At 40.7% G+C, this 514,657-nt stretch overlaps 19 protein-coding genes, 1 long non-coding RNA gene and 1 pseudogene across 43 annotated transcripts; 11 read left to right on the plus strand and 10 right to left on the minus strand.

Moving 5' to 3' along the window:
• The first annotated feature begins 19,753 nt into the window (after nt 1-19,753).
• AVPR2 (arginine vasopressin receptor 2) lies at nt 19,754-23,711 on the plus strand. The gene is made up of 3 exons (XM_026676374.2): nt 19,754-19,910; nt 21,273-22,128; nt 23,498-23,711. The coding sequence occupies exons 1-3, from the start codon at nt 19,899-19,901 to the stop codon at nt 23,698-23,700; spliced, it is 1,071 nt and encodes a 356-aa protein (XP_026532159.1). The 5' UTR covers nt 19,754-19,898; the 3' UTR covers nt 23,701-23,711.
• Nucleotides 23,712-28,434: 4,723 nt separating this feature from the next.
• Nucleotides 28,435-35,689, plus strand: LOC113417705 (caveolin-2-like). The gene is made up of 3 exons (XM_026676205.2): nt 28,435-28,798; nt 29,476-29,663; nt 34,310-35,689. Exons 1-3 carry the CDS (start codon nt 28,649-28,651, stop codon nt 34,458-34,460), a joined length of 489 nt encoding a protein of 162 aa, XP_026531990.1. The 5' UTR covers nt 28,435-28,648; the 3' UTR covers nt 34,461-35,689.
• A 4,323-nt stretch (nt 35,690-40,012) lies between these two features.
• LOC113417704 (caveolin-3-like) lies at nt 40,013-46,133 on the plus strand. The gene is made up of 2 exons (XM_026676204.2): nt 40,013-40,268; nt 44,690-46,133. Exons 1-2 carry the CDS (start codon nt 40,140-40,142, stop codon nt 45,038-45,040), a joined length of 480 nt encoding a protein of 159 aa, XP_026531989.1. The 5' UTR covers nt 40,013-40,139; the 3' UTR covers nt 45,041-46,133.
• Nucleotides 46,134-46,137: 4 nt separating this feature from the next.
• On the minus strand, nt 46,138-95,885 carry ARHGAP4 (Rho GTPase activating protein 4). 2 transcript variants are annotated; one of them, XM_087956872.1, is made up of 23 exons: nt 95,483-95,885; nt 76,870-77,065; nt 74,167-74,329; nt 72,020-72,082; nt 70,603-70,794; nt 68,100-68,228; nt 66,417-66,638; nt 66,226-66,327; nt 65,745-65,939; nt 64,871-64,955; nt 63,488-63,515; nt 62,983-63,010; nt 58,915-58,975; nt 58,685-58,762; nt 58,269-58,403; nt 56,056-56,161; nt 55,711-55,941; nt 53,637-53,713; nt 52,051-52,198; nt 49,057-49,143; nt 48,769-48,912; nt 47,771-47,864; nt 46,138-47,687 (listed from the first exon to the last, which is right to left on the minus strand). In XM_087956872.1, the coding sequence occupies exons 1-23, from the start codon at nt 95,547-95,549 to the stop codon at nt 47,475-47,477; spliced, it is 2,844 nt and encodes a 947-aa protein (XP_087812998.1). In that variant the 5' UTR covers nt 95,550-95,885; the 3' UTR covers nt 46,138-47,474. The 2 variants fall into 2 exon arrangements, with proteins under 2 accessions (XP_087812998.1, XP_026531988.2); XM_026676203.2 differs by lacking the exon at nt 62,983-63,010 and adding an exon at nt 63,203-63,290.
• Nucleotides 95,886-102,922: 7,037 nt separating this feature from the next.
• Nucleotides 102,923-119,893, minus strand: NUDT16 (nudix hydrolase 16). Its single transcript, XM_026676201.2, has 3 exons — nt 119,612-119,893; nt 106,262-106,534; nt 102,923-105,733 (listed from the first exon to the last, which is right to left on the minus strand). Exons 1-3 carry the CDS (start codon nt 119,750-119,752, stop codon nt 105,548-105,550), a joined length of 600 nt encoding a protein of 199 aa, XP_026531986.1. The 5' UTR covers nt 119,753-119,893; the 3' UTR covers nt 102,923-105,547.
• A 3,085-nt stretch (nt 119,894-122,978) lies between these two features.
• NAA10 (N-alpha-acetyltransferase 10, NatA catalytic subunit) lies at nt 122,979-132,901 on the minus strand. 2 transcript variants are annotated; one of them, XM_087956875.1, is made up of 8 exons: nt 132,858-132,901; nt 131,667-131,765; nt 130,584-130,642; nt 127,903-127,948; nt 127,226-127,341; nt 126,102-126,146; nt 125,234-125,318; nt 122,979-123,356 (listed from the first exon to the last, which is right to left on the minus strand). In XM_087956875.1, exons 2-8 carry the CDS (start codon nt 131,751-131,753, stop codon nt 123,087-123,089), a joined length of 708 nt encoding a protein of 235 aa, XP_087813001.1. In that variant the 5' UTR covers nt 131,754-131,765; nt 132,858-132,901; the 3' UTR covers nt 122,979-123,086. The 2 variants fall into 2 exon arrangements, with proteins under 2 accessions (XP_087813001.1, XP_087813000.1); XM_087956874.1 differs by having other exon boundaries at nt 132,807-132,901.
• A 4,586-nt stretch (nt 132,902-137,487) lies between these two features.
• RENBP (renin binding protein) lies at nt 137,488-150,175 on the minus strand. 2 transcript variants are annotated; one of them, XM_026676197.2, is made up of 10 exons: nt 149,883-150,172; nt 148,744-148,819; nt 147,601-147,676; nt 145,591-145,763; nt 144,611-144,835; nt 144,440-144,521; nt 142,350-142,525; nt 142,119-142,250; nt 140,228-140,318; nt 137,488-138,601 (listed from the first exon to the last, which is right to left on the minus strand). In XM_026676197.2, the coding sequence occupies exons 1-10, from the start codon at nt 149,984-149,986 to the stop codon at nt 138,516-138,518; spliced, it is 1,221 nt and encodes a 406-aa protein (XP_026531982.1). In that variant the 5' UTR covers nt 149,987-150,172; the 3' UTR covers nt 137,488-138,515. The 2 variants fall into 2 exon arrangements, with proteins under 2 accessions (XP_026531982.1, XP_087812999.1); XM_087956873.1 differs by lacking the exons at nt 137,488-138,601; nt 140,228-140,318 and adding an exon at nt 140,336-141,449 and having other exon boundaries at nt 149,883-150,175.
• Nucleotides 150,176-152,646: 2,471 nt separating this feature from the next.
• On the plus strand, nt 152,647-161,236 carry LOC113417701 (ras-related protein Rab-7a-like). Of its 4 annotated transcripts, none has more exons than XM_087956876.1 (6): nt 152,647-153,065; nt 153,199-153,264; nt 157,623-157,749; nt 159,106-159,324; nt 159,609-159,734; nt 160,047-161,236. In XM_087956876.1, the coding sequence occupies exons 2-6, from the start codon at nt 153,218-153,220 to the stop codon at nt 160,134-160,136; spliced, it is 609 nt and encodes a 202-aa protein (XP_087813002.1). In that variant the 5' UTR covers nt 152,647-153,065; nt 153,199-153,217; the 3' UTR covers nt 160,137-161,236. The 4 variants fall into 4 exon arrangements, with proteins under 4 accessions (XP_087813002.1, XP_087813004.1, XP_087813005.1 ...); XM_087956878.1 differs by having other exon boundaries at nt 152,675-152,937; XM_087956879.1 differs by having other exon boundaries at nt 152,792-153,065; nt 157,385-157,749.
• Nucleotides 160,500-185,469, minus strand: HCFC1 (host cell factor C1). 2 transcript variants are annotated; one of them, XM_087956871.1, is made up of 26 exons: nt 184,919-185,469; nt 181,337-181,485; nt 181,090-181,250; nt 180,647-180,855; nt 180,380-180,464; nt 180,191-180,297; nt 179,912-180,091; nt 177,833-178,246; nt 176,789-176,949; nt 176,440-176,637; nt 174,514-174,741; nt 174,028-174,132; nt 173,600-173,819; nt 173,299-173,441; nt 173,076-173,214; nt 172,134-172,354; nt 168,793-170,656; nt 167,340-167,509; nt 166,077-166,614; nt 165,269-165,658; nt 164,745-164,863; nt 164,520-164,657; nt 164,195-164,380; nt 163,741-164,038; nt 162,970-163,033; nt 160,500-161,937 (listed from the first exon to the last, which is right to left on the minus strand). In XM_087956871.1, exons 2-26 carry the CDS (start codon nt 181,379-181,381, stop codon nt 161,898-161,900), a joined length of 6,423 nt encoding a protein of 2,140 aa, XP_087812997.1. In that variant the 5' UTR covers nt 181,382-181,485; nt 184,919-185,469; the 3' UTR covers nt 160,500-161,897. The 2 variants fall into 2 exon arrangements, with proteins under 2 accessions (XP_087812997.1, XP_026531978.2); XM_026676193.2 differs by having other exon boundaries at nt 184,260-185,469.
• A 1,420-nt stretch (nt 185,470-186,889) lies between these two features.
• On the plus strand, nt 186,890-200,355 carry TMEM187 (transmembrane protein 187). Of its 2 annotated transcripts, XM_087956885.1 has the most exons (3): nt 186,890-187,307; nt 195,241-195,270; nt 197,410-200,355. In XM_087956885.1, the coding sequence occupies exon 3, from the start codon at nt 197,555-197,557 to the stop codon at nt 198,317-198,319; it is 765 nt and encodes a 254-aa protein (XP_087813011.1). In that variant the 5' UTR covers nt 186,890-187,307; nt 195,241-195,270; nt 197,410-197,554; the 3' UTR covers nt 198,320-200,355. The 2 variants fall into 2 exon arrangements, with proteins under 2 accessions (XP_087813011.1, XP_026531972.2); XM_026676187.2 differs by lacking the exon at nt 195,241-195,270.
• A 286-nt stretch (nt 200,356-200,641) lies between these two features.
• On the minus strand, nt 200,642-233,502 carry IRAK1 (interleukin 1 receptor associated kinase 1). Of its 2 annotated transcripts, XM_026676186.2 has the most exons (15): nt 233,178-233,502; nt 232,663-232,832; nt 228,598-228,765; nt 226,351-226,512; nt 216,515-216,621; nt 214,639-214,806; nt 214,165-214,229; nt 213,820-213,934; nt 213,607-213,719; nt 210,267-210,471; nt 208,623-208,691; nt 208,312-208,530; nt 206,186-206,402; nt 204,444-204,566; nt 200,642-200,995 (listed from the first exon to the last, which is right to left on the minus strand). In XM_026676186.2, the coding sequence occupies exons 2-15, from the start codon at nt 232,769-232,771 to the stop codon at nt 200,943-200,945; spliced, it is 1,893 nt and encodes a 630-aa protein (XP_026531971.1). In that variant the 5' UTR covers nt 232,772-232,832; nt 233,178-233,502; the 3' UTR covers nt 200,642-200,942. The 2 variants fall into 2 exon arrangements, 1 of the variants encoding a protein (XP_026531971.1); XR_003371665.2 differs by lacking the exon at nt 233,178-233,502 and having other exon boundaries at nt 205,898-206,402; nt 232,663-232,988.
• LOC148132340 (uncharacterized) lies at nt 233,217-240,883 on the plus strand. The gene is made up of 3 exons (XR_015747857.1): nt 233,217-233,342; nt 233,502-240,580; nt 240,740-240,883. It is a non-coding gene; the product is annotated as an uncharacterized LOC148132340 (long non-coding RNA).
• A 1,057-nt stretch (nt 240,884-241,940) lies between these two features.
• MECP2 (methyl-CpG binding protein 2) lies at nt 241,941-352,440 on the minus strand. 4 transcript variants are annotated; one of them, XM_087956881.1, is made up of 7 exons: nt 352,053-352,440; nt 351,338-351,752; nt 349,454-349,531; nt 348,470-348,556; nt 341,033-341,246; nt 256,614-256,946; nt 241,941-248,074 (listed from the first exon to the last, which is right to left on the minus strand). In XM_087956881.1, the coding sequence occupies exons 5-7, from the start codon at nt 341,065-341,067 to the stop codon at nt 247,015-247,017; spliced, it is 1,428 nt and encodes a 475-aa protein (XP_087813007.1). In that variant the 5' UTR covers nt 341,068-341,246; nt 348,470-348,556; nt 349,454-349,531; nt 351,338-351,752; nt 352,053-352,440; the 3' UTR covers nt 241,941-247,014. The 4 variants fall into 4 exon arrangements, with proteins under 4 accessions (XP_087813007.1, XP_087813008.1, XP_087813009.1 ...); XM_087956882.1 differs by lacking the exon at nt 348,470-348,556; XM_087956883.1 differs by lacking the exons at nt 348,470-348,556; nt 349,454-349,531.
• On the minus strand, nt 294,815-302,708 carry LOC148132341 (lamina-associated polypeptide 2-like; annotated as a pseudogene).
• Nucleotides 352,441-371,588: 19,148 nt separating the features above from the next.
• On the plus strand, nt 371,589-378,460 carry LOC113417689 (red-sensitive opsin). Its single transcript, XM_026676183.2, has 6 exons — nt 371,589-371,845; nt 372,267-372,563; nt 372,968-373,136; nt 373,671-373,836; nt 374,382-374,621; nt 374,806-378,460. The coding sequence occupies exons 1-6, from the start codon at nt 371,737-371,739 to the stop codon at nt 374,920-374,922; spliced, it is 1,098 nt and encodes a 365-aa protein (XP_026531968.1). The 5' UTR covers nt 371,589-371,736; the 3' UTR covers nt 374,923-378,460.
• TEX28 (testis expressed 28) lies at nt 376,681-382,029 on the minus strand. The gene is made up of 4 exons (XM_026676394.2): nt 381,856-382,029; nt 379,267-379,919; nt 377,781-377,916; nt 376,681-376,995 (listed from the first exon to the last, which is right to left on the minus strand). Exons 1-4 carry the CDS (start codon nt 381,928-381,930, stop codon nt 376,684-376,686), a joined length of 1,176 nt encoding a protein of 391 aa, XP_026532179.1. The 5' UTR covers nt 381,931-382,029; the 3' UTR covers nt 376,681-376,683.
• Nucleotides 382,030-393,271: 11,242 nt separating this feature from the next.
• On the plus strand, nt 393,272-404,244 carry TKTL1 (transketolase like 1). The gene is made up of 14 exons (XM_087956886.1): nt 393,272-393,651; nt 394,194-394,311; nt 394,519-394,632; nt 395,424-395,521; nt 395,721-395,912; nt 395,994-396,121; nt 396,202-396,395; nt 397,418-397,582; nt 397,669-397,825; nt 399,073-399,203; nt 399,980-400,063; nt 401,224-401,320; nt 401,435-401,552; nt 403,939-404,244. The coding sequence occupies exons 1-14, from the start codon at nt 393,542-393,544 to the stop codon at nt 404,111-404,113; spliced, it is 1,881 nt and encodes a 626-aa protein (XP_087813012.1). The 5' UTR covers nt 393,272-393,541; the 3' UTR covers nt 404,114-404,244.
• A 2,488-nt stretch (nt 404,245-406,732) lies between these two features.
• Nucleotides 406,733-433,251, plus strand: LOC113417685 (protein bicaudal D homolog 2-like). 2 transcript variants are annotated; one of them, XM_026676180.2, is made up of 9 exons: nt 406,733-407,062; nt 413,412-413,625; nt 413,755-413,967; nt 415,911-416,063; nt 418,771-419,187; nt 422,075-422,848; nt 426,549-426,700; nt 427,635-427,836; nt 431,596-433,251. In XM_026676180.2, the coding sequence occupies exons 2-9, from the start codon at nt 413,413-413,415 to the stop codon at nt 431,599-431,601; spliced, it is 2,130 nt and encodes a 709-aa protein (XP_026531965.2). In that variant the 5' UTR covers nt 406,733-407,062; nt 413,412; the 3' UTR covers nt 431,602-433,251. The 2 variants fall into 2 exon arrangements, with proteins under 2 accessions (XP_026531965.2, XP_087813013.1); XM_087956887.1 differs by lacking the exon at nt 406,733-407,062 and adding an exon at nt 408,509-408,750.
• Nucleotides 433,252-436,853: 3,602 nt separating this feature from the next.
• On the plus strand, nt 436,854-488,857 carry LOC113417686 (5'-nucleotidase domain-containing protein 2-like). Of its 3 annotated transcripts, XM_087956889.1 has the most exons (15): nt 436,854-437,140; nt 453,140-453,324; nt 457,017-457,091; nt 457,699-457,754; nt 458,436-458,529; nt 460,333-460,461; nt 463,131-463,191; nt 464,459-464,561; nt 465,800-465,901; nt 467,147-467,228; nt 468,069-468,155; nt 468,319-468,459; nt 468,747-468,811; nt 487,967-488,105; nt 488,227-488,857. In XM_087956889.1, the coding sequence occupies exons 1-15, from the start codon at nt 436,870-436,872 to the stop codon at nt 488,521-488,523; spliced, it is 1,887 nt and encodes a 628-aa protein (XP_087813015.1). In that variant the 5' UTR covers nt 436,854-436,869; the 3' UTR covers nt 488,524-488,857. The 3 variants fall into 3 exon arrangements, with proteins under 3 accessions (XP_087813015.1, XP_026531966.2, XP_087813014.1); XM_026676181.2 differs by lacking the exons at nt 487,967-488,105; nt 488,227-488,857 and adding an exon at nt 472,017-473,025; XM_087956888.1 differs by lacking the exons at nt 487,967-488,105; nt 488,227-488,857 and adding an exon at nt 469,193-469,326 and having other exon boundaries at nt 468,747-468,934.
• Nucleotides 488,858-489,157: 300 nt separating this feature from the next.
• On the minus strand, nt 489,158-502,623 carry EMD (emerin). 4 transcript variants are annotated; one of them, XM_026676178.2, is made up of 9 exons: nt 502,462-502,623; nt 499,069-499,158; nt 497,700-497,792; nt 497,548-497,628; nt 497,033-497,110; nt 495,388-495,468; nt 495,045-495,148; nt 494,009-494,061; nt 489,158-489,972 (listed from the first exon to the last, which is right to left on the minus strand). In XM_026676178.2, the coding sequence occupies exons 2-9, from the start codon at nt 499,148-499,150 to the stop codon at nt 489,708-489,710; spliced, it is 837 nt and encodes a 278-aa protein (XP_026531963.2). In that variant the 5' UTR covers nt 499,151-499,158; nt 502,462-502,623; the 3' UTR covers nt 489,158-489,707. The 4 variants fall into 4 exon arrangements, with proteins under 4 accessions (XP_026531963.2, XP_087813018.1, XP_087813016.1 ...); XM_087956892.1 differs by lacking the exon at nt 502,462-502,623 and adding an exon at nt 502,216-502,331; XM_087956890.1 differs by lacking the exon at nt 502,462-502,623 and adding an exon at nt 502,015-502,225.
• Nucleotides 502,624-502,651: 28 nt separating this feature from the next.
• TREX2 (three prime repair exonuclease 2) lies at nt 502,652-510,550 on the plus strand. Of its 6 annotated transcripts, none has more exons than XM_087956894.1 (2): nt 502,652-502,779; nt 507,556-510,550. In XM_087956894.1, exon 2 carries the CDS (start codon nt 507,558-507,560, stop codon nt 508,230-508,232), a length of 675 nt encoding a protein of 224 aa, XP_087813020.1. In that variant the 5' UTR covers nt 502,652-502,779; nt 507,556-507,557; the 3' UTR covers nt 508,233-510,550. The 6 variants fall into 6 exon arrangements, with proteins under 6 accessions (XP_087813020.1, XP_087813023.1, XP_026531961.2 ...); XM_087956897.1 differs by having other exon boundaries at nt 502,693-502,790; XM_026676176.2 differs by lacking the exon at nt 502,652-502,779 and adding an exon at nt 505,745-505,857.
• The last annotated feature ends 4,107 nt before the right edge of the window (nt 510,551-514,657 follow it).

A 514,657-nucleotide genomic window follows, 5' to 3' on the forward strand; every position in this document is an offset into this window, starting at 1 on the left:
ACCATTCGGAGTCATTTTTCTAGAATGTCTCTGTTAGGGGCAGCGATGAGTACATCGTCGAAATATGGTACGACCCCTCTTATTCCTTGTAACAGCCTTTCCATTAAGCTCTGAAAGATTCCTGGGGCGACGCTCACCACAAACTGGAGCCGGTTGCATTTAAATGCGCCCCTATGCGTGACGATAGTTTGCGCCTCCGCGGTGGCCGGATCTACAGGCAATTGTTGATACGCCTGCGCTAGGTCTAATTTAGCGAAAACTTTCCCGCCGCCCAGGGAATGGAGCAGGTGTTGCACTACCGGCACTGGATATGCACTTTGCTGAAGTGCGTGGTTTAGGGTGGCCCGGTAGTCTCCGCAAATTCTCAGTGACCCATCAGGCTTGATAGGCGTCACTATTGGGGTTTCCCACCGGGTGTGGTCGGTGGGTTCCAGTACGCCCTGTGCTATTAGCTTATCGAGTTGTTCGTCGATTTTAGGTTTCAGGGCGAACGGCACCCGACGCGGCTTAAGGCGTATGGGTGCTACCTCAGGGTTCAAGTTAAATGAGATCGGGGTCCCCTTGTACTTGCCTAGTCCGTTCGCAAAACGTCTTGGAATTCTTGCACGAGGGCTTCCTCCCAATCGTTGCTCTTGGCACGGTGGACTCCGGCTACAGTGATTCCGAGCGGTCTGAACCATTGCAGGCCTAAAAGACTAGGCCGGTCACGGTCAACGACAGTGGCAGTGCGACGGTGCGGTCCTTGAAAGAGACCTGGAATCGGCGGGACCCGACAACGGGAATTCGGTTACCCTGGTAATCTTTGAGTATAACCCTTTGAGGGTTGAGGTCTTGGCGGCGAATCGTTGGAACGAGCTGTTGGAGCGTCTTCCAGGACACCATCGAGAGGGATGATCCTGAGTCCACCTCCATCACACAAGGTTTGTTTTCGATAGCAACCTTCACTCTGATTTTCCCGGCATCTAGGGATGTAGCGTGGCCTATGGTAATTGTCTGGTGGGTCTCTTCCCGCCTGGTTTCTTCCCGCCTGGTGGAAGTGGTGGACAGTTTGTTTCTGTAGGAGTGGCTTCCCCACTGGTGATTCAGTTTGTCTCGGGGTGTGCCGATGAATCCTGAAGACTGGCATTCGGCCTGTCGGGTTTTGGAGTTGGAGTTTTGTTTGCTTCTGCAAACCTTTGCGATGTGACCTCTTTTCCCGCAAACGCGGCAGAGTGCGTCGAGGAATTTACAGCTGGATCGTGGGTGATTCGCTCCACATCCTGCACAAGGTCGAAGTGAGCGTTGTGTGAACTGGTCTCGTTCAGTTCGGAGTCGGTTGACCTCTTCCTCATCACTTTCTGACGGGGATTCTAGGTCTTCGTGGTGAGTCAATACCGGGTGTCTCTCTGAGCGAGGCGAGGTATCATTGGCGAGTTGACGTAGCGGTGCGCTGGTGCGGCGTATTCGGGCTGCCGACTTCTTGGTTGATTCTGCCGCAGTGGCTTCTTTAAGGGCATCGGTGAGGCTGATGTCCCCCTTAGCCATGATTTTGCTCTGAATCGTGCAGTCTTCTAGGCCCAGAACTAGGCGGTCTCGGAGGGCTTCTTCTAAGTTAGAGAATCCGCAGAGGCCTCCAAGGTTTCGGAGGTCTGCGACGTAGTTGGCAAGGCTTTCGCCTTTCCGCTGGACCCTCTGGTAAAATTCATGCCTTCTGACTAAGGTTGGCACGGTGGGCGCGTAGTGGGCCTGTAGCAAAGGCTCGAGGACGTCCCAGTCCATCGCTTTTACTTCGGCTGGCTTGGCAAGTGGTTTTGCCATTTTAAACACGGTAGGCCCGCAGTGGGTTAGAAATACAGCTCTTTTTTGCTGGCTGTTGCATCTTTCAAGTTGTTGGTCTCCAGAAACATCTGGAACCTATCCATGTACGACTCCCAGTCTTCGGTTTCTGGGTCGAATGGAGCGGGTGGTACGGCACCGCTGGCCATGTTGCCGTTGATGGTGCGTGTTCGACCACGTGCTCTGTTGGTTGCTCTGTAGATCAGTCAGTTCTTCGGTCTCCGCATCCCATCCTCGTCGCCAGTGTTATGTTTGGAGAATAATGGAGACCAGACATCTGACCAGTGACTTCAACTCTTTAATAACAGTAGATAGAACAGAACAGAGCAAGGCTATGGGCAGCAGTAACCCTTTTATAGGGTTGGCTGCTACCCTATTAACCAATAATATGTGCAACAAGTTCAACTAATACCCAATAAGAAGTGCCCTAATATTGGCCAATCAGGGACTTGTTATGGACCAATCCTTGTTTGTCGTTTAAGGACCAATCAGGTGTGCAGGCTTTCAAAACCCGTTTTGCATTTGGCTTAGTTACTTTTTATTGATTCACAACATCCTGGCTATCTGGGTTTTTACAGTCCATTTATGGTAGTTTTATCCTACCCTGTAATTTCAAAATAAGACCATTTCTTCATTAGTGATTTAGAACCTCTTCTAGCACATACATCACTGTAATGTTATAAAACCTGCCTTCATTAATATAATATCACTACAGCCATGATGTCATAAATCACTAGTGAGGAAAGGATTTAAGGCTCTTAAACAGTCTGCCATTGGAGGGGGAACTGGAATATGTTGATATAGCTTGTGATTCTGCCCCCAGTCTATAAGTCTCACCTAATTCGAGACAACTGTCTATTTCCAAATGACCTTCTGTGATTCTTGAGAACAAACACATCTACTTCTGTTTGCAGGAAATTGTCCTGAAAAGTCTCTAATAATAGACCATTATTCCATGAAACCCTCATCTTCCCCTAACACACATGCACCAGTCCTTCTCTTCCCCAGTGAGACGCTGTTTATAGCATTCATGTGTGCCTGCCCTAGGTGTTCAGGTACATCAACCTCTTCTAACCAGGGGCATTATTTCAAACAATATTTTTTTCTTAATTTCCAACAAGCCTGAATGTTACAGATTTTAGGAATGGGAGCCCAATTCACCTAGACCAGGGGGTGTCAAACCCGCAGCATCACACTGTCATCACATGACATATTGTGACCTTTTCCCCCTTTACTAAACTGGGGGGTGGGGGTGACCAGCGCATGACACATTTGGCCCGTGGGCTGCGAGTTTGACACCCCTGACCTAGACTGTACCAGGAAGGGCTGAGCTCCAGAAACATGAATCATGCATTGCACTGAGCCATAATATAGTTGGTTTGGTTTCACATGCTGTGTGAATTTAGTCACAGTAGTTTGTAAATTAGGTTGTATGGCTTAGTGCAATGTGCACACCATAAAATTACTTTAGCATAATGCTGTTTATGGATGCAATGTATATATCAATAATCAATATAGTTTTCCTAGTATCACAAATGTTTTCCTAGTATCACAAATGCAATTGTACCACAGGAAGCTTTATTTTGCACAGAAAAGACACGACATATTTGAGATCATCTGATACCACATATCCGCATGAATTGAGAGGTAGAGCATGAGCATAGGATGATATCAGCCAAAGGAAGCTTATGAATGCAATTAATTATTGCATTTATATAAGACAAGGTGATGAACAGTTGAAATACTGTGTATTCTAGACATGCAGAAAGTGAGCATCATCTTCCATAAAAGCAGGGAAGCTGATTAGTGATTAGCACCTCGTGAAGAAAATTAGTGCCGTCTGCACTTGTTCTGCTACTTGGCTCCTTGGGGAGGGGGAGTTGCTCCTTTGTTTAAAAGAGCATTAATAACTGCAATCCTTCCTCCTCTCCTCCAGTCTTAAGTGCTATATTCTCTATTGTTAGTGCATTAAAATGGGATGTGTACACCTACCTTCAGAAAATGGCTGGAGTGATCAGCATAGGAGAGGATTGCTGGCAAGGCATCCCCATCCTCCAAAGTGTTGCAAATCTTTCTGTTGTGTATTTGGCAGGGCAGGAGAACTCTCATCCACAGAATCCCTTTTAAAACAGCCTCTATGTTGTAGGAGTCACCATATTAGAATCCAAATCAGGTGGACCCCTGTTCAAGTCTACCTCTGATCATGCTCACTGGTAACATTGGACCAGGCATTATCAGCCCAACCTACCTTGCAGGGCTATTTCTATCAGGCAAAATTGAGATTATTAGAAATACCACCTGAGGACTTGGAGGGAAGGGCAGAATATGAATTCAATAAAAATAAATAATTGAACACGCATCTCACCAAATTAGACTGCTTAATGCTCCCTACTCACCCTGAACCTCAATAGCAGCACCTAGAAGGGTGGTCCTATCATCATTCCCCCAACTTAGTCTGGTGTATATGGCATGTCAGCTCTATTGCTTGGACAAGCTGTTTTCAGCTGATAGAGACAGACTCTACCCAGCTGGGCCACTCTCTGCTTGCCTGGTGGGTGCCTAAGCCGGGCAGCACAAGCAACTAATCCAATCTGACAGGTACAATTGCTTAGAAAAGTCCTGCAGATTTCCTCTGCCCCCTGGCTCTAACTGTAAATCAACTTGAAAGAGGAGCAGGCAACCTTCATCGAGATCATGGAAACACTACAAAGTCCATTCAAGAATAACAATGCCATGCCCTAATATATGTATCTAGATAGACCAGATTTGAGAAGTACATAGGAAAAATTAATCCTTTCCCTGAACTTACTGGTGGCTATTGATCTCTTTCATTCATTTCTGCCTTTCATTGTCACCTTGGACTTTTTAAGAAGAGGAAAGGCAATTCAGCAAGGGTGGGGCTTTACAACTTTACCCTCTCTCTATTCTTTCTTTAATAGGAAATACTTAAATTGCATGCCATCTGCATTCTATAATATATTTGAAGCATGAACCCATCTTGTGTAAATTGTAAGAAGTGCAGCTAATTTTTTTTTGTTAATATAAATCAATGTAAATGTATTGAAAAATAAATCTAATTAACCCTTTCCAGTGAAGGGGAATGAGAAAAGAAACATAAGATGCTGTGAACTCCCCGTGCCCTCATGTTTTCTTTTCCAAAAGAGAAGCAACATATGGACTTGGACAAACTCAAAATCAAAGCATGGTTGAGTGGCTGTTATGCCAAGTCTTCACATTGCCTGATTAGCTCATGCTACCTGCTGTTTGGGGGAATCAGAGTCTGGCTACCCTTGTACCTCACTTGGTTTGATGGCAGGGGAAAGATGAGGATCTCTCCAAGGGCTTCTCCTGAATGTAGTCATGTGTCTTCACTTAACAAGTGAAGGAGTCACTTGTGGATCCTAACTTTGGGGAATAATGAGCTCTGGTAACCAGTTTTCTACAGAAGGGATACTATACACATCCTGCCACAGCTCTATTCTGGGATACCACACTAAAGATTGATGATGGCCTAAGAAAAAATAGAGCATGTAGAAGAGCTTTTGTATAATTAATACTGATGCAATTTTCCCATCCCCACACTCTTGGTTGTATTGATTGGGGAATGCTTAGTATTCTCAGCTGCCATTTTATGTCTTTTAAAATTTTAATTATTGTTTTTATTCTGCTTTTCATTGTTAGCTACCCACCCAGGGTTTGTATTTTAAGGTGGGTAGCCATGTAAATATATGAATATTATTTTTAAAATGCAGTTCTACTTCAGTTACAGATCTGTTTCCTACATGCATTTCTCTTTTTGATAACACCCCACCCCAAAGTACAAAGCCTTCTTCCCCAGCCCATCCTTTTTTCTGCCTCTCTCTCAATTCCCTAGACATGAGCTGAGACCTTGCTTGTCTTATCCACAGCTCCCTTTCCCCTCCCCACTCTTGCATGATCTTTCTGGTTCCTTGCCTCTTGCTCCTGGGTGCTTATAGATTGAATTATTTTATACTTGGTAGACAACTGGACTGCTATGATTTACAAGGCTACGGGGAGAGAGATGGCAGCTGGACAAGAGATGCAGAGAACAGCATCAATGAGATAGGAGGGGGGTAGGTGGAAGGGAGGTGATTGGGGCCCCGCTGGGAGTTCTGCAACAGCACACCCTTCCTTTTTCTGCTGACATATGCTGCCTTCTAGTGGAAATGCACAATACAGTACATTTTAAAAAAGGTCAGCTCCTCTGGGCATTTTATCAGTTATTTCTGCATACCTAATACACTATACATGAACTCGAAAATTTATGTTATCAAGGAATATTTTATAATTACAAAATAATAGGGGAAGAGTTAAATTGTGAATTTTTAACTGAGATTTTTAATGTTACATGCTGCCACAAGTTAATGTGTAGGCAGCTATATAAATATATAAGATAAGACAATCAGAACATATTTTCTACACTAGTAGGACAGGCCATCAGGGAACAGTTGGCCTTTTACAAACCTATTTCAAGAGGCACCAGCCAAATAATTTAGACAAACCAGCAGAGGGGACCACAGACCAGTTCAGGCTTGTAACATCTCTAGATACTTTGAGCCACATGCAATAACTAATTCCACAAGAAGAAAACATTATCATTACAAAACATCACCATTCTATCTAAATCAAGCAATGAACCTATTGATTCATGCAAAAATATGCTTCTTACATGATTGAAAAAACCCACAGGCCAATACTATAACCAATAATACTATATACTATAACCAATAATACTATAACCAATAATATTATAACCAATAATACTATAACCAACTTCTCAGACTTTACTTATCATTGACAAATAACCAATCTATGAACCAGATCCACCAGAATTGGGAGGTGCAGCTGCATCGAAGGATTCCATACATTTAGCTGCAATGTTGCAAAGGGATTGGCAAGAAATGATCATAAATGTAACTAGTATTGCAGAATACTGTACAGAGTCCCCCATTCATTTCCAGCTCCATCAAATCCAAAATACACCTAGGGGTAAGGCAGAAACCATGTGCCTGTTATGCTGTTTCAGGGATAACATCAATCAAGGAGTGACTTTAAAAACAGCCATAGTCTATCAAAAGCTTTGCAGCCTATTTTGTGCCTGATAAGATTGAGATCAGGTCAAAATATCTGTAATAACCCACAACCAAGAAATAGGGTACATGTAGGTAAATAATAGGGTCAAGAGGCCATTTTGGAAATTTTAATCATTGAGCACTTTTGTCACAAAATGGCTGCCATGGGGCAGTTACCTCTTCACAAAATGGCTGCAACAGCTGTCATAGCAATTCATCCAACAGTTATTTACCATAACACAATTGAGTAAAATTGACCCAGGTGACCTTCTCTAGCAACCTGTTGTAGATGACTTTAGGGGAACTATGCAAAATAAAATATAATTCACCACAATTGTGACAAGAAAGGTTGTAAAATGGGGGAAATTCACTTTACAAATGTTTCGCTTAGCAACATTAGTTTTGGGCTCAATTGTGGTTATAAATTGAGGAGTACTTATAGTGCACACTATTACACATTACGTATTGTAGATGTGATTTGTTCCTTGTGGCATATTCCACAGCAGAAACATAATATGGCAATTTTAAGAATTATTGGATATAAGCAATATACTTGATTTGTCTGGAAAAAAAAGTCCATGCTCAGAGTGTTGATTCACCTGTCTATTTACTGAGAGAGACATTCCTAAATAGGAGGCTGGTCTATTTGTTTATTTGGAATTGCTAGTCATTAAACCTCCCCATCCACCCACACACCCATTATCATGTAGAAAAAGTACAGTACTTTGACAAAGATGAGGGAACAGATTCTCTACAGCAACTGACAACAGGAAACTAATTATAAATGATTATTTTACTCTCCAAAATAGAGCTATTCTTGGAACTGTCTATGTCCTGCCTGAGACTTTCCTCATTCTGCCAAATGGTAGGGCTGGTTCTTAGTAGCTTTAATGGACAACAGGCAGAACAATTTGCAGCATATAAATAGATGTGTCCAGAATGAGAAGACTGTACAGGTGGTACAACAGCAAAGGCATGGCTTCTTTTCATCTCTGAAAATGTAGTACAGAATTTATTGTATATACCACATATGTCATATGGCTGCAGACTTTCCAATTTTAAGGAATTCTTTGTCAGACAATGGTGTTCAGAGCAAAGGAGAGGGAAGAAGATTGGAGACAAAAAGATAAGGGAGAAGAAATCAATATTGCATCATTAAGCAGATGTTTGCGTAGCCATCTCTGCTGCTTTTGAAGAAAATTAAGCAGGAAGTTAGCCAACAGCAGACATTGTTAATTAGATTATACCAACAGGTCTCTGCTGGTAATTTTCAGAACAAGAACAACAAAAATCTCCCCAGAGATATAATTCAGAGCAAAAACAAAAGCAAAACTATTGGCTCTTTTGGATGCCTAGCAATATCTGTGCTATTAAATTACAGCAGGTTTCCCCAAACTTTTCTCCTTCAAGATGACTTTCCAGCTATTGATCGCAGAGTTTCCCCTCTTTGGGAAGAAATTCTAGGAGCTGTAGTAATCATATGGGACAAACACTTGGCTGAAGAAATCTCCAAAAAATCCCGGAATGCCGAGAATGAATAAAACCAAACCAAATAGCCATTATTAAGGGTAGAAAGTGACTTTAAAAGGAGGTTCTAAAGCAGCCTTTTCCCACATATTCATCCACGGGCAATCTCAAGGATTATAAACTGTTAGGCTTCATCATCCTTTACCCTAGGAGGGAAATCAGGTCATTGGCAGTAACCAGAAGTAGAGACTGGGTAGATATTTGAGGGGGAGGAACCATGCATTTCAAGCCAATAATTCACTGCTGATTCTAATGAGAAGCACTTTAACTCAACATATTGGAAAAGGCCAAATTCTCTGGGCCAGCTTCTCTTCAGCCAGGCAGAGCCCAGCATTACATGCACCTAGCAAGAGGGGCCCCAAGGTTTTTCCTCATTCATTCAGGTGTTTCCTAACTGGCCATTTTTTAATAGCCTAAGAAAAAGAAATGCGGTGATTTTGTTAGGCCTATGGAGGCAGCCTCTGTTGATTCAAGAATAGAAAGAGAACACTTTAAGAATACCGAGGAAAGGCCTTTCTCATCATGCCTCCAAACACAGTACAAACACATCCTCCTTAATTCAGCTGTGGCCTTCGTGATGTTGTCTTCATCTCCCGTCCATGAGTGAATCAGTCTTAAACTGTAGATGGTCTGGTTGGAGTGTAGTGTTTTCCTGCTGCAACTGGCAGCAGCCCATGGCAATTTTAAGACATGCAAATTCCAATGTTCTTTGCCAACCTTTTTCCCCCAGAGGTGCAGCCAGATGACCCACATGGTCAGCCTAACATATATTGGCTAGTTCAGGCAAGCACTCCCCATAGATCCTGGCCCCTGTCCTCTGTTGGGTTTTCCTCTTAAAAAATTGCTGGACACAACTATCACTGCAGTGGGTCTGGTCCCCTCCTGCAGCTCATTGGAGAACATTATAGGCAGTTAGGAGTGCTACGCAAAACTCCAAAACTCGGCAGCATGAGCTTCTTTTAGACTAGAGGAATTCTCTATCCACTGTCCCAGAAAGCCTGCTGGGGAGCCAGAGGAGCTGGCCAGTAAATCAGGAGAGACAACTTGCGGGCACAACTACGGTAGGAGTATTTACTCCTCCCCTCTGATATTTCTGATGGCAATCAGCCTAATAAGGAGAAAATGGATAAGTTTGTCAGGACAATGGAGGCAGCTGCCAATGCTACGCTTGGATCCATAAACCTCCCATGTCCACCTTCTAATCTCACTGTGCTTTATTTCCTAGAGAGCTTCACAATAGTTCCTCATAAGTAAGGGGCCACTTTGTGCCTAGACAACACTCTTTATCCATGACATCCCTCATCCAATAAGCTTTCCATGGTAACTGTATCATACGTCCATAACAGAACCCAAAGAAAGATTTATACCAGTTTTTGCCCAGCCTGGTACAAGCTGGGTGCATTAAATTGCAATTCCCAGCATTTCCAACCAGCATGGCAAAATGTCGAAAGTTTCCTGTCTATTAGTATTCATCCTCATGTGTGAAAACACAATTTTAAGGAGCTGAAGCTACTTGTAGGACTGTTTTTCAGTTTTCTCCCATCTTCCTTATATTTAGATGTCTCTGTCACTGTGGGATAATGCTGAAAAATACTATGCCTCTTAAGAGTTATGGGGTAATTTGGCCCAAGGGAGGTGCTTGCAGATACCTTCTCTGCACAGAGACAACCCACTCTGTTTGTCCAGTGCAGACCTGCCACCAATGTCTTTCAATGGTCCTCCATTGGGTTTATAGCCACTGTTCTTCAGTTGCAGTGCAATTTTATGCCACAGGCCCTCTAGAGATTAGATTGATAATTTTACTGCTATTCTTCCAGACATGATTGCTCCAGAGGGTCTTTGATGGAATGAACGGTCACTATTATGCCTATTGTTTTATGGCAGCTTTGTGCTTTTATTACTTTTTATGCTCTTACTCTTTTTTTATACTTTAAGGTGTAAAGTGCTTAGAGTCTTCTGAGTCTGGCACCATGCTGCTACAATTATATAATTAAAACAAACAACTTGGGAAACATCCTTTTCTGTTTACTAACTCATGGGGAATCAACCCACTTCCAAGTTCTCATCTACAGCAAGGTCATTGTGCTGCTTAAAAGTATACCCACACCCATGCATAAGGATCAGGAGGAGGGCTACAGTTGGGTTAGGGAAAACTGATCACAAAACATCTGTATTAAGCCAATAGAATCTGGCTGGATCCCCTTTCCCTGGAGCCCTACCACATGAGGACAATGCATGGAGAGCAATTCTCCATGAACAAGAATCAACTAAGGCAATCAAATTCTTCCCCCAAACTGGAATGATCACATCTATCATCATCATTAATGATTCGGAGTGTGTAGTTTTAGTTATATCTCTCTCTTGCTAAATGCCTTATATCACTAAAAGTCTTTCAGATTGTGGATAATATGAGAAATGAGTAACCTCACATGGCAACCAGCATGCAGTAAGCGAGATCATTGAAAGATTAAAAGAACTAAAAAATGAGGAAACAGTTTTAATGGAGATTCCAGGTAATCGGTGAAGCTGACAATAGTCAGTGGCCAGGCCTCCAAGACCTAGGCAGACTGGTGGAATCTAAAGATCTTGTCTGAAGGCTAATAGTTTCTCTTAACTTCTAGGAAACTGCTATCTACATTTCTGTATTGCAACCAAAGGTAAAATTGCAAGGTGGGAGGCACATGCCTTTGTCCCAACATGTTTGTCCCATTATTCAATAATGTCAGAGATGGTATGTTTGCAGAGGAAGGCAAAGTGGCAAAGTTTAATATTATGTCCCCCCCACTACCCCAATTTTCCTGAGCTTCTTTTCTTGCACTGTTTTCTTCCATAAACAGAGAATCTGGAAGTTAATTCAGGTGGGAAAAGAGGAAGATGTTATCATTAACCAGCAAGAATGTGGAAGGCTACTTTGCAGAAGTCCAAACTGTGTTTATAATGAGGATCCTATGAAAAAATAAGGAAACTCTCTTATCTCATCCAAAACCTGTCTCCTATAATCTTCAAGGTCCTACTCACAAGTGCCAGTGAATATGCAAAGCAAGATGGATTCCATATGCTGTAAGGAGGAAAAAATCTCTTGTAGATAACCATAATAGTAAGATGCATATAGCTTTACTGCTGGTCTTCAAAGTATTCTTACAAATACGATAGAGTCTCAGATCTGCTATAAAATTTGATGTCTCCACTGGCAATCCAAATCCTCTGAAGGCAAAGGAGCTGTCCTTATTTACAATGTGCAAGACATATTAAAGGCAGGGATTAGTGGAGTTCCCTGGACTTGTTTTCCTACCTGCAAACATCAGCAGTCGGTGAGAAAATACCTCCAATCATTCTCCTTTATTTAAAACAAGTTTTATTAATTTTCAAAACACGCAAATCATCATTATCCATTACATGTTTAAACCTTTTTCCATTATAAATTTAACAAGTCAGATAAATTATAATTCTGTTTTAAACCATTTCCATATAAACATACAAAAACCTCTTATTCAATTTCTCTTTACTTCTCTTTACTCTTATTCAATTTCATTATTATTATTTCATCTATTTCTTTCTGACTTAGTTACCATTATTCTCATTCTATATTTCTGCAAGGTTTTATTAATTCTCCCCCCCAAAAAAAACATATACACACAACACACAAAACATAAAAAAAATCTTTTTGGAAAGTAACTTGGACCCAGGTATCTCTCTCTTCATGGACTTCAATTATATTCATGCTCATCTTACATATCATTACTTATTTTATTTACCATTCTAAGTCTTCTATATTAACTTCTCCACATATTTCACTCTTCTTAATTCTATCTTAATTAATCATCTTAATTTGAGTCATTATATTTGTATCTTTTGTCCATTCTTTATTGTCCCTTTGTCTCGTTCCTTATAAAAAAAAAAAGAAGTTTCTCCTGAAATCACTAATCAGAGTATGATGCCTTTCTATCTCCCCCCTAAATTAATCAAATTAACCTTTAAAATAACGCCCAATACCCAATCCGATTTTGCTTGGTACATTCTATCTAAATAGTACATCCAGAATAATTAAATACATAGTTAAACAATAGATCTAAATATTAAAAACAAATACTACAATAGAAATTTTATAATAACATCAATACCATAATCTTATTAAACTCTTTAATTAAAACTCAATATTCTAAACCTCCCCTCATATTATTAAATTTTAAAACCAATCATTATTAAACATTTCAACATTTTAATCTCTTATCAACTCTTAAACCATTTAAGTTTTCTATTTCTAGTACAATACTACAATATCATCTTATGTACCTTGCAAAATCTTTTTGAAGAAATTATACTTTATCCTTTATCCCTAAAAAAAAATTCCTTTTTTCCCATTTAATTTCAAAACTTTGTAGCTTTTCTCCACCTTTTCCCTTTCTTTCTTCTCCCAACAAACCTTTCTACCCCCCCCTTCTTCTAGCCTCTGCCTTACTGGCTTCCCTTCTCTGTCGTGTTCCTTTTCCCTTTTGTTTACTATCATTATATTGATTTTGCACCTTATTTTTCCCTTTCTTAAGTGTTTTTTTAAATCTTAAGTCCTTTATTTCTCTTCCTTTCCCTCTTCCTTCTTTCTTGGTCGAGTTCTGAAATTTATTAAAAATGGCTTCCTCTCCTCCTTCTTCTTCTGCTGTCTTCATCTGTTGTAATGTTTGTTGATAGTTAATAAGCGCCATTTCTAAAAAAAGGAAGGCTTCTTTCAAACCAGCTTTACCATTTTTTTTGCTTGTTCATAATCTTTTCTCAGTTCCTCAATAGAAAGAGCCATTATAAATCTTTTCTTTTCTTTTCCCCTTCTTTCTTCTTACAACAACCAGAATATTCCAAAGAAAAAATAAAACAGTCCCAAAGTTATCAATCAGTCCAAACCAAGGCAGAGTTCTCACTTTCTCCTCCTGGGGTAGTATCAATCAGGGAGAAAGAAAGTCCAAATCTGTTTCTTAAAATCTTATTGCAATATATTTTAGTCTTCAAATCCTTAAGGCATCTCCTCCAACAAAGTCTTAGCATACAAATATTTTTTTTTAGTCCTCTCTCTTCCCACTCATCGCTTAAAGCCAGTTTTCACCTTAAAAAAATAGGTTTCTTAATATCCACTTATTTATTCCGTAGGAAAAGGGGGTAAGCTTTCCTTTCAGCACCACCAAACTGCCGCTTTTTTCCTCTTCTAGAAGGTATCATTCAGAAAGTCATACTTTTCAGGAATTTTGTTAAATATGTCTTAGAGTCCTAGGAACCAAGAAAAACTTTCTCCTTTCAAAAACTTTCTCCACTTCCTCCTGCGCATTCTTACCCGGTTGCCAGCTTCTTTGTGGTGGCCATTACGGACCGCCGCTGCACCGTCTTGGGAAAAGGGGGTTCTGCCAGCCGGGGAGGGGGTCTGCAACACCCCCAAACCCCTCTCCGGATCCCCCTACCTTCAGCTGCCCCTGCAGGGCAGCCTAGCTCCGTACCCGTCCGGATCGGAGCCCCAAAAGCGGCTAGCGCAGCAGGGATCGCGCAGCTTCGCGAATCCCTGCCGCTCGCGAAGCCGACAAACCGGAAGTCCCAATCATTCTCCTTAATGTGGGATGGGACTGTAGAGAAGGGATGAGCTATTGTCAAAACATTGCTGACTGGGAGTTTGAAGACCTGATAGATACACTTTTGAAAAGATTTTGAAAGAAGGACTTTCCTGCTCCCCAGAGAAGAATGATGCTGAAACACAGTGCCCAGGACCCAGAGGAAATGGCCTGGCTGAAGCAAACCGAAGTGGTCAATGGATGTTGAACTGATCTCATCTCTTAAGGTAGTACTGTATAGTACATCAAATTATAGACATGGCAAACCATGAGTCAGGATAATGGGGGAAATAGTGCTTTTCATTAGGACAACTAAAGATGATTGAAAGCTACCTCAGGTATGGGATAGAGGTTAAATTAAGGCAACCTCATCAGGAGAAAGAAAAAGTTTCTTAGGACCCCTCCCCAAATTAAATGTAGGTAAGGAAAGACTGAGGAGGTCTCCTTGGCAGCTGTTGCCCTCCTCTCCTCATAGATAGAGAAGGTTATCTTCCATATTATTCCTTTCAGTTAGAATATGAGTTAGAAATTGAATTGAACCTGCGATTGTCAGAATTGCAAAACATAGTACTTTACCCATCAGCTGCAATCTCTGACATATAGAGTATCTATGGAGATTCTCAGTCATCCAAGAAGGCTCCACACCCATTTGCACTACTCAGATGACCCTGAGGACCCAAATAAACTTCCAGGTAGCCTCAATCTGCAAGGAATATAAACCCTTCCATTCCCCACCACCCAGTCAGAGCTGAAGAAGCTTCTTGGATGGGAAGCAAAATGTCTTCAAAGAAAGTCCAGTTGTCTCTTGAAAAGGCACCGTTGGGACTGACATATAATGACACATCTTGCATATAGAGGCAAATGGCATCTAAAGCAGCGTTTCCTAAACTTGGCCATCTTAAAATATGTGGATTTGACTTCCCAACATTCCCTAGAGAGCTGGCTGGGGCATTGGGAGTTGAAGATCATGCTCTTAAAGTTGTCAAGTTTGAGAAATACTGATCTGAAGCATCTGGTTCCCTCTAGTGGGGAACTTTACCATTACCATAGGATCTATGATGCTATAAAGAACAACCAATTACATTTGTTCCAGAATAGGCACCCCCAACTATTAGAATAGAATCCAGACTAGCTTTTAACCCCTCCCCCTTTGAAAGCAGCAATTAAATCCATTCAGCTTTTGGGGAGGAAAAAGTAGATTAAACCAGGATGGTATCTGGAGAAGCTTGTTCCTTGTTCCTGGTTTTTTTTCTGTTTTCTTTTTTTTTTTTTTTTGCAATATCATTTGGTACTTCTGGAAAAAAGAAGAATGGCAAGGAATTAATTCTATTTATTGCACTTACCAAATGAGTAGGCAACCTTTTGATACACCTAGCAGATAAGGGACAGATGTTCAAAGTGGGCAAAACTAGAAACTTGGATTTGGAAAATCTGTATGGTTTGGGTTGTTTTTTTTTAAAAAAAAGCATGTGAATTAATTTTATTTTTATTTTATTTATTTTGTCAAGCAATTATAAGATAACAGGTATAAGTATAAACATAGTTATGGATACATGAAATGGATACATATAAGAAAAATAAAAAGAAACAATAGGACAGGGACGGTAGGCACATTGGTGCGCTTATGCACGCCCCCCTAAGGACCTCTTAGGAAAGGGGTGAGGTCAATAGTAGACAGTCTAAGATTAAAGTTTTTGGGGTTTGGGAAAGAAACCACAGAGTCAGGTAGAGTATTCCAGACATTGATCACTCTGTTGCTGAAGTCGTATTTCCTTTAGCCTTGACACTACCATATTTTAGAGCAGGATGGAGCCCATCAAATGGCTAGTGTGATTTGCTGTCATCGGTGCAGGGGGTGGGTGGGTGGGAGTTGGGGGGTGATTTTTTTTTTTCCAGATTTTGTTCTATTGTACTTTATTAATTTATTTGATTCTTTTTGTTAGTTTCTATTGTTGTTTTTTTAAATTTTAAATATGGTTTTGCATTCTGTAAGCTGCTTCGAGTTGCCATGGGCATATAGGCAGCAAATGTAAATTCAATAAATAAATAAATTAAATAAATAAATATTTTGAAATTCCTGCTATCTCACATATAGAAAAATAAGGCAAATAAATGTCTGAAAATTGAAAAAAAACAACACCTCTTGAGTCCCTATGAAGTCCTGTAAATTAGATAAGGCAGAAGAAACTTTGGCATATTAAGGGTTAAGAGCTAAAGAGTTGGAACTGGTTGGCTAGCTGTCCAATTTCCTGAATGGGCTCCTTCTGCCACTTGGCAGAACTATCATTTGCAGCATTTATGTTCTTCAGATAAAGAGGGAACAGGCACACTGGCTGGCTGGCTGGCTGCCTAGTCCACTCCTCCCCCAGCATCTACCCAGTTGCAACCAAGAACTCAGGGTGAACCTGCGGAGAACCTGAGGCACGCACGACCTGCATGCGATGGAAGTTCCAGAAATATTTCAATTATCCTGGCTAGGTTCCTGTGTCTTTTACATTCAGCAATGACATTTCTCCCACTAAAGATGAGGTGATATGAAAACATGTGTTCTGTCTGCTTTGATGGGAATTCTGCCAGGAAAAAATTGATAGAAACATCAGATTAAATATATTTTTCTCTCTTGGCAGAACCTCTTGCTTTTGTTACCTAGTGCCTGTGTGGATGAATAAGGAAATCTACCAGTCTGGAACAGAGTGAAATAATCAGAAGAACTTCCTCTATAGAATTTCTACCGGTTACATGAGGTTTATAACTGCAGGGATCTTGATTTAATTAAAAAAAAAATGTTTTCCCTATAACTCTTTTTACAGAACACACGTAGAATAAGTATCTTAGAAAATAAACTTGTTAGTTCACACGATGCAATAAAACCCCACCCTAGATTTTTAAAAAACACTATTTCTTTGTTTGTATAATATGTTAACAAAAGATTATATTGGGCAAATTGTATTTCAAGTAGCTTGTCTTCCATTTTTGATGTGAGAAAATAAACTTTTTCACTATGTCTGTGGCATACTGAATCTCCGGGTCTATGCTGGTTAGACAGTATATAGTGTGCTGGTTAGACAGCATAGTTAGTTGGGAATTGGGAGCTGTCCCCTTAAGGGAATGCCTCATGGGAGATGTAGTTAATGTCATATGGTCACATCTATAATCCTGATTGGTCACAATTGACCTCTGGTTGGGCTGGGGGAGTTTTCGTCATTCTTACCTGGACCCCAGAATCGTGCTGGAATCTTCCCTTGCTGTATCATTATGGGATGAAGATAACTATCTTTTCACACTATGAAGACGACAATGCAAAGATTGGACATTAGATGAATCTCAGCATAACTGTGAGTTATACCTTGAGGATGCCTGATATAATCCAATAAAGTAACTTTGTATGGAAGCCTTTGTAGTGTTGAACTGCCTGTCTCTATATTCAGCCAGAAAATTAGAGACTTGATAGGGTCTCTTATCTATTGTTGGACTCAAGATCCAGGCAATCCCAGTCAGTTTTTAGGAGAGACATTCTGAGAATAGCTGGAGGGCCTTCAGTTCTAGAATCTATTCAGCTGTAGAAGGTAATTATTTGAAAGGTCCTCTTATTAGAAGATTGAGTCTTTCAGCTCCCAAACTGAATTTATCACCATGTAAATTACCAACAAGACTAATAATAATAATAAAAGCTTTGTCTGGATCAGATAAGTTAGGGCTGCTAATTTTAGAGTACCCTCCAATAGATATGATAGTATCAGACTGGGCAAAACTGATCTATATAGAGCTTTGATGCATTCTCAGTTCTTTGCAGTGTTGTACGTTGCAAGCTAATGTTAAGATGGAAAAGATAATAATGGCTTACTTAAGCCCCACTCCTTCTTTGGTCCAGTCCAACTGTGAGAAGAATTTCAGGCCCCAACCTAAGCCAGGTTCTGCAAATAAGACCCAAGGCACTCTGCTGTAAAAAAGGAAGTGATCCATTTAGTCTCAAAAGCAAAAACAGTTCCCTCCTGGAGGTAACTACAGGAAAGATGAGGTACAAAGGGGTTGTTTTATAGGGGATTGGTCTTTTATGTAGTGTCTGTTCAGTGTGGATGTGTACATGCTCATTTTGGTGTATGATTCTGTCCAAAGTTTAGCCCTAATTGTCCTTCCTTGTATCAGTAGGCTTTCTTCTTTGTTGTGTAAATGGTGTCTGGGCAGCTTATTTGTGGATTTGAGGAAGTGTGGGCAAATGGTTTCTTTGTTTTAATTACTCTTGCCAGAAACTAATTGGTTTCTGTATTTGTCAGTTGATTGTTCAGCAGAGGTGTGTTTTTAGCAATCTTATAGTATCTTATGCTACAATATATTAATTTTGATTACAACATAGTTTCCTGCCCGCTCAGTTATGGATAGTTTTGAGAAGGAGTGAAGGCAGTTTCTTATGATAATTTTGTGATTATTTTCACACAATTATATAACTAGTGCTCAACTTATGAACACAGTTGAGCCCAAAATTTCTGGTTTTGAGACATTTGTCAACCTTTCATGCCACAGTTGTTAAGTGAACCACTGCAATTGTTAAGTTAGTAACACGGATGTTAAGTGAATCTGGCTTCCCCATTGATTTTGCTTGACAGAAGTTTGCAAAAGGGGACCCCAGGAAAACAGCAATCATCATAAATATGAGTCAAGTGTCCAGATATTGGTCACATGACCAGGAGAGGCTGCAACAGTCGTGTGAACAACAAACGTAAGTCATTTTTTTCATTGCCTTTATAACTTTGAATGGGCATTAAACGAACTGTTGTAAGTCAAGGACCACCTGTACTCTGGCAGAGCCTTGCTTTTGGGCTGGATAGAAGAACTTTGATGTGTTGTAGTTCAGGATTTGAGGTTCATCTTCACAAATAAAACCCTAAACCAGCAATGAAAGTGCCCACATCATTTTGCTTTGTATTTCCCACTGAAAAAGCAAATCGGCATGAATACAGGAATCTGCATTTGGCAAATGTAACTGAAGGTGAGATTTTAAGATCTGTTTGTCCCATGTTGCCTTGTCAGATAATGTATAACTAAATAAGAAAATAAAGAAATGCTTTAATAACTTAAGTGTTTGGAGCTCTAACTAGACCAACCATGCCTTGCTAATTTGATTTTCCCTTCTTTTGCTTCTATATTTTTATAGTTGCATGGTAGATACTGAAGATGACAGGGGGAGGGGGTTGTCTTACCTATGAAATTCTCTATGCTGAGTTAAGCAAATAATCCATCAGAAACTATTACCTAATCCATGCCAATGCAAGTTGTAGCTGTTAATAAACTGTGCAGGTCTTGCCATGGGAAGGAGTGGAGTCTTCCAATTGAAGCACCAGGAACAGATAATACCTTGATTTCAAGAACTGGAGTGTAATATATAAATCATGATACTGCAAGTTAATTCATTCTTGATTTGAAAACTGCAAGATCCAGAATTGGGAGGGGGACGCAGTGGAGGAGAGGAGAACTGTTAATACCCACCCTGACCTACTGCTACTTCCTTCTCCTTCTCCTCTTTCCTGAAAGTTTTTATTCTCTCTTGGGAAGGTCTGTGCAAAACCAGTGTGTCTGGCATCTAAATCAAGTCAGCAAGTATACTCCTACCAGCAGAGTTGCCTGAGGATGGGGAAAAGCCAGTGTAATTCTCTTACTCCCACCCCCTTTTTTCCGGTGGTCCCTCCTCCTTGATTGTGATTATTGAAAGCTCTACATTTCACTGTATCTCATTAAGAAGAAGGTGAAGCAACTTCTTCACAAAAACCCAGGAGAAAATTCCTGTTCCTTTCTTTTGCCCTGAGTGCAATCTGCAAGCAAAGTGCCAGCTGGAAGAGTAAGCTTTATTGGTTGAAGCCACTTGCCCGCTGATGCTCCGATTATGAATGACAAGGTAAGAGTTTGAGTATGGAAAACCTAACATCAAAGCAGCAGGCTTAAACCTGGCTTTTAAATGTTGTCCTCTGCCTGTCTGTTCCCTTCCTGTTCCCTTCCTCAAATGCTGACTTAAGTTAGCATTAAGTGACAGGTAGAATAGCTAATCAGTGGAACGACTTGCCTCCGGAAATTGTGGATGCTACAACACTGGAAATTTCAAAGAAGAAATTGGACAGCCATTTGTCTGAAATAGTATAGTGTTTTTTCCTTGAGTAGGGGGGATGGACTAGACCTCCAAGGTCCCTTCCAATTCTGTTGTTCTGAGTTTCCTTCTGCTCTTTTTCAATCCTCACAAAGCAATCTAAAATTATTGTGCATCAAAAGTAAATGGAGTTCATAAGCTTTCAATACACTCTGATTTATCCAGCTCTGCTCCATGCCATTTTCTTCATTTTGACAGAGTTATTCAGGATGGGTGGAGAGATCATGCTGTTATTGTTGTTAAAAGTTCCAACTGTTAGAAATGTACCAAACACCATAGAAGATTCCTATCTACCTTCTGCCAACTTTGAGATAGATGCTTTGAGAGAAGAGGAGTGAGACTTCAAGGAAACAGCTTAATTCAGAGTTTTACAAACCGTGTTGTGTATAATGCAACAATTCTGTAAAAAGTTGATGAGATGTTGTGAGAGACTAAAGGCAGGACGAAAAAGAAGAGGTTCACTTGAACACTGCCAATTTTTGGTCAATGTAGCCTTGCCTCTTCATCGGGGGTTCTGAGAATTTTTTTCTCATTAGCAGGTTCCATGGCTTGAAAAAAATCTGAATTCCTTCCGCCCACCCCAATAATTTTATCTGTTGCATTTACCTACTTATTATAGCGATACAAATGGCTAATGTAAACCAAATTGCCAAACCTTTAGCTCTTTGCTATGGAGGACTGAAACCAGTATACTGTGTACCAAAATGCAATTAAGTACAGATGTTGGCCCAAAATCTGAAAATCACTTTTTTAAAAAAGGCAATTAAATCTCGAGGTTTCAGTTAATCCGAAAAGATGCTAGGGGGGTTGCCAGATCCCTACTGTCAAGGTGCCACCAATAAATAACCATAACTGTAAAAATAAAGGATTTCCTATGCACAGTCCTTTCTGTACTACTTTACCATACACGTACTTTTTAAAAGCAGAGGATAGTATAGGTGGTTCTCAACTTGCAACTATAATTAGGATCAGAACTTCTGTCACTAAGCAAGGCAATCATTAAGTCAGCCGTACCTGATTTTATGACGTGTTTTTCCTGTGGGAATTGGAGAAAGTTGGGGAAATGGGCACATATTGATCAGACCTTTTTTTCTCTCTCTCTTGTGCATTTCACAGGATCCAATGCCAAATGCTTCCTCTGTGCTTCTGGAACCCACTCCCAATGCTTCGCTCCCTCCATCCGATGACCGTGATGATGCTTTGGCTCAGGCTGAAATTGCCATTTTGGCTTCCATCTTCCTGCTGGCCACTCTGAGCAATGTCCTGGTGCTCGGAGCTCTGTTCCGCCAGGGTCACCGGGCCAGCCCAATGCATCGATTCATCCAACACCTCTGCCTGGCCGATATGACGGTGGCCCTCTTCCAAGTGCTCCCTCAGCTCATTTGGGACATCACTGATCGCTTCCAAGGCCCAGACATCTTATGCCGTGGCATCACTTATTTGCAGGTAGTCGGCATGTTTGCTTCATCCTATGTTATTGTGGCCATGACCTATGATCGCTACCGTGCTATTTGCCGGCCCTTGCTGGCTTTTCGGAGAGGGACAAGATTACGGCATCGACCTGTGGTATTGGCATGGATAGCATCCTTCCTCCTCAGCCTCCCACAGCTTTTCATCTTCTCCAAGACAGAACTGCCCAGTGGAGCCCATGAGTGCTGGGCAGCCTTTGCTGAACCCTGGGGAGCCCGGGCCTATGTCACCTGGGTGACTCTGATGGTCTTTCTCCTTCCCACCTTCTTCATTGCCACCTGCCAAGGCATGATCTTCTGCGAGGTCTACCACAGCCTGCGTTTGGGGCCAGAAGCCACCCTGGCTCGTAGGGGGAGCCAACAAGGGTCATCCCCTATATCTGGTGCTGTAGCTAAGACTCTCAAGATGACACTGGTCATCGTGCTCATCTATGTATTCTGCTGGGCTCCCTTCTTCCTAGTACAACTGTGGGCTGTTTGGGATCCTCAAGCACCTACTCAAGGTATGTTACACAGCATTCAGTAACAGCACTTTAACCAGATTGTATCCCAGATTCCCCCAACTTGGTGGCTTTTGCCCTGTTGATCAGGAGGAATATGGAACATTGTCCATCTCATTTGCAGGATACTGGGTTAAGGAAGGCTCTTTTATCCAATTAAACAGCTCAGGAAAAGAGAGGGTCATTCTCTTTCTGCTAATTCCCATGGCAGTTTGTATGAACAGGAGCTTATTTGCTTGCTTGCTTGCTTGCTTGCTTCCTTCCTTCCTTCCTTCCTTCCTTCCTTCCTTCCTTCCTTCCTTCCTTCCTTCCTTCCTTCCTTCCTTCCCATCCTGGAGTAATGCATCCATTACTTTGATGTTTCCTTCATTTTATTACTACAGTAGTAGCAACTTAATGAGAGAGAGAGACAGAGAGAGAGGAAGGCTGACCTAGAGTCATCCTGTCTAACCCATGCTTTAACTACAATACCCCACCAACTCTCAAACATATTATACTGGAATGTTGAGGCTAATGTCTATCTGTCTGTGATGTTATTTTCTCCCCTGATATTTTTGTTGTTTCTCTGAGATTTTGCTTTCTGATTTGACTACCTATTAGAAATGTTGATCCAATTGCCCAGCACTCCCTTCATAATTTGCTTGCCACTTCCTTGATCCTGTTGTCTTCTTATTCTGCAATGCAATACAATTCTGCAATCAAATATTCATGCAAAGCTATCTGAATTAATTCAGCAGAACATGGAACTAAGCACCAATCAATCAATAGGTGCAACAAATAAATACAGTGAATCATGCCTTTTGCTTTATATTTTGACTTATATTAATTATATTTTTATTTTATTATTATATTATCATATCATATCATATTAATATTACTTATATATAGCTGCAGTGGTGCAATGGTTAGAGTGCAATATTGCAGGCTACTTCTAATGATCACCGGTTGCCAGCAGTTTGGCAGATCGAATCTCACCAGGCTCAAGGTTGACTCAGCTTTCCATCCTTCCAAGGTTGGTAAAATGAGAACCCAGATTGTTGGGGGCAATAGGCTGACTCTGTAAACTGCTTAGAGAGGGCTGTAAAGTGCTGTGAAGCAGTATATAAGTCTATGTGCTGTTGCTATATTACTTATATATGATATCAATTCACATTACATTTGCATATGGAAAGAGCTGAAGTTAAGTAAGGGTTGGGTTGAGTGGCCAGTTTTTGACTCTCATGTGACGTTCTTCTTTTAATCCCAACCTCAGTTTTTAGTTCCTCATTGATGATGGGTCTGCCTTTACTGAATACGTTGCAAGATCAGTTTTGATGAGCTTAACCTCTGTTGATAACTCTTGACAGTTCATCATTCCTATTATTTACTCCAGGCCCAGCTTTCACCCTCCTGATGCTCATTGGCAGCCTCAACAGCTGTACAAACCCCTGGGTCTATGCCACATTCAGCAACAGCATCTCAAGCGAATTGCGCCGAATCTTCTGCCCCAGATGGGCCCACCGGCAAGTTGGCTCCCTGTATGAAGACTCCGTTCTCACAGGCAGCTTCTCACTGGGCCGAGACACTCTTTCCTGAGACAGCAGCTTGCAGGCAGAAAGGCAGGGGTGAAGGATACTCCTGCAGGATGGTTGATTCTCAGCAATCAGCAGGTTGCCTAAGGCTCCTTCTGAGTTCCTCAGAGGCACACATTTCTGCTCAGCAATGCTACGTAAAGGAAACCTGGGTCAGGAAGGACTGCAGGACTAGCAAGACAAAGCTTCTGAATGGATTGGAGGGGAGTGTTTGTCTGTCAAGGACTGAATTCCCTGATAATCTGCTACAGGGGCAACACTGGAGCAGGTACTAGGGAAACTATTTCCTTTTCCAATATCCTATTTCCTCTATGTATAATGTTTTTGTTTGGCTTTGAGGTAGCACATAGTTTGAATCATTGTAAACCTTGGTTTATAGTTCCGCATTACATGCCAATCTGGCTCTTGCTGTTTGATAAACAAATCACAGGTTTTTTTAAAAAAAAAAATATCATTGCTTAATGTACTGTATGCAACCAGCCAGTATTTTGTTTGATGTGTTCCTCACCACACTTAGGTTTTCACATTTAAAAAATTGAAGCTGTGCCCCACTACGAAGCAAATTAAGGTGTTTGTTCCAGCCTCAGAGCTCCATTGAAGAGGGCAGACAGCTCATAAGCCATAGATGCTCTTATGAAGATTGTCTTGGCTGCAATATACACTGCTCAAAAAAATAAAGGGAACACAAAAATAAGACATCCTAGGTCTGAATGAATGAAATATTCTTAGTAAATACTTTGTTCATTACATAGTTGAATGCAGTGACAACAAAATCACACAAAAATTATCAATGAAAATCAAATTTAGCAACCCATGGAGGTCTGAATTTGGAGTTACACTCAAAATTAAAGTGGAAAAAAACACTACAGGCTGATCCAACTTTGATGTAATGTCCTTAAAACAAGTCAAAATGAGGCTCAGTAGTGTGTGTGGCCTCCACGTGCCTGTATGACCTCCCTACAATGCCTGGGCATGCTCCTGATGAGGTGGCGGATGGTCTCCTGAGGGATCTCCTCCCACACCAGGACTAAAGCATCCCCCAACTCCTGGACAGTCTGTGGTGCAACGTGGCGTTGGTGGATGGATTGAGACATGATGTCCCAGATGTGCTCAATTGGATTCAGGTCTGGGGAACGGGCGGGCCAGTCCATAGCATCAATGCCTTCATCTTGCAGGAACTGCTGACACACTCCAGCCACATGAGGTCTAGCATTGTCTTGCATTAGGAGGAACCCAGGGCCAACCGCACCAGCTTATGGTCTCCCAAGGGGTCTGAGGATCTCATCTCAGTACCTAATGGCAGTCAGGCTACCTCTGGAGAGCACATGGAGGGCTGTGCGGCCACCTAAAGAAATGCCACCCCACATCATTACTGACCCACTGCCAAACCGGTCATGTTGGAGGATGTTGCAGGCAGCAGAATGTTCTCCACGGCGTCTCCAGACCCTGTCACGTCTGTCACATGTGCTCAGTGTGAACCTGCTTTCATCTGTGAAGAGCACAGGGTGTCAGTGGCAAATTTGCCAATCTTGGTGTTCTCTGGCAAATGCCAAACATCCTGCACAATGTTGGGCTGTAAGCACAACCCCCACCTGTGGACATCGGGCCCTCATACCACCCTCATGGAGTTTGTTTCTGACCGTTTGAGCAGCCACATGCACATTTGTGGCCCACTGGAGGTCATTTTGCAGGACTCTGGCAGTGCTCCTCCTGTCCCTCCTTGCACAAAGGCGGAGGTAGCAGTCCTAATGCTGGGTTGTTGCCCTCCTATGGCCTCCTCCACGTCTCCTGATGTACTGGCCTGTCTCCTGGTAGCGCCTCCATGCTCTGGACACTACGCTGACAGACACAGCAAACCTTCTTGCCACAGCTCGCATTGATGTGCCATCCTGGATGAGCCGCACTACCTGAGCCACTTGTGTGGGTTGTAGACTCCGTCTCATGCTACCACTAGAGTGACAGCACTGCCATCATTCAAAAGTGACCAAACCATCAGCCAGAAAGCATAGGAACTGAGAAGTGGTTTGTGGTCACCACCTGCAGAACCACTCCTTTATTGGGGATGTCTTGCTAACTGCCTATGCTTTCCACCTGTTGTCTATTCCATTTGCACAACAGCATGTGAAATTGATTGTGAATCAGTGTTGCTACCTAAGTGGACAGTTTGATTTCACAGAAGTGTGATTGACTTGGAGTTACATTGTGTTGTTTAAGTGTACCCTTTATTTTTTTGAGCAGTGTATTTTGTGAGGAGACATTCCTATTGGCCTATGGTTTGTGTTGATTGGAGCTAGCAGATGCTATGGGAATGTATCTGCCTCTTGATATAATTCAATACTAACCAGTGAGTGAGTAAGATCAAAAACTGCAATGTCACTGCTGTTATTGTTCTTTGCAATTTCTATTATACAGATGCAGGAAGATGGTCCATTCATTTTTGCACTACATTCACACATATCACATGGTAAAGCAATGGGGAGGGGAGGTATAATCAGCTGGTCACAAAGTCTACTGCTGATGGGGCTAAGAGGGAATGGCTAGCACAAGGCCACCTAAGATTACTTCCATGCCTAAAGAATTAGAATCTGGATCCTAACACAAGACCATGTCACCATGCTGGCACTCTGCTTCAGTGTTGCTATGTGAAGTAGAATTTGAACACCACACAAGCTAAAGTAAAAGGATTTGATTCCAAACTAATAGAATAGATTTAGAGTCATCAATTACATGAGATGGGACAACTCGTGTGAGCCGGAAAATGTAGGGGTTAAAAAAAAATTTCCATTGTAATTAGGACATGGAAGTACTTGAAAACAAGCGGTAGAGCCAATGTGTCATAAATGCAAGGCTTTTGCAGCTGTTTCTCTTCCAAACCACAACACAGCAGCAAGTGTATACTATGGGGCATTTTCCATACTTAAACAGCCTCATCTCATTGGGAGAGAGAACAAGGTAAGAATTGCCCAACTGAAAGTTTTGTAGGCAGTGGCGGCTCCTGAGGGCAGGGCAGCTGCCTTCTGGAGAAAACATGCAAGAACAACTTCACAGGTCCAAAAAATAATAATCACGTGGCTTCCTGCAGAGAAGGCACCTAATGCTCAGAGGCTGTCTGAATAATGATGCTAGGTCTTTCAAAATGGATTCTCTATAGAAGCGTTTGGAATTATGGGGAACTGTATGTCTTTTTCCATCTTTAGATCCCTTTAAAATAGTTTATAGATCCCTTTAAATCCAAATAGATTATTTTAAAATGTTCTCCCTCTTTCTTAAAGAGTTGAAGGATTTTACAGAATCCATTAAATACCCAATTCCTCCCATGCTGGCCTCAGGGCATAGTTTCATGTGTATTGTGTGACTGTATGCAGTGGGAATAAATTAAGCCTATGTGCTTGCTCCATTTTCAGTTTATGGCAACTTCAGCCTAGTCTCACAACAAACATGTGGATAGAAGATGGGGCTTTAAGCAGCCTTAAGTCACTGCCCCATAACATTTCATCTCTTCTGGAGCTCTTCTTCAAAAGTTAATTCAATGGATGTTCCAGTAGTTGAGCAAATTCAATTCACAAATCAAGCAAATTCAAAGTGTCAAATTAAATCACTAAATCCATCTAATTTAAAAAGTCGATTCAGTTCAGAAAAGTTACATGGTACATGCAATCGTATGAACCAATCTGGAAGCATCTGAGTCAATTTGATGCTTTGAATCAAATCACAATCTAATTGCCAAAGCAAATATGCACGTAGGACTGGAGCAAAGCATGATTTAGTTTACTTGACTTCAAAATATTGCTAGAGGGAAACAGATTCACAGAGTTTAAGTCACATGACTCTCCACAGCTCCCTTGCACATGACAACATAGTTTATACATCATAGTAGTATATTTGTATGTACCTTAGCACAGAGGACACCAACCCCCAGGTTGCGGCCCTCTACCAGGTTTTGAGCCATTCAGAACCAGGCCGCGGAAGTGGTGGGTGAGTGTGCATGTGCATCCCCACTTGCATGAGCAGTGGACAAGTACGTGCACGTGTGCTCAATTTGTGTGAGTGGTGGGCGTGCATGCCTGCTGCTCATGCAAATGGAGCTGCACGCATGTGTGCACTTGCCCACTGCTTACATGGAACCATCCCCTCTTCCCTACCCCTGGCCAGGCCGCAAACCAGAAAGGTTGGGGAGCTCTGGCGTAGCATATTGTACGAGCCTAAATATTCTAGCTTTAAGCCCTAATGTGTGGTTTAGCACATTCTGTATACTTGGCCAATTGTAATTTATTTAATAAACTAAGGCTTTGCACAGTACATGAATTCAGATAACGTGCAAACTACTGTATTCCTAATTATTGCTATGTGAATTTGTGCAGTTTCTGCATAAAAACGTCTTTTTTCAGGTCACTTCTGCATTACTCTGTAAATTTATGAGTTCAGTGGCCATTAGATGGCGACCCACAGTGATGAAACCCACTTGGCTGCATCAGCATAATTATTCCACCTTGGAATTCCTCTGCTCTACTCCATGGAATCCATTCCTAATCCCAGTTGTAAGAATAGTTTGGCTTCATGTATATTTAGCTGGTCTTCCTTCCTCTCCCCATTTCCGTCTCTCAGCCAAGGATCACTGGGGCAGTGTCATATTTATAACTCTTGTCCCTATACATGTGGCTTGCCCCATAGCTGAAAATACCAGGTGGGGGTGTGCAATTGCCAAGATCCACCCTCCTTGATTGGCCTTTCCTTCCAATCTATGTTGGCTAAAGCTGAGAATAGAACTGGAGTCAGATTCCTGTATAGCAATAAAGACAAGCGTGAGGAGGCAGAATAGACAGACAGGGAGGATAATTTCAAAATAAGACATAGAGCTGTAAAAAGGGAAAGTGTCACAGATTCATGTATTAGGAGGTACTTGACAGCATCCCTGGATCCGATATTCTGAGAAGCCTTGAGCTACTCTCAAGATGATCAGTGATAAATACTTGGTGGAGTATAAATTAGATCCAGAAGATCCTCATTTGCAAGAACCAGGAACCATGCTCCTGCAGTCCACTGTCGACATACCACCCAAAACTGATCCCCGAGATCCACATGGAATCAACCAACATCTAAAGGTAAGAAGGGGAACCGATGAATAACCATGTTTGGGTTGTCCAAGATGTAAGAACACCTCTGCAAAAAGCCAGGCCATCCAGCAAGGGAACTATGTCCTCTTTAAAACTCAGTCTCCTCCCACTTTTAAAATGCAGGCTTACTTATGTTTCCCTATTTCAGTCCCAAATGTTCTGTATTTTTTGATCGATTTCCTTATAATACGGTATGTCTCAAAGTCCATCAGTAGTCAGTCATTCTCTCTCTTCTTAGACACACACACACACACATGGTCCTGCATTTATGGGAACACCTCAGAAAGGAGAAGGAATATTAGACATGATGAACAGAGAAAGGAATGGAATACATTAGTAATTTACCTCATAACTAGCAGTTCAGTCCAGGCTGCTAATGCTTAGGAAGAAGAGAGTCAAAGAAATTCCACCATAATGAATTCTTTAATAAATTAGGGCTGGACTTTTGTATTGCAATTGTCCAAATTCTCTGCTTATTCTTGCATTAAAATGCCTTAATGCCTGTGTATTTCTTGCTTCACGGGTTATCTCCTGCAGAACAGAGCTTGACAATGCTATATCTACACACAGAGATAACCAGAGTCTAGGTTCTTTGCTCTGCCTAATCTAATTTAATCTGTCCAGTGGGGAAGACTTAGTAACCAAATTCCCGTTCTTCTTGGTAGCTGGAATTCTCCGACATCCTTGCAGAACCTTCCTCATTCCGTACCTTTGATCGGATTTGGACCTGGAGTGACATCACTTTTGAGAGCTCCCGCCTCTGGTGCTACCGTATTATCTCACTGCTCTGTGCTGTGCCAGTCTCTTTATGTTCAGGCTTTCTTTTTGCCTGCCTGGGCTGCCTCCATATCTGGTGAGCATCTTTTTTTAGCCTTGTCTTCTAACATCATTTGGACCTACTGGCGCTCCCAGCAGCCTGTGCTCCTAGTTGGTTTAAAAACAAAGCAACCTCTTAATCATCAGTAGGAGAACTATCAACCATTGCAATAGGCAATAGGTAGTTCTCAGGTTACTTGCATCCCTATTCCACTCTGTATAACTTTCTGGTCCATGGTTACCTTGACAATGGCTTACTAAACTAATCTAATCACCATGGTTTGTATACTGACAGGCAAACAGCAGCACTAGTTAATTTTGATTGATCTTTAAAGAAGATAAGCAGGGACAGATCTGGTGAGGACTTGAATAGGAGACTTCAAGGAATCCAATGCCGGGAAGTCAAATGGGTAGCAAAAAAATAAATCCCTGAAGAAGGTAAAAGGAATCTACTTATAGACTGGTTTAAAAAAACAACAACAAATCTGTATATGTTGATATAATGAAAATGAATTTTTGTAGAGTTTTTATTTTGTCTAGGTTCATATAACACACCAAACCATAAAACAACCTCACTAGCTGTTTTGTACAACACAGCAAGCCATCAATAGCCAGCCACATCTGCACTGTGTGTGAACCCAATGCCAAAAAAAGAGCCTTGAAAGATCAATTCCTGACTACCACCAATCTACCTTCTATCATGTGCTACCTTAGAGGATATTAGGTGTATCATAAATGACATGTCACAATCACGAAGAGGAAAGTTTTGGACTTCATTTAGATCATCTTCCTCTAACCCAGTCAATCAAAAGCAGATTATGGAAGGTTGGTCTACATGCCTGAAAACCTCTGCCCCATGGAACCTCTGAGTCTGATTTTTCTTTTTTCCTACATTATTGTATTTCTCTGACCACATCCTCTCCATACCGGAGACCTCATACCAGCAGAGCTGACATAGTAGAGCTGCCAGAGCTGGATAGCAAAATCTAGATCAGGGCTGTCAAACTCCTGGTCTGCGGGCCGGAAGCATCATGCACTGGCCACACCCACAGCCGGTTTAGCAAAGGCGGGGGGGAGTCCTGATATGTGACGTGATGCTGCCATGATGACATGCGTTTGATACCCCTGATCTAGATGGCCAATAGATGCATCAGAGAAAGCCCCACTCATTGGTATCTGGAGTTTTGCAATCTACATCTTGATAAGAGAGAAGTCCTTGATAAGGAGTTGTAAGGGAACAAGTCCTCCTGCAGTTTGTAGAATGAAACTACAATATGGGAGGATTTTGCAGCAAAATGGAAATCACACTTTTTGAATTTTTTCTTAAGAAAATAATTTCAGTTATTGGAGGATCAGATAGAAGCTTTGCAGGAGTCAATTGGCCATAGAAATCTCCACAGCACATGCATGTTGTACACTGTGTATGGGGTACCAAATCTTCCCACTTGTAAGCAGACATTACAATGGCCTTCCCATGTCTCTCTCTGGTAACCATAAATCTCATGGAAAGCAACAGCAGAACCCAACTACTGACTCCAATGCTCTCTGTTGGACAGAAGAAGGACATGGGAGTAGGAATATGCCAGGGCTGATACTATATAGGCTTGAGAGATGGGGCACAACCTGGCAAGAAAATGACAGTACAAGTATTCATTTAGTACTTGAATACCGCAATTTGATTATTAAGTCAAGTTGTTGCTAAGTGAAACTACAACTCTGCTTACAATCTTGCTTATTTTTTTTTATTTTTTATTTTGCTTTTCAGACCTATGAAGGTCATAAATGAGAAGATTGGTTACTAAATTACTTTTTAATCACCACTGTAACTGCAAACAATTGCTAAATGAAGTGGTTACTAAATAAGGACTCCCTGTATCTTTTATTTGAAAAAGCCACATTACATCATAAATATGGGCTGATGTCAGTGGCCACTACCAGTTGAAGAGGCCATTAGATAATTTCTGGGGTTTCTTTTTCCCTCTTCTTGCTGTCCCTGCCTACTCTCCTGTTGAGCAAGTAAGGAGTGGGACATAATCAAGCCACTGGACCACTGGGAGGTATGCAAATAGGGACTATGGGCGAACAACAGCAGGGGTTAAGTTTGCACCACATACTAGGAGAAAAATCAGTTGGCTAGTTTATGGCCGAGTGTATTGTATGAACCTAGACACCTGGTTAAATTCGGCAACCATGGTTCAGTTAAAGATAGATTACTAGAGTTTGTAAATACAGTGGTGAGAAAGAAAGGGGGCCACTCAGGGTGCTGAAGCAAATGAGGACTTAGGCCCAAGATATCCTCACCCCTAAAAAAAAGAACCACACACCTTTGCCTACATCTCAGTTCCTTCTGTCTCCTACTAATTCAGCAAGGACAGCCCCATGCAAATTTCCACCATGGGAAACTATGTTCCTGTATGTGAATTGAGGGACTGGAACTTAAGAACGTCATGGAAGAAATCTCCAAGGCATGGAGATGGTAATCCAGAAGTGCCATGTGAGAGTGAGAAATATAACTGCCTTCTTGCAGAACCGTCTAAGTAGATTAAATTATGAACAAGCAATTCTGCATTTTATCTCTCCATCCTGAAAGCTAGCCCCATTCTTTTCCCCATTCTGTGCAGGGAGGGAGGGATGAAGGGAAGGAGAGAAGGAGGGAGGGAGGGAGGGAGGGACAGAGAATATGAATTATTACTTTCAGCTCATAGGAATCCACAGCAAGACAAAGATCTCTTCACTGAAAGTTGTGGATCATAATTTACTATGCTGTCCCTGTGCATGTTGGTTGATGGGTATTTTTTACTCTCCCAGTCTAAGGTTGAAAGCACATGGGTCTTCCTACTCCAGGAACTTAACTACTACACCACGCTGGCATGGGCATGCACACAAATATACATATAACTATATCTTGGACTGAATTCAGGGGTGGGCTGCTGGGGGTTCCCAGGGGTTTGGGAGAGCCCCTAGCTAAGATTCTGTGCAGCTTGGAGAACCCCCAAATCCCACTCCTGGCTGGCCCTGCCCACCCTGCAGGCCTTCTGGAAGTTCGGGAAGGCTGGAAATGGGCCCGTTTCCGGCTTCCAGAGAGCCTCCGGGGCCCAGGGAGGCTGTTTCTGCCCTCCCGGAGGCTCAAGGAAAAACTCCGGAGCTCAGGGAGGGCAAAAAAAAAAAAAACCTGCCATGGTGCAGGAGGCTGACTAGGCCATGCCTACCATGCCCACGCCCACCCAGCAACCGGGCAGGGAACCTTTTGCTAAAATTTTTAAAGCCCACCCCTGACTGAACTGTGAGTGCATTTGGTATATACTTGAGATGTTTGTCACCATTTCCCTTAAGCAGACGACTTTGTCACTGGAGGGCAGACTAGCTAGTCTAGTGTGTAATTAAGGCATTCTGAGGAATTAGGCTATTACAAAAGAAGAAATGAGTCAGCAACAGGGCTAATTTCAATGTCTGCTTTGCATTTTTCCAGAATGCTTTACAATGTCAACCTCTTATGGTACTGTTGCCAAAAGAATAATGCAAACATTCAGAGTATTTAGGGGAAAACAGCAACTCCAAAGTTGTCACCAAAGTTAGTCACAAAAAGAATCATAATCCTGAAACAAATGAGGACTTTAGTAATATAAATTGAGTAATTACATGGAAGAAAATATATCTGTTTGTTCTGGATAGAAAACCTCACTGTCTGCAGAAAACAGGAATTTTAGAAGGAAAATTATAAACAAACCTTCTTTATGATAAGAATTTCTTAGAATTGGAAAAATATGAAAATCAAAATGATACAATCCAAAATAAAAATGTTATGGTTGTACTAAGTACAAAATAAATTTAGCACTAGTACTAAATACTAGTACTAAAATGTTATATAATTGAAAATAATATCCAAAGCAATTTAGATGGTAGACTTAATTGATCTATTTGGTTAATCTAAGTAGAATTTGATAGGAAGACAAGATGGGCCTTCTCGATTGTCACTCTTAAACTTGAGCATTTTTGTCAAAGGATGTCAAGGCCAGCTCCTTCCTTATTATCCACTTTTTATGATTTTTTAAAATCCTGCCTTTATTTGTTTTATAAATAACTGAAGGTGATGAATATACCTAATACTCCTTCCTCCTCCTATTTTCTCTACAACAACCCTATGGGTTGGCTGAGAGAGAGGGACTGGCCTGAAGCAACCCAGCTGGCTTTCATGGCTAAGGCGAGACTTGAACTCATGCTTGGTGCCTTTACCACTAGATCAGGGGTGTCAAACTCGTGGCCCACGGGCCGGATGCATCACGTGCTGGCCCCGCCCCCACCCAGTTTAGCAAAGGGAGAAAAGTCGTTATACGTCATGTGACAACGCTGTGACATGAGTTTGACATCCCTGCACTAGATCAAACAAGCGCCATGTTAATTGTATTAATTCATTCATTACTTGTCTGAATTACCAACAAACCTTTAAGGATGTTTTAATAGAATTTTCATTCTTTGAAGCATATGTCTTATTTTTGTGTTGTTTTTTATTTTTAATTTTCATTATAATTGTTGTTAGCTATCTGATGCATTGCAGAAAAGCAGGATATAGATTCAGTCAAACAACTGGTTGTCTCACTGAAATGTAAATTAAGGAAGACTAAGAAAGATTTGTCTAGAAGGCCAACCTTTTAAAATTATCCCTCCTTCTTCTTCCCACAACAGGTGTGTGATGCCTTGCATTCAGCTGTGTACGATGGCTCTGCCTCCAGTTCGCATCCTCTGGGCTAGCATCCTGGATGTTTTGATAGCTCCTCTTTGCACTAGCCTGGGACGCTGCTGCAGTGCCATCTACCTTACAGTGACTCAAAAGTGACAGGGATATTCTTCCACCAAGATGCATACTGCACTGACTTCTCATTCTACAACCCACTGAATATGTTCGATTTTCAGAAGGATTGACCAAGGGACTTTTTTAACCAAAGCCTTGAAATATGGGACTGGAGTGGAGGTGGGGAATGACAGGCAAAATATCCAATGTTCTCTTTGGAGAATGAATGGCAAGATAGACTTCCAAATACTTCTTTCCCCATTTTCTTCTCCAAACCCCTCTCCTTTGCTCAGATTTGCAAATAGAGCTTCAGAAATATGCTTTCTTTACTCCTTCCATTTGGAGAATAAAATGGGTGAGTCCTTTCCCCAAGTCTCCTTGCATGTCCTTTTGTAAGGCAGAAATAGGCTATGTGTTTCCTATGACATAAAAACTATTTGTACACCTGGGAAGTTCTCCCTTAGCAATCACCTTATTTTGTCAACAACCCCACCCACCCATTCTTCTAATTTAAAAAAAAAGTCCAATGGGAAATGGGCAAAGCAAAGCACCCCCCTTAGCTTTTTATTGCTTCAGGACTCAAACAGGCATTGTGGAAAAAGTAAATATAGTGAGTCCTTTCAGGCCATAGCTTTCTTTTAGTATGCTTCTTCTTCTCCCCACCTCCACCCCCACAAAAAAAGGCAACAGGTATGGTAAACAATATTTTGCAAAGCTAGGGAAGGTGATTAGGAAATAAGTTTCCCAGTTTGCTCACTGATAAGATGGTATTTTGTGCTACAGTACTATGCCAACAATGGCAGCCATTTTGTGTCCAGCCAAAGCCTTCTGTGCTCCAAGATCCACCATTTCTCAAAGTGTCCAGAAGATTCTTTGTAAATTCTCCCAAGATTTGACCTGTATCTAATCCTCAATTCTTATCTCTCAGTGACTCTCCAATCCATGTCATATATATCCATATTAGGAAAAGATCAGGATAGCAGATAGGCAATGGCCCAACTAGGCCATCCCGAATCTAATGTCCTCTTACCAGTTGTCCTTCCACCACTTCTGGGGGCTATCAGGTGGGGTAAGTTTCACTAATGAGACATATTGTAGGAGTGGGGTTTGCAAAGGAAATGCTTCCAAATCCAGGATATCCCTGACAGAACAAATTGTCATGGAGAGATTATTCACTCCAGTCCTGCCCCCACCCACCCTTAGAAATAACTGGAATTAATATTATGTTAAATCCCCACCCCTGCAGATTGAACAATAAACTATTGCTTAGTTTCTTTTCTGTCTACTTTGTCTTGTGGCAAACATATTCCATGGCACAAAGACATTCACCTACATCAGGGGCAGCTTATATTCCCCTTTCATTGTTTTGGTTCAGAGTAATGTTTTTCCTTTTCTCCTTTGGTTATTGGGGGAACAGCCTATCAGTTCTGGGCACCGGGCTTTGCCTTTCATGGCCATTTGGCTTGGGTTACTGGAGAGATCAGGTACTCAGTTCCAGTGGGACATCTGACAAGACCTTTCAGGCATTATGTGCTTTCCAGATGGACATGAGCCTTGCATTCTTCTGGAACAGTGTTTGACCTGTTTGAATACAATATACTTCGTGATCTTTCAAAAGAGCAATAGGTCTAAGTTTAAAACACAGAATTAGCACTCTCTTCCTGGAGGTCAATGTACTGGGAAAGAGTTGGGTTTTGCTAGCTGTGCGAGGTGAATGCTTTCTTCAAGTAGCCCTCACTTACCAATTACTCATTCAATGGCCAATTACTCATTCAGTGGCTGAAAATAGAGACTTATGACTAGCCAGTGTAGTATCTCCATGGCCAGGTGACCATGATTCAGATGCTTGGAGACCAGCTCACTTTTACAACAGTCAGAGCATTCTGCAGTTATGGGAGCACCATCTGAAAACTTCACAGCTGGATTCCAACAAAGTCAATGGAAAAACCAGCAGGAAGCTGCAAGCCACAGTCATATAACATTGCACTTAATGACCCATGATGATTCACTTAACAACTGCAGCCAGAATTGACAGGACCAATTAAATTAGTGTGGTTGCATAACATCATGTTTAACAACTACACTGCTTAGCAACAGAGCTGCCAGTCCCTATTCTGGTCAATAAGTGACCACCATCACTACTGTTTTTATTACCTGTGGGACACCCCCTTACCTAGGCCAGCAGCATTTCTACTGTTCACCAGAATACTTCCAGAAACAGCTGGCTGCAGCTGCATGTTGTTAGCTGGCATTCCTTTACATACAACAACTACCTACAGTATTTGAGACAGGGGGTGAATAGAACCAGAATTCGGCCAATTTCCTGTTGTGGCTTAAATGACAGATCACAGGTGCAGTGAAAGGGTGAGGTCTGGATGAGGCAATCCTTGGTGCTCCTGGAAGCCCCTGTGCTGTTTCTGTGACCTGCCACTCAGTTATTTCTGAATGCAGTTCTATCAAATGTATACCCAACAATAACCTGGGTGACAAATTAGGAAGGGTGGAGCGAGATTTCCTGATGTACCATATGATCAATTCTTGCTTCAGTCTGAACCCCACCTCCACACACCCCAATTTGCCTGCCAAGCAATTGGGACATAGGTTTCCTGAACTTTTAAGATAACCCAGGTTGACATACAGCTCAGTAACACAACGCAGGTCACCTTCACATCAGCAACCTATCATTAAGGCTAAATCCCTCAGACCAGGCACCCTTTCTCTCCACACCAAGACCACACCATCCCACATCACACACAAGTAATAGAGTTAAGGCTAGTTATTCCATAGGCTGACAACAATGGGAGGAAGAAGAAACTATTTTTGCCCTAAAATCGTGCTGCAATTCAGCTGCCAAGAATTAAACTTTACAGGTAGTCCTCGATTTATGAGCATTCATTCAGCTACTGCTTGATGTTACGATAGCGCTGAAAAAAGTGAGTTACAACAGGTCCTTGAAGTTATGACTATTGAAGTGCCCCCACACCCACAATCATATGATCAAAATTTGGATGCCTGGTTGCCTGCCACCACTTACAACTGCTGAGGCACTTCAGCTCTCCCCACTCACCTATCTTCCCCCCATCTATGGCCTTTTGTCCGCCCTGCGCAGACTCACTCCTTGGCAGCAGTGACAGGGCTGGGGCTGAAATAGAAGCTCATGGCAGCAGAATTATTTATACAAAATGCAGGCTGGTACTTGCCCGTTTACATGTGCCTTAGATTTAGTGACTGCCTCTGTTCTCTGCCTAATACCACCCAATCAGGCACACACATACACATACATCTCCACACTTTTAACATGCCCCATTTCTTCTGCCCACAGCCCTAGGGATAGTACACCCTACAGCTGCTGGTGCCCATCATGACAGTGTCTCGTAAAGCTCTGACTGGCAGTAAAGTAGCTGCGTGCACTCATGCAGCAGGGGTAATGTTACAGGCACATATTTCTCTTTCTCAGGCATGGCACTGGGCTGGCAGGAGGCCATAGTGGTGCTGATGCCAGAGTCAGCTGCACACGGGGGACACCTTCCCTGTGATTTTTCTCTTGCCACCCTGGCAGAAGAGTCCTGCGCCCTCTTTAGAAATGACCAGTGGCTGCTAAACTTAACTACAGTACATAGGGATGTGAGTTACAGCTGTACTTATTTAAAGTGCCATTGCTTTGTTTAGTGCTGGGTAAAAACCTGCTGTTTGTGGGTGTTACAGCCTGCATCATCTCTTCACACCTAAGAGGTTTTTTTAACCAAATGGCAGGGCTAGGTGAGGGGGAAAGTTTTGACAATTATCTGTTGTTTGTGTTTCTCACTGTACCTATTCTAAGTTAAATTAGTCTGTTTGAGAGTTCCTTCCTCTAACCTCTCTCTTCTGTTCTCTCCCTCTCCAAGATGTATTTAAAACTTTGCCTTTTATGAGTTTCTTCAAAAATCTAGCTTTTGCTTCAAATATACTGTAGCATTCATTGATGGCTGAGCTAAGCTCATACACAAAGATAATTATATCATGATATGTACTAGCTGTTTCTATAACAACAAAGCTATCTAATTAGCACCAGAGGGTGCATATTGTTAATGCTTCTACTAACAGGGATGATTTGTGAATGACCATCCAGCAGGAATGCCTGTGGCCAAAATAAGGCTGTCGTTCAACTCTTTGCACAGTGCACACTATTCTATATTGCTTTTCAGGGGCGGGGAGGGGTTCTGCCTACAACTATAGAGGCTGCCTTCACACAACTTATTTCAACTGGTCACCCTTTTCTTAGTTTGCATCCTATACTATAAAGTATATAAAGTAACCCTATTGGTTGGATTCACACAATCCACTGAAACAGAAACCTATATTAATCAATGTTAACATTAACCAAACTTGGTATGCTGTATCAGTGCAGCCACAAGGTATTTACCAGACCTGGCTAAACAAGTTGTGTAAGCAATTAATGACTGGAGGAGGAAGGGATTATATAATTTACCCCATCCTATTCACCCAATTTTGTGAGGTTTGATTGAAATTTAAGCCTCCCTCAACTGGATGCTACACTTGCTTATGGGCTATGAGTACAATCCTGATGAAAATCTTATAGCAGTAATTGGGCTGAATAAACTTCTGCATATCCTTCCTTTTTTAAAACTTACTTGCAAGTAAGTAATAGCTAAGCAATGTCTCTTCAATTTGAACTGAATCAGTTTATGAAGGTATCACTGAACTCAGAGGGTCCTTTTTACTAATGAAGGAGAGTATTTGTAGCTCAGGATTGAAATGAGGGATTAACACTGATGGTGTTACCTAGTATGGGTAATGAAACCCCTGCAAACCCCCGCCATGATTAGAGAGCACCAAGGACCCCTCAGAGTACCTTTCCCCCCATTACAACACCCAGATAATTTTCTAAGACCAAATGCTTTTGCTATTTATTTTCAGCCTGTAGAAATGAAACATATTTAAACTGAGCGTCTAGATAGAGATATCCCATCTTCAGCTATTGTTATCTTTGGCTGGCCAAGTCAACAAAAGTCATGTTGACCTCCAAACAGAATGTGCCCTAGGGCTGGTGTAAAACAAGAGCCTTTTTTGGAAATAAAGTCATAACATAGTATACATTAATAAGATATATATTGCTGAACCCTGGTGCCTATGCTTAGTTTGCCATTATCTCAAGCCACTGAATTTTGTTTGTTGCAGATTTGTGCAGGGCTTCAGAAACCCATTTGAGTAGTGACAATAGCACTGCAACACAAATAAATTTGTGTCTTTGAAAAAAATGCATTTATATTCTCAATTTCATCTCTCTGAAAATCCTTTCAAACAACCTAATTATTTTCTTCCAACTGGTTATTATTTTTAATGAGATGTACATAATCCAGACTGAGAGACAGGTAACCAATACATTTAAATTTCATTTCAAAAAGCTGATTTATCTGCAAAGTTCTATAATTATATTTAGTGGGTTTATTTTTTTCAAACAAATAAAAGTGAAAGGACTACCTAGACTGCTAATTATTCAGACTAGCTAAAAAAACAACTGAGTCTTGATTGAAAGGGAGGTGTATTCTGGCTCCATTGGGGACTATTTCTATCTGTGAACTCTGTCAAGAGTTATCAAGAGGGAAAAGGGAGGGGAGCAGCAACAGGGGAGAGGCCATTCTTCCCTGACAGTCAGAGACAACTGGTGGCTGCTTTATAGAGAGAAAGACAGACAGATCCTGAATAGGAAACAGTCCCAGAGCTATGGCCCAACAAGAAGAACAAGAAGTAGTAGATGTAATTCTGGAGAAGATCGACTCCCGGGACCCTCTCACCAAAGAGATTGATTTGGTGGAAAGAGACCCCAAGCAGATCAACCAAGAGGTGGTCAAGGTGAGCACATCTCCCAGGGCATGGGATAAAAAAGTTGCGGCAGCAACATAGAGCAATTCTTTTAGCAAACTTCCCTTCAGATTGAAAAGAAGAAGCAAGGAGTCGGCCTCATTAGATAGATCAGATCAGGAAATCAATCAATTCCACAGGAAGGCTAATACTCTGTATTTTTGTTGAGACTGGGTATAGTGACAGAATCTGGCAAGCTTGATTGTGCTATCCTTCCTCTTCCTCCTTGTACTTCATTGAATCAGAGACAGGTCTGCCTGAGCCGCTCCCTAAATGTTATCTTGTGGGTCTGGATTTAACAGAGAATAACAGAATAAATACTTTGGCCCCTTTTGCCTAGGTAACAGGACTTCCTGTGCACTTTCTCCAGTCATCTTCCCTACCCTTCTACTACAACAGTATGAACTACATAAGGCGAACGCATGGTATATAGAAATAATGTTCCTGCAAAGAGTTGTTGCATATATCACTCTAGATATAGATGAGATAAACAGAAGGGTACTTCCACTCCTCCAAGCTAAGAATTTTATTCTTCACACAATGTACTGCATAAATTTATGCTTTCGCTCTCTCTCTCCTCCCCTCACCTCCAAAAAGAATGGTTGCTTCCCAAGGGATGTATTATTTTTAAAAGCTAGCTTGTGGTTTAGTTTTACTATTTTAATTCATTGTTTTTAGAATTTAGCACATTGTATTCCTAGGTGGGTTTCAGACTCCTTTGTGTGTGTTTTTTTTTAATGGAATCGCTTTCCCAAAACCTAAGTCACAAAGAAGGACCCCTCTTGCTTGCCAGGCAATGACTGATTTTGGAAAGGTTAGAAAAATTGGGAAAGAGAAAGTAGAAAAGATAGTGTTTGTAATTGAACAGAGGGAGAAAAGAGGGCGAGATGTCTAGGCAAGAAGGTATAGCTGGCACCATGCACTTCTGGGGCTCTCACAAAAATGTCTGAAGAGCCGGGTGTGGTTCAGATCAATTCCAATGTCCAGCACTTTTCACCCAATCTGGACGCTTGGAGGCAGCCCAGAAACAAAACAGCACAATAGCCCCCTCTAGTGTCACATGACAAAGGCAGTCTTGCGGAAACAGGAACATCCGATTTATATGTTAGCAGCTGAGTAAAACAACATTTTTTCTTGCAATCCTTAATAAAAGGCTCTATTATTAATAAACATATACCTAAAATAATTAAAAAAACAATGAATACAATTACAAGAAGGGCAACTTTTTTTAGAAATTCATACTCAACTGCACTTTCCTCAGCATTTCTTCCAAACATCATAGAAGCTGGACTTTTAGCAATTGGTAGCAGTCAATGCCGTTGAGAAGCAAGAATGGAGGAGAGGGAATGGCCTTCTCTCTCTCTCGTCACTGTGTTTAGCAGGATATGGGGAAGTGGAACTGAGGGTCACCATTCCACTCTCCAGTGACATAATTACTGTAATTAATTTTAAGGAGAAACTGGGTCTTTTGACCCCTTCCCCTTTTTAGGGAATACATTTACTTTGCCATTATACTAAAAAGTGAACTAGATTCATATCTTTGTACATGAGGCAAAATAGGTAGGTGCAATTCAGAGTTAAGAATTCATATCATGATTTTTGGCTTCTAAATATGCAACAGGAAAACTGGGTGTTTTGCTATTTCTGTGTTGCTCATTAGGCCAAGAGAATGTGATGTATCCCAAATTAATCTTCAAAGTAGCTTCTTTTAGAAAAGCTGGGCTATGACTTTATTATCTCCAGCCACCAGAGTACTTGTTCTATCCTAGTCTTAGTGTAAGGCAGCTATTCTCAATCTTAGCAATTTTAAGGTATGCAGACTTCAATTCCCAGAATTCGCCAGCCAGCCACATGCTGAATTTTGGGAGTTGAAATCCACACATCTAAGTCACCAAGGTTGAGAAAATCTGGTGTAAGCAATCTCTTTCATTAGACTACAGTCTCAGGTCTTCAAATGAAGGATTTCAAAGACACTCCATTGGGCATAAACACCTGATGCAATGCTGCAAAAATAAGCCAGTCAATATTTCATCTCTATGATGGAATATATAGGCAATTTTAGAAATAGAAACAGCTGGTCCCTATAATTTACTGTTTTTGTCTCCTCCCCAGCAAAGAAAGAAAGAAATAACTCTCAACCCACTATGATCAACTAGGAGTGACAATGGGAAGTTCATGGGGATCTAGAGGAAGATGCATAATAATCCCAGCATCCTTCTTTCTTGTGAACAAGAATTATTATATTTCACACAAACAAAATCACCATTTTGTGAATAAGCAAGAGCCCTGTGGCAGCCATTTTGTGAGGTGGACCAAAACAGGCTCTCAAAATACCAATCAGGTTCAAACAGGCTGGTTTCCTTTTAGACCATTCTTTCCTTGAAATTTTCTAAGGAGCCTGTAAAATTAGCTCCCACTGCAAATAAAAGCTTAAACCCAGAATTCTTGTGGGTATTATATGTGACAATTACCTTTTTAATGATTAATGTTCTGCAAGCACATTATCCACATAAATCGCTAAAGAGGAGGGGGGAAATAGGAAGTCTTCTTCCCATACCTTCCTTTTTTTCTGGGTATCTAATGGCAGTTTTTACTTCTTAAAGTTAATCAAGGCCAAAGGAAAAGAATGTAGTTCTCTTTAATTCAATGTTTTGCTGATTAGCTCACTTTGCAAGAAAGCTAACAAGGTTCTGAAAAGGATTATGGAGTAAAGATAAAATTTTAAAAATGACACTTGGGAAGGGATAATCAGCCTAAGACTAATCATATACTATAGCAGTGTTCTAATTCAGTGTTTCTCAACCTCAGCAACTTTAAGCTGTGTGGATTTCAACTCCCCATGCTGACCAAGGGAATTCTGGGAGTTGAAATCCACACAGCTTAAAGCTACTGAGGTTGGGAAATGCTGCTCTAATCCTTTGCACAATGGGAGAAGAGTTGAACTCTGTTCCTAGAAGCTTTTAAGTTGGATTTTTGCTTGTAATGCAAAACTACTTCTAGCACTATCCTTCTCGATAAAAGCAGGATATCCGCCAACAATTAAAAACAATGCATAATTTAAACCATCACAGTGACTCCAATTTGTCCTTGATCATGCTTAATTTCCAAATAATTAAATATTTTGGTTCTTGAAACGAATAATAAATCCATCCCACTTCCTGCTAATATCTGGTGGAAGGTCAACTCACTAGCAAAACTGCCCCTGTCCTGATTTTGCAATTCTTTCAATGAGGCCTCTTCTGGAAAACTTTCTTGACACGGTGCTCCTGGGAAATCAGATTTCACCCCCTGCTGAGGCAGTCACTCACCTGCTCTTTACTCCACAAGGGGCACTTCCAAAATTCATATTTCAAACAATGACAGCTCCAAAAGGCAAGGAAGTTGCTCTGAAGATTGGAAGTGAAAGACATGCTGGGGTTGCCTAAATCAGGGATGTCAAACTCATGGCCCGGCCCACAGGCCAGATGCATCATATGCTGGCCCCACCCACACCTGGTTTAGCGAAGGGGGGGAAAGTCCAGATACATCACGTGACGCCACCTTGACACTGCAGATTTGACATCCCTGGCCTAAATGAAGACTGAGAGTAGCATGTAGGAAAGCTATGCAAATTAACTGCTGTCCTCCTGGTAATTTTTTCCTTGTCTATTAGTTGTGAAAGTGTGTAGGATCCTAATAGTGATCTACACCCCACCTTAAATGCATGATTGCAATTTGAATACCAGGTTGTATTCCATCTATTCGAGAATTACAGGCTGCAAGTAAACACATATAGCAGAACTCAGACTTTTTCTCATAAGGAAAATAATTATTTGAAAGCTCAGTTCAGTACAGAGAAAAGCAGATGAGTTGGAGGTTAGCTCTTCTCAAATCACAGCAACCTTTCGCACCGAATTTAACACAGGTTTTTACCAGAAGTAAATTCTGAATATGTTTAAGAACTCAGATTCAGGGAAAAGAGTAACAGCCCCACCCCACGCACCCACAGTGAGGGAAATCTTTGTTCCAAATCATACCCACTAGATCTGTTTTGAGGTTAAAAGCCTTTAGGCTTTGTTGCATAGTAACATTTGGGTAGTCATTAGCTGTACTTCCCTATAACTAGAAAAAATATTTTAGCATTTAAGATGTCCAAAATATATTGTGGTTAACTAGCAACAGAAAAATTGCTACCCATGATGGAAGAGATTCAGATGTGGAAGTGTGAGGATTGTTACCTTGGATAAGGGATTAGACCAGACCAAGAATTCAATACTTCTAGCATTAACAATTTCTCTCTTTCTCTCACACGCACACACAGACTCTCTCTCTCTCTCTCTCCCCCCCCCCCCTCTCTCACACACACACACACAAATTCTCCAGAATGAAACAAAGCTTTGGCTAACTCACAACCTCTCTTCCTACCTTGCCAGGTAGACTTTGAAGATGTGATCGCTGAGCCAGAAGGCATCCACAGCTTTGATGGAGTGTGGAAGGCCAGCAACACCACCTTTACTGTCAGCAAGTACTGGTGCTACCGGATTCTTTCGGGGGTGCTGGGCCTGCCCCTTGCCTTGCTCTGGGGCTTCCTCTTTGCCTGTGTTTCTTTCTGCCACATCTGGGGGGCCATGCCTTGCATCAAGAGCTACTTCATAGAGGTGCAGTGCTGTGGGCGCTGCTATGCCTTGTGCATACGTACCTTCTGCGACCCTCTCTTTGAAGCAGTGGGAAAAGTTTGCAGCGATGTCCGAGTGGCCCTGCGCAAGGAACATGCAAAGGACTGAGGCCTCTCCTTTGGATCAGGACAGGATTCTGGCTTCTTTTTTCTTTCACTTGACCCACTCAGATGGGACAGTAACTCAGTTGGAATCCTGAGTCAATCAACTGATGGAGGCAGAAACAATCTAGCTGATGGATCTTTATCTTGAATTTTTTGCCCCCAAGAAATTCCTCCATCTCTTTTTGATTAAGGTGGGAAAAACAAAAACAAAACCAAACAAAAAAAAAAACCCCTGTACTCTAAATCAGTGTTCCTCAACCTTGGCAGCCTTAAGATATCTAGATTTCAATTACCAGAATTCCCCAGCAAGGCAGCTGTACTCCAACTCCAAGAATTCCACACATCTTAAAGTTGCAAAGATTGAGAAACACTGCTCTAAATTCCCCCTCATCTCTCTCCCTCTCTCTCCCTCTCTCTCTCTCTCACACACACACACACACAGACGTATCACAACATAGTGGCAAGTTCTTCTGCACAAGTCCTCTTGTGAAATAAGTAACTGTGCAGAACTGCTGTAAGAGTTTGTATAGCATGGCTATACAAGCAGCAGAATAGGATAATTTGCCATGGCCAACTCACCGCAGCCAACTTGCCATGGCCAAGCATTTGACCTGTGGGTCATTTCAACATCATAGCCTCCCTATTCTGGCACCTTCTAGATGTGCTACAATTACAGTATCCAGCATCTTCCAGCAGCCTGGCTGCAGGATGCTTTAAGTTGCCATTCCACAGTACATTGAGGCAGCCAATGGGATTAGAGCTATCACACCAGGGATACCTGGGATGCAAAATTCCAAAACTGCCTTAAATTGGAACAAGATGATAGGAAGCCATTTCAGAGATGCTTTGAGTACAAGACTAACATCTGACATTTCAATCTCTCTCTCTGACACTCAGTACATTACGCTTTCAGCCAACCCATTTCATGTCATCACTGTGGTAGCTTTCTTTGTAATCAGTTTGTGGACACATTACTCAATCAGTGCTGCTCTTTCTTAAACCTTAATGCCAATTTCTGCTTTGAACCCAACACTGACAATTTTCTAAAATTGAAAAAGATATTTTGCATTTTATGACAATAAAACCCAAGCAAATCCTTCAGTGTCTTGTTTATTCTTTATAAAATCCTGACTGGCAGGCGCTTTCTGTGGAGAGTTTATAAATCCAGTTTATTGCAAGAAACAGAAATCAACAGACTGCATAGAAAGATCACAGTACAGTCATTTTTGTTAATGACAAGCTAATACCAGGGCTGTACATATGCTGTAATTTGCAAGAAACTCACAGGATGCGGCATTGGGCACAGAATTCTGCTTCCTGAGAATGTGAAAAAAAATTATCTATATATATAAAATTTTATATATATAAAAGAGCAGGTTTCTAGCCCTTATGTCTATAAAGTAATGCTCAAAAGTGTGGTTTTAATTTCCTGTTGAAAATTTGGAACCACGAGAGTGCCATAAGTCAGATTTCCAGTTGCAAGATTGACAACATAAATTATGGAAGAGAATCTCTACAAGTTTAAGTTGCATACTTTACACAGGTTGCAGAATTCAGCTTGACTTTGCACAGCATTTTAAAGCACAGAGTACATGCAGCCCTGATTAATACTGAGCAGTAAAGACAAAAGATGATGGTGAAGTAGAAGGTGGCGGAGAGGGGGCAGACAAACTGGACCTTGGATGATGAGGGGAAAATTGGCACATGGGTCCCCACCACAAATATGTCCCCTTACTTATTGCCCCAATGTAGGAGGGTGATGCGTGCAGGGTTGAATGAGGCTGTACCAAGTAGCATGTGTGGAAAGAGTTCTAAAATTCAGACAAATGTTTAAAGCAACAAGAGATACATCGCCAGGGTTGAGAATCAGGGAAGGAGGGAGAGGAGGTGAGGGCTAGTGTGAAGCACGTCAGGAAAAGAATAACACAGGTACAAAAGAATGCCCTCCCTTTCAACCTCTAGCACCATAACTCACTAGACATGATTCCCTTCCCAGGGCCAAGAACAGACTCCAGGAATCTTGGCACATTCCCTCCCCCATGTATCCCTTCCACATGACGATCCAAGTGCAAACTGTTTGTGACAAAGGAACAATTGGTCTGGGTGTTGGGTCCAGGACCATGCTGATAGGAGCTGTATGTTTTAGTCCCAGTCACATCCACGACATGAAATCCTTCAGACGCACCTCCAGGAAGACACCCAACAGCAAATACATCTTCAACATTCGGCTTGGAAGTTGGAACACAAATGTTGATAATTTTACATCACCCCCCCACTTCCCACCACCCCCCACCAGGAGAGAGCAAGACACAACTGCCCTGAGTTGGTATCTGGAACAGGAAGGAACAGGAAGAGGAGGAGGAGAAGGAGGAGGAGGAAGGTAGCCACAGTATTGGGCAAGTCACACTGGGGGTGCTTTTCCCCGTGTCAAGTTTGACTCACTCTCCATTTCCCAAAGACTTGAAGACCCCTTTGCCCCGCAGAAGCGCCCTGTTTGAAGAGGCTGGCTTGGCAGGGGTGATAACCTTCTTAGCCAAAGGATTGCTCTTTGGGGGTTCAGAATGATTGGGAGGGTCACAAATCCCTGTGTGCTTCAGAGTAGTTTTCCCAAGAAGTTCCTTGAACACAGAATCCATATTCCTGGCAACGTCCTATCAATGGAAAAAGAGAAAACACGGTGAAGGGAATGATAGAGGGAGGAAAAAGGGGACAAATAAAATGGACAGGCTCTTACCCGGTCTACCTCTACCCGTTTCTCCACTGGTCCCTGTCTCTCAAAGTTATTGCCAGCCCAGGTCCGTGGAGAAACTTCATTCCAGCGGTCTGGCCTAGGGAAAAACAAAGTGCACCAAAGAATGTATGAAACATAAGACTGCATATGGACTCCTTAAGCGTATCATTAATGTTCTATCCCTAGTGGGTTGTTGTTTTTTCAGATATCCATCCCTCTCAATTATCTTAGCACTTTCCAAGTGCTGGTTGAGATTTGATAGAGAGGAAAATGCCCTGCAGAGAGCTTTGTGGACACAACCTATCAAACCCTGCAACTGGGAATCGTTATTTCTATGAAACAGTTACTGCTAACTATCAAGTACCTTTTGGAAAAGCCTATGGAAAGCACGTATTTCAGTAATCAACATCAGGCATCTCCTTTCGTGCCCATTTGTTCTCTCCCATTCCTCTGCCAACCTTATTCTGTCTGCCTTGACAACGTTATCTTGAAATGCCACTTCAGCTCATTTTTTTCCTAGCCAATTTTGTATCATGAAAAACACTCAGCTGCATTATTAAGAAGAATGTATGACCTGCTTTATAATGCATGTTTTGCTTGCTTTCTTATTTACTTATTATAAGGGAGCACTCCAAATTGGATGCTCTGCTTGCTTGTAGGTGTGGTGTGTGTGTGTGTGTGTATTATTTGTTTGTTTGTTTATTTATTTTCAAAGCATTTGAAATGGGAGTCCTGGGATTTATTATAAGAGAGCATTCCAAATTAGAATTTTCCCATTTAATTATAACCCAACCAGAAAGATATTATCTATTTTTCTCCTGTCCCACCTATTGCAGGTGCTTCTTTTGGACTCTACGAAAGTAGAAATGAAATACTTCCCAAATATTATTTGGCATTGTCTAGGACTAGGTAATATAAGAGCCACCTCTAAATGTCCCTCCCACCTAACTAATCCAACACAATGCCAATGCACATTTGTGCCATCCCTTCAACGTTCTCACCGCTCAACAGGGTGAAAGGTCTTGGCCTGGGTTGATTGTAGGATGGGAAAGGGCAGACGGCCCCCATCCATGAACGGTGATGCCAACTTGCGAATGGGGCTGCTTCCTCCACGCTGGCGACTCACATCTGAATTGACACGCAGCCTAAAATATGAGCGAGACAGAGACAGAACATCTGCTTAAGAGACAGATCCAGTCCCAAGACAAGCCTCTCTGGGGCAGCAGTATCAGTCACCATGACACAGCACTGAGAATTTGGATGAGGTCTACCTGCCACACTTCTCCTACCTGCTGGTGGGTTCCGGGAGCGGTTCCTCCAGAGATGGTCCAGTATCAATTTCTAACCTGGAACTGCGGGTGTTAGGTTGTTTTTCACTGCAAAAGAAGCAACCAAGAAAGTTGTTAGAAAGAGGGGCTAATGTCTCCTCCCTAAGAAACTCACACCTCCTTCCACAGTCTTCTTTCAAGAAGATTTTGAAGGAGACTTAAAAACCATTTGATATAAAAAAGGCAGTCCCCAAATTTCCTGATTTCATATTGCACATCTGTTTTTCTTTGAAAATAAAACAAATCAAACAAACCCCAAGGAAAACCATCAGAAAAAAAATCCCTAAGATTCTAGCCCTAAGGTTAATAGATAAAATCTAAAAATAAAAGCCACAATTACAAAAAGTGATGTGTCCACATGAAAATAAGAGAAAAGAAAAGGCTTGAATTAGAATTATCGGAGGCTTGAATATGAAAGTTGTCTGATGTTGTGGAGTTGATAACATGCATGAAAAATTATTGATTTCATTATGAATAAAAAGGCTAAAATGTTTCTCAGAAAGAATAAACAGGTGTCTCTATAGTTGCAAGTACATAAAAATAGAAATTCACAGGAAGAGATGAATTTTGGGAAACAACAAACAACATTCTGAATAATTGTGATCCAGATGAAATATTATTCAATTTAGGTAATAGGAATAGATAGGTAAGAATATAATGAAAAAAAATACAAAAAAGTAATTAGGGTATTTGGAAATCCTAATGAAAGACTGATAATTGTGATGGAATAAGAAATAATAAGCAAAGAGATAATGAAATATAAAATTACATCAAGATAATTTGCTATACATCTCCATACCTTTTGGCTCTTGCAAACTATTCTTATGCCCACCAGACTCACACATCACCTTACACACTGGCTTTTATTTTTTAAGCTTGTTGTCACACTTTCTTTTTGAGGATCTGATTGATTCCATCCAATCCTAATATTCTTGGTTTCCACCTTTCTCTTGATCCATTCACTCGTACTTCATATATCTCTGTTCCAATTCCAAGCCCCCTCAATAAACTTCTCTCCTGTTGGTTACTTTTGTATTCAATCTATATTCTTTAAGCATCCATTCATTATTGACTTTATCACTTCTTGTTTACATATAATAAACTGGGCAGAAGCATACCCCAACTTAATTGCACTTTTAAAAAACATACTTTCATTCCTACCCATTAACTTTGTACCAACATTTGCATATCATAATATATGTCTGTCCAGTTTCCCATCCAGTTTCCCATCTTTAGCAAATATTCTAAGAACATCTACTCGTTCTAGATCAGGGGTGTCAAACTACAGGTCCACGGGGTGCTTAAATCTGGCCCCCAGGGTTGGCCTGGAAATATCAAAGGACCAGCTCACAGTGCCCCTGCTGGCCAAAACAGGCTATGGGGGGGGCATGTGTGGCCCCCGTGTGGCCCGTATTTGGCCTCCCCGGTCTTCAGCAGCACCCCTGCTGGCCAAAAATGGGCTGCACAGAAGCCCGAGGCCCCCATGAGGCCCGTTTTTGGCCAGCAAAGTGCTGGAGGAGGCCGTGGAGACCAAAAATGGAGTGTGCGGGGAGGGCACACGCATTCCCCCCCATGCCCTGTTTTGGCCAGCAGGGTGCTGCAGGAGGCATCCATCCCATCTCCTCCTCCCCATTCCTCCCCTGTTGGCCCATGGAAAACTACAATGCTGATCTAGCCCTCAAGGAAATCCAGTTTGACACCCCTGTTCTAGATGTTTGCAATTATGCATAATTGTTAACTCCAAACAATTACCATAGTTCCTTGATGCAATAATGTTCAGATCCACACTCTTATAGACTAGAATAGAATAGAATTCTTTATTGGTCAAGTGTGATTGGGCACACAAGGAATTTGTCTTGGTGGAAATGCTCTCAGTGTACATAAAAGAAAAGATACATTCGTCCAGAATCACTCTTTGTGATTATACAGCTATCATTTGAATTTTGAAACTACAAAAGGTGAATGTGAATGTTGGTGTAAAAAAAAGTGAATAGATAGGTCTCTAAGAATGTCCTTTCTCAGACTTTGCTTTATGGAATAGAACTGGAATGGTAGGAGAAACTTACAATATAAACACATTAAATATAAGAAGAGAATATTTAAGAAATGGGGATAAAATAGAAATTAATGGATGATGAGTGAATTTGGATTAAATACAAAAGTGCATATTGAGTATGAAAGAACCCTGAAATGGTCAGTGTGTATAGAGAGAAAGAATAAAAATCAAATCATAAGATATGAAGAACAGTTTGGGAGGGTGTGGAATAAATTTATGGTAGATGACATGTTGAGCTCTTCAGAAAAGAGCAACAAGAAGTTTCAGAAAAGAGCAACAAGAAGTTTAAAGAATGAAAGGCAATCATGATGCATAAAGAGGTGAATCAACAAGAGATAAGGACAGTTTGCAAGAATAAAAACATATGAGGAGGTATAGTATGAACTGTGTTTATGTAAGCTATAATTAATTCAATTTCTTTTCCTTCTCTCTTTTTTATCAGACTTTAATTTCCTTCTCTATTTGTGCTTTGCAAAATGTTATTACCTGAAAGGGAATATTGTGTAGAATTTATAACTCAAATGCATTCCCACAACCACTTCCGCTGCAATTGTCTTTAGCAATCTTTTCTCCAGACTTCAAGACAATCCTAATCCACATCCACACAAATCCACAATCCTTGGCCACTGACATGTATGGAAGCATTTGGTTTCTATTTAACTGACACTGTTGTGTTATTTCTATCACTTCCTTTCAATCCAGACAGGACTTCTTGGATATTATTTTATTTTCATCCTGGGATAGTTTCAACTAAAGCACTCAAAATGCAGCAATCCTCCCTTTTATGTGCTAAGCATGAAGATTTCACTAGAAGTCTTGCATCTTTCCAATCCTACCCTGGTCTGCTTGCATTCATGACTACTACTTTCCCGGTGACTGGCAACACAATGGCCACTCACCTGTCAGGTAAGACAATGGGTGGTACTAATCCTCGGTTGCCACCACGTTCACCTCGTCGCCAGCCAACTGGGATTCCTCGCACAAACCGCTCTTCAGGTTGAACTATGGAACCAGAGCGGGGCACGGCTTCCGATTGTGAGTCGCCTTCTGAGAGGGAAAGAAAATGAATAATTGGTAGATCAAGAGGCCCTTCCCAACCCACCTGCAGAAGAACTCCTCAAATGTCAGTGAGACAACATGTTTCTTCAAACTCCACAGGGGAAAAGGTAATGAAGGTTTATTCTCAGCAGTGTCTACAAGAGTAGTTGTAGACTATCTTAAGGATGGCCCCACCCTGTTCTTGTTGGAACAATTGGATCTAGCAAATAAAGGATGCTTGTGTGTGCAGAAGATGGACAGAAACATACAGGTGGTCCTCAACTTATGATGGTTGTTTGGCGACCATTCAAAGTTATGATGGACCTGAAAAAGGGGACTTATGTCCCAGATTCAAAGTTCCAGTGGTCGCCAAACCCTGCAATCACATGACTGCGCATTAGAGGTTGGCAATACAGCTAGAGCTGCCCTAGCAAACAACAGATTTGCTTAATGAATTCATTTGACAACTGCTGTATTAATGACTGCTACAAAAAAAGACCATAAAATCAGGTCGGTCACAAGGCTGACCTGTTTTACAATGGTTAAAACAACTTGCGACTGTAACGGGCAAGCTCAAGGATTATCTGCATTTAAATATTGTATTGTTAAATAGGAGACTGGAGCTTTACTGAAAAAGCTTGTAAAATGGTCATCATTGTCATAAGTAGGGAATGAAATTCATAGGAAAATCATTGTTTTTAGGAATATCAATGTCACATTATTAACGCAACCAGGGGATGGTTGGGCCACCGTACATATTTTTCTTCTCTGAAGGATCTATGGAATGAGTGTGTCAGCCAAGTTCATTAAGGGCAGTGGAGGAGCAGGAACAACTTCTGTCTCCTAAAATAAGGTGCAGACTATGACATGCTTGTTCCATAAAAGGAAACAAATGTGAACCAACGTCCCAAAGTATCTAGACATGCTGTTGCACAGACTGCTTTTAATTCTCCTGCATGGCCAGATGATACTCGAATAAAGATATGGAGACCAGAAACCAAATTTTTATATATCAGAAATCTATAGCATGTCCCCTAAGAGTCACATTTAAAGCATATCTAATATTCAGTGTTGCTGGACTACAACTCCCAGCATCACTCACCATTTACCATGTTTAGTTAAGGGACTAATCAGTTCCAACTGTGAAACATGCTTAGGCGCAGACTGACCCTGATCCAGGACACAGACTCATGTACTCTGCTTCTATTCATGTCTGTATTTAGATAGATGGCTTCCTACATTGTCTTCCTCCAAGAAGCTCAACTACAGACTCTCCACCTCTGACCCCTTTCTTTCTTTAGCACTGAAAAGAAACAGTGCTATGCCCCTGTAACCTAACTAAGAATTCTTGCAATCCCCCACTGCCATGTGGAGGTTACCAAGCAAAATAAGACACAGAATTTCCCCCTACGCACACACACACATACACACACACACACTCACTCACCATCCTCACTTGCTGGAGTCTCTGGGGTCCCCTCAGTCTCAGGCTCTTCTGCTGTAGTCTCCAGGGGCAAGACATCACTGTCAAAAGAGAGACAAGAGACAAAGAATGAGAGCCAAGGGTTGTTTTTACATGACACCAGGGGAAGGATTCTACCAGTTCGCACCTATTCGCTAGAACTGGTTGTTAACATTCTAACCAGTTTGGAGAACCGGTTGTTAGGAGAAATTACTGGGCTAATCCTGTAAGGAAGGCAGGAAGGAAACATTCTGGTGTTGCTTACAGAAACTGCCTCTCCGTTAACCCTTATTACATTCTTGGCAGGACTAGACTTCCTGTCTCTGGAACTTCTCTGGAGTTTTTTTTCCCCTCCTTTGCTGGTACTTTGCTTATGTGGAGTGACCTTTTAAAGTTGCAATGGCACTGAAAAAAGTGACTTATGACTGTTTTTCACACTTATGACTGTTGCAGCATCCCCACAGTCACGAGAGGCCAGGCGAGGAGATGTGTGCCTCAATGTGAGTGATGTTGAGTTGGCCACACCCAGCCAGTAACATGACCACCAAGCCGTGTCCACCCAGTCACATGACCACCAAGCCATGCCCACCAACTAAGCCACACCCACAGAATCGATTGTTAAAAAAATTGAATCCCACCCCTGCATGACACCCTTAACTACTGTAAGTTATTGGGCTGCGGCTACATAACAAACCAAAGCACACAGACATACAAGCAACACACAGACCAAGATTGTTCTTATTTCTTATGTACTTGCTTCCCATACAGTCACAGACCAAAAACATAAAGAGCATCAAAGGAGGAAAAATACTAACACAGGCCACATAAAAACTATTGACACTCATAGTGTTTGAGGGTTGATCTTAAAAAGTACCCTATTCAGAACAATTGTGCCCTTCTGTGGATGGGGAGATAGAAACAACTAAGCAGGTATTACAGGTTTACCAATATTAAAACCATATATGAAACACTGCCATTATGCCCCTACTAGATTTTCCGGGTCACTCTAGGCATTTCTATTCATTGTTTCTATTGTCTGATAAGGCTCCTACCATAACACACAAAGGGGAAACAATTCTGCATGTAATATCAGAAAGATGCTCATACCAAATTAGCAAAAATGGTTTCTCCTCGGTTTTTCTTTCTTCATTTCCTTATGCTTCCGTTCATCTTCAGCAACCACTTTTATACTGACTCTACTTTTTAAGTATTTATGTTTATATTTACTTGCATAATGTACTACACTTAGTTATTTATACAGGGCATTTTTGAAAAAAAATAAATATTTAAACCATATTTTAAACTTACTGTTACTTAGGCCTAAATTCCCGATGGTGGGTCCTGTGTCCTGTCTCCCCCACAATTCCCTTGTATCACCCTTTGCCTTTTGTATTATAAGTTTATACTTCTATAAAGCCTTTCTCTTTGTATTGTATTATGCTGGTCTTAGGCTAAAATAAAAGTTTTTGTTTGTTTGACACTGGTTTACAAAAAGGAAGAAGGGTGGATCTATCACTCAGTCAAACAGAGTGAACAGGCTAGAGTTGTGAGGGTGTGTGTGTCTAAGCCATTCATACCAAACCCACTGATTTCTAACTTCGATCAAAGAGAATACAATTTCATCTTTTGCAGTGGATGTACTACACTGATCTCTTAGTAGAAAGAGCACAATTTCAGACTGAGGCCAGCCCAAGCATCTCAGCAGTACAAAAAAAAAAACTCAGCAGGACAAGTGCATGGCATCCAAACAGATGCAAAGGCATTCTTGAATAGGAATACGATGCATCTCCGTTACTTTTGAACACAGGGCATCAAATCTTGCCAGAGTGAGCACCCTTGGGGCAGACAGCACTTTGGGCCAAAGTTAAACTAAGCAAGCTTAACATGTGATGCAGACATTTAACTAACTTTGTTAAGCATGGATGTGATCCCAGTTGCCACATTGGCATGGAAGACTGACAAGGCATGGTATGCAAAACCAGCATTGCATAAACAATATCTGTGCACACTCCCTTTGTCCCCAGTTTACAGAATCCTCCTCCTCTACTCCTTCTCATACCAGTATTCCTCTTCGGCCAGAGCCATGACTTTTTCATACTGGGGTCCAGCCAGCTGATTAGCTCCGGGAAAGATGGCTTCATGATGAACGATCAGGCACTTTACCACCTCATTGATGTGAGGCTGCACCGACACGGCATCCTGGCCCGCAGGTACCGTCACCAGGGTGGGGCCGAAGCAGACAGCTAGGTTGTGGGGGTCCATCATATTCTCATCGCTGTACTGAGATAAACTGCAGGAAGAAGAGGGTGGGGGGAGGCAATGGAGTTCCCTTAGCCAAAGAAAGCTCTCACCATGGAAATCCTAAGGGGTGGCTTTACTTGCCACACGGGGCCTGAATACTCACTGGTTGAGGAAAGCAAAAAGGTACCGCAGAACCACCTGTACTGCAGATGGAAGCTTGGAAATGAGAGCCCGGAGATGCAAGATGCGATCAGGTAAAGGCTCCAGATCTGGAAAGCAATGGATGAGCAGTGTGAGATAGAGGACCATGCACTGGATGGATCAGTGCTGGATCAGCACCTCTGCACGTGCAGCTGCATCCCCACAAACTTAGTTGAGTCTTAGGGTATTATAATCCATAACTACTTTGTGCTCAAAAGGAACAGTGGAAACTGATTTATGCAGTTAGTACATTATTGGTGCTTGAAGCATTCAGCGTGTTATTTATTTGTTTATATTTCATATTTCTAAATTGCCCTTCTTCCTCAGTGTTAAGCCATACTACTCTTCAGAAGTTGTTTCAATTACTAAATCAACAGGTGTCATTCAGCAATTGAGAACAATGATTTCTCCATCTTGCCCCAGAAGAGTCTTAGCATCACCTAAATCTCCCCTTGTCAGTTCCCATAGCCTACATGTTGCCTCCAAATAAACTCTCAGCTGCACAAGGGTCAAGGACCTGTTTTTTTTGCTGGCATTTTCTGTTCTGAAAAATGCACCAACAGAAATCAGCCCAATTAAGTTACCTGGCTCCTCCCTCTGCTTGGAAAAACCAGAAAACCAGATGCAAACAGTCTGGGTGTGTGGAGACCCTCTAAACTTCCAGAAAAATAAAGGAAGGGATGAAAATGTCAATCTTACTCCACTCCCAAAGGACAGGGCTTCTTGATTCCTTGCCAGCTAGGGATAGGGAGAAACGACTGAGTTGGGGAAATGTGATGAATGAAACATGTCTTTAGATCTGATTCCTAATGTCTTTCCCCTCCCAGATCATTTTACCAATGATTGCCTCTTTGTTTCAGAAAGTGGACCATAAAATTAACCTATATATATCACAGGCTATATCTTCTCTAAATCCACCCCTTCAAAAAGGCACGGGGGGGGTGGGGGAGTGTCCCAGTCTCAATTTTAAATTCCTATACATTTATTTTATTTTTTATGTTTCTCTTTTATACAATTTTTCAATATATATGGGTCTCTACACAACTAGCTGTATAAATACAAACATACATGCACACAGATCCCATTCAAATTCTATAACGTGTGCATAAAGTTATTGTATATTCGACCATTTCTGAGACCTTTACTCCAGTCTACAATTCAATCTATTACTTAAATATTATTTGCTGAATAAAACAAATTATCAATACATTACTATAACTATTTAAAAATACTCCATTTGTTTCTAATTAGCATGAGATTCTTGCTTTATTACAGGCTGAAAAAATGAATTACAGGTAGTAATTACTGACACAATTGGGACCAACAACCCCACTACTAAGTGATATGATTAAGTGAAACTTCATATGACCTCACTGGACTTATGTCCGTTCTGCTGCCGTTATTAAGCACAGTCACAAAGTACAATATGACATGACCAAGATTGCGACTTCCTGCTGGCTTCCCCATTGATTTTGTTTGTTAGAAGTCAGTTGTGAAAGTTGCAAATGGTGATCAACTGACTGAGGGACTGTGATTCTTGTAAATTTGTACTGGTTTGCAAAACGCCCCCATTGTAATCACATGACCTCAGAGACAATGCTACAGCCACAAATTCAAGGGCCAATCATAATTTTACTTTTTTCAATACTATCATAATTTCAAAAGGTTGCTAAACAAAGTAATTGGTAAGTAAGGAGTATCTGGTTAGAATGCAGTACTGCAGGGCTAACTCACTGCACACTCCTGGAGTTCAATTCTGAGTGGCTCAAGGTTGACTCAGCTTTCCATCCTTCTGAGGTGGGTAAAATGAGGACCCAGATTGTTGGGGGCGATAGGCTGACTCTATAAACTGCTTACAGAGGGCTGTATAGCACTGTGAAGCGGTATATACGGTAAGTCTAAATGCTATTGCTATTGCTATCTGCACGTATATTGAAGCTGGTGGAGATGTTACACTGCATCCCATTTTTTCTTACCTCTGCTCAGTTTTATTCTCTTGTAAAGAAAATAAATGGGTTTCAAAAAAGGATGTAGGTAAGAGAGATAGAGAGGAAGCTCACATGTAAAATGTTAACTCTTTGATTTTGTAAGAAATGGCTTGTATATCCCAATACAATGCATAAACATTCATATTTGCTGCAACAACAACACTGAGGAAGAGGCAAATATACTTACGGGCTGTGGCCAGCAGCTCAGGAACAATATCATAAGGAAAGAGGGGTTTCTCCAGTCCCCGAAAGTATAATTTCAGCACTCCAGCCACTGAATCCAAGTCATGCTGTACATAGCTATCTGCTAAGGGATCCTCACCTGGTGGAGAAAAATAAAAACCCGCAACCACAGGTAAAAGATGAGGTCCAATCCCACGCTAGTATGAAAATGTCTAAATGACTTTGAATGTGGCATCCAACAATGAAGACTCCTGCAATGGGATCTGAAGACCAATATCTGTTTTGGTTATAATTTCGGGAATGTCAAGGAAAGAGTAAACTCATTAAGAGGCATTTGATGTACCTCCTACTTCTATGGCATTCTAGAAATGCCATGTCAAGCTTAAGGAAACTTTTTAAAATGTCCCCCTGACCGCTCACCTTTTTCAAAGGCATTCCTGATCTCTGCTACTTGTGCTTGAGATCCAGGCACACGAAAAATACCTTCATGCTGGAGGCCTGAGCAAAAAAGAAGGGGGGGGGGAGGGAGAATACCAAGGGATATTTTCGGTGAAGAACTCACGGTCTTCACAGTTCAACTCCCAGCAAGGTGACCAAATGCAGGCGCAAGGAAAGAGGAAGGGAAGGGGGTTAGCCCAGGACAGCCTTACCATGGAGATTGATGAAGCGGATGCAACTTTCCACCACAAGGGGCACTGCTTGGCCTGAGGCCTGGAGTTACAGGAAGGAAAGCAGAGGGTCAGAAAATAGCATTCTCACAACACACCCAGGACTGCTGGGGGGGCTAGGTTCCTAGCTGTCATGATTGGGCCCTGTTCGTTAATTAATAACATCTTTATTCTGACTGAGCAGACAGAGCAAAACAAAATGCTGCAGCGGGTACAGCTAAGAAAACAAACTCTGATTAGGAAGTTGTCTGCTCATCTTAGCTCCCAATGGGTTACTTGTGGTTAAATGGATCACTCCTTCAGATTCAAACTTTTATCTGCAAGAGGGGCAAGAATAGTATCTTAGGACAGTTGTAACACAAATGATGTATTATAATGCAATCTACAGTAACTCACTGCTGTAACTAGTGAATTGCTGTAATAGGTGATATAATGTAGGAAAAGATGGGTGAATAAAAATGGTTGGATGCTGCTGACAGCAGTTGTCAGTAGTTTGTTTTATATATATCTCTTCTCCACACTGCTGTTGCTCTGCAGACATGGGAGGTTTTGGAAACAAGACAAAAAGCTTTTCTTATCAACATCAGAAAGAGAATGACTGTGACCATCATTAGCAATGGCCCCTCTTACTCTCAACCTCAACTGTCTAGATGGTGCTTTTCTATATTCAGTGCAGCACGCACATTGGAGGGATGAGAAAAGTTGGATTTAAATTGGATTTTGGGGCAACTGCTAACTAATGCAGTGGGCACTATTTGGCAAAGAAACGAGGGCCTTCTAATGTACGTTAGCCAAGTGTATACCCTGGACTGAGCCCCTGACCACAAACGAGAAGACCATCTTGGGCAAATAAAACTGAGAGAAAAAAACTTTTAAAAAGTATGTCTTTTCTCTTTTTTTTTTTTGGTCAGGTGCATCAATTTTACAGGACAGTTGTGAAGATGAGAGCCAGTTTGGTGTAGCGATTAAGGCAGCAGGCTAGAAACCGAGACGCTCTGAGTTTTAGTTCCTGCCTTGCACATGAAGTCAGCTGACCTTGGGCCAGTCCTCCTCTCTCAGGCCTAGGAAGAGGGCAAGGACAAGCCATTCCTGAAAAATCTTGCCAAAAAAGCTTCAGGGGCTTGCCCAGGCAGTCGCCAGGGGTCAAGACTGCCTGGAAAGCAGAAGAAGAAAAAAATTGTGAAGATAAAATGAAGTAGGAAAGGGAGAGGGGAAAAAACCTCCAGATACCTTATTCTGGCCGTTCTTGGGAAAAAGGATAGATTCTATGCAAGTAATTGCATAATTAGCCCATCAACTTTCCATTCTTCTGGAGAGAGCTTCAAAGCTTTAGATAAATCATTTGAATTTCTTCTCTAAAAACTGCAGAACAAACTGTTTGGTCAATTTTCCTTAGTATAGAAATCTGTATTATGTTTAAAGGTATCCCAACCATGCCCCAGCTAAGAAAAGTGCTACATATTGTCCAGAATTGCAAAATCAAAAGAAGAAACCAACTTCCTCTCAGTTTCACTTTTTACACAAATATGGCAATGAGTGAGGGGGAAGGGGGCAAAAAGGAAATTAGAGAGAGAACCTGGGGTTTCCCTAGTTAGGCAAGCATTGTAGATCATAAAGAAAGTAAAAGCATCTTGAAGACAGCTCACCCCACCCTATCCCACTTCCGGTACCTACACTTATACATTTTTCTCAGTACTATTATGAAAGCAGTTTGCTACCATCTCTTTCTAGGCTGATATCTTGATTTCCCAGCATTGCCTGTATGTTTGAACTGAGTCTCCTTCTACAGCAGGAGTGACAACTCCTTATGACGGTATCTGTGTGTGTGTGTGTGTGTGTCATTTTGTCTCTGTGCCTCATTTGGGGATCAAAGGAGATGTGGCTAGGGTCATTACAGTATCATCAGAGGAGAAGGGACAAAATGTCCACTTCTCTTTCCCATGTTTTTTTTTTTTTTACTAAAAACCAGCAAAATTGCTACAGAGACTTTCAACAACTTGGCACTCATCTCACCCCTTAAAACTTATGCAAATGGGGGACAATATACATATGAAGCCTGAAATGCTTTCAACTTCCTCCAACCGATGGCAGTTGAAGGGTTTGAGGGTTTTGGCCTCAGGCACTTAGGAAACAAAACTGAAGAACTAGAAAGGCAGGGATGGCAGGAGTAGGGATTCACATGTGGCTTGCAAACTTGTTAAAAATGCTCGGCCCTATCTTCCCATGTATACAATGGAAAAAGCAGTCTACCTTTATGAGCAAAAGGACTCAGGGTGTTAAATATTAAGGCACATTCACTGTTTAGCACAGAAAAAAAATGGGCAGGGGGAATAATAGGCAAGTCTCTTTTTTGTGGTTTTAATACAGTAATACCCAACAATGAAAGAGCAAAATACAACACCACATGTAGTCTAGAGATAGAAACAAGGTGCACATTCACAAGGATTGCAAGCTGCTACTCTAATTTTGGCACTGAAAACCACCCCTTCGCCCACATACATACCCACTCTTTGTGTTGCGTATGACTGCAAAAAGACCTGGTAAAGCACAGTGATTTCCCATTGGCATGCTGGGCTTTGAGTTCAAGTTCTCACACATTTACCCCATTTCTAACATGAGGATAAATTATGGGTGAAATCCAAATGTGACATTGTGAAAGTGGATCCATTGAAACCAAAGAGAATTACATTGAGAAGAATTCAAATCTCTATGAGTTCAACAGATCACTTTAAGCGTGATGTATGTCTCGATCAAATCCCAAATCTCTCTCTTTAATCTGTTTATGAAAACTAAAGTAAAATCTAAACCATAAAATCAAACAAATGTGCATAAGCTATTGGTGGTATGTGAATCAAACAATTCTGATGATCTGTAGATTAAAGATCACAGCAGGCAAATGATTAGAATAGGCATTGCCAACAAAAAGAGGCAAAAAGGAACAAGTGGTTTTTCTTAGCTAGGATCTGTTACCTACAGTTATCAAATAAATTCCTATAAAGAACGAATGAATTAATTGGCTTAATTATGGACAAATTTGAAGCAATCAAAAGCTTTCAGCTCAATTGCATTAGTGTATTTTAATATCCTTATTCTAATGCTATAAAACAAATTCTGCTGAATCTTTTTTCACACATCGTTTACCTGGAAAGGCATCATTTCTTTTTAAATGTAATCAATATTTTATTTTATTGTTAATTTATGGGTGTAGCTCCTGGTCACTGACTGGTTAGGCAGGAAATTTGGGTTCAACTTACTTGGCTCAGGTCCCCAGGGTCATCCCTATATTATCAGCTTAAAATTCAAAAGAAGCGAAGGACTCCAGGCTGTGATCCACAGGGTCCACAACAAGTTATGATGACAGCAAAATGATGACACACACATGGCAAATGCTGCAATGACATTTGTTGTCAACAAGCACATGTGTTGCAAGATCTGTGTGATTATGTCATCATGCCTTATCTGCCCCTTTGCCCCTATGGATGCTCATGCCAGCGCACTATTTCTTGGATCATAATGTTGCAACCATAGCAGCAAAAGCAGCGAGCACTTCCCAGAAAGTAGCAGGGACACAAATTGAAAGCTTTCCTATACAAGAACTGAATTTTTAACAGCCTTTTAATGTATTGGAAAAGACCATCAGACAATGGATAATAAAACATGCATTCATGTCTTATCTCAAAAACACATTAAGATCTCCCAGTTACAAGTAAAAAACATTTTTAAAAGATGGAATAGTGCATGTGCAAAAATTACAAACAAGGTAGCACTGCATGCACACATATGCACTTACATACAGAAATGCAGTACCAAATATTCTGCAAAGCATGCCACATGCAAGGTTAGCACTTTATCATCCCACAGATACTTGCAGACACACTCATACATAAATATATATAAGTGAGTGAGTGCAGAAACACCCAGAATCATGGTGTTTTTTTAAATGCGACAGTACATCACACAAGCAGCCTAAGTACCCTTCCATGCCCCTTAGGGTGGCAGGCCTCCCCACCCACCGAGTCAGGCTACCGTTTCCCACCGCCAATCCTGTACCTGCTTCCGTGCCTGCAGCCTCCGCCTCCTTGGGCAGCAGGGACAGGAGAGACAGAGTGAGCAGACATGTTACAAGCAAAGGGAGCAGCAAAAGCCATTGGGGAGAGCCAGAGGCAAAAGCTGGGCCAGAACAGCGCAGAGTATTCACACTAGGCAAAGGGCAAGAAAGCAAGACTAGGAGCTGGGCAGGAGGGGAGCAGCTGAGGGCAGCAGCCGGTACCTCCAAGAAGGCCTGTAGGTCACCCTCGAAGAGCTGGTGATGACAGCGCGAGGGAGGGCGGGACCGCCGGATGCGCTGGGACTGTGGCCTGGAACCAACATTTTTGTGGTGTGGGGAGGAAGGCAGATGTCAGAGCGCCCTGTTCCCCCCCCCCCATCCCAAACTGGAATGGATCCTCCCCAGAGTTCTGCTTGGATTCTCCATTGCAGAGTAGGCCTGAGGAATTCTTACAAGGGAACCACCAACAACAACTGAATTTTCATTAATCCCAGGATTCCTTTTTACCTGGCTAATTCTCTATCCACCGCAGCACCTGGGAAAGCAAGAAGAAGGAGCAAAAGGAGACAAAGAAGTTACATTTGGAGTCTTAGTGGTTCTATTATAAAAATCAGAGAGCTTGTTGTTTGTTCAAGTTCAGCTTGTTGCTTCTACAGTAAGAATCTCATTGGAATGAACTCATTGATGCAGACTGCTTTCTCACCGGGGCCAAGCTTAGCAAGAATATGGTTTTGGTCAGAAACCAAGTTGCACAAATTGACAGCAAAGCCATTCAATCACCTTGTAAAATTTCTTTCCCTGCTTTCCAAGAAGAAGGGTCAATTGGCAAGCACTTGTCCTTTATTTATTTATTTTTTAATTTCTTGTAAAATAATGCCCCCGAAAGGGGGGGAAAGTACGTAGATGCTTTTTTAGAAAATGTAAAAAATATAACAAAGGGAAAAAGAAAAAAAAATAGTATATCATTTTAACAGTGAATTCTATATGTACTTAATTTAATGCAGATATGAATATATATTTCGAATACATTTATATAATTGTTTGCTCTTATCCTACTCACCAAACCAATTTCATCTCTTTCGTCAGCCTCTGCTGATATCGTCAGAGTATTAAGCTACCATTACAGAGATCTATGCTTTTATATATTATTAATCAATTTAGCCCTTGCACATGTAATAGGCGTGCAAGGGCTAAATTATGCATGCAAGAGCTAAATTGATTAATGATATATAAAGGCATAGATCTCTGTAATGATAGCTTAATATTCTGACGATGTCAGCAGAGGCTGATGAAAGCTTAGTAAGTAAATATAATTTTAGTTCCGGAGATTGCAAGATGTCTGTTTCCTCTTTTACAAGTATACCATAATAGTTTCAATAAAGCACAGAACTTATATTTGATGAAGTAAATATGACCAAGAAAAGCCATACAGGAGAGAATCACAGATTTTGCCACTCAAGGAGCTATCAGCATTCAAAACATACAGTGTGTGTGTGTGTGTGTGTGTGTGTGTCTGTGTGTTTGTGTGTGAGAGAGAGGGAGGGAGGGACAGAGGGAGAGAGAAAGAGAGAGAGAGTATTACAGAAGGGAATGCAACTCTCTAGTGGACTTTTTCCACAGAGAACTTTGGCATCAGAAATTATCTGAAAAGAGTACCAAGGCAAACTTTTTCAGCAACCCATAATTTTGAGGAGATAAATTATTAATTCTTGGAGAAAGCATGACAAAGTGATTTATTCTTTTAGAAGTTATTAGGTGTTTCTCAAGTCCTTAGATGCTGGATGGATAGATGGGTGGGTGGGTGGGTGGGTGGACGGACAAATATAATAAATACCAATAACAGACTTCTAATCAGAGTGTACAGATATTGTCTATTCCTTCACACCTCACCTTTCTCTATCGCTTCCTTCATCTGGTCATGCTTTGCTTGCAGTTTTGTTTGAATGCTTCGTCCAGAGAGATATTCCTTGAATTTCTGTGCAAGAGATAGCATTAAATATAGCAGTAGGAGATTGGGCTGAGTGGGCCAAGTTCCTATATATACTGATCAAATCCAAGACATCTTTCTGCAGTTTTCAACAAACTGGAACCGTTCCAGGAAGACTGAATGGAACAGAACTTATCTTTCTATTTAGAGTCTTGTTGCATCTAGCCAGCTATTTAGAATGCAAGAAAATGGCCCGGTCACTTTTTTAAGATTACTTAGATAATTGGAAAGAGCTAAATCACCAATTTCAAAACTAGAAGGCATTCCACTATTGAACTGGTTTTCACTCAAGTCAATCTTCTATTACTTTATTTTTTACTCTGGGGCTCTATAATACCTAATCAGGTCAGAGATTCTCATTCTACAGCAAATTTATATTTTGTGTTTCTCCACTTTGGGAGACAAAATCCGATGCCATCTTTTTTTGTCTGTGTTTCTAAAATGGGGCTGAAGGAAGGGCCTCTGGCAATAGGTCTTGCTCAGTACATTTCTGAAGATGCCGGAAAGATGCTGAAGCCAGGATTAGTTCAGGATAACATCCTATCAGTGATTTCATAAACAAATCATCATAAAAAGGGACCTATCAATAGCAAAAGTGACCTAATGTTGTGTTATATAAATAGGAGGAGGGTGAGTTATCATAAAGAAATTCTAGTGAGATCTAGACTAATTTAAATAAAAATAACTATCTAAATGTATTAGGTTATGGTGTCCTCATCTCTATGACCGCATATTAAGTGTGATCAAGTTTAATTCTTTTGGTATCTAGGATTCTACCATGATGTAGAAGCTTTCCGTATCCTGCTGGTTGGCCCGGCGTTTTGCCAATGCTTGTTTCCCACCAGCATCAGAACCTGTGGACTTGAGTGACTCTGTAGACTGACAGCCTTGAAAGGCATCAAGTGCCTCGGGTTCTTCTGCTGTCAAAAGATCTATCAGACTTTGCAGGGTGGCCTTCAGAGTCTTGTTGACCTGTGAAGGAAAACAGAAATTTCTGTACCAAGAGACTTCTACAGCAGAAAGGTCTTCATAAGAGCTCAGGAATACATTCTGATGAATCCCAGGAATTCTGCTCTGGCACTAAGGGAATGGGAAAGGCACATGCAGGACAATCAGTGGCAGGAAGAAGTGCTAGAATTTCCCCCACCCCAGCACTTCTCCTTTGCAGTTCCTAAAATTAATGAAATTGATTTTTGAAACCGAAATTAATCCCTGCCCATCCCCCCTCAATTGCACTCCACTCTCTATTGGTACCTACTTCATCTGTCTCCAGAGTGATGGAATTGAGGCGGGACTGGATGTGCTGGAAACGGGAAATTAGTTCATTTCTCAGTGGACCTTCAGCCCGGACTTCGGATACCTGAAGATAGAAAAATTACAGAAAAGAAAGAATAAGGGCCAGCCTGAGCAGAAAGCAAAAAATGTAGAAAAAGCCAGGAATCCTCTCACCTCATCACCTTCATGAGGCTGGTAGTCAAAGGACAGAGGAGGGCAATAGGCTGCAGGGTTGGCCTCCATCATCCTGGACTTATCTCCCAATGGATCCAAAGCATCAACTGCCCCTTCAATGCCGCACAGGCCCTGTTGCCAAGATGCTTGGGCCCGTGACTCTGCAGCTAGGTAGGTTCTCAGAACTTTGCCCAGCGACATGTGGAAACCAAGATCAAAACACTGGAATCATATGATAAAGGTATCTTTAGTTATCAGATCAGCCTGGTCGTCATTAGGCACCACAGTTGACCAGTCCCCATTATTTTTTCCAATGGCAGCACAACTTTTGTTGTTGGTGCATCTTTTCTATGGCATGCAAATGACCATCTGCTACAAATGCAGGTCAAATTATGAAGTTGATAACAGTGTAAAAATAAACCCATGATAAAGTGTGCAATAGATTCTGCAAGAAAGGAAAGAAATTCTGCAGGATTTGGAATTTTGCGACTGTAAAATTAGAAATTTATAATATTTCATGGTTTAGGACCACAGGAAAAAGGACAGCCAAGTAGAATGCCCTTGAAACTTCGTATCAGAAATTTATATTTCAATTAGGACAATAATTGAAATAATTCTAGTGCAGCAAAAAGCTACGGAAAACCCTCTTTGTTTTGTCACCTAATAATCATCTAAAATTTTATAACCAAGATATGGTAACCTTATTTCAGTTGGTTAGCAGAAATTACCCCAGTATCTTTTTCAAGCTTTCAATTTTCATCTGTGAGGGCTAAACTTATGTTCATTTATCATGTAATAAATCTTATTCTTTTTTTTTTTTTTTTTTTTTTTTTTTTTTGGGGGGTTTTTTTTTTTTTTTTTTTTTTATTTTTTTTATTTTTTTTTTTTTTTGGGGGGGGTTTGTTTTTTTTTTTTAAATTTTATAACCAAGATATGGTAACCTTATTTCAGTTGGTTAGCAGAAATTACCCCAGTATCTTTTTCAAGCTTTCAATTTTCATCTGTGAGGGCTAAACTTATATCATTTTCATATGGAGAATGCCCCCATTAAAATAGCTGTTGAAATATGGCAGGCACTGCCTTTTCCAAACAACAACAACAACAACCCCCGATTCAAGAGTTAACGAAACAAGCTAACTTCTCTATACTATCTTTTAAAACAGTGCTCCCCAACCTTTCCGGCTCTACAGACCGGCGGCAGCAATGGTGATGGGTGGAAGAAGGGATAGTTTCAGGTGCGTGGGCATCGCTTGCACAAAACTGTGTGCAGGCTCACCTGCCACTTGCGCACCCTGGTTTCCAATGGGCTGCAGGCCAGCATCAAGCCACAGACCAGGGATTGGGGATTTTAAAAGGTACCCAGGTCACATAGACTTGATCCAGTTTTAATACTGATGCATACTCTTCTCCTTCTCCAAAAAATTTTTTTGAACTATAGTTCTGTGAAAAGAGTGCATGAAACCTATGAGCAATTTCGACATTCCCACCATTCAGAAGGTCACAGGCTACCTTAGACAAGCCATGAAATTACACTGGAAGAAGACCAGTATACATTCTGATATATACATGGACTCCTGCCTTTACATCAACAGTGGCAAAAGGAATCCATACAGGCCACCAAAGCCTTGGCATTTGACATTTTAGTGCTAACCCCTATGATGCGTGTGGAAAGAATTGACTCACATCTAGCAGGTCGGCAACATCGCGTACATAATAGTTGCTCATGGCAGAGTTAGCAGTATGTAGATTCAACAAGTAATCATTCCGAGCCTTGGCACATTTCAGCTTGCTTTCCAGGAATTTAGACTGTCTCTGTGAAGATAAAGAAATTGCTAGGTTAAAATTCCAGGCCGTCCTTCCTATTTCCCTCCACTTCCCTCCGCTTAGTACTTTTCCAATGCAAACATCTTTTTTCCTGATAAATAATGGCAACCATTACTGATAAAGGAAACCGCCTCCTTCCTAGCCTGATTTCAACAGACATTGTATGATAAATCACTGAGCAAGAAGGAAGAAGAAGATCATCTCTGAAATCACTGAAGAAAATCGCCGAAGAAGGCGCTGTACGGTAACCTTTTATTCGGCAGGCAGCTGGGAAGTGACAGCTAACTATTTCTTCCTTCCCATTAATCCCCTTGAGGATACTTTCCCCCCCCCCCACTAGCATTCTACACTCCCATAACTTTCCCATAACAAGAAAATTCTGATGGGTTCAGAGTAAAGTTCTACTGCAGGTGATCTTCCCTGACCACTTTTAAACTGGTGGATATATTTGAAATAATGATGATAAACCAGAGGCACTGTAGTTGTCATTTAGTAAGGAGATTGAATAAAATGATTGAAAAAAGGTGGGCAGAGTATCATAAGTATCATGCTGGGGTTCCAGATCTACTATATATAGTTCATACAGTTTGACCTACAATCACAATGGTGCCTAAAATTTTGACCGCAAGGCATTGCATCAAGGCACCAGATAACTGGATTTGATTTTATGTTTGTATTATGACCATAATAGAGACACTGCGATTGTTAAGCAAATCCAATATATCCAATTAGTGTTTTTTGCCATTTTTTGCTGGTTTTACATGACTGCATGATACCCCAACCAGTTGTAAATGCAAAGCAGATGCCAAATGCTTGAAATACAGTCCCATGACCTCGGAAGAGAGTCGTAACTTTAAGGACAGGTCATAAGTAGCTTTTTAAAAATCCATCATAACTTCAAATGATCATTAAGCAACCAGTTGTAAGTTGAGGAATACCTGTATCCTATTTCCTCTGTGAGTAGGAGCAGTGCAAACACCCTGCCTGCCTTGCACTACCCCAGAAATTCCATTGTTTCCATTGTTAAAATGGGAAGTTTTGAGACATAAAAAAAATCAGACTAAAAATTTTTTTTCTACAAACAACATATAAGCTGTACAACTCATTTGAAAAACAAACTGAAATATTTTAGGGGGAAAATAACAATAAAAAACATACAATTACAATAGAACTTAGGAACTAAAGGCAGTAAGTGCTATCTAAACAGATTCAAGGAATATAATCTAGGCCAGAGGTCTCCAAACTTGGCAATTTTAAGACTTGTGGACTTCAACTCCCAGAATTCCTCTGGGAATTCTGGGAGTTGAAGTCCACAAGTCTTAAAGTTGCCACATTTGGGGACCCCTGATCGAGGCCAATCTGTCATCAGCTCAAGAATGAAAGCTGCAAATATGCAGCATGAACTTCATTTAGATGAAAGACATTAAGACTGATATATTCTTCATGACTACAAGGAAGACGAATCCTTAAGACTTAAACAGATTTTCTTCCAGATTTCTAAAGGGCATAAAGGGAATTCTGGCAAACTCAATAGGCAGTAATATCTGGGTGAGCTCAGTTTGCACTGTCATTCTAAAATGATTAATGGATTTATGTGAATGTTAGAACAACAGTGTATTTAGTAGGGGAGACTTGCAATCTATGCTAGTGTTCCTTAAAGACAATTGCTATTGGTTTTATTGTTTAGAAACAGCCTTGTCAGATGGGACCAACCTGCCTCCACCAAGGTCACAAAAGTTTCATATCAGCCCACCAGCAGCAGAAAAAAAGGACCAAAAGAAAAGGAAGTGGTTTGTGGCCTGAATTTACTGGCTCAAATCGTTGCAAGGTAATAAATAGTCATAGGTTTTGGTTGGCCTCAACTGTCAGCCAATCTGTGATCTCTCAAAACTTTCCCCCTTGTGTGGGGAGATTCTCTGGCGCACCTTTGAAAAGAAGCATCTGATCATCTCTTGCTCCCTACTGCTCCTCCTAAATCTGACGATGGAATGAAAAGGAACAAATACACTGAAGATCCCTCTTCCCCAAACCTTTCCAGCTCAAAATGGGAAGATTAGGATTTATGAGCCACATTCACATTTCTGCATTTCTGCATTATATTCACCCAATATACTGAGCCACAAACAAGCCAAAAAAACCTAAGAGTACCCAAGTTTATGTTACGCAAATGACTTTTGTCCTGATCCAGTCAAGCATGCTGTGTGAACAGGTTGATAGCCCCACAGCTTTAAACCAAACTTATTTTCTCCAATGTAAGTCCTAGAATATTCAATGAACAATACTAGCATCTTTATCAAAAGACCCCCCCCGCAGTCTCTATGATCAAGATTTCCAACACTCCCACCCCCCATCTTCTAGCTACCTTTTCCAGCAGGCGCTCCACCTTCCGAAGTGAAGTGCGACGGGGAGTTTTGTCAAGTCCAGCCCCACCCGGGGATCCACTAGGATCTGAATGCTTTCCGCCACTGCGCTTCTCCTCTTGCCGTTCAGCCTCACGCAGTTTCGCCTCGGCATTCAGGCAATCAATGCGATACGTCTGGTATGATTTCATAGCCTGTGAATATAGACAAAAGCCAAGTTCAGCTCGAACTTGCTGAGTTTTGTTAAGAAAGAAAGACAAATCTTAATCATAACTTTAGAGCAGGGGTCCCCAACCGCCGGTCCGCGGACCGGTACCGGTCCGTGGAACAAGTCTTACTGGGCCGCTGGTTGCTGGCGCCGCCATCTTTTTGATAAAAAGTGCTTCCGGTGAGCTTTTCCGGGTAAGCTCACCGGAAGCTTTTCATCAAAAGATGGCGGCAAGCTGTGAGCTTTTCCGGAGAAAGCCATTTCACCGAAAAGCTCACGAGACGCCATTTGATGAAAAGTGCTTCGTGAGGTCACTGGAGCACTTTTCATCAAAAGATGGCGGCGCCCAGTTGATGCCGGTACCGGGCCGCGGCATAAAAAAGGTTGGGGATCACTGCTTTAGAGGAATAAATAAGTGGAATTTGAGCCAACAATAAAATGTGGCTACAAAAAAAGGCAAAAATGGTTTTAGATTAGCTCTTCAGAAGTATACTTTTCAAATCATGAGAAGTAACTATTCAGCTCTACTGAATTCTGGTTTCGTCTGACCCCATTCAACTATTGTATCCATTTTGGGGCACCACAAATAAAGGAGGATTCATAAAAATTGAAATCATCTCAAAGAAAGGCAATCAAGATGATTGAGGACTAGAAAGAAGCATTGGGAAGACGGAATTAAGGAGGTTGGGGATTTTAGTCCCCAGAAAAAAGCAAGGGAGGGTGGAGACAACAGCACTCTTCAAACGTATGAAAGGATGCCACAAGGGAGGAGGCCAGGCTTGTACTTTCTCATTCCAGAAAACAGAATATGAAATTATGGGTTTAAATTTCAGGAAGACTGATTTTCCAGCTAAATTATCAGAAAATCCTTCCTGAGCACTTGGACAGCAACATCAGCTGCCTAGAGAGGTGGTGGGCTCCTCATTACTACTATTGTTCAAGTCAACACTAGACAGCCATCTGTCAGGAATACTTTAATCTGAATTTCTGCTCCGAGCAAAGGGTTGGACTTGATGGCCTCAGTGGCCCCTTCCATCCTAAATGCATAGTCTGGGAAAAGGGGCATCTCAGTCTTAGAATAAACACAAAGATTCTTCTATGTCTACTGCTGCACAATGACCGAGTCATTATATTATTGGCATTTGTCCTATCTTGTTAGAGACTAAATGAGATGACAACTGCAGGATAGGGACCCTTTCTTCCCCACTTACCATCTGCAACTCTGAAATTGCCTTCAGGAGCTCATCCTGCATCTGTTGTTCCATCTCTTTGCTCTGACCAGGGAGGAAAAGGGAGGAAAGATTAAGATAGGGCATCCTGGGCTGCACATAGCCTACTCAACTATAGGGAAAAACAGAGGCATTGTTATTGCAGCAGGCTGAGAATCTCAGCTGTAATTTTTAAGAAAACAAATATTTAATCCTTATTGTTATGGAAATATAGTTGCAATCCAGCAAGCAATGCTTGAGAATAATTATAAACATGGCAGTTGGTTAACAAGGATTTCAGTGACCAAAGGATAGGGCTTCAAATGCTCAGGCAGTTCTTGGCTTCCCTCCAATGACACAAAGGATTTGCATAAGCAGCCTACACATGGGGGGGTTTGTGTAGGGGGGGGGGGGGGGGGTGGGTGGGGGGGGGGTAGTAGTGTATAAGATATATATATATATATATATATATATATAAAGGCCAGGCCAGCCAATTCAGACTCTCATTGCATAAAACTACAGACCATCCTAGCAAGCAAATTCAGATGTAATAGCAAAACATGATTTCTTGTGTTATGATGTGTTAAAAATAACTTATCTCTCACACACAAAAAACCACCAAACCTTTGTTTTGCATGCTCTTTGTGCTCAGAGAACTGTGATTTATTGCCAATAGAAGGTAAAATGTCCAATGTCCTCCTTACAGTGTGAAAAAGAAAAAGAAGGGCGACATACTAGCTTGGTGTTCACATCAAGTTATTCATTCCTTAGAAAAGCACAGTATAGTCGTATGTGTGCCTTCGAGTTGATTTTTGACTTTTTGTGACTGCCTGCACAAGTCCCTGCAGTTTTCTTGTCAAGATTTTGGAAGTGGTTTGCCACTTCCTACTTCTTAGGTCTGAGAGAGAGTAACTGGCCCAAAGTCACTCAGCTGGCTTTGAACCTCAGGTGGGAGTGGAACTCACAGTCTCCCAGTTTCTAGGCTAATGCCTTAACCACTACATCAAACTGGTTCTCAGTTTTCACAGCCTGTATCTGTAAAGTAGAATTCTAGTATTTCTTGCATAAAACATGTGTAACCTCCAGGATAAATAGTTGAATATAATGTAGAGTGACACAAATCGGTTTCCTGGCCTGATTTACCTAGCAGGGCTAGTGCCTTCTTAACAATCCCACTGGATCAACCTAAGATTGCAGATAGCAATACTTGAATCCTGTAAGAGGACAGGTTATCTGACGGGTTTGTCTCTTTTATGCTACAGTTAACACTTTGTGGGAACATTTGGGCCTGGCCAATCAATTTTCTTCTCTTTGAGAGTTCTCAATTATAATGTTCTTTTACAGGGAGTCAAGTGCTGAACCACCTTATACTTTTTTAAATGGCAAATGTTCATCTACTGAATATGGTTGTACCATATTCTGCTTCTCTGCCTGTAGGTAAGACTTAAATAATCAAGAGTTGTGACCATTGACAAAGGGAAGGCTTGCAAAAGGCTGAATTTGTGAGCACATTGTTTCCAGATCAGGATCGAAAAGGTAGTAACTCCAAATAAAAACTTGAAAATTATTGTGCATGACTTCGAACCTTTGGTGAGCAAGATACAAAACTCAGAGGGAATGACGAGTAGAATGGGGTTGCACAGAGATCACAAGGAGATACTGAATAGAAATAGCACATTGGGCTCGGAGTATAATATTTGAGCCCATCCTTCATAGTGGCATGCCTCTCCATACACAACACCCATCACGTTTGGTGCTGGTCCTTCACAACCATGTTCCAGGTCACCAAGCACTGCTCTTCCAGGTAAGACACTGGATCTGAGAAGACATTTCCCATGATTACTTAACAGTCACAGAAACAGTAGCCAACCTCTGAACTGATCAGGAAAAGACTAGGGAAAATATTCTGACACAAATGCTAGAGAATCATAAAAACTCTTATTTTTGTCCATTTTCCCTTGTTCAATCAGCCATAATAACTGGCTGAGTGCAAAGAGAGATTCCAGCAAGAACAAGGCCAAGGGACAGTATGGGCTACAAAGAAGAGGCCTTTGTTCAAGCCTACGACTCTGTACAAAGTCTAACTTTGATAGACATATCAAGGTGACCTGAGGATGGAATCCACCTTGATCTCGCTCCAAAGCACTTACTTTCCGGGCCAATCGCCCCACATCCTCGCTGATGTGCACCAACCGAAGCACCAAATGCCCTGTGTAGATTTCACTCAGTGCTCCATGATCCCGGCTTGCCTGTCGTGTCTGATTAAGGATTGTATACCAGCAGTTCAAAGGTGAAGGGAGATTCTGGTCCTTCCTGCATGTAAAGAAGGAAGCCCTTTAATCTTTGACTGCAGGAATAACACACTTAGTATTCTTAGCTTTTATCCAGAAGTGGTATTCAGCAGGTTCTGACCAGTTCTGGAGAACCAGTAGCGGAAATTTGAGTAGTTTGGAGAACCGGCAAATAGCACCTCTGACTGGAGATTGTACAGTATCCTTCTCCTGCCACGCCCATCAAGCCATGCCCACAGAACCAGTAGTTAAAAAAAATTTGAATCACACCACTGACTGCTTTTATCATCTTTTATCTCTCTTCCTTATTTGTGGTATGTTAGTTCTATTGTTCTCCACCATTTAACACCAAGGAAGTAATGAGTACTTGAAACTGGTCTTGGCCAAGTCTGGTAATATTCTGGATGAAGGTCAACTGTCTAAAATTAACTGCCAGCACCCTCAAGGTGGAAAAACTGTCAGGAAGTAGTTGAGCTCTGGAATTGTGGTTAGCCTGTTCTAGATCAGGTTGTACTAACTCTGAAAGAGGAGGTGTGCGGGGAGGGGGGGATCCAAACCTGCCTCTCCATGGTTGTAACAGTGGCAAGGAGTTTGTTTGCACAACCACATTTAGTGTGCCAACTGTGACTATTCCTAAGCCATTTGGACCTGACAACAATGATCACAACTTGATTATAGCCTAAAATGACCGCTATGTTGTGTTTCACCCATTTGCACCACAGATACCTTCAGATGAAAGTACTGCATGCACACAAAAAAAATCAAACATGGCTAATAATTGTTACTAAATGTAGTAACAAGATTTAGGCATTTTTCACTCTTCCTGCTGCTCAATTCCCATGTTCAAATCGATTAGCAGAACTCTGCATCTACATATTTTTTCCTCATAAGGAGGAGAGCTGCTGTTCGTGTGCTGACACTGCACTGGTACATCAAACTAAGTATTGCTGGTCAGATAAACTAGTCATTTTTCCCCTTCTATTCAATTGTGTCTGATTCTTGGAGATTTCCTGGACCAGCCCCTGCAGTTTTCTTAGCAAGATTTTCAGAAGTGGTTTGCCATTGCCTAGAGATGAGATCTAGAGATGAGAGAAAGTGACTGGCCCAAGGCCAACCACTAGACCAAACTGGCTTTCAACCTAGTTATAACAAAAAGCATTTATATCCTCCAGGATAAATTGTTGAATATAATGTAGGGTCACACAAAGTTAGGTGCAGATGATGTCATCAACCATCCTGATATAGTCAGACTTAACCCCCGCCCTCCCACCTTCCATCAGCAACCCATCTTCCCTTCATGTGCCATCCCATGAGTTGTTTTCTCCACTCTGGCCACCTCCAGAAATATTTTTTAAAAAATAAAAAGTAAGCAAAATCTGGCTTTCGTAAGCAATATCAAAATAAGAAAAGGTATCTCATTGATACATTCTGCTTAATTTCTCAGAGGAGGTCACCATCCATGAGAACCAAGCAGGGTGAAATAAGCCCCTGCAGTTTTCTCAGTAAGATTTTGGAAATCTTTCCATTGCCTTACCATCGCCTTACTAGGAGAGAGGGACCAGCTGAGTGTAGCCTTTTTTGCGTACAATAGGCAAAGGAATACAGATTGATATTATTATATACTCTGGACCTTTGCATTTGGAAATACTTCTTCTATATTATGATATTCCAATCAATTATAATTATGTTAAAGTATTAATCAATGTTTTATTCTATATTTAGTCTGCACTTAGTTATAAGCTCATGGCTCAGACATGTCAAGCACCACATCTGCTTCAACCTGTTCTCCTGACTATTACCTTTCAAATATCCAGGGATATTTTTTTTTTGGTAGGATTTTTAAAATCAATCATGGCTTTCATATGCCGTTACATAAAATATATGTCAATGTTGTTGTACTTTCATTTTTCTTTATTAAATATTTCTAACCGGACGGTCCACATTACCTGACAGAAAAAAGTCAACCCCAGGAGTCTTCTATCACAGTAGTATGAAACTGATTCATAGGTTATGAAACATGCTCCACTAAAACTGAACTGAGGTATTGACTGAAGAATGTGTAAAAGGTCAAAGGGATTATGAGAGGGAGTGCATCCCATATCTCTAGCTCTCCCAAGAGATTGGAAGGCTGGGAAAGATTAATCAGTGTTCTAACAAAAAGAAGAAGGGCGGGGGATGAGGCATGATGGCGTGAACCTAAGCACACTGAGAGGAAACTGAGCTAATAAGAAACATTCCAACAACGGATGCCTCCAAGCGCAGGATTACTGGTTACCAACTCATGAACTTTCCACTTCTTCCTGTATAGTTACTTGCTGCAATGTCTCTTAGATATAATAAAGTATATATAAAATTACCACTGCACTGCACAAAACAGACTCCAGTAAAGACCTGGCCAGGAAAGCTCCAACGGTCAAACTCTTGACATTTACCATTCAATAATGTCTCTAACCTTTTTTTTTTTCAGCTTCTTCCCACAATCACCACCCTCAAGTTGTCTCTGAGGAAGTTCCTTCTCAACATCTGTTCACCCCTCCCCCTGAAGAATCTAAAGACTCTAACCTGAAATTCTGATGCTCCTTGGAGCCACGTATCTTAGCCGAGAAACGTTCAGACAATTTCTCCAGTCCTCTGGAATATTCTTGTTCCACTTCAGCCTTCCGGCGCAGGAAGTCAGCCACATCTTGGAGCAACTGTTGCCGACTCTCTGCCTGAGAGTCAAGACCTCGGACTTGCTCCCCCATCTGCCAGCGCATTTCTGAGAGAGAAGCACAGATTATAGCAGAGAGGAACGTTTGGAGAACAGGAGATTCTGTAAGTCATCTTAGGTTGGAGGCATTTTCTTAAAACATTGCTCTGGTGGGTGTACACTCCTCCTGAAAATGTTGGTTTGTGGATCTTTCTGAACCCATGGCACCTACTTCAATAGCAGGTGGAAAAACCATGAACAGAGATCCTTCACGCAGTTTTGGCTGACACACCAGTTACAATCCTACCTGGATCAGGATGCCCACCAAAGTAAATCCAACCTTGATTACCACTCAGTTACTTACTATAATGTAATGTATGAGGAGATAGTTCTCTTTCAAGACAATTTGGATGCTGCAACTGATACAAAATATGTGGCTATTGGTGGGATAACCCTGCTAATGTCAAGTAACACCAATTCTAATGTTGTTGTGTTCATTATTGATGCAGTTTCCAGGCCTAAATCAAAGGGCTATCATATTTGACACAACATCAGGATACCTCAGGTGGAATGGGACAACTTGCTGCAGCCAACTCAGCAAGGTCAACTCACCCTGGCCAACTCACCATTGGACAATTTGCTGCAAGACAATTCAACAATTCGATTTAAGTATTTAAAATAATTTTTAAAATATTGTAATTTCTGTCATTCACATTTCATTTTGTTCCTCCATTTACATCCTTTTTTAAACTATTCTATTCGTCATTTTTTTGGCCATGGTGAGTTGGCCACACAATTTGGCTACGCTGAGTTGTCCTAGACCCTACATCAAGCAATGCCTAACTAGAACAAAATCTTCCCTCTTGGCTCAGACACGCAGAGAAGGCCTGTTAAAGATTTCTCCTTCAAGGGACATAAGTGAGTAAGCAGCCCCATTCTTTGGAAACTTCTCACCACGATATTATGTGGCTCTTGCAATTTTCGCATTTCACAGAGAGATGATGAAATCTATTTCTGCAAGCCATTATTCCAAACTGATTGTTAGACCAGAATTATGTGACTATGACTTGATCATTTTATTATATGATTGTATTATGGTTAGTTGCACAAGCAGTCAGATATTGAGACCGGATCTAGCTATTTTATTAACCTATTGATTTATTATTACTATGATAGTTGCAATTATTTTCCTTGCTTTGTTTTATTATTTTCACAAGTTTTTTGCCACCCAGCGTCCACTAGGATGAGGGTTGTATATAAGCACTGCTGAATAAATAATAGTTTTAGGAAAAGCTGAAAGGAGGACCATCGTAATATGGTGTCCCATTCAGCTACCTTGTCTCTCTATCAAAGAAGTTATTATGGTATCTAGTTTTAAAAGCAAAGGATGCATTTGCAATCTTGCTTTTAGACTCAGAGTAATCTTCTTTTGTGGTCACACTAAGTAGATATTGAATTTTCAATCCTCCATGATTTAGTACCGATAAATCAGAGGTGGCATTCAGCAGGTTCTGACCAATTCTGGAGAACCGGTAGTGGAAATTTTGGGTAGTTCGGAGAACCGGCCAATCCCACCTCTGACTGGCCCTGCCCCCATCTATTCTCTGCCTCCCATTGAGTCCCAGCTCATCATCTGGGTCTTCTTTGGTTGCCCTGCACAGGAGAATGGAGCTGGAAAGCAGGTTAGTGGGGTGGGGAGGGAATGAGGATTTTGCAGTATCCTTCCCCGGCCATGCCTACTAAGCCACGCCCACAGAACCGGTAGTAAAAAAATTTGAATCCCACCACTGCGGTAAATGAACCACTCAGTATTTTTAATATCATGGTGTGAACTTTTAAAATATAAAAAATCTGTTCATCAATTTTACTACTTAAAAAGGAAAGACAATATAAATAGGGGGGGTGAGTTTCATAAATAGGGGGGTAAATTACTTATGGCAAGAATAAATACAGGTAGCCCTTACAACAGTTCATTTAGTGATTGTTTACAATGGCACTGAAAAAAGTGACTTATGACTGTTTTTCACACTTACGACCATTGCGGCATCATAGTCACATGATAAAAATTTGGACGCTTGGCAACTGGTTCATATTTATGACAGTTTCAATGTTTCACAGTCATGTGATCAATTTGTGCGACTTTCTGACAAGCAAAGTCAATGGGGAAGCCAAATTCACTTAACAACCATGTCACTAATTTAACAACTGCAGTGATTCACACAACTACGGCAAGAAAAAAATGGGGAAAATCACTTAACAAATGTCTCACTTAGCAACAGAAATTTTGAACTCAATTGTGGTCGTAAGTTGAGGACTATGTGTACATCTACAAAAACTACTGTATGCTTCCGCAATAGTTCAATTCCCCTCAACTTCACATCTATGTAATATCTATTTGGCTAAAAACCAAGAATATATTCATACACTTTTCAGCCGTGTTATTTACTGGAAAGTTAAATAATGAAACACTCCAGGTAGGAAACACTTCCAGGTCTGTTAACAAATATAAACTAAATATAAACCAAACATTTCCATTTTACATCAGTATGCAAACCCAGTTATCTCCTGACAAGCCCTCTATAATTAGGATCTTCAAAAACATGATGTAAGAGTCTTAAGACAGCAACATTTTAGAGGCAATATTGACAGACTTTTTTAAAATGGTGTCAGAATTCACAAGGAAGCAGCAGATTACAGCTGGGAAGAAAAAAGAGAATCAGTGAATAATTGCAAGCAGACACTCCCCCCTCTTTGATTTGGAGGCCCTGATTTTCCAATTCTAGTTTATACAAAGGGATTTATATTACAGAGGGATTGGGATATATTTCTTAGTAGCATGAAAAATGTTCTCTGGATATACTTAGGGATTCTCTACTATTATTTTCTTGTATACAAGAAAGAGATAAGTCCTGACGTATATTATTTCCAGAAGGAGGGTAAAGAAATATAATAAAAATCTGATCCATTACAGAAATAATCCTGCATTTCCTATCTGCAAGTTTAAGAGATTAAGGAACAGCAGACACCTTACAGCAGAATTGCAGATGCTCTTCTGGCATCCATAAGTTCCACAGAGCTTATCAGTTAGATAAGAGAGTCTCTGCCCATATGTTGTGGATCATCAGAGCTCATAAACAGAAGGTCTGGTAATGAGAGAGAAACAATTTATACACAACAAGAGTGTTTCCTTGCCGACAGCTACCTTAAGAACTCTCATAAGAAACTACAAGCACAGTAAATAGGCACCGTACCTAACAATACCTTGAGACTTACAGACACAGGTGCCCAAGACCAAATTCTGGCTACCTTCAGGAGTCAAGAGGTATCTGGACACAGCAAACACACAAATAAAGAGAAGGGAAGAACAAATCCAGAAATTAGCAAAATTGATCCCTAAGGAAAGCTTCTATTGGTATCTTCCAAGACGTGGGGCTTACAAAGTCAAGCTGAGCCAACAATCTATAGGCTCAATTCCTGCTAGGGAAAAAAGCGTTGTAGAAATAGGAATAGCCCTTAAACTTATATACCACTTCACAGTGCTTTACAACCCTCTCTAAGTTATTTACAGAGTCAGCCTATTGCCCCCAACAATCTGAGTCATTTTACCGACCTCGGAAGGATGGAAGGCGGAATCAACCTTGAGTCTGGTGAGATTCAAACTGCCAAATTGCAGGCAGTCAGCAGAAGGAGCCTGCAGTACTGCATTCTAACCACTGTGTTACCACGGCTGCCAAGTTTCCTCTGGATGGATGGGAACTCCAGCACCTCTTGGATTCTGCAGTTTCCCCCTCCCACTTATTTGAAAATGGCACAATTAGGTAGTATAACAATACAAATGGCTTTTACAGCTTTCTGTATTCCCCACTGTTTTGGGTCTTCTTATGTGAACTATACTGTGTTCTGCCAGACCACATAGAGAAAAGAACAGGTCGATGAGCAAACGTCTGGTAAAGACCAAGCAATGTTCAGAAGCCCTTTTACCATAGCAACCACACTCTTTCAAAACAACCCCAAATCAAGGCAATCTTCTCTATTTCCAATGAATGGTGAAGCTGAAACATGAGGACTGTATTCAATATTCAGGGCCAAATCCTGCTGTTGGTAGCAGAAACGCATAGCTGCATTTCCACAGATAAGGAATCCATCTCACACCCTTTTTTGTCACCAGCAGCAATAACCACCAACATTCGTAGATTCTTCATCATCTTTGCCGATTCATTGGTCTAGGACCGCCCCTCTCCCTTACATGCTACAAAATAAGCAACTACTCTATTCAAAATACCACACTGTGCTTTCCATGGAACTACTGGGATTGTCCCTTAGTGGCTTCATGAGAGAGACAGACTGAAATCTTGACTATCTATGTGCTATGTACTCTCTATCTATGTACTATCTATGATCTCCCTTCAATTGCCTCAGGAATAGGATTCTGAGTAGGAGAATTAAGATGGAAGTAGGGCATCCCTCTATTCCAGGGGTGTCAAACTCAGTCACGGGGGCATCACGTGATATATCGGGACTTTTTTACCCCTTTGCTAAACTGGGCATGGGCGTGGCCAGCACGTGACATATCCGGCCTGTGGTCTAGGAGTTTGACAGCCCTGCTCTATTCTCTGCTTACTGTGATTATACGAAGGTGGTATAAATACCATTATCAGTCTATGTGAAGCAGTAATTGAGGTGGGGAGTAGTTGAGAGCCAGACTTTTTAGGGCAAAGATTGCAATTAAGTCAAGAATTGCCCAGTTTTTAAGGTTAGCCAGAATATGGCAAAAGGTCCATTAAATTGTAGGGTAGGATAAGGACTATTTCACCATGCAAAAAAACCCAGCATATTAATTTATGCTACCTGGCGGAGAATCCTCTCTCCAACTTTCCTAGTGTGGGGCCTTATGTTGGACTTGTAACTTGTGAACTACGGTCTTTAGCCTGCCTATGCTGAGTCAGTTTCCTGTTTACCTCCTGTTATATAGAGTTGTTAAGCCAGTCACGCAAAAGTGAGTGAGGGCATTTCTTTTCTTCCCACTGGTTAGACTTACTGTAATCTTCCATTTCTAACCCCTTTGTCCCAACTGGTATTTAAGTTTGTATGCAAATTCTTTTTCTTTTTCACTTCTTCTTGAGGCTCCTTGTGATTGCTTGTCAAAAAAGTATTTTCCTGAATCGGTCTTGATTTCCCCATCCCAGGAGAGTTAAGCATGCTTTGTACTCCATATCTGAAGGAGCAAATGCTGCAGCTGGCTCACCTTTCCTCTCTGTAAGGAAGTAAACCTCTGCACCACGGAGGGAAGCCAAACTGGGGACTGGCATTAGCAAAAGAGTAACTAATTTGGACAGCAGGGTTGCTGGAGGGCAGTGCTGCATCAAGGGCATATGGTACTTAGCTGACATTAATTGATAGCACCACTTCCCACCAATGTGAAGATCTGATTGTTTAGAATGATTCAGCAGGCTGGCTGGCATTGCTGCCCCCTAAGCTTTGGTATCCTAGGGCAGTGCCCTTTCATCCTTATATTCATCCTTATTCTTTAGGCAACCCTTCACTGAAGGGGAGTTTTGTGGCATCACTCTGTGGTATGAATGTGACAATGCAGAAGTGAGTCCTGGGAAGAACTGTCTTTGAGAGTGACAAAATTTTGGAGAGCATATTTTTATATCTATTAATGGCACTAACTTTGTGTGTGTGTGTGTGTGTGTGTGTGTGTGTGTATTATATTTGTTTTCTTAAGTATTCGCGGGTACTTACATGTATGGTATTCAGCTTTGTTCGGGTATTTTCCCAAGTCATTATAGTTGTGCTTTTAAAGCTGTAGCAACGTTTCGGCAGAATCTCATCTGCCATCATCAGGCTTCTGTATTGTGTTCGTCTGTGAGTCAGACTTTTACAGTTGTTTCAGTTTTAAATTTGGGGCTAGCCTACTTCTGTGCCAGAATGGTTTTTTCTTCATCCTGATTGGTTGGGAATCTTGGTCTGTGTTTATTGGTCTTGGAGTTTGCTGTGTTCTGCTTGATTGGTGTTTCTAATATCTTCTGTCTGTTTTGTGGCTTTTTTTGTGTCTTGATTGGCTGGCAACATTGTGTTCCTGTATTGGAGGCTTTTAGTGCAGCTTGGCTCCGAGTAAATGGACGGCTATCATTTGTTAGGAAGCTAGGTTTCGTCTGGGTGCCTGGTTGGGGTGTGTTTGAGCTGGAGGTATCAGGGGGGATCTGTTTGTGCCCAGGTGTTTGCCTGGCTAGTGGTGTAGAGATTTTGTTGTTTGTGAGTGCAGACTTCCAAATAATTGACAGTCTGGTGGAATCATCTCTTCTATTCATGCTTTCAGGTCTTTTTTCCATCTCTATGGCTTCTCTGATAATTCTGTGGCTGGGGTTTTCTATAGTGGCTAGGGTTTTGGTGCCATTGAAGTTGATGCTATGACCTGTGGCTTCCATGTGTTGGACTAGTGAGGAAGTGTGTTCCAGCTTTTTTACTGCATTTTTGTGTTCATCCAGGCGGGTACTTATTCTTCTATTGGTCTGTCCAATGTATGTGGCCGGGCATGATGCACAGGGGACTTCATATATGCCTTGGTTTTCCAGGTCAATTTTATCTTGGTTTTCCAGGTCAATTTTATCAATTTTAAAAGATACACACACACACACACACACATACAGCATATATCACAATCTCATACAGCATAGACAAACCTCTTAAATGAAACATGTAAATTACATCATGACAATTATGTGCTAAATGTATTCCAAACATAAAAGTTAACACAATCTTTTTTTTCTTGCAGTTGATGAGCAATTTATTTGCAAAAAGCCCTCAATTTCCTGCAATCAACCAAGCTGAAATGACAGACTTAATTGGTTGCCTTCCTTTTTCTCATCAAAGCAACAAATAAAGCTCTCAAAATAAATGCCTTTTGTCCTTCTTTTACTGCAACACATATCTAGGAATCTTTCCTTTAAGTCAAAATCCATGATGTTTTAAGATCATTTCATCTGCTTCCAAAATGAAGAAATAAACTAATGTTATATCAGTTCAAAGAATTCTTGTCAACAAGAATTCTTCTTATTGTAAAGCAACAATAAATACTACCAATGCAACTACTACTTAATAAATCAGTAGTATCTCTAGTTTTATGCAACTAACACATATCTGTTCACAAATTAACCACATGATCTATGATCTATTCTGTCCAGGTCAACAGGCAATTAATTTTTAATTAATTTTTCCAACACAAAATTATCTATATACAAAACAGCTCCTCTTTAAACATGGAATTGCTGTTGGAGGTCACCTAATACCAGGTTGATTCCTGTCAAGAAAACTAATAGAGTTTGGACACTGGTTTTGGAGGGATGTGTGTATGTTTAAGGAAATAAAAATATAATTTGGGGGCATCTCTGTCAATCAGAGTATTGATGTTACAACTCAAAAACAGTTAGCCATCCTAGCTGGAAATCTAGGGATATAGTGTCCCTAACCTTTTGGGTACCAGGGACTAGTTCTGTGGAGACAGGTTTTTCCACAGACCAGAGGGGGCGTGGTTTGCACGGCCCAGTTTCTGGCATGCTGCGGACCGATGCTGATCCATGGACCGGGTATTGGGGACCTGTGATCTAGAGCAGGGGTCTCCAAGAGTGGTGGGATTCAAATTTTTAACAACCGGTTCTGTGGGCGTGGCTTTGTTGGTAGGCGTGGCTTGGTGGTCATGTGACTGGGTGGACATGGTTTGGTGGTCATGTGACTGGCTGGGTGTGGCCAACTCAACAACACTCACATTGAGGCACGCATCTCCTCGCCTGGCCTCTCATGACTGTGGGGATGCTGCATCAGTCCAAAACTGGCTGAGGAATTCTGGGAGTTGAAGTCCACAAGTCTTAAAGTTGCCAAGGTTGGAAACCCCTTATCTAGAGGATATGCAGTGGATATAACATCTACACACCTCTGTTAAAATGCCAAGTTTTTGAGATGTAAAAAAAAAATCAGACCAAGATAGATCACTTCAGATTTTTTTCCACCTTTATTGGAAAGTATTGAACACAAACTAACATCTTTTTAGGGGAGAAATAACAATAAAAACATACAATAAATACCGTGTTTCTCATATAATAAGGCCGGGTCTTATTTTTTTTTGAGCCCCGAAAAAATGGCTAGGCTGTCTTTTCGGGAGTGACTTAATTCCCCCCCCCCCCTTGCATCTTTGGGCGGGTGGGCAGCGACAGCTTGGATTTTGACCTCGGCGTTGGTGGGGCACTTCGTATCGGGGTCAACGCAGGCAGCACCATATCTGGGTGTGCAACAAAAGTACTTCCTAATGGCAAGCCCCCCCCCCACCATTCCCCCCATTTCGCATGTTTTAATATAGGCCTTAATTTGGGGGGAGGGGCTTAATTTCATTTCATGCCTATAAAACATGCTGGGACTTCCTATTGGGGGAGGCCGTATTGTTGGAGAAATAGGGTAGTACGCAACACCCTTAAAGTAATACTTTGCTGAAGCGCCTTTTGATTTTATGACAACATTCAGTCTTTTGGGGTAGGAGCCTATTAGCATGGCACATCTTGTCTTGGGAATCTTTGCCTATTCTTCCTTGCAAAAGCCCTCCAAATCTGTCAGATTGCAGGGCAACTCCTGAGCACAGCCCTCTTCAGGTCACCCCACAGATTTTCAATTGGATTCAGGTCCAGGCTCTGGGTAGGCCATTTCAAAACTTTGATATCCTTCTGGTGAAGCCATTCTTTTGTTGATTAGGAGGTATGCCTTGGGTCGCTGTCTCCTAAAAAGGGAAATTCCTCTTCATCTTCAGCATTTTAGCAGAGGCCTTGAAAGCTTTCTGTCAAAACTGACTGATATTTAGAACAAGTTCATCCCCTGACTAAAGCCCTAATTCCAGCTGAAGAAAAAAATTCCCAAAGCATAATGCTACCTACCATCACCATATTGCTCTAGGCCTCTTGGCAGCCTCTTGGACCAGTTTTCTTTTTCTTTTTTTATCAATTTTGGAGGGATATCCACTTCTTGGTAATGTAACTGTTGTGCCTTAATTTTTTCCATTTGTTGATGGCTGTCTTCACTGTGTTCCATGGTATATTCAATGCCTTCGGATTTTTTGTATCCTTATCCTGACTGATACCTTCCAACAGCGAGGTGCTATTCATGCTTTGTTAGCTCTTTGCAGATCATGCCTTTTGATAGAAGAGTCAACTGAGTAAATGTCAGAAAAATCTTTAGAACAGCTGAACTTTATATGGGCTTGATCAGAATCACATTGTGTGTTACTACTATTTAACATCAGTTTGAATGTGATTGGTTAATTCTGAATCAACAGCCCCTACTTATAAAAGGGTGTGCACACTTAACCACATTATTGCAGGATTTTTATTATTATTCTTTCCCCTAAACAATTTTTGTTTGTTTTTCAATTAACTGTACAGCTTATATGTTATATTAAATATGCAAAAAAATCTGAAGTCATTTATCTTGGTCTGATTCTTTTTAATATTTCAAAAACCTGTATTTTAACAGGATTGTGTAAACTTTTTATATCTACTGTAAGGTTAAGAAAAAGTTGGACTACAGCCCCTCTTAATCTCATGCCAAGACTGTTTCTCATAAATTATCAATAAGCTAACTTTCTTAGCAAACATAAGTTTTAATGAATACTACCACATTTCTGCATGTTGCTTTCTATCTATAGCCCTCCCCCTCAGAATCTGATATACAGGTAGTCCTCGAGTTACTCCCACAATTAAGTCCATAATTTATATTGCTAAATGAAACATTTCTTAAGCAATTTTGCCCCATTTTATGACTTTTCTTGCCGTAATTGTTAAGTGAATCGCTGCAGTTGTTAAGTCAGTAAAGTGGTTGTTACGTGAATCTGACTTCCCCATTGACTTTGCTTGTTCAAAGGTTGCAAAATGTGATCACATGATCCCAGACACTACAATCCAGTGCTACCGTTCGGCCGAACCGGTAGTGAAAAAACAGCTAACGGTTCTGCCAAACCAGTATTTCTTTTTTTTTCTCCTCCTGATAATCAGCTGTTCCAATGATCAGCTGTGCCAGGATCCCCCTCACTGTCTTACTGCTTCACCCAGGAGGCTTCCCTGAGGCCCAGGAGGCAAAAAGTGGCGCATTGGGAGGGTGCTGCGCGGCCCCCCCTGCGCTCCTTTTTTTTTTGCCTTCCTGAGCCTCCGAGAAGCCTCCTGGGGGCGTTTTTGCTCTCAGAAGGTTTCCCTGAGGCCCAGAAAGGCAAAAAATGGAGTGTGCGGGTGTGTGTGTGTTTGCTACAAAAAAAGCCGCCATGCCCACCCAGTCACCTGGCCACACCCACAGAACTGGTAGTAAAAATATTTGCATCCCACCCCATCTACAATTGTCATAAATATGAACCAGTTGCCAAGCATCTGAATTTTGATCATGTGACCATGGGGATGCTGCAACAGTCAGTATGAAAAATGGTCATAAGTCACTTTTTTCAGTGCTGTTGTAACTTTGAATGATCACTAAATGAACTGTTATAAGTTGAGGACTACCCGTACTAATGTCAGGTAAGAAACCATAAACCTGTATAGTATTCTAAAAATCAAGGCTAGGAATTCACTTAATAACATCTATAAAATCAAAATACAAAAGTAAAACCAAAAGCAGGATCATGTTGGATTTGATGCAGAGAGGCACAACTTGCATGAAGATCACACTACTGCAATCAAGCCATCCAAAAGCCACACCTTGGAGCAAAGTTGCATATGTAGTTATTAAATTACATACCAATGCTGACTGCTGAATCCTGCTTTTCAATGATTCTAGCAAGCATGAATGTATAATTAAGTATCATGACAAGTAGCCTAGACCTACATAAAGAGAAACCATGGCTTCAAAACCTATGCAAAAAGGAAGTCCATTCTTGCTGAACAATCTTTCCTATAAATTGGAAAAGGAAAAGACTGACTGTGCTCTTTTCATGTCATGTTCATAATTTGTCACTGGCATGGGCATATTAATGTAAAAATTAGTATTTTGTGTTTAGATGACCTGCATATACGCAACTATCATATAAAGAAGATTTTAACCATTTCAAAATCCTTTTGGGGGAGCGAGGGCTTAGGTCCCTAGTGCCTTTGACAACCTCGGCTGTCAAGAGCATAATCAAGTTGCATGCAGTGGCACAGTGCTAAATGGAGCTCACACTGATTTCATGTATCTTTACATTGAAATATGCTTGTAAACAATTCATCTGGAGAGCTAGCATAACAATTAACAGAAAGGAACACGAGGTAGTTGGGTAGGCTGTTAGGGATGGAGGGAGGCAGATTAGAAAGAAGATGAGAGATAATGGATGATAGACAAGCAGATAGATATAAATAGTGTGTGTGTGTGTGTGTTTTGTATAAAACATACACCCACACTTCCTTTTTTCACTTTCCCTTCACTTTTGTCAATTTTGTTGTGCTGCAGCGTCACTCTACAGTTGTTGAAATTCATTTTCCCCATTAATCTATACTTAGTACCCCATTATGACAAAGTGAAAACAGAATTTTAGAAATGTCTGTAAATTTATTAAAAAGAAAAAAAATGAAATAACACATTGGCATAAGTATTCAGACCCTTTACTCAGTACTTTGTTGAAGCATCTTTGGCAGCAATTACAGCCTCAAGTCTTTTTTAAGTATGACGTGACACGCTTTGCACACTGGATTGGGGAATTTTCTGCCATTCTTCCTTGCAAATCTCCTCAAGATCAGTCAGGTTGGATGGCAACTGTCAACCGCCATTTTCAGTCCCTCCAGAGATGTTCAATAGGGTTCTGTCAGGGCTCTGGCTGGGCCATTCTAGGACATTCACAGAGTTGTCCCTAAGTGAACCTTCGTTCACTTTCCAACATGACAGTCCAAAGTCTGAGCACTGTGGAGCAGATTTTCATTGTGGATATCCCTGTATTTGCTCCATTCAGCTTTCCCTCACCCTGACCAATCTCCCAGTCCCTGCTGCTGAAAAACAGCCCCACAGCAAGATGCTTGTCACCACCATGCTTCCCTGTTGGAATGATACTGGTCAGATAATAAGTGGTGACTGGCTACATCCAGACATAACATTTAGAATTGAGGCCAAACAGTTCAATCTTGGTTTCATCAGACCAGAGATTCTTGTTCCTCACAGTCTGAGAGTCCTTCAGGTACCTTTTTGCAAACTCCAAGCGGACTTTCATCTGTTTTGCACTGAGGAGAGGCTTCTGTCTAGCCACTCTGCCATAAAACCCAGATCGGTGGAGGGCTGCAGTGATGGTTGTCCTTCTGGAACTCTGTCTCATCTCCACATAGAATATCTGGAGCCCAGTCAGAGTGACCATTGGGTTGTCAGTCATCTCTCTTACTAAGGGCCCTTCTCTCCCGAATGCTCAGTTTGACTGGGCAACCAGCTCTTGGAAGAGTCCTAGTTGTACCAAACTTCTTCCATTTGAGAATTAGAAAGGCCACTGTGCTCTTAGGAACCTTCAGTGCAGCAGAAATTTTATTGTAGCCTTCCGCAGATCTGTACCTTGCAATAATCTTGTCTCTGAGCCCTGCAGGCAGCTTCTTTGACCTCATGGCTTTTGCTCTGCTACAGTATGCATTGCCAGCTGTGAAGCCTTCTATAGAGAGGTGTGTGCCTTTCCAAATCATGTCCAATCAATTTAATTTACCACAGATCGACTCCAATCAAGGTATACAAACATGTCAGCAACGATCAAGAGAAATGGAAGGCACCATAGCTAAATTTCATGTGTTTTTGCAAAGGGTCTGGATACTTACGCCAATGTGATATTTCAAGTTTTTTTTCTCTTTTTAATACATTTACAGCCATTTCTAGAATTCTGTTTTCACTGAGTCATTATGGGGTACTAGAAAAAAATGAATTTCAACAACTGTGGAATCAGGCTGTAGCATAACAAAATTTAAAAAAGTAAAGGGAGTGTGAATACTTTCTGAATGCACTGTACATACAGAAGCATCAGCAGGCAGAGTGGGGGGGTTGCCCTACAAGAGGCATTGTCATATGCCTTAAATATTCTAGAAAAGTGTAGGAACAATGCAGACAGTGGTATTGGGTGCAAAATTCACCTTCTAGTCCTTTGAAAGTGTGAGATTACACTTGAAAATATGTGAGAAGACAATACCTGCTGAAACTTCAGGTCAGTTTAGAATAGACACTAGATATTATCAAATGATTAGGGAATTACATTTCTGAGCAATTTTAAGCAATACATTTCTGAGTATTTTGCATCTGCTCTTGATATCACAAGGTGGGTGTGCACATATTGATTGATTGAATGAATAAATTTATGTCACCTGTCTCATCCAAATTTATGAAATTTGGAGGGTTGCTGGGTGATATACAGCATTAAAAATAATAGAATCCAAAATAACGAGAAGAGAATAATATATGTCGAGGAGGAAATATTCCCTGATTCAGCATTAACAGGTTTCAGCATGAACAGAAGAAGTAAGAATGCACTTTAAAAAAATTAAATTAAAATTTAAAATTTCTATTAAAATTAAAAATGAATTCCTTCCACCAACACTCAGCCTAGAATTTTAAAAAAACCCATAATCCATGTCAGACCCCAGGATGCTGGAAGTCCATTGCTTAATGGGGTGGGGGTATTAAGAAAGGAGCCAGCATCTGCTTTATCTACCAGCTAAGGCGGAAGAGTGAAGAGACACAGAAATGGATAAAGCCCTTCCCCCACCCCTCAGCACAAAAGCCTCTGAAAAATCAGAACTGACAACTCGGAAGCTATACTCAATGGGGAGAGAAAACTCAGCTGCGAACATGGCGAAGGGAGAATTAGTTGGCTGGAGAGAAAAAGGAAGGCAGTGATATCAGGCCATTCCCCCACCCCTACCCTCAATGCAAGCAACAGGATAGGGCACAAAGCCAAGGATATGGGAAAGGAGGACAAAATAATAAAGCCTCTAGGAAGTATTCCAGTGGGCCATAGAGAAGACAAGGAAAATCATCTATATTAATTGCACTAACAAATACCAGAGTCGGGCATTCAAGAGCCTACAAATAATCTGATTTATAACATGGCTCAAATCTTCGCTTGAACACAGCTACAGGCAGTCCTCGACATGTAGCTGCAAGTGGGACTGGGATTTCCATTGTAAGTCACCATGATTGTAAGTCAAGTCAGACTCAATTTGATGAAAATGTTTACTGCAGTTGTTGTTAAGTGAATTCAGTTTCCCCAAGGGGTGTCTTTTGCCAGAAGTCGGCAGAAAAGGTAACGAACTACGATCATGTGACTGAAGGAGCTTGCAGCTGGTAGCAAATGTGAGCCAACTGCCAAACACCCAAAATGCAATCATGTGACCCCGGGGGATCTTGCGACAGTCATAAGTTACTTTTTTCTGAAGTTATTATTAACTTTGAACTGTCATCAAACAAACAGTCGTAAATCAAAGACTACCTGTAATACTATATTCTTCTCGTGCAAACTGTTTTGTTCTTTAGAAAGTAATTTGCTTAAAAAAGAACGACTTAGTGATGCAATTGCAAGGATCTTATTTATTAAGATATATCTGCCTTCAAATTTTTATGGTGGTTCAAACAGATTATGCTACCCCTATTCACTCTCCAGCTAATCTGGGATCCAAAACTCATGTTTCTCAGAGCAAATTAGTTCACTAAGGTTCTCCTTCCACTACCTAATCTGGTGCCTTCCAGATGTGTTGTACTACATCTCCCATAATTCCCAGTCAATATGGCCCAACACTGTTCTATTAGGAACTGTTGGAGATGTAATCTAGCACACTCAAGGGGCAGTATGCCCTACCATTGCAGCTTAGCTAGCTTCATCTTTACCTTGAATTAACTTGCTTTGGTCCCAACCATTTTACAGTTGGAGGTAGAAGAGCTAATATGGCCTCTATTCTTAATGAAAGAGGTGGTATTCAGCAGGTTCTGACCAGTTCTGGAGAACCGGCAGCGGAAATTTTGAGTAGCTCGAAGAACTGGCAAATACCACCTCTGACTGGCCTCACCCCATCTATTCTCTACTTTCCGAGTCCTAGCTGATCGGCTAGCTCTTCTTCTGTTGCCCTACACAGGAGAACGGAGCTGGAAAGCAGGTTGGGTGGGGGAAGGAATGGGGATTTTGCAGTAACCTTCCCCTGCCATGCCCACCAGGCCACGCCCACCAAGCCATGCCCACAGAACCGGTAGTAAAAAAAATTGAATCCCACTGCTGCCTCAGAGGATAAGTTATTAAAGCAGAACATTCCACAAGTGCTTCTCCCTCTGGTAGTAAAAGTACCTTTGTAATAATAAATTAAATAACCCTTCTGTTTCCTTCCACATAGCATTGAATGAATGGCCTGAAACAACAACCTCATTCTACCTCATGGGAAAACCAAGCATATGCCACATTTGGATCTATCTGACATCTGGTCGAAAGCTAAACGACTGGGTTCAAAGGGTCTGCATTCAGTGTGCCACTGGATGTATTTGTATTGCTGTGGCCACTCTTCTAAAAGAGCTGAGAAGGAGATACACAACCAGACGCAAAGCAGCACATCTAAAATTGAAAAGTCAGCTTGTATTCAGCCATTGCCCCTAGTTTCCATAAATCTAAACTAGTAAAGCCCCCTTCTACCACCCCAGCTTCTCTTTTAAAAGAAAAAGAGCAGCAAAATTGCCACATTTTCAAATAAAGCAGTGGACACAGCAAACACCTACTTTTTTACTTGTAAAGAATGAAATAAAGGTGATGTGAAAGCATTTTGCTTTGTCATTACCGTCTCCCACTTAAGAGAACTTTTAAAAATCTCAAGTGAGGTAGTAAGCCTGAAGGAACACAGTGGACATGCCCTTTGGCATGTTGGAACCCATGGCCACCACACTGGCTATTCCTGCCCCAGGGGCATGCCATCTGTAACACCAAAGACAACATATCAGCAAAATCCACTGAACTAAGCCCCATGGCGAAAGCATCCCCAAAACCTCCTCAGGGGCTATTTTTCACACTCAAAAGCTCCTACACAGATCTTCAGAAGTGCTTCTGAAGTAGCTGAATCACTTTCTGCTTCAGGGAAGAATAATAGATCAGAATAACAGAGATGGAAGGGACGTCGGAGGTATTCCTAGTCCAACCCCCCTGCTCAATGGTATAGGAGACCATATACCATTTCAGACAAATAGCTCTCCAGGATTTTTTTTAAGCCTCCAGTGATGAAGCACCAACAACTTCTGAAGGCAAGCTGTTCTCACTGTTAGGAAATTTCTCGGTTCTAGGTTGCTTTTCTCCTTGATTAGTTTCCATTCATTGCTTCATCTTGCCTTCTGGTGCTTTGGAAAATAGGTTGACTCCCCCTTCTTTGTGGCAGCCCCTCAAATATTGGAACACTGCTATCATGTCACCCCCAGACTTTCTTTTCACTAGACAAGACATTCCTGCAATTGTTCTTCATATGTTTTAGCCACCAGTCACCTAATCATCTTTGTTGCTTTTCTCTGCATTCTTTCCACAGTCTCAACATCTTATTTATATTGTGGTGACCTAAACTGGATGCAATATTCCAAGTGTGGACTTACTAAGGCTTTATAAAGTAGTACTAACATTTTACATGATCTTGATTTGTTAATATAGCCTAGGATTGTATTGGCTTTTTTGGCAGCTGCCACACACTGCTGGCTCATATTTCTCACAGTTACTGACATTGGGTTCTTTTAGCAAGAACCCAGGAAAAGGAAAGAAAGCATAAATTTGTGTCTAAATATATTTGTGTGCTATTTCTCCTTTATGGCGTGCATCCAGTCTTGTATGGTTTAGATTAGGAGTATTGTAGTGAGCAGGGTAGGACTTCTGGGAGAGAAAATTAAGCTTAGCAATGGGCAGAAATACCCCAACAATAAAGCAAAGCTGTGTGTTTCCAGGTGCCAAGTAATTGAGCATATAGTAAGATAGCTTAATGGATGTAGTTTTATAGCCTGTTCCCCTGATTCGTAATATATATATATTACTTATTCAAATCAAAATGTCATAAGTCAGCCCTGTTGCATTTAGAGGATTTCCTGGTGGAACCCCATTTTCAGTGGGACCCTGCACAAAGCCCTGCTTCAATGCCATCAATGATGCTTGGCCACTGATAAGAGAGAGAGGTCCGCTTCACAACATAATATCCATTGAGTAATATCCTATGCAAATGGCATTAAAATGGAGCACTATCCTCTCGTACAGCTGCTCCTTATTGAAACTGAGCTTATACTCCTATGCACACAATCCAGTTGCCTCGATGATGGGGATCCCCAATTGGGGTCACTCTTCTTTCTTCCTCAAACATCAAAATGCCTTAGAAGATTTTGTGTGTCGATTGTTTAAATTATAGTAAAGACTGTGAACCCAGATTGCTGGACCATAAAGCCTTCTGGTATTCGGTGGAAGCTTCTGTTATACACAACAAGCCAAGGCATGTTCAGAAAGGTGCCATGCACTGGGGAGGTGGGGGGGAGGGCAGAGAAGCTGCAGATGAATGGGGCAGAGGCAGAATTATTGCTGGTTGATCAGTCACAAGAGAGAGGAAGTTGAACAACCGGAACCTTGAAGAGGGGATGTTGCATTATAATCAACAGCTTTGCAGTACAAGGGTGTCTTCAAATGGGAAGTGGAAATGAATATTTTACAGTGAAGAGAGAAGCTGCTGGGAATTAAGACTCCAGGGTTATTTTCTTTTCCCGTCAATCTGGCATATTTCTTTTTTTCACTAAGGAGCCTCACATTATGTCCTGAACCAATAACCCCACATCCTTTATCTGTGAGAGCATGTTCATGCTCCTGAAACATTCCCCCCCCCCAAAAAAAAAAATCAGTATCGTAGCTTTTCTTTCATTTTTTTTACCACCTCTAGCAATAATATTATCTGGGTTGAAAAATCTGGGTCACATTTTTCTAGGTTTCAGGGGCGGGGAAGGGTGGTCGGACAACGCATTCGTCTGTCAGCAATAAAAACGCAGCCGCAATGGATCCCCGCAAGGAGGATGATCCTTGACAAGGCATCACCCCAGCGGGAAGGGGGGGGGTGTCCTGGCAACAGCAGACGGCGCCCTGAATCACCCAGGCCTACAAGCTCACAGGCAGAGGGGAAGTGAGAGGGCCACCACGCCGTTGCCACCGCGGTTACTACCTGCAAAAGCAGGGAGACGTCCAACTCCGGAGGGCCGCCTCTGCCGCTCCCTTCCCCCGCTCTCCACTCCCTGGCTACGATAGCGCAGTGGCGCTCCCGAGGCACCCCCCCACACACACACCCCAGTACCCGTGCACACAGTGCACCCTATCCCCTCATACGCAGCCCCGCCCCTTTCGCCCGCTGCAGGCAAAACAGAGCAGCCCCGCACTTCGCCCTCCGGTCCCCGTGTTCTTGATTCTCCGGCTCGTGCAGCCCCACCCACTCCAGCAGCCGTCCCGCTGCGATCCCCACTGGGCGCCCCCCCGTCCCCCAATCCCGAGCTCACCTTTCACTTGGGTCTCGTATTCGGCCAGGCTGCCTCGCTCGCGGCGCGCTTTCCCCGGCGCGTTCATCTCGGCGGGTTGTGGCAGGGCGCAGCAGGGCCGCCGCCGCTCTCCTGCAAGATGCGCACGGGAGATGCAGCGCGGTGTGCCGCGCTCCTGGGCGAGGCACCGCCCCCTTCCCTTCTGGTTGCCTTCCCCACAGGAGAAGCTGAGGCTGGAGCGGCAGGATTAACCCGCTGCCTTCCGGCTTCCTCTCCACTCCGTGCCAGCCACAACCAGCCCTCCGGTGCCAGGCGCTATCGTCCAGGGTTGGAGCCAAAGGCTTTGTGTCACTCTCTCCAGCGCTCGGACTGCACAGAAATCAACAAGCAACCGAAGAAACGCCAGCGGCGACTGTTGCACCACCAGATCGCACCCTCCTCTGCGAATTGCGTTGGAGTAACTACAGTACACCACCACCACCACCACCCTCCTCCTCCTCCTCCTGCGTCGCCCATTTCCAAGCAAATAGGACGGTCATCGTGAGTTGCCGCTAAGAAATTACACCTTTCCCTTCATCGCTTATTTTTCAAAGAAATAACAACAGTACATTAGTCGTATGGACTTGGCCCTGAGGGCTGTAACTTGGGATAGAGCCACATGTTCAGTGCGAGATCTTTGGTGCTTCATGTTGCAAGAGGACAGGCACAGAGGATTGTACCTACAAGAGTGAGCAAAACTGTTGTGCTTTTATCAGTGCACTGATCAAATAGGAGGAGTAACAGGAAAAGCATGAGAAACCTTATCAAAGAAATATACTGCTGCCTTTAAATATAATTAACTGTACTATCAGAGCATCATGCCAAAACCAGGTATTTGATTTCTGGCTCAGCATGTTTGAGAACCATCTGTTATGTCTCTGCACTATTTGTGAACCAAGCCACCATGGCTTGCTCCATAAATCATAGTGTATAAATCTTAGTTTACGATGAAACTAAGGCTCAAAGTTATTGCATTCAGTTAAATTTTGCCTTCCCAGGGAAGTGGAAATAAACCACTTTAAAACCAGTGTCAAAATAGAATAAGATTCTTTTTTCCACACACACCTTTCTCTCAGGTTTCCTTCCTTTGATTCAAGCTGCATAAATGATTAAATATCTCCAGAAATCCCTTCATGGAAAGCCTTTGTGGCATAGATTAGATCAGGGGTGGGCAAACCACGGCCCAGGGGCCACATCCGGCCCGTTGGTCTGTCCAATGCGGCCCGCCCTGAAAAAATCGCTGCCATTGGTCTGTCCAATGCGGCCCGCCCCTGAAAAAAAATCACTGGGCGTGGCGTATTGCCCTGTGCCGCGTGGCCCCCAAAGCTGCAAAACAGTGCGGAGCGATCTAGGGGTAGGAAAGAAAATAAATTTGCAAAGGCCTCGGCTGGGAGTTCGAAATCACCTTCGAGTGCGACCTCTCCGAAGGTGAGTCCCCGCCGATCCCCTTCTTTTTCCGGGGCTTCCAGGCTTAAACTTTGCAAAGGCAAAGCTTGCAGGCTGGAGTGTCTTCCCGCCGAGGAGCGGGAAGGGTTCCACCCGGGGCGGGCGAGCTGCTTGGAGCCACCTAAAGCTAGGCCGCTGCTGGTGGAGCCTTGCCCTGCCTTGGTGCCCCGCTTCCCGGCTCGGCGGTCCTGCTCGGGCGGCACTTTAAAAGCCTGCTCCCAGCACCCGAGCATCTTCCCAGCAACTTTCTGCTTCGCTTTAACTCGCGGGCGCCGCGCCTGGCCCTGAGCCGCGCAGCGGAGGGGAAGCCCAGCGGGCGGGCGGGCAGGCGGGCTGCTTGGAGGAGGCGACCCGGCGGCGCTCCCGGGCTTCCCTCCGCCGTGCGGCTCGGGCGAGGCGCGAGCGCCCGCGAGTTAAAACGAAGCAGAAAGTTGCTGGAAGTTGCTCGGTTTTCCGGGCTTCCAGGGCTTTGCAAAGGCAAAGTTTGCAGGCTGGAGCGTCTTCCCGCCGAGGAGCGGGAAGGGTTCCGCCCGCGGGCGGGTGGGCTGCTTAAACTTTGCTCGGGCGGCACTTAAAAGCGTGCTTCCAGCACCCGAGCAACTTCCCAGCAACTTTAACTCGCTGGCGCTCGCACCTCGCCTCGAGCCGCACGGCAGCCCGCTCCAAGCAGCCTGCCCCGCCCACCGGGCGGAACCCTTCCGCTCCTCGGCGGGAAGATGCTCCCGCCTGCAAACTTTGCCTTTGCAAAGTCCTGAAGCCCCGGAAACCTGAGCAACTTCCCAGCAACTTTCGGCTTCCTTTTAACTCGCATGGGCGCCGCGCCTGGCCCCAAGCCGCGCGCAGAGGGAAGCCCGGCGGGCGGGCGGGCTGCTTGGAGGAGGTGACCCGGCAGTGCTCCGGCAGCAGCAACAGGCAGTTTCGCCCGGCTCCGCTCAGGTGTCCGGCTGGGGCTGTCAGGAGTTGCTACTGCCGGCGCAGCTCCATGCGGCTCCAGTCCCGCGTTGCCTTGGGAAGGAAAAGTCAAAACCAGGAGCCGCTGAGCCTGAGCCTCCGGTGCCGCTGCTCCCATTGCAAAGCACCGCCGCGCTCTTCCTTTTTGCCTTTCCTTCCCGAGGCAACAACTCCTGACTCAGGGGGCCTCCGAGGGAGGGGAAGGAGGAGAAGAGGGGGGAGGGGGGCAATTCCCAAAAATCTTGTGCTGACCCGGCCCGTTTGTCAAATTTTAAAAGTCAATGCGGCCCCGAGCCAAAAGTTTGCCCACCCTGGATTAGATGATGAATGGGGCTGGAGCTGGAAATCGGCCTTCTTTATGTCTGCTCTCCTTTAAATGAACCCATTTCATTGTATTGGAAGATACTGTTTTCTGTCCTGGAAGATAATTTCTCTCCTGGAAAATAAAAGAAATGGGAAGCACATGATGCCTTTTGCCTCAGGCAACAAAATTTCTCCAGCCAACTGAAGGCAGAAGTATTTAACTGAAGTAGATTGTCATTAGGCCAGAGACGGACAACATGTGCCTGTAGATACTATCTTGGCATCCATCCAGCAATCTCACTCACCTAATTTTTGATAGGCTTCTTGAGTCATAAATAAATGAACTGACAGAATGCCAGACCTCAAATTCATTTTCATTTCTGAGAACATCTCTGGGTACATGGGCCTCAAAGGCAATTGATTAAAATGAGTCATGGCTGCAGCCTTTTTGAAATTTGCCCATATGTGCAAGGGTGACAGGAGACACCTAGGAGCCAGGAAGTTAGTTTGGGGTACATCCGTCTTCTGTGACTGGTCATGTACACCGCATCAGAAGAAAAGGACATTCTCCCTCAGCATTTCATAAGCGAGAGGGTCTCCTAATTCTAAATGTGGCCCCCGAGATTCCCTGTTCTTCATTTCATATGCATATTTTGTATTACTCCAATGGAAGATGGGACAAACAAAGTCAGGGATGAATTCCTGTTTATGAAACCATAAAGTACATTATTGTATTTAGAAATATATTTGCCTTCATCAAAATACATGTTCTGATCAAAATAGAAAACAGAAGTAATAAACCAGGTACAGTAAAGAGAAGCACTGCTACATTTAATATATAATACCCAAACCAGTAGCTAACTTTAGATAGTTAATAGCTAGCTTAGTCCAAAACAGGCAGATTCTCTCTTTCAAAAGCTATTCTGCCTCGATGGAATAAGCAAGACCAGACCAGCCAGAAAGAACATTTATTTATTCAGTCTTGATACAAGTCATCTTTACATTAAAGGTTCTGTGCAAAAAAAAAAAAAAAAAAAAGGCGTAAGTGATATGGTGTCAACACTTAGGAGGCTTGCATTCACAGGCCATTGCTAATTATATATGGAGTTTGGTGCTTGGAGCCTTCTTGCACTATTTTAACTCACACAAGATTCAAATGTACTTAGCTCAGTCACTAAATAATATTTGTAAGGTCAAATATGTAAGGCAAATGATAGTTAAATATAACTTGCCCATTTAAAAGCAGGGTCCTTTTTTCAATCAAAAGTAATTTTTAATTATTTTTTTTAAAGAACAAGAAGTACAGTTTTGTCTGAATCAGATTCAAATGAAGAATGTAAAGGAAAATTAAAATGAGCTGTGCCAGTAAAATGTTCCACGTTTCCTGTCTTGTCTTCTATGACCCCCTTCTGTTAGGATCATCTATAGCTAGCAAAAATCAGCTTGAAGCTGGTGCCTCTGGTGCAAAAACGGGATTTCCCAGCACAGAAAGCTGCTTTGCTTTAGAGTCTAAACCCTGCGCCGGTCCACTGCAAACACCCCCGCCCACTTGGAGGAAGCTGAACAGGCACTTTCAAAGCTGGGATTATGTGCCCTTGCTTGCAAAACCACATGCCTAAATAACATGGGTGGGGGAGTTCTTGATAATATAAAGATGGACAGAAGGACCGTTTAGAGCGTCCTATTTTCACACTCCTCAATGGGCCAGAGGAGCAGGAAGGAGAAAAATATGCTGCAGCTGAACTGCAACATCAGGCCTTGAGTTCAGGAACTAAGAGGCATTGCAAACCGACCACAGCCAATGCTTGAGAAAAATGAGGAAGTTGAAAAGAGAGAACACAAATCAAGCTTTGCAATGAGTTTCACTTTTTAGGCTAGAAAATATTTCTTGTCCCTCTTCCCTGGCATCCGGCCGGCATAAGCCCATTAAGGGAGGTTGTTTAAGAAAGATCGGTGTAAGGTGCAAGCAAACAGAACCACTCCTGAATAGGCCCAAGTAGATATTTTATTGGTGGTCACCTGTGTTACAACAATCTCACTAGACTGTCAGCCTTCTCTTGGAAAACAGCAGATTTGACCTCAGACGTTTCCTCCTCCAACTGGACTCCAAACTGGGGTAGCCCTTTGCTCCCTCTAGAGCAGGGGTCTTCAACCTTGACAATTTTAAGCCTGGAGGACTTCAACTCCCAGAATTCCCTAGCCAGCTCTGCCCTAGAGGGCACCCTCTCCTTCAGCCAATGATTCCACCACATTTGGGGGACTGTTGTAATAATAATGACGTGAATATTGACTTTCTTTTTTAAAAAAAAATTTTTTACTTGGAAGTTCTATGTAGGACTTGGAAGTTCTATGGAGGATGGGTTAAAACTTTCTTTGAACCCTGACCACAAAGATGAAAGCAGAGCTACTGCAGTATTCCAGAGGAACCCACGGCTCTCCAGATCAGTGTTTCTCAACCTTAGCAACTTTTAAGATGTGGGCACTTCAGTTCCCAGAATTCTCCAGCCTGCATGGGAATGAAACACTGCTCAGCATGGCTGAATACCCAGCAGTCTAGCTGGCATGTGGAATGCCAGTGAGTTGTAACTCGCCTCATCAGGAGGATCACAGGTGTCTTCCCTGACTCATTTACAAACTTCTTGCCACCATATTTAATCCAGAAGTGCCAAATACTTAATAGTTTATCACTAAATAACCAGGGTTTTTTTTGTCCAGGGCCAGTCAAGTTCCCGCCCTCCCCCATGGATTGGAAATGGGGGAGAACTACAGAGAAAGGAAGTTGGAAACAACTTTCCTTACTTTTCACATCACTGTTCTTATTGCAATTGATTAATGCATTCATGTTTTGGGATACAGGATCAAATCCCCACTTAATCAAAAAGCTGCCATTTCACAGTTAACTTAAGTCACAAGATTGCAGTGGGTTAAAAGTGTGGTGGGGTTGTTAGTCACTGCTGTAAACATCCAAAGGTAATTTGGATTATAAATATTAAGGCAGCTACTTCATTATTAACATCCTTTTGCCTAATGTTCCTTTTTTAAAATTTTTGCTGTTTTATATTTTTATGTTTTTAATAATTATGGCTGATTATGTAAATTTGATAAATACCAAAACAAACAAATGGAATTCTTCAAGTACCAGTCTTTCATTTCTGAAAAAAAGTTTCTAGAACACACAAAACTACCTACTGAAACCCAGAAGCATTTGCAAATACTGGTTCTTGTAACACAAGTTACATTAAACATTTTGAAAGTGAAATGCAGTTACTGAACAAAACACCAGGGATATGCCCTTAAAATCATCATTAGCTGTTGGTTCCACCTGCCCACCTCCAGCAGGAAAGCAGAATAAAAACTAGTGTAACCAAGAAAAAGGATCCATTACATTGAAAAATGAGTTTTAGTAACTGATCTTTTCAGTAATACTCCAGTCAGGACTGTTGAGTTGTTCATTTTTGACAATAACAGGGTTTTGTTGCTGGAGACATTGTGGATCCAAAATCAAAGCAACTCTATATTCAGCATAAATTATCCACTTATCTGGTAAAATTTTGCCTAGTGGCTATTTCAAATGGAAGACAGATATAAATTCACATTCAAAGGATGATATCCCAAGGCTTAGCTTTGATTATTACATAGTATTTTGCTAGTCTACAAAATGTCTTGGAATGATGTGTTTATTATAAAATACTTACACATTTGTTCTCATTTACTTCAATTTTGTATCTTAACAAATATAAAATAACAAGATGAAATAAGGTATCCATTACAAATACCAACCTTCTGGGAGAAGTCACTCCAAAGAACAATGAAAGAAAAATGTATTTTTTAAAAAGACTCCTTAAAAAAAAAGGAATGATGAAATATGCTTAAAGTGTGGCCTTTACATACCAAAATTCCAAGCCTCAGTTATTCCCTGATAAGATCTAAGTTGGAGAAGAAAATGAAGCGATTTTGGCATCATGCTGGGCTGCTCAATGAAATGCCAGTCTAATCTGTAGTTGCTAAAATGGCTAATTCTATGCCTGCAATAATCAGCATTAATTAGAACTACCAATGTAACCGTTCTGTCATGTGGCTCTATGGTGAAATTGTATTTGGGAATAATGTGGATAATTTCGATTATCCCACTTTAAAAATGACATTACAGAGGTTATGATTAGAAGGCTAGAGCAGTTCCTCTTCAAGGAAAACTTAGTTTTTTAGCTTGGAATGAAGGTTAAGCAGACACAACAGAAAATCATGCACAATGCGTATAATATGGGGACGAAGTAGGTTCCCCCCCTCCCTTCTCTGATAATGTCACTGAAACTAGATGCAGATAGGTTGAAGACTGGCTGAAGGTCTATCGTACATTGAAACCAGTGAATTCACAGCTGGCAGTTATGGTAATGGCAGTTTTGATGGTTCTAAAGGGGGACAGGTTCATGGAGAACCAATAACTACTAATATTGCAGGTTGTTTATCAAATCCTAAATCGCAGCCACCACCCATCAACACTGGCTGTTGGAATCAACAATGGAAGGGAATTTCCAGTCCAAGCTTGTGAGCCTCTCAAGTGCACCCAGCCAGCCACCACGTAACACAGAATGCAGGATTAGATGGGTTGAAGGCATGATTTACTATGACATGATTGCACAGGACAGAAGCCATTGTAGAAAAGAGCCAATTCATTGCCAGTGGAGGTGCATCCTGCATCCAAACCCATCAAGATCATGTGTCTTCAAGACTGGGATAACTGAAGATTTATTCATTCGTTTAATTTATACAGCCACCCATCACACGTACTTGTACATGATGCTTTAGGCTGCAAAGAGAACGCGACATTTTGAAGCTGTCCAGCCTTTAAAAAGAAAAATCTTGCATATATTGTAAAGAAGTCACAGCATCTATGCAATATTAGACTAACATGCAGTATCATTAATTGTTTCATTTACTCTTTCCACTCATCCTAGCAGATAAAAGTGCTGGCCTCTGAGCAGAATATCTTCTCTCATACACTCCCATCCTGGTTTGAAGATTTTTCCAAATACATACATGCATAACTGCACCACACTGTTCTCTCTTGAGGTTCAGTAATAATATGTAAAGCAAAGAAAATAACTAAGAAATAGTAAGCAAAAGAACTTAAAAAGCATAAGGTGAGATAGTTATATTTGATATCTGCTAACACCATTCGTTATTCCTCACCACCTCTCTGCAAATTATCATTGCTTTAACTATCTTCATACCCTGCTTCATACAGTGCCTTTTGTTCTTTTAGGATTTAGCCATTTTGAATTGTATTTATTTGACTTGTATCCCATCTTTCAGTCTGGATTTTGGTGACATTAACAGCATTCTCTACTCTCAGCTTTCCCAACTACCTTGTGAAGTAGGTCAAGGTGGGAGAAAAGTGACTGGCCCTAAACCACCAGAGGTTGAAGATGGACTAGAAACTGGTAATAGATTAGAATAGAATAGAATAGAATAGAATAGAATAGAATAGAATAGAATAGAATAGGAATAGAATAGGAATAGAATAGGAATAGAATAGAATAGAATTCTTTATTGGCCAAGTGTGATTGGATATGCAAGGAATTTGTCTTGGTGCAAATACTCTCGGTGTACATAAAAGAAAAGATACATTTGTCAAGAGTCAAGAATCGTAAGGTAGAACAGTTAATGATAGTCATAGGGTACAATAAGCAATCAAATCATACTAGGAAACAGTTAATATAAATCGTAAGGATACAAGGGACAAAGTTACAGTCATACAGTCACAAGTGGGAGGGGATGGGTGATAAGGAGTGATGAGAAGATTAACAGTAATAGTAGTGCAGACTTTGTAATAGTTGAACAGTGTTGAGGGAATTATCTTTGCTCCTAATCCAATACCATAACCACCAAGCACCTCAGCTCTCAAGCCGTTTTACCTCCGAGCAGCTGATACTGTTCTGCATGAAATAGGATTTCTAGTCTAAAGGCTACTTTGAAAGCCAAGATACAGCTGTCTATGTTCCACTGATTAGATGGTACATGCAGGATATAAACAGCACTTCCACTTCCCAGGTTCCTTTGCCCCTCTGATCCTTAATGGAACGCTGAACTCAGCAGAGTGACCAAACCACCCTCCCTCGCTCATTCATGCCTAGGCCTTGAAATCTGAACAGTATCACTGTTTCCAAGCAATAAATTGCATTCCTAATCTGAATACAGATAGTCCTCGATTTACAGCCATTCATTTAGCAGCCATTCAAAGTCACAGTGGCACTGAAAAAAGCGACTTACGAAAGTTTTTCCACTTATGATCATTGCAGCATCCCTGTAGTCACATGATCGAAATTAGGACATTTAACTGGCATATATTTATGACGGTTGCAGTGTCCCGAGGTCATGTGATCACCTTTTGCGATCTTTCGACAGGCAGAGCCAGATTCACTTAACAACCGTGTTACTAACTTAACAACTGAAATAATTCATTTAACCATGGCAGGAAAGGTTGCAAAATGGGGCAAAGTTAACTGTTTTGCTTAGCAACAGAAATTTTGGGTTCAATTGTGGTCATAATTCAAGGACTACCTATATAATAATATAGACGGTACAATAATTTGGGTGATAGCACACTTCTACTTTTCCTAATTTCCATATATCAGTATATCCCAAAGAATTGGAAAAGAGAAGGAGAATGAAACAGAAAACGTATTTCCAGTGGTGACTTGCCATTTCTTTATAAGCTAATAAAAAAATGTATAGTCGAGAGTCACACAAAAGTGTCACAACCATTCTTTAAGCACTGATAAAAAAAAATAAAGGAAATCTGACAATGAAACAATGAAGTAATTATCAATCAACAGATATGTGCAGTTGGCTTTTGCAGAGAAGGTAATGCAACTTCCATGAAGTTCAGAATGCTCTGAATAACAAAACACATTGAGAGTAAATGTTGGAAAACAGAAGATGAGGCAGGTCAGAAGTCAGATTTGCGAGGGTGTTGTTTGATTAGAAGAAATCTTATGCCTACAAGCAGGATGTGGGAAGGAGGATTACAAATGCATTTTGTTATGACGAGTAGTCAAAATGACTTCAGTCTTTCAACTCTTGCTACTTACCGCTAGGCAAGAGAGATACAATCAACATATTTTAAATATGCAACAACCTGATCATTGGAATCCATATTCAGACGACCAACCCTTGCACCAAACTATTCAGCAACCTCAGCAACAATGGTGGGTAGAAGACTGGAGCAAGGACCATATCTAAGTTTCTTCTTGCTGCTGCCTGTTCCTGAAGACTAAAATTCTTTCAGGATTACATCCCCAAAGGCCATCATCAGGGTGAAAAGGCAGCAGCCAAAATCAACGAGGCTCAATGTCTCTTTTGAGCGATCCTGACGGCCTTTTGAAGTTGTTCTGCCGGCATGAGTTGGAGAGTGTCCAAGGCATGAATGAGCTGCTCCCGGGCATTGCCAATGAAAGTATTGCTGAGGAACATTGGGAGGCCCCCAACACCATCACGCAGAATATAGAGGGGAACGCGGATGAGACCCATCACCTGAACCATTAGAGGGTAGAAAATCAGGTTAAAACAAACTCTTGGGGAAACTTGTCCTCTTTCTGCTGTCCCCACCACCACCTCACTCAAGAAATCCCAACTTCACAATGTGTGGGTTTACCACAAAGCTGCAAAGCTTTGAAAATGCTCAATGTCTAATACTGATGTTCAATTTCCACTTCATATTTTTTTTGTTGTTCTAAATGTTTTCGTTGATACACCTACCAAAATAAGTTCACAGGCATTTGAACAAGACTTGATAAAATCTTAGCAAAGGTCCCAATGGTCAGAGTGGGCTTACAGAATACTATTCAGCTTCCTTCTTATACACCCCCACCCCCGTTTAGTATCACCAGAATATTGTGTGAAGAAAAAAACTAAAAAATGAGTGGGATTATTATTAGTCGAGAAAAATAGGACATTGTCAACTTTGCCCAGAGGGCAATTGTCTGTGAGCAATTGTTTTTATACTGGCTCCCAACAACTCTCTTAATTTCCCACTTCCTCTGCCTTGCCCCTTAAACGCACCTCAAATCCATGGTCTTTTGCCTGAATAGCCCCTTCCTCTATCATTCGGAACTCTTCCAAGCTGAGCTGCTTGGCATAGAAATGCATCACCACTCTCTGTGGCTGCTCAGAAGCATGGGAGCTCAAGTAGTCCTTCTCAGCCAGGTGGAGGGAGGCAGCCCCAGAGCCCAACTCTTCACACAGTTCTCGATTTAGTCCCTCTTCCAAGGAAATATCCCGGGGATCCACAAACCCACCTGGAAATCCCAGCCGACCATCAAACCTCATCTGCATCTGGAAGGGAAAAGAAGAGATTCAGACGGAGGGTTCTTTGCACTCACCCTGAAGTCTACAGATGTAGGGGTCCTTTTGGTTTGGCTCTAGTCTATCCTTCTCCCTGTAATCCTTTCTTGTATCTTTATAAGATGAAATCTCCCTACCTCTGGGGGAGCTCAGAAACAGGGGGTTTTAACTTTGTGATTTCTGGGACTTTTTGAACTTGCATAAAAAAGAAATCCAATTTTATTTTCCTTGACCTCTAAATAAATGTAACTGCTTTAAATACGTTTTTCTGAAAAAAGATTCATAGATTTCATCAGATTCTCAAAGGAATGCGTGGTTAAGTTTAAGAATGCCTACTCTAAAGCAGGGGTCGCCAACCTTTTGGACCTCAGGGACCACCAAACTCATAATTTTAGATCCCAGGGACCACTAACCGGTTCTGTGGGTGTGGCCTAATTTGTGGGTGTGGCTTGGTGGTCATGTGACTGGCTGGGCATGGCTTGTATGTAAATATTATAAATATTTATATAAATATTGTTTTTTTTTTTATAAAAAAGAGCAACTTTTACCCAAAATCAGGCAAAGCAGGCAGGCAGATTGAGTTACTCACAGAATCACAGATTCATTCAGAAATCTATCTATCTTCCATTGGCTAGCTCAATCTGTCACATAAATTTTGCTTGTACGCAAACTCATAAAATTAACTCACAACACACCATGTTTGTAAATACTGAATTTTTTTTATAAAAAAAGCAATTTTTACTCAAATTCAGGCAAAGCAGGCAGATTGAGTTGCTCACAGAATCATTCAGTGATCTATCTATCTGCCATCGGCAAGCTCAGTCTCTCAAATTTGCTTGCCGTGAGTCTGCACTGAATTTGCTTGCAAGCAAACCTTCAGTCCTAAGGGAAGCGGAGCCGAAGATCTAAAGCAGTGGTCCCCAACCTTTTTTGTACCAGGGACCAGTTTCAAGCACAAACACTTTTTATGGTGGTCTCTCATGAATGAAGACACTGAGGCAGTCGTCTTGAAGCCAAATCGGGATGAGAGCCCAGGGCAAGCTCTGACACCCTCTTTTATTAGAAGCAATCTTTGTTAACGTTTGCAATTTTTTGTTAGTGTGTTGTTACAAACTCATTACATCACACAAAATACCATATGAGAATACAAAGCTGTAAAGTTTAAGTTTGCTACAATTCTGGGTAAGAAGTGGCAACATTTTGACCTTGTCCTCGCCTCGTGTTACAAACAACTACCAGAAGGCCCGTTGTCCTTGCACGCCACAGGAAACAGATAGCAATTCCCACATCTCCTCTGTTTTTCTTTTTTAAAAGACAGGGAGTGTTTTAGTTCCAACAGCAGCCTTTGTTAGGCGCGTAGGCAAGAATGCTGTGTATGCTGATGTTATCCATGGCGTTCGTGACTTCTTCGACCATCACAAACATCTTGTCCTCGTCTGGGTCATTACAGGTTGGCTCTCCCATTTCGTCTTCGGATGGTAGTGGTTCATATGTGTTAGTTATTTGTTGATTCCAGAGAGCCATTACCTGTGCAGTGGCTTTTTTCTCAGCCAAAAGGGATAAACTGTTAGAAATAGTGCGTACAAAGATAGGTAATACACAAGGCAATATAATACATCCTGCAGCAATCATACCAATAAGCGCTACAATAGCTTGCAAACCAGGTAATTTTGGGAACCAGGATCCAAACATGTCTCTAAAATCAGGACCATTCCATGTTTGTACAGGTACATGTGCAATCTTGATCATTCTATCAGTGATTTGTTGAATAACTTTTCCACTATCATCTACTTCAATACAACAATTACTAAGGTTAAATTTTCCACACACTCCTCCTTCTTTGGCAAGGAGATCAAACGATTTTGCATGATATATGTTCTAGACAATGCACTTTCTTTAGCTAATGTTTTCAAAGCAAGAGCAGTTTCATTGGTTATAATTTCTAATACAGCTTGCAACCTTATAATTCTATTGAGCATATATATGTGGGGTATGGTACCCCCTTGTTTCAGGTAAGTGAGTGTACAAGCAAATAGGATTACATTTGTTAGTGGTACATGAAGTAGAGCTTGATTTAACAGTGATATTAATATTTTGAGGGCCTCTTACTTGAGCAGAGTCAATAGGTGGGGTGTATCAGTAGTTGTAAACAGTGGTGGCCCCCACATTAGTCCCGGACACCTTTTGGAAGAGATATTTCTTTTCCTGTAGATAAGATCTTTGCCAGCTGTGTGAGCCGCAGGTGACTCCTGCAGTGTCGTTAGGACCTTGGCCTTTGTTGATGGCAAAACAAGCATCAAAACACACAAAAGTGTTGGTAACCCCCCGAGTGACATTATGGGTAATGTACCCATTTTTTGCTTGACTGGTTGAGAACATTGAGGCAAGGTCAGAGCTGGATCCTCCTTTGTAGGCATAGACATACAGTGAGGCGGTGATGGGCCCCACAGCCTTTGGTTCGTAGCATTGGATACCTTGTTTGGTGTAGCATCGTGCATATTGAGTGTTGTTATGCAGACAAGGGGAGACCGTCGTGGAGTTGCACTCAGGTTTCAAAGTATGATAGATCAGGGTGGACTGGGTCTTTGTTCTGCTGCGAGTAGTTTTGATGCAGGCGTCACAGGAGGATGGGGTGGCTGTTGTATTGGCAGGAACGATGTGGAAACCCAGGAAACAAATGATGAATGCAGTGGGCAGCTTCATGATGCTGATGTAGGCAAGGCTGGTTTGGGTAGAAAAGGCCTTACTTGTCGTCCAGGGACCCAGATGGTGTTGTTGTTGTCAGCGCATCCCTCGTCCCCAGGTTATAAGTTCAGCAGGACCTTTCCACTGAGGATCTGGCATGATGCTGATGAAAATATACCGTTGGTCTGGGTTCAAGATGAGGCGAAGAAGCGAAATGACGTGATGCTGCTGTGCATGGGGGGGATCCGGACTCATTGAGGAAGTTAAGAGTAAACAAGCAAACATTCAATGCATTCTGGAGTCCTGGCAACCCTGTGATATTTTTAAATTTGAATTTAAACTGTCTGGCCAAGGCTTTTTGTTTTGATGAAAATAACTATGACTGTCCCAGGGTGTTTGTTGTGAAAGAATCATGCAAGAGATGGCGCTGTTCTGCGGTTGCAGCTGCAGCTGCCGCATCAGCCATATCATTGCCTTCCTGGAGAATTCCTGGGAAGGGTTGGTGGCTGCGAATGTGTGCTACAAAGAGCGGGTGTTGATGCTGTGCAACAAGGTGTTGCAATGTAACAAAAGAGAGGGAAGATTTTTAGAGACAGAGACTGAAGTGAAGGATAGGCAGTAGTTGAAAGCATTTTATGCGTATGGAGTTAGTACTTGATGAAATCAATCTGTGTTCTCTGGAAAGGCCAGCCCATCAGGGTCGCCCTCCCATTTCTTTTTTTCCTTGCTACTTTCTTGTTTACTTTCAAACATACTTTGCATTCACAGAAACCACCTTCACCCCTTCTCAGTTTCCCAACTCATCTTTCTCTTTTTCCTCAGGTTTCCAATCCTAACAACTCACATTTCTGCGCAGACCATGAAGGAAGGGAGGGAGCCCTTTATGACCTCCCCTGCTCCTATCATGACTGCAAATCCTGATTTCCTCTTTCCTTCTTCAACCCTGCTTGACCCATCCACCTACTTGCAACAAACAATCATGGTCCTCAGTTCCCACGATTCTGCAAGCCTTTAGATAGTCCGAGAGGGAAGCCCCCTCGGGCAGTTAGAGGCTGCAGAATCCTCTTTCAATCCTCATTTGCATTTTTAACAACCAGTTTTAACAGACTAAGAGATTTTTTAGGAGTGTTGAGGAAGATGTATCCATTCTAAGATAAGGAGGTTGCTAGTGTGCTGAGACTTTTGGGTTAATACAGCAGTAGGTAAGGAGGGTGTATTGAGCAAGATTAAGGAAATAGGAGCATTGTTGTGACATCGGTTGACCCACCTTTTCTGCATAATGTGCTATATGTCCTGGGTGATTTTTAATTGATGATCTGTAATGGTAATTTTATCCCCTGAGTGGTTCCTCCCTTTAACACATCAAACAGGGGGTTGAGCATGTGTGTAGTGATGCCAAAATAGGGACGGGTCCAATTAATAGCCCCTAAATATTGTTGTAATTGTACGAGGGATGTCTACACAATGGCATCACGTGTGGATGGACTGAAACTTGTATATCAAAATTAAAAAAAGAAAAGCAAGAAGGGAAAGGTGTCCTAGGCACTCTTTTCCAATATTTTACAAGGAGAAGAAGAAGCAAGGGAGAAAGGAAGAGATGAGAGGCCTTAAGCAAAAGTTCTCCAGAGACAATAGACAAATTCCACTGAAAAAGGGATTTCAGAAAGGCACACAAGACCGCACTTCTACACCTGCATCCAGAAATAACCATAGAAAACTGGAAACAACATGCAATTCAAAATGTGACAAAACACTCAGTATAATCTAGTGAAACCTTTGCCAAGAAAAGGAGTACTATAATGAAACAATGATTTAAGACATGGGATGTGTGTGGGGAAAACAATCCCGGAAAGCATAAGTGTTTCCACAAAGGCATGATATCTAACCGAAAGGGGTAAAATGTTCAAGACATAAATGATTGTCAACATCAATGATTAGACTATGTTATCCCAGCGAAACCTTTTGTGAAATGAAAGATCTGAAGTAGGAGAAGGGGGAACACTGCAATGAAATAATGATCAATAATATGTGATGTGGTTTAATTGAAAAGCAATGCACCAAATGTTCAAGACACAAATGAACATCAACACTAATGAATAACAATACTGCACAATTTCAGAATGCACCAGATAGAATCCCAGTGCAAATTATGTGTTCTATATTAAGTATTACAAATATAGGGGAAAGAGTTAAAGGCATCACACTCCATTCAGTGCACAGGAGAAGTTTTTCTTCAAAGAAGAAACTGGAAATAGAACAAAGAATAACAAACTATGATTCGAATTGAGAGGAGATTAACAAAATAAAACCGAGAAAATTCAAAAGAGAGGAGAAGCTATGTAGAAAATTGAAAATGCCAATAAGATGCCAATGGTATGCAAAATGCCAATGGTATGAAAAATGCCAATGGTATGCAAAATGAACACGAATCTGAATCTGTGTCTGTACCAAGAGTTTTGACCTGGGACTAAGCAACTTTCAGAAAAGAGATTTTTTATGCTTTTATGTTTTTTGTTTCTGTGTATCCATGTTCTGCATGTCTTTAAAAATTAACAAAGTTTGTTAAAAAAAGAGAGAGAGGCTGAGAGTTTTGAGGAAGGATAGAGCAGATCGGGAACCACAGAGATTCCTTTGAGAAGGGCATGAGGGTGAGATTGTAAGAGCAGTTTTATCGGAGAAGAAGGAGGCAGAAGGAGGAAGCTATGTGCTGACAGAGATGGGGAAAGGATATGAACACATCTTCTGCCATTGATAATTCATACACAGTGGATGGTATATGGGCAGCCTTGGGAGAGGGGCTAGCTGCCAGCCCCTCTACTGTCGAGCATCTCTGCTGGCGGAGGGCTTTGCTGCCCCCCCGCCGGGGCTCGACATTGTGATTTAAAATGACCAGGCTTCCCACAATTGTAACAATTACCAGATGGTTTATTACCTCTAGTGATAGCTGCAGCCATCATTTCGGAAGTGTCTAAAGAGGCTTTACTGAGGGGTTTTTCAAGAGAGCCCCCTCTTTTAAAAAGGAAAAATTTCGTTTGGTTGATTCTCTTAGTTCCTCAATGTGCAATTTCTGGTCCTGAGAGAATCCTCCACCCATACTCACGAGGATCCACGGCGATCGCCTGCGATCGAATCAGGGATGAGGTATACCAAGGCTATGCCAGCCGATGAGTATGGATGGTCCAAAGACGTACCACCTCGCAGATGATCACGTCGGGGTCACCAGTTATGGTGGTCTCTCATGAATGAAGACACTGAGGCAGTCGTCTTGAAGCCAAATCGGGATGAGAGCCCAGGGCAAGCTCTGACACCCTCTTTTATTAGAAGCAATCTTTGTTAACGTTTGCAATTTTTGTTAGTGTGTTGTTACAAACTCATTACATCACACAAAATACCATATGAGAATACAAAGCTGTAAAGTTTAAGTTTGCTACAATTCTGGGTGAAGTGGCAACATTTTGACCTTGTCCTCGCCTCGTGTTACAAACAACTACCAGAAGGCCCGTTGTCCTTGCACGCCGGGAAACAGATAGCAATTCCCACACTTTTTCAAGGACCGGGGGGAGAAGAATCCGAGTTTGGTGGTTTGCTTGCAGACGTTTCATTACCTGACTAGGTAACATCTGATGTTGTTACCTAGTCGGGTAATAAAACGCCTGCCAGCAAACCACCAAGTCAGGGAGCGCCTCGGCCCTGCCTCCCTCAGCCCCATCCCTCAGGTGTCTCCCTCCCTCCCTCAGGTGTCTGCCTCGTTCCTCTCAGTCGCCTCTCGCTGCTCCACCAGCCCAGAAAGAAACTGCTTCAAAGAAGCGGGGTGGAGTGGCTTTTCCTGTCACCGCAGCTCCTCCGGCGCCCGTTACCCCCACCCCCACCCGCCAGCGCGTTCAATCCACAGTGCTCGTTCTGTCTGCCTGCCTGCCTTCTTCGCTTTGGAGCAGCTTGGCTGATAAAAAGAGGCGAATAGTTATTATTCTCAGCCGAAGCTGCTCCGAAACAACCAAACAGGCAGGCAGGCAGAACAGGGCATTGAATTGAACCGCGCACGGGCGGGCGGGTGGGGTGAACGGGCGCTCGGAGGCGCTGCGGCAACAGGAAAAGCCACCACCCCCGGCTTCTTTGAAGCAGTTTCTTCCTGGGCTGGTGGAGCAGCGAGAGAGCAACTGAGAGAGGAACGAGGCGGGAGGAAACCGAAGCCGCTGAGCCAGAGAGCAGGACAGGCTTTGGTTGCTTCCTCCCTCCCCTTCTTTCATTTGTGTCCTTGATCCCCGATCCCAGCAGCATTCACCGAAGGCGAAGAAAGCCGCCATTTTTTTAAATTTTTTTTTCTTTGCGGCCCGGTACAGAGTGCTCCACGGACCGGGACCGGTCCGCGGACCGGTGGTTGAGGACCCCGATCTAAAGACTAGCTAGAAAGCAAGAAATCCAACCGTTTTCTGCTTCCTAGCTAATCTAAATCTCCCAGCACAGCAGAATAAATGATGGTCGGAAAAAGGAAAAATAGCAATTTAGCAGGCAAGTTTGCCGGGTAAGGAGTGAGTAGGCGGGAGCTTTCCTGCGGGCCATGTGGGCGGTGCAGCCTTGTGTTTCTGTGCAGCCTAGATTAATTGCTTTGGGAGATTTCTCTGTGGCCCACCAAAAAATTTTCAAGGGCGACCGCTGCTCTAAAGGACCCATTTGTCATTGTCACCATTAAATACTGTACTTTTCTGGTTTAGGAATACTTTGGTTTTTCCTCATCTATTTCTTTTGTTGGATTTCTAAGGAAGTAAGGCAAAATGTAGAGAAGACAGAGCTGTGCAATCGATTTGTTAAAATTTAAAGAAGTAATTGAAGTGACTTTTATTAAATAAATGGCTATTTAATATTATAAGCACTATTACACCATATCTATAGGCTGCCAAACAGAATTGTTGCAAGACAGGTTGCTTATAAGTCTTCTTCTCTTTCATCTCCTACTTGTTACTCTGACAAATGAACATTTTTCAAGACTGGAACTTCCAGGACCATTATTCTGTCCCTACCTTTCAAAACCCACTTGGGTTTTTAAAGAGTACAAATATTGTACTTCAGTTTCTCCCTCCAAAATATATGGAGCTGGAGGAAGCAGCCTGCATTGTCTTGCTTTGATTGGCAGTTTCATCACCCAATCAATACAGAGCCTCCTTATATGCGGGTGGCGAGGCCTCCAAATAAGCACTATCTGACTTATTTGTTCACTTCTCCATCCAGGGACACCTTCTGTATTTTCCTGGTAAAAACATGAAAGTTGCATCCCCACTACAACCACATTTTCAAGATACAAGATTTAGATGTGACCAAATTTAGCCAAATATCTACATAAAAAATACAGTCCTTGGCATTAGATACATTTACACATATATTTATATACTGTATATGCACATACACACACACACACAGAGAGAGATAATGTTTCTGAAGCTGAATTAACATATTTAACTCCAAATATTTCTAAGGATTTTGGAACAATTGTACTTGACTATATGAAGCGATAAAAGAGGTGTCTTCCCCTAACAGTACATGCACTTATTGTGAGCCCTTTGCAAAAGATATTATACAACAAACATGCCCAAGAGGTCCAGAGACTCACTAACTCCATACTTCAGAAGTGTTATCCCTTTTTAAAATAAAATGTCTCAATCTGAAAAGGTGCTACCGGACTTCTGAGTTCTGGCTACCATGGAGTGATATGGTTCTCCTCTTTCCATAACCCCAAACTGTTAAACTGCACTACTCTTCCTGAACTAAAAATTAAGGTGAGTATGAATTAGGCTATGCCAGAAATCTTGCACTACAACACCACTTTTGCCAGGAACTTCCTTGGTCAGGACTGCGCAACCTTTTTCTGGCCAAGTAGAAGTTTGACCACTGAAAAGGACACTCCCAGAACTGGGCAAAATTAAGATAAAACCAAACAGAGCTTAATTTTAATGAAAAGTAACAAATAAATTACAGAATGTATGATAACATACATGCCCTATATTTGACAATGTGCACTTTCAATCACATTAGAGTATAACATACTATTTGGAAACCGCTGGAAGGTCCATGTGGCTCTGGGGTTCTACCCCTTTGTACATCTGCCTCCTTTCAGCAACATATAGAGGTATCCTTGCTTGACCTTACTCTTGAGGTGATAATTACAGCCAAACAATGTCCAGGAAAGAATTGTTCTAAACTTTGGAAAAGGCAACATAAATGCTAATTAATATACCTGAAGAGAAAAGTTTTTGATCAGTGTGTGCTACCTGCTCTAATATATGCCAGTGAAACATGGACACTAACCTCACAATCAATACAAAAGCTACAAGTGGGACTTCCGGTTTGTCGGCTTCGGCAGCAGCAGGGATTAGCGATACTGCGCGATCCCTGCGGCACTAGCCGTCTTGGTGCTTCCGATCCCGACGGGTCTGGAGGCTAAGGCTGCCCTGTAGAGGCAGCCGAAGACAGGGGGATCCGGAGAGGGGTTTGGGGTGTGGCAGACCCCCTCCCCAGCCGGCAAAAACCCCTTTTCTCAAGGCGGTGGAGTGGCGGTCTGTAATGGCCGCCACAAAGAAGCCGGCAGCTGGGTAAGACTGTGCAGGAAGAGGGAGAAAGTTTTGAAGAGAAAGTTTTTCTTGGCTGACCCAGGACTTTAAGATACACCTAATATCCTGAAAACTACGACTTTTTGAATGATACTTTGTTTTCAGAGGAGAATTTCAAGCAGCAAATTCGAGGTGCTGAAAGGGAAAGTTTACTCTTCTTCCCTATGGAATCAACAAATGGATATTGAGAAACCTGTCTTTTTATAGAAGGTAAAAATTTGGCTCCTTGTTATAAGTGGGAAGGGAGAGGACAAAAAAATATTAAGATCTTGTTGGAGGAGATGCCTTGAAGATTTTGAGACTAGAAATTAATTGCAACAAGGCTTTAAAATATAGATTGGGCTTTTCTTTTCTTTTTATTGACATTACCCCAGGAAGAGAAAGTGAGAACTTTGTGCTTTGTTTGGACTGATTGATGACTCTGGGACTTTGGGGAACTGTTCTAACTTTTGAAACATCTTGGTTGTTTTAAGAAGAAAAAGAAAAGAAAAGATTTACAATGGCTTTACCTGTTGATGAATTTAGAAAGGAATATGGAAAAATAAAGAAAGAAGGCAAGGACGCTGTGAAAGAAGCCTTTCATTTTTTAGAAATGGCGCTTGCTATTTATCAGCAAACACAACAGATGGAGGAGGAGGAGGAGGAGGAGGAGGAGGAGGAGGAGGAGGAGGAAGAAGAAGAAGAAGAAGAAGAAGAAGAAGAAGAAGAAGAAGAAGAAGAAGAAGAAGAAGAAGAAGAAGAAGAAGAAGAAGAAGAAGAAGAAGAAGAAGAAGAAGAAGAAGAAGAAGAAGAAGAAGAAGCCATCTTTAATGAATCCAAAAATTTAATTAAGAAAGAAAGGAGAGGAGAGGGGGGGGGGGTAAAAAGGTCAGGTGGGATAAGAAAGGAAGGGAAAAGGGGGGGAAAAGCCACAAAGGTATGAAACAAGATGGGAAAAAAGGAATTGTTTTTAGGGACAAAGGGTAATGTATAATTACTTTAAAAAAGAAGATTCTGTAAGGTACATAAGATGGTATAGTAGTATTTGTATTAGAAATAGAAAACTAGAATGTTATAAGAATTAATGAAAGATTAAAATATTGAAATGTTTAGTAATGATAGACTTTAAAATTTAATAAAATATTAAAGGGAATGTTTAAAATATTGAGTTTAATTAAAGAGTTTAATTGACTATTGTGTTGATGTTATTATAAACTTATTACTGTAGCATTTGTTTTTGAAATAGATAATTGGAATGTTACAAGATTTAATATTTAGATTTATTATGTAATTATGTATTTAATCATTTTGGATTTATTATTTTTCTTCTTTTTAAAAGTCAGTAGGTAGAATGAGAATCAGATTGGGTACTAGGTGTTATTCTAAATGTTAATTTAGGGGGACGATAGAAAGGCATCATACTCTGAGTAGTGATTCCAGGAGAAATCCTTTTTTTTTTTTTTTAACTATAGGGAATGAGATAAATGGATAATTTGGAAAAGAATGGACAAAAGATACAAGCACAATGATTTAAATTAAAATGAATTAAATAAAATAGAATTATGAAGAGTGAAAAGTGGGGAGAAGCTATATAGAAGATATAGAATGGTAAATAAGATAGGTAATGGTATATAAGATGAGCACAAATTTAATTGAAGTCCATATAGAGAGAGGTAATCTGGGGCCAAGTTACTTTCTAAAAAGAAGTTTTATGTTTTTGTGTTTTGTGTGTTTATGTCTGTGTGAGAATTAATAAAACCTTGGAGGAATGTTGGATGAGAATAACGGTAACCAAGTCAGAGAGAAATGAAGATGATAACTATAAATTGGATAAATATAGGAAAAAATAATAATAATAATGAAATTGAATAAGAGTAAAGAGAAATAATGAGAAATTTGCTAAGAGATATTTATATGTTCATATGGAAATGGTGCAAAATAGAATTATGTTGTATAAAATAATGTTTTATTCGACTTGTGAAATTTATAATGGAAAGAGGTTTTATGTATTCAATGGTTAATGATGGTTTGTTTGTCTTTAAAATGAATAAAATTTGTTTCAAAAAAAATAAAAAAATACAAAAGCTACAAGTGGCGCAAAGAGCCATGGAAAGATACATGCTCAGCATTCAAGACAAGAGAGAAAGACCTGCCCATGGATTAGAGCAGGGGTCCCCAACCACCGGGCTCCGGACCGGTCCCGGTCCGTGGAACATTTTCTACCGGGCCGCCGGTTTGCTGGGCGCTGCCATCTTGTTTTGATGAGAAAGTGCTTCTGGTGAGCTTTTCCGGTTGGAAAGGGGCGTTTGGGTCCTGAAGGAATCCTCGCGCCTTAGTTTCATCGAAGGGGGCGGCTTCAACAAAACTAAGGCATGAGGATTCTTTCAGCACCAAAGGCAAGGCGAGCCGAGCGACCGTCCCGAAGCCGTCCCGAAGCCCATCGACAAAGGTACAAAGGAGGAGTTGAAGGTAGCGGGAGAAGCGGGGACGGCTGGCTGGCGGTCGCTCGGCTCGCCTTGCCATGCGTGCTGATGCGGTACCGGGCCGCGGATCATTTTGTGATGCCGGTACCGGGCCGTGGCACAAAAAAGGTTGGGGGCCACTGGATTAGAGAACAAACCAAAGTATACCGTATCATCAAGAGAGTAAAAGAATTGAAATGGAAATGGGCTGGTCACATAACAAGAACAAGTGATGGCAGGTGGATCCGGACAGTCATAGAACGGATCCCTCTTGATAAAAAGCATCCCTGACAGAGAATTAGAACAAGATGGATCAACGACATCAGCAAGTATTGCAGACCCAATTAGCAAAAGAAAGCTCAGGACTGTTGTACTGGTTGAAACATGCGGAAGAGGGCTTCATCCTACAGTGGATAGACAATGGCAAAAATGATGATGAAGATACCTGAATAGACTAGGCAGGGCTGGACTGTTAAGATAGAGGCTCAGAGTTTGTATAGATGTCACACCACCTAGCATCCTCTCAATACCTGTAGTCCTCAACTTACAACAGTTCAATTAGTGACCATTCAAAATTACAACGGCACTGAAAAAAGTGACACTGCTTTTCACACTTTTGAACATTGCAGCATCCCCATTGTCACATGATCAAAATTCAGACACTTGAAAACTGGTTCATATTTATGACGGTTGCAGTGTCCCAGGGTTATGTGATCACCTTTTGGAACCTTCTGACAAGCAAAATCAATGGGAAAGCCAGATTCACTTAACAACCATGTTACTAATTTAACACCTGCAGGGATTCACTTAACAACTCTGGCAAGAAAAACTGTCGTAAAATGGGGCAAAACTCACTTAACAACTGACTCACTTAGCAACAGGAATTTGGGGTTTCAGTTGTAGCTGTTAGTCGAGGTCTACCTGTACTATAGCTACAAAAATCAGATCAACCACTAGATGGAAACAAAGAAATGTAGAAAGGCTCAACTGGTTGCTACCATCTCCTCATCATTCTGATATCTGCATCCCAGATGTTAGCAATACAGGTGTATGACACTCACTAGTAAAAATACAGTCTAGTAAAAAGTGTCCATCCCATTCCAGATTTTCTATATTTTCTCACAACTTATTCAGATCAAGTATCCATCTTCAGAGCATTAATATACCTGGAACAGATTTTATCAATAGCTTACTGGTTTTTTTAAGGGTCTCTGCCTGGAACAAGTAGCCCATTAGAGGTAAGCATCAATTCCTAACGTTCCTAATATGCTCTTTTCTTTTTCGTTCCCTACTCAGGAGATTCCCCCCCCCACCCCAAGTTGGCTAAAATCAATCCTCACCAATACTGCGAAACGCAACGGGGTCTTGCCAAAAAGCCGGTTGGGGTTGGGCGCGTATAAAAGGGCATGACAAGCGTGCTTCCAGTCGGGTGATCCGAGTCTCTGCGCTTCGGCCTTAGTTAGAGCCCGAAGTTCACTCATCTCCCCCGGCTGTAGCGCCCTGGGCCGTAAGCCTTGAAGTCGCAGCCTTGTTTTAATAAAAGATCCACCTTCCGGCTCCGGGGGAGGAAAAGATCCCGAGCGAAGCGGCTGCCGATAGACCTTAAGGGCGAATTCCCCCTGCAGCCAATCAGATATCGAGAAGGAAGAACCCGTGGAACGCTGAGCTACCGCTTGGTGGCCTTTCCGGCCGTTTTACATGGTTGGTCAAAAGAGGGCGCATCAAGGCAAGCTTGGATGTGACCACACTGGGAGGAGAATCTCGCCGTTTCATTTTTCCCTCCCTCGGTTTATCTCTGATCCACCATTTTGCCTTGAAGGTGCAAAACCGAAGCGCACCCTGGACATCTGAGGCAGAGGCGTAACTAAGCGACGTTGGATCGTTTATGGGTTATATATTGTTGCTTAACATCGGAAGGGACATTTCGTTTATCAATTGCAGGCCTATTTCGACCTTCTTGTGAACAATCCCCATGCTCAACAAGGCGGTCCATGCAAAACCCAAGACTGTTCTGTGCTCCTTCCTGAGTTCTCACTGTTAGGAATAGAGAATAAATAGGTCTCTTGAATTGGAATTTAGGCAATGATTATTACTAGGGTTCCAGGTGTGGAGTGCTCCCAAGGCAAGTCCATTCAGATGAAATCACACTTGTTTCATCAGTAAACATCCACCTGTCTTCATAAGAAAACCTGGAATTATGTATAAAATAGTTGAATGCAAATGCACCCTTACATTTTGTATCACTGAAAATAAGAATATTTGCAAATTAGCATTTTAAGGAATAATCAGGATAAGATTCTATGGGAAAAGTGAGCTAGAATACAGTTGAATGAGTACCACTGAATATAGGTAACTGAAAACTTTCCATGCATAAAGGATTTTCAACACATCATCAAAAAGAATTTTTTAAGATCTCCTGAAAAGATACCAGCTATCAAATAAACTTTTCTTCACAGGCCATCTTTGTTCCTCTAGACAAGTAGCTTAAGGCAGCATGCAGTATCTAGCTTTCCTTTTTTTTTTTTTTTCATTTCACAGAATTCAGGACATCCCTTATTGGATCTGTTCAATCTGTTTCACACCTTTCCTGAAGCCTCTGGGCTCCCATGACCTATACATTATTTGGAGTTGTGAGAAGGTACAAATGCTTTATGTGCTGCCTTGCCACTATTGCAATGATTGAAGCGAGTTGAATGGATGGGTTCAATTCCAGCTACTTTCTCCTCCATTTTACTCATGACATCACTGGTTTTTCAAATTACTGTAAATGTTTAACATAGTTCCTTCTTCCAAATCTTTGTATCCCTTTTCCAAAGAAGAGGCTAATCTCCAAGGTTCTTCTCAAGCATGTATTCTCCAGATTTTGAATAGCCCCCTCTGATTTGGGGGTCTTTTTTCTTTTGGTCAGTCCTGACTTCAGGTGACTGCCTGGACAAATCCTAGAGCAGAGGTCCCCAACCCCTGGACCACCTCCGGGCCTTGAGCTCTTCCGAACCAGGCCCCAGAAGTGGTGGGCGAGTGCGCACACATTCCCCACTTGCATCAACAGTGGGCAAGTGTGTGTTCCACTTGCTCAAGCACCAGGCACACATGCTCGCCGCTCGTGCAAATGGAGCTACATGCATGTGCACAACCATCCCCTCTCCCCCCTCCCGCTGGTCCACAAAGCCAGAAAGTTTGGGGAACTCAACCAGTTCACTTGTGAGATTTCAAAAGTGGTTTGCCATTGCCGACTTCCTAGGGGAATGAACGACCGGTTCAAAGTCACCCAGCTGGTTTTGTGTGTTAACAGGACTAGAACTCATGGTCTCCTGGTTTCTAGCCCGATGCTTGAGTAGTTTAATGCTGTAATATTTATATTTTCTTTCTTCCAGTTTTATATACTCCAAAGCTGTTGTAACAAAGGATTGAGCAGTTAAGGAACGACAATAGCAGGGTCATTACACCTATTTGGATTGGTAACAATGGGGACACTGGTATGTAGTGAGAATGCAACACAAGGTGTACCCTCATCATGTGCTGAATAGTATGTGACTAGCCCAACTCCATCTCCAGTTTGATAGTACTAAAGTTTGCTATTTTATTTAGAAAAAACAGCACATTTGTATTTTCTGGTTCTAAGTTCTTCTAAATTGAATGCATGTTTTGGTGACTGATGAATGGGGAAGTCACCTTGGCTTCATCTCCCAAAATTAGCGCAAGCAGAACATTCCAGGTGAGTACTTCTCTATTCTGTGTGTCCAATTACTCTTGGCCCAATTTAAACAAAAGCCTTCTTTTGCGTCAAGAAACACATTTAAGTTTACAAATGTTCTATTTCATTTATTGCATATATAGGTAGTCCTCGACTTACAAGTTCATTTAGTGACCGTTCAGTTGCAACAGCACTGAAAACAGTGACTTACGACCATTTTTCACACCTATGACCATTGCAGCATCCCCAAGGTCATGGGATCAAAATGTAGATGTTTGGCAACTGACTCATATTTGTGATAGTTGCAGTGTCCTAGGGTGATCCTCTTTTGTGACCTCCGGATAAGCAAAGTCAATGGGGAAGCCAGATTCACTAAACAAACATGTTAGTAACTCAACAACTGCAGGAATTAACTGTGGCAAGAAAGGTCATAAAATCTAGAAAAAAATCAGTTAAGGAATATTTCGCTTAGCAAGAGAAATTTTGGGTTCAATTGTAGTAAGGACTACCTGCAGTAAGTTTTAAAGTAAAGAAGTTTCAGAGATTTACCCTTTGACCCAGCTACACTTCAGAATGTGGGATATGTACAAAGCTGACCTCCCACTCACCCCACCTACCTTACAGTACTCACCCGTCGTCCTTTAGATTTCTAGTGGCAATATGAGATTAAGCAGACACAGTACCTTTCATCCCATTTCCTGCAATGTTGTTTTTACCCACTGCCCAGCATGCTGCAGAAAGCTTTTCCACTGGTGAAAGCTGCAGACACTAAGACAGAAGAATTTGCACAAGTCCTTTTTCACTCACTTCTGTAAGAGTTTTAAAATTTATTAAATGTGTTTGCCAACCTCCCGCCATGAGGAGACTGCTGATAAATGGCAATAATCTCTATAAAAGGTGGCACCGTTGACTAGAAAGATTAACTAGAAGGGGACAGGGAATGAGCCAAGACAGTCACATAAACACACCCACAGCTTTCAAGGCGACTTCTCCACAAGCCATAACACAAGACACCTGGTTCCAAAAGTTTTATTTCCAATCCATCTGTAGTGGTCCAACCCCTGGCCAAGGACGACACAAGTCCAATCGCTGGAAAGTGAAGAGCACAGCCAAAGGCCTTGCTAGGAGGCAGAGTCGGAGGCCTCTGAGCTGTCCTTGACATCTGTGCTCTCTGTCGCCTCACTGACCTCACTGACGTCCTTGCTGTCCCCACTGTCTTCAGCTCCAGGTCCAGTGCCCACAAGGGTCCCTGGGCATCTATCATCCCGGCAACAGTCACCCACATGGTTAGTCTTGTGATCGCTGCCCTTGTTCTCAATGGAGCCCAGCACAGAAAGCACGGAAAGCACAGAATGCTTTCCCTTCTCTTTCAATTCCACCTGCCTTCGCAGCTGTGAAGAGGAGATGCTTGTTTTGAGTACAGTATTCTATCCAAGGATGGCATTAGAGAGGTATGATTATACAGTTCTTAAGACACATGGAATCAGCAACAAAAAACACATCCACATTATTAACCTCCTGTTGCCTCCAAGGGTAATCCTGTATATTTCAGGACAAACAGAATGCCAAAATCTGAAAAGCAGCCATGGGGACCGGTTTGTATGTTATTGGTTCCTGTTCACAATTCTATAGCCAGGCAGTCCTTTCGCAGGAAGGCATGGTAATAGGGTTCTAAAGAATTTGATGACGAATGCACAGATGCTGAGGTCAATTGTTTGGCCTTAGCCAAATTAACAGCAAGAGAGGCAAAACAAAACAGGACATGTTTCTCCCCACTCTAGCAACATAGAAGCAAAAATTAAGATGAAACTTTGTGTATGATTCTGCTTGTTTAATTGGAGTACTGGAGACCGCAAATGTTTATGCCACAATAGTTTGATTAGCCTTCACGGTGCCACGTGTCTCTTTGTTGTTTTAAGTTCAAAGTCAGGACTAGCTGACTTTGCCTGGTATTAAAAAAAGCAAAGCAAGCTTGGTCTTGGTTAGTACATGTTTAAGAAATCCCAAGGCTTTCTAAGCTATATAGCAAAGTTGGGGGGGGGGGGGGAAATCCTTCCAAAAAGCCACTACAAAATAGTCCTCGACTTATAGCTATTTGTTTCGGCACCGAAAAAAGTGACTAACGATTGTTTTTGCACTTATGATTGCTGCAGCAATCCACTTGACAACTGACCCGTATTTATGACACTTGCAGGGTCCTGGCATCATGTGATCATCTTTTTCAACCTTCGGACAAGCAAAGCGAACAGGGAAGCCAGGTTCACTTAACAATTCTGCCATGCATTACTAATTTAACAACTGTAGTGATTCACTTAACAACTGTGGCAAGAAAAGTCACACAATGGAGCAAAACTCATTTGGCAACTGTCTTGTTTAACTATAGAAAATTTGGGTTCAGTTGTGTCATAAGTCGAGGACTACCTGTACTGTTATTAGCAAACAACCTGCATGGATGTTTCCCTTTAGGAATCAAAATCAACTCAAGGGAGTCCTTATCCATTTTTATAAACCAATAAGGCATTTCCAGAATATATCAAATCTAGCCCAAGGTGAAAGAAAAACAACTAGATGCTACAGCTTTCATGAAAATATCCCTTTCTAGGCTGCTCAGCCCACTTTCAGATTATTGAGAACTTGACTATGAAGAAATCGCTTATTCAGAGATACAAGTAATCCTCAACTTATGACAATTGCCCAAAATTTCTGTTGTTAAGTCAGACATTTTTAAGTGAGCTTTGCCCCATTTTACAACCATTCTTGCCTCAGTTGTTAAGTGAATCACTGCAGTTGATAAGTTAGTAACCCAGTTGTTAAGTGAATCTGGCTTCCCCATTGGTTTTGCTTGCCAGAAGGTTGCAAAAGGTGACCTTGGGACACAGCAACCGTCATAAATATGAACCAGTTGCCAAGCATCTGAATTTTGATCAGATGACTACGGGGATGCTGCAAAGGTTGTAATTGTGAAAAATGAGTCACTTTTTTTCAGTGCCGTTGTAATTTTGAACAGTCACTAAATTTTAAGTTTTGTAAGTTGAGGACTACCTGTATTTGGGCTGTCATAAAGGCAAATGTAGTTAAGCATTTGTTTTGATTTTTTTAATAAAGCTTTGTTCCTGTCAAAATGCAGGCTGGCTACCCATCTGTTTCTGAACAAGTGGTGATTCTGAACTGCGTGGTAGGGCCACTGTAGCTGGCAATAGCAGTTTCAGGGCTAAGATAACAAGGCCATGTTCGTCAGCATGTGTCCACCAAGAGAATCTTCGCTCACCTCATCTGCCATCTGTGTTAAATCACGCTTCATAGCGTATGCATCCTCCCCGTCAGCATAGTATTTAGGCTCCACTTCACTGATCCTATGGGAAAAAACAAGCATGTTTCCTCTTTTGAAAAAATAAATGCAAGCCTTCTCTTCTGCTTACAGCCGGAACAACAGAATAGAGAAAAATATAAACCCCAGGTTTATATCCATGTACTCAAATGCAATGTGATATTCTTACAAGCGCAAACTCCTCCCGGTAATAGAAAATGATGGGCTACATTACAGGGTTGTTTTAAGTATTACTGAGGGAAAGCATTTGTATGCTTGGAATATTCAAAACGTAAATTATTAGACAGTAATACTCTGAGAAGATTTACAGATGTTCAGAAGGCAAGTGTTTTCAGGCAGCATTTTATGATAATGATTTTAAAAGTTGCTCCTTAGTAGTAAAAACCCTAGATTTTAGAAATACAGATATCTTAATCCATGCAATTCTAATAATACAGTGCTACAAAACAAAGTTGTGTGCTCAGGTATACATACAGGAGATCATTTGCTAGCATATTGCCCAAATAAAATCACCTAGGCAAGGCCTTTGCATGGGATCAACCATGTTAAAAACACAGAATATCTCAACATGTATTGGATTACATCTCCTGTAATACCCATCCCATGAACTCCCACATACTCTCTCATTCATTCCTGTGAAAGCAACAAGGAACTCGCGAGCCTGCAAAGTAATTAATCTGAGAAATCCTTCAGAACCACTCAAGTGTCTTTTGCAATCCAGTTAAAAGATCAAAAGCTCAATTTCCAACCATGTTCTATCATCAAACAACTCTTTCACCATGCCCCCTCCCATCCTTGTGGTACTCACTGGAAATTGAGTGTGTTGGAATAGAGGTGTAATGCCGCTCGATTACTGAAAGATGGAAGAGAGAAAATGCAAGTTATGTACATCAAGAAAAATGACAAAATTGGACTCATCCCTGTTCTTGGATTGAGACCATCATGAACCTGAAATCATCCACAGAAACTAAAGGCAAAGATATACAAGACCCATAAAATGGGTCTTATACATTATTTCTTTGTACTGCTATTATTAAAATTGGAAGTCGTTGCTCTCAGATGAGACAATAGTGACAAATGCAGATGGTTTTAAAAGAGGACTAATATTTACACAGAATTGGTCCACTAGTAGTCATGAAGCTTACTATTTCCTCAATCACAGGAAACCTACCTTAAATGTAAGCTGCTTAGAAGCTAACTGGTGCCTTCCTAACTCTATTAAGCTTCCCAGCACCACCTGCATACAGTGTGTAACCCAAAATGCTGGACTGGATGGGTCCTGGCATAATCTAGCAGAGTTTTGCTTATGTAATAGAGGCAAAAAATTTCCACATGTTTATCCATTAATTCCCAACTCTTTTTACTCTTTTATGGCCACACCCAAGGAGAACAGAGCTCTTTCAATGCATATCAACCTTTTGGTGGCCTTTACATTTATATCCAACTTAAGTATCAAGAGCCACAGAAGGAAATTCACTGTGAAGCCAGTGCGGTCAGAGCATGCCAAGAACAAGGACTGAATTCAAATAATTCAAATTCTCACTGAAAATAGAAACGGCACTGAGTTGAAAACAACATAGACCCGATGGTCCCCGGAAGACCATGGATGAGACAGTGCAGATAGACTAACGTTACTTACAGTTACACACATCAGTTTCTTCAGACTTTTCTCTGCACAAATACTGAATTTATGTAAATAACCTTTTTTTCACATTATCCAATTTGACAATGTGCAAATGAACAGAATATGTGGGTTTTGTGTGAATCATTCATTCTAAGATCTTCACATGTTGGGAGAGGTGATGAAAAATGGAAAGCCTACCTTTCTGAACATAATCAAGCTTGCAATTATATTGTAACAGTGGTAAGTTTAGGCTTGCCTTTTTAAAGAAGGATACTGCAAATAAATCTGACACGGGATGGGAAACTCACCTCTTGCGAACATGCAGTGAGACATACTTAGCATTGAAGTTCTCGATCATGGCTCGGGAAGCCTGGTCCATCAGCTTTTGAGCCAACCCTAAGCGACGATGGGACCGCTTGACTGCCTACCAAAGAGGGACAGCAATGAAGATTATTGCTTATTTAATCAAAAGAGAACCAGTAGAAGATTTCACATACCAATCTAACACAGTATAGTATACTGCTATCACTCATGTCTCAGATTATCCTTACTTGGGGGAGGCATTTGCCAGCATAATACCGATGTACAAATATGGCTGCAGATCATAGTGATTTGACTCCAAACATCTTAGCAAAGGTATAAATGGCTTCCGCTATTCTCCATTATCTACCAAGGAAGTCCAAACAGGTACTAACTTGATTGTTAGCAATTAAACAACTTCTTTCTGTGCAATGGTACTCTCAGACTCACAGAGAAAAAAGAGCCTCAGTCATTACTCATCAGTGAGTCAAGCCTAAAGTACCAGCTCTCAGGACTGTCTCTGCAACTATTTTCATAATTTCTTTTGAAGAAAGAAATTCCCAATTTCCAACACCTCCCAATTTGAGTCTGATCCTAACAGAGGACAATGCAATGCTTTCTATTTAATTTAAATACCTGACCTGTCTCAGGGTTAAAACAGGGAGAGGGGAGAGGAGAATATTACCAGAGATGTGATGTGCCCATGTGGGACATCATCGGGGTCTTCCTCCCTAGAAACAACAATAAAAATTAGCTCAATTCCAACCACAGACAAATCCCAGACATAACTATGCGTATGTTTATGTGCGTTTTTAAAAAAGATGTATTTCCCAATCTGGTAATTTTTATTTGTGAGACAGTAACTCCTCTCATTATGATAGAAAGTGTAGCCCTACACAACTGAAGAACTCCAATTTGGCAAGGCTGTTTTAGACTGTATATTAAACCAAAAATCAAATAACGCCCCCATATGGCTGCCGAGAGCCTGACTCCTCAGAACATAAAAGCAGCAATATCAAAGACTCATTTATGTCTTCTGTTTCTACTGTGGCCAAATCACCGTCAATAGGAATCTCCCAAGCAGGCTATGAAACCACCAGCACCCTTCCATCTGTGGTCCCCAGCAACTGGTACTGAAATATATCCTGCAATATATGATGCTACAGCCACTAAACCTTGAAAATCTTATCCTCCATGAATCAAACCTCGTGCCGTATCTTGAAGGAGCATGATTCATTGCCTGATATACCATCTTGTTCTCTTTTTGTACTCATCTGTATCTTTCAGCTCAAAGCATATAGAGAGTGCAAGTCAAGAAAGAGTCAAACACACACACACACAGAGAATATCAAAGCGCAGGTTCAGATGAAGCCAACAACAATTCCTAGATGCCTGATATAAGAACATCCAGGTAAAACAAAGCTGTGTCTACATTAGAAGCTGGGACCTTACTGTGCACCTTTTTCTGCCTCAGGACTTTCACATTACAAGAGCAATTATGAGATTTCAGCTATTTCATCTAAAGGGGAGTTCTTAGGATTTTTTTTTTAACAATTAAGAGCAGATTCTCTGATTCTTTCATCTCCCAAATTATCCTGTGACAATTTGCTTGTGAAATGAGGAAATAGTTCCCTATAGCTTCTTCCAGTCCTTTGTCAATATATTGTAATAATGGAAGCTCCAGCACATCAATCCAAATCTTTATACTTAAAGTTATTTAGTGTATTCATTCTGAAACAACAAAAACAAAAATCATTTGCTTCTGCCACTTGCAATGTCTAACAGCTATAATATTACAAATTTCTCTAATGGTCCTTGAAGTCCTAAATTAGCTCAGGCTGAGGAATGTCGTCTCCCAGCAGGATAGCCAATGATGCCTTGAGCCATAACTCTGGAAATCCACCAATTCCTTATCCTTTAGTTAGCTAATTGGAAGCAAGTTTACAATTAAATGAATGTATTTCTTATCATGATAATTCAACATTTGACTGTTCTTTGCTTCTCCTCTGCCTCAGCCATCCCTTGCTTTCATTAACTTCTTCCTATGTTATTTTCAGCAGTACAATTCCTTCAGAAAACAGGTCTATCCTGACCACTTTCCATACCAGTAGTCCTCAACTTACGACTGGTCACTTAGCGACCATTTGAAGTTACAACAGATCTCTCCAGAATGATTTACAACCTGGATTTGAAGTTCCAAAAGCCAGGAGGCAACCCATCGTCACATGATTGAATTCTGGGCACTTGGCAACTGGCCCACATCAATAATTGTTTGCAGCACCTCACAATCACATAGCAACGATTTGTAACCATTTTTGCCAGAATCCATATAAGTATTTCCAGTTTCCAACAAAAAATGCCCACTGCAAATAATACATTCACCTGACATTACAACCACGGCATTCACTTAATGACACCTCCCCCCCAAAAAAGCTTGCAAAATCAGGCGTGGTCACATGGTGACTCATTTAACAACTGGCATACTTTTACAACCGCAATACTGAACTTAAGTACAGTTGTAAGTCGAGGATTACCTGTACCTAAGCAAACAATAAGGTGGAAAGACGAAATAGCGCCTACACGTTGTTTTTTGTAATTCCACATGTGAAAATGCCAGAAAATAATAAGAGGAGATCTCAGAGTGGGAGATTAGAATATCTAGACGCCAAATACTCCAATATACATAATCCACTGATTGCATTATTTAAAAAACCAAAAACAATCCGCATAATGCAAGAAAAAGCTACAAACTCCAATTCCTTGTATTGGTTCCCACAATCCTACACACTGATATTATCTAAGCCTGGTAAAGAAACAACTGCAGGAAAACAACCAAGCCCAAATAATTCAAAAACCTAATGCAAAAAAAGTAAAAATATTTTAAATGTAGAATAAAAAAAATATCTTCAAAAAAGGAGATAGTAAGAAAAAAGAAACTTTCCCCCTTATTCCTAGCAAGTATACTCAACATTAATAACTTATCAGTGCCTCTATAATACACTCAAATACATCTGCATTCCATACCTCACTTCATTTTCTATAAACTCTTCTCTAAAGCTTCAACTCTTATTAGTAAAACTGTAAGACCTGGGGATCCTTTGTGATCCCTCCTGTAATCTACCCTTGCAATCCTACAATATTTCATTCATTCTTAAAACCCTTTCTATCTTCAATCTCATGACTAATCATCAATAAGAAGAAAATGAGGTTATGCAGCTTTAAAATTTAAACATACAAACACAAATATACACAATGTATGATAAAATTATAGCTTGAAACCTTTCACTGCTGCAGCATAAAAGATTGCAAACATGTTTATCTATAGTATGCACTCATGAAAATCATCCAACCAGGGCACATACTCACATTTTAGCTAGCACATAGCCCACAATCTTGCCATTCTCGTCTTCAGCAATGTAGGAGAGCTGGAGAGAACAATGAGGAGATTAGACACACAAGGCCTTGGAAAAGAATCCAGAAACCAAAGGGAATCATCCAAATTACTGCTTTTTCATAGAGAAGTCAAACTAGCCAGCTTAAAATTTGACTTTTTTGGACTACTAGTTAACCTAATATACTTGCTAAATAATCATATATATTCTTATGCATACATATTATTACATTTGTAGTCTTTCATAAAAATAGTTCACTTGAAATTCCTCCCTATTAACTGTTCCCATATCACTAAAGATACAGCTAGCTAAATACAGAATAATTTCAAAGTTTAAAATATGAAGTACTTGTGTTTATGATCAAAGAGCCAAGAGGAATTCTAAGGATTCAGAGTAAAGTATTATTATCCATAAAATCTGCTACACAGGTTACTGAAAAGAATGGCCATCTGAGTTGGAACAGACATGACAGATTGAGGCTGAGGGAAGACACATATATTTATAAAACCTGGAAAGTCTGGGTCAGACTAGTTTCTGAAGAGGCATTACCTTGCTACAGGTCCTCAAAATTTCTGTTGCTAAGTGAAACAGTTAAGAAAGAGTTAAGTAAATTTTGCCCCATTTTACATTTTCTTGCCATTGTTCTTAAGCAAATCATGGCAGTTGTTAAGTTAGTAACACGGTTAAGTAAGTCTGATTTCCCCATTGATTTTGCTTGTTGCAAGTGATCACATGACCCCAAGATACTGCAACAATCATAAATCTGAGTGAGTTGCCAAGCATGGTAATTTTGACAGGATACTGCAATGGTCATAAATGTGAAAAACAATCATAAGTCATTTTTTCCCAGTGCTATTGTAACTTTGGTCACTAAACAAGCTGCTGTAAGTCAAGGACTACCTGTACTGTATCAGTTCCCAATGCCAAGTCAAAAAAGACAGGACAAAGGAAAACATGGTGTAGAAGAAACTTACACCAGGCCCCTTTGAGATCAGCTCAACCCTGAGCTCCCATATTCTTCACAAATGAGTAGGAATATAAATGTAAAAGGAATCACCTGTGGCCAGGAGAGTCCATGATAAAAATAGTATTTCATCTGATAATTCTCTGGCAAGCAAAGGAGATTGCAATGTTGCATGTTCATCAGGTCCTCGGGCTGATAGTGAAAAAAGGAATGAAAAGTGAGACAGAAGAAAAGAGGTAGCAATTCGTTCCCAAGAGGAGCCTGCTCATGCTGAAATAAACAACCGGATTTTCTGCAATCAAAGGCACTGTAGCACAATGCCAAAAAGTGGGCCGTTCAGTCAGGTGTGCCTATTTCAGGGCCATTTGTTTTTCTACGCCTGCCACAGTGCTGACTTTAGGAACAGAAACTTGCCCATTGATTAAAAATCATCTTTTTGGATCAAACCGATTGCAATAATGGCTGTCACCGGCTATGAACTGTTAACAGTCAGATTTTTAAAAGATATGTACATGCTATATATCAAACACTGCCTATTTTATCTAAGCATCTAATTTTGGTCAGGAGATATCCAGGTGCCAGATAACGCATATAAGTTGCAGGCAAGTTCTAAATCAGGGGTGTCCAACCTTGGCAACTTTAAGACTTGTGGACTTCAACTCCCAGAATTCCTCAGCCAGCTTTGCTGGCTGAGGAATTCTGGGAGTTGAAGTCCACAAGTCTTAAAGTTGCCAAGGTTGGACACCCCTGTTCTAAATCATCAAGGATATACTGCTCCTCACAAGGGAGGTTCCACTGTGATTCTCGCAACTTCCAACTCCTGCGAGGCTCACCCTGGATCCCAAAGCGCAGCTGTGCCCACTATTAAGGACTCCTTCCCTGAGACCAGGTTGTTGGCCACCAACGCAGAACCTGGGTAGGCCTACCTAGCAGAAGAACCAACTTTCAAATGTTCAATTAAGACCCCACAAAAACAATCTGGAACTGGCTGACTGAAGTCCCTTCGGCAAGAAACGCGCAGCGATAATTAGGAGGAAGAAAGAGCTCCCGCTCTTTCATCTTAATTAACTAGGGAGGGGGGAAGAAGGATTGAACAATGGCCTTCTCCACGTAGCCTTTACCTCAAAGAAAAAAGGCTGACGCCTTTTCCCGCTCCTCGCCCCAGCGCACCTCCTGAACGCCACCACCCCGCCTCCCCACCCCCCACCCCTTCTGCCAGCCCCAGACTCGAACCCGCGCATTCCGGATATTCATCGTGACAGCAACGACCCTTCCTCGGCTCACGCGTTAGCTACGACCATCAAGGTACGTTGCCCTGGGAAAAAGACGTGAGTAGGTTGGGGGGGGGGGAGAACGTGCTCATGTCCGCTACGCAGCCAATAGCGGGGCAGAGACGGAAAGGCCATTAGCCAATCACAACAAAAATTCTGATAATTGTACCAACCCTCTTCTCCAATTAAGAAAACCTCTGCCTATGGAAGATTTCCCGAGTATCCAATCAGAGCTTGCCTAGAACATGTCATGCTGACCAATGAGTACTCGGCTTACTCTTCTCTTCTTTCCCCCCCTCCTGGTTCGTTTTTTAATTCATCTATGGGTTTTTAAATTTATTTATTTTTGTCAAGCGATTATAACATAACAGGTATAAATATAAACATAGTTATGAATACATGCAATGGATACATATAAGAAAAATAAAAAGAAACATTCTATTCGATTGGTTCTTATCCCGTGTCTAGGTTAGGAAAGTCTTGCTTTGTTCCACGCCCCTTTGGACTCAGGAAAATAAGCGATGGTCGGCGGGACAGATTTATTCCTCTCAGAAGTGCTTTCATTGATTACCAGTTAAGCCAAGGGCCTTCAAACTTGGCAAGTTTAAGTCTTGTGAACTTCAACTCCCAGAATTCCTGAGCTAACGTGCCTAGAGGAGGGATTCTGGGAGTTGAAGTTCACAAAACTTAAAGCTGTCAAGTTTGAAGACCCCTGATTAAGACAATCCTTGGCAAGCAGAAATACTGTAGAATGCTATATAGGGAAAGTAGCAGTGAAAAAGTGAGGCTATGCATTTGAGAGTGCTTAAATTCAGAAATGAATTTAGAGACTCAATTCGACCAAAAAAAAGGGCATAATCTAAGTAAATTATATCTATGACTTTTTTAAAAAAATACCTAACATGCTTGAAATTATGTCAGGAAGCTCCCTGGGTGACATACCTTTCTCAGCCCAAGCTGTCTCACAGGGTTGTGGCTGGGAAATAGGAGGTGAAGGCAGTGTATACAGCAGGTTGTGTTCTTGAATGAAAACGGGATAAAAGTTGAAATAACTTCACAATTCTCTAAAGGTCACAATCTTGAGCCTCAGATCCATTTGCAAAAAGGATATAATGAGTCTCTCTAGCTGAGCTCAGCCTCCCTGAGTCTAGCATCTTGTCGATATATTTGCTGGAGCTGCATTGGGTGCTGGTTGGCTTCTGGGTCCAATTCAAGGTTTGGTTATGAGCTTTTAAGCTCTACATGGCAAAGGGCCAGGTTACCTGCAGATCTTCCTTCACTCCGTTGCACCAGCCCATACCACCTGGTCAGGCATGCTGTGGACCCCATCAATTAAACAATTTCAGCTGACAGCGTCCAGGAAGAGAGCTGCCTCTGTCATTGTTCCCATGTTTGGAACATTCTCCCCCCACTTCCAGGGGTGAAGGAGGCCCCCACTCTCCTGGCCTTCCGGAAATGTCTAAAGATCCAGTTTATCAACAAGCTTGGGACCCCCAGAGATGCATGCAACCACGAGGCTGGTTAATCCTTTGAAGCCCTTCCTTCTGCCTTTTAATTCTGAATTTTAAATATTTTGTGTTTTGATCTGTATTTGTATCCAGAGTCCAGAATGAAGGAGTTGGGCAGTTTCTAAATGTGATTGGTGGCTGGATGGAGATGATAGATAGATAGATAGATAGATAGATAGATAGATAGATAGATAGATAGATAGATAGATAGGTAAGCATAGATAGATGGATGGATGGATAGATAGATAGATAGATAGATGCAACTTTTTCATTTTCAGCCAGCTCTGCTGGTAGAGGATGGTAGATAATAGCATTTAGCTCTATCATCCATTCTTTCTGCATAACCAAATAACTGTAAAAGACGTTTCATTTTCTCTGGGCAGTTTCAGTATTTTAATCTTGGAACTGGCAAGGAGGAGGTTATCTGAAATGCTTAGTTACACTATATTCTCATATGCTAAAGTACATTAAATAATTCCATCTGACAATTTGGTTGAAGCAACTGCCATATTTAGCAAAGGGTTAATTTGGCAAATTAAGGCTTCTGTGCTACAAATGGGGGCTTCTAGTATTGACAACCATCACACAACATGCAAGTATACTATCAACCGATTTTTGTGGCAGAAAGATTAAAAAGTGCACTCGGGAGACTGGGATCTTTGGACTGATAATTTTAAAAGTTAATGATTTGGAAAGAGTTACAGTGAAAATACCAAGTTACAAGAAGTTTTTTTTCCAAATCTATAATGAGTGAGGCAGGGTTAATAATAGAAGCTTCATCTGGAAGCTTTGCTGCTACTGAACAGTTTTTTTAGGTTTGAAAGGAACAATTTCTTTTAAAAATGCATAATGTTCCTAGGGAGTTAGTACAGTAGATTTTATAGGCCTGTTTAGAAAATGCTTGTTGAATAAGAGTGTAAATTTGATCAATAGCAAATAGTTCCTTCTGTTTCCAGAAGACGGCAATCATGTGCAGCCTGTAGTGAATAGCAGCTATTCTACCGCAGCAAAAGAATGCACTTCAGTTAGATTAGTTGCCGAGTTCTGAACTCAGGAAAGGAAGAGTATGGTAGAGACTATAAATGAACCTTTCTTGATGGTGTGACATCTGAATGACCCTTTGCGTGCCGGGTTGCAATTGTTTAACCAAATCATATTTGGTTAAGTAGATTTAAGTTTCCTACAAACAACCGGCTTAATCTGTATGGTCCCCTCCCTGTTTAAAATTTGTTTCATATACAGTTCCTTTATTTTAGGAAGCAGTAGGTAATACAGCAAGTACCAGATCTTGTTTTTAAATTTTTATTATTAGAAATAAGCCAAAAACCGTGCAATGTGATAGTTTTTTCAAGGGAATAAACTGCTGTTTAATAAGCCTGAAGCCCTAATCTGAAAGATTACATATTAGGAAGTTAAAATAGAAAGGAATCTCCCAATTACAGATATCCTACCACTGTCATATGTTTAGACTATTAGCAAGTCATCCTGAGGCTTAGAACTTTTCCTTTCTCCTCAATTTACAGTATGACACCAAAACTGTTGTGAAGACTGCAGCAAAAGATGTCTGAAGTACTCTGAAAACTTGAATTTGCCAAATAAATGATAAACTATCTTGCTTATAAATACATTAAACAAGCAAAGTTCACTAATGAACACCCTACACGGATTTTAGATAAAAAAAGAAAAGCTGCTGAAGTTCCTCTAACCATTTTGTCAGTAGAATTTGCCTAGGACAAATTCCTGGAGATTTGTACAGAGTTAAGCAACCTTAATTTGATCCAAAATAAAATTTAAAGCTAGAACAATATGCATGCCAAGTTTTTCTTCCCAATGAACCTGCCAAAAAAGAGGAGGCAATCAAAAATATGGCTGTGCAAACACAGAAAAACAGATCTTACTTCTTGCTTTCCACCCTTACCAATTATTCCTCAAAATGAGATGTTAAAAGATGAAATCCAGGCTATTAGGTAGCCCAGAAGTTTATTAGTAATATTTCTATATCTTCTATTTAGTCAAGGAATTTTATGGAATCATGTCTGCATCAGGCTAAAACCAAGAGAATGTGAGTTCTAGTCCTGTCTCAGGCACAAACCCAGCTGGGTGATCTCTCTCAGCACTAGGAAGAAAGCAAAGGCAAAACACTTCTTAAAACCTTGCCAAGAAAACTGCAGGGACCTGTCAGGCAGTCTTCAAGAATCAGACTCAATTGACAGACGGGGAAAAAAATGCTGGATACATGGGTATACACACTCACGCACAAATACGCAAAGGAAACATTCAATGCGAGACAAACAAGAAGATCCCTAATGCCAAGTTAAAAGAATATACCTACAACCTTTTTAAAAACGTGGTCTGGAGGCCAAAGGTTTGCAGTGCTCAGTTGGGAAGTGATACCTGAGGAAGCCTTTTTTTGCATATCCAATAAGTAAGTTTTAAAAATGCTAGTTAACTGTCCCTGGCTTAAAGGGATCTGTGTCCTGCCTAAAAGAAGAACTGCATTGGATAAGAAAGTTACAAACTGGCAAATCTGACGGTAGTAAATTAGTTATATGGACAAATTGAAAATTACTGTAGTCATTCTGAATGTGGGTATTTAACATGCTTTGTGATGTCAGCTGCCTCAGATCTATTATCTTAGACTGGCTACAAATTCAGTTATCATTCTGGGCTTTACTGGAGAAGGAACAAATCCTAATCAAACCCACTGAAAATTTAACTGGACATTTCTTGTACCACAGCACTGAATTCCGACTATTTTAGCCCCAGGAGCACTACAAAACCTGGCAGGTAAGCTTACTACCTTTTGCTTTACTGCAGGAAGCTTCTTCTGGGTGTAGAAGTTCATTCATTTTAGAACAGGAGTCCCGAGCCCCTGGGCTACAGCCTACTACTGGGCCATAGTCTATTTGCAACTGGGCTATCAGACCAGGGCTGGGCAGTGCATGCGCAAACGCAGCTCAACTCATACAAGTGGCAAGCTGGCACACATGCACATGCATGCACAGCTCAACTCGCAGTCAAGCTATGCATGCATGTGGGCCAGCCTGCTGCTCACACAGGCCAAGCCGCAAAGGTTGGGGAATGCTGTTTGAGAATACCATTCTAAATTACCTCAGAATAAAAGTTGGAAGCAAGTGGATCAAAATGCTGTTTTATTTTATTTTTTTAAATGTTATTTCATATAAAAAAGGTGCATTGGTCAAGGTGCTGGACTAGAACTAGGATTTGGTGAATTCTGATCTTCCTTTAGCTACCGGAGTTGGTGAGTCCTCTCAGCCAAACCCACCTAGTAGTATGGTTAAGGAAGAAGCACTATGTATAGCTAATCCTCAACTTACAACCACTCATTTAACAACTGCTCAAAATTATGACTGCTGAAAAAAGTGACTTACACTTATGACCGTTGTAGCATCATGTGATCAAATCAGCATCCCAGAATCACATGATCGCATTTGCAACTTTCTCAGGAAGCTTCCAAAAAGAAACATTAATGGGAGAAGCTGACTTTGCTTAATGACTTACTTGATTTCATTAATGGCCATGGCAAAAAGATATAAAATCAGGCATAATTCACATAACCATGATGCTTAGTGATGAAAGTTCCAGTCCCAATTGTAAGTCGAGGTATTTATGCCACACTAAGTACACTAAAATAAAAGTGGGATATTATGTTTTTGAGAACATTTTGTGTCTTTATTGCACAAATCTAAATGAAATGGCACATGTTTGGCAATGACCAGAAAATAAATCATGATCAGACAGAGCAAATAGAGATTAAAATATTTTCCCACCATAATAGAATATGCAAATAATTGTTACATTATTTAACTAACTATCTGCTCTTTTAAGCAGTGTATAAATGTGGCTCTGTAGCACTTAGCAGATTTATTCATAATGGTGTTGCCAAACTTAGACAGATTACAGATAAAAAAATAACCAACCAGTTTGAATTTGAAGTGAGAAATGATAGGGACTTCCTTTTTCTAAAATATCTAAAAGCAAAAAATCATGAGTAAAAATAGATGTTTGCTTTCTTAAATGAGACATGGGTGGCTTTGAGGGTGAGTTTCAAAACGATCAGAGAAGATCATTTTTATAATTAGACTCTCCTGAGGGCAGAAAATGCAGAAAATACAGCCTTTTACAAATGCCAAAAGAACATTTCATTTCTGAATGGCGGATTTTGTTTCCAGCAAGGATTTCAGAATTTCTTCACACATATAGAGAGCACGAGGGACATGGAAACAACCTGCAGAGAAAAAAGAAAGGGTTTATCTTTAAAATATTAAAAACCTCATATATCTGCCCTGTCTGGTTCCAGAGCTCCTTTCACCACTACAGTACTGCCAAAATCAACAAAACACTTTCATCTTATGAGAAGCATAAAATCAATAAAACTATAAACCTGTCAGAACAAAAAAAAAAGACAGATCAGACCAAGAAATAATGCCATGTAGGTCATATTGTAACATCCATGGTAACAGAATCTTGCAAGTCTGAATGTGCTTCTCCTCCCTTCCTCACGTCATCTTCAAGTGAGCCAGGGAGAGATGCGTCTGAGTTATTTTTTTGGCCCAGGCTCAAACCCGTCCTTTGTGACCATTGCCTTGGTAGCAGCTTTTCCTTTGATCTCCAATGCCACCCTCTACGCTTTCTAAGCCCTAAAATTGTGTATAAACTTGTTTAATTTAAAATGTTGTCTACTCTCTCTTAAATTAAGGCAATTGCTCCTATACAGTTAGTAGAATTGTTATGGAGGACATGAATATTTATGGTACCATAAAGTTAAATGTGGATTTCAAAAATCAAAAATTCAACAGGTGCCGCAGAGAGCAAAAAAGTATGGAAATATTTTCTTCATGCACCTATATGTGAGAGGCAGGTGCCAACTGCTTTATTCTTACAGCTCTCTTCCTTTTCCTTCCTGAAGAGCAGCTAGAACTTTCTTTTTCCTCATGACCATAATATTTTCTGCAAATCACCAGAGTAGATAAAGGTACAGGAACAGAGTTGGAGAAAACTAAGTAGAAGCATTAGGGACATTGATTTTGGAGTTTGCTTAGCTGTTCATCTAATGCTGGCATTTTCTGTATTTCTACTGATAATGATTGCTAGTTTTCCTATTGGCTTCCTATAATTTGGTTTAACAGTGCTATTCTTTACTCGTTTCACAATAATATGTTGTCTGTATTTATGATTAACATCAATGCTGGATTTTTACTAAGCATGCTTTCCAAGACTATTTTGCTCCAACATCCTTCTTAAAGATGAAATGTGGAAAGCAAAATGGTATCTTCCCAGTCAGGGCCAAGTGATGGTTCTTTAACTAGCTGCCCTTGATGTAACATGCACCAGGGGGAACAACTACACCAGGGAGGGAAAGAAGGAGGGAGGGGTGAATGGAATCCCAGGAAGAGATCTGCCAGGCTAAGGTTGTGTCTTGTTGATGGACAAGCTACAACAGCAGGACACTTCCATGAAGGAAGCACAAACAGGGATAAGGAAATGAATTATTACTAAAGATAATATCTGTACCTCAGGGATGAATTGTGGGAGTTCTTGGTGTTCTCCAAGCATGGTTATTTGATTACAAACATTTCATTATTCTACTAGGTAACATTATTAGTGCAAGTCTCAGCCCCTCACCCTTCAACATGTATGCATTTGGACTATATCTTACATATATTGCAGAGAAATGAGAAGTACTCTTGCTAAATTACTTTTTGCATTCTGTGATTGAGCTCACATTTTATTTTATTTTTATGGTTCTACAGTTGAGCTCACAAGTTATTTTATTTCTGCTGATTTCCCATTTGCACAGCTACTTTTAACATAAAGCCCCCTCCCCCTTTATTATTTTATTTATTTATTTTACCTTTAAATGGCCCTCCTTTGATTGTGAGAGCCACCTGGCCTTCCTGGCTCAGATACCCAAACCATTCTCCTGCTAGTTCTGGATCACGGAACTAAGGAATAAACAAAAGATGATAGTGATTATGCTACGTAACATGGAACAACCAAAGAGCAGAACAGAAGTGGACAACAGGATGCTGGACTAGGATAAAGGGGAACTAAAGTTCAGTGAACACCTAATGCAAGTAGTCCTTGACTTGAAACCATTTTTTAAAGTGAGCCTATGAAGTTACAATTGCACTGAAAAAAGTGACTGTTTTTCACACTTACAACCGTTGCCACATCCTCATGGTCACATAATCAAAATCTGGATATGCTTGGCAACTGGCTTTTATTTATGACACTTGTAGTGTCTCGGGGTCATGTGCTTTTTTTGTGATCTTCTGACAAGCAAAGTCAATGAGGAAGCCAGATTCACCCAATAATCATATTACTAATTTAACTGCAGGATTCACTTAACAACTGTGGCAAGGAAGGTTATAAAAGGGGGGTGGGGAATTAGTTTAACAACCATCTTGCATAGTAAAAGAAATGTTGGACTCAATTGTCATAAGTCAAGGACTACCAGTATATTATCTATGAACACTGTGAAGATAACATACAATTATTTCATATAGGCTGTCAATTCCGGATATATTACGAAGGCACACAAATAGGAGCCACGCTTTTGAAAATGATTGTTCCCCAACTTCTGCACTCTATATCATATTTTTTATTATTTTGCATATACAGAAATATTTGTTGTGTTTGTTTAATAGTGCAAGCCTAATGAGGAGAGTAATAAAACAAACATGCACATCCAGTAGATAGTAGACATCTAAGTATTGTTTCTTATGATTTATGATGAATGTATTTTATGATGATTATGATCATGATTTATTATTTGTTGCTTATGTGTACATTAGGAGCTTATGCAGTGGAGACAAATTCCTTGTGTGTCCAATCATACTTGGCCAATAAAGAATTCTACTTTATTTGTGATCAAGTAATAATATTGCTGTGCTGTGAAAGCATTTGTTCTGTTACAAACAGCAACAGGATAATGAACCAACATCCTGTTGTTGTCCCCAACATCCATTTAGGAATCCTTCCAGAATTTCTGAATACTAACCCTTCATGGTTCTTTGTGCTATAAGCAGGAAGGATGTGAGAAGGCATGAAACAGCATTGTCTGTATCTGAAGTCTAAAGATAATAGAAGAAATGATAGGAATTGTCTAGCACAATCTGGAGGATTCCTAGTAACTTCAAGGTCTATACGAAACACATTTAAGGCTTCTAGTAATAAAAATAACGGTGGTGAAAAACAAGCTACATTTGTAGAAAAAGCCAAAGCACACAATTTCTATTTTGATTATGAAGCTGTGATGGAGAAAATGCTAGACTAGCAAGGAGTTCAAATCCCCACCAGTGATGGAACCTCGCTGAGTAACTATGGGCCATCTACTCTCTTTCAGCTCAGTCGGCCTGAAAGAGGGAGTTGTTGTATGGAAAAATGAGAGAAGAAACTGCCTTGTGTGTTCCCAAAGAGCTCTGAAGGAAAAATAGGCTGTCTATACAGCTAAAAAAAATAAGAAATAACATCTAATTTTATCAAATACATTAAGGTGTTGACATTCTTCCAGATACTAAGCAAATATCTATGCTCATACAAAACCATATTTAGTCCATCAAATCTAACATTGCATATGAAAATTAATAGCAATTTTCCAAGGATTCATGAAGTGTTTTTACTACAGAGCATTTTCTATTTCTATCTCTATTTCCCCATCTCTTTTCTAACTAACTGTAATATGCCTATTTCTCAAGGCTAAACAGATTCCATAATTCCCAGCATTCAGTCCCCAAAGGTACCTTAGCAAAGGTGTAATTGGCCACCTGGTGAAATAACTCCAGAAGCTCTTGGTCTTGAGTTTCAGCAAAAGCCATTAGGAATGCTACCATGGCCTCTGTGTGCGGCCACCAAAGTTTCATTTTCCACTCTAGCTGCAGAAAAGGGTAAAAGAAAAATAGAAAAAAAAAGATGTTTGAGGGCGGGTTGGGATTTTCAGCTTTGTGGTGAAAATAAGACTTTATAGTCCATACCTGAGTGGGGCAGAAATCATCAACATCTTGGAAGGAGAAGAGCCCCCCATGTTCAGGATCCCAGCCTGAACGGAATGGCTGTTTCATGAATTTGTCCACTGCTTGGGATTGGAGGCCTGAGTTAAGCTGGCGCATGGCACAACGGAGCAAGAACCAGCCTGCTTCAATTGCATGACCTCAAGATGAAAACGAGCAGGAAGGAATCAAATCATTCAGAACATCTAGTTCCTAATTACAGTCAATTCATAAATTAGTACTAGACAAACCGTACCCCATTGGGTCATTTGTTTCAGAGATATTTCCTTACCAAAACAGAAAAACAGAAAGAGGAAGAGCAGGCACAAAAGCAGTAGGAGTAGGAGCGACTTCCCACTTCCTGCTAGCTTCCCCATTGAGTTTTCTTGGGGGAATCTCATCAGAAATTTCCTTTCCTTGCTCCTTTCCCTTTCCTTCCCAGCAGGGAGATAAGTGGCGACGGCTGGGTAGAGGAGGGATTGCTAGACTGGCTAGGAAACCATCAAGGAAAGTTGAAAATGAAGAACACGACAACAGCAGCTTGTAGCACTGAAGCAGCCACAACTTTTCCAAATTTCATTCCCTTGGGAGACATTGGTCCTGAGTTTTGGATACATTCTGTAATTTAGCCCATTTGAGGTACCTTGGTTCAAAATACATTGCCCAATGATGCATCGTTTTGCCAGTTTCAAGTTAAAGGTCAGGAAAGAATTTTAACAGTATGTAATTTAAATGTTGCACATAACCTGCAGAGTTTAGAATGCTGGTTCTACTCTACACTTCTTAATCTCTATTAGCAAAAATATATTTTATGGCAATAATTATTATATTCCCTGACGATTCAAAGAATATGAATCATTTGTTAAAATTCTGCATATATTAAAAATTTAAAAATGTGATTTTCAAAATGCAATCACAGAGTAATGGTAAAAAAAAAAAACCAATGCAGGCAGAGAAAAACTGCTACATAAAGATCTCAGCACAAAAAAAGAATATCTGTCCAAGAAGCAATACTGTTTTAGGCAGCCCTGCTTTAGATTGAAAAAATAGTAGTTTTGATGTTCTCCATGTAAAAGAATTGCTTTATACATAATTGTTATATATAAAAGAATGATAAGAATCCCTATCTAAAAACCTTGGTGTTACTGAGAGTTTATGAACAAATTACTTGCAGATATAATTACATATGCATGGTTATAATGAAACATGTTATCCTTTAGTTTATGAACAAATTACTTGCAGATATAATTACATATGCATGGTTATAATGAAACATGTTATCCTTTATTTTGTAAAATGTTATATGCGTGCTTCAAAGGCTCTCATGTTTTCTCTTTCTATTTTTTGTTATGTTTAATTTAACAAATAAAGAATATATGATTAAAATACACCCATCCATCCATCCATACAAAATTCTCTTCTCAACCTTATGGATACTCTGCATCTTCCTCAATCTTGGGTTCTCTGACAAGAGACCTGGGAGCTTGAGGGTTATGGGTAGCACCTTAGCTGTTCTTAGTACCACATTTTTCTGGACAGAGAGCTCTGATGCCGTTCCTGGGATCTGTTGGGAGCCACTCCCCAGCTTAGGAGTTACAGCCCAATGTATTCCTCCCACAGCTGGGACCACTGTGGCTTTTATTTTCCACATCCTCTCTGATTCTTCCTTCAGGTCTGGTACTTCTCCAGCTCCTTATACTCCTTCCTGATGTTGTTGTCACTTAGTAACATCTATTACTACCATTATCTTCTGATCTTTGTCTCCTATAAGAATGTGTGCGTGTGTGTGTGTCAGTGGTGGGATTCAAACATTTTTACTACCAGTTCTGTGGGCATGGCTTGGTGGGCGTGGCACAGGAAGGATACTGTAAAATCTCCAGTCAGAGGTGGTATATGCCAGTTCTCTGAACTACTCAAAATTTTCGCTACCGGTTCTCCAAAACTGGTCAGAATCTGCTGAATACCACCTCTGGTGAGTGAGTGTGTATGTGTGTGTTTAATACAATCATATATACATTCTATATATTTCAAATTAGAGAATGCAAAAGCATCCTGGCCTCTGAGTCACTTTTTACCAGGATTCTGCTGTCTTCCCAAACACCCTGGCAATTCCTTGCCATCTTCAGAAACATTCTCCAAAACTGCAGCACCATTCCTCTACAAGAAAATAAGATGGCTGGTAATGTTATCAGAGGTGAGGCAAACATGTTTATGGAGAGGGAAACTGACTACACCCGTTTCCTTACCTGAAGGTGACTCAGTATTCTTTGAGCAGACCAGTTGTCCAATTCCTTGAAGCGGTTTGCAACCTCCACATTTCCTTCTGATAGCTGATCCACCAAGTTGAGGAGCATCATGGGGACGGCCATAGAGTCATGTGGGACAGCGCCCGCCAGCTGTGGACGACCCAACTCAGAGGGATCCTCTCTCACCCAGTGCACGATGGCTTCCATCATTGCAAGGGCCTCCCTCTGCCAATAGGAATACCATTATAACCATACTTTTTTATCTTTCAAGTATGGATTTTCTATTCCAGAGTTCCTTTCTATCCCCCAGAGTAAAAAAAGAGCTTAATTCTACAGGACCTCATAGCTTAGAGGTTGCTGAGCAACATGTGGTTTGAGACTGTCTGGGCTCAGAACAGCATATATAGGTTTACCACATTTTATTCACTTTTTGTTTATATTGGGATGAAGTAGACAACATTGGCATCTGCCCAGCTATTAATCTATGGGAAAATTAAATCCTTCTTGCAAACCACTACTTGTAAAACCAAGCATTATTCCCACAAGACATCATTTCAATCTTCTGACAGGCCATTTCCCATAGAGATCATTGTGGATATTCTTTCCCAGATTCTATCAGTAGAACCCATGTATCCATAGAGACAGGAAGACTGTCCCTAACTGCAGCATCATGAGGTAAAGTGGGCCTACCCAATTTATACCACTTTAACTATATGCATTAGAAGTTGTGCCTAGTTTCAGGAAAGGGTGCTAATCAGAGGGAAGGAGAATAAGGTTTGAAGACTCATGTTGTTCTCCAGCAACCTTTCCCAAGCTGTCTCCCTCCAGATACATTAGATTAAAATGGAGCCAATTTTAATCGGCCCCAACCAGAGACCTGCTCACTAAAAACAGGCCAAGAGCGCTGGAGGGTGCCAAATGGGAAATACTTCAGCTATCAGTACTCAACTTCAGTAACAGGGATATTCTCACAGTCTGACCTGATAATGAGATTCCCCTGTAGCTCGACCAAGTTCATCCAACCCAAGAACATAAAAACACTCGCTAAAAATGGTACGCTGGATTTTCACAGGGCGGCCATCACGGGTCAGGACAAAGGCACATTTCTGGGAAGGTGGAGCCACTCGTGCATGTCTCAGCAGGAACTCCCCTCCTTGGGAAAAGAAATGGAACTGGATAGTGGTATTTCACTCCTATTTCTTTTAGCTTGTGCCCAGAAAATGAGCTCAACCCATCCCTTCCCCTTTTTCTTATGAAACTCCTCACAGAAAACCAGCATGGCAGGAAAGCCAAGAGAGTGAGCTGGAATCCAGAAATAGTCTTACAGTGAAAAACATCAGGCTTAACAAAAGTCTCCTGTACTATATTACAACTCTGCAATTCACTTTGTTTAGTTATTTTTGTATCACCTTTATTACTTTTTCAAACTGCTCAAGGCTGCAAACACACCTCCCTCCTATTTTCCCTGCAACAACAACCTTGTAGAGATGGGTTGGACCAAGATAGAGGGACTGGTCCAAAGTTACCCAGCTGGCTTTCATGGCTAAGATGGGACTTGAGCTCAGGGCCTCCTACTTTTTAGTCTGGTGCCTTGACCACTAGATCAAACTGAGTCTACAGCTTGTCTCCTCAAAACAGTTCAACTATAAAGGGTTACCTTCAGGGTTGTTCCTTGGATCACTTAATGAACGTAAACACCAAATGTTATTACTATCCCATTTATGACATTTCACAGAATCCCAGAATGTAGAGTTGAAAGAGAGCACATGGATCATCTATTTTAACCTTCTTCAATGTGCAGGAAAACTAAGTATAACATCCTCAAGAGGTGGCTGTCCTAACTCTTCTTTAAAACCCTCAAAGATGATGAATCCACAACCTACTGCCAGGAAGCCCCACTCCCCTTTACATTTAAATGAAACTAGTTTCAACTTATATGCAATATTTCTGGTCCTAGTGTCTCTACCCATGGAAAATACTGTAATTCTTGATCATCTTTCCTACAGTTTCCCTTTATGTGCCTATAATATCTTCCCTCATTTGACTTTTCTACAGACTGAACATCCCTAGGTCTTTTAGCCTGTCCTCAAATCCATGTATCATTTTTATTATTCTCCTCTGAATCTTTTCTAACTTGTGAATACCTAACTGGAAATACAGATACCCAAAATCATATACAGCATTCCAGATCAGATTTCACCAGTGCCAAGAACAAAGGAATAATGACTTCATGCATCATTGATACACTCTTTTAATGCATCCCAGAATTGGATTTGTCTTTCTAGCAGTTATTGAAAGACAAATCAGATTTGTCTTTCTAGTAGCTATCTTATACTACTGAGTAATGTTCAGATTACTGCTGATGACCATAGCTCAGTCTTCTTCAGATTCCAATCCATAAATCCCCCATTATGTCTATTTGTCCCTCATATACATTGCTATTTGAAAGCATTAGATCTTTCAAGGTTATCTCCTCTTTCCTAACTTACTTAGCCATTCAACCCCGTATAAATTTTGAAAACTTACCCTGAACATCAAGACTTCTCAGTTTGTTTAAGATCAGTGACATCATCTTTAATTTTCAAAGCACGTTGTGGGCACTTTCTCAAAAATAAATGTCATAGTCAGCTTCAGAATATCTATTTACCAAAAAGCAAATGAGGGATTTTCTCATGTCATCACATCCCCTTAAAACTTTTGGGATATGCTGAATCAGTACTAAGTACTGGTTTGTGAACACGCTTTTAAACAAAGCACTCAGTTGCAATCTCCAAATTGGTTTATTTTTAAAAAGCATTTTATGGTAATCCATAAGCTTTATTATCAGTGAGAGTTAAGCTTGAGGGTGGCACTTTGCTTTGAAAAAATTATCTTTTCACTTAATTTTCATTAACACACACTAAAATCGGTGGGTCAGTGGAAGTTGGCTGTATGTTCCCTTGAAGCCCTAGGCTGTTAACCTAAACAAAAAGCACAGCAAGGAAAGTTACCTGCTTTTGCTGCCTGTAGGAGTTCTGGACGCTGGAATCTTGGTACTTTTCGATACAACCGACTATACATCCATACCTTGGAGAAAAAAGATTGCAGAAATCCAACTGAGCTTTCTGGGAAGGGTCATGACCCACCATCTAACCAAAAGTGGCAAATCTTTTTCTTGCCAAGAGCCGATCCTTTGGATGAACAAGGAAACAGCTGGGCCTGCAGCCCAACATGAACAAAGTTACAGGATTTCTCTCTACTCTGTCATCTACCCTGTGATATTTTTCCCTTCCGGGGTTAAAGTGCATCATTCTTAGCACTAAGCAGAGGCCTGTGCTTGCTCATACTGTAGTTATTCACTAACCAACCCTGTATTTAATTTCCAAAGTAGAAATGGGGAACCTGTGACTCTCTAGACCGGGGTGTCAAACTAGCGGCCTGTGGGCCGGATGCATCACATACAGGCCACACCCACCCCAGCTCTGCAAATGGGAAAAACTTCGCAAAACGCCCAGTGACAGCAATGCAACACAGTGGGTTTGACACCCGTGCTTTAGACATTGCTAATTACAATTTCTTATTGGCAGGGGTGGTTAGATGGTGTTCATCAATATCTGAAGGGCTACCAGTTCTTCTCTCCTGTTCTAATGAAATATGTGAAAGCTCAAGACAGAAATATTACATTAAAAACATTTTCCCGAGTATAAGTATTCCCACAATCTGCTAAACATCCTCCTGTTTTGTGTGCATCTGTTTAATCAAAATCTTAAGATTTACCCATGCTATCCAAGCCCACAACAGTCATCAACCTAGGTTTATGCAAATCAAAATGTGTAATTTACAATAAGCTTTTAAACTCAGAATTATGGCTGCTCCAGGTTGAAAGAATGTGGTGTATCAATAACTTTGATTATAAGAGCCAAACACAATTAGAAAAAGTAGCAAATGCTCCTACTTTTTGGCTTAATCTATTTTTCATATTACTTGAATCTTTTATCTTTTTTATCCCATATCCTTTCCAAATGAAGGGATTCAACAAATTCCCAAGGGTCACATTTTCTTGACTTATACTAAGAAAGCTTGTCTGATTGATCAGTTGCTTCGGTTTACTCTCCCAACTTTCAATGGGGATAAAGAGAAAATCTAAAAGTTACCTGTCGACCTTGCAACCATACATATTTCAGATCATCATAAACTTTTCCAGTCTGGTCCAGACATGTAAAAAACCCTCTGGAAAAATAAAAGAGGCAGCAGCATTTAGAACCAGAAAGAGACTGAAGGTTTCCTTAGCTTGGTTTCCAAAAGTATTGTACTACAACTCCCAGAATTCCTAGCCAGCAATTTAAACCTCTCTGAGAAAGAAAGGAGGAACTAAACAGCAATTCCCAGAAACAGCATTTAGCAATAATTTTTCAAAGGAAGGCCGCTGTAGCTGGCTTCCTCAAGTAGCAAGAGAAATAAGTTATCTTAGTAAATTCTGGATACTATTGAGAAGGAGAAAGAGCTGAACCATATATTATGTCACCATTTCCTTCTCCATGTTTTGCTGAAGAAAACATCTTTAGTGATGTTCATTAAAAAAAACACTAATCACAAGGAAAATATAAATTAAGGTTAGCATTAAGGTTAGTTAATCTAACCACAGCTGGATCTTATATATGATACATCATGAATCCAGAGTATGCTCTTCCCCAAACCCCAAAAACTTTAACCTTAGACTGTCTACTATTGACCTCACCCCTTTCCTAAGAGGTCTGTAGGGGGCGTGCATAAGCGCACCATCGTGCCTACCGTCCCTGTCCTATTGTTTCTCTTATTCTTTTATTTTTCTTATATGTACCCATTTCATGTATTCACAACTATGTATACACTTGTACTTATTATCTTGTAAACAATTGACAAATCAAATAAATAAATAAAAATAAATAAATAAATAAATGCTGGATATTAATGCCTATTATTCACAAGTAATAATCGGGAATTGTTCAGAACTAAGAGTTACAAGCCTACAGTGGCTGCGCTATATAGGAGCAGGATCCCCTCATCTTAAAAAGGTCTCTTTCTGCATCCCTTCCATTTTAAAAGAGTTTGTTTAAAAATACCAACAGTAGCAAGCATACGGTTCCTATTCCTTTCAAATATGCTTTCTAAATAATTTAATAGTAGGTTATATTCGCATCACGCCTGACCATCTGCAAATTCACACGGCACCCTGAATTATAAACCAACCGCATCGGCTTGGCTTGCATTGCACACGAAACCTAAGAGATGCGTTTCACAGATTGAAGCTCACCCATGTTCCTTATCATGGGAATGCCGTAACCAAAAATCCACCACCGAGTCCAGTTCTTGAGAGATCCGTCTCTGCCAGCTGTGCAGCGTTTTCTGCCAGTCCATTTCTGCTGCTTGCTTGTAGTTTAGCTCTTGATAAATGCAGAGATCTAACTATTGTTGCCGCTGGTGAAGCAGATCGAGGTATCAGCACATTCTCTCGTATGTGACTCATGTTATTTTTTTTTTTTAAATCTAGCAAAAGTTTTGCAACCAATTAGTGAGTCGCTGATCATATGATTTGCCTGAGTCACCTGATCCAAGCCCAAAGGAATGGGGGAAGACTCTTGATTTTTCTCCTCCCTAGAATTTTTTTTAACCCTAAAATTGCTATAAATTGCTCCCGAGCCTGGCAGAATAATAAGCAAACAACAACAACCCATAACTGCTGTCTTGCACTTTCAATTCCCGGGCCCGCTGATGAATATAAAACTTTCCCTTCTAAAATCTACAGAACTGTTAATCGATTCTTTGCATTTAGCATTTAAAAACACTTCGGGAATCCGTACAGAGTATCTGATTACCCAGCTCTGGGCATCAGAGAATCAGAGAAGCAATGAAGCTTTCCTCCACTGACTCGTCGCCGCGATTCCTTGTGTGTAAATCAACAAAGCGTTTTCCACTTCGAATGGCCGAGTAATGGTGACAACCGGCAGTGATTCCCCCCAGTCTAACATGAAGCTGGTGAAAACAACAAAGATGGTCGAGAAACGGGCAGATTTGTGGAGAATATCTGCGCAGACATCTCTCCCTCCCTCCCTTCTCTCTCTTTTGCCTTCCTGAACCCTTTACGCAGCTGTGTTCCACTGTGGGCTTGAGCTCTGCGGAAAAACAATGTATCATATTCATCTGAAAAAACAAAAACAAAAAAAAACCAGAAATCCTAGATTTAAACTGAACCTACCACTCCCAAGTAAATAAATTGGGGGGGGGGGAGAGAGAGAGACCATCCCTGACTGCGCCAATAGTGTCTGGGCAGACAGAATTCCTCCCCACATTAAAAAATGCAGAAAAACAATATTTTCCTTTGCACATAGACACACTAAAGCAAATAAATAAACCCAAGGCAGAAAGCACTTCTGTAATGGAAGTTAAAAACAATTTGCACATGCACCACGATGCATGATAGATGTACTTATGGGTTGAATTTTGTTATGCTTTTGTAGTATGAAGAGCTGGAACATCTCATAATTCTTCCTTCTTGGAAAGACATGCATGCATTTCTGATTCAGGATGAAAAAGAAATCTCTCTTGCCTATACAATTCAAGCCACCTCCCTTTTATTTACTCACTATTTAATACACAGTATAACATTTAAAAGGCATATTAATTTATAAAACCTATGGAAATCAATGGAGTAAAATCATCAATTATCTCATCTAAATATAATCAAAGTTATCTGGGACAGAGTTTGAATCCCTTGTCCATTCTTACATTACCCAGTTGCAATGTACTAACTACGGTATAATGTCAGAGGAAAGTTCTATTCTTTTAGAAAAAGCCCCATTCTAAGGAAGAATTGCACAGAGGCAGTCCTCAACTTATTGCCATAATTGAGCCCAAAATTTCTGTTGCTAAGCAAGGCAGTGAAGTGATTTTTGCCCCATTTTACAACTTATCTTGCAACAGTTGTTAAGTTAGTAACACGGTTATTAAGTGAATCTGGTTTTCCCACCGACTGCTAGTCAGAAGTGGCAAAAGGTGATCATATGACCCCAGGACAACTGTCATAAATATAAATCATTTGCCAAGCATCTGAATGTTGATCACACGACCATGGACATGTTACAATAAGTCATAAAAACCCTCGTAAGTCATTTTTTTCAGTGCCATTGCAACTTGGAATGGTCACTAAATGAACTGTTGTTAAGTCGATGACTATACTGTACTGTATATTCATCTCCCTGTCCTTACCCCGTTGCTGACATTTAATACGCACTAGTGAACTCAATCATGGTTCATTGCTTTTTCTTGATAATCCAAATGAGTGGCCCAAAGCAACTGCCTCCATTTGCCCAAGGGGGAGCCAAGGCCACCCAAGGTTTTGCTGTCCTTGGCTTTATGCATAATAGGAGACAACATGGATAGCACTGTGGACCTTCCTTCAGATCTTCTTACCATCCTTCGCTGCCCCTACCTCCCCCGATCTAGGAGTGTGGGGTGTTCTGTTCTCCAAGGAAGGGATTTTGAAACAAGTGACCAGGAGGCCATCATTCCTGGCCCTGAAAATCTGCCTAATGTCTCAGTTGGCCCAACGGCACACTATTTAGAACACAGATTGGTTCTGCCAAGTGACAAAAGAAAGTACAGGTAGTCCTTGACTTACAACCACAATTGAGTCCAAATTGTCTGTTGCTAAATGAGAAATTTGTCAAGTGAGTTTTGCCCTGTTTTACGACTTTTCTTGCCACAGTTAAGTGAATCACTACAGTCGCTAAGTTAGCAACACCGTCGTTAAGCGAATCTGGCTTTCCCATTGGCTTTGCTTGCACAAAGGTGATAGTCACAAAAGGTGATCACATGACCCTGCTGGGACCCTGCAACCGTCATAAATATGAACCAGTTGTCAAGCTTCTAAATTGCATGACCTGCAACAGTCATAAGTGTGAAAAAACGGCCATAAGTCACCTTTTTTTCAGTGCCCTTGTAACTTTGAACAGCCACTAAATGCACTGGTGTAAGTCGAGGACTATCTGTAGTCTGCACTTGTTCAGGAGCTATTTAAACGTCCTTCCCCCTCTCAGAGCTCCTGGAGGAAGTCCTGATACTGAGGCCTGAAAGGTGGTTGTAACCAGCCTGGAATACCGCCTCTCTCGCAGACAGGAAAATCCAAGCGGACCCCTCCTTTACCCAATTGCTCCTTTCAGGCTATCGGCTGCTGGGAGAAGAAACTCTTTTCCCGCCGAAGGAGAAAAATTTGGTCAGGGAGCCGCCGCTCAGCCCCGAGTCCCAACAGCGGCAGGCGTGGCTGATTGCGCGCTCTCGCAAGCACCTTCTCTTGCTCCTGGGAGGAAACTGTGAGGAACGACCTCCTTCGGCAGTACCTTCCCTCCCTCGGAGGTTCAGGAACGAAAAGGCGGACGGGTGCTCTCGGAGGAAGAGGGGGGAGGAAGGGGGCTGAAAGAAATCGGGATTTAAACATAAGGTGCCCCCAATTCTCCTCTAGGCTACCGATTTCCCGCTGCCGTCGAGAGACGAGGGGGGGCGGATTCCGGGGGAAGCCCCCTCCTCCCCGGGCCAGGTGGCAACGCCTGAGCCCCCAACTTCTCTCTTTTCAGGTTCTGGCGGAGACGCCCCATGTTCAGACGTTCACACCTCAAAATCCTGCTTATTGGGAATTCAGGGTAAGCCACCGACAGCACGAAGCTTTTTGGGAGGGAAGCAAGCGCGCGGATATCAACCCCCCCCCTTAAAGACAAAAGTCCGGAGAGCGTGCAGAACCGGACGCCCAGGCTGTGTTTGCCAAGTGGGTGTGTAGGCTGAAGTAAAGGCACCTGCTGCCTGCCTCTCAGGGAAGCCGCAGCTCTTGGAAGCTGGAGGGGGAAGCTGAGGCCACCTCCCCTATCCTTGTGAAATGGACCTGAAGACTGAGGGCTCTGTACTCTAAGCACAGCCTGAACCTGTCTGGCAGACCTTGTCTTCTACCAGTAGTCCTCGACTTACAGCAGTACCTTTAGTGATGGTTCAAAGTTATAACAGCACTGAAAAAAGTGACTAATGACCGTTTTTCACACTTACGACCGTTGCGGCATCATAGTCAGGTGATTAAAAACCATGGCAGCGTGATCAAAATTCAGACACTTTTGTCAACTGGACTGTGACAGTTTGCGGTGTCCTGGGGTCCTGGGTTCACCTTTTGTGACCTCCTTACAAGGAAAGTCAATGGGGAAGCCAGATTCATTTAACAACCAGGTTACTAACTTAATGACTGCGGTGATTCACTTAACAACGCTGGCATGTAAAGTTGTAAAATGGAATGAAATTCACTTAACAAATGCTTTCACTTAGCAACAAAAATTTGGGGCTTCATTGCAGTCTTAAGTAAGTCGAGGACTACCTGTATATGTTCATAACATTGTCTTCCTCTCCCGATCCCAGCTGAGGCAGGTTAAAATAGACTTTCATCAGATTGTGCAAAACAGGGGTGTGCCCGATAATTCTGTCTGCCCATGGATGTTATTGGGGCACAGCCCTCAAACTCAAATCTGTCCAGAAAGAAGCATTTTGAGTGGACAGAGGAGGAAAATGGCAAGACCCACAGAAGTAGAAAAAACGTAGTAAATTGGGTTGCAGATGAAGAAAAGATGGGTTGCTGATGGAAAGACTAATAGCACGGATGAAGGTCGACTCTTTTGAATGGTTGATGACATCATCTACAGCTAAGTTTCTGTGATCCCACATTGTATTCAACCATTCACCCCAGAAGATATAAATGCTTCATGGTATGACTAAGTTGAGAGCCAGTTTGGACTCTAGTGGTTAAGGCACCAGGCTCAAAACCTGGGGACTGTGCATTTCAGTCTTGCTTTTGGCATGAAAGCCAGCTAGGTGACTTTAGGCTAGTCATTTTCTCTTAGCAAAACCTACCGCATAGGTTTGTTGCTGTGGGATAAAATAGGAGGAAGGAGTATTTAGGTGTGTTTGTCACCTGGAGTTATTTATAAAAATAAAATAAAATAAAATAGAGGGAAATAAATGAAGAAAGGTGGATGATGGGAAGATTGATGAGCCACTGGACACGTGCCACATGGGAAAAAGGGAGCAAGGCAACCCACCTGGCATTATTTGCCCTTTGAGTCCTTTCTGGAGTAGAAGAGGAGCAACTAAATGACCTCACCCGCAGTGTTGATGAGGATTCATCCTTTCCAATTAAAAGGCATACACTTTTGTGAGCTACTGCTCACTTCATCAGATGCATAGAGTGGTTAGACTGCTGTAGGATTTAAACTGGAATGAGGAAGGAAGTGGGAAGATAATTATGCAGATACAAGGTGAGATAAATTGTAAGTATCAATTAACTGCTGTGTTGAGTTAAGAACCTTTGTATTTGTTGAAAGTTTGGGAAATAGCCCAAAATCTTTTGATGTGAGCTTAGCAATCTCTTGCTCAGTTGTGCTGTTCAACATTTCTTTTTCTTAGAATGCTTGTAGTGAGATTGAGTATCCTGGGAGGCTGAAATAATCATCTGGTACTTTGTTCATCAACAGAATTAATGAACACAACATGACATCAGAACTCAAAGTTGTATTCATTAATTATTTTGCACAAAGTTTGCCCTATGTGCTATTGGAAATGTGGAATTGTGCCCCAATTGACTCTGACTAAATGGAGGGAGGAATCACATGAGTTGAAAATATTATACCTGGCAATTCTTATCAGCCCCATACAACATGGTAATCCACCAGAAGTGATGAGAATATAGTTAAAAGCATGTAGACTGCAGGGGTGCCAAAGTGGCCAGATAAGTTGTGCTTAGGCCACGCCCACCCCGGCTCTGTGAATGGGAAAAATGTTGTGAAATGTCACGTGACAGCAACATGATGCTGTGACTTTGACACCTGAGATATAGAGGGTATCAGTGAAAGCAGAGAGGTTTCAGTTTTTCATAACAAATTTAACAGTGAAAGAGGAGAATTTTCAGGAAAACTAGTCTACAGCTCTGCAGCAGTGCCAAATGTTTTTAGGATATTCCCTGAATTTCCTCTCATCTGTTACACTGGTTGGCAAAATTAGGCACGAATTTGTTAGTCCCATGCTCCTTTTCATCTTCTCCCATTTAGGATTTGAAAGGCTACTTTCTTCTCATAATCAATGATCACACATCTTTCAAAGAAATTTTTGGTTTACTTCTTAGGAATTAAGTTTGGCATCCTTCCTTGAACCTTTGAGCTCTGCTTATGTAGGTACTTGCCGTTCTTTGTACAAATCAGTGTGTGTGCTGTGTTTAAGCTCCCTAATGTTTAGAAGATTTTATTTTGGGAGGGTTGAGTTAAATTACATGCTTGTTTCTAGCAGCAGCAGCAGCAAGTTATTTTGAAGAATGCCAAGAATCTAAAGGCCAGCTCAAATAGCTATGGTGATGCTTTGGAGAGTTATGGTATCCCAGGGGAAGAGATGTGAATATGCAAAATTCATCATTACAATAAAAACCCTCACATTTGGAGTGTAGTGGGACTACAATACTTTGAATTATCAACAGTCCAAGCTGGAAATCCTCCTGTTTGAGAAAGCTAAAGTGGAACATGCTTACCCATAAATATGTCCCTTTACTATAGGACTAGAGTACAATAGTATATTGAGGGTGAAAGACTGTAACTACTTATCTGTGACTAATAAGAGACTGATTTTAACTAAATTTACTTCAAAGAAGAATTTAAGTTTAAAATTTTACTGATCATAGAGACAAATAACTGGTTTGGGTGCTAAAATTCCTTGAAATCCTAATGGGTCTTTCTTAAAAGTACTTAAAGTGGCATTTAAAAATGAGTTGATTTCTGAAAAAAAATCTATCTCCAAGAACATTTCTTGCACTAAGATGCAATTGCTACTCCTATTGAAATAAATAGGGCTCCAGAAAATTTAAATTTAGCTGGACCATATCCTCCTTTTAGCAGAAAGTTTACAATATTGATAAAAGAGATTTTGGTATGTATTTGGTACTATTCATCATGAAATGTAATGAGATGTAACAATATAACAATAAAACATAAATGTATTAAAATATCTTTTGGTTTTGGTGGGACAGGAAGAAACATAGTTAAAGTTATATTTAATGCTTCATTCTCAGAGAAAGCAGTAATTTTTTTTAATAATGAATTTTTTTTCAGGTGAAGTATGCTTTAAATTATTCATAATTTCACAAAACCTGCTTTTCAACTAAGCTTCTCTGAATAGATTTGGTTTCCTTCTTCTGCATCTGATTTTGCTATTGTAATTTGGCTGTTGCAGTATTATATACATCTTTCTTAAACTAAAAAAAATCTTTTTTTCAGATAAGAGCTATATTCTATGTAAAACAGTGGCCCACAACCTTTTCGGCAGCGGGAACCAGTTCTGTGGAGAAGTTTTTCCACGGACTGGAAGACGCATTATTTTACATGCTGCCTGTATCCCGCAGATGGGGCTTCGCTTGTTTGTACCGATGGCTGGCATGCCACAGACCGGTGCCAGTCCCTGGACTGGGGGTTGAGGACCCCTGATCTAAAACACTTTGTAAAGAAATGTTATTTTTGACAACCTGATTTAACATATTCTTTCTTACGTTTTATCAGACATTCCCTCTGCAAGTCTTCCCCAAATCATAGCCTCAAATCTTTGAAATTATGAAGTTATGCTAACTGGGATTATGAGTAATCATGAGAAGTAGCTTGGGGAGGCTCAAGTTTCTATATTTACTATATATTTATATTTACTCATTGCACTTGGAACCCAAAACATATGTATCTCTCAATTTTATCCCTACAGTTTTCTGAGGAAGGTTGCTTGAAAACAATTGGCTTATTGGCAGTTTCAGTAAATCCAGCAGGATATTCGGCCTTTCTCCCCACTGGGCCTCATTCAATGGGCCACAATTCCTGTGATCATAGCACTCTTGAATCTTCATACAACACAGCATGGGAGTCTGGGAAATAATGTTCTTCCTTGGGAGGATGGGTAACTGGTCTGCTCTCAGGATCTGATGCCAGTGTTGCCTTCTCCACAGGGTGGGCAAATCTGCCCTGATGAACCAGTATGTTAACAGCCGCTTCAGTAGCCGCTTCAGAGCCACCATTGGAGCGGACTTCCTCAGCAAGGAAGTACACATTGATGGCCGCACCCTGATAGTGCAGGTAGGACTGATACAAGGCGGACTACTGACTACCCTTTGATACGCTTTGATCAATGTTAATGTTCTCTTCCCATCACTGAATAAGCCAGCTTTGGTGTCACCAAGCCTATGCTTTGTGTGAAACACTATATAGTCAAAAGAGAATCTTGCATATAACCCCTCACACACAAAATGGTACCAGCAAGCCAGACTAAATATCAAAAAATGATAAGGGGTAAGAAGAAATGCAAGTAAAAAAACTATAGTTTTGGGGGAAGGGGAAGGATCCCACAATAGTCCCATAATTAATTGGGTATTCAATGTGTTCACAGTAGTGACTGTTGAACTGTGGATGGCAGAAAATTTAAAAGTTAAAGCTCAACTTTTTTGTTGTTTTGTGAACTGGGAAGCTCCATATTAAATATTTTTGTGGAAAGATTCCACTTGTCTCAATTTGTAAGACAAAAAGAAAATGCGCTATACATTATGACTCTGTGACCTTCATCAGAAAAGGCATGTATATTATCAGAACAGATATCCACATTTTATCAGATACCTCTAATATACAAAAGTGTCCTCCCTGTAGCGTTGTTTTGCCATTGGAAATATTCTTCAGCTGCTAGATGTACTGTAGATATAGAATCAATAGTAAACGTACATGCTTCCTGCTTCCTTCATTTTCTTATACACAGTATGGCAATCTCAAGTGATAACCCAATTCTTGGAAACTTCAGTTTTAGTATCTACTAGCTTAGCTGGCTATGGCACATGGAAGTTATGATATACCACCTCAGGAAGTTGGGTCTACTTAAAAGTGCTTAGTTTACCCCAAGGGCTTTATAGCTGTCAAAGCAAAGGAAGCAGTTCAAGCAAAGCTTTCATTGCATGTGTTGTAACTATTCTCTGAGCTAACAGTAACAATTGCCCCATGCCAGATTTTATCACTAAATATCAAAACTTGGAACCACAAGCTAACGTTTCACTCATTTTTAAAAATATAGAGAAAGCTAGAGCATTCAAAAAAGGCGTAACGTTCCTAAACTAAATATATCATCAGCTAATTGTTTTGAGGTCTAGCTTAAGGGTGTCAAACTTGTGTCGTCATGCGACCTATCACAACTTTCCCACCTTCGCTAAACCGGACATGGGCATGTCCAGTGCGACACATCCAGCCCGCAAGCTGCGAGTTTGACAGCCCTAGTCTAGCTTGACCAGTCTAAGTGTATGGGACCTTTCAAAAAACCTTTTCGTTCTGCATTAAAATGTTCATGGTAAAGACAATTTAACTCATCCTGTAACGATGCACTTTCTCATTTTGCCCACGTAAATTCCTCAGTACTTGATCAATCAGATCTTCTCTCTTTCTCCCTGCCTCAAGATCTGGGATACAGCTGGTACAGAAAGATTCCAGGCCCTGGGAACGGCCCTTTATCGGGGCTCCGACTGCTGCCTGCTCGTCTTTGATGTCACCTCCCTCTATTCTTTTCAAGCCCTCGAGAAGTGGCACAAGCAGCTCTTGTTGCAGATTGAGCCAGAGGAAGAACCCACTTTTCCCATTGCCATTATTGGAAACAAGACTGACCTGGAGAACCGTGAGGTACATACCGAACACACGGAGAGGATAGATTGCAGCGTCTGTGCAAGAACTCCTGCAGCATCCAACTTAAGAATGAAGGGGTGTTTTAAAGATTAGGAACGGGGACTTGTGTATAGTGCTCCTACGGAGTCTTGAATGAAGAATCTGGATTGGTTTTGATGGCAGAGGATGCAGAGACAGAACCTAAGGGGGAGGTTTTACATTTGTAGGTTCTATTTTTAGTTTAAGGTTGCAGACAGGATAGGGAAGAGGGCAAAGTATGAAGGTGTCCTGTCTTTAAGCAGGTTTCTTCAGAGGAAGCTGAAATGTGGAGCAGGCTTCATGATGCTACCTACTTTGAAACCAGTGCCAAGACAGCTGCCAACGTGCAGGAGGTGTTCGAGTGGGCCATACGGGCTGTACTGAAGAACGTAAGGAACGCACTCCCCCCATTTCCAAATTTAAAAGCTTTAAAGCATGGCTATTCCGTTTTATAACTCCTGGATAACCCAACAGTATGCCATCAAAATATGCTAGCAAAATTAATAAGCGGAACAGCTTAAGGCAGTAAGAATGCCTCTTTAGGCTGAAAAAAATATTGATACTATTAAATAATATGCTGCCTCCAGCCACAATAGGTACTACCTATTCTTTTAAGACCACATTCTTTGTGGTAAGAAGCAATACCTACATCAAAGCAGTGCTCTTTTCTCACTTGTGCTGATCACCTTGTTTCATTTCAGCGCAGGGTACCTGAAGAGCCAGAGCTCAACTCTGTTCACCTAGAGACCAAGCCGTCAGAAGGGACACACCGGGAAAGGTGTGGCTGCTGATGAGCCCAAATGCAGATGGGAAGATTTACTTTTCACTGCAGATCTTTGACATGATGCAATGAAGAAGAACAGGAAGTTACCCCATAGTGAAGTAACAAGATTCTGCCAACCCTGCAGCCTGGACTTTGGTAGTTGGATCCCATAAGATTTGTGGCCTTCTGGAAGAGAGCCTTATAATGACCTAGATTGGGTGTTGAATAGTCTTCAAACATATGGAAATAAACCTCAATCTGATACTTTTCAGTGACAGAAAATGGGCATCATTTAGTCCTTTCTCAAAGTGAAACGGCTATAGAAAACTTGATCACAAACACTTTGAAGGGAGAAGATGAGGGAAAGAGTTCTTTTTCCAAACATCAAGTCTTGTTTCCAAAAAAAAGTCTTTAATTGTTCAAAATAGCACAAAAACGACAGATACGCAGCACTGGGGGGGAGAGGTCAGGGTGGATAGCCAGGGTAAACTCCTATGAGGGCTGTTCCTGTCTCAGTGGAAAATAAATCGGGTCAAATATAGGAAGGACAGAAGGAATCTTAAGGACTGAACAGGAAAGTGGGACACAGCGAAATATACTATAATACAAAAGACCAGGGCACAGAGCAAGGGAGGGAGGTTTGCTCATTGGGGGTATTTTCTGAGGGCTAGTTTGTCTACCAATCTCAACACAGCAAACGGTGCACGTGGGGGGGAGGCGTTTCTTCTGTACTCCATAGAGCTCCCCTAACTCCACAGAGTAAGCCCTGTTGCTTCCCCCACCCTCCCCTATGTGGAATGTCCCAAGACAACCAGTGGGGGAAAGAGGGGAGGGAGCATATATTTCTCTACAGAGAGAAACCTAAACTCCTACCCCATGTAGTGGAGAGTTGTATGTCAAGAATATTGCCCTCCAGCCTTGCTCTGACCTAAAAGCCTCTGGTGGATCAGCTACATTCTCCCCCCAAAGCATTTTTTTTCTTAAAAAAAGTTTTATACAAAACAATGGAGAGGAATGGCAAGACACCTGCCTATAGCATGCCACCTTGTGGCCTGGAGGCAGGAAGAGCAAAGAGAGAGAACAAACCCGGCTTGTGCTGCTAAGGAGGGGCTGTTCCATGTACAGGGGGGGGGGGAGAAAGGGGGTGGATTCAAGCCACAAACACCCTGCGCTGAGCATTAGAACAGCTGCATGAGCCCCCTTCCCTCCAATGTTCAAAGTAGCTGCATCTGTGGCCAACCATGTCACATCTTCTCCATCCCCACTAGCAGGGACTTCTCTCCATTACCAAACGCAGACACTAAAAACTAAACTGAGGAAGAGGGTCTGTACAGAGGCAAGAACTGGAGGCAGAGAGGTCACGTCTCCGACCCCCAACACACACGGGTCCAGGGGAATACAAAAGAACTTCATTCCTGTAACTGCAACTTGTAAAAAAACCCAACAGGCCCCCCTCCCCCCATAACAAGTTTTCCCTCAAGCCCACCCCAAACATCAATGTCCATGTTATGGGGGCAGTAAGCAGAGGGTGAGGGAGGAATTCCATTCCTTCTTCCCCCTTCCTAGGTGGGGTATGGCACAGTGATGGCCCTGCTTGGGGCTCCCTCACATGAGCCTCAAGCATCTCTTCTCCCTACCCCACCCCACCCCAACAGTTCATCCCATGGTGTATATGAAATGTGCTTTCGGCAGTTCCATCTTCCTCCATACACAGGGTGACTGGCTGGCTGGGGGAGTTCAGGCAGAGGCTTTGGAGCAGGCAGGAAGAGGGGACGGCTGGTGACTCCCTTCACTGCCCATCTGCTTTGGGCTTCTTTGGAGCACTTTTCCTGGAAGATGCAAAAGAACAGTTAAGGTCCAACCAGGCATGATATTCCGCTCTGAAAAAAAAATCGGGGCCGGCCAAAAGAGACGCGCGCCCGGGGAGCGCCCGCTGCTTTCCCTCGCCAGGGCCCGGGCGGTGGCGTGTTGCACGGAGGCTGGTCTGTGGCTGGCCCAGCTCCCTTTTCCTGCCGCTCAGCGGCCTCCGCCGCACCACCCGGCTCCGCTCAGGTATCTGGCTGGGGCTGTCAGGAGTTGCTACCGCCGGCGCAGCTCCACGGCGCTCCAGTCCCACGTTGCCTCGGGAAGGGAAAGGCAAAACCAGGAGCCGCTGCTGCCGTTGCAAAGCGCCGCCGCGCTCTTCCTTTTTGCCTTTCCCTTCCTGAGGCAACGCGGGACTGGAGCCGCGCGAGTCGCGCCAGCAACTCCTGACTCGGGCCTCGAGGGGGGGAAGGAGGAGAAGAAGGGGGGGAAAGGGGGGGGCGATTCCCAAAAAAATCGGAATTCCGATTTTAATCGGAAGAATATCATGCCTGGGTCCAACTTCCTGCTTGGTCATGAATGCGATGCTCTTCCTGGCCAGAATACTGGCAACGTTCAAATTTTCATTCCCTGGCATTGTCCACTCCTATCAGTACTTGCAAGCAACCAACTTCTTAATCTTCATCTCACCTTTTTTATATACAACTCAGTGGCTAATATACCTAATGCTCCTTCCTCCTCCTGTTTTACACCCAATAAGCACCTGGTGAGATGGTCTGGGCTGAGTGACTGACTAGCCCAAAGTCTTCCAGCCAGTTTTCATGCATAAAGGTGGCCCAGAACTCAGTCTTCTGGTTTCTAAGCTAGTACCTTAAATGCTACGCCAACTGCCTCTCGTCTTCAAACAGCTTAGCTCCAACAAAAGAAAATTTATGAGGCATTTTTTTCCTCCCAAAATGACTGGGCATATATGTAGATTTCCTTCCATAACCCACCACAACTCTACAACGGAAACATGAAGGCTGAAATAACAATTTGATACACCAATCAATACTCACAAATCAGAAGATGAAAGCGGCCGCTTGTTGGTTGGTTTTGTCATAGATCCATCTTTACTGGATTCTGTAAAGACAAAAGTGCATTACGCACACTGAAAGCAAAGACAAAACATTGCCTGAATCCAATTGAATCATTATATGAATGTGGGCTATTTATAAATCATGATATCCAATAGGGATAAAACTAGGAATAAAATACAATTGAATGCTGACATGTGAAAAAAATGGGTAATTTTATTCTGACTTTCAGTCCTTTAGTTATACTATTAGAATTTGGCTTGCTGAGCATGTCTCTACTGCTGAACTCTGTAAACCTATCTTCCCAAGCAATTTATACTGCAACTGGTGCTGAAAATACATTTTCACTCTGGATGGTGAGATTCACATATTAGACATGCCAAATATGATACATTCCCGAGTACGAATTGGCAGAAATATCTGACAAATTCATCAATTCTTATTAAATTCAATAAAATAATATTCTAGAACTTTGAATGAGACCTTCCCATTTATTTATTACACACACACACACACACACACCCGAAATGTCAACATAAAGATCCAGCCTGGATCTAAGAGGCAACATGGCAGATTTTCTTCATTTGCAAACCAAGGCTCAAAATGGGAAAGTGAATGGTGTGCAGATATTTACAAGAGTCTGAGACCTGGTAGCAATTCTTCATCTTGTTGACAGGTTTAATTTAAAGAGCCTGTCTTCCCACTCATATGCTATATTCCTCCCTCCAACGTCCCATCACAACCGCCACTCACCTTGAAGCCACCGAACTTGTGTGGCAGGACCATAGCCCTTCTCGTTGCGGGCAGCAATCCGGAAAATAATGGCAGGCTTTGTGGTGTAGTCTATATGGGCATTGGAGAGACTAGCTGACTGGACCAGGCACGAAGGACTGGGCCCACAGTAAACCCGCATGAAGGCCAGCTGGGCAGGTGCTGCACTCTTAGGTTCACCCGCCTGGGGACTCTGGATGGCCAGATACACTGAGTATTCTGTGATTTTTCCAGAGGTGACTGAAGGTGGTTCCCAAGTCAAGTGGGCCCCATCCAGACTCTGTGTTAGAAACACACAAAAAGGTTGAAAACCATGATAGCCAAAAGGTATTGCAGCAAGAGTGAGAGACAACAAATGCAACAAACATTATTCAATTACCCCAACCCAAACAGGGAGATGAATTAACAGGACTTTAAAAACAGAAAAAGCTCTCACTTTACTGATTTTAATGGCACAAGGTGCTCCAGGAAAACCAGGCAAACAGGTCTTGAATGCTGAGATTTCACTGAAAGAGCCTCGTCCACAGGCATTAATTCCTGCTACTCTGAACTTATAAGCAGTACCAGGCTGTAGCTCCTGCTTCTTGAACTGAGAATAATCAGGAGTAGTTCCTGAATCATCCTGCAGAGGACAGAAGAGAGTGGGAATAAGACATCACAATTATCTTGATATTATGGGAATGATAGAAAGATACGTGGCAGCAAAAATTTGGATCTTTACAGTGAAAATAAGGCAATTATAATATATTCTTGCCACTCACATCTGTAGCAGGTGCATCATCAGGCGGCAGGAAGTAGTGTGTCACCACCATGTTAGTTGCCTTGACAATACCCACATCAAACCACTGATTTTCCTTCTTCACAACCGCTTTTGGAGGCTGTGTGGGAGGCTCTGGTTTCTAGTGAAGAATGGATAATTCAAGGTTAACTTTGGAAAACTTGCAAACTCATTCCTTAAATTCCCACCAATATATTTTTTTTCTTACCACTGGAGCTGGTTCAATCCCATTAGCAACTTCTGTCAGGGCAGCTGCTGCCTGCAATTTTGCCGGGCTGGCTACTACCACAGGCTGTGGGGCCACGAAAGTATTTGAAGGAGCAAGGCCTGAATGAGGGAAAGAATTTCAATAACGTCCATGAGATCCCCGATCCCCAACTATATTGATCCGTGTCTAAAACTGGAAGGAAACTACAGGCAACAGAACCAAGTCCCAATTTAACTAAAAGACCCACAGAATTTCCAAGGGTAATAAGTGTCTTGACAGAGCTGGAACATAAAATTATCCCATGATCAAACAATTGTGTTTAACTACCAGGAAAACCCAATACAGCTTTGCTCAGACACTTGTCTCAAACAAGGGAGCAGGGGCCCCTCCCTTTTACTCTTGGCTAAAAAGCACCACTGTAAGGAACATCTTATCACTGAGCTGGGGCACCTCTCCTTACAAGTGGAAACAAGCTCTTAAGGGCCACTGCCAAATAAAATCGCAGTCATCTTTGCCTCACTTACTCTCTGTGGGAGTGGGAGGTAACAGCCCAACCGTGCTGGTCACTGCACTAGCCAACTCATTGAGGCCATTGCTCTCACTGGCAGGATCATTAAGGCTATCAGCAGGAGCCAGAGCTTCTGTAGGCAAGTGGGCAGGCAACTGATGCTGAGGAGGTGGCGGCTGCTGCTGCTGCTGTTGCTGCTGTTGCTGAACGGCAGCTGCCGCCGCCGCTGCTGCCGCCTGAGCCTCCTGAAGCTGCTGTTGCTGCTGCTGCACCAGGGCTGCCAAGTCTTGCTGAGTAAGCACGATGGGGATGGCAGTGGGCTGTCCTTCAGGGCCCTCTGAACTCAGGTGGCCTAGTTCAGCCTGTGTGGCTGCTGCCTCTGAGGTATCCATGGCTTCTCCAGGACCTGTTCAAGAAAGAAGAGAGCTAAATCAGGCATGTCCAAGTCACAGCCTGTATGCGGCCCTGGATAGCTAATAATGCAGGTCTACAGGGTAGATAGTATATATAATAGACTGTGTCTGTATAATACATACATACATACACATATAGTATATATAATCTTTCTTTTTTAATAATAAAAAATATAAAAAAGCATGATTATTTATATATACAATCTATATTATATATTTTTGTATGTGGCCCAAGATATTTTCTCCTTCCTCAACGCAGACCAGGCAAGCCAAAAGAACTCTTATGGGCTAAATGTTTACCTCAGACCCAAGAAAGGTAGCAGGGTCTTTTCACCAAGGACAGACCTGGCTGCCTCATGTGGTGAGTGGAGATGATTCCAGAGAGGAAAACAGAAGGCTACAAGTACTCACCCATTACAGCCTGCTGGGCTGCTTGCAAGACCGCCTGGATGGCCAGGGCTTGTGCCTCTTCAGTGGCAGCAGCTTGGGCAGCAGCCTCTGCAGCAGCTGTTACGGCTAGTTCCTCAGGAGTCAATCCTGTCACCATCAGAGTGGTGGTGCCCGCCTGGCTCTCCGCCATCAGTTCCTGAGGCAATGCTAACTGCTCCACCTCTGAGGACGGCGGAGCTGCAGGAGTGGCCTGGGGCAGCACCACCATAGCCACAGACTCTTGGGTGGGGGCTGCTGGTGTGGGTGGTGCCTCTTCAGTAGGAGGGGCAAGTTCTGGATGGGAAGCAGGTTCACCCAGAGGGCCTTCGGTTGGCGGCGTGCCAGCTGAGGCGACCTGTGCTTGCCCCTGAGGCTCAGGGGTTGCAACTGCGGTCTGCATCTCTATGGAGGGCTGCAGTGGTTCGGAGGGTGCCGGAAGGGAATCTGTGCTGGTGGCATCAGAAGTCTCAACAGGGGGAACTGCCTCGCCTGCAGGGACATCAGTGAGCGAGGAGATGTTCTGCAACAGGAAGGATGGATAGAAAGGTGTAATGTTTGAATTCCGGACCAGGCAGCATTGAGTCTACCACGAACACTTTTTATACAAACACTAGGGCCTAGGAGCATCTCCATTGGATCGGGTTAAAGGCTCAGCTAAACCAGCCGTCTCCACTGAGAAGGCATCATGTATCACTTCTTAAATCATTTCACTGTTGTGGTTAATACCTCTTCTTTCACATTCTGCTCTTTTTCTTTGACATTATCCTATCCCCCCCCCCCCAAGGAATGCTGTTTCTTCTTTGAGGATTCTTAGAGATATATTTGGGGAAGAGATATTACATTGAGCCAAATTAAGCTGATTTTGGGGGATGTATATGTGCACACATATTTGTGGAAACGGCAATATTTATATCCATTTATATCTACATAACATATTTGGACTAAAATGAGCCAATTACGAGGAACTAGAAACAGTGCTGCTGAGGCATGTAGACAATTTGAAGCAGAAATCTTTCTTTCTATTCTGAAATATGAAGTGACCGGTATAAGCAATGGAAGGAAAGCAGAAATCTTCAGGTTAATATGATAGTCCTGTGTCTGCTGAATGCAAACTGCCAACATTTTGCCAGGAATAACTCCATCTCCTCAAAGCCAGCTATAGAATCATCTAGGGAATCTCAATTCTTGTCTGGAATGAACCAAAGAAAAAAGGAAACAAGATCCAGTTCCTCCTCTGATTCTCACCGGTACAGAAGGCCCTGGTGCTGGCGTGGACTGGGTGACAGTAGTGACAGCTCTGATTTGAGTGGAGGGAACTGTGGTCACCACAGCAGTATTGGGGCTGCTAGCAGCTGGACTCTCCGTCACCGGTATCTCAGGTTCCCCTTGTTGCCCATTGGTAGCAGGTGGCTGATCTGCAGAAAGAAAACAAGTTACACAGTGAAGACAAAGGTGCAAGAAAGGGTCTTTGGTTGTGAGAATCCACTGAATCTCCAGGATTTGAAATAGTTGTTTCAAAAGATCGAAACTTAAAACAAAACGTTCCATATTTTGGAATTCACCCCCAACTTTGTTGCTTCATTCCATGAGTGCTTTAATATATAGAAAAAGTGACTTGAAGCTCAACTTCCTACTTTGTCATTCTAAAGTTACAAAATAGAAAATGTGTGGTAGATCCATTTGAGAATTATCTACCACCTGACTGAGAAAATCTGATCAAGTGGATATCTAAAACAAAACTTAGTGCTTTAGCAAACTTAAAAATGTTAGGTAAGCAGAAATAAAGACGTTTTTGAAACCTGTCCGCACAATGTTTAAACCAACATCCCGAGTCAGACTGTTTTAAACTGAAAATAAGATACTTGTTTGTTTTGTGAAGAATTTTGTGGCAAATTCTTACTGTTTGCCTATCTCATTCTTAGGTAGCAAGTTGTTCATTAGAGGACAGAATTTTTCTAGGGCCAAATCTCATACACTTCTTAAAATTGGAAAAAAATGCCTTGCACAAATTTTTAAGTGAGGAATATACATGCTATAGAAAATTCTGGGCTATAGCTTGAACAGGCACCGAGAGAAGTAAAGAATGCTATCCAGATAAACCCATTTTTCAATAATTGTACTTTGTACGGGATGATTGACAGCAGTGAGGACAATATTTTTCAGAGATACTGGATTTAGTTTTATCTATGCCCCCAAAGAATTACAATTTCAAAGCAGCTATTATAGAGCTACGAAACTTCTGAATACATGCAGTGCTTGATTATAGTGATTCTAAAACAAGGATAAATAAAAATTCTAAAGGTAGATAAAGAAAAATACAACTTAGTAAACCTTATATATTTTGGGGATACAATATAATATAATATGATGCTATTATGAATTTCCGCTTTCACTGCTTGCTAAGGAACAACAGTGTGTCTGAAACAAGCCAAGATACACTGCAAACAATTCTGTAAAATTCTCCAATCTACAACAGGCCCATGCAACGCACTGATCACAGATCAGGTCACCCAAACATTTTGTGAACCGTGTAGCCTAAATTATTCAGTTCATTTCCAAGCGCACACTGTTAAAGAATAATATTGCCCTGTACCATTAAAAGTACCGAGGAATCCCTGAGGTTACCCAGAGAAGTCTGAAAATCCCTATATAAGAACATAAAACATGTTTCTAATACCCATCCTTAGTGTTCGTTTACCTTGGTTAGCACCCATGGAAGAAGTAACTGTGGTGGCAGTATGGGTGGTTCCCGTTTCATGGGTCTCACAAGGAGGGTTTGAGCATACTCTGGGTGTTGAGCTCTGAGGCAAAGATCCAGCAATCCCTGGTGGTTCTCTCTCAGGAGATTTTCTCAGTTCTGAGTTGCCACATTGTGCTGGTGCTGAGCTGGAAGACTGAGCGCCATCACCTCCTATGCTGGGTGTCATTGTGGTGCTGGTGGAGTTGGTTTGCTGTGTTTCACAGGGTGGAGTAACAGGGGGGTGCTGGTGCTGGGCACCTTCATTTTGTTCAGCTCCCAGGTTTGATGTGGTAGTGGTGGCTGTGTTCGTAGTACCAGTCTCATGAGTCTCACAAGGTGGATTCGAGCACACTTGCTGTCCCACGGCTATCTTGGAAGTCGCTGTGGTAGCTGTGTTGGTGGTACCCGTTTCATGAATTTCACAAGGTGGATTGGAGCACACCTGCTGGGTAGTACCCAGGTTTGATGTCGTTACGGTAGCTGCATTTGTGGTACCCGTTTCATGAGTTTCACAAGGTGGATTGGAGCACACCTGCTGGGTAGCACCCAGGTTTGATGTCGTTATGGTAGCTGCATTTGTGGTACCTGTTTCATGAGTTTCACAAGGTGGATTGGAGCACACCTGCTGGGTAGCACCCAGGTTTGATGTCGTTACGGTAGCTGCATTTGTGGTACCTGTTTCATGAGTTTCACAAGGTGGATTAGAGCACACTTGAAGATTTGTATCCTTGGTATCCGTGCTATGGGTCTTGCAAGATGCACTTGACTGAACTGGCACATCAATTTTGACAGACATGGTGGTGCTGGTAGAGTTGGTTTGCTGTGTTTGGCATGGAGGGTTGGCAGATCCCATCCATTCGCCATCTGGCTGCCCCTGGCCCATGAGGGACCGAGCTGTGGTGGCAGTATTGGTGGTATGAGTATGATGGGATTCACACTGGACTTTTTTCAGGGCTTGTGGTCTTTCATTGCTTTTCTCTACGGTAGTGCCAGAGGCAGCACTAGGCGAGCCAGCAGCTGGCACGAAACTTACAATTTGAACTGCACATGGATGTTCTGAGGGAATATCTCTTTTTGTTGTCATGGTAGTGCTGGTGCTACCTGTCTGCTTTGTTTGGCATGAAGTGTTAGTCAATTCCTTCTGTCCGTCATCAGGTTGCCCTTGGTCCATGTTTGAGGTGGTGGTGGTAGCAGTGTTTGTAGTGCCAGTCTCGTGGGTTTCGCGGGGAGGATTGGAACACACTAGCTGGCCTGTACCTACAATGGGCTTTACTGTCATAGTGGTGCCAGTGGCGCTGGTCTGGAAAGTATGGCATGGTGGATCTGAGGGCGCCCTCTCTGTTTTGGAGGTGGTGGCTGTATTGGTTGTGCCAGTCTCATGAGTTTCACAAGGTGGATTGGAACATATCTTCTGCCCAGCACTCAGAACAGTGGTTGCTGTGTTGGTGGTACCAGTCTCATGCATCTCACAAGGAGGATTGGAGCATATCCGCACCAGTCGACCATTGGGCTGAAGGCCACCACCTTCCTGCCCATCACACACAAACTGTAACTGAGCTGGCCCACCCAAAGTGCCCACAACTGTGGTCGTAGCTGTGTTGGTTGTGCCAGTATCATGTGTTTCACAGGGTGGATTGGAGCACACCAGTGTAACAGTGTTTGGCTGTGACTCTCCTTGCCCCGGCTCAGCGATGGTGACTGTGGCTGTGGGCTGCTCTGTGGTGGGAGAGGCCAAGATAGAAACAGGCAAATCATGCACCGGCTGGGCCTCTACACCACTGGGGGTGGTAATCAGGGTGACTTGAGTAGGTTGAGAAACAGGCTAGGGGGAGTGAAACAAATACACATAGGTTAGCAGAGAGACTTCTAGTCAAGAGACATATCTAAATCACACATAAGATTTACAAGCATTCTGTTATGCAGAAGAGTATGGCTTAACTATATTTTAGGCTGCAGTCATTACAAATTATCTTTCGTGTGTAAAGTAAATAGTCCTTGCACTTATAAAAGCTACAGCTATATCATGGAGAAATATGAATTTAATAACCCTCTGCAAAATATCCACACAGTGCATTTATACATGCAAGAAATATACTCTGGGGAATATTTAAAAATATATCTCCCAAGTACTTTCATTCTGATGCAGTCTAGTGTAGAATTCTGCAATCTGATTTTTAAAAATCTATTTTTAATTCCTTTACCCATCACTTCTCATTCTTTTTCTGTACCTTGTACAATACTGCTTACCCTGAAAGGGGCTATAGTGTGATGTACGTACACAAGCATTTATGGAGAAGCAGTATTTTATATACTAGCATTATAAAAGTCTGCAACAAGATTCAAGATGCAGATTAAAATACATACTTTGATATAAAGTAATTGGAGACACAGATCTTCATGTGATCTTGATGATAAAGATCTCGTAAAGAAGTCCATGACCCATGTTAGATAAAAAAGATGGGCACAGCAAGTTGTCTAATCCCAGGACAAAAGCTCTCACCTGTTGCAAATGCAAGCTATTCTTGCCCAAAACAGAGAGCTGCTCATGACATGCATGCTGCCTGTTTCAAACCAATACATGCTGATACCTAAGGTAACTACTAGGGTTCTCCCCCCCCCCCCATAACAATTCTCATGACATCTATGAATTGCAACAGAATGGCTACTTTGTACTGTTTAAAAAAAAAGGGGGGGTATTGTATTGTAAGAAAAGCAGCCTGGTTCTCTAGATAGTTTGAACTGCAATTCCATGGTCATTGGCCATGTTTGCTAGAGTTATAGGATTTGAAGTCCAAGGCGTCTGAAGGGTACTAGCTGCCTATCCTTTCCAAACAAGAATTATCAGGAACATCAAGTCCTGGATAATAGTTAAAAGCCAGTAAGAAACCTCAGACAGGAAAAATCCAACTGTTCGGGTACACAGTCTCTTCCAACTACATCCTTTTTACAATATGTTCCCTTCACACAACCCTGCGTCATTTTCAGGCTTGTAAGAATCTGGTTTTCATATATTGCTTTTAATAGCTACCAGTCCTCTTCCTCTAGGAACCCTCTAAATACATCATCCTTTTTTCTAACTACAATCAGACCCACTCTACTACATGAAGAGTCTCAACTAATAGCCAACATCATAAACATAAAACATCATTCTTTGACACCACCTGTGTCAACATCTATCACCACATTTCATGCTGCACGTTTATCGTGGGCTATGCAGAGCACCACGCTGTCTTGAAGGTAGTATTCATCATTTTGTTGGGAAACATTGCTTGCAATTTTTGACCAGGCCAAAACCATACCTGCATAGTGATGGTGGGAGTGGTGAGGCCTGCTGCTGCTGTCAGGGTTGTCTGTGCTGCTGAGACAGTGATGGCAGCTGGGTTGATGACCTGGCTGGAAAGTGTGGCAATGGTCCCCAAGGTGGTAATAGGTGTAGCCAAGGAAGCATTAGTATTGTGTGCCCCAGTTCCAGCTAGGCTTGTTGAGACTGTGCCTGTTACAGTGCCTAAGGTTGTAACCCCTTAAAAGATACAAGGAAAAAGAAAACCTTAGAGAGCTAAAACTCTGTAAGACAGAGGTCTCATTCTCGCGGCCCGCGGGCCAATTGCGGCCCGCAGGACGATATCCTGTGGCCCCCACCGTGATATGAAAGTATAATATTAGTGCCGCCCGCAGGGGGAATGGACCTCTGAACGTTTTTTGTGGAATCCCTTATGCGGCCCAGCCTCACCCAGACTCTGCCTCCAGCGGCCCCCAGGTAAATTGTGTTTGAGACCCCTGCTGTAAGAGGTATCCAGGTTAATTTCAGTAACCTTAGTACATAGAAACATGGGCTCTGAAGTTCCTGGTCACATTTCTAGGCCATATATCTGTAGACTGGCAAAAATACATGGTTAGCGGCAGAGGTGGTATTCAGCAGGTTCTGACCAGTTCTGGAGAACCGGTAGCGGAAATTTTGAGTAGTTCAGAGAACCGGCAAATCCCACCTCTGACTGGAGATTTCACAGTATCCTTCCCCTGCCACGCCCACCAAGCCACGCCCACATAACCGGTAGTAAAAAAAATTGAATCTTACCACTGGTTAGTGGGCCAGTTTTGCAGCGCACAGAGGATCCTGTGCGCTGGGAAGATGTCCATAGGCCCTAAAACCTATCCATTTAACCGCTGACGCACTATGGAAAGCAAATGCACTCAGATAACCTCTAAATCCATTAATTCTTCCTCCAGCTTAATGCTTTTACCTGTTGTTCCTTTCACGACCAAAGTGGTAACAGTAGGCTTGACTGCAGACACAGTGACAGGGGTAACAAGTCGTACTCCACCCATAGGGACAGTTCGCAAGATTGTGCCAGGTTGTCCTGGTGCTCCCTTAAGCACTACCTATGAAAACACACACTTTTCATATTAAACTGTTGAAGTCAGAACAGGGCTTCTAACATCTTCTCAACCTGTCATCTAGCTCACCTGTGTTACGCCTTGCTGTCCATGACTTGTGGTTAATTTGGGTACTGCTGTAATGATCTTGGCGGGTGTACCAGTGCCCGCGGTCATCACTTTTGTGGTGATAATGGTGATGGGAGACTTAATCCCAGTACTACTAGTAACACCTGAAAATAAAAAATAGAATATGAATACACACACACATTCTCTCTCCCCACTCCCAACAACCATGCTGTGATCCCACTGGTTGATGTACAACCCAATGGTCCACAGACTTATGAAACAGGATGATAACTGCTACGGTAAATCAAGTTCCATTTCTTACCTGTGCCACCTGCTTGTGTAATAATAGCTGACATGGGGATGGTCTTGATAATAGTGGTGGTATTAGGCTTTGTTGTGTTGGGTGACACGCTGCTGATGCCCAGGATAGTAGGCTTAGTGCCTGTGCCACCTGCCTGAGAGGTGGTGATGATTGTGGTGGGCTTGCCATCTGCTGAAGTCACTAGTTTTAGAATAGTGCCAGCAGGTAGAGGCCCTTTGGTCTTAAGAGGGAACATAAAAAAAAAAAAAACAAGAATCAGAACAATGCAGGGCGTCTCAATATTCTTGCATTCCACAAGCTGAAAACATACTAGAGGGGAAAAAATGGTGGGCAAAGAAAAAGAGGCATATAGGCAATTGGGGTGAGAATGGCATACACCCTAGGACTGGGGTTACAACTCGCATTGCTCCTCCATTGTATGTTCTTACCTGGATTATCTGAGTCATAGGACCAGTTGATGCTTGGCCTGTTACAGCTGATGTCTGGACTGGTTTGGTCTGCACAACAGACATCACTTTTCCCAAATTGGAAATCTGCTCCCCCCAAAAAAAAGAAAGAGAGAAAGTCTGCTTTAAGACTCCTTACATCTTCTAATATAAAGGGACATGGTCCCCTTCCTCTAATCCACTCAGCAATTATTTAACCAGCAAAACATCCAGCAATCATTTATGAGTAGCCTGTTTAGTTTTAGTTTACTTTATTGTCATTGCACCTCGTACAACAAAATCAAGCACCATCATGACCATGAAAATAAACACAAACACGCTGTTAAATGAGAGCATCTGCTCAGCATTACATAAAAAAAGCTGAGGGCTCACTGAAAATGCTAACTTATAGGAAGAGCAAGTTGACAGAAAAAAGCCTCCATTTCCAGCATCCTCTCTTAAACCCCTATTCAAAAGAGTTGTGCTTACCAATGCACTTCCTCCAGGCACAGAGATAGGGCTTTTCACCAATGTGATGGTCTTCGTTACCCCACCCACTACGGTCGTCATCACCTGGGCCTGCTGTGCTACAGTGACAGTGCCTGATTTGTGCACGGTGATGATGGGCCGGGTAGGTGTGTTAGTGGTGGATGAAGAGACTGAAGTGCCCACCTGGGCAGCTGCTGTCTTCAGCATGCGGGTGGCCGGATTGCTCACCTGTTTGTTTAACAAGGTCAGTATTTAAAAAGAAAAAAAGCATCTTATAAGAGTCTGTGGAGGCAATAGGAATTCTCACAACTTTTTATTACAGATAGAACATGATACCAACAAATCAGGCATGATATTCCCCTCTGAAAAAAAAAAATCTGAAAAGTAGCCAGGGGTGCAGGGGTTGCCTAAGCACCTGCTAAGCATCCGATCAGCTCCCCGCCCTGACCTCAACTAACCCCCCCCTTTCTCTCTTTCCTCTCCCCCCCCACCTCCCCTCCAGGTCTTCCCCAGCGACCCCTCCCTGCATGGAAGCCTCAGCTGGTGCTTTCGGGCTCTTCCTCACCCCCCTGCATGAGATCCTCCAAGCTGCGGGCTAAAGCCGGCAGGGGTCCTCCGGGCTGATCACGCAGGCACCTGACAGCTGGGGGGGAGGGGCGGGAGAAGAGACCCGGGGCGTGACGTGGGTCCACTTTCCTCCCCATGGAGAACTTTTTTGCGTCCAGCGCGGGTAGTTCGGCGAGAGGCGGCGGCGGCTCTATAACCTCAAAGGCAGCTTTCGCCCGGCATCAGCGCGCGCGCACGCCCACAAACAAAACACCCAAACACAGACTCACTATCCCCACAGCGCGAGAACAGGAATAATAGTCTTCTTCCCCCCCCCACTCCGCCCGCCACTAGCCTTGCGGTTGCGACTTGTGTCCCCGCCCCTTGCCTCGGTTTTCCTGCAACTGACTCCCGCCTCACACTTTTGAAAGAGAGCGGCCCGAGGAGTCGTTGAAGCCCTGGGGGGGGGGGGGAAGAGAAAGGCGTATTATTACACGAGCCTTTTAAACTCGTGAGAATGGACTTCCCGGGCAAAAACCATTTATTTACATCTGGGCGGCCAGGAATCGTTTGCAAAAGCGCTTCGCCTACGCCAGTCCTCTTTGCAAAGCGCCGCCGCGGCTCTTCCTTTTTGCCTTTCCCTTCCCAAGGCAACGCGGGACTGGAGCCGCGCCGGCAGTAGCAACTCCTGACTCAGGGGGCCTCCGAGGGGAGGGGAAGGAGGAGAAGGGGGGGAAGGGGGGCCAGGGCCGATTCCCAAAAAAATCGGAATTCCGATTTTAGTCGGAAGAGTATCATGTCTGAACAAATGTAAATCTAGGATCCAAAGTATTTGCCCTATCCTTTTTGTCATGTACTAATTCCAACAAAACTGGTGAACCATTCATACTATGGGAATATAACTTCCGAGTCCAATTCAAGGTTTTGGTAATCACCTTTAAAGTGTTTTCTGATACAGGTCAGATTGACTGAGGGACAGCCTTGTCTCAATGGGATCAGTCTATCCCACTTGATCAGGCAGAAGGGGCATTGTACAATCTCTATTGGTCAGTCTACGCTCACGTGTGGAAGAGCCTTTTTCTGCTGTGGCCCCCCATTCTTGGAAATATCTCGGCCTGTCCCCGCTTAATTCTGCCAGTTAGCCTAAGGTCTTCACAGGGGATGCTCATCATTGGAGGTGGTGGGTGTATTGATTGGGAAGAGACTGCCCCCATACCGATTTTGCTTTTCTGACTCCTGCCTTTGTATTTAATATCTTCAATGTTATTAATATTTTCTGTATTTATGATTTTGTAAGATGTCCCAAGTGGCTTTTCAGAGTGAGATGGGAGGCATATAAATTTAATAGAGCAAAGAAACAAATATGCCATGGATACTCACCATGACTGGAGAAGAAGCAACTTTAACTGTGGTGGGTAATGTAGCAGTGCCTGGGGACATTGCGACAGTCTTAACTATGGTAGCAGCAGTAGGCATGGTTAACATAGTGGGGGCTGAGGATGGCGGGATTTTCTGAGTGGCTGCAGCAGCAGCTGCCAGAGCTGCCATGCCACTCATCTGAGAGCTGCTACCAATCACCTAAGTTTAAGGGGGAAAAGTCAGTGAGTTAATACCACTAGGATTCTTTGCAAATAACAATGAAAATGTATTAATGATATAGACAGACAGGATGAGATGTGAGGAATTCCTTCTTTCAGCATAGCTCCCCATCACTCCTGCCTTCACTTACCGTCCCTTGAGTGCTCTGTGTGGGTACCACCATGCGTACCCCAGCCGGCAAAGAAGTCACGGTCACTGGGCCTTTCCCAGCTAGTCCTGCTGACCGCACTGTTACCAGTGGTGCTCCTGTGGTAGCTTGTGGACCAGTGACCTTCAGCACAGCTGGAACAGCTGCGGAAAGAAAACAAGGTGAAATTTTAGACTACATATAAATAAGGGTTATACCGAAATATTTTAGAAGTACTTTAATGATTCAAGTAGTCTGGTTTGTTTTTTTTGAGCCTTCCAAAGTGACAGTTGCTTTAAGAATCACAATATGACTTCACAGAGAAGCCACAAAATGGCAAATGTCTAAAGCAACACTTCAAAATCAATTTGGATGCACGCATGTGATAGATTTCTACCTATTCCAGTTATGGAACACTATCCTAGCAAAATGAAGTTAATTTGGGAACTACATTTTTTTATTGACCCACGCCCTTGGCAGGATAGAACAGCAGTAGCAAGCAAAATGCTCCAAATTCTAAACAGCTAATCAAATAGTACCACTACAAGTATGAAACACTCCTGGAATGGCTGGAACATCCCATTTTAAGTTTAAAATCTTTTCCCTTTGAAACAATTTGCAGATTATACGATGCATCATAAGGATAGCTCATCTTTTTCCTCTAATGGAAAAATGTGAAAAGCACTCAGCTGTGTGGCTTTAAATTTTTGGAATGCACAAGTAGAAAAATAAAGGATTATGAGAATATTCTTTGAAATATGAACCTGAAAGTACACTGTGTTCAATGGAGTTCAAGTCCACTCTATTTACTTTTCAGATAATTCTTAAGAAAAAGAATTTCAGAAGACTGACATTAAGGAAAAAAACACCATGTAACAGACGTCCCCCCCCACCTTTTTTTTTTCCAAACTGAAGGTGCTCTTACTAAGCAGGGCTTTCTGCTAAGAAGGAAACTCAGACTTTAAGGGCTGTACACAATTAGCCCAGCTTTTGAAAGGGGGAAAAAATGACTGGATTAAAACAGAAAACAAAAAACGTCTCCCTTACTTTGTGGACGAGGAGTAGCAGTGGCAGCTGCTGGAGGAGGCCCTGGCATTGGGCTTGTAGGCACAGTAGGAAGCACCTGGATGGTTGTTGTGGTTGGTGGGGCAGGAGCAGCAGCGGCGGCGGCGGCGGCAGGGGCTGCAGCAACAGCTGTGGTCTGTGGCAGCAGGGTTATACCCATTTGTGCCAAAGGCTGCACGGCAGGGACAGGTGCGGCAGCAGCAGGGGCAGGGCTCTTGGGAGGATTGACAGGCACTGAGGGCACAGGATTAGCAGCTGGCGAGGAGGCAGCTGGGATGTCGTATTTCTGCAGTTGGAGTAAGTAAGTGTCCGCAGTTGGGACAGAACCCCAGCTCACTTCCAAGGAGTTGGTGTTGGCACGAACCAGCTGAACCCGTGAAGGGGGTGGAGGTTTCTCTGTGGGTAAAAGAGAACGGTAGATGGTATTAGGAAAATTGCCCCACTGTTATCTGTTACGAGTACAAACTCCCACATTCCAAAGAAAACAAGTTTTCCATACCAGTTTAAACACACACTTGAAAGGATAGATTAGATTTTTCCCCTGAAGATACTGTCACAATACAGCACCAAAATATTGCTGTTTCCTCCCCAAACTTTTTAAAACTTCTTTTGATAGGGTGATAAAGTACCATTTGAGGTTCTAACTGTCCACCACTTTAATTCCCACAAAATGCCTTTGGCTAAACATTTTTTAAAACCAGGAAAAATAACTTTTCCTTCTGCTTTCTAAAAAGCTTGAGACTGAGAAATTTGCAATTATACTGTTTCATAGACCAAAAAAATAATAACCAAAAACCCACCATAAAACCAAGAAAGGGATACGTATGGAATCTTCTACAATCATCATCAAAATATTTAATTTAAAAGTTACTTATGGAAAGCATGATATAAAACCCATACAATCTCAACAGGGTCTAGTTTAGTTTTACTATTGGATCCTATTTTAATTTAGACACCCTGATTACTTTTTGTGGGATGAGGAGAACAATCAATGTAACACTGGTATTATCCATCGTGCACTTGGATTTATAGGGTGAAGCTATAGATCCAAAAGTTTTGGATTCTCTTTAAAAGAATGCAGAAAATGCATCCAGAGCAATGCACTATACTCGGTTCCCATCAGAAATTCCAATATGAAAGCAACATCCACTTGTTCACACCTTCCTGAAATGTGTACTTCAGGATGTAATTGAAGCAGCAACATGTTTCACTGTTCTACCATATTTTAAAACTTTCCATACAGAAAACCAGTTTGTTCAAATATTGGCACTATTTATGTTCCCGTGACAGATGATGACTCTCAACATCTTTAAATAATTTCTTAAGAAATTAAGAGAGTCAGTTTGTGTAATAATTAACATGCTGGCCTAGAAACCAGGAGACTGTGAATTCTAGTCTCACCTTAGGAAGGAAAGCTGTCTGGTGACTTTGAGGCAGTCATTCTATCTTATCCTAACCTACCTCAAACGGTTGTTGTTGTGGGGAAAATAGGAGGAAGGAGTACCCTGTTTCTCCAACAATACGGCCTCCCCCAATAGGAAGTCCCAGCATGTTTTATAGGCATGAAATGAAATTAAGCCCCTCCCCCCCCCCAAATTAAGGCCTATATTAAAACATGCGAAATGGGGGGAAGGGTGGGCTTGCCGTTAGGAAGTACTTTTGTGGCACACCCGGATATGGTGCTGCCTGCATTGACCCCGATACGAAGTGCCCCACCAACGCCGAGGTCAACATCCAAGCTGTCGCCGCCCGCCCTAAGATGCAAGGGGGGGGAATTAAGTCACTCCCGAAAAGACGGCCTAGCCATTCGGGGCTCAAAAAAAAAAAAAAAGATCCGGCCTTATTATATGAGAAACACGGTATTAGATATGTTCACTGCCTTGAGTTACTATAAAGTAATAAAGGCAGGATAAAAAAAATCTAATAAAATTAGGAGAATCCAAGCAAACAGCATAAGCCTATGAGACTTAACAGACTGCAACGTCATAGAAGCCTGAGTAATATATAAATAGGTAGATAGTATCCCCCCGCCCCTGCAATACTTCTATCTAGCCTTCTTACCGGTCTCAAGATACCAGAGATCTTTGCAGCAAACCTGGTTGTTCCAGGCTTTACGGTAGCCATCACGGCCACTCCAGATGTACAAGCGGGTATTAATGGCCACGGCACAATGCCCTGCACGTGCCCGTGGAGTATTCTCTTCCAGTGTGTCCATCAGAATGGGCTCCCAAGCCATGGAGTCTGCATTGACAGATATATGCACAAAAAATCAGGCTTCTTAGTAGAATATCAAGCAACTAAGGTTAAAAGAGGCACTTCCTTTATGTCCTCCTCACATACCTAAGTTGAGACAGGCCAGAGTATTTGTGCATTTCCATTCCTTTTCATGTGTAGCCACTTTGACATCATCCATAACAAGGGGCACCCAGCCACCAAATACATACATTCTGCCAAAGAAAGAAAAGAACAAAAATTGAAATTTGGGTGAGAAATCAGTCTGAAACATGTCAGGATAGGAGCGGAACTTACTTGTTCCCAATGGTTGTGGCTGAATGCAGACTACGAGGGAGTGGAGCCACCCCTCTCAGATTGGGCTTGTTCCACGTCAGAGAATCTAGAGAAAGAAACATACCAGAGGTCATTGTTTCCAAAAGGTCTAGCCTCTAAGTCTTCCAAAACACAGTACACATACAAACTGGCTAGTGCTTGGATAGAACTAAAATTGTTGTGCCCTAGGATCTGCTCTATCTAAAAGCCTGTTTAAAATCTGTCCCCACTCAACTTTGTTGCTTTTACCGATATCAAGGGTCCAGAGATCACCAAGACGACAACCACTCATGCCCCCGTATATGACCAGTTTGGATTTTTTGTTGTCTTTTTCTGTGTAGACCACAGCAGTATGGGATTCTCGTGGTGGAGGCAATACACCATAGGTGATGGGAATATCCCAGGACCCCACACCAGATCCTGGCCGCAGCTCCAAGATATAGAGGTCATTTAGGTACCTGTAAAAGAAAAAGAGAGAGAGAAAATGTGAAGGCCAGGTGAGAAATTGTAGCTCTCCTGTTTTTTGCTGTTTGTTTTTGATACCACTTGGGATGTTTTCTTAAAAACTGGAGAAAAGGTAAAATAAAAGGGAACATGGCTCATTACAACATTGCACAAAACCTGTTCTTTCTGATCTAAACTGGCAAAAAGTCATTGTACCTGGACTGCAGAAGCACATCATATCAATGTACCTGGGGATGTTATTCTTAGGATCTTCACTGTCATTGGCCAATCCCCCAAAAAGGTAACATTTGTTGCCCACCAACGAGAAGCTATGGCCAAGGCGGGGACATGGTGTGGACCCATTCTTGGGCATCTTGGCCTTTAATCTCTTCCATTCCCAACGGCTGGCCTAGAATAATAAAGGATCAAATCATTATTAACCTAAGCAATGCAAATTAATATAAAGAACTAAGTTGATTAATATAAAGCACTCACCTGCAATTCATACAGATCATTGCTGTACTTGCCATATTCAACCATTCCACCAAATACTAGGAGACGAGTTCCATCACAAACAAAACCATATGCAGCACAACCAGGTGGAATGTCTCCACGCACAGCTGGGATGAACCACTGGTTTGTAGCTGGAAAAAAAGAAAGAAATATGAAGGACAGCTTACATTCAAATACAATAGAGCTTCATGTGAGAACATTCTGGAAGCAACTCAGGGCTGGACAATTAGGATTTTACTCTTTCTCTCTTAACTGATACTTTATCAAATAAAGGAGCTCTACAAAAATTGGAACTACTCACTCACTTTAGAAGCTGTGTGTGTGTGTGTTGAAAATGAGATTGCCATCATTGCAATTATATTCTTATTTGCTCTCTCAACTAACAATTTACACAGGATCTTTCAAAAAAAAATGGCAGTCTTTCAGGATAGCCTAAAATAAAGGAAGCAGCCTGTGAGAGTAAAGGATGTCAGAGAAAAGAAAACCTTCCTTCCTGCTCTGGGACAACTGTCTGGATGAATGCAGCAGATAGCAGTAAGAGGCATGGGCGCTGAACTGTTTACAATGAGCAGGCAAAAGGAAGCAACCTATCAGAAGATGAGAGATGAGGCAGCTGCCAATCAGGAAGCTGAGACCCACCCACTTCTATCCAGCTCTAGTTACACAGTAAGAGGACTCCCAACTGTTGGATATCTAGATGCTGTGGCTGACACTAAAAGTGGAGGAGGAAGGCATTCTCCCTCCTGCATGTGCTTGCCAGCCAACATACTGCTTCATTCCACATATTTATTCTTGGACTTAACTAGTTATAGTCCCTCCTGTTTAGCCAGCATTGCACTGGCACTTACTGGGATTTTGATAGGCCTCCCAATCTAGCACTTCTACTTTCCAAACTCCCACCACCACCACCACCTTCCAAGTACTTGGTTTGTTAGTTACTAAAATATTCTTTTGTACTGTTTGTCTCAAGGGCTGTATTAACAGCAAGGTAGCAGTGGCATGAAAGCACTAAAGATACAAAAAGCAGAAAGCAAAAGGATCTATACAGTGTGATATTGAATTAAAGAATGCATTTTCTAAGACGGAAACTTTTACTCATGCAAGAAAAGGAAATGCCAATTTCAAACAAAAATTAAAAATTATCTGAATACTTTTGTTGAAGAGAATTTTTCTGCTTTGACTTTCTTAAAACATTTTGAGTTTGATTTTTTTCCAGAATACACAATGAGCCTGAAGCCTTTGCTCACTTATATCTATTTTAAATGTTTCATAGTTTTAAAATATGATTAGATCAATATCATGAGGGTTATTGAGTTTATTAACAATGTGAAAATCTGAATTCTTCCATTGAATTCTCAAAGCTAATATTTGTAGATATCCTCTGCAACGTTACTCTGGCAATGCTACTTTTATCATTTCCGTTACTAACAGAGTACATGTGCTAACCTTACTGTGGCATGTTACCGAGACTGAAAATGAGACTAGTAAACCAAGTCCAGTCTTTACGAACCAACACGCTTTCTCTAGAAATAAACTGTGCTAACTCTGTCGGAACTGTGGTCTCCTGGAATGCATCCAAAGGAGTCTAAACACCATCAATCTTGAGACCATCTATCTAGAGCTCCCCTCCTCAATTAGTAAAGCCTCAACTTTACAAGCCGCTAACCTTTAATTAAAAATATAAAGGCTAGGTAGGGATGGCATATATCTGCAGGGTAGAACACAACTTTTCCAATTGGCACTATAAATAAACCCAGGTGCTGAACTATTTTAGGGAATTTCAAACCAGAATTGAGACTACAGGCAATTAATAGCCTGATACTCAAGATAAATTGACCCCTCTCAATTAGCTATAATGTGAAATGTTTCAGCATTTGCTCCCTACCACAGCATTACTGTGGCATTCAGTTCAGTTGCATTCTTATGCATCCAAGCCAAGGGGAAAAAACAGGCAACAAAGGGTTAAAAGCTGTAGCATTCAAAAGTTAAATTTTTAGGCGCCAAGTCCTTGGGGAAGAAAAGCTCCTGTGAGCACTGCCCCGCCATCTCATCACGAGTGCATTTGAGAGTCCATGAGGGAAAATAGTGTATTATCACTGCAAGGAGAGATAAAATTACAATGCCAAGCAAAGTTGCACGGGTACTCACAAAGCGCCAGATTAATATGAAAGCACAAGAACTTTGTGTCCTTAAAGCACCCTGCGCTATGTTCAAAACTGGTTCACGGGCTTCATTGATGGATAGTTCTCTAGATATTTTTCTGCTTTCAATCAAGTTGGCAGAGATCTTTCTCTTTTTGCCAACTATTCATTCCTCCACCTCCCACATTGTTGTAAGACTGATGATTTGAACTCCTATGGTTTTGACAAAACAATCCTGAGGTACGCTGTTGCTAGTCTGATGGGCATTCAGCCAAAAAAAACATTGCTTTTATGTCCTTTCTGCAAAAATAAATCAATTCCTACACAAGCCAAGCACAAGCGTGTAAAACGGAAAAGGTCTCCAATGTGAAGATGCTAGAATTCCATCTAATAGCTGTTCCAAGGCACATGCCAGTTATCACATTGGAAAGGCTGAAGAAAATTCATGAGAAACAAGACTTTACCGTTGTTTCATCTTTACAGTTCTCTCCTCTATCACTTATCTTTCCATACACCAATCACTTTGAGAAAATGAAAGCAGTTACACAAATGTAATGGGTCTTATAGAAACTTGCTAATATATAACAGTAGTTGCAGATACTTTTTTTTCTATACAAGAGATATTGGAGATCATATGTTCATGGGAGAACTAAATCACTCTGGGACCAATTATAGACGATCTTTTGCCCAATGGACCCAAATGGGGCAGTGCCCTGGTCCTACGAATACCCTAAATACTGTTGCCCATTCAGGCCCCCCCTTACCTGTGTTATAGACATGCAACTCATCCACGATGCCCTCATTGCCCCCTCCGAAGACCACAATCAGCTCTTTGATTGCCACAGCTCTGTGTCCATGTCGGGGCCGAGGCACAGGGCCTGACCACCCAATCACACGCTTCCAGCGGGGCTGCAGCAGCCCTGCAGTGGCCCCAACACCTGTTGGGGAGCCCCCACTAGGGACAACAGGAGAGGCCATAGAAAGCACCTCCTCACTCTCAATAAGTAGCCTTTCTAGCAATCAGTCCTCTAAAACAGCAGAGTCGTAAGGGCTTCCTTATTAGTTCTGATTCCCAAGCGGTGGCTCAAAAAAGATCCCCCTAAGCCACATGCACTCTCTTCCGAGGTAAGACTGTTCGTGGAAGCAACACCAGATTTACTTTCTTCAGAGGACAAGAGCAAAGCAGTCCTCCCCAGTGAGGCAAGACGCCCACGATCCTTCTAACTACTATGACACCCCCTCACCCCGGGCACCGGGTCACAGTCACCTCCTTTGCTGCAAACAAACTAATTCGGAGTAGTTGTGAACAAGAAAAGTAAAAAAATAAAATATTCCCCTCCCTCTCCCCCCGAAAAAAAAACTCTTGGCGGGACAAGTAGCTGCCCTTTTTATTTCGTGAGGCAGACACAGCTTAGAGGCATACCCCGTTACTGAAAAACTCCTAAGGCTCCCTTTCCGACAATGAGTTTCGATGACCGTATTTCTCCCCGCACGACCGGAATACAGAAATCTCTATGGAGCAGACACCCACCCTTGCAATAAGAGAGGGGCTAATACAAAATTACCCCAATTGCCTCCTGCCTTTTCAAAACCAACACCAATTCCCCCTGCGAGGGAACTACCCCGCGTGGGGCAGTTACTCCTCCCCCCTCGTAACAGGGCCCCTCTGCCGCCCCCCTCCGGCCCCCGCTCAGAGCCCGGCCCTGGGAGCCGCCATCTTGTGTTGCCCGGACGGAAAATGGCGGCCGCAGAGAGGGAGAAGCCGCCTCCCCCTCGTTCCCCCACCCGGCGCGTCTTCCCCGCTGATCCTGCCTATTCCCCAGCCCGGAATTCTAAGCCAGGGCGCTCTCCCTCCGGCTTCCAAGCGCAACGGGCAGCTCGATCCAGCCCCGCTGTACGGCACCGATGGGCAAGCTACGGCTCCAGGCGCCTTCACGCCGCCCTGGGAGCCGCCATCTTGCGCCTGTGAGGAGTCTCTCTTCCTCGGCAGCGCCTGAAGGCGGAGCCAAAACGAGGCCTCTGTACGGAACCCCTCCCACTAGGGCGCCGCCATTTTCGGTGGGCAGGGCTGCTTGGGCACCGCCATGTTGGGGGACCGCCAAGTTCCCCTCTTTCTTTTGCGGTGCGTGTGGAGGGCAAATTCTGGGCCGGTTTCACCGCACTTTTTATTATTATTTTTATTCGAAGCTCAACAAGTTTGTCAGTGTTTTTCCCGGCTGTGAGCTGTGTAAACTCTCCGAATGTTGTGTGTGTATGTTGCCATTTTGAATATAAAACTCCGCCCCTTTTGCATTTTTAAAAAATCTGCTCCTCCAATAATCGGCTTCGCCACTAGGACCGGCCACGAGTGCTTCGGGGAGGTGCGATAGGCCTCCACCTCTCAGCAAGTGCTTCACTGCATAGCAACGCTTATGGGCGCCGCCATCTTTGGGGATAAAAATTGACGCTGCGTTCGTTTCGTGGATGCACGTGAATAATATTTATTGGATGTTCTCGTGTCATCCAGCGGTTAAGACAGCACCTATGACCTACTCATGCTCAGTAATGCACCTGCTCCTATTTTCCGCAAAAGCTATCTTGATTTCTATAAATATTTCTGACCCTTATCCCGAATTTCAAGGAATTAAATAACACAATTCGAGATTCTGGCAGGCTAATATAATATTGGAAATAATAATAAAATTCACGTTTCATGCTTTCCTGGAAGCTGCCATTTTGGATCCTCCCCTTTGCTATTACTATCCCAAAATTTAAAAAAAAAACAAAAAAAAACAACCACATATATCCCATGAAGTTCCCGGATGTATTTCCCTCCCTTTAGAGAATTAAAATGGCGTCTTTCTCCAATGTCCGTATGTCGCCGCCCTGTGTTATGTGAGATTCAATATGGCGATTCTTGTATTCCCGGATGGTGCGGACATATACGCATTCAAGATGGCTGCTTCATAAATACCCGGATGGGCCGAACCCTCGGCAAAAACGGCTCCGTTAAAAATCAAGAAACTTCCGTGTTACGTTCCTGGTACATTTTCCCGATTAAATCAAGTTTTATTAAATCGCCGGATAATAGAAATGCCCTACGCGAATTGCTGTACAGCCCCAAAATGGCGCCACCTGAAATCTCTAGCGGGTGGCGGTGACCGAAAAAGCAACCAAGATGGCGAACGCTGTACGTATCGGGAATCAAGATGGCGCTCACGTGCTCAATTACCCGGATGTTGAAGACAGGAACTGACAATGACGCATTAGGAATAAAGAAAGAACAAGCGGGCTGTTGTGACGCCGGTTTTTCAGCATGACCAAAGCCGTTGATCGAAGAAGCTGCAAAGATTGGTCTACTCAAGTTACCGGTTCAGCTGTTCAGTTACAAAAACACGGATCCGTAGGTGACTTATTTAAATTATCGCTATCGATTTTTTCTTGAATGGAGAAAGATGCTATTACGAGAACATACAGACATTAAAATAATATGATTTTAACAACTATTTTAGAAGTTTTCCTCTGGAGCTCGCCGGTCTCAATGCGCAGGCGCAGAGACCTCTCGCTGATAGGCCCTTCCCGGCTGCATCTGGGAAGACCCGGATGTGTTGGGTCTGTCCGCCCATGATAAGAAAGCGGTCTTTTTTTGCTTGTATCGCTTGCTTCCTGACTTGCGATTGTCTTCGGCTCTGCACACGTTGGCCTAACAATCAACCCCCGTAAATCCCGAAGGATTCATTTTGGAGTCTCACCTGCAGAGGGTTACGTTGCGCTGAAACCAGTTAAACTTTCCCAATAACCATCAGCCTAGTCCTCTGCATGGTTACTTGGAAGTAAGTTCAATGGGGCTTTTGTCCAAGTGAAGTCAATTCAGAGTTGAAAGCTTTGCATATTTATTATTATATAGTAGTGTAGGATTTTGGCGTGAAGCAGTAATTTAGAGGTACTGCGGCCTTAATATATCGAGAGAAAATAACTACCTGTATTTTGAATGGTTTCCTGCTTTATTTTTTACTATTGTTTCTCATCATTCAACACTTAAATTCCCAAAGGTAGGGGCTTTTAACCGAATGAATGAATGAATGAATATATATATATATATATATATGTGTGTGTGTGTGTGTAATATATATATATTACACATATGCACACATACACATATATATATTATTGATTTTTAAAAACAAACAAACAAAACATAAAAACATAAAACATCTTTTTTGAAAGCAGCTTGATCCCGGGTTACATCTCTTCGTACAGACACAAATTCAAATTCATGTTCATTTTATATACCATTCTATATCTTATTATCATTCTACATTTTCTATATAGCTTCTCTCCTCTTTTAACTTTCTTAATTTTATTTTATTTATTTCATCTCAATTCAGATAATTATACTTATATTCTTTGTCTGTCCTGTTTCCAGCTGTCTATTATCTTTTCTCATTAGACAAAATTTCTCCTGTAATCACTGATTGGAGTATGACGCCTTTATATCTTTCCCCTAAATTTATAACATTTAGTATAATACATAACTTCCATTCGGATTCTGCTTAGTACATTCTAAAGTTACACACTATATTTTAAAAAGAGAAAAAATTATAAATATATAATATAATTAAAACAACAATCCATACCAGTTCAAATCTATTGTTAAACACATTACTTTTCAAATAGTATCATACTAAATAGTATGATAGACACTAAATAGTAACCCCAGCAAGAGAAAGTGAAAAAATAAGAAAGTGTTAAAAGAAACAGCTTGTGTGTATTTGGATTGCTTGGTGACTTTGGGACTTTTGGAAATTATATTTGAATGACTAAAAACACTTGGGTGGTTGTTTGAATTTTTTTTTACAATGGCATCACTTGTGGATGAACTGAAAATGGAATTTAAAAAATATAAAGAAGAGGAACAAGAAGGGAAGGGCTCTGTTGGCTCTGTTTTTCAATTCTTAAAAATGGCGATTTGTACTTATGAGAAACTACAAGAAAAGACTGCGCAACAAGAAGATTGGGACAAAGAAGAAGCCATCTTTGACGAACAAGTAACTTTACTTAGGGAAGAAAGGGGAAAGGGGGGAAAGAGAATGGAGACTTTAAGACCCCAAAAAACAACCAAAAAAGGGAAAAATAAGATGAAAAGTGGATATAATGTTAGAAAGCAACAGAAAAGGGGAACACAGAAGAGGGAAATGGAGGTGGAGAGACAAGGGGGTAAAAAGGGCAGAGAGAAGAAGCAAGGGAGGAAGGAAGGGAAGAGAAGCTACAAAGATGTGGAGCAAGATGTAAAGAAACAAGACTTATTTAGAGATAATGGGTAAAAATTTAACTGAAAAAGTGATTCTGCAAAGGTACATAAGATTGTATTGTTATATTTGTATTAGAAATAATGTTAGAAAATTGGAAACAACATATGATTAAAAAGTGGGATAAAATACTCAGTGTAATTCAGTGAAACTTTTGTGAACAAAATAAATGAAATGAAATAAATGAGAGAATTGAACTAGGAAGGAATGGGAACATTTTAATGATATAATGTTTTAAAATATGACTGAAGTGGGGGGGGGGGAGTAACTATGGAAAGTTTATAAGTGTTCCCATAGAAGTATGATATATATATATATATTTCTTGCTGAAGACCAAATCCATATATATTTAGGATCAGGAGGTACAATACCTGGAGAGAAATAGGGACCCTTATGAGTTCAAAATAAATAATAATTTTGCTTTGTAAATTGAATTCAGGAGTTTTTCTTCCTTAATAAGTCTTTTTGTGATTTTTTTTCTGTTTAATTTGCACTTTCTTTTTTCCCATACTTTCTTAGTATATACTACTAAAGTTCTTTTGTTTTATTTTTTATTTTTTGTAATTTTCATTGGGCAAGTTTTTGAATCACCATAGCTCAAATTGGCTAACTTACAGAATGCATCCAACATCTGGGACCGATGACTTGTGGGATTGAACTTTGGCAAAATTTTGGCTGCTTCAAATGCTGCTGTGTAGCCATGCTATGGTCAATTGCAGTCACGTAACTGTCCAAAATGAAAGATCAACACTAAGATTCAGAATGTAACTTATTTTAAAAAATAATTTTAAACAACAGAAACTACAAATGGGAACAAGGAGTGGGCTAAATTATAAAGTTGATTCATTTCAATCCCACTATCATGCAAAAGCTTTTTTATATCTTTGGTTGCTTTTATTGTCACCTTTTTTCTGTTTGTTTTATAAAGAGATTGTGACAAGATTGCAAATTGTACCTTTGAAAAGGTTAGGAAACCAAGTCGGATGGCCCAATACAGCTTTGTTAAACAAGTTTTGATTAATTCTCCTTAACTGGTTGGGCATATTTTCTTTTCCTGCTTTATGCCTGCACTAATATTTTATCGTGCTTATGCATAGTATATACTATCTAAATAACATCCTAATGCAAACACAAGAATTTCTCAAATAATTTGCCCTTCTTTGTTTCTCCATTCTGAAATATTTGTTTCCCCTCTTTTAAATATTATGCTTTTTTGGGTTTCCCCTCTAAAGTTGAAAATCACCCATCTGGAGGTATGGATGACTGCTAAGTATGTGACATCTAGCATAAAAAGTGTAGGGAGAAACTATTGCAGATTGCTGTAAGCCAGGGGTCTTCAAACTTGACAGCTTTAAGACTTGTGGACTTCAACTCCCAGAATTCCTCCTCCAGTCATGTTAGCTCAGGAATTCTGGGAGTTGAAGTCCACAAGTCTTAAACTTGCCAAGTTTGAAGATCCTTGCTGTAAGCATTCATCTGCTACTGTAGGCTGAATACATTTCTGTTTTCACATCAAGTTATGCTATGTGTCATTACTTTAACATAAGTTGTATTGGTTACCCATTTCTTATAGGAAAAATGCCACAGTATATAACTGATATTTGATTCCAGGTGCAATTCAAAGTGTTAGTCATTACCTAGAGACACCTTCATGGCAATCTGAGGGATTATCTCCAGTTGTCTCCGCCCACCTGGTAGGCTCAGGAAGGGTAGGTGTGCTTCAGGTATCTTAAATACTGTCATCTTGTGGGATTATGAAAATGTGTCTTCTCTATCACAGTCTGCCTTGGGGAAAAAGCATTAACCGGAGATACAGCTTTCACTCTCCAGATTTCTCTCCTAGTCACTGGGAGTTGGGTGGCATATAAATTTAATCAATCAACGGTGTTCTGTATGTCCCTTAAGACCTGGCTGTGCTCCTAGGCCGCAAGTTAGAGTAATTGTGTTTTAATTATATATGCTTTATATTTTGTAAATATCTCAGTATTTTAGTTGGGTGACGTTAGTGCTCTAGTTGCACAGAAATTTTGTTGAGGTTTTTCTATGGACACATATACTGTATTTTAGTGAAAACAGAGGAGCAAATATTTTTTTTTGTTCAGCTGAAATATGGGCTTGACCTCTGATATATTGCAGAATAAAATAGTTCTCTTTTTAAAACACACACACTCATGATTCCACTGCAAAAGTTTATGTATTTATAAATAGTTTATTAGGTATGAAGTAATTGTACTTTTGGCTTGTGCTGTGCCAAATTTCATTATAGTTCTGTCACATCACTTTCTGTCCAAGTCTGTACTTTACCTGAGGATACTTTGAGATTAATTTCCCTATACAAGACGCTTATTTCCTCAACCAGAGCATTTAAAAAATATTTATATCCTATGCTCAACAAGATTTTAGAAAGCTAGCAACAGATCTCTTTTGCAAAACACAAATCCACTGAAGATAACTTAATGTGCTGGGACAATAATTGTGACTGGTTTTTTCTCCTTAAATATGAGTCAGATATTGAAGTATTAAAATAAATGGCAACCATTCATTGACACTTACAGGCTAGAAAAAGCCATGAATAGAAATTGAAAGATTAAGGTTACAGCCCTGTAAAGTAGGGCTCCAGCAGATCTGAAATCACAGCTTATATTGGTAGGGGAAAGACAAGACAAAGCACTAATTGATGTTAGAAAGGTGAAATGGAGGTTTGGAAGAAAACATCAACTGGAAATTCTAACGGTAATTCAAGGAGCCTGAGAAGGCTATGGCAAATCAATCCCAGGCCATCCTGAATGAAGCTGATTTTCCAGATACCTTTCCGTTTCAGACCTAGCTATGGAACGGGAACTACCTTAGTGACCTTGTGGGGTGACCTGCACTGAGGAAAAGACAGGGAGTGCAACACAGGTAGGGCACTTGGCGTTTTGAACCACTGCTAATGTATTGAATGAAGGTCAGTAAACAGCCTTGGTCCAGACAAGATGGAGATGCTGTTTGTGGATGATGCATCTGTCCAGCTGAGTGGTGCCCTACCTAAAGAAGCAGGTTCACAATTTTGGGGTGCTCCTAGACCTATCCCTGCCACTTGATGCCTTCATGTAGTTTTATTAGCTTTGGTTTATAAGCTTTGGTTTTATTAGCTTTGTTTTATTAGATTTGGTTGATTTACCAACTGTGACCTTATTGGACAGTTTTTATAACAGTTATTCACAGACTGGTAATTATGGATCATTGCAATACATTGCACAGAGGCTGCCTCTGAAAATGATCTGCAAACTTCAATTAGTTCAAAATAAAGCAGTTACCAATAGAGGAGAATATTTGCAGCTCAGAGTTGGAATGATGCTCTCTTGTTCATAAAGCAGCTGGACTGCTTAGTCCAGGGTCCCCACCACCGGTCCGTGGACCGGACACCGTCCACGGAACAACTCCTACCGGGCCGCTGGTTGCTGGCGCCGCCATCTTTTTGACAAAAAGTGCTTCTGGTGAGCTTTCCGGGTAAGCTCACTGGAAGCACTTTTCATCAAAAGATGGCGGCGCCAGCGCTCGTGAGCTTTTCCGGGTAAAAGCCATTTCTACCGGAAAAGCTCACGAAGCGATAGCGCCATCTTTTTGATGAAAAAGTGCTTCCAGTGAGGTCACCGGAAGCACTTTTTCATCAAAAAGATGGCGGAGCCCACCTGATGCTGGTACCGGGCGCGGCGCCCAGCTGATGCCGGTACCGGGCCGCAGCATAAAAAAGGTTGGGGATCACTGGCTTAGTCCACGGGTGTCAAACTTGATTGTGTCACGTGACGCATTGCAACGTGACATTTTTTGCCTTTGTGGAGCCTGGGTTGGCATGGCCTGAACATGACTTAGCGGGATTGACTTGATGTGAATTTAGTGAGCCCGGTTCTTTGTGATTTACACAATCCGCCAGTCCATTTCTGATCTCAATTCAAAGTGTTGATTTTAAGGCACTAAACTGCTTAGGAATAGGTTTAGGTGAAGGAGTGCTTCCTCCTGTATGACTTCAAGATTATCAATTGAAGGCCTTCACTCGGGCCTCTCACAAAGTAGCTGAGCCAAACCTCTGCAAAGGGCAAAGACTATTCTGTGGTGGCATTCCATTCCTAGAATTTCCTCCCCAGAGTATCTTGATTGGTTCCCATTAGTAACATCATTTTGGTGCCTAGGTGAATACCTTCGTATCTTCCTAGCTTTGTAACTGCTTTTAATGTATCTCAATTCTTATTCATTCATTCATTTCCTACAGCCGGTCAATGACTCTGGGCAGTTTACAATTCAAAAAAATACAATTAAGCCATTAAAAACATCTCAAAACAATAAATAAACAAAAACATCCAAAATAAACATACATAGCAGCTGAGTTATTTGACCACTTAGCAATGCCGCTAGGAAAAGGGCCCTTGACACATTCAAGGCTCCAGGAACATAGCCAGATTTTTAGGGCCTTACAAAAATCTAATTGTCAGAGCATGTTCCATAAAGCAGGGGCCACTCTGGAAAAAGCCCATCTTCTAGTCCCCGCCAGCCGATGTTCTTTGGCTGATGAGACTTGGATATTGTTTCAGTTTTTGAATAATAGCTGTCTAGTTTATATCATGTTTATAGTTTATTTTATGTTTTTATTTAAATTGCATTTTAATGTGTTTTATTATACATTTCCCAGAAAGCTCCAGCTGTTGGCTGGTTCATACATAATAAATAGTGAAATGTGTTAAAAAATAAAACATGTAATCATTTTTTTTTTTTGCAAAATACTTTGGAATTCTTTTACTAATTCATTTTTAAATTTAAGTTGGCTCCTCAAAGCACTTCAGTTCCCCTCTCATTTTTTAAATTTTCCATACAAATGTGCAATATTCATGTAAATACTATAATTGAAATATACATTTTTGGATTGCAATTTTAAAAATGTATAATATTCCTAATTTAATCCAGGATATTATCCTATATATTATTATATAGTTGTCCGTGTGGAGACCTTAGTTCCCATAGATACATGCAATACTGTGGCTAACTTTCTCACCATAGTAATATATTGCTTGGTCCTTCTTTTTAGGTCCCCCTTAAGGATAGTGTGCTTGAGTTTGGTAGTCCATTCTGGTTTTGCATAATACACAATAGCAATAGCACTTAAATTTACATACTGCTTCACAGTGCTTTACAGCCCTCTCTAAGTGGTTTTACAGAGTCAGCATATTGCCCCCCAACAATCTGTGTCCTCATTTTACCCACCTCAGAAGGATGGAAGGCTGAGTCAACCTTGAACCTAGTGGGATTCGAACTGCCAGATTGCAGGCAGCCAGCAGTCAGCAGAAGTAGTCTGCAGTACTGCACTCTAACCACTGTGCCACCATGGCTCTTGCATAATGCACAAGGTTATTATATATTTGCCTAGTTTGTAGATCATGGTGTACATGCAACAAATTACAGTAGCATGATTCATCTATGTTTCAGTGTGGTATACAAATTTGGGCACTTGGGTGAGTGAGTCAGAAAATCATTGTTCAGTGAATTATGAATAAGTGTTATGCAAACACAGCCTCAGTATTATTCAATTCAAATCAAGGTTGATTGTGCAAGGATGATCTTCTCTTAGAAGTCCACGACCTACTCTCTTTTTTCTGTACCCTCTTCTGCCAATTGTATCTTTCATTCTCACTCCACTCTCAAATGTTTTGAACCTTTGTTCAATCATTCTGTAACTCTTGAGTGTTGTTTCTGGTGGGCTGGGTAGGGGAAAGCAGGTTGGTTATGAAGAGACATCCACGTCTCTCCAAAATTAGAATTGATGGAAAAGAAAAGAATATATTGTGTTCACTGATCAAAATAGTACATACTTTTGGTAGTAGTGTTTGCTGACCTCAAATGGAAATATATGAAAACTTCTGATTCAATTGGGATAAACTAAAATTTAGAAATAATATATAAATATTAAAGTGCTAAAAATGTAAAGTGTTATAATCATTAAATCATAATATTTTACCAAAATAAAGGCAAAAACAAAAATGTACTGACTTATTGTTTTAGATTGGAGTACACTTTTCTTTTTTTGGTAAATAACATAAAATAATATAAAAATTGTCAGAAGAAATGAATTTAAATTAAGTGCAGGTGATGAATTTCATCATAACATTAGCAGTACAGGAACACATGACCTGTGATTTCAACTCTTCCAGAATGGCAGGGACAAAGCCACTCTTTGAAGTGGATTTGTTGGTATCTCCCTTTCAACGAGAGGATGAAAATAGTGTGGAATTATGTTGGTGTAAACAAGTTTATTTATTTATTATATTGATGTTCACACTCGGGAGAAGATGCTCGGAGCATTCTCTCTGCAAATCAATATGTTAATTGCTTTGGGGTAACTTTTTTAGCTTTGGGGAAACCCAAAGAATTCAGGGTTGTTTTAGATGGATCATTTTATAATTTTGCTTCCAATGTCATTTCCCAGGCTGAGCAAAAATGAACTAATAATCCGAAGGTAAGCTTGCTGTGATATTTGCCACCTTATTGATAATCGGGGTTCATTCAGCTTTTAATAGAAAATGTGTTGCTAATGTCTCATCACTTCAACTGGGTGCTTCTCTACTTGCTCCTTAGCAGTTCATCCCTTCTGTTTTGAATCTCACATAATTTTTAAATGAATTATATTTTTGTTATTGATTCAGATACTGCAGTAAAATGTAGGAATGGGGCATTATGTAATAGTATTGAGCTACAACATAATAATGAAAAAGCTGGATGCTGTAGTTGAGCAATATTGGGACATCTGTAAGTTTCAAAGACCAAGAAAATTAAAATTCCTGAGCCATGAAATTCCCTGGGTGATTATGCCACCCCTTTTTGAATAAGCAGTTTGAGTGGTTGCAAGCATACAAATATATACTCCCCTCGGCTTAGAGAAAAGATATACAGTACCTGGGCTCAAGAAGACTTCCAGTTGATACTTCTGATCAGGAGGACAACCAGGTGTTTCCTGAATAAAAATCCCCAGAACCTGAAGATAGTATTCATTAGGAATAGGGATCTATAAACCCATTGGTGCATGGACCATTCTTTACCCATAGCAACTGAGTTTAGGTGGTTTGTGACTGACCCGAAACATTTGTGTTTGGCCCAGATACCAAAATGAGTTGTTTTGTCCTGAATTATGGATTGAAAGCAGAAGAGCACGAAAAATGGAAGGACATTGGTGAAGGAAGAGGAGGGGGAGGGGCTATAGCAGAGGGGAAAACAATTAGGGAGATCAAAGGGGGCCAGCTGGTTATCACCCTGGGATTTGATGTGTGGAGAGAAGTGGTGATGTATCCCGGTTTTGTCTTGCATTCCCTGCACTCTCCGGGTTCTATGAACCTTTTGTATTGGATGGACCATCCAAAATGGTGATCAGAATTTCAGAGTGGATTTTTTTCCTATTTGAACCAAATAGGCAATGTATTGTATTTTCTGGGTTTAGTTTTGTTTTTTGTATTCCATAATTGGAAGCATTTTCCTGATGCTTGGCTAGGTGGCAGTATCTAGCTGTCTTGGAGTGATCTCACAAAAATAGATAGGTTTGGATACATCTAGTACTTGGATGAAAAGAATCCCAGGACTATATATAGCACATTGCTTTGTGGGACCTGATGGGGTACATCTCATGTAAGTCATGTTGCCAGTCAAACTACAAGGCAGTGGCGAGCAAATTCCATGCTATTGGCAGGAAAACCTCAGGCCTGGTCAATATGGTCATTAGGAGCCAAGCTTGATGTAGAAATAATCTTTTTTCCCCATGTAAATAATGAACAGTTATTACCAAATTAATAAACAACATTGGGTGCAATACCAAAAAATTTTTTGAACGGTGTTTAGAAAATCTGCATTGACAAAATTTCCACCTGTCATTACAAAAGACCACACTGCTTGGATACTATACCAATTAATTACAAGATCCTAGGTTCTTGGGAAGAACTTGACGTGTATGAAAGCCACTAGGTAAAAAATTAGCAGCTGTGATTTCACACTGTTGTGTAGAATATTAATTGAACTTTTCCCCCACCTGAATCTCTTCCCAACTCTAAATTACTTCTGAAATGTCTTTTAAATAATGTCATAGATTTATTTCTAAGACAGTGCAGTAGATGTATGAGAGCAACTTGTTTGCAAGAAAGACTGGAGAACAGAAAGTTTTGTAGCCTGAGCTTAAAGAGCTCTCTAGGCTTACTATTCAGCACTTGCTGTCTCCATGGTCACAAAACAGAAGATCAGGGGAAGGAAACAACCCTACCCCCCCATTTCCCCCACTAAGCAGTGATGTCACCAATAGCCAATCCTGACACTACAGCTGTTTCATAACAGTAAACGCTAGAATTGTGAGTACGTGAGCTGCCAAGAAAACATGCTGGGCCTTTGCTTGAGTAATCTCATGCTGTTTGAGCAGGAGAGGGAGGATGAGTGTTTTCAGCAATGCAAAATGTCACCAAGCTTTCAGGTTTCTAAGAGAAAAGTTTAACTGAACCCACTCACTTCCTGTGCGGCATTAGTGGAGAAAGTATCCAAGCCCACCCTGGGCAGTAAATTCATCTTGGGAAACTAATCAGCTGTGTCATCCATTTCATGCTCTCTTCTTGTTTCTTGCAAGCTATTCTAGGAGGAATGGGACTCCATTCGTATGGCCAGACTAGCAAAGCCAGTGAATAAATAATGGAAAACAAAGCATTTGTATCAGTGGCGGTCATTTGGCAGCGGTGCAGAGAGCGAGACTCAAGACTTTGAAAAAGACAGCTATGAAGTCAGAAGACAACAAGCCATTCTTGCATGTGACTGGAGGCCTGCTGCTTTGCATACTAGCGGTGGCTTCAGGAATTTTTGATGGCGCTCACACAGATACTGGCTACGAGCATTACGCTGAACCAGTGGTGCCTGGAATGCCAGCTTTCCTTGCTATGCCAGCGAATTGCTTAATCAATTTGGCTTACGTACTTCTGGGTTGGTACTGGTGGCCATCAGGTGACAAGGGTAGGCAGACTTACTTTCAAGAGGTCTTTGCCCTCATGGCACTTTTATATGGGCCTACACAATGGGTCCGGCTGTGGACACAGCATCATTGGGCCGCTGTGTTAGACCAGTTGTTAACACTACCAATTTTTGCTTGGGTCATTATTTGGTGCCTTTTTCTTGAAAATGGGTGGGAACCATATGTTTTTCTAGCCATAGAAGTGACTTCACTGACTAGTTATGCCCTGGCATTGCTTCACACACAAGGTTTTGAGTTGGCATTGAGTGGACATATAATTGCTGTTCTTTGGAGAATACTGAAAGTGCAAAAACATTTTGGCGATGCCAGTTCCATCTGGATTATAGTTCTAGGGATGATGTGTTGCTTTGGTTTTGTAAGCCTCAAGGTGTGGGATCGGGAACTGGCCCAGTGGGCATTCTTCTCTCGACTCACTGGCCATTTTTGGTCCAAGGTATGCGATGTGCTGCAGTTCCACTGTGCTTTTCTCTTCCTTACCTTAATGAGCAGATACCGGCTAAGCTCAGTGAAATAATCTATAACTTCAATGAACAGTCTGAATCAAAGGAGAAACAGTACGAGAACATACTGTTATGCACTGTTATGCAGTGATGGGCTGCTGCGTGGTCACACGGGTTCGGATGAACTTGTGATCATTGGCTGGGCCCGCCCACCTCTCCCTGCGCTATCCTTTCCATATATAACTTTCTGGCTTGTTCCCCCACGCCCACACTGCCCAGCTGAGTTCTGCACTGCCCCTGCTGTACTCACTGGAGCTGCCTGAGTAGATTAACTGCATGTTTGAAGATCCATTTCAGTCCCAAAGGGGTGCAAGCAAGTGCTCACAACCAGCAAACCGGTTGGTAACTTAAGTGCAGCCCACCTCTGCTGTAACGTGGTTTGAAAGGGGGAAAAAAAGTCTGCTAAAATATGCCAGTTTCTTCAAAAAGCTATTGAGCATAGTTGGTGAATTCCACACAGTATCACCCAGTTTATTTTCTGTTGAATAGAATGCTGTTTTTAAAACCATATAGGAGAGAGAAAAGTTGCTGATTTATACAGTAGTCCTCAACTTACAACTGATTGTTTAGTGACTCCGTGAAGCGACAATAACATTGTAAAATCACATACAACTTGCTGAACAATCACCTTGCTTAGCAACAGAAATTCTGGTCCCAATTGTGGTTGTAAGTCAAGGGACTACCTGTAAAATAATTCCATTAGAAAAGTCCTTTCAGCCAATTGGCAGTTTCTGATGGAATACTATGAAGGTTGCATTTCCAAGAGGCCAGTATCTACGGCTTTTACATGGCAGTTTGTTGACAATTCCATACAACCACACTAAGGTATAAGATCAGAACCTTTGAAGCACAACTTGTTACAGAGGTGCAGATGGCATGGCAGTATCATCTTTAAAAGGGGGGGAGGGCTTGCCATACTTTGTCACTGATGAGTCAATAACAATGTATGTTTGGCATGCAAAGATTCAACCCTTGGAATCCCTAGGTCCATGTGGAGAAAGACCAGTCTCAATCTAGGGGAACTGCTCCAGAGCATGATTTGAACGAGAGGGATTATTTGAGAAGTCATTTTCCTTTTATTCTGAATAGCTGGCTTTGCAGGGTCACTGTACCTCAGTTGCTTTCTTTTTCTTTAGGCCTGTGCAAACTGATTTCCTGAGCCCACAGTTAAGTTGGCTACAGGAATATACAGCTAGTTCTCAACTTATGACCACAATTGGGCCCAACATTTATGTGGTTAACTTGAGAATTTGTTAAGTGTGTTTTGCCCCATTTTACGACATTTCTTGCCACAGTTGTTAAGGGAATCAGGCTTCCCCATTGACTTTGCTTCTCAGAAGACTGCAAAAAGTGATCACATGACCCTGGGACCTGCAAAGTATGAACCAGTTGCTAAGCATCTGAATATTGTTCACATGATCATGGGGTTGCTGGAAAGATTGTAAATGGTCATAAGACACTTTTTTCAGAAGCTCAATGTGTAACTTTGAACAGTCACTAAATGAACTGCTGTAAGTCAAAGACTACCTGTATACTTTTATCTAGGAACTTAGTTTAGGGTACATAGCTCTTCCTCTTGTATCCCTTCCCATCATCAGGGTTTGGGCTGAAACAGACTGGCCAAAGCCACACATTGAGCTTCCGTGGCTAAGAATGAATTTGAACTTTCATCTCTGTCCTTTGTCCAAAGTTTAACCTTTTCCTAACAACTTCTCCCTTCACAGTATTGCAATGCAATTATTCAGCATGATTAATATTTAGCATAGTTCAGTTTTGAATAGAAACATGTTACTGCGATGTTGAACTACATTCCTAAAACACATAATGGCTCCATCACAACTGCAGCATAGCCAAAAAAATTCATTGTCAATGAACAAAACTTACCCTTCTGACATATAGATGTTTTCCATTTTTTTCTTTCCCATCTCTTTATTATAATCAACCAAATGTAAATTTGGGTTTTTTAAATTTTTCTCTTTCACTGTGTATAGCACTACTTTCTTCCTCTTAATGTTGTGGTTTTCTGAATTAAACAAGAACAATTATAAAACATACCACTTTGATAACCATCTGGTTGAAAGATCAGTAATCCATTGTGTATAATCTTGGGGGTTTATCTTCCACATGGTTTCACAGTTCAGAGTTTCGTGCAGAGAAAATAAGAGGAAGATGATACGAGAGAAAGCAGGTGTTCTCACCTTCTCTGAAAACCCTGATAGGACAAAGATTCTGCTTTCTAAGTTTCCTCTTCTACAGGAGATAATCTTGTTTATAACTATTGCGAACATCTACACCTTGCCATGTAAACCATAAACTAAATGATACTGACAACTTACAAATATATAAAATGTTTTATTATCTACTCAGTGAAAGGGAGCATGTAGTGAGGAACTTGTATAACCATGAAAATCCACATCATCGCCACTCCCATCCCACCAGTTTTAATCTCCATAACTCCAAAGGTGTCTTCCATTTATGACAGATTGCTGGCCTGAAGCCAAATTCTACCAGAAACGTGTCACACTGGTATCAACTAAGGGAACAGGCAGGGTATCCAAAGGAGGATAGCATGATGCTTCTAATTTGCAAAGTGCAGTCAGCGCTATGAGAACTTTGATCCTGTATTGGTTGAATTTGTCACTCAAATTCATCACTCTCTTCAGGTTCACGAGGTGGCCCAGCAAAGCGGTCTGAAGGGAAGAAAGAAAAGAAACTCAGGTTTCAGCCTCTCACAGAATACATTTTTTCCAACTGCTCTTCAGGGTACTGATCTCAGCTAGCAGTGTCTCACCTGTCCCAAAACTGGAATACAGAAATAGCACAATAGGACCATAAATCTGTCTGGGTTGCCTTTAGTCCATCTTTCCCAAAGCCACTCCAAACCTGGTATCCTCCAGCTGTGATTGAGAGTTAAAATCTTAACACATCTGGAGAATACCCACGTGGGGAAAGAGTGACCTAATGACCAGATTACTGCTGCTGCCCTGTGTCAGAGAGCTTGGATTTAGCTTCTCGGATGATTTGTGCTACATTGGATAAAGAACAGACATCTTCTGAAAATAATGACTTCCCATGTTTGTTTGTTTACTTAAAACATTTCTACCCAATTGTGGTTGAAAGTCAAATAAATAAAACGTAACTAAACTATACAAATCCAATTCAAAAGAAATTGGCTCAAAGCCCCTAAAAAGCAATTAACAATTTATTAAAGAAACACCTATGGCCAGAACTCCATCCGCATCCCAGCTCTAGTGCCTGGATAAAGAGCCAAGTCTTCCAAAAGTCCAATAGAGATTGCTATTTGAAATTCAGGGAGAAGGCTATACAACAGGACAGTCCTGCTTCCTGAGTTCCACCTGGTAACACGGTTCACCTAGGAAGCCTGGAGCAGACCCACCCTGCCAGATTGGTCTCAGGACTACATATGGTTTTAAAGGTGACAACTTTTCAATAGCATTTGGAAGCCGAGCTGAGACCCAATGCAGGAGTGATCCATGGGCACAGGCGGGATCCATTTTGAACCAGCTGAACTTTCCAAGTGCTTTTTTAAAGGCAGCTCCACATAGACTATGTTGCAATAGTCGAATCAGAAGGTGACTAAGACATGAGTGACAACCAGTAATGCTTACTAATCTAGAAATGGGTGCAACTGAGGCACGAGATGTACTTTTGCAAAGACCCTACTTGAACTGGACCTGCGAGTCTAGAACTCCCAGACTTTGTACAAACTCTGCCTGGGGGAGTGTGACCTGATTGAGAACTATGAATGGTGGAAAATCACTACATACAGGGGATCCTAAAATCCACAGCTAATTTTTCAGAGCTGCTCCATTCTAATCTGCACAGCTTCCAGGCCAAGAAAGAACCTCAACACCTTCACTAAGATGGCCTGGGACAGATGTATAATTGAATATTATCAACATACTGACAATAGTTAACCCTGTGATAAAATGTCCTGATTTAGCAGTTCCATGTAGATGTTAACTTGAAGTAAATGTTCAGAAGTAGTATGCAACAGAATATCAGTTAATTACAGGGAATTGATCTGCCATTAATATTTCCAGCTTGGGGGCGTGCCAGAGACTTCTGTTTGGCTTCTGTGGGAGTAGTTTTGTTTTTGGAGAAAAGTGTTGTAAACACTTTTAGCCAACAATAAGAAGGAAGAATGTTAGCAAATATGATTACTATGCTTCAACTTTTTCTGATGAAAAAACTTATCAGACACCAGCAAACTCCACAGAGTAAGCTAAGTAACAAAAACTTTTTGAGTGAGATCCTTGTTTATGCTAAGGAGGTAAAGAAATACAGCAGTACATAATACATCACGTAAGTCAGGTAGTCGTGCTCAGAGTAAAATGGCAGGATTGTCATTTTCCCCTTTCCTCATGGAATGCCTCACATCTGCACCACTTACAAGGCCTTTATTTCAGGGATCAGCAATAGCAGAAGTAAAGGAAATGTGTTGGGCATCTGTTGATGAATTTATTTTTTTCCTAAGATACTTTTTCCCTCAGCTCATTTGGGATTAAGGAAAATTAAATCTGGAAAAAAAGCAGTGAGAGACCAAATTTCTCTGACCAGGAGTAAGAGGGCTGCACTGTGGGCACTAGTGAAATGGCAAGCTTGACTGTAAATAGGAAAAAAAAACAGGCCAGAAGAATTGACTTTGTGACATAATTTGTAGAAACAGGAGATCAGATGGTAAATCACCTGTACTGTACCACTCTGGACTATATGGTCAGAATGCACATGATTAAACACTCCTTCATATTCACTACCATGACTACTCCCAGGATATATACATTCTAGTCCCACTTTGTGCTGAGGAAAAAGAAAGGGACAATTAGCTTCCATCCCAATTGTTTAAGTGAAGGAAGGATTTTTTCAGGGACCGAGCATTCGGTCATGTAGAAAGAAGGCAAAAGTTTGCTACATTGCCTGTTTTACCAAAACTAGGAAGAATCCAACCTGGACAGCCTTTGGGTCTACAAATGCTGTGGCAAAATCTGAGGAGCCCAAACTTCGTATTTCACAGCATAGGATCAGAAGCTGTCTAATAATAGTCTGGGAAGAACCGTGGATGCCCATGAAAGAAGTATATCTGTTTTAATAGGATTCTGAACCAGTTTCTCTGATGGCAAAAAGGGACCAAAGATAGCTTCTGAGTAAATTGGTTTTATATGGAAGGTTTTGTTTTTTTTACTTTCCTATTCTAGCACCATTTTCAAACTTTACCTTAACATCATAATCATTTTCAAATACCCAGCCATTCCAGACCTCACCTACACAGCCTGAGAATCTCTCCTGTCCTACCTCAAGTGCCTCATTTTTGACCCATCTTGTCCTGTTTAAATAGTCTTGACATTCTGGTGTATAAAACCAGATTCTACAAATTAGGTAAGGAAATAAATTTGACTTCAGATGCATTTCTTGCTGTTTGAATCTTTTGAGAAACTTGAGGTTTGAGTTCAGAAATCTCTGACAAGGCATAATCCAGCAGCAAGCAGAGATTCAGAGGGACTTAGGGAGGAGCAACTGAGAATGAACAAAATGAATAGATCCTAACTATTAAACAAGGCTCTAAACTCTCTCGATTCTCCAGAATGGTTTCGACAGAATCCATACATGGGATGTATTCAGCTCCGTTCAGCTATAGACTGTTGTTTTTAATAGAGGCTTTATATATTTGAAGTAAACAGCTTGTGCACAAGCAAGCCAGAAATGTCACATCTGCTGCTCCTATTGTATGACTTTCCTACATGAAAAAAGGCTATTTGTCCAAACTTATGTGCAATGTATAAGGCCAGAGCATTTAAAGCACATAGACCATCGTGACATGTTCTATTCCCATCTGTCTACGCAAGCTTCAGATAAAAGTAATCTTGCTCTTGTTATCAAACGTTTTGTTCTATTGATCTTAAAGCTTACATAATCTTTTTGATTCGGACATGAAAATAAGGGAGGACAGTTTATGATACTTCTTTACTGAGCACGCTGATTGATGAGATGAAACCGAACAATGATGATTGGAACTGAACTGCCGTTCTTGAAATTTCACTCCCTAATTTAATAGAACCAGTTTGGGGATTGACTAGTGCCACCTCCAACTGCACAGCATTTCAGAGGTGGGGCCGTTACCTTCTCCTGAAGGTGTAGAGCCAAGCACACCCAGGCTGTCAAGCTCCCCCTCGTGATAGAGTGCCAGCCGTTCCATCATGCGCCTCCGTGCTGGGTTGATGACAATCTGAGGAGCAGAGTCACCTGTGGAAAGAAAGACTAACACTAAGTGACAGCCTACCTGGATCATCAAATTCAGGCCCTTAACAGAAGAGCTGGATTAGTGTCTATCTCCTGGAGTAAACCAGATAAGAATCACAACTAGATTAGCTAATTTTTCTTTACTGTGAAGCTACATTGACAGAATCTTGCAAGTATGAAAGTACAGTCCTCCCCCGCAACCCCACCACCTTTACAACTCGAGAAACAAGAGAGGGTATCTTCTGAGCCTCTTTCCCCATCCAAGTATCCAACTGCAGGCTATGCTCTCTCTTATCGGACAGTTCCCTTGGCAGCATCTCTTTGCCCAATGTCTTAAGGTCTTTCCCACATGATCATTCCGGTTGGCAATAGTGTCATTCAGCTGCGCCAGCCTGGGTATCTTTGGTGCCACATGAAGCAACCCTTACATTTTGAGCTTCTTAAAAGGCACCTTGGTTGCAGCATTGCTTTTAAGTTGTTAAGTACTTTTACTCCTACTTTAAGGCTAGTTTAAGGTAGTACTATCCTATTAAAGCTGTAAGTCTTACTGAGTACATACATTGAAATTTAAAAAAAAGATAGCAAAAGATAGTAAAATGTTAAAGTAAGGGTACCTGAAGGTTACCAGATGTAAGGCTGGGTGGAGATGGCACAGAACAAGCAAGGAAGAAATGCATTTTTAAAAAGTTGCAGCCCAGAACAACCAATGATTAAAACAAAATTGACCAAACAAGCTCTATCAGATGAACAGGTCAAGTAATTAACATGCATGTGGAACAGTATTTAAAGCCACATTAGGCCATGACTCCAACCTGCTCCATATTACTGACACACCAAAAGGCCACATCTTGCCAGGGTTTCATGTAGGCATTTCCTAAGCCAACTGGAGATTTTAGAGGCTGAAGCTGGGAGCTTAACAAGTCAAGTTTTGTGTCACATTGTATCTAATCTCTCACTGTATCTACATTCCACAAATAAGCGATTTAATGTTAGTGGGGGCCTACCTTCTTAACAGCATCATTCCTTCCATCTGACAGCAAAGCAGAGGAGGGAAAATATTTCAGTCTATTACATTTAAATGAACACGCTTGATAACCAAGTGCCCACAGCCCACAGTTGTTGTTTTCATTTAAAAATAAACATTTGGAATTTCTGTCTATATTACAGGCATTCATTGCACATCTGGACTTGTTGGAACAAGGACCCATTAAAGTATTCCAAACAAATGCCTTAATTATTGAACTCAGCCGATCCAATAAATGTTGTTGTTTCCCAACCATTTTTCTAATTAGCAAATATTTCATTATGCTTAATAAATACTTTAAATTTCCAACCTTAGTAACTTCCAGCTCTTTGGTGCTCAGCTCACTGGATTTCCCAAGCAGCCATTGCTGAAAATTCTGAGCTGAAGTCTATACATCTGGTAGTTGATAAAACACTGCTTTAAATATATGACTGTTATTTGCCGCAACATGGCCTTCATGATATATAATGTTGTTTGCTTTTGTTTTGGCTTGTCATCTTGTGTGAACCCCACCCTTATAGCTTTCTGTTATCTGTTTAGCCGGCTGATCGTTCTGTCTGGCAAAGTGGGAGAAAGAGGTGCCTGCAGAATATCGTACCTAACTGGCCAACAGATACACTTTCTCTGGTCCCTCTTCCGTAGCTCAATAATTTGGAGTTGGCCTCTAGGCTTTCATCACTTTCCTCAGGTTCATTAAGGGGCATGGATGAATAGTAGTCTTCTTGGGGTGTGTGAGGTTGCTGTGGAGGCAGTAGTAAAGAGGCAGAAGATTTCCTGTGTAGGGGTAACTGTAGCCTCTCTAGCTCTTCATAGACCTGCAGGATAGGAAGAATAGTTACAGACTATTGCTTAGGAACACCATCTGGCAAATAAAATAACTCAACTCATTCTTCCATTTCCAAGGCAAAGCACGGTGGCCATATAAATCAGCTTCTTTCAAAATAGGAAGCCGCATTCCCTCCACAGCTCACTTCTTGTCTGATAGGCAGCCAATCAGCTGCAAACAATATAGTTGTCAACTCATAAAACATTTTGTACACACGTTTTATAGTTGACAATAGAAAGAAGGGGGGGGGAGTTTCAAAGAGCAGGCAACAGTGTGGAATTGAAAGTACATTCCATTCGTATTTTCTTCAGAGACTGATTAGATGACTGAAGCTTCTGCCAGAAAAAAAATCTAATTGGAAACCATAATTGATGACTCTTGGCTATGGATGTTTTTCGTTGGATGATACACCCAGAGGGGTGGGGGGAAAGCAGGATCAAGGGTGACAGCGTATCTGACTATGCCCAGGTTAGTGCATGACGTAGAATGGTAGTTTCAAATAAATCCTCTTTAGTTTTGAGAGTGTGGCTCGAGGCTCATGATTTAATTGGAGTAACTGCTGGAACCCTGACAATAGTGAATATTCTAAGCTGACACTCCTTCACCTATATTTATGGTAAATGGGGCACAAATAGCCACCAACAGACACTGCGGTGCCAGTAGGAAGCAGAAACAAGAGAGGTTCAATATAACTTCCCCATTTGCCATCATTCTTTCCTTCTAGGGTTCACACATTGGTCAGTTCCATAGAAATGATAGGGGCAGCCGCAAATGAAAACAACACTCCATCGTGACAGTAGCATTATCCTGCAGAAATAGAGGAATTCTGGACTGGAATTTGGATGTTGCTTCATTTTAACCCAACACCCTTAATCAATGGTCATCTTAGCTGAGAATGAAACTTAGCAACATCTGGAAGACCACTGGTTCCCCCTTCCTGCATCCTTCTAGTTTCAGGTCCTATGGAATGGGTATAGATAGCTGGCAAAATAAAATTAACAAAAACAATGGGAGGGAGGGAGGAACAGCGGGTGAGTTGTGTGTGTGTGCGCGCACGCACACCTCTCTTTTCTCTCCATGCTCTATCATGAATATGCCATCCCACTTTCATTTACACTATATGGCCATCCCAGAAACATCAGCCAATAAAAGAGACACAGATGAAATCAAATTGTTTGGAAAATACCTGAAAGCCTACAGTTTTTTTCTCTCATCTCCGTTCTTAGTTCTCCCGCTGAGGGAAATAGAAGCATTCTTTTGATCACTAAATGGTTTCTGGACATCGATAATTTATCAGTGACTCATTCACAAGTCAGGGACAACTTGGGATAATGTTCTACAGTGCTTACAATGATCTGGGTGAGTCAAATGAATTATGATCCTCTCACTAGATCTTAAGATAAGTAACAGTTTGCCCTTGCATGCACAAATCAGATACATCTGAGGAGGAAAAACCAGACTTTCCTGATGCCAACCAACTGATGTGAACTCCCAGGTAATGGCTTGGTCTGGAATATTTCTAAAATTTCCACTTTCTAAGTACACAGATGAGCACACCAGGCACAGATATAGACAGAGCTATGGAGATGTTCAAAGAAAGGGATATAAAAGAGAAGCTACTAGGAAACACTACTGTGTATGTATTTTTACACACACACACACACATACTCTCTTTATGAAGCTGATGTGAAACTAGCAGAAAGCAAAGTCGGTATATGTGAAAAGAGAACAGATTCAGAAGGTAACATACACAAAGCATGAATGATTATGCCAGATTTTCATGGATGTTCAAAACTTTTCCCTGACTGTGAAACAAAGGCTTAAAGTTAAAAGCTTTGTTGCAGCAAAGCCATTCCCAGATTTCTTCAGAGGAAGAAACTGAATGTTTGTTCTCTTACTTCAGCCATTGAAGGGCGGCGCTTGGCACGCGGGTGGAGACAGCAACAAGCCAACTTTCCTAGTGTTTTGCCCAGTTGCTCTGGACAGGGGCCAGGCCGGAGGTCGACGTGCTTTTGGTAGAGATGACTGCCACGCTGAGCTGCTTTGGTATGACTGGAAGGAGTTGTGTCAGTTGACAGATGGGCTTCTTGCTCCTCTTCGTCATTTACCAGATCCTTCTGAAAGCACCAAACATGGGCAAGCAATCGTAAAAAAGCCAAGGTGCATGCCACAGAATTAATTAGCATAAGATGGGATAGGAATTGCTCACCAAGTACTTGCTGTGTCCACGAGAATCAACTTCCATGGGCCGTCTTCCAGTCAAGAGTTCTAGAAGAACCTATCAGGGATGAAGAAAGATTATTTTGAACTATGGGAGAAACAGATAAAATACTACTAAAATAGGCACTTTGTTCTTTCCTCATATTTCAGTACAGGCAGCCAGGTGGCCAGAATTTCATTACAGGATTAGGTCATCCTAGGATAAAGTCGATCAGATTTATTATAAAGGACCTTTTTGTGTCAAATTTTCCAACCAGCCCTTTTTCATACGAACTCAGGGAACAACTGAATTATTTCCGGCTAACCTTTGATTCAACAGCTCTGAAAGTCAGACCCCATTTTCCCCAGAACTTAAAGCAAAAAATATTAGGTTCCGGCAGGATTTTCCATCCTGCCTCTAAATAGAATATAGTTTTATTGTGTACAGTTTGAAGTCGTTGAAGGCTCTCAATCCTAATATTAATGCAAACTTTACAATGTATATACCAGTAGCCATAAACATCAACATTAAAACATCAAAATTATAAATGGATATCAGAGTTCATTGCAATCCATCTGGTCAAATCAAATACAATTTATGTTGCTATTACTATTACTATATACAATATCAACTCTGAATCCCTTAATGATGTATAAAATGTCCCAAATCTTTTAAGTTGAGATCTAAATCAATTATAAAATGTAAATACGTAAGTATTTTGGCCATGATAAACCATGGATCACATAGCTGAAGTAAAAAAAGTTTGTCCGTTATTTTAAGCAATCCCACAAGTAGTATTTTTCCCATGACTTATTGAGTCAGAATGTATAATGTGATGCTTACTTAGGTCTGCATATATCAGGCAAATAAAATTACACCTTTCTTTTAATTGCACCCAAACCATCTTAAGTTGCCCAGGGAAAGAAGATGTTCTACCAAAACTAGAAGTGGCTCCCTGTCCATTATTGGATGGATTTAATAGACATACCCTATTGACTGTTAGGTGAATATGAAAGCTATCTTATGAGAATAACCCTCTGAATTGTTTAAAGAGATTATCCTCTCAGAAGGAGAAGCTGAACTCAGCATGTTCCCTGGAATCATCAATTATTTAACGTATTACCTGGAAAGATGGCAGACTACACATTCTAAGCAGAATACACCTGATGGATGTTATAGAAATGAATACAGGCTGTTGAACAGATGAACTTAGAATTGCCCTCTGCTTGTATGACATATCCTGTCTTCATAATAGTTTGAAATACAAGTAGTTCTCAATTTACAACCATTCATTTAATGACCATTTGAAGTTACAATGGCACTGAAAAAGTGACTTAGTCCTCGCACTTAGGACCATCACAACAACATGCCTATGGTCGTGTGATCTAAATCCCCTGGCAGCTAGCATGCATTTATAACAGATGCCATCCTACGGTCTTTTGTGACTTTCCCAGCCAGCTGCTCCAACAAGTCAGTGGGAGAAGCAGATTCATTTGTCTTTTGTGACTTCACTTAACAAGTGTAGCAAAAAGGTTGTAAAATTGGGCGCAATTCACTGAAAAACTGTCTCACTGAGAGCCACAGAAATTCTGGTTTCAATTGTAGTCATAAATCAAGATCTATCTGTAACATTCCTGTTCCCATATTACTCACCACACCAAAGCTGAATATATCAATAGCAGTAGAAAGCATCCCAGTCCGGACGTATTCAGGAGGTAGATAGGCCAGTGTACCCCTCACAGTCTGGGTCTGGCCTAGTGAGCTGCTTATTCCTGCCTGCTTTGGCCGGCGGCTGAATCGTGCCAATCCAAAATCAGCCAGCCGTGGATTGAGTGCTGCATCCAAAAGGATGTTAGAGCTGTATATGACAGCAAAATGAGGTTTTGTCACGTTATTTTTTTTTTAACAAATTTTATTCAGTTTTTCAGATAAAAACAAAAATCTCTTTTTAGTGGACAACATATTTCCGGGTCATCACCTTTACATACCAATATGACAGCAATTATACATTCATATATGCATACTTAATTCTATTATTACTTTTTCCATTCCAAATTTTCAGTAAGGAGAGAAACAAACACATTAATTCGAGCCTCTTTCATTAATCTCAATCGAAACATCTTTTTGTTTCATTTCAATTATTTCAAATATAATCCTTTAATATTTATTTTGAAAATAAAGATAAACAATATGTGTTTGCCTAATAATAATAATAATAGGTTGCCAATGTCTCTCTTGCTTTTAATTGTCTATATTGACTTATTAATTTAGTTGGTTCTTTAGTCTGTCATATTCCCTTTCCATTACACATTCTTTTTATAAATTCTAAATTAATACAAGTTTTAACACTAAAGAAAAAAACAAGTATAGGTTTCCCCCCTTTTACTGCTTTGAGTGTGACACCTCAGTGGTTAAAATATACCTTTATTCCCTCATCTTGATTCCCAATAAGCCATTATTTTTAAGAATTTACAATAATAATCATTACATCTTTTCATTTGGATTCCGCAGCATATTTTCCCCCTTAGTTTTTAATAAGAGTTATCAGTATCTATATTACCCTATTTTCTAAATATTTTTAATTGCAGAAATATTCTTATTACCCCTTGTCACCCTGCAGAATCCCCTTTTTAATTCATCAACCATTATCTCTGAAAAAACAATTTCTTGTCAACATTTTACTATTTCTGTATTTCTTTTTTTCATGTGCCTGTTTCTTACTGCTTCTCCTCCCCCTCTTTTCCCCATATCTTTTCTCATTCCAGTTTATATCCCTCTCTTTCTTAATATCTTCCTTTCCCCTTTTCTGCTGGGTCTTTCTGTCTTTCCCAACTTCACAAGTATTCCCCCTTTTGATTGCCTTCTTAAGTCTCAACTTCTTAAGTCTCAACTTTTTAACCTTCCTTCTTTCCCCACTTCTTTGTAGCGTTCTTTGTGTTAATTGTCTATTTAAGATGTCTTCTCCTTGAATCGACTCCTCCTCCTCTGAAGCTCTTTCTTCTTGTTCTTCAATCGCCATTTCCATTGTTTCTAACACAGAACAAAGTGATTTGCCACTTTCCTGTAGTAATTCTCTCATATTTTTAAGTTCCATTTTTAATTCCCGAAGAGATATCATCATTACATACTCTTGTATCTTATGATCGTTAAGTCCACAAAATACACACTTTTACTTTCCTTCTTTCTTCTTTCAATTTTCTAAAGTTTTCAGTTGTTCCAGCCCAGGATCTATACCAAAAACATCAATCAATCCCACAGTCAGTCTTTCCTTGCTTTTTTCTTTATTCTGGTTCTGCTTTTACTTTCTAAGATTCTTACTTTGTTTCAATATTTTTTTAATGTTATATCCACACAAGTTCATTCAGAAACAGGATGCTTTCCCTTGTTTGAGCTCAGGTTTTTGTCAAAAGGTGGCACTCTCCATTATACAAAGTCTTCACCTTTTTCCCCTATTTTTTTTATTTAGGGTTTTTTGAACCTCAATATTCCAACACAGTCCAGTCTCCAATTTGTAAACTTTATTATTATTATTTTTTGACAATCTTAAGTCCAGCTTTATTTTATGCCTGTTTATTGTCAAAATATTTTAGTCCAATTTAGTTAAATCTTTAGTTCCGGCTTCTTCCTTTCCCGGTTCGAAGCCCCGCTTAGCTGTCAGAATTTTTTTTTTTTTTTTTCCTGTCCCTTTGTAATTTCGCCACTCACTTTTCTTTTCTTAAAAATTCCATGTTACCTTAATCCCGGGGTACTTTTGTTTAGTTGCATCACCCAATTGTCCCAGTTCAGATGTTATCCACCTCTTTCTTCCCTCCTGCACAAATCTTAATCCAGCTGAGTTTTCCTCTTCGGGGTGGCCATTTTAAACCACCGCTGCAGTTGTCTTCGGGGGGAAAAAGACCAAGCCCAGGGGGGGAGATGCAGCTCCCCTCAACCTGGCTTGTGGTTTCCCCTTACTCCACCACCCCTCCAAGGCAGCTTCAGCCCCTAATCGTAACGATCGGGGCTCTCCAATGAAAGAGCATGGACCATAGCCACAGAGATGCGATCTACGGTCTGTCAGTGAGCAGGCTCCGCCTTCTTCCCCAGGTTTTGTCACTTGTTGATGTTACCTAGTTTGGTAATGAAATGTCTGCAAGAAAATCACCAAGCTCAGAAAGCACCAAGGACCTCATAATTCTTTCTCAAATTCCCATATATAATAAGTATGAGGAGAGAATTTTCATTTTGTTGTTTGGAGACTTGAAGGCTCAACACTTGAAGACTCAGTGTTACCCCCAAATACCAGTTACGGGGGAAAGGAATATGCATCCTATTTGTGAGCGTCCCAAAAGCATTTGGTTGACCATGATGAGAAAGAAAACCCTGGACTAGAGGAGATTATCCAGTAGGCTAATCTGAAATCAAGAGGAATCAAGACATCAAAAGATGGACACAGCTTAACGGATGAAACAGAAATTCCTTCTGAATCAGAAAAATTATTTTGTCCTGGAAACCACTAATTTCAGCTTTGCTTCAATTTGCTTTACTCTTCCCAATACAGTGATCACTGAATTGGATAGCTCCTTGAACTAGGTACTACTCCAATAGCTCCAGTAAAAAGCATATAAAATAATAACATAAACACAGAAATCACACAAAATTGGTATTTAATCAATGACCAAGGCATTTCAGAATTTTGTTAATCGCAATTCTCTGCAGCTCCAGTTAGCCTGCCTAATGATGTGGGATACTAGGAATTGGATTAGTGATGTCAAAGGCCATAAGTTTCTCAGTCCAGCTACTATTGTGATTGCACAATGTTCGTTGTCTATTTTCATACTCTCTTGCACCATCCTTTGCCACCTCCCCTCCATATTGAAGCACAGAAGGTAAAGAGTTGTTAAACACTTGTCTCCTCATCCAAAAAGCAGGTATTCTCACATTTAAAAAAACAATGCATTCGTTATGTTTACCTCTCACTCTAGGGGATGAGTTCCCCTTCATTCTCTCTTACCTCTTTACATCTCCGTGGATAAGGCTAGGTGAGTCACTGTGCAGAAACTGAATAGCTCTGGCAGTGCCCAGAGCCACATGGAGTCGTTGTGTCCAGGAGAAGCAAGCACCAACCTAAGAAATTCAAAATAGTTTCAAGGACAGAAGCAATCCTGAGGACTTGTTTGCAAGGACAGACTACTTTTAAACAGAGAGGACAAATTCATTTAGGTACCTGGCCATGTAAATGATCTTCCAAGGATCCCTTGGGCAGGAAGACATAGACAAGGCAGAAGCATCCCTGTTCAGCACAATAACCAGCAAACTCTACAATGTTAGGATGGCGAAACCTAAGTTACAAGTGAGACAGTAGTTAAACAACGGTAGTTCCAACACAACCCACCCTTGTTTCCCATGATTCTCTAGCACTGCCTTCTCCAATTTGTCACCCCCCTCCCCCTAATGTGCTGGGATTGGGGAGATGAAATCCAACATATCGGAAGGACACTTAGAAAAACCCCAACCCATTATTTCATTTATGGGATCCCACAGTACATCCAAAATAAACTTTGGTTCTTACCGGGAAAGTTTTTCCACTTCTGTGACAAAACTATTCTTTATTACAGTCCAGTCCAGTTCTGCTTCCTGTCAGTTAGTTTAAGGGAGGTTTAAAAAAAAAAGGAAGGAAGAAATGTAAGTCATCATTAGCTGGGCTAAGTGAAAAAGAATTCTGAGCGGTACAAAGGAGCAGGAGCCTTGCTCAGCAACTAAGGACCAAATGTACATGAAAAACACAGCCATGTCACACTGAAGGGCAACTAGGTCTATTATGGCCAAGCTCCATGGCTATCATGCCTCTGGGCTGCAAAGAGCTCGTGCCCAATCTTATTTTGAGGACATGGTCTATTAGAGGTTCAAGAGCCAAGCCTAAGAAATTGTACAGTTCATCATTCCATGGATGAGTTGAGAGTGGAAATGAAATGAAAAGCCAGTGGAAATGAACATAAAATTAAAAAGTGTGAGCATTGTAGGTTATGAAACCCAATGAAAATACCTCCTTGAGCCGTTTCACAGCATAGACCGTGTTGCGCAATCGGGCCTGGTAGACGCAGCCAAAACCTCCTTCACCAATCTTGTGATGTTCAGAGAAGTTATCTGTAGCTTGGCGCAACTCTTCTAGCTGCCACTCGAAAGGGCACGCGGAGGGCAGAGATTCAAGGCCCTGGAACAGGATGGGCAGACATACCGTAAACAGAACAGAAGGGCAACCTTTCTCTCCAAAAGACAGTAATTCTGAAGCATAACCAATTCAGTCCGGAGTTTCTTCTTCTCTGGCTGCTGACTGCTTCTCCCCCTCAAAGGGAGAAATGGGAGCAGCAAGCTTTCAGTGATCAAAAAGTCATGTTTGCTTCAGGTCGGTTGGAAATAAGTTAGAGTAGCAGAGACTGGTCTCAGAGAAACTCTAATCCTATCTCCAGGTGAACAAAATGAAAGAGATTCGTCGAAGAGACTTAAAAACGTAAACTGAAGCTTCAAGTGAATAAGGAAAAGACAGAAAATGAATAGAAAAAAAGGAAGGCAAAACACTGAAAGGCGAAAATACTTTTTATACAGCAAAATTTAATGACTCTTCCAACATCCTAATTAAGTAGATTTGTGTTATATTCATATACATTATGCTAGGGAAAATGAATCAGAATGCCAAACACCATGAAGTATTTATGACAGAAATTCCTGATTTCTAAATCAGGAATCTTGATTTGGGGGTGGGGTCAGACTCTTAGACACCTGTTCAAAGTTAAGAATATACTGTACATGTTGGAAGAATTAGAAAATTAGAAACCAATGGGATTAAGAGATTAAGGTAAAGGTGGCCCTCATTTAACAACTATTCATTATGTAACCGTTCAAAGTAATGATTGAACGAAGCACTGAGCAAATGAACTCACAAATGGTCCTGGAAATCCCAGCATCTCCATGGTCACATGATAGCTATTTGTGACCTTCCCTGATGGTTTCTCACAAGCAAAATCAATGAAGAACCCAGGAAGGAAGGTTGTAAGTCACTCTGCTAAGTCGCTCGCACTTTTCCCCACCCGATAAAAACCATCCCTGGCTCTGCTGCGTCTGTACCACAGGGCCAGCAATGCACCCTCACCCTTGGGCATCTTCCCTTTACTCAACAGCAACCTTTATTTGCCTGCCAGAATGTGAGCTGCCTGGGATTGTTTAACAACCTGTGGCTGTTGCTAAACAATGGCAATGGGAAGGGCCGGGATTGCCTTCGCTAAGTGATGCAGACATGTGATGTTATGCTTTATGACCGCATCACTTAACGATGCAAATTCCAGTCTCAATTATAACTGTTAACCGCACAGCATACAGGCAGCCAGAGGAAGGGTGAAAATATTGATGTAACAACAGGAGAAGAACTTTAATAAAATGATGGACATGGATCTTCGTATTGTTAAAATCAAAGGGAAATAACTTTGGTAATGGCAAAGCTGTGACAGTAAAGAGAAATTAAGTACTAGCGTCAGTGCAGAATGCAAAAGGACATGAGAAAATGGGGTGGGTGTTAGGGATCAAAAGCAGAGCCATAAACAACCTCAAAAACCAATGAGAAAGGAAGAACCGTTACCCAAAAGATACTGAAAAACCTATGATTGAAGAAAAGGTAGTCACACATGTCTTGAATACCGATTATGCCTGCTACGCACAATTAGATACAAAGCAAACTTGTTATAAAGCGAAACAAATCGTTGTAGCTCTCAGGAAATCCTAAATATCTGCTATTGCCACAAACAAATAAACATTAAAGTTCCACCAATTTTTGGCCACATCATAGTTTCTCTTATATTGACCATTACCTCTTCTGACTACATCCCACTGAATAGTGTATCAAGCACGCAGAACGCAGCAGTCTATACCTGTGTGTCACTCTGTGTAGGAGGCGATGGTAGGGTGTTGGAGGCTGCACTGCTGAAACGGCTCCTTGGAGTAGAGTCTCCCGAACGGAGCTGAGGATTGGAGTGATCTGATTGTCCAAGAAATAAGAGGGAATAATAGTTACAATCAAGATTCAAAATGGCCCTAATACTCACAGCCCATTCATCTCTTTGAGAAGTTCTGGTGAAACAAGAATATGCATAGAAATAAACTGAAAAGTGGCCCATGAAAGAGGAAGGGGAGGCACTATATTAGTGTGGCATCACAAATTACATACAGGAAATGGTTTATTCTAAGAAACTCATGAGCGCTTAATTCTAGTAATGCATGTTTCATCAGGCATCCCTTTGAAATTGGTTTTCTCTATCCTAAGACAGGTGTTCTAGAAGGAAGTAGAAGGCAATTTAATACAGTAAGTACTCGTGAAGTTCTCACTTTCATTTGAAAGAAGACAGCAGCCTTCAAGATTGGCATACCAAGTTTTAAAGCGGATGAAACTTCATAAGCATCTTTACACTGGGGGTGCATATGAAACTTTCAGGGAGCTGAGTGGCTCCCTTGACTAATTTTTTATGGTTTTCCACAACTTACAGAAATAAAATTTGAGAAAGGAGGGAGACCAGCATGTAAACTTTATTCAAGTTCCCAAGCGGATTTTCCTGGTGATAAATTTTGGTTGCTTTTGCCACTGTAGGCTTTAATATTCTGCACTGCAGAGCAGTTCTGGTCATTAGAAGTTTGCTATACCTAGGAGCTTCTAAATGCCGAAGTCAGCAAAAGAATTTCTTCCTGTTATTAATTAACTGTCTTAAATACTATCAGAATGATCTCTCTTTTTCTCTCTCTGTTTCTCCCTCCTTCCCTCTCCCCACTGACCATATTAATACCAAACCAAATAAACTTGGTGAAGGATCAGGGTTTTCACCTCTGGCAAGTGGGGTTATACTTCCTACTTATCGGCCAAACACATCTCCCATTGAATTAAGTCCATCTGACTCCATCTTGGGGAGAGAGTTTCCTATTTTCTCAGCCAGAAAAAATCCAAGAACAGCTTTTCGTACCAAAGACCCTTCAGAGGTATTCTAACTAGTCCCAGAATTTCCAGACAGCACAAAGAATATCAAGTTTAGAGAAACTGTATATGTGTAACTTTGGAACCTGGTACCATCATTGCCTCGTTTTTTCAATAAAAATTTCAACTTCTTCACTCCCAGGAAGGAGGAGGAAGAGAGAAGGGATTAAGCGTATTCATATCCCCCCCCCAACCCCCAGTTAAATGGTTTTCCCCCTCGGGATTTCAAACAAACATTTCTATATGCACTTTTAAAAACAGCAGGGAAGGTGGGAAATACATCAATGTATGTAAAATTTAGCTTCCCCAGAAGCACTGTATCACTTATGTGAATTATTGGAACAATTTTATTACTGTCAAATCATTTATTATTGTCAAATCATTTCCACAATGATTTGACAAATTCCTTGACTTTTACAAATGCTCCCTCCACAATGAGTAAAAATACTGAATCATAGGCAGTCTTCCTACATTATCTTTTAAAGACAGAACTGAGTAATCGGGCTTCCGGCACTAGTTAAAATGTGCAGAAGATGGGTGGGACGTTGGAAGACACAGTAATACCAAACAAAAACTGATACATTTTATAAAAGGGATGATTCAAAAATGTACATTAGCAATTTTTCACCATACATATTTTGAAAACCACAATTGCTATGTAATGAAATAAAGTAGTCTTCTAAGCAACAAGATACTGTTTTATTTATTAATCTATTATTTCAATCTGTAGTTTATTTTACCTTCCCTTGGGTAGTTCATTAATCCAGCCAGCACCAAACCCCAAATGATATAAACCAATTAAAGCCCAGTTAATTTTAGCAATTAAAATCCAAATATCTCAAACACTAAAAACCTCACAAAAAGGGAGGTCACTCTTGGGACTATGAAATATTCCAGATTCTCAAAAAAAGGTGACTTGGAAAGTATGGGGGCTCAGCTCATCTATCACACTTATCAACATCTCCTTAAATCAGAAGTGTATTTTCCTGCAGATTCTTTGAAGAACCGCCAACAGGTATCATATGAGAGCACCTCAATGCTCTAAATCACTTTTCTTCATTTGAATCTCAATCATTGTGTAAACCCAGTCTTTACTCTTTTGTAAAAGACAGAGACTGTAAAGTTGCAAGGCTCAAGTACTTATGGGAACAACGTAGGGAGTCCATATTTCTCTATTTTGAGAGCTGCACTGGTGTCCAGGTGCAATTCAAGGTGCTGGTTGTTAATTTTAAAGCTTTGCATGATTCAAGGCTTGGATATCTATGGAACAAGTTTCCTCATCGGCCTGCCTTGTAAGAGATAGTACAGCAGGTTCCTTATGTTGGCCACTTAATGAGACACCACTTAGAAGGGGCAACGGAACACACATTTTATTTGCTATAACCTCCTCTGAAATAGTATTGCCCTCTCAGACATTCAGATGGTCCCCTTCCTCCTGCTGTTCAGGATCTACTGATCTTCAAAAAGATGGTGAAGAATAAACTATTCTATCAAGTCTTGAAGTCATTATGACAGTTCATTCAGATTTGCAAGCATTGTAGTTGTGATTTTGGAATGCGAAAGTTTGACAGTGCACATAATTGTTTATAGTCCATGTTTTTGGTTTTGACTTTTACAGTGTTTCTGTGAAAATAAGACTGGTCTTATTTTCTTTTCGGCCCCTTTTTTTCAGGGGATGTCTTACCCGCTTACCTTAGGACCACCACAGCCAAGCCTCCCACATCCCAACACCAGTGGCACTACTGCCTAACTTCTTCTGTGGCTGTTTGCAGCCCTTGCAGCCAGACACCACGTGGCTTGTCACGCCGGTGACACCGCTCACGGCAAGATGCTGCGTAGCTCGTCACACTGGTGCCACCGCTCGCAGCAGGAGGCTGTGGTGTGTTGTGGCGTTGCACGTTTGAGTGGCGGTACTGGCACAATGAGGCTCAGGCGTCCTGCCATGAGCAGCGGCATGAGAGCAATGAGCCTAGCAGCGTTCTGCCGCATGCAACAGCACTGGCCTGACGAGCATTGCAGCGTTCTGCCATGAGCAGCAGCACTGGTACAATACGCCACGTGGCATCTGGCCACGAATGACTGCAGAACGAGTTGGGCAACACCGTGACAGGTGTCAGGTCATGGGAGGCCTGGCTGCAGCAGTCCTAAGGTAAATGGGTGTGGGGTGTGTGGGGCAGCTCCACCCCCATCTCCACTAGATTTTTACGACTGACCTCGCCTCACCTTGTACAACCATATAATGGTGTGGGCTTAAGTAGGGTTTATTTTAGGGGTAGGTCTTATATTAAACGCAGGAGTGAAAATCGGGCTATGGCTTGTTTTCAGGGTAGGTCGTATTTTCGGGGAGACACAGACACAGTATTATTTTAACCAAAATTAAGGATTTGGGGAGTTCTATACTGCTGAGAGATTGGAGTTCATTGGAGTGGCCTATAAAGCAGGGGTCGCCAACCTTTTGGACCTTAGGGACCATCAAACTCATACTTTTAAATCCCATGGACCACTACTATGGTTGTTTTAAAAATGATAATATATTTAATATAAAAATTTATCTTTTATATTAAATATAAATTTAATATTTATATATTTTAAAATATAGATAGATAGATAGACAGACAGACAGACAGACATAGATATAGATATAGATAGATATAGATAGATATATGTATGGTATTCAGCTTTGTTCGGGTATTTTCCCACGTCATTATAGTTGTGCTTTTAAAGTTGTAGCAATTTTTCGGCAGAATCTCATCTGCCATCATCAGGCTTCTGTATTGTGTTGGTCTGTGAGTCAGACTTTCACAGCCGTTTCACAGCTGTCTGACTCACAGATGAACACAATACAGAAGCCTGATGATGGCAGATGAGATTCTGCCGAAACATTGCTACAACTTTAAAAGTACAACTATAATGACGTGGGAAAATACCCGAACAAAGCTGAATAACATACATATAAATACCCACGAAAACAGCTACAGCCCCATGCTGAAACAGCAACTTCACATGTACAAAACTCATACCACTTCTTGGAAATGATCAAAGATCTACACGTGGAGCAAGAAGATCTGCTTGTAAGTTTTGACGTGGTTTCACTATTCACTCAAGTCCCGATAAAAGAGACCCTTGAAATCATCAAAAATAAATACCAACCAGCTAAACACCTCATGGAACTAACAGAACACTGCTTAACCAACACATATTTCATATACAAAGGACAAAGATACAAACAAATTGAAGGAGCCCCTATGGGATCACCACTGTCACCCGTCATTGCAAACCTGTTCATGGAAGAATTCGAATCCAGAGCCCTGGCCAATGCCATCCTCAAACCCAAACTATGGTTAAGATACACCGATGACACATTCGTGATTTGGCCCCATGGAAAAGAAAACCTAAACAATTTCCTAACACACCTAAACAGCACACACCCCAAAATCAAGTTCACCATGGAAACGGAAACAAACAAACAACTACCATTCCTAGATGTACTAATCTACAAAAAAACAGATGGCACACTAGGACACACCGTATACCAGAAGAAAACACACACCAACCGCTACCTCAACGCGCAATCCCACCACCACCCAGCACAGATAAACTCCGTGGCTAAAACACTAATTGCTAGAACCAAACGCCTGGCAGACAAGACACACATAAAGACTGAACTATGCGCCCTGACCAAAGTACTGACAGCCAACGGCTTCCACAAAAGCAAAATCACCGGCTTGATCCACAAAAACACACTGAGACATAATGGAGACCCAGAAGATGAACAGACCTATAGAACAGCTGTCCTGCCCTACATAAGAGGTACTACAGACAAAATCAGTAAGATACTACACAGGCATCACATCAAGACTGCCTTCAAAACAGACAGAAAAATAGCAGCCATCCTTAGAAACCCCAAAGATAAAATTGACCTGGAAAACCAAGGCATATACGAAGTCCCCTGTGCATCATGCCCAGCCACATACATTGGACAGACCAATAGAAGAATAAGTACCCGCCTGGATGAACACAAAAATGCAGTCAAAAAGCTGGACCACACTTCCTCACTAGTCCAACACATGGAAGCCACAGGTCATAGCATTAACTTCAATGGCACTAAAACCCTAGCCACTATAGAAAACCCCAGCCACAGAATTATCAGAGAAGCCATAGAGATTGAAAAAAGACCAGAAAGCATGAATAGAAGAGATGATTCCACCAGACTGTCAATCATTTGGAAGCCTGCACTCACAAACAAAAAAATCTCCACACCACTAGCCAGACAAGCACCTGGGCACAAACAGATCCCCCCTGATACCTCCAGCTCAAACACACCCCAACCAGGCACCCAGATGAAACCTAGCTTCCTAACAAATAGCCGTCCATTTACCCGGAGCCAAGCTGCACTAAAGGCCTCCAATAAAGGAATACAATGTTGCCAGCCAATCAAGATACAAAAAGAGCCACAAAACAGACAAAAGATATTAGAAACACCAATCAAGCAGAACACAGCAAACTCCAAGACCAATAAACACAGACCAAGACTCCCAACCAATCAGGATGAAGAAAAAACCATTCTGGCACAGCAATAGGCTAGCCCCAAATTTAAATCTGAAACCACTATAAAAGTCTGACTCACAGATGAACACTATACAGAAGCCTGATGATGGCAGATGAGATTCTGCCGAAACGTTGCTACAACTTTAAAAGCACAACTACAATGACGTGGGAAAATACCCGAACAAAGCTGAATACCATACATGTAAGTACCCACGAAAACTTATATATAAAAACATAAACTTTAAACATAAACAAAATCATAAATGCTTAATCATAACTGTGGGGCAGAGCGAAGGGAAAGGAGGGGCCTCTCTCATCCTTGGGAGAGGGAAAGAGGAATGATTTAAGAAGCCACATGGTGCCTGGAGACTGGGAAGATCTGAATGAGGAGGTACCGGCTCCCCCTCAAACGGAAGAAAAATAGAGCCATCTCATATCTCCCCCAAGTCAGAGGAAACCTCTCCCTCCTTTGCCAGGTGTGGCTGGCTGGATTTGGAAGAGGGAAGGAGGGCCGGGCTGGAAGTGCCGAAGAAGACGGGCTCCTAATAACTAGGCAACACCCCTCCTTCAGCCTCCACATAAGAAGAGGACTCCCCGAGGCTAAGCTCCAGGTTTCTCCCGCCACTTCCAAGCAGAGAAAGGTCCCTCCCTGTCTGGAGGCCAAAGGGAGCGGGGGGGTTCGAGCCCAGAAAAGCTGGTGCTCTCGCCTGCACAAACAGGCTGGTTGTTAGGAGCTCGTCTCCCTCGGTACTCTTTTGGTCTGTGCATTTGGTCTCTCTCCACCCCGCTGGCCCCACGCCAAAGGAAAGCCAGCTGGGCTTCTCTTTCCTTCCTACCCTTCTCCCTGCTGCCTTCCCACCGCTCAATCCTACTTCAGGACAGAGGAGAGCTCGCTGGAAACGTGTGTTGGCATTTCCAACATGCCTTTTTCCAGCACTCGCCCGCAATTCTTCACGTTCCTCCAGGCCTGGCTTGCTGAGGGGGGAGAGCAGCCCTGACGCCTCTGCTGCCCCCCCCTCCCCGGAAAATAAAGCGATCAGAAATAGCTCTCGCTGGGGCGAAAGAGCAGAGATCGGAAGGCACAGGCAACAGAGAGCAGCCCTTTTCAAAGGTGGCGGCAGCTTCCGTCTTCTCTTGCCAGTGCCTTCCTCGATCTGAGCAATTTCGCCCCAGCAAGAGCTATGTTTCTGCTCACTTGTCCTGTGCTTTCCCCGGGCAGTGATGGCTGGGGCCGTGGGGGGTGGGGGGCGCAGCAGAGCAGAGCGCCGAGAGGGACAAGGAAACTGACAACGCCGACAACGCCCCATTCTGGACTTCAGAACTGGTGAGCGCAAACTTGCTCACTCCACCCCCTCCCACCACCACTAGCCAGTACTTTTCCTGCACCAGGCCGTCCCTACAGCCCATGGCCATCGAAGAAGAGCCCAGGCCAGGAGAGGCAAACTGGAAGGTACAGGAGTGCCGCACAAATACAAGTAGCGCAGCGCTCCTGCACCTTCCGGCCATCTCCATTGCCGCTTCAGCCTACTTGTACTGCCAGCCCCCTCTTGCTGCAACAGCACCATTACCTCGTCCTGGCTGGCGAGGGCTGCACTGCTTTTTGCAGGTTTGCACTCGGCCGAAAGGTGGAGGCCAGAGGGTGGGCAGGCCATAATCCAGGACGCAGCCTGGATTCATTGCTTTGGGGGGACATTTCTCTGCGGCCCACCAAATTTTCTCACGGACCACCAGTGGGCCGCGGCCCACCCGTTGGCGACCACTGCTATAAAGCAAGAAAGCAGATGAACAAACAAATGAATACAGCTATCAAGAAGTGCATTCCAAAACTTGGGAACAAGACAAAGAATTATCTTGTTCATCAACTCCACATTTGATAATGTAAATAACGAAACTGAAAAGTACATCATTGTTACAAAGTTCTCCAGATTGAGCAAATTCAATCTAAATGTTTGAGAAGTTATTTCCCAGATTGAGCAAATCCATAATCTGTCAGGTTAAACAAGGAATAGTAAAAATTTTCCCATGTCAAAGTTTGAAACTTCTACATAACCTCGGCCTTACCATCTCACCAGTTCGGAAACTCATGAATTTGTTCTTATTTCCATTTAAAAATATAGATTGTAAACTCTTAAAAAATGTATCAACATTTAAAAACATAATCTACACTGATAGCAACAACCAAATCACTGAAAAAGAGAAACTGATTAACAGCCACTTATTTGGAACAATAGACATGAAATGAACAAATTATAAAATGTTTGCAAAGAGTTCTGGTACGGATAAGCTTATGTTCCCTCTTGGCTCATTGCTTTTGCACCAGGAGAAGCTTAAATGGACAAACTGGGTTATAAAGCTTGTGGACTAGTAGGTACTTGATAACATAGGTGGAAGGCAATTTCACGTACAAAAATAAAGATAGGATAAACATTTGGAGCGTAGCTTTTGGAATTCTTTTCAACCCATTGATAGTAACTCCACTTAGGATAAACAAAAATCAGAAGAGGGAAGAGCAGGGATTAACAAAGAGGAGCAGTTGGCAGCCTCTGAGTTGTTTCTCATTTGCCTTTCTTAGAGGGATGACTTTTTTAATTCTAGATTTCTATTTCTCCACAGCGACTAGACTAATCTGTCCATTTTTTAATTCTCTTAAAACCAGTTTCTACCACCACACAAAATTTGATCCCATTCTGCTTTGTGTTACTCTGCTAACTGATAAGAATCCCAAACATTTTTACTTTATTTCTTTCCAACATTCTGATGACTTGGAAGATATAAAACCCTATTAGGCTTTTTAGAGTTTGCATGTTACATTTTTTTTAAACAAATCATTCCAGGCCATTCAAAAGAGCAAATATGAAAATTTAAAAAAAAAACCAGAAATTTTAAATACATGCAAATATAATTAAAAGTAAATATATTTACATTTCAGATTCGCTCAAGAATGGAAGCCATTAAACATTTTATGCAGTGTAAACCTGAGTCACCACAATAAAATCTCATTTAAATCTGTTTGGGTGCAGAGGTGATGGTGTGTGGGAGTTATTCTCTCAGAGATGTAGGGCACCAATCAAGAACCGAGAGCAGGAAGACCCTGCCGCATAAGACACTTTCCATGCTTTTCTAATAAAAAATGCTAACTGTGCCAAACCAGTTGGCTAAAATGCCAAGAGAATTAAAGCTTAAAAGTGAGGAAAATTTTACATCTTCACTTTTTGTTAAAGTTTAAAGTAGAAAGTAAAAATGCATGCTTGGCATCACCATCCTTTCTGAGGCCACATTGCAGATGAATAATGCGTTGTTAGTTGTTTTTGTGACAAATATTGTAGATGGGGAGAGGAATGAGAAATGCTGCCCAATTTGCATTTTTAAACCCTTAGTCATAAACCTCAATATATTCATGCACTCTCCTTTCAGTTACTTTTCATAACTGCAGAAAGAGAACATTGTTGAAGAATCACAGAAAAATCTGTAAGAAAACTCACAGAGAATGGCAAGAGGAAAGATCAAAAGGATTGAAATAGCTTCTTTAGGAGGAACAGATCCTTCTTAAAATCACTGGGAGGGGGAGGGGAGACTATTTTAAAAGTACAATTACTTTCTGTCTGGTACAAGAATTTGGAATCATCTCATGAAATTGGCATGTTCAGAAATAACGAGGAACTTCCTGCTCCACCAATGTGTAATAAAATCGGTTTAGATTAACTTTCTAGAAAGCATTTGATCAATTGATCAAGATTAGACCTGTCATCTATAAACTGTGAAAGCAAATTAGAATCCAGTTATTCAAATGTTGATAGATTTCTATATGCTAGATTCTTGTTCCATTTTCTTCTCATGTACTCTGAAATTTTATCAGGCACATCTTCATAATTTTAAAAGTTAGTGACCTAGAGCAATTTTTAGGAAGTTGAATTTTGTGACCAGTGCCAATTTCTGCACTGCATAATCCATGTTTAGAATACCTGCAGCCTTGCTGAGGAGACTCTGAGTAGGTGAAACTTGTGTTCTTGATTCATTCCATTGTCCCAAGCCCAAATGCTTTGGAGTTTGAAAGGAGGGTTTCACGAAATGGAAAAAACATTTTACGCTTCAAATATCTGAGGAAAGTTGTCCCTGAACATCCCCACTGGACAGGAAAACAAATTATATTTTTGTTCCTACACATTCCAGAAGCAATGGCAAACATGCAGCTTATACCTGGTTCAGGGGGGGAGGGTTTTTGGTGGGGTTCCCACATTGTTGTAGTAATCTTGCAACTGCCACTGCCACCTGGATCTGGAGCAGGTGGGGGTTTAGGAGAAATTGACGGCTTTTGAGAAGACATCATACTGGGCTTCCGGGAACATAGTAATACACGTCCTGTAAGAAGAATGAAGAAAAATAATAATTAAATACTCGTTCATACACAACTTTGGCTACTGTAGTTCTGCACTCAACTATTATGCTTTGTAAACTGTGTTTCATATCTTAGAATATTATCCAAACCCAATGATTAGTTGCTTAACCAACAATTAATTAAACCATGATTTAGCAATCATGCAAATTAGCTGCTCTTCTTTTTATAATGATACTTGCAACAAGTAATTAAACACATTAGATCTAATGGGCAGGAGAAGTTATTGCTCCTAAGAATCCACCCGCCTACGGAAAGCTGAATCCCTATTACAGCCAAGAAGATTCTAGAGCAGGGGTGTCAAACTCGCGGCCCACAGGTCGAATGCGTCACGTGTTGGCCACGCCCATGCCTGCTTTAGCAAAGGTGGGGAAAGTTATGGTATGTCACAAGTTTGACACTCCTGTTCTAGTGGATTCTAGAGAATTGGCAACAATCAGGATGAACAGTAGAGTTACTTGGACCAGTAAAGAATAGCAGCAAAGAGGCATGGGCGTTTGCAACATTAGCTTCCTGTCACCTTTGACTAAGGAACTGTATTTCTATATTGTCTGGAAAGTTAGAGATATTATGTACAGAAATGTTAAATGGCTTCCTTTTCTCTACCAACCTGTTCACTTCAATAGATTGGATAATTTAAAAATGCTGCACAGAGAGGTTTGTGAAAATGCTGTGTGCAGAAGTTTATATTTTAAGACCAACTTAGAATTTTAGCCCAACAGCTCTGGAACGCAATAGGTTATGTGAATATAGCAGAAAATAAAATTAACAAGCAGTTTGGGAATCATAAAATATAAGCTAATTGTTTCAGAACAGGTTTAAGTCTATTGTCATTCCTGGAAGCGTTCTGTGATATTGCTTATTTGTGAAGAAAGTAACAGAAGCAGTATAGATTCGATGTTTATATGGACATGAACAGCATGTATGATGAACATATGACATTATCAACTGAAAGTGGTAATACAACACTAACCGTCACAGAAAAGCCATCTAGATTCACCCATATGAGTTTCATCTAAGCCTATTTATTCAAATATGCTTGAGGAAAGAGTCAAAAGACTAGATAACAATTAAATTGAGATCAGTGGAAACACAAAGCAGATTTTTGTTGGAAAACCATTTTTGTTGAAATGTTTAAAGGAATATGCAGGCATTTACAATATGTTTCTTATCAGTAGCTAAAAAACTATTTAAAAAATATTGATGCAATTTTAAATTCTGAATTGAGATATTCTGACATCACATAATATTTCATTGTTAGCCTTTATTTGTTTTGCATTTTAAAAGTTGTTTTTACATATATTTCTTCTGGTGGAAAAACAACTCATCTTTTTATTTAAAATGTTATAAATCATGAACTGCAAGTAGAATATAATAAAATCATGAAATGGAAATGTGCAGTTTATCTTTTAATGCAGTATAAAAATAATACATATAATCCAGTGCCTCTACTTATACACCAGTTTAAGAGAGATTCTGAACAGCTTATGGGAAAAGGCTAACTTCCTTGAAGATGATAAGTGAAAAATATCCAACCGCATGGGCTAATTATGATAGTTTAAAAAAACCCACAACTGCAACTGCAGATTCTGGGATTAAGGTCATTTGTCTTTGGGATAGGAGAGTGGGAAAAGAGAAGTTTTGAGAACATTTAGTTTGTTTGTATGTCGCCTTTATTATTTTTACAAATAACTCAAGGCAATGAACATTTCCAATACATCTTCCTCCTCTATTTTCCCCACAAGAACTCTGTGAGGTAAGTTGAGCTGAGAGCAACTGGCCCAAGATCACCCTGCTGGCTTTCATGGCTAAGGTGGGACTTGAACTCAGAGTCTCCTGTTTTCTAGCCAGGTGCCTTAACCACAAGCTGCCAAACAATCACCTTGGAGGAATGGGCAGCATACAAGTTTGATTGATAAATTAAATGCAAAATAAAATAAACCACTACTCTGGCTCTATAAATCCAACTCAAAAAATTACTTGGGCAGATCCCTTTAATTCCTCCAGAACCACCAACTTCATCTAAGCTGAAGGAGGCAGGAGGGAATCACCTGAAACAATGATATCACGTGCCCGGTATAGTTGCAAGTCATCAAGTATCTGAATTAAATCATCGATGTAGGCGTTACGATTCATCCAGGTCCACATAAGGTTGTGTGTCCGCCCATCCATCTTCTCATACAGTCGCAATTCAACCTGGTTTCGTACAATCCTGGAGGCTAGTATGTAAGAGAGAAAGGCCAGTTAACAACCACACGTTTACCATCAAGAGTGTAACCTCATAATTAGTATATATAACAGGCTTTATTGCTCTAGATGGAATGGTGCTACATTAGTGGAAGTATACTAGACAACCTGTGTCCTGTTGGATAATTATTTCAGAGATATTTCCTTCTATAGAGAAACAGATTGGGGGGAGGGGCAAAAAAAGTAGTGGGAGCAGGAGCAACTTCCAACTTCCTGATGGCTTCCCCACTGAGTTTCCTTGTGGGAATCTGGTAGAAAGCATTGGAAAGCTTCTTCCCTTCTATTTCTAAGAGGCAGGTAAGGAGCTGCTGCTGGATGGGGCAAGGGATTGAGACTGGCTGGGAACACAACATTCACATAATGTTGAAAATGAAAATCATTCTCAGCAGCGGCCAATAGCACTGAAACAGCCACAACCTCCCCACATTTCATTCCCAGTTAGCCTGTTTGAGGTACCTTGGTTCAAAAGTTGTTCCCCTATGATGCTCTATTTCAGGGCTGTCAAACTGGGATGTGTCATGTGCTGGCCATGCCCACGCCTGGTTTAGTAAACAGGTAAAATTCCTGATATGTCACAGGATGCTGCCGTGACAACGTGAGTTTGATACCCCTGCTCTATTTCACCCAGTTAAAGGTTATGATGAAAATTTTAGTATATAGATTCAATTGTCTTGTGAACAAAAGCGATATCCATCTATATCTTGAATCCTCTCTTTAGCTCTTTCCAATTCTAAGTAATGTTTATAATTGCTACATATCTATAGTACAATTGGATATTTTTATCCAAACCAAAGATCAATTAATGTTTCAGGAACCTCAAATATCTGGCCAATAACATACTTCCCAATTCACACTGGTTGGGAAGTTACCAGATCGGGGAAGTCTGACACAGGAAAAATGTTTCTATGCTATAGGACAATGATGGCAAACCCTTTCGGCACCAAGTGCCCAAAGTGTGTGTGCACACACACGCATACCCAAAATGCAACACATGTGCATGCCCTGTGCATGCATGCATCCATGCATGCATGCCCCCCGCAAGCCCACGCCCCCCCCCACGCATGTGCCCCGCTCCCCATGCATGCGCAGCAGAGACTCAAAGACCAGCTGGCCGGTGGGAGGCCCTCATGCAGGCGCGGCGGAGCTGAGCTGGGGCAACAGTGCACGTGCTCACAGAGAGGGCTCTGTGTGCCACCTGTGGCATGCGTGCCATAGATTCGCCACCACTGCTATAGGATCTGAACACAAAAATAGAAACTATCTCATATAACACCAAATTATTTATCCATTTATTTTTGACTTACCTATTTTGATTCATGCTAGTTTCAGGAATTTCTTTTTCTTGCTTATGTGTTCACTTTTCTTTTAATGGAGATTTTAAGAACTCAATTTAGGAGTCCTGTAGATTAAATTATGTTCTTCCTTTGCATATTTTACAAAGCAAGGTCACAGCAGCTTTAATCAGCAGCTGTGGCAGACAAGAAATGAGAAAGGAAACTAAAAGATTTTTTTTGCTTGCCCCTGACTTAACTGAAGTGAATTAATACAGCTGGGATTCAGTTCTTGGTTCATTTCTATATCAGACCTGCATTCATCTTTGGTTGATAAACACCTATCTGTTCAAGGAATTTAATGAATACCATTCAGTTTCTTCCTATCTTGAATATGTCCAGGATCTGCCTGGTATTGCTTTTGTGTAGCAAGCACATGGCCAGTAACATTAACTAACATACAGGAACTAAAACTGATACTAGATAAAAATGAACCACCAAACCAGATGTTTTTATGGTTCTATACTCCATTTTTATTATTCCCATCTTATCAAGTAACATCACAAGTGTATGTGTGTACGTGTTTCATATTTCTAAACCACCCATCTCCCTCCTGAGTTGGAATAAGAACATATTGCAAAGCATCTTTACAATTTTCCCTGAACCCATTGGCATTCCAGTGGGTAAAAAGAGAGTGGAAGTTGTCCAGTTCTGTATTTGAATGTGTATCCAGAAAAATATCACAGTTAAGTTGTGACAAAGATCATCATGAAAGATGGGGAGATAGTTGAGAACCTCACTTGTTTGACTTTTGGTAAGAGAGCATTTTGAGTGTTACCACACTTATTTCGACAGCCACTTTTGATATCAACTTTGTACTCTCAACATTTCATAAGTGCCCAGAGTCCTAACAAGATTGTTTTATTTCCTAAAGAACTCCATTCTGGAATTAGAATTTATACTTTTATTGTGGGCATTCTCTTAGCCCCCAAATTTTTTGTGTCATTTTATTTTAGCCAAATTTTAGTTTTAAAGCTTGGAGTATAGCTGCCATTTCCCCAAAATAGAATCATCTTTGTACCAACAGGGAAGACAATTTGTACAGCTTGCATTTGGAAGCACTGACTTATTCAACTGTTATCTCAACCCAAATGCCACTGGTTATCAGAAGCGATCATAATTGGTTGGGGTTTTTTTAACATATGAAACTGAGCAGGGTTTCCTGTCAAAACCATAGGATGTTTTTACGTAAAATTTGAATATGCATAGAAGGGAAAGAGAGGGATAAAATCTTGGAGTAGAGGGCGATTTGGTAGTATTGTACATGCCTGATGGTTTACTGTTTGCTCTTCAGTTATGCATTTTAAAGCATTCTTTACTCATTTCAGCCATTCATAGTTTTTCAAGGAATTGCATCTCCCTCATTCTGGAGGATGGATGGAAATCAATTTCCCCTCTGTCAGTGCTTCCATCATTCTGATTTTAGTGCTCATTTTAAATCTTCAAATTAAGTTTTGGAAAGTCCCATCTCCACCCTATATTATACAGTATATTATCTGTTTCAGGGCTGCCAAAGGAAATAAGCCAATGTTACTTCTGACTAGATGAGAGCCCATTTTGAGCTGTACTTCAGAGCCTCAGTGACGGAAGTTACAATCTTCAGAAAAAATTACACCATTCTTCATTTGCTGAGATCATGGTTCTAAGGATATTAGAATGCCACTGGATTAGACTACATGGCCACTCCATTTAGCATCTTACTTCAAACATGGGCAGCCATTTGCTCTAGAAAAAATATTTTTCTTTATCTTTTCCCATTATACCATTGATATGTATAGGTATTTCTTCTATGGATAAACACATAAAATTGGATATAAGACATGTATACATAAAAATTGAACTGTACTTCCGCTTAACTCTATTCAGCCAGATTTTGGCTCCTGCCAAAAATATTCTTTTGGCAGGGCTTTTCTTATTTGAAACACTTAACTCAATACTGCTGTTATTCCATTTTACCCATAGATATTTATGGAAAGGAAGAAAAAATAAAAGCCAATTTGATGTATGAGAATTGGTAAGAGTAAGAAATAGATCATCTTCTATGTAAGCCACTGAGAGACGCCCGTTTTGGTTCCAATGGCAAATAAATGTGTTTAACAAATTAACTGAAGGAATTAAACAATAAAATCCTGGCCACAAAAGCAACACACACAGAGAGCATTTGAGAGGGGGAATCCACCTAAATAGATCCAGTGGCTCAAGGCAGAATGCCTTAATGGTGTTCATGTAGGTGCCTTACACCAGAGTTCCACCCAGTGCCATTCGAACCAAGCACGTCCATAGCCCAACAGAGTGAGCACACACCGAGATTTAAAGACAGGTAGGGGATACCTGGGAGCGATATAAGCCGAGCCCAGAAATTAAACTGTAGTTAAAAAGCGAAGAGACGCCACAGGACGGGGCAGCAGAGGCCAAGCCCATATTCTGCCTTCACTTACCATATGCGTTTTGCCCTTCCGCTTTACCCAAGGGACCCTTTCCCCTCCCCTGGCTGACTAGCAAACTCAAGCCCTTTTCCCCACCCCCACCCCCACTTACCGAAACGCTCCCACTCGGCCCGGTCCAGCGCGTCCATGATTTCGTAGAACTTGCACATGATCGCAGGTGGCAAATCGTAAAGGAGCCGGCTCGATCCGGAACCGGCCATAACCCCCTGGTCTTCGCTATGACTACCGCTCTCCACCACCCAGGCCAGGCCATAGGAGAGGCTGGACAAGGGGGAGGGAAAAAGAAAGAAAGAAAAGGGGGGGAGGTGAGAAAAGAAAAGAGGCTACTTCCCCTTTAAACAGCACTCAGGATGAGGAAGAAAAGGGTCGTTTCGGCAGGCTCCGCTCATCCTCCTGCGCATGTGCCAGCGGCAACGTGCGTCTTCTCTCCAGGCGCGCCAACGTCCTACGCAGAGCAACCATCTTGGAGGTGGCGGGCCTCTTTGGAAGTACCGGTTTGGGAGTCCCTCTTTTTCTGCACTCCTTCCCTCCCTCCCCCACGTGCTCCGAGTCCTTACTCGGTGATCATTTAGGGCTTGGGCTGTAATGTTTAAGGGTTTTACTCACGATATAGTCTTAGCTGTCGTGGCTTTCGACGGCGGGGTGAAGGATGTCAAGCCGCCGTACACACACACACACACCCCGCCCCATGGATGCGCTATCACACGCTTGGGGACGCTGCAAAGCGACGTTGTGTATAGGCTGCTCAGATGTTGCAGGTCCTTCCTAGAGGTGAGGCTTATACGAATCGAAGCGTGCAAGGCGATGAGTTCTGTCTGCCTTTATTTGGGAGTAAACTCCATTCGACTTCATGTACTCGTTTGCCCGCTGAATACGGGTAAGCATGGAGTTACACAAATCGACGTCTTTACCTTTTGTTTTCTGCTACAGCAGAGCACATGGGCCTGAAATTTACCCAAGCTGACAGCAGAATAAGTGAAAAGTCGAAGTTTGATAAGGGCAGCCAAACCAGAGAGTATGTCAAGATGACAATTCGAATTAATTTCACAGGCGTGATGGAAGTAGGATACTGTAAACTGAAGCCCAGATAACAATGTCACTCAAGGAACTGCTGTTATCCTATCCATTCAAGTATATTAAAGCACTTTTCTGTCCTTTATGTATACTTGCTTGATTGCAATTTCCAGATTTGAGTCCAGATGGTAGGATTCCATATTCTTATGAAATCTGCTTTACTTCCTAAGTCATTACTCAGATGCCCCTATACCATTCAATGGAGCAGAATAGTTCTGAACAGTAAAACTGTATAACTCGAATAAAATTTCAGGAAACATGCCGATAAGCATCAATGAACTCAACTGGTCTTTGGAACAGATATGCACTGATGGTTTTTTTTATATATTAATGTATTTTGATAGAAAATACACTGCTGATAAATTATTCCTGGCCAAATCACAGCAGGCCCAATGTATTGTATTATTGTATCTGTCTTGAACAAATCTGATGACAGATTTTTTTCCCCCTGCAATTCCTTATAGTAGCCCAATTTAAGCAATTAGGCGAAACCTGCTAGTTTAGGTAATAAATTCTGATTGTTATTCATAGTTGTCCACTATTTAAAGAAAAATATGCCATTTGGGTGTTCCCTGATAAATACAGATTGTAAAAACTCCTTTTTTACGATCCTGTAATTCTTTAATTTGGGAGAGTTGGGGTGACTGAATGGATTCAGTTGATTTTTGTTTTCTTTGCACTCTAGTAGAGAAACATCTCTAGCTACCTAGGATTGAACTCTCAACCTTCCTAGTGGGAGGCAAATGTTTTCACCACTAGGCCTCCACACCACTTTATAAATAGATGGTAACAGTGCATACTTATTTTAATAAAAATACAGGTAATCCTCAAGTCACAACACAATTGAGCCCAAAATGTATGTTGCTAAGTGAAACATTCATTAAGTGAATTTTGCCCCATTTTAAGACCTTTCTTGCCATAGTTAAATGAATCACTGCAGTTAAATTAGTAACACAGGGTTGTTAAGTAATCTGGTTTGCCCATTGCCTTTGCTTGACAAAAGGTCACAAAAGATGATCACATGACTTCAAAACACTGCAATCATAAGAGTTGTCAAGCATATGAATTTTGATCATGTGACCATGGGGATGCTGCAACAGTTGTGTGAAAAATGGTCCTAAATCACTTTTTCAGTGCCATTGTAACTTTGGTCACTAAATGAACTGTTATAAGTTGAGGACTACGTGTACTGATTCTGTGGAAAATATAATTATTATTAGGTTTGTACAGTACTTCTAAATCCAGCTTGGTGGTTCCTGCCAAGGACTTTGTCTGAAATATGACTCCTATTTCAGCTCACTGCACCAGCTCCCTGAATATCAAAGTGGCAAGAATGGCTACCCTCTTTGTATGTGGGTACTAACAGCATTTTCTTTTTGCTTGGTACTGGAGACATCTCTTATTTTTTAAAGCCAGCATTAATGTATCATAGTTAAAATATTTTCTGAGAGGAACTTAGAAAAATAGTTTTTCCTCTGACATATGAGATTTGTCCCTAGCTAAGACTGGGAAGTTGCTTAGCTGAAATATCATAGGATGTAAAACCCAGTTATATGATAGCTTACCTTTTTATTAATTCATAAATTCTTATTGCACCTATCTTCCAGATGACAATCTTTTAATCCTAAACAATCAAGCAGTATTCAGGACAAGAATAAAAAGGGTAAAACAAGTTATATTGTAGCAGAAATTTAAGATTTCAATAATATATTCCAGTAATATATAGAGTAAAAAAGCATGCAATCTTCAGTGACATGAGGACAGATCCACTTTGACTTAAGTGAAACAAATGGTGGAAAAGCCAGGGTCCTCCTCCCATAGGTTTTGGAGCAGTTTTCATTGGGGAAGGAAGGTCAGTTCTGCATGTTCATCCAAAGAACCATACTTCTAGATATTACTGTACATTTCTGTCTGCAATTTGACACTTTTGGATGAATAGCAAACTATGTATCTGAGAATATCTGTTTATAACATGAGAAAAGAAAATATGATCTTCTCTATGGTAGCACTTTGGGGGTGGGGCATGAAGTCGCAAACAATGAAAGTGAGTTGCAGTGGATGGATGAGTGAAAAGTGATACAATGGTGCCTTCTAGGAGTCAATGAAGGTGTTTAACAATTTGCAGGGAATGGTCTTGGTGGTTATTGATCCAGTAGGTGGGATATTATCACTGGCTTTTGTGATCAGGATGGTCTATAATAAAAATGTTGCTTATATCTGTCCAGATTGTGGTAGGGAATATAACCAAAAAGGCATATACAATGCAGAGGGAGCATGACAGATAAGGCCAGTATTTCTCTCTGCACAAGCAGACAGCTATCCTGATAGCCATCAGATCTTGGAAAAGCATATTGTTCAAGCAATGTTGATGAGTTTGATATGGAGTTTCTGATGTTTTGAAAATATATGAAGATGGCAAGAAAAGCAGATGATCAGGTTTGGTATGAAGCAGAAGCTTGACACCTATGTAGCCCACCAGATTCTTGAGAGAGCTCTATGTTTGAAAGTAGCCAGTGGATTTCTACTTTAGATGTGGAATCTCTCCCTAGCTAATCATCTCTGTCATCTGATTCAGAAGCTGAGAAGTGGTAGCAGGAGCAATTTCATTGGCATCCAGGTTTGCATTCCCACTACAAAATCTTGCATCTGAACTTCACTAATGAATTGGCTGGCCTCAGACTTGAGCTGGCTAAATTTTCTCAATCTTTTTTCTTCAAATTCCACTTTGACATCCATCTGGTTTTTCCAATCCATCTGCAGATAACTTATTATTTGACTCATATTACATGACAGTTCCAGGAAAGCCACAAGACTAAATTTAATCTCAGGTACAAGTTGCTACTTACATTTGAGATATGTTCACTACTGAGAACCAAGAATGAACAAAATTAATTGCATGTGCATCGATGTTCATGCAGTTAGCTGCTTTTAGGTCTGTTCCTAGAGCTCATGAGTGCAAAGCTTGTTCTTCTTGAACCTATATCACAAAAGCTTGACAAATGGGTAAGATTTTATTATAAGCTCCTTTCTCAGGTACACTAAAGGGCTGGATCATCAGATGAAGATTTATCTCTTATAATTCCAGTATTTCCAAAACTGGGAATTTCTAGCTTTCAGAGCTTTTCAATATCATTTATAAAGATGGTATTAATTGCCAAGACAATATTCTATTTGTGCTAAAAATTAAAAAAAAAATTGAATACCAAATACAAAGAGGAAATAAAACAAATGCAGGGAAAAATCTTATTACTTTTTTAAAAATACAGATAGCTTTTGAAATTGAGCTTAAGAGAAAAATTGAGGGCATTAGTCAGAGCTGTGTCAGATCTTCTGCAACTCCTCAGGAGCTGCAATTCAGCCTCCTGAACTTCTGAAGAGCCACAGACCCTTCAATTACGATAGATCCTCAAAGACTGGATGAAATTTTAGGCCCTTTTTAGAGAGAGCACATGTATTAGGGTAAGAATGGGAGCAGGACTCTGGAAAGCATACTGCTATCATTCCCACCCAAAAACTCCCTCAAACTCAAAACAGCTGAAATTTGTGGCAGTAAAATTTTGTCACTTTTTGTCATTGAATTCTGGCAGTAGGGGATAATAAGTTGTGGGGCTGTCTGCATGTGCATAATCATTCAGACCAAGCTGAAGAACTTGGAGTAATGCATTTGCACTGAATTTCTGTAAAGGCAGCATAGGTAGAGGCTAACATTAAGAGAAAGGATAACATTTCAAATTTGATGACATTTTCCATGGTTTGGGATTTTGGAACAGTGTAGAAAAGAAAGCACCAACATCTCAGAATTGTATAGTCATAAGGTAAAACACATATCATAATTCCTTTTTGGGTCTAATGAAAAATGTTCAATATGATGTAATAGAGGCACATTTGTATCATATTCCCATAATGAAAAGTATGTTGTCCTTTATTGAATAAACATGGTTGGTTTAACTTTACATTAACTGTAAATAAGAGCCTTAATATATGAAGTGAGGGCCGCACAATGTTAAACCTCCACTGGCAGTAATTTTCTGATCCCCATCCTCTGTGGTGCCATTGATAAATTTGACCCTAAAGAGGCTGGTGTACTAATTAGGATTAGCTAAGGATAGAGGATTGAAGGAAAGCTACCCCAGCCTATTTATTTTTCAGTTTAGCTCCATGTTTTTGAGATGAGAAAAGTCAGCTCTAATAATGGTGATACTGCTTCAAGGGGCATTTCCATTTGTCTGCTCCTAACCTCCACCTCATTTTTGAGGTAGAGAAATGCTTTGGGGTAGAGAAAGGCTAACCCTTTGATAGATTCACATGACACATGGATCAATAATTGATCAAATTAGCCAAAAACAAGAGTGGCCACAACTCTTTAATATTAATATTCTGTCTTAAGAGTCTGGACTATTGGGCAGATACTAATGATATCCACAGCCCAGCTACATTGGGCCTTAGATTCCACTGACATGGTGTATCTAATCTTATTTATAGATGAAAAGAGAATTTTCCATTAAATCCCACCTAGAGTTTTATGAAACTCAAAAACATCCTCTGCATCCTAAGAATATTGAGGGGGGGGCAGATTTCACTTTTTCAAAAGAAATATTCTTGCAGCAGTGAAACTTGGCTAGTCAACAAGATGGCCACTTTTCAATCAACTCAAAAGTTAAAAGACATCCTCGGCCACAACAGAGAAAAAAATATTATATTTTAATGGCAGGGCAGAACATTTCTACCTTGGTAATAAAAGGCTCAAACAGATCTGTAACATTTTACATAGATTTATAATCCAATTCTAGCACAGAATACAGTACTTACCAACATGAGATGCAACTAGATTACTGTGTAGAATGCATGCTGAGTGCTAAAACTGGGCCTGCATGTATTTTTAACATAAAAATATAAATTATTCTTTTATATGAATGCATATATATATGCAGTTTCCACAGTATTTTTCCCCAAAAGGAAGAGGAAAATGCTTGTTTTTAACAACAACAAAAGATAGAGACACTCATAAAGAAAGGACTTTTTCTTGTAAATTTATAAGGCAAACGTTTTATATAATAAATAGGATACAAGGGTAGGGAGGGATTTTGGTGGATTTCTTTTAAACATATACATGTACATTCAGACGGATTTTGTTATTTTCTTACTGAAATTATACAAATTTTCCTTTATTAAATTTCTTTTTTCTTCTTTTTTTAAATATAGTCAGTGCTTTCAGTCTTTTTTTTTTTTTTTTGGCTGTAGACAAAACCTACAAAAAGAGCAATCAATTTTTAAGTTTTATTAAACAATCTACTCAGAATTCTTAAAAGTAATTGTCCCAAAAACGCATCAAACAAATGCAAAGTGTGGTCAGGAAATATGGATGGGGGTACACAATAAAGTATATTTTAAAAAAATTCTTCAAAAGAGCCAAAGAAGCTCTACTTAACCTCAGTGGAAAGTTTCTTAGTATTTATTTTTCTAAAATTAGAGCTTTAGCATGGAAATTCATATGGATCAACAGTTATTTCTCAACATTAAAAATATTAGTGGGGCAATCTTTAAGACAACATAGATCCCAATAAGAGTGCTAATTATGATTTTTGGAGTTTCAATGCATTCTTTAAAACACTTACATGCTAGATCCTCCTGTTTTGCCACTTTATTGTTCTTCCCTTAATGGGTGTTCAATGAAGGAATCTACAGAACCACCTTTTTTTCCTATATTGTCTTCTGGTAACGGATTATTAAAAATGAAAACTTTGTGAAGTTCCTCCTGGGTTTTGTTTCAGGTTTTTACTATTGCATTCCTGCCAAATGAATGTTTCAATGAAGGAGTCTAAGCATATTCTAATTTTTTTGATACACTGACTTCTGGTAGTAGATTATTAGAAATTGAAGCATACAAAATACCCTGGGAAGTTGTTAAAAAAATTGCTTAAGCTACCCCTTTCTCCCTACTGCCAATGGTAAGACAAAAATAAAAGTATATACCTTTCCTCCCTTTTAAAATATATACATATATTTGACACTCACATTTGAAGCATTTGTGCCTGGAACAATTACTTTACAGAAATGTTCACGATACATACTCGTGGACCATTAAAATAAAAAACACACACACACACACACAAAAGGTTTTCATTGACATTCCTTTTTTCGGGGTGGGGAGATAAAACCCTACACACAACAAGTCTCAAATACCACAGTTCTTTTCTGTTACATCCCCCCTCTCGGGAAAAAAAACATTTAAAAGAAAATAAAAAACAACTCCCACCCCAACCCCAAATTCTGTGTCTCTGGAATTGTATTTTATTTTTTAAAGAAATGTCTGGGTAGAGTTAGTTGGCTATGCGAGGATTAAGAGCTGTACAAGATAGCAAGCACTCAGCATACATTTAATAACAGTCCTTGTAATATTTGGTCTTATAGTGATCGCTACTGAATTGTGAAGCAGAAGGAAGTTGGTTTGTTATTAGCAACATGTTGAGTTATGGAAGCAGGAGAAAGGATTTCCCACCATCCCTGCCCCTTTATAATAAAGGGAGGAAAGCCTTTTTTTTTTTTTTTTTTTGCACTCATAAAGAAAATCAGTTGATTAATGTCCAACTCTTCTGCCACTTCATGCAGAGATAACACAACCACAGTAAGTACTGCTTTTCTACATGGCTTGAAGGAGGAAAACCATAATTGGAAGAAAAGTTTATGTATGTCAATTTATGGATTGAGAAATTTTTTTCCCCAACCTCTGTTAGGAAGAATATAGTAACACTGTCCCTCAGAGAAGTGTAATCTATGCTCAGTCTTTGCTTTTGGAAGAACGGCAATTTTAAGCCGCTACTCTTGAGCGGATATTGCTGATTTCCATAACTTACAAGTGAAAACTGGCAGACAGGAAACTGTCATATTTGGTCCTCTTTCTAATGGTGTCTTAGGATATGATGAGAACTGTGTCAGTAAAATACTAGCAAGCTATTTTTTTGCTTAATGATCTGCTTCCAAACACATCAGCCTTTGATTTGATGAATGTTACTTGAGCTCTAATGTTAAAGATGTCAATAAAATGAAAGCTTTAATACAAAATTATTAAGTGGGACACAAACCAAACCTCTCAGCAATTACTCATGCAAGCATAAGCAACACGAAGAGGAGAAAAGGCAAAGTCCAATTTGAAAAACTGAAAATTCATTCATTCTGAAAAATACTGTGAAACATGTTTGATCAGTAGAAAAAGGAGGGAGTCAAATTCAATACTTCACTTCTGCCACCCAAATATTTGACATGTCCCTTTTTTGTTCACACCTTTTTCTTTCCAGGATCCACATTGATGTAGTGCGACACTGACACATGAAGGTACAATATCAAATCTAGACATGATGTCTTTGGAAATCAGACCTAGATTTTTGCTAAACATGCAAGGTAGAGAGTAGTGAAGACAAGGGACAGTTATCAGCTAAAGAAGGGAACGTGCTATCATGGAGTGCTTCAGATGGCATGCAATGCACAAAATGAAAAGGAGTGGTAGGAGAAATATTAGCTTTAAAAACAGTAAAAGTGGGAGGATGAGAAGCCAGGTAAGAACTTTGCTATGAAGAAAATGAGGAAGAACACTAAGAAATTCAGTTTAGGACCAATGGTAGTTTTCCAAAAATTACTACAGACTAATTGAAGTAGCCATCACAGATAGAGCTAAATCATGCCAATAAACATAAGTTAAGCTCTGGTTAAACTGAAAATATTTTTTAGAGAGTTAAGTCACAATACAGACCAAATACTCCACATTTTCTTCACTTTATCTCCCTAGGCCCAATGCCCTTCCCCACAAGTAGATTTGAGTGCAAAAAAATAAAATGTTGACTATATGTGACCATCCTGTTATTTTTCAAACCCACTGAGCAAAAAGAAAAAAAAAAATTCCCGTCCCAAAGTGTGAGACCAGCCCAGCTGAATATATCTTCTGCTCTGGGATTTACTAGCAGACAATTGTGAAGGATGTTTTCTTTTCCCTTGCTATGATACTGAAGATTAGGAGTAATAGTAAAGAAAACAACATGTAATAATTTCTCAACAGACCATACCATTCCTTGCTTGTCAGTCTGTTATCCTTATTTGGTAGTGGTGCAATAAGCAGAAAAAAAGCTACCCCTCATTTATAATGCAATATACAGATATATAAAATTAGACAATTTTTTTGTGTCTACTTGGTGCCTTAAAAAAAAAACACCACACACACACACACACACAAAACAGAAAGTAAATCCCCAAACAAAAAAGATTTAGATCTAACGTTAAACTCTACACATTACTGGATAATAATTGAAACTGACAAGAAGTTTATTTTCACTTGACACAGAAACATCAGGTGGTTCACAATGCTAACAAGGTAAATCCCTCTTGCGCAGTCTCTCAAACTCCAGGCACTATCCACATGTGTCTTCAGGATGAGCTGGGTGGAAGTGGGCAGAGCTAGGAGCAAAGATAGTCACTTTGTATCCCTGTAAATAAGCAGTTTGCCAGTGAAGCTACTACTGATGTAATGCACTCTGGAAAAGCAGCTAGTTCCAACAGCATCTTTAGAAGGAATGGTGGGAAGAGGCCAGACTTCTACTCCTGCTCTACTTTCTCAATCCTTTCTTTGGGTTGAACTAGATTTTGGTGGAAGACCCAGGTCTGTAAGCAGCTGCAAAGCGGAGCAAGATGAATGCCATATGCAGCAAATAAATGTTCATGTGCTGGGAAGAAGGCAGGGAGAGTCAGAAAAAAAAGCAAGCAGAATTAAAACGTTTTGCTTGCCTGCTGCTTTTCTGGTGCAAAACTGCCTCTCTAACAATCACTTTGTAGCAATCAAGCAGCAATCCTGGTCTGCCTACAAGGATCTAGTTTGGCTCTTACTGACAAAATGAACCTTCAAGTTCCCACCCTACATCACAACTGAAGGAAGGGAAATGGTGTAAAAGTGTCACCTTTTGACTTGTTTGGAATGTCAAGACATATGAGATTTAAAAAAACCCTGTGGTTTTACAAGTTTTTCAAATCCAGGTAATGATAGATTAGACTAAGTACAATATGATGATTTTAGCTGATATATGGGTACTGATATTCTAATTTGAATTTTTGTTTCAAATTCCATACATGTTCATAGGTATGCTTAAAGATACCCCAAAATCTTAACGTTTGAAGCTTCTTTTAATATCCCCATCTAACCCCATATTAAATTTAACCCCTTCTTAAACTATTTGCAAGACACTGTTAAAATCATGTGATCTCAATGGGCTTGTGGCTCTACTGTCCACCCAAGTAGGAAGAAAGCAAGAAAGACTATTATTCTCTCTTGGCTTTAAAGTGCATTATTCTCCCCCATGAAAATGTAAAAAAAAAAAAAAAAGAGGGAGAGGTATTTCTATCATGAGGGCCACTGACTGCCTCAGCAATGAGCATCAAGAAACAGCTGGGAAGGGACATGGCAAAGAGCTGCCAACTTTTTACATAAATCAGTCACCTAATCTTTTGAAAGTTACATGGCTGGGAGAGTGCCAAAGCGCCTCACATGAGGGCAAAAGCTACATTTTCTAAATAATCTTTGCCAAATAAGTAGGAAGGCACGAGGCTTTCAATACTCCCAACAGTAAACTAAACTAAAGGAGATCTGTCTATGGGTATATATTAAGTTCAGAAGGTTCAAAAGCTAAAAACTTCAAATGCTGAGCATATCTCCTGCAGAACTACAGCCCCATTTGTAGTCTCAGCTATACACTACAGTATTATGAATCCTAAAAAAGACACTGGAATGCAGCAATACCCTATATTATAGGGACAGGACTAAACTGACACAACACGCTTGCTTAGCCATAAGCTTGTTCTAGTCTGAACTGGAATTGTGGTTCCCATGTTTTAGGGCATAAGTGCAGGCAGCTACATAAAGCAATCTTCTCCATGACTGCTATTTCTTCCATCATCCTCTTCCCAAGCATTTTTTTTCCTATCCAACCTAATTCCTGTTATTAGAATTCTTCCCAAGAAGAATGTGTTTATGAATGAAAATGTTTGTATAAGCAGGTATCCAGTGCACTATTGGGGGAACAAAAGATGAAGGCATTGTCACACAAGCTCCACTCATGTACAAGTATTGTGATATTGCACATATGAAAGGGGTGTAGCTTGCATTGTAACTGTGGCACTCTAAGCCCAGCTTGAGCATGCTTTTCATCCTGCAAACCTGTATGTATCAGGCTGTAGGAGTAAATTGCAGGAAATAATATTTAATCTATCCTCTTCACATGATTTTTTTTTAAAAAACTATAAACAGATTTGTTACCACTACATCCAGCTTGGGCTTCAATTATAACCCAACTGATATTTTTTTAAAAAAAACCAATATTCCAATTGGAAAGATTGCTATCACTATTGTTTATTCTTGATGTGGCTCTGTGTTTCAAGCTGGACAAGCTAAGGCGCTGTTTTACCATGATATTCTTCTGTAGAAACTTTCATGATGTGTATCTATTCAATTAAACTTTGACTTCCAAGGATAAGTGCTCTGTATTAAACCGTCAAAATGTATCTGTCACACTTTCAGCTCTGACATATGTCTGTATATGTTTACTATTTTAAAAAAAGTCCCATCAGAAGTGACCCCAAAGTGGAATGAAATGTAAGGTTCTGTTCCATTTACCAAAACAATATCATAACTTAGAAAAATTAGTACATGATAGAATACATGCAGACTTAGAAGCTGGAACAAGAGGGACAATAATTCACTCTAGATTTCTCAATCAAGTGCAAAGCCTTAGAAATCCCCAAATGCATCCCTAAAGTGTACTGCATTTTCCCCATCTCTTTCCCACAGGGTAGGATATTTATTGTGGTTTGGAAAACTAGATGGGAAACCCCCTCCCTGCCAAAATAATTTTGTGCCTTTTTTAACATTGAGGAAAAGCCCTTAAAGAGTTTAAATTGTTGCAAAGTAATTTCTTCCTTTTTTCCCCCTTGTGCGTGCTTCTTTACATTTTCTATCAGGTTTCCATATGTACTTCTCAGCACAGAGACATCATTCCAATAAATAATGAGCTAGTTTCAGATTGTTTATGCTTTCTGGTGGAAAGGGTATTCATCATTTAGCCACAGATTGTATCCTAAATTCTAATGATTAAGAAAGAGGATTGGTTTTTATTCTTGATAAAGAAAGAAGAGAAGCCAGCCCCAACCTTATTGCAAATCAAGGAGAAGAAAAAAATAAAACTTTCAGCTCTGATTACGCTATAAGAAGCTAAGAAAAAAATAAATTCATGTTGCTGCAGGGCTAAATCTCATCAGTCTTCCTATAGAGAAAACTGAATCTTTTTCTTATGAACAGAACATATTCTAAGGCTAATAACTTCACTTTGGCTGCTTATGCACAAAGAATTTTTATTCCAATGTCTGGTACATAGGCAAGAACAGAGAAAAATCATCATCCATGCCAATGAGGCTCTCCAAGGTCTCAAACAGACATGACTCCTGAGAGCCTACAGGGTTATGTATGTATGTATGTATGTATGTATGTATGTACACATATGACTGCAGGAACTCCAATTTTGCTAATAAAAATGTAATTATTCATCCCTCTCAAAATAATTTTCCTGTTCTAAATTTTGCTGTTCCTGCAAGCAAACTGCTATACTAGAAAGGGGGGGAAATGCCATTATAGGAATCTCTATTTTTCTCCCAGTAACAACTTGTAAAGGGTAAGAGGGCACATATTTAGATGGTAAAAAGCTACTCCTCTGAATACTTTGACTTTTAGAGTGCTAACTTCTTGATAAAAATAATTATCACAGATATCAGGATGTATGTCTATTAGAGTCCTCAAAGACCCATGAAACAAGATGGGACTTGTTTTATCATTTCACACCACTGGGGGAAAAAAAAAGCTATTTAAGATAGCTACTTTCTGCCTAGATTTTGACTGGGACCCAGGCTTCCTTTCTTCTTATTGAATTATTTTCTACAGTCCACAAAAGGTAGGGAGAGTCACTAGATTACTTCTGTGCTACATATTCACTTAAGTAAAAATAAGCGGACTAGCATGGCCAATGTCCTTCCCCTTCCCACACTGAGTGCTGTTTTCTGCTATTAGGAAGGAAAAAACAGACCTTAATTGCCAACAAAGTCTCATACACAATAAAACGCTACACTTCTGCTGAGCCCTACTTTCCTGGGGAGAGAGGCGATATGTGCTCAACAGCCTTGGAAGAGCTTGGTTGTCAACTGTAGGGATTATTATTTGAAGCAACTAGGCTTCTCAATTCAGCCATTGCCATGTACCAATCCCACAAAGAATTACAGGTAGTTTTACACACATTGGGCTACTTTCCTGAACGAGAAGTAAGGTGGAGAGGTGAGCCAGTGTTCAGTCCAATGCCCCATTTGATACACACAGGCACACACTGTACATCCTTCACGCCACTGCCCCCTCCCCCCACCACAAACAATTGGACAAAGGCCTTCATTAGTGCAAACAGTTTCCTAAGCTAACATCATTGACAGTAACTGGAAGAACTTCTCTTTTTAACTCTTAGCATGTGACAAGCTCACACACACATGCCATTTCAGCACATTCAGATTGTTTCAACAAAATCAAAGGCCTCTCCTTTCAGGATTGACACAGGAAAGGAGGACATCAATACAAAGCTGCACCTAGTATCCCAGTGGTCTCTTAGCAGCATAGCTATTCTTGGGGGGAGGGGGGGGAAAGAGAATATTCTTCCTAATTGCTGGCCTAAATGGCAGATGAGGGATATTAGTTCCCCAATATACCACAACCCTATTTCTCTCTCTCTCTCTCTCTCTTTCATGTGTACACATGCGCACACAGCCTACTGGAAACTACAGAACTCCAACTAAGACTGGACAACTACATTACATGGCACTAGGGAGGTGGAGTGGAATACATACGTGAGCCCCTCTCCACCTGATCTGTTGATGGGGCCTCTATAATATGGAGGGCAAACAGGATCAGGGCAACAAGCCAGAATTTGAAGCTATTTCTCCTCCGCCAAACAGCTTGCCTTGTCAGTAGTATTCTCAGCAAAGCATGGCAGAAGGAGCCAGGCAGATGGGGAGAGGGAAGAGTGGGCCCCAGTTCTGTAGAAAAAGTGCAAAGTGGCTTCCAGCCCTGGGAGGCATGTTTCTGTACCCCACACTGTGCTTGTCTGTATTAAAAATGGGAGGAATGAGGGACACAGAGGGATAGTTTGGGGGTAAGCTGATTGATTGAAAGCCAGGGCATTGTGGGAAAAGAGAATTCTACCTGGCAGCTGCCTGGAGTCTCATTTGGGTGTGTGGGGCTGAGAGTGCCTGTTCCTCTCTTTGTTACCTCTGGCGCTCACTTGCTCACTCACCCCCCGCAAAGTCAGCTGACCCGCTCTGACACAGGTGTCCTGGTGTCCACGGCCTCGTCCCTGTTTGTAGGCCGGGACAAGGCCGTGGAGGACGACACAGTATCTTTGCGCTCATGTTTGTAGGACACAGCTGTGCCACCAGATTGAGTCTTAGGTGGCTCTTTAGGACAGCCATCACTTTCTGGAGCCCTCTCCTCTTTATAGCTCTTGCTGCTCAAGTCCTGGGGCTCAACTGGAAGGCTCTTGCTGTCCTTAGGGCTTTCAGGGGACTGAGCAGGGGAGGTGCCCTGGGGCTCCAAAGATGGCTGATGGGGAGGGAGGTGCTGATCCTTCTTGCCAGGAGAAGAGGAAGGGGCGGGGGTTGACACAGCATTGCCACCCCGCCCTTTAGGGCTGCTTTCTTTGCTGCGGCGCCCTGGGCTCTTGGCAGCCATTCGCTGTCCTTTGGAACTCCATTCCCCTGTGTTGCTTGGAGGAGGAGGAGTTGGCTTGGTGATCTCTATACTGACAGTTTCACGTGTCTTACGTTTCTTGATAGGCAATACTGTCTCCCGGACTGCCTGGATGACTGGCTCCTTGATTGTTTTCTTTTTAGCTTCGGCAATAGCTGCTACTGCACTGCTGCCTGGCTTTCGTCCCCGTTTCTTAGGTACAGCCTGGGGATCCGATTCAGGTTTCCGTTTACGTCCAGGACGCTTGATAACCATGACCTGTGCTGAGGTGGTAGCCCCACCTGTTCCTTCTGCCTTTGCTCCCATTGAAGATGACTGCAAAGGCATCTTGACTAGCAGCTTTCCCGAACTCTTCTCAATTACCCTTTTCACCTGTACACCTTCTGAAGCAGTTCCTCTAGGTTTGGTAGAGCCGCTACCTTTAGGTCGACCCCGTCCGCGGCCTGTGCCAGGAGTTTTAGGGGCTTTAGTTTTCTTAGGAGGCTTCTGTTCTCGTCGTGAGGGGCTCCCGCGCCCAGTCACCGTGAAATCAAAATCATTAGGATCCAGCGAGGTGTCTCCCACCTTCTCAAAGTAGGTGATGAGCTCAACTTTAGAACGAAAGGCCTTGCCTTGGGGGCTGCAGTTTCGGAACCAGAAACATGAGAAAGAACAAAGGGGTGGGGGGGGGAGGAGAGAAAATTAGTGGTAATTCACCAGAGATACACAAGATAGATTATCAGATATTTTCTTTAAAAAAAACAAACCTCATCTTGGAAGAAGTTGAAAGAGTCCTGTGCAATGATTCTGTAATCTATAATATACTCTATCCATCAAACATCACATTGGAAATAACCACTAATAAGGGGGTGTTGAGATTTTGCTTTGTGTTGAGCTCTATTTCCCCCCACTCTTGTATCATGTAGCTCTGATGTGAAAGCTAATAGAAAATAAAGGAGAGCAATTAATACATTGCCTATTTGGATTCCCCCCTAATACTTTTAATAATAAGAGCTTTGAAAGATGGTTCCTACAGCTAGCACTCAGAAGGCATTATGCCACTGTTCTGCCTTTTCTTTTTAATGGGAGTTACAAAGACTTGATGAAAGACAGTTTAATATCTGAGCTCCCCTGTAAAATTCTGTGAAAAAGACGATGTCAATGCATTATCAAAGTTTTGTCTAGAAGCACAAGTAGTCCTCGACTTACAACTTGTTGTTTAGTGATCATTCAACATTCCAATGGGTCTACCTGGGGGCTAGTTACAACCCAACCCAGATTTGAAGTTACAGGAGTTGCCACCCCTTGGAGTCACATGACTGAACTTTGGGCACTCAGCAAAAAGGCCATATTTACAGACGTGTGAAGTGCCTGACCTCATTTTATGAGTTTTGTCCAAAACCAGCATTTACTTCCAATTTTAGGTAATACTGAGTTCATAGTGAACCAGTAGCTTGCTTAACCACCTCAGCAACTGCTTAATGACTGGTCATAAAATTGGGCTGGTCATGTGACCAACCCACCATTTAACAACTATTACAACTTACATTAAATCAAGGATTTACTGTATTCTTGATTGCTAATCCTATATCTAAAATAGCATCATTTTTCTCAGAGACTGATGAGAGATGTTACAAAGAAAAAGATGCACAAAATCTATTTTATGTTTTCAGAAAAAAATATAGAGGAAAAGAAGCAGGTTCTTGTCATGTGAACTTGGCAATAAACAGCATTACAGAGTGCCTGAATTTATAATGTGTTCATATATATACTGACATGTATGTCATACAGGTAAATTCCCTCCACCTATCTGCCCCCACACATAGTATGAAAATTCAGATATGATGAGGTTGATAGAGCCCTTGCTAAATAACGTAACATTTTGTTAGGATCCTTGTTCTGTATGAAGAAATTCCTTCAACACTGATTTTATTTATGCTGATTTTTAGCAAAAAAACAACTAAAAATCTCAGATAGCATAGGATAGCATAGGATAGAATAGGATTCTTTATTAGCCAAGTGTGATCAGACACACAAGGAATTTGTCTCCAGTGCATAAGCTCGGTGTATATATAAACAGCTTGCAACAAGTCATAGGTCATAAATTATAGTTACAATCATTCATAATAAGTTACAAAAACAATTGATAATTCGTAAGAAACCAATAGGAGAAGATAGTAGGAAAGATGAGAAGTTTATATGGCAGGTTATATGGCATTTCTGTAGTACTTCCACTTTAATTTCATTACTTTTTTAAAAAAAAAAAGTTCCTGTAATAATCTCTAGTTAGGGAGATAAAGCCCTATGTCCATGCAGCAAAAGAGAAGTAGAATAATACCTTAACCCTTTCCTGACTGTGGTGAAATATGAGGCATTTTTCCCCACCGGAAGCATAATTACATATAAATATTTGGGGAATTCCATATGGCATTTAGGGTAGCCCCATATTAATTGTTAATGCCTTTTCTTCTTTATGTTACATTTACTCATATGTACAAAATGCCTGACTTCTACAAAATGCCTGACTTCAATTACATGTTCATTGTATTCACCTCTTCCTGAAAATCCCAATTGGAAGATTGATAGTAATTTCTTGAACGTGACCAATCTTTCTGTAAAATTATCCTGTGTTAGTTTTTTTTCCATTTGTGTATGCCTATATGGCAAGACAACAGGTACACACTGCATCAGATGCCAAGAATATATGAAGATACAGTTAGAGAGCACTTATCTGAAATTTTTTTAAGCAGCTTATCTTTTTCTGACAGCAATAACCTCCGCAGCTGCAATGCAATTCCAGGAAAATGTTCATTGTTATTTGGCTTAAGGAATTGCTACGTTTACACTCCCCTATGCTCCAGAGGATGATTTTAATATCTGAATTCTGCACAGTCCTAGCATGGAAGTCTTTTCATTCTAAACTTTGACATGTTGTTTGTTGTTTGGTAAAAAAAATGTAAAGGAAGTGATGTTCGTGTTAATTAGTGAATTATAGACCAATTCATAAGCAACAGTACTATTTAGCTTAGAGAAAAAAATATAGGATTGCAGAAAATAGTTGTCAATAATTTAGAAATTAAGTCATATGGATATCTCACAAGGACTAACAAATCCAGAAAAAAAGGATGTGGAAAGGTCTGTATTTCCTATATCTATATACTGCTAAAATTCTTGTGCCTCTGTTTGTAATCTTCAATTAGCCCAAATGGTGCATTATAGCACAAACATTTTTGAATCCAGATACCTCAAATATGATAAATTAAAGAACTTTCACAAAATTCAGAATCCATGCAATTGAAATTTCTAGCATCTTTACACCAGTTATATTTGCAAAGCTCTGGGTGCTGCAATATTACTACAATTAGTCACAATCACATGATTGTAATTTTTGACACTCCCTGCCAGCTTCCCACAAGCAAAGTAAATGGGCTTGGTAGAAGTTACTCTGAACGCCCTTTCTATCTATGCTGCGAGAGAGTCCAGGATGGGTTGACTCCTTCCTATGACGTCATTTAGCTGAGTCTGTACTAAGATATAAAAGCTAGCCCCTGGAAGAGACCCCAGCTTTGGCGAAGATCCTTGACAGACTGAAAGGTGTCTCTGAAAGCACAAATGAATACAGAAATATGACTTACCCTCTCCGGATGAATCAAGGGAGGGGCTGGGCTCTCTCACAGCACAGATAGAAAGGGCGTTCAGGGTAACTTCTACCAACGCCCATTCTCCTCCATGCTGCATCGAGAGCCCAGGATGGGACATACCAAAGCTTGCATGTCCACGGGTGGGTCCTCGTCCAACTCATCACACCGACTGTTGAACCACTCGTTGAAGCACCCGTCTGCCGAAGGCTGCAGTTGCCGAGGCAAAGACATCCAGACGGTAGTATCTGATGAAAGGAGACGGAGATATCCACGTGGCCGCACGACAGATCTCCTCCATGGGTGCTTGGGTCGCCCAGGCAGCCGAAGTGGCCGCGTTTCTGGTAGAGTGCACTGTCAGACCTCGAGGAACCGGAAGGACCGCAGCTTTGTAGGCCTGCTCAATGCAAGATCTGACCCACCTGCTAATAGTAGAAGAGGCCTTGTGCCCCAAGTGAGAAGGGAAAAGGAAACAAAATGGCTTCAGACTTCCTGAAGGAGGAAGTGCGCTTAATGTATATTCTAAGAGCCCTACCTACGTCTAGCGAGTGCCACTGCTGCTCTAAGTCATGGTGCGGGAGGGGGCAGAAGCCAGGCAACATAATGTACTGGGACCTGTGAAACAGGTGTTAACCCTTGGAATAAATGAGGGGTCCAGACTGAGGACAACCCTATCATCGTGAAAGGAACAAAGGTCCTGTCTGATGGAAAGAGCAGCGAGCTCGGATACCAGCCTGGCTGAAGTGATGAAAACGGGGAACACTACCCTCAGAGTCAGGAAACGGGGAGACAATGTTCTAAGGGGTTCAAAAGGGGGCTTTGTAAGGGCATAAAGGACCACATGAAGATCCCAGGAAGGATACCTGTGAACCACCGGAGGGTGCAGGTTGGAAGCCCCTTTCGAAAACCTGACTGAAGGGTGATGGGATAAGGAAGGAAGCAAACCCCATGAAAGAACCAAGGAGAGGGCCTCAACCTGCCTGCGTAAAGGTGTTGGGAGCCAAACCTTTCTCCAGATCATGCTGAAGGAATCTAAGACCCTCTGCCAACTGGGCTAAAGCGGGAGAGAGATACCCTCCCTAAGGCACCATCAGGAAGGGCCTTCCAGGTGGCATCATAGATGCGCCTTGTGGGAGGTTTGCGAAATGCCAGGATAATGATGATGACCCTTTCAGGAAGATCAGCCACCTCTAGCCGCTGCCGCTCAAGTGCCACATGGTCAGCTTGAGCCACTGGGGCTCTGGGTGGAGCAGAATCCCCTGATGAAGGGAGATTAGATGGGCTTGGATCCTCCAAGGAGAAGCCACCGACAGGTTGACCAGGTCCGCAAACCAGGGCGTCCTTGGCCAATAGGGTGCCAGGAGGAGGGGCTCCGCTCGTTCCTGCAACATCTTCCGAATTACTGCCAGAATGATGGGAGCAGGGGAAAGGCATAGAGGAGACTTTTCGGCCATCTGCACCGAAGGGCATTGGTCCCCTCCGCTTCCTGGCAAGGAAACCTGGTGAAGAATCTGGTGACCTGGGCAATTTGAGGAGTTGAGAAGATCCACCTCCGGCATTCCGAAACTGAGGGAAAGATATCTGAATAGAGAAGGAGGAATAGACCATTCTGCCTGGTCAACTAGGCTCCTGCTGAGCCAGTCGGCCTGGGAGTTGTTGATCCCGGAGAAGTGGTCCGCCGAGATCGACAACAGGTGTTGCTCTGCCCATAACCCCAACCGTAGAGCCTCTCCCATGAGGGCTCTGGACCTCGTCGTCCCGTCCCCCCACCCCGCTGGTTTGTCAGGAGCCATGGCGGCCATGTTGTCCATAAGGACTAGAACATGAGAGCCGGTCACTGAGTGCCTGAAATGCTTGAGAGCTAGAAAATGGCTCTGAGCTCTAGCCAATTTATGGGAAGGGCTTGCTCTGACCTGGACCAAGGTCCTGAGCATATGGGAACCCCAACCCAGGAGGCTGGCATCGGTGGTTATCACTAGCCTGTCTGGGACCCTGAAAAGGAGTCCCTTCCAGATTAACGGGGAACACCACCAATTGAGAGACCTCCGGATTTGTGGCGGGAGCGGGACCTTGATGGATGAATGGCTGGTTCCTGCTCGTTGGTAGGGAAGCAGGAACCATTAGAGAGGACAGGAGTGGAAAAATCCGTGGCTTTGGAGATGACAGGATAATTTGCAGATCCCGATGGGCTGCATGGATGAAGGAGGACAGAATCAAAATGTTGTCCAAGTAGCATTGGATCCTCACTGGAACAGAAAGCAGAGATGCCATCAATGCTGCCAGAACCTTCGTGAAGACCCTTGAAGCCGATAAGAGGCCAAAGGGAAGTGCTCGATACTGGTAATGGGTATTCTGATAACAGAAATGGAAAAACTGGCAATGATGAGGCCAAATGGGGATGTGGAGGTAAGCCTCCATGAGATCAGTGGAAGAGAGGAGATCGCCCTCCCAAATACTCTCTAAAATAGAATGTAGAGTCTGCATTTTAAATAGCCTGTATTTTACAAATTGGTTGAGAAATTTTAGATCCAGGATGGTTCGCTACACCCCCTGAGGCTTTGGGAACAATGAAAGGCGAGAATAAAGCCCACATCCCCATTGAGAGGGGGGAACAGGTTTGAATAGCTCGGATTTCAAGGAGTTGAATGGCCTGATTCATGAAGTCTTGCCTTGAAATGTCCCGAGAGACAGGACAGATCAATATTTTTTTAGCGGGGGTGCATTAGGAAGTGCAATTGTAATCCTGACCTAATAGTGCTGAGCACGCAGGCATCCACCATTGACTCCTCCCATTTGGAGGCAAAGAAGGCTAGGCGACCTCTGATGGGTGGGGAGAACGAGGGATTACTTAGAGCGACGGCAGAAACGACCCCTACCCTCCCGAAAGGGCTGTTTACCAGTATAAGGAGCTGGGCGATAGTCAGCTCTCTTCCCAGAGGAAGAGAGAATTTTACGTTTATCTCTGGTTTCGATGAGATATGGTTCCAGAGCATCGCCAAAAAGCTTATCGCCCGCGAATGGAACTGAAACCAGCTTCCATTTACGGCGTGACTCCGCCTGCCAATTTCTGAGCCATAACAGTCTTCTTGCTGCTACTGAAGATGCCATGGCCCTAGATGCAAATTTGGCGGAATTCCGCCGCTGTGATAATCTTATTAAGGCCTTGGTGAGACTGAAGGTCAGATGTAGGCAATCTAATCTGGAGTTGGTGCAGCCACAATATGGATGCCCACGTGAGAGTACCAGAAAATGGGAATGAGGCCAGAACCGGAATGTCAACAGAAGGCACTGCCAGGGAATTGTCCAGGGCTGCGCTGACGTTGTAGAAACGCTTATCTAGAGAAGATGCGCGAGGACCTGCCGAAGGGAAAGCGCACCGTTCCTTGACCATATCCAGGAACAAAGTGGGAAAAGGCAAAACCCCTGCCTGCACTACAGGCTTGGAGAAGAAGGAGTCTCCCTGGCTAGAGGGAATTCCTTGTGGCTCGGGAGCCACTTCCTCTGGCGACAGCTTGGCAGTGACCAAGGCCATGCTGAGTAATGGCCTGAAGAGAGGATTGAAGACCAATGCAGAGGATGTCTGCTTTGGGCAAGAGTTTCTTCCTCTGAAAGATTTTGGTCAAAGGTCTCGCCCTCTTCACGTTCTGAACGAAAGGAGTAACTGTGTTCAGATGGTGAAGCCCTTCCCTCCTCATCAACCTCCTCCTATTCTGGTACAGAAGAATGGACCCTGAAGTCCTGGGGCCTGTGTAAATCAGGATGATGAGGCAACTTATAGATTGAGAAGGGAGAGGGCCTGAACCCTTTCCAGGGATCGAAGGATTTGCTTGAAGCCTTCAGCCAATCCCTGCCTAATGGCCAAAGAGACAACATCTTGGATATCCCCTGGTCTATGCTCAAAGGTAGGGGGCAGAAGGCCGAAGGCCCACTGCTGAGGGAGTGAAGGTGGCTTCAGGCCTAGATTGAGAAGAGGTTCGAGGCCTGGAGGGAGGGGGAGGAGCATAGGGCCCAGAAGCCTGTTGGAAATAAGGCCCAGATCGGCTTAGATCCTGAAGATCATTGTACTGCAAAAGCCTCAGGAGACAGGCTCATAGATAACTTCTCCTCCCCTGGGAGGGCTTGGCTGGGGCACACAGGTATGATCTGAAACATGCTGTAGTTGCACTTCCTTCTGTTGAATAGTTCTGTTGAACTGCCTCTCTAGGGCTACATGTCTGCGCTTTTCTGCCCTCAACTCCGCCTGAGTTGCCTTCTTAGGGGCTAGAGCCTTAGCTCTGATTTTAGCAGCCACCTCCCTCTGGACTGATTGGGTGTGTTGCCTACAACTTTTTCTCTTATTGGCTTAAGAGACTGTTCCACTAGGGGGGCGGCGGGGGGGGAGACTCTGCCTGACCCTTATATTGCTCCATTTGAAGAATAAAGGCTCTTACACTGGAAAGAAACTGTTTGTAATTTTTTTGTATTAAGCCCCTTAGGGTATAAATTGGCCCCAAGACTTACAAAATGGCCGCTCACCTCGTGGTGGAAGGCTTCAATCCAAGATGGCCGCTGACTATGGGAAACAGACTCCGAGATCGAAGAATTTCTCCTTAGGCTATAAAGAACCCCGAGTGACGTCAGCAAAGGAAAGGGCAGCCTCTGGCCATACGATCAGCTGGCTGACGCTGGTATCGGTTTGCCGATCACTTTTTACGACCGCTCAAACTGCAGGCGTGGGGGAAGTCTACAGACGCTGCCCAACTTGCCTGAACAACGCTGGCAACGCTGCTCCCAACCTTGCTTGAAACGAGGAAAAATGGCACTGAAGATCGCTCGTGAGTGTTATCTAACAGAAGCTTTCAGAGACACAGCTACTGACTGAAAGGAGCTGAGTCAAAAGCTGGGGTCTCTTCCGGGGGCTGGCTTTTATATCTTAGTACAGACTCAGCTATGACATCATAGGAAGGAGTCAACCCATCCTGGGCTCTCGATGCAGCATGGAGGAGAATAGCAAAGCCAACAAAAAGTTGGAAATTGTTTTTGCTCCCATTTTTTTTCCTATCAGTGGTCATTCTGTTTCTCCATTTAGGTAAGGAAATATCTCTGAAATGACCATTGGTCCAAATAAGCGATTAGCATACTGGCTAGGTCATTTTCAGACTAGTGTATTGTTCTATATTCAGAATAAGGCCTGCTGTCCAAAATCAAAGAGAAGTCTAAAACTTAGAATGAAATTGTGCACAAAAACATATACAATACAATATATAAATAAAAATAAATATGATAAATAAAGTCAATATAATGATAAAATAAAAAGAGCAGACTTTAACATGCAGAAAATCAGTGAGAGTTATGATCTCCTAAATCCCAGAAAATACAAAGGCTGGTTATAATTACACAAGAACGTAGAACATACTCAAATATATTCTCTCTCATATACTGAATCCAAATTGAAAGCTCTTAGACCAGAATGTAGTAAGCACATTTTCCCTTTTGAGTTTTGCAGAACAGCGCATGATGAGAGCAATATACTACAAACATACAAGGGCCATTGTCACTCACTTGATAAGATAGACGTCATACTTCCCCGCTGAGCGGCCAGATTTTCTCTGCTTGAGTTTGCGAGTCCAGCCCTCAGGCAAAGTGGGATCATCATACATGGGACCACGATCTCGGATGACAGAACGGCGCTGTTTTGGAGATGCAGAGGCTTCAGGTACAGCTGGAGCAGTTCCAGCTCCTTCCGACATTTCTGCCTTGCCTGCCTCAGCTGGCTCCACAGAGGGCTGGGCATGCTCATGTTCCTTTTCTTCTTTCCTCTCTTTCTTGACTTTTTTAGATTTGGAGGATTTGTCCTTTAGACCCTGTAAATCCTGGTCCTCAGACTTTTCTTCCCTGGAATAGAGAGAAAAAAAGATCTTGAATGTTTAGCATATTGTACAATATATTATCAGGACTGATAGGTGGAATAAGAACTCCCCTACAGCCAAAGTCACATTCATAAATTCTCTTTAACGTACATATATAGTATACCTTTAGAATGTTATTTTGGGACGATTTAAATAGGAAGAAGGAAACGCAATGTGTGACTTTTGAAATTCTTTCCAATCCCTTAAATGATAGCTGTTTTGAGCCATGTGACAAAAAGGTGGAAGGGGTTTGAATGCAACTGTTGCCTATCTCTCTTTGATACAAAGATGCAATGGAAGAACTTTTCTGAGTTTTCTTGTCTACAGTCTCCGGCCTCAGGTGGTCCATTTTCAAATTTGAAATGTTTGTATTTTATTTTGCAGACTTCTCCTTTCATATAAATTTGGTCCCATTCCTTTAAGTTTCTGAGGATCTATCCATAGGTAATCATTTTTTTTTTCAATACTTTATCGGGCTAGGAAGAATAAAAAAAAACAAGTGTGTTGCATACTTTTGGCAATAGCAGAGAAATACATTTGATTCAGTGGTGCCATAGCTCCGTAGGACTACAACAATCTGCTGTGTTCTTTTTGTTCGTTAAACATCTCTCAGAGATCACATACAAACATAACTATATTTTTCTGTGTGCGTATTCCAGAAATATCTTCCCCGAACAGCTCCAACTCAGACAGGTTTTATAATTCTACAGCTGGTTTAATTAAAACAGAGGAAGCCAGAAATTACTATTTTTGTCTGGTATGAAAAAGGAGTTCTTGCTAATTTCATATGTAGCAATATCACAACACGTAAACCAGGTTTTAGATTCTATGTAAAAATACACTTTTTTCGCTTCCATTCAATTATGTCTCGGAGACTGCCTGGACACATCCATGCGGTTTTCTTGGCAAATTTTTTTAAAAGTGATTTGCCCTTGCCTCCTTCCTAGGTCTAAGTGTGTAACTAGCCCAAGGTCTCTTAGCTAGGTTTATGCCTAGAGTGGGACAAGAACACACAGCCTCCTGGTTTCTAATCTGATGCCTTAACCACTACACCAAACTGGATCTCAAAGCACATATGACTCCATTTTTATTGAATATAGATTCATGATACTTCTCAACATTCTATCTTCCAGCTGTGGCATAGATAATATTTATTGCCATAACAGTCTGTAATGAAAAAGAAAATAATACATTATGTCAGCTTTCTCCAACTGTAGAATGGTAGGAAATGTCATATAATTCTAGAGAGCATTATGTTCCAAGTCTGGTAATGATGAAGCTGACCTCAATTCCTGATTATTACATGGACAAAATTATGTAGCCACTGCCTTCTTTCAAAATGTTTTTTTTTTTGACAATGTAGCAGAGTAACATATAATGCTGTTTATTAACATTTTTAAAATATGTTATTGGTTTGTAATGTGTGTAACCTAAATAGCAATATAAGCATATTATGCAGAATATTGGCTGACCTTGTTTCTTCTTCAGTTCAAGGGCTGCAAGTTGACAAATTTTGTTAAGCCAACCTAATAAGCACTAACACTTAATTAATTATTATCCCACCTGTATTATTTTTACAAATAACTTAAGGAGGCAAACATATGCAACACATCTTTCTCCTATCATATTTTCCCACAACAACCCTATGAGGTAAGTTGGGTGGAGAAAGAGTGATTAGCCCAAGTGTACTGAGCTGGCTTTCATGGTGAGGCAGAACTAGAACTCATAGATTTCAGCTTTCTAACCTGGTGCCTCTACACCAGTGGCCCCCAACTTTTTGGACACCAAGGACCGGTTCTGTGGAGAGAGGTTTTTTTCGCAGACCAGAGGGAGCATGGTTTCGTGTGCTGCCTCCACCCCACAGGTGGGACTTTGCTTGTTTGCACAGACTGGTATGTTGCAGACTGGTGCTGGTCCATGGACTGGGGGTTGGGGATCCCTGCTCTAGACCAACATGTATTCTTTCATAAGCATTTATGGACTACTATGAAGAGCTTTCTGTCTCTAGTCTTTTAAGAAGCGATTAGATAACCACCTCTCATACACAGTTTAAATGGTTTTCGAGCACATTGCAAAATGTTGGTTTTAAAATTTTGGACCTTTTGTCCCACCCAGCGTTATACTTCTATGATGTTTTTCAACAGTCCAAGCTTGATATATCCAATGTTCTTCATAAATTTAGAAATTCCAGATATAGCCGAATAAAATATTAGCATCTTTCACCTTTAACTGCCTTCCAAGAGCCCAATTCACCATGATAATCCAATTCTGATCCATCTAATAGGAATTACAAGTGGAGCCAACTGTTACATATATTATAAATTCTTAAAATTTATTAATGTCTCCAGCACAGAAAGAATGTGAGCCTATCTTTTCTAAACTCTCTTTTAATAGGTCCAATAGACTATAGAGATTTTATTTATAAGTTCTAGGTTGTAAGACACTTATCAAATATTTTTTCTCAAACAATTGTTTGGGCAATATCAAATATTCAAATTTTTAATAATCATGTGATTGCAGGGCACTTTGAAAGCAGTTTATGTACAAACAGGTTGCCAAGCACCTAGATCCTGATCATATGGCCATGATAAGTAATATTATATGATTGTATTATACATGAAGAAATACTTTACTAAGTGTTAAGAATTTATATTAACTGTTGATGAATGATAATAAATGACTCGTTGTTAATTGGACAAAGATTTTAATTAACCATGGCTTTTCAAATAATTTTAAGTTCCATTGTAACAATTGTTTGACATGAAGCACTAGACTGGAATCTACTCACCTTAAAGCTGGACGTCAGTAGTTTCCAATCTAGTGCTTCATGTCAAACAATTGCTACAATGGAACTTCAAATTATCTTAAGATGTCTTAAGAAGAAATAAAACATAAAAATGAATATAAAATGTAAAATAAAGCCATCCCCAGCCACACTTGCTATCCCAAACCAATGTTTATCCTGACATCCCAACATCAATTGAAATACAATTTTTCCTCTTCCCATCTCATTATTCACCATGCATAGGTGCTTTAAAGGAATTTGGCTAGTCACACAACTAGAGAATTTCAGATTAACTTCCATGAATTTCTCCCTGAGTTATGGTAATGGCATCTTCCAAAGCTCTTACATTTTTACTTAAAAGAAAATGTGTGCATCAGGTGTGGATTGTGGCAGGTCTTTACAGTATTAGCAAAGGTCTGGCTTTGATAAATGATGAAAAATAACACAAAAACAACAAGAACCCTTATGCAATCAAGAATAAGAACCTTTTGGGAGAAATTGCTAACTCCTTGATATGACATGTGTTTATTTAGTCATGTATGCTTTGTCTTTCTTCCACATACATAACTCTTAATAGTTAGCAGCTTCTTATTTGGCTGGATTACAGTCTCATTCTTCAGATTTCATCAAATGTGAAAGCCATTTTGTTTAATCACTTCAAAGATTTCAGGTCTATGATTCTAAATTCTTAATGGAAGCTCATAGGAAAATCAGATTATGTTGAAAATTGTTTCAGGAACAACAACCATTTGTTTAAAAATAAGCTTTAGCAACAACTGAAACAGTTTAATATATATGTAGCTGAATACCAACTTTCAAAAAATATTTTTATTGCTTAATTAATAACAAAAATGCTTAAAAAGTAAAAAATATGACAAAGAAAATGTTGATAAATGATTTCCACAGTAAACAGTTATAATTCTATCTATACTTATCTAATATGAATATTATTCAAATATATATGTTAAACAATACATTGCACTAGCCCTCTAAAATTCTTAGTGGTAGATAAGTTTTTCTTTATCCATTATAAATTTTGTAAACTATATACTTTACCAATCATTCCAATACACATACACATGCAATGTTTGCCTGCTAACTCCCTGTTTATCTCTTTACAGCAGGGATATCAAACTCACGTTGTCATGGTGACATCATGTGATGTATTGGGACTTTTTTTCTGTCACTAAACCGGGCATGGGCATTGCCAGCGCACAATGCATCCGGCCCGTAGCCAGGAATTTGACAGCCCTACTTTTCAGGATGAGATGATTGATCAAGTTACACCTAGAAGTAACCTCTCACCTTGGGATAGTTAAGCTGAATAAAGCACAGACTGAGGTAAACATCTTAATTTTGTCTTAAACAAAATTTAAGTACTGCTGAAAGGTAAGGATTTCAGCTGAAAAAAACAACAGAAGTCACCTATACTGTTAAACTCAATTATGGCTCAATATTACAAATCAAATGAGTTTATTATAGTTCTAAGACCAGATACAATAAAATATCTAACAGTAGAACTGTTAAATACCCAACACAAAACAGAAAATTATATGTATAATAGGATCTAAAATGGACTAAGAAGAGATACAATAAAGTAATAAAATATTAGTATATGAAATTCCAAGCTTAACTAATGGTGCAGAATATTGTACAGATGGCAGCACAAAAAAGGGATACTTAGAGAAAATAATTTTGAGTTGTCTGAAAGTAGTAAAATTAAGTGGAAATCACATTCCCTATGCAGAAGTGTCTTCAACATTAGATAAATGAAATTCTGTCTGGAGTCCTTAAACAAGGAACAGCACAATAGCACGTGGCTTAGTTTCTATTGAGCCATCTCAACAGGAATGTAACCAAAGATACATAGGAGTACCCTTAAAATATCCAAAATGGTCTGCTGAGGGCACTGAATGGCTAGTTGAAGGCCTTACAATATTTCAGAATTGTAATTGATGACAAATAGGAGACTGGAGCAAACCTCTTTGGAAGAATATGATAAATATTGGGGTGCAGCATCTTGCTTAAATTTGTTTGGATTTTCTATATCTATATAAAATTTGTTCTTTGAGGACAGTTCTAGCATTATCAGAACCCAATCTTATAACGTAAAGATATGTTGTGTGACAACTGTCCAATAAATAAACAAACAAACAAACAACTATATATCAACATTCCAGGACAGAGAAGGACCCGCACTCCAAGATATGTATCTGTTTAATCTGAATCCCATTCATTTGCCATTTGTGAATTTGATAATAATATTGGACAAATACGAAAACTTTGATTTTCTGGTATTTAATGGTAGCTTTTGTAAAGAATAAAACTAATGCCCTTTTTTCATTCCCAACTGTGAAATAGATATAAGTACCTCATTGGCCTACAGTAATGCTCGAATTACACAGTCAGCTAAAATAGGTGAACAATGGGCTGAAAGAGCAAGTGCTTGAATTATTGGATTTAAATACAGATTAAAAAGTAAAGGAGCTAATATCCAACCTTATCTTATATCTCTATAAATTGGGACTACTTTAGATAAATGTCCTCAATTTTCAGTAAGGTACTTGAGTAAAGCAGCCTAAAGCACACACACTGTTAAGAGAGAAGTTCCCTGGGGACGGGCTCCAGCTTCCAAGTCCGAACCTTTGGTCCCATTGTCTGACCCAGACTGGATCTGACATTATCCTGGGACACATATGTTTGCTTACATTCCTGAGTTCACTTAGTGACCACTTGAAGTTACAATGGCACTGAAAAAAGTGACATGATAGTTTTTCACACTTATGACCATTGCAGTCCTTGGTCACGTAATCAAAATTCAGGCGCTTGGCAACTAACTCATATTTATGACGGTTGGAGTGTCCCGGGGTCATATGATCACCTTTTGTGACCTTCTGACAAGCAAAGTCAATAGGGAAGCCAGATTCATTTAACAACCACTTTACTAACTTAACACATGCAGTGATTAACTTAACAACTGTGGCAAGAAAAGTCATAAAATGGGGCAACATTCACTTAATAAATGAATCACTTAGCAACAGAAATGTTGGGCTCAGCTGTGGTCATAATTTGAGGACTACCTGTACAGTAAATAAACACTGTGAACAACCTTGCTAGTGAATGGGAAGAATCTTATTCCGGAAACAATAACCTTTTTTCCCTAAATACCTGCACTTCACTTTTTATACCACAAGATGGTACTGAAGTCATAAAGAAACAATTCTTTTTCCTAGGCAACATTATAGTATTTATTCAGGCCCAAAGTACAATGACAAAGACAGGGGAGGGGGGCATGTTCTTCTCCCATTCGTTTTTAAGTGAATTATCAGGTCCAAACAAAAACTATAAACGGTAGAACACTTTTTCTTTTCCGTTTTTTTTAGAGGGAGGGAGGGAGGGAGAGAGGGAGGGAGGGAGGGAGGGAGGGAAGGAGGGAGGGAAGGAAGGAAGGGAAGGAAGGAAGGAAGGAAGGAAGGAAGGAAGGAAGGAAGGGCTTCTGAGACTTATAAAATATGGGAATTGGGTTAAAAGAAGTGGGTTCCCAACTATACAGATAAAAAGCCAGAAAAACAGGACCTAATTCACATGTTATCCTTCAAAAGTGTAAATACATCTGAGGGTTTCTTGTTTCATGTTTTCATTCAGAAAATGTTCAAGCAAGGAAAACTGCCACCAAAGCTATGACTCTTATAATATAGTTGAAAGTCACTGTTCTGATTAATGGATTCACCTTCTATTCTCTGCATCTCATGTAGAAATACAGTACAATTGGGGAACACTGTTATATATAATTATTCCTGCATATAAAATAGAAATACCATCACTTTTTGGAAGAAAAGAAGAATGTAAAATAAAGAAGCATGCTACAAGCATCCATATTATAAATGACTTTCTGGCATCGTTCTGAGCTTCAGAAGATACACTTTACTTGTCTTAATTATAATTCCTTCAAATCAGATGCTAAGTCATAAAGCACACAGGATTGACAGATAAATTAAAAAATACCATGTCTAAACTTAAGAAAAGTTTTTCAGACTATAGTTAATCCTCAACTTACAATCACCACCCAAGTTAAAACGACACTGAAAAAAAGTGACTTATTATCATTCCTAACAGTTATACCTGTTACCACATCTCTATGGTCATGTGATCAAAATTTGAATACTTGGCAGTTGGCATGTATTTATATCGGTTGCAATGTCCCAGGGTCATGTGATCACCTTTTGTGACTTTCTGACAGATTCACTTAGCAACCATGTTACTAACTGAACAACTGCAGTGATTTGCTTAACAACTTTGGCAAGAAAGGTCATAAAATGGGCCAAAATTCACTTAACAACTGTCATGCCTAGCAACAGAAATTTTGGGCTCAAATTTTGCAGTCGTAAGTCAAGGACTACCTGTAATGTATTGTTCAAGAACAATTACAAGAACAAGCCACAGCTGCCTCATACCCATATATTCTCATTTCTTGCAGGCAGTAGAGATACAAAAACATATCTGAAGTTTCTATGACTCTTCCCAAAGATGCTTTTTCAAAAGGCAACTGGACTTTGTTTTTCCTTGAAGACATTTTACTTCTCTTTAAGAAGCTTCTCCAAGGAAAAAAAAAGTCCAGTTGCCTTTTGAAAAAGCACCTTTGGGACAACCATGACCAGGATGACTGAAAATCTTCACAGACATTTCTATGGCTCACTCTGCTGTTTGAGTGGTTTATCTTTCCAAACAATAGCTAAAGTCAGAGTTCAATTTGTGATAGTGGAGTTATATAAAACTGTAAATGCAGTTTCTTTATTACCTCACAAAATGCCTTAATAACTGGAATAGATTTAGCCACAGGGTGATTACAGAATAATCAGGATTTAATTGTAGATCTCTGTGTAATATGCACTATATTAGTTTCCCATTTTCTAAATAATTGCGTTGTAATATTGATGTTTCCACCAAACTACTGCTGATAAGGAAAAAAAAAAGTTGAGGATAACAAGACTTTTTAATGAAAGGCTTGTAAGCTGAGTCCTAGCACTGTAAACAAATTCCTAACCTAATTCACAGACACTCTGCCCTTTTATTAACACACCTTTTGCATCTTCTTCTGGTTTGTCAATCTTAGGGTACTAGTTCCTAAAAAATAAACATTTGCTCTTTTCTGTGGCCTTCATTAAGATTGTTAATGTTGCTCATCCATATTTGCTACCAAAGGGGGGGAAATGGTTAGAGTCATTTATTTATTTGACCAAACATACAGCATGGCAGTTTTATGAAAGTTGCTTTTTAAAATTCTGTTCTTCTCATAATTACTTTAAACTGACTTGACAGGCAAATTGTCCCTGATTGAAACAGGAATATATTAATTGGAATAAACTGAGGTTAACAAGAATATCTTTCATTCTGCACTATTTGAATGTGATTCTGATTTCTCTTCTATTGATTGCAGACGGAATTTTGAGCACTCTTTAATTTCTAAGTGAAAACAACTTCAATATTTAAAGGTAAATTGCTGATAATGATACAAAGGATGATATTTGAGGACGCTTCAATAATAGTTTCAAGTCATTTTTGCACATAAGTAACTTCTTCTATCAGAGCATCATACCCAAAGCTTTTCTCTGTATTGTGGATACAGATTCTACTCACTTGTTAATATAATCCCTTTTTTTAATCTCCACTCAACTATTTGAGGTTCCACTCATTTATAGAAGTTGTGCTTTCTCACAGTGGCCAATCAAATATTTCTGGGACGTGCTCACAAATAGGCGAAATTGTTAAGCTCCAAATACCTCTACGGAGGATGCTATTTCTTATGTTCTCCATCTGAGCTTGGCGCACTTGGAGGAAAGAAACACTCATATGTGAATGCTGTTGTCAATTTCATTTCGGCATTTAATACAATCATTTCTCAGCATCTAGTAGACCAGGGGTGTCAAACTCGATTTTACTGAGGGCCGCATCAGGATTGTGTTTGACCTTGATGGGCGTGGTCAGGGTGGGCGTAGTCAGCTTGATGTCACTTGGGTCGGGGGTGCCTATGGCGGCCCAAGCGCTCTGCCAGCAAAGACGGGCTCCGGACCTCCCTTTTCGGCTGCCACAGCTTTCTGCAACCCTCTGCCAGTGAAAACGGAGCTTGGGAGGCACGCGTGCTCCAAATTTGACACCCCTGTAGTAGACAAACTGGGCCTTTTAGGCTTTAATAGTCCTTTGTGCAACTAGATTTTTGATTTTCTTATTGATAGGCCACAGTATGTGTGAGTTGGGACTAATATTTCTAACACCATTTTCTTGAGCACAGGCTCTCCCTCCTCAGGGCTGTTTCCTAAGTCTGCTGTTGTTCATCCTATTGACCCATGAGTCTTGTGCTAGGTTTGCAACCAACCATATTGTGAAGTATGTGGATCATACAACATATTGGGTCTTATTCAAGATGACAATGAGGGTGCTTACTGCAAGGAAGTAGAGGATTTGCTGAACTGGTGTAACAAAAGCAGCCCAGAGAACTTAAAGTCTAAAAAATAATTTCTGGTAGACCTGTCCTCCATTAGTTTATCCAAATCCTTTTTAAAGCCTTCAAAAGCCTTCCACGTTCTTGCCCATCAATATATTTTGTACTATTTTTTCCAGGTTAATTATATCCTGCATGAAGAAGTGCTTCCTTTCATCTCTTAAATATTTTCCAGTCAGTTTCAAAGGATGCCCCCTCAATCCAATGTTTTGAAAGAGAGAGTTTTCTCAATCCACTTTCTCCATGCCATATATGAGCCCCCTCTGAGTTGCCTCCCCCTTCAATCCCTGGTTATTTTGGTTGCTCACTGAATTTTTTCCAGCTCAAAAGAAAAGTTCATTGAGGGAAAGAAAAAGGTGAAAAAAGAGGCAACAAGGCAAAGGATTTATCTAAGTACAGTACAGAATAACAGAATTGGAAAAGACCTTGGAGGTCTTTTAGAACAGGGGTCCCCAACCACCGGTCCGTGGAACAAGTCCTACCGGGCCGCTGGCTTGCTGGGCGCCGCCATCTTGTTTTGATGAAAAAGTGCTTCCGGTGAGCTTTTCCGGGTAGAAAGCTCACCGGAAGCACTTTTCATCAAAAATGGCGGCACCAGCTTCGATGAGCTTTTCCGGGTAGAAAGCCATTTCTACCCGGAAAAGCTCATCGAGCGCTGCGCCATTATCTTTTTAATGAAAAAGTGCTTCCGGTAAGGTCACCGGAAGCACTTTTCATCAAAAAGATGGCGGCGCCCAGCTAATGCCGGTACCGGGCCGCGCCATAAAAAAGGTTGGGGATACCGGGCCGCGGCGTAAAAAAGGTTGGGGATCACTGTTTTAGAACAACCCCCTGCTCAAGTGGGAGACCTATACCAGCAATGGCTAACTTTTTCATCATCGTGTGCTGAAAGTGCATGCATGCCCGTGCATGTGTAACTGCACCCATAATGCAATGCACGTGCAACCCCCCTGCTCCCTGCGCATACACATATAACCCCACACACACACCATGCACCTCTTCGCACCTCTGCATACGCACGCCTCTGCGTATGCATGCGCAACCCTGCCCATGCCCCCCCCGCGCGCATGCACGACAGATACCTGACAATCAGGTGGCTGGCAGGAGGCGTGCATGCATGCACAATAGGCCTCTTCCGGGGCAACGGCTCGCATGCCAGCAGAGATGGCTCTGCATACCACTTCTAGCACGCGTGCCATAGGTTCGCAATCACGGCCCTATACCATTTCAGACAAATTCCTGTCCAATCTCTTCAACAGATTGTTCTAGTGATTTAAGATGTTTTATAGATGGTATATAACTCCATCAATAATTGCCAATATAGATGAATCATATACTAATAAATGTTGAAAATGCCATGAGATAAAAGGAATAATTTGCCACATGTGAGAAACATGTAAAAAAAAAACCTCAAACGTACTTGAAGGAAATAAACAGTACTATTCAGAGAATTTTAGAAATTAAAAAAAAAAAAGCTGAAATAAAACCATTCTTTTTATTAAGCATCATTTTTAAAAAAATCAACAACAAAAAATCACCATCTAAGGTTTATGGCAGCAATAATACACTTAGTACAATGCTTGGAAAGAGATAAGTTACAAACAGATCACCCTGGGAACTTGGGAGTATATGCAGTAAGGCCAAAATTAACAGCATATATTCACAACAGAAATCTAACAAAAAGATTGGCTTCCATACATATTACATATTATGAAGCAAGAGAAATGTAGCAAGTTCCTTAGAGCAGGGGTCTCCAACCTTGGCAACTTTAAGACTTGTGGACTTCAACTCCCAGAGTTCCTCAGCCAGCTTTGCTGGCTGAGGAACTCTGGGAGTTGAAGTCCACAAGTCTTAAAGTTGCCAAGGTTGGAGACCCCTGCCTTAGGGTATGGTCTTTTAAGCAAAAGAACTGACTAAAGTGTAATGAAATACACACAAACGTTTTTTAAAAAATGTCTATAAAATCACTAGAGCAGCATTCCCCAACCTTTCCAGTTTTGTGGACTGGTGGTGGTGGTGGTAACAGTTCATGCAAGTTGTGAGCAAGTGCGCAGAGATCCATACACACAAGCAGTGGGCACAAATGGAGCTGCACGAGACTGCCCATGCTCACCACTTCCATGGCCAGCTTCCGAATGGGCTTACAGCCCAGGAGTGGGTCACAGCCTGAGGGTTGGGGACCCCTGCACTAATGAGAAGTAATCTTGAAGTTTGATAAAGGGGAAATTAGAAATTAATTTGTTTCTATGTTTCTATTATGTTTTATGTTTTTCCCCTTTTTGTATTTTTAAACAAGTACCGGTAGTAGTAGAGATTTTGGCACTAAGCATAGAGATTTAAATTCTTATTTACATTGTTAAAATAATATAATATACTTAAATACAACTTAACGTTTTCTATGATGTGATACATTGAGAATTAACTGTATAATCTTGGTAATTTTTTGTCTATGTATAGCTATTATATTTTGTACCATTCTTTTCTTTTTCCTTTAAAATTATTAATATGGGTAATACTCGCTTAATGACTAAAATTGGGACTAGCAATTCCATCCCTAAATAAAGTGAAGCTTAAATGAAATGACATGTGGCTACAAAGGCCTTATAACTTCACTTCCACTATAGTCATTAAATGAATCATCCACAGTTAAGTAAAATATCATGACTACGACTTTACTGTCAGCTTCTCCACTGACACTACTTTGTGTCACAAATGTGATCACGTGACTGTGGGACAGTGCAATGGCTGCAAAGTGCCTGAATGTCAATCACATGGCCACAGGAACATTGCAACAGCCATATGTGTGAAGACCAGTTGTAACTTTTTAAATGCTATTGTAACTCTGAGCTATTACTAAACAGGCCAGTAGGGTTTACCTGTATAATAATTATTTTACAAAAGAGAGACAAGAGTCAGCCAGGATCAATCTACTGAGTATCTGCTAACTTTTCCACAGCGGTTAAGCACACACACCTCTCAATCATTTAAATGAATAGATTCCCTTATTTGGCTCTATTTGGGTCTTTTTTAATCAGCTGCAACTATATATATCCCCAAATATTTGGTAAGTCATCTAGCTTTCCAACTATTTTCCATTGAAATTTGCTACTGAAATGGGAGACAAGGTAGGCCTAGTTTCTCCCACCTGCTTTTCTAAACAGAGATTCTATTGTTCTCTACCTGTCTGCAACACACCTGGGATCCTTACAATAGGCAAGGAAGGCAGACACACAAATGAATAATACTTGAAAGATTCAGTTAGCCAAAGTTTAGATAAATATGGACTCTCCATCTTTCACCCTATCCATATCAAGCCATAGTGACATCTCTCCCCAGTTAATACTGTAACTGCCTATAAGTATAATTACAAAACAGCTACAATCTAAGCTTCTCATAAAAATATTTAAACTGTTAATTTTTTATTCTTAATAATTGGTTAAAGCTAAATTGGAAGCTAAGAGACTGCATTGTTATGGAGTCAACATTTGTAATTTCTCACCATGTTTGTCTCGATGCTTTAAACTTATTTGCTCAGAAGGAGCAAAATAACTGACAAACCATTGCATTTCAATTAGCAGCTTTGTATCCTAATCAGAAGTAGTATTCAGAACTGCTTAAAATCAGTTTTTCATGATTTTCATGAAATCTTACTTTTTTGCAGATTTACTATTTCTATCCAACTTAAATGTGAGCAATTGCAACCAATTCCAAGCAAAAAGTCTCGCCAAAAGGTTTTTGCCTGCCAATAAGTTCCATGAACCAATCTATTCTGTCCATTAATTTTGTCTGTTTGATGCTTTCTTCCCTACAGAAGGAGTTAGAGTTAGGGGGAGGATTACTGAATAATGGTTGACAGTTACTTCTACAAATTTATCTATACCATAATCACAACAAGGATATTGGACCAACATTTGTGTCAGGCATAGAAGACCAAGGTCACAAGTGAAGTTCCAATTAAACTGATTTATTATTAATAATGCCTATGCACAAGAATCTAACTATCTTGGTGCTAGATAAGGGTCAATAGAGTTCAAGAGGGTTGGATTTACTCCATTTGTGGCTATGTAGAGACTTTAGGCGGATTCCTCTTTTGACTCCGCATCCAAGTTTTTCCACTGCTTCTCCTATGGCTCTAAATTGGCTTCCTTGGCAAAGGTTAAATTGTATAAGATAGTCCTCACCACAATTGAGCCCTAAATTTCTGTTGCTAAGTGACTTTTGCCCCATTTTATGACCTTTCTTTCCACAATTATTAAATGAATCACCACAGTTGTTAAGTTAGTAACATGGCTGTTAAGTGAATCTGGGTTCCCCAATGAATTTGCTTGTCAGACAGCCATAAAAGGTGCGTTGGTACTTACCTGATATGCCCGTTCTCGGTGAGCTGCGACGAGCATCCAGAGAGTGGGAGGTGCTTAGTCTCTGCTCGGATAGGATGGGCTTAATTGAATAGGACGTTGTTAGTCCTCCCTGGCTCCTCCCTAGAGTCCCCCAGTTTTGGCGAAGACCAGGTGATGCAACCCCCATCCTCTATATTGGTCTGTTTGTGTTTTTTAAAAAAAAACTTATATCCAGATTAGTCGTTGGCCGGAACAGGACCCCACCAGATGGATATTGGGTGGGGCTGGATGCTCATCGCAGCTCACCGAGAACGGGCGTATCAGGTAAGTACCAACGCCCCTTCTCCATTGAGCTGCTCCGAGCATCCAGAGAGTGGGACATACCAAAGCTTGGTTTGTCCTACAGGAGGGTCTCTGTCTGGGTTGGAGCCCCCCCCCCCACTGTCCAAGTGGATTCGTTGTAACACCCTCCTACCAAAAGAGGCTTCAGCAGAAGCAAATACATCAATTTTGTAGTGCCTAATGAAAGGCGATGGGGAGACCCATGTTGCCGCTCTACATATTTCTGCAATAGGAGCTTGCGTGGCCCAGGCCGCTGAAGTTGCCACGCTCCTTGTTGAGTGGGCCATGATGCCCCTAGGCACAGGCAGTGATTGAGTCTCGTTATGCCTTGGCTATCGTGGCCTTCAGCCACCTGCCTATAGTCGAAGGAGAAACTTTCTGCCCCTGAGAGGTTGGCTGAAAGGATACAAAAAGAGCTTCAGTCTTTCTGAAAAGAGCCGTTCTATCTAAGTAAGGAGAGCTCTGCGGACATCCAGTTGGTGCCATTGATGCTCTAGGGCCCTGAGAAGGTCTGGGGCAAAAGTTAGGGAGAACTAGTTCTTGTGACCTGTGGAAGGCAGAATTGACTTTAAGTGTGAACGTGGGGTCTGGTGGAAGCACCACTCTGTCAGTGTGGAATATACAGAGGTCCTTTCGGGCCGATAGGGCTGCGATTTCTGATATAGGACGTGCTGATGTTATAGCCATGAGGAAAACAACCTTGTATGTGAGAAAATGGAGGCTAACAGTTTTCAGGGGTTCAAACTGACTCTTCATGAGTGCTGTAAGTACCTTGTTAAGATCCCAGGTCAGGTAACAATGCACCATTGGCGGACACAAATTTGTGGCGCCCCTAAGAAAACTCTTTATCCGGGGTGATGGGAGATAGATGGTAGACCTTCCCAAGTCACCACTGAGCCAATGGCTGCCACTTGTCGACTTAAAGTGTTTGGAGAGAGGCCCCTGTCGAGACCATCTTGGAGAAACTCTAAAACTTGTGCAATTGATGGCGAAAATGGGTCCACCCTAGATTTGATGCACCATTTGAAGAAGATAGTCCATGTAGCATTATATATGTGGCTCACAGAAGGGCGCCGAGCCACTTGAATGGTATTAATCACCCTGGCCAAAAAAATTCTCCTTTCTTAGATGTCACTGCTCACCTCCAAACGGCTAGGTGGAGCCATTGACGGTCCAAATCTCTGGACTGCCTCCTGAAACAGGTCCAGATGCAGACGCCACTCTGATTGGTCGATCATGGCCCTGCTTAGCCAGTCTGCCTGTCTGTTTGTCAGGCTGGAAATATGCTCCGCTCTGATAGAGGCTAAGTTCCTTTCCGCCCAAAGGCACAGTCTCTCTGCTTCCCACATGAGATGTTTTGAGTGGGTCCCCCCCTTGTCTGTTGATATGTGCTTTTGTTGTGATGTTGTCTGTCAGTATTAGCATGTGTTTCCTTTGAATATGTGGGAGGAAAGGGCCAGGTGGACTGCAAAGGGCCAGGTGGACTGCCCTGAGTTCCAACCAATTTATGCTGTTCGATTGCTCTGCAGTTGATCAACGCCCTTGAGCCGAGAGGGACTGGAAATGAGCTCCCCATCCGAACAGGCTGGCATCCGTGGTTATGGTGAGTCTTTGGGGCTCTTTCAGTGGGCAACCCTTGTTGATGGCTGGAGCTGTCCACCAGTGTAGAGATAGCCGGACTTTTGTAGGAACTATCACTCTGGATGCCTGGAATTGCTTAGTCCTGATCTTTGGAACAGAAGCAGATACCATTGGAGCGATCTAGTGTGGAATCGAGCCCAAGGAACAACAGAAATACAGGAGATCATTTTTCCCAGTAGTTTAGACAAATCGGCTAGAGGAACCCGTTTGAGGGTTCTGATAGACTGAGCTAAGGTTTTAATGTTCTCCTGTCTCTCAGGGAATAGAAACACTCTTCCTTCTACTGTGTCTATTATCGAGCCCAGGTGAGATAAATGGGTTGAGGGAAACAAATGGCTCTTTTCCCAATTAATGGAAAAACCATGTTGTTGAAGGGTTCGCAATGTAATTTGGGTATCCAATTCTGCCTGCCTGGATGAGGAGGACAAAATAAAAATGTCATCCGGGTAGCACTGGAGACTAACTGGAGTGCTCCTAAGGTGTGCGGCCAGAGCTTCCAGAACCTTTGTAAAGGTCCCTGGGGCCGATGACAACCCAAAGGGCAGGGTGACGTATTCGAAATGTTGGTTGTTACAGGAGAATCGGAGAAATTTGGAATGTGAAGGTCTAATTGGTATGTGAAGATAAGCCTCTGTTAAATCAATGGAAATCAAAAAATCACCCCTTCTTATGCTAAGGAGAATGGATTGTAACATACTCATCTTGAATTTGCGGTAGACTAGAGTACGATTGAGACGTTTTAAATCTAGGATTGCCCTCCACACACACACCCTGAACTCTTGGGAACTACAAAAAGTAGGGAATAGAATCCTTGTCCATGTTGATCCCGGGGTACCGGTTGGATGGCCTTAATTTCTAATAAGTGATTGATCGCTGTCTCCATCAGTTTCCTTTTAACTGGATCTTGGGAGATAGGACTATTCATGAAAAAGTTCAGGGGTGTGGAGGAGAACTCTAGAGCCAGGCCAAATCTGATGGTGTTGCAAACCCAGGAATCCGATGTGGAAAAGTCCCATCGGTCTGCAAAAAGCCTTAATCATCTTCCAATGGGAGCGAGATCCCTGTATTTATCTTGGACGGTGAAAACCTCTGTTTCCTGTTCCCTGAAAAATCACTTCGCTTGTCCACCCCTGTGAGGTCTGTCGGAGAATTCTGATCTATCTGACTGCTGGGCCCCCCTATATGTCGGTGGTCTCTGGAATCTGGGGGAGAATGAACCTTGATAATAGGGACGAAACGAGCCTTTCCGAAAGGGCTGAAAAATTCTGCTGTCAGAGCGACAAAGAATGGAGGGAAGAATCTTCTTCTTGCTTCTGGTCTCAATTAGAAGCGGATCCAGGGCAGCACCAAACAATTTATCCCCCGAAATTGGGAAGAGGCAAGTTTCCATTTGTGTTTGATATCAGCTTGCCAATGTCTAAGCCATAGTAACCGGCGGGCCGTAACCTGCGATGCGATGGCTCAAGCTGAAAACTTGATCCAATTAAATGTAGCATCCACAGAAAACTCTGCGGCCGCAATTAATTTGGCGATGTCCTGGTGTGCCCTAACATTAGAATTTGGTGTGGTGTCCCTCAGGTGACGCAGCCATCTGAGTGAAGTTCTGGTGAAGAAGGACGTGGCTGCCACCCTTATGGCCCACGCATCAGACTGATATGCCTTTCGGAGTGCTATCTCGGCTTTCTTTTCCTCCGGTTTGAGGGCCTCCTCCGCTTTTGTGGGAATGGCAGAGGAGGATGCTAAGGCCACCACTGGCTCATCTACTTCAGGGATATTCAAGGAATTAAAACATCTGGAATCTAAATTAAAGAATTTCTTATCAAAGCTAGTAGGGGCTGGATACACTGCTACCGAGGTCCACTGTTTCTGGATCAGATCTGAAAACATTTGTGGAACCAGAATAACCTCAACCTTGTTAATGGGTTGTGAGAAAATAAAATCCTCTGATTCTTCCTGAGATTTTGGTTGAAGAACGGAAGGAGACTTTTCAAGGCGAGCTGTGGTTTTGGCCTTGAAAAGAAGAGATTTGAAAAGCTGTGGACGAAATAGCCCCGTAAAGGTGGGTTGGTCTGGCTTGAGGTCCTCGTCCTCGGACATGCCTCTGTCTAGGGGTTCCTCCTCCAAGGAGACTTCACTATCTGGAACTAATACTGCATCTACTTGCTCCATTTGGGGCTCACCTTCTCCCTCCTCCTGTACTTCTGGATGCATATGTGAAATGAAAGAAAACTCCCCTTGAGGAGGTACCTGAGGATAATGTAGGTCAGTTCTGCATAGAGATCTTACTGACTGAGAGTCACGTTCCGATACTGGTATCTGTCTGGTCATCAAGGATCGTTGGACCCCGGCTGCGATTCTTCTGCCGATTGCAAGCTCCATCCATGCCTTCATAGTTTCTGGTACCTCATCTGGCAGGAACTCCTCCTGTTGTAGGCCAGCCACTGTTGGGGTGAAGGTCGCCTCGGGGGCTCGCCTTGGGATATTTACGCTTGGTGAGGTGCTAGTCTGCCTGGGTGGCATGGACAGGTCTAAGGCTACTGGTGGCTGTTGAGTCTGAGATAGTGGAACTGGGGGAGGAGGCTAGGAAGTTCTTTCAGCCTCCTTAGAGCGTTTCTCAATTTGCTTTTCCAACGCCTTCTGGACTCGGGTAGCATCTTTCTCTGCGGCCTTCGAAGGACCCTTAGATTTCTTGGACTTATCTAGGTCCCGTGTCTTAGCGCCACCTCTGTTTGCCATTGCAATTCTCTAGTTACTCTGATTATAAGTTAATCTGTAGTAGAGTATGAATAACAATATATTGATATATATATATATATACATATATATATATATATATATATCTGTGAGTATATCTATATATGGACGGTTGGCGCATCCAGGGTCCTGCACCACCACAGAGGCAAGAGACCTTATCTCTACTTTCACTCCCCCCTTTTAATTATCTGATTTTACATTAATGAATTTTAATGATTTTTTGCAATAAAAAATATTATTTACAAATGGTCTAATTTGATAATGCTCAATACCAGGTCAATTCAAAGAAAGAAAACAACCACAGACCTTCAACAGCTGACTGATCAGGCTGATCTGGTCTGGTACTGCTAAGTAATACAAGTGTGTGTGTGTGTGTGTGTGTGTGTGTGTTCACTGTGAGGGCAGCCAACAATCTTTACTTATACCTCCCCGAAACCAGAGTAAAGGGAGCTGCAAATTTTAATTCTCTTTTACAAGCTGTGTTGAGCTTTGAATAAATTAAAGCCTCTCACAGGAAAAGTAAAATTCAGGAATACGGCCACACGATGCAACGTGGATAAAATGGCAAAGTCCTGTAAATTGTGCACCAAAATGACCGTTGCCCAACTCTAAAACGGCGCCGGCCGGTTGTTTTGTTTTGGCGCCAACACTGCTACAACCTTAGTCGCAGTCGTTTAAAAAGGACACACAAAAAAAAGGAAACTGTGCGACTGAACAATAAAGATGGGACCAGGAGGGCTCCACCGCCCCCGCCCCTGTAAATCCTAGGGGAGGAAATGCTGCTGGCGAAAGATAATTAGGAACCAAATGAGTGTGTTATCTTAAAAGTGGCTCAAATTTTGAATCACAATGGCAAGACCGAAAATATTCAAAGAGTAGCAAACCACGATCTCTGGGAAAAGCACGGTTGCTGAAAACACGAAGCAAATTATGATCGCTGTGGGTGGCAATTGGCCTGATTGCCAAAGCGATCTGCTTTGTTCCGACTGCTTCCCCCCCACTTTTTTTACCAAATTGCTATTGGAATTGAGAAAAATGGTCAAAGAATTTGAATACTGACTATCTAATCAAACCTGAAATGTTCCTGCTCTGGCCAAGGATAAGCTGCCTATCACACCAAAGGCTGAGCTAAAACTGGGGGACGCTAGGGAGGAGCCAGGGAGGAGTAACAACGTCCTATTCAATTAAGCCCAGCCTATCCGAGCAGAGACTAAGAACCTCCCACTTTCTAGATGCTCGAAGCATCTCAATGGATGCTAGGAGCATCTCATGATCACATGATTCTAGGACACTGTCGTAAATATGAATTGCCAATATCTGAATTTTGATCACATGACAATGGGGGTGATGGAGTGATCATGTGAAAAACGGTCATAAATCACTTTTTCAGTAGCACTGTAACTTTGAAGTCATTAAATGGTTGTAAGTCAAAGACTACCCGTATGCTATTTTTTTCTTAGAAGCTTTTAATATTTTTTCTTGACTAGGGACTGAAATATGACATTTTAAAGATTTGTTTATGATAAGATATGGGAGGAGGAGAGATTTTTTTGCACTTTTAAAGAAAGTGATATGCTTTGGTATTAAAATTGAGAAGAGATAAAGAGAAGATAGTAAGAAATTAATTTGTGGTGTGATTTGAAGGGATTAAAGATTAAATTGTCAATATATTACTGTTTCTGGTAATTCCTAATGCAATTTTTCTTGAATAAATTTGAAGATTTGTTTATCTATATAAGAAGACATGGGAAGAGATTTTTTTGTTTTATAGAGAAAATAATAAGGTTCTATGTAAAGTAAGTAAGGGATTATGAAACTGATTTACTTGATTAACCTTTATACACACATTTTTCTGGTGGCTCTTAACGGATTTTTTCCGATTTTTGCTGATTAAGATTAAATGATTACATTTTATTATTTGCTAACAGATGAAACATGATATATGGGATAACAATATTTTTTTAAAAAAATGTTACTGAAGACATTAAGTTACTGAAATTGTATTTCTCTTGATGAAGGAAGAAGTCATTTCTATTTTTTCTGGGTTTTGATATATTTTTAAATATTTTTCTCCTCTTCCCCTTCCCTTTTTTCTCTGCACTTTTTATCTTTCTTTTTGTATATGTTTCTTAGTTTGTATTGGTTTCTTATCTTTGTATTTTTGAACATCAATAAAAATTATTATTAAAAAAATAAAACTCAGAAGTTCAGGTAGTTGTCAACTTGCAACCACAATAGAGGCTGCCCATTACATTTACAAGTCATGATGGTGGTTCAGTGAGGCAATCATATGATCACATCTATTAACAATCCCAATCCTGCTCACCTTGATATGATCTTTAAGTAGAACATGGGGTGCCTGGGGGGTGGGGAGGCCTTGGGAGCTAGTGCAGGCCCAGGGTATACACATTCTGGGCCTTCCACAGGATAGAGTCACATGATGAATGTACACTACTTATGGATTAACAGATATCTGGGCATGTAAGAATCTAGAGGAATAATCATGACACTAGTGAAATTTTTAGATTTGAGTATTTTAGTTATATTTATATACAAACATACACACAGAGTGAAAACCCATAAATCTCAGCAGCTGACAGCACCTAACTGATCTAGAAAGATAAAGGATGGGTGGGTTGCTTTTGAGTCAACTCCTGGGACTGCTTAGACAACTTTATGCAGCTGACTGTGGTTAATATTGGGGGCGGGGGGAAGCATTTCTGAAGAAGGCAATAACAAATTATTGTCTGTATTAAACAAACAAAAAAGATGCATGCGCCCATCTAAGTCATCAGTAGATAAAATGAATTTGAAGGCAATGTTTCTCCATATACTGTATATCCATAAAATAATTGGACATACACCCCTTGTCAATACAGTATGTACAAAAAGTACATTGGTCCTGGTCAGACCATCATTTGTTGACATAATGCTAGAGAAAATAATATTTTCCTTGAGTCACTCCAAAAACAAAACAAAAAAAACTTGGCCTATTTGAAATTTCTGACTCCTGACAACACATACACAGAAATCTAGGCAGGTTTTGTTGTTGTTATTTTTGTAAACTACAACACAGGGTTAAATTTCTTCATACTTCATTTCACCCCTACGCAGTCAGTCTTATACAGAAATCTATACACCTTCATGTTGCTTTGCTTCACTGGTAACTTGGTTGTAATAGCTTTTACCCTGCTGCTGTATTTTAAAATCCATCCAGTCAATGCTTGACCAGAATCAAGCACACTACGTTCATTTTATACATTTAGATAAATTTGCCAACTGATTTGGTCCAAATGGCTTCCCAGTTCAGAAAGTGAAATGCAAATTAAGGTTAACTAGTTCTTAATTACAATTTTAACAGCTTTGTTTCTAGCAAGTGATGTGCAGAAGAATCAAATGTGTGATTTAGTACACCAAAATGGAGCAAGAGGGCATTCTTGGCTTTGTCCAAAAACAAAGATGGTTACAATGTTTAATTTGGCAGCCTATCATACAGTGCGTCAGATTTAGTACATCGATCAATTTGAAATCACTGGACAACAGGAAAAGAGAAATCTCAAAGGCGGTATAAGCACTCTATAATTTGTGCGTGCTGAAATTCAAGACAACCATGGCCTGGCCCATTCAAGCAAGAAACATCACACATAATCCTCCTTCATCAAAGGAACCAATTTGCTGAAAAGCAGTAATTAAAGTAGGTGCTGTTCACAAGGCCATGCTGGTTTCAATTACGGATGACAATAGCTTCTCTGTACTGAAAAAGTTGCTTCTTCCAATAAAAGGAAGTTCAATATAACTGCATAATTTTAATTATCCAGCAACTTGGACTTGGATTCTGTTCAAAAACAGCTTCTGTTCATGTGTGCACACTAAAAGATAAAGGCTCTAGAACTTAAACATATAGCCTCATGCATAATGGTATTAAGGCAATAAACATATTAAATCCCTTACAAGCTATAATTGCTGTAATTGCAGCTTTTTTAAAATCGAGGTTAGTTGCCACGGGCATATCCCCCTTAAAAGTAGAACAACGACAAGCAGTGTATGTGGCCAAAACAATTAAAAGTTACTTTAAATTTAAATAACAGACAGTTCATATAATAGTTCCCATTTTTCTTTTTTTTAATAAAAATGATTACCTGAGTGGTAAGTTTCTGTCTTAAACTTACAACTTCAGTTCCGCTGCAGTAATCAAACAAATTACCCAGTCATTAAGTGAGACATCTTGAGATTGCAACTTGTGATTTTAAAAGCAGTTTCTCCACTCAGAAACTGTCCGTGAAGCACCAAATGACATTTGTGCAACTGCATAACAGTCGTAAATGCCCACCAGTCATTAAGTACCCGAGTACTTGATTTGATTACATGGCCAGAGAGCCGTGCAATGATTGGCTCTGCAAGGATCATTCATAAAAGTTACATTTTTGATGCCATTGTAACTTCAAATGACTGCTAAAAGGGCACTCATTAAGCGATGATTACATGTATAGAAAGTGTATAGATTCCACTTAGCAACCCTTCAAAGTTACAACCTACCTGAAAAAGGGGATATATGGCCCAAATCCAAAGTTCTGATGGCCACCTCTTGCAGTCATATGACTGCACTTCAGGCATTCGGCAACACATCCCGATTTACGGTTTGAAATGTCCCATGGTTACATGATCGTATTTTACGACCGTTTTGCCAAAAAACGGCATTTACTTTCAGTTTTCAGCAAAAGTGCAATAGCAAACAATGGGTTCTCTTAACAATCACTGTTCGCTTAACAACCATGGGTCTTTTATGATTGCTGCATTCACAGCAAAACCCCAGTAAAATCGGGTCAGTCACATGACTAACCCATTTTACAATCATTACAAATTACAACTGTAATGGGAGTAAGCTCCATTATGATCCAAGCTCAAGGACTGACTACCTTTATTACACGCATATGGTCAGCAATCATTTGCAAATACCATGGTTTTAAAAAAATGCATTTTTCAACCAATGTGTGCATTTTTGACCAAATTTCATGTGCATAAGAACAAAGTATGCTTGAATGAGAGTAATGCTTACATTATCTGTACAAGAGGAGTTTATCTAAATCAGAAACCAGTTATAAATGTCTTTTTGTCATATGTCCATTAGTAACCATTTCACTTAATGACCTGGTTACTGGAACAGAATTTGGTCACTAAACAAGGAGTGGCTATAGTTTGAGTAAACAATGCTAGGTTAAATTTAAGAGCTTCAGAAAAACAAGTATGTGATTGAAGAATCACTTTCTCATGATGCAGGACCGCTAACCTAAGGTTTATACGGAAAGCACATTTCTTGCCAATATGATACCCAGATGTTATCTAACACCAAAGCAAATGTTTAAATATGCAAAATACCTTAGGGATCAAAAATGTACCCAGTCTGTTGATTTATATAACATCCTGATCATTGACAAGATAACCTGAATGCAAAAGAAGAGGTGTGTTCCTAGCTTACACAGATGCATCAGTAGCAAGTACCTATTAGACTAACAGGAAATACAAATTATTCCCTTGGCTAAATTGTGTTGCAGACATTCCTTGGCTTCAGAGCAGAAAGGCAAATATACCTAGCATTTGGGAGGGATATCTGCTCCAATTTACTGTATTAAAAATACCAGTACATATACTTTCACCACTTGGGCAAACAGGAAGGTGAAAATGAAGCCCTCTGAAAATTTTCAAACCAATCTTATATCTTGATAGGCCATGTTTACTTTTTGCTTAGCTACAATGTTGCTATTTTGTCAAAAGGGAGAAGTTTATTACAAGTAGACTTCAACTTACAACTGTAATTGAGCTTAGAATTATAATCGTAAATCATGCCAGTTGTTAAGCAGGTCATCACATGACTGATTAAATTTTATATTTTTTGCAGCAATCATAAGCAAACGCAATGGTCATTAAGCAAGCTCATTGTTTGGAACACAGTTTTTAGCCATTAATCGGAAGTTTCAGGTAAAAAAGTCATAAACCAGTCATGTGACCACTGGACACTGCAAACAGCCATAAGTGTGGGCTGTTGCCAATTGCCCAAAATGCAATCATGTGACTGAGAAGAGGCCACCATCTAAATTTCAAATCCTGATCGTAAGTACCAAGTTGGGAGTCCACTGTAACTTTGATCACTAATTGATCATTCATTAAGCAAGCACTACCTGCACAGGCTGTCCTTGACTTATGACCATCAATTCAACAACTGCTTGAAGTTAGAGCAGAACTAAACGAAGGCATTTAACAACAGGTCCCTGAACTTATGACCATTGTAGCAGCCCCAGTATCATATGATCAAATTTTGGGAATGGCCACCTGGACTTACAACCATAGGCACATGTCAGCTCCCTCCACCCACCTATCTCCCCCCACATCTATGCACATTTGGCCCCCTGAATTCTAAAACCTCTTAAATCCTAGCTGACTTTTGTCATATCCTTGCTCCCATTGCTGACCAAGCATACCCATCTTGGCCCTTCACAAGGCAGCTGCTAGCCACATGAAACTTTCTTCCCCAGGACGTGTATGGCTTCCTCATGACATTTGGAGAAGACAAGCCATCTTGCAATATAGCTAGCAGCAGCCTCACAAAGGGCCAAGGCACTCCTTAACAGAAGTGAGTGCAAGAAAGCAGCAACAGTTAGCTGGGGTGGCAGAGTGTAGGGCAGCATGGGCAGATGGGCCGGTACAACTAGGGCTTCCTGGGGTGACAGCTTTGTGCCATGTTTCTTGGACTTTCTGGAAGGGCCGCTTGATGCTGTGGTGCGGAGATTACCTGCTTGCCTGGGCAGGTCTTGCAAGTCTTAAAAGCAACTATCTCCTTACCTGCCATTACTTTCCAAAGAACTAGGGAGAGTCCCTTCTAAGATGCTTTCTTCACCCAATTCCTCCTTTAAACTCAGATTTCTCTTATAAGACTGTTGTCCAGGCTGCAGCTCTTCCTCCTGTCTTCCAAGGGTTATTTTCTCAGCCCAAACAAGACCATTCCTAAAATCCTCACAGATATTTATTTCAGAAGAAAAACTGGATGTTCTGGAATCAGATCTCTCCAACACAGAACAGTGCATCCTTATTCATAATCACTGGGAATAGCCGCAGTCTCCAGGCAGAATGGCATGAGTCAACGCATCCAGAGAATTGCAGAATTCTACCTCTTCCTAACATTTGTAGTCTAACAAAAAATTATGGTACTATTTAGTATATATACACTGCTCAAAAAAATAAAGGAAACACAAAAATAAGACATCCTAGATCTGAATGAATGAAATATTCTTATTAAATACTTTGTTCATTACATAGTTGAATGTGCTGACAACAAAATCACACAAAAAATATCAATGGAAATCAAATTTAGCAACTCATGGAGGTCTGGATTTGGAGTTACACTCAAAATTAAAGTGGAAAAAAACACTACAGCCTGATCCAACTTTGATGTAATATCCTTAAAAGAAGTCAAAATGAGGCTCAGTAGTGTGTGTGGCCTCCACGTGCCTGTATGACCTCCCTACAGCGCCTGGGCATGCTCCTGATGAGGTGGCAGATGGTCTCCTGAGGGATCTCCCCCCACACCTGGATTAAAGCATCCCCCAACACCTGGACAGTCTGTGGTGCAACGTGGCGTTGGTGGATGGAGCGAGACATGATGTCCCAGACGTGCTCAATTGGATTCAGGTCTGGGGAACGGGAGGGCCAGTCCATAGCATCAATGCCTTCATCTTGCCGGATCTGCTGACACACTCCAGCCACATGAGGTCTAGCATTGTCTTGCATTAGGAGGAACCCAGGGCCAACCGCACCAGCATATGGTCATACAAGGGGTCTGAGGATCTCATCTCGGTATCTAATGGCAGTCAGGCTACCTCTGGCGAGCACATGGAGGGCTGTGCGGCCCCCTAAAGAAATGCCACCACATGTGGTCAATGTGAACCTGCTTTCATCTGTGAAGAGCACAGGGCGCCAGTGGCGAATTTGCCAATCTTGGTGTTTCTTTTCCTCTGGTTTGAGGGCCTCCTCCGCTTTTGTGGGAATGGCAGGGGAGGATGCTAAGGCCACCACTGGCTCATCTACTTCAGGGATATGCCAAACGTCCTGCACAGTGTTGGGCTGTAAGCACAACCCCCACCCGTGGACATTGGGCCCTCATACCACCCTCATGGAGTCTGTTCCTGACCGTTTGAGCAGCCACAGGCACATTTGTGGCCTGCTGGAGGTCATTTTGCAGGGCTCTGGCAGTGCTCCTCCTGTCCCTCCTTGCACAAAGGCGGAGGTAGCGGTCCTGATGCTGGGTTGTTGCCTTCCTATGGCCTCCTCCACGTCTCCTGATGTACTGGCCTGTCTCCTGGTAGCGCCTCCACGCTCTGGACACTACGCTGACAGACACAGCAAACCTTCTTGCCACAGCTCGCATTGATGTGCCATCCTGGATGAGCTGCACTACCTGAGCCACTTGTGTGGGTTGTAGACTCCGTCTCATGCTACCACTAGAGTGAAAGCACCGCCAGCATTTAAAAGTGACCAAACTATCAGCCAGAAAGCATACGAACTGAGAAGTGGTCTGTGGTCACCACCTGCAGAACCACTCCTTTATTGGGGATGTCTTGCTAACTGCCTATGCTTTCCACCTGTTGTCTATTCCATTTGCACAACAGCATGTGAAATTGATTGTCAATCAGTGTTGCTACCTAAGTGGACAGTTTGATTTCATAGAAGTGTGATTGACTTGGAGTTACATTGTGTTGTTTAAGTGTTCCCTTTATTTTTTTGAGCAGTGTACTATTCAGTACAATAAATTTATTATTATTTTATAGTAGTAGGCAACCATCTGCTTGTGTTTCACTTTAACATTTTGCTCATATATATAGGAACATTTCCTTATATTAAAGCAGTTTTCTTTCTGTATGTAAAAGAAAATATTTCCTACTTGCAAATAGCAAATACAGTTGCAAACAGCACACTGACTCAATATAAACAGTGTTCTCTTATTTCTTACTTCCTGCATATCTTTTTCATCAGATTTAACCCAATTATCAAGATTCTCTCCAACTATACATATCTATGTTTCCATTTTGACAATCTGAATTCAAGCTATTTATCTGTCAGCTGAAGAACAGTTGCATCATTGTGAAAGCACTACTATATAATACAGAGAGAGAGAAAAGCTGCTCCCCGGAAAATTGTATCATGGGTTTGGGAAAGAGCACCTTTATCCATAAAACCTGAGTTCACTCAATTTCAAATGATGCTGGAAAAAAAGGCCAATGGTTACCTATAAGATGACTATTGTTGTTGAGTCATATTCAGAATTAATATGTTTTGGTTTAAAATGAGGTTGACTTACAGTCATTACCACAGATATAACAAATTACTGAAAAATAAAACTATCCTCAACATATTACCATAATTAAGCCTGAAATTAGTCATAAGTCATTGTGGTTATTAAGCAAGAAGCTCACACAAGAACTAAATTGCTCAACAATAGCAAGCTTTCCCTGTTGCAGTCATTAAGTGGCCATTTGAACAGTTAAGCAAAACACAGGTTGCCTCAGAGGTGGAGGAGGCCTTGGGAGGGCGGTTACAAATCCACACTGCAGCCAAAACAACAACAACCCACCAACTCGCCCATGGCCTGTACCAGGCCTCTGAAGGCCTCCCCCACTCTGAGGAACTGTTTGTACAGCTTCCCTCTCTGTCCAGCCCTACTTCTCACTCTGCTGGGTCCTATAGTCCTTTGGCCTGCTTTCTGCCCCGCCAGATCTGTCAGACTTGAGCCCTGTCTAACCCTGCCCTGTAACATTTTACTCCAGTTACATCTTCTGAAGGTCACTTTTCCAAAAGGACATCCAGCCAATGCAATGCACATACTTCCTATAGAGGCCACCTTGCACCATCCTGGAAGTGGGCATTGTTTTGAAAGCAGGAACCATTTGTGGAATCTCTCAAATGTGTGCAATTTAAAGAAAAAGGGTGTTGGCTTACCTGAGACGTCCATTCTAGTTAACTGCTAGAATGTCCAGGACAGGGTAAACTTTGCCTCCTTCATCAAGCAGTTTAGAGCCGCCTCTGTTGCCAAGCTGTTTAGACCCACCTCTCTTGCCATGGTTACCCAGCTTTCCGCGAAGTGATCTTGAGAGACATGACATGTCTCTGTAAAAAGCTAATACTTTCCCCCATAACCAACCAGACATCCCTAGGGTGGGGCTGGACTCTCTAGCAGTTAACGAGAATGGCTGTCTTAAGTAAACCAATGCCCTTTCTCCATTATACTGCTACAAGAGTCCAGGACAGGGACTTGCCAAAGCCAGCATGTCCCTGGGAGAGCTTAGGTGTGGTCCATATCCATCTGCTCCGTGTGCACCCTCTGGAGCACTCTTCTGCCAAAGGCAACATCAGCGGAAGCGAAAATGTCCAGACGGTATGACGGATGAACAGGAATGCTGATGACCAAGTGGGAGCCCGGCAGATCTCCTCTATGGAGGCCTGTGTAGCCCATGCCACCGTAGTAGCTGTACTCCTTATGTAGTGAGCTGCAAGTCTACTGGGCACTGGGAGACCCCAAGTCTCATAGGTTGTGAATATGCAGGACTGAATCCACCTGTCCATTGTCGATAGGGAGACCCTATTGCCTAATGTGGCTGGTTGGAAAGACACAAAAAGTTATTCCGTTTTCCTTTTAACGGATGTTGAGAGTATGCCACTTTTCAAACATGTGACTATAGTTCGGACAAAAGTCTGACAATACCAGCTCTTGTGCTCAGTGGAACAAGGAGTTAACTTTCAGTATGAAAGTAGAGTCTAACCTCAGTACCACCTTGTTATGGTGAAAAATGCATAAGTCTTCCCTAACAGAGAGCGCTGCCAACTCCAAAACCCTTCTAGCCAACGTGATGGGCACTAAGAAAGCCACCTTGATTGTCAGAAACCTCAGGCCAATAGATCTCAATGATTCAAAGGGGGCTCCCATAAAAGTCTGTAGGACTTTCGACAGGTCCCATGTAGGATACCTGTGGACCACAGGAAGCTTCAAGTTCGCAGCCCCCTTGAGGAATCTACGCACCAAGGAATAGTGGGAAAGAGAGTCCGAAGTCCCTGCAGACAAAACTGAAGACAAGGTAGCCACCTGCCTGCGAAGAGTGTTGGGTGAGAGACCTCTGTCCAACCTGTCCTGGAGTAACTCCAGAACTTCGCCTATAGATGTTGCGGTGGCCGTCCAGTTGGTATTGGTACACCAGACAAAAGGTCCTCCAAGTGGCATCATATAGGTGGTTCGTTGGTGGCCTCCTAGAAGCCTGGATTGTGGCAATCACCTTGGAAAAGTTACTTTCCCTGATTAAACATTCCCACTCAAGTGCCAGACAGCCAGTTGGAGCTATTGTGGCTCCAGGATGGACCAGGCCACCCTGGCTGAGGGAGATCTTGTTGGGAGGAATCCTCCAAGGTCGAGCCACCGATAGGTTCACCAAATCCGCAAATCAGGAACGTCTGGGCCAATGGGGGCCAGGAGTAAAATCTCCGCCCTCTCCACCAGCATCTTCCTGATTACAGCCTGAATGAGGGGAAGAGGCAGAAAGGCATACAGGAAGCCCCCATGGCCACTTGCTCCGAAGGGCATTGATTCCCTCCAACCCCGGTGTGGCAAACTTGATGAAGTACCTGGGCAACTGGGCATTGTCTGGAGAGACAGGGCGTTGGTTCTTACCTGACACGCCCCTTCTCGTTGAGCTGCGAAGAGCATCCAGAGTGGGAGGTGCTTCAGGCTCTGCACTCACAGGCTGAGCTTGAATTGAGGAACGCTCCTCCTCCTCCACGTGACTCCTCCGTAGCGTTCCCCAGTTTTGCGAAGACGAGAAGAAAAAAACATGTTCTCATCCTAACTAACTAATGGAACATTGGCTGAAACAAGATTCCCCACCGGACGGTGAAATTAGGGTGGGGCTGGATGCTCTTCGCAGCTCAACGAAAAGGGGCGTGTCAGGTAAGAACCAACGCCTTTTCTCCCTAGAGCTGCTCAGAGCATCCAGAGTGGGACATACCAAAGCTTGGCCTGTCCTACGGGAGGGTCTCTGTCTGGGCTGGAGCCCCCCCACTGTCCAAGTGGACTCGTTGTAACACCTTCCTACCAAAAGAGGCTTCAGCAGAAGCAAATACATCAATTTTGTAGTGCCTAATGAAAGGCGATGGGGAGACCCATGTTGCCGCTCTACATATTTCTGCAATAGGAGCTTGCGTGGCCCAGGCCGCTGAAGTTGCCACGCTCCTTGTTGAGTGGGCCATGATGCCCCTAGGCATATATATATTTGTTTTCTTAAGTTTTCGCGGGTACTTACATGTATGGCATTCATCTTTGTTCGGGTATTTTCCCACGTCATTGTAGTTGTGCTTTTAAAGTTGTAGCGACGTTTCGGCAGAATCTCATCTGCCATCTACAGAAGCCTGATGATGGCAGATGAGATTCTGCTGAAACGTCGCTACAACTTTAAAAGCACAACTACAATGACGTGGAAAATACCCAACATATATATAAATATAAATATAAATAATATAAATATAAATATAAATATAAATATAAATATAAATATATAAATCTGAACCGGATGTATATTTGGATCTTGTTCCAAGAAGAGGGAGTAACAAGTTTTGGCTATTAGAAACTAGAAAAAAATTATAAAAAGGAATATAAATTGATCAATTGTCCAATTAGCCGAATGAACGCCTGAGGCCTAAGAGGAAAGAAGGAGATAAGGCCTCCAGCAGCTGTCCTCCCAGGCGGAACTGGGGGGTGATGCTGCTATTACCTCACCTGCTGAGTCTGGCTGCGGGTAAGCCAACAAATATACTGAAAAAAAGGTCAACAAGAGCCACAGGAATCCAATTGTGGAGAAAAACACTCTAAGCAGGCTGATAAGGCTTGTTTGGTGAGCTGAGGTGGCCCACAGCAGTAAATCAGGAAAAAACAAAATGGCGCCCGACCACGAGGCGGCGCTCAAAATGGCGGACGCCTACTGAGCGAGGCTGTCGGGGCCTCTCAGCGGCGGAATTATGCTCCTCCGGCAGGCTCAGAATGCAGAGAGGGGCAGCGAAGGAGAGGATCGTCTCTTCCTTAAAAGATCGGCGTTCGTGGGGGGGGGGACAGCGGCGCTTTAAAAAGGTCAAGCCGCTAACAAAAGGTGACATGGAAAGCGGCAAGGAGAGGTTTAGATCAAGGATGGGGGGGGAGGTTAGCGCGAGAGCGCTGCTAAACCACCCGCTTTTCCCCCCCTAAGGGGCGAAGAAAACGCTCCCCTGGTATCAATGGAAGAAACCAATTGCGCAGAGGCTAGAGGAAAAAAGCAATCAAACCTGATAGACAAAAAATAAGAAGAGATCCTGAATCGGCCAAGGAGCTTGTTCAGAAACTGCCTGTCTCTCACGAGGCTAAGCATAAACTGGGGAACGCTACGGAGGAGTCACGTGAAGGAGGAGGAGTGTTCCTCAATTCAAGCTCAGCCTGTGAGTGCAGAGACTGAAGCACCTCCCACTCTGGATGCTCTGAGCAGCTCTAGGGAGAAAAACAAATCCACGGCTGGGGTGTCGAATATCTCTGTCATTTTCCTGAATAAGGACAGTGGAGACACCATTCTGCTGAGCCAATCAGCTTGGATGTTGTCGACCCCTGAAATGTGTTCCGCCCTGAGCAGTGGTGGGATTCAAATTTTTAACTACCGGTTCTGTGGGCGTGGCTTGGTGGGAGTGGCAGGGGAAGGATACTGTAAAATCTCCAGTCAGAGGTGATATTTTCTGGTTCTCCGAATTACTCAAAATTTCCGCTACTGCTTCTCCAGAACTGGTCAGAACCTGCTGAATACCACCTCTGGCCTGGAGGAACAGAACTTGCCTCTCCGCCCTCCTGAATACTCTCCAGGATGGTCTGGAGCGACTGCATCTTGAAGCACCTGTAAATAATATGATTGTTCAGCCGTTTGAGGTCTAGGATCACTCCCGACCCCAAGGCCTTTGGAATGATAAACAGTCGGGAATAGAACCCCAGCCCTCGCTGATCCTCTGATGCCACCTGGATAGCTTGAATATCCACTAAGTGTTGGATGGTGGTCTCCATGAGGACCCTCCTGGTTCTGTCCCATGAGACGGGACAGCAGATAAAGAACCTCGGAGGAAAGGAGAGGAACTTGAGGCAAAGGCTTGACCTCACAGTCTGAAGAACCCAGGCATCTAATGTTGTATCCTCTCATCAATAGGTGAAGATGGCTAGACAGCCTCTGATGGGGGGACCGGACAGGCAGTCACTTGGACCGGGGGTTCTGTACAATCCAGGAGCCAACCCAGCCGGTCCTAGGATTTGCTGATGCTGTCAGCAATCCCCTGCCTAATGGCCACAGACACCATATTTTTCATATTGTCTGGTACATCTGTCCCTGGGTAGGCCACAGGGTGTAGGCCTGCCACAGTGGGAGTAAAGGTGGCCTTATCTATCAGCCTCTGCCAGTCCTTGGGTGGATTCCTACATGCAGTAGAAGATTCTGTAGCCCAGAGCGCAGGCCTGTTGCAAAGGCCTGCTCTACTAAGATCTTGGGGAAGAGAAAAATCTGTCTCACCAGCCCCATCTGGTGACCATGTCTGGGAACATTGAGCAGAACCTTGTTCTGTGTCCTCTGACTTGGACACATTTTGGCGGGAATCCTGCAAGTCACCCGAGTGGGGTGATGGTTGGCTCTGCCCCTCTAACTGCTCTCAGCCCTTGACAAATTCTCTCTCCAGAGCCTTATGCCTCCGCTGCCAAAGCCGGAGGAAGCCAAGTAGCGAAAGGCGGAAATCGTGGCAAAGCTGGAAGCCAAATGGCGTGACAGCTGTCCACCTTTTTGCTCGCAGTCCACCCTGATCAAACCTGCTGGTGAGTCTATTCAAAAATCCTTCTCATCCAAACTAAAGGTCTTTCTCCTCAGAGCTTGAGCCAATCTTTTCCACATCTCTATAGGGCCAAGACTGAGTCGAAACTGGGGTCTCAGTAGTTGATAGAGAGGCGTGGCAAAGGATTGAAAATTCAGTCTCTGGGCAGAAAGGCATGTGTCAACCCAAGCGTGGATTCTCCAGTCTGCATATTAGAGAAGATAATGTTATCTAAATTTCCTATCTCAGGATACTTTACAGCCAAATTTACACTCCTGCAATACATTGCATGTACCACAACCATTAAGTTAATGTCTAGGATCCAAAATACTAAAGCATCCCAAAAATAGAACACATACGAGTTTAATTTCTCCCACTCAAATATTACAAACTACTTTTTAAAACTACTCTGCTTAAAAAGTATAGACATTATAATGTTCATGTATCATAAATTTAAAGCCCCTGTGGGTACATATAACTAATTATGAAATGAATACCTTCTGGATAGCTATTCTTGTGTATAAATTCCACAAATAGGCGTGTGCCCAACTCACAAATTAATGTAGATACTCTAAAGATTGTTGGAAAAACACCACAAAATAGGAGTTTCGGGCTCTTCAAAATGATTTTGTTTCAAGACATGATCAAAATGAAATTCAGTCTGTAATGCTCAATGCCATCACAATTCATTGTCACCAAAGTATGTAGAACTTTTTTTTTTGTGGGCAGCCTGCCAAAGATTTATAGGAAACCTGGTGGTTTCCCACAAATTGTAAAGGGCCAAAACTTCACAGCAACTGCTCGCAATTTAGCACCTGTGCATATACTTAGAATAAACAAACAAAAACTGGCTGACTGTTACACCAGTAGTAGATAAAGTAGAGCTTGAAATTTTTTCACCTTTCAGTTTCAGATTAAATGCACATTTCCATCATCATCAAGCCCATTCAAAATTCTCATTCCATATATATCCCTCCTTTCTAGTACCATGTCATTTCCAGAAAATCTTATTCTACTTATTCAATACCATTAGAGTTAAATGTAAGATCAAAAATCTTTAAAAAGTTTTTTACGCAGGAATACTGTATTTTACAACTGCAGATTCCAAATCCAATGAAAATATTGCTAGAAAAAAGTGTTCCTTAGTAGTACTGACTCTTAGAAAACCGGCTGATAGCCACCAACAGAAGATGCTGAGTTTTGATGCTTCTTATGGAATATACATCGTTAATTATATTGATGATTTGTTTTGAAAAATTACTGCAGCTTGTAAGCCTGCAAGAAATATACTAGAGATGCAGCTTTCCATTCAAATTGGGTTTAAATCTCCTCTAGGCAGAGAACATGATCAAATGATCAAATCAGGAATACTGGCCTAAGCATGTCATTTAAATGAGGCATTGGGCTTACCTGATATGTTTCTTCTTCGTGTGCTGAGAAAGAATCCAAGGAATGAGTTAACTCTGCTCTTCTGCTCGGAGACTGAGTCAATCAATCTTTTGGTCATGGCCTCCTTTGCCTGTGCATGTCCAGTTTTGAGAAGGCATAGCGATTGACTTGACATATATCCAGTACTGATTCTGGCTACTTTGGACCAGACAGTTGCCAAAGTGGGGTTAGATTCTCTCTCAGCACACTGAGAAGGAGCGTATCAGTAAGACCAACACTCCTTCTCCAGTGTGCTGAGTAGAAATCCAAAGAATGGGACATACCAAAGCCAGCTGTCCTAAGGCTGGGTAACAGTCTGGTCCCGAGTCTCCAAGTCTATATGCACCTTCTGAAACACCCACCTGCTGAAGGCCGCTTCAGCTAAAGCGAAGACGTCCATTTTGTAGTGTCTTATGAATGGGGGTTGAGAAGACCATGTTGCTGCCCTATAGATGTCCTTGACAGAGGCCTGTATTGTCCATGCAGCCGTCGTGGCTGTGCTTCTGGTGGAATGGGCTGTCATACACCTGGGCAATGGAAGAGCTTGAAGCTTGTAAGCTTTAGCGATGCATGCCCATATCCACGGCCTTTGGTCAATGGTGTAACCTTGTTACCCCGTATAGAAGGCTGGAAAGATATAAACAGGGGTTTTGCCCTTCTAAGAGAGGCTGTCCTCTTGATGTAGGTGCGGAGGGCCCTCCTAACGCCCAAGGTGTACCATTTTTTCCCCCGGGTGTGGGTTGGGCTTGGGCAGAAGTCTGGCAAGATTATTTCCTGTGTCCTGTGGAATGAGGAATTCACCTTGGGGAGGAAGGAGGGATCCAACCGCAGAATCATCTTGTTTGGATGGAATATGCGAAGGCCCTCTCTTATGGAGAGGGCCACCAGTTCAGATATTTGTCTGGTCGAAGTGATGGCCACAAGGAAGGCCACCTTGAAAGTGAGAAAGAGCAGGCTTCCTGTAACGGATCGAACGGCGCTGAGATGAGAGCTTGTAGTACTTTAGGCAGGTCCCAGGTAGGGTTCCTATGTACCACAGGAGGCTTCAGGTTTGTTGCACCTCTAATGAATCTGCGCAACGTCGGGTGTAGAGCGAGGGACTCCAGATCCCCACAGGATAACACTGAGGCCAGAGTTGCTACTTGTCTGTGTATGGTATTAGGGAATAGACTCTTGTCCAGCCCCTCCTGAAGGAATTCCAGGAACTGGGCCACTGATACAGAAGTGGGATCAATGTGACCCTTGGAGCACCAGCCACAGAAGGCCCTCCAAGTTGAATCATAGATTCTGTTGGTTGAAGGCCTCCTAGAGGCCTGGATCGTCTGTATGACTTTGTTGGAGAAATTGAGCTGTCCCAGAACTCTCTGCTCAAATGCCAGATGATCAATTGGAGCCACTGTGGTTCTGGATGAACCAAGGCCTCCGACTGAGGGAGATTCTTTCCTGAGGGATCCTCCAGGGCCTGGATACTGACAGGCTGACCAGATCTGCATACCACGGACGTCTGGGCCAGTGGGGAGCCAAGATCAGGATCGCTCTCTCCACCAGCACAAATTACCCCTGGAATGGGGGAAAAGAAGGAAAGGCATATAATAGCCCTCAGATCCATGAACTGCAGAGCACATCAACCCCTTCCACCCCCAGTATTGCAAACCTAGTGTAAAACCTGGGCAGCTGGGCGTTTGATGGAGAGGCGAACAGGTCCAGGATCAGAGGGCTGAACCTTTCTGACAGTTCCCTGACAGGATGTAGGCGCCACTCTGATGGGTCGAGTTCTTCTGAGCCAGTTCGCCTGTACATTCAATGTCCCCGAGATATGCTCCGCTCTGATGGAGAGATGTTTCTCTGCCCAGAAACCCAATTATTTGGCCTCTCGCATGAGACACCTTGGCGGTTGATATGGGCCTTGGTGGCCACATTGTCTGTCAGAATCAGTACATAATGACCAGAAATCATGTCCTGGAACCAACTGAGGGCCAAGTGGGTTGCCTTACATTCCAGCCAGTTGATGTTGTTCCTCAGGTCTGTCTGAGACCACTGCCCTTGTGCCACCTGGGACTGTAAATAGGCACCCCAGCCAAAAAGGCTGGCATCTGTGGTGATAGTTAGGCAGCTTGGCTCCTTGAAAATACATCCCTTAGTTATTGCCTGGGACATCTACCACTGGAAGGATTGAAGTACATTTGGTGGGAACTCAACCCTGGTATTTGAGTTGCTCCTGTCAGATCTTTGGTAGAGCAGGAGGAACCACTGTAAGGTTCTGGTGTGCAGGCATGCCCAAGGGACTATTGATATGCAGGACACCATTTTGCCCAGGAATTGTGAGAGGAGAGCCAGAGACACTGTTCAATTCGTACACATCCAACTTGCCAAGTCCTTTATGCTGTCCTAGCGTTCCTGAGACAGGGAAACCTTGCATGATGAGGTATCTATGACTGCTCCAGGTATAGTAATCAGGTGGTAGGAGCCAGGTGGTTCTTGAAATTGACAGAAAATCCGTGATCCTGGAGGACCCGAATTGTGACTCGCAGATCCTCTGTTGCTCTGAGGTGAGAGGAGGACTGTATCAATATATCGTCCAGGTAACATTGGATGCACATGGGAATTGCCCTGAGGTGTGCCAGTAATTTGGTGAAAATTCTGAGCGCTGAGGACAGGCCAAATGGTAGGGCCTTGTATTGATAGTGTCAGCCTGCATAACAGAACCTCAGGAACCACCAGTGGGACGGTAGGATAGGCACATGAAAATATGCCTCCGTCAGGTCTATGGATGTTATGAAGTCGCCTTCTTGGATGCTCACCATAATGGACTGGAGGGACTGCATCTCCTGTAAGCCAGGTGGATGTTCAATCTTTTCAGGTCTAGAATTGCTCTCCACCCGCCTGAGGTCTTTGGGACTACAAATAGGATGGAGTAGAACCCTTGCCCCTGTTGGGACCGGCTGGATAGTTTGAATGTCCAACAAATGTTGGATTGCGGTCTCCATGAGGCCTCTTTTTGTGTTGTCCCTTGAGATGGGGTAACAGATGAAGAATCTCAGGGTGTGGAGTGGGTGAGACCTAGTCTCACTGTGTTCAGGACCCAAGTATCTGTCATGGTCGCCTCCCATTAGTCTGCGAATAGACTTAGGCAGCCACCAATGGGAGGGTTGGGTTCGCAGTAATCTGGAGCATCAAAAGGAGTGACCTCCTGATCCAAGAAATGGCCGCTTGGTCTGGAACTGTTGCCTGTTTCTATCCCTAAATCCTGATCTGTCTGGTTGGCGGTCCTGTCTGTGGGAATATACCCTCTGGGGGCAAGGAGTGTCAAAGCTGGAGTTTGTAGGCCTGAATGAAAGCCTATGAAAATAAGCCGAGGGATGGCGATCAGCTCGCCTCTATAGGGAAGGCAGTACCTTTCTCCTGTCTTTTGTCTGCACCAGGATGGCCTCTAGGGCCTCTCCAAACAGCTTGCTACCCTGGAAAGGAGCTGAGGCTAGCTTCCATTTATAGTTCGTATCCGCCTGCCAGTGACGAAGCCACAGCAGGCGGCAGGCTGTTACCGAGATGGTGATTGACCTGGAAGTGAATTTGGCAGCATTCAAAGTGGCATCAGCCGAAAATTCCATTGCTGCTACCAGCCCTCACTTGCATCTGGTGAAGCCAGAGCAAGGAGGTTCTATCAAAAAATGAGGCGGCTGTTGTAGCCTTGACCACCCAGGCAGCCGCCTGATGTGCCTTGCAGACGGTCAGCTCCGCCTTCCTGTCCTCTGTCTTCAGGGCATCCTCCATATTGTCAGACAGGATGGTGGAGGATGCCAAGGCTGCCACTGGTCTGTCTATCTTAGGAAGTTGTAGAGCCTCTGTGAGGTCCGGGGCCACATTATAAAATTTCTTATCGCTTCCGCTTAGAGATGGCTATGCCCCTGGGTGGGTCCATTGCCTCTGGACCATGTCCAGGAATAGTTTGGGTGATGGAATTTCCTCATTCTCTGTGGTTAGTTCTGAAAAGAGCAATTCACTCTGGTCCATTAGGCCCAATGCTGACTCCCATGTTGGATCAGCTCCCAAGTGGGCTGTGGCAATGGCCTTGTATAGCAGGGATTTAAAGAGGCCGGGGTAAAATAAAGGCCAGAAGATCTGGGGCCATCCCCTCATCCTCTGAAAGCACTGGCTCTGTTTGATCTCCTGAGAGTAATTCCCTGCTCTACGTGGATGAAGTGGGTGAATGAGGCCTTTGAAAGGCTGCCAAGTCTCTTTGAAACTGGGGTGCTGGATGATGGCCCTGACGTAATGGGGAGTCAGCTGCCCCAGAAGCAGTCAGGCATCTTTGCCCCAAGCCTGAAGCAATTCCTTGCGCTATGGCCTCTGAAATCAGAATTCTTATCTGATCAGAGATTTCAGGTCCCTGATTTTCCCTTGGGCGGAGCCCTGCCACTGTAGTTGTAAAGGTGGCCTCTGGTGCAAAATTCAACCTCTTTGGAGGTGGCTCCCAATTTTCTTCTGCTGGAGGCAGATATGACCGTGAAAGGAAAAGTTTTTCATTGCTGTCTAATGGAGTCTGAGAGGATTGCTCTCTGGCGCCATCTGGCGATCAGGCTTGTGAGCTGAGATCACTCAATTGCCTTGCTTCATTTAGAGGCTCTAACGGCCGAATTGAAAAAGCGTGGGAAGTGGCGGCTTCTCCCCTTGGGGAGTTTGTCTGTCCCTGGCGCTTTGCTTCTCTCTCAGCTTTGGCCATCTGTTTGTCCAGGGCTTTCGGATGCCTCTTGGCCTCCCCCTCTCTTCAGCCTTAGAGGCCTTCTGTGCCCCCTAATTCGGTCAGTCGCTCCTCTAACTGCTGATTTTGGCACCGAGGGGCTTTCCTTGGTAATCTGGGACTGGACTGGAGAACCAAGATCTTGCCCACTGACCCCCATCTCTTTGTGGCTGCCCGATGGCACGGAAGCCACCATTTTCGCAATCCGAACTTCTAATTCAATAAGGCAGGCTCATTTGCAATGACCCCTTCAGTCACGGCTTATTTTTGCTGTTTTACACTTTGCCGCTAATGTTTGCACCGGAGTTAACTGGGCAGTGACTCTCTGTTAATAGTATGTACCTGAGTTAACTGGGCAGTGACTTTTTAGTCCCCTCTACTGGGTGTGGGAAGGTGCCAGGGACCTCAGCTCTGTTAATCTGAGCCGGAATAAAGGTCTAATCCCCACTGCCTAAAGGCGGGAGAAAGACAGGGACCTCAGTTCAGTCCTTCTGAGCTGGCTTGGGGTGCTCTGTTGGAAAGCCCGGGGAGCCAGCCGAGTTTTTCGCTGTTTTACAAGGCTAACACGATGCCACAATCTTACTTTAAGATTGTGAAGAATCCAAGAAATGAAACTCTGTCTTTGTTCAAAGGAACTATCTTTCCATGTGTCCCCTCTGAGCTGAGACTGAGTCAAAACTGGGCATGAACAGGCAAAGGAGGCGTGACCAAAAGATTGATTGACTCAGTCTCCGAGCAGTTAACCCATTCCTTGGATTCTCTACTCAGCACACTGGAGAAATTCTATTTCATCGCCAATGCTTTTTAATACTTGTTAATGCAACATGGCCATTTTGTTTATAAACCATATATGTAATAATCAACAATAATGAATAATTGCTTATAAAGCAAATGTATTTCCATATTTTTCAGCTATTATTAACAACAAAGATTTACAAATAAACTTCTAGTTCTAAATACTGCAAAATGCATGCTTGATATAGCATCCAGGTATTATTATTAATACTTGGAAACCCACGAAGATGACAGAGTGTACTTTTTGACTTATGATTTATAAGCTGAATTCATGATTGCTGAATGCTTGGAGTGATTAGTGCAACAGAGGCCCTGCTAGTTCTTTGAAACTGCTGAATGGTTTGATAGCATTACTGTATAGGCACAGAGAGAGAAAGAGAGAGTGGGAGCCCAATTAGCTGCTCAAGTGCAATTCACACTCACACACATATAAGCTATTGAATTCATGCTACAAAATGAAGGAGAAAAATACACTCTACTTTTTATGTCCTTTCTCTTAAAATTCAAGACTGAGAGAATAAAGAAAGCAGCAGTTTCATTTCACTGCTGTGAGAGCTGGAGAATTTCAAAATTAGAGTAAGCACATACTTTAATAATTAGGACATCTCCAACCTCAGTTATGGCCCATGTATAATCACATTTTGTTTTAGCAAAATAAAGATGTAAACACAGTATTGACTAAATATCTTCAAACTTCCACTAGAATGATTAGTAGTCATAATAGAAAGAAACACCGTAAAATGCTATTTTTGCTTTTTAAACATAAAAGTATTCCACTTTTCATATTGCCCCCCCTCATTAGTCAAAACAGAAGAAAGGAAGTATAGTGGAATTAAAATTGGAGAGGACAAACATTTAATTCAGTTTTGAAATTGAACAGTTAAGAACATCTGACCTGGTCTTGGACAAATATTCAAGGAAGGAGCAAAGAAGAAAGACTAATTTTGTGCTTCAAAATTACAGTATTTTTCAGACTATAAGACACTCCGGACTATAAGATACACTTAGCTTTGGGGGAGGAAAACAAGAAAAAAAACTGCCTCTGCCTCCCAGCAATTTGCCTCCTTGCAGCAAACAGCCTGTACAGCTTCAGCACAGCCTGATTTAGAATGAGCAGCTGACTGGCAGTTAGGTCAGCCTCCCGGAACACCACCAATCAGCTGTTCTAGGCAGCGGGGATCGCCACCGCCCATCAGTGCCACCGCCACCCATCACTGCTGCTACTTATCACCGCATCCGCACACCCCATTTTTGGCCTCCACACATCCCATTTTCAGCTTCCGTGTGCCCCTTTTTTCGGCCTCTGCGTATCCAGTTTTTGGCCCATTCCAGGCGGTGGGGATTCCCGCCACTGCAACCTATCCCCATGGGTGGGCTTTTGGGTGGGCAATCATTTTCCTAATCATTTTGTATGGCTCGGAAAAAGGGCGTTGGTACTTACCTGATATGCCCGTTCTCTGTGAGCTGTGAAGAGCATCCAGAAGTGGGAGGTGCTTCAGTCTCTTCTGGAAAGGCTGGGCTTCAAACTCCAGGACGCTCCTCCTCCTCCACGGGACATCTCCCCAGCGTCCCCCAGTTTTGCGATGACTTGAGTGCCAAAGTTCGGAACTCATCACCTAATCTAGATCTCTGACCGGAACGGAACCTCACCAGACGGAAAGAAATGGGTGGGGCTGGATGCTCTTCACAGCTCACAGAGAATGGGCGTATCAGATAAGTACCAACGCCTTTTCTCCCATGAGCTGTTCCGAGCATCCAGAAGTGGGACATACCAAAACTTGGCCTGTCCTTAGGGAGGCAATCCGTCTGGATCGAAATCCACTCCTAAACTCTGTGGACCCTCTGCAGGACTCTTCTGCCAAATGAAGCGTCCACTGAGGCATAGACATCAATTTTATAATTTCTGACAAAGGGCGATGGTGAAGGCCAAGTTGCCGCTCTGCAAATTTCGTCTATGGAAGCCCGTGTGGCCCATGCTCCTTTTGTTGAGTGGGCTGTAATGCCCTTAGGAACTGAGATGGACTGGCATTCGTAACTTTTAGCCATGGTGGCTCTCAACCATCTACCAATGGTCGTCGACGACACCTTGTGTCCTAAAGTGGATGGGTTGAAGGATAGGAATAGAGCCTCAGATTTTTGAAATGCCGCCGTGTGGTCTAGATAGATGCTTAACACCCTTCGAACGTCAAGTTGATGCCATTGATGCTCCAGTCTATGAGATGGTTTCAGAGAAAAATTTGGAAGCACCAACTCCTGCGGTCTGTGGAAGATGAATTTACTTTAGGGATGAACGATGGATCCAATCTGAGAACCACTCCGTCCGCATGAAACACGCACAGGTCCTTTCTTATCGACAATGCTGCCAATTCGGAAATCCTCCTTGCTGATGTGATCGCAATTAAGAAGACCACCTTACATGTCAGGAATTTGAGACTAGTGGTTCTTAAAGGCTCAAATGGGCCAGTTGTAAGTGCGGTTAACACCTTGTTGAGCTCCCAAGTGGGATAGCGGTGAATTACAGGAGGTCGTACATTTGCAGCACCCTTAAGAAAGCTGCGGACATGCGGATGGTGCACTATGGACCGGAGGTCACCCCAGGGTATCACTGAGGCTAAAGCCGCCACCTGTCTGCATAAAGTATTTGGAGACAGGCCCTTGGTCAACCCCTCCTGTAAAAAGTCCAATAATTGTCCTATTGATGGTGCAGTTGGGTCGATCTTAGACCCCTGGCACCAGCGACAGAAAGCGGACCATGTGGCCTCGTATATACGATTTGTTGAGGACCGTCTGGATGCTTGTATGGTGGCAATGGCATCCTCTGAAATCTGTTGGGTCCTTAAACGGCTCCGTTCAACCTCCATATGGCTAGGCTGAGCCATTGTGGGTCTGGGTGAAGTACCGGCCCTTGCGAGAGGGAAACCCTCGACAGTGGAATTTTCCAAGATTGTTCTCTCAACAGCTCCTGTAAGTCCGCGAACCATGTTCGCCTGGGCCAGTAAGGGGCAACCAATATCAATTCCGCTCGTTCCTCCAATAACTTCTGGATCAACCTGGGTATTACAGGGAGTGGAGGAAACGCATATAGAAGTCCGGGAGGCCACTGACATCGCAGGGCGTTGACAGCCTCCGCCCCCTGAGTCAGGTACCTTGAAATATACCAGGGCAATTGGGCGTTGAGGGGAGAGGCAAATAGATCGATCACCGGTTGCCCAAACCTCCGCACTGCTTCCTGGAAGACAGACGGGTGTAGGCGCCACTCTGTCTGATCTATCGTTGCCCTGCTGAGCCAATCCGCTTGTGTGTTTAAGGCCCCTGCTATGTGCTCTGCCTTGAGCGAAAACAGATTGGCCTCGGCCCACTTGAACAACCTGGCCGTCTCCAGCATCAGAAGTTTGGAGTGGGTACCCCCTGTCTGTTTACGTGGGCCTTGGTTGTGATATTGTCTGTCAAGACCAGAACGTGGCGTGATTGGAAAAGGGTAGAAAACTGCGTAACGCCAGATGAACTGCTTGCAGCTCCAACGGGTTGATGCTTTGTGATTGTTCGGAAATAGTCCAAATTCCCTGCACAGTGTGGGATTGGAAGTGAGCTCCCCATCCTACCAGGCTGGCATTGGTTGTGATCGTTGCCCTGTAAGGTTCCTTGAAAGGACACCCCTTGTTTATCATTTTTTCCGACCACAAGCGGAGCGATCAGAGAATATACTATCTCCACCCAAAGAGAAAGGTCATATCAGGTGAGAACAAACAACCCTTCTCCGTTATGGTGGAGATAGCATTCAAGATTGGGACATACCAAAGCTGGCTGTCCTATGGGTGGGCCTACTGCAGTCCGAATCCCCTAGACAGGATGGACCTTTTGCAGACCTCTCCAACCAAAAGCTGCCTCAGCAAAAGCAAAAGAGTCCAGCTTATAGTGTCTGATGAACGGAGAAGGTGAGGCCCAGGTAGCCGCCCTACAAACTTCCTCCAGAAGGCCTGAGTGGTCCACACTGCCAACGTGGCCGCACTTCTCATTGAGTGCACTGTTATCCTTGGTGGAACAGGCAATCCTTGGGTTTGGTAGGCCTTGGATATGCACAGTCTTATCCATATCCCCACAGTTGTTGGAGTAATCTTGCAACCCATAGTAGAAGGTTGAAAGGAAATAAAGAGGGATTCAGACCTTCTGAAGGACGATGTCCTCTTAACATAAATCCGCAAGGCTCTGCGAACGTCCAGAGTGTGCCATGTTCTTTCTAATGCATGCACAGGATGCGGCAAAAATCAGGTAAGATTTGTTCCTGGGCTCTGTGGAACCACGAGTTCACCTTTGGCATGTATGAAGGATCTAGTCTTAACACCACTTGGTTGGTGTGGAACACACAAAGGTCCTTCCTGACAGATAAAGCAGCCAAATTCGAAATCCTCCTGGCAGAGGAAATTGCTACCAGGAAGGCCATCTTGCAAGGCAAAACTGCAAGGAAGTGGACCTCAGTGGTTCAAATGGGGCCTCAATCCACGACTGCAGTACTTTAGAGAGGTCCCATGTCAGAAATCGATGAACCACTGGAGGCCTCAGGTTTGTAGCACTCTTCAGAAACCTGCGAACTGGGATGTCTAGACAAAGATTCCACTCCCCCCAAGGAGAGAACAGAGGACAAGGCTGCAACCTGCCTCCACCAACGTGTTAGGAGAAAGCCCCTTATCTAGGCCCTCTTGGAGGAAGTCCAGCACCTGTGCAATCGAGGCCCCAGTGGGGACAATGTCAGTCCTAGAACACCATTTGCTGAAAGCCTTCCAGATTGCATCATAGATGCGGTTGGTGGAGGATCTCCTGGAGGTCTGGATAGTTCTTATTACGCTGGAGGAATAATTGTCCGGGATCAGAGATCCTCACTCAATCTCCAGGCAGCCAACTGAAGCCACTGGGGATCTGGGTGCAATACTGACCCCTGGCTGAGCGATACTCTGTCCTCTGGTATCCTCCAAGGTCTGGAGATGGAGAGGTTTACTAAGTCCGCAAACCATGGCCTTCTGGGCCAATGAGGGGCTACAAGGATAAGTTCTTTCTGCCAACAGCTTCTGAATCACTCTCGGGATCAGGGGCAGGGGAGGAAAGGCATAAAGTAGCTCCCGTGGCAAAGGGCTGCGTAAGGCGTTCGTTCCCTCCGCCCCCGGAACCGCAAACCAGGAGTAGAACCTTGGGAGTTGTGTGTTGTCCTGGGAAGCGAAGAGGTCCACAGCTGGTACTCCAAATCGCTCCAACAGCTCCTGAAACAAATCGGGGTGCAAATGCCACTCTGTGTGGTCAATGGTGGCTCTGCTAAGTCAATCAGCCTCAACATTGGCCACGCCAGCAATGTGCTCAGCTCTGAGCGATACCTGGTGTCTCTCTGCCCATAAGCAAGTTTTTCTGCCTCGAGCATCAACGGCCATGAATGTGTCCCACCTTGGCGGTTAATGTGTGCCTTGGTTGACACATTAATCAGTCAAAACCAGGATGTCCTTACCTGAGACAGATTCCTCTAAGTTTTTCAGGGCCAGATGGACCATCCCCTAATCTCTAGCCAATTAATATTATGGTCCAAATCTGCCTGGGACCATTGTCCCTGGACCACCCTGGATTGAATATGGGCTCCCCAGCCATAAAGACTGGCGTCCGTGGTCAGCACTGACTTGTCAGGTTCCTTGAATAAGAGCCCCAGGAAGAGGGCCTCAGATGACCACCATCGTAAGGATCGCAAGAGCAGAGGAGTGAAAGGTGAGCTCAGACAGCCAGATGGAAAAGGCAATCGTCATTTGCTCGTTTGTTCTCTAGAGCAGGGGTCCCCAACCACCGGTCCGCGGACCAGTACCGGTCCGCGGAACAAGTCCTACCGGGCCGCTGGCTTGCTGGGTGCCGCCATCTTTTTTTGATGAAAAAGTGCTTCCGGTGAGCTTTTCCGGGTAGAAAGCTCACCGGAAGCACGTTTTCATCAAAAAAAGATGGCGGCGCCCAGCTGATGCCTGTACCGGGCCGCAGCGCCCAGCTGATGCCGGTACCGGGCCGCGGCGTAAAAAAGGTTGGGGATCACTGCTCTAGAGGCTAAAGGAGCCTTAAAGAAGAAATTTGATATCTCCAAACCTGAAATCTAACGAATTTTCCTGTTCCGGCCGAGGAAGAAAACAAAGCACTGCCTATCCTCCATGAGGCTGAGAAAAAACTGGGGGATGCTGGGGAGGAGTCCCGTGGAGGAGGAAGAGCTTTCCACAAAATAAGCCCAGCCTATATATGAAGAGACTGAAGCACCTACCTACTGGATGCTCTGAACAGCTCATAGGAGAATGGTATTTATTACAGCTCCCAGATGGAGTAGAGAGGTGGTGGGAGTGAAATGACTTTTAGCCTCGTTGACAGAGAAGCCACGTCCCTGGAACACCTTAATGATGATTTCCAAATCCTCTGTTGCTCGAGATGGGGAGGATGACTGGACCAGTATGTCATCCAGGTAACACTGGACTCTTACTGGTGGTCCTGAGATGGGCTGCCAGGGCTGCCAACAGCTTTGTGAATGTTCTGGGGGCAGAGGAAAGCCCAAAGGGCAAGGCCTTATATTGATAGTGCCTCCCATTATAGCAGAACTTAAGGAATTGTCTATGGGCCAGAAGAATGGAGACATGAAGGTAAGCCTCTGTTAAATCTATGGAGGTCAGGGAATGCCCTCCTTAATCCCCTCTAGAATCGACTAGAGGGAATGCATTTTAAACCGTCTGTATTTCGCTCGGTGGGTTAAGACACTTCAAGTCCAGAATTGCCCTCCATTCCCCCGAGGCTTTAGGGATTACAAATAAGATGGAATAAAATCCCATGCCCTGTTGGTACTCAGGCACCGTCTGAATTGCCTGGATTTCCAGTAGGTGCTTAATAGCTGTTTCCATAAGGACCTTTCTCTCCCTGTTCTTGGAAACAGGACAGCAAATAAATTTTGATTCTTTAGGAGAAGAATTTAACATGTCGTCCAGCTAGCTGACTGAGTCAATTTCTGGGAGGACTCCAGCACAGAGGGAGTGTCTTCAAAGATTTGACAGACTCAGTTCAATAAGCAAGTGGAGAATAATCACCCAATCATGAATGCTATCTCCACCTCGATGGAGAATACTTAGGAATTCTAAATATCTATTCAAGTTAACTTTTTTGGACAGCAAAACATGGCCCATTTTTATTTTTCTTCCCTTTCATATTTCTATAGAACTCAAATATTACTGTAGATGATTTTTAAAGCAGCTATGTTCAATTTTCTATTAACTTCATGTTTAAAAAAAAATTCAGCAAATAAATTTGTCTTAAAACTCAAGCTATAGTTTCCTGACTAGAGTCACATTTTGTTTTCTGGTTTATAATGTTCTCTGAAGTTATGCCTTGTAAGTTGAAGATCATAATATTTAGTGCTTTCTAAACAAATTCATTTTTATTCCACACTAATTATTATGCTTAACTAAATACTGCATTTCTTTATGCTTGAATAAAAAGGATTATCCATTATTTAATTTAAAAATAGTGCACTTACTCATACGCAAAAATCAATGCTATTCTCATATATGTTTTTCATTCCTTTTCAGGAAGATTTATTCTGGGTATGATTAAATGTTAAGACCCATTATTTCATACTGGGATAATGAGACATAGCTATTGCAAATTGAGATGTACAGTAGGTTGCAGCAAATGCAGGCATGTGCCTTGATTATTTTATTTCACATTTTAAAATGTACAGATATAGGAAAAGATAGGCATAGTATTGATACATTTGTTCTGATTTTCCAATGACCAGTCAATGAGTACAAAAGACTACAGCAAGGACCATACAAAAGTGTCAGAAAGAAAGATCAACCTGATATAAGTGTCTATATACAGTTCAATGTTTTGTCCTCAGCTGTGGTTGTGTGCCAACCCAGGCCTGTGAGACAGGTTCCCAAGTTTCTTGGGAAATCTTGATTTATTTATTTATTTTTAAAAAGCTTCGAACCTCCAATATGGAGTTGACCTACCAAAGTGTACACAGAACCCAGGTAGGAATTGCTGAAGAGTGAGGAGCAGCAGGTGGTGAGAGCAGGTGTAGGAGAGCCACCATGATCTATGTGCTGTGGTCTTCCTTGCCAGCGAATATCTGCTTTTCTGCAGGTGCAGTGGTCTGGAGGGCCTCTATCGGTAACAACAGTAGTAACAGAAGCCACCCACAAAGTAATGGGGAGGTAGTGGGGAAAGGAAAAGTAGTGGTGTTGGGGGAAGCTTTGGCATCAGGGTACCAGGAGAAGTTGAAGAGTTCAAATATCAGGGGAGAGGTGCTGAAGGTTGCAACGCATCAATCCTCCCATAGCCTTGCAAAGGAGTCCTTGAGAAAGGAGATGGAAAGGGTGGGGGCAAGAAAGGAAAAGATGGATTTTGGGAACAAGTGAATGAAACAAATATAATTTGAAACTTCTGGCTTATATTTGAGCTTGAATGTGCATGGGTGCCCAAGGACCTGAAAAATATTTCAAGGGTTTGTCCAAGCTCAAAAGGTTAAAGAAAGGCTGTCCTAGATCATCATATTAATCTTCATTCCCAGCTACCCCATTCAAAATTTATCTTCTCTTCCTCATGTATGTGCCTTGCCAATTAAGCAATTGCTGTAATTTCTTACCACTATTCATATGCTTCAGTACTCTTAGCATCATAAGGTTTATAGTTAGAAGGTTTGGGAATCTATAAACTTTCTCAAAATGTTTCCCATTGTTGATATAACAGTGTGAGAAGTGCAAAATAAATAGTATTTTGTTAATGACACATTTTATTTTGGTTTGAAATTAAGATGATGAAAATTACAGGAATTATCAGTCACAAAAATACTTGTTCATTTGCTGGCTATGTGACTTGATTAACAGAAGTCTATGTTTAAAAATGTCAACAACAACAACAACAACGAGAGAGGAAATATTAACATATACATACATATAATATTTCAGAATGTACTAGAATTACACAGAAATATCTGATTTTAATTGACTCTGAAATTGTCTGAAACACTGCTGGTGTTTTTTTTTAAACCCTCTTCCCCTTTTTAATGTAACTGAATGCTAATATTTTATTCATCTGGTAAATATTGTCAGTGTATTCATAAACTGTACATATCCCACTCTTAATTTTTAGACATGATATTTCTGACACATTTAATTGGTTTCTTTTACGGTTATCAACTGTAGGAAAATGGAACTGATTGCCAAATGAAATCCTATAATTCAGGAAGGGAAAATGAAACTGCTGTAATTTTAGAATATTTTCACTGGGAAATCAAAGTAACATTATGACCAGGAAGAAGCACACTTCAGAGATTGATTTATATAAAAGTAATGTGTATAATGTGTACATATATGTGTATTCTGTGTACATGTAGAAAAGCCCAAAAATTTCCTGTGAACCATTATTACTTTTCTTAAAAAACAAGCTACCAATTAGAACTGTGATGATAGGTTTCCCTGTACTATATACTGCTTGCAGAAATCTCCAAAACCAGAAATGGTTCAATGTGATTTTGAGTGGCCTGAAAATAAGACTGCAGCATCCTAAATCACCCATTCTCTTTTTAAAAAGCTAACAAAGTCCTGTAATTTGTGCAAATCGGATGTCAAAATCTTTTTATACAGATAGTCACAGACTTACTACTATTTCAATCGCTCAGCAATCCGGACATAAAAGTTCAACAGTCAGGTCTCCACATCATTTCATGAGGACAATAGCAGCACTCCCCACTGCCATCATTAGGCAAAGTCCATTGATCATTAGGTGAGGACCCACCTCAAGCCAAGCCATTTCAGACTTGATCCCTCCCAGCCCTGGGTCTCAGTTCTTTTAAGCTAGGGGACTGCATCCCCTCCAATGCTTCCCAACTGTATTCCCCTAACCTCTTTTTGGTCACCCTGCACCCTTCCTTGTGAGGTAACAAGCAGCTCTAGAACCATGCAGCTCAGGCGCTTCTTGGCATACCACAGTACTAGGGCTGTAAACAGCACCTGAGCAATGGAGCAAAACTACAGCCCAAAAGCCTCAGCTGCCCTAGTATGACCCAGCAGCATGGTGCATAGCTGCCCCAGCCGAGGAACCCCCAATAGTGCAGCACAAAGCTGCAGCATCTCAGGAAGCCTTAACAGCAGAAAGCTACCACATTTTGGAAGTTCTAACATTGTTGTGCAAAGCTGCAGTCTCAGAAAGCACTCCAGCTCAGTCCTGTCTGTTACTGATGAGGTAAGAAAATGGGAGTAAATTAGCTTCAAGCTATAGAATTCTACCTGTTATTTTGTGTACAAAAATCCTTGCAAATCAATGTTACTGTTTCCTATAAAAGGAAAATTACCTCTTTTTATAATTTAATGTTAAAGTTATTTTGTGCCAATATTCTTTATATGTTCTGCCTTTCTATTATTTATTTTACAGAAAAGTGAGCTATGCGGTTCTCTTTCAAAACAAAATATGAGTTTCTAAACTGGGAGAGAGGCAGATAAACATCAGAAATGCAAAGGGAAATATCCTTCCAATAGCTTCCTAAATAATAAAAAAAAGGTTTCATGACAATGTTGTCAAATTTCCAGCATATTCATTCATAAATCCAACTGGATGAATGTTCTGACTTCATCAGCCTCAATGATTCAAATCAAGCAATTCTGCTATAGCCATTCCCTTGACATCTACACAGGGAACAGTTTGAATCCCCTTATGCACCTTGTAAACATCAGTTGGAAGCACAACAGATACACAAAAAAGAAAATTTATCATAACAAAACAAAGCATAACATTTCGAACAATATAATTCAATGGGCAATAGAATCTTCCCTTGATAAACTTGTAGTGAAGAAAGCCACCTCTACATACTGACAGTAGCAGCATCCTGAATGCAAGCAGGTAACCTTTTTATGCTGAGAAGACATTTGACATTTTGAGAGTTCTGCATATTGTGAGTGTGTCTGCAAAATAATTACAATATAGATTTTCCCTAATCACAAAATGGCTCACCAGGGGGAGCATAGCCAATCAGAAAACATCCATTTATCAGAAGGCAAGCTACTCTCTAGGGATACTCTCCATCACTTCAATGAAGAATTGGAAGGCTGGATTTCTCCTACAATCCCTGAAAAGGAAATGGAGATTCTGCCTATAGTATGCAATTCAAACTTTGTATCTGCTGAGTTTTTTGACTATGGCTATTATTTGCTGCTTTATTATTTCCAGTGCTTCCTTAATCTTCCTTGTTTCTAGTTGATACTTCTTGGTCAGATACCGTATACTTTGGTCTTCATCTTCAGCTTATTTTTTTGTTATTAATTTCTTGAATTATTTACTGAATTTGAATTTCAAGCTCCATATATGTCAGGGGTGGGCAAACTACGGCCCGCGGGCCACATCCGGCCCGTTGGTCTGTCCAATCCGGCCCGCCCCTGAAAAAAAATCGCTGGACGTGGCATATTGCCCTGCGCCGCATGGCCCCCAAAGCTGCAAAACAGTGCGGAGCGCTCTGGGTAGGAAAGAAAGAAGAACTTTGCAAAGGCCTCGGCTGGGAGTTCGAAATCACCTTCGAGTCGACCTCTCCGAAGGTGAGTCCCCGCCGATCCCCCTTTTTTTTTCCAGGGCTTCCAGCCTTAAACTTTGCAAAGGAAAAGTTTGCAGGCGGGAGCATCTTCCGGCTGAGGAGCGGGAAGGGTTCCGCCCGGCGGGCGGGCGGGCTGCTTGGGGCAGGCTGCTTGGGGCAGGCTGCTTGGAGCCACCTAAAGCTAGGCCGCTGCTGGTGGAGCCTTGCCCTGCCTTGGTGCCCCGTTTCCCGGCTCGGCGGTCCTGCTCGGGCGGCACTTTAAAAGCCTGCTCCCAGCACCCGAGCAACTTCCCAGCAACTTGCGGCTTCCTTTTTCCTCATGGGCGCTCGCACCTGGCCCCGAGCCGCGTGGCGGAGGGGAAACCCAGAGCACCGCCGGGTCGCCTCCTCCAAGCAGCCCGCCCGCCCGCCAGGTGGAACCCTTCCCACTCCTGGCGGGAAGACGCTCCCGCCTGCAAACTTTGCCTGTGCAAAGTTTAAGCCTGGAAGCCCCGGAAACCCGAGCAACTTCCTAGCAACTTTCGGCTTCCTTTTAACTCGTGGGCGCTTGCGCCTGGCCCCGAGCCGCACGGCGGAGGGGAAGCCCGGTGGGCGGGCAGGCTGCTTGGAGGAGGTGACCCGGCGGTGCTCCGGCAGCAGCAACAGGCAGTTCCGCCCGGGCTCCACTCAGGTGTCCGGCTGGGGCTGTCAGGAGTTGCTACCGCCGGCGCAGCTCCGTGCGGCTCCAGTCCCGCGTTGCCTTGGGAAGGAAAAGGCAAAACCAGGAGCCGCTGAGCCTGAGCCTCCGGTGCCGCTGCTGCCGTTGCAAAGCACCGCCGCGGCTCTTCCTTTTTGCCTTTCCCTTCCCGAGGCAATGCGGGACTGGAGCCGCGCGGAGCCACGCCGGCGATAGCAACTCCTGACTCAGGGGGCCTCCGAGGGGAGGGGAAGGAAGAGAAGAGGGTGGGGGAAAGGGTGGGGGGGATTCCCAAAAAATCTTGTGCTGACCCGGCCCGTCTGTCAAATTTTAAAAGTTAATGCGGCCCCCGAGCCAAAAAGTTTGCCCACCCCTGATATATGTGAATGATTCCCACCGACTTGAACTCCTCTTACATTCTTTTACTTTGTCCTTTATCACTGTATCTTGGAAATGATTTAATATGCCAACAGGGAGTTTGTTTCATCCCTTTTTTTGTAGCTAAGGGGTTGCTTTCAAGATTCAGGAAGTTTTATTCTGATACAATTGTCTATTTTGATCATACTAAAAGTGAGCAAGGATATTTTCCCTCAAAAAGTCAATATTGCAAGATCTTCAAAATTAAAGTATTCTGAAAGATCCCATTTCACACTCAAATCATTTCAAATTTGAAGGATTTTGTATCTCCTATCTTCAACAACTTTAAAATCTTACTTAAAGGACAAGGAAAGGGCTTTTAGGAGACCAAGGGATTTTGGTATATATAGGCAAAGCCTTTATTTTTCCGAATGTTCTGTTCAAATTTGTCTCTATTGTTGGAGACAAACAGAATTTAGAAATCTTGTGCATTTGTCTCTAATCACAAGGTAGAGTAGTGCTTAAGGCATCAGGCTATAAACTGGGAGGTGGCAATGGCAAACCACTTCCCAAAAACCTTGCCAAGAAAAATTGCAGGGACTACTCCGGGCAGTCACCAACTAGTCAAAAGCTGATTCAAAGATACAAAAATAAATGAAAATAAAGTTATTTCTTTTTATTTTATTTATCAAATTTAGGCACTGCCAGGCTCACTAATTATTTAGCTATTGGATATTACTAGCTATGTGTTAGCAAAGTGCTCATATTCCAAGGAAGTTATGAATCTCTGGAGAGGTTTCCCCCTCCCCCAAAAATATGTTCACCATGCCAAAGCTCACTTTTATGAATTGCAACTATGCAAAATATGCACATTCATGTCACAGGCCCTGTCAGTCTCCTCATATGTGGGTTATATAATGATCATGATGCGATGTGATTGGTTACTGAATTATAATTTTTATCATTTCCCATCATCCCTATGAAGATGGAATAGTTGTCTACATGGGTTCAATTTTTAAAAATCCCTTGAATTTAAGCTGTGAGAGAAAGACATTTCCCGTACTAGACACAAACCAAGTATAGCATGGTCTCAGGAAAATCAGAGCATAATGCAGACCTGTGGAGTGTGCTCCTCCACTCAGCTGTAAGAAAATATATGACACAAACAGTATTTTGAGAATTTGGTGCAGAATAAAATCCTTGGATCTTTACATCAGAACTGAGTGGGTTGGATTCCACCAGAATGAAACACCAGTTATTCTGTGTGTTCTGTCATAGGAAATAATGGGAATTTGAAATAATACTTTCTGTAGCTTCTACCTGCATTTGCAGCCATAGAAGTAAGCCCAAAAAAGAAACAATAGATTCACTTCAATTCAACTCATGTTGTAACAAAAGCAAAAATACACTTTTTCAGCTACATTGGTTTGAGGGTTTTATTTGTTCCCATATAAACAATGTGCGCTTTAATTTTTAGGCATATGTCTGCAAAATTTTACAAAGCAATCTAGGTTTTTCACATAGAAATCTGAAACATCCTTAGCACAATAAACCCATTTGAAAAGCACATGCCCTGACCATATTTTTGAAATCTGGCAAACTGTCTGCAAAGTAATTGTGACACACATACACACAAGGATAACAGTTTTAATTTACAACTAATAAACTTTAACCTCCATATAGCGAAGAATTTAAAATCAGTACAGTAATACACATACCGTTATTTGGTAAAGTATTGTGAACTCTCAGCATACCAGGGATCTGTCAAATCCTACTGTTCCTCAGCCAAGGAATTTAAGTATAGGAATGATTCCAAATGAAAAATCAAGAATAATTACTTTACAAAGAGTGTCTTCAGAACATAGTTGCTGCTCCAAAAATTGAAGATGAAGTCCTTAATTCCTAATTCTTAACCCACACAACAGAAATCTCTACCTTGAGTATCTCAAACTCTTTTAATACAATACATTTTAATTTGACGTACAATTTTGTTCCACTGAGGAAAGCTAAGTTATTCTGTAAATCACTCCAATAGTTCCAATGTGTCTACTCATTAAAAAGACAGATTTAAGATAGAAAGAGTAAACCAGCTCAACACTACTTAATTGACTAAATTCAAAGTACAGCATATTGAATTGACGTGTTTTACAGCAACTTATTAACTGAAGCCAGACAATCTGCAGTTTTCACTGATGCTGAAAATAGGGCTACTTTCTCTCAGAGCCCACAGCCCAGTATGAGCGGCTTGAAGCAGTGGACAAAGGTGTGCATCCCCCTTTGCATGAGCACCAGGTGAACGCATGCACACATGCTCCATTTGTGGCAGGCACATGCCCCCACCACTCACACAGAACCATCCCCTCTCCCACCTCCAAGTGCCGGTCTGTAAAGCCGGAGAGATTAGGGAACTTTGTTCTACAAGACACACCTAGAGAATACGGTGGCAAAAATCAATACTAGAAACAACATACTCCAGAAAATATGTAGAACTAAATGGGAAGCTTCAGCTGCCACCCTCTGGTCATCACCATTAGGATTGGTCTACTCCACAGCAGAATATATGGCCTCACAGCTGCCATACTAGTAAGTCAGACACAAGACTCAATGACACTATGGGGATTATAAGTGGATGTATTAAAACCATTTTGACTTGCTGGCTTCCTGTTTTGAGCCATAGAGCTTGATAAAGACAACACACACTTGTGAGAGAATATAGAAAAATTATGAACCACTCACTCCTATCGGTGCATGCTGACCTTCCTCATTTATTAGCTGGAAGACTCAAATCCAGGAAGCCCCCACTGGTACTTGCACAACATCTGCTCAACAGCTTTAACACTGATTCCCAGTAGAAAGCCAAATGGATTGCTAAATGCCCAGACACAGGAAGATGTATAAATGATCCCACAAAAAGGTGCCAGGCTTTGAACTACCACATCAGCAATGAACAATTCTGAATAGGATTCTCATCTTACATGGCATCTACCAGGACTCCCTGTATAAATAGGGCATAGTATCCACCCCACCCTTAGCGCGACTGCAAATTCCCATGTTAAACTGTAGATCACATCATGACTGACTATAAGCTGAGGGCATATACTGGTCCATATACTGATTTTTTTAAATATAAGCAATACTGCACTTCAATGGTTAGATGGCCTAGACATTGGAATTTGAACATAGATCTTTTTAACATTTATATTTTATTGCATTTTACTAACCTAGGTGAAAGATTAAAATATATTGCTGGTACATATATAATATGCCATATGATTGATAAATAGTTATTCAGGTACAAGGTTAAAATTTCCAACATGCACCTTTTATAGGGTATTACTGTAATGAATGGGTCTCTTACACACGCATTTATAACTCTGGATATTCAGAAAGAAAGGATGCAAAAGAAGGTGGGGGAACACAGAGATAAAGATGGCACAACAATATGATCCTTTCAGTAAACAGACACCAAGATTGAAAGCTTGGTACACAGTACAGAGGAGAAATTGTTAAGGATCTAAGTCAGCTTGTAAAAATACAATCCACACTATGCTGCCAAAACCAACTGAAAGCCTGTTTTATCAAGCCCTTTTGCACAGCCAGCTTTACAATTTCCTTTTAAGCATTTCTTCCTTCTCTCCCAACCTCAATAACAACTATTAACTACTATTTTAGTGATTCAAATGATGCACTACAAAAATACAGCATAATAGTACAGAAACCACTGATAAAGGTTTCTTCTGATCAACTACACTCAAGAAAACAGCACTACTATGTTCACCTTAAGTAAACCATACAACAAACATTGAAAGCGTATATCATTATCCACTTCAAAACATACCACCTGTTTAAAATAAACTTCCTGTAGAGCCTTTTGTTCAGATGTTTGCAAATATGAGTATAAGAAAGACACAAAAGCTGGTCCTATGCAAAGGAAGCATGCCGCTGTAATCTCTACAACATTGTGGACTTCAAATAAGAAATATTCAGTAAAATAAGCACCCATATGATCTTTAGGTTACATTGCCCTGTAGTATATACGTTTTCCGTTGATCCATCCAAGTTACTATTTTTGTGGATCCAAGTTTTTACTAACGATTTTGGAAATCGCCTTTATCAAGCAGAGAAAAATTATTTGCAGAGCTGAGCAAATGTCTCTACCACTGGATACTCAGTCACCATATCATATTTTTACATATATTTATTACAGTTTTATACTACCAGGCTCAAAACACAAATCTGCAATAATACAATAGGCACAATAGTGATTATTCACTTCCCAAAGGCCTTCTCAAACTGCTCGGTCTTTAATAGCTTCCAGAAAACCAACAATGATGCTGTTAATATGATTTCTAGAGGGAGGTACTCTATAATATTGGGGCTGCAACTGAAAACAGTTTGTTGGTCCTCACCCTTTCCACTTCATGTATTTGGAAGACAATTAAGAGAAGTTGGTAATGTGTGCACTGGGTCATTCAGGTGGGCTGCTTCTATGCAGAAAAAGTGTCCTTGTAAGTCCCTCAGAGCTAAGCCATGTAGAGTTTTATAAGTCAAAACCAGCACCTAGAAATCTACTGACAGTCAATGATGAGACTGTAAAAGAGAAATTATATGATCATAGTCCCTTTGTTTGCTAATATAATGAGTCACCATTTTATATAAGTTGCCACACAAACTTTAGAGGTAGTTCTATGTAGAGTACATATAGTAATCCAAACCCATAGTAATAAAAGCATGAATCACTGCGGCTAGAAAGTTTGATGTAAATATAAAGATAAGGGATAACTTTGATAATAGATAAATCTAGCCCCGGCTTTGCTTTCTTCTGTTTGAACTTTCAACTCTACATTGTTAAAATGGCTCGCTAATTCAGTATTGCATCCCCACTACTCATTTTTGCAACTATAAGTTTTTTCTACTATAGTATTTAGCCCCAGACAGGAAACTAATTTTTATCCAAACATTCCAAAGGCAATTCCTTTTTTAAAAAAAAACAAATGTATGCTCACCATAAATAATGCTACATAAGCTTAGTATTACAGGCTCATTTGAGAACAGCATCTATTATTTGAACAATCATTCCAAAATACCCTGGACAATGTTATTCTAATATTAAAAATTTTGAACCAAGCTTGAAAAAAAATTGCTAATGGTTACATAGTACATCGGTAACTGATGTAAGTACCGTAGTTCCCAGAATTCACATTCCTCAAGTCCTTACTTGGGCCCAATGTGGCTTCAGAACACTTTAGCAGCTTCAGATGGCTTTTTAACTTCAGACTTTCCTGGACATGAACAGACTGACTACAATGATCCATGCTATGCTCATGTTCTGTGTTGTCACCAGATTGTCCTTTCTTTAACTTCACAGAATTCAGCTACTGCAATTCTTGTCAGTTTGTCTATACAAAGCTGTCTTAGATCCTGAAGCATATACTGTAACCTTGTTCTTGAAGCCATGTTCAGTTCAAAATATTTCTATGTATTTACAAAAGACAAGGGTACCTTTGAATACAGGTACAACATGAAGACTATTCAAAGTTCAAAGTTACAACAAACCAGCAAAAAGCTACTTATGACCGAGATTCAAAATTCCAATGTTATATGACTGCATTTTGGGCACTCAGCAACCAGCTTGCATTTACAAACATTTGCATTGTCCCGTAGTCATGTGACCACAATTTATAGCATTTTTGCTGGAAACTGGTATTTACCTTCAGTTTCTGGCAAAAAAACCACCTCATAGTGAATATAGCTTAAAAACCACTACAAGAGGTTGTAAAATTGGGCGTGGTCATGTGGTGATCCGCTTTACTGTAAAGCGGATCACACAGCCATCGCACTTTACAAGCATAATTCCATGCTCAATGATGGTCATAAGTGAAGGACCGCCTATATCTTACCCGATAGCACAACTGAATTAGATTTTTTTTTAAAGAGTTAATTTTTATATGCCTAAGCACTCTAAATTGTTTAGTAAGACAGTATGACCATCAATGTTATTCACTTACTTGAGAGAGTAACAATCAAAGAAAAATAGATGGAAAAACTCATTTAAGCACCACATGCTGGTAGTTCTTATTTACTGACTACACATTCAGCAACTATTGTTGTCGTTTTTAAAATTACAATGGTACTGAAAAAAAGAGAATTACAACCAATTCTCAAAGATCCGGCCATCACAGTGTCCCAATGGTCATGTATTTGTGATTCAGGCTTTTGGCAAATGATACAATAATTGCTAAGTTCTACAGTCACATGATTGTCTTTTACAACTTTCACAAGTATCCAAAAAGCATAGTCAATGGGAAAGCTGGGAGGAAGTTGTAAAATATGGTCATATGATGCAATGCTTAACAATCTAGTGATTCGCTTAATGGCCACAGCCAGAACTGGTGCAAGTCAGCATGACCTTATGGCATTTCACTTTATGATTGTGTTGCTTAGCAAAGGAGTTGCTCACAGATAAGTGAGTGCTACCTGTAATCCAAATCCCATAGAAAATGTGATTTTAAAAAGAACATGTTGATAGTGCAAGTCCCTTATGGTAGATATTAGTTCTCCCAACTAAAAGAAGTCTGCTAATTCTCTTTAGCCAAGAGAAAAATATTTCATGAAAGTGTTAAATAAAAGTAAAAAAAAAATTAAGGAAATCTCTTAAAAAGAAAATTTTAACTTTTAGTAATTCATAGTATTTCCAAAAATACTACGCAAAATTTTCTATCTCATATCTAGTTTGGCTGTTATAATGACACTATACTAATTCTCACTAGGCACCAGAATCAATGTTTACATTTCACACCTGCCCAAGTTGGCAAGAGAGAAAGTCTACATTTTATTGTGTTTGATCAAAATTTTGGACACGTGGAATATTTTCTAGCAATAATCTAAAGGTTTTCTCAGTTGTAACCTCTTAAAAGTCCCAGGTTCCAAAAGAACTATTTCCTAAATGTTAGTATGCCCTTCTTGAGCTAGCATTATAGAAGTAAACATAAGAAACATGCATCACACATGCAGGCAGAGGTGTCAAAACAACCCAGTAGGGCTGTTCTAAATTAGAAGTCAAATCTACCACCTCCTTCCATTTGAACTTTTCAGGGACAAGCAATAACATTTAAATGACCTTCTCTTCACATCACAATTAAGCTGTCCAGTATAAACACAGACTGCTACAAATTATTATTTTAAATATATTGCAAGTACAAAGGCAATAGGAAAATAATGATGTAAGGAAAAGAAACAACAGGTAAAAGAGGCAAGTGGAATTTTCAGAAAGAATGATCACAATATGTGTATCAGCTAGACGCAGTAGCCACAAATTACACTGCTAACAAATTATTTCAGTCAAGGTAACTTTCAGCTGTGTTGCCCAAAGAAAAAATGGTATTTTGCAAAAAAAACAACAAAAAAAAACCCCACACCAATAATTAAGGCATTTATTGTTACTTTTAAGACTTGCAAGTTTTTTGGGTCTAAAAAAGCATTTAAAGCATCATAGTGTAAACAAGTAGATAAAGCAGTAAGCAAACAAACATAATAAGTGTATTAGAATGGATGCTGAAGTAAAATCAATAAAGTCTCAGCACACGGGTGCCTTCAGCAGAATACTAGAGACATCTAGCAACTGGCTATCTTTTTAATCAGTATGTCACTATTTATTTTATTAAATTCCAACTGAACTATCATATTCAAGATCAGGGGTATCAAATTTTATTTCATTGAGGGCCACACCAGGGTTGTGTTTGACCTCAAGGGACTGGGCTGGGCGTGGCCAGAGTAGGTGTGGCCACCTTGACATCACTCGTGTCGGGGGGGTGCCTGTAGTGGCCTGAGTGCTCTGCCAATGAAAACGGGCTCCCGAGCTCCATTTCCAGCAACAACAGCCTCCTGCAACCCTTTGTCAGAGAAAACAGAGCTCCGTTTCTGGCTGAAATGGCCTCCTGCAACCCCCTGCCAGAGAAAACGGAGCTTGCAAGGATTGCATGTGGCCCTCGCGAACTTCATTTTTGGCTGCGACGGCCTCCTGAGCTTCGTTTTTGGCTGTGATGCCTTCTGCAACCCTCTGCTAGCGAAAACAGCGCAGTCCTTCTGAGCTCTGTTTCCAGCTGCGACATCCTCCTGCAACCCTCTACCAGCAAAAACAGAGCTCAGGAGGGCAGCACAGACCCTTCCAAGCTCAGTTTTCACTGGCAGAGGCACCACAGGCCTGTCCTTTGCTCTTTCCAGGGCAGCCCTGTGGGCTAGATGTAAGCACCCAGCGGGCCAGATGTGGCCCGCACGTCTTGAGTTTGACACCCCTGTTCTAGATGGAACTATTCTGAAAAGCAACACAAAATTTTATATACCCCTCTAAAGGACAATCCATAAACATCCCACATTAGCAACCCATAAATGCTAAAATGCTTTTGTTCAAGAAATGAAACTCTAAATTAAAAAATTTACTAAGTAGAACATTATATTCACTTTCCTTGCTGAATATCAGTTTTATTCAGAACCCAACCAGCCTCCATTCATTTTTGAATTAGTAAAGGTCAGTAGTTTAAAATATGGCCTTTCATTAATCATTTCCTCTCACTTATTAATTGCTAACCCTTTAATTATCCGTTTCCTCTTTGCAATCAAAAGAAATCCTGCCATTTCAATATTCATTGTCTCTTCTCTTTTTTTCATGCAACTGCATATTTATGGAGGGGGGGGAATAAAAGCACTAGTGTAGAAATAAGTGGGGCCTCATTCATAGATCACAGATGGATCAATATTTTACTGTCCATACTGAGTAAGTTGATGTTGCATTTAATATAAAAAAACCACACTCAAATGTAAATCTTTCCCTTCCCACAACATTCAAAGCATAGCCATATAACAGACTGATTATAAAGACATCCTAAAAACTAAATAAATTACTGCCTTTTTGATAAAATGATCCCATTTTATGAAATAAGTTACACCTTAAGCGCATCTATAATACATTTACTTCTTAGCCGTGTTAATAATGAGTAAACTAAAACCTCAGATATTATTTTTTGGCTTTAAAGTTCTTTGAAATCTATGAAATAAGCTTTCCTATACTGTATTCCTCCTAAATATGATGGGATGTACATGGTTTTTTTATTCACTGAATAAAATACTGGGAATATAAAATAGGGCCTTTTTTGTAATGAAACAAACTTTGAAATTCCCTTCCTAAAGGTACTCTACTTAATTTTAATCAGCAGGTATAAGGTTTCTTTCAGACACTTGTTAACCTAAGGCACTTACAGTATTTGTGAATTTACTTAACATTTAACTTTTTTGGATTTACTTAACTTTTTAAATGCTGAATACAATGTTCCATCTCATTTTTAAAAAGTTGCATAGGTGTGATATTCAAAATATTGGAACAGTTATGTATCTGGGGCAAGTTACACCTTCCCTCCCCCAGTAAACAATTTTTATAAGGAGTCTTATAAATATCAAATGGAGTAGCCATAGAACATCTTAAATTTCCACATAAGTTTACTGCTGCCTAATATGAATTCTCAAGATTTATCTTTAATTTGTTATAGGAAGCCTTTAACTTATTAAACGAATGTCTGGAGTATAATTATGGCTGGAAATAAACCTGAAATATATGAAGATGTAAGCTAATATTTTATTGATAATGATACATAAAAACTATATTATTCAACAGTTCAGAAATCTCAGGTTACGTAGTTAATTGGGCTAAACTCTAAGATATTAGCTCCTAAAAGGCTTTACTCTCTGTTGAAACATAATAAACGTGGTTTTAAGTGAATTCCTTTAAATTTTGGCAAATAATCATTTCAAAGAAACTTCCTTCATTCACGATGTATACTTCTCTAAAAAAAATTTTTTAATCACATGTAATTAGTACAGATTGTTAAGACTCCCTATGAATTTATACAAAAATGTAATTTAATTAAAATGAATATTGCTTTAAGGCTGCATATATTTGGTGGTACTTTCTATGTCAATACTTCTAAACTTTTGTAACTGATTCATGAAATATTAAGAATTTATTTATGGCAGGAATATGCCTCTTAGTTTTTTAAAGCCTAAATTACAGTTATTGTAAAGCAAATGGGATTTAATTTTTCAGATTTTCAATTTTATGCTGGGCAGAATGTGTCTTCATTTCCCTTTGGAATGCAGGTGATCAAAAACAAAATCCATTACATGCACAATAAGAAAATAATTAAGTGATCCCAGTGATGTCGTAATAGGAGCTCAATTCCAATTTTAGGTATAGTGATATTGTATTTCCTGAATTAAAAACTGGAAGGCATATTTAGAAAATATTGGAATGAAAATATAATTTCATCCCCCAATTCATATAACATATTTACACTCTGGAATAATCCCAATCTGAAAATAGTTTGCTGGAATGTGGGAGAGAATACATGAGCTGCTAACAGTAGCGCTACTCTAAATCAATTTATTACACAAATCAAATTTTCAAGCTATTTGAATTATTATTTGAGGAATTTAAACTATGTAAAACAGAAAATAACAATATATTCAATTAAAATACCTCTTAAATTCAGTTTGGTGTGATGCAGTGGCTGCACTTAAAATTCCAGAACCAGTACTTACATTCAAACCTTCATAAAATTTTTATAAACTTGTAAAGTTTATTACTAAAATGGGTAGGAACAATGGAATAAAGGAACTAGAATAGCCTATATTATCAATGACAAAAAACTTGAAAAAAAATATTAATTATACCCCATGTGATTTTAAGAAGAGACTTTCAACAAAAGCTTTTTTTCTGTATCTATTATATTCTTCAGAAAATGTTCAAAAAGGACTAGTTTCCAATTACAGTATTCTATCTATGGATAAAGGAATACTTACCCATATCATGTAGTCTTATTCAATTAATACTCTATTCTTGATATGGCTGAGTGATATAAACAAAGATGGAGAAATGTATATAAATAGAAATATCATTTATAAGAGAGAGTTGGTATAAGAGTATTGGTTTGGTAATAACCTTAATGTAGTTTGTGGCACTGCTGTTCCTAACAAAAAGCATATATCATCAAGCACTCAATACCGTCCTAAATAATTCTCACCTTAGTGACCACAATTATGGCTACATTATTAAAGCTTCACTATTTTTAGTTATTATCCTTATTAGCTTACTTTAAAAAAATCAAAATATAAACACCAAAAATGGTTGGTTTGACTTTTTAGGAAATACATATCCTTCCAGATGGAGTAAAGTCTTAACAAATTATAAGTTGATTTAAATGTAACATTAAATGATGAAATATTTAATAATTGACTAAAGTCCTAAAAGCAAGGTTGAAATGATACACTTAGCATCTTTTGCAAATTTAGTCATAACTTAGGTTATGTTTTATCCTAGCTTTGCTCACAGTTTTTATTATAGTCAGAACAATATTTCTATGCCAAAGATGAATATTTATACGAATTAATTTGAAATGAACGCAATTCATTTGGTATATTTCAAATCTCTATCAATATATTCATTATCTCCCAATCTACTATAGTGGAATAGCAAAAAAGATTATTCATAAAGCACTTGAACCCATGAAAAGATGTAACAACCACAAAAGAACAATGTATCTCATTTTGAAAAAGGCATTAATGAAAAAACTACAGTGAGAGAAAACTGGTCTGTTAATTCACACTAACTCATAAGTCTAATATCATAGTCAATTTGTAATTTGCTTTTTACTGTAAATAAGCAGCTCTTCCGGTAATAGCTTTCATGACTATATACAAGCTAAGTGAGTGACAAAGTAATTCTTACAGCACAGTACTGCGGGAAATATTATATCTGGATTACAACTACTGTATAAGATTTCTAAGGATTAGGATCTATATAAGAACAGTGGCTCTAGAACCTGGACTAGGACAAAGAACATAAAAGACATAGAAGCTCACTGGCTGACACTATCTCACAGCCCAATTTACCTCAAGGAGGAACTTTTGTTGCAGTAAATTTTTGGAAGTGGCTGAAGGCAGCAATGATGTTATTTTAATAAACCAAACCAGGATTTTCTGAGACTAGCTTTGGAATAAATTTAGAGAATCCCACTTTTTAGCATTTTCCTCTTCAATATGGGAGAATTACTTCTCTGTTTCATAACAATGTGATGCCTAAATTCAAAAGCATGATTTCTGAGCATTCCAAGGAATATGCCATAGATTATAAACATGCAATAATTTGGCCATTTTTCAGATAAATGATTAACTATGATTGAATCAATAGTCTATTTTTCCATGGATCAGAATATTTTTAAAAAGTAAGTAAAATTACATTAAAATTTAGCATCATTAAATGTTTTAGTTTAAAATGCATGACTTTTAACAGCACTATAGCAAACTTTAGTTGATGAAAACCTACACTCTATTTATTCTTGCTGAAACAAATATACTCTAAAATATCTATAAATTGCCAATTTTTTCAAGGTAAAGTATATATTGTATTATATTTACTGTACTCCATTTTAAAAGGTAGTCACCCAGAGTTATTTATAAGATGGCTAGTTTATTTATGAATTAAATAAATATCAGATAAATATCAGACACCTAATAATTACCAGTATCTGGATGGTGGCATCCAAACTTTAGAATGTCCCTAGAAGTGATATTTTATTTCACCATGGTTCCTTTTGTTTTGAGCCAAATTGAAATAGTGTTTCCCAGAGGCATTTTTAAGATTTTATTTAATGTTATCAAATTGCTGTTTTCCTAGCTGCATAGTTTCTATAGCTCAAATTATAATTCTAATGTTACTGTGTTATATTTAGATTTTAATAATTTTCTGTAAACCTCTTTAAGACTTTGCCATTGTCACAGACTGAAAATAAGCAACTTTCTCAAATAAGAATGCAGATGAAGCATAAATTGATAGCTAATATATGTTTGATAAATAACCACAACACATAACACAAAGACTACAATTTTTGGAATGCTCCATGAATAGTCCTCAATGTCACCTATGACTACAACTAAAGGTGGCAAACATTATATTATTATCCCAGGAACTCACATAAACTCATCCATATTGGCATAAAACCGTCAAAAATATATTTTTGCTGAAGGAATAAAAGCTGTAAAACAAGAATACAATAAGCACTCAAAACCAATATTTATGGTAAGGAAGATATAGGTAAGATAGTACTTGATTTTTGTGTGCTGATGGCTAGGATTCTGAAATTGGGTAGCGGGATAAATAGGGGGTAGATCATATATGCATCAGAATCACAGAAGACTATCAAATAAACAAGATCAGACATTTAGTGTTATAAGTTACTTAGGATAGAAGTGTTTCAATATAGTAAACAACTTTTATAACTGAAAAGATAGTACTAGGATCACACAAAATAATTGGAAGCAGAAAATTACGTAACTGGTGAAAATACCACAACTTTAAAGCATCTTTTTCCAGACAGAACTCTTTAGATATGTCCAATTACAATTCTCATATTTTGCTAGCATTTCCTATACTGAGATAATGGTAATTTAGTCCAAAGATCATCAACATAGGGCTCATAAGTATGACATCTACAACATCACTAGATGGCACTCAGGCACCTTCAAATTATATAATTAACAGAATTAACTATAGTAAGATATTTTATAATTTGGGGGATTTTTATTAAAACTTTTAAAACAAAACATATTTGACAGTTTAAGCAATGCACAAAATTTCATGATACCCACTACATAACAAGGTTACTGATCCCTAATGTTTTGAAAATACCAGATTGAGGAAAGTGCATTAGAAGATTAGTAACAACAAAGCTCAAATGAAAGTGGAAAGTGAGCATCAATGGAGCAGTGTGGAAAAATTGGTACAAACAGATGAGAACAAAGGTATGTGATTAAATATCAGATCATCCTACTGTAACTCTCCAAACCGAAAAAAGAAGGGGCAAAAATCTGATGTTGACTCTAAGAGCAGTACTAGTTTTTTGTTCATTGATTGATTCTGAGCAATCACCTTTCACCCAATCCTCCACACTGAAATAACCAAAGAACAGTAGAAGAGTAAAAACAGGCTCTTCAAAGTGAACACTAAATATTAATCAGAATAGTGATTGTTATTTCTAACTATCACATATTTAATTATTCTTGCCAAGTAAAGGAGTAACTGGAAAATAAGTGAACACATGAATACTGCTCCTCCAAGATGCACTACCATCTTCCCTTTCTTACCACTCTTTTTATAAGATGGAAAGTCTGTGTCTCTGACAATTCAATATAGATAGTCCTTGACTTACAACCATTTGTTTAGTGACCGTTTGAAGTTACAGTGGCACTGAAAAAAGTGACTTATGACCGTTTTTCACACTTACAACTGTTAAAGCATCTCCATGGACACATGATTAAAATTCAGATGCTTCGTAACTGGTTCATATTTATGACGGTTGCAGTGTCCTAGGGTCATGCGATCACCTTTTGCGACCTTCTGACAAGCAAAGTCAATGGAAAAACCAGGTTCATTTTACAACCGTAGTTACTAGCTTAACCGCAGTGATTCACTTAACAACTGTGGCAAGAAAGGTCATAAAATGAGGCAAGTGACATACGGTGGAGGGTTGCCTTCTCTGCCTGGGTTCGAGCCACCCTGCTTAGCTGGGATGAGGCTGGTGACTTGGAACATGAACAGGCCGCGACAGGAGCGGGGTCAGCGGGGTTGAGGCAGCTCCTGGAGTCTTTGGAAGCGGATTTTATTTGCTTGCAGGAGACTAAGATAACTTAACAAATGTCTCATAGAAATTTTGAGAACAACTGTTGTTAAATCGAGGACTATCTGTAAACCTTAAGAAGAGATAGAAGCTACTATCCCTACTCTTGTATTTATCTATCAGAATCTGACAAGTGACAATTGCAAAAAGTGAAGGTTTCTAATCCCATTTAGTTATCTATCTAGTTGAATAGTCCGCATGCTCAACATGCAGACCATTGCACCCAAAGACCCAAAACAAATGAGTTTCCATCTCTGCTTCTTTGACTCACCTTCTGCTATTTACAATAGCTAGCTTCCCTCCCATTATGACTCTGTATCAAATGAGCAGGCAAAAGGTTGTTGTCCATGCAAACCTTGGCTCATTTGCTTGTATCCTTATATCTAATAGATGCCACCATAGCTAGGAATGAGGCCCAAATTTTCCTGCTGTATAACCTAGAAAAAGGAGGGCAAAGACAGCACTTTCCACTCACAGGGGAGCACAATGGAACCCAATCCTCCCTGCAGTGCAGCCCATGGAGAATACCATACTAACTTTGTCCAGTTTCTTATCTTTTGCGTGCATTCAGTATGATGGGGCTGCCTGGAAAGAGAAGAATCTTCCCCCAAAAGCATATTACCAAATGTTCCCGATATCCAGGACCAAATCTTGAGAAAAGGACACCCAAGGAAGTTGGTGGGATCAGCTGCAGGAAGCTAAAGGTGCATGGGACCACACATAGCTTGGGGCCTAGAGGCTGGAGAAGATGGTCAGCACCACTAAGAGTAAACCCGGGGAGCTGACATCAGCGAGAGAGCATCAAGAAACATCAAGTCACCTCTGACCTTAAGCCCACCCCTCTCTCTTCAGGGGGCACGCCCATGTCTTCCTCACCCACTCCTCCTCCCCTCTTAGGCAGGAGGAGCAGCCCCTCCCATTGCTGGGCAGAGGGGATTGCTGTGACGCACTCAGGGGCCCTGGGCGCGCAGGAGAAAAGGGGAGGGGAACCCACGAGCGGAAAGAAACCAACGGCCGCATCACGGTCGCGCATCCTCTCCACCCTCGGAACTGCTTCAAATGGTCCCGTCTAGGGCCCCCATGCAAGGGATTTCATGGTCCGGCCCAGGTCTTCCCCACCCCCTTTCCTCGGGTCACTCACAGTCTCTCTTCATCTCCGCTCGGCGCCGCCGCCATTTTCTTCGCAGCGAAGAACCCGCGGGGGGGGGGGGAAAACCGAGCCGGAGAGGAAACCCGGGCAGCCAGGCTCCACCCACCTCGCTGCAATTGGATGTTGGGGCCCATCACTCAGGTCTGCAACACAAAACTATTGGTCGGTGTTTCTCTAAACGGGCGAGGCTGCCCTGCTCTTGGCGGCCGTTAGAATTGGCGGGAAGCGCTGTCAGTTACAACGATACGAAGTGGGCAGGGGACAAATTCGCACTCTGTTTCTGATTGGACTGTGCAGGTTGTTTGTCTATCGATAGGCCCGTTGGCTTATCAGTCACCGGAAAAAAAAGGTAGTGCGGAATCGCGGGCTTAAGGATTTTGAAATGTAACGGGTCTAACGTTTTTTTAAAAACTGCTTCAGTAGTTCGTCCGTTGTGAGGTCCTAAAGTTTTTTGTTTTTTAGCGTAAAAAGGAAATACTTTATATGGAGAAGGCAGTCCCATCAATGCAGTGTATCCAAGTGATACCAAGGTCATGATTCTACCTAATTGGTTCCGACTACAAAATAACTAAAGCCTTCCAGTTCAGAATGACTCCGGACGACTTACATGAAGAGATAAAACAGTTTTCTTGGTTTCGTACAAAAGTGGTTTTTTATTCCATTGTAGGATTTTTATTTTTATTTTTTTTACATCTCATCAATGCGTGGCCAGCCAATACCTTAAAAAAACAAGTGTCAATTCCCCTATGCAGCCTCACAATATCACACTGTCACGTGAAAGTTAACATCACTATTAAATAGTAATGGGTAGGATACATAAGGTTTCATCTGTCCACTATTATGTTCGAGCTTGCAAGTCTAATAAGAAAGGCAACGGCTGAAGAGTCAGATTCTTACATGCTGAATCCAACCACAGATAGTAAAATGCTGGTTTCAGTTGGGCCTTCTCATGTTTGGATGCTATATTGTAAAAAACCCCATCTATACTGCAGTTGTAGATGAGTAAACAATCTGTATACCAACATTTCAGAGGTTCAAAAAAAGTTGTATTGTTGAAAACTAAGAAAATTTGTTGAAGCTGTCCTTGCCATATTCTGCGCTATTAAAAATATTTAAGGTACTCAAAATGATGAACAAGTTTGTTCTAGTGAACATATGCATTTGTATCAGTTTTTGATTTTGTAACTAATACATTTCAACCATTTATCATGATAATAAAACAGTGAACAGAAAATACTATTGTTGGCTTTCTTAAGCATAACCTATTCAAAAAAAAGATTATGTTTACACCACACCACTTAACCATATACCATTGTTTACAAGCCCATTAGCTAAGCTTATGAAAACATTAAATTACATGACATTTGTAATCTCACATGCTAAAGAATAATGGTTTATTTAAACCACAATTGGCTGGATTTGCACAATAAATTTTAAAAATACAGTTTACAAGTTGGAAGAGCTGGGTTGACATTATCAAACTTAAACATACAACTTAGTATAGTTGCATAACTCAAGTTATTCTGCTCAGAGCTCCACTGGCATAAGCTTTATCACAGATTCAGTCAGGCACTGAGTTTGTAGAACACAGTCCTAAACATTTGCATCATCTCAGAAGTTGGTTCAAGTTTTAAGTTGGTTCAAGTTTATTTGGGATTAAACTCCAATGGAGTTTTTCTAGCCATGTATCCTATTGCATTAAGGCTTATTTTCAAGTGAGTTTATGTTAGTTAATTAATGGTGAATTTATTTTAAACAGGCATGCTATGATTAAGATCTAATCAAAAATTCTTTTCACAACAGAAACGTATTATCACACTCTGCTCATATAAATCCCAAAAGCATGGTTTTTGACCTTCCTCCAAGTTGTAGGAGCTGCTAGCTGTGCTGAATACTACTACATTCTTCCAATATAACAGGATTATCTGGCCTAGTAGATAGGTTGTGAAAGTTATCTGAGCCTCACTTTGATAAGGAATGTAAGCAGGAAATAACGAAAAAAAGAAAAAGGTGCAGAAAACAGCAGGAAGTTATAACTCCCACATCCTTGACATGCCATGCGCATTAGTTATAGTTGTATCTGCCCCCTAGTGCTGCTAATGCAAAAGTGCACAAAAATGCACTTTATCCGCTTATTATATAGCTTCTTGCTAAGCTATACATGATTCTACACTACACTAGCAAATCCAATTAGAAATAAACTATAATATTTGATTAAATTGTGTTGTAGGCAGAGATACAAAACAGAAAAGATCTGCAATCATAGAAGAATTTTATATATTTTATGCAAAATTCTTAAACAGAATTAGTGGTAGTTTATTTAATTTATATGCTACCCTTCTACCTGTTGGGACTGGAACCTCACTAATCAATGCAACTGGTGAGTTACGCTTTATTTTATGACTTTTTTATGCCACAGCCATTAAACAAATTGTATTTGTTAACTGAATCCAGCTTTCCCTATTGACTTTGCTTGTGGGAAGCCCCCTGAGAAGGTCACAAATAGTGATCACATGAGACACACCCATACCCCAAGATGCTGCAACTGTGGTAAATATATACCAGTTTCCAAGTACCTGAATTTTGATCATGTAATTATGGAGACACTGCATCGACCATAAGTGCAAGGATGAGTCATGTCACTTTTTTTCAACACTGTCAAATTGTGAATGGACATTAAATAAATTGTTATAAATTGAAGATTACCTATATTAGAGTTTATAATAGACTTTCTACCACTAGTTTGCACAAAAATAAATATTGTTGATTTTATTTTTTCCCGTGTTGTTCATTTGCCAATATTTTCTTTGTTAGCTGGTTCTTTTCTGTCCAACACCACCCGAGGTTTTTCTACAAGGTTTTTATAACTAACAGGTATATGACAAGACTTCAAAACCTTTCCAGCAATATATGTGGTCGTCACACTGGATTCATCATACAAACATTGCTAAAAAAAAAAAAAAAAAAAAGGAAGGTACAATCTAATCCAGCAAAGCTGGCTGAGGAATTCTGGGAGTTGAAGTCCACAAGTCTTAAAGTTGCCAAGGTTGGACACCCCTGATCTAATCTCATTTACATTAGTACAACATTATATATTTACAAATCCTATAGATTTTTTTTTCCAAACCTGAAGTTATATTACCTAAGCCTCTATTTTTATATAAACCCATGTGACTCACTGTGATCTCTAATACATTGATACAATCACATGAGTAATATCTCTTACATATATCTGAAACTTTTAATTTGCTTCAGTGCTTTATGTGAACATGCAATTTTAATCCAAAGGTCTTTCGCAATCCAGTACTCAATTGTATGATTATGTTATGCAAATTTTAATAGATGTTTCATTGAGTTCAGAGGGTCTTTCTCCTAACTACATTCACAATAAAAATGAATTGAAAAATGCTTTCGTGTATACTTCCATGGTGGTGGTAATTATATATGTGTGTGTGTGTGTGTGTGTATATATGTTTTCTTAAGTTTTCGTGGGTACTTACATGTATGGCATTCAGCTTTGTTTGGGTATTTTCCCACGTCATTGTAGTTGTGCTTTTAAAGTTGTAGCAACGTTTCGGCAGAATCTCATCTGCCATCATCAGGCTTCTGTATTGTGTTCGTCTGTGAGTCAGATGAGATTCTGCCGAAACGTTGCTACAACTTTAAAAGCACAACTATAATGACGTGAGAAAATACCCAAACAAAGCTGAATACCATACATATAAATACCCGCAAAAGCTTCTTCAGCTTTGTTCGGGTATTTTCCCACGTCATTATAGCTGTGCTTTTAAAGTTGTAGCAACGTTTCAACAGAATCTCATCTGTCAGATGAGATTCTGCTGAAACGTTGCTACAACTTTAAAAGCACAGCTATAATGACGTGGAAAATACCCAAACAAAGCTGAAGGCCATACATGTAAGTACCCGCGAAAACTTAAGAAAATATATATATATATATTAATCTTTAATGTGCCACAAGACTTTTTGTTGTGCCTGTTTCTAGCTACCTCTTTTAAATTAATCTTTCCATATAATAATAAAATCAGTATCTTTTTTGTGTATATATATTGTATAGATAGACAGACAGACAGACAGACAGACAGACAGACAGACAGACAGACAGACAGATAGATAGATAGATAGATACTACACAGGCATCACATCAAGACTGCCTTCAAAACAGACAGAAAAATAGCAGCCATCCTTAGAAACCCCAAAGATAAAATTGACCTGGAAAACCAAGGCATATATGAAGTCCCCTGTGCATCATGCCCGGCCACATACATTGGACAGACCAATAGAAGAATAAGTACCCGCCTGGGATGAACACAAAAATGCAGTAAAAAAGCTGGAACACACTTCCTCACTAGTCCAACACATGAAAGCCACAGGTCATAGCATCAACTTCAATGGCACCAAAACCCTAGCCACTATAGAAAACCCCAGCCACAGAATTATCAGAGAAGCCATAGAGATGGAAAAAAGACCTGAAAGCATGAATAGAAGAGATTATTCCACCAGACTGTCAATTATTTGGAAGCCTGCACTCACAAACAAAAAAATCTCCACACCACTAGCCAGGCAAACACCTGGGCACAAACAGATCCCCCCTGATACCTCCAGCTCAAACACACCCCAACCAGGCACCCAGACGAAACCTAGCTTCCTAACAAATGATAGCCGTCCATTTACTCGGAGCCAAGCTGCACTAAAAGCCTCCAATACAGGAACACAATGTTGCCAGCCAATCAAGACACAAAAAAAGCTACAAAACAGACAGAAGATATTAGAAACACCAATCAAGCAGAACACAGCAAACTCCAAGACCAATAAACACAGACCAAGACTCCCAACCAATCAGGATGAAGAAAAAAACCATTCTGGCACAGCAGTAGGCTAGCCCCAAATTAAAAACTGAAACAACTGTAAAAGTCTGACTCACAGACGAACACAATACAGAAGCCTGATGATGGCAGATGAGATTCTGCTGAAACGTTGCTACAACTTTAAAAGCACAACTATAATGACGTGGGAAAATACCCGAACAAAGCTGAATACTATACATACATACATACATACATACATACATACATACATACATACATACATAAATATTTGTTTTCTTAAGTTTTTGCGGGTATATATATATTTGTATATATTTAGAAAAGCTAGGCGTATTGGGACAAGGACAGTTTGTTTTTCCCATATCTGTAATGCAATAATTATTTGTGTCACTAGTGCTCCATGTGGGTACAAGAGGTAATCTGTGATATAGAGTAAAAAAGAGACCCTACAACTACTTTAAATTTTGAATAATCAGTTCTCTCAGGATTTGAGATTTTTTCATCCAATATCTTGCAAGATTTCAGGGGAACAGTACTATTTCATTAAATTATGAAAATTGATAAAGTCACACAATTTCATTGTGTGTTTTATGTATTGGGAGCAACAACTAGGAGATAACATGTTCCACAGTACTAGCATGCATTGCCTAACCTTAATTTATTAATTCTTAAATTATTTTGATGATGGTGTCATAATTAAAGGAAAAAGCTGGGATGAACTCTAAATTTGTTGTAAAATTGTCTATATTCACACATGGCATGGTCTTACCTTTTAATATCCTACATTAGCAAAAGTTATCTATATTTTAGATTATATTCAGCTCTAAAAAGATACATGCAGATAACAAGGATTTAAATACACATTCATTTATTTAAAAAATCCTTAAATATTCTTTTCATTAAAAAGTAATATCTAGATTTGTTAGTTTAGATAACAGAATGCTTATTACAGAAAGTCCCTGCACTTGAAGGGTAATGAATGGTTTGCTTACCATTCTCAGACACCCTTGTATAAATAGGGGACAATCCATATCTGGAACAATAGAAAACTTCTTCCAATCTGAAGAAGACAGAAATCTAAATTGGAAGACAATATATATGCCTAACATTGTAAGAATATAGAGGTTTTATTAATCCAAGAAATTGCAATTGCATATTTTACATTGTTATTTAAAAATAAAAAATGAAAAAGCATAATATGTTACTTATAAAAAGTTATAAACATCCACCATTTAAATACAGTGTTAATGTATGAATAATGAAAAACTAAGAATGTTTATGAAATGAACACTTTATGAAATTTATGAAATGAACACTTTAAAAACCACAAGAATTCTAAAATATTTCAAACCAAAGAAAAATACAGTATTAAAACAGTGATGATCAATTAACATTTAATTATTCACTAGTTGTTTCTTTTTCTCAGATGTGTATAAGTTTTGTACAATAGCATTTCAGAGCAGTTTATAAAAAATAAAATACTCTATGTTGTAAAAAGAATAAATTAAACATGTAAAAAACGAATGCTGTAAAAAAATGGGAAAAATAAAAGAAAGCAGTAACAATGCAGCTAATATTCACTCGGGGAAAGTTTGTACATAAAAAATATAAGCAGGTGTTTCATATATGGCATAATTCTACAATTTTTATTATGAATTCTAGTAGCTGCAACCATATAATACACAATTGCCTAATTTTATTCTTTGACTGAAATAAACTTTTTCACATAAACTAATTCTTGATAGCTATCATAAGAGATGGTATATTCTTTTTAAAATATAATTTTATTAAATTATTATAACATATGCAAGATGCCAAGTATGTTTTATGTTTAGTTTTCAGAAAAAGCCTCAGAATTCCAACATGTTCTTAATTCAGAAAAATTGTTGAGAATTTAAGGAAAGAACTTTCTGAAAAAAATATTTATATGCACGAACAATTTTCAGTGTTGAAAAAGAATTAATTCTTAAAGAAATGTGATGTATATATTCCTATCAGAAATTAATTTTTTAAGACTCAGTGGAGTTATTCCCCTTCTAAAGGCTCCACTCATACAGCTTATGAGGTTTTATAAAAAATGGATTTTTTTAGATTCAACTTTTAGCATGAAATACAATACTTTAAGGCTCAAATCCTATTATTTAAATTTGGGAATAAGCTCCACTACAATTTAGCTCTGAGTGAATATATTGTAGTTCTGTGTATAGTGGTTCTACAGAGCTACAATCACTACAAAATTATCATTATATGGTCTTTGAAATTGTGGTAATTTGGGCTATATAATACAATTTACCATAATATTATTGGTGCCTTTTAAAAAGCTCATTGGGAAATATAACATTTGAAATAAATATATCCTAATTCTTGATAGCTATAAATTAGGTTAAAATCTTAATACCTAAAACCATTCTAGTTAAATAAAAGTTTTCATATAACATGGTTAGAATAGCACAGTATATCATCAAAGCTCATTTTTTGTTTTGTTTTCTACCATGCTTCACTAAAATTGAAGCAAAGGTGCTTTTAGAAAGATGTTCATATATTGATGCATGGATAAGAAATACCATGAAACAATGTTCTAGCTGTATTTTAAAGGATTGTGAGAAAGAATCCTTTTATTCATTTCTGATATTTTAAGATGGTAAGTGATGGAACTGAAGCAGTTTTTACTATTTTTCTATTATTTTCTGCATTGTTATGCTTTTATTATGCTGTAATATCTTTATTTAGAATAGCTTTATAAATTTAATTTACTACGTTGAAGTTATGTTTGTTTTACTATTTTATAATGAAATATATCATGTACACTAGAATTTAAGTTATAAAATAATACTGTTTGATCTATTTTTTTCAACATGCAAACGAGTTAAAAACATTCATTGCTACAGTCAACACTAAAATTTCTGCATCCTAACAGCTTACTTTAATTTTTGCTAGTGAAAAAGTAGGAAAAAATTGAGTATTTTTTAAAAATAATTGTATATCATCCACATTGTAATATTCAAAGGTGGTTTATTATATATGCCTGAAAACTTTCAAATATAAGAATTAATTTAGTTAATTTTAATTTAGAAATAGAAGAACTATGTTTTTAATGACAATAAACTATCTATTTGTTAAGGGTTACTTTATACTATTTTTTTCCTCCTTAAAAACCTAAAATGGTAAAGTAATTTTTCTTAAACATTTGAATATCCCCCGGATATCCCCCGGATATCCCCCTCCCCTTATACATGTATAAAATAAATATATTGGTTATACAGTATGTTTTAGAGATCATAGAGTCAAATTTTCCAATTTGTTTTATGTCTTATCAAAAGAACCTTATTAATTTCATGAGATTGAAATTCATACATATATGGGAAAATCCCAAAGTATAGTAATTTATTATAACAATCCAGCAATCAAAGTGCAGTCCAACAAAAAATATACTACAATACACACCAGAATTCAAACTCAGTATACTAATGGAAATAGCAATTCTGTGAAGAAAATACTATATCCTATATATATTATAAACTCAATCGCATTATTTTATGTTATTTTCTAATTTTATTTATTTTCTAACTGCTTTAGTAAAAGATTTCAGATTTCGTTTGAGTCTATAAAAGTTAAATCAGTAACTGGAGAAGACATGCATTTTGTAGATTTACAAATAAGGCAGCATGTAATGCATAGACTGTTATATTATACAATTGTATTTTTATATTACAGGTTTTCAAACAAGTTACCCAAGTTATCTGGATTGGGTCAGTCCCTTGTTTTTTTTGTCCTAATGATGGTGGTGCCTACTAATGCAATCAACCACATATTTACCAAAAAATGTATTCCATTGATTTAAAAGGGTAAATCATGAATTCCATTGATTTAAAACTTTTAAGTAGTATATATGATATTATATTTGGTGTTTGTTATCTTACAACTAATGTTATTACAAGAAGAATTGTTATTGTTTTTGTTAGAAATCAGATTTTTAGGTTTAAAAAAACTAGTTATTTGACTTTTCTAATTGCTTCAGTGAACTTTAACTCATTCTGTTGTAATTAGAAAGTCTCATTTTTTCATTCTTGCTATTTGATAAAATAAATGTGCAGTTGCTACTACAACATTACAAATGATCTAAGAACATTACAAATGATCTTCTTTCAGCAGAATATTTTTGTTTTGGAAATGTTACATTTCTCCAAAAATAATGTTGCAATTTTTGTTGTTCTTTGGGAAGGTATTACTACGTTCATCCTATTAATTTAGTATACAAGTAGGCAAATTAGTACTTTTCAAATGTTATGGATGGTAATTACCTTTCACTCCAGCCAGCATGGCTAATGGTCAGAAACCTTGGCAGCAGTCCAAAATATCTCTCATTTAGTATATAATTTGTGTTTTCTAGTTCTGTATTGCGTGATTGCTCTAATGAGCCAAGCAGCCATTAAAATGTGTAAAGGCAGTTCCAGTAGGAAATCCAAATAGACATCCACTCTGATTATTTAAACAAGATGGTTATTCCATGGAGAAGTTCTCCTATACATGATACATTGAAATGAACAGAGTAATGATAGTTTGGGTTCCATTGGCCATATTGTAATTATCTTCTCTCTACTTTGCTATTTTGATGGTGCCTAACATCTGTTGCCTTGGGTAGCGTTGTAGAGTTTGCCAGGTTGTACAAGGTGAAAACAAAGCCTGGTTTTAACAGTAATAATTGAAATTTTGGAAGTATACTAGCAGCATTGAATAGTAGAATCACATAGTTGCAGGAGATCAGAACACTGGACAGCTCCTTTAGGGAACAGGTATCAAAGCCCAGATGTAGCGCAACCACAAAAGCAGTCTTCCTTTAGTAATTGTCTATTCCTACAATCAAAGAGTTCCTCTGAAAGAACAAGTAAATGTAGTCTAAAAGGGACAGGGACTATTTCTAAGGTATTGATTTAACGGATCTAGAGAACTTCCAGCTGTCTCTGCCTGTCAAATGAAAGTGACAGGTTACCCACCTATAACAGAGAGACCCTTGAGGAGTTTTTTAAAGGATGGCAGAAGGGATGGATATAGCAGAAATCTCTAGCAAACTAGCTGCTCCAACTGTTATCTTTGTCTCCTTGAAAATAGTTCCAGTCCTTTCTGTTGTTCTATCGAGGTTCAGAACCTATTAGATTCCCACTTTCATTACTTTAGAACAATTAGGATTTACTAAGTTTTAATTATTGGAAAGTTGTTGTTTTCAACAGGGAGTAGCAAAAGCAAAAAAAAAAAAAAACTTAAACTCTTTTTGCCTACTGCTTTTCCATTCAAAATTCATTACCAACAACAGCTACTTTCATCCTTCAGATGATCAGATGCGTATTATAATTATGTATTTAGAAGCACACAGGAACAATAAAAGCATATAGATTGATTTTAGAGCAAAAAAATCAACCAAAATAGTAATAATTAAACAGCCTCTTTCTGTCACTTTTTCCAGCCTTCTGTTATAGCCGTAACCCCCAAGATTGGCTTTCTTTTTTTTTGAGACAGATTTATTACAAATATTTTAATGCAGTTGTTCTCTCTGACATTGTAGTAAATGCCATTATTAGTCCATTATAATTGTTAACTTACAAAACTATGCACAGATGAATATATCTTGGAAACCTCAATTAATATTATTATGGTAAATTAAATTTCTTTGCTGTGCATCTCACCATAGGGCTACTACAGATGGTTTATACAACAATAAAAAACAAATACATAGGAAGTTTAAACAAAGCAAAAGTAAAATAATAGTACAATAAGATAAAATAACAAAACAATAAAATAGACCAAAAAAGAGCAACCTGATCTTCAAGCAACAGACATCAGAATGGTTTTCTACCCTCTAGACAGATAAGAAACAATACAAGGATAATATTAAATGTATTAGAGTACTATGAAGTCCACCCGGAAAAACAGGCAGCACTGATTTTCTTAGATGCTCAGAAAGCATTCGACAACCTCAACTGGCACTTCTTGATCCAACAGGTGGAAAATATGGGATTTGGAATCAAATTTAAGAAAATGAAAGGTACAATTTACTCAAACCAAAAAGCTAAGGTAATTATAAATGGAAGACCACTGAAAATTTCAAAATAATGAAAGATGTAAGACAAGGATGTCCAATGTCGCCTCTGCTTTTTATCTTGACATTGGAAGTGCTTTTGAACCAGATCAGACAAAGGAGGAAAATAATTGGACTGAAGAGTAAGAAAGAAGAATATAAGGTACAGGCGTTTGTGGACGACCTGGTCTTCTTTGTTGAAGAACCATTGGAGTCAGGGATTTATTACAAGAATTAGAAGAATATGGGGCGGTAGCAGGAGTAAAAATTAATAAGGATAAAATGAAAATAATAAGCAAATATTTGATGGAAAGTCAGAAAAAAGATCTGGAAAGGAAATTGGGACTACAAAGTGTCAAAAAACTTAAATACCTAGGAATTTGGCTAACAGGAAGATGCTCATCTATAAAAGAGGTTAACTACACGAAATTATTTTTACAGATAAAGATTTGATTAAGTGGGAAAAATTACAATTGTCATTATTAGGCTGAATAGCGGTTATAAAAATGAACATATTACTGAAATTATTATATTATTTCCAAACAATACCTATAAATTGGATAAGAAATTTTTCCAGGAATTAGATAAGATAGTTATGAAATTTGTATGGATGGGGAAAAAAGCATGGATAAAACTGAAGACATTACAAGATAGCAAAACCAGAGGCAGCCTTGGACTCCCAAAATGGGAAACATATTATCAAGCAGCAATTTTATTATGGGTTAAGGAATGGATAAATTTAAAAAAATAAAAGAATGTTGGCAATTGAGGGCCATGACCTCCAAATTGGGTGGCACACCTTTCTGTGGGATAAAAAGAATAAGACCCACTCCTATTTTCATAACATCTGATAAGGGATTCATTATTACAAACCTGGGAAAAAGTTTTTTTAAAAAGCATTATTTGAAAAGACCAAATTGGATCTCACCTATGGAAGCTATATTATATCCAAATATGAGGGACATTAAAAAAAATAATTAGATATGAAGAACTTTTAGATGAACAGGGAAAATTAAAAACATTGGATAAACTAAAAGAACAAGGTATAATATTGGATTGGTGGGTATACTTGCAAATTCAAACCAAATTTAAGAAAGATGTAGAGGAACAAGGGATAGATAAGGAGTTACAAAAATTGGACCAAATTCTGATAGGCAAAGACATAAAATTTATAACACAAATGTATGACTATTTATTGGAGGTGGAACTAGAGGAAGAAATTGTCAAGGAATCAATGATTGCCTGGGCAAAAAATGTAAGCCATAACATAAATCTGGATGAACGGGAAAAGATTTGGACCAAGAACTGGAAGGTGACCTTGTCGACGGCATTTAAAGAAAATCAATATAAAATGTTTTGTAGATGGCACTTAGCACCGACAAGACTGGTGAAAATATATTCAAATATAAAACCGGAATGCTGGAAGTGCAAACAAAAAAAAGGAATGTTTTTCCATATGTGGTGGCAATGTATAGAAGTTAAAAAATATTGGAAGAAGGTACAGAGATGGCTTCTCGAGATTACAAACCATAGATTGATATTGGAACCAGAAACATTTTTATTAGGTATGATTAAAGGGAATTTGAGCAAGGATAAAAGATGTAACATCTTAACGGCAGCAAGAATCACCTTTGCACAAAGTTGGAAGAGTGATAAAATACCATCAGATGAAGCTTTAATTCAAATAATAATGGATTGTGCAGAGCTAGATAAATTCACTATGGAATTAAGAGGCAAGGATGACTTAGAATATTGCATGATATGGGATAGGTGGTATAAATGGGTGGAGAATAAAGATAAAAATGATGTATAGTCATAAAATGAGAAACATGTATATATAATGACACAAATACTGTTTATGGAAATGAGAGTTTTTGTATTTTTGGTTTTTAAAGAATAAAATTTTATTTAAAAAAAGAAAAAATCAAATCAAATCAAAAGTGGATTGCTAGTGTAAGTTCTATAAGGGAAAAGAGTTTATTATTTCCTTTCTTTTTCCTGATTAATGTAGGATATGTGACTAAAATAAGTTAAAATATGAAATTTTAAAATGTAATTCATTAATTGGCATCAAGTTCTGTCAGATGAAATCTTGAGCAAATTGCAGAATTTGGCATCATATAAATCTACTCAGAAATGTTTCAGTCTTAACATTGAAGCCTTAGATTTTATTTTTAAAAAAGCCAAAACTGCTTAATGTAACCTAACTGACTGAAGTATTACTACATTAACAGCAATATTTTGTACAGTTTGAAATGGCAAATAAATTTTATAAATAAATAACTGCAAATATTAGTACAAGGTAGAAAGATGGCTTGAAACTGAGTGATTGGGTATGTAACTTCCTAATTTATAAAATGAGCATGTCTGCATTGCAAACTATATAGGGGAAGAACTGTGAAATATAGTGCATCAAACAATCTTGGATTTTCGAAGTTTTGATCCTGTAGAAATAGTGGTGATCAAAGACTGCATATTTTATGGTGAAACAGTGATGGCAGGGAGCAGCAATTATTAATTATCTTAGATTTCTTAATCTTAGATTTCCCTACATCCTAGTTTTTGAATTGTCCCAGGCTGATGAAAACCTTTATTGGGCAAATCTGGAAGGAGAAATGAGTAAGTCCAAATTAATATTCTTGTTTTAACAGTGAAAACCTTGTTTTAAAAATTGGGAAAGCATATTAGAGAAGAAGTACTTTATAGTGCATTTTCTCCAAAGCCATTCCCTATATTTACATAACAATTTTAGATCCTTTCAGAAGGAAAAGAGAATGTTAAAAACATGGTACATTAATACTTCAAAATAATGGATGGATGCTTGGATGGATGGATGGATAACTAAGAGTTTATCCCGCTTCCAGCACATAAAGCTAAAAATATCAAACCAACCTTTTCCAGCACTGAAGAAAACAAAACTGCAAATTGCAAGTTGGCAAGGGGAAGCAAAATTATGAATAAAAATATTTTTATTGTTAGTTATTATACTGTATTATTATATTCTGCTATATTATTTATTTATTTATTCAAAAGTGATATAGCTAGGCAACTCCAATGAATTCTGGGTGGTGTACAGAACCAGAATATAGTAATATTTTATAATTATAAAATATATTTTATGCTACATAATAATTCATATAATTATATAGTATATTTTTGCAATAATTATAAATAGAAGAATTGCTCAGAACTGCATTAAAGTGTACCAGTCAATATAGATATCTGTTAAAAAAGACTCCTACACTAGGGTTTTAGATGTATAGGTAGTCCTTTCACTTAAAACTCTTTGTTTATTGTTGGTTCAATGTTATGACAGCCTTGGAAAAAGTGAGTTACAACCTGTCCTTAAAACTTCAACTGTCACAGCAGCTGCACAGTCACATGATTGCAATTCTGGCAATTGGTAGTTCCTCACATTTACAACAGGTGCAGCATCTTGTGGCCATGTGATCACAATTTGTGACCTTCCCAGCTGGCTTATAATAAGTAAAGACTGTTGAGAAAGTTGATTACTTAGTGACCATGTGATTCATTTAACCATTTAATGAACATTGTAAAAATTGTTGTCAAATCAGGTCCAGTTATAGGATGACTCACCTTATGACTGCACTCACTTAATGATAGAAGTTCTGGTGCCAACTTCAACCAGAAATAAAGTGCTACTTGTAATTATATGTGGGAATGGCCTGGAGGGATGAAGGAAAGTGATGTTACTTAGGGAACTATCAGAAAAGAGGAGGAGGAGCCCACAATGGTTTAAATGTCAAAGAAAGAAATTTAGGAAGGACCCGATCTAATTGGTCAGGCTGTTAAAAGTGATGTGGGAGATTTGTACTTTCAGATTTAGAAGATTATGTTAATGTAACCTTATAATAATGTAGAATGTGTTCATCTGATCATATTTTGCATGCACCTGGCTTGCCTGGGAAGACATTAAATTATTAATTAGATATTTTTAAAAACAATATATGTATCAACCATATTCAGATTTATGTTAATAGTATATTGTAAATTTTATTTTATTTGTTATAATCACTGCCATAGAAGGTAATAATTAGATACATTTGAATAGATGAATTAATCCATAATGATACATTGTGACTACTAAAAACAAGCCTTTCCTGATTTAATTCTTTGAAAACTAGATACTGGACACTGTAAAATTGGTTATCAGATTGGTAAGAAGTCTAGCAGCTATTTCCAAAACAATCAGTGGATGCAGACTGCTGGTCCTTCACAAAAGAGACAAACTTCCTCTCTTTTATAAGAAAGTAATTAAGAAAGGTAAGCATGACCTTCCTATTCTAACCATAAATAGGTTCCACATTTGAAATTTTATTAATCAGAACTTAAAGAGATTTGCTTGGGAAATTAACCATTCCCATTCCAGGCTGTTCTTAGAAGCCTACCCAGAGATAAATAGGAAGGGAAGAATATTGTAATGTTTTTAAACTTACTTTTTTGCGAGTGCCTTGGGCCAGTCTGTTCTCATGTCAGAAAATGTACAGTACTTAGAGGCAATTGTATTTGCAGCCTGTTCTGTTTCCCTATTCCATAGATCAACAAGGACATCCACAGGATCACTGGCTCTTGCTTCTGGAAAATCCCTCAGAGCATTAAATAATTAATTGGATTCTGTAAATCTCCAAAGATTTAAGATGTTCTTCATCCCTGCAAAGTGAAATAATGCTATGAAATCAAAATTCATCTTTGGAAAACATACTAAGACATAAAACAATTTTTAAAAATGCAAATAGAAGCAAGAAATATCCTGTATTACAGCCTCAGTATAAACAGGTTTTTGCTACAACATATTCACATATTAACAATAAAGCACTTAAATGATTGTTTCACACTTGTTAATTTGCAAGATTCTAAATGCTAGCACATGCTTGTGGCACATGCAGGAGAAAAATCAACTGTAATAAAAACAGTAAATGTGACATTTGTTTAATTAATTCTGTGGTAATAGTATAGAATAAACTCAACGTTTTATAAGAAAGAAGAAGAATACAACAGTAATTTAATTTAATTATAAAAAATTGGATTTAAAAAAATATGGCAGAGGTTGGCAATAAAATAGTTTATGGGCTTTCCTGCAGAGCTCATCCCATAACATTGGGGATACCATTGAAAAAAGCTGCTATGCAACCCAAGAGATCTTAAATAGAAAAGTTGTAAAGCAGAGCAGATCCCACTGGCCCAAAGAGATGAACGTAGGAAAACTTGTAATGGCAACAGTCATGAACTCGACAAATGCTTATACAGGCTCAGCATTAACCATTGGCTTTGGGGTGAAAGAGCTATGATAACTCTTGTACTGTATTTTTTTTCCAGGTTTTTTTCAGTGATCTATTAAAAAAAAAGTTTATAATTTTTAAATCCCTTTTGGATAATTTTGTTTCATTGGTGAAATAAGTGCCTATGCTCATGTATTTGTATGTGTGTGTGTGTGTGAGCGAGAGAGAGAGAGAGATTGGCTTATGGTATTAGCAGAAAATAAAAATTAATCAATGATACAATTTTAACTAATCAGTCTAATATGTCACCATTCATAGTAGCATATTTCACAGCTATTTGAAAATGGCTTAAGGAGAAAGTGGTCCATTAACCAGGGGTCAACTATTCCAAAGGAGAAGGGCCATAATAGGGAAGGTCCAAGCTCAGGGGCACCGAAAATGGCATTTTCTTAATAGTAGGACCCTCAATCTTTTCTCACAGATGTTACTGGATGGGCAGTTTTAGTTTAAACAAAGTGGTCTGTGAAATATCCTGGAAAAATGGATAGCTTTGACGGTAACAATCATCACTTTAAGTTATATCTGAAAACCAGCTGGCATTGAGTGCAGCTCCCATCATAATGGTGTTACAAAGACAAACCCATAATTACCTGAGCCATTGCATGCTGCAATAACCAACCCTAATTCTCCAATATGTTATATTCTGAGTTATTTATGACATTTCACTGTCTGATGAGGATAACAGCAAAAATTTGGCAGAAAGTTAAACTTATCTTTCCTAGCTTCTTTTGCTATAACTGCTTGAGACTTCCTTGAGAATAAACTTGTTTAAATGTTCCAATCTTAAAGGCTGTGAGGACAGAAATGCTGGAGTTTGAGAGTAAGGAACTACTTGTTTGTAGCTGTACCATAATACCTCTTCTAGGATCCCAACCCCCTTTTGTATACCCTCAAGTCAGTTTTTCACTCCTGGCAACTGCCTGGACTATTCCCTATAAATTTCTTGGCAAATTTTCAAAAGAGGTCAGGCCCTCCATCCTAGGACTGAGAGGAAGTGATTTTGTGCCTAAGGCAGAACTAGAACTATGAGTTTTCCAGCCTCCCAATTTCTAGCCTGTTGTCTTAACCACTATACCAGGGGTGTCAAACTCAATTTCATTGAGGGCTGCATCAGGGTTGTGTTTGACCTCGGGGAACCAGGGTGGGCATAGGTAGGGTGGGTGTGGCCAGCTCGACATCATTCATGTTGGGGGTGCCTGTGGCGGCCCGAGCACTCTGCCAGCTCCATTTTTGGCTGCAATGGCCTCCTGCAACCCTCTGCCAGCAAAAACGGAGCTCAGGGGGGCCGCCTGCAGCCCTCACATGCTCCGTTTTTGCTGGTAGGGGCACTGCAGGCCAGTCCTTTGCTGTTTCCCTGCGAGCCAGATCTAAGCACCCCGCAGACCACGTCTGTCCCCCAGGCCTTGAATTTGACACCCCCGCACTACACCAAATAGTCTCCTGAAATACTTAAAATATTTTTTAAAATTGTATACAATCAGTCTGTTTCATTACTCACTCACTGTGATGCCTTAAGTTGTCCAAATACTTATGATCTTATGCCAACTAGAGGCCAAAGAGAGCAAAAAGCAAATTCAATTTTATCTTGAATGTTGTATCATTTAGTTGACTCACGTGTAACTGCTATCAATTCCTCTCCGTGCAACTTTTTCTATCCCATCTATTCAATCTTATATATACTATAAATCTTTTAGTTCTTTCAATCCTCTACTTCCTTCTCCTATGTCTCTCCATTGTAATCCTGACTACACAAAATCAAATTTATCTCCATTAATTTTTCTTCATTCTGATGCCCTTTGAAATTAGCGATATCAATCATTTCCTTGCCCCCCAAAAAACTTAGCCCACCCAAATGAGTTGGAGATAACAGACTTAGGTTCTGATACTGGCAATCTCTAAGGGGATCAATTTTCTTACTATCTTCCATGTCTTCAGATATAAAAAAAACTTTGTTCCCGCCTCAGTTACATCTTTGTCAATCTTACATCATCAAGAGGAGCTGATAATCTACAGGTGAAACTCAAAAAATTAGAATATCGTGCAAAAGTTCATTTATTTCAGTAATGCAACTTAAAAGGTGAAACTAATATATGAGATAGACTCATTACATGCAAAGCAAGATAGTTCAAGCTGTGATGTGTCGTAACTGAGATGATTGTGGTTTACAGCTCATGAAAACCCCAAATCAACAATCTCAGAAAATTAGAATATTACATGTAATCAATAAAACAAGGATTGTACATAGAACAATATCAGACCTCTGAAAAGTATAAGCATGCATATGGACTCAGTACTTGGTTTGGGTCCCTTTTGCAGCAATTACTGCCTCAATGCGGCGTGGCATGAAAGCTATCAGCCTGTGGCACTGCTCAGGTGTTATGGAAGACCAGGATGCTTCAATAGCGGACTTCAGCTCTTCTGCATTGTTCGGTCTCATGTCTCTCATCTATCTCTTAGCAATGCCCCCTAGATTCTCTATGGGTTCAGGTCAGGCAAGTTTGCTGGCCAATCAAGCACAGTAATCCCACCGTCATTGAACCAGGTTTTGGTGCTTTTGGCAGTGTGGGCAGGTGCCAAGTCCTGCTGGAAAATGAAGTCAGCATCCCCATAAAGCTCATCTGCGGAAGGAAGCACGAAGTGCTCCAAAATCTCCTGGTAGACGGTTGCATTGACCCTGAACTTAATGAAGCACAGTGGACCAACACCAACAGATGACATGGCTCCCCAAATCAACACAGACTGTGGAAACTTCACACTGGACTTCAAGCATCTTGCAGTGTGTGCCTCTCCATTCTTCCTCCAGACTCTGGGTCCTTGGTTTCCAAATGAGATGCAAAAGTTGCTCTCATCAGAAAAGAGGACTTTGGACCACTGAGCAACAGACCAGTACTGTTTTTCTTTAGCCCAGGTAAGACACTTCTGACGTTGTTTGTTTATTTTATTTATTTATTTATTTATTTGATTTGCCAATTGTTTACAAGATAATAAGTATAAGTGTATACATAGTTGTGAATACATGAAATGGGTACATATAAGAAAAATAAAAGAATAAGAGAAACAATAGGACAGGGACGGTAGGCACGTTGGTGCGCTTATGCACGCCCCCTACAGACCTCTTAGGAAAGGGGTGAGGTCAATAGTAGACAGTCTAAGGTTAAAGTTTTTGGGGTTTAGGGAAGCAGCTTGACAAGAGGAATACGACATTTGAAGCCCATGTCCAGGATCCGTCTGTGTGTGGTAGCTCTTGATGCACTGACTCCAGCCTCAGTCCACTCCTTGTCAAAGTCCCCAACACTTTTGAATGGCCTTTTCCTGACAATCCTCTCCAGGCTGTGGTCATCCCTGCTGCTTGTGCACCTTTTTCTTCCACACATTTCCCTTCCACATAATTTTCTATTAATGTGCTTTGATACAGCACTTTGCGAACATCCAATTTCTTTTGCAATTACCTTTTGAGGCTTTCCTCCTTATGGAGGGTGTCAATGATAGTTTTCTGCACAACTGTCAGGTCAGCAGTCTTTCCCATGATTGTGATTCCTACTGAACCAGACTGAGAGACCATTTAAAGGCTCAGGAACCCTTTGCAGGTGTTATGGCTTAATGAGCTGATTAGAGTGGGACACTTTGAGCCTAGAATATTGAACCTTTTCACAATTTTCTAATTTTCTGAGATTGTGGATTTGGGGTTTTCATGAGCTGTAAGCCATCATAATCACAATTATGACAAATCACGGCTTGAACTATCTTGCTTTGCATGTAATGAGTCTATCTCATATATTAGTTTCACCTTTTAAGTTGCATTACTGAAATAAATGAATTTTTGCACGATATTCTAATTTTTTGAGTTTCACCTGTATATTGGCTCAAACTCTGTCCTCTACAACTAGTATAGTAGTTGTGGCTTTTGAGTGTTTTCGAACTAATCACTTATGAAATTCATCTAAAATTGCTGTTAATGCTGAGTTCTAGTCACCTTGCCCCACTCCTCCCTGGACTACCTGAACCTTTCATGACCTTGGCTATATACTGTATGAAATTCTGCTTTTTGTGTTTGCATTGGAAACATGCTGCTGAATATTACCTAATTTCCTTAGGAACATCCCCAAAGAACTACTATGTTCATTGGTTGCTGGTCTACAGCAATCAAGTTAAATAATACCATATGTGCTATTGCTTTTCTTGCTGTTTTGGAGTCTTATTGTCTATTATTGCCTTCTTGTACAATTACCTTCTCACCTTAGAGCAGAGGCTATTAGTACTATGTTTCCCTTGTCTTCTATTTCCCACCTTCCATGAGACACAGCATTTATTTTTTTTTGAAAAAAGGGCAGCAGATAGCACAATCTTAAGTAAAAGTATGCAGAAGTTTAATTGCACAAACCTGAGAGATGTCTGTGGAAAGTTCCTCCCTGTTCAGTGCATTTCAGTTCAGCCAGCATTATCTTCTCCCTGCCTAGCTGTCAGATTTTCTTTTAATAAGAAAAGCCCAGGGACCAATCTATACCAGTATTCTTTCCAATCAATAACATCTAGCTCACTTGTACATCACATGGTATATTCCCCAACCAGTTTTTCTGATGCTATTTGTTTCATTTCCCACAAGTTCTTCATTATTTATTTTAATTATTGCCATTTCCCTGTGCTATGTGTGATGTATGTTCCTGTGTCATGACGTTACATGACTTACCAATGAGAATAGTTTAAAGTTGTAGATATTTTTCAATACTTTGTCTATTTTTTCCTTTGTCCTCAGGTAGAATGGAGAGATACGATATTTGTAGGCAAGAAATCAATTTGCTTGCTGCTGCTGTTATTTTTAAGGTATTTTTTTCATTATGCGTATGCAGTATATAGCTGTGCAACCAAATAATGCACGAAGACAGAATAAATCAAAACTAGAAACTGAATGCACTGAATGTTCCTCGAAAATGAGTTGCCTACACAAAGCAGTATTATTCTTCCATAATTATTGAGGTGCACATGTTGTTGCTGTAGTTCCGTAGGTAGCTTATGGGAGGTAGTCCCGAAGGTGCTTTTCAAAAGGCAATTGAACTTTCTTAGTTTTTTCCTTGAAAATATTTTGTGTCTCATCCAAGAAGCTTCTTCAGTTCTAAACTGAAGCAAAACATTTTCTAGGAAAAAAACTAAGAAAGTCCAGTTGCCTTTTGAAAAACACCTTTGGGACAACCATGACCTGGATGATTGAGAATCTCATAGACATTTATGGCAGATACTTTTGTTAAAACCACAAACATTAAAGCAATGATTTATCAAATCCTTTTTCTAAATTATATTATACACTGTACTTATTTTATTCTAAGTACAGTGAATATTGGGCTGCATTCTCAAATATGTAAACCTTCCGCCTTGGCAGATTTTTCATTTAAAAAAACAAAGCACAAAGTGTGCCTACTAAACAAAGAGATCCAGCATAGAAAATGCCTTAAAGTCAACAAAGGAACTTATCTATGCAAAACACCTATTCTATCACTAAACGTTGTTATTATCATTAAACGTTGTTGTCTTCTACAGAGGGAAATTTCATACCAGATTAGAAATAGTTGTCTAGTATTGTATGAGATGTGAACCCATGCCTGAGATTTCCTCATGCAACACTTTTGATCTCTTTGCTTCACAGCTGCAGGTCAATGCACAATTTTTCTGGGATAAATTAGTATGAAGTAAAAATATATATGAATTTCATGTGTAGGATTTTTCCACTCAACATACATAATAGTTATAATAATATCTAATTTTATTTATCAAATTAATTAAACGTATAGCCACCCATCTCATTGTCAAGCAACTGGGCTGCTAATTATATTTCTAAGGAACAAAGGTGGATCATTTCTCCCATCTATAGCCTAACAGAAACTCTGTTGCCTAAATCCACATGCTGTATTTTTATTTTTTATTTTTTTGTAGAGCAGAAGTAAACAACTTTTGATGCAAGTGTCTGGAAGCCCAATTCACACACCAACTGTGCAGAGTGCCAAGGACTCATGGATGAAGCTTGGCTTTTCCATGTTTTCCTTGCCTATTAAATGGAATTCGATTAAAAAAAACAACTTTACTATGATGTTTAAACTGTTTGGGAACTTATTCAACCATTTTTTGTGAATTCACTGCCTCAAAATAATAGGAAATAGAATCTTGATTTTTCAAACAATCATAGCCCAAAACTTGGTGGTATAGTCAAGATATGCTTCCAGGGATCATATAGAGCAGGGGTCGCCAAACTTTTGGACCTCAGGGACCACCAAACACATAATTTTAAATCCCGGGGACCACTAATATGAATTTTGACTGATGGTGGCTTGCTGACATTGGTGGGAGAGAGAGAGAGAGAGAGAGAGATCTGATCTAACCTCTCTCTCTCTCCTCCCCCCTCTCATACACACACACACACACACACACAAAACACACAGAGGCAGGGGTGGGATTCAAATTTCTTAACAACTAATTCTTGGGTGTGGCCTAATTTGTGGGTGTGGCTTGGTGGTCATGTGACTGGCTGGGCATGGCTTGTATGTAAATATTATAAATATTTATGTAAAAATTGTTTTTTTTTATTAAAAAAAGAGCAACTCTTACCCAAAAGCAGGCAAAGCAGGCAGGCAGATTGAGTTGCTCACAGAATCACAGATTCAGATATCTCTTTCTTCCATCAGCTACCTGAGTCTGTCACATAAAATTTGCTTGTAAGTAAACTCATAAAATTTGCTAGCAAGCAAACTCACAAAATTAACTCACATCCAAAGATTTCCTGCTTTCTAGCTAATCTAAATGTCCCGGCACAGCCGAACAGATGATGGTGAGAAAAAAAAAAAAAAAGGAAAAATAGCAACTTAGCAGGCAAGTTTGCCAGGTAAGGAGTGAATGGGCAGGGAGGGTTCCCACGGGCCATGTGGGCGGGGCAGACTTGTGTTTCTGCACAGCCTGGATTAATTGCTTTGTGGGGGGTGCTTTGGGGGTGACATTTCTCTGCGGACCACCAAAATTTTCTCATGGACCACCAGTGGGCCGCGGACAACCGGTTGGCAACCACTGATATAGAGGATCTCTGTTCAGGGGCAACATGATCAGAATTGTTGGGGTCTCATGGAATTTCACTATGGATTGTTCTATCAACTTCCAGCAGGAAGGAGGGCAACATTCCCCATATTAGGTTGAGGATTTAATTTATATCCCTTGTCAGGCCTTTCTTATTTATCCATTCCAAGTATGCAGTCTTTGCCTCAGTTCAGATGAAAAGAAAAGTAAGGCTAAATGTCACTTGTATATTAATAAAAGCTCAATCTACGTCCTCAGATGTTTTCTCACAATGGTTTCATGCAGATGAAAAGCAATAATCTCCCAGCCTGATATTCTCATAATGGCCAGTCAAGTTGGAACAGAATTGCTGTGAGTTAGGGCCCCAACACAGAAAGTTGGTCCAGAAGAATACTGTGGTTGATGATATTAAAAGCTGGAGGAACAATCAAGCAAATCATCAGGGTTGCATCCACTACCCACTCTATAAGAAGATACCTCAAAGGAATAAATATTAATACATGTAAATTTGCGCCAGTACTTAACCCAAGGCTGTGATTTCTCCTTTGTTGTTTCCCCCTCTGCTGGCTATTGCAGAAAGTACAATGAAAACTTCTGAAGGAACTAGAAATGAGAAAGAGGTTGATTGTGGAATACTCAAATATGAGAATTCATTTTTAAATAGGACTTATGAAAGAGAACATCTCAGTGAGCCACATATGTATTCTATTTAAAAGTTCAGATAGGACAGCTTTCCCAATCTGGGGTCTTTCAGATGTGCCAGGTAACAATTTCCACAATTCTCACACAATGTGAGCGAGAATATTGGAAGTTACAGCCGAAAAAATGAGAAGCCGAGGAAGTCTAAGATAAGACCATAATATAGGTTGATTCTAAAGCTAGATAAATATTCTGAGAGTTCCTGTAACAGAACCCATATGAATATAGCATCTTGATGACTTTGCAGAAAAGGCTGGAATAGCAAGGGCATTGTCACAATTAAAATGAAACCCCATGCCCAATTGAGATCATGCCCATTGGAGGCATTTCTAAAACATTGGTTCTGTTTGTTTCATATTGTGTGGGTTACCATCAACAGGATAATCCCTGCCTTGTGTACATTCTGATACCTGAGCCTCAGTCACTCGCACCCATAGCTAAAAAGGAAAAAAATATGTAATGAAATTACTTCCCTCTTCTTCACAACATACATAAACAATTTTATCATCTTCTCTCAAAATATAACAACCATTAAATGATTGACTTGGCTCTGATTTCTTATCCCAAACTTTTTATATATTTTTGTTGCTGAATTTTGGCAGTATCACTGCAATTTAAGTGCCAATACTAATTTTTCTTTCTTTTTTATAATATTTTTATTTAAAAATCACAATTAAAAAGATAAAGACTAATACAAATTAAAAAAGAAATAATAGAAAGAGCAGAAATGAAAAATAGAAAAGGAGGAAAGAAGCACATAGTATAGAAAAAGAATGAAATATATAAAGAAATGACTTCATCACAAATAGAAACAATTTTAGTAACTTATCTTCTCTTAAAATATAACACATCTTCATCTTCCCGTATTTTATATCATATTCTTAAACACATCCATAAAAACTTCCTGATCAGCAAAAGTCCATTAAGTTTTTTTTACAGAGATAACAATATAATTATTTTAATCTTTAAAATAAATCTATTTTAAATTCCTTTTTTTTTTTACTTTTAACAATCTTGATTTTTAGTTCTTCAAATAATGTCCTAAAGCTTGATTTCTTTTCATTTTTTTTATTTCTCCTCCCAAAAATCTTCAAAGCTTTAACAAGCCTCTTTTGTAAATCCAATATAGGAAGATTATCCAGGTCATTCTCTTGGTTTGTTATTTGTATATCCCTTTTAATTATTAAGACATCAGCTGGCTTCTTTTGTATGTCCATCTTTTTCCATGACATTCTTGTAGCTATTCATTTTTAAATTCATTCTTGTCCATTAAAACTTGTTCCTATTTCATAACAATTTTTAAATCCAGTCTATTTTATAGAGATAGACACTCTTAAAATTAACTTCTGCATTAATTGTTCAAAATATCCTTCAAAATGTCGAATGTTAAAATATTTTGTTCCATTATGTATTGGTAAGTCAAATTAAGTGTTCTCATTTAGTGCTAATCTTTAGTTCCGTCTAGTTCCCTCTGATATTCAACTTTCAAAATTCCATCATTTTTTTTTAAAGAATTCAATAGAAATTTATTTTTCCACTGGAATAACTTTTATAATTCCAAAATCTAATTTCAAATTATATGGAATTAAAATCATTTGTAACTTTTAAAAATCAAAAATCTAATCATCCCTTTTCTATTTATTCCAGAAAAAACTAAGTCCTTAAACTTATACTTAAAACTTCTTTTGCTAAGGATTGAAGGAAACTCACCTAGTGCAGTAAAACTTGTTGATCCAAAGGTTCCTAATAGCTGAAAAGCAGTTAAGCAATTTCCAAAAGTGATTATAAAACAAAATATGCAAGCCCAGTGTCCTGAGTGCCAACCACTATTTCAGTAAGATAGCTATTCCCTTGTCTCCTTCTGGAAAATGCTGTCTTTCTTTCCCTTCCCTTAAACCTTCTGGAAAATGATGTATTGTGGTCTCCCTCTGATGAGCAATTGCCTGGAGCACTTGTGGACAATCTCAAGTTCTCTTCTTGCCCAAAGAGGAATTACAAAGAGCTGGTCTATCTCTGGTTCTTCATTCTGATGCAGTCTTGAGTATTCCATTTCTTTCGCTGAAGCCCTGCTCAGCTTCAACTGGGTTCAACCCTATCGTGTACTTCTTCATGAAAAATAATCAACCTAGACAGAAAGCAGTTAAGAATAAGCCAAACACAGCAGGAAGACAGTGGGGGATTCCCAGTATATCCCACTGGTTATACCTGAAATAAATTTGTTCATTTGCTGTTGCCCTAAATGCAACTCCCTCCCCCATATTAATACTTCACAGAGTGGGTATTAATCCCCTTGCTTAATTTATATATCAATATCTATATCTATCTATCAATCATCAATCATCATCTATCTATGGTAACTATGCATTACTTTTAGTCTTTCAATGTATTATCTCAATTTATCTCAATTAAAGATGAATAAGTGTACCTTTCTCTGGAATCTGTATCCTCAAAGATAATTGCTTTTTTCATATCACTTTTTGGAGCAGTTCCCTTTTCTTGGATCCTAGCAAAATAATGATGGACACACAGAAAGATAGTTCATAATTGTTTTCCAGGTTTCCCTGAAGGCAAACTGTTTACTACTGCCTGCCTGCCTTAGCAATGTTCATCCACTGGAGAATATTAGGCATATTCTCAGTTCACACAGGCTTATGAGAAGTCTGACAAATATAGTGTGATCCTCCACAGCAGATCTGTTGATCCAATAAAGCATTCCATGAAGCCTGAAAACCCAGGTCTTGGTCCTTGATGTTTCATCTGGAACTATTGTTGTACATTCCTTAAGCCTGGACTTCTTGTGACAACAGATTGATGTGATAATGCCTCTGCTGGCCACCTCTCACATACATTGCCATTTGGACAGGCAGTGCCCACTCTACAGTATTATCAAAGGGGAAGGGAATAAAAAGTGTCATTTTGTCCTGAAAGATATTTGGTGAGTTCCTCTTTGAGAGAATGCTCTAACTAAAAAAATGGAGACAAAACATAAATCAACGTAGTTCAGCCGGCTGAATATGGCAGAGGCAGTAAGAGAGAAGAGGAAATAAAACATTAAAGTACAGAAATGGCAGATGAGGGGGACCTCTGCAAAGTGTACTAAGAAAAAGCAGAACAAAGTGTAGAGAAAACCCAAGGAGAAGAAAATAATAGAAAAGGTGAAGGAATGCAAGGGTGACTACACAATGATCCCAATCCAAAACCCAGCCTTTTTCTCACATGTTATAAATAGACTTCTCCACCAAACTAAGAAACAAACCCTTATATGTGTGCTTTCTTTTTAAAATTGTATTTATTTTTTTTTGCATTTTGTAGACTATACATTTAATAAGGTATGCAATAATCTCTGTTGACCCTAATGCATTAGGGAGCCAACCGTGTGAACTTTGGGTATAATTAGCCACAGGTTCCCCTCTTCTCTGTAACTTGAGCATTTAGCTCAATGCTAAAAAAAATATTATATTACACTGAAGGATATCCTTTCCATCCACACTCATATCCAGCAAATTGTGTTCCAAATGTAACAGACATCATCAAATAAACTTGTAGATATAGAAAAGAAATAATTACCAAAAAGATTGGCCTTTTGAAAGAAAAAACAGATTCATAGTTGATTGTCAAAAACAGTATATCATTTCTCCATGGTTGTTCAACTATAATTCCATTCATCTAGGAAGAACATTGTTTAAAACAGTGAAAATCTTAGTGTTTATTTTTAAAATAGCTTTTGATACTTAACTTTAAACATTAATTTTGCCCAGATCAGAACAATTGACATTGCTTCTTTCATGAATATTCATGTAGCTCAGACCAGAAGGTAGGTAGAATGAAAAGCTGAAGACTTTGCTTGGAAAAATAAAACAGGTGTGAACATTCATAGAGAAATACTAGAGGAAGGACTTTCTCCATCTGTAAGGGAGACCATTTATCTGTGCCAGAATTAATTCTTATGTTCTTTGTTTCCTGAAGAATGTTACGGAGAGATCCCTGAATTTAGCAGTATAATGGAGAAATAAATGAAGCATCCCATAAGTAGCACACACATGCTTTGTACTGAATATGCACATCTGTGTAGATAATTCCCATGTATATATTTTATACTGCTTCATATAAAATATCCTGGAGGAGGACTAATGTCTATTTATTTCTTGCCCCTGCTCAGGCATTTCTAAAAAGTACCAAGGAAGAGAAAGTGAGCCCACCCCACTATTTTCAATAGCATGGGGTTAGCTATGTCTTCGCTGTTAGAAGATATAAAAGATAACCACAATACATGCTCTTAATGTTTTTTCCTGAAGTTGGTCTCAAATTCTTCCAAGAACAGGTATTTAGATTTGTCTCTGAATTTTATTTATTTATTTATTTATTTATTTATTTATTTATTTGTTTGTTTGTTTGTTTGTTTATTTATTTATTTATTTATTTATTTATTTATTTATTTGATTTGCCAATTGTTTACAAGATAATAAGTATAAGTGTATACATAGTTGTGAATACATGAAATGGGTACATATAAGAAAAATAAAAGAAGAATAAGAGAAACAATAGGACAGGGACGGTAGGCACGTTGGTGCGCTTATGCACGCCCCTACAGACCTCTTAGGAAAGGGGTGAGGTCAATAGTAGACAGTCTAAGGTTAAAGTTTTTGGGGTTTGGGGAAGAAACTACAGAGTCGGGTAGAGTATTCCAGACATTGACCACTCTATTGCTGAAGTCGTATTTCCTGCAATCAAGTTTGGTGCGGTTAACTTTGAGTTTGTATCTATTGTGTGCTCTTGTGTTGTTATGGTTGAAGCTGAAGTATTCATTGACAGGTAGGACATTGCAATGTATGATTTTATATACCATGCTTAAATCAGACCGAAGATGGCGTAATTCAAGGTTTTCTAGTTCTAGAATTTCAAGTCTGGTGGCATAAGGTATTCTACAACGAGTAGAGGAGTGGAGAATTCTTCTTGTGAAATATTTCTGGACTTTCTCAATTGTGCTAATATCAGATACGTAATGTGGGTTCCAGACTGATGAACTGTATTCGAGTATTGGTCTAGCAAATGTTTTGTATGCTCTGGTTAGTAGTGTGATATTACCAGAGAAAAAGCTACGTAGGATTAGGTTAACAACTCTTAATGCCTTTTTGGCTATGTAGTTGCAGTGGGCTCTAGCACTTAGATCATTAGAGGTGAGTATTCCAAGGTCCTTTACAGAGCTTGGGTCATCAACAAGATCTTGACTATTCAGCTTGTATTTTATTTTCTGATTTTTTTTGCCAATATGTAAGACAGAGCATTTATTTGTTGAGATTTGAAGTTGCCATTTGTTTGACCATTCTGATACATAGTCAAGATCTTTTTGTAGGGTAGCAGTATTGTCTGTGGTATTGAACAGCTTTGCATCATCAGCGAAGAGAACGCAATTGCTCTTAATATGATCACAGAGGTCATTTATGTAGAGTATGAAGAGAGTTGGTCCTAGAACACTGCCTTGGGGGACACCACTATTGACAGGTACAGAATTTGATAGGACGCTCCCAATTTTGACCATTTGTTGTCTGTTTGCCAGGAATGCTTCTATCCAGTTATTCAGTTGTCCAGAGATACCATAGGATTTTATTTTTAGGAGTAGTTTGTCGTGTACCACTGAATCAAAGGCTTTACAGAAGTCTATGTAGATTGCTTTGCCCTGGTCGAGTTGTGTCGTCCATATGTTTTTGCAGTGTAAGAGTTGCAGATTACAAGATAGTTTTTTTCTGAAACCAAATTGTTTATTGGAGAGTAGGTTGTTTGTCTCTAAGTGGAGGATGATGGATTGGTTAATAATTGATTCCATGACTTTACAGGTGACGCAGCATAAGGAGATTGGTCTGTAATTTTCAACTAGGCTTGGGTCTCCCTTTTTGAAGATGGGGATGACTGTGGCTTGTGACCATAGGTTAGGCAAGGAGCTGGTCCTGAAAGATTTTTCAAAGATTATGCTTAGAGGTTTGGCTATGGCAGTGGATAGCTTTTTTAAGAAGTAGGCACATATTCCATCCGATCCAATAGATAGAGATGGTTTTAGATTGCGTAGTGCTTTTTCAACATTGTCTTCTGTAAAATCGATATGTATTAGATCATTGTTGTTATCTGTGGTACGGCTAGGAAATACTGGGCATGATCCATTGCTGTTTACAAATACTGAGCCGAAGAATGTGTTAAAGATGTTGGCTTTAATGGTGTCGTCGTTGCAGTCTTTACCATCAGGTCCTATCAAGGGTGGGATAGACCTTGAGTCTTTTAGTTTGTTGTTTACAAAATTGTAAAAAGCACGGGTGGAATTGGTGCTTAGAAGGTTTTCCTCTTGTTTAATGTGATAATTGATGCATTCGGTCTTTATCTGGTGGCATAAATTTTTGTATCGGCTTTTGAAATTGGCAACGTGACCAGATTTGTTTTTCCGCCAGAGTGATCTCTTTTTGGATTGGAGTTTCCTTATTGTTATGGGTAATCTGCTTTTTTGTTTTGTTTTGGGAGTTGTTGTTGGTACATATAGATTGATGACTCTTTTGACTTCAAGTAAAAATATGTTGTAATGGTCTTCAACAGTATTGCATCCAGTGAATAGAGATTGCCAATCAAGGGATGAGAGATCGTTGTCTATAAGATCATAGTTGCCTTTTTTGAAGTTACAATTGGGGATTACATCATTGTGGTGATTTTTGTGTGGGCGTATGTTGAGACAAAAGTCAATCATATTGTGGTCACTGCTGGAAAAGGGTTCTTTAGTTTGTATTCCGTAAATTAAATTCAAACTATTGCAGAAGATGAGATCGAGGCAGTTGTTTAGTCTAGTGTTGTTGGTTACTAGTTGTTCCAGTCCCAGATTTGTAATAGCATTGTAGAAGGTTGTGTGTATGATTTCAGTTGTACAATCATTTAGGGTCCAGTCAATATGAGGTAGATTGAAATCGCCAAGAAAGATAAAAGGGTATGGGCAGGATGCAGCCCATGTTAGTAATGTATTTAGCTTGTTTACATGTTCGATGTCATAATCAGGTGCTCTGTAACATAGTAAGAATCGAATTGTGATATTTAAGGATAGTTCACAGATGATGGTCTCAGGAAGAGCAAGCTCCTGGGTAACTTGGATAATTTTTAGATGTAAGGACTTTTTATAGAAGATAGCAACACCACCTCCTCTACGAATTTCACGATCTGATCGGTAAACATGATAGTCTCTTACTGTGGTAATGGAGTCAGGGAGAGATACATTGAGCCATGTTTCACAGACAAATATAATGTCGAATTTAGCCATATTTAGTAGGAGGAAAAATTCAGGTATTTTATTCACGAGGCTTCTTGCATTGAGTAGTTTGCATTTAAGGCCAAAAACATCGTGAGATGCCACTTCTGAACACACAAATTAACTTCTTTCACGAGTCAGAAAAGCACTTTCATTGCACTGAGACGCCCAGCAGCTCAATGTGCAAGATGGCATATTAACAAGTCACCAAGCACTTTCCCCCCTCAGAGTGAACAATTGCCCAAACAAATGGCTCTCCCTCCTCCTTTGGCTAGCTCATAAATGCGCATCCTGCAAGCACCGCAAGAAATTCTTCCCCCAGTCATATCACACAAAGGTGCAAGGATGAACTAGCCTGATGCCCATATAATTAAATTTCTTCATTTTCTTTTCTCCTTTGTTAAACATATGTTGCCTTGTACGATGTAGTTTTTCTTTCTTTTTGTATAGTACATCGATTTAAAAAAACAAACAAACACTAAACCCAGAGTACCTCTGGGCTCTGATCCCTGCAATGACCCTGCTGTTGCTGCCTTCCTAGCTGTCTGATTCTGGCCATCTCAGTCTTCCAGAGTTTTGCCCTTCTTCCATAGATGGGAGGTTAAAATTTCCAGTGTCACTTAATTAGGCTTCCCCAAGTGACCCCCAAATCCCTTGGATTAGCGAAGGTCCAAGCGGTGGGTGTCACCTCATAAGCAGCTGAGCAGCTTGGAGAAAAGGAAGCTCAATGCAGTTTAATGGAGCGAAGGTAGAGGAGACGAATTAGGGCAAGCTTGAGCCTCTATGGCAAAGAAAGGTGATCTAATACTGCCCGCAATAGACCAGCAACAGCAACTCAGGCCTTCACTGTCTTCTCTAACTGGATAACTGCAATCCACTTTTATCTAGGGCTACCTTTGAAGTCTACCTGGAAACTACACACTTAGAATGCAGCAAGATCCCTATTTGAGGAAGTGTGTGTGTGTGTGTGTGTGTGTGTGTGTGAGAGAGAGAGAAGAAAGAAAGAGAGAGAGAGAGAACTATTCTACCCAAACAAAGTTGATGACAGAGTAGCCATCCAGCATTAATACTGCGAGTTCTTAGTCTAAATGCTGGTTAGAGTCTGAGTCAGAATACACATCTTCTGTCAGGGATATAGCTTATGGATTCAGGAGAATCCCTCATCTTCAGATTAAGCAGAAGCTTTATCATTGTAAAAGACAAAGGAAGAATTCAGGGTATAACAAAGGAAACAGCAGCTCTGATAAATGACCAGTTGTAAAGATCTGTGGTATGCCTTTGAGAGACAGGAGGAAGAGCCACAGGCAAAATAACTATCATGCAAAAGGTATTGCAGCCCACAGGAAAAAAAAGTGGTGTGGGAAGGATCTCAGAAGGAACTCTTCCTAAGTTTTGAGAAAGTAAAAGTAAAGGAGAGGAGAGTGCTTCCAAACTTGCAAGATTAATGTCAGCCCTTCAAGGCAATCCAGACAGAAACACAAGCTATGAATACTAACACTACTGTACTGTTAGGTTACAGTAGCACAATCCTTCTGTGGGCTGAGTTATCATGACAATTGTCTAAGATATAGTGTAGGCATGTTGAAGATCCCATTGGCTAAGGAGTTCCATCTGCTCTGTGCCAGCCTCTGGAACCTCATCCCACCTGAGGTGAGGTTACTGTCAGGGTTCCAGTTAATGCACTCAATGGAATCAAAACTCCAAGGCAGGCGTACTCCTCAAAGTATAGATTTATTAGGCATGTCATATTGGCATGTCTGGGGAAAACCCGACTCTGATGGTCCTGAGGTTTTCCCCACCCAAATCAAAACCCCAAAGTTCTTTCCCCCAGGTCACACGTCCATCACATGGTCCAATCAGGTCACAGCCCCAATTCTGGCTGGCTTTTGTCCATGCCTCTCCAACACCTGGTAGAGCGTCTTTGGCTCCCTCAGGAAAGAATGTTATTTTGGTCACACATCCCAAGCTATCTCTATCTCCCCCCTCACGTTCCTACAGCTCCAACCGCCCTTTCTGTGGCAGCCCCGAAGATGCTCCCATTATGGCTTCGGGGCTGATAGTTATCCTCAAAATGGTTTTTTTTTTTCCATCAGACCTGGGGACCTACTGGCAGCAGAGAATCTGTGCGATGATTGCACCAGGTACCAGGGAATCCTTGCCTTGTGGCTGGAATGGAGCCTGTTCATTACAATTGAAGGTTGTGACAGTCATAAAGTGGACCCAAGTTATCATGATTGGACCTGGTTTTTTTGCAATGGTCATTAAGTGAATTCCATGGTTGTTAAGCAAAACCCATTGTTTGCTCAAGAGCATTTTTGCCAAAAGCCAAAAGTAAACATCAGTTTTTAGCAAAAACATTGTAAATTGCCGTCATGTGAATGTGGGGCACTGTAAACAGCCATAATGCTGGTTGGTTGCCAAGTACCCAAAATGTGGTCATGTGAGGGGGCCTGTTGTAACTTTGGAACCGAGTTGTAAGCACTTTTTTTTTGGGCGGGGGAGTGCCATAACTTTGAATGGTCACCAAACTTAATTTTAATTAATCCTCTCCCAATTTTGTTTTCCTTAAGCAAATTATTTAATGGTTTTAATTGGTTTTTATATTCTGTTTTAAAAATTGGTTTTATTTTACATCCCCAAAAGTTGCCCTGTGTTAGGTGGTCAAATAAATTGATAAATGAATAAATAAAAGTGTTCTTTCAAAGAATTTCAACTGTGAATTATAGGACATGGAGTTCAAGGCAAATATTAGTTTTTCAAGTTGATAGTTTAAATCTTACTAAATCTTTAGTTCCAGTGTGGATCCTAATGTTTACATTATAAGGACTGATAGTTCTCAGGAGATTAAATCGCAACCAGGAAAAAAATTATTCACAGAAAAACCTAATATATAAGCCATTTCCCCAGTAGAGGTTTTAGCATCTTCTAGATCTAGGAGGATTCTATCATTGTTGAACCAAAATATCAAAGTTAGGTTAAGTTTAATTTTTCTTCACCAATAGCTGAATGTGACATTAAAAAGACAACATGTACAAGGAAATGGCCGTAGCTGGATTAAGAGATGTTGATATATAGCCCAATTTTCTCTGAAGGGATAACCAGGACAGAGCAATTCCAAACTTTAGACATTGGTTCAATGCATAAAAATAATTATAACATCACAACATCCCATATAGAAATGTAGCGTGTCAACAAGAATGCCAGGCTGGAGTTCATTTGGATAACTTAGCTTTTTATGTTTAAGGCATTTCTTTTCTGTGGGACAACATTCAAGCAATGTGATGGTACATACATATTAAGCCCTAAATAACAAGGGATCAAAGATTCTGAATCAATCATTCATACAGTCCAATTTAGTCCCCTGCAAAGCATGGGCTTTTTAAAGCTTGTAAGAAGAAGCTTAACTTGCAGGAGTTCCTCACATTTTCTGGATAGTTCAGTCTTTGGAAATGTGCATGGTAACTTACATTCCATTGCTTTTAGTGTCAAGTTAAAACTGATTTGACTGAGAAGTATTATGCCAAACTGAGAGTGATCTGCTGTACCCTGGGAGAAAGGTAGGTTAAGAATATTGTGTATAATGAATGGATGACTGAATATATCTAAGAAGGACCTATGATCTTGTAACTATGACAATCTCAGTTCAGAGTTAGGTCATTTGACAGCTTGGATAGTTTGCAATCCTTTCACTCAGAAGAACTCTAAAGGAAGAGTAGTTCACAATTCAGAAATAGATCCTAAAACTCTTTATGGCTTTTAGAACAGGAATTAGGCTGCTGAAATATCAAGGCAAGCCACTAAACCACCAATGTATAACTTTTGTCTGATACAGTATGTTATGAACTAATAAAAACTATTTAATAAAACTTATCAACCGCATGATAAGCAGGCTTGTAATCCTGCACCTTTGATTGGCCCATGGATAGCGAACAGGGATTGGTCCTTATGGAGCAGCCTGATTGGCTATTAGTTGAACATCTCTCATTGGGCAAAAGTTAAGCATTTGGACACAAGTTATTGGTTAACGGGTCAGCAGCCAGCTCTATAAAAGAGCTGCTGCTGCCCAAGGGTTTTCGCTCTGTTCCTAATCTTTAATAAAGAGTTGAATTTCACTAGTTCTCTGACTCGTCTCCGTTCCTTGCACCCATGCTCAGAATATAACACTGGCGACGAGGGTGGGATGCGGAGACAATAGAGCTGACTGAACACTAAAGAGTGCCAAACAGAGCACGTGGCTGAACGCGCACCAACAACGGCAATATGGCCAGTGGTGCTATACCACCCGCTCCATTTGACCTGGCAAACAAAGACTGGGACTCGTATATGGATCGGTTCCAGATGTTTCTGGAGACCAATAATTTAAAGGACGCTACAACCGGCAAGAAACAAGCAATATTCCTGACCCATTGCGGGCCGGCCGTATTTAAGATGGCAAAATCACTTGCAAAACCGGCTGAGGTGAAATCGATGGATTGGGACGCCCTCGCGCCCCTCCTATGGGCCCACTATGCACCCACAGTGCCAACACTTGACCGAAGGCATGAATTTTACCAGAGGGACCAACGGAAAAGCGAAAGTCTTGCAGACTACATCGCTGACCTCCGGAACTTGGGAGGCCTCTGTGGGTTTTCCAACCTCGAAGAAGCTTTGCGAGACCGCATAGTTCTGGGATTAGATGACCAGACGGTACAGAGCAAGATCATGGCCAAAGGGGACATCGATCTTGCCGATGCCATCGCAGACGCTACTGCAGCAGAAGCAACCAGGAAGTCGGCCGCTCGAATGCGCCGCACCAACGCACCGCTCCGTCAACTCGCGAATGACACCTCGCCGCCCGAGAGGCACTCAACAACGGGCGCACCATGAAGACCTGGAATCCCCATCAGAAAGTGATGAGGAAGAGGTCAACCGACTCCGGTCTGAACAAGACCAACAAAACCAACGATTCCTGTGACAATGCGCGGGGTGTGGGGCAAACCACTCACGATCCGTTGCAAATTCCTCGACGCACTCTGCCGTTCCTGTGGGAAAAGAGGCCACATCGCAAAGGTCTGCAGAAGCAAGCGAGGATCCAGTCCAAAGCGCAGGGAGAATAACTGCAGTCAGTCTTCGGGATTCGCTCCTGCGAATCGAAACCACCAGAACCACCAATGGAACAACCACTCCTACAGAAACAAAACACCTGCCACTTCAACGAGACGAGAAGAGGCACACCAAACCATTACCATCGGCCACGCTACATCCTTAGATGCAAGAAAGATCCGAGTGAAGGTCGCCATCGAGAACCAACCTTGCGTGATGGAAGTCGACTCGGGGTCGTCTCTCTCGATGGTTTCCTGGAAGACCTTCAAACAACTAATCCCGGCCATCCGTCGCCAGGACCTCAGCCCCCAAAGGATCATACTCAAGGATTACCAGGGCAACAGAATCCCGGTCGTCGGTTCCAGCCAAGTCCAAGTCTCCTTCAAGAATCATATTGCATCACTACCGCTGACCATCGTCGACCATGACCGGCCTAGCTTATTAGGCCTACAATGGTTCGCCCCACTCGGGATCGAGGTAGCCGGCGTCCACCGAGCTGAGAGCAACGACTGGGAGGAATCTCTCGTCCAAGAATTCCAGGACGTTTTTTTCAGACGAACTAGGCAAGTACAAGGGGACCCCAATATCGTTTAACCTCAATCCTGAAGTAGCTCCCATCCGCCTTAAGCCTCATCGGGTGCCTTTTGCACTTAAACCAAAGATCGACGAGCAACTCGATAAATTAATAGCCCAGGGCATTTTAGAACCAACCGACCACGCCCGTTGGGAAACCCCAATTGTAACACCCATTAAACCAGATGGATCGTTAAGAATTTGTGGGGATTATCGGGCCACTTTGAACCACGCACTTCAGCAGAGTGCTTACCCGGTGCCGGTGGTTTAACACCTTCTCCACTCCCTGGGTGGTGGGAAGATATTCGCTAAATTGGATTTAGCACAAGCGTACCAACAGTTGCCCATAGATGCGGAAACTGCGGAAGCACAAACTATCATTACGCATAGAGGCGCTTTTAAGTGCAATAGACTCCAATTCGGAGTGAGCGTAGCTCCGGGAATTTTTCAAAGTTTAATGGAGAGACTCTTACAAGGAATAAAAGGGGTCGTGCCATATTTTGATGATGTTTTAATCGCCGCCCCTAATAGAGACATCTTAGAAAAGCGTCTCAGAATGGTTCTAAGGAAATTTAAAGACGCCGGCCTGAAGGTTAAAAAAAATAAATGTCAACTGTGTACTGAGAGGGTGGAGTTCCTGGGATACCTTCTCGATAGTCAAGGAATCCATCCCACTGATAACAAGCTAAAAGCGATTAAAAACGCCCCAACGCCTAAAAATAGAACAGACCTCCAAGCCTTTCTGGGGCTCATTAACTTCTACAACATTTTCTTGCCCCAGAAGGCGACGTAGCGGAGCCCTTACACAGACTTCTTGATAAAAGAGCAACCTGGGTCTGGGGACATCGAGAGGAAAGCGCCTTCCAACAAGTGAAAGACTTACTAACCTCCGACGCTGTTTTGATGCAGTACAACGAGACTTTACCCTTAACTATTACTTGCGACGCTTCACCGTTTGGAGTGGGAGCAATCTTAAGCCATGTACTACCAAACGGAAATGAAGCACCTATTATGCGTTTTTCTCACGAACATTATCAAAGGCTGAAAGGAACTATAGCCAACTCGATAAAGAGGCCCTTGCTGTTGTGTCTGCTGTGAAGCGCTTTCACGAATACGTGTATGGACGAGCATTTACGATAGTCACAGATCACAAACCATTGCTTGGTATTATAGCGGGAGACAAGCCAACCCCCTATATATTATCGCCAAGAATGACTCGTTGGTCTGAGTTCCTAGCTGCCTACAATTATCTGTTGCAACATCGCCCGGGGAAAACCATTCCCCACGCTGATGCGTTAAGCCGTTCCCCACTTCCGGAAACCGTCAACGACCCAGCTCCAACCCTCACGACGCTCCAAATTGAGGCGCTGCACTCGCCGCCACTAACAGTGAGAGACATCGCCATTGAGACGAAACGGGATCCTGTCCTGGCACGAGTTCTCAGCTGGGTCGAATGAGGATGGCCAGCTGACCAACTCCACGACGATTTCGCACCATTCAAGAATCGGCAAACAGAGCTTTTCTCCCAGAGAGGCTGCGTTCTCTGGGGGGATAGAGTAGTCGTCCCAGAGAGGCTACAACAGACTGTTTTAAAAGTATTACACGAGGGACATCCGGGCATCGTGCGCATGAAGGCGCTCGCACGAAGCTACGCGTGGTGGCCGGGCATCGATAAGCAGATCGCAGCCTGGGTAACCACGTGCCAGAAGTGCCAAGACGTTAGCAACGCCCCACCTAAAGCGACGCCAACCGAGTGGGAAACCCCTCGGGGTCCGTGGTCCCGTATCCACGTTGATTTTGCGGGACCCACCAAAGGACACACGTTTTTATTAACAGTTGACGCCTATTCAAACTGGCTAGAAATCCAGAAGATGAAAACAACCACAACAGAGTCAGTCATTAATAAACTGAATAAATTATTCGCAACGCATGGGTTACCAGACGTTTTAGTTTCCGATAACGGGCCCCAGTTCACTGCCCTAGCTTTTGAACAGTACCTAGCGGACCGGGGCATCCGCCACGCGCTCACCTCGCCAGCGCACCCTGCGGCTAACGGAAGGGCGGAGCGAATGGTACAATTCGTCAAAAAAACCCTACATAAAATGGACTATGGGGACATCGACGACAAGCTCAACCGAATACTCCTGCTCCAACACATCACCCCACACAGCATCACGAATAAGACGCCTGCCGAACTACTAATGGGGCGGAAACTTCGCTCTCACCTCGACCGTCTCCATCCTTCTTATTCACCAGAAAAACCTTTCGGATCTAGCGGAAAGTGCCGCGAATTCAAGGTAGGCGACTTGGTGTTTGCTAAAAACTTTTCTGGCGACCCATTATGGGTCCCTGCAACTATTACCCAACCCACCGGCCCCAGATCCTATCGCCTACAGACTAATGACGGGAGAGCATGGAAACGCCATATAGATCAGCTTCGATCCAGATTGGCACCCACCTCCCGTGACTTCCCTAATTCACAAACTAAGGGGGGAGGGGATATCGAGGAGGCCGAAAACGGAATAGATGACGACGTAATCACGGGGACCCAGCAACCTAACCGAAGAAACGCGCAACCTGAAGAAGAATCAGGGAGCGGGGTGGCATCACCGCCCAGAAATAGCACGAGGGAGGCAAGCCCACGGGACCCGGAAGTAAGCCTAGGAGACTGGGATAACAACAACGAGAGCCGCGCCGAGTCCTCCCGCACAGAAACGGAACTAGCCGTACCAGAAAACCTTGAAAGCGTTCCACCGGAATCGGATTGCAGACAAAAAACGGTGGAACTGCAGAAATCAAACAGGCAGGTGAAACGACCTGCATATCTACGCAAGTATGTTACCGCACCCCTCAAACGGAACCTAGGGGGGCGGGGTGTTATGAACTAATAAAAACTATTTAATAAAACTTATCAACCGCATGATAAGCAGGCTTGTAATCCTGCACCTTTGATTGGCCCATGGATAGCGAACAGGGATTGGTCCTTACGGAGCAGCCTGATTGGCTATTAGTTGAACATCTCTCATTGGGCAAAAGTTAAGCATTTGGACACAAGTTATTGGTTAACGGGTCAGCAGCCAGCTCTATAAAAGAGCTGCTGCTGCCCAAGGGTTTTCGCTCTGTTCCTAATCTTTAATAAAGAGTTGAAGTTCACTAGTTCTCTGACTCGTCTCCGTTCCTTGCACCCATGCTCAGAATATAACACAGTATATAGAACATTAAAAAGGTACAAGAACACAGCTTTTTAAAAAGTAGAGAATATGCATTGTACGAAGTTAGCACCCACCCCGCTCCTAGAAAATTGAAATATCCTAGGAAATATTAAAAAGGCAAAATATTTTCCCTAAAAAGAGTAGAAACTCAGAAGCAGAAACTCACCTCGGAAGTAGAAGCTCACCCCCACCTTTGTTAATGGGTGGGCCATTAAGGCCTGGGCCAGAATACTTTACATAACAAAGATCTCCAAGTAAAACTGTAGCAAAGCCCTTTCAGTGCATCATCATCATCATCATCCAGCAAGGCTCAACCAAGCCTGGAACTCAGGACAGCCTACAGAGTTGCCCCTGCATGGCCTCATGGGAGTCTGACAACCAATCAGAATACAAGCTCCAGTTTAAATCCCAACAAAGGTTATAAAACCCAGGCACTCTCAGCATCTCAGTCTCTTCTTGATCTTTTCCTTCATCCTGAAGCATGTGATCATCCTTCCTTTTCACGCTGGAGCTCCAGGCCATGTGGTCCTGCCTACCATTAAACCATCTTTCCAAACAGCCTCCATGTTTCCAGTGTCTTTTTCCCCACTTGGAACTGAACCCGGCAGGATATTTCTACCAACAGCATGCATACATTCAACACCACACACACAGAGAGAGATAATACACCCAATTGGAAAATGCCTTAAAAATTCTGATTCAATCAATTTGGGTAAATGAACTCATCATTCTCTGCTCTGAAAGTAACTATATCCAAAAAACAACATCCATCAGCCACCCAAAGATTGTTGGTACCAGTTGCTTTTCAGATAAATGGGTTAAATGTTTTAATTGGCAGAAAGCCAATAGTAGGAGGAAAGAAAACAGGTACGATACCAATTCTATCTAGTACCCATCCAACGGAATTAGATATTTAGGAAATGATTTAGACTCACAGTAAAAAAGATAAGTCTATATAAACATATGAGAAGGACATTAAGCATTACATAGCTGAGGTAATAACAGGAAACATTGGCTATCGCAACACTTTGTCAATATATCCACTCATGTAATTTTGTAATTGCCCTTTTAACAAGAATATTCTATATTGCCTTTGATGTGAATTGCACAGGAAAACAGCCAGAGTACCAAAGAGACCCGCAAATCCTAAAGTACAAGATTTATTATCTTCCTTTTAAACTTAGCAGTCATAAAATATAACACAAACTAGAAAATCTATTCATACTGTCAGTTGCTTGGGCCAGTGATAATGAAATAGACGCTTCACCACTTTTGTTCCAAAGAAATGAGGAACCTCTGGTCCTCCAGATATTGATGACTTGCCATTCCTAGCATCTTGGTTATAAACCATGATTTACACATTGCTTCAAGTATGTGTCTATGTGTGTGTGGGGGATTTCCTGTCTCTAACTACCTGTCATTTAACATATTACACACAAAGAACAAAACCAAAATGAACTTCAATGTTGAATTGTACCAGCCACAATATTCCTGTTTCTTTTTTACTTTCTCTCTCTCTGATCCTTTCTCACTTTCTTCCCTCTTCCCCAAACATTTTTATATTTCTGTAAACTTTGGGTTCTTCCAAATCTGCAGACACTTCCTACCTGAGCACTGATGGTATTATTTAATAATGAATTTCCTATTAAAACATATTCATATATGCCGTATATCATAAGGCTGCCCTGAGATTTGTTTCATTTATCCATTGCAAATATACTGTGAATCCCCAAGTTAACTCATAATTTTTAAAGCCAGATTTTTGTATATGCACAATAACCTCAGGCAAAACCCTCAGGTTTAATGTAAAAATGGTTTCTGAAGGCAGTTAAGATCAACAGGAAATTTCTATCTAAAGTTCGTTGGCTCTCAATCTTGGGTGGTATCTGTGTATTCAAAATACTGTATCTGAAAGGGAGAAAGCCTGTAGGCCCGTCTGCTGGGGGAATGTTTTCATCTGAGACCATGGGGCTAGACGTTCCCTCTTCTTTGGAACAGCATCCCCCCTAAAATTAGACAGCAACTGGGGTTTAGGGGTTTAGAAAGATATTTAGTAAGCCATGTGATGGATCCCATTCTACACAGTTCTTTCCTTTTTTCTATTGCAGATTTATATTGTTGCTTGGCAAACCATGTGATGTCAGAACTGTTGTTATTTTTATCATATTTATTGCTTTTAATACTTTCTACTGGAACTGGCCACATAAGCCACATATATTGGCTCATGTTTGAAGCAGCCTGTAAGCCAGAATAACAAATATATTAAATAAGTAAGACTTGTTTGCCTTTCAAGGTGAAAATAAATTTTTGGATAGACTTGGTCTATCCAAAAATGAAGTATTACCTCTTATTAAGAATGAAGCCAATGAAGCCAATGAAGTACAAGATATGATACAGTCTATTTTATTTTTATTTCATTTGTCAATCACTTACAAGATAATAGATATAAGTATAAACATGAGTAAGAATACAGGAAATAGGTACGAATAAATGGAGACAATAGGACAGGGACGGTAGGTACGATGGTGCACTTATGCATGCCCCTTACAAGGAAGAGTATTCTTACTCATGTAAACAGGGACTAGTCTCTGAATCTACTCAGATTCTTATTCTGTTTACCAGCATGCATTACAAGTCATCAATTCCATTTTGATTTTTGGAAGGTTGAGCACATTAAATCCAAATTCAATTACTTCCACCACTGCATGCACAAATGTAACCTAGCACTGATCTATCATAGTTTACATACGCACACACAACTTTTTTTCATCCTCAAAGATACTTAGCAATGCTAAATATTCTAAATATATATTTAAGTCACTTATTAAATTAGAGTATAAAACAATGAGCAGTACAAGAGAATGAATTTATAATGGGAAGAAAGGAAGAATCTAAATAGAGGAAAACAACCAAATTCACCCAGCTCCCTTATTTATGTGGAAGCGTATCATAAGCATGAAGATAAGAGCACAGGCTGCTGGAAGCCATTCAAAGAGGCAAAAACCATTTTGCAAAACTTTTACCTAATGTTTTTGGAGAAGATAGAGATGGGGTGGGCTAGGTTACCAACCTTAACTATGTCCATGCTGCACATAGCATTCCCAGTTAACAGTAAGGACAGTACCAATAAGTTTGGGCATATTTAAACCCTAAATCATAAGTAAAGACCCATTTTACCCCAAGGATGTTCATAATGTTCTGTGAAAGCTTGGATCTCTGATTTAGAAACTATCATGCAAACCAGCATATTCTTCCCTACATATCCTCAACTACGAATGCTAGGAGTATACTCAGGATGTGTTACATCTGTACTACTTAATGTATTATGTTGTTGTTGTTTTAGGAGAGAGGTATTTACAGAATTTTCTGCCTAGCAACAAAAATAACTTGACAGCCTGGGACTTAATGTATCTTGACTAGGGATTAAGGGATGATGGCACTATTCTGCCGGTTGGTATCAGGCAGAAAAATGTCTCAAGGAGGTCTTAATTATTTAGAGGTTAAGGAGTTGAGGGTTGTTGTTTTTAAGAATCCAGAACTCTAGAAAGTTTTTTTTCAAGAAAACCATGGGAATTCAGGTCAGGCTGAAAAGAAATTGGTAAATCAAAGAGAAATACCCCTTTTTAGAAAAGTTGAAAGGTGTCCTCAATCCTGAAATAGATAAATTCTGGTTGTGGAGAGCAAATTGAAAGACTAAGAGAGGATAGGATGAAGCTTCTTTGTTAAATGATATTTTGAAGCTGATAGTACTCACTGTGGCCATTATTCTGTGTGTAGACAAGTCATCTGCTTCCATATATATCTACCACATAACATGCTCTCAAAATTGCACTGGCCTAAAATGTTTGTTTTTCTTGGAATACTTGTAATATGATGGTCTCAAGATAGATAATGTGCCATCATACATACCACTAAGAAGATAGAAGGATTAGTTTAGACTTGGTTGACTTCAGAAGATATGGAAAGATGCCAAGATGCAGGCATAAGCAAGAAGGTATGAAAATGTTTGACAAAACTTCAAAACAAAAGGCATTTCAATAGATGTCTAGTCTTGTGAAGCTAGTGGGCATGAATACAATTTTGAGAAAATACCATGATGCCTATGCATGTGAGTCTTTCACAAAAAATGTTTTGATGGGATTTATCTTGTTATAGAACATCTGTTGAACGTAGGGCAATGTGATAAAGATGAAAAGGCAGCATCTCCAAGAATCTGAATTCTAAACTCAGCTGGGGTCAGAATCTAAAATACAAATATATTTTTTCAAATGCATATTTCTCTCACTGATCTTGAATGATCTCCTTGTTTTACTTCTTAGCCCCATCATGTACAAGATCCAGTTATTTCATTCTCCCTCTCCCTCCCTCCCTCTCTTTCTCCCCCCCCTCTCTCTCTCTCTCTCACACACACACACACACACACACACACGGGTGGGGAGGGGAAATATCCCCTTGATTCTTCTCCTCCTTCTTTCCACCATCCTACCTTCATAAACATTTCTCAACATCATCTTTCCAACTTATTAGATCATCCTATCCCTCTCTTCTTACTGCTTCATAGGCAATAACTCTGTGTCTATTCCTTCCTATTTTTCAGTTTGTGGAAAACTGGAAATGTTCAAAGCAATCTATTGACATCCACTTGTCCACTGTTGTCAATTCCAGTTATCCCTGGATTTATGAGGGTATAAAAGTCTTCAGTATAATGAATTGTGGCAGTACTGAAACACACATTTTGCTCTGAAGAACTTCCATCTCAAAATAATAATTTGAAAAGCTAATATTTAAAAACCACAGGTATCGGCTGGGATTTTGTAGGGAGGCATTCCAATATGCACAATGAATTACATTATTTTTATTTACCTCGTAATTTCAGTTAACTCTCTGTAAGAGCAATGCATATATTGCAATTCTTTGAGGTTAGATTTTCAAAAAATATTTGCTAGGTCTTTAAGTTATTTGTATGTCAACCAATGATAGTAGTCTCTTGAGCATGTGTTTAGAATTTCTTGCTGATAAAGATCCTAAAGACCCTTCAATAATTGTTGGTCTATGATATAATTAATATCTAGTGTTGGGAATGAGAAAGATTACTTTGTGCTTGAAGTGATGAGTGTTTGGACATAATTTGAATAGGCTAGGGATAATGCCATTATACTTCACAGGTTATGTCCATCTATGTTTCCGATAAAGGAGAATATTTGTAGGGCAGACTTGAAATAAGTGGTCCTTGATGAGCTTGGTTGCTTTCTTGCAGTTGTTTTATTACCCAAAATAGGTAACATGATCTTTGACTATTGAAATGTCTGCAAGAAAACAACCAAGCTCAGAGAACACTAAAGACCCCTCATCTATATTTGTAGATCTATGTAAAAAGATTTTGAAGTTCATTTCTTGGGGTAGTTGCAAGGGCATTATCTTTAGTGAAAAAGCACCACTTCTGTTACAATAAAGTTGGAGCTAGGTACAAAAATGGGACATTCAGAAATTGGAAGGAAATTCCATTCTGAATCAGCTTAGTGGAGTTCTTTTGACTCTCTAATCCCTCCATCATGCTCATCTCTCACCTGAAGTGTCCGGCAAACATACCATTGGTGATGTAGGACACGTGCAAGCTGTTAATGTGCAACCAACGGAGGAGGGGAGGAGGGGAGGAAGAAGGAAAGAAGGAGGGGAGAGGGCCAAATTGTAGCATTGTAGCCCAATTAAGGGATAAAACGTTTAAGGGCTTTGGGGGATCTTGTTCTCCAAGATGAAAGCTTAATCTTCTGGGGGGGGGGGCAGTTATATAAATGGGTAGGATTTTGAACCTTAGCATAGACTATTGGATTGGAGATGCTGATGAAGGGCTGAGAGAAAGAGCAACAAGAAAGAGAACCGAGAAAGAGAACCAAGAAAGAAAGAGAACGTGGGAGAGAGGAAGAGGGCAAGAACCGCAAACAAGGGGGAAGACAGTAATCAAGGCCATGACAGAGGCCTGGAATGTGGCAGTGTTTGCTGCTCGGCGGCGCAACGATGATGAAGATACCACTAAGGAAACTTTATTTGCTTACACCAACAGCAACAATACCCGTGGTGAGTTTGGCAAGGGCCTCAGAACAGGGGTAGGTGGGCAGGGTAAGATTGGTTCACAGGATAAACTTTTACAAGAACAGGGCAAGTAGGTGGGCTTTCTTCAGCTGACTTCAACCTTGGCAATTAAATGTCTTTGGAAGAGGGGTCCCAGAAATAGAATTTGCTAGTTGCCACTGGAACGGTTCTGGATAAGGAAGGCCTCCAAGTAGTCCCAGTAGAAGGATGGAAGTGACAGTGATGGTCTTAGTATACTATAAGTCATAGAGATGTATATACTTTCCTATGGATGAACTCTTGAATTATTTACAAGAATAGGGACTTTGTCTTATTTTAGCAGAATGCATCCCTGATTGATTTGCCCAAGATGCTATTATGCTTGCTGAGATCCTTCTAATATTTAACTTTGTCCATCTTCTGGCAGACCCTTTTGAAGGTCCAAACTATCATATTGCACCACGATGGATCTACAACTTAACTTCACTCTGGATGATCTTTGTTGTCATTGCTTCAGTCTTTACCAATGGTTTGGTATTGGTGGCCACAGCCAAATTCAAGAAATTACGGCATCCGCTCAACTGGATTTTGGTGAACTTGGCTATAGCTGATTTGGGTGAAACAGTTATTGCTAGCACCATCAGTGTCATCAACCAGGTCTTTGGCTATTTCATCCTTGGCCATCCTATGTGTGTTTTGGAGGGTTATACTGTCTCTGCTTGTGGTAAGAAGTACTTATTCGTCATGTTTTCTGCTTAATCCCTTGTTACCCCAATCTCTTCCCTTCAGGTCACAGTTTTATCCTCTTCCCCCTAATATAAGCACATCCTATAATCCTTTTGTCCTCAGAGATCACCCATCATGCTGCTCCTTTTCTCTCCATGTCCCTGAGTTGCTTCCCTGTTAATCCCATGCATTACAGGACACATCTGGCAGAATATGTTGTAAAGGTTTCAGTATAACCATTTCAGTTTTCTGACCCTTGATGCTGTTTCATATAAATGATTTAGCAGGCCAGAAACTGAATTTCTATATGATAGATTACATATAACACACAAACACACGCACACACACGCACCTAATAGAGCTCTGCGCATATTATTATCCTCTTCTGCTCTTCCTTCCCAGGCATTACAGCTCTCTGGTCTTTGGCCATTATTTCCTGGGAGCGCTGGGTTGTTGTTTGCAAACCTTTTGGAAATGTCAAGTTTGATGCTAAAATGGCTCTTGGTGGTATTTTCTTCTCCTGGATATGGTCTTGTACCTGGACAGCACCACCAATCTTTGGCTGGAGTAGGTAAGTATGAGGGGATGGTACAGAGTAACATCACTGGAAACAAAGGAGCAAGGTGATGTCCTTCAGATGTGTTGGACTTAAATTCTCATCATTTTCAGCAGCTTTCCAACATAACTAAAAAATAAACTTATGTATATGTTCACATAAAGAGTGGCTAGCTTTCGTCAAGAATGTTGATAGGGAAGAGTCAGTGATTTGGCTTTCTTTCTTTCAATGAGAAATGAGTTACGTGGATCATTGATCTTTTTTAATCTACAAGTCATTAAATCTTTCATTTGGCATTTATTTTTAGGAGATGGTGAACAATGAGCAGGATATGTGTACAAGGGTATTCAGATGTTGAAGCCTAAATCAATTCTGAGCGCAACTGCTTTGTCATGTGTTTGTCAAATCTTATCTTGGTCAGAATTGTTGTGTGACAGCAGAAATTATTCTGTTTTATTTTATATGAACAAATGTAAAACATACTAAGAGGGGCTCAAAAGATTACTCAACTCTCAAATGTGAAAATGACTTTCATCTCCTCCCAACCAGATACTGGCCCCATGGTCTGAAAACATCATGTGGTCCAGATGTATTCAGTGGCAATGAAGATCCAGGTGTCCAGTCTTACATGATTGTCCTGATGATTACCTGTTGTGCAATTCCCCTGAGCGTCATCATTATTTGTTACTTGCAAGTGTGGATGGCTATCCGTGCGGTAAATACACACATTGTATTATATCATAGATGTCATATATCCTTCCTTTCCTTTAGCACCCTCCTTCGTGTCCCTTGTGACTGGATCTCTCTTTCTTATAAAGCACACTTTCTTCCAAATTAAAGTATCACTGCTATAGAGTCTCTAATTGATAGCTATATAGAGAATTAATCAATTGTTAATGAAGCCGCAATTCTGTCACTGTACTTGAAAATCCTTAATCACATTGCAACACAAATGAGACCTCCTCACTACCAATATATACCTAGATAGTTCCCCTAACGTGATCTCCACTTCTATAAAAGTCCTCTGGCTAATCTCAGTTTCCTAATAATCATTCCTTTGCCAGGAATGATTTCCAATTTTCTTTAGTTCATCTTCTCCATACTTCTGCTTATATTATTTTACTTATAAAAGGATATCCACATACAAATTTAATCTGGATCCAATTTCTGTGGTAAACTCCTTTCTCTCTCTTGTTCCAAATCACACCTAGGGATCTGAGATGTACCTTGTTGGCCTTACTTCTTTCTTTTCTCTCATAGGTTGCAGCCCAGCAGAAAGAGTCAGAATCCACACAGAAGGCTGAGAAGGAAGTGTCAAGGATGGTAGTGGTCATGATCATTGCCTATATTGTCTGCTGGGGACCATATACATTTTTTGCCTGTTTTGCTGCTGCCAATCCAGGCTATGCCTTTCACCCCCTGACAGCTGCCCTACCTGCCTTCTTTGCAAAAAGCGCCACCATTTACAACCCAATTATCTATGTCTTCATGAACAGACAGGTAATTTGCTTTGCCCCAGTGGAATAGCTGGAAATTATTGGAATTGAGAGAGACGGGCGGATTAAGAGTATTGAACGGAAAGCAACTGGGGTGTGTGGGTTATATCATTTGGGGATTATGTTGTATGTGGTGGAAAAGGGTAGAACTTGTAAATGCTCATTGACATTTGTCTGTCTCCTGGCAGTTCCGTAATTGCATAATGCAGCTCTTTGGCAAGAAAGTGGATGATGGTTCTGAACTTTCTTCTACTTCCCGCACTGAAGTCTCATCTGCCTCTAACTCTTCTGTATCACCGGCATAAGAGCTCTTTCTTGATATATATCAAGACAGTTCTGCCTCCCAGGAGAGCCCTAGTGAGAATTTCTCCTCCTTTCCGCAGCATATGGATTCCCTATGCATATGTAACATATTGGGCTGCTATTGCACAAACCCGTTCCTTGGACTTAAGACTGTGACCCAGGTTGGGTGCTTCTATTTCTCCTAGGGAGAGGGAGGTGTTTCCGCTTTCCTTTCAGAATTGTTTAAGAGGTGGCAATGAAAAGGTCATATCTCTATATTCAAATATTCCATCAGTCTGATATTTTCCTGGGGATTCAGAGGTTGTTTTGATTGTTGATTTCATCCCCTATCATTGTATCTTTAATTAATCTTTCACTTATCCTTCGGACTGCAAGAGAGGCAGAACAAAGGGGGCTCCTGTGGAAAGTTTATGACTTTTGTGAAGCAAGTCTATTCCCCCCCCCTTTTTTTATATAGAGAATCTTCTAAGATTTGAAGATTTGAAGATGAGTATCTTCAAGATGCCACTTCCTATGAATGGGTAGATAGTTTGATGTATCCACAAAAGGTGATAATCTAGACATCAGCCACAGCAGTTCTATTTTGATTATCTTTTGCTCTGCCCCTCTTATGAAGTGTTTGGGTGGGTGCAGGGAGTTTATTGAAAGGAGGCTGGAGAATGAAGTTGTTCCCTGCAATTTCTGTGCCTCAGCATGTTTGGAGATACTGATTTCTAGCTATGCCTAAGAGGAAACATAATTCTGGCAGAAATCATAGATGAGAACTTGCCGTTAGCACTTTGGCCATCCCAGAACTCTGTATATCTCCTCAGCATGGCTAAACAGGACCCACTCTGTACATAATATTTGATATTAAAATCACCCATGTTCCATGGGTTATTTAGCTAGAAATGCAATTGGTAAAATTATTTTTAAAAACCTTACAGCAGTGAGACAGAATAAATTAATGTACAAAAATGTTTACCTTCTGTATAAAAGCTGAGCTTGTATCTTACAAATGATGTTGTGAAACACTACATTTTGTCCACAATATGTATTGCTTGAAATGTATCCAAGCATGTGGGAATTTGCCTTAGCTGCCAATATACTGAGGATTAGTGGAAAAAGAGAAATAACAAAATGTAATTTTAATTTTTGACAATGGATATTTGTAGAAATCAAACAGGGTGAAACTGGTAGCTCAAACTGAAGAATATGGGTCACCCCTGACAGCAGAAAAGTGTAAGAGAAGCAAATCTGAGCAATGAGATAGAACATTTGGGAAGTTTTCTTGTGCAAACCTTAACTGATGAGATGAGAACTGAAGGAAATATTTTCTGTTATTAAAATGCAGTAGGATTTCCTGTCTCAGGTACCAAAAAAATTGTGGGCTGAATAGCTTAAACAAGGATTTAAACCTATAAAATTCCATTTATTTTCTTTCATGTGCAATCATGCTTCCATGTACACAACATATGTGCATGCACATGTTCCTCTCTTCCTCTCCAAAAGTTGAACCTCCACACCACATTCAAGTTTCCTGCAATGTTTTTCAGCTCATCTGGGATGCTAGAATTCAGAGGTGGATTGTCATGTGAAGTTGTCTTTCAAGCAGGTTTGTAATTTAGTTCTCCATACCTATAGAAACAATCAAGGAGAAAAGAAAGAACAGAAAGACAGACTACTTTTTTTTATTTTAATAAACAAATAAATAGTTATATTGTTGAGAAGCTGCTTAGTTGCAGCATAGGTACAGAAATAGTGATACCAATGTTGTCTGACTGTCAAGATGAAGGAAGCCATGTTTTCCATTCTGACTCAATGATGTCATGGAAGTAATTCCATGCAAGAGTTATGATGGTAATCACAAGGAGAGTGGACATGGCCCGCATACGAGTATGCAGAAGAGGAACTATAAAAGCTGAAATTGTTGAAAAAAACACCAGGATAATGGCAGCAATGGTCAATAGCAGGTTCATGAGCTGTCCATAAAGCTTATACATACTGGCCTGGGGCATATCCATTGCCTCCTGCTGTTGGGCTTGCTGCTGCTGTTCCAGTTTGGCAAGTCGGGTCTGGTAGGAATCCAGCACCTCCTACCACAAAGACAAGGAAAAAACAAGAGGTCAGGACAAGACCAGCCAATTTCCAGACACTGATTTAGTTAATCCCAGGTGGATTTCCACAGTGTTATTTTTCACCTGCCATTTGCAGGTTCACATGCTCTAATTTTTTGATGGCTCTATTTATATCTGCGAAGAGGAAGATCGGTTTTCTGGCTCCTGGGTAACCCAAGTGGCGCTATGCCTACCCAGATGCCAACAAGTTCAGAAGACTGCCAGGGTTTACAAATGCACAAGAGGAAATACTTTAGAGGAAAAATGTTGAGGGGACTTCAAAACAGCCCAATTAATACTATGCTCATTGGTCATAGAATGCTGACTTGTACAAAAGGGGAAGGCACAATGCAATATTTTGTTGTAGAGCCCACTTATTGTGTATTACCAATGCTAACACACTGAAGTTGCAGTATGTGCAAAAGCAGGTTCATGGTGATCTTATCAGCAGACAAAATAACAGTGCAAGTGCTTGTATCACTTATAACATTGTTCTATAATCCTTCATCCTCTGAGTTTTCTGGCACCCTACATTGACAGTCATTGCAACCTTCATTTCTTTTTGCAAAAATGCACTGCTCTCTCTCTCTAAAGACAGTTGGCATAGCCTATTGAGCAAGATGGGATATTACAATTTTTCCTTTTGTTCCATTTCTATGCACTCTGTCAAGCTAGCCTCATGTAACCTGTTCCAGTGTCCTGTTCCTTGCTCCAAGAACAATAGTGTGCACAGCACCTATGCATTTAGTTAAGCAGTCTCTTACCCAGACATCCCGGGACCTCTCATAAGATTGATACACCATCTTCTCCTCAGTGCAGGCCAGATCATGTTTGAGGTTGGTGATTTCATTGAGATTTAGCTGTACTGCATCATTCACTTGTATTTCCAGGTTATAGTGCCTGAAGAAGGGTGGCATTAAGTCAGGTTCTGTAATCTGATCCTGTGTTCTAAGTCCTTTTTCCCTCCCCTTCCCCCCCCCCCACCCCCCAGCCAACTGGTTGATCTTGTTACAGTCACCACTTTAGGCATTGCTGGATAAATGGATTATAATGATCTGGCTCTGCTTCCTGATTTGACACTTCTAGTACAAGAAATGGGTGTCTATGCTCATCCTGGATTGGAAAAGGGAGGAGAGAGGATTACAAGTATTCAGTGCCATCTGGGTTTGGGAATGTGAAAACAAAAGAAACCAAACATTCTGGGGTACATCAAAGCACTGAAACTAATACTGGTGGGAAAAAATACTTTTGGGAACCCAGTGAGGATTGGAACTTAGAAAGGCAGTATTGCTGCCAAAGATGTGACAACAAGTAGATGAACAATTTGGTAGGCTGAATTATTATGCTAAATATGCTTCTGAACAGTTCTCTACCAGATATTCTTTTATCTACATGAAATTATCTGAAGGTAAAAATAGACATAATAAATATGAACTCAAATTTCTTTATTTGCAATGATTGACTTCCTTTTGGCTACATAACAAAAATAACAGAGATATTTACTAGCAAATGGAATGGTTACTCAGCCATCAGTCTGGTCTCTTATGTCATGCAGTAGGTACATTATTTTATTATTTTTTAAAGAAAAATATGAAGAATTATCTGTTCATTCACTGAAATTACTTTTTTAGAAATGAATCTTTTAAATAGTCTATTTTAGTTATAATCTAATCTAATCTAATCTAATCTAATCTGATTGGAGGATAATGGGATGGAAAATACCAGCAAAGAAACCAACCCAGTACTAGTGTGTTTCTGCTTTGCTTTGAAAGCACATCAATAAATGTGGAGTGACAACAGTGAAGATATCCCAAGTGGATTAATTGTTGTAAAAATGTTCTCATTCTCTACATGCTTCTGCATACAAGATGGATCTTCTTCTAATAAAAAATATTGCAACAATCCTCCTGGCTAAGGAGATTGTGGCTATGCCCTTTTCATATCACAAGAAAACAAGAAGTTTCTAAGTAATGTCAATAAAGCATGGAGAAGATCAGAAGAAATAGGCAAGTTATGGTCTGTATTATGATACTACATTAGTAACTGCTTGCTTATTTGTGTGAGTGTGGCATATGAAGCAAAGAGTTTCACATCCAGGAAAGACATGGTGGATTTGTCACTAAAGATAAAGCTGTGATGTTCTAAGAGAATGAGTCTCAGGAGGAAACAGGACACCAGGGACAATCAAGCCTGCAATGGGAAGGAAATGGAATACTGGGAACCACTCTTCTCAAGAATGTGGATGCCCACCTTTTCTTTTCCTCCTGTAGGAGTTCCATAATTTGCTTTTTATCAGCTTTCCAAGCTTCGTCTAACATGTTCCTCTGACTGTCCAGGACTTTGTGATACTCCTTTAGCTCCGTGATCTGGCTCCTCAGCTCCTGAAGCTTCTTTTTTGCCTCCTCTTCAAGATACTGCTTTGGGGCTGCTTCTATGATTGACTCATTTTCTGTGCTCTCTGGGATGGAGCATTCTTCTATTAGAGGAGCTTCTGTAGGGCGGAACTTGAACATGTTATATGGCCCTTGGTGGGCCACATTGACCTTGAGAGTTTGGGGTGGGGGAGAGGGACTGCTGTCTGCAGGTGATAAATTCTTCTGCTCTAATCTCTTCAGTTGGGTTAAGCAATCCTGCAGACGCTGTTCAAGATGAGCAATATTAGCCGAGGAGCGTTGGTTGATACGTTCAAATGCTTGACGGATGGAGGGTGCCTTTTCCCTATCAGCTTTGCCTACCAGTTCCACATAAGTGGAAAGGTTGTCATCACGATTGGCCTTCTCCACTCGCAGCAATTCAGACAAGTGCAATATGCGATGGCGTAGAGCATCTTTCGGACTTCGGTAACTTGACTGGGAAGATCCGGAAGCAGCAGAGGACCTGCGGATCTGACTGGAGTCCACTTGCTACAAGGATGGAGCAGGAAGACAGGAATAGCAAAGAGAAGTATACCCATTTAAGTTACCGCAGAATTGTCATATTTTACATGCAGCTCCCATTAGGTAGCTAACAATGTACTTATCTTGAGCGACCCTAGAATGTTAAGCCATATACTGTCTATTTTGTATTTACTCCCATATTCTCTACTCTGCTTTCATGTAGGACAGCCAGTTTCTCTTTCTGTATAGAAAGATGGAGTGCTCTCTCATTTGGAGATTGTGAGAGGAACAGGGATGCTAAATAAGAGATAATTGTCCAATAACTCTCTTTTCAGGCAAACCTATGGCAACTTTATAAGTCTGGATATTGAGTGCTAGTTCTTGCTGTTCCCTTAGTTCAAATTTCTAAATTAAACAAGATTCTTAATAGAATTATATTTTGAACCTTGTTCATTCTCTTCCAACCTGATTACCTCTCTTGCTTCACCAGTGGATTTAAGCATTGATTCCTTAGTATCTCAGCTTGTACAAGCACACTCACATTCAATTTAAAATATCTAATTTCTTTATTGGGTAAAACAAGGTGGCAATGTCAGAGAGATGTTCAGCAGCTGGCTGCCTCTTCAATTTTCTGGTAAATGACCCATTTATCTCAACCACCCTGTCTCTTAAAGCAGTGGTCGCCAACTGGTGGGCCGTGAGAAAATTTTGGTGGGCCGCAGAGAAATCTCACCTCCAGAGCACCCCTCCAAAGCAATTAATCCAGGCTGTGCAGAAACACAAGGCTGCACTACCCACACAGCCCGGGAGAAACCTCCCCCACACTCACTCCGGCAAACTTGCCTGCTAAATTGATATTTTTCCTTTTTCCAATCATCATCTGTTCTGCTGTGCCAGGAGATTTAGATTAGCTAGGAAGCAGGAAATGGTTGGATTTCTTGCTTTCTAGTTAGTCTTTAGATCTTCGGCTCTGCTTTTAAGCACAGCGAACCTCCCTTAGGACTATTATTCAGTGCAGACTCATGGCAAGCAAATTTTATGTGACAGACTGAGCTAGCCGATGGCAGATGGAGAGATCACTGAATGATTCTGTGAGCAACTCAATCTGCCTGCTTGCTTTGCCTGATTTTGGGTAAAAGTTGCTCTTTTTTAATAAAAAATTCTATATTTACATACGCGTTGTGTTGTGAGTTAATTTTGTGATTTTGCTTGCAAGCAAATTTTATGTGACAGACTGAGCTAGCCAATGGCAGATATCACAGAATGAATCTGTGATTCAGTGAGCAACTCAATCTGCCTGCCTGCTTTGCCTGATTTGGGGTTGCTCTTTTTTATATAAAAAAATCAATATTTATATAAATATTTATAATATTTACATACAAGCCATGCCCAGCCAGTCACATGACCACCAAGCCACATCCACAAATTAGGTCAAAAACCTTTTGAAATGCCCTCTTGGATTTGAGGAGAAATGATGAAGTGTGGATATAATGCTGAAGGGATGATATTCTATGTTGGTCCTATTTGACTGAGGCTGGTAAGGTGCAAAAATACTAGTGTTTCTTATCTTTTGCCTTATCTTCTCTTCTGGAAAAGTACCCTTGCACAGAAAATTCCCTTTCATTAGAACAATGCAGTGACATCACATATCATTCTCCCTGAATCATGACAACTGCCATTATAATCGGGGCCCTTACTGCTTGGAATCTCATTACATAGCGATATACTATGTACAAACTTAGAAATATTTATTTACCCATAGTTTACCAAAGTAATCCCTTTTGAGTTCATCTGATATGCACATATCATACGGATGATATATATATGGATGAATTTGCTCAACATCTTAGGCTACAATCTAATTGTGATCTAGAGTGTTATAGTTTCTGGTCCAGTGTGTCTACAAGAGAGCCATGTGCTAGACATTTTGAATATGAAGAAATGTGTTTTATTGATCACTCACTGAATTGGGAGCCTGACTTGTTGACGCTTCTGACTGCTGGGACGGTTCTCCTTTGGTTAAATTATAGTCTACCATGAATGCTGTATGGAAACAGACAAGTGCACAAAAGTAACATTAATTTGTGACCTAATCTTTTTATACTTTGTTGTTTTATTTGATTGTTGTAAGTTGGCCAAAGTTGCTTCTGGTGAGATAGACTAGCAAAAAAATAAATAAAATTGTCCTTTGTTGAAGCTAAATTGTAACTTCCTCTAGCCTTCTTAAAAATGGTGTTAAGAGGTAATATTTATGACTTTCTTCATCTCTTTTTAAAGAGGTTTTTAACTAAATAAAAAAAGAAAAAGAATACACAAAATTATAACAGAAGAAACAAAAATATGAAAGATGTAAATGTACATATAATAAATTGTGGCCCTAATTCCTGATCTATATTAATTAAACCACTGAATAGTTGGAGCCATTTAGTTGTCTTTCAGATGCTGAACCTGTAAGTCATTTGACTGTAAGTCTTTTTGTCCAGGAGTCAACTTTCACGTGAGAATACAGAACATAAATATCTAAAAATATTAAACCTCAAACTTAAGTGAATACCTGTGATTGCTTCTTACTGAAATGGAACCATATATTTTAAAAGAACATTAATTTCACATCATCTTTAACAGCATTGCATTTCAAATTCCCAGAGGTTGTGGGAGGAGCTGCTGGCTGATTGTGAAGGAAGCAGAGGGTGAGTAAAAAGGAGAGAGACAGTTTGAATTGCTTCCATTGCATTTCAAATTCCCAGAGGTTGTGGGAGGAGCTGCTGGCTGCTTGTGAAGGAAGCGGAGGGTGAGTAGAAAAGAAAGAGGCAGTTTGAATTGCTTCCATTGCATTTCAAATTCCCAGAGGTTGTGGGAGGAGCTGCTGGCTGATTGTGAAGGAAGCAGAGGGTGAGTAAAAAGGAGAAAGATAGCGGCCCACGTGCCTAACAGCGCACGAATCATATAACTATAAACCAAGAATACCAATAATACATTTAGGGTAAGTGCGCTTGAGATTGTGATTTTATTTTATTTCAAAATGACCAGCTTAGTTCAGTGTAATACTTGTTTTACAGCTGTCTTTCACAGTACTCTTTTCAAACTTGGATACTGTCCTCTTTGTAAAAAAAATTACCAGTCTACATGGACAGATTACCTATCTACAATCTCTAATCTGTGCTCTCTAAGCAGAAATTAGGTGCCCAATCCAGCCATCTATTGAGCTGCCATGCTACCAGCCCCCACTACCACAAAGATCCTACAGGAAAAAGGCAGTATGGACAACCGTGGGATCTGGCAGGGTGAGAGCTGTGGACCATAAACGCAAAGCTTTTGCTATTTCCAGCATAACAGATACAGTGCCCTTGCTGACCTTAATAGGGACACTAAAGTGACAGGTCAAGGTAGTTGTGATAATGATAACTCAAGTAAGCTGGGGATCATGGTCCTAGAAGAAGAACTTACTTCTGGTATTATGCACCAGTCACACAAGAAGAGCAAGGCATCCAAAAAGTGAAGCCACCTTCTGGTTGTGGACTCAATTGTGAGGGATGTAAATTTAGGAAAGGATACTGAGGTTTTGAAAGAGGTCAGGTGTCTACCAGGTGCTACTGCCAGCAGAGACAAGAAGTGTATTCTTAAGATAGTCAAGAATGCCAGCAAGGACTGTGGTGTTGATGCTATTATACATCTTGGTACAAATGATCTGTCCCAGAAGGATGTACTTTCTGTTCAGAAAGACTTCCAGAGCTTGGGGTATGAACTTAGTAATATGGGCTGTAGGTTTATCTTTTCAGAGGTTCTCCCAGTATACAAGGAACAAAAAGGAAAAGGGCAGCGTGTAGCAGAGTTTAATGTGTGGCTAAAGGAGTGGTGTAAAAGGGAAGGCTTTGGTTTTATTAGTCATGATGTCTGCAGCTGGTCCAATGAAAAACTGTACAAAAGAGATGGTTTGCATCCCTCAAAGAAAGGGACTGAGTTACTTGGCATTAAATTCACAGATTTCCTGGATAAACATTTAAACTGAACAGCGGGGACAGAGAATTAATGGATTCAGAACATTTCTGTCCCCAGCAACCTAAAACTAATAAGGATACCAGTGCACGCAAAATAGATGTTTGTGTTGGTAAGATTATCAATCTTGATGCCAACCAAAACCAAGCATTTAATAGTGAGTGCCATACCAGGTGCACTAATCAAACAGGTGGCAAGAAAGTAGGGTCAGGCAGGCACAACACAGGTTATGGAGACAGTAAACACAGTGTCAGACATAAAGATCTCAAGTGCCTATATACAAATACACAGAGTCTAGGGAACAAACAGGGTGAACTTGAATTAAGAATACATGAAGGTAAATATGATATAGTTGGAATAATAGAAACTTGGTGGAATGAAACCCATGACTAGAACATACTGGTAGAAGGATACAAACTATTCAAAAAAAACCAGACCCCATAAAAGAGGAGGTGGAGTTGCACTGTATGTAAAGGACCACTATATTGCTACAGAAATGCATGAAACCAAAGATGAAAACCTAGAATGCATATGGGTCAATATAAAAGAAAAAAAGAATGACATGTCCATAGGTGTATATTATAGGGCACCCAATCAAGCAGAAAAAAAAAGATGTCCTTTTTGCCAGCCAACTAACAAACATATGCAGGAAACACACAACAATAGTAATGGGAGACTTCAATTATCCTGATATCAATTGGAAAACTAATTCTGCACCAAGTGAGAAATCAAATAAGTTCCTAATCAACCTAGCTGACAACTTTGTTGTCCAAAAGGTAGAGGGTGAAACTAGAGGGACAGCCATACTGGACTTAATTCTTACAAACAGAGAAGAAGTGATAGAGGGAGTTGAAACTGCAGGAACCTTGGGTGAGAGTGACCATGTCATACTAGAATTCAACATAACACAAACACAAGCAACAGAACATAATGACACCAGAGTCTTGGATTTTAAAAGAGCTGATTTCAATAAACTCAGAGAGAACTTGGGAAAGATTCCATGGATGAAAATCCTAAAAGGGAAAACAACTCAAGAATCTTGGGAAACTCTAAAAAGTATGATCATAGAAGCTCAGACCAGCACAATACCACTGAGAAAGAAAAACAAGAAATCCAAGAAGAAACCAGCATGGCTGCACAAAGATCTCTCTGGCAAATTGAAAGAAAAAAAGGACAAGTACAAAAAAATGGAAAGAAGGGCATACAACTAAGGCAGAATACCAGCAGATAGCCAGAATCTGCAAAGATGAAGTCAGGATAGCAAAGGCTCAGAACAAACAAAGACTTGCAACAAAAGTCAAAGATAATAAAAAAAGTTTCTTCCAACATATAAATAACAAGAAAAAAATCAAGGAAACAGTCGGTCTACTAAAGAGAGGAGACGGCAAGGAAGTAACAGGCAACAGAAAGAAAGCAGAACTGCTTAATTCATTCTTTGCATCCGTCTTCATGCAAAAAGAAACTATAGCTCAACCCACCAAAAACATAACTAAAAGACAGACCAGAAATAAAAGTTAAAATAAGCAAAAAATAGTAAGAGAATACCTGTCTGATCTTGATGAAAACAAATCACCGGGGCCTGATGGATTACATCCCAGAGTTTTAAAGGAGCTGGCAGAGGTCATCTCAGAACCACTGCACCATATCTTTCAAAAATCCTGGAGTACCGGGGGAACTACCAGAGGATTGGAAAAGAGCTGATGTGGTTCCCATCTTCAAAAAAGGGGGAAAAAACAGACCCAGGAAACTATAGACCAATCAGCCTAACCTCAATGCCCAGGAAGATACTGGAAAAGATAATAAAAAAACAGATCTGCCAACATCTAGAAACAAGTAAAGTAATAACTAGCAGTCAGCATGAAACAGAAAGAACAGATCATGCCAAACCAATCTTATTTCATTCTTCAACATAGTGACTAAATTAGTAGACCAGCAAAATACTGTGGACATAATATATTTAGATTTCAGCAAGGCATTCGACAAAGTAGACCACAACCTACTTCTTAGTAAGCTAGAAAAAAGTGGAATAGATAGCACCACCACTAGATGGATTCGCAACTGGCTGGCAAACCATACTCAACAAGTAGTCCTTAATGGGTCTAAGTCTACATGGAGGGAAGTAAGCAGTGGGGTGCCACAAGGTTCAGTCTTAGGCCCACTACTCTTCAATATCTTCATTAACGACTTAGATGAGGGAATAGAAGGGGAACTTACAAAATTTGCAGATGGCAGGAATAGCTAACACTCAAGAAGATAGGCTCAAGATCCAGATGGATCTTGACAGACTAGAACACTGGGCCGTATCTAACAAAATGAAATTCAATGTAGAGAAAAGGAAAGTCCTACACCTAGGCAAGAAAAACCAAAAGTACACATATAGACTGGGTGAAACCAGGCTCAATAGCAGTAACTGTCAGAGGGATCTTATTACTCATTTCTGATTGAATTATTTTGTCATTATTTTTTAAAACTTTATATTTTTCTTCAAAAATTATATTCTTGGTGCCTTAGCTTGCTTACTGTATGGTACAGTATGTTGCATATAATGGAATCTCTCCTGGTTGAATTTGATTAGACCTCTCCTGTAAATGTATAATTTTTGATTGCTGCATACTCTTCAATGTATTGACAATGTATTGGAGTATTATGAAGCACTGGAGTATTATGAAACATCCAGAGTAGCAAATGGCATTGGTCTTTTTAGATGCACAGAAGGCGTTTGACAATGTGAACTGGCAGTTTATGTTGGCACAGGTAAAAATGATGGATTTTGAGGAGCAATTTATCAAAATGATTAAGGCATAATATATCATAAACAAACCACAAAAGTGATGGTAAATTGAGATATGACATAAAAGGTTAATATTAAGAAGGGTACAAGACAAGGATGTCCCTTGTCTCCATTACTATTTGTATTGACTTTGGAAGTATTGAATAGAAATATTAGACAAGATAGGCAGATAAAAGGTATGGAAATTAAAAAGGAAGAGTACAAGTTACAGGCATTTGCAGACAATCTAGTTTTTATTTTAGAAGACCCACAAGAAACAGGGTTTAAACTAATGGAAAAAATAGAAGAGTATGGGGAAGTAGCAGGACTGAAAATAAACAGAAAAAAACCAAGGTTTTAGTGAAGAACATCACAGATAAGCAAAAAAAAAAGTTAATGAAGAGATTAGATATTCAGATTACCAAGAAAGTAAAGTACTTAGGGATTCAACTAACAGCAAGATGTGTAACAATTAAAGAAGATAATCATTATAAATTGTTACTATAAATTAAGATACTTAAAAAAATGATAAGGTTTGCAATTGTCATTAATAGGAAGGATAGCCACAATTAAAATGAATATATTACTGAGGTTATTGTATTTGTTTCAAACAGTCTTGATAAAGGTAGAGAAAAAATATTTTGAGGATCTGAATAAAATAATATTAAAATTTATATGGCAAGGGAAAAAAGCAATAATTAATTTTAAAATGCTACAGGATAAAAGAATGAGTGGAGGTTTCGGACTGCCAAATTGGGAATTATATTGCCAGACTTCAGTGTTAACGTAGATGAAAGAATGGATTATATTGAGGAATACAAGATTATTGACCTTGAAGGGACATGATGTGCAATTGAGTTGGCATACCTTACTATGGTATGGAGAAAATAAGATACATGGTTACTTTCAAAGACACTAAATAAGAAATGCTTTATTGCTAGTATGGGAGAAAATCAGAGAATGGTACTATTTGAAAATATCAGCTTGGCTTTCAACAATGGAAGCACTTATTCATCCATGTTTTTAATATGTGAAATGTTGTCGGGTACAAAGATGTTTTGAATGAAAATGGTAAGTTCAAATCTAAACAAGAACTGAATGTGCAAGGGATTGAAATGGCTTGGTATTCACACATGCAAATACAATCTAGATATAAAAAAGATGTAAAATTATATGGTTTCTATAGAGAGTTGACAAAACTGGATAAGATACTAACAGGAACAGAAAAAAGATTGATTAAAATATTGTATACTTATCTGTTGGGTATTAAATTAGAAGAGGAACAAGTGAAGGAGACAATGATAGCATGGGCAAAAAAAATTGGTTGTACAATAGAATTAGATAAATGGCAGAAATTGTGGGATAGAAATTAGAAGTTAACAATGTCAACTGCATACAAAGAAAACTTGTATAGATGGCATTTGGCACTGGCAAGGTTGGCAAGGATGCTTAAAGATAAATAGCTAAATGTTGGAAATGTCTGTCATTTTAAATCCACATTGAAATTAATTTCACTTTTGTCCGGAAATGCTTGTTCCTCTTCTGTAACATAATTTAGTTTATCAATAATGGCAAAGATCTTTAAAATTAACTTCTGAGTTTATTGTTCACAAATAGCTCTCAATGCACCCATTGATGAAGATTTTGCTCCATTCTGCATTATTAGATTGAGTTTAAGTATGCTTCTGTTTAATTATAATCTTTATTTCCTTCTGGTGCCCCTTACTGTCCAATTTTCAAAGTCCTATGTTGGTTTTCTTCCAACTGCAAAATATGGATAATTTCCCTCAAGAAGGATTTTTACATTTAATTTCAGAATGTTACTAAATCCATCTGGACCCTTTATAATATTCTAAAATCAACTCTAACCCCCCTTTTGCTGTTATTTTTTAATTAAATCCTTAAACTCATACTTAAAACTTTTTTGTAAACTAATCCAGTGAATACCAAGAAACTTGTCATCACAAAGGTTCTGAATATTTTTAAAAAATTAATATCAAAGTGATTAAGAAATTAGGATTGATGGAAATTTATCCCTATACCTTGCATTTCACCTATGATAGAATCCCCCATTCCCAGTCACTCAACACACAAGCAGATCACAAAAATATTGGTTCCTGACACCTACTCACAAGGAGCTGTTGTCCAGAATACATGTGGGCAGGCACATGATTTCTCCTTTATCCAGAGAGATTTCACTGGCCCAGATCCCCATGCAGCTGGTGATTTCAGTCATAATGTGATCTCCCCTTCTTCAGGGGCATCTTGAGTTTGCCATATCCTCATTAGAAGTCCAGAATGTTCTGAATATTTTTATATTTTTTTCCTAGTCCTTTGGGGTCTTTATCTAACTTAGTTGATGCCTTCTTTGTGAAAAATTGCTAATAGAGATTTTTATCCCATTTTTCCTGAAGAATCAGAATAATAGAAAGCCTAGAAATATAAATAGACTGTTTTTATCATTCTGCTAAGAATTAAATTACATTTTCAAATTAAAATTGTTGGCCTATTACAGCCTTTGAAATGAAAATACTACCTATATATAATGCAATTTCTCCATCCAACTAATTAATATGGATGTAAATTAATGGGAGACATAGTCAGCTTTTGTGTACTAATGGGAATGAAGCATTAGATGAAGCAATTGCTCTTCCAATGGATTATTTCTACCAACAAGTTCCGAGTAGATTAAATCTACTAGTTAAAGAATATCTTCCATTTGATTACACTTGCTATTGCTGCAAATTCCTGCCTGAAATAACTACCCCAACTGCTTTTACAATAGACCTCCTTCTAAGTGGATGAGGCACATGTTATAATATACAAGTAACTGTAATGTGTTTCCCATTATACTATCCTTAGATGCAGCTGCTCCAGAATGTAGCAGCCTGAAGTAGTTAGATGTTTATCTCAGCTTATTCATATCATACCTCCTGTGTGAAATAGTTACCAGTTGGCTTCCGTGTGCAATTCAAGATGCTGGATCTCATTTTAGAAGCCCTTCATGATTTAGGACCTACGTATCTGCATGCTCTCAATTATATTTCCTCACCAAATGATATCAGGAAAAATTAGTTCTTTGAGGTTTTGTCTCACAGGGAATCCCATCAGTAAGATCCACAAAGCAGCCCTTGTCAAATACTACCCTCTGCCCCTCATTCACCTCGTCTATATAGTCCTGTATGGTCCTGATGCTGCTGATTTTCAGAACGCAGTTAAAATCTGATTGTCCTAAGATCTTGATGTGTTTTAAGGTAGTTCTCTCTTGTAGTGTAAATCTATTTGTTACAAACCATCTGCAACCCAAAACCAGGCTACACATTTTTACTACCGCTGTGCAGTATTTAATGGTGTAATTGTCCATTGATATATAGTTGTATAGCTTGCCCTGCTTAGTGACCACTCATTCAGCAATCCTTTGAACTTACAAAGATGCTGAACAAGTTGTACCTATGTCTGGTCCTCAAAATTCTGACCTTTGCAGCATCCCTGCAGTCACACAATTGCAATCCAACATATAGTAACTGGCTCACAATTATGACATTGCAGCATCTCACAATCAGTGGTGAACTGGACAAGCATAATTAATAGGGAAGCTGGCAGGAGGTAGCAAAGGCGGTACCCCATGATGTTGCACTTAATGATGTAGCAGGATTTGCTTAACAATAGCAACCTCGAATTGCTAGAACTGCCATCATTAAGCAGTATGTTCACATGGTATCACACTTTACCACCATATCTCTATGCCCTCACTGGAGACTTGGTACCCTAAGTACTCCAACTATGCACAGTGAAATTCGCATTTTGACAGCTTGACGTATAGGTTTGCTGCTGTAAGTTTGTCCAGTACCTGGCGGACTAGGGGTATATAGTTAATGTCAATTCATAAAACATTTCTATGGCCATTTTAGAGTTGCCAACAGAAAGGGAGGGATGAAAGGGGTTTGAAAGAGCAGTGTAGCAGTTTGGAAATCAAAAGTGCATTCCATACATAGTTTTTCAGAAACTGTAACTAGGTGCACAAAAAGCTTACTGGAGAACATGATTGATGACTCTTGACTATGGATGTGTCTCATTGGAGAATATGAATTATGATACAGCCAGCAGGTGAGGGAAAACCAGGGTCAAGGATGACAGTGAATTATGTGTTTCAGAGCTGGCTACACCCAGGCAGTGCCAACATGTTGACTCCCAAATAATTCCTGTTTAGTTTTAGAAGTTTGGCTTGAGACTCATGATTTAATTGGGGTAACTGCCCGAATCCTGACACTCAGGTAGTGTTAAGACTAAGCCCATAGTGAAATCCTGTTGAATCCAATTCTTTGTTTACACCTAATAGACAGACTAATGCAGTCTGCATCCAGGATAATCAGGCAGTGAGTTTTACTGTTGGACAAGTTTCCAATTTATAATCTCAGTTATCTAACTCAATGTTTTCTGTGAAAGCAATTTTGTTGTGAATTTTTTGTACATTGTACAAAATGAGTATATAATATAATCTACTATTCCTAAGGTTTACATCTAAGCATAGGTCAATAGGCACATGAGGAGTCTTTCTCCTCAGCCCGCCTTTCTATCTGTTATTATTATTGCAATTTATCATACAATCAGACAGATGTTTAGATTGGATGTAAGTTGTTCCAAGTACAATAAAGCTGTCTTTTGCAACTGACTGATGGAGGATTTATCAATGCCAGTGGTGTTCAAGTGATGCTCCAGTTGGTTTCGGATTTCACCTAAAGAGCTTTCTTTTGCCAGTCACTTTATTTCTATTTACAAGTCTTTGAATTTTGTGATTTTCTCCAGTTCTTTCTTCTGCTGTTGTCAGGTACTGCCACATCCACTATCAGACTAATATTGATGATTTGTCACAGTCAGTCAGATGTTTGGACTTGATTTGGCATTTTTATCTCATGTTTTGCAAATGTTGTACCTGCACCTTGAATTCCATATCTTGAACGGAGTAGGAGATTACACTTTAGAATTATCGTATGTTCTTGGAAAAAAGACAAATCTGAAAAAGGAGCAAATCTGACTGAAGTCTATAAGGATAAAAAATGTTTATGCTTATAACTTCATTTTACAAAGGAAAATTCAACAGCAAATCTATGTAAATAAATAAATTAAATAAACCTAAAGGACAATTCTTCGAAATAAAGGACATATAATCACTGTTATCATATCAGATTATATTTGTGTTTGCTTCACCTTCTAATCTTTATTGCCTTTCAGCAGCCATGAAAATAAAGAGGGATCCATGATGTTCTTGGTCCCTTGATAGGAAGGCAGAAACATTTTAGAAGACTGAAAGGATCATTACACAAATCTAGCTCCTACTGGCAGATGCAAAGATAGTTCAGGACATTTTGATGCCTTATGCAGAAAGACAGTATTGAATATCCATTAAAATTAATATGAGTTGTAAAAGAGCATAGTGGTATGGCTTGTGGGGAGGGGGAGGCTCTTCCGTGGTTTTTGCTGTTTCAATTGTGGCTTGATCAGGATTTTCAGACCCTTCTATGTTCCTTAAATGTCTGTAATGGCACAAAATAGAACTAATAATGGTTTGCCATCACAGAGAGCTATAATCTAACCATATGCGCTGGATCTGCAGCAAACTATGATTGTGGCTCACTAGCTTGCAATTCAGTGTAGGGCATAATCATAGTGAATGCATCCCAACCCTTCCTCTGAGGCAGCTTACTCAGTTTGTCTCAAGACAGGGTCCACTTTAAGAGTCAATGGAACAAGTAAAGGTGCACGTGTTTAACAAAGTAATTATACTTCTATATTCTAACTTAAAAGGGAATGTTATATTTATGGCACAAGGTAGAGTGACATAATTCTTTCTTCTCGCTCTTCTCATATCTAAAAACAAGGATGGCATAAAAACAAACTTGAGGCCAAGCACTTTGTCTAAGCATGCCATCAACCCTTGCAACTGTCTGTCAGTCTCTTGGCAAACAGACACTCTGGGCTAGCTGCCAGCGGCATTCTTCCTCTCCTGCAATGCCAAACCTGCAAGGCTACACATAAAGAGTATTTCTAGAGAGGAAGTTCACTACATTCCAGGCTGCCTGATATTTCTGGACAGGCCATAGTCAATTCTTTCTTGAAGTTAGGCTCCTGAGGTCAGCTCTGCTGCAATTTGATTGGGTGGATATTACATTTCGATATTGAGCTCAGCAAGAATTATTCCCCAAGTTGTAGGTAGGATTTCATAGAGTCAGTACGTGGGGAGGGAAAAGAGAATACTTTCCCGCAGCGTCACAAATGGGGAAATGATTTTCTCCTGCATCCACACATCTTTTTTAAAAGGGGCTCATCAGAAACGCAGCACTCCTCCGATGTCCTGTGTGACGTTTCACACAGACGGAAAACATTTCTTCCATTTTCGAGCGCAAGTAGTAAAAAGTATGGATCCCACTCAAGCACCCTGAAAAGGCTGCTTTCTTCAGTCACATTCTAAGGTTGTAGCGACGTCAGAAAAAGATTCTCGGGCTGTACGACACCTAATTCACACTGCTCGTCCATTCGCCCTCCCTCCGCGAAGGTTCAGAGACCCACGAGGCCACGGCTCACACAAACATTAATGCGGGATTCTAGAGGGTTCAGAGCACCGGCTGGCTCAAGAAAGCAGAGGGCAGAAACTGGCGAGTATCACGTGAAGAGAAACTGCCCAACTGTAACTGATGTTCTAGCACGCCCACAGGCCTGGCAATGGAGCAATTGCTTTTACGCATGGGGTGACTGAGGCAAACCCCACTCCTCGCCAATTTCCCCAGCCTCTGAGCTCACTTCCTCTTGCAGGCGGAGCGCCGGCCAGCCGGGATAAAAAAGAGCAAAGCGTGCTTTAGAGCATCTGGATATTAGGAGCTTCATCATGGCCAGCAGCTACGTTAAGCCGAAGGAAAAAACGCTGCAAAACCTACGAGATATTGCTAATCGCCTTCGGATTCACTCTATTCGGGCAACTTGCGCTTCGAACTCCGGGTAATCGAAGAGAAGGGATGCATTTAGTCTCTTTTCTGATGGAGCTTGTGATATTCCCACCATTGGCCTGCGCCGGGGATTGTATTCTCCCACCCTTATATCTAAATGTGATAATGGGAACGTTTCCTGGTACATTATATTGCTCTCTGGGTTCGCTGGCGGGGAGGGGGCGATGAAGTTGTTTTTTTAATTGGGTTCCAGTCTCAGAAGGGCTAACTAGCAGCTTCCATCAATTGAAATGATGAAGCCAAGAAATGTTATTAATTAGTTTGCAGAGATCCATTAATTTGAATAGCTCTTTTCTAGGTTGGTTGATAGCTTTACTTGAAGTTTATGAGCTACCCTCTCATTAAACTGGTCTTCCTCAGTCTATGGGTGAATGTTGTGAGGCCTATCAGTGTAGAGTTTTTATTGCCTCTGGTGAACATAGAAGTCACAGGGGTTATGCTCTGAATTGTAAATTCAACTCTTAATAGCAATTTTGTATCTCTCTGTGGGTAGCTCCTATTGAATTTTTGTCTCTCTGCCTTTTGACCTTGCAGACACCCAACATCATGTTGCAGTGCTGCAGAGATCATGTCTGTGCTGTTCTTTCATACCATGCACTACAGGCCAAATGAACCAGGCCACCCCAGCAATGACCGCTTTGTACTCTCTAAGGTGAGAGGAGTGTGAAGAGTATGGAGGAGGTGGTCTTGGGAGGATGGGACTGGATTATAATGCTCAAGTAAGGCCACGGCTTATTTCTTCCTAGCTAAGAGTTCGACTCAGTTCTTTCTGCAGCACCACATCCCAGAGTAATCTTCTTAAAAATGAGAGAGATTACTATTTCATGATTGTGATGGCTACTTTGTTTGCCCTTTGCAGGGCCATGCTGCACCTATACTTTATGCTGCATGGGCAGAAGTAGGTTTTATCAAGGAACCTGAGCTGCTAAATTTGAGGAAAATAGACTCTGATCTGGAAGGTCACCCAACTCCTGTAAGTACTTTTCTAAAACTAGTGCTGGGAATTTTGGGGAGCTTTGGAAAAAAATAAGTTGACCTAACCAGTCAAAATACATACACACATACAAATATATATATATATATAGATATATATATATATATATATATATATATATATATATATATATAGATATAATATAGATATATATATATATAGATATAGATATATAGATATATAGATATATATATATATATAGATATATGATATAGATATAGATATAGATATAGATATATATAGATATATAGATAGATAGATAGATAGAGATAGAGAGATAGATTGATAGATAGATATATAGATAGATAGATAGATAGATGATAGATAGATAGATAGATATAGATAGATATAGATAGATAGATATAGATAGATAGATAGATAGATAGATAAAACTTAGATGGTGTAATTCGTTTTAGAAATTAGTTGTGCAAGATCAGCTTTTTAGGATGTAACAATAGTACTGTTCCTTCTTTCATGAAGACATCTGGATCACTGATACAGAAGCTTAGCCCATAAAAGTGGCTTTGTTCTACTGTGCAAATTCATATTAAACATATGTATAACAAAACTGGGATTTTATGATAGAATTACAAACTGGAATATGTTTTGTTGGGATACAAAGGTACTAAAATAAGGTGTGTTTATATATTTATATTGGAAAAGATAGAGGACAAAGGACTAACTTCATAAAGACTGTTTTTCAATGAAACACTCAAGAGATTGTGTTGGTATTTATTCCATTTGTAAAACTATTTCTTTTTGCTTAACAGAGACTTCCTTTTGTGGATGTGGCCACTGGTTCCTTGGGGCAGGGTCTGGGAGCTGCCTGTGGAATGGCCTATACAGGGAAATACTTTGATAAAACAAGGTGGGAAATCTGGCAAAAGTCTACAAAATGAAACCTGTTGCTTCTTTCAAAAGAAAAGTTTCTTGCCTCTTTTTTGTTTTTTGTTTTGTTTCCTCTACTGCAAAGTCCAGTGGATCAGAGAATGGCAAAGAATGTATAGTGAAAGAAACTTACACTACACACACACTTGTTGAGACTCTTGTGTCTTGCTGTCTTCTAGTTACCGAATTTACTGCCTACTGGGTGATGGTGAATTCTCTGAGGGATCAGTATGGGAAGCTCTACAATTTGGGTCTCATTATCAATTGGATAATCTAGTGGCCATTATTGATGTGAACCGTCTGGGACAAAGTGAAGCAGCACCACTGGGTCATGATACAGATGTTTATCACAAGCGCTGTGAAGCCTTTGGGTAAGCATTGCTGGCTGTTTTTGTCCTAATTCTGGTAGGAAGCCTGCTGCTTTTTGCCCCAACCTTTTCCTTTTCTGCTAGATGGAATACCTATGTTGTGGATGGTCATGATATGGAGGAACTATGCCAAGCTTTGTGGCAAGCAAGTCAACAGAAGGGGAAGCCCACCATGATTGTGGCCAAGACTTTCAAAGGACGGGGAATCCCAGGTGAAAGTAGTCTCTGAATCTTGAGGATGGGAAAAGGTAACAAGTCCTTGAATGTCACTTCCTAATGTTCTCTGTTTTAGATGTGGAGAATGCTGACAATTGGCATGGAAAGCCCATTCCAAAAGACAAAGTGGAATCTGTTATCTCTACCATTCAGAGTCAAATCCAGACTAGTGATGTTTGTACTATCCAGCCACCTGCTCAAGATGTGCCACCAGTCAATACTGTGGATATCAAAATGCCTTCTTTACCTACCTATAATATAGGAGAAAAGGTACTGCACGGGCTAAGCAGATTTTTTTTTTCAATATTTGCAAATACTCTATTCTACTGTCCTTTTGTGCCATGCATCTTTTTTCAGAAGGTCTCTTTGACATGGATCTGATGCAGGGCACTGACAAATTCCAGATTTAATTTTTTCCCCTTCCTATATCCATAAGAATGGACTAAAGGAGTAATGTTCTGTTCACTTTATTTATTGCTGACATATTCATTACATGCATCTTCAGTGTACTTTGGACATTGAGGTGAAATGGACTTTTTCTGTCACATTCCATCTTCCTAACCTACCTCCTTTGAGGTACTTTCCTTTTGTCCTCAAATCCAGTTTGATAGTACCCCTTATCCCACAGAGAAACTCTGCAAATGATCCAGAATAGCATGTGAATTAAATAAGCTTTATGCAAGACAATAAAGCCTCTTAAATAAGACTAAAAGGCAAATTAGTATATTAATTTGGAAAATGATAGCATGTCTTAGATCAGGATTTGCATTCATTTTTGGAAAAGGGACTACACTAATCGGGCACGCACACAAAGATAGTTGGAATAAAATAGATGGGTTCTGGACAAAAATGGGCTTTAATTAAGTAAAAGTACTATATTATTTTCCATGTTTGCAATAATTCCCTGCTTTAATGTAAAGTTTAAAAGGGTTAGTGCAGGGGATTCTAGAGGCATACCCAAAGTATTTGAGGACTGCATGAAACTCTGAGCCTCAATTTAGACAATTTAGAAATACTGTATAAATTTTAATGCAAATTTTAATATCTCCTAGTATAAGAATTTAATATAAAATGCCTGTATTCTAATATCAATCCTCCACTGCTTTTCATGCAGTGACTTCTTGGAAGTTTTTCCTAGCTAAAATAAATGGAGTTTTTCCCTACTTGTGTCTAGGCGTATGATGAGTGAAGATGCTTATAGAAATGTAATATTTATCAAATGCACTTAAGATCATCCTTTTGACTTGGTAGTAAATTAAATGACCTGCAATGAGATTTTCTTTTTTTGTCAGGTGGCTACCCGCAAAGCCTATGGTTTAGCCCTGGTAAAACTGGGAAACACTAACAAGCATGTGGTTGTTTTGGATGGTGACACTAAAAACTCCACTTTTGCTGAGCTTTTCAAACAGGCCCATCCAGAACGCTATATAGAATGTTACATTGCTGAGCAGAACATGGTGAGTCTGAAGACATGAAATGGATTGGTGCATCTTGTGGCATGACCCATTCCAATGACATATTTGTGTGTGTGTATGTGCTGTAGGTGAGTGTCGCTGTGGGCTGTGCTGCTAGGAACCGCACCATTGCATTTGCCAGCACCTTTGCTGCCTTTTTCACTCGAGCATTTGACCATATCCGGATGGCTGCTATCTCCCAATCAAACATTAAACTTTGTGGGTCACACAGTGGGGTTTCTATAGGTATGTGCTGCCTGATATCTAAACCCCTTTATTTGAATTACTATAATTTGACTTAAAGCTTCTTGTTTTCTCCAGCAGGATGAGGACCATTACATATTGTTTTAATTCCTGTTTATCATTACAGCAATCCTATACTATATATAACTTGACCCAAAGTCATCCAGTAAGTTTCTTGATTAAATGGGAATTTGAACATAAATCTTTATAGTCTTCTTGATTATGATGACCATGCTGGCACTTTCCTGTTTATTTACATAGCCTGCAGTTGATTGAGATATTTAAAAATAGAACATTGTTATTAACTGAGGATCAAGAGTATGATATAGCAAGGAATCTTGACTTTTCCCCAGTTCATTTGGTTTTTCTTCCTTTTAGTGATCTTGAACATATTTGGGAATCAGCTGCTTGGGCAGAATGCTAAGTTCTGAAAGAATGTTGCCTTTAGTAGTCCAAATACAACATGCTAATCGGGTGGGATGCTACTGGTTCTGCCCGTCTCTATAGAACCGGTAGCTCTGAAGAGCAGCAGACACAGAACCAGTTCTGTGTTTGCTGCTGTTTGGCCCACCCGCCTCCCTGGGCTCTTACCTGTCCTTTATTTCCTGCTTTTTAAACCTCAGCTGCTTTGCGCGGCACAGCTGAGGTTGAAAAATCAGGAAAAAAGAGGCTTTTCAAATGCTGCGCACTTGTGCACAGCTTAAGGATTTTTACATGCGCACACAGCACACATCAGGTATGCATGCGCGCAAAGCACACATGCACGCGCAAAACATAGTCACCGAACTGGTAGTAACACCAGTTGAATCCCACCTGATGCTAATCCTAGGAAAAATCTACTTTTATATTTATGCTAGCTGCACACCAGAAGTGAAGACTGATTATTATTAATAATACAATTTAATGGTAATAGTTAAGCTTTAATGAAAGCAGAAATTGTTTAGATGGAGTGCTTGCAGAGTGTTTTGGGATTTCTGCTTCATTCTCTTTGCTGTTCGCCTACTTAGACAACCAAATGCCTGAACTCAGCTAGCTCTACCTGAGAGAGAGATTTTGATTTGTAAATATTGTGATTGGCCTTCTGTAGTTTTCATAAAAGACTGAATCAAGCAATTGTATGCTAAATCTCAGTGGCCTAATATTGGGAGATATGGTTGGGGTATTCATACTCTCAAATGTACGGTATTTGTTTGAATGCATTCTTTTCTGTGACATGGCAAGCAATTTATTCAACTGCTTCTTCATCACAGGAGAAGATGGGCCCTCTCAGATGGCTTTGGAAGATCTAGCCATGTTCAGAACTATTCCAGGTTGTACTGTGTTTTACCCAAGTGATGCAGTCTCCACTGAGTATGCTGTTTCTTTGGCAGCAAACACCAAGGTATGTGGATAAAGGATATTGGTCTTGGCCTGTCAGGATTGAGGTATTATCATTAAATTAGGGAAATAAATTGTGGTGTGCTAGAGTAAGAAGTCACAATTTGCAACAAAGCTGCTTGCTTGCAGAATTTTCTTTTACCCTGGCCCTCATTTTCTTGCAGGCTATTTTATTTATTTATTTCCAGCTGTTTTACACCATTTGAAAACAAATCTAAGCATTTTACAAAAGTTAAATTCATAATACATCAAGCTAACAGCAGAAACGTATTTCCTTCAACAAATACATCCATAGAAAACAAAAGCTGTAATAATTGTAAAACCATAATAAGCATTAACTATATATACAGTATTATAGATACATACTTCACAGAATCTTTTAAATGACCAGAATTTCTCAAACTGATTAAGGCTGTAGCAACTTTCCCAAATCAATGTAGCTTCTTACTGGTTGGCATCCTTATGTTTTTGTCAAATTTATTTTTTATTTGAGATAATTAACGTATATATTTTGTGAATAGTTCTTCAGGGTATTCTGTGTTTTTCCAGTGTGGTATTTTTCATTCTTTACTTGAATTATATGTCTTCTGTGACAGCACTGCCCTAAAAAGTGGTTAAGATGCTTTGCATAAATCTAGCATGTTCTATATTGCTGTGCTTTTTAGATAAAATTTTAATACAATTATTTAAAACCATTCTGTGTTATATAATGTTTAATTTTGGTAAGATCTCTTTTTCTTCTTCTAAGTATTCATATTCTTCTTCCATATTGTTCCTTAGGGAATATGCTTCATTCGTACTAGTCGTCCAGAAACTCCTATCCTGTATTCTCAGGAAGAAAAGTTTGAGATTGGCCATGCCAAGGTAAAGGATTTGAAAGACATGATTTCTGGTTCTATTTCAGTTTTCAAAGATCCAAAGAAAGAACTCTAGTATTAGACAGTTTGGCCTATAATGATAGTCAAACGTTAAGTGTTCCCTTGAATGGTGCCCTATACCATGAACTGAAATGTGCCGAGTAAAAATTATGGCATCCAAATATTTTTTTTCCAAGCAGGTAGTTTAGCTTCAGATAAAACATGAAACACAGTCTTAAATTATTTATAAATGCATGAAATAAGGGAGATTATATACAGAAGAGTGGTCCTATTTCTAAAGCTAAACCTTTAATATAGACCATCCTTGCCTGCCTGCCCAATCAAAAGAGAATATACAAGTTATTGCATCGAGTACTGTAGTCTACCATTAGATGGCAGAAGACTATTCTGACAACAATTTTTACTCATCCTAGCATCTATATGGTCTTTCAACAAATAAGTGAGTTGACTTCCTGTTTTTCCTAGCTGTAGAGATAAGTACCTGAAATTTGGATTATTTAGTTCAAACAAAGCAAAATTAAAGAGACTGTATCCAGATAGCAACTGTTTAAAGGAAGGCGGTTTAGTTGTCAGGTGGAAAAAGAAAGTTGATTTTTCAATATTTTCCATTGTTATTACAATTATTTTATCATCTTGGTGACTTGGAAGTGTCATTCATTTTGTGCATTGTATAGGAAATTTGTAGTTGAACATGGATTGGATGATAGATGAAGTCTAACCATTAAGGTCAAGTTATTCTCTATATGCAGTATACTTATAATTATTTAGAATTTGGTTTTGAGAAAACAATTTCTTCTGGGATTGGATAATAGTCCTTCTTAGGGGTTTCAATGTATCGCTGCAGTAGAAATAGACAAACCACCTACTTAGTGGATCGGTTGTGAACCATCAGGCCTCTTTAAGTATCCTTTAATGATATGATGGAGAATTCTTGGTAATGGTGCTTGCAAGCAAGCACATTAGGGAACAATGTCAACACTGCAGTTCTGCCTATTCTGGTATTTTCTGGTATTTTCTTCATACTTGCTTAGATTACATCAATTCTCATATCTAAAATACTTCTGCTTCCCTTATTCTGAAAGTTTGGCATGTTTGTGGGGTAGGCATCTTCTAAAAATGCTTATGTCTATTGGTTATTTTTTATAGGTAGTCCGTATAAATGATGCTGACAGAGTAGTTGTTATTGGAGCAGGTGTCACACTTCATGAAGCCCTTTCAGCTGCTGATGAACTAGCCAAACAAGGTATTGGACACTGGAGCCTTGGAGATTATAAATCCGATTATATGTCGACTTGATCAGCAATTTTAATAGAATTCTTTCTTTCATTCTTCTCATTAGTATTTTGCCTTTTTCTAGGAATCTATATCAGGGTAATTGATCCATTTACAATCAAACCTTTGGATGCTGATACCATCATTTCCAATGCCAGAGCCACTGGGGGGCATATCATTACAGTTGAGGATCATTACAAAGAAGTTAAGTAGTTAACTAAAAACATTTTTTTCAGACATTCTTGGGAGAAGTTGGATATGGCTAAAGATGCACTTGCCCAGATCCCCTATTTTAGTAACTTTTCTTTTTACAAACTAGTTTTGCTTCTGCAATTTCCAACATTGATTATATGTTGATGCTACCACTTTTTCATGTGCTGCTCAATAGTTTAGAAACACCTATTGCTGTGCCTTGTAGAGAAAAAATTATACATTGGGAGTACAACCTAATATGGACTATGAATGATTGCCTGATGGCCATTCAGTTTCTGTTAAAACAAGTGTGGCAGCCTGTTTATATATGTGGGCTACCTGTGATGCTAGTTGGTGGTCAGAGGCCATATATCCTTTTCCTCATGTTGAGATCCCCAGTGCAATATGTTTCCCTGAATCTCTCCAAATAGCTGGTCAACAGGCTCTCACAAACGTGATACCACACTTTTCAGCTTTAGCAGTATATTTCTGTCATATCATAAACATTAGAGGGCTACAATCAGACAGCGATTCAGCAGCCTGCTGATCAGCCATTTGTCATATGCCTGAAGTGCCATTAAATACAAGAGCTCGCACCACACATTCTTTCTGCCCGCCAAATGATGAGCAAAATGTCAAAAGTGAGACAGTAATTGGCAGGGCTGCCAAGATGATTATTAAGTGCTGGAACAAGACTAATATGGCCCCCCTCGCCTACACATTAAGTTAATATGGCCATGAGGGTCAACCTTCCCCCTCTCCACCACCCTGTGGATTTCACATTACTTCCTGCATGTAACTCCTAACCAACTGAGAGGCTCGTTAAAAAGGGAGCGAGCTACCAGGGCAGTGAAGCAGATCAGGAAGTGAGGGGGGTGAGGACGAAGTATGGAGAAGCAGCGTTGGGAGTCCGTGCAGCCCACAAGTTTTTGTTTTTTTTTTTCAACTGGGAGAAGAATGATTCACTCTAGTCTATATGAAAGAAAAGTGATGCTTCCCTCACCCCCCCCTCACCCCCCACCCTGGTTTATCCTCCTGTGTTTTAAAGCCATCTCTTGCCAGTTACCCTTTGGCACAGCTGGTGCACACAGATCCTCTGACTAAGCTAACAGTGGCGCTTCCTTCCTTTTGGCGTGAAGGATTTTGAGAGGATGAGAAGTGGAAGTTCATTCTTCAAGAACTGGGGAGAAGGGGAGAAAGAGAGAGGTGGAGGTGGGGGTGGGGCGATCATTGCTGCCGCTGCTGTGCCGAAAGGACACACCTTCCTTCCTTGCTGTTTGCCCTCTGATAAGTTGATCCAGCTTTGGAGTGTTTTGCTGTGAGCCACTACCACCACCCACCCCACCCCACCCCGCCTGAGTGCATCCAGGTTGACACACCGTCCTGCTGTTTTGTTTTTTTAAAAAAAATTGGTTTTGTAAAAAAAATTTAAATTTCCCTTTCATGGGCCCCCTTTGAGCTCAATGGGCCCCAGAACAATGTACCGGATGAACCCCCTCTCCTCAGGCCTGGTAATCAGAATGGGATAACTTGCCGCGGGACAATTCAACATGGGAGAACTCAAGAGAGGGACAAATAGAAGTGCAGCTCATCCCAGCCTTGAGGACTACTAACTTGAGAAGGGTTAAACCTAAAGGCCTGCTGCAATTCACTTGTGCCTCTCTTGAGTTATCCTGCATTGAATTGTTCCGTGGCAAGTCAACCCAAGAAAGATGGCTGGGGCAAGTTGGCCACAGTGAGTTGTCCTGGACCTGATTGTAGTATATATCATTATAAATAATACTTGTAGATATACTGGAGCCTTTTGGATTTTAGAAAGGCTGTAATTTTTTTCCTTGTGATTTAATATGAGACTTTTTAACATATGAACCCTATTATTTGAACCCTATTAAGTCAAGTTGGGTTTAATTAATTGGAATTTTTGCTGCTTAAGTTTATACCTTTTTCCTATAAAAAGCACATTCTCAACTGAGTTATACAAGAAGCTACTGTATTTGTGTGCTTTTATTTGTTCATAATCAGAATGCAAGGCATTCTGTAAAAGAGCTTCTATACAGTGGAAAGCAAAATAGATGCTTTTCTTTGAACTCTCAGCACCAAACAAGAAAATAAGCACATCTTTAAACTTCCTAAGTTTTAATGTTTCTTACAGTCCCTGTTTCTCTTTCTGAATGAGAAAGACAAAAGGTAGATGTTTGACTGCTGCTAAAATATGCAAACCTGTTTATTGACGAGTTTCATTAATAAAGGGAAGTGCATACGTAACTTTGAGTTACATACAAAGTACATGTACTTTGTAACTCAAACTTTCATATGAAGCTGTTGAAGGGAGCAGATTTCACCAAACACGTTCTGAGTGAAAATCTCCATTTATGTCCATCCCTTTTCTTTCTCTCTAGGTGGTATTGGTGAAGCTGTGGCTGCAGCTGTCTCCGGAGAACCTGGTATTTTAGTCCAAAGTCTAGCTGTGTCAGGTGTGCCTCGGAGTGGAAAACCTGCTGAGCTCTTAGATCTCTTTGGGATCAGTGCAAAACACATAATAACAGCTGTGAAGAGCACCTTTGCCAATTGATTTGACAGGAATGAAGGAAAGAAGGGTTATGAAATTATGAAAATGGATTCTGAAGAGCAGGGGGACAACTGTTTGGTTCTTTAAGTAGCCAACCAAAAGTAACCACTTATGATCCCCAAACATGCATTTTTAACTTTTAATTTGACAATTGCAGTTAATATTAATTTCATGGGTTTTTGACAGGATTCTGAGTGCAAATAAGCTTAAAATTGTTTTGTAATAGAGTTCTCATCCCATCAGTATGTCATTCCTTCTAATTTTTATCTGTAATTGCACATTAATTGGATCTGACTTCCACATGGACCAATAACGCTCATCTTATTGGAGTTTATTATTACCTTTTCTTGTGCTTGATTCCTAACCTACTTGACTCTCTCCTCTTCAGCCTGACATTCCAAAATTGAGCTGGGTAGATTTTCTATGAGCTATTTCCTGCCTGAAAGAGTTAATGCATAATTAGTTTTTATTGAACAAAAATGCAAGAATGGGAATGTAATCATCTAAATTTTTCAAATGTATATTACTAATGGTACTGGCTTAAGATTTCTGATGTAATTATTAAGTATGGAATGGTTCTAAGGAGATGCAGGCTTAAGTCCAGCTTCCTCTACAGCAGCGTGCAGTGGTTTGGGTCCATTCATACTCTCAAAAAACCTACCTCACAAGTTGTGGGGGAAAATGGAAACAGGAAGCTGTTTATATGCTGCTATGAGTTCCTGAAGGAAAGGAGGATATTACTTAACAAATAAGTAGACTTAAATGTGACCAAGATAATGTTTCTGTATTACATGTGCTTTTACTGCCATCAAGCAAATCAATAAACTCACTTGTGTATTCATATTGGAAATACTTGTGTGGAGTATACTTGTGTAAAATGTGTGAAACAGTGTGCAATAGTCTTTAAGACTATTAACATTTTACATGCAAAATTATTTTTTTATTTTTTCCTTCTCCCTAATAGGAGCCTCATATTTCAGCCCAGCTTTCTAAAACTTTTAGAATTTGTTCTAAAAGTATACATTGTTTCCATATGACTTCCTCAAATGGGAGCAGCAAAGAAATGATGCAAACTCTTCTAACAAGTTAAGAAGCCATGTTCTTAACATGGTTACTGCTATTAATGGACTAGCAGCTAGAACTCTTCAGTTAAATACAGTGTACTGAATAAAAATAGCTCATGGTATTTACATGAATCAATTTTCTGGGTCAGAAAATACTGGGCCCTCCCAAACTGAATTATAAGCTAACCATGTAGTTTGGGAATACAAAGCTAAATTGTGGTTGTATAGACATTTGTGATGCAATCTCTGTACCTTGAAAGGGCAGAAATCGTTAACAAATTTTGCATTATAAAAACACATCAACTACAAATTATACAAGTGGAGTCATGCCTGATTATTATGGATCATAAAAATGCATATAACGTAAACCTGGTTTTCTAGGCCCTGTTTTCTTTTGTATACTATATGTATAGTATTAATGCTGTCACTATTAAAGGTCATAATGCTCTTAAAGAGGTTAAAACTACTGGAGAGCTACTACGTGATATTGAGTGCTACATATTTAATACTTCTGGCTTGATGCAAATCTGTTAGGATAAAATGCTGGGTAGTTTGTGGTTTTATATGTTGTGCTAATTCATTCACTAGCTTACACCATGCAAAGTCAAGCAATTAGACTTGTAAACAATTGTTCTGTTGCAAGTACACGCTCTCAAAGCATACACTTGCTGTGATGTATTCTAATTTTTTTATATTTGCAAGCGGGCAATTAATATTTCCTTTCTCCCGAAGTATCCAATTTGTGAAAACTAAGTAAAGATATGCTTAATTTGAAGAGTAAGGGAAAGTTCAAGTGTGCTAACTTGTTTCACAAGATACCACTAGGAATGTGTAATATATTGTCCTTAATCCTTTGTACTGTACATGCTTTTTGGTGTTTTAAGGTTCTCTACTTAGAAGAATTTGTATGAAAAAGAACATTAGTTAATTCCATGAAAAGGCATACAAGATCAAAAACTGGAAATTTCAATTAACATTCCAAATTTGTTCTTTGATCCCACACAAGTTTACAGAAAGTAAGGATGTATCAATTCCTTGAAGTTAGGCTCCTGAGGTCAGCTCTGCTCTGGAAAACTTTAAAATGCCTATAAAACACACTATAACCGGTTTACTTCAATGAGGCTCCTTCTCTCCCTAGGAAGAAAGTCATCTCCATTCCCTCACCTCGCTCAACTTTTGCAGGACAGAAGCACAAATGCGCTTTCTCTAAAACCTGTTGCAGAAGTTAGTCTGTGAAAGATAGAGTCTCATTGGATAAACGAAACTGTCAGTCATTCGACGTTATTGCCTTAGTCCGCGAACCGTTAGAGAAAAAAAAAACCGAGGCAAGGAGAGAGGTGGGATAACAGTTTTTCCAACCGATAACTGAAAGGTGAGACCTATTGGTGGAACGCTTTAAGAGTTCAGCCAATCAGAAAGCAAGAGGGGCGGGATTTCAGGCTCTGTAATGATTTCTTAACCTATCAGAGGAGAAAACGGTCATTCTGTTAAAAAAAAAAAAATCCTGCCCAGTTAGAGCTGCTCCGAGTGCCGTAGGCCAATCAAGTTCTCGCTTCTCACATTATATGTAGTATAACGGACAGCAGTGTCTCGTTTAGGCGCGCGAGGAATTTCAAACGTGCGGGGAGGGGGAAGGAGCGGGGCTTATAAAGAGGAGGGGGCGGGGTCGGATGAAAGTGAACCGCATATTTTATTGGAGGCGGCGTGGCGGCTCGTTGCCGGATGCCAAAGGCGCTTGACCCGTAGACTTTGGAGGAAGGAGGAAGCTCTGTGGCTTAAACACAAAAACAGAATTGAGCCCAGAGAAGTTTTTTCGGAAAGTCCCTTCCCGCTCAATGGGCTGTTCCTATTGGCGAAGGCGAACCCCGCCCCTTTTCTGAAAAGCAAGGTGAGAGAAGTTTCGGCTGCTGGGTGGGGCGGGTTGGCGGGAGCGGGAAATCGTCTTCCGCACCAAAACAATCACCTTCCCCATCATTGCCAGCGTGTCAGGCTGGAGGGCGTGAGGCTGGGGTTGGGGTGGTGGTGGTTGGAATCTTGAATCAGGCACGCGTAGTCTTGCAAAAGTAAAAAAAAGAATAATAATCCAAATCCTGTGCAATTTGAAAGGACTTTGAAATGAAGAATTCTGTGACGGAGTTAACATTGTGGGTTATCGTTTGAGATTTGCAACGTTTAGAGCAGGGGTCTCTAACCTTGGCAACTTTAAGCCTGGCGGACTTCAACTCCCAGAATTCCCCAGCCAGCAAAGCTGGCTGGGGAATTCTGGGAGTTGAAGTCCGCCAGGCTTAAAGTGCCACGGTTGGAGACCCCTGGTTTAAGTTTTGTTCAAAAACCTCTTTCAAGCCGTCTTGTGGTTTGCGTTCCAATGAAATTCGAGGACGGTGTGCACCTTTTAAAACCAGCGAGTGAATTCCGCTAGGTGAACGCCCACAGTGGAAAAGGGATCTTGGGAGTTTTCACCACTGGAAGCTTTCAAGAAGAGACTTAGACTGCCACCTTTCAGAAATGGTGTAGGGTCACCTGCTTGCGTGGGGGAGGGGTTGGACTAGATGACCTACAAGGTCCCTTCCAACTCTGTTATTCTGGAGTCATCTAGTCCAACCCCCCCCCTCCCCCCCTTATTGTAGGAATCTGCACTCCAGCGGCCTGGGACAGTGAATGCTTCTCTCAGTTCCGTTGTAGGGAATGTGAGGCTGCATTCTTCAGGATCATATAATGGGGCAACCATTGTTGTTTGTTCAAATTTACTAAGCCTTCATTATTTTAACAACTATGGCTTATCACATGTTTTTGGTGAAATGGGTATATTCAAGGTTCAAGCAGAAGGTACGTGATGCCTCCTGGGGAGGCTATTCTGGCTTCAGCTTTTTTTTTTTTTTTTGGTATGTGTTTGATGAAACACTATTATACTGAGTTCGCCAGTTACTGCCCTGTTCCAATTGTTCTGCTACTATTATGGTCTGTTTGCTTCAGATATTCAGTTCTTCACTACAGTAGGTTTCCCTACATAGCAAATGTTGGTTATGTTAGCTCAGATTATTTTCATCCCCAAGCACACACCCCCACTGTCCATAATTAGCTTTTGGGAAAAGTTTAGGTTGACATCATGCTAGCTAGGAATTATCGTGGGGAATATTTTCACATCTGAGACCATTTCCTGACATTTTAATTGCTATAATCTGCAGTTCTACCACCTCTAAATGATAGGCCTTTGCCTATTTAACACACTGCTGCACTTAGTCTGCATATACAATACATTTTTGTTCTTTTTCCGGTGGACGGACTGGAAAAGGAAGTGATACCCGTTCGTCTCTGAAAGCAGAAATCTTTTTTTAGACATTCTAAATGAAGCAATACTGTAACATGTTTCCCTATGGCTAGTCCTTAGCTAACAGTTTGGCAACACAGTTGCTCTTCCTGAGGCCATGAATTGTAGAAGATTTTGGCCTTCCCCTCCTTTAATAAGGAGCTCCTCATCCATTTCTAAGATGGCAGAAAACTTTTAACAAGCTTCTTGTTCCCAGTGACAATTTCTTAGGCTTCTTCAGGAGATGCTGAAACTAGAAGCAGGATTAGGTAAGTGGGTTTTGTTGTTAAGAAAAACTAACGAAGTTGTTCCCAAAGAATTGCAGCAATTGCTATCTATCACAGGCAAGCTGTGTTTACAGGTACTTTCAATTTATGACCACAATTGGGACCAGAATTTTCTTTTGTGATGCAAGGTGGCTCTTAACTGAGTCATGAGTTTTTGCTACAGTTATTAAATGAATCACTGCAATTAAGAGAATTAAATAATTATTACGCAAATCCATCTTTCACTATTGACTTTGCTTGTTGGAAGCCAGCTGAGAAGGTTGCAAATTTGAGTATGTGATCTTGGGAATACTGTGCTGGGGGTGTGTGTGCTAACAACTGTCATAAGTGTGATGACTGATTGTAACTCACTGTTTTCAGTGCCATTGTAATTTTGAACAGTCACTAAACAAATATTTGTAAGTCAAGGACAATCTGTATAGTGAAATCAAGGTTCAGATTCTTGCACCTTTTTTTCTACAGTGCAGCCAACCTGAAAATTTTCTTTGGGGGGACTGGAGAAGCAGTTTATACCTGCTGCTTGTTGTGGTAGGGGAATAATCTTTGGTCAAAAATGTTTATTTTAGAACTAATTTTTACACAATTCTGTTGTGTCTGATTTGACTTGCTCCTTATTGGTGTCTAGATTTTGCATGTCCAGAGAACGTTAAACAAAGTTATTGGTTATATCTCAGCTTTTATTGTCCTCACATGGTATATACATCACTGGCTGGTAGTAAACATTCTCAAATTAGGACAGGAATTGAGTTTGTAAGGAAGATACTTTGATAGATAGTTACCGGACTATGGACAGCTGTTGAGTGCAAAAGTGCCAGCCACAATGCCTGGAACTTTCTGTAGGAGAAAAAAGCATGGCAGCAGAAAAGATGCTGGGCATGATCTTATCATGTTGGATGCAAGCAGAGATTCTCTGTTCCAGAGCCTTTATCTCTGGGTCTTGGCACACTTATCACTTGCTTCAGTTCCTATCCCTGCATAATTTAGTTTCATTGATATTCTTGGAGCTAATTGGTTTTTCCTAATCTGCTTGCTTTTTCAACTTGGTTGATGTCCTATGTATATTTATCCTTTTGCCCTAGATACCATAAGTTAAGAGTTGCATTCCTAGACAGAAAAACAAACTAATGGACTGATCCCCTTTTCCATCTGGTAGTGTGTTTGCAATTCATTTATTCAACTTAGGCTAATTCTTTATTATGTCTTATTTATGCAATTCTTTGGATTTATACAGCTTAGTTGCTGCTACTATTCCCCACCCCCCCCCAGTGTAGATATGGTTATTTCCCATAAAACAATATTTGGAGGGAAAGCCCTAGCTTGACTTTCACTGCTATTAAGGGAATCTGGCTTTCCCATTGACTTTGCTTGCCAGAAGCCAGCTGGAAAGGTTACAAATGGTGATCATACAACCCCAAGACAATTCAAATATCATAAATATACGCCAGTTGCCAAGTGCGTGAATTTTGATCATGTGACCATGGGGATGTTACAATGGTCATAAGCGTGAAAACTGGTTGTAAGTCACTTTGTTCAGTGCTGTTGTAACTTCAAACAGTCACTAAATGATTTTAAGTTGAGGACTACTTGTAATTGCACAACTTTAGTAATTATCTGTTAATAGTAATTATCTGTTAACATTCATCTTTGTTTTAAATAAAATAAAAGGATTACAATAAGACTAAAAATAATAAAACAAACACAGAGTACTCTTAAGAGGAAAATGAATATATATTTCTATCTCTATATGATGCATTGTAAAAAAAAACTAACTGAAAACAGAAAAGAAACAAAACATTAATGTTACGAGACTAGTAAAGAAACTTGTGCAGATTAGAAAAAGTAAGTCAGTGAACATGACATTTCTCTTTCAAGGAAGTAGGTATGTTTTCCTTTAATCCTTGCAGCAGGCTTGTGAGAGAGGTTAGCTTGAGTGGGTATGATCAAACCAAAATTACCTAGAAATATTTGAACTTGGCTATGTAGTCTTAATGTGAAATGCATCCATTAAAGCAATGACTTTTATAGATTTTAAATCTCATCAAGCACATTAAGAAATGAATAACTGCATTTGTGCCCATTTCTGCTTTTGTGCCTGCAGTTTTAACTTTGCTGAGGAAGAGGAGAAGTTTTGTGTGACTGCTGCAGGGCTAGTAGAAAAAGTTTTCTTTGCTAACGTAAGAAAAAAAAAATCTGAAATCCAAAATAACGTTCATGGAATATTTGACTTTCGGCAGTTAAGAATTTGTGAGTAGTCAGCTGAGACAACATACTGACTTAAAATTACCTACCCAAAAGGTCTACATTCAGATGAGTTGATTTGCCGACAGTGGTATCTGTTCATTCTGTTCAGAAGCATAAGTTCAAAGTTTGCATATTTACACATTTTCCATGTATACAGATAGATTATGGATGCTGGTGCCATGTCTTTAATTCCTTCTTTATTTGATGATTCTTCACTTTTCAATGCATTGAATTGGAAGTTGCACTAGTTAGATCACAGTGTGTTCCATAAATCAGGTTTCTAAGATACAGTTTTATAAAACTTTAAAATAATCGGCTCTTAACATCCTGAAAGTTCAAATGACAAGCATTGTACTATAGTTAGTATTGTTGTCTAGTTGTCGTGTCTTAGGATGCTCCACGGAATAGGAGTGCTCAGGGAAACATTCTCAATGAGGATGCAATATCTTATTTTTCCAGAAGTCCTTCAGGGATAGAAGCAGTGTAGGATACATGTTAACTTTCATTACGTATTATTTAAGAGTAATCTTGTCTGTCATTTTTAATCTGGCTTCTTTTTGCCATTAATTCTTTACATTTGAAAGTCCTGGAGGAAGAGGATTTATGCTAGCATAAGTTAAAGTTCATGCTGTATTTATCTCAGATGTAGGTGTAGCCATGAGCACCACTTGGCCTAGCAGCTACTGCTGTATTATTATTTTTTTAAAAAATATTCCATTTGATATCATATATGCCGCCCATCTCACAGAAACATGACTCGGCTGCATACAATAAAACCATTAAAGAAAGTAGCTACAAAAAAAAACCCACTACAATTAAAACTTTATTATAAAAAGGAAGGGATAGGGAGAGCATTACTGTAGTTGTTATACATGATATAACCACCTTATTAAATCCGTATTCTTATAAGACTCCCAAGCCTATTGACATAGCAAGTTTTAAGGGACTTCTGGAAATATGAAGGATGGGGCCAGTTTCACCTGTTGAAGCCTGCTGTGCTACACTCAGATCCTTACACCTTCTTAGGTACCTCAGTATGAAAATCCTATAAAAACTTTATACAGATAGTCCTTGGCTAATGACTACTTGTTCAGTGACTTTTCGAAGGTTATGATGGTTCTGAACAAATGGTTCTTATAATCAATCCTTGAAGTTCCAGACATCCCAGCACCCTCTTGGTCATGTGATTGTGATCTGGTGCTGAGCAACTGGCTCCCACAACTGTCCCAGTGACTTGCAATCACATGATCATCATGTGCAACCTTTCCAGTTGGCATCTTACAAGCAGTCAGTGGTGAAGCTGGCTGGGAAGGTCATAAGTCACTCTGGTATGTCTCCCCTACCCAGCAGTAGATACTCTCAGTCCATCTGCTATCATGCTATACCTCGCCAGCCATCCTCCCTGACCTAGCAGCAGCCACTTCTGCCATGCCTTACCAATCATCTGTACATCTGGGCGGGAACTACTTTCCAGTCCACAGGCTTGCTTGTGAACCACCTGGGACTTGCAACTTCCTGCTGTCTTTCCATTGACTCTGCTTATGGGAAGCCAGTAGGAAGTTGCAAGATTCATTTAATGATCCACGATCCTTACTTAATGGCAACAGGGACTGCCAGATTGCCCTCACTAAGTAATATGGTCACATAGTGATTCACTTTATGACAGTGTTACTTAGGGATAGAAATTCTGATCCTAATTACCCTCATTAAACAAGGATCAGCTATATATAATGTATTTAGAAATTGTATAACTGGTTGATATGACGTTTAATGCCTTGTTCTCAAATGTGATATTAACTGCTGTGCTTCCCAGAATAATGACTGCCTGGCTACATGCACAAATAGGTTCCTTTGTTACTTGTATCTTTTTAAAAGTCTCTAAATCATGCCAGCCATTTCTTTATCTTGATGTGCTTGATATGTAATAAGTCAGGCCTTCTACTCTTTGTTAGACAAATTTATTCAGATACATATTCATGTTTTATAGGATTTATAAGGACTGGTAGCCAAGGACTCCACTTAACATTTATTGAAATAGCCAAGTACTTAAAAATGGGAGGCTTACATCATACAGTGGATAAGAATGGATGAAGGACTAAATAGGACTATTTTTGGACTTATGGATTTCCCCCCAACTATTGCACTCTTATTGTTCACAAATCATGGTAATAATGGTTCTTACCACTGCACTGCAAGTTGCCCTCCTTGGGCTATATAATAAGTGAATTAATCTTACATGGAAAACTGGTTACTTAGCTCTAAGGATGACTAGGTTAGAACTATAAACACTGTAAATATGGTTTGGGCTGTATATATCATACGCTTGAAATTAAAGGATCTAACTTGTATTCATTATTTCCAATCTCCTACCCTACCTCATTTTCATTTATCATTACATATAGCATGTCAGAAACTCTCATGGACCAGGATTCTACAAAGCTGCAAGCAGAGGTGGAGCGACTAGCAGCTGAGCTGCAGGAGGCAATCCAAGAGAATGTCCAGGCAGCTCAGTATGGGCTAGCTGTGCTGGACGAGAATGAGGAGCTCAAGCAGCGCTATGGAGATCTGGAAGGTCAATTGGAGGTCCTACGGGTAGAATTGGCCTGCATGAAGGAAGTACGCATACCTATACCTATATACTTGCTGAACAATTTCCCTGCTCTGCCTTGAACTTTTAATATGACCTAGGCTGGGCAATGAGGATGCTGTTTCTTAGAATGTCTTCCATCTTCTTTTTTGCCTTAGGCTTTGGCAGAATCTCATAGCAGCCATAAAAGAGCAGCAGCTGATGGGGAGAACCGGGAAGAGTCTCTACTCAGGGAATCGGCTTCTAAAGAAGCCCATCTGACTCAAACCATTGAGGAGCTCCAAAATGAAGTGAAATTCCTGAAATCCCAACTTGACAATACAGGGGCGGAAAATGAACGGCTCAGCGTAGCTTTGCGAGATTTAAGGAAGGTAATTTGGGCAAGGCCTGATTAAGGAGGGATATGCTTAGAAGCCTCAGAGTAAAGTAAATTATATAAAGTAAGTGCATTCATATTAAGCAAATGACTACGTTCTGATACTCTTGGCCAAGAAGAAAGAAATTGAAATATGAACACAAGATTGAAAGTATTATAGCTGAGGATCTCATTACTGCACAGCTGGTTCAGTTTTTATTTATCTTGAAATTTGACCAGTTACTGTCCCTGTGCTTTAGAATTTCTGCTGCCATCAGACTTAAAGCGGGAGAACAGTGTGGGGAAAATAATCCAAGCATTTAAATTTTCACTTGAGAGATCCTCTGAAGAACAGAAAAAAAAATGTAACAATTTTCCTACAGAAAACACCTCAGGGAGAAGACCATGTTACTTTAGTCTCATATTGCAAGAATTTGACATATATTTTATCCATACAATTGTATTGTAGTTTCCATTTGCCTGACTCAAAGTGGGTGGGTGATGATTCTGGAGGTATTTCTGGCTGTTTTTCTGTCCTGGAGCTGGAGTTAATTCTGGGTCCAGTGCTGCATTTCTGAGACACTCAAAAGGTCTGTGTAGCCACAAGTTGGAAACACACATTTGACTTTCTGTTGGGAAACTAATATTCATGTGACTACTTAATTCTTTCTTTGAGAGTTAATGCAGCAATAACTGTATTCTGTGAACCGTGTGTGTGTGTGTGTGTGTGTGTGTGTGACTTTTCCAATCATGTTAGCATATACTCCTTCCCTTCTATTCCCTTCCTTAGGGAATAATGCTTTGTGCCCCTTTTCAGAGACCAAGTATCCTACTGTATTTGCCACTTGTACCCCTTTCTTTTGCATGCTTCTCTTGTAAAAAACAAGACTTCCCAGTGGTAGGTTATGTATAACTAGGTCCAGTTTAGAATATTGGATCTCAACTTCTAAGGGTAACATTCAGAATTTATTTTTAGGGGAAGCTTTCTATTCTACTTAAATGAATAGCAGTGTTGTTGGTTTGAGCTCCAGGCTTGGTGATTTGGTTGCAAATGTTTTGTCCCCATTTAAGGAGACATCTTCAGGGCAGTTTGGATTGTGCTTGTCTGGGGGAGCTTTAAATACCTTTTGGAGTCCTGGTCTGATTTTGGGTTGTATGATTGGCTGGCTGTGGTTGCTGAGTCCTTAGTTTTAAGTACCGTCTGTGTGATATAAATTAGTATTGGTGTTGTTGTTCGGATGTCTTCTGATGATGTCATGGTCTGGTTTTGCGTTGATCAGCTGTGAGTGATGTGGTCAGATTCCTTGTGATCTAAAGTTATAATTTTGTTTGCGGCATAGCTGTTCGCTGTCTTTAAATGCTGCCTTCGGGTTCGTGGTTGATGTTGTTCTTTCATTCCAAGTGGTTGATAGATTAGATTGATGTCAATGTGTCTGTTTATTAATTTATTGGTAGAAAACCAGGCTTCCGGGAATTCCCTTTCTCTCCTTGACTTTGCCTGGGTTACAACTGTGGTCCAGTTAGATTGAATTTATGTTGATTGTGAGGATGAAACATTTGCAACCGAATCACCAAGCTTGGAGCTCAGACCAACAACATAACTACCAACCCGAGCTACTAATATTCCAATGAATAGCAATAGCACTTAGACTTATATACCCCTTCATAGTGCTTTTCAGCCCTCTCTAAGCAGCTTACAGAGTCAGCCTATTGCCCCCAACAGTCTGGGTCCCCATTTTACTCACCTCAAAAGGATGGAAGGCTGAGTCAACCTTGAACCACTCAGGATCGAACTCCTGGAGAGAGCACTAACAGCCCTGCAGTACTGCATTCCAACCACTGTGTCACCACGGCTCCTGTAAACATAATGGGCGGCCTTACATTGCTTTTGGTGTTAGTTTTGTTTTTGTTTTAGGAAAGGAATGGCTTTACCATACCCTTCTCATAATTCCTTTCCAGGAGTGCCAGACTCTGGAGACTGAAAAAAATCAATTGCGTGAGGAGATGAAACAAGCTAAGTCACGGGAACTTCGCCAGTTGCAGGATTGTGGAGAGCTTGAGGAAGAAAATATCTCCTTGCAGAAACAGATCTCCATCCTACGGGGAAATCAGGTATAGCGATGTCCACAATGTGGGAACCTAGCATTAACCTCATCTGTATGTATGTAACTTCCATTATATCTATTTCGGACTTGATCTACTGTTGATTTGATATGAAACAGGTTATTCAGCGCTTAACTCCTATATTCTAAAGACGCTATTCAGATGTCTACAACTGTGTGCTAGGTATGCAATTTCATTAGCAATATTATCCTTGTCCTGATCTAACATATAATTGGAGAGAGAGAGAGTGGACTCAGACATTTTTCTGTGCATGAAGAATATCTGCCTGTTTGCATGCAAGATGGGATTCGGAAGAAATTAATACAGGGAGAGGGTTGAGTGGAAATTAATACCAGATCCTTTTGCAGAAGTAAGGGCCTGTTGAATTCAAGAACTTAACTGGTCACTTCACTTCCGGCTCTTCTAGCTTTCATCCTCACTGCATAGTTTACCTGTTGTTGCCTGGTCCTCCATTAGTAGAAAGTGCCTCAGCTAGTTCTTTACTTGAATGGTGTATAAGACATGGAGAAGGTGTAAATCAATCTTCTCCAGACTCTGCTATCCAGGTGTGTGGGGGAACTACAATTCCTACATGCCATGGTGGTTAGAAATTTTAGGAGTTGTAATCCCTATACATTTAGTGAATAATTGTATATTAGTGGGTGGGGGATAAATTTCCCTTTTCTTTAAGAGTGTTGGTGGTTTTGGAAGATTTATTCTCTACTGCAGCATTTGCCTGGTGGAATCTTCTCCCTCTAGGAAAAGTAAGATTAGATCCATCCCTCTCCATATTCTGCAAGTTCCAAAAATCTTCACTATGTTATCAGGACTGGGGCCTGAAGGGATCAGAGAGATTTTGCAATGGCTCCCTTTACTGCAGTTAATATAATCTTCTCTTTTCTTTGCTTTCCTGTAGTTACTTTTAACTGTGATTTTTAATGTGTTTATTGTTTTTTTAATTATTGTATTTTTCGGTGTAAGACGCACTCCGCCCCCCCACGCCAAAAGTAGGTGGAAATGTCTGTCCACTTATACAGTGAATGTTGCTAAAGTCCCGCCCACCCGCTGACCCCCACCCTTCAGCCTCTGCCTCCCAGCAATTTGCCTCCTTGCAGCAAACAGCAAACAGCCTGGTCAGCTTCAGCACAGCCTGATTAGTACAAGCAGCTGATTGTTGGTTGGATCAGCCTCCTGACGATCAGGTGTTTCAGGCTGCAGGGATCGCCTATTTCTGCCTCTGCGTGCCCCATTTTCGGCCTCTGCATCCCGTTTTCGGCCTCCATGTGCTCCATTTTTGGCCTGTTCCGATCCCCGCCACTTGGAATGGGCCAAAAATGGGGGGGCATGGAGGCAGCAATAGGCAATGGTGATCCCTGCAGCCTGAAACAGCTGATCATTGGAAGGACCGCTTGTGCTAATCAGGCTGTGCTGAAGCTGACCAGGCTGTTTGCTGTTTACTTCAAGGAGGCAAATTCCTGGGAGGCAGGGGCAGATTTTTTTTTTCATGCTTTCCTCCCCAAAAGCTAGGTGTATCTTATATTTTGGAGCGTCATATAGTCCAAAAAATACAGTAAGTGGTGTGTGCTGTGTAGAGTGACTTTCATGTGAAATGGATAGCTATACAAATGTGATAAATAAAATCCCTTTTTGTCTAATGCAGTTAGGTTCTAAATGGCAAATTCTAGATATATACACTTCAGCTTCCACAATTCCCAGTAATGTTCATGCTGGCTGGGGAATTTTGGGAGCTGCTCCACATATCGGGAAGATGTCATGACAGAAATTTGGCTTAAGAGGTGTTGGTGTAGTTGGATATGAAAGACAGGCTGTTAACAAAAATTCTGAAGAATGCTTCTTAACTGCAAAGGATCAAAGCTCTTGAAAGTTTCTATGTATATGAAGACAAGGTGTTAAAATTAGGAATTAAGAAATCAATATTTTCAGAAAGTATTCTGAAAATCTAAATTCTCCCTCATTAAAAACTGCAAATAGATGCAGCTTAAGCAGACTAGTTCATTCTTCCCCATCTTGTTTTCTGATCTTTTCTTCAGTTAATGTTTACCTGCTTCCATTCCTTGTTCATTTGTGTTACTTGTATCTAGCTTTATGATACAGTAACTTAAACTACCCATAATCTTTCTCTATATGGAGTTTTTCAACAATACAGAAATCCCTACAATGTGTATCAACATTGTAGACAATTGAAGACAATTTAAAACAATTATATTTTTAGAAAATAGACTGTTTTTTCCTTATATAGGTCATAGAATAAATATTTTCAAGACCCAAACAGATCCATTAATGCACTTTTATTAAGGTTTTTAAAATGTAACACCTTTCTCATCCACATTCCATGTTAAACTTTGACTAGTATAAGGTCATTGAGTTGAAATACTTTGTTCTGCTACTAATAGGTCAGGCAATGAATTCCTTGAGAAAGCAAATTATACAAGAGGTATTGCTACCAAATGTTTGACATTTTTAAAATGGAATAAGGACTTAGTAGCAGATTTTAAGAACAGTGTTATTGGTCCAGAAAAAAGGCATAGATGATATATTTATTAAATTTATATGCTGCCCAACTTACTATCAAGAGTGACCTAATCTAATTGATCTAATCATGATCTGAATGATGGAATGAAAAGAGATATAGACTTTAAAGTGTGAAGTGGAATGCAGTTGCAGTGCCAGTACTAAGTCCCTGTTTCATCCTAAGGTGGAATTTGAGAGTGTCAAGCGTGCCCTAAGGTGCCATGAGGAAGAGCTCATGTTGGCTGGTTCCCAGCTACAAGAACTGGGCCGTCTTCGGGATTTGGCCGAACAGCAACTTCAGGAGGCCCTTGAAACTGTCCAGGCTGAGCGTGAGCAGAAGCAGGAACTGCGGCGGGAGCTAGCTGTCTATGCTGGGGGCCGTCATGATTCTCTGAACAGCTTGCAGACCAACCTGGAGGAACTGAGCCACAGCCACACCACAGAGTGTGAGGAGCAAGACAGTGGTTTCGCCAGTGGTAGCAATGTAGGGGGCCTGACATCCACATCTCACAGCTTCCAGCCTGCACCTGGTCTTGTCACAGACCTCTTCAGTGAACTTAACTTGGCGGAGATTCACAAGCTACAGCAGCAACTCCAACAGGTAAGAAAATGGTTAGGGGTGGGGAACAGGGAATTTGGACTTGACAGAGTAATGATTTGCAACACTGATTGCATCCTTATTGAAGAGACAAGTGATCAGTTTTGTTTTAATTGCCAAGGAGTTACTGATGACCAACAGTGTTCATTCAGATATACCATTTCAGATGAATTAAAAACAAAGGTGAATGGTCAGTATATGTGTAGAATAAATTAGGATAGTATAGAGAAAATTCTAGCCAAACTGTTCTGAGACCTGGCAGATTTGAATGTCAAGGCTTTTTCATTGTGATGTGATTTCTCAAAACACCCTGATATCCCAAAGCGCATCCCAATAAAATAAAACTCTCTAGTATAGGCATGGAGTTTCTAGAAATACACATAACTGTTATCTGATTATGTGTCCTTTAATGAAGGGTTGAGATGTTGGGAAAAACACATCTTTCCTACAGGACTGTTGCTTCTGCAAATGAATTTTTTGGTTTTTGATCTCCCTGGTTGCAGCCCTGAAGATTAACTACAGCATCTGATATCACTTAGAATTACAGGTAGTCCTCAACTTATGACCATTTGTTCAAAGTTATGAAAGTGCTGAATAAATGGACTTATTATTTGTGCCTGAGATTATGGCCATTGTAGCACGTGATCAAAATTTAGGTGCTTGGCAGCCCATCTGCACTTAAAATTACATCTCCCATCTATGGCCTTCTGACTATCTTGCACACCGCCTTGAAGGATGGCAAACAACTGTAGAACGACACAGCTCTGGAGCTGCTTGCCATGACTTGTGAAGCCTTGGCTGCTGCTGCCCTCCATACAAGCAAGCATCCATTCACCTACCTGCCTTCTCTCCCAGTTCCTCACAACCTTTCACCTTTTGTGACCAGCCACTGAAGCAGAAGCGCCTTGCTGCCTTTGCTATCTCCATTGTGGAATCTGCAGTTGCCATACTACCCTGGGCCCTCCTGCTTCTCTGTTGAATGCTTTCCATATGTAGCTCCCCAACCGGCCCCAGGAATGCATCACCAAGCCACAGTGTCCATAAAGCGCCATGAAGCACCAGCAAGCATTTATTTGTCCAGCTGCCTTTTCTCCCAGTTCCCTGAACTGACCTTTTGCTTTTGCACCGAGCTGCCGAAGCAGAACCACCTTGCTGCCTTTGTTCTCTTTTTTTAGACCCAGCTTCTCCAGTGAATCTACACGTGACTCCCTGAGCCTTCAAAGTCTGTCTTTGGAAGGACAGCACAGCATTCCAAAGACTATAGTATCTCAGGAAATGAACCAATGCTGGCTAGAGTGGGCTGGTGCAGGCTGAGGCAGTTGGGGCTTCATGGAGCCTGGCAAGCAACCCCACATGGCAGGATGCATGGCAGCCAAAGGGCAGAGATGTCAGGGGGGATAAGCAGGTGGGAGGAATTAGACGTAGTCCCTTATCTTAATGAGGCTCAGAGCTTGTGGGCGGGGGGGGCAGACCTAGTCTGGAATGGCTGGGATTGGGGTTGGTTCTCACTAAATGACCAACAATTGGAAGTGGCTGGATTGCCATTTGAAGTCAGAACAGCCATGTGACATCTCATTTTATGATTGCATTGACTTTACAACAGCAACCGTGCTTCCAACTGTGGTATAAGTTGAGGACTATCCCTACAGGCAAAGAATGCAGACGCTAATGTGCAATTAGTGGGTTGTAATGAGACTAAAACAAGTCCTGTAATGTTAATTCTAACCCTAACATGTCACAGAACTCCTGTGGAAAGATTGAAGGAGCCAATAGAAGAGCTAATAAAAGAGACATTTAAAACATTTTAATCAGAGATTTAAAGGTGAAAATTACTCTTTGGTACCACGAATTGGCACTCAGTACAAAAAGTATTTCTGGTTGTGAGCTTTTCAGATGTTAGTAGTTACCTTTTCCTGGACTATGTAATGTCATTTTTTAGATTCAGGAGCATCACTATCAACTGTAGAACTACAGGTACCTACTTTGTTTAGTTCATATTTGCCTGATTGGGCTTCTTGACTACATTGTGCCAAACGTTCTGCTTGTGAAACAGGTTCTTGAAAGATGGTTTTATACTTCCTCCTCTGCTGAGTATATTTCTCCCCATTTAATATTATACCTAGTTTAGCAAAGAACACTGCCAGGGAGCTCATTTCCAGCTCACTATGGCATCCCTATCTTTGTCTTTGAGTGAAAGTTCATCCTTGGTGGCATATCAAGGTATGAAGCTCAGCACTTTTCTGTCTGAGTTAAGCACTGGCTCTGGGAAACCCAGATGGAAATTTGGCAGGATTGTTAAGGAGATGAGAGAACCTCTCCTTTCCATCTCAAGATGCGCCAATACTTAAAGACAGAAGAAAACAGCCTTGGTCTCAGAAAAATCAAGGCAGCATTTGGTAATCTGTGTTCTAATTTATTTATCACATTTATAGAAAACATCCTCCCAACAAAGTAAGCCTGAAGTTCAGAGCCTTTCCCTGTTCCTGTTCCAACCTGCTAAGGGGCTTGATGTCAATCTTATTTTAAATTTTGGGGCTCAGCATTAGAAAGGGCCTAGTGATATTCCAAACAAACAAAAAATTTTGAGCAAATTTGAGCGAATCTAGAATTCAGAATATGGATAGATTGCCTCTCCCCTCTACAGTCATATATTGCATTAAGGCAAGATGTGGTTTGTTTTGTGCTTTCTTAATGTGTTGCATGAAACCAATTATGGTAGTTTGTTAAACCAGGGTTCATGGTCTGCTGTGATGAATCTAGCCAGTGTTTCTTATTGAATAAATTATCTTTAACACATAATGTACTTATATTTAACACATAGTGTAATATGCAAACCCAATTAACATCTTACCATAGGATATTCTGTCCTATCTTTTCTTTGTTCCCATAGGTAGAAAAAGAAAAGGCTTCACTGGCTTCAGATCTCCAAGATCTCAAGAAACAGCTGACCAGGACTAAGGAGATCTTGGCCCAACAGCAGTTGTGCAACAGCCGTCAAGTAGATCAGCTTCCAGCCCCAGAGGCTAAGCCTAGTTCTGATAACGATGGGGATAGCCTGTCACCCAATAATAGGGAATGCTACCGTGAGGAATTGGACAGGGCCCAGCTGGCAATCCGGCAGGAGAGAGAGGCAGCTGCCCACTTAGAAGCTGAGTTGAGAATTACTAGACGGATTTCCAGAGAGTGTCAGTCACGGCTGGCTGAGACTCAGGAGGAACTCCTTATTTTTTCTGAGGAGATGGCAGCTCTCTACCATCACATCTGTGCCTGCTACAACATAACCCCTCACCGTGTAGTATTGGACTATTACAGGGAGGGCCGTGGTGTTCAAAGTGTGCGCAGGAGGCAGTCCTCCAGAAAACATATGTTCACAGAAATAGAGACAACTAGCAGTGGAGACAGATCACCAGCCAGTAGCCGTGGCTCCCCGTGCAGTTTGGAGCCTCTTTATGTCACTAATCTGACAGAGATCTTGAGGGAACAGCTGGGGCATCTGGAGGTGGCACTGTCCGTTGCCCATCAGCAAAGCCCAATGGGGCACAGAGCTGAACTGGAACGAGATAAAGAAGTTCTGGTAGAAGAGGTACTGAAACTGAAGTCCATGTTGAGCACAAAGCGTGAACAGGTTGCTACACTGCGCACAGTGCTTAAGGCCAACAAGCAGGTAAGTGCAGGAAGTCCTAGTTACAGTACAGATCTACTGTGAGCTAGTAGAGAATGGCAAGTGGTCCTGACAGTCAGGTTTGGGAGCATCCACTCCCATGCTCTTTAACATGTATGTAGCCACTGGGAGATGTCATCTGACAGACAGGTATGGCACTGAAGATACCCAGCTTTACATAATGTAGGTTATAGGCCAGAGATTGACAAATGTTTTCTGTAAAGGGCAGGATCCCATTCCTTTTCCACCTGTGTAGGTATAGTTGGCAATTCTACAGACTAAAGACTGCACTAGCCATCGGACAGCCTTGATATATGAAGGAGGCTGCTGAACCACATTGGCTGAGGCCCTTAGCTAGCAGGCCATATAAAAACAGGCAGCAGTTTGGATTTGGCTCATGAGCCATAGTTTGACTATCCTTGCTCTAGGTCAGGGCTGTCAAACTCCTGGCCCACGGGCTGGATGCATCACACACTAGCCACGCTCACATCTTGTTTAGCGCAGGGGGAAAAAATCCTGATACATCACGTGACGACGCTATGATGATGTGAGCTTGATAGCCCTGCTCTAGGTCATCCCTTCATCCCCATCACTAAGCATACAGGTAGTCCTCAGTTTATGACCATTTGTCTAATAACCACTCAGTTATGACAGCACTGAAAAAAGTGGCTTACAATTGGTTCTCACATGACCCTTGCACTGTCACCACAATCAAAATTTGGGTGCTTGGCAACCTATATGTATTACAACAGTTCCAGGTTCCAGAATTATGTGCAAATCATTTTTGCAATCTTTCCAAGAGCTTCCAACAAGCAAAGTCAGTTGGGGAATCCAAGTTTGCTTAATGTGATCTGGTTAACAATTGCAGCAAAAGTCATAAAATTGGCCACAATTTACTTAACTTAATTTAGCAGAGAAAGTTCTGGTCCCAATTGTGGTCATAAGTCGAGGACTACCTATAATTCACCTGTTGTGGAAAGAGTAAAACCAGTATCAGAAATAGCTCCCAGAACCTCTGCAAGCAGTTTAATAAGTTCCATGGTCTGTGATATTGAAAACTGCTGAAAGGTCCAGAAGGCTGAGAGAAACACATTACCCCCATCCAGTCCCAATATAAAGAATCCAGGAGAGCAACCAATACTGTTTCCATCCTATACCTGGGCTTAAACTAAAAAGGTTACAGATAATTTAATGTTTCTTGGGTGCTACATAACTGATCCACTACCACCATCTAAGCAACTTTCCCTTTTTGAAGGTTGGCCAAAAAAATGTAAGACCATTGGATCCAAGACTGGCCTTTTCAAAGAAGATACACCACAGCCTCTTTCAATTCCTCTAACAAGGAATTGACGGTCTCCTAGACCTAGATCAGGGGTCTCAAACTCACGGCCCGCGGGCCAATTGCGGCCCGCAGGACGATATCCTGTGGCCCCCACCGTGATATGAAAGTATAATATTAGTGCGGCCCACAGGGGGAATTGACCTCTGAAGGAAGTCCTGCCTGCCGTTCCTCGTCGTGGCTTCTTCTCCACCCTGAACTTTAACAAGTCCAAATACAGGTCCAGACTTACGGATGATCATCTTCAAGCCATACTGAGGGTGCCTCCTCTCAAGCCATACTGAGGGTGCCTCCTCTCAAGTGCCTCCTCTCAAGCCAAATGTGGCTCAGATATGTGAGAGGAAGCGTTGTCAAGTCTCTGGCAGCAAGGAGTAAGCTGGAGAAGCCATGTTCTGAGGAACTGTTCATGATCTTCATTCAATGTTCCATTCATGTGTTCAGGACAGTTCATGTATTGGAGAAATCATTAACTGTTGATGACATTTGAGGATATTTTTTTAACAACGTTTTTTGTGGAATCCCTTATGCGGCCCAGCCTCACCCAGACTCTGCCTCCAGCGGTCCCCAGGTAAATTGAGTTTGAGACCCCTGACCTAGATAGTCACACTTCAGAATCAGGATCCAAGCTACAAGTGGCAAAGTACTGTAGATACTTTCTGTCCATTTCTCAGATATAAGCCAAAAATGATCCCAGATGATTCAGCAAGTCAGAGTATTGGTCACCAATGAAGATTGCCCGTGAGGAATCAAGGGTTTGGTGAATATAAGTGATTGTTTTCCACAAAACATTATATAAATTGGTCACAGTGGTCAAGCAGAACATGATATTGATTTGTCCAAAGAGGGATGTGTAACTTTAAGCAAGGCAGGCAGGTGGTAGGCTACAAATGGAATATGAGAGCAGTGAGAAAGCTTAGCCTCCAATGTAGGCCCAAACAGGAGCACATACCCATGCTCAGATTCACTTTTCATCTTTTTCTACTGGTGCTCTGGGCATCGCTTCTAGCTTTTCCTTTCCCTAAGAGCCTCCATGAACCATGGCACCAAACAAGATCAAACTCCAGGGAAAGACTGCTCAAATGTCTTCAAACAATCATCTTGCCTCTTGTTCCCAAACTGCCTTCCAAGGAGCTGGGAAAAACCTCTGGAAACAATTGGATCCATTGGGCAACTGTGATAAATCATATAATAACCCCCCCTGCTATATGGAGGTCTAGATCAGGGCATGATCAGAGCATGGCAATAGGGTAATGGGAATCACATCTCCAGATTCCATGACATCTAGTTAGAAACAAACATGAGGTTCAAGGTGTGATCATCTAATGTGTCAAGCCAGGAATGTGTTATCATCTTGTGAATTCTTATGTGTTGTGTTGCTCCAGTTTAATATTGTACATTAGCTGTCTTTGAATTTTAATTATTTTTGTATTGCAGATGTTTTTTCTTAATGGATGTTTTATATATTTTTTGTATTGTGGTGATATAGAAATTTAATAAAGAAAAACAGAAAAAAGCTAGGTCCTTATCTTTCATTATGTTATGACTTTTAAAAGGTTTTGATACAGACCTTCCCTGATATTTTATGAAACAAATTTAAACAAAAAAATAATATAACTCCTCTGAAAGGGCTAAATAAGGATCAAATGGAAGTCATCAGAAAATCAAAAGGAAGGGAATTAAGTAGGTTTCTTCAGGAAAGTCACAATAAAGCTACATCCATGGCAATAGGACGTAGGATACTAGTTACGGTTCTGGGCCTTCAAATATTGATGCCATAAAAAGCATGTCAGTCTGCCCAGACCTTAAGAAAACATGTTCCTTAGCTTCCATCAGTTGCACCAATACAATTTGGATGGTAGTCATGATAATTGAAATGGTGTAGAGTCTCCTGCTTGGGCAGGGGATTGGACTACATTACCTACAAGATCCCTTCCAACTCTGATTATCTGTTATCTTTTAATTGTATCTCTCCTTTTTTTTTTTATTTGGAAGCTCTGCTGCCTCTCCCAATATCTCCTCCCATCCTCCTGTGCTTGCTGAGTCCTTCTCTTGCATTTTACTGTTGAAATTCATGAGGCCATCCCGCTTTCAAACATACTAGGTTGTATCTGGAGTACAGACATGTGTTTTCCTGCCTAACTTTAAAGCCAGCAAAAGCCAGAATGAATGCTTCCAAGGAGTTGTTAACAGACTGAACTTCCCAGGAAAACTTCAGCAATGATACACCCCATGGTTGGAGTGGCATTTGTAGGGTGATCTAGAAGATTTTGGGAAGCATTCAGCTTCTAGGTTTCCTATAAATGATGCAAATGAAGGAGGAGGATATTTGTGTATCATGTGAATGTGTGCAACCTTTCTTTGCAGACAGCAGAGGCAGCCCTCTCAAATCTCAAAGGACAGTTCGAAGGTGAAAAGGTGCTGGTGTCAGAGACCATGATCAAGTTGCGTCACGAGCTCAAGGTCTTGAAGGAGGATGCTGCTACTTTCTCTTCCCTGCGTGCCATGTTTGCTAGCAGGTTAGAAGCAGGGTCTGCTCAGTGAGACAAGAAATGAGCCTGTTTTGGAGTAAAGAATCAAATAGGATTGGGTTAGTTCTTCCATAGCTACCACTGTTCTGTAACCTAGTGCAAGGATAGGGTGACTGCGAGCTACACGGAACAGCCAGTAGCTTTGCTGGATTTTGTTCTTTATTGACTATGGAAAAACTCAGCACTGAATTTTGATGGTAAACTGCTATGAAAGAATCTAGTTACTGAATACAGGTTTAGGATAAAAGTTGAGAAACAAAAATATGGTAGCATATGTCCAAAACTAGTGATGAATTTTATATGAAGTTAATTTCAGAAATATTTTGGAAATGATTCATTTTTCTTAAGTTGTATCTTTTTATCTTTTCCAAATATTTTATATAATACTACAGTGAGATTAGCATTTTAAATATTGAAATATTTATTTATTTTTGCAACATATTTATTTAACATCAATGTGCATTTCTTTTTGGCTCTAGTATGTTTTACCCAAGGTTTTTCTGGCTATGCCTGTGCAATCCTTGGTATAGTATAAAAGACTACCAAAAGCAACAAGGGCCATTTAAGCCTTTAAAATGGTGCAGCAAGAAGGACCTAGTTATATACTTTAAAAATGCCCAAGATACTGAGACATGAAAACATAACATTACATAATCTGTTATGAGGAGTGGCCAACTTTTTAGCAGCCTTATCTTGAAAACCATGTTCTAACTCTCTGGCTTCTGAAACTATTGAGCATGAAATTTTTAAATATGCCTTTAAGCTACATCTTTTCTCCCTTGATATAAGACCATCTGAGATGTATTTCAAATGAGGTTCCATGCTGTTTCTGGCACTTGAAGGATATAAGCCTTGCAAAGCAGTTTGTGGAATTGTTTTTCAACATATACCTGAACCTATTGCCGTCATTTTCTGTCCCCAGGTGTGATCAGTATGTAAGCCAGCTGGATGAAATGCAACGGCAACTGGAAGCTGCAGAGGATGAAAAGAAGACTCTAAACTCCTTGTTGCGCATGGCGATCCAGCAGAAGCTGGCACTCACACATCGACTGGAGGCTCTTGAAAAACCAGTGGAAGAGTTGCGGGGCAATAGGAGGATACTCAGAGCAGCCAAGAGTAGTGCGGTAAGAATAAAAGGGACAATTGAGAGATGACAGAGGAAAAATTACCCAATTCTTAAGTTTGCTATAGTTTTAACTCTATTCACCTAGCTGTAATGGAGAGCGTTCCACAGACCTACATACTCATCTCTTTTGTTCTTGAATGTAGTATGTAGGTCTGGTGCCTGCTATAGGTAATGTTTGTGTAGAGTTGAGCTGAGCCTACACTGTACTCATATCAAATCTAATTTACAGATGTGCTTCTAAGCACATTTTCTGTTCGTTACTTATATGCATATCAACTGACTTAAATGCATAAATTTCAATGGACTGTAGCAATCACATTATTTTGCAGAAATAGGAGTTACGGGTAAATGATAAAAATTATGACCCTGGGAGGAGCAGATGCAAATTGTGATTATAGATGAAGCTGCTCAGCAAAGCACAACCACTCTTTTGTCTGCATGCTTGTGCATTTTTGAAATGCTACTTATTTTTTTACAAAATATTTCTCAAAAGCAAAAGATGACGTTTTCAACAAATAAAAGGCACACAGTTGGGATTTATAAGAATCAGGGGCAGTCAAGTAGTCATAACTATAAGTGTACCATAAGTATAGTGACCATATTTTCTTGGAAAAAATAAAGGACAAATCTGAAAAAAGTCAAATCTGAGAGGTTCATAAAGATTTTTAAAAAGTGTGTATTTTTTTAAAAAAGGGAACTAAATTATATTTTTAGTTTACAAATACAAAGATATAAACAAAAATCTAAAAAAGAAAAATTAAGTTCAAAAAAAGGAAAAGAAAATAGATATAGAAAGAAAAGATGTAAAGATGAAAGAAAAGATGTAAAGAAGTACAAGTACAAGCCAGTAACTTATTCTGTTACAACAAAGGATCTTTTCTTCCCATATCTTATCTCTTATCAATAAACAAATTATTAAAGCCTAATAATTTGATCCTGGTCAGCAAAAGTCCATTAAGAGTTATCAAAAACAATTGCATGTATGTTTTAACTTTGTATATCCCTTTTAATTATTAAGATACTTGCTGTTTTGTAAATCTAGTATAACATTTTGTTCCATGTCATTCTGGAAACCGTTATTTTTATGTCCACATTTGAGCAGCTTCGATATCAGTTTTGTCCAGTGAGATTTATTCCTCTCCTATAGCCTCTTTAAGTTCCATTTTTAAAGTAGCAGACAATCTTGAAAGAAACATCTGTATGCATTGTTCCCACACATATTTGAAATCTTTCCCAGTTATATTTTGTCCCATTTTATATTAATGTGCCCCTTATTCTTTAATTATGTTTAGTTCTTTCTGCATCCCTCTAGAGTCCAACCTTCAAAATCCCTCTTTTTTTTCTCTAATTTACAACATTTCCCCACAAGAAGGTTCTTATAATTAATTTAAAAAGTATTGTTCATTATTTATTAAATTTATTACATTTTTATGCCACCAATGTCCCCCGACTCTGAATGGCTTACAGATCATAAAAAATAAATAGAAGGGTAATTACCGTATTTGCCGCGCATAAGACGACTGGGCGTATAAGACGCACCCTCAACATTTCCACTCAAAATATAGAGTTTGTTATATACTCGCCGTATAAGACTACCCCCTCTTCCACACACCTTCCACTTTTGCACTTTTTTTTTTTTACACGCACTTTTTCTGCTTTGGACAATTTTTGAAATGAGCTAATCCAATTTTGAACCAAGAATATGCAAATAGCTATGGAGTTTAGAAATGAGTTTTAAAAATATTTTTCATTGCTTACCATTAAGCTGTAAAATATGTTGTAAATAAAATGAGAACACAGGAAACGTTCTCTTCTCAATACAGCTGATCTCTCTCTCTCTCTCTCTCTCTCTCTCTCTCTCTCTCTCTCTCTCTCACACACACACACACACACACACACACACACACACACACACACACCAAAACCGGACACTGAAAAAGGCTGCCAAGGAACAGTATATTCAATGCCTCTCTTTAATCAAGAAACAAGGAATTCCTTAGAATCTTTTTTTCCCCAAGGGCCCTCTCTTTAAAAAAAATGGAGGTAACACTTTCATTCAAAAAGTCTTCCAGTATCTGGAGTCGCTCAGACATATTGAAGTGAGGCAGGAGAGTAAGTGAAATTTGAAATGATCCAGCTACCGCCTTTCTTCCCCTCCCGCTCCGAAGGCCATTATCTCCACGTCAAAACGAACGGCAGGAGGCAAAGAAGCCAAACACGCTAAAAAGGATCTCTTTATTTTCCTACACAAGGTCACACACCTACTTTTCTGCATTCAAAGGACAACCTCTCCTCACCACCACCACACACACACACACACCCCAATACCCGCAAACAATGTTCTGGGCATTAATCACCATTGCTACATTAACCTGGTAAATTTATACCCTGCCTCCCAGTGTTGCTTTGACGGCAGGATTTCACACAGCGGGCGCCGTCGCTTCTCTTCTCCGCTCTCCCACCGTCGCACATGTTGGAAGCACCGCAAACCTGATAACCCACCCGGGGCTCCCATCCTTAACCTACAGCCGCCCGCATGCAAAAACCTGCCGATGCAAAAAAAAAAGAAAAAGAAAAGTACGCCGCATGTGAGGATCTTGAATCCTCTCCTCCCTACACCGCTAAGGAAGGAAGAGGGGGAAAGGTTACAAGAGCGCGTGGCACAGTGACACCCGCCACACACACACACACACACACACACACACCGCCCAGCCTCCTCCCGGCTGCAACTCAAGCTCGAAGTGGGAGTCGGAGCCTCCCGGCGTATAAGACGACCCCCACTTGGAGGCATGTTTTTCAGGGCAAAAAGTCATCTTATACGCCGGCAAATACAGTAAGATAATAAAAATATGCAAATTAAAATTTTATAACTATATAAATGTTTCATATCTAATCTTTATAAAATTCAAAACAACCCACTAATAGGATTTAAATATCTAAAATCAAACCGTATATATAAATTTATTTTTAAAAGACAGTTCAGTTTCCGTATTTTTTTCACATGAATGTGAAAGAGTATGCATTAAGTGGTAAGTTAAATGACCCAAATAAAGGACAAAAGTGAATTTTTGAAAAATGAATTTAAAGGATAGTATTCTGAAAGATAGGATTGTCCTTTATAATAAAGGGTGTATGGTCACTGTAACCATAAGCAAAGCTCAGTAAAACTGCTAAATCGGGAGTAGAGATTTAGGGATTCCATGTGCTGCTATCATATGTTCAGATCAAGTCTTCATTACTGAATGAAGTTCACAAGGCACTTGGTTTCTTTTTATCAGTGGGCCTCTTAGAGGATGAACATGCAGTCTAATTAAGATGTACCTGTAATTTCACAATATAACACTTCCACTATCAGCATATTTTTTTGTTATCATTAGGATATTGATTAGCTGAGAAGTTCTTATGTCATGGAGTTCATGACAATGCCCACGAGAGCCAAATTTGTATTGCTATCACAGGTTGGAGGACTGGAATGTTACAGATAAAAATGTTTCTTAAAACTAAAACTGCATGCACAGATAAAACCTTAACTGCATGTTTAAGAATTGGTCACATGGCCATAAGCAAACCTCCATATCTAACCTCCTTAATATGGGGTTCTAATCTTGGCCAATTTAAATGTTAAATAAATGTCAAGCAATATGGTAACTAAATCCATGCCATGATCAGCATAAAAATGTTGTAGAAAATTGATGAGATTTTATGGATCTTTCTGATCTTTTTTTCTTCTCCCCAATTCTTTTCCTTTTCCTTTCAGAGGTGAAATTAATGGGATTCAGTACAGGATTTCTCGGTTATTCAGATGGTCTGTGACTACACGACTCCCAATTCTCTTGAGTAACCAAAAACACTCAGTACCTGCAACCACACAAGAAGGAAACTGGATTAAGGAGAGAGCCTCCAGCCCGAACATGCATCTTTATTCCCCCAACCCCTCCTTTTCCTTACTGCCTTAAGAATTCCCAAAGATATACTTTATCTCTAAACATTTCTCTGGAACTGTTTTGTAAAGCACCTGTAATGCCTTTTAAAAAGCTTTGTTCAAATAACAGTGATGTTAAAACCTTGAATAAGTCTACACACTTAAGAGCTAATTGGCTGAAAGAAATTGTGCACGGATTGCCTTTTTCACTACCCCATACTTCCATTTTTCCCCCTCATTGACCCACCATTTATTCTGCTTATCTGTTTGCCACAGGTTTTACAGTTAGTTTGAAACAGGTGTGCAAATAATGGATCAATGCACATGTAACAATGAGATGTGTTGTCAGATGAAGAGATACCTGGAAGCAATTTTGCAGCTTGGAGCTAGGCAAACCCCTGGTTTCCCTTAAATAAATGATATTCCTGGTTTCTAATCTCTTTTTGACTACAATCCAGGAAATAAATCTGTACTTTAAAACTTTGCATAACATAAAGAACATCAAAATGCTTTGTAATTCTAAATAGACATATGATTTAACATGCCAAAAATGATTATCCTTCTTTACAGTTGCCCTGTAATTCTGTCCCAAGATAGTCTGAAGCCTTTTGCAGAGTCCTATCACTTGATCTTTGACATTATTGTACCTTTTCATCATTTGTTAATTCTATTCTTGATATATTTCCATTGTTCCAAAAATACCTACCCATCTATGATAGTTTTAGAATGTGTTTTCTCTCCCTCCCATTTTTTACTGACATCATGTATTTAAAAGGGAAGCGTGTTACTGAAATCAATGGGGGTCTCTATTTGCTGAAATATTTTTTCTTATTTTTTCTGATCACAATGAAGCAGAAATAGTTATTTATTTTTGCAATCTCTGAATATCAGAAAATGTCTCAGTAATATTGTTCAGTTGGGAAAGTAATATAGAATGGTCAATCTCTAGCTTCCTGGGCAGTTTTCTCTGTGCTAGGAAGAAGATGCATATAATTACCCCTTCCCCCTTTGGCCTAGATGCAATTGTTTTTGAAAGCTATTTTAAAGATATTGTGCCAGGCACTGGGAGAAAGGCAGAGAAAGATATTTGAGGCTTTAATTATAATATTGCCAGACAGAACAGTATTGTGCATGGTTGGCTGGTGCCCCCTTCTGGTGCAAGTTGATCAGTTGGGTAGTATAATATACCGTACTTATTTAAAGATGGGGTTTTGATTGATCCCTTCTTGACTATATACTTGATACCAAACATTGGATTTATTGTTAAGTAATATTGTATGAAATTTTCCTTCCCCTCTTAGTTGAATGATATCTGTGGGAATTAGATAAAAGGGGGCTAAGAAATAAGAAAAAAAATTACCATGCCCTTGGATTAAAAAATATTGAATGTTAATATATAAAACTTCTTTTGTGTTTCTCAATAGAAGGTCACTGTAGAATAGTATTCCTTCATCCCTCAATATGCAATAATAAAAATATGTATTTTTAAAACTGAGATTTAAAAATTAGTTTGCATTATCTATGTTTCAGCTGTTGTAAAGAAGAGCTGTTCAGAGCGTCCAGGCATAGGAGGTGCTTCTGTGTCTCATCCGATAGGCTAAGCTGAATTCTGAGAATACTCCTCCTCGAGGCTCCTCCTTAGTGTCCCCAGTTTTTTGCTCAGCCTTCCTTCGAGAGGGGCAAATTTCTCTTGGCTGGATTCTCTGAAAGCAGAAAAAATAAAAAAAAGGTCAGATCGCAACTTGCTGTTTAATGCAGGAATTTTCAAACTGGTTCATATCCTGGGGATCTGTGAGCAAATCTGGGAGGGGTTGCCAAGTTTTTTCATCATGCACAGGAAAAGCTGGAGCCTATCAGACTATACTCCTCTGCCTAACTAAGCTAGTTGGTCCATTCGTTATCTGGCTAATTGTTTCGTTGCCACGGTGGGGCAGGCCCTGGACATCTAAACTCTTGAGCCTACCCTGCCTAGTATTAAGGGCACCACATTTTATTTATTTAAATTTATTGGATGTCCAAAGCCAGTAGACTCTGGGCATCACACAAAACTAAAAAGACATTAAAACAGCTAACAATATTCAATTACATTTAGATGGTGATCATGACAGATATAGAAAGGAGCTGAGCAAGGGTATTTTGGTCTGTATTCTACATTGATGCCCAGAAAGGGAGTGCTGTGAATTCCAGGTAGTCCAGAGTGCTCAGCTGCTGCTCTGCTGGGTAGGGAAGGGAAGAAAACACATGAGGAAGAAAATGTAGCACTAGTCAGGACAAACACAATTGGCTTGTCCAGGTAAAACCAGACCACATTCTGACAGAACTCCAGCTTTGCATGTGAAGAACTAATGGTTTGTATAAAGAATTAGCCAGTGCAACCCCCACCCCCCACCCCCACCCCAAAAAAACTTTACCTGCATTAGTTATGTTTTCTTCTTCCTCCTCATTCATACAGGACTATATTTACTGTATTTTTATTCTGGGAAGTCATGGTACCACAAAGTTTAAGAACATCTGGTTTAGTAAAGTAGTCATTGACTACCAGCTGTGGATAGTTTTAACACTATCCATAAAGTCATAGCTAGTTTTAGTAAGACCTATACACAAAGTTAGGGGAGCTAAGAGATCATCCTTTAGTGACAAATCATTTCCGCCTTAAAAATAGCATTGATATGAAGTTGGGACCATTTGGGTTAAAAATGTATGAACCATCATGTATATCTTCTAAAATGATTTATTCCTAAGCTTTTACTGAGCTATGCTATCCATACACAAATAAGGGAGGTATGTAAACAATCAGGTGGTCTATTCTCTTCCTCCATAATGGGAAACTGATAATACCGTAGCTTAACAAGTAGGTATATATGTTCTTGCCAATGCTGGCTGTTGAAGATGTGCTGGTGGCAAGAAGCTAATCTCTGTCATTAACAGTGGCAATGCCATATCTTTTGCACTGGCAAAAGCAATCCAGAGAAGATAAGTAGGCAATGTGACACAAATGAAGGACTGTATATGGAGCTGTATGATGCTTCCAATTTGATTCCAAAAAAGGTGCATGGGTGTGCAGAAGGATACAAAAGAAGCACTTGCCTACCTTTAATGTTTATTTCACATAAAGTGTCTTCAACTGAGTGAACACACTTTCTGGCTTAGGTGGTGCCCCCTTCCAAAGTCAAGGTGCAGAATATACGCATTAACTATGATAACTGAAAATGGGAGATTCCATAGTCATCACTTAATAGGAGTAAAAGGATTGGGAGTAAAAAGTACTGCCCTTTCATGTCACCTAAAAATTAGGTTTCTGCCTCAGTAGAAATCAAACTGAAATACTCCCATCCAACATTGATTCTGAGAAGGACGGTTTAGAGCAGTGATGGCAAACCTTTTTGGGCTCCTGTGCCAAAAATTGCGCGTGCACCAGCACGCACACACTCTCATGCCAGCACCCAGAATGCAATGCGTGCCCCCTTCCCATGCTCCCTGCACATGCGTGCGCAATCCCCCTCCCCCTTACCTGCACTGTGCCTCATAGCTGATTTTTTGGCTGATTTGAGGCCTTTTGTGGCCTCCCAGAGGCTTGGAAAAAGCCTCTGCAAGGCTTTTCAGGATGAATTATAGGCCCATTTCGTCACATAGGGTATTACAGGAAGTGACGAAATGGGCCTATTGTCCTGAAAAGCCTTGCAGAAGTTTTTTCCAAGCCTCTGGGAGGCTGAAAAAGGCCTCAAATCAGCCGAAAAAAAATCAATTGTGAGGCACGTGCATGCGCACTGAGATAAGTTTGCCTGCAGCTTGCGTGCTAGCACAAATGGCTCTGCTTGCCACTTGTGGCAAGTGTGCCATAGGTTCGCCATCACAGGTTTAGAGGGTCATAAGTAAAATGTTGGCGTAACTTTACAAAATCTGCATACAGTAATGTTCAGATGGATTGAGTACAGTTCAAGGAAGGGATAAGGTAAAAATTATTGATGTCAGCTGAGGTCTGGCTGAGTGTCATCTTTTCAGTTCTATCTCCAATATTGCACCTCATATTTCTCTCAGATATTTTCATTGAAGTGACACTGAGGAAATAGTACATATTTAGGCCTTCATAAATCCTTTCCCCAAGATTTCAAAGAGCAATATAAAGGGTTTTAGATGAGGCCCAAGAAAATTTAGAATGTGCTCCTATCAATATGAAGGGTACAATTTGATTTCATTGCTTTTGTGATTTTTTGTCAGGGGAGGATAATCTTTTAGGTAAATAAAATAGTTTTATGACATAAAATCCTGATAAAGCAAACTAGGTTAACCATAATCTGGTTTGTAACTTAGTGTGCTGTGTGAGTCCAGCCATTATAATTTACTCAACAAACCATGTCTTAGCTTTCATAATACAGAAAAACAATTATCCCAGCCTCTAATTTGAAAGAATAAGACCAACCCTAGTTAAGGATAATTCTGACAAGGACTGAAAGCAACTGTTGGGTCATTTTGCCAGCTATTTTGGGGGCATCTGTCAACAGTTCAGCAGTATGCAAGAGGAAAACTGAACAAAAGGAAGGATCTCTTGGCTGCATTATATTAACCATAATTTAGTTAATCCAATGTTATCGGTGAGCTATGAACTGGTCACACAGGTTGGCTGGGTTCCTGAGCTAAAATACGGCTGAGTACTTGTTTACTATTCGGATACTGCTACGGGGTCCTCTTTCAGCGAACCCTCCAGATTTGCAAATCTGATCAACCAAAGGAAAGGGAAACCCCACAGTCTATACAACCACCATCCTCACACCTTTCGCTGTTTTTCTTTAGTGTGTTTAAGACCCGACGCCTTAGATCGCGATCCCATACAAGATACCCTTTTCCAGGAGAAAACGCCTCCACTGAATCTCTGCTAATCGTTTTCCAATAGCCAAGCTGGGGTTAAGAGAGAGGGAAGACTGAATTCCAAGCAACGAGGACCAAGCTGAGGCTACAAGCTGAGGTGCGAGGTGGGTCAGCCCATCCGGGCCGGGGACCTGGAGCTAGGCCCTTCCCTCTCGCGGGGCGGAGCGAACCCCCCCTACCCAGCCTCTTGGCTGCCTTTTTCTTCTCCCGCGGAAGGCGGGCTTCCCAGACGCTTCTTGCAGCATGGCTGGGGCTGCCGTGCGTGCCGGACAGTTCGTGCGCCTGGCGGCCCCCTCCCTTTCCTACTGCACTCGCTTCGGGGCCGAAGTACCCGCCACAGCAGCGCAAGCCCCGCAACCCAGCCCACCCTATGGCAGCAGAAAGCCGCGCGCACAGCGGGTCCCGGCTGATGAAGACCCGGCCGCCCGAGCTTTCTCCAGCGCTCCAGCTCCGGGGTCGGACAACAAGAGCTTTCTGTGGGCGCGCTACGGCGAGATGAAGCGGCTGGTGCATGGTGGGTCGGCGAATAGAGCGAGACCTTTCCCCGCTTTTCTCTGCCCCGCACCCCACCCCCCAGCCCCAACGGGCGACGGAGATTGTGGGTGAGGGGGAGCCCCTGCGGAGGTTGCTTTGGGAAACTGGGGAGGTCCTCCCTCCCAGAGGGTCTTTCCTTTGGTCTCCCTCGCGGCAGGGCTGCTTCATTGTCCACTTCGGTCTTGCCAGCCTTTTTTTAAACCCTTCTGAACAGGCTCCCGTTTCGGGACGTTAACTTCGAGATTTCTCCCTTTCTAAAGCTTTCAAAGGGGGCGATTCATCTACGAAACGCCATCCGGAGTACCTCGGCGATCCACGTATGCCGCTTCTCGTGTCCCTGGGTGCCAAGTTGGATGCCAAGGCTTTTGCGCACGCACGAGCTTGCACGTCGAACATAGTTTTGGGTCGTTTCTTGAGGCCCATTGCTTATTTTGTCACTTCCCTCTTGATCAGACAGAATTTTTTGGGGGGAGAGGAAGGGGGTCTTCGTCAAGAGCTTTCTACCTCTCGCCCCCCTAGAAATCTGCTTTCGAGAATTGAACGCCGGCTAATTTGTCGCCCCTTTAAACGAGAACTTCGGCCTCTCCTGCACACTATTGTGATAAATCTGTATTGCCTTCGCGTCGCTCCTCTCCTCCTCCTCCATCTGTATCTGGAATTCGGGGTCTGGTGTTTTTTCTCCAGGCATTTAGGCTGGGATATCCCCCTTCTCTCTTTCCCTCCCTCCCCCTAGTTTGCAAGAACGTGCTGGCGGTGGGAGGGAGTGATTTGTAGCAAGTTTATACAGTTATTGCTTTGTGTCTGGTTCGTAGGGAAGGAGGACGTGGTGGGAAGAAGAGAATAACAACAGAGAATCCTTTGGGGTGTTGAAGGTCAATTTTCTGTGATATGTTCCCACAATGTTTTTTCCCCTGCTGACTATATATAACATTTAATGCATCTAAAATCTCCAGCTGATAAGAGTGTTTCAAGACTCTTGATATTAAGGAATTAATCCTTTATTTTCTAAGATGTTTTAAGTGTCTGTTCTGGCTGCAACAGCTTTTTTTACTGCATCTAACCAAGGCCAACAACATTTTTTTCTTGCTGCATCCAGTCAGGTTCCCTTTATCTCATCTAAAGCCCAGCAGAAATATATTTGTTCTGGTTTAAAGTAGTATTTTCTGACTCCAGTACCATTTATTTTAAGAGTTTCTTTTTTTAAAAAAAAAATTTTTTATTGGTTTTTAAAACAAACAAACAAAACATAAAAACATCAAGTCATCTTCCATGTATATACATACAGTGTGCCGGTTGGTTTACAAATTGTTTTGTGCTTCCATTTCATAGTCTTCAGTTACAATTACATTGTATATAATCTCATATTTTCAATCAAATATTAAATACATTAATATCATTATTAATCAATCATTTGACTATACTTTTATTCATTCATGTTTTATGAAATAATCATATTTTACTTAATTTGTTTTATGACAGTTCATATTATCATCCCAAATCTATCCTAGAATCATTTTGTAGATATAATAAGAAAAGAAGACATCTTTATATATTTATTATTTTCTAAAAGTCTACATATTTCATTTATTCTCCCTATTAATGACAGTTGTAAATTTTCCCATTTCGCCAAATCTAGCGCTATCTGCTAGTTAAGTTTGATATAATTATTCTCTTTTTAGTGTACTGCATCTTGCTGTCAAGTATATCCCCAAGTACTTGATCTTATTCATAACCCGAATTTTCAATAGGTCTGCCAGTTCTTCCTTTTGTCTTGATAGCATATTCTTTGTCAAGATCTTTGTCTTATCTTTATTTGTTTTCAAACCAGCCACCTTTCCATATGTCTCTATCTTTTCTATCAATTTTGATGCTGTTTCTAGTGGGTCTTCTAAGATGAAAACCAGATCATCTGCAAATGCTTACAACTTAAATTCTTCCTTTTTAATTTTCATCTCTTTTATATTCTTTTCATCTCTAATATTTCTATTTAGCACTTCCAAAGTTAACACAAACAACAGAGGTGATAGTGGGCACCCTTGTCTTGTTCCTTTTCTTATATCGATAGAGTCTGTCAGTTCTCCCTCTATCATTACCTTCTATCATTACCTTTGCTGTTTGCTCATGATATATAGCTTCTATTGCTTGAATAAATTTTCTAGCAAAGCCCATCTATTCCAGCAGTAATAACATCAATCGCCAATTCACATTATCAAATGCCTTCTGTGCATCTAGAAATATCAGAGCCATTTGTTTTTCAGGATGTGCCTCGTAGTATTCCAAAGTGTCCAAGATTACTCTCATATTGTCTTTAATTTGTCTCTTTGGCAGAAATCCATTTTGATCAGGATGAATAAAATTATTTAGGTATTTTTAAGTCTTTCTGCCAATATTGAAGCAAAAATTTTATAATCTGCGTTTCGTAGGGAAATAGGTCTATAGTTCTTGATTTGTAATGGATCGGTCTCCTCTTTTGGAACAAGTGTGATATAAGCTTCTGACCATGATTTAGGTATCCTCTTCTTTAACATAACTTCATTCATAACTTCTAGCAATGGAAGATTCAATGATTCTTGTAATGTTTTATAAAATTCTGCCGGAAGTCCATCTGGGCCTGGTGCCTTTCCATTATTTTGCTTCTTGAGTGCTTCAGTTAACTCCATCATCGTTATATTGCTTTCTAACATTGTTTCAATCTCTTTAGGTATCTGGGGTAAATTAGCATTCTGTAACTACTGTTTAACTCTATCCTCATCTATATTCTCTTGTGTGTATAGTTTCCCATAATAGTCTTGAATGATTTCCTTCTTCTCTTTACTACCATAGCAAACTTGGCCTTGGTCATCTATTAATTGCAATATTTTCCTTGATTCTTTCTCCTTTCTCAATTTATATGCTAACCATTTACCTGGTTTATTTGCATCTTCAAAGTATTTCTGTTTAGCACCTCTAATTTTCTGTGCTAATTCTTCTTTTTATATTAGACCCATTTTATGTTTGGTTATATCCATTTTTTACTTAATGTCCTTTTTCTGTGGCATTTTCTGTAGCTCTTTTTCAAGTCCTTTATACTTATCCTCTGATGCCTTAGAGGCTAATCTTTTCATGGTATTTCTTTTCCGTGTATAGTCTATTATCAAGCCTCTGGCATATGCCTTCATTGTATCCCATACATTCTGGATTGATGTATCTTCTTTTTTGTTTTCTCTAAAGAAAAAAGCCAGTTCTTTCTCCATCCACTGTGTGAAGTCTTTTTCCTTTAAAATAGTATTATTTAACGGCCATCTAGATCTTCTTCTTTGTCCTTTCCATTTAATTGTGATTGAATTGTGATCTGCCCAAGTACTTGTTTCAATATTTATTTCTTGAATATTAGTTAACAATTCTGTTGACATCCATATCATATCTATTCTGGACCATGATAAATGTCTATTTGAGTAGAAGGTGTATTGCTTAGTTTTAGCATTTCTTTCTCTCCGTGTATCTTTTAAGTTTATTTCATCTACCATTTTAAAAAAAAGATTTAGGGAGAGTCTTTCTGTTTTGATTTATTGTTTTCTGTGCTGTGTAGTCCAGTTTATTATCTACAATTCCATTAAAATCTCCCATCATAACTATATTAGCATAGTCCAGTTCAATTATTTTCATATGTAATTTTTTATAAAATTCTTCTTAATTGTCATTCGGGGCATAGATTGCAATTAGGAGTGTTTTCGTATTATTGTCCATTATTTCCACCATTAGTATTTTTCCGTCATCAGTATAAATCAATTTCGCTGGGATGGTCTCTTTAATATATAAAACCACTCCTCTTTTCTTACACTGTGTCAAGGAAGTAAATATTTTCCCTAATTTTGGCTGTATCAACAATTGTTCATATTGTTTTTTAATATGTACTTCTTGTAGGCAGATTATAGCAAATTTTAATTTCTCTAATTTATGGAAGGTTTTCCTTCTTTTAACGGCTGTATTAAGTCCATTTATATTAATTGTAATCAATTTTTTCTCTTCCATGGTTATATTTTGTAGTTAGGTTTGACAGCTCTCGTGGATCTTGGTTCACGTTGTTCTTTGGCTTCCTCCTTTCCACCTACTGCACCTTCTTCTTTTTCAGTCGTCATTTGGGAGTCCTCTTGGAATTCAATTAGTGAAATTTCTTTTTCTGCCTTTTCCTCTTTCCCTCTGAAAAATTCTGTGCAAAATGATTCAGCTTTCTCAATTGAGTCAATTCTATATCTCTGTTCTTGCCTTGTGAACATTAACCCTTCTGGAATCAGCCATCTATAATTAACCTCTTTTTTAAGTAGCAATTTGGTCAAGAATCAATATTCTCTTCTCATCTCTCTCACTCTTCTGGGTGCTTGTTTCAAGACCACAATCTCCTTATCTTTGTATTTTAATGTTTTCTCTCTTGCCACTTGCAATATTTGCATTTTAATGGCTTTCTTTGTAAATCTGATGTGAACTTTTCTTGGTAAGCTATTTCTCATTGCATATCTTGTGAAGACTTGATAGACCTCATCTATTCCATCCATCATCTTCTCTTCAGTTATTTCCAAAGCTTCAGCCAATATTTCTATCATTATCTCAGCTAGATTTTGTCCTTTTTCTTCCTCTATGTTTTGGAATCTAAGATAAAATTCTGATCTGTCCATCTCCCATCTCAGCATACCACTTTTATCTTGTTCAACCACAGTTAATCTGTTATCGATGTCTCCAATCTTCTTGTCTCTTTGTTTATCTTCTTCAATTTTTTGGAGTCTCTCATCATACTTCATCATCATTTGTTGGGTGTTCTCCACTTTTTCATCGGTTTTCCCTGTTCTTTGTTCAATGTTCTCTATTCTCTTTTCAATATTCTCTGATCTTGTTTGAATATTTTGAATTCCTTGCATAATCATCTGCAGGGTCACTTTTTCTTGTTCTTTTTCTTGCCTTAACATTGTCTATATTGAACGTTGTCCTCCAGATGGTGGAGAGGAAGAAGTAGAAGTTGAGGAATCAGGAGCTGTTAATTTCCTACTCATTTTGAGCAATTCAAAATCTTCAGGTTCTTCTAGACCTTAATCCAATTGTGAAAGAACCAACTGCAGTTCCAAATAAAAATAGTAGGAAAAAAGAAGCCAAATAGTAATAATAAAAAAAAAAAGAAAAAAAAATCTTCAGGTTCTTGTATACCTTAATCCAATCGATTGGTTAGATAACAGTAAAATTTCAAAAATGAAGGAAAAGACCATAAACACACACAAAAAAGAAAAAGTTGTAAAATCCTAAAAAAGGTGGAAAAGTGAAGAATAAAAAGCTAAAAAAAGAAAGGAAAAATTCTTCAGGTTCTTCAACACCTTAATCCAGGGGTCCCCAACCACCGGGCCCCGGACCGGTACTATCCGTGGATCATTTTCTACCGGGCCGCGGTTTGCTGGGCGCCACCATCTTGTTTTGACGAGAAAGTGCTTCCGGGTGAGCTTTTCCGGTTGGAAAGCGGCGTTTGGGTCCTGAAGGAATCCTCGCGCCTTAGTTTCATCGAAGGGGGAGGGGCGGCTTGAACGAAGAGCCGTCCCGATGGCGGAGGAGATTAAGAAAGCACAAAAAGGTACAAAGGAGGAGTTGAAGGTGGCGGGGAGAAGCGGGGACGGCTGGCTGGCCGGTTGCTCAGCTCGCCTTGCCTTGTCATGTGTGCTGATGCGGTGCCGGGCCGCAGATCATTTTGTGATGCGGTACCGGGCCGTGGCACAAAAAAGGTTGGGGGCCACTGCCTTAATCCAATTAAGAAGTCTCAAATATAAAAGGATGCATAAGAGAAAAAAAAGGCCAGAAAAATACCCCCCCCCCCCAAAAAAAGAACCCAATATGGAAGGTAGATGGAAAGACAAAAATACCAGGAAGGGAGAGAGCAAAAAGGCTACTCTCTTAAAAAGACAAGGAAGGGAATCATTAATATTAAAGCTTTTCCTTTAAAATAAAAAGCAAGCGTAGAAATTTAACTTCCAAAAACAAGAAAAAAACCAAAGACAAGTTCCAAAGAGCTAAAAATCCAAATAGCTATTACAAAAAGTAAACTGATGAGGAGGGGTAGCGCAGCTTAGAAAAAATAAAAAGAGCACACTGCACTTTGTTTAATTATCCAAGGCTCTTGTTATAAATCTCTTGTCCAGAGACTTATCACCTTTTCTTTTCCTATAAGCTTCCATACCAGACTCCAGCTGTTGCTAGAAACCCAGAAGAGCACCTGCAATAATACTCTCCCATGCTCTTCCCTCTAATCAAATAGCAATGTCCTTGAAAAGAAGTCTCAGTTCTTTCTCAGCTTTGTCTGGTCAAAAGAGAAATAGAATATTTCCAAGCCTCTAGTTGGCAGTGTTACAAAGTTTCTTTTGCTTTCACTTTCCCCCTCCTTTTCCAAGCAAATAAGAATTAATTAAAAAAAAGAAAAAGATATTAAAAAAAAAAAAAACTAAAAGGGAGTCTCTAGCCTAAAATATTATAAAGTCAAAAAGGAGAAAAAGAATAGATGAAAGAAGAGAAAAAAAACCAGTCCAGTTTCAAAATATAAGATCATGTGTAGAAAATCCAGCAATGAGAAAAATAAATAAATATTACTTTGACATTCCTGTTTAAAATCGCCGCTTAATCACTTCTGTCAAAACTTTTACAGATTCTTTCTTTTCCTTAGGGTGTCCTTTCAAATCTTAGAATAAAGAAAAATTTCTCACCAAACCGGCACACTCTCTCTTTCCATTCTCTTTCGTTTTGGAGCTGTCCCAACTTCAGCAGCTTTAATGGCTGCCTCTTTGCCGCTGGCAAAAAGAGCTTCTCCTGGATCTACCAGGGACTTTGCGGTATCCCTGGGATCGACAGGATGCGCTCTTTACATTCACTGTCTCTTCGGGACGGTTTAGATCCACTTGGACCGCCCAAGAGCAAAGATATCGGCAGCAATCTCAGACCTCCAAGATCGCATGCCATATCGTCGCGACGCCAGCTCCGCCCTCCTCTATGTATTTTAAGAGTTTCAAAGTGTGTGTAAATTGTTCTGCAAACTGAAGGATGGATGAGTCGTGCTTCAACTCAGCAGTAGAGAAAGCCCAGAAACTGCTATTTTAGTGGACTTTTCCACTGAGATTAACATTCTTTCAGCAGACTAAAGTCTTCATGAAAAACAGCAACAATTTGAAAGGGTATATAAAAGCATATTATCTTTGCTTTTCAAAAGCTGGTATGTTTATCCGGCCTGTAAACACAGGCCTGGAAAAGAAGATCCCACTTTTATGGGAGGAAAGTCTTTTCTAAAATGATAGTTGCTACACCTGGGTGTTGAAAGCATCTCTGTGTTATTTTATCTCTTTATCTGTTTATATTATCTAGAACAGCCCTTGGCAACATTAAGACTTTTGGATCTTAGTTCCCAGAATACTCCAGCCAGCCATGATCTAAAAGTTTGGAATGTTCCCTCTGTGTAGTAATCCTAATCTCCACTAGAGCAAAGGAGATTCAAATTCCTATGTAATGAGTAGAATGGGGCTTCAGATGTTGGTTAGGGATTATTGGAATTATGGTCCAAGCACATCTATCCAGGTTAAGGAAAATTGCTCCGTGTGCTTTGAGAGTCCACTCTATCCAGAACACAAGTGGACAACTTTTGAGGAGTGTTGGGGATGCCACTTAACCTTTAGAGTGGGTGGTGCAACATATTTCAGTTGATAGGGCTGCATTATGCTTGGGACAATCTGTTCCATTCTTACCTGTTTTACAGAAATGTAGTTTTCTACTTTTTTGGGTGAACAAAGTAGTAAGTCTATGCTGAAGCATGCACTACTTTTTTCTGGGTTTCCCACATGACTAGTGAGAAACAGCACTGATATAGTTCGGGCCGCTGCCAAATTGCAGTGGCACAAAGGGCCTAGGTTGGGAGTAAGGATCACTAAAAAGTGTTTGAGAAATGTGTGATCCTGAGATTATACTTGCTGTAGGTCAGCCCATGCTCTGTGAGGGTGCTGGATAGTTAATGCAAACCAACAAAAGGAAAAAGAATACCTTTTGTGCTCCAAAGTTGTTGCATGATAGCTGGTATCAACACCACCTAAATCTAGTATCACATGTTATGTATGATTCTGTATAAGGCAGCATCTTAATGTTCCTAAGCCATAAGAGCTATCTACAAGGCTTGACACTTCTCTGTTCCCTTCTGATATAGCCATGCCATGAGGGAATCATATTAATGCTGCATGTAGCAGCAGTGATTTTTTTCAAATTAATATGCAGTTGGTTTTGTCTCTGTGTGCTAGGATCAAAATATTTATTTTGGAAAACCATAATTATCCAAGTCTCTTATTTGCTGGCTTTTTTCTTTCTGGCTGCTAATAAGCATGCCACGTCTCTCCCACTCTTGTTTTCTCCTCCTCCTGCCCTCAGCACTGCATATGTATACAATATCTGCTTCCTTCCTATATATTGCCAGTTCTTTCCCAATATGCTGTGCCATCAACCGTCTGCACAATATTGCGTTGTCACTGCCTGACTGCCTGACCCAGACATTTCTGATTTGTTGGGAAAAAGATCTTACTCATCCTAGGGTTTGTTTGGGGTTTTTGGTTTAACTGAAGAGACTTATTTTCAGTAAAATCTATTCCAGGGAGTAAAGCGGAAAGGATTGAGAAAAGTTCCCCCTGGACTCTGAAATTAGCTGACTCATCAAATGGCAAATGGCAGCAGCGACTCTGTTATTAACGAGTCTGTTTGCATATGAAAAGCCAACCCAGTCAGATTTCCAATAGCTGAATCACAAGACAACAGAAGCATCAACATCTATGCTATGTTAGTAGTCTGGTGTCATTGATGTTGTTTAGGTAGCTCATCCTTGAAAAGGATGCCTTGATAAATTAGATTAAAATTGGATTCTGATTCCAGCAAAGACTGTCCAGTTTGTGGGAAGAAGCAAGAATTTTCAAGCAAGTTCTGAAGTAAGGGGAGGAGAATGTTCCAGGAAGGAAAAATAAAAATTTAGAAGAAATAAGGACTCAAAGTCCAATATTAGGGAAACAAAGATTAATTCCTGTTCCACTCATCTTTAATATATTAGGCCTGAGAACTAGTAGAGAAGAAAATAATTTGAGCAACTACCTGTTTTTTCTTCAAACAATCCAATATTCCAGGAGAAATGAACCTATATGTCAATTTTTAAATAAATAAAGCAACAAACATTGCATTTTGGCTATTGCCATTGAAAGTTAGTAGTAGACTTCTCCCAACAAAAGATAATTCTATGTTGTGCGAAGAAATAATTGTTGTCCTACTAAATTAAAAATCCTTTTATTTTCACTTTTGTATACCCACCATTTTAAAAAGTCAGTCTTTTGTAGCTTTGATCATAAACAATTTTCCCATGTTTTTAAAAGTTATGTGACCAGTTCTATACATACATAACTGTCTAAACCTGTTAGGCTACATATTCATGTATTTGCACGTTTATTTTTAATCTGTTCCTTAATTCCAAAAGAAATAGAAATGTTGTTTCCAAAGAACTCTTTCGTTGTTGTTGTTCTTGAAAATTGGGAGAAATTAATATTTTTGAACATTTATAGATACTAATAATTTTATTATTATTTACAAAGGGAGTGCATTGATCACAATTTCACATTATTGATTTATAGATAGCTCAGATCTATTAAAGAGCCATTGTGATATTTCTGCATATGCATGGCATCTGGTTGTTTTACTTAGTTAGGAGAGAAGACCAGCTGCAATTGATGAAGGTCATATAATTTTGTATGTTTTCAGAAAATGTAGCTGTGTACTAAAAACAAATTCAAGGATTATGATAAATGTCTACAGCAGTGATGATTTCTAGCTATCAAATATATCAAAAAATAAATTTCATAATAAATTATTGGAATGAGAAATGATTAGAAGGTGTATGTATATATTAAATGCTAGCCTATTTTGTAGGAAAGCTAATTAGAAATGTTGGAAGTTAAAACCCACCCCCTCCTAAAGAAATTAAATATTTTATGATATATTAAAAAGGCAGAATATTTCCCCTAAAAGAGAAGTAGAAACTCAGAGAGGCAGAAACTCAGCCCCCCCCACCTTTGCTAATTAAGGCCTGGGCCAGTCTATTCTACATAACAAAGTTCTTCCTCCTTCAGGCAGACTCATAATAGGAATCCCAAAGCCTTTTCATTACATCATCATCAACCAATCAAAATACAAGCTCAAATTCCAAACAGCTTCCATGTTTCCAGTGTCTTTTTCCCCACTTGGAACTGAACCCAGAAGGATATTTTCTTCCAACAGAAATATCCAATTTTCTTTCTGGTCATGACTTGATTTTATAAAAAACAAAGGAAAAAACGTTCTAATTCAACATTTCTTTGCATCTTTTTTTTTGTAAACATTCTTTGCAGAAAAGAACTCAGAGTGATTGCTGATGATTATATAGTCAGAAAGGTGATATAAATATGCTTGGGGACAGATAGGTAACTTGTAAAACCAGCAAGGGCAGCATTTTAAAAAATTGATGGTGGAGGGCCACAAAGGCAGGGGCAGGGTTGTATAATTGAGCAGGTTCAAAATTTGTTGATAAATGTTTGGGGAACCATGAACCTTGCCATTTTAAAGAAGAAAAACACATTATGTATATCTCCATTAAGACAAGCAACCAGTCTTACAAGAATTAAGCATATTAATTAAAAACAAAATGCAGGTGGAGAAAGACTGGAAGAGTAAACCAAGTGTAGGAAACCTGACTACTTGCTGATATTTTGGACTAAAGCTCTATAAACCCAAAGCAGCATGAGCAGTGGCCAGGGGTTATGGCAGGTATATAGTCCAAAATATCTAGAAGGATCCTGGGTGACTCTCTGAATATTCTTGAAGTGTTTGAGGATAGACTTCTATTTACCACAACATAATGTACCATGCAATGTTGTTGTTGTTGGCATTCCCATTTTCCTACTTGGCAGTGATACAGGATGACCCTGGATTGAGACATTGCTGAATTGCTGCCATATACATTGAGTTTTAGTATACTTTACAAAATGTTTAGAATGGGATGTTGATAAACAGCAATTACTTTAAAGCATAATTTGCAATGACTCATATTTATTTTATATTTATATTTTCTATTTCTTAACCACCTAGCTCCCTCAGAGAGTGGCTCTGGGAAGTGTACAACATAATCAGTATAATTAATATTAAAATCAGAATTAATTTAAGATTATAAAGATTAAATCCTATGATTCTTCCCTCATAGGATTTAGATCATAATGGAAACCATTTCATTTCATCAAGCCTTCAAACCCTTTAGCCTAGCATTAATTGGCGTCCATCTTGGGAGATCCTTTATTATTCTGGTGGGATTTTAAAATGATGTCTAACATATTGTAACCCATTCTGAGTCCATTTATTTGGGCAGGCAATAAAAACAACAAAATAAGTAAATTGGGTCTTGGCTACAGATGCCTTTGGCAAATGTAATGTTCAACTTGTTTTCTCTGGCTTCCTGAGCTCCTTTGAAGAAGAGTGGGGCATAGATGCTTGGATGAGATTTCAGAGATTATGACTTCCAAGGAAGAAATAACAGACTGAAAACAGCACCGTAAAAAGTGGAGTTGACAGTCATAGTGGGTGAGCCAATGAGTAGACCAGTTCTTTACAATTCCTCTCCAGACAAGGAGAGGACTTGAGATCACCCACAAATGCTCCAGACAGTTGCTCCTCATTACAGCAGAATCTGGCAGCTTTAGAACTCTGGGAGATGAGGGAATAGCCATCTTGCTCAGTCCACAGTTAGCACCTTTGAAAGAACACTGAGTTCATGTACTTTTTTCTAATTATATCAAGAAATCATTACTAATAGCTATTAAGAATCTTGGATCAACAGGTTTTATAGAACCAGGCAAGTTTCCTTCAGTCCTTAGCGAAACGTATTTTAATACAAGGTTAAGGATTTAAAACATTTTGAATAAATAGCAGAGGGGCGATTAAAAGCTGGATTTTATAATGTTAGAAATGGACTAAGGATCCAAATAAATTTGAAATGAGATTTTAGAATTAATTATAAAGAAATGTTTCCATGGGAATTCTTTTTTTATTTTGAATTTTAAAAAAATAGCATAAGATAATACTTAAAAAATTAGACCATAGAGGGAAATAGAAGGAACTAATGATTACAATTTAAGAATACTTACATTTGACTTACTAACATAGAATGGGGCAAAATACCTTAACACTGGACATATTGTTTAAACAATGTTTAAACAATGGGCCCAAAAGTTAATTTTAAGAGTGTCTGCCTCTATAGAGATTATATGGAAGATTATGGAAGAGAAACTACTTGACAAGATTGAAATGAGTTGAAAGTGAATTTTAAAAAATTATCTCTGATTGCTTTGATGTCTCCCTTTTTGGTGATAGAAATGAGATGCCCTCTTTAGATTAGAATAGGATAGGATAGAATAGGATAGGATATAGGATAGAATAGAATAGATTTATTGGCCAAGTGTGATTGGACACACAAGGAATTTGTCTTGGTGTAAATACTCTCAGTATACATAAAAGAAAAGATACATTTGTCAAGAGTCGAGAATCATAAGATACGACACTTAATGGTAGTCATAGGGTACGATAAGCAATCAAATCATACTAGCAAACAGTCAATATAAATGGTAAGTATACAAGTGACAAAGTTACAGTCATACAGTCACAAGTGAGAGGGGATGGGTGATAAGGAGTGATGAGAAGATTAATAGTAATAGTAGTGCAGACTTTGCAGACTTTGTAAATAGTTGGACAGTGTTGAGGGAATTATTTGTTTAGCAGAGTGATGGCTTTCGGGGGGAAACTGTCCTTGTGTCTAGTTGTTCTGGTGCGCAGTGCTCTATAGCGTTGTTTTGAGGGAAGCAGTTTTAACAGTTTATCAAGGGTCTGTAAATATTTTCACAGCCCTCTTTTTGACTCGGGCAGTATACGGGTCCTTGATTGAAGGCAGGTTGGTAGTAATTGTTTTTTCTGCAGTCCTAATTATCCTCTGAAGTCTGTGTCTGTTCCGTTGGGTTGCAGAACCAAACCAGACAGTTATAGAGGTGCAGATGATAGACTCAATCATTCCTCTGAAGAACTGTATCAGCAGCTCCTTGGGCAGTTTGAGCTTTCTGAGTTGGCGCAGAAAGAACATTCTTTGTTGTGCTTTTTTGATGATGTTTTTGATGTTAGGTGTCCATTTTAGCTCTTGTGATATGATAGAACCTAGAAATTGTAAGGTTTCTACTGTTGATACTGTGTTGTCTAGTATTGTAAGAGGTGGTAGTATGGGAGGAGTTTCTTCTAAAGTCTACCACCATTTCTACGGTTTTGAGTGTGTTCAGTTCCAGATTGTTTGGTTACACCACGAGGCAAGTTGTACAATATCCTGTCTGTATGCAGATTCGTCGTTGTCTCGAATGAGACCAATCACTGTTGCATCATCTGCAAACTTCAGTATTTTAACAGATGGATCGTTTGAGATGCAGTCATTGGTATATAGGGAGAAAAAAGTGGAGAAAACACACAGTCTTGGGGGGCCCTGTGCTGATTGTACAGGTATCGGATGTGATTCTGCCTAGCTTCACCTGCTGCTTCCTGTCTGTTAGGAAGCTTATGATCCATTTACAAGTGTATTCAGGTACCGCTAGCTGGTTTAGTTTAGTTAGAAATGTGTCTGGAATGATGGTATTGAATGCTGATCTGAAGTCTACAAAGAGGACCCTTGCGTAGGTATTTGGAGATTCAAGGTGTTGTAGGATGTAATGCAGAGCCATATTAACAGCATCATCTGTCAATCTTATTTGCTTGGTATGCAAACTGCATGGGATCTAACAGCGGATCCATGAAGGTTTTCAGGTGGGACAGCACAAGCCTTTCAAAGATTTTCATAACTACAGATGTTAGAGCAACTGGTCTGTAGTCATTCGGTTTCTTGATGGAGGGCTTCTTTGGCACTGGGATGATAGTAGAGTGTTTGAAGCAGGAAGGAATATAGCACATCTCTTGTGATCTATTGAAGATTCGGGTGAAGATGGGGGCCAATTGGTCAGCACAGACTTTTAAGCAAGAAGGAGTTATCTTGTCTGGTCCTGGTGCTTTTCCTGACTTTTGTCTGTGTAATAGATTTTGCATTTCTTTTTCTGTGATCACCAGAGGTTGTAAATCCAATGGGTTGGGGCCAGTTGTAGGAGGCTTGGCTGTTGTTGGTGTGTTTGAGGTGACGGTTGTGGAGATAGGTACCCAGTTTCTCCAACAAATACGGCCTCCCCCAATAGGAAGTCCCAGCATGTTTTATAGGCATGAAATGAAATTAAGCCCCTCCCCCCAAATTAAGGCCTATATTAAAACATGCGAAATGGGGGGGAAATGGCAGGGGGGCTTGCTGTTAGGAAGTACTTTTGTTGCATACCCGGATATGGTGCTGCCTGCGTTGACCCTGATACAAAGTGCCCCACCAATGCCGAGGTCAACATCCAAGCCGTCGCCACCCGCCTGCCCGAAGATGCAAGGAGGGGGGGAATTAAGTCACCCCCGAAAATACGGCCTAGCCATTTTTTCAGGGCTCAAAAAAAAAAAGACCCGGCCTTATTATATGAGAAACACGGTAGCTGTAGTTTCCTTTCAAACCTGCAGTAAAACACATTCAGGTCATCTACTAGTTGCTGATTTCCTTCTGCCTGGGAAGGAGGTTTGCTGAAGCCAGTGACGTTTTTAAGAGTTTTCCACATGTTTGCTGGTTCATTTGTTGAGAACTGATTCCTTAACTTTTCAGAGTAGCTTCTTTTTGCTGCTCTGATCACTTTTGTTAATATGTTTCTGGCCTGATTGTATAGCATTCTGTCACCTTTTCTGTGGGCTTCCTCTTTGGAACAACATAGCTGCTTAAGTTTAGCTGTGAACCAAGGTTTATTGTTACTATATATTTGCAGGTTCCTTGTTGGTACACATAAGTCTTCGCAGAAGCTGACATATGATATTACAGTATCTGTGATCTCATCTAGGTCTGCAGGGGCATCTTCAAAAGCATTCCAGTCAATGCAATCAAGGCAGGCCTGGAGTTTCAGCTTTACCAATCCTCTCACAATCTCTGAATTCCTTTTTCTTAGTTTCCTGCTTCACAGAGAAGTAAAGTACCAAGTCCAGACCTTTAACCCATCTTAATCTCTGCCCCCACCTTCCTCTTAGAACTCTTTTAGTACATTGTAAGAGGTAGTACCTGATGACTATCCGTGTGGAAGATTTCTTTGATGGATTGCTTTGTATCCCATCTTTTTCTGTATAATTCAGGTTTCCCACAACAATAATCTTGAGGAGGAGGGTTGGGATGAGAGCACAACTGGTCTAATGTCACTCTGCCAGCTTCCATGCTCATAGAGCAGGGGTCTCAACCTTGGCAACTTTAAGACTTGTGGACTTCAACTCCCAGAGTTCCTCAGCCAGCAAAGCTGGCTGAGAACTCTGGGAATTGAAGTCCACAAGTCTTAAAGTTGCCAAGGTTGGAAGACCTGTCATAGAGGACTAAAATTCACAACCTCTTTATTTTCTGATTCAGATCCAAGAAGAACAAGGAAGACGACCTTGATGGAGGTATGCAAGCTCTCTTGCCAGATTGATAATAGCCTTGCTAGGCGGTCCAGACCAGGAAATCAACTCCACAGGAAGACTAAAACCAATTTTTAATTGAGATTGGCTATATTAGCAGAATCATGCCAGTCTGACTTTATTATGTTGCTCACTCCCTCTTACAGTTGAATGAATTAGGAGAAGCCTGAGTCACTTCCAAATGTTATCTGGTTGTTGTGGATTTCAAATAGGTTTTACCTTTCTCACTTTGGCAATGGAGCTTGTATGACTTAGTCAAGATCATCTTCCTGATTTTCTACAAAGCCTTAACCAAACTGGCTTGTAGCAACCATATGTCATCACAGCTTGTCCTCCATGCTTCTCTTCCTTGATTTAGATTTGCTCCCACCTGGTGTCTGCAACCTTCTGAATCCTTCAACCATTTACGCCAACAATGAGATTTCACTGAAAACCATCGGCGTCTACGGCTTTGATTATGACTACACCCTGGCATTGTACTCCCCTGCACTCCACTCCCGCATCTACAACACTGCTAGGGACATCCTAGTGGAGCAATATAAGGTACAACCTGACCTGGGGTTGTTTTCTTCTTGTTGACAAAATATCAAAGCAGTTAGGATTCTGGTGTCCTTGGCTTAGTAATTGGACAAATGGGAAGCAACTTTTTAACAAAGTTTTTAACTCAGTTTTAGAAGCATTATATTTATATAATTATAATTATAAAAATTATATGTAATATTAATATAACAATAACAAGTATCTAGATCAGGGGTGGGCAAACTTTTTGGCTCGGGGGCCTCATTGACTTTTAAAATTTGACAGGCGGGCCGGGTCAGCACAAGATACAATACATATAAAAAACTGCAAAATCTCCGCAAAATCAAGTCACTGCGCCTAATGCGCTACCTGGTGTCGAAATGCCTGTCATTACAAGTCAAAATCAAATGAATGCAATCATTCAATCATTCACATCAAACCTTAATTCTGTACCAATCTTCGGCGGGCCGGATTAAAAAGACCAACGGGCCGGATGTGGCCCGCAGGCCGTAGTTTGCCCACCCCTGATCTAGATTATACAGTAATTATATAATAAGCTGCATGTTTTACAATAAATCCTACATAATAAAAATAAGTTAAAGCAAAAGAAAACCTCAACTAACTAGAATAAAAAAGGTGGTAATAAAAACAAATATAAGTAAAAAGGCTATTACATAACACCATACAAATAAATGAACGTAAATAGGGAAGAATCCATTTTTAATTAAAATATCAGGTTAATCAAGTTTCAGAATTATCCTACAGTTTTCAATTTCATTGCTACTATTCCATTTTTAGACAGTGAATATAACCTTAATATGTGGAATTGTACTGTCTGGTCTGGTCTTGTCTTTTCAAATATAACTAATTGAAAGGCTGACAATTGACAGTTTTCATTCATCCATAACATGAGCACTGAACTTCCTTTAAATTTATTAAATTTCCAGCATAAAAGGAAGACAATCAGCTGAGCTTCTTAATCACATGCAACATATCTGAAATTCCATAAAACTTGAAATGATTAATTGGGTTTTTGTGTGTATTGAGGTGGGTGGGCTTTGACAGCTGGCAACTGCCTCCATAAGTCCCTGCAGTTTTCTTGGCAAGATTTTGGAAGTGCCTTTGCCTTGACTTCTTCCTAAGACTGAGAGAGAGGTACTAGTCCAAGATCAAGGCTTGTAATAAGGCTAGACTCACAGTCTCATGGTATCCAGCCTGGTGCTTCAAAGTGGCACTCTTAACTGGGTAGTATAGGATACTTCTAATTCTTTCTTGCATATTGTTCAAATTTCTTTCTATAAATGACAATTGCAGTAAGTGTTAAACTCATTAAAATCCTTCTTCAGTATGCTCAATGCTTCTAGGGCTGTGGAGGGATCAAGAGCAAACAATAAAGACAGCAAGCAATATATAGGTAATCCCTACAGTGCCTGTTGTCTTGGTTAAGTAAAAATTGTGATTCATTAAGCGAGCACCTCCTCGGAACTTCCTGCCAGTGGAGATTCTGGTAGGAAATTGCAAGTTCCAACTGGCTTGCAAGCAGGTTAAGCAGACAAGTAAGTGTTTGTAGCTGGGTGGGAGAGAGAGCAAGGAGTTAGCACATGGTGTGAAGGTATGGCATGAGCTCCTGCCAATTGGGAGAGAGTGCTGGGGAGGTTGAGGTGATGCAGCAAAAGTGCAGAGGGACTTGGGGGAGGGTGAGTGGGTGGGGAGACCATCCATACATGCAAGCCAGTTGCTAAATGCCAGTTCATGATCACAGGATCGCATGGATGCTGGGAATGCTGGAACCAGATGTAACCAATTGCGTTCTCTTCGCTGATGATGTAAAGCTGTTCAATACCACAGACAATACTGCTACCCTACAAAAAGACCTCGACTATGTATCTGAATGGTCAAACAAATGGCAACTTCAAATCTCAACAAATAAATGCTCTGTCCTACATATTGGCAAAAAAAATCAGAAAATAAAATACAAGCTGAATAGTCAAGATCTTGTTGATGACCCAAGCTCTGTAAAGGACCTTGGAATACTCACCTCTAATGATCTGAGTGCTAGAGCCCACTGCAACTACATAGCCAAAAAGGCATTAAGAGTTGTTAACCTAATCCTACGTAGCTTTTTCTCTGGTAATATCACACTACTAACTAGAGCATACAAAACATTTGCTAGACCAATACTCGAATACAGTTCATCAGTCTGGAACCCACATTACATATCTGATATTAGCACAATTGAGAAAGTCCAGAAATATTTCACAAGAAGAGTTCTCCACCCCTCTACTCGTTGTAGAATACCTTATGCCACCAGACTTGAAATTCTAGAACTAGAAAACCTTGAATTACGCCGTCTTCGGTCTGATTTAAGCATGGTATATAAAATTATACATTGCAATGTCCTACCTGTCAATGAATACTTCAGCTTCAACCATAACAACACAAGAGCACACAATAGATACAAACTCAAAGTTAACCGCACCAAACTTGATTGCAGGAAATACGACTTCAGCAATAGAGTGGTCAATGTCTGGAATACTCTACCCGACTCTGTAGTTTCTTCCCAAACCCCAAAAACTTTAACCTTAGACTGTCTACTATTGACCTCACCCCTTTCCTAAGAGGTCTGTAGGGGCGTGCATAAGCGCACCAACGTGCCTACCGTCCCTGTCCTATTGTTTCTCTTATTCTTCTTTTATTTTTCTTATATGTACCCATTTCATGTATTCACAACTATGTATACACTTATACTTATTATCTTGTAAACAATTGGCAAATCAAATAAATAAATAAATAAATAAAACCATTACTCATTCAGTGCTGTCGCAACTTTGGTCACTGAACAAGTGATTGTTAATCCAGAACTACCTGTAGTTGTACTTGTTGGCATTTAGCCATTATAGGCAAATTATATTCCTTTTGTAAAATCTCAGACGTTTATTACTCCTGAGATTACAGCTGATGAAGAGTAATACTGTTTTTAAAACCACATTTTCCAAATAAGACAACTACTAGCCAGTTTCACATAAGAATTGCTTAAAGAATTCCTTTCTTGTAGAAGCAAAAATAAAATGATAAAGTTTTGCACAGTGGAACTCAAATATGTGTAATTATCTTCAATGCTAAGAAAATGACCAGATTCTTACTATAAGTAGAACTAAGAACTATACTGAATGAGAGCTCTCAAATTGAGCTTACTGGCAAATAGTCATTACCGTTCTCCTTGCGCTAGTAAATAAAGTTAGAAAGTATGTAAAGGAAAGTAGCTTGAATACATTAGGGCCCGGACAGACGTGATAGAAGAGACCAATATTTACATGTCCACATGTAAACTGGTCATTTGTGTTTTAATGTTCTGGTTTTTATGTCAAAAAGAATGTTCAGATAAATGAGAAGCTGAATCAGCTGGGATTTTTGACTATGCTTAAAGGGGCTTTTCCTACTTAAATGTACAGTACTTCTTCCATGTCCTTTACAGTGAGAGAAGAGATCCCAAATGGTTGCCTCTTTGTTGCCTTGCTTGATTCTTTATGCATATTCTCAATTTCCCTATCACTCTCTTCATGGTTTGATTTTGAAAGCCAGCGATTATATGCCTGATAAAACTGTATCCAATGATTCCAAGCAGTTTACTATGTCAATTTCAAGAAAGATGGTTAACTTAAATTCCTTAGAAGATTGCACATGGTGACATACTTCTCTTTGTTTTATCACATCAGTATCCAAAGGGCATCCTGAAGTATGAATATTGGCCTAACTTTGCTGTTCGGGGCTTACATTATGACATTGCAAAGGTGAGAGAGAGTTTGTCATTTATGTTTCTGGGGGGGTTAGCAAATTTGTCTAGAGGGTCGGAGGTCTGTGTGTGGTTGCTTGCTTTTTCTATGAACTCCCCAGAAACCTTTAATTCGAGGGTCCAAAATGGCAGACTATCAGAGGTGGAGGGGTTGGGAATCACCCTGTGAACCAATAGGAAGGAATAAATTCATGAAGCTCAAATCTGGTGCAGATTTATTTCCTGGAATAAGGTGGTCAGAGGATCTTACATTCTATAGTACTTTGGAGGCTGTTTGCACAAATGTAAGAATATTCAAAATATCCAACCCAAGTGCCACAGGATTACAGTCTTAAGTCATGTAAATATTACTGCCTTTATTATCCAGGAGCTACTTTTCTGAATAACTGATATGTAAGTCATCTGTTGAGGGACCCACGTAAGCTTAGGACAGAAAAGTAATGTTCCCCTTTTTTTTCTTTGTGGCTGCCAGTATAGAACCCAAGGGACAATATTGTTGAATGTGAGCTAATCACCTGAAAACATTTAGAAAATATATTTGCAAGGTTTAGCAATCCTAAGGTTTCTGTGTAGCTACTTACTCCACTTTTCCCTGTCCCCTCTAGGGCCTGCTCATGAAGATAGATGCATTCCACTATATTCAGTTGGGTACTGTGTATCGGTAGGTATTCATCATGTTGTTTTCCAAATGGCTGGGCTGGCCAAGTTCAGACCCTACCCTAGCTTCTGGCTATTCATGATTTGCAAATTTACAATTGGCCTTGGGAAATGCTTATGTTTCTTCCTTGCCTGGCTTACACTGAGAGTATTTAGCAGTAATAAATACCTGATCTCAACCATTGTCAAACAAGGCAAGGGAAAGAAGAATTTCCTGTTCTGCATGAAGTGGGCTAGAAGCATTCATGTAATGTTCTGGCTTCTAATTTTCAAACTGATTGGCCTAATGACAACATGTTGGATCAGAATTGAACTTAACTGTTATATGTCTGCATTGGAGAGTATTTTATTATGCCTGTGAAAGTTCTTGTCCTTCTATAGCTCACACTTCATTTCATGCGACCCAAGAATTATACTGAGTTGCAAAATGTCTGATGCCTGCTGTAATACTGTCACAAGAATATTTTAATAAGATATTGTTATGTTCTAACTCAGTGTCTCTCAGCCTTGGCAGCTTGAAAATGTGTGGACTTCAATTCCCAGAATTCTGGCTCGGGAATTCTGGGAGTTAAAAATCCACGCATTTTCAAGCTGTCAAGATTGAGAAACACTGATCTAACTGTTAAAAATATTCCGTTATTGTAATTCTAAGCAACTCTGTCCTCTTTTGTAAAATCTTGTGCAGAGGCTTGAAACCTGTTCCAGATGATGAGGTTCTGGAGATGTATGATGGCACCCATCATATTCCTTTGCACCAAGCCAGTGGCTTCTATGGAAAGGTAAAATTCCCAGAGCTGTCTAAAAGTGTTAGTCTCATGCTGAGTTTCCGTTCCCAGACAAGCCGTGTGATTGGATGATAGCTGGGCTGATTGTCTTTATTTAATCTGAATACTAGTAGTGTGCATGAAATGGGGAAAATATTCTTTTGAATCAGAGCAATCTGTTCTAGAAATCTGAATTGCTTATAGTTAGGCAGAGCCAAACCTAGAATATTTGGATTGATCCAGATATTGAATGTAAGATGAAGCAAGTGAGTCAAAGCTGTTGTGCCTTACCCCTTCTTTTCTTTTTTTTCCCATCAGTAGCTCTCAGCACAACAGACCTCAACACACTTACTCTTTTCTGAATTTTGGTAATATCACTGCAATTTTAATGTCAATTCCCTTTCTTTTTTATAATATTTTAATTAAAAAGTAAAAAAACTGTTACAAACTATAAAAAAAGAAAAAATAGTGCAGAAAAAAATAGAAAAGGAAGAAAAGAAGAGTATTGTTAAGAAAAAGAAAACAATAAACAAATTTAATAAATTAAAAAACAACATCTTATTTGTATACCCAGTACAGCATTTTTTCCATATCGTTCTTGTAGACTGTCATTTTAAAATCCACTTTCAGATTAGTCTTATCCTGTCCAATAAAACTTGTTCTTTGATAACATCTCTCAACAAAGTCTTATCTATAGAAGCAAACATTCTTAAAATTATATTCATGTTCCATTGTTCCAAAATATCCTCCAATATGTCTAATGTTAAGGTATTTTGCTCCATTCTGTATTAGTAAATCAAATTTAAATGTTCTTCTCCTTTAATTGTAATCTTTAGTTCCTTTTGATTCCTTCTAGTGTCCAATTTTTAAAGTTTTTTTTAAAATTCAAAACAAAAGCATTTTTGCATGGGAAGGATTCTTTATAATTAATTCCAAAATCTTATTTCAACTAATTTAGACCCTAAGTTCTTTTCTAACTTCTAAAAAAAGTTTAAAAACACCTTCCTGTGCCAATCCCGGCCAAAGAACTATTCTGTTTTTTTTTTTTATTACTTTTTGTTAATTCCAAAATAATTTTAAGTTCTTAAATTTAAACTTATTTTGCTAAGTTTGAGGGAAACTCACTTGGTTCCATAAAACCTATGGATCTAATGATTTCTAACAGGCAAAAAGTATTATGATTAGAAAAGGAAGTATGCAAATCTAGTGTCCTTCAAAAGGTGCTGACGGTGGTTTAAGTGAAGTTGGTTTTTCCTCATCCCCCAAAGCTCTGAACCACAGTTTTGTGGCCTCCTCCCAAGGAGCAACTGTCTGGAGCATTTGTGGGCAATCTTAAGTCCTCCCATTTTCTGGGGAGGAATTGCCAAAAACGGGCCTACACACAGTTCTTCATTTCACCATGATTATCAGCTCTGCTTTTAACTTAGCTGTTTTCAGTTCTCATTTATTCTATGCAAGTTGCTAGTCACTTTCCTTCTTAATAACCTATATCTAATCTCTCTCTCTCTCTGCACTTTCCATCTAATCTATCTTTGTCCAAATTCCAGATTGTTTCGGAACAATCTGAATGTTGACTTTCTTAATTCTGCTTTTTGGAGGTTAATGATGTGTATGTGTTTTTGCTAAAAAGTCAGAGGGGTTGAACTGAGTAATCATTAATTTCTACATAAATTCTTCAGACTAAATGAATGAAGATCAGACTAACACTAAATGAATGAAGACCAGAAGGCATTCTAGTCTTTTCTTACTTTAAAAAGGAAGGGCCTAGTGGTCTAATAATAATTTGTAATCCTTGCCTTCTTTCTCTTTTCCTTCCAGGGCCCTGCTGTTAAACAATTTATGGACATCTTCTCTCTGCCAGAAATGACACTCCTGGCTGTAGCCAATGACTTTTTCATCAGCAATGATATTGATTATGACCCCATCCATCTCTACAAAGATGTTACGGTATGTTCTTATTCCCCCTTGGCAAACTTCTCCCTTTTCACTCTTGTTTGTCTAGGAGAACTTCTGTGTTGAAAGTTAGGAGGAGGAGGAAGTCTGTTGGCTGGTAGTTGTGTATTTTCTTCCCAGTTCTGAATGTGGGTGGAAGTCTGGCAATTATTTCTGGGAGGTTTTGCAGGACATAGCGTCCTGTGTGATTTGTCCTACAGCAAAATGACAAGATTTTAGGGTCTGGAGTTCTAAAGACCTGCATTAGCTCTGTTGGTTCCCGATTCTGTTTTTAAGTAGAGCTTTATTCTAGAAGGTTGTGACGTATCTCACCAGAAAGGAACAGGCTGTCCTGAGCTAGAGGAGGACTTGGGACGTGCTGCCTCTGAAGCTGCCAGGAAGGCTTATCTGTAAACCCAACTGCTCCAAGGCGCACGTATTGAGGGCCCCTCAGCTTATGTTTTCAGCATGTTGGTTTTTTTTTTTTAAGTTAGAGACTGGAAAAACCATCTGTTCTGGCGGAGGCAAGAGGTCAGAATTGGCACTCTTGTAAACAATGTTGATCCATTATTTTCTGCTCCTGCCCTTTTCTTCAGCTCTCTCTCCCACCTGCAAAAGAACCTTAGTCTACCACCAGAGAAATGTGAATTGGCACTTCTGAAGTTTAACATTGAGAGGTTATCATTTAACCTGTGTGTGTGAGGGGGTGGGGGGAGAAACAAGATCAGGTTACATGCAGTGCTTGAACAGTTTAAGGAGAGAGAGAACAGGGTCAACAGGAGCAGATGTCCTGTTCTACTGTGTGTGTGTGTGTGTGTGTGTGTGTGTGTGTGTGTGTGTGTGTGTGTGTTGGTAGCCTCACTTATTCTCCACCAACCCCAAACCAGACTGAAAATTTAACATCATATACTTTGAAAGGAATTGAGGAAGGAATAAACAATAATGAGGGAGAGAGGAAATGGAGACAACTGAACCAGATAAGATTTTCTGCATTTTAAACATATCTAGAGACATGGCCTTTTCTTTTTTCAACAAATAAAGAATTTTGCTGCAACTTCAAGATTAAAATCCGACTTCTTAATCATTACAGGGCTAATGCAAGAAAACAAATTTGGCTAAACTCTATAATGCCTTTTTTCCTACATATTTTTAAATGATTAGAAACAGCCTTGTAGGTTTTTTCAGATCAAATGATCCTTTCTCAGTTGTCCCACAGGCTGCTATTTGCATATGTGCAAAACATACAAATACAAGTTGCTTAATGTTTTGTTCCACAAGGACACACGAAGGTTTCTTTTCCAAGCCTTTTGCTTTCAGTTATTTCTCAGGTTGTATTTGTCTGGATGTTTTGGTACTATTGTCATATTCTGATGTTGTTTTTAGTTTAGTTTAGTTTAGTTTATTGTCATTGCACCTCATACAACAAAATCAAACACCATCTTCATTGCAAATCATGACCAAGAAAATAAATACAAACACATATTCTTCACCCTCCACACATTGAACCGAAAACCCCCAACACTGCACCATTACTGTACTATACAGTAGAATTCAACAGAGCGACTGCCCTGGGATAAAAGCTGTTTTTCAGCCTATTTACCCTTGTTTTTATTATTCTGTACCATCTGCCAGATGGTAATAGTTCAAAAAAAGGGTTCCCAAGATGAGATGGATCTTTGAGAATGTTTTGAACTTTCTTAAGGCAGAGGGAGCTATAAAGCTGTTCCAAAGAGGGGAGAGGGCAGAAGCCGATCCAACGGGGTTAAGGAAAACAAACCAAACAGAATGGCAGAAGTGATAGGAAGACAGGAAAAGGAATAAGTTTTGTAACACGAAAAATACAATACTGTAAAAGTTTTTCCATTTAAGTAGATAGTAAATAAAACGGTCCATTATCACAATTCAGTCATCTGGAAGACTGAAGTCCGAGCCAAGCAGACACTACAAAAATTTCCAATCTCCCCCGGAAATCAACACCCTCCTCAGCAATAACGCACCAACCATCAATAGAGTCAGTAAGACAGAGAGCAGCGCATTACCTCGCTCTATGCTTTCACCACACCCTTATTCTTTGCAAAGTTACACACCTAACAACAAACCTGTCTTTTTTTTTACCAACCATTAGGGAACAATACCAATTATCTTTTTAGTTTTATTTTTTAAATTAATTTAAATTAGTTTTAATTGCTTTAAAGGATATATCTATTTTAATATTTTACTTTGTGGTTTTAATTATTACTTATGAATTACCCAGTTACTTTTTTTTTGTTGATGGAACATGTATAGAAATACCGAGAGCAAATAAATTTAAAAAGGATATATTTGATCATTATCCACAAAGCAGAGTTATGGCGAAGAGTTAGTTTCACTCCGTCATGCCACAATTATCTACTGGTTATCCAAACCACAATCACACAATCATTACTGCTATTAAAAGTTTTTTAATTTTTAAAGAGAGATCAGATCACCAACCTTGAGTATTGTTTCTGGTTTATTCTTTAGAGCATAACAAAGAAATAAAAAGCAGAGGCGAGACTGAAGGCATCATAACACTGATGTGGTCTCCCTACTCATTGAAACTTATTGCATTTGAAATGCAGCCCAGAGATAGAAATGTCAGGGCCTATAATGTTAACATTTATTCCTGGAATTCCATTTCTTTTTTTCTTTCATCATTTCCACAGGATGCCATCCGGGATGTTCATATTAAAGGTTTTATGTACAAGTGGATTATGCAAGATTTGGGTGAGTATCTACTATACCAGTATTTCTAAGCCTTGGAAACTTTAAACTACCTGGATTTCAGCTCCCAGGTTTCCACAGCCATGCTGGCTGGGAAATTCTAGGAGTTGAAGTTTGCACAGCTGAAAATGGCCAAGGTTGAGTGTGATATAGGAAAAGCAAGGAAAGAGGCTGTTAGTGATGAGCCCACAGCTCTTCCCTTATGGCATACAGGTAGTTAAGTCGTTGATTTAGCGATAGCAGTTGGGACCAGAATTTTGGTTCGTAAGCAATGAGGTTGAAAAGCAAGCTGCCGTTTTACTGCATCACTTAGTGACTGTAATCCTAGCTTTCTCAGCTGACATTGTTAAGCGAGAACCATGAGTTGTTAAGCAAAGAGAATTCTAGGTAAGGCGTGCAGGGGTGCCTCGGGTTGGGGGAGGCCCTGGAAAACTACGTGCAGGCCATGTGTGAGTTGGGGAGGTGCTACAGTGCAGTACAAAGCTGCAGCCACTCCTGGAAACCTTAGCCATCCCAGCTCATCTCAGCAGTGTGGCGTAAAGCCACTGCACCCCAGGAAGCCTCAACTGCCCACCCAGCCCAGCAGCACTTATGACTGCAGGGGCGCTGCTACCTCCCTTCCCCCACCCCCTGGATCTATGCCCATTTTGTCACCCTGCTCAAGGGCCACTCATCAGTGGCCGCATTGGAGCTGGTGCTGAAGTAGAAGCCCAGAGCTTTCAGCAGTCTCAGCCAGCTGCCCTTGCCCCCAGATCTCTGCTTCAGGTCTAGCACTGCCCCTGTGCTGATGGGACAAGGGGGCAATGATGGGACTTTGCACAATGCTGCTGGCATGGCTGGCCACACTCTGGAGCTTGAGGCTGCCTTTCTCAGTGGCAACAGTGGCTGGACAGAAGCAGAGGCCTAGGAGTGATGGCATCTGGCTGAGACTGGTGAAGGCCCTGGGCCCTTACTTCAGCACCAGTTGTGGTGCTGCCTCCATCAAGTGCCACTGCAAAGTGGCCAAAAATGTATAGATGGAGGGAGATAGGCAGGTGGAGGGGGGGAATAGCAGCATCCTTGTGGTCAAAAGAACGTGTGGGCTGCCAAACACCCAATTTTTGATTACACGACACTGGGGATGCTTCAATGACTGTAACATTAAGCATGGGTCACAGCTCCATTTTTTTTTTTAATGCTGTCGTGATTTCAAACGGTCACTGAACAAATGGTCATAAGCCGAGGATTGTTCGTAATTCTTCAAGGCGTCTGTTCCTCTTCCTTCTTCCAGAGCAATATATCCTGCATGGGGATGAAACCTACGCTGTGCTGCACCGTTTGGCCAAAAGTGGCAAGAAACTCTTCCTCATCACCAACAGCCCCTTCAGCTTTGTGTGAGTTTAAGCATGCCTGGGCTCTAAAATACTTCTGGGTCATTTGGGATCATTTTTATTTTTCTTAGGTTACCAGAGACTTAACATTTTTTCCAAGCACTTAACTTTAGGTTTAGTTCAACTGGTGAATTGGAATTGCATTCCAACTTTTTTTTTATCTGGATGCAAGTTTCTTTTTCTAATTTAATTATTAGGTTTACATTCATTATATTCATTTACCTGGCTCTTTTTTTTTGTTTTTATGCCTTTTGCTGTATACTCCAGAGTATATAGCAAGTGTGTATACTAAATATATCATATGAAGAGTGTGATGGGCAGTACCCAAATTTGATAAATAAAAATCAGTTCTGCCTTTCATTCAAGAGCTCAAGATTGTTTACATGGCATTCCTTTTTATCCCCACAACAGCACTAGGAGGACATATATAAGTTTGATTAACTAATTAACCATTATCCTGAACATATCATACCTTCCCTTTAAAATATCCCATTTCTCTCTTCTTCTTTTTCTTAGCTACTCACAGCACCTCATTGAACAATGTGAGATGGGAGAATAAAATCTCCAAATAATTGCCACTCTCGGTTATGTGGGAAATCAGCGGGTTTAACCCACTAACGTTTTATTCATTCTTCTTCTGAAATTGAGGCCTTTCCCTGCTCCATCCTTGGCTGTGAGGGCCCACTGAACAATGGTTGATTATTTTTTTCAGGTGGAAGAGGTATTATCAGAATGGTGCAGGGACCAAGCAATAATAATAAATAACAATAAACGATAGCTACAGTGTCAAGTATTGACAGATTTCCTGAGGTTTCCTTCAACTCTTTCCACAAGTGAAAATACATAACCTCTACATCTGTTTTAATTTGATTATTTAAGTATCATTTTAATTTAATCTAGATGGGGAACATTTTGAGGTGCCACTGATAGCACAACACCCTCAGGCGTCTTGTTGCCATAGTGAGCTTAAATCAGCATTTCTGAACCTTGGGAACTTTAAGCTCTATAGACTTAAATTCCCAGAATCCTCTAACCAGCATGATTGTGGGAGAGATTCTTGTTCGAGTTTTGACAGTTGTTCTCGAGGGGGGCCCAAGAGACCGGCAGGTTCTTTTGGGGTTTACCACTATCCCTCTAATTCTCGCTTTTGGGATTCTTGTTTCACAGTTGTTCCCTACTCTGTTCTTTTGGTACCACTATCCCCTCCTAATTCTCTTCCTTTTTCTCCCTGTTTCCCCTAGTGACAAAGGAATGCGCTATATGGTGGGCAAGGATTGGCGAGACTTCTTTGATGTGGTCATAGTCCAGGCAGACAAGCCTCATTTCTTCAATGACTGTGTCAAGTGAGTGTTGCATGTTGGTTTCTATATGGGGATGAGGTAATGCACGTCCTGAGGGCATTTGATACCTTCCTAGTTTATGGAATTGGCACACTGCTGCACATACATTCTGATGCATTATACTCAAGCCAGCAATTTGTGGGCCATGTTTAGTCTCCTTGACCCCTTGTTTTGCAGTATTTAGAGCCCTTGAAGATTGCGCTGCAGAAACGCGGCTGTACATGGAAAAAAACATGCTAGGAAATTTAGTTCTCCCCTAACGCATTTTAAAAAGGCAGACAGAAGATTGACTTTTCAATCCTGCTAGTAATGTCACTGTGTCACTATCATGCTTGCTACAGTTTTCAGAACTTCCCCAGGTTTTTTTTTCAAGGCATGGTCTGTGCCTGCAATATTGCAAAAAGGTAGTCCTGCTTTCTCAGTCCTTGTCGCTGTTGCTCAATTTCTGTGGAGAGTAGATGGATCAGCGCATGTTGTGTACTGATAATATGTGGCTTTGGGGGAGTGCTCTGAGTAGATTATAGCTCAGGCCTGAAAACTACTCAGGCTAAAAATGAGGGAGTTGTTCCTTTAAGAACATGAAAGCAAAATATCCTGCCTGGGACTGTTGGCAGAGTTCTTTGGTTGCAGCATTTCATTTGCTGGTTGTTGGAGAGGATTTTTTTTTTTTCTTTTCTCCTGCAGAGTATATTTTAACTTCTATATTCTAGCACTTCCTTTGTCTTTTTTTCTTTTTTAGATTTTTTTTTTTGGTCTCCCTACCCTCAATCATCATCTGTTTCATTTTCTGTGCAACAATAAAAAGTAGAAATAGGAAATTTGAATTAACAATTGCTGACTGTATGAGAGAGGCTGCAATGAACTATACTTGAACTCTGTATATCCTGATTTCCTTTCCTGATGTAAATTTACATTACCGGCCATTGTGTAGGGGTTTGGCCATTATGTAGGTTTTTGTTTTTTTAATTCTCTATGCAAGACTTACTTAAAATGTCTTTTCAAACCTCTAGATATGTCAAAAGAGTATGTAATGGGTGTTTCTCAAACTTGGCAACTTTAAGGCCTGTGCATTTCAACTCCCAGAATTCCCTAGTCTGCATTAAAGAATATGTGCCTATGTGTGTGAGAAAAATAACTGTGGATTTTGGAGTCAGATGTTAGGACTCCTGTGCTGCCCTCCCCTTGTATAGTGGAAAGCAGAAGACCTTCCTGGCAGCCTCTCCAACTGTTACTCATTTTTCCTTCCAGGCCTTTCCGGCGACTGGATAGCAATGGAGATCTGCAGTGGGACAAAATAAATAAGCTGGAGAAAGGACAAGTGTATAAACAGGTAGGGAACATTGACATTAGATGGTCTGTGTTTTTGAGGAAGCAAGGTAATACATGCAATATGATTTTAATACCTTGATCCTTGAGCGTGGTTAACTCCCATCAGCATAAAAAAATTAAGATTGCTGCTGGTACTTGATGGTATCTCCTGCTAAATTACTAATTATCCACCTTCAGCCTTCTCAACCCTTTTGAACTTCTTGGTGAACTTTGGAGGGAAAGTAAGTCAGAGATTTAATGAGATGAAGGAGGAATTTCTTCTCTAGTAGCTGTACCAAAAGGGCATAACACCCAGTTAACCCAAGCAGAATCATTTTTCAAATCGCCTTTGAGATTTGCCCTGTGAGTATAGAGATGAGAGAAGAAGCACATGAGGACATGTTTCAGGAGTTGCAGTTCTGGGCATCTGTTGTGACCTACTTTTCAAGAAAGGTGCCACCTTCCTGGAGTCATGGACCTCCTCCTGCTACTGATGTGCTTCTTTCCAAACATCTAGTCTACCTACCATCTCTGTCTGGGACAGAGGGTGGAGTGACAGAAATAAGAACAGCTGCCAGCTCTTGCTTGGATCTGGTTATTTAAGTTTGAGGATGGAGACTTGGCCAAGGTTGGACAACTAAGTGAGAGAAAAGGCAAAAGGGGGATTGGGTGTTATATGATAATTTGCTCAGAGGTCTCTTGAGTCCCAGAGACAGTGTGGATCTAGTTTTTCTGTACCTGCAAGATGTGAAGAACCTTCCCTTTTTCCTCTGTGATATCAAATATTGTCTATGAATGTTGGTCTTTTATCCATGCAATTCTTCTCATCGTTCTAATGCAACATTTCTAACTACAATCTTAGGGCAACCTTTTTGACTTCCTCCGGCTCACAGGCTGGCGTGGATCCAAGGTGCTCTATTTTGGCGACCATCTCTACAGCGACCTGGCGGTGAGAGTTTTGGGCATGATCCCCTGGGACATGAAGAGAGGGTTGGGTGGAAGTTGGGTCTTTTAGATTTTCTTCCCAGCCCCGGGAAAAGAGTGGGATTAGTTCAGTGTGTAATGTCTCTTGTGATCCTATACATCTTATCCATTATGTCTCTCTGCCTCAGGACTTGATGCTGAGGCATGGCTGGCGGACAGGGGCCATAGTTCCTGAGTTAGAAACAGAGACGAAAATGGTCAACACAGAGCAGTACTCCCAAGCACTCACTTGGCTACAAGCCTTAACTGGATTGCTGGAGCGAATGCAGGTAGGGTATCACGATGCTGCTGGGTTGCTAGGAACGGAAGGGGGGAGGTCCCAAATTATTGATGGAACCAGCGTGGAAAAGATGTATCCCCTGAGGAACGTAGGCCAGGGAATACTTAAAACAGAATCGCAGTCAGTTACTCTCAAGCCAGTTAACTCAAAATAAATGGGGCCTGAGGGACGAATGAGCTTCAGGGGAAGGTGAAATTGGTTCTAAGCAGCTAATTTAGTGAGTTTTGAGAGAGGATTACAGGGTTCGCTAACTTTTTGGTTCTTGTTCCTGAAAAGATGTTTCAAGATTCCGAATCCCAGCAGGTGTTGCAGGATTGGATGAAGGAGCGCCAGGAACTCAGGTATTTTATTTCTTCTCCCTTCTTTATCAGGGGCTTCAATATGCTAGTTCAGACTTACCAATTAACTACTTTCCTGCTTACCCAATTCACAAATAGGAACTGCCTCCATCCTACAGAGCAGGGGTCCCCAACCACCGGTCCGCGGACCGGTACCGGTCCGTGGAACAAGTCCTACCGGGCTGCTGGCTTGCTGGCGCCGCCATCTTTTTGATGAAAAAGTGCTTCCGTGAGCTTTTCCGGGTAGAAAGCTCACCGGAAGCACTTTTTCATCAAAAGATGGCGGCACCCAGCTAATGCCGGTACCGGGCCGCGCCATAAAAAAGGTTGGGGATACCGGGCTGCGGCATAAGAAAGGTTGGGGATCACTGCTACAGAGCATAGAGGTTTTAAGTTTTTTCTTACAAAGTGAAATTGTATGCACATACTCTATTGCTCCTTTTAGCATTAAAATATGAGCACACTGGCCTCTAAATTTTGTAGAATTAATTGATGGTTAATAACTGATGGTTTTGCCTAATCTTTTTTTTTAAATTCTAGCTCCTCTTTAGTTTAACAATTGGTCTCTGCTTTTTGGTCTCTTTACCTCTCCTGGATTCAAGATTTCCTACTTCAGATTTGTTTCAGTTTGAGCCCCGCTGAATTAACTGATCTAGTTTTTAAAAAGTTACTTATCTTTAGTTCAGCTTAGTCAGGATTCAACTCCTGATTCTTTGTATCCTTTTGAAACAAAGATTAGAATTCATTTAGCCTTTTGTTCTTTCTTTCCCCAGCATCAAATCTACATTTAAATTTCCCTTGGATGTAGACTTTCCTCTACATGGTGTTACTTTGTAAAGTATAACAAAGTTTTATATTACAGCATTGGCCTTTATACATTGCCCAATTGTGCTTAAGCTGTAGCTCCCATCATCTACAACTAAGCATCTAGTCCAACAACAAGAATAAAACTTTATTTTGGATACAGACCAGTCAGCAGCAAGATGTAGTTTTTGCTCTTTTCTCTGGTATTCCTTATTTTCTAAAACACATTTGATTAGCAATGTGGGGAACAGAACTGTGAATTAGATAGGGCTCTTTTCAAGTTTCATGTAAAGTTTTAATAGGCTGGTTATACAGGTCCAAACATGTTCTTTATTGCATATTTTAATTCCCTCACGGAGTCCTGTTTTATGTTTACTTAACTGACTCATTAATTAGCCTCATTGACTCTTTCTTGATGGGCAGAAGCCTGTAAATAGAATCTCTCACTGCTCCCTTAGAAGCCAAATCACCAGTTGCACCAGTATCTTGAAAAACAGGGCAAATAAATTCCTATTAATCTGGAGCAGCTAATTTCCTCTTCTCCACTGCAACAACTACAGTGAGCTATATTGGCCACAATTACATTGTTTTCTTGGTTCCAGTGATTTTTCCCCCCTTCCTGCTCAATCATGTCTGATTCTAAAGAGAGTGGCTGAGCAAGTCTCTGCAGTTTTCTTGGCAAGATTTTTCAGAAGTGCTTTCCCATTGCCGCCTTCCTAGGGCTGAGAGAAAGTGATAAAAAAAAAACACGAGTTGATGGGGATTGGAGAATAGGGAGGGAAAAATAAATTTCATCTCAGTTCTTAAATATTCAGAAGCTTTTTCGTAAAGCATGCATTAAATAGTCAAAGAAAACCACCTTTGATGTAGAAGTGAAAAAGTGACAAGGTGGGCAACAGAACCTTTTTTTGAAAATAGTGTTCAGGTTGCTGTACAAAGATTCCACAGCAGAAAGAATGACCTTCATACAGTTTTGGGAATTATTTTCTGCCTGTTCTCTTTAATATAGCTTCTTAAATTGTATTGATAACATCATTTGTGAGTTGCCTTTGTGCTGTTTGGAAGCCTGGGGAGTTGCTATTTGTTTAAAAATGATGTTCTGTTCCTGCTGTTCTTTGATGCTTGGAGTAGTTGAAATGTCTTAGATAATTTAAATACACATTAAAGAAAATCCCAGACATGATTGTCAAGTTTTAACAACTCTGTGCTCCTGCCTTATGCTGACAGTAGTTATTTTGGTATGAGCAATAACTTCCTTTTGCACATGTGCACCTTGGCACGCACAAACACCGACAATTCCATGAAAGAATTGCCAGCACAACTTTTGCTGTTGTGAATCATAACCCATTTAATAAAGGTAGGAGTTTTTGTCTGTAGATTTGCCCGCTCCTTGGGTCTGTATGCTCTAGGCATGACATAAATTCTTTTAGACTATAGTAGGGCTATGATTGTTTTAGCCTCTGAGTTGCATGGAGAAAAAAACCTAGCTCAGATTATTTGATAATAAAGCAAAGGAACTCTGTCTTTAAAAACTACAATACAAGAAAATTCCTAGTCACAAAATATCCAAGTTTAATGATACAGTAATATGAAATAGAACTCTCTAATATACTGAAAATATAGCAATGCAAAATTGACAAAGATAAATGGAAATGATCTGTATAAGCAAAACATTGCTTTGCTTTTATTTTTATTTGGCTATGGACTGGAACAATATGTTTTATATGCTTTGTCACTCTATACCCCAATCCTATTCTGCAGCAACTTTGTGTTTCGAATATTTAGGCATAATGTCCAGACCTCAGTAATTTTTATAACCATAAAATAATGTTAGATCAATTCTAGAAATGAAAAGACAATTTGGAGCTAAGGGCAGACAATGTATAAATCTCAGTGCCCTCCAGTACTTTTTTTTAAAAGAAGCTATATATTGCAAGATAAAATGCAACCTGTCATCCTTATTTGGAAAAAAACCACTGGCCACACTACAAGATTGTTAGAAAGTAGAAATGATGCCAGCTGCAATTCCAATTTTGTATACTCGGATCAAAATAGGAACACATATTCATACACATTTATTTGCGCAGAATAAAATAGGAAAGTTGGTTGCTAGATAAATAGAAACTTGGTGGAACCTGACCTTCTGATACTGGATATTCTGTGCTTGGCCCCGAGAAATACCTAACCCACAGTTATGGCTTCAAGGTATAAAAGTAATGCAAAGTGAAATCTTGCATCTTAAATATTTATATTAAATTCTTAGAAAATTGTTTAATAGAATCTTTGTAGTATTTTATTCAGATACTCCACCTTGCCAACTGAGTCATCTCTGGAAAACAAAATCCAGCAATCCTGATTGTCTGATCGCTGTTTCTTTTCTTTCTCCCCCTGCATGCTCTTACAGGGCACTGACCAAGAACCTCTTCAACCCACAGTTTGGCAGTATCTTTCGCACGTGCCACAATCCCACATACTTCTCTCGCCGCCTGTGCCGTTTTTCAGATGTTTACATGGCCTCCCTCAGCTGTTTGCTCAATTATGACCTCAACTACACCTTTTACCCAAGACGTACTCCCTTGCAGCATGAGGCTCCCCTTTGGATGGATCAACTCTGCACTGGCTGCATGAAGACTCCCTTTCTGGAAGAGATGGCACATATCCGCTAGGGACCAATTGGGGAGAGGTTTGCAGGTGGTTGTGCCCCTAACTTTAAGGCAATGGTGGGATGGTTTAAAATCTTGTATGGTTCTTCATATTAGAATCAACCCTGTGATCTGTGGGTTACATGTCAGATTTAGAAAGCATGGGGCTTGCTAAGCCTTAATGATTGCTCTTTGGCATTCATTTTTGCTCATGGATTTAAGACATATCTTTGTGGCTCACACCGATATCTAGCAACTCTGGCCCATTGTTCTTTGCTGGAACCTCAGCAGCTTTCCAGCAAGCCCTACAAATGTTAGAAGAGGCCCATTAATGGAGCATTGTCTGCCCTTGTTGCCAGCTGTGCTACGGAGTTTGGAATCCCCATGTACACAGAGGGAAGGGGCTTTGGACTGGCCCAGGATCTGTTTGTTGGTTCTCCCTTAGGGGTGGGTGCTTCTCCTAGACAAATATGCTCAATGTATGCTAGGTGGAAGAACTTGGTTTTGTAGACAAAGACGGTACACAAAGTTCTTGTCCCTTGTAGAAACGCATATATTTTGTAGTGTTTGAAGTTTACATTCCCTCCCCAACTGTAAGGTCTTTTTTTGCTTGTAATGGAGAGGAAAACTGGGTGGGAAAATAGGGCAGTTGGGATGGGGGGGTCCTGTCCTGTCTCCTCGAAATAGAAGGGACAGGAGGTGCTACAGAGGAGATGGTATTTTTAGCAGATGACTGGAATTTTATAATGTTAATAAAAGAGCAGTGTGAAATCCATGGCTGATTTGTTTTGTGAAATCGAGGAATGAGAGCAGTAGCTAAACAAACTACAAGTATGGCTTGCCATCATGGTGTTCTTCTATTTTTGCAAATTTTATATTTTTATTGGTTTGTCAAAATGTAACACACAAAAATACAGAGAAAAATGAAAACAATGGGAAATTAGGAGAGGAAAAGGGGAAGAGGAAAAGGTGTAGGGTAAAAGGGAAAAGAAGAAGAAAAGCATTGACTTCCAAGTCCTTTTGACACAGTAGAATAAGGTAATAACATACAACCTTGATTCTTTACTTTTACATAATAACATATACTAGCAATTTCTATAACAACAAACCTATCTAAGCAGCAAAACCTAAAATCAAAGATTCATTTTTTTCCACCATAAGCACAAAGTCCAAAATCTGTTTCAAAGTAGAAAGAAAAATAATTATTTTATTCGGTCAAAGCAGTCAATTTCACCACCCATGGCTAACTCCATCAACTTTTGCAGTCATTCGTCCATTGTGGGAAGGAAAACATCCATTTTTGTTCATAAAAGTGTTCTTGTTGCTGTCAACATATATAGCATCAAAATTCCAGTTCTTTTTCAAGTTCTTTATCCATTAAACCTAAAAGAAAAATATCTGGTTTTATCTTTATATTCATTTAAGAATCTTCTCTATTAAGATGTGAATCCTATTCCAGTATTTCTTTGTTCTCTTACATGTCTACTGTTGCGATATCACCCAATGATCCAATGATACCATACCTGCCAGGTAACATATGTAAAGCTATGATTGGTCAACATAGTCAGCCAGGTAACAAAACAACCAACAACATGTGTAAAGCTATGATTGGTCAACATAGGTATTACCTTATATGGTCAGTATGCCTTATATGGTCAGTTACCTTATATGGTCAACTATGCAAATACATAGCCTTATATGGTCAAATGTACCCAAAAGGAATGTTTCCTCATACACCCTAAACCCCACCCTAAACTTGCACAATAAAAGAGAGGAGCAAAGTTTGCTCGGGGCTTCCTCTCCCCAAGGACATGCCTTTGTGTCTTTGTCATCATTGCATCTGCAGAGAAGCCCGTCCGGGCAGTCGGTCCGGGCGTGGGCTGCCAGCTGACTCCCCATCCCTGCAGTGGGACCAGCAACGCATCAAACTGGTGACCCCGACGTGATCGCTTCTACGATACGTCCCCTTCACAACGCGCTCCTTTTCTAGGGAGGCGTTGCCTGACTCCTGTACTACAACACCGGGCAACGGTAAAGCGCATTTGTAAGTATGGGCTCTCCAATTTCCAAAGTTCTGTCCAAGCATGTGGATGAACTTCATTTTTAGTCAGGAAGGCCAATGCTCTGCAAAGAACTAATGGCATGACAGTCTTTCCTCTTTCAAGGAAAGCTATAATATCTTTCCTCCTCTATCTTCAAAAACATTGCCCAGCCTACTCCGAGGATGGCACTCTTAAACGCTCCACATGGGAGAAAATTGGGAAATGGATCCATCAACCTCCTCGGGCAGCGCCACATATTCTCTGTACCTGGAGAGCGCTCATGGCTGCGATCGACATTTTTATCCTTCTGATTCAACTTTGAATCAACAGGATTCTCTCCCTCCTCCTCCTTTGCCTTCTAATTCCCCCCTGCTCTTTCAGCAGAAATTTCACCCACCTCTTCTTTGTCTTCAAATGCTCCCCCTCCCCCTCCCTACAGCCTTTCAGCCTCAAAATCTTCCCTTACAAAACCTGACTCCATCCCCTCTAATACCCCTCCCCCTTGCTTCGTAACACCTTTCAGGAAGCTTTAGCTAATGGGAAGATTAATGCTGAAGATCTTTCTTGCTTCCCTATGATCCTTCAAGTCCCAGCGGCAGGAGGCAATCCAGTTGCTCAGTATGCCCCCATGGAATGGAATCTTATGAAAGATCTTAAATCTGCCACCACCAACTACGGTCTAAAGTCACCCTATGTGCGTGCCATGCTGGAGAATATCTCTAACAACCATAATATTCTCTTTTCTGAATGGCAAACAATGGCTTCGATGCTCCTGACATCCTCCCAGCTTGCAGCTTGGCACAACGATTATCGCTTGGCCGTCTCCATGGCTGCTGCAGCAGGGCTTCCCCAGGGTGTCACCCTGGATCACCTTTTTGTGCCAAGGAGCTGTGATCACCCCACAAGATGAGATTCAAATGGCTACTGAGGGCTATCCTATCATGCGTAATGCTGCTCTTAATGCCTTCGTAGGGTTCCTGACCCATCTCAACCTCTTTGTCTTTTCATAAAATTCTTCAGGGTCCTTCTGAACCTTATACCTCTTTCATTGACCGTCTATCAGATGCACTTAACCGGCAGATAGAAAACCCCCAAGCGCAAGCTGAGCTTCTCTCAAAGCTTGCAGTGACTAATGCTAATGATGATTGCCAACAAATCCTGAAACCTCTTCAGTCCATTCCACATCAGACCCTTGCTGACTATATTAAAGCATGCCAGAACGTGGGAACTGAGGCGCATAAAGCCACTGCCCTTGCCTCAGCCATTACCTCCTCGTTTGCCATGACCACCCCCGTGCAGGGAATTGTTTCAACTGTGGCAAACCCGGTCATTTTAAGTCTCAGTGCCGTTCGCCAGGAGGTGGCAGTGCACCCAAGGGAAGGAGACCTCCTCCTCCTCTGTTAAGCCAAAAACAGTTTGCCCTCGCTGTTGTAAAGGTTTCCATTGGGCTAGCCAATGTCGCTCTAATCCACATCCTTCTCCAAATGCCCCTCGGAAAACTAATTTCGGGGCCAGCAGCTAGCCCCGCCCCCAAGGCTGCACCTACTTCGTCCCAAACAGCTTTCCTGTTCTGCTTTCAACTGCTATTATCTATGAGGATCCTGGATCTGTCTTTACCCTCCCCTCAAAGTTACACTTCCCGCCCACTCTCACCTCACACGCCCATCTTGCTCATCCCAAACTCCTCTTTGATCATGGAAGGGTGATCGCCGCCCCTTTCTTTATGACTCATCCGCTCTTAATTGCCTCTCTCTTACAGCAGTAGGTGATAGACCTTTCTCATTGCCTGCTAACACTATCGTAGCCACTCTTATTATTCTTCCCTCCTCCATCCCCACCTCCTCCTCCCCTCCCTCATGGCTATTGACTGCTCTATAGAAGCCTCAAAACCTCTGCTAACAGTGTCTCTTAATGGTCGCCTTTTACAGGACTGGTGGACACTGGAGCAGACGCTCGTTATTTCAACGACTGAATGGCCCCCAGAATGGCCCCTTGAACAATCACCTTCTGTCCAAGGTGTTGGTGGAGTTCAAAGCGCTCAGGTCAGCTCTAATTGGCTTACGGCCATTACCCCTAATGCTTCTGCTTCTGCTCTCATCAAACCTTATATCCTTCCCCTTGCTTACAATCTGTGGGGTCGGGATCTTTTAGAACAGCTTGGAGCTACCTTTCACATCCCTTGATTGTCATCATGTCTGTTTCTCCCCTCTTACCCTTAAATCATCCATTCCTGTATGGGTAGATCAGTGGCCACTCCCCAAGAGAAACTGCTTGCTCTGACTGCTCTTGTCTCTGAACAATTAAGTGCTGGTCATATTGAACCTTCTACCAGCCCCTACAATACTCCAGTTTTTGTTATAAAAAGAAATCTGGGAAATACCGCCTCCTTCAGGATTTAAGGGCCGTGAACTTTATCATTCAACCAATGGGTGCTTTGCAATGTGGACTTCCCAATCCAAACCTTATCCCACAGCATTTTGACCTTTTAGTTATTGACCTTAAGGATTGCTTCTTTTCCATCCCTCTTCAACCCCAAGATAGGCTTCTATTTGCTTTCACTGTCCCAGAACTGAATAACTCCAGACCCACCAAAAGGTATCAGTGGAAAGTCCTTCCTCAAGGGATGCTAAACTCTCCCACTATGTGTCAGCACTATGTTGACGTGGCTCTCCAACCATATCGCAACCTATATCCCTCCTTTCTTGTATATCATTACATGGATGACATCTTGGTCGCAGCTGAAGGCCCTAAAGGCACAGTTGCAAAAACCCTTCCCATTCTCACCAAACTCTTGACCACAGCAGGCCTCCACATAGCCCCTGAAAAAATACAATCTCACTATCCCTTTCAATATCTTGGTCACAAACTCCTGTCTTCTGCTGCCACTCCTGCCTTACCTTCTCTGACTCTCCCTCCCTCTCCAACCCTTGTACAACTTCAACAATATCTCGGCACGCTCAATTGGGCACGGCCTTATCTTTCTGTCACTACTGCAACCCTTTCCCCTCTATTCCATGCCCTCACGGGCTTGAAACATCCTTCAGATGTGGTCCATCTTACAAGCCAGCACTTGGAGGCACTAGCCCAAGTAAACAATACCTTAAAGCAAGTGTGGGTGGATCGCATCATCCCCAACTGTCTGCTATCTTTGGCTATCTTGCCCACACCAGCTCTTCTCACAGCTATTCTCTTCCAAACACCCCCAAAACAAAGAAGCTGTGCATCATTGAATGGCTTCACCTTCCCCATACTCCTAGGGCAACTATTACCTCTCGGGCCCTTCAGCTCGCTTTGCTCTGTACTAAGGGCGTCACCGGCTAAGGCCCTAATCGGCCATGATCTCCAGGCAATACATGTTCCTTTCAAACTGTCTCAATGGGACCCCCTTTTCCAGACATCTGATGTCTTACAGGACGCCCTGGAGAATTGGATTGGTCCCATCTCTTGTCATCTCCCCTCTGACCCCCGTTTGCAGCTAATAAAAATGGTACCTATTACCTTTTCCTCTCCAGTAGTTGCTTTTCCACTAATTCAAGCCATCACAGTTTTTACTGATGGCTCTAAAACTCATGGTGCTTGCGTCTGGTTCGATCAAACTACCTGGCACAAACAATTGACTAAGCCACAATCATCAGCACAGCAAGCTGAATTGGCTGCCTTCAACTTAGCCTTAGAGTCATTTCCCACTCAACCAATCAATATCATAACGGATAGTTTATATGTCTCTCAATTGGTTTTGCATATTTTTGAAGCATATCTGTCTCCTTCTCTACAACCATCATTAATGACACTGTTACTTCAACTGCAAACACTCATTCAATCCAGAGCGCACCCCCTATTCGTGGCCCACATACGCAGTCACCAGTAGCTTCCGGGTTTCCTTTCAGAAGGAAACCAGGTAGCTGATGCTGCTTGTAAATTACTTCCTATCACTGTTAAGTCACCCCAACCTTCCCCTCTAACTGCAGGGGAAAGTCATAGTTACTTTCATCAAAACAAAAAGGCTCTGGTAAAACAATTTGGCATTTCTTTGGCAGAAGCGACAGCAATTATACAACAATGTCCCACATGTAGTCTTCAAGCAAAGAACTACCCCCAAGGTATCAACCCTAGAGGGACTGATGCTTGTGACACCTGGCAAATGGATGTCACGCAATTTCAGCCTTTTGCACCCTGAAATACCTTCATGTGTCTGTTGACACCTATTCAGGGTTTATTATGGCCACCCTCAAAGGGGAGAGGCGTCAAAGCATGTTATTAATCATTGTATTCGGACCTTCGTAGTGCTGGGATCGCCAAAAATTCTAAAAACAGATAATGGACCAGCCTATATCAGCTCTCAATTCTCTGAATTTTGCCATCATTGGTCCATTATCCATAAGTTTGGGATTCCATTCAACAGCCAAGCGCAAGCTATCGTGGAAAGAGGTAATCAAACCTTAAAATTGGCATTACAACGATACATGGGGTCAAAAGGCCTTAGAGGCCCCCTAGCCTCCCGGCATTACAAAATGTTTTGAATGTTTGTCTGTATACACTTAACTTCCTCAATCTCACTGGCACCCCTCCCCTGTCTGCTGCATCTCGACATTTTACTAAACCACCTGTTCCCGCTTCGAGACCACTTGTTTATTATAGGCAATTGCCTGATCCTGCGTGGAAGGGACCTGCTGAGCTGATCACCTGGGGACGAGGCTACGCCGCTGTCCAACTCCCTGAACAGTACTCTGGATCCCTGCCAGGTGTGTTCGTCCCTACCACCGTGACCCCTCGCTCTCCACTTCCTCTCCAAAAGGCGCCTCCACTGACCAGGATGAAGATCCTCTTGCTTCTTTGCTGCTGCTTCCTTCCTGAAGTCATACTTTCATCATCTCATGACAACGCTCATCGCCCCTACAACATTACATGGACAATCAAGGACGCTTATGGACAAATACTCAGCTCCACAACTAACTACACTATGATTTTTTCCTATTTTCCTAAATTACATTTTGATTTTGCTGAAATGATTCTAGGTAAGATTGCCTACTCTCGTCTCACTGATGCCCCTACCCTAGCCATAGTGTTGTTAAATACCATTACCTGTATGTATGCCCAGGACATATTGCTGATGCAGAACATATTTACACCTGTGGAGGAATTTCTGATTACTATTGTAAATCCTGGTCCTGTGTTTCAACTGGTTACATCTCTTGGACACCTCCTTTGAACAATGATCTCATCACACTTACCAGAACCACCCAGGATATACGATGTACGGCAGACAAAAACAAATGGTCCAAATGTAATCCAGTGACTGTCTCCTTTACGGCCAAGGAAAACGAGTAACATTTGGGACACTGGGGCAAAGTGGGGAGGTCGATTTATGCCAGGTGGCCTGGATATCATTATGGGAATGTCTTCTATATACAACGCCATGTTCATGTCTCCCCATCCCTATCTATAGGACCCAATGCTAACCAAATCCAATCTGGATTTTTGAAACCCCTAACAAATGCCCAGAACCCACTGGTATCCTCATTGCTTCTGCTCACGCATTATTGAATCACTCTCAAGATTCCTCCATTTCTCAGCACTGTTGGCTTTGCTTGTCTTCAAACCCCCTTTTTATGAAGCCATCGGCTCTTCCCAACCTATTTCCAATTCTACTTCTGATAATAATTGCCGATGGAGGAATAGCTCTCTCACTATCACGGCCATCACTGGTCAAGGTTGCTGTCTTGGCCACATACCTACTAATTATTCACAATACTGCCTTAATGCCACCCACAGACACAAATGTGAACTTTATCTACCCAAAGAAAGAACCGGCCTTTCAATTGGAGGTTACAACCAGGTATTCACCACATCTGGTGGCAATATCACAAAACGCCTCCAAGGCCAATTTTTTATTCCTGGAAATAACTCTGTTTGGGCTTGCTCTACAGGTTTAACTGCATGTGTCCACGGAGATGTATTATTAGCAAAAAAATCATTCTGTATTCAGGTCCAGCTGTTGCCAAAAATTGATGTATATGATTCTGAAGATTTTGTTTCCATTTTAGAACCTCAACAATACCACCTACGAGCTAAACGAGAAGTTGTCACAGCTCTTACCTTATCTGTGCTGCTAGGTTTAGGTGCTACAGGTGCAGCAACAGGCATATCAGCTTTGGTTGTAAATGATAAAAGCATAACACAGTTAAGTGCCACCATAGATGAAGATCTTAGAAGGGTCGAAAAATCCATTCTTGCCTTGCAAACTTCTCTTACCTCTTTATCTGAGGTGGTCTTGCAAAACCGCAGAGGCCTAGACCTCTTGTTTTTAAAACAAGGGGGACTATGTGCTGCTCTTAAAGAAGAGTGTTGTTTCTATGCTGATAGCTCAGGAGTTGTCCTAGACTCCATGAAAGAACTAGACACCAGATTAAAGGAAAGAGAAAGGGAACGAGCTTCACAACATACCTGGTATCAAGGACTATTTAACCTTTCCCCATGGTTAACAACATTGTTATCTGCTATAGCTGGTCCACTTATCCTTCTCTTATTGGTATGTACCATTGGACCATGTGTGATAGGTAAATTCTTAGAAATCCTTAAAAGAAAATTTGGCCAAATTGATTCGGATTTAAACTCAAAACAAAAACAAATTAATGCGCTAATAGAGAAAAAGGCCCTCTTACAATTCTCCTCGGATTCCGATAACTCTGATAACGAGTTCACCAAAGATGCTGCTAAAGGGGAACCACGAATTCTCATGAACCTATGACAGGATGAGTCGGAGGACCTAGACTGGACATAATAGTGAGGATGGTGAGTATATAGCCCTTAAAATAAAATAAAAACAGAGGAGATGTTGCGATATCACCCAATGATCCAATGATACCATACCTGCCAGGTAACATATGTAAAGCTATGATTGGTCAACATAGTCAGCCAGGTAACAAAACAACCAACAACATGTGTAAAGCTATGATTGGTCAACATAGGTATTACCTTATATGGTCAGTATGCCTTATATGGTCAGTTACCTTATATGGTCAACTATGCAAATACATAGCCTTATATGGTCAAATGTACCCAAAAGGAATGTTTCCTCATACACCCTAAACCCCACCCTAAACTTGCACAATAAAAGAGAGGAGCAAAGTTTGCTCAGGGCTTCCTCTCCCCAAGGACATGCCTTTGTGTCTTTGTCATCATTGCATCTGCGAGAGAAGCCCGTCCGGGCAGTCGGTCCGGGCGTGGGCTGCCAGCTGACTCCCCATCCCTGCAGTGGGACCAGCAACGCATCAGTCTACCATATAAAAAGTTCCTTCTTTACATTTACATTTCCAATGTTCATTTGAAGTATCTTTATACATTCTTGACAATTTGTCCAGTGTTAAATACCAAACGTCATCTTATAAAAATGATACAGTGTTTTACATACATAAATTTTCAGTGTCTACAGCCCTATAATGGAGATCTATGGGATTGTAATGCCACCTACTGGTTATATGTATAATTTACAAGCAATATCCACACACGAGGGGGGGGCGAGAAAATGGGGAGGTGTTTTTTTAAAAAAATATATATTAAAATCTCATTCGGAATTACAATATCTTCACTTTGTATTCCATTTATAATTTATGATTATCTATCTCTAGAACCTAGTAATTTGTTTCATGGCAAGATTGCTGGTAGGCAGTGCAAGATGATTCGGAAATCATTGCATGCTACATCATTCACCAGAGCCCGACACTCTGTACAAACCTGTGACCACTAGATAGTAAAGCAGGGTAAATCAACTAGTAGTTTTTCAACTAGGTGGATTTGACCCTGCGTCCAATTAGCAAAGATAGAAGGGTGCTTGTTAATTGCTATGGAATCACATGACTGCTGTCTTAAACGGGTGTCTTTATGGTTTAAAGTCTCAAAACGATTTTGAATAAGAGCATCTTGCACCCATGCTTCTAGCAAAAACATATATAATTCCTTCGCTGAGTCCTGATCCAACTCAAAGCAGAGCTACAAATCTTCTCCCGTCCTGCTACACTTTATACCACAAATTAGAGAAAGTCGATAGCTTATTTGTTGGTTCCACCCCCACCCCCCCAAATTGCTTCCTGTGGATCTTTATTCTTTTGCAAATAAAATAAGGAAGATTGCACTGCTTGGATTTAAAAACTAAAGCAAAATTGAACCTACCCTCTTAAACTCAACACTGCAAGTTTTACTGCCTGCTGTGAAGTATAGAATCAAAGAAGTGATCAAAGACAGAGCACACAATATGAAGCTGTGCATTGTGCTGAGCACAGTAGCTCTAGAAAAGCTTTAAGGATGAACCAAACATAGTAGAAAGAAAGAAGTTTTATTAAGGCATCTGACCATATCAAATCAAATTAGAAGATGCTAGTTCCCCTCTTGGGAAAAAAGACCCTTCTATACTTGGTGGACACCACCCCCTGATTCCCAGTGGTCAATTTGTATTCAACCATAGCTAGCTACTTGCCATGAATCTTAGATGTGAGCTTGCCCTCACAACAAGAGGCCTGAGGCAGGTTTCTGGACTGATCATCTTTAGCAAATCCTGGCTCTGTTTCTGCTCGGTTGCCTAGAGTGGGATCTTGTTTCACTCTTGCTGGCTTTCTACTCCCCCAGCACATGCTGGGGGTGGCAGACCAGAAAGATGCAGCAGGAGAGACAATTGGAGACCATGTAATTGTTTCACCTGGTTGGGATGGCAGCAACTGGGCCACCCAATCTCTTCGTGGGAGAGATGGTAGCTAGGGAGCTTCCAAACCTCCATTTGCCTGGATCCCGGATGGAACAGACAGGTGGTGTGACATGGCAGAAGGACACAGCCGGCAACTGGACACGTCTGGAAGGGTCTGGTGAGAACAACCAGCTGTGGATTGGTGAGGTGGATGCTGTTGCAAGGAAGTAGCTAAGAGGATGGAATGATATAAGTACAGTTTAGTGGCTAAAAAGTTTGTAATTGTTTTTTTAAGAGTATCAAAGTAAGTCTTGAAGGATGTTTAAGAAAACATTTTAAGTGGGATTGCATTTATTAATTTCCTTACCGCTTCACCTCTACCTAAATAAAAAATTTTAACATTACAAAAACCCATTTAGCAGAAGTGAAACTGAAATTAATACTTCTGCTTTTAAATAATATTCATGCCTCCTGGGCATTTAAACCACTATATTTTTTTTCCACTCTTCAGTAGCAGGGAAGCTAATTTCACTCTGAGTTTAGATAAATATACTAGTGTACTTCTTGAAATAGAAATAAAAAAGATAAGCATTAAATATAAGTTTTCTAATAAAGAAATATAGCAATTCGATTTATTAAAATGGAAAATATCATGTGAGAGCACCATGCTTCAAGGGACACTGACATTAGGGTTTGAGAAATACACATGCTTTAAATCCAATTTTTTTTTTAGTTAACCAGAAGATGTACAGGTATTTAAGGAACTAAAACCAAACTGGTGACTCAAGTATGGTCCTAATTTTAAAAAGAAGCATGCTGGTGCATAGGAGGAAAAAGTGAGAATGAAGCCATCCAAATGGAAAAAAGGTTGACCTGTCCCCTCCCAGCAAGAGCCGTGCCCCCCGCCCCCATTTCCTCCCCCTCATTAGGACTTCTGACCAGCTCTGGCTTTGGGCCAAATCTCAGGTCCTGGCTTTGTATCCCCCATCCCACAGCATGAAATCCATTATTTATGGCAAGTGCTTGTTAGGGTGCGTGTATGGGGAGTGGAGTCTAGAAGTAGTCTCTTACTTCTACAGCCCAGTGAACTCAATTCCGCTTCTCCCTTCCTTCTAGCTGCTCGCTCAGAAACCACATCCAGAGGTGCTGAGGCCCAGCCCGTCACTACTTTGCGGATCACAAACCCCAATAAAACCACTGGAAACCAGCAGCACCTACACCGGGAGTTGCTGTTCACCCATCGCAAGTATGGCTTTCAGCTCCAGGCTGCTATTGCTACATAAGCTTTCCAGAACAATTTCTCTCTGGAAGCTCTGGCTTCTGGGGACTTTTGTTGATGTATCCCCTAAGACTTTTGCCGATTGTCTGGGTACTTTCCCCTTGAAACAAATTACAGTTTATTATTGGGAGAAAGCTTGATACCTTTGCTGGAAGAAATATATTTTAATTATTCTAAAAAGGTGGCATTTTATTGCTCAGAAAATTCCATTTGTTTCTTGCTCCTCTAATTCTGTTTACTTTTAATTCGTGTGATATTGTGCAGGTGACACACAGGCACTGCCCCTTACCATCACCAACGCTTCACTTTCCCTGCCACTCTTGTCTGTTATTTCAACTCTGCGAAATATAGCTGTTATTCTGCAAGCCACAAGTAGAGGTTCAAAGCTTTTTTTAGTTTAACACTCGGCCAAACTGCTGTATACCTCTTACCGTGTGTTGATGGGAAGCCACGTTAGTTGGTCGAAGCAAAAAACATCAAAGAAGCTTGCATGTTGAAGACCCAAAAATATGTTCAGTTTTATAACCATATATTTTCATCCACATTATCCATTCTGCCAGCTTTTGCCAGAGCAAAGTTTCTACTCTACATCTTGTACATAAATATTTCAACTGTTTAGGAATCAATGGTCTGCATTTTGAGGAAGAGATGCATGTAATTCTTTTTACCTCCTTAGCAGTGGAGAAGATGTACCAAATATGTACCTCATGGGGAAGTACTTTTCAAAAAACCTGGCATGCTTTTGTGTAAGCTGATCAGACCACTCTGAGCCACCATACAGTTATTATTTGAAGATGAAATGCTCTCTCCTAAGATATCACCAAAATACCAGGGCATACACAAAGCCTACTATAATAATAATAATAATAATAATAATAATAATAATAATAATAATAATAATAATAATAATAATAATAATAATAATAATAATAATAATAATAATAATAATGTACTTTCTGCAAGAGAGAACCTTAAAAATCATAGTATAAGGTAGCAGAGCAAATATTTTGTTGGAGGTTTAACAGACAAAAACCATTTTCCTTAGTTAACTGTAAGATAAATAGGGTTGGCTGGCTCAAAGACATCCAACCAACGCCTGTGCATAACTGAGGAACTCAATAACCTGGTTTCTAATCCAACACCTTAACCATTACATCAAAAGGTTCTGCAATACAATTGCCATAATCACTGAAGTACCACTGATGCCTAAATGTATTCAAATTGATCCCTTGTTTCAGATGAATATATTTTAACTTGTGTTTTCAGCTTTTTCTCCTACATTGCTAGAAATAATGAAATTGTGTGAGAAAAGCAGCAATGAGCAGGGGTCATTCCTTATCCACATTTATCTATTTTGTGTGTGTGTGTGTGTGTGTGGTGGGTATGCATGCACACTTGTGTTAATATAGCATTAATAATATATGTGTCTAGTAGGTCCTTCAATTGTATAGTATCTGCCTGCTTCTAATCTATGAATGTAGTTTCACCCCCTCCAAAACTTCACTTATCTGGGATGGCTACAGAGGCCAAATAATGCCCTTTCTACCAACAAGATCCTCCCAGTGCCAACCCTATAACCACCACCCTGAGAGTAAGACACCCCCCCCCCCAATTACAGTCTGGACTTACTCCTGACTGGACATGCATAGGATTTCATGAATTGTAACTTGACTCATATTCCCAGCCCATGAAACACAGCGGGAGTCACCTTTCTTTCCTTCGCTGGCCCCTAGCCAGACTGGGCTTTGATCAACAGCAGGTTTTTCAAGCCTCATTTGCTGTCCTATTTCTTGAGGTCTAAATAGAAAGGACAGTTTTACATGGATGTCTATTCTGCTACTTCTCTATAGAAGGAGGAAGACAACCGAATTCTCATATACCCTGTTATTTTGCTTCAAACTTGCTCAGTTACTGAACCCAGCAGTAGATAAACAAGAGCTAAAATGTAAAGAAATGGTGGTAGGACATTTTTTTTCTTCCCACCCCTCATATACTCCATTTTGTGTAAATAACAGACCTCTCTATCCTCCTGCTCTCTTTTTCTCTTCCTTTGATGACCATCAGAGGATTTGTTTAGCAGAGGCAGCAGGAACCATTTGCAATCATAGACTTTCATCAACTCTGCCTGCTTGTTAATGCTATATAATGGGGGGAGAGGGAAAGATGGGGAGCTGTCTTTTTTTTTGAGATTTTTGAGGTAATAGTTGTCTCAAAAGTGCTTTTCCAAAGACAACTGGATTTTCTTTGGGTTTTTTTATCTGAAAAAAAAAATCACTTCTCATCCGAGAATTTTCTTCAATTTGTGAAGAAAAAGTCCAGTTGCCTTTAGAAAAGCATCTTTGGGGTGTCCTTTTATTTGCAAGTTAATTCATCTACTTGGTGGTGGTATCATCTAGATTAGAGCATCTGGCAGACACTCTTACAAACCCAAAAAGAGTCTGGCAATGGAGGTAGACCGGTGGTGGCAGGTAATGGATGGAGCAGTAAGCGATCACTTATGAACATTCTGAAGCTAGCATCAAACTTGGAGACTCCATTGTAGGCTAGATTAGGGTAGTTGAAAAACCATTCTGGATGAAGGCAACAGAATGCCACTTGCTTCTTGTTTTTAAGAAATTTGACACATCTAAGGAACCATCAGGACAATTCAAGGGAGTTGACATCATGTTGGTAAATGAGGGGTTTAGATACCTGAAGATTCTGATCGGTTTACAATCTTAGTGACAAGGTGATCTCTGAGTGCATATGATTGAAGGGAAAAAAATCCCATGTAAGATGACCTGTTCTTGATTTCCTTCCGACCTCAGCTCTGTTTATTCAGAAATAAATCTTGATCTTTGAATGGTAGCTGTACTCAAACATTAAATGTACATGTAGCAGTCCTATTTTGTAAGAACGCCAAAACATACAGCAAATTTCCTCACAATCTGTAGTCTGTTTAAAGCACTTTGGACTCAGGAAGCTAGACAATAATTATTGTTTCTCGTCTTAAAGAAGAATGGAATATACATAGTGGGAAGGGAAATTGATGTTATTCCAACAGTTTCAGTACCAGATCCATTTTCTGTTAAGTTATAAAATGAACATTATCTACATATCCGCTTGGTGTTTTTTTAACCATGGAACCATGAGTGGATATAAAACCACTTCCAAATATCTTCAATGTTTGTTGATACATCTAGGAATATTTCTTATCTTAGCATGCTCAGCTTCAGCTTAGATGGACAATGGTTTTCAGTCCGTCCCCCACCCCCACCAGAGAAGTTTTTGAATCATTGTTTTGTGAGAGATAATTATGTGTTTTTTAAATATAACCTTATTGCTCAATCATTCATTACATATGATGATTTTGAGAATTATGAATGGATTGTTCACTGACTTAGACAATATATGGGGTGATTATGCTGAAATATGGGAATCCTTTATTGAAGCTTCATATAGTACACACACACACATGTACACACACAATTTTCTTCTCTTTGTTCTCGTTGCTATAGCACTTTTCTGCACTGTTCCGGGTCTAAAGTGTTACATTAGTAGGCAAACTAAGCCTGGCTGAGAATGTTTATTGTTAAAAGGAAACAACTGTTGTCTGTTTTTATGTGGGTCTTCCGAATTTCATGTATATATTATCTTCTTGGGCTTGTCACAACCATATATCTGCACAGGTTAGGATAAATGCAATCCCTGTGTTGTGTCAATCTCCCTCCTCAGAGGCCTGAGCCTTCGATCAAAGCCAGAGCTGCTCCAGGTTCTAGAGCATCGGAACCGGCGCCGGGATGGGACAGAAAGTGGCTTGAAACCATCCCCCCTTGAGCAGGAGCTTCTGCGCTGGCAGCAGAGACGGGAACAGGTAAGGGCCAAGCCACCAAGATGGCCTCTCTCTACCATAGTTCTTGTCGGCAGTGACAGGAAATGCTTTGCAGGTGGACCCTTCAAGGATATCTGATGGGAGCATTCTTTCTTATCTGCAGCATCAACAGCAGGAAGCAACAGGAGATCCTGGTGGGAGCCAACCAGAGTTCATAAAGGTCCGGGAGAAATTACGAAGGACTCAGCAGCAACGGGATCCCTCTCGCCAGCAGGCACCCCCTTCCTTGATATCTGTTCCTTTCCCACACCTTCATCACCCCAACAGAAAGCCCTCCCAGTTCCCAGTCAAGCACCCTCCTGTAGCCCCACAGGCTGCGGCTTCACTTCCTCAGAGTTCCCTCAAGGACTCTAGTTTTACCTCAGTCCCATCAAAAAATTCCCTTGCCAATAATACATGACTGCCTCCCACACATGCCCCTTCTACCACGAATGCTTCATCAGGTGGTTAAATACACAACACCAAGCTGCAATGTGTTCATGTTGGGATAAGGGGCTTATTCAACAACCTTGGTTTAAAAATTTAGCTTAGCGTCACATGGGAATGCAGCTCCTTTCTCCTGTTCTTCCAGATTTGGGGAGGGATTCTCAGAAGGATGTGAATTTTGTCTCCACTCCCAAGTGTGAAAATAGAAAGGAAAAAGGTTGGCCAATTGTGTGAATTCCATTTCTTTCTTTCTTTTTAGTGGTCTGTGAAAGAATTAAAAAAAAAAATCCTATACACACTAAAAAAGACTTCTGGCTTAATGTTGTCTTTATTTACACAGCTGGCCAAATCAAAATGATATAAGCTATGGAGAAACCCTTCAGCTATTTGACCTTAAAAAGATTTGGAGTTATGGGAGGGCGAGCAATGTGATTATCTAGACCAGAGGTCTCCAACCTTGGCAACTTTAAGACTTGTGGACTTCAACTCCCAGAATTCTCCAGCCAGCATAGCTGGCTGGAGAATTCTGGGAGTTGAAGTCCACAAGTCTTAAAGTTGCCAAGGTTGGAGACCTCTGATCTAGACTGAGGTGAAATAATGAAATAATGAACCTTAAAAAATGGGAAGGTTTATTCAGATATTCCGTACATTTGTATATTTAAAACAAACAAAGCAATAGATAGGCTACAATTCTTCCCTCCATGCCCGCCCACCCCCTCAAAAGAAGCCACCCATGCTCCTGAATGATATAAAGACAAGCTTATAAAATCAGCAGATAAAAATGCCCCGTGTTAGCTGGTTTCAGGAAGGGGATGTCCCCAAGTGTGGAGATCAGCTTTTTCTCTGGAAACCTTTCCATCCCTGGCCCTCAATATACCACTTCCTTTTTTTCTATTGACTGACAAGAAGGCACTTACTGTAAAAAAAAAAACATTCTAACATATACACACATACCCCCCCAAAAAAAACCCACACGCAAAATTCTAGGCCACTCCTGGCTTTTGTGGTGCCCTCTGGTTAAGGACTGCAAATCACAGCGTGGCAGCCAATGGGCTGTGACTGCTGGACATTGTAGCCCCAACCAATCTGAAAGGGACCAGGTCAGCTAAGACTGGCCTAGGCTCTTGGGGAGCCTGTTTAGTAATAAAAGCCAAGTCTTCACTGACTAATGTACTTGGCAAAGGGGTTACCATCAGCCCCTCCCTCTAAGAAGTACATGAAGACCAGGAAGGCAGCCAGCAGCCCAAACGCCAGGAGCTGGAGCCAGAGAGGGAGATATCGCTTGGTTTCTGCATTGCTCCCCAGAGCCTTCTCTGCCGCCTGGGCCTGGCGTTCTGCATGTATGGCACGGCGGGGCTGCACCTCCAGCGAAGACAAGCCAGATGATTTCCTTTGGAAAACGCTCTGGTAGGAACTGCTGTCTCTGCGAATATAAACCCAAAAGAGAAATGTAAGTGCAGATGCCAGCATCTTCTTTAACTAGAGCTCAAGACATGTCTAATCCTTCTTGGCCCCATGACTGATTAAATCTCCCTGATACAATCTGTGTTAAAACGTGGTTCCTAAGGTATGAAGATTTATTTCCTACATAAATTTTATTAACCTCTTGGAGAATCTCTTTAATGCAGTCCACATTGTGACTCCTTTTTCACTGCGATATAATTTTCTGACAGAAGCACTAAGAAACGCTATCATAATATAAACACATAATCAACTCTAGACGACCAATAGTTCTAATGTAGGCCTGCTCATAATGACAGTACTTGCTTTCTTTCTTTTACTGGAAGATCTATAAGAATTGTTACAAGGAGATATAATGAATGGTATGTGGGAATGACCTTGGGAGGCAGAAGGAAGAGCTAGACAATGGTCTGATAAATCACATTTGAGCCTGATGGAGGAGAGCCTTTGGTCTGATAAATCACATTTGAGCCTGATTGATGTCAGCCTTTGAGGTAGTCCAGACATGAACCATACCCACATACAGGGGTAGGATGCTACCGGTTCGGCCCGGTTCTATAGAACCGGTAGCTCTGAAGAGCAGCTGACACCGAACCCGTTCACTGTGACAATCTTCTGATTGTCTATTTGGCCCAACCGCCTGCCCGGGCTCTAGGCTGTCCTTTATTCTCTGCTTTTTTCCTCCTCAACTGCTTTGCACGACACAGCTGAGTGTCGCTTGTCAGCTGGAGCAGATGAACGCTTGCTGGACCTGGTAATTTGTGAGCAATGTGCATGCGTGCATTTGGCGTGCATGCGTGAGAAGCAAACCAGTTGTTATGCCAGTAGGATCCTACCCCTGCCCACATACCATTACAGCAGGGCATTCAGCCTCTTCGGCTCCCATCTGAGAGATAGGAATTCATTGGATCAATTTGCCTACCACACCTGGGTACCCACTTGCCTCCGCATAGCTTTAATTATTTCTGAATATTCTTGATGTTAAGTGAGGAAAGAGTGACTTTTTCTTTTTGGTTTACAAGAATCCCATAGGCATTCTTAGCAAACAGGAAGATGGCTGTGGTCCCCAGATGCAGCTCCCTGGGTCAGAGAAAGATCGGGAGGGATAGAGAGCATGCTGGGTCGTTAGAGGGAGTGTCAGAGAGACTCTTCACTCCTTTTGCCTTCTGGGGAATGGCTGTCCTGTGACCGGCCCTGCCCACTGTGGCAATGTGGCACTACAGGTAGTCCTTGACTTACAATCGTTTGTTTAGTGACTGTTCAAAGTTACAACGATACTGAAAAATGTGACTTATGGCCATTTTTCACAGTTACGACCTTTGCAACATCCCTATGATCATGAGACCAAAATTCAGGTGCTTGGCAACGGGTTCATATTTGTGACAGTTGCAGTGTCCCAGGGTCATGTGAACAACTTTTGTGACTTTCTCGCAAGCAAAGTCAATGGGGAAGCCAGGTTCATTTAATAACTGGGTTACTAACTTATCAACTGCAGTGATTCACTTATAACAACTGGGGCAAGAAAAGTCATAAAATGGAGCAAAACTCACTTAACCAGTGTCTCACTTAACAACAGAAATGTTGGGCTCAATTGTGGTCGTAAATTGATGAGTATCTGCATGTGGTACTGTGGCATAAGGGGAAATTTCCTGGTAAGTGAGAACAATCAACCAGTGGAACGGCTTGCCTCCAGAAATTGTGGGTGTTGCATCACTGGAGGCTTTTAAGAAGAGACTGGACTGGACAGGCACTTGTCTCAGATTGTATAGGGTCTCCTGCTTGAGCAGGGGGTTGGACTAGAAGACCTTCAAGGTCCCTTGAACTCTATTATATTGTTATTATCACTACACTGTTACTCCTGTTGCTTCTGTAAATAACCTCCTCCTATTTACTCTTTTCATGGCAATCACTGCTGAGAGCTCCCACGACACACTCCAAAAATGCAAAATACTTTTCCAGAATGGAGTAAGAAGCTCTTTTGTCCAATAAATATATATTTAAAATAAGAGGGTAGTCTTGGATTTATTGACAATGCATGTTAAGATTTCTCCCCGCTGCTTTGGTGGTCATGGGCAACCATTTTAGGTTCAAAGTAAATAGAATCTGTTTGTCAGCCCCTTTGACTTTCTCTAAATCCAGGGAATATTTCTCTCTTTTGAGGTGCCTTAATAATGACTAGGCAGAGCCAAAACTTTGTTTTCATAGAATAAAGCCTTCCAGTGCTGGCAAATTAGATTACAGAAAGAAAGAGAATGAGCAAACTGTTTCATACTAAAAACTAGCCAGTAATTTATTGTTGAATTAAGAAAATCTAAAACATTTGGATGACTATCAAAAGATAAAAACACTTTGTCTTTTCCCATTAATTAACACGAAGTAAACCATTGCTGACAAGACAAAGCTCCATGGAAATGAATTGCAGGGATGAAGTTCATCTCAGTCAGTGCTGTGCAGAAGAACCTTATCAACCATAGGCACTGTGATTTAAGGCCTCCTGGATTAGATTTTCTATTGGGCGTGATATGAAATTTCTCTTACTCTCACCTGATTTCCACTAGTCATCATATTAATGCTACCCTGCCTTTCAGATTTTTCACAAAGATTGCAAAAGATTCTCATTTTGATAATTGCACTAATGCTGATAATTCTGGTGGTGTTCAAAAACTTTGCTTCTACATATGTTGACAACAGCAAGAATCTTAGATGCACAAGGATAGACAGACAAACTAATTCCCACAATGGAAGAATGGATGGTAAAGATGATGGAGCTGGAGATGGCAAAACTGACTGTGTGAATTAAAGATAATTTATCTAACTGCTGTTTTCATTTGGAAACCGTTTCTGGTTTTTGAACCAAAACTGAAAAAAATGAAACTTTAGCTTTAGGTTTTGATGATCAGAATGACTTTTGCTGTTATAGAAATGGCTTCAAACACTTAAAAATGTAAAGCAAAAGATTGAGGTTGCATACAAGTTCATTTAGTGACTGTTCCAAGTTACAACAGCATGGAAAAAAGAATGGAATTATGACCCTTTTTCACAGTGATGAGCTTTACAGCATCTCCATGGTCATGTGATCAAAATTCAGGCGCTTGGCAACTGATTCCTATTTATGACTGTTGGTCTGTCCCAAGGTCATGTGATCACCTTTTGTGACCTCCTGACAAGTAAACTGAATAGGGAAGCCAGATAACCAACCAGGTGATTAACTTATCAACTGCAGTGATTCACTTAACAACTGAGTCAAGAAAGGTCATAAAATAGGACAAAATTCAATTAACAAATACCTCACTTAACAGCATAAATTTGGGGCTCAACTGTAATTGTAAGTGGAAGACTACCTGCATTTTTTTTTTATTTACTATACTGAAAAAAATCAGAACTCACTTTTTTTTCCTTTTTTACCTCTTTCTGTGCTTGTCTCTTTAAGGTTCCTCAATTTTTGTTTCTATTTGTAGCTTATAATAAACTTTAATAAAAATCTTTTTAAAAGTCCTGACGGTGCTCAAAATTCACTGCCTGAGATAGAAGGTTTCACTGAACTTGTTTGGTCAAAATGTGCTGGAACTGCAACTTCCAACACTAACAGCCGGCAGCTATTCTGAGAATGGCATGCCTTGATATATCAAGATGGAACCAAGTTGGGGAAAACTGTCTCAGCTGATGGCAGTTTTAGCATCAACCTTTCTTTAGAGCCAGAAATATTTGGCAACACTGAGCGGACTCCCCATTATAGATAAGGCTGTGCAGCATTTCCAATTCAAATTCCATAAATTATTTTGGTGCACAGGGGCACACAGGGTTTCTTAAGGACTCTTTGAAGTAGCTCTATCTGGACTTAGCATCACCTGGCTCCCCCTCAAGGTCATCAAATCATGCATTTTTCTGAAGGAACCACAGAGAGGCATCCACCCACAAAGCAAACTAGCAACCCCTTCCACAAGATGTTCTCAGGAATATTCTTTCTTTACTGATGCCTCTGCACTGACCCTCCTTACCTCCCAGCTGACATATCCTTCTCACTGGAAGAGTAGGGATATGGCTCTGCAATCTGAAAGAAAATATGGACAGTAGTGAGTATACAGGTAGCCCTTCACTTAAAATTGTTTGTTTCGCAACCATGTGAAATGACAACAGTACTGGGGAAAAAAATTACTTATGACCGGTCCCCTCACTTATGACCAATTGCAGCATGCTCCCCGGTCATATGATCAAAAGTTCGCTGCTTGGCAACCAGCATGTATTAGCAACAGTTGCAGCCTCCTGGGGTCATGTGATCATCCTGTGTGACCTTCCCAGCTGGCTTCTGATAAGCAAAACTAAATGGGGGGAAACTGGATTTGCTTAATGATCACATGATTCGCTGAGCTGCAGTAATTTGCTTAACAACTGTGGCAAAAAATGTTTGTAAAATTGGGTGCAACTCACTTAACAAACTGCTTTGCTTAGCAATAGAGAGGCCAGTCCCAACTACGATCATAAGTCGAAGGCTATCTATACAAAGCTGTAAGGAGGAATCTTTCCTTGACTGTTTCCAATGTGGATAGCTTTCTTGCTCTGTCTAGTTATGTGTGGTGGGATAGGTATCTTGGGGAGAATTTGGCCAGCACTGAGCTTTCCCAGAGACAGAGCAGGATTAAAAGACTGTGTAGCCCAAGCTGGAGGGGATACAGGAAAAGAGGTTCAAGGTAGGCACTCCCTAGAATCTCTCAAACTATATCTGGTAGGTTGGAAGCTTATAGCTTTAGTTTGGCAAGATTCTCTCTGTTAGGAATAAGCAAGTGACAGGTTGGATTCAACTAATGTCAATTGCCAGGGAAATCAGGAGATTCAGGCAGAATCTATAAGAATCTGACCAACTAGGGGTCAAGGGAAATGAGCAGGAGATAAGAAAGACATTCAAAGTGGGCTGGATTTAGATCTACTTGTGACTTATGACACATATGACTCCTCCTCGGACTCAGTTTGCTCATCCCTACAACTAGACTTCTCAGTGTTGTCTTTGGGCTTGACAGCATGTGAGGAACAACTTACTGGTTGGCGGGCGCTCACTGTCCCTGGAGATGTAATATGGCTTGATAAGGATGAATAACTCCGATAGGAAGATCTGGAGGGCTCAGAAGTGTTTACATCCGTATCTGACATAAAAGAAAGAGAAAGGTCTGTCGAAGACTCTGATGGTATGGCATATAATTTTTGCTATATATCAATATAAAAATAATAATGATAAAGGCTGGCGAGATCAGATTTCTCTGATGGATGTTTTTTTGTTCCCAGATTTCTCAATAATTATCAGTTTGACCAAACGTTATGGTTCTAATCTTACAGGTTTTGTGAATTTTCAAAGCCCATTTTGCACTCTCATTTTTCTTCCTACCTTCTGATGCATATGAAGAATGCTCTTCATGGTGGGGCAAATTGTAATTATAACTCCGATATGACTCAGTGGGACTGGGATCTAGGAAATCACAGGGGGAAAAAAGTTAAAGCAAAAGCTCTTCCTCTTTCTGGCACATATGTGTGTATGTATTTGTAGTATAAAAAGCAAGTTAAGCTATTTAAGCTGAAAACTTGTTGCAGAAGGGAAAGATAGTATCTGCAAATGGTTTTGGATCTGTTTGGCATTCTCTTGCATATGACACAACACAATTATAGGTAATCCAAATTTCACAACATAATTGGGATCAAGCAATGCACTTATAAAGCATAACATCATATGACCCTGCCACTTAGCAAAATCCCAGAACTTCTCATTGCCATTGTAAAGGGGATCACTGCGGGTTGTTAAACAAGGAGATCACGTGGCCACTATTTGCTATCCCCTGCTGGCTTCCCCATTGATTTTGCTTGTGGGAAGCCAGCAAATGATGATCATTAGTCCAAAGGCCAGTCATAATCATCATTTGTTCAGCATCATCCTAAGTTTGAATGGTCACTGAACAAATGGTCATTAAGCAAGGACCACCAGTTCTTGCAGAATTCATTCCTGAGATAAGAAGAAACATTCCAGAAATTCTGACATTAAAAAAAAAAAAATGATAACTTTCATAATTACCAAAGCAACATTTAATATAATCATATCAATGAGTAGTGAATGACAGAATCAGAACAGAATTCCTGCTAAAATACTGTAGACCTCTACATCTTCTAGCCAATCTATGGATTGTGGAGAAATTTGTATTCCTCTGTCTATATTAACTTGTATGAATTACTTTAGGTTATAGTAAGTAAAGACAGACGAATCCAATGACTAATTCCAAACTAATAGAGAAAGTGGAAGATCTTCTTTAATGTTCTTTAGTATTCTTTATTTTTTGTACAGCTGAGTATAAATCTCCCCTTCAAAAAATGCTTATAAAATGTTTTAAGAAAAAATATCATTCCAAAGGGTATAAACATGGAAAGAGTAATTTACAAAAATGTACATAGTTAAGGGCAGTATATACAAAAATGTGTATGAATGTTCAGGTGTTATAAAAATCAGCACTGAATTAAGTATATGTTATATAGATTTTTTTTAAAAAAATCACAATTTGTCATGAAAATAGGGTGGAAGTGACTTTTGACTGAAAAAAGGCAAGGATCATAGGAGGCAAAAGGCACCTATCTGTATGTTCTTAAAATGTACCTGCTTATGATGCAGAATATTAATTTTGGCAGTGTCGGTGACAACAAAGTTAACCATGATGTCAAAATGCCCTAAAATCAATCTTATGGGACAAATACATCATTGATTACACATAATATGTGTAAAATAAAGTCCTAACAACCTGTTTGTGGTTTTAGTCACAACCAAGTCAGGTTTATATAGAAATCCCTGTTTTGGGGGTTGAGTTCTGAATATGAACTATGTCATTTTTTTTTTGATGAGAAAATACATTTCTCTTGCTATAACCCCCCTCCCCCCAATAAAATATATCTTCTTCCCAAATAAAAAACTCCTGGCTTTTCAATATCCTCATCCTATGTCCGTGGCTTATAATCCATCTTCCTTCAGTCAAATAATGTCCTCTCACACCTACCTTCATCTCTGTACTCAGAATAGTATTCCTGTCTTGTTGGGACATATTCTTTGAAGTAAGTTCTTGTGGAGCCAAGAGCTGCAGGGTAGAAGGAATCAGAAGGTATTTAAATTTGATTCAGCCTGAATAGGAGTCAGTACCTAGGCTGGGAAATTAAAAAAGGTTGGGTCTGTTTAGTATTATTACAACATAGCTGGGCTGTAGACACTAGACTGAAAAGTTGCAAAACACTCTCCAAGGAAAGCAATGGCAAATTATTTCCCTACTGTTGTCATGAAGACAGTATGGACATACCCACATAGTCACCCAAATGTCGATCTCAAATCAATGGAGACTTTCCCTTTTTAACTTTGATTGTCCATTTCCTTAGAGCACCAAGAACACACACGCCATTGCCCTGCTAATTTTCACCTGTTTGCTTGTTTGTTTCTTGGATTGCTCATCCTTCTAATGTATTTTGTTTCTTAGTCCATGTCGGTTCTTTTACTCCTGTCTTAGCAATTCATGTCACTCACCTTCTCGTCCATAGTTGAAGTCTTCTGCTTTTCGTGGGCTCACAAAGGTCTCTTTTACGTAGCTTTGGCTGGTGGCTGGCTCTGTGTGGGTGAGAAAAGAGGTTAGTGCCTGGTAGGGAGACCTTTCTCCACTTGGGTCATTTTCTTCTTACCTGTGTGGGACACAGACCCTCCAGGTGAAGGATATTGAGTCCGCTCAGTCTCATATTCATAGATTTTCCTTTCATAAAGTTTCCGGGTAGATCCTAGGAAACAGAAATCAGACTGGGGTTATATCTAAGTAGAGAACAATATACAACCCTTCAGCCTCCTCCACATGTCCCTTCTACTCTTCTATTAATACTTCCAGATATCTTTATTGATTGCTTCAAAGTCTTGCCAACTCCCAAAGGAAAGCTCATTGCTTAACCTGTCCTAAATATTGTTCACAATGTTAATCTGTTGCGAAAACACGCCCCAAGCCACATTTGTCCAAGATAAATATGGGTGGGATATTTCACAGAAAAGTAATTCCTGGTTAGGTGCAGCACTCCCTTTAATCATTTTAAGACTCTTCTGACATTTCTCCTTCTTAAAGAGTCAGAAGACTCAATTATGGTATCCACATCGGTTATTTACACAGCTTCCTCCCTCACCTGTGAGAGTGACAGGATTTTATCCCCATATGCTCCATCACTTCAGGCAATTCATTGTGAAATTAGTGAAATTAATGAAAAACTGGAGGAAGGCGGGGCAAATAAAATATTCTCTTATATGCTGGTCTCTTCTGCTGTAAAAGCCAAATGTGCAATTTTTATGAACTAAGAACTATCCTTGGCTTTCAGTGCTGTGCTGAAGGGAGGGCCTGGCAATGCCCCAAAAGGGAAAGAATCCAGAGTAAAATAAGTGATTAGAGAAAAATGAACTTGATTTAATGTTGATTAAAATAACTAAAATCAATTAAGGGTATTCTTACAACTAATGTTCAATATTCTAATAATTTTCCCTCCCAGTTCATTAAAAATTACATTTTGGCAAGGGTGGGGTTGCACATAAATTTTGGGGAAAATAAATTTTTGCCATAAAACTATCTTTTTGGGGGGTTATTTGGTTCCTTTCCTAGCCTGCTACTTTCCCACTTCCAGTCCTCGTCTTATAACAGATCACTTATTGACAATTTGAAGTTATGAAGGATCCTGAAAAAGGGAGTTATGACCCAGGTGCAAAGTTCTGACATTTAGGGCCACTCACATTTACGACTGTTTGTAGTACTCTGTGGTCACATGAGTGCAAATTATGAAGTTTTTGCTGAAACCTGGCCTTTACTTGTTTCCAACTAAACACACCCCAGAGCAAACAATGGGTTCACTTAATCATCGCCACAAAAAAGGGTAATAAAATCCAGGCATGGTCATGCGGTAACCCACTATGCAACCATCATAACTTAGTGTTCAAATTGCGAGCTCAATTAAAACCATACGTCGAGGACTACCTGTACTTATTTTTTTCTGCTCTGGGTAAACACATTGTCACAACACATACCAACAACAGGCCCGTGGGGGATACTGTATTTTTTCAATCGTGCAATAAGTTCCTTGTCTGTCATGCCTTTATATTCATCCATGGTGCTACCTAGAAAATGCAGAATGAGGGTGGAGAGAAATAAGTTGCAGCCAATATCCCTAAATAACAATTAACTGTACAATTGGAAAACACCTACCTTTAAAACTAAATCTCTCACAGAGGATCACACCAACCTCTAAAATACTTTAACTTGAAAGCAAAAGTAGCTTCAGTACCAACGTTACTACAGGTTCCCTGCAGAGAATGATTTCAGTAGAAGCACTTTCCCCCCTTTTTTTTCTGAAGGGAATAAAATGTAATAAACAAGCTGTTCCTAAAAGAGTTACATATGAAAGGAAGAAATGAGATGGGGGAGCAAAACCCAACATAAATAAAGTCACTATTTGGAAGTGACTATATCTCCCATAATAGGAAAGGACAATGGGGTCTGTTATAACAAGAGGGGCTGACCAACGTTGCCTCAACAAGAACTAATGTTCTCAACCCCTTACAGCAGGGGTCCCCAACTACCGGTCCACGGACCGGTACCGGTCCGTGGAACAAGTCCTACCGGGCCGCTGGCTTGCTGGCGCCGCCATCTTGTTTTGATGAAAAAGTGCTTCCGTGAGCTTTTCCGGGTAGAAAGCTCACCGGCAGCTTTTTCATCAAAAAAGATGGCGGCGCCCAGCTGATGTCGGTACCGGGCCGCGCCATAAAAAAGGTTGGGGATACCGGGCCGCGGCGTAAAAAAGGTTGGGGATCACTGCCTTACAGTACTACAAACTAGCCATGTCTGTAAACAGTTGGGCAATGTTGGATTAAGCCAGGGAAGGCAGTAGTGGGTGGATCTAATTCAGTGCTAGGCAGTTTACTAGCACAGCTTTGCTAAAGCCTCCAGGAGGGGCACATAGTTTCCTAAAGCATATTTGCTGAGTGTAGGATAAGAGGATTATGTTCTTCCTACTCCTCTTGATGAAAAAAATAAAATCAAAAAAACCCATTTGATGACTCCCTCTGAATCAAGATAAAGATGTTGTTTCATTACACGTAACTTACGATAAATGTACCCTTAGGATTACTGCCGGCAACAAATATTTTGTCATGTGTACTTATTTTAATCAGGTTTTATTTAATGCCACAATCTTCATTTTTGTGTATCATTTCCTTCTATACTTATGTGTACAGATTTATTTTATTCATTTTAATGTATTAATGCTGCCCAACTTCAATACCTGCAAACTTTGGATATCTCTTAATGCAGCTAATAATATTCAATCTAGCACATAAACATATAGGCCTTCATAAATCTTTAAAAAGCAACAAATGTTTTGCATTTTTGCGAGATTATAACTTTGACAAAAGAACTGGAGGGAAGGTATCAGACAAAAGAATAAGAATAAGCCACTCCTTAAGTTTTTCACCATATTCTTTGCCTGAGCATGAATACAGAAATATTTCTTTTCAGCCACAAAAGAGGCCATTTAAACAAATTCCCCTCAAAATCTTCTGAACTTATTTAATCAATACAGGCTCCAAATGGAACCCATGCATTCTAGATATGTATTACAAGGGATTGTGTCTGATTAGAATCCACATCCATATATCCACATGTAACAAGTTATGCATTGCTTTATTATGGTATGTCAAATAGCCATAAATTAGATTAATATATTAAATCACATCTTATTCTGGACCTTTGTCCGATTCAATTTCTCCTAAAACCCAACATAACTGAGGAAAAAACAAGACAAAAAAAACAAAACTTCAAGTAATTATTGTACTTATTAGATCTGTCTGAAATTCTGTTTTCTACTCTGTCTAAATTTAGGTTCTACCTCTATGAAGAAAATGTTTTTATTTAAATGGAAAAATGTTCAGAGCTGGGGCCTGAATCAGTATCAGACATAGTTTGCAAATTTGTTTTGTCTCAAATGCCTGGGTGTGCCTTGGCTTTCTCTTGAATCCTGCCCCCCCAATCAAAATGCAGATGGAATACTGTAACTCTTTTTTTGCCTAACAATTTGGGATAGATAGGGGTTAGGAACACATTTATTCCATAACAGTGAAACTTATTATTACAGTTGCATGCTTCCTAGGCCTAAGATTAAGTAACATTTAAAAAAACAATTAAGGCAAGCGAATGATCAGAGAAACATTGTGCTAATTAGGACTTTCAGGGTGTAATAACCAGCAGTAGAAGTCCTGTGTTCCTTTTTAATTTGGGGAACAGTTAAATAGGGAGGAGGGAGAGAGAACCAAGAGTCAGTTTGGTCTAGTGGTTAAAGCAGCAGTCTAGAAACCAGGGCACCATGAATTCTAGTCCCGCCTTAGGTATGAAATCCGGCTGGATGACTTTGGGCCAGTTAGTCTCTCTCAGCCGAACTCCTCTCACAAGGTGGTTGTGGGAAAAAGAACATTAGATGTGCTTACTGCTTTGAGTTATTTATAGGGGGGCGTTACCAATCAGCAGCTTGCATGCCTAAATTAAGCTGCACGAAAAACAAACCGTTGATTATGCTATTTTTCCAACTACAAACGTCTGCATTCAACTGAAGTCTAAATTGCGTTGAATGGAAGAAGCAGATTCACGCGGGAAAAGAAGGAAAGTCAGCCAGCGGGGTAAACTGAGCTCCTGACTAAGTTTAGCACACGGAGAAAGTAACCCCGCCCAAAGCGTCCAAAGCCTACTCCAGGGTCAGCTAAGGAACCCGAAAACCTATCCCATCAGCCATTACCTGCAGTCCTTTGCCAAGGAAAGCAGTTTGGTCGAGCTCCAGACCGACCCTCCAACACCCCCCATCCTCTGACAGGACAGCAAATGCCGTGGGCTCGAGGGTCAGAGCGGAGGGTTGGGCGGAAGAGCCCAAGCCTGACAGCTGCCAACTTTCAAAAGCCCGGGACGCTCCGGGCTCGGCTCTGCCTTGCCGACGGAGGGCCAGAGTGGCGGGAGACGCGTCTAAAAGGGCCAAACGGAGGAGGCAGATGGTCACCCTGTCGCCCGGTCCCTAGTCCCCTTTCAAACCCTCCATCGGGGCCCGCCCTCTACCAAACGAGAGACGTGCAGTCGCTGCTCCGGGCAGGCTCGGCGTGGGCGATGCCTTCCATGCCCGGATCCTACGGCCCAACCTTCTTTCGTAACACGCGGATCAGACGATTCCCTCTACTCCCCGCCAAGATACATCCAGTTGGCAAAGGAAAAAAGAAAAAGCGACGCAGCCCTTTTTCCAGTTCAACTTTAGGGGGGAAACGAAGCTGGCTTTGCAACCGAAAAGAGGGGCGGGTGGGGCCGGGCAGAAATTCTCCTAGCGGCGGAGGGAGGGAGGAAGGCAGGGTGGTGGGTGGCACAGAGGGGAGCGGGGGGCTCGTTCCTACCTGCTATTCCGGGCGCACTGGGCTGGTCGCCGCCAGGGAAGTGAGTCAGGCTGCGGGGAGGGAGGGCCCGACAAACTCTGGATCTCAGCGGCGCGCACACACACACGCACCCTCCTCCTTCTCCTCCTCCTCCTCCGTAGCTGCCGGACGGGTTCGGGGCGTGTTTTCTTTTTTCTCTGGCTCTCGTTACCGGCCTTTTGCGTTTCAGATCTTTTCACTTCTTGGCACTGGTAATGCAAATGAACGACGCGCGTTTGCCGCCTTCCAGGCTCAGGAAACGGAGGAAGCAGACGCTATAGGCGAGGCGGAATCCCTCGGGTATAATGGTGGTAATAATAATTAACACTGTCAGGGATCAACCTCTGCCTATCCCAGATCCTTGGGAAGGACTCCATAGGTTGATAAAAATGCCAGATCCAGTCTAAACATCTGGCCGACTGTGTGATCAACCATAATAGAAGTAGAACGTCCGTGGCAAAAGAAAGGAAGGGCAGTGCCGGTTGTAATAGAATATTCTTTTATTGGCCAAGTGTGATTGGGCACACAAATATTTTGTCTCCCGTGCTTAAGCTCGAAGCACTGGAGGGAAATCCGTCTTACGATTTGTTCTTTGTATGTGCACTTAGGACATACAAAGAACAAAGCAATACTGGTAATACCAATAGGAGAAGGTAGGATACCAATAGGAGAAGGTAATAGGAAAGATGAGAAGAAATAGTAACACAGCCCTGCTACATGGGAAAATATCCTTAGGCATAAGACAATGTTGTGAGAATTAGGTGTTTAGTAAAGGGATGGGCAAAAGAAGGGGGGGATGGGGGGACAGAGAAGGAGGTGGCTGGATGGAATCACTGAAGCAGTAGACGTGAGCTTAAATGGAGTCTGGAGGATGGTAGAGGACAGGAGGAACGTTGTCCATGGGGTCAGGATGGGTCAGACACGACTTCAGGACTAACAACAACAGAAGGATGGCGTGAGAGGAAAAACTGTCTTTGTGTCTAGTTAGTTGTTTTGGCATGCAAATTCCTGCAGGGGCGTTCTGAGGGGAGGAGTTGAAACAGTTTATGTCCAGGATGTGAGGGGTCTGTATATATTTTTCAGCTCTATTTCTGGCTGGTGCAGTATACAGGTCCTCAATGGAAGGCAGGCTTGTTGCAATTGTTTTTATCTCCAGTCCTAACTATCCATTTAAGTCTGTACCTGTCCTGTTTGGTTTCTATACCAAACCAGACAGTTACAGAAGTACAAAGGCAGACTCAAGAATTCCTCTGTAGAACTGTATCAACAGCTCCTGGGGCAGTCTGAGCTTTCTGAATTGACACAGGAAAAATATTCTTTGTTGTGCCTTTTTAATGATGGTTCTAATATTAGGTGTCCATTTCAATAGACAATAATAGGTGCCTTGGATGCAATTTTAAAACATCTGGAGCAGCATCAGCATTGACCAAATTACCAACAGTCAATTACAAAATGCAACTTTATTTGGAACACCTTACAACCTGCTATAGTACCTTTGTTTATGTCCAGGATGTGAGGGGTCTGCAAATATTTTCACAGCCCCCTTTTTGACTTGTGCAGTATACAGATCCTTGATTGAAGGCAGGTGGGTAGTAATTTTTTTTCTGCAGTCCTAATTATCCTCTGAAGTCTGTGTCTGTCCTGTTGGGTTGCAGAACCAAACCAGACAGTTATAGAGGTGCAGATGACCAACTCAATAATTCCTCTGTAGAACTGTATCAGCAGCTCCTTGGGCAGTTTGAGCTTTCTGAGTTGGCGCAGAAAGAACATTCTTTGTTGTGCTTTTTTGATGATGTTTTTGATGTTAGGTGTCCATTTTAGGTCATGTGATATAGTAGAACCTAGAAATTTGAAGGTCTCTACTGTTGATACTGTGTTGTCTAGTATTGTAAGAGGTATAGGAGGGTTTCTTCTAAAGTCTACCACCATTTCTACGGTTTTGAGTGTGTTCAGTTCCAGATTGTTTGGTTACACCACGAGGCAAGTTGTATAACCTCCTGTCTGTATGCAGATTCATCGTTGTCTCAAATTAGACCAATCACTGTTGTGTCATCAGCAAACTTCAGTATTTTAACAGATGGATTGTTTGAGATGCAGTCATTGGTATATAGGGAGAAAAAAATGGAGAAAACACACAGTCTTGGGGGGCCCTGTGCTGATTGTGCAGGTATCGGATGTGATTCCACTTAGCTTCATCTGCTGCTTCCTGTCTGTTAGGATGCTTATGATCCACTTACAAGTGTATTCAGGTACCGCTAGCTGGTTTAGTTTAGTTAGAAATGTGTCTGGAATGATGGTTTGAATGCTGACCTGAAGTCTACAAAGAGGACCCTTGCGTAGGTATTTGGAGATTCAAGGTGTGGTAGGATGTAATGCAGAGCCATATTAATAGCATCATCTGTCAATCTTATTTGCTCGGTATGCAAACTGCATGGGATCTAACAGCGGATCTGTGAAGGTTTTCAGGTGGGACAGCACAAGCCTTTCAAAGATTTTCATAACTACAGATGTTAGAGCAACTGGTCTGTAGTCATTCGGTTCCTTGATGGAGGGCTTCTTTGGCACTGGGATGAAGGTAGAACGTTTGAAGCAGGAAGGAACATAGCACATCTCTAGTGATCTATTGAAGATTCGGGTGAAGATGGGGGCCAATTGGTCAGCACAGACTTTTAAGCAAGAAGCAGTTGTCAAGTTTGGTGAGGTTTACCTTATGTTGGGACTATATCTCTCAGAATGTCCAGACAACATGAGGGAAGTTTATATTACTTTCTAAAGAAAACTAAATGCTGATAAGAGTTATCAAATGACTTGGGAACACAAGGAAGGCCTGTTTGCACAGCTCAGGGCCCTCACTCTGCATCAGGTCATCCAGACGTTTTAAGTATCTGAGAGTAACACTCTGTAAGGCCACGCGGTGGCAGCAAAGACACAAAGAAACCTTTAGCTCCTTGCTGTCATTTGAGGATCGTCCAGAATGTTATGGACCAGATACCAGTAGGCAGTCCTAAACGTTTCTCCTCCCATGGTCTTCCTCTGCCGGCACCGATACAAATTCAGCCAGATATTGCGAATGGAGCTTCGACACTACAGTATTAGTTGCATCCTCCATGAGCAGATTCTAATCTCAAAACGGGCTCACGCCAGGAGAAAGGAGAAGCCGCGGACAAAAGGGAGCCCGCACTGCAAGAAGACCTTCCATTGAGCAGGAAAAGGCTACATCTCCCATCAGACTTTGGGGGAAAGACTGCCCTTCGCATCTCCTTCGCCCCTCCCACTGGCCGAGGACTTGCCCGAGCATGCAGCTTTCAGTTTCTCTAGAGAGCGAGCGTGACGGGAGTTGAAGCGTTGGTCCTTCTGCGCCTGGAGAATCGCGGGGAGGTGAGAATGAGGCGCAGAACGCGTCTCTCCTGTCCATTTCCAGCATGTGAGCCGGGGAGATGTTTTGTCTTATCCAGGAGAGAAGAAAACGAGGCTGGCCCTTTCCCTGGGTTTGAAAAGCGAAGGAGCGAAATACGGCAGTGGCACTGACTGGCGCTGTCTCAAGCCATCGGGCACCCTTCCTCAGTTATTGCAGGGGGAGAGCCGGGTCAGCCAGTCTGTCTGTGAGGGTCAAAATCAGGAGGGCTCAGGTGGCACCTCTCACGACTGACAACACTGTGTTAAAAGCAAATTGCAGCTCACGTCATCGGGTGCAGGAAGTGCGAGGCTGATGTGGGATTTAAATTGGGGAGAAAGGGGGAGAGACCGGTGCTTATGTAGGTGCAGGATATACGCGAGGGAAGTTGCTAAATATATCACCCGTTAACAAACGTAATGTGTTACAAACTCATTGTATTGGTTGAGACCTTCTGAGGTTGCCTGGATACTTTTTCATGTGAGTTCAGCCATTTCTCACTTGATGATGCTGTTAAAGTCCCACTTTTGTAAGCTAGCCACTATGAGGTCTGCTAGGAAGGATCCAGGAAAGCTGAAATGCTCTCATATAACTCTGTTCTGATTTTGAGTCTTGATGTCAAACTTGTGTCCATTAATTCTTTTGCACAAAGTTTACCCTGTCTGGCCTACTTAAGAACCCAGAGGGGCATTGCTGGCAGATGTCACATTGGAGGAATTCACATTATTTCCCCTGATTGGGAGAGTAAATGGTTAATGGAAATAGCCTTTATGAGTTGAAAACGCTTTTCTGGACCAGTCCAGATGTTCTGGCTATAATATTTGTAAGAGTACAACATGAACTTATTGTTTGCTTCACTATTTAGAATCCAGATTTATTTTATTTTGAACAAGATTTATTTATTGTCTGCCTTTCTATTTAAAGGAGTGCTCATAATTCCCCTTTGAGTTATTGACAATGGCATATTGTAAGCTATTGATTGTGAAACTTACATTGGTAAGCATAAATGAGAACAATTAATCAGTCAAACAGCTCACCTCTGGAAGTTGTGAGTGCTCCAAAACTGAAGGCTTTCAAGAACAGACTGGGCAGCCATTTGTCCAGAATGATACAGGATCTTCCAGCCCTATTGTTCTATGTCCTGTGTTCCAGACCAGAGAAGACATTCATGTGGTATAATGGTTGACGTCCTGGATTTGTGGTTATGCAGTTGAACCCAGTTTGAGGCTAACCTCAGGCATGAAATCCCTCTGGGTGATTTGAGGCCAATGTCCTTCCCTCAGTCTAACTTACTTCACAGAGTTGTTGTTGTAGAGGGAAATTGATAGAGGAAGTGCTGTGTGGAAATCTAACCAATAAAAAAATTCTGGGCATCTTGCCATATGGATATGAGTTTCTCCTACCTTACAGGAAGACCATTAGCAACATTAAACTATACTTTTCTCCTAAAGGGAAATCTCACTTGTACAATTGAACAGTGACTTTCCTCTTTTGTATGTCAGACTGTGGAGCATTATTCATTAATATGAACAACTGAGTATGAGGCGTGTCTTTTCAGATGATGATGATGATGATAGTCAGGGACCCAGACAGGTTCTTGGTGGAGGAAGCAATGCTTGATAAAGCCACATAATTGTTGTTACTAACAGTGATTCTAACACGCTTTGCCTTTTTTGTGCCAGCCATGACTGAACCTCTGGACTTCTACCAAACGTTTGTTTTCCTTGATATTGAGTCCACCGGGTTGCCCAGAGACCAACCGCGCATAGCGGAGCTGTGCCTCTTTGCTGTTCACCAATCTTCCCTGCAGCCCTCTCCACAGACAAAAGGACCCCAGCTGCCTCGCATCATAGACAAGCTGATCCTCTGCATCGACCCCCAGAAACCCTTTACTCTGTGCGCACAGGCTATAACTGGGCTCAGCAACCAAAATCTAGAAGAGAACTGTAAGCAGGAAACCAACCGTTCTTTGATGGAGACCCTGAAAGGGTTTTTAGACCGGCAAGCTCATCCCATTTGCTTAGTGGCCCACAATGGTCTCCGCTTCGACTTTCCTCTGCTACGTAAAGAACTGTGGCAAATAGGCACCGACCTGCCTGCAAATACAGGATGCCTTGACACATTGCAGGCTTTGAAGGATGTACTTAGAGTGCCATACCTGAGCTATAAGCTGGGAAATCTGTACCAGTATTTCTACAGAGAGGAACCATCCAGAGCCCACACAGCTGAAGGAGATGTGCTTACTCTTCTCCTCGTGTTTCTTGCTAAGGCCCTCGAGCTGAAAGCTTGGGCAGCCCATCAGGCCCAGAAGTGGGAGGAGATTCAACCTATGGATTTTCCTCACTCAAACAGGATCTGATCTCTGGAAAAAATAACACCCTATCTCTACTTGTCTTCCGTTATACTGAACCATATTTTTTTTAAATTGTGGTTTGTTGATTAAACCATAATTTATAAGCTTGTTCTTGACCAACCAAGCTCTTTTTCTTTCCTGGATGTAGAAAACCACAGCAACAACCACAGAGAAGATATGCAGTGGCAGTTAGCAAAACATGATTCAAACCTGGAACAGGAAGGGAATACTAGAAAGAAACTCAATGTGGTTCTGCCTAAACTTTATTTGATATAAGAGGAAGGGAAACAGGGAAGGAAAATGCAATTAACTTTCAGGATTCTATTACTAATACCTACCGGTATATCAATAAATTAGAGTGCCAATAAATCTTGTAGGTTCTTCTTCCTGACGTGGACTTGAAGAGGGTGACACTTGGGATCATGTGGCAACTATCTGATCCTTGGGAGAAGATCCTGCTTTAATAAATAGCCAACACATGCTGTGTCAGGTCTCAATGAATTTTTCCTCTTCAAATCTGAAATGCCACATGATCCTAGAAATTCCTTTTCATTTGCACATTTAAGGAATTTGTCTAATTCTACTTCAGATTTTCATCATTATTTTTGAGCATAATGTACACAGTTGCTATAAGGCTAAAATTTAAAGATGCATGTTTTAGTTTCTTAGCCAACTTTTCCTATTTTAAAGGAAAGGGATTCTCCTGAAGATATGGATTTAAACCTACTTTGAGACAGATCTGGATTTTGGAAATATTTGGAAGGGAACTTCAGGAATCCTTTCTATGTGCTCTAAAGGAAAATGAATTATTGGTGATAAGAAGACCAAGCTTTTGATAACAAATTTGCCACTAGGAATTCCATAATTTATTTAAGCTATCTTAAATTGGGGTAAAAGTTATTATGGAGAATTAAATTTGAAAAGTGTGTGAGTTAACAGTATTTCCACTAAAGATCCTCAAATTTTGAAGATTTGGATTGCTTATATTTGCTCTGGATACAAATGCCAACTTTCCCACTCCCCCTAATGTATCTTGAAGTAAGGTTTGTTAATGTAAGTGCCTGTTCCTCAATTACTGCCTGTAATTATATTAGTAAAGAAACCTTTACAAATACCTGGAAGATGCCAGGTTGGAGATGAATAAAGTTGTCTTATCTTACAATCATGAAATGAAAAGTTTATTTTTGAATGGGATTGCGGTTTTAATAAGTTTGTGGGTGAGACCAAATTTGAACTGGGCACTTCTTGTTATATATTTCAGCCACCATTGCTATCAGAAGGCCTTAATATTCTGCTTTTAACCCATGGTGTTTAACATTGTGATGTATAAATGTTAATGAACACAGAAGTAGCATTTGTAAATAATGTTGGCATAAGGAAGTAGTTTTCTAGCACAGTACTTATTTGAACTCCCACATGCTTGCAATAACCTGTGAAAAAAATTCCTAAGTTCCTAAGTAAACAAAATAGGTTGTTCTAGGAAGTACTTCCTGTTGCTTATTTGTTTATCTCATAATTATCAGTTACATTTGATGGACTGTTTTCTTATTCTCTTATTTTTTTATTTTTTAAATCCCCTTTTATTTGATATATGCACAGTTATGTAAAAAAAAATCAGAGACTGAGAGGTACAACCAATGAATCGGTTAGTTTAAAATTGTCCCCTAATTAAATTGGCCAGAGATTTTATTTTTACAAATAAAATTTACTTTCTTTAAAAAAATATATTAAAAATTGGCAGAGGTTTTCTTAAAAGAAACATTTCCCCCTCTCTCATGCTGGAAGATGCAGTTTTGTTGCTATCTTCTCCAAATGTGTGGGATGCACCTTTTTGGATGCTGCCTAAGACATCAATAGGAATGATTTTTCCAACTGATTTTATTATAAATAAATATGTGATTTTTTTAAAAAAATGATTAAATTAAAGCTCATACAATAATTTGGTCCCAAAATCATGCAAAGTTGCCTTCTTTTTAACTATCATAGATTGAATTGTACACCATGGAGGAAAGAAAAATTATTGTCTCTTCACTTGTGAAACTTTCCTCAAATTATATTGTGACTCTCCAATTTGTTCTGACTTTTTAATAGAATTTGATTTAATAGATGAATGAATCTGTATGGATAATAATTACAGGTTTTGAAATGAATTATCAATTTCCTACTTAAGGATTTGTTTGTTTGTCTCTTATGTATTTCAAAAATTGGTAAATTCTTTAGAATTATTATGTAGTATGAAAATTGCATATGGTACTTTAATGTTTTTAATGTACTAACTGCTGGAGAAAATAAATGAATGAAAGTTAAAAAATATTTCAAATAAACTTGCGTATGGAGTTTTCTTAATACGGTATAGCAGTGCTTGCCAAACTTTTTCCTTCATTCCCTAAAATTTCTTCTGATAAATTCCTTTTTACCCAATGTGGATAAAATGTTTTAAGTCAACTTAAATGTTCCTGTTGTGCAGAGGTGGGATACGACAGGGTTAACTACCGGTTCGGGATTTACGAGCTTCCCTGCATGCTGTGAGCTGTGCGCCTGTAAATAATCATCAGCACGCTGCGTGCCGAGAAGCAGCCTTTGAAACAGCCCTCTTTTCCTGCTTTTTTAACTGCAGCTCGTTCGGCAGCTGAAGTTGAAAAATCAGGAAATAAAGATCAGGTAAGAGCCCGGGTGGGCGTGTGGGCAAAAACATCAGCAGACATAGAACCGGTTCTATGTCTGCTGCTCTTCAGAGCTACCGGTTCTACAGAGGTGGACAGAACCGGTAGAAACCCACCCCTGCTGTTGTGATTGGGTGTGTTTACCTAAAGAAAAAACAGTTTTACCTAATTTGGGGTAATTTATCCAGGCTTGGGAAGCACTGCAATCACTATCACACTTTCAAACTGAATACAGAAGTTCTGTCTTAATACCTTTGAATTGGCCTGCAGTGGGGAAAACACTAAAATACTATGACATACTTACTGTGAAATAACTATAGGGAAATGCTGAAATGCTAATGTTGATTTTTCAATAAACTACCTGTTTGAAGAAACTATTCCCACAATTACAGGAACACAACAAAAATTGCTAAGAAAAGCAGGAGAGAGATATACACAAATCTATATTTAGTTATGATGCTCGGTTAGGTGGAATCATCACTTCTCACCTACCTTTCAATTATCAAGTAAGAATAAAACAGGAAGTAGTATAAGTTCCATCTATGTCAAGAGTTTCTCTGTGGACTAGAGAAATTTGTTTGGTTTAGGAAACATTTGTGATTGACTTTTCCAATTGAGATGATTGCAGTGAAAGACATGATTTACAGACATTGTATTCTGAAATTTTCTCCCTAGTGTCCTCAAGTGTTAAGAACCTACCTTAGCTATAGGCAGGGTGGGTTTCTACCGGTTCTGTCCACCTCTGTAGAACCGGTAGCTCTGAAGAGCAGCAGACATAGAACTGGTTCTATGTCTGCTGATGTTTTTGCCCACCCGGGCTCTTACCTGATCTTTATTTCCTGATTTTTCAACTTCAGCTGCCAAACGGGGCACAGCTGCAGTTAAAACAGCAGGAAAAGAGGGCTGTTTCAAAGGCTGCGTCTCTGCACAAAGCATGCTGATGACGATTTACAGGCGCGCGGCTCACAGTGTGCAGGGAAGCTCGTAAATCCCGAACCGGTAGTTAACCCTGTCGTATCCCACCCCTGACTACAGGCTGCCATGTACTAGGCCAGGGGTCTCAAACTTAGCAACTTTTGTGGATTTCCAACTCCCAGAATTCCCCAGCCAGCAGACTTGCAGTCCACAAGTCTTAAAGTTGCCAAGTTTGGAGACCCCAGTACTAGATGTAAGTGAACTTAACTGGAGCACAGTTTGAGCAGAGCATATGCCACACAACACACCCAAGATACCATCCTCTACAGCAGGGGTGGGGAATTATGGCTCCTTATGACCTGTGGACTTCAACTCCCAGAATTCCTGAGTGAGCATTACTGCCTCAGGAATTCTGGGAGTCGAAGACCACAGGTCATAAAGGGGCCATAGTTCCCATCCCTTCTCTACAGAAAGAGATATGCTACATGTTCCATCTTGTGCTTCTCAAGGGAGCCTGCTTTTTATTTTGTAGTGGTGCTCTGTTTTGTCACCTCTCCAAGCCACTCCTGTCATGAAGTGGGAAGGAAGTAAGACCACCTTGTCCTTCACCAAAAATAGTTTGGGTGGACTGACCTAAGGATTATAATCTTCTGCACTTTGAGATTAAGGAAGTAGTTCTTGCCCTGAACAAGCAATTTCGAAGAGGAATTGCTCTCTGAATGATCAACAAATGAAGAGAAGCCACACTAGTAAGTAGGAAACAATTTAAAATGGAACTCTTACATGCTATTTTACCAGTTATAACAGGCTCCCTTTCTTCTCATAAAATGTCCCCCAGGACAAGTGTACAGTATGAGTTACGTTTTATTGAGTGGGAATCAAACACATCAGGAATTACCCTATTTCCTCAACATCTTTTCTGCATGACACAAGGGAAGCTTCCAGGGTGTTCCTCTTGTGAATCAATGGTGTAGACTAGACCGTGTCACTCATGATAAGGACATGCAGGTTTGGACAGTTATCTCAGCTGGGTGGCATTTCCAAGAACCAGAGCTGTGAACAGGAAGAATGTTGAACAGAAACTTAGTTGCAGCAAGTTCAAAACTTTGTCTCTGAGATGACAAAGCTTTAAAGATCTTTTTGTTTACTCTGGTGATCTTTCACTGCTTATACATCAGTCCTTAACTCACAGTCTCCAGAGTTGCTCTGAGTCCTGTTGACAAAACTGTGCAACAAAAAGAACATACAAATTGTTGAAAGTCCTTTGATTAGAAAATGCAAAAATGACTTACAGGTAGTCCTTAGCTTACAGTCATTTGTTTAGTGACCTTTTGAAGTTATAACAGCACCAAAAAAAGTGGCTTATAATCATTCCTTGCACTTAACTGTTCTTAACTAATATGGTCACTTAATCACAGTTTGGGAGCTTGGCAACCAGCACATATTTACAATGGTTGCAAGGTCCCGGGGTTATGCAATCACCATTTGCAATCTTCCCAGCTGGTTTCTGATAAGCAGTCAATGGGAGAAGCTGGATTCAACTAATGACCACATGATTCACTTAACAACTAATGAAAAAGGTCTTAAAATTAGGTGTGACTCAATTAACAAATACTTTGCTTAACAACAGAAATTATGGTCTCAAATCTGGTTGTCAGTCAAGGACTACCAGTATTTCCTTGGGTTTCTCTATTTTTCTTATTTGATTGCTACCTTAATGATAGCTGTCAGCCAGTTAATTACTGGTAGCCTGTAAGTACATACAGGTAGTCTTCAACTTTCAACTGTTTGTTTAATGACCAAAGTTACAATGGTCCTGAAAAAAGTGACTTATGACCGTTTTCCACACTTACAACTATTGCAGCATCCGTGTGGTCGCTTGATCAAAATTCAGACATAGACTTATATTTATGAGGTTGCATAATCGTATCTTGGAGTCATGTGACCTTCTGACAAGCAAAATCAAGGCGGAAGACAGATTCACTTAATAATCATGTTAACAACTGCAATGATTCATTTAACATCTGTAAAGCAAAATGGGACAAAACGGGACAAAATTCACTTAATAACTGTCTTGCATAACAACTGAAATTTTGAGCTCAGTTGTGGATGTAAGCTGTAGTTAGCCATTTTATATATCACAAGCAGGGAGTCATTTAAAACTTGTGTGGAATGTGCCATACGACACCTGAATATATTTTCCATATATATCCTGTTTATTTTTCAGTGATGCGACAGTTCTATGCTCCTTCCCCTTATTAATTTCTACAGATTAACTGTCAGGCATCAGGGAAATCAGGCGATCCAGGCAGTTCAAATGGGTATAAAAATTTATTGTAGGTTTAAGCTCTCTACAAGAATCTGTACTACTAACAGTGTCAAAGCAATTTGGTGGTAGTTAAGGAATTGAAAGTAGGCTGGACTTAGATCTCTTGTGGGCGCAGACTAATGATGCGTTTGGCCCTTCTCTTGGGCTCAGCCTTGTCCTCTCCTGCATTAACCTCCTCTTAGCAAAACTGGTTGGCTGCCCTATCTCTGGCTCTTTGCAATCATATTAGGCTCCTGCTCATCCCATAATCTTTCCCAAATTAGTTAATATGCTATGAAGCAAAGAAAAGGCCATGTTTATAAAGGGCTAAGAAAAACTATGTGGCTCTAATTAATGGCAGATGACTCCTTTTTTTCTGAACTGATTGGAAGTGGTTGAAAAACACTGCATTCATGGGTTGCACTTTTAGCTTGAAGTGAAATCATTCAAGAACAATTTAAAAAGCAGATTTTCCTTAGTCTTGAGGCTTCAGGCAGGCCAAGAAGATGCCATGGCATTCTTTTTTCTTTTCTTTCCTTCGCCAA

Source organism: Notechis scutatus, chromosome 2 (assembly GCF_049901735.1).
Source record: "Notechis scutatus isolate UNSWTSFEM ecotype Mainland chromosome 2, rNotScu1.2, whole genome shotgun sequence".
NCBI classification, from domain to species: Eukaryota; Metazoa; Chordata; class Lepidosauria; order Squamata; family Elapidae; genus Notechis; species Notechis scutatus.

What these genes read in the sequence shown, in the direction of transcription:
- EMD (XM_026676178.2), bottom strand. Translation starts at nt 499,150, where the DNA reads ATGGATGAATATAAAGGCATGACAGACAAGGAACTTATTGCACGATTG. An exon ending in CTTCAACTATGGACGAGAAG is followed by an intron (nt 497,111 to 497,547) that starts GTGAGTGACATG and finishes TCTACCCTGCAG; the next exon opens with CTCTTGGCTCCACAAGAACT. An exon ending in AAGGATATGTCAGCTGGGAG is followed by an intron (nt 489,973 to 494,008) that starts GTAAGGAGGGTC and finishes TTATATTCGCAG; the next exon opens with AGACAGCAGTTCCTACCAGA.
- NAA10 (XM_087956874.1), bottom strand. Translation starts at nt 132,827, where the DNA reads ATGAATATCCGGAATGCGCGG. An exon ending in ATGGGCACATCACATCTCTG is followed by an intron (nt 127,342 to 127,902) that starts GTAATATTCTCC and finishes CCTCTTTGGTAG; the next exon opens with GCAGTCAAGCGGTCCCATCG. An exon ending in TAACACAGATGGCAGATGAG is followed by an intron (nt 123,357 to 125,233) that starts GTGAGCGAAGAT and finishes TCCTCTTCACAG; the next exon opens with CTGCGAAGGCAGGTGGAATT.
- TEX28 (XM_026676394.2), bottom strand. Translation starts at nt 381,930, where the DNA reads ATGGTAGACTATAATTTAACCAAAGGAGAACCGTCCCAGCAGTCAGAA. An exon ending in CAAGTCAGGCTCCCAATTCA is followed by an intron (nt 379,920 to 381,855) that starts GTGAGTGATCAA and finishes CCATCCTTGTAG; the next exon opens with CAAGTGGACTCCAGTCAGAT. An exon ending in CTACAGGAGGAAAAGAAAAG is followed by an intron (nt 377,917 to 379,266) that starts GTGGGCATCCAC and finishes ACCCTTCTTCAG; the next exon opens with GCACTATAACCTGGAAATAC.
- RENBP (XM_026676197.2), bottom strand. Translation starts at nt 149,986, where the DNA reads ATGGACTGGCAGAAAACGCTGCACAGCTGGCAGAGACGGATCTCTCAA. An exon ending in TCCCATGATAAGGAACATGG is followed by an intron (nt 148,820 to 149,882) that starts GTGAGCTTCAAT and finishes TTATTTTTCCAG; the next exon opens with AGGGTTTTTTACATGTCTGG. An exon ending in ATGATTTCTGCCCCACTCAG is followed by an intron (nt 142,251 to 142,349) that starts GTATGGACTATA and finishes CCTTTTCTGCAG; the next exon opens with CTAGAGTGGAAAATGAAACT.
- LOC113417689 (XM_026676183.2), top strand. Translation starts at nt 371,737, where the DNA reads ATGACAGAGGCCTGGAATGTGGCAGTGTTTGCTGCTCGGCGGCGCAAC. An exon ending in CAACAGCAACAATACCCGTG is followed by an intron (nt 371,846 to 372,266) that starts GTGAGTTTGGCA and finishes ATCTTCTGGCAG; the next exon opens with ACCCTTTTGAAGGTCCAAAC. An exon ending in ATGTCTTCATGAACAGACAG is followed by an intron (nt 374,622 to 374,805) that starts GTAATTTGCTTT and finishes GTCTCCTGGCAG; the next exon opens with TTCCGTAATTGCATAATGCA.
- LOC113417704 (XM_026676204.2), top strand. Translation starts at nt 40,140, where the DNA reads ATGGCCCAACAAGAAGAACAAGAAGTAGTAGATGTAATTCTGGAGAAG. An exon ending in TCAACCAAGAGGTGGTCAAG is followed by an intron (nt 40,269 to 44,689) that starts GTGAGCACATCT and finishes CTACCTTGCCAG; the next exon opens with GTAGACTTTGAAGATGTGAT.
- TMEM187 (XM_087956885.1), top strand. Translation starts at nt 197,555, where the DNA reads ATGAAGTCAGAAGACAACAAGCCATTCTTGCATGTGACTGGAGGCCTG.
- MECP2 (XM_087956883.1), bottom strand. Translation starts at nt 341,067, where the DNA reads ATGAGAACAGACTGGCCCAAGGCACTCGCAAAAAA. An exon ending in CCCAAGGCACTCGCAAAAAA is followed by an intron (nt 256,947 to 341,032) that starts GTAAGTTTAAAA and finishes TCTCTATTCCAG; the next exon opens with GGAAGAAAAGTCTGAGGACC. An exon ending in TATGACGTCTATCTTATCAA is followed by an intron (nt 248,075 to 256,613) that starts GTGAGTGACAAT and finishes CCGAAACTGCAG; the next exon opens with CCCCCAAGGCAAGGCCTTTC.
- LOC113417686 (XM_087956889.1), top strand. Translation starts at nt 436,870, where the DNA reads ATGGCTGGGGCTGCCGTGCGTGCCGGACAGTTCGTGCGCCTGGCGGCC. An exon ending in TACATTATGACATTGCAAAG is followed by an intron (nt 457,092 to 457,698) that starts GTGAGAGAGAGT and finishes TGTCCCCTCTAG; the next exon opens with GGCCTGCTCATGAAGATAGA. An exon ending in ATCTCTACAGCGACCTGGCG is followed by an intron (nt 468,156 to 468,318) that starts GTGAGAGTTTTG and finishes TCTCTGCCTCAG; the next exon opens with GACTTGATGCTGAGGCATGG.
- LOC113417701 (XM_087956876.1), top strand. Translation starts at nt 153,218, where the DNA reads ATGTTCAGACGTTCACACCTCAAAATCCTGCTTATTGGGAATTCAGG. An exon ending in CTGCTTATTGGGAATTCAGG is followed by an intron (nt 153,265 to 157,622) that starts GTAAGCCACCGA and finishes CCTTCTCCACAG; the next exon opens with GGTGGGCAAATCTGCCCTGA. An exon ending in CTGACCTGGAGAACCGTGAG is followed by an intron (nt 159,325 to 159,608) that starts GTACATACCGAA and finishes GTCTTTAAGCAG; the next exon opens with GTTTCTTCAGAGGAAGCTGA.
- NUDT16 (XM_026676201.2), bottom strand. Translation starts at nt 119,752, where the DNA reads ATGAGTGAACTTCGGGCTCTAACTAAGGCCGAAGCGCAGAGACTCGGA. An exon ending in CGTTGCGTTTCGCAGTATTG is followed by an intron (nt 106,535 to 119,611) that starts GTGAGGATTGAT and finishes TTTCCCTTCCAG; the next exon opens with ATGCAGATGAGGTTTGATGG. An exon ending in CAAAAGACCATGGATTTGAG is followed by an intron (nt 105,734 to 106,261) that starts GTGCGTTTAAGG and finishes CTAATGGTTCAG; the next exon opens with GTGATGGGTCTCATCCGCGT.
- IRAK1 (XM_026676186.2), bottom strand. Translation starts at nt 232,771, where the DNA reads ATGGCCGGTTCCGGATCGAGCCGGCTCCTTTACGATTTGCCACCTGCG. An exon ending in GAAGTGGAAAAACTTTCCCG is followed by an intron (nt 213,935 to 214,164) that starts GTAAGAACCAAA and finishes CTTGTAACTTAG; the next exon opens with GTTTCGCCATCCTAACATTG. An exon ending in GCCGCCCTTCAATGGCTGAA is followed by an intron (nt 206,403 to 208,311) that starts GTAAGAGAACAA and finishes CCTATCCTGCAG; the next exon opens with GTCTATGAAGAGCTAGAGAG.
- ARHGAP4 (XM_026676203.2), bottom strand. Translation starts at nt 95,549, where the DNA reads ATGAACGCGCCGGGGAAAGCGCGCCGCGAGCGAGGCAGCCTGGCCGAA. An exon ending in GAAGGAAGCGATAGAGAAAG is followed by an intron (nt 63,516 to 64,870) that starts GTGAGGTGTGAA and finishes TTGCTTTCCCAG; the next exon opens with GTGCTGCGGTGGATAGAGAA. An exon ending in ACCTTTCACCCTGTTGAGCG is followed by an intron (nt 47,865 to 48,768) that starts GTGAGAACGTTG and finishes GTTTTTCCCTAG; the next exon opens with GCCAGACCGCTGGAATGAAG.
- LOC113417705 (XM_026676205.2), top strand. Translation starts at nt 28,649, where the DNA reads ATGATCAGTGATAAATACTTGGTGGAGTATAAATTAGATCCAGAAGAT. An exon ending in GAATCAACCAACATCTAAAG is followed by an intron (nt 28,799 to 29,475) that starts GTAAGAAGGGGA and finishes TCTTCTTGGTAG; the next exon opens with CTGGAATTCTCCGACATCCT. An exon ending in CTGGGCTGCCTCCATATCTG is followed by an intron (nt 29,664 to 34,309) that starts GTGAGCATCTTT and finishes TTCCCACAACAG; the next exon opens with GTGTGTGATGCCTTGCATTC.
- AVPR2 (XM_026676374.2), top strand. An exon ending in TCCTCAAGCACCTACTCAAG is followed by an intron (nt 22,129 to 23,497) that starts GTATGTTACACA and finishes TATTTACTCCAG; the next exon opens with GCCCAGCTTTCACCCTCCTG.
- LOC113417685 (XM_026676180.2), top strand. Translation starts at nt 413,413, where the DNA reads ATGTCAGAAACTCTCATGGACCAGGATTCTACAAAGCTGCAAGCAGAG. An exon ending in CTTTGCGAGATTTAAGGAAG is followed by an intron (nt 413,968 to 415,910) that starts GTAATTTGGGCA and finishes ATTCCTTTCCAG; the next exon opens with GAGTGCCAGACTCTGGAGAC. An exon ending in CGTGCCATGTTTGCTAGCAG is followed by an intron (nt 426,701 to 427,634) that starts GTTAGAAGCAGG and finishes TTCTGTCCCCAG; the next exon opens with GTGTGATCAGTATGTAAGCC.
- TREX2 (XM_087956898.1), top strand. Translation starts at nt 505,864, where the DNA reads ATGAGGCGCAGAACGCGTCTCTCCTGTCCATTTCCAGCAT. An exon ending in CTCCTGTCCATTTCCAGCAT is followed by an intron (nt 505,904 to 507,555) that starts GTGAGCCGGGGA and finishes TTTTTGTGCCAG; the next exon opens with CCATGACTGAACCTCTGGAC.
- TKTL1 (XM_087956886.1), top strand. Translation starts at nt 393,542, where the DNA reads ATGGCCAGCAGCTACGTTAAGCCGAAGGAAAAAACGCTGCAAAACCTA. An exon ending in ACCGCTTTGTACTCTCTAAG is followed by an intron (nt 394,312 to 394,518) that starts GTGAGAGGAGTG and finishes TGCCCTTTGCAG; the next exon opens with GGCCATGCTGCACCTATACT. An exon ending in TGGAAGGTCACCCAACTCCT is followed by an intron (nt 394,633 to 395,423) that starts GTAAGTACTTTT and finishes TTTGCTTAACAG; the next exon opens with AGACTTCCTTTTGTGGATGT.
- HCFC1 (XM_026676193.2), bottom strand. Translation starts at nt 184,473, where the DNA reads ATGGCCTCTCCTGTTGTCCCTAGTGGGGGCTCCCCAACAGGTGTTGGG. An exon ending in TGCCTGGAGGAAGTGCATTG is followed by an intron (nt 174,133 to 174,513) that starts GTAAGCACAACT and finishes TGGGGGGAGCAG; the next exon opens with ATTTCCAATTTGGGAAAAGT. An exon ending in CCGCTTTCATCTTCTGATTT is followed by an intron (nt 161,938 to 162,969) that starts GTGAGTATTGAT and finishes TGCATCTTCCAG; the next exon opens with GAAAAGTGCTCCAAAGAAGC.